At 39.9% G+C, this 463,362-nt stretch overlaps 5 protein-coding genes across 15 annotated transcripts; 2 read left to right on the top strand and 3 right to left on the bottom strand.

The window, feature by feature from the left end:
* Positions 1 to 738: 738 nt before the first annotated feature.
* DNAJC10 (DnaJ heat shock protein family (Hsp40) member C10) lies at positions 739 to 25,566 on the bottom strand. 3 transcript variants are annotated; one of them, XM_072874731.1, is made up of 23 exons: positions 24,954 to 25,565; positions 24,301 to 24,661; positions 22,431 to 22,596; positions 20,634 to 20,684; positions 19,162 to 19,244; positions 18,843 to 18,974; positions 17,863 to 17,956; positions 17,568 to 17,645; positions 16,262 to 16,305; positions 15,735 to 15,872; positions 14,541 to 14,630; positions 13,637 to 13,750; positions 12,746 to 12,860; positions 10,835 to 10,962; positions 10,444 to 10,560; positions 9,082 to 9,183; positions 7,867 to 8,022; positions 6,347 to 6,480; positions 4,770 to 4,823; positions 4,234 to 4,381; positions 3,645 to 3,764; positions 2,306 to 2,422; positions 739 to 1,856 (listed from the first exon to the last, which is right to left on the bottom strand). In XM_072874731.1, the coding sequence occupies exons 2-23, from the start codon at positions 24,499 to 24,501 to the stop codon at positions 1,845 to 1,847; spliced, it is 2,394 nt and encodes a 797-aa protein (XP_072730832.1). In that variant the 5' UTR covers positions 24,502 to 24,661; positions 24,954 to 25,565; the 3' UTR covers positions 739 to 1,844. The 3 variants fall into 3 exon arrangements, with proteins under 3 accessions (XP_072730832.1, XP_072730831.1, XP_072730833.1); XM_072874730.1 differs by having other exon boundaries at positions 25,366 to 25,565; XM_072874732.1 differs by lacking the exon at positions 15,735 to 15,872 and having other exon boundaries at positions 25,366 to 25,566.
* Positions 25,004 to 258,795, top strand: PDE1A (phosphodiesterase 1A). 7 transcript variants are annotated; one of them, XM_072874736.1, is made up of 20 exons: positions 25,930 to 26,285; positions 27,324 to 27,360; positions 69,035 to 69,120; positions 73,064 to 73,247; positions 95,218 to 95,331; positions 198,103 to 198,216; positions 212,055 to 212,237; positions 212,699 to 212,765; positions 213,720 to 213,836; positions 215,269 to 215,409; positions 220,159 to 220,259; positions 222,727 to 222,852; positions 228,851 to 228,952; positions 229,072 to 229,192; positions 233,026 to 233,107; positions 234,703 to 234,823; positions 236,967 to 237,151; positions 247,554 to 247,829; positions 255,291 to 255,410; positions 255,734 to 258,795. In XM_072874736.1, exons 5-19 carry the CDS (start codon positions 95,228 to 95,230, stop codon positions 255,365 to 255,367), a joined length of 1,917 nt encoding a protein of 638 aa, XP_072730837.1. In that variant the 5' UTR covers positions 25,930 to 26,285; positions 27,324 to 27,360; positions 69,035 to 69,120; positions 73,064 to 73,247; positions 95,218 to 95,227; the 3' UTR covers positions 255,368 to 255,410; positions 255,734 to 258,795. The 7 variants fall into 7 exon arrangements, with proteins under 7 accessions (XP_072730838.1, XP_072730837.1, XP_072730836.1 ...); XM_072874735.1 differs by lacking the exon at positions 69,035 to 69,120; XM_072874734.1 differs by lacking the exons at positions 69,035 to 69,120; positions 73,064 to 73,247 and adding an exon at positions 36,440 to 36,623.
* Positions 258,796 to 267,812: 9,017 nt separating this feature from the next.
* Positions 267,813 to 322,385, bottom strand: PPP1R1C (protein phosphatase 1 regulatory inhibitor subunit 1C). The gene is given in 6 exon segments (XM_072874803.1): positions 267,813 to 267,901; positions 297,550 to 297,610; positions 299,494 to 299,531; positions 319,767 to 319,827; positions 322,135 to 322,259; positions 322,262 to 322,385. Coding segments are annotated over 6 exon segments (498 nt in total).
* Positions 322,386 to 332,320: 9,935 nt separating this feature from the next.
* On the bottom strand, positions 332,321 to 375,722 carry ITPRID2 (ITPR interacting domain containing 2). 3 transcript variants are annotated; one of them, XM_072874324.1, is made up of 19 exons: positions 375,452 to 375,722; positions 374,733 to 375,023; positions 374,535 to 374,583; positions 368,955 to 369,004; positions 368,048 to 368,104; positions 365,259 to 365,295; positions 363,878 to 363,976; positions 363,152 to 363,360; positions 361,531 to 362,222; positions 357,769 to 357,841; positions 351,115 to 351,206; positions 346,767 to 347,990; positions 344,383 to 344,463; positions 343,864 to 343,991; positions 342,617 to 342,767; positions 341,409 to 341,474; positions 340,282 to 340,695; positions 333,986 to 334,110; positions 332,321 to 333,586 (listed from the first exon to the last, which is right to left on the bottom strand). In XM_072874324.1, exons 2-18 carry the CDS (start codon positions 374,962 to 374,964, stop codon positions 334,000 to 334,002), a joined length of 3,765 nt encoding a protein of 1,254 aa, XP_072730425.1. In that variant the 5' UTR covers positions 374,965 to 375,023; positions 375,452 to 375,722; the 3' UTR covers positions 332,321 to 333,586; positions 333,986 to 333,999. The 3 variants fall into 3 exon arrangements, with proteins under 3 accessions (XP_072730425.1, XP_072730426.1, XP_072730428.1); XM_072874325.1 differs by lacking the exon at positions 375,452 to 375,722 and adding an exon at positions 375,276 to 375,405; XM_072874327.1 differs by lacking the exons at positions 365,259 to 365,295; positions 368,048 to 368,104; positions 368,955 to 369,004; ... (1 more) ...; positions 374,733 to 375,023; positions 375,452 to 375,722 and adding an exon at positions 364,722 to 364,818.
* Positions 375,723 to 452,392: 76,670 nt separating this feature from the next.
* On the top strand, positions 452,393 to 453,487 carry NEUROD1 (neuronal differentiation 1). Its single transcript, XM_072874536.1, has one exon. The coding sequence runs from the start codon at positions 452,399 to 452,401 to the stop codon at positions 453,485 to 453,487; it is 1,089 nt and encodes a 362-aa protein (XP_072730637.1). The 5' UTR covers positions 452,393 to 452,398.
* The last annotated feature ends 9,875 nt before the right edge of the window (positions 453,488 to 463,362 follow it).

Here is a 463,362-nt window from a genome sequence, read left to right as displayed (position 1 = left end):
ACCTCAGGCAAAATAGGTGAGCATAGAGGATATTTTGATGAGGACAGTAGTGTTGTCTTTTCATAGTAGTTATCTATATTGCTTCAAATGACTAAACCAGAAGGAAGTGATAAAGTAACTTTTTTTACAAAAAGCTGAAGTATGAATAGAGCCATAGTAAAGCCAGAGAGTTATGATGTTACCATCATCTTATGGAGGAGAGTGCTGTGAAGCACTTTTTTTTTGTCCTACTAATTTGTTCCTGTTAGCAGAAATAAGAGAGAAGCTGTACATTAACAGGAATAAAGAAGAAACTGTACAAATGCCTATACCAGGTTATTTTTGATTAGATTTTTAACAGTAGGATCCTATAGTACGTAACCATGACCTCATTCTCCAGGAATAAGGTAGGAAATGAAATTACAGTGAAACATACATGCAAAAACTGACCAAAACAGAGTTCATATTAAAGTCACAAAATACCAAAGTTTTAATTTTTGACTGTGATTGAGTTTGAAGTTTGATTTGGATGTGGGAGGATCTATTTTATTAAAAATAGATGCAATACATTCTCTTCTTTCCCAGATTAATACACTGCAAAGCAAGAGAAGCAACCCTGAACATAGGTCTTCCTTTTACTTCTTGCTGCCTTCTTTATAAAATAAATTACTTGTAGATAACGTATTTACAAATTTATAATACTCACACTACAGTGACTAGTCACGCCAAATCTAAGTACATGGAGAGCAGGGAGAAAAGTCCATCTGACAAGTTCTCAGCAGCATTTTATTGAAAACATGAAACATTTCAATGTTGAACTCCTAAATGCAGCAGACATTTTGTTGTCTTCTGTAATTTTTCTTGTCTATTCAGAAGCTATGAAAAATATTACTCTAAATAGTGGGAATTCTATTAAGATGTATGAGGAGACATTGCAATGTACAGTGTTCATTTTAAATTTAAAAAGGCACTTGCTATCCTGCTTGCCTAAAGATTATATAAAAACCAAACAAACAAACCCTCCAAAACATGTCTGCAGAGAAAGGAGAAGTAGTAATACCAAAAGAGGTTAAATACATCCATAGAATACATTCATATTTAAAGAGACAATAACAAAGTTATGACCTAATAACTTAAATTTTGAAAGTCAATGAAACACTGAGTTTGAAGGCCTTGATTTTTTTTTTGATAATTAAAAAAAGAAAATAAAAAACCCCCAAACCAAACAACCAAAGAAGCTCTTCAAAGTTCTGTTCATTGAGGCACCACCACCAGTGCCACAATATAGTAAGCCACTCAAGGACAGGAGCAATGTAATTCAATAAACCTATCCTGCCACCAGTTCTTGATTTTATTTCTTAGCAATTGACTAGACAATAATGCAACCCCAAAGCAGAATAATCATCAGGTAAAACTGTTTGTCTTTCAAATAGACAATCCCTCATTGTGTTTCTGCATTGCAGAGTGGTTTGAGCGCATATTCAGCCATAGGCTGAGTGCCACATTCAAAAAGTGTTTGAAAAGAGACAGAAAAATATAAGGAACTAGTAAATGGGTAGGCAAAAGTGATACAGTCCACATTTCAGGTCAACTCCACTGTTTGCTTAGGAAGAAGGTAGTTGGTATATCAGAAGAAGGACATGCAGAATTCATTTGCAGAACCATTGAATGCCTCCACCAAACCCAAAATGCTTTCATCTTCCCACAGTTTAAAAAGAATTCAGAGTCACATATGCCTGTGAACTCAAGCTAGTTTTCACCTCTTTTGCTCCGTCATGAATGTAATCGGCCTTATATTTTCCTCGTGGTGTCTTCTATATTCACAGCTTCAGAATATTTTGAATTGTATCTACCTCCAGTACCACTTAGAGTTCATCCTAGTGACAAGAAAATAAACAAGTTATTCTGAAAGTACAAATAAAAAAAATCAAGATTCTTTGGGTTTCTTTCTGTGATTTTAAATTTCTCTGTGGTACTAATTTTTTAACCAGACAAATGTTTCTTAAATAGAATTCAGAGTACTACTTAACAGCTGTGTGCTAATATCTTCTTTCTGAGTTAAAATGTAAATCCCCATCTTGCACTAATCAGCCTCTGTAATTTGGTCCCTGCTTGCTAAATCTAGTCTAAGGATTACACTTAAGGATACAGTGCCTCTCAACCATCTATCGTTAATCCAGCTGTCCCATGGATATCTATAAATTCTGCTAAGTCTTGCCATAACTGATGTTGCAACAGCAGTATTCTCTACTACATCTGTGGACAAGAGCTATTCTTTACAATAATATAAGTCTTTTGCAAAAGGCCCCACAATAAGTATTCTTACCTTATTTCTAGATTTTTTTCTTTTTCCTTTATTTTGAATTGCTTCTAATTTTTCATTCAAAAGGTCAGCAATACCTTTTGCATCTCTGCTGTCGATATATTCGCCAAGAACATTTTTCTTTAAAAAAAAATTGAAAAAATTGTGTAATATATTACCCATGCTCTACACTGAATAGAAAATCTGCTTACTGTCAGATAAAATGCAAGAGGAATGTAGGGAGGAAGACAATGGCTCTGAGGTTGATTTATGATTCATAGATGTATTTTTGTCTCCATTTAAACAGTGCTAATTGTCTTTACAGTAAGAACCACTCTTAGCTGCCAGTTTCCAAAGCTACACAAATTTTGTCTTGATCCTTAAAGAAACCTGAAATAGTTATAATTTTCTCACATTTATTCAGCTAAGTATTTGATGCAGACAGCCATTACAAAGTCTGCCACTTCATAATCTATGTTCATGAAATCTGTCAGTGTTGGTCGCTACTTTTGAGACCTGGAAAGCCATTACTTTTTACCACAGGAAAGTCTCATTGAATTTGATGGGATTGTGTGAGGAATGATTTCTAGAATTTCCTAGAAGAGATTCAGTTAAAAAAAGAAAAGGAAAGTATAATTAAAAGAATTGACTTAACTATCAGAATGCATTGAATACTATCTCTTCAGCATTAATACATTAAAAAGATGACTATGAATATTCTTGAAGTGTAGTAGTTTTGCAAGAATAAAGGCAGTTTCCTAGAACTATCTGGATACTTTTCAATTTTTTAATTTATTACTACTAATCTGTTAGTAGGAAATGTTGATCTCAACAGAGTCACACTGATAATTGAAATGGTTTGATAAGGTTTGTTTTGAGACAGAACACAACTAAATATTTTTAATCAGTTTTCTATCTTAAAATACATTACTTAAGTCAAAATTATAATGAAATGCTATGGTTATGTTGAAAGAATATTTCGCCTTAGCCAAAATGAAGTTGCCCACATTTCATTTAGAGAGAGACTTTGCCTGGTTTTGGTAGCTGGTGGTAGAATTGGTAAAGGTTGAAAAACATTTTGTCACATGAGACCCCTACAAAATTAAACCCTGGTTCTGGTTAAGCCCACATTTTAGTTACTGTTCTATTAATTTACAATTTATTATTTTTCAATAACACGTTATTACTCTATCATTGTCCTACTATTTTAAATATTACTGAAATTGATTATTATTGTATCTCCCAAATATCTACTTAATGCACTTTAATATGTTACAGAAATAATCTCTTAAGTCTTAACGTGAAATGAAATACATCTACAAACAGTACCCACTCACCAGCATACACAAAGGAGACACTTTACCTTTATTCCTTGGTAGGGGTAAAACTTAACAGTAGGGTAGGCTCTGATATCAGCAGTTTGACAGGTCTGAGCATACATCTGACAGTCTACTTTTCCAGCTTTTACTTTTCCTTTAACAGTCTAAAAATAAATGTTTTATTAGAAATGAACTTCAGGTTTCCATGGGTGACTGTAAGCAAATAACTTGAATAAGCCAGCAGTGCAGCTAAAAGTAAATGAAAAAATGTTGCTCAAATCTTTTAAATATCTCAGAGTAGTTGCTTGCTTGCTTCTCAGACTGTTAACCTTGTATCAGAAGTCACTATATGTTCAGCGGAGCACTTCTGCTTGAATTCAGCACAAAGCACATCACAGTTCCAAAAGTTACCCCATCATAAGCTGAAATCTGTCTCAAAAGAGGGTCTGTGTGTGTGTCTGTGCAAAAGACAATATCCACTGGCAAGTGGGACCTAAAAGTGTGGACTTTCAATGAGAAGGAGGATCAGTGGGGGTATGCAATTTTTGGATGACTGCTAAGAAATTAAGTGCTGATGAATTATATTTTAACCATTATGAGTATAACAATCCGCTAATACAGTTAAAAACCTACCCTTGCAAGGATCTCAAATTCAGGAGCAAAATTTTGGCAAGGTCCACACCAAGGAGCATAAAAATCAATGACCCAGTGATCTTTTCCATTCAGAACTTTTTCTGTGAAACTCTGAGGAGTCAGGTCTACAGACACCTGCGGTAAATATCTGTGGAAAGGAAAAATAACAGTCATAATCCATTCAAAACTTTAAAACATACCCAAATTCCATTGAAACACAATAAAAATTTCTGAAATTAAGAATATTAGTAGTCTGGAAATCTCTACTTTACACTTTGTACTACAAGAGAATCACTTTTAAAAAGTGGTAGACAAAATAATAATATGGTCTTCAGAAAATGGGTGGACAGTAAGGAGTATGCTATTTTTCCACATTTTAAAAGCTTGAGTTAAGAGATGTGGATACGTTAACATCTTAAATTAAGCAATACATATACCTGTTTCTAATTCTTGATTTACATAGTATTTAAATATTAATTTCTCCTAGCAAGCAAACTATAAGCGGCTTGTGAACAAAGTTTAATGCAGTAACTTACCCCAATGCCCAGCCTCTCAGTGAATATGAATCTCTGTGCCATCCATTGTAGCTACTATAAAAAGATTAAAAAGAAAAACAAAAATCCAGTAGCACAGTAGTTTGAATTATGTTTGAAAAAAACACTCCCTAGAGTGGAGATGATGAAATAATGAACTAAATGCATATGTTTTGGGATATATTTCTACCTTGCTTTCAAATCTGAATAAATAAGTCTTGTTAATAAAATTCGAGATACAGAATTAAGGACTAGAAGATGAAGAGAAGAAAGAAGAAAATTCTATGTCAAGAGAGTAAGAAACTTAGTTTGGAACGCATAAGCTTTGATAGCTAGAATGATTTTGAGTGAAGGATCTTTGGTAATAATTCCAGATAAAATTGCAGGCTCTAAGAAACAGGAGAATTAAACTGAAATACCTTAATATATTTTCTAATTGATGTTCATTTATTACAATAAAATTATTATATACATTTCCCTCCATTTGACAGTAGAAAAGCCAGGCAAACTGGTTGCTTGGACAAGGATTTATTATTTGGACTTTCAGGGCATTGCTTAGTTTTGAAATTCCAGTGACAGGTTAGAAAAAAGATTAATTCAGGATTCATATCCACTAATTTACAACTTTATAACAAAGTATTTTTCAATAGTTACCTGGTCAAAATCTGACTTGATAGTTTTTGGTGATCTTTATTTTAAGAGACAAATTTCCATATTTTTGCAGGAAATAGCTGACTCATGATTAGGAATTTGGCACTTAACAGTCATATTCACCAACTTAGTTGTTTTCAACAAGAAAAAAAAATTCTGCTTTGAAGAGAAACTTTATCTAGAACTGAATAAAAGCAAGTAGTCCAATGATGAAAGCTACTGAAGTCTTCTACCACGCACTACGATGAAGAGGCATTACAATTTATTATCTGCCAGCATTTAACAGAACTTTCCCATTTGTAAAATAATGAAACAACGCATCTGCTATTTCAGACAGTTATCTATCTTTAAACCTGCATGTGCTTCCTGAAATCCCTGGATCTTCAAACAGTACTGTGAAATGGAGGGGAAAGGCTGTTTGTTTTTGGCCAGATTTCATATCCCATAGAATTTGTTTTGTTTTGTTAATGATTAATGTTTCCACACTAATGATACAATGAATGGGATGACTAGATACACGACGGAAAATTTTTGAAATGGTGCTAACAGACTGTTGGCAGGGAGGATGATCAGATGGCTACATCACTCTGTTCTCTAAAGCTACAATCAATTAGGCCTAGTAGTATTTTTATATTATATGATTTAAATAATCTACGTTACCAGGCAATTAAAGTTAGAAAACTGGCAATCGATAAAGAACAAGAAATAAAAATTAAGATTCCTGAGGCAATCTTGGTTCAAATTACTGAAGTGAAATGGCAAAATAAAATGGCCCAAGTTTGAAGTAACAAAGTCAGTAACATCTAGGGCAGTAATATCTTAACAGCCTATTTTAATAGCTGTGATGAACCTTTTCTACACAACAGAAGATGTATATTCATCTTGTTCCACATCATCTAACATTTCCCAAACTGAAGTAAACTACTTACTAATATTGATGAGCTGTGTTTGATTTTTGAGGAAAGAGTCTTATTTCAGGATATCCCCGAACACTTTCTTGGTGACAGAAAGAATAATATTTTTGACAATCCACACTGCCTACACTGATTAATCCACTTAACATCTGAAAAAAGAAGAAAACCTAGAATCAAATATGCTAATCAATAATACTACGATTTCAGTAATACTTCAGAATTTAATCACTTAGAATTTAATCACAGTCTTAATCACTTAGTTGGGGAAAAAAACCCCAACAAAACAAACCAAGATTATCACAAGGCTTTCTTCTTTCCTGTAAATGGGTCACTGGTATCTAATGGGAGCCAACCACGCAGGTACATTGCCATCATGCACGTGTACTTTAGTATAAGCTGCCATATGAGGCACCTACCTCAAAGGTACATAGGAGTCTGGTTATTTAGTATAAGGACTACCATATTACCATGTTTCGTATCATAGGCTCAGTAATTATGGCAGATCCTGGTACAGTGCAGATGTGCTATCAGTAGCACAGTGCACAGCTGGCCTGGGTCTTAACACACTGCATTTGTTGCAAAGTCCCAAACCACCTGGCATGGGCAGGGAAGCTGGTGATTACTCATTATGTACTATAGAGCTAATAATACTTCACAGACATTTGACCAGAATATGGAATCCTGGCTAGAACTCCTAGTCTAGGTGAGTTCTAAATGTCTGAAAGTCATGGACTTGCTTCCAAAGCCCTGTTTTTTTGCCCAAGGTTTCTAGTTCAAATTCCTGGAAACGTGTCCAGGAAAACCCAGATGGTTGTCAGTAAAGTAATATTACCTTTGCAAATGAGAGAACACTATAATGACCTTGTAAAACAAAAACACCCTCCCCAAGCCTAACAATTCCATATTGAAGTATGTGTAATTCAGCTAACTGACAATCAGCTTTAAAGTGGTATTTAACATTTATTTACTTTCAGTGAAGAAAACAAGATCTCAGGAAAAAAAAAAAAATCTTTCTAGTATAGGAAATAATTAAGATGGATAAGATTGAACTCCTTTAATCTTAAATTCAAGTCAGAGGTTTCACCAATGTCTAAGTGCTGTCTTAAAGATGACTAATGATCACAAAGAATACTGAGAATAAAGTGGCAAATTATTTCAGCCAATTCTTATCTAATTTATGGATAAATCTTTTTTTCATATTCTGTTTTAAACAAATGCAGAGCTGTTGTCTATATAAAGCACTAAGCATCAAGGAAAGTTACTCTAAAGTTTCTTAGATCTTGGAAAACACACATGTATCAACAAGAAAAACTGGACTACAGTATCAATGTACTGAACCTTTAAAAAAAAAAAAAAAAGGAAAAACTTTGTGTTTGAAACAATATAAAACTGTCAGGTAGGAATTCCCTGTTTTGCCTGCAGTATTAATCACTAGACTTTCTCCGTTGACAAATCTCTATGACAGCAGTTGTGCCATCTCAGTAATTCCATGGAACAGGACACAAAAGCAGAAAAAATGTCTGAATGTCATTTACCCTGGCCATTTTTTTCCATTCTGGCATTAAAGCCTGACAAGGTCCACACCATGGAGCGTAGAAGTCAACCATCCAGATTTCCTCTCGTTTTCTTCTCTGAACTAATTCAACAAATGTCTCTGGTGTTAGGGAGACCACCGATGGATTCCTAAGATCCTAGAGTAAAGACAATTTATAGATACATACGTTGCAACAATCCGTTATCCCGTATCCAGCGCCATCACATACAAACAGACTGTACCAAATTCTGAGGATGCCCCTCTTTTAGTGAAATTTCCTTGTTGCTCTGCTAGGGGAGACAACACAACACCGAAAGGCAAGGAAGCATCAAAAGTCATCCCTTCAACCTAACAATCATATGCTTGATTTGCTGAGAAGAGCTATCAAAAAAAAAATACAGCCAGGTTGCAAAAGGGAGGTTTTCTGCCTCTTCTCCATAAAGGGAGGCAAAAGGCAAGAAATTCAGCTTATCTGGCAAGAACAGGCATTATGAGACTCAGCCGTGCTATTTAGGCTGGGATGCAGAAGAATATATATGGCGCACTAGGGGCCTCTGAATATCAGCTGAAAAAGACAGATCTCCACCTGTTCCTGCATGTGTGCTCTTAAACCTGCTTTTTCTGGGCTGCCTGGAGAGAATGAACAGTTTCTTCAAAGAGTGGAAAGTAGCCTGCGGATCTTGCAGTGAGAGAACCTCAGTGCTGGAGGAAAGATGGGCGCCAGAACTCTGGCAACAACAACGATGAGTACCAATGATTTGCAGTTCTGAGTTACGAAAGTTCAAGAAACAGCTGAGAAGCATGCAGGGCAGCAAGCTAACTGACAAAAATGTGAACCTCCTCCTATGTCAAGGTGTGTATGTGAGGCATTTTCACCTTAATATTACAGCACTTCATGCTTTTAATTCCTTTATCCTCTCTATGAGATAAAAATCACTACTATTACTTTGCACATTGGAAGGGATCTTAAGTTATTTGCTAATGATCTCAAAGAAATTACTTGACAGAGTAGGGAAATAAATCCATTAGGTTTCAAGTCCCTGACTGACAGTTGCTGGATCACTTTTCTTGCCCAAGGTTTTTTCACTCTTTATCTTAATAGTCTAATTAAAAAAAAAAAAAAAAATTAAAATCTTAGAATCTTCCTACTAGAGAACATGTTTGTGGATGAGCTGTGTACAGAGCATGACTGCAACAAGGATTATAACTTACATACCTCTATAAACTCCAGGATCTGCTCAGCAGAGTGATGTCCTTCATATTCATGAACATCAGACTGATTGAACACAACTGTTGTTGGATAAGCTCGAATGTTATGCTAACAAAACAGACAATAAGAAATTGCAAGGAATTATTACGTTTCTTGTACTTTCCTTTAACTGCCATCGGTACTGGTGGCTCACAGCTGCTAATCTATCCAGCTTGTACCGTACAACTGCTCAGACTTACATGCAGATGGGAGTTTCAAACCATTACAAATCAGTACAGAAAAGATGACAATTGTATTCAGAGAAGGTATAGTTTGTTCTGAATTTAAAAACCAGACAGTAGTTCTTTTGCTGTGCTCCACAAATACAGGAATTAATCCACGGGCCTTCTAAGCCTTAACTTTAAAGCTATTCCTAGTCTTCAGGTGAAAACGCTTGTACTGTATGAATAACTGTATTCTTTACTATTGAACACAGATGCTTCCATGATTTGAATTATTCAGTGTGTAAACACATCTAAACAAAACTTTAAAAAATTAGTTCTTTTTTGCTCATTTTTCATGTATTTTAAGACATTCACATTTTAAAGATAAATACAAACATTCTAAAATAAAAAGCTCTTGTGAACAATAAAATGTGCAGTTGTAGGAAAGCTGTCAAAATATAGTATTTTCTGGAACTCAAGAAAAGTCAAGTCAGTAATTTCTATCATGATAAATTAATTGAAGCAAAAGTGAAGCAAATTTAAACATAGAAAATTGGGCAAGATTTAAAAAAATATATATTTTTCATTCCATTACTATCTCTTTAAGTAAGTGTAAACTGATAAGTAGTAAACTTTCTTTTGCTTTGAAATGGATCCTGCACTTCTGAAGTGCTACAAAACAAAAAGCAAAGTCAGCTAGGGTAAACTGAATTAAAAGTGGTTTTGCAGACATCTTCAAAAAGCGCTATATCAATATAAAACCTGTATTTTTAAGTGTTATACTGTTTTTTATCCTCCTATGTGAAGAACAAAAAGAATGCATGTAAGTATTTATATATACACTAGAAAAAACTTTCTGGGTCTGCTTTAATTCTTTTTTTCTCTTAAAAAAACAGGAATTATTAAATTCTGACACTTCCAAAGTCTTCCAATGAAATCAGTGCAAAACGTGACCTGTATTTTGCATTAATATATTATCTGTAGTGGTTACATAATTCACTCCTTTGAAAAAAATTATGACACAAGTGTCCTGTTTGGTTTACGACCCTTTAAGAAAGTAATATTAAAGAACAAGCATTGTCTGTCCTCATCCCCCTACCCCCAAGTAGAAGAAAATAATATTCTTTGAAAGGATTTTTTTGTTGTTGTTGTTCCTGTAGCTTACCATGTTGCAAAGCCCTTCATGGACAGTACAGTCTAGTGTTCCAAATTTAAGCTGACCATAAAGATGTTTTGATGCTTTTCTCAGCTCTGGTAACAAAGCTCGACAAGGAGGACACCACTAGAAAACAAAATTGCAAGTAAGCGCAATTGCTTTCCCTGCAGTTGGCTCTCAGGAGAACGTAAGCTGTTTGAGATGAATAATATGCTGCTTTGACTACAGACTCCACTAAATACAAAACCCACACAGTCTAGGAACTAGTGCTGCCAAGGAATGAGAAATTACAATACCATCTCATGATGCTGGAGGACACTTTCAAGATACTGCTGGTATTTTGTTACATAGTTACAGAAGAGATTTTAGAAGAAGGGAAATATAGATATTAAATATTTACCGGTGCAAAGAAATCCACAAGCCATGGTTCCTTTTCTTTGTCAGGAAAATTCTGAGGTCCCAGTGTGATAACATGAGAGTTGACGCTTTCCTTGGCAAATGCAACGATGTCATATAAGATCTTCTTTCCTTCAAAGAGCAATGTAGAAAGGAAACTTTATTTTTCCCTATGAGAGATCTCATTAAAAACCTCAGTGATGGCAACAGGAGTCCTTCCGTTCCCTCGACTGATCTTTAAACATGGCCTGCTTAAATAAATTGAACAGGTACTGGCTTGCTTTTTCTCAGGAAGACAATGTTAAACTGTCCAAACCTACACAGGTAAGACATACTCTAGGTGACAGTTGATATTTGGCTAAATTTTAAACTGGATATTCACCTAATATTAGCTAAATAAATGTTTTATCCAAGACAAAGCATTTTTTTGTCAAACAAAATGAATGTTTTTTTGTGACTGGACTACTGGCTGTTTTACCATCTTACTAGTGTTTGCTGGAATTAAAAAGTTACTATTCCAGATACAGTTGCATTGGCAAAAGGTATTGACACAGTAAAGACTTCAAGCAAATTAAACCATACTGATAAATCACAGCTTTTTAGGTGTAACTGAAGTTCCTGCTGACAGAACTCCAGTGAGCAAAGATTGAGTCTCTTCACACCCTGCATGTAAATATTTGTCAGCAGAAATGAGAGTTCGTGTCTTGAAATGAACTGAGAATAAGAACTTCAGGGTAATTAAATCAGAAGGCACTGCACAATGACTTATTAAGATTTATTACTGTTCTTAGATTTTAAACTGTTGAAGCCCTTCAACATAGCATGTAAAAAGCCTGATTCTTTTGAGTATTGTATTGTTATAAATACTAGAGTGAGATGACTATTGGCAAACATTCTAGATACCATCTATTTTGTAAATAGTAAACCAAACCATTCAGAAAAGAATGTATGTACTGTAGTCCAATGTATTTCTCTTTACACTATTTGTAATCTATGCCATTATAAACAGATTTAAAATGCTGTATGTATATGACCCTTTCTTGGCTTCTCTGCAGGAGTGGAAATTTTGGAGAGTATATAAGGCTTTTCCCGGCAGCAATCATTAGATGTATGGGATCATCTTTCCCCCTTAGATATGACTAAATCTTTTCTAAGTGGTCAAAAACTTTTCTCCTTTCTTCTTTATTACAGTATTGAGTTTCTGACTTAATTCTAGTAAGCTATTTCTAATACTTCAGAGGCTGAAAAATGAGAACCTCATCTTGCATAATTGTCTTGTGCTGCATTCTGGATGAAGCTACACCTATTGCTGCAAGCTACAGTTTTGCTTCAGGCTCTGTTCTTCTTCAACCAGCATTTTTGAGTTGTTTCAGTGGTACACAGTAACATAGTTCCAGCCTTTCCTGGAAGGAAACTGCAACTTTGGAAATGAAAGTAAGTGCTAGAAGTCTCAGTATAGATTTTCTTGGATGGAAGTCAACAAAACATAGAATTAGTTTTAGTGCTGTGACACATGAAATCAAATCCAAGTTTCTCAAGTTAGCAGCACTGTTATAACTAGCATGTTAAGCCCCTATGAAGGGTGTGCCTTACAGCATTCTTTGGTTATCCTACCCAAAGCAGAAGCTGTCCTGATCAGCTTCAGAGATTTCATTTGTATGTAATTATGTAAATGACATTGAAATAGACAGAATAGTAAAGACAAAATACATCTCTTGGCATCTGATGACTGCTTACCCAGGAAAAAAGGAAACAGAGGAAATAAGCTTGTGCAAGGCTACAGTAAGGTCAGAGGAAAAATAGCAAATATTAAAACAACAAAACCATTCTTTGGGAAAACAAATGCAGTTTGCCAAAGATAGTGTAATCTCAAAGTGATTATGTAATGATTTAAACTTGCCAAAATTTCCCTTACCATGATGGATTTCATAATCTCCAGTTCCTTTTCCTTTGAAGACTGCTAAACAAGGCTGATAGACATATAGTTTGTTGCAGATGGTTGGTGAGGAAAGACAGTCAAACTTGCCAACCTATTTAACAGACAGTGCCACTTTAATTAAGGCATCTTAATTTATATAGATCAACATATTTTGAAAGGCAGTAAGGATAGATTCATTAAAAAAAGGTAGAAATATGCAAAAGTAGTAGCCTTATTATAAACAAGGGAGGTCTTAAGACAATCTTCTAACTATGACGTTTGAGGAAAACTACTAGCACAGCTATATTAGCTTGTTTGCTAATTTTTAATTTAAAGGCCAAAACAGGGAATAAAACCGTAAAGAATCCTCTTTTTTTTCTCCTCCAAACAAAACAAGGAAGCAAAAAGAAACCTAAAATGTGACATTAAAATTCTTCTAGTCAATGCAACCATTTTTTAAAAATACATACCTTATAGAATAAAACAATCCATATGTCTTTAGTACAAAATTTGAAGTTGTTTTCTTTTTATTAAAAAAAATTAAGATAATTATAGGGTTTTCTGAGTAAATACAGTTTCACATACATCAATTTGATGTTGAAGCGTTAACTTTTAATTGTTAACTGAATGGGATCTGCAGTAACATTTCCCTTGAGAGAGCAGATTTAAAAGATAATCTTTCCTAACTACTTTTAAATTATTCAAACTGTATGGGAAACCTCATTGCTTGCTTTAAATTAACAACTTTGCTATGGATACACATGATAGTGTATCTCTTTCAGTATCAGAGGTGGCAGGTGGTAGTAGTAGCTAATAATAATGAAAAACATACTGACTTGTTCTCTGAATGTAAATGATATTTAACACTAGATGAGTGAGCAGTCTTACCTGAATATGTTCATCTTTAAGTAAAAATTTAAGTTTCTTAAATTCCTGTACATTGGATTTATCACTCTCCCCAAACTGGAAGAAAAGCAGCCATCGGTGATGAGCCAGACGGTCCTTTGAAATGAAGGACAAAAAAAACCAAACCAAACCACAAAACAAAAAAGAGAGAAAAAAAATATTATTCCCAACTTATACCAACTTGTAAAGTCCTTTTATGATTTATAAAGGCAAATGCCCAATTATTCATCTGACCTCTGAGTGACCTCCTCCACTCAAGTCTTTCATGTAGTCCTTCCACTAAACTTAATTTTACTGCATCATAAGTGGGAAAGAGGAAAAAAATCTGAAAACAAGCTGGCTACCTTCTACCCTCTATACTTTTTCTTTCCATGTGTGTTTCCTGTTGTAGTAGCCTTAGCAGCTTGATCTACAAGTGTGAAAAGAGGTTTCCTCTTTGTTTTCTCCAAGACATGAGTAACTTTTATGACTTCTAATTTTAGTTCATGCATAACTTATCACGAATTAATAAGTATTCTTTTCTTTCTTACATTACTGACAAAATACATTTAAAATGAAATTCTCTAGAATGTAGTTGGTTTAAAAAAATAACTAGAAAGTTACAGTTGCAGAGTGAGTTGCAATGGCAATTTCTGTGGTTTTCTATTTCCCTATTAAATACACCTCCCCCCTTTACTTTTGTTGTTTTGCTAAACAATAAAAGTACATGTAGACAAACAATGTTAAATAATTTTGGCTACAGAGGCGGGAAAAAAAAAAAAGTCATTTTCAGTTAGATAAATACTAGGTTGTTGTATCGACAGGATTTGAAAAATGTAAAATGTAACAATAAAAAATATAAAAATACATTATTTGAAGAAATCTTAACATATTTTTAAAAATTTACCTCTAATGATGCTGCAGAGATAGTGTCAAAGTCTGGCAGATGCTGCATTACTTCCTGATATATTTCTCTGGCATCCAAGGAGTTAAGAAACTAGGAAGGAAAGTTAACTGTGTTTATTATAAGGAATTACAAACTTCAATCTAATTGTTGATGATTAGTACTCAAAGTGTCAGGGAAATTATTCTGATTTGTTCCTTTCCATCAACTGAAGAGTACAGTTAATAATATGTTATTTGATCAACTTCTTTTTCATATATATAGTTTCACAAATATCACTCCCAGACTACTGCTTTTTAGCTTGTTTTCCTACAATATTAAACTCAAGATATTGTATTTTGTCGAAATGGGTGCTAGAAGTCTCAAATTCAAATTTCAAACCAAATTTTCCAATCTAGTTTTACAGCCTTCCTTAACTGCACTCTACAGATATTTAAGTTTCAGTAATTTTTTTAAATTTAGGAAGTAATATGAATCAGTAACTCAGAGTTGGTAAGTTACAAGGCTGAAAGTAGGTAAGTTACAAATTTAATTTCCTCCTTTTAAAGATACAGGTAACAGTAGTGACAATAAAGGAACAAGCCATGCTTCAAACTGAGAAATGTCTCCCATCAATTAAGGAGGTTAAAACTACCATACAAATGTAGGACGAGGTTGCAGTATTAGAATACAGCTGAACAGCATAATCCGTACTGACAGACAACGTAGGATTACTTTTACCACACATGTCAGTACTCCATTCAGAGCAGCATTTCTCAAACTTGTGATACCTGAGGCATATTCCTTCTGGAATAAAAATTGGGGGCACATGGCAAATCTCCCAAGCTTGCCCAGGATAGCTGGGTAGCAGCTTCAGAACTAGCTCTTGGGCCTGCCACAGAGCACATCTCACCCCTGGATTCCCACAGCTGCTCAGGGAGGCTCCTGAGGAGGTGGCTAGGCAGAGCTACAGGCTGCTGCTACTGCAGCGTGCTCCTGTTCACTCTCCCAGCACACCAGCAAACTCGGGACCACCTACAGGGATCAGTGCCTTAGAAGCCAGGAGGGATATAAACTCATACCAGGGCATACAAGCTTAGAATAAAAAAGCATCTTTTCGGTTGTATATAATCAATCTGGAAATTATTTATACATTCCTTTGTCATTGTCATCACCTTATGTTATCTAAATACAGAATGGTTGAGAAACAACTCATACCAAAACACCTCCTTTCTCTTTGTTATTTATGGTGGCTCCAGGTGGAAAGTACGCTGTAGTACTAGATGAGATATCTAAATTATCACAAAGCTCACCCTGGGTGCCACAGTCCATCCAGCCTACATTAACAAGACCTTCCTGTAATAAAAACAAAACAAAAACAAAAAAACCCAACAAAACCAAAAACACAAAACAAGAAAAACAAACACAAAGAGTATTTTTTAATTTCAGGTTCAGAAATGCTTTTGAAAATCCCAATACAAGCAATTATATACAACTTTTAGAAAACAGAAGGAGACCACGTAATTCATTAGTTAATATTCACTCATATTTCATAAAATTATTTTAAAATTTAATGTTATTCCAACAGCTACTAAGTCAAAATATTTCACTCTTCTGAAAGTTAATGGGTGAAATCTTGGTTCCGCTAAAGTCAGTGAGAGTTTTGGCTACAACTTTATGCTTTCACTTCTGTTATCTTGTTTTAACTATAACAGGTAATGCTTTCAAAGTGAAACACTGCTTACCAACATGCCAGCTAGCTTAAGGCGTGTTTGGTAACTCAAGCAATCTGCAAAATAAAAGTGATTTATTTACAAACATAAAACCTCAAATTATTAATGCATTAAACCTACTCTTGTTTAGAATTACCCCTTTCCTCCCTACAAAGGTGACCATTTCAAAAGGCATGCTTCCTGCCTATTCGTCCAGTATTTCAGTAACTTGAAGTTGTAACTTCTAGTAATCAGCACTTGATGGTTGTCTACTCTAAGTTAAAAATAACATGAATAACATTCTCTTGCTTCATCAACACGGAATTCTCATTTCAAAAATTTTAATATTTTATTTGCTATACTAAGACTGACCTTTAAAATTTCTTCTTAACCAATGTTTAAAAATAACCCAAGAGGTTTTGACCCAAGACATACTGTCTTGGAATGAGATTTCAATGGAGATATAAACTTTCTGTGATTCAAATAATAACTTACTATAATAAATACATCATATGCTCTAATTACCCATCCAGACTTTGAATAGTTACCTTCTTATGCAGACTTTTTTCTGAAATAAGATGCATCAACCTAACTTTAATTGGGCCAAAGTTGAAAACTTAATAACAAAAGGACTGCAACTTGAAATCAAGCTATTTACAAATGTAAATCCAAGACTGCAGCTCTGGTTATTCAGTTCACAGAGCAAAGGTCTCTTCATAAGACTGCGAAATCTTTATTTGTCAAAGGTATAGTGCATTTATTTAGCTCTACCAGCTAACCAAGGCAACTTTCTCATATACCGTCTCCAATACTGATCACAAGAAAGTCAGTGACAAACAGCTACAAAAAATAATGCAAATCTAAACTCTGTCATGACATCAGTGGTCATGACAGAGCCAATTACTATGTCCAAACCTAACTTAAGAGAAAATATTCAGCTAATTTTTGAGTATTGGTGGTGTAATGGGGAGATACCTCCTTTCTTCTACTCAGCTATCATGACAAGCTGGCATGCACCTATGCAACACCAGTTTCCAGCTCAAGCTCAAATGACAGAAGTCAGAGGCCTTTTCTGCCAGTTCCCTTCCGGAGGGGTTAAACGTGAGTACAGCTGTAATGGCTCACATGACATTACAGAAGCACCATAGCATAATCTTTCTATTAATGTCCCTTTTGTCAAACTGCCTCTAAAACGGAGCTTAAATGACCCACAGTCCAAATACTGTGATCATCTAAGATGTTTTACAACTTTTTATTAGAAGCTAAAGGGATTATGCCACTATCAGCAAAAGTACTTTTTTTCTGTTTGCCTTTTTTGAAAAATATTTAATACACCTACCTCCACGTTCAGCACAGAAGGTGATCAGCCAACCAATGCCAGAAGCAAATGAAGTTTCAATAGCATTAACAAAGTTTCCTAAGAGTGAAACATTTGCATCAGTTTGCGACTAGTTAAATGTGACTATGAAAGAAGGTTTTATATTTATATTAGCAAATTAGTAAACTATTTTTAAACTCAAAAATAACACTTAGCAACAGCTGACCAATTCAGTTGCATACAGAGTTCCTGCCATATTTTATATTGTAAAAGCAATTTCAAGAACAACACCCCAAGCAAAATGTGGGAACATTACCTGCCCATAACTCAGTGACTGTACTTGTAACATATTGCATGGCAAAGTTCTTTAAGCTCTCTTTTGACCTGTCTCCATAATATTTCACTGGTTGCTATAGAAGACAAAGAATAAAGTTTATAAAGTTAAAAAAAAGAAAAAAACCACCTCAAACCCTACTGTTTATAACACTACTTATGCAACTGTGGGACACCTCCTCACCCCTTCCCCCGCAAACCTTAGCTCTAACTGTTCTCTCCCTCCCATATTGGAATGTTTGGAATTTAACTTTTATTTAAATTTTGTAATGTGATTTCTTTCCAAGTCCAGCAACACAAGGATAATTTAGTCTTAGAAACACCAACTCCCAATGATTATATTTCTATTTAAATAAAAACTGCTTGCATCAGTCCATTTAGTGTATGCACAACCTCTGCATTCAACCTCTCAAATCTTATCATTTTCAGAACGTACCCAACTATTCAAGTGCAATTTGTACACCACCCCTGGCACAACTACTTAACAAGCATCTATAAAGCGTGACGTACATAATGCAGCTAGCATGGAGAAAATCTTGTTGGAATGAATCTCCAAGTTTCTTTAGGTACATGGTCATATTCTTTAGACTCAAAACCACAGACTATTCTTTGTATTTGAAAAGTCCATTACAATACTGTAAGAGAAACTGTTCAAGTAGACTTGTTGCTTTGCTACAGCACCACTGACAACAGTATCTTCCCAAATCAGAAGTGATATGTTGCATGGTAAAATGATTTAAAAAAAAAAAAAAAAAAAATCACTGTACAAACCAGATATCTATTTTTGAAGTTAACTTTCTAAATTAATTTAACCAAGGTGAAGGAAGAGAAAAAGTAATTTATTAAAAGGAAGAAATATATTAAAAGGAAGATCTATATAAAGATCTATGATTGAACAAGTATTAAAAAAATACTCTTCCAGATTTCAGTCTTTCTAAAAATGCTTGAAGTTTTATCACTCACCATTCGAGTTTTGAAAACATACAGACTGGGATAACTGTTAATCCCTTTAATTCGACAAAGCATTCTATTATCTCCACAGTTGACAGCTCCAATGCGTATTACTCCATCCATCTCCTTAGCAAACTCCCTCCACTACAAAAAAGGGGAAAAAAAAGGATATTTCCCTATAAAGATATAATGAAAAAATCAGCACATGTCTTATTACTGGCATCTTGAATTGTTATCTTTGGTTTCAGCTTCAGTGTAAAAATCCACTTCATTAAGTTTTATGCTGTTAAAAACAATGAATTTTCAGAGTTAATTTGCTTGTTAAACATACCGTAGGTGCTAACTCATGGCAGTGGGAGCATCGAGGAGAATAAAAATTCACAAACCACAGTTCTCCTGAGTTAACAGCAGCATCTAGATGGAGAGGAGAAATTGTAAGTAATGCACATGTACAATGTAGTTACATGTACATTTTTAGTATATTGTTTTCCCCAAGAGCTGAATTAAGTATTTCTATGTCAGACACAGTAACAGTAATTCAGATGGGATAAAGATTGTACCTCACTTGCACATACTCGCTGTTGTAGGCAAGTGCGCAAAAATCGTATTTCTGAGCGTATCAGCACCCTGACTTTCAACATCTGTTCTATTAATTAAGAATAAATTTACTCTCTACAGATTAACCTAGCTGAAAGGTGTGATAGTGTATTTTGTTTTTAAGGTAACCAGACTTACAAGTTCTAAAAGATTTTTACACATTAGAACTTTCCATTTCCTTATATCACTTCATGCGTTTTCTGGGTTCCACCAGGCAATCTTTTTATGTAGAATCCCTGTCTAATAGGTGAAAATGCAATTTAAAAATCCAAGTTCATATAATTACTAGAAAAGTCAAGGGAAACATAATTAAATACTCTTGCTTATGAAAGAAAACAACAGCAACAAAATATACGCACAGAGAGGTTATCAGCTTGAATTACATGGCTTTCGGTCTCTCCATTTTTGGACAATTTTTATAGTGAATTTTCTAAATTATATTTGCCTATATTAAAATACCTTCACAAAGACGCCAACTAAGGAATGTGTAGATTCTGCAAATCAATTAACCAAAGCAAGACCAGGTTCTCATGGAGAGCATCATGATGTTCTGCTATTAGAACAGTTTACAAAACTGGTTCAGCATGTAGATCCAGTCCATACAAAGGAAACTGCTCAAAATGCAGATGAAAAATCACACAAAATCCAATATTTGTCCTCTCTAGTTTCTTTTAGTTATAACACCTTAGCTATAATTTTAAAAGAAAAAAACTAGATGATGTCCTCACTGAAAGCATTATCTTTCCAAACCTTGTTTTACTTAGCTGTGTTTTTAGTATCTGGTATCACCTTCTGGTATTGAACCTCTTGTGCAAGGCACAATTGACTAGATTTCACAGAAACAAATTAATAGAAATATAATAGAAAAGCTCTATCAAGTGCACTTTTAGACAAAGACTAAAAAAAATAGTAATGATAAATTAGGAGAAACAAAATTTTAATTCAAATAATTTCCTCTTACAGATCTCACAAAATATCTTTCAAACGTAATCTAAACTGTTTATTGATATTGATCTATTTGCTAACTAGCATTTACCAGGAAGCGTTAAGGGTTTGGGGTTTTTTTTTTCTCACCTGAAGATGATTTTCTGATAGTTTTTTGTATAGATATGTAATAGAAGTCTACAGATACACAGCTCATAATGTAAAAATTGTTACTTTGGGTTGCCATATTGTCAAACAGATAGCTATTTATTTAAAACTTACCAAATTCTCCTCTATCCAATGTTATAATTTCAGGATCATCATCATAAATACCTATTAAAAAACCCAACAATTGCTTTTTATTTTTGCCATCTTCAAAATGAAGAAACAAACTATCATCTTATTCACAAGACAGAAGACAGTACACTTAAATTGAAATAGTAAGTTGGCAAAGATAGTTTTTTACAACAAAGCTATATTTGTTTAGTAATATGTAACCTTAGTTTAATCCCTTGCCAACTCCTGTGCCCTCATGCTACAAAAGCCACCATCAGAACAGAGAAGTTCTTTTATGTTTTAGTAGACCAGCCACCGAGTGAGCAGAGAACTTGAACTACCACTGTTACGGCAAGAGTATTAGAAGTAACATCAACCAGTTGTCAGATTAAAATTCAAGCAGCTTCAGCTCTCAGTGAGAGAGCTATATGTAATGTCTGGAAGCTTTCACTTCTTCTCTCAGCCTCTGGTTATCTAAACTGTTTAGATCACAAAGGCGTTTCAGCAACAAGCTTTTCCACTAACAGAATATGTGAACGCAGTGGAATAAAGCAGACAGAATAAAGGTAAGGACGATAGCTTTTCTAAAATGCTAACCAATCCTACCTAGAACATCACTACAAAACAGTCTACTACAAGTACACAAAAAAGGCAGTGCAGAGATACCAAAAATACTATTAGACAGCATTATGTTATGCTACTATGGCTACAGATCTTTTACAATACCTAATGTGGTGAGATGCCATTTCACCTGAGGTACACAAGGATTAAATGCAAATAAATCATGAGAGAAATTAATTTCTACAGGTGACAAGGTACTTTTTATATTACTATCCATTTATATATCATGTAATATAATACCTACACATAAATATAAAAATAGATACTCTCCAAATGACTGGTAAATAGACATTCAAGGATATTGTTCTCAGTTGAGCAGTGCAACTTCAGACAGATAAAATTTCTTAAATCTGTTTATCTGAAGAAGTTTCAGGGTAATTTCCATATTTTCCTGTGATAGTTGCACCTCTGGTTTATTCAATTTCAATTTGCACAGACATTAATTTTTTTAGAGATTGGGACACATTAAATCAAACTACACCAGAAAAAAATATTGCCAAGGTGAAGGTTCATTTCAGCTTTTTCTTTCATATCAATCAAACCATGTTCCTCAGCTCCCTATTTTAGCTTACTCCTGTTACAGCAGCTCTGAGAATGGTTCATCCCAGCCTTTCCCAACAACTACTTAAAATTTGTTGAGACAAAGATTAAACAAACTTGTCTCAAGATCATTGTAGATATGATTCTTTTATTATTTTTTCATTTTCTACTACCTCTTTACTGATCTCCAGTTGTATAACTGCATATAAAACAGGCTTGACAGTGCAAAAATCTCCTCTCAAAATCCACTTGAGAATACTTTATCTAAACAAAAAAGGTCTTCCTGCATTAAAGAATTAAAAAGAATACTGATGAAACATTAACACTGGAATTTAAGTGGTGGGAAAAAAAAAAGCTTTGCACTTTAAAAAAAATAAACAAGACGTTAGATGACTAATAAAAAGGTAAGCAGCAGGAACAAAAGGCTAGGTAAATAGATTATTACATTTTTGGGTAGCCATTAACAGGGTAAATAAAACATCGGGTCACAAGAGAGAAAATTACAGCTACAGGAGAACAACAGAGCAGGCAGAAATCTGGAGAGGGTACATCAGAAATGCATAAAAAGATCTGATATAGATCTGAATATTGCATTTAGTTGTGACTGTTTTAAGCAAACCACAAACATATATCGTAACTTACCAAAATCATAGCGATAAAAGTGCCAGCTTTCATAACGACCTCCTTGCTGCTGATCTTCAAGACCTTTCTCTCCATATTTATCATACTTCTTCCGTAGATCTTCATCTTTAAGTACTTCATAGGCTCTATTTATTTTCAAAAAATTTTCATGTGCATTTGGATCATTCTATTTAAGAGAAACTATAATTAGTAAGTAATTAATAAATCACATTGTACATATAATGCTGAGAAAATAATCTTTGGAAATATTTTTATATCCCTACTAAAGATGTCAGTTGTGATGGAAGCAGACACTACACAGTGATCTCCAAACAAACTACAGTAAAGTTTTCCTTTCCTGAAGCCAGATGCATCTTCTGCTCATTCCTTCATCCTCACTAAAGTACCAGCTGAAATACAAAGTGAACTGGTAAGGAGGCTGTAACATTCTCCAGTGATCCCTCTTCTTTCAACTCTCTTTCTTCAATGGAAGAAAAAAAAAAAAGTACTCAAGAATGAAGACTTACAATTTCCTCTATAATCTTTTCTGCTTTCCTAGAATCCTCACTCGTCCACTTTGAAAATCTCTGCTATAAAGACAGATTCATCCCTTCTGATCTTATGGTATAGACAGAGGCCCCCTCTTTTATTTAAAAAGCATTCTGGTTCTAGGTAGCTTTGGAATTAGAACAGTGAAAAATCTTCAGACATATTCTGAACCCCAGTTTGGGTTCTGAGCTTGTGCGGTATAACAGTGGTGAGTAAAATCTGCAGCACTCTCCCACCCCTTTAACTTCTGCTTACACATTTCATTCAAAAGACACTTTTTCTTAAAGATTCTTGACTTATTTACCTACATACACATGAAATGAATTACCATTATGGAATTTGTGTAATGGCTTCATCTTCTATATATCATCTTTAATGTTGAAAATAACACATTGAAAAATCTTTAGTAGTACTTCAGTAGTGTTCGCATACTTGGAAACTACAAAATCTGACACAAAATGTTATTATTTTGAAAGGTATCAACACAGGGAAAACAAAACTTGCAGTTAATAGCTACAAGTTGGGATTTCTAACTTTGTTGAGATTTGGCTTTCTCTTTGAGCTTTGTCATGTTCAAATCCATTGTAAAACGTGAGTGCCTCAGAGCTTCAACATACTCTGTGCAGGCGGGCCCTGAGCTCATATGGAACATCACTGTCTTCTGGGGCTCCGTGCAGGTGCACATATAAAGATCCAAACCCTCGTATTTCCTGTGAATTTCTGATTATTTCAGGAAATCTTGAGGAAAAACTGATGACTTTTAAATTTAAAAATGATTTCTTTGTACTTATCGTAAATATCGTAGCACAGACTGAGCCATTCCCAGTCTTCTCTCTCTAGTTAGTCTAGAGCTCCTTATTACTCTCCCTCATTATGCCTTGGCAGTCCCAGAATTTCTGCATTGTCCAGTTTGATACTTGTAGACTGATGTCTCAGTACAGGCTGGTGGTGTTTGCTGTTTAGATGAGACTTCATGTTAGGGAAACAGGAAGATCCCCTAAGCTAAATGGAAAGAGGCAAACTCATCAGTTTACCAACAAGGTAATATGGTACAGATGTAAGTTCACCCCTAATTACAAAAATATAATTGAGAATGATCTTGCCTCTTTTTTTTTTTTACTACAGCAATTTAATATGGCCCAAATTCAACACAACCGTGTATGATCAGTCTATCCCTTTTTGTAAATTTTCTCTGCAGAAAATCTGAGCTGAACCATGTTATCAGGTGGTTATGTTACTTCACAAGAACAGAGAAGCATTTTAGATAAATTAAAACCACTTTTTGTTTAAACATTAAGATCTATTAACTCAACAACTTTGCCCTGTTAAAGACGTAACTTACCTGATTTTTATCAGGGTGCAACTTCAATGCCAGTTTTTTGAATGCTTGTCGTATTTCTCTACTACTTGCTTCTTTGGATACTCCAAGTAAACTATAGTAGTCCTGATCAGTGCACACAAGAACTATTACACATACTACAACTAGCAATAAAGATCTTTTCAAATATCTAATATAATCTCCTTTGGATACTAAGAACTCCATTATGAAGCTTCTGGAAAGTTTACAGGTTCCGATTCAAGCAGGCTTTGGGAAAAGTCTCCAGTAAATCTGCCAGCGCTAGAGATACAGCTGTATTTATGATGGAGCTCTTCAAAATGCTGTTTGTCCTACTTCACGTCACAAGTCTCACAAAAGTTACAACCTATAAGAAGGGGGTGAGAAAGCAATTAAGTACATTTTCCTACTTATTCAATAAATATATGTTAGTAAAGAACCCCATTGCCAGCTTGTGCTGACTGCACATGAACATTAAGTTTCTTGATGGCTAATTACCCGCTTTCTGAAGACCACACAAGTGACAGACCATCTCTTGATTACATGTATTGTGAATGAAGTAATCATGCCAAGCTTTACTGAACGACACTCAATACCAGCCACTTATATCACATTTAAAAAAGCGGTTTTAGTACGGCTCACTTTTCCTTCAAACTTACTTTTAGTACCGCAGGGGGACATTTCCTCGGAAAGGACCGGGTAGCTTTGAGCCAGCAGCCGCTCTGGGGCGGAGGACTGCTCGTCAAGGAGACGGGGGACGCCCCTCGCAGATAAAGCCGGGCAGACCCCGGGGGCCGCCCGCGCTCGGCCCGAGGACCCGCGATCGGACCCGCCGCGGCGAAGGGGGCCGGCGGGACGCGGAGATGCGCCGCCGGGTGCCGCCCGCCGCAGCGAGGCCGGAGGTAACAGCCCCGCGAGGCCGGGGGGCGGCCGCTGGGCTGCGGCGGGAGAAGGGGTGTGGGGCGACGGACCGCCGCCGGGGCAGAGTTGCCGCGCCGTCCCGTCCCGCCCCCTCCCCGCTGGCGCGGCCTCCGTGCTAGGCGAGCCCCGGGGAAGCGGCGCGGCGCTTACCGGGCTGCAGGGAGGGCAGCGGCGCCGGCCGGCGGCTCAGAGCGGCGGGGAGCCGGCGGAGGGAGCGGCCGGGCGCGGAGCAGCATGGGACGGCCGTGTCTTCACCCCGGCGCCGGGCGGAAGGGCGGCCCGCGCCGGGATCCGGCTCTGGGCCGGAGGCGGGCGGGGCAGCTCCGGGGCTGACGTGGCCGCCGCGCCCGCCTCAGGGTGGGGGGCTCGGCTCCTCCCGGCCGCTCCCTGCCGGGGCGCCGCAGCCCCAGCCCGCCCCTTCCACAGCCGGCCCCGCCTCGGCTGCCGCCCCCTGCCCTCGGCAGCCTCCGCCGCTGCCGCCTGCGGCCGGCGGTGATGCGGGTGCTCGGCACCATGGCGGGGCCCGAAGGCGGCCGTTACGCAGGAGGGCCCAGCCGCGTCCCTAGGGAGCCGCCGGCAGGCCGAGGGGGGTGGGAATAAAGAGGTGCAAGTGGTAGGGTGGAGGAGGAGGGTGGTGCCGTGCGGCTGCTGAGGAGAGCCCGGTGTGGCTGCTGAGGAGAGCCCGCCGCAGGCTCTCCAGTCTGTGCCCTCACCTGAGCCCAGAACCGTGTCCGAAGCTGTCTCGCAAGTCTCTACAGATAAAAGACAGCGAGGAGGTCCATTTCCTCAGGGGCGTTTCTCTGCAGCGCGGGGAGCTGCCCTTGACGAGGCTGGTGGTGGAGAGAGGCTCCCAAGGGCAGGCGGATGCACCGGGGTGGTCTCCCCACAGTCGGTCACTTGCCTCTCCTGTCACACGTCCACAGTGGCGTAAATGTCTGAAAACAAACAGGCCTAAGACATTGCCAGAGGCTTCCCGCTGGGCAGAGGACAGCGGAGCAAATAACACACAAAGTGTAACTCGGGTTGCTGGATCCCCTCGGGAGGGCACTGGGGTGCTCTTCCTCACTGAGGTCAGGCTAACAGCTAAGTACAGTATGCCAGGCCGAGGGTTATGAAGGGATTGGGAAGCGGTAGGGTGCTTTGGGGGATGGGGTGGACTTCTTTTGAAAGTTCAAGTGTGGTTAAGACCTACTGTGCTTGCTGCCAGTTGTTATTATTTGTGGAGACAAAACATATTTGGGTTTATGAACAGGGCCTGGAAAGCAGGTTCTCAAATACATATACATTGCAAGAAATCTTTGCAAGAATTATCTGTTTTAAAGATAATTCTGGATTATATTGCAATGCCTATAATCCAGAATTTCTTGCAGTTTGCCCTTCTGTGCACTTGCTTTGTTTGACATTATGTCAAATAGTCTTACGGTTCTCTCTCTGAACTTCATCTCGTTTACATAGACATAACCAAACATGAGTTAGATACTTCAGCCAATGGTGAATTGACATAGAAGCACCTAAGGCTCGTTGTTGAAAGTGAATTGATTCATGCTTGTTGTGTTTGCTTCTCAGTCTTAGCTATGTGAACAAACGTTTCCATTGTGAAATATTTTGGGAAAAAAACTGTTTCGTCATCAAAGACAAAAATGTTATACTCCAGTAGAGTATACCTGAGAAATTATAATTTCTCATGAAATTTATAATTTTCATGTTATTACAAATTTACAGAAATCAAAACATCTCTGAAACCAATGATGAAAAACATCTCTGCTGAAACATTTATATTTCCTTCCTAATGGTTATGTGACAAAGTAGGTTAGTGGATGGTTTCTTTGTTTTTAATTTTCAATTTTCAGAATTTAAATGAGACTTCTTATAGAAGGACTGACTTTTTGTTGCAGCATTTATCTCTATGTGCATATTCAGTGACTTGGGATCTTCCAGATGGGACGGAGATGTTGTCTTGCAATTGCTAAAAGTTCATTTAGCACGCGATGATACATGAAGTCTCTCAAGGGTATTAAGGAAATAATGCATGCTAAAACATATGAAATGTGCCAGTTCTAAGTTAGTTTAGTGTAACTAACTGTCAAGTGTTTTTTCCTTTTTTTCAGCCCAAGCTTCACTTAGAGGAATATAAGCAAGTGCTAGGTAAGCAAAATCAGTTCTTTCTCTGAACTCATATCCAGCTAGAAGGCAATGCATGATGTATTGTGGAAAAGTGTAAAAGCTCTCTTGTTTAGCTAGAGAGGAATACAAGAATAGGCATTTCTTGATCTTCAGTCATGATTAAAACTTTAATAATAACTTTAACTTAATTTAAATTAATGTTATGTTTTTGAAAACAATGCATGTCTAAAAATATTCACTAAAGTATTTGCTTTAATTCCTAATGGTAGTGAGTTCCACAGGTTATTCTGCTGTTCTTTTTGTCAGTGGTTTTGAATGTCTAATTTGAGTGTTAAAGGGGATGAGGAGCAGACACTCTTATGCAGTCTTAAGGATTCTGATCACTTTAACAGCTAACTATCCTAGTTTTATCATATTACTACAACTTTTTTCAAGTTGATATTCTGATTTACTCAATAAAATGCTTCAGTTTTTTGTTTTGTGGGTTTTTTTTTCTTTTTTTGCAACTCTATTTTTAATCAAAATACAAGTCTGCGTGTCTAGATGGAAAAGTAGGGTTATTTATCTTTCTACACTGTACTGGTCATATATAAAGACCTGTGCTGTGACATAGCTGCATTTCATCAATTAAGGAATATCTATTCAAGTTTTGGTTTGTTACCGTGCTCATTGGTGTAAGCTTGCACTGGGTCAAGAGGAGCAGGTGAGGCCCCCAAAGTTTTGTGGAATTCTGAGCTGCAGAGTGTTGAACAAGTGCCCAGAAAGAACCAGGAAAAGCTGCTGTAGCTTAAAATGTGCAACATGCCCTAATGCTAGAGCTTTTGATTTACATGGAGGGTGTAATGACTTGCGACCCTAATGACTTTACGTGACTCCTAAGTAAGTCACTTAATAGCAACTTCATGCTTCACTTTGTGATAGGCATTTGCTTACGTACGTAAGGATCATACTGAAGTGTAACTGAGCAGGGCCATTTATGCACACAATAAATTATGTTACCTTTTTTGCCAATTTGAACTATAAGCCATGAGAACGGAATGAAGTTCATTCTAATCTAAGGTTGTCTTTAGTAGTCACACGGTTAAACAAGCCCCTCGCTCAGTGATTATATTGTTGTGTCTATTTCTACCTTTTACTATGTGTGTTTTGAATCAGCTTTAAAAAGTCATGCCAGTAACTATAAATAATTGTGAAACCCTTCCTTTTGCTGGAATTACCACATCAAATTTGTACTCGGTAAAGATTTTATGAAAACTTTACCCACTATGCTCAGTCTTTTCTTTGCATCACTCTTTTTCTTCCAACTGTGTGATTATGGCTTTGTGGAACTATGTAACCTGATTTTATTTTCCCCTGGGGAACTTGGGGGGGCATCCCTTTTCCCAGTTTTCTGTCTTTCATGACATGGTTCTTTAAACCTTCTTCATTATCATCTCTCTCAGATCTTTTACACTCATCAGGTATCATAGTAGCATCCGTACCTGTATCTTGTTTGGAGTTGGTTTTAAGGTCTTCATAAAATAAATTACATCTTATTTTTCCTGTTTTGCTATTTTTGTTTTTGTAAAGGGGATAGGAAGGGAAAATCTAAAATTTTAAATTAGGGCTATTTGAAATAAAGGAACCCAGTAGAGTTATGAAAAAATGTTAGTATTATCATGAAGAAGAAATAGAAAAGAGGTGAACACTTAGGTTTTTCACATGTATTAGAAAATAGAAACTAGGTTGGTAAGTTAGTATTGAGTATGAATATTTTAATTAATTTTCTGGTTAATATGGTGCATACATAAAATTACTTTGTAATTTAAATTTAGAAAGCCAATTGGAAAGAATGCCATCAGATATCATTTTATAGAATATATAATGTTTAATTAAGCAGTAAAGCCATGTAAACCATCTGCTTCTGTTTAGTCAAGATGTTACAGAGCCATTTCTTGTAATTTAAAACATCTATGCATTTTTGATTGCTTTAAAATTAGCATTCAGCTTTCCTAAGGACTTACTTTTTTTTTCTGCAGTGAAATATGCAATAATTGTTAATGAAGAAAATTTTGAGCAGAAATTCTGATCATTTTAGCACATTTTGAACTTTTAACTTACCGATTTTTGTCATTTAAGTTTTTTGTTCTTACTAGTAGCTTAAAGAAGTTCAAAAGCTAAAGTAGACTGCGGCATTTTGAAGGTTTCTGTATGATGCAAGGTGGGTAATTTAGGAGGAACTGGGTTTTATTTTTTTCGATTCATCAGCTGGGCCTTTTCCTGCAAACTATTTCATTGATGCTTAGTAGCTGAAAGTGTCACAGGATACAGCTCTTTCAGGCCATGGTGTCTGCAAACTAATTCCTGTTGCAGGCTGCTAAAGAATCAACATGAACTCATGTTATGTGGAACTGGCAGGAGAAGGGGTGTGAGCAGAAAGGATATGTCTCTTCAGTCATTCCTGGTGGCAGAATTCCTGGGGAACCCTTGCTCAAATGAAAGCCACTTGCCAAATCCAAACTAAACCCTAAAAATTCAAAGGAGCCCACTGGGAATGCCATAGCCTTGTTAGCAAACTTTCAAAATCTTCTGTCAATGGCGTGTGGTCTTATAAATAGGCAGAGCTTTATTTGACTGTAACTTTCAAGTGTATTTGGAGGTTCTCTGATGCAATTGAAAAGTTGTTTGCAAGGTGCTTGTCAGAAGGACAGTTTCTGACAGTTTAGAAAAGATGAGGAGATAAAATGAGGTATGACTGTGGGGGCAGAAGTTTCCTGTAACGTATATTTCACAGTTTAAGGGTTTCTTTACAGATCTTGAACGCAAGAATGTACTTTCTGTCTGACTTAGTCTGCCAGTGGTTGATCTTTTGAATTCCTGATTATGGTGTTATAAAGTGTGTTTTCCCTTGTACATTCCAGGGATTTGTGCCTCATTTTGTTTCCTAACGGCCTCCCAGAAACCTTTATATCTGTTTTAATGCAGAGTTTGATCTATACAGACACTGTTATAAGAACATGAAGTGTTAATACTGATGCTTTTGTAAGTCTAAATAGGATAAATTCTTTTGTAGAAATAAGCTTCCAGTTACAATATTTTATAGGATTTTCAGACGTCTTAGCTGAAGAGATGTTCAGAGATGGCCTCACTATAGTCTGCTAAAAGGTTAAAAATTTTGACAGATTTGATTCTAAAACTCCTGTCTTCCCCTACTGTGTCATGGCTTAACAGTTTTTCCTAATTCAGTAATAATTTAAGGACAAGGGTGACTAATTTGTATACAATGTATCCATAAACTTGACTGGGTCTTAAAGAGCTCCACATCTCCTGAAGTGATACTTCACATGGGGGGGGGGGGGGGGGGCGGCGGCGGCATGAAAACTGCCACAGTGTAGCAGATGGTGGAGTTGTCTGAGTATACTTCAACATTTGATGTTTTAAATATTGATGATTCAGTTCCTAGTATCCTTGAAGGAGTTTTTATTAAAGAGAGCAGAAGAGTAACAACAACAGTGCATCTCTTCAGAAGTCTGAAACCAAAGCAGAAACCTTCAAAAATGATGATGGATGTGTCACTTTGGAGAGAATAGCAATGGCAGTCATCTGTCAATGTACAAATTAAAAAAAGAAAGAGCAAACAAATGGAAGCAGTTCTTAATGTTCACAGTATTTGGTCAATATGCAAGATGGGCTTGCTTCTTCTCATTTATCATTTAAACTTCCCTTTGGGGGTTTCAGATTTTTAGCATCCTATTCTAATTCTGCTGACTTACTGCCAGGTTGCATGCTGCACTGGCCCCTTTTCAGCAATTCAGAGCTATCTGGCACTGTTTGGAAACAAAACAAAACATTCTTACTGTGGTACTAAGATTTCCCATCTTCACAAACTACATGCCATGGCTATGGCCTATGAACAGCAATTCAAATTGTTCGACTTTAAACTGGTGATATGAATTAGGGCAAAATGAGACAAGTCTGTATTTGTTCTTCCTCCCTTCACTGTGCAGCTTTCTCATTCCTCAGTGTTCGGTCTGCTAGTGTGTGTGTGTATGTGTGGCTGAATGATTTGCTCCAGGTTGAAGCCCAGGTTTTCTGCTCTCCATTCATGGGTTTATGCCTGGGTGTTGTGCTCTTCAGAGAGTGCAGTTATTCCCTGTTGACCCTTTAGTCCAAATTTAGCTACTTGAACTAGGAAGTAGACTCACAGGAAGTAGAGGCAAAAGATAAAAAGGAGAAAGAGTCAGTGATCAGTGGAGGAGGCAGAGTTGGACGTTTTAGGCTAGAGAGTATCAAATCATGCTTGTCAAAGGCAGTGAAAGTGACTGCTGGGGTCATATTGGGTTAGTTATTTAAAGATGAGTATTTTTCATATTAATGGCTTAGGTTGTAATCTTTTACTCTCACTGATGAACATTTATTCACAAAAATAGTTCCTTTGACATCATGAGCATTATTCTTGTAAACGTTCTTCAGAGCAAGGGGTTTGTGATGGGGTTGAATGGTGCTATTTATGCAGGGTACCTCCCCTTGTCAATGTACAAGTCTGTCACAATTACATTCTACTTGTCTTTGTGCCTCAGTATTTCCTCATGGCTGTTGCACTTCTTCTAACCTGAACCATAACATGTAGTGCATAGTGGAAACCATATGTCTTCAACAAGCCTCTACGTATTCTCCTACAGAGTAGGAGCAAACTGTGCGGTAGCTTGTTTGCAGACTAGAAACATAACTGTTCTATTGCCACTGAGATTTAAAATCGTCCTCCCTTGGGGCACATAGGTCATTCCTGTGGCTTTATTTAGTATTTTACCACTGAAGGATGGAGCAGGTGTTTGACTGCTGTTGTTTGCAGTGATGATGCTCCCCCTTCCACTTTGCAAGTAGATAAAGGTTTATCCATTATGGACATGTTCTGGAATAACTGGAACATCAAATTGCATACACTTATGTGCTGTATTAACATGACCTCTTCTACCTATATTGTAGCTGTCTTAACATACAATGAGGTTTTTGTATTAGGTATCATGCTTAGTTTGATTTCTGAAGGCGGCATTGTGAGAAAAAGCATTTGTTTCCACTGGTATGACATATCTCATTGTTTGTACATCTGATTGTACAGGGTGCTGCAGTTTAAGCCCTTGAGATAAATCAGTTTTAAATTCTCTGTACTATTTGCATTGTCCATTTATTTACTTTGTATTTATAATTTCTGATGAAAAGAAAATGTTTAAAAAGCCTGGTGGATAAACCCAATATATTATTTTAAATTTCTTGTGATTCACATTCAGATATCCTTAATGAGTCTGAGGAACGATAGCCAACTAAACTTGGCTCATTAATTTAAAACTGATGTTAATGGCATTATTTTTATCTATATTCCTTTAAAATTGTTCCCTGTGCTCCTGTTAAAATTCATGATCCATAAATAGATTGCTAATTCGTGCTCTGAATCATCATATAGTTTTAACTTCTATGCTGAAATGGTAATAAAGTGAAGACTTCTAATAAACACTAGCTTTTTAAAACATCTATCAATTCAATCACTTTGCAGTTGAGACTCTTGCAATAAACGTATGTACTAAAGTTGAAATATAGAGTGTTTTAAATGCCCATTCTAGTTGCTGGGCTGGATCCTGAACAGGGAACTGCTTTCCCTGTGGTGTGAACTGGTGTAGTTTTATTGAACTCACTGGGAATTGTCACAGTGTTCTCTTCACAACTCTGGAAATCTCAGGTTATTTCAACTTCTTTACTAAGTCGTATTTGAATTAAGAAAAAAAAAATGCTTATGTTTGATTTTAACTCTGTCCTCAATTTATGTTTAAGGTGAAAGGTTGTAATGATGTGTGATTTCTTATAAGCAAATTATGAGGATATTGGTAGGGCTATCACGAAAGAAATACATTTCAAAGTAAGAGGAAACTGTTTAGTACACATGGTCTCAGTTCTGTAGGCACTTTGTGTTTTTGTGCATTTGTTTAAAAAAAAAAAAGACCCATGACTGCACTGAAGTGCTTTATACTTCAAAAAAAAAAGAAGAAAGAGGACGTTTGTGTGTGTGAATGTTTGCAGAACTTAAGTCTGTACAATCGAGGTAATAGATTTAACAGCTGTAGAAATGCTATAATGTATTAACATGATCCAAGAATTTATCAGAATACGGTGGAAGCCAAAGTTACTGTGATTCCTTTTTATTATGTAAACTAGCATTCATAAATAGATTGCAAATCAACATGCTTCAACCCTGACTGTCTTTTGATATTTACTGTAAATATGTAAGCAATTCTTAACTGCTTGGCATTTGTTCAAGAATGCGTTATTTACTAAGAGCTTTGTAGTTGCTTTTAGAGTAAACAACTTTAATATCAGTATTCAGCCACTGCTGTAGTTGAAGCTGAGCCACGTGGCTGTGCTGGAGGATGGCAGGTGTGGGCAGGCATGGGCCTGCACTCAAGCAGCTCGGTCCTGCCCTGGAACAATGGCAGAGCCGAGATGCGGGCAGATCCCAGTTTTGTCGAAGAAGGTCATTGCCAGTGTGCGTGGCCTTGCAGTGGGACCTGGGCCTGCTGGTGGGGCGCCCAGGTCCCACCTGGACCTGCTTCCCTACTACGGTCTGGGCTGCCACTGGTAAAGTCAAGGATGTTTGACTGCAGGCACTTGTCTGATATGGACTGCAGCACAGAGGAGCTGTGCTCATGCAATTGTGCTGATCTAAGTGGTGGGATGGATTAGCAGTAGTAGCGTTACAAAGAGCACTGGATCAGAAGGTACCAGGCTCAGCTGAAAGGGATGTTTTTAACTGTTGCCTCCTAGGAAGGGAGAAAACATGGTGCTCATCTCAGCTAGGATGCAGCAATTTAATGCTCAGGTCCCTCTGCTTTGTATCCATCCTGACTGCCTTACAAATCAGAGCTCCCAGAAGTGTGCTGCCTTGGTTTTGGGTTAGGAATATTAAATGCCTAGCCTCGGCTCAGCCCTGGGCCAGTCTGCTGGACTAGCTGCAATAAGAGCTTGGAGCTGCAAAGTTACCCTGCTGGAGGTAGCGTAGTGGGTTGGCTGCTGTGGCTGCTGATTTCCTAAGGAAATCAATAGACAAGTGGTTTAGAGTAACTACTTAATTTATTCGTGTTTGAACATATTTTTTGTAGGATGTTGTCATAAAATTATTTTAATCACAGACTAAATGTTTCTGTGCTTTCTGATGGTGTATTGTGGGATGCAATATATTCAGGTTTTGCAATGAACGTTGACTGAAACCCTTTTAAATAAAATATCATAGAATGGTTTGTGTTGGAAGGGACCTTTAAAGGTCTAGTCCAACCCCCCCTGCAATGAGCCGGGCCATCTTCCACTAGATCAGGTTGCTCAGAGCCCCATCCAACCTGACCTTGAATGTTTCCAGGGATGGGGCATCTACCACCTCTTTGGGCAACCTGTTCCAGTGTTTCACCACCCTCATTGTGAAAAATTTCTTCCTTCCTTCTGTCTGAATCTATCCTCTTTTAGTTTAAAACCAGTATGCCTTGTCCTATCACAACAGGCCCTGCTAAAAAATCTGTCCTCATCTTTTTTGTAAGCCCCCTTTAAGTACTGAAAGGCTGCAATAAGGTCTCTCCCGAGCCTTCTCCAGGCTGCTGGAGAAAAAATGTAGCTACCAAAAGGGATTCTCCATGAAGAAAACTTACATTGATAGTGATTCATTCCTTTGATTATTTTTCAAAAACTTACCTTCCAAGCATGCTAAAAAAACTGCAAAAACCCATCTTTTACCCAGCTTGTGGGAAGCTGTAGGACCTGTGAAAGATGAAAGGAAGCTAATATGAATTCAAAGCAGAGTGAACTTTGTAGAAAGTCTTGAATTAATTTTGTGTTTGAAAACTTACGTGATGTTGTATGTAATACTTGATAATCCTTTCCAACCCATAACAACAGATGCTAGCTTGTTTTATTAATAGGTAAAACTAGAAGGAAGTTTTAACTGCATTAGTAACGAAAATTCATGTGATGTAATTACACATGCAATTTTGCAGTGAAGCATAAAGAAAGGAAAATATGACATAATGCATTTATTTATATTTGTCTTGGTGCTTACTCACTAATATAAGGTGATTTTAAAAAATGAGAAACTTTTCTAGAATATTGTTGCTCTCTAAGCCTGTAGTCCTATTAACTGACTGAACTCTGGCATATATGCATCAAAAGCCTAAAGGACTGCATGATTCCATTCAACATATTGTTCTTTTAAGCAGTGCCACTGTTTTTTAAGAAATTGTACAGATAATTTTCTGTGCTCAGCCTAAGAATTTAAGGAAGACTGAGATAGTCAAGATACCTTTACTCGTTATACCTTTTACTTGCCAAACTCTGCAGACGATGAGTATGATATCAGCCCTAGCAATGCAGCTAGTACATTGCAAAGGGAAAACCTAAGTTAACCGATAATTTGCAGTGGGGAAAAATCTGAAAACTATTCTTAAGTGTTCTGAAGAAAACTTAATAGCCATCTTAATCTAGTGATGTGCTAGTTGTTTTTGTTTTTTTTTTTAAAGTACAATATGAGATTTAGATCTAGAACTGTAGTGCAAAACAAGAGTGTGAATCCTAGCATTGGGAAGTGAGGGAAGCATTTATGATTTGTTGTATCTCTGTTAATGACAGATTTTAATCCACATGTTTATTTTGGTTGTAATTTATATATGTGCAGCTGTGTTAATTACATAATTGTAATCTTCAGATTTATGAGGAAGTAATAATCTCTTCATTCTAGAAGAGGCTGTCACATCTACAATATAATATATTTTTTCTGAAGGAAAAGTCTTGTGTTTTCTTTCCTAATGAGTGGGAAACAAAAGAACGTAAAAACACAAGGCTGGGAAGGTGCTAGATTTATATTGGGATTTTATACATTGAAAAGGTTTTTTTAGTTGTTTGTTTCTTTTGTTTTACCAGTTTATAGAAAATGAAATGAAACAGTTTATTGTTGTATTCCTTGTCCCTAGGATTCATCACTGCTGCTTGTATTAGGTGGAGAAAGAGGTACTATATATTTGTATGGAGCTGCTAATGAAATTGTGTCAGGGACTATATCCTGAGAATCACAATATGATTTCCTTTTGCTTAGGAAGAAAAATGAACGATGTCAGTCTTTTTCCTGGGTCAGCCTACTTCCTATCTATGCTGCTTCAGCTCTGCTTCCCTGGCGTATTTGGTGGGGGAAAGAAGTCACAGTGCAGTCTCACTCTGTTACTCACCATCTCCCCTCCACACTTACTGTCTTCTGGGTGGAAGACAAGAATATGTCTTCCGTGAGTATGGGTTATAATACAGTTTTCACTAGCTGATGGCAAAAGTTGTCCACCCACAGTTTTTATGCCCTTCTCTAGTTACTGTGGAGCTAATAATCTGCTTGCGTGTTCTCATACTCGTATCAGTGGGAAGGTGTCCACTGACCTGAATCAAACAAGATCAAACTCCAGGTTGCTGTGAATTCTACGTGAATTACTGAAACAACTTTGTGGTGTTCAAGGGGAAAGGGATGTTTTTACATATACATAATGCATTTATTTAAAGATATATATTTTTTAATACAGATAGAGGATTCCACTTCTAAGCTTAGCTTCAGGTTTTTGAAATATCTCAAAATTCATTTGGATCTTGTGATAGATGTATGGAAGAGCAAAATTTACTGCACTGTGTTAAGAACTTAATTGATCTGTAAAAATACATAAACCTATTTAACTGGGAATGTGAAGGTTTTTTCACTAGTGGTCTCACTCAGAACTTTTTTTTGGAAGGCAACTAAGTAAGATGTTGGCACATATAAATGACCTATGCAATCTTTTATAATTCAAAGTTTGTATCAGAGATAAGACTCTAGAGGGAGCCCATCTCACAGTTTTCTGCATTGAGAGAAATGGCTTTACAAAGATAATAAAACTATTTCTATTAATGAATAATTTAAAGTAAAATATGTTCTGGCTCTGAGATACAAAAGAAAATATCACAGTACTGTGGGACACTTATTTGCAAACATCTTTAGAAATTTCTGAATTCATGAAGTCAATTCTACCTTACCATTATCTGTATTTTTTTAATACTATGGAAGGTGTACAATAGAGGAATTTTCAATCTTGTGCTTACAAAATAAACGGCAATTTATGACCTTTCTCTTTTGAAGAACTCTAAAGACCCTGTGAGTGCAGCAATGCAGAGGAAAGGTTTGAGTACATGTGTTTTGAGGCATTCTACTTGTGCAGGCAGTGCAGAAACACAAGATTGTTGAGAAGGTCAGAATACAGGATTTTGCATTTGTTTGTGAAAGCCTGTATACTGCATATAACTTCCTACCACATGTCAGTGGACACACAAAATATGCGTCATTCAGTAATAACGTTTTTAGCCATGATTTCTAACTAGCTAGCTGTGTGTCAGTTGACACTGGACAATAGACCTTACAGAATGTTACGGCAGCTTATGGTTCATGGCTATAGTAATTATTTAATTTTAGTCCTTAACCTGTTGATTGCATTTTTTCCTCACTAAATAAAGACGCTTTAGAATTTAGCAAGGTTTTTGTCCAAGACAGATTGTTTAAGGCTGCACCTGCACTGCATGATGTCGTTTCCATCCTGTGTGACTGGGTTTCCTGCCTGTGATACTTCCAGGTGATAGTGCCCACCCAGTCTCCCTCTGTTATGTAGTCAAGATGCACACTCAAATCCATAAGATGGGAAGCATTCCCAGTTTCAGTCTGGATGCAGCTGGACTCACCCAAAGTGAGAGTGAAAGTCAGGATCAGAGGTAAAAGCAGACTTTAGTTTCAAGTGCCCAGCCTTATATTCACTGTGGTGGATACCTTTATTTCAAGGAACTGGGAAATGGAATGTTTCCAAAATTTGTATTAATAGAGAATAGTGGGGAAAAAAATGTTGTTTTTATAAAATACTAAGATGCAGTATTTGTTAATTCTGAGTGACAGCTTCCATATTTCATGTAGCAATTCACAAGGGATTTGGTACTGAAGACATTCAGCATCCTAATTGCTCTTTATGTTTAGTCTCTTGGTTTATAAATGATGGAGCTAAATCCATCAAAATCTGTTTACAAAGACAGTGTTCAGTATTAACTGCTTTTTACTTGCATTCAAATCACTCTGTCATGCTTCTAGCTAACAGCAAGGATTTTTTTTCAACACTTCACATTAGCAGATTATGCAAGTGTGTACTGCAACTTATTCACAGGGTAACTTGTATCAACATGGTATTTACAATTCAAATAGGAACAGAGATGTATGTAACTTATCAGGACACACTCTCTCCATCCATCTGTTACCCTGTGCTCTTAGGATGCTGCATAAACTTAGAATATTCAGAAAATACTAACCCAAATGTCTTTCCTCAGTGTATGTACCATTTGTCACCATGCACTATACTTGTGGTTTAGTCCAGACTATTGTGGTTTAGTCCAAGGTGCCTTCTACTCACAAAGAACTTGACTGAAGTAGCTTTGCTAAGATTAATAGGAAATTACTCCTAATAGTAAGAAATCACAGCCTCTTGTGCAATTTTTAAAAATTAGCAGCTGTTATGGTTGTTTGTGTATGTATTTTAATATATCAGAATATATGAATTAAAAGATTGTATACATTTAGTGCAAAGCTATTATATTTTTTTCATGGTTTGAAGAGTAGTCAGTGCTTTTTCTGCTCTGTCCTTAGCACAGAATGAACACAGAACTGTTAATTTTGTAGGCCTTTGTGGTGCTTAGTATGGATGTACAAAAGGTTTGTAGATATCAACCAGCTGATTTTCACAACATTCCTCTGAAGCAAAGGGATATTTCTATTCCCGTCTTAAAACTGGCAATATGATACTCGGATTAATACTGGAGTAACAAGTAACTTTATGTACACCTTTAAGGAAAATAAAAAGCAAAAACTAGTAGCCTTCTGAAACTGAACATTAAGTCTAGATGCATATCTTGTTCTAGTTCCACCTATACTGACAGAGGTTACCAGCACTCCTGTTTTCCTGAAGGGCTGTGACATAAGCAATTTCTTATCCATTAGAGTAAAAATAAGCTGGGTTATTTTAAACAGTAGGAATATAGTTCTTCTGACACAACTCTTCTTTCTTACTAAAATGGACCAGGGTATATTATCATTCAAGCAAATAGGCAGCAGATTTGGAAGGTGTGACACCCTATTTGAAGAAGGACAACAATAAGCAGCTAGGGACAGAATGACCTATTAAACTCTTCAGCTGACACAGTAACACCAAGAAGAGACTATAGTGCCAAGTTAGCAGGTTACTTGCAGCCTAACAAACTGTCATGTTAGGAAATCTTTTGTAACTACCTATCACTTACTAGCCTCTTCCATTTACAAAATAAGGTGTTAGTTTGCCCCACAGAGGCATGTGAATCCCGGTTCATTTTTGTCAGTTCCCTGCCCAGCCTTCTCAGTCTTCGCTTACCTATTGTCTTGGGGGATTTGGCTCTAAAAGGCACCTGATCGTACTGTTCAACTAAGCTCTTTCTGTTAGATGTGAAGTATAACGAGCTCAAATGGGAGAAAGTCTTTCTCTAAAGAAAGCTTTCTCTAAAGACTGGCTGTGGAGGCAGGTTCTTGCGTTATATGGAGAAAGGAGCTTCCTGAATTATGGCCAGCAGGCTGTAGGCTTCTGAGTGTTCTTCAGATGACAGTTGACCTGGCTGGGATTAATGTACTGAACAGTATTCAGGTGTTGGTGGAAGGCTGTACTTGCCAGTTTTCAGTGTCTGAAGTTCAAGTTCAGAGAGTCTGGAGAAATATGCAGACTTGTGGATCTCAGAACTTTCCCAGCAGCTGAAGATAAAGATTTCTGCATATGAGTGAGAGAAAGAATCTTTAACAGAAGTAACAACTCACAAGTAGTGAGGGACTGAGGTTAAGTAGCTATGAAAATCTTCTGAAAGCATAATTTGGAGGAAAAAGCTATTTACTTGTTTGCATGATTGACAATTCCATCACTAGCATTTTACACAGCTTAAAAGCTCTTTCCATTAGACAAAGCAAAGTTAAGTATACGCTAGTCCTGCATCATACTGATGCATTTAGAAAATAATTCTAGCTTTCTGTAATTGTTTACATGAATAACAAGCTTGAAAGAAAATTACTGAAAATTAATTGGTGAATCTGCTCCCAGTCATGTATACAATTGTATTTGAAGACAAAAATCTTGAAGTGTCCTTCGAACAAAATTGTCTTACATTTTTATAATAAAGGTGATTGCTAACTTGCAGAAGTAAACCATAGCAGGGTTTTTCCACTTGCCACAAAGCGGGGGGAGCGGAAAGTTCCAAGTACCTGCCTACTTGTTCCATGTACTATTCTTATGTAAAGAAGAAAACTCATAATATGACATTTCTTATGTATTTATGATTACTCTGAGCAATATTTTGTTTGCATTTCCTCTCTTTGCTGTGTGAAATATGGAAAGGGTGGAGCTTCAGCTGCAATAAGAGATCCCTTGGTAGAACCTTGTATTATTACAATTAGTTATCTTGACCTGAAGGTGTGGAAAGAGAAATAATACACTAATGGAAATGTGTATTTAAGCATAGCTACAGAAACCTGTGTTATGGAAATAGCATGTCCTGTGCCCTGTACTGCCCCATGTAGTAACTAGAAAGCTTATGTGGGCTTGAGTTTATTTGGCTGGACTCTGATGAGGGATTTTGGTTTTCTACTGCTGCGAGTAAACACCATCTTCTAGAGAATGGGCTCTGTTTAAAGAAGAGCAACATGCTGGCCAACATGCATGAAATATCGGGTAAACAGATGATGAGCCTTGCTCCAGTGCCTGTCTTATTCTAGCTGATTCACAAACTCGATACAAAATTTGCTGAAGGATTTTGTTTAATCCAAGTGATCGGGACACATGTTTCTACAATAAAATGTCCAGGACTGCATTTCAAAAGCTGTGTGAATATAGATTGATGTTTTCACTATACATCTATAATCAAAGATTAATTCCAGAATAATATACTTATTTTAACTAATTATTTACTCTACACTGATTGTTTAATATCTGTTTTGAGGCATTATTTTTGTGAGACTCGATAGTTGTTGTTACTGATGTCAGTATAATCATGAAGATATATGACTAAATATACTTGAGAGGTATGCAAAGTAAATTTCAGTGAAATATGGCTCATTTGACGATTATTTTTTGTTTTGTGAGAAAGAAGAAAGCCAATACTTGTGATTTAGATGTGAATTACACATTTTCTCCATCGTAAGGAATTTATAAGGTAATTGTACTTTCCTTTTCTTCGAATCCTTAACCAGATGTGGGCTTCATTATCTTTACGCAGATGCTTTTTGTAGACTGTTATGTTTTATTGAACAGTAATTGATTTCTTACTGTATAAAGACATAACTCTATAGACTAAGCTGAATGAAAAGGAGTATCATAATCACAACTTAAGTTATCTTAAGCTAGAGCGTGATGAATCTGTGGAAGAGGGACAACAATGTAGGGGTGACCATGAAGTTAGGAAGTTGCAAAAGTAAGTTTTGAAGGGTGTCCTCTGTGATACTAACAAACTAGGAGCCCAAGGGGGACTGACAAGAGTCTTGTCTTGACCACTGTTGATCTTGCTGGTTTGCACCGTATTATTTGGTGATCCAGAGAGTTTCCTCTCTCTTCTCCCCTTTCTCCAGCCCCAATGTAAGGAATTGGCTTCAATGGTTCTCCCCTTCCTCTGAAAGAATGAAGGTTGAATGTGGAAGAGGGAGATGATGTACTTTATTAGCAAATATGAAATTGTTGTTTCTTCTTGTGATATTAAATCTCTTCAGTTTCAGGGTTGGGATGACTTGCGGTGTTTTGAATATGGACAGGAATTTCTGGTGATTGATAGAACATATTTTGATTGGTTTGGTTTGTCTCATTCTTGTCAGTGGTACGTTATCCACTTCAAAAGTAATCTGGCAGTTTTATCTTCTGAATTCCCTGCTGTTCTACCTCATATTCAACTTAACAGTTTCTGTGACTGTCTTGAAAATTAGATTGTGTTTTGGTTACTTAAAATATTTGCTTTCCTATTTAAGAAATAAAGGCCTAATCCTGCTAAATGGTGAACAGCTTCCATTGTTCTAATGACTTTTTGTGCCTCATGTTGTGAGGAATACTTGAGTGAACCCTTTTTAAAGGTAACTTTAGCTTTCTGTAAGCATGAGGTACTGCCTACTGCATAACAGTACAGGAAAGCTTAGGTAATATTATTAGCAAATAATCTGATTTTCCGTGAAGATCAGTATGACTAAGGGGTTCAAAGTGATTATTGATTTTTTTTTTATTCCCTCATGTGGAATCTTGATTCCACTAAAGCAAGGATATTTACAGGATTTGACCAAAAACTTTCAAAATATGCTAAAACTTAACATTCTGTAATGTGTTATATTTTATATCCTTCATCTTACTGGGGACTAGTACTAGTCTCCAGTACTAGTGCTGACAGATAAATTCTCCATTGTCATTTGTAGGAAATATCCTATTGCTACTTATGCAATCAAAATATATTAGATTTTTTTTCCAAATCTTTGTTTGCCATGTGCATTTTATGTAGACATTTATTTTCTAGCACATACTTGGGGAGCACTGCAAAAATTCTGATTGATTGTCTTAAAGTCTTCAAAAAATACATCTCTTTGCCTGATTTGAACATTAATTGTTCACTTTAGAAAAGGTCATGTTACATGGAAGTCTGATTTTAGAAATTTTTTCAGAATCTTGCGTATCCAAAGATGAGTAAGAGCTATGTCTAGCATTACTTTTGACAGAGGACATAGTTTCTTCTTTATATAATTGTAATTCCATAAGCTAATTAATTATTTTTGCAAATTAAACTGAAAATGGGTACTGATAAATTATATTCCAGTGCTGATTAACAGTGTGGTCTAGGGTTACTTGATTATATGCATTATGTATTTGTTCAGAAAGGACAGATAGAATGTGTCACTTGCAGCATGGATAAATTGCTATTGAGATCATTGTTCTGTTTTTCAAAAGCAACCATTAAAGATAAAGGCTGGTCTTTCAAATATGTTGCAAGCGAGATTAATGCACATACAGAAATGGAGAAAGTACTTTCTTTAGAGACTACAGAATTGTCTAACAAGTACAGATTAATGTGATATACCTAAGTCGAGCCTCAAACTATGGATAACTTATTCTTGACTTGATCTCTTTGCCTTGTATTTGCCATTCTAAAAATTGAATTAATGCATTAAAAATGCTGAATGCAAGGAATCTATATCCTTTTATTCATCTGTGTATTATGTTAGAGAATTCCAATTGAACTGCATATAAAAAATTTGAATATGTAGCAATATATTTATACACATATGTATATATGTACATGTGTATACACACATATATAACTATGATGGACAATAGAATTTCCTGTCCCCTCTGCTTTTTGTGGAATCATTGATACTTTTTTCGAAGGAGATCCTTTTTTTTAACTATAGTATCACTTGGCATATAATTTTAAACAGATATTTCTTCCTAAATATTACTTTATGATAATGGGCATTGCAGTACCTTCTACAGAGCTGTGACTTTATGGTGTGCAGGTTTGTTTAACAAGACTAACCACAATGACCTGAGTGCATGTTTCTGAAGATACAGAAATCACATGTAGGTTAATGTTAACAGGGTGGTACAGCAGAGAACAGTAGAAGAGCGCTTAAGTCAGGAGAGAGGAGTACTGCATTAGATATTTCAGGTGACAGGAATCATATATATGTGTTTAATTTGCTTCTTTTAGTTATGTGCTGCAATGATAAAGGCTACTCTATCATTTTAGAATTTTAAAAATATTTTTTACCTGTGAAATGCAGCTATTTTTCTAGCATGGATTTATGGCCATTAACATCTTGCCATTTCATTTTTAATAGGGTAAGATCAATCTGTTTCTGCCTTTTATAGAAGTTCAATTTTGTATACCATACATGGTGTTGTAACTCAGAAGACAAAAAGGCAACAGGTATCACAAAAACATTCCACGAACAATTGCCCTTTTTGGTTAATATATAGGTTATACATAGTTTTGCAAAGCATTCTTAGGGGCCTTTTTATCCCTGTGGTCTGAGTTGAGTGACTATAATGTTATATGTCATGTGTGTTGTCTAGTGAGACTACTAGAAACTTGCATTTATTAAAATGGGAACTTCCTACTGTTAGAAACACCTTTGTAGTGGACTGGTCAGATTAAAGTTGTGGGAGAAACCAAGGCCACTCCTGTATTATTAGCTTTTTAATCAGAATGAGTGGAGCAAAGTTGTGGAGAAAACCTGTGCGTAGACTGGTGGGAGAAGGCAGAAAACCATGCCCTCTTTTGCACTAAAGAAAAAATGCCAATAGAGTTTTATAATCTGGGAAGAATATGTAGATTGGTGTGGTGCGTTTAGCTGCCAATTCTTTTGGACTACTGAGTGCTGGGGAGATGCTGTGAATTTGGAGATGCCACTTTCTGGAGAATAAACTTCCAGTGGCAAGTAAATGCCATTGGCAGTTAGAAAATGGGAGGAAATAGGGATATAGCTATCCAATAGTTTCAAATGCATGCATTTCCTTAAAGATGTTATCTTTCATTATACAAGTAGTGGCACTGAAGCAGTCCTGCACGAGTGAATGTTGTAGAGCTCAATAATGTCTGTATATGTCTTTTGCATCCTTTTCAAAGGCAGGATGTTACATAGCCATACACTTACACTAGGAATTCTTCCTGTTTTCTTTCATGTCTAATACTGAATATGTAACTGAAGTTCCATTCAAGACAGAGAGCTGAAATCTAAGAAATTCTAGGATCAAAATTCAGTGTTATGAATATCTATAATGTCAAGAATTGGAAGGATTTAATTAAATCCTTACGCACAGTTGAATACCTCGTGAATTTCATTTCAGTTGCAATCAAGCATCTACAAACGGAGTTGGTGTAATCGCAGGTTTTGTGACATTTGATAAAGGATTTTTATTAGCAATCTAAATCAGCTACAGGATTTGAGAATACTTCTTCATTGCGGCTCTTGCAAGTCCAGTAGTAAAAGGGGTTTTATTTCATGGGAAGTCTGGTTGGTAGGATGTTTTAGGAAAGGAAGTTGTTTAAGGAGTAAAGATCCTAAAGTTGTCATTCAGCGATAATCAAACAAAATGTTAAGATTTAATGCTTGAGTTTTTTGTGCTTTTATGCAACTGCAAGAAATTGGACTTACATTTCCATTTCCTTGGGGAACTGTGGGCTCCAAAGTGCTTGTATCTTTTAAACAAGCCACGCGTCTCCAAAAAAGGCAAAAATGTCATAGGAATGACATTTTAAAATAAACTGTGTTTTTCCGCATTAAAGTTTCTTGTTGAAAGGCATAAGTTCCCTCACCCCCACCCTCTTATGGTAGAAATAGACACAGTTTTGCATAACCACTTCTGCACGATAATTTATCATGTTGGTCTTGAATACACATAAAAACGTGACTACAGAAGAAATAGAACTGAAGAAATTAGATTGTGCTTTTTGGTCAATAATGAAATTGAAAAGCTTCGGTTGCAGATATATCCAAATTATGTGAAACAGTTCAGATGTGGTTAGTTTCCCTGAAGAACCCCGAGCAATGGTAATGCTTCAGAGAGATATGAAAGATGGCTGTACCATGGAAATATATTGAAAAGACAATGAAATTAACAATTCAAACTGCAGATCCTTTAGTTTCTCTACTTTATGCACTGAGGTTTTTTCACTGATTAATTCACTCCCCAGCTATGATTCATTCAATAGCATACCCAGCCATTGCTTTCATGTCTTGGAGCACTGACTGCAGAGCTACTATTTTGGTCTCCAAAGCAAGCTCTCAGTTTTATGAAGTGTGCACCATTTATACCAAGTTTCACCTCTAGAATGACAAGAACAGTGTTACTTTTCACTTCAGTAAACTTACGGGCTTAAAGAAAATCATAAGCACTGCTCTATAATCAAAGATGTGTTACTGAACCGAGTGTCTCTGATTTTAATTACTAAGGAAATGTTGGCCTTTTTTCAGTACATCTTAATTGAGGATAGATGATGTACAGTCCATGGCTAGAATTTCCATTCAGATTGTTTAACTAATACCACATATCTGACATCGGTGTTCTTAAGCCAGTCCTCTACTGAAGAGAGATCCTGCCTTCCCTTTCATCCTCTGCCATGCATTTTGCCCTGTCCTTTGGGCTGTTGCCAAGGGAGCACACTGTATGCTGGAGCAAGGAAACATGCTGATTGAAAATGAATCAGTTTTTATCTTTTTTTTGCTGGCTTAGTTCCAGCCAAATCAGTTTCTGATAAGCTCACCATGTGGCTGCGCAAATGCTTGCACTAATACAAGGGAAGCGGTAGTAATACACTACTTAAGGTAAGGGGAAGGAGCTTTCCCCTTTAGGTAACAGTGTGGTATTAGATCAGATTAATGTTGTCCATTGAAGCACATTCTTTGTTGTCTGGCATTAAAAAATTAAACAAACGAAAGCAGTTGCACTCGTGACTGTTCTGTCTAGGGTCCTTCAGAGGGTTGGAAGTCTCTCACCTTTTCTAGTTTCACTGCTGCGCTTTCCCAATGGGATCCATTATAACAGGACTGTACGGTTGATGCACGGTGAAGCATGGCAATTGAAAGCTCCTTCCTTTCCTAAAAGTAAAGGTCTGCTGTTGTTGCTGTGTGAGGGAAAGAGGGGTCTTGTGTGCACAGGCATTTTGCCCTATGTCTGCAGCAACAGTTAGCCACTAATATAGTGATGCTGTTGGAGCTTTAAGTGAGAGAAAGAAAGAAAGCTGGCTTCCAGGAGAGGTAATCACTGCTATTAACAATGTTAGTGTTTGTAGTGTTGTTGTCGATACTATTTTTTGTTTATATCAGTAGTTAAATGATTGGTTGCTGTTACCCAGACAATTTCCTGTGTTAGACATTTTTCCTGTCTGTTTAATTCTTGCTCCTTGCCATCCTCAGTAAGCTTCTCTTCTAAAACTATCCAGCTCTTAAAGGAAATAATTTAATATCTGTGTTTTAGGCATGCAAGTTATCTTCCATGGTCTAAGTTGCACATTTGAGTCGGGGCTCTCAGTGCATCTGGCAGTAGAGATTCTTGCTGCTTCTGCTCCTTTGTTCAGAAGCATTTTTTTCCAACTTCCTGATTTTCTTAGTGGGATTTTAATTTTGTGTTGACATAGCAGTAGCCTTTAGAGGTACCAAAGATAGGTCCAAGCAAGATCTAGAGGTGGAGCCTCCTTATTTTTTAAAACAGACTTGTTCATTAGCCAGTCCCCGCACTCAAACTGATACTCCCCAACCTCCTGAACATCTCTTTATGGAGAAGTGCCACATCTAATCTGACTAATTTGTGTCCAGATGTGTGACGGAATGGAGCAGGTCTGGGAGTGAAGAACTGCTGCCTTCTGTTCCTGCTGGTCTGTGATAGCATCTACTTGCAGATGCTTATGTGTGTCAGGTGCAATGCCAGGCAGAGTTGCTTACTTCTTGCTTGGGCTGCTGATTTCCTAGGAGAAGCGAAAGAAGCTGAGAGGTTTATTTTGGTCATTAAAGTCAATGGCTGTTTCTGTTCTTAGTGTATATTCAAGTAAGAAGTTGCCGAGTTAACATTTGGTTTTTAGAGCTTAATTGTAGTTTTTTGGGGTTTTTTTGTTTTGTTTTGGGGTTTCTTTTTTTTTTCCCCTTTTTTAATATGCAAAAATTAAGATGCTTTATGGAGGCCTTCATCCCTATGTGACTGAATGTGGGGAGACTGAATTCCACGTTAAGAACAGGTAGAAAAGAAGCAAATCCTACAAAAAAGGAAGTATTTACTGTATTTGTTCTGTCAAAAAATGTATGTGATACAAGTATGTGACTGACTTTTTTTAACCAACAATTTATTGTTGTTTGCCAATCCTCTAAGACTTCCTGATTCTTTGCCAAATCTATAATTCATGTGATTTATATATTTATTCTTGTAACATGAGCTTGCTCAGGGATATAAATCATTCCTTTTTTTTAGGGTGAGAGACTCCCATGGTTATGTTTTGGTAACTAGAATAATAGGGCCTCAATTTAACTAGAAGCAATACAAAGCAGCCTTAGATATGCTTGTTTTCAGGCAATATTTCTAATGCAGTACTCCATGTAACTTTTGATAATCCTTTTAAGTAAGAAACCCTTAACCCCATATATGCAATAACATTTTTACAAACTTATAATTCATCTCCAGTCTGTGAAATACATGTTATCCATTAATACAGCTATTGCTAGATGATGTTGCTATTATTCTCATTTTTCAAACATATGAAAGGTTAGACACAAACGAAAAGATGCGTGATGAAATGCAAACATTCTGAACTTGCTTGGCAGTGAATCTTAGATTGTTTCATGTAAGGATGCTTTTCTCCTATTTTCTTCCTTTATACTCTCTCCAACCTTTAGATATTATCCGCTTTTCCAGTTTTGGGATTAATGGGAGCTTTGAATGTTTTTAAGGGGAGGGGGAAGGAAGAAAGACATTTTAGAAGATTAAGTTCTGAATTTTCTTGTTAGAATTGCAGGATTTCTGTAATAGGAACAGGAAACAATGAAATGAGAGTACAACAAAAGAGAATGTGAGAGGCATATTGTTGATGATTAAATCCAGGTACTTGAGAGACAGTCACTGCCAAAACTGATACAGTTTAAGGGTCTTTTATATCTTAATTACTTGGAAGAAAGGAAAGGTCATTTGCATGGCATGCTCTCAGTCTTCACAAACCATTCTCTGAAACATGAATTTCGAAGTGCTGCTAAAAATGTATCCTTCCTGCTTGTTCATACCTTTTGAAGAGACAGACTTAGGCACATTTCCAAAGAACTATTTTGTGATTTTTTTTTTTAAGTTTTAGAGTGTATGTGGGTGATGATATGAAAAAAAAAAAATACAAGGAATCTTTTGATGGAAGGTGTTTTGAGGTCAAATGAACTGAAATGCACTCATGGATTATTCTCCTTTCTTTGGCCATTTGTTTGATCCTTATTTTTATAATCAGTTTAATGAAAGTAAATGTAGGGACTACTAATATAGTTTCATTCTTTAAGATGGTTGAAAAATTAATTGAATAGGCAGAGGATTAACAAAAGCACTTAGTGTAGGACATATACAATTTTTCACGCTGCATGGTTTCCATTGGCTGTATGCTCCAAGGAGTCAAGTTTGCATGTTTCCTTGCAAGCACATGAGCACAGGCTTCTTAGTAGAAATTTTGCATCATAATACCTAAGCTACTGATACTGGCCTCTATGAAGTACATGGAATGAAGAACAAATGAAATAAATAAAAAAGTTTAATCAAATTATCCACTCATCACTATTTTCCAATTTTTAACATTAGAACTGTAAATTCTTCAGGTAAACCTAGTTACAAGAACCAGCATCTGGAAAGATTGCAGTGATCTGAGTGGTGTGGGTTGTGGTTTTTTTGTTTGTTTGTTTGGGGTTTTTTTTTTGGTTGAAACAGTTTTGACTTATTTTCCTGCCTTACTGATTTTGCAAACATTCAGATGCTACCTGATTTTTTTCATACTGGGGCTATTGTAAGCTTTGGAAATTTCTGGAGGATTTTTACTAAATGATTATTGACTAGTTACTGTTTCTCCTAATTTGTTTTTTTTCCAAATGTGAAACTGTTGTGATTAGTCTTTGGTAGGATATGGGTATGTGTTAGAATTCCCAGATGTTATGCGATAATTTTGTTTTACATCTCCAGAATAATCTGGCCAAAAGCAGAAGCACTTCTGGCCCTGGGCAGAACATCACTGTCCCATTCCTGCTTTTTGCCTTGTGTTCCTCTTGAGCTGAACGTGGTTTGGCCAAACACAAGATTCAGAAAAGGTTTACTTTATAAAGACATTACTCTGATTAATACCGGTGTGGCAGAAGAGTATTGGGTAAGAGTCCCTGTGGGCCAGCCTGCACATCTGTTTGGAGCAAGAAACCTTAAAGTCTGAGCCTTAAAGTCTAAGCCATATAAATTGCTTTATTGCTGCAATAAAGTTCCTTATTATGAGAGAGGATGGAGTTCTCTAAAGCACAGAACTGGTATTTCAAATATGTCCCATAGAGTCCAGCATTGTGCACAAATTAATTGGGATTCATCGTCTCACATTTATATGCTGTAACAATGATTCAGGAAGTTTCATAGTAGTTCAGAAGCATCTTGAATCCTGAGTTGTTTGTTGACCTTGGTGCTGGCAGTTTCAACATATTTTTTCCAGTTCAGCAGTAGATTGTAAATCAGCTATACTCCGGCAGTTTGCCGGTTTCTCTGCTGATATGCATGTACCTCAGAGGAGTCATTTGCAAATTTAATTTTGAAAAAATTAAACTGGATAAAGCTCTGAGCAATCTGGCCTCCTAGGTGACCCTGTTTCGAGCAGGAATTGGGACTAGAGTCCTCCTGAAGCCCCTTTTGACCTGAATTATTCTGATTCTAAATGGAAACTGTATATATCCCAACTTTTTTTTTTTTTGCTTTATTGTTGATCTATTTTTCCCCAGAATGGCAGTGCAGGAATTCAGGTTTAGGAAATCCTTCCCTTTGTGACCATTCCACAGTCAAGAATCTTGCAGAGTACCAGAAACTGGAGTGGTTGCATAGGCGGACCTGAGAACTGATTTCTACCCGCTTTGACAATAGAAATATTTGTTCCACTGAATAGCACAGTTGCCTTTTCCTTTTGTCTTTCATTGTGGCTTTTGACATGGATAACCTTAGTTTAGAATCATGGTCAGAAAGGGGGGCCCTGTGTTACCCACTGGCATTTTCTACATTGTCCTGTCATTTGCAGTTTGGGTCTGTGTATCTTTTTAGATAAAAGCAATGCATATTTTTTATGCTCATAAAGTAACCATCCCTTGGGACCCATAACAAAGTAAGGACATATACTGTCCATCTTCATCCCTTCTAGGTATAAATATTTTGGTCAGAGGTTGCACATATAGATTGCAGATGCTCCCTTTATGTCTCCAAAGACCAGCACGTCAGAACTGGCCTTGACTACTTCACAACGAAGAATCAAAATTTCCCCTTTGAAACTACATGGGAAAAGATCTGACAGCACAGGCATGTATAGTTTCTCTTGAAAAATACCTTCGTCTGTTCTCATTTTGGCATTACTTATATGATCAATTCTTAATAGGGATAGGCAGTTTAGTAAGCACTTCTGTCATGAAAGTGGTGGTCAAACACTGGCACAGGTTGCCCAGAGAGGTTATAGAGTTGCCATCCATACAGATATTCAAATCTCAACTGGACATGGTCTTGGGCAACCTGCTGTAGGTGACCCTGCTTAAGCAAGGGGGTTGGACCAGATGATCTCGATGGGTCCCTTCCAACCTCAAACATTCTGTGATTCTGTGAAAGTTTCCTTGCAACAGGAGAACTGCAGTTCCTGTATTGGATTGTGTTTATACTGTCAATAATCCTGTCTTGAACGATCTCAACTTTTTTTTTTCACTATATACATCATCCCTAAGGCATTTAATCACAGCATAATATTCTGCTATTGATTTTCATTCAAAATTCCTGTTGATTCCAAGGGGAATGATGGCAGAATATGACTCTGGAGAGATCAATCAATATCATACTCAAGTCTCCTAACACCTAATTTCCTACATGACTGAAGCTCAGCACTTGTAAAATTTACTGCCTGGTGATATTTTTAAAGGGCCATTTTGATTTTATAAACCATCCCTCAGCAATCAAGGACTACTTTGAAATAAATTACATTCTGCAACTGGGAACTCTTGTTGTATGTGTAGTGAAATATGAACAGTGTTTAGCATCTGGATACAATGAATCAGTCAAAAATTATAACTGAAAAAACAAGGCATCTATTAAAATTTATTCCACTTGCATGGGGAAAAGTCAGCATTTTTACTTAGAAATGTCTTTTAATCTTTTTAATAGACTGCTGAGTTGGTTCACAACTGTAATTTGACAGCAGTAACTGTGGGTTTTATTGTAAGTTCCTATATTGTAGTAATTCTGTAGTTGATTTTTTTTTTTCCCCATTGTAGAAAATATTTATAGGAAATAACCACCAGGTAGAAACAGCTGGTGAAAGAACAAGGTGTAAAAACATGTTAGAAAACGTATAAAAATAACCCCAAGTGGTCTGTAGGGTGAGGAGGAAGAAACCATCAATGTAATATCACATTCCTTGCAAAAAGGACTCTCCCCTTCCTCCTCCCCCCATCAACATCACCTCACCACCATCATGCTCCTCCTAGTGAAGATTTGGGACACTGACATTTCACTATAGTGTTCCTGTAGGCTGAAGTGACTGACCTTAGGACCCAACGGGGCAGTCAAAGGCTGAGCATAACACCAGAGAAATGGGTGGATAGCAGAAAGCTTGTGTCTATCAGTTTTGACTCAGTAAAATTTGAACTACAAATGTTAGTATCACATTTTAACTGGACAAATAATTCTTTGATTAGACTGTTAAGGCTTTAATTAAACCAATGTGAATTGTAGCTTTGCATTTAAGTAGTATTCCCCATTTTACCTGCAAGAAGTTGAGTATAACGTGAGTCAGCAGCAGGCACATACACGCACTCTGCTCCTTCCCCATCCAGTTCAACAATGGTGTAGGTACGTTCACATCCTGTGTTTTGGGGCAGAGTAGGGGGAAGAGTTGATACATCCCTGAGATACACGGCATAGAACTGAGTGGACTGAAAGAATTTGTACCATATTTTTCCACCCTTCTGTTTTTCTAGGGTGATCTGTGTATGAACAAAATCTTCAGAGACAAAAGATTCTGCTTATGACTATGCATCTGCTATCTCAAAGGGCTCAAGAGGAAACATTTGGCTCTTTTGTGATTATAGTATTTTTCTCTGATAATTTCTGTAACATGCTAGTTGGCCTCCTACATCAACTCCTGAATGGCAACTGACAGCATTTTTTCTTCATGAAAAGAAATTTTTAATGGGCTGTACCATAAATAGCTGGAACTTGGTGTCTTATGTGGAAAATACAGGATATGAGTCATTATCAACAGTAGGAGACCTTAGATCCTCTGTAGCTTTAGGTATCTTATGTGGCCATATCAAGGACTGCATTTAATCTGAGCAGCACATGTTCATTGCAGATAGCTATAAGAGGCAACTTGGCTCCCACTGGCCGGTTTTGTAGTACCTGTTCTTTAATAAAACCTACTCCACTCTTTAAAGAAGCTCCAGTTCATTTTGCAGTCACTCAGTTTCTGGTACCTTAAAGTAAAAGTGAGGAAAATTCAGTAATTAGTGGCTTGTCTTTGGGACAAGAGAAAGGAACAGGCTAACTCAGGAAGCCAGACCAGTTCTTTTGGGAGTTTCTGATGTCCCCTGTTCTGCCAGAGGGGTCACTTTTGTGATGTAAATGATATCTTTCAATGAATCTTTAAAGATTTTAACTAGGCTGACATTTTTAGCAGTCAAAGAGAAATTAATTGTTATTATGACAGTTTCTGTAAATCTCGAATTTTTTCTAACATTTTAAAACATACAGTTCAAAAGCAATGTTATCTATTTCTCCTCGTATTCCATTCCCAAGAGTTACATATGGATTTTGAAATTCTTGAATACAGTTTTGAATTGCTTTACAGTTCAATCTTACACAGATAAAGAAGCCAAAGCACGAACATTATAATTTATTTTAATGTAGGCCTCAATGGGAGAGTACAAAAGCAATACCTTCCAGATGTTTTGACCCCCAGGACTGTGCTTTATCAGACACCATACTTCTGGATAATTTAGCTGTAGTCTGCTAAGCAAACTCAAATGCAGGAGACCTTATTGCTTGAAACCAGGGCTGAATAAACAGCTTTAATGGTTCACATCTGGCAGGTTGATTCCAAAATCTTTTAAGGTAAGAAGTTAAATGTTTGTTTAACATAAGGTGGGACAATAGTGCTGACACAATGGTAATGGCTGTAAAGTCACATTTCAGGTGGTCAGCAGGAACTTCCAGTGTCCTTTGAAGGCTAAGCAAAGTCTGCCTGAAATCTCTTCCACTTCTTAATATTCCAGCATGTTGTGTTTTGTGATGTTGTGTTATTACAAAACATCAGAAGCAAGCATTGGAACAGGTGATAATGCAGGTGTCTGTCTCCTAGGACACTAGCCAGCTACTTGGCAATAAGTTAGGCTGTTCTTGTGTACATTCTGTTTCTCATTCTTTTATGCAGAAAATGCAACATCTTTAAAGAAAATCACTAAATGAGTGCTTGGGGCCACCTGTCCCTGTTAGCCTGGTGGTTAAATAAACTTTTGACAAGTGTGACCCATGAAGATCACATTTCTGTGTCCCTTTGTGGGTCCCAGGCCAGAAAGACTTGGAATGAAAGACTGAAATGAACCTAATAGCTGTAAACTGAAAAATTACCTGGAATTTTCTCATCAAGGTTGGTGTGTTTGAGTACCATAACTGTAGACGTTTCTTCCCATCAGACCTTGCATATTGCATTTTTGCAGTTAGCCTCCACAAGGAAATGACGGACTACTTAATTGCAATTTATGCTTCAGATTTGCAATTGTAGCTACAGAGAAATCCCATCTTCTGAAGACGTGGGTGGAGAGGCCTCTAGTTAGTACTAAGGGCTCTTCTTTGAAGAATGAAAGTGAATAATTCAGCCAGGATTAGTTTTTCTTAACAGGATTGCTGTTCTGGATGAAAATCTCTATATTTTTTTGCCACACATGATTAATACATACATCAAAAAAAAAAAAGGAGAGTTTACTTGAATTGAACTTTACTCAAATATTTCAAATATTTAGCATAGAAATCACTAGTCTGGATTTGTCCCCATGGAAGAAAGGCAAGAGAAGGCTCGGGAATGTGGCTGGATCTCTGATAATAATATGTATTTTTTAGGCATCGATCATTATTTACTAAACGTAAAGTAGAAGTAATACTTGTACTTCAAATGTTGATAGAGTCTTTTCCAAGCAGAAGAATTTTATGGTTGGCAATATTTAATCTCTTATTTTCAATTCTCATACACAAATTGCCTGTTAGATGTTGATGATGTCAGCCTGGTACCATGAGGGGGTTGTTCTCACATAAGAAAACCCACTGCTTTGTAGCTGTGATATACCGTCAAAGGAACTAATACATACAAATACCAGTTTTCTGCATATGTTGCAAAGGAAGAAGATAAAAATGGCGTGTAACTATGCTGACATTCCTTGGGAAGTAGTTTGGATTTGTCAGAATATATGCAGTGCTATTTAGTGTTATGGACCAGCAAAAACTCTAATCTGACACTTCCTTAGGTACTGTGAAAACATCTGTAGCTGAACTTGTTTAAATGCTAATGCTTGCTTAGATCATGATACTTTTATCAAGAACTGCATAAGGTATTCCTGCAAATAGCTTGTGAACTTTATGGTACATTAGGTCATACTGGAACACCTGTTAAGCTGATTTCTGTGGCTGTGACAAGTCATAATGTGGTGATTTTGACTGTGGAATTATGAAAATCTGTATCGTACTTACAGTAGGGTAGCTGTACCAGACTGGAAGGGTGTACCCATCTATAGAGTGACCACGGTGAGCTGAGGTTTAAATTCTGGTCTAGAGTGGCATCTAATAGACCCTGGTTTCCAAATACTTTTCATTTCCAGAGAAGCTACATCTTCAGTTCCCAATGCAAGTATATGTCGACTGAATATTTTTCTGCTAAAGCTGCAGAATAATGCACCACCAGGGAGGCTGCTGCAGTCACTCAGGTGGAAATCTGGAATGTTTGGACCATAAGACTAAAGACAAAAAGCTTACAGCTGTGTCTGACTAAGCTGCTTATGACATTAGTAAGTAAATAAGTAGAACAGGGCTGATGGGCCCTTGACTAACCTTGAACTGTCAGATGTCAGGCCAGAAAAAGTATGGGCGGCTATGTGCTTTGTATTTTAGATGTCAGCTTGAAGCTGATTTATAGTAGCTTTCCAGTCTCAGAGCAAACTGCTTAGGGCTTCAAGGACTGGATTGGATGTTACGGACTTTCCAGTATGTACACAGGCAACTCAGGCTTTCAGTACAGAAAATGGCAGGTCAAATTAAGGGATTGATGTAAATCTACACTCTGCAATTAGTCTTTCTGCTATCTGAGGTTTCTGGTTCTGAAAGACGAAATGCATAATCCCAAAATTTGGCAAGTACCACTGAAGATGAGTAGCTGTTGCCTTCTCTCTGCCTTGATTTTCCACTTTTGTTGGAACAGTTATGATGTGCAAGGTTACAGATTTCTGGCATTGCTCACCAGCCTTTAATGACCACTTCTGCTTTGGTAGCAAAATACCTATGTATATTTAATGGCTAAGAGGTTACCTGCAACAGAGCAGATATGACAAAATCTTTTTCATCTCCTGAATTTGTATTGACTACCTGTTACAGCTGTGTAAAAGTTAAGATGTGAGCCTGATTTGGATAAGGTCAGTTAACATCTGTTCTTGCTCAGTAGCTAAACGGAGATGGAAGTCATGTTCTAAACACCTTTCCTTTGTGATACACTTCGATTAAGGGTACTAGCCAGAAGGTGAAGGTGTGTATTGCTTCTCCATCTATCACTTTGTGTGCGCCATGTTTTGTGGCAGGCAGTGAAGCTGACTCACAGTTCAAGCAGTAGTGGCTCATGATGTTCACCAAGTGGCTGTCCCAAATTTCATACAAGCTTTCCTCCCATCTGGTAAGTGGATGAGTCATTTATGACTCAGTTTTCTCTGCTCAGCTTAAGAATAATTCCTAATGAGTCAGAATGTTTTTAGGGACTCCTGCTGTTGGAGAGCACTTCACCTACTGCTCTCATCTTCTCATCTCTCCCATACTGTGGGCTGTGGTCTAACTTCCAGAGCAGAATCCTTTTACCCGAAACTCAGGATTGGTGAAATTGCTGCTTTAGTGAGCCATTTCTGATTTAAGTATGACTTGTAGCTTTGTCTATAGTACTGTCACTTAGTGAGGTGGAGGGTCAGCCTCACGGATTGTAGTGAATTAGCCAGCATATGTAAAGCCCAGGTACTGGACCTCCGGGAGGTGCTTGTGGCACACATAATGCTTCTTCAGGGCATGGTGATACAGGGACAGGACCTGCCCTTTCTGGTGGTCATGTCCACCAATGCCGACAGATGATGATGCTCACAGCTGTCTAATCCAGTGCCTCAGCAGCATGAGGACAGGCTTGCTTCAGCTGGAGGATGTTCAGTGGGGACAATTAGGGTCACAAGTTCGTTATTCTTTCTCTTGTGCACAATGAATAGAGAGTTGGCCTGGGCTTTTGTGCTAGATCTGTCTTAATTCTAGGCAGATCTTTGTATGTTGGCTCTGTGTTTGGAGTGCAAGTTCAATATAAATCCATGTCACGGATGACTGTACTCTAACCCAAGAGACAGTGGGAAAGGGCAGGTGCCAGGCTGCTGGCAGGCTCCTGACAGTCACTGGCAGGCTGTTGGTCAGTGATAGGCCACTGGAAAATGGTTAGGACTGCCACATTTGTAATAATAAAAATTGGGCAAACTGATCTGCTAGTATGCAGCAGTGGTCTGCATTTGTGCAGAGAGCTTCAATAATATTCTTAAAGTTGCTAGTAAAGTCTATAGGTGATAAAGAGGAGTTAAAGGGATGGCAGACAACTTTTGGAGGACTTACCTTCATATGTATATATGTGCTTTCTTGACATACCGCAGCTAAAAATGTATGTAAATGTATGCTTCCCATAGAGAAAAATGCAGATAGTGCATCCATGACATGCAAATAGCAGCTCATGTCTCTTACTGTTTTCCGAACCATATGACCAGTCCTATAGAAGTGCCCCTTATGTAAGAGAGACCCTGTTCCAGGCTTTACTGCTGCATGACAGTTCACTGGAAAAGGAGTCTGAGAACCACTAATTGAAATTTCAAGTTTTTTCCATATTTGAATCTCAAAGCTTTTTAATTTCCAACTAATTCCATTAATAATGAAAGTTTGTACACTTAAAACTGAATCATTGGACTATATCTCCTTTTACTTATCTTTCCATTTAATTAGGACTAAATAGCAGTTTCTCGTCAGCTCATTCTTTTGCCCCTCAAGCAATTTCTTGTATTATGTCTTCACTAATTACTAAAATCACATCTAAATAGCATCCATTCCTGATGGCTCCTTGATTGCTTAAGGATTCACCACCAGAAATAGCATTTGCTTCACAATCTGTATCTGAAATTAAATGCCTCATAATAATGCCATTTTCTGCTTGACTTTATTCTCTGTTAGCAGATATTTTCTAATTGGAGATTAAAGATAGTGTGGATATTGCCGCCAAACTTAAACGAATACTTTGCTTCAGTTTTTAGTGAGGTTGATAATATAGAATGTAGAGGCAAAAAAAAAAGGATGGTTAACAGAAATAACTGAATGAAAATGAGGATTCCTACATCTGGAAGGAAACCAAAAACATTTTAATATGATCACCTGAAATGGATCAAATTATTTCCTCTCCAGACATCTGATAGCCATGGAATGTGAAAGGTTTTTTATTTAATTTAGTTGACACCAGAAGACTGGAGAATTATGTTTAAAATAACTGAATTTGAAGAAAGGGAGTGAAACAGACAAATTGCAGACCCCTTTGTTATAAAAATAATAACAATTAAAAAATCCTCTTAAACACGTTTTTGAAGGACAGAATAATTAGTCATATTGAGGGACATACAGTTACGGAAAAGAGAGACAAAAATGGGCCAAGACAAAAGGAAAAACAGTCAGGGTGAAGTAAAATTACTAGGTAATACTCCAAAACATCAGCCTACAGCCTGGTCTTGGACTTTGGTCTTACTAATAGCTATAGCACAAAAAGTAGGAATGTACTGATTTCATGTTTGTTCATGCCACAAAGTCAGGAGGTACAAAATAGTGAGGGTGACCATAAACATATTGCATAAAAGCAATTGCATGGCCTTGTGAAACAAAATAATAGCAATAGGAAATGTAATAATGGGAAAGGTGAAGTTATGCTTCTATGGATTAACATTTCTATTAGAAACTAGAGGCCCATCAGTTGGAATTGCTGGAGAAGATAAAGACTGTTAGTTGACTATGAGGCACAAGAAGATGTGTAGCTTTGAAAAAAGCAAACATGTTCCTAGGAGCATATTGGCCGAGGTCATTCCAGCAAAGATGTGTACCCAAAGGTGGGTTCAATGCTGTTGAATAAGGGGCTGGTTAATCTTTACATGCTTCAGCACACTGAAGCCTTGCTTGTCAGAGCAAAAGAAGGTATGCAAACTGTAACTTTTCAATTCCACATGCTAAACAATGTATATGGATTAAATGCTGCTTTGACTGTCACTCAGTAACATTAGTGACTGTAGAGGTGGTTTTCGCATCACTGGAGATAATGCTACTGGCTGCAGATTTTAGAGCTTGAAGATGCAGTTCTCTAAAATGTAGCTTTCCAGCTAAGTACTTTGATTTATCTACCACTAAACAGAAGTACATTTCATTACTGACTTTAATGGAATCGGGAAGGGACCCAAGAATATCCTTATTGGTGTCTAGTGTTTTGTAGATGCCTTTGGAAAATCTGGTATGCAGAACTGACCAAGAATAGCTATCTTCTCTTGTGAAGTGATCTGCAAATAGAAGCAACTGAGAAAAAGATCTCTGAACTATGTTATTGCCGTTTCATTTAAATTAGAAGCAATGGTAGGAGAAAACAGTTAATTTCATCGCATGTACTGCATATTATTCTTTATTCATCACTTATATTTTCAATAGCACAAGCTGCCAAGTAAAAATCCATATGTGAAATAAATATTTGGAGAGTGTCCAGCAACAGGCTATACCAATGGATCCTCCTGGATTCTTTTTGAACTCTAAACAAAATGTAATAGATATTTGGACTCAGTGTTGGTTTAGTTTGAAAATATTTATTAGATTAATTTCTTCCATTTGTTTTGCTGGAAGAAATGATGCAATAAAGAAATGGGGCCAAAACTCTCATGTCCTGGTTTCGGCTGGGATAGAGTTAATTTTCTTCCTAGTAGCTGGTATAGTGCTGTGTTTTGGATTTTAGTATGAGAATAATATTGATAACATGCTGATGTTTTGGCTGTTGCTAAGCGGTGTTTACACTAGTCAAGGACTTTTTCAGCATCCCGTGCTCTGCCAGGTGTAGAAGAAATGGGAGGGGCCACAGCCAGGATAGTTGATCCAAACTGACCAAAGGGCTATTCCATACCATATGATGTCATGTCCAGTATATAAACTGGGGGAGTTGGCCGAGGGGTAGCAATTGCTGCTCGGGGACTGGCTGGGCATCGGTTGGTGGGTGGTGAGCGGTTGTATCAATTTTTTTCTTTTTCTTTTTCCCTCCCTTGGGTTTTGTTCCTCTCTCCCTCTTGTTGTTTCCCTTCTCATTACAATTCATTATTATTGTTACTATTATTTTGTTCCAATTATTAAACTGTTCTTATCTCAACCCACGAGTTTTCTTACTTTTGCTCTTCCGATTCTCTCCCCCATCCCACCGGGGGGGAGTGAGTGAGTGGCTGCGTGGTGCTTAGCTGCTGGCTGGGGCTAAACTACGACATCTCATCATTTTTGCTTTTCAGCAGGTTGATAACCAAATTATTTTGTCATCAGTGAACTATGCATAGATTTACGTGCCTCACATCTAAACTAGTATCACTAATGAAATGTGAACTAAAAAGTAGTTAGTGAAATATTAACATCCTCGGCACCTCTGCAGCCTGATAGTCCCACTTGCATTAAAACCCATCCTTTCTCTCCTGTCACTGGTTTATTAGGTATTTTACAATTCTTATACTGACCCTCAGTTTCTCCAGTGTATTAAGAAACTTCCACATGGTTCCTTACAGTTTATTGAAGTCTGACTTTACAAGTTAACTGATTTTTATGCTCTGGATCATTTTCTAGCTCAAAAGAATTTTCTGAGACTTTTAAAAAAGTTATTTTTCTGCTTAAAGGGAAAGGTAGCTGAAGTTGTTCTCCTTCCATACCTCTCCAAGTTTGTATGTCCATGTTTTTGCTGAACCCAGCTAGGATTCTGGGAAAGAGGTAATTAAATTGTCATTACTAACGACTAGGCACATCAGTGTTTCCTAGCAAGGAGGAGTGGAGTGATGGATATAAACTTAAATGTCAGAAGATAATTCTCCAATGGATAGTGGATGTGAAATGAAGAGGTGAGGTGGACCTGAGCTAGAGTTCGATGAATGCTATCCAGGATTATGGATATGGGATTATGGATATATCAGGAATGCTGTAACCTGAAATGATTTTTACCTTAGATAATGCTTATTTTTAGATTCATGATTACTTTTTCCCATAGTGTGTGTCCTGCTACACATAGTACAACGGAAGTACACATAGTACAACTTCAAATAGTACAACAGAAAATCTCTGATAAATTGTCACTTTCCTCAAAGAAATCTAGAGGTTTATCAGGCATGCTACTAGTGTTAGAGAGCTCCAACTGTTCAGGCAGGGACATCTGAGCTTTGCATGGATATTTTGGGTGAAGTCACACAAGTTAACACACGTAATGTTGCAAGAGTAATATGAGTAACTTAGCAGCATTGGAGAGCTGCAGTCCTCAAGGTGTTGAGGGAAGAAGGCTTCTGATACGTGAGAGTTACATCTAGTCTAGGAGATAATTGTTAAAACTGTTGTAACTGATCTAATTTTTACTTTGAAGAGTTAAGCAGGTGCATCTGCAGTTGTCTTCACTTGGTACTTCTGTGCTTACCTCTGCAGAAGGTTAGGGCTAGAATCCTTCAGGGTATAAACCACTCAGTATTTTTTTAGCTGTTTTAGGCCCAAAGAAATCCCTTCACATTTAATTAGAACTGTCAAAACAAGTTTCTGTGTGATACTTCGACCTGGTGTGTCTTACAGCATTTTAAAATTGTTTGCAGGTCTGGAGCTGTAGATAGAAAAAAACAACAAACCAACAACAAAATCCCAAACTGTCTTAATTCAGTTTAATTCAGTCCTTTGCACTTGCACATTTCAAGTAGTTTTTTCCAGTCATCTTTGTGACATTAGCTGTTCTCCATTTTCTTTGACAATTAGCAATAAACTGGATGTTGTCAGTAAGGATTTTCTTTTGCATGTAGGGAACACTTCTCCAAGGTCTTATTGCTGTCTCTGTCTTCCTTTCAAACCTATAAGCATATACGCAGCTCACTATACAGGAGACAGGCAGAACAGTAAGTCATTGGATAATAATTCCTAGTTCACTGATTAGTCCTTGCTTTAAAAATTTTGTTTGAATTTATTGCTTCATTGTGCCAAAAAGGAAGGATGAAGTTGTTTGTTTTTTTCCATGTAGCAAGCACATGGCAGGCAGCAGCAGCAGCATTGACTTGTCCACATTGCTCTGGCAATGTACTTCACTCCTCTGCAGGAGCCATCCCCTGCGTGAGATAAAGCACTTATCCTTGTAGCCATCAATTCTTAACATTTTAGATAGCCAAAGTGAAGGGCAGCTCTACTGATAATTTGCAGTCCTCAAACTATGTTAAGAATTTTCTTCCTCAGGAAAGCTACTAAGATTTGTTTTATATAGACCAATGCAGGCCAAATAAAAATTATTGCAGGGATATAAACTGAAACAGTGTTCTAAAGTGAACATATGTTTTGAAAAATCTTTTTTTTGCAGATTTAAAAAAAAAAATTCTGCAATATGATTTTCCACCTAATGATATAAATTTTATTAAGAATTACATACCTGCATTTTAGAAACCTACTAAACCCATTTTCTGTTTTATATTGAGTTTTGCAAAAGAAAAAAATGAGCTACCTTTCTGGTTTTTTTTTTTTTCCACTCTGTATTGTCATTCTTTACTTTTTATCAGAAAGATAGCTTGTTTCCACATCGCTTTCCCAAATGAGTGCTCTTTTTTTGGTATACTTAATTAGATGACTCCAGACAGCATGAACTGCACTAAGCTTAAGCAACATCAGCAGCTGATGGCATTGTGTTGCCTAACAACTTCAGAACAGTTTCTCCAATTGTGCTGAGTTGCCATAGTAATATCTGCCCACTGGTGGTGGACTTGCTTGAGAAATTTAAATAAAAACAACTGTCAGACTAACATCATGACAGATACATTAGCCACAGCAACATCAAGAAATTGGAAATTATTTCTGTCACAAACATAAATGAAGCTTAATTTCGCTTAGAATTATCCCTAGTTATATGTCTGTTTTGGGAAGTCCAACATTCTGCTGCTTTATTCAATAAATAACTATATAAATATATAAGATGGGCACAGATGAGTCCAGAGGATTACTTCTTATCCATGATACCACTGTCTCCTCCTGGTTAGAGTCGACTGGATTTGCACCTTAAATTTGTGCTTTATACTGTGGAATATTTCAATATTGGGCACTTAGCATGCATATCAAATACTTGTCTCATGTGAACACTACTAAGAGAGGACCGGTTTTAATACTGTGTTTCTGTAACACACTTCCTTTTCCCTCTTCTTGGTACGGAACCATGCTTTATTGTATTTCTTCAACTTGCTGCAAATATTCTTGAGATAAACTCATTCTCCTTTTTAAGCAGTTCAGTTATTTGGAGAAGATAAAGGAGAGAGAGAGAGAATGTTTGTGGATATGATTTAAAATTATCTTTTTTTATTTTAAAGTACCTCTGAGTTCTGAATACTTCTGAGTCTTCCCACTTCTCCTGAGTCTTTCAGATACTTTAATGTATATGCTGAAGTTGTAGGGTTGAGGTTTTTCTGCCCTGGAAAGCTAATGTAGCAACTTTAGGCCAGTAATAATTATTAGCCCATCTGTTTTGCTTCACTGTCCTATTCAGGCAGCCAGAAATAAACCCAAATCACTGTCTCTGCAAAAGGTGCTGGAGCCTTTACTTTGGATGTGTGTTTCCAGAGTTGTTCTGTTTAACTCGATAGATTGAGAGAACCCTTTCCCCTCTGCTATTCGGTCTGTCTGTTTAGGTTTCCTGGATTAAAATTCAATTTGGTCAAATACTTGGATGAAATGATGCTTTAATTTGGTCTCCCTGACAGGGATTTTTCCTTCCCTAAGCAGCAACTGATTGCTTTTCTCGGTATGCTCTGCAGCTGTGGTATTAAGTGATAACGGACCTAGGTTTCTGTCTTGCACCACAGTGTCAAAATCTCCATTTAGAAAATATCACATTGTCCCATCCCACTCTGCCTTAACTGTCCAAAATTAAATGTGATCAGAGTGGGACCCTGTTTAAACAGACACAGCGTGGAATATTAACTGCTTGCTGATGATGTATTTGCTTAGCAATTTGCAGGCTATCATTCTGATTAATAAAAAAAATAGCTGTATCTATGGAAACAAAGTGTGGAAAATAGCTTTTACGCCTGAGGAATGTTCAAGGAAAATGGTTAGGTGGTCTTAAAAATCATAGCAGATGTCTTCAGAGCAAAACCCAGGCATTGCTGGTGTAAAAAGGAATGTAGCAATATGTGGCATGTAGAACCCTAACACTTTAACTGCATTCCAATCAAAAATTGTTTTAGCAAGTTATATTTATGCAAATCATTGCATCTGGGTTTGTGTTTTTTTGTCGTCCCGTCCCCCCATCCCCCCCCCCCGCTTTTGTGAATTGCCATATCCTAATTAAGGAGATGTCCCAATAGAGGATTTAAATCATATTTATTATTAATGAATTGCCCCTAGATTAATTCTAAAAGAAATTAAAATTGCTACGTGAGGATAATAAACAGTATTTGCACCAAATTTGCTACTACTTTGCTCTCTTGAAGAGCCTCTGTGTGGAACTGTGTCTTCTGCCCGGCTTCTTGCTGTAAAGTTAAGGAAGTACATATATATTCTTCTCTCTTTCTTTCCCATTTTATTTTTGTGGCTAAAAAGTGTTGTCCAACAAATGACAGTTTTAGGAAGGCTCCTGGCATGAAAATTTCTAGCTTTAAAATGTGTTTTCCCCTCAGCTTATTGACTCCTATAGGTTATTGTTTGATCTGCTCAAAGCATCTGTTGTCATGTGCCATTGTCACAGGAAACGTCTGCATTCTTTTTATGACAAATAAAAATAGGTGACTGAGTTTACTCACCTTCTGTGGTACTGCTGATGGACACGGAGGGTCATAATCTCCCTCAGTTATCACACTTCCATTCATATTACAAATTCATCTTGGAAAACATGAACTAGATTCCATTTGGATGAAGGTGAATAAGATTTGCTCCAGGAACACGCACAGTGCTTTCCAGCCACTAAGTGGTGGTTGATCCAAGGGACTAGGCAGAGCTTCTCTGGAGTAAATCCCCCTGACACATGTAGAGGAGACATAATGCCCTCAGCTCTATAGACTTACTCCTATTGCAATCTATTATCGAGATAATTAACTGAGCTGTGAGTAGACTGGAGTAAAAACCCAGCTCTCCCAGGAGGATAGCTCTTGAACAGGGCATTTTTCCACAGAAAAAAGAAAGGAGCTGAGGGAGCAAGCGGATTTTAAATTTCACTATCTTCACTGTTTTATTAAGCATATTCCTTAACAAATTATTGTGAATGAAGAAAATGTCAGAAGAGAATATTCAATTTTGTTAGTAATATATATTAGTGTAACATATTTTATAATTCAGGTCCTTTTTACTAGGCTATTTCTAATGTGGAGTTAGGCCAAAGGGCTTGCCTGTTGATTTGCTTAAGGGAAAGGCTTAAATTGGAAGAATAAACAAAAGCTCATCTAGTATATCTTACCTTGGTCAGCATTAAGCAGGACACAGATCTGAAATCCTCTGTCAATAGTAGTTTCTAAAGGTTTTGGGTAAAGGTAAAAGAATGGAGCTTTACAGGATGTATATTGCATGGCCTTGGGTGACATGAAATATCTAAAAGGAGAAAAGTTTATTTAGGCTATGGTGGGAGGGAGCCCAAAGCACAGTGGATAATACTTTGTAGAAGGAGCAGAAGGGAACAGAGTGTTTTCCAATTTTTTTTTTTTTCCAGTGAAATACTGTTCCTCAGGGGCCAGTAAAGGCATTTGAGTATGATTCAAATTGAAATGAGGTGCAAGAGCTGTGTGGCAGCAGAGCCCCCCATGCTCCTTGTGAAAACAGCATTTGCTGATGGCAGGAGAGTGGCTGTAGGAGCTCTTCTGCGACCGTGTGCCATTTAGATTGATTGCAAAGTTTGGTTTTCATTTAAAACTCATACTTCTTGCCTGTACTCTGTGTTCTAGGAGAAAAGAAACTTCTAGAAGTAAAATACCACTAGTGAGAGTCGATCTTGGGAGCTTTTACTTGGGTCCATCTTGTAACTAGAATCTGAATGTTTATTTAGAGGTTTGGGGTCTTTAATTTGACTGGCCTAGACCTGCTTGTAACAGCAGTGGATCAGTTAGTGGAGAGCAAAAAGTAGACAGAAAGAAGGAAGAAAAAGAAAATGTGATGTAACACAGAAAACTAAAATAAATGAACAGGTAGACAAAAATACATTATGCATCCATATCTTAAATATGTATTTAAGATATAATGCAATATAATTGAAACATTAATTGCCAAAATATACATGTCTGAGCCTTTGAATGCTTTAATACTTTTTAAAGGCCCATGTAAGGCATAAAACTTCAGATATTTTAAAATTGCTATTATTGCATTGATGGACTCTGAATGTTTATTTACTTGAAAAGAAACTGAGCTCAGTGAGGCATCCAAGTATATTGCAATAGTTCTATCTGAATTTACACCTTTTCACTACATGTCAAAAGAATTGTTTACATGGATTAAAATATTGTAGCAGTTAAGTATTATTCTAGAATTTATGGGCAGCTGAGTTTGGAAAACATTCATGTAGAGGCAGTACAAAGTGATATAACATCATCTGCAAAAGTGTTCGTGAAGGACTACACTGTGTTTTATCTAGCCATAAGCAGCAAAGTGCTCCTGAGTGGATGGTACAGCAGAGTTTTTCTGTGAGAAAGATTGTTTTGTTTTGTTTTGTTTCTGTATGCTTCCAGATATGGTAAGAGTTTACAGGACTGTTTACAGATCATCCTTGTGAGCTATACCGTGTGTGCAGTTTGGAAAGTCAAATGTCTGCAAATGTGTCTGGATGTTCCAGACAATGTTGGATTGGTTTTGCAGTGGGATTCTCTTGGAGGGACACAGATTGAATTCCAACGAGTGAGACGGGAACTTGGAAAAACTTGATGAACAATCCTAACAGAGAGTCTTTAGATTTCTAGCACTGAGAATTAAAAAAAACCCTAACACAAAACCCCGAAAAGCAACCAAGAAACAAACCCCATCCCCCCAAAAACAGAACAACAACAAACCTGCCAGATGTAATACATACCAGATAGCTGCAAAAATGCCTTTTTTTGTTTTGGCATCCTGATTTCCCTTCTCCCTCTTTAAGAAACATGTCAAGGTATGGATGAAAATTATAAATATTACACCAGCAAACCTATGACGGGGGACACATGCTTTGCATTCGCTTACTCTAAAGGGGAGTCTGAGGCATGGGGAGACTCAGCAAGTTAGGCAAGGTCATACAGGCAACCTGTGACAAAAACAGACCCTCCCTCTCCAGATTCTCTGGCTGGTGCACTTACAGCAACACCCTTTTCCAGTGTGCCCATTATTAAACCAATTTCATTGAGAAGATGGCATCACTGATAACATCTAAAAATTAAAATGATGAAGTATTTGAGGAGACTCTTAAAAAGGCTCCTGCTAAATTAATGGTGTTTCTGTAACAAAGTTTGGCCAGAGACCAGAATATCACTTACTTGGGTTCTAGGAAAAGTTACATGCTCAGTATATAAGTGAAATCAACTGCAAATAAAATAGTACTTTATTTTAAATCTAGCAGATATGACCAATTTACTGTAGTATGATTTGTGTAAATTACTCTATTCCTTTAAAAAGATGAATCACAGCAGTTCAAAGTTTCCAGTTTAGGTATCTGTATCAGTGAGTATAAAGGAAGTTTTATAAAAAAATAATCAGAACATAGGATATCACATCTATTAAATTATTTCAAAAGCTCCTCAGTGTGTGTATGTATCTATATCTGAATTAGAATAGTTTATAATTGTACATTTAGTGTGATACTGGTAAAAGATACTGAATCTTCATCTGCAAAAGCCATGCTTCAAGAAAGGCATACTTTTTAAAATGAAAAAGCAGTTTGCTTTTGTTAGTTTGTATTCATAGTGTTGCTCTAAGCAGAAAGGAAACTCCCCTTCATTTGAACCTTGAGTATATTTCCATTTGTATTTGCATAATCCAGAATAAACTATATGTGATGTATTTTATTTAAATGCCTTTAATAAATCTGTTAAGTTAATAAATCTGAGCTGTGATTTGGAAAGAACACTGCAATGCCTTCAAAAAGCATCTTTTTATCAGTGGAAGATAGATACAGGAACATAAAAATATAAGAATAAAGAATTGTTAAACTTGGTATTTTATTTGAATGGTTAGCGCCTGTGGAGACACAGTGTGGTTTCAAAATCACAGTTTACTTACAAAATCATTTGACTTTAATATTACAAAAAGTTATTAAAAATAAAGAGGAATACTCTTTCACGTTCTCTCAAGTAAGAGTGGATACAGAAAGTATCCCATTTATTTCTTTTAAATTTTCTTCACAGGCTTAATATCCTCACAGGTATCCTCATGCCCATGTTTCCATTTACCAGAACGAATTCTTTGTGAAGTACAAGAGTGGCTTGAATGGGTATGTGATAAAATAAACTAACTGGAATTCATAAATATTATCATTCTATACTTTGCATGACAATAAAAAATGTACTTAAAAAGAATGGACTTAAGCAGAACATGCCTTTGTGTACAACATAGCAAAAACATGAAAATGAAATTTTTGCTGATTACAAGTAGGCTTTGTTGGGATGACCTGATTGAGTGCAAATAATTTGTAACAGTGGCTTTGGGTTTGTATTTGCAGAAGGCTACATCTTACACCAATTCAAATAAATAGGTGATCATACAGAAAACAATGCATAATCAAACCTCAAAACACTAGTGCTCTGTCACATGAATGCCCTTTAAAATGCAGCATTAGCCATTTCAGTCTTTATTTTTTAATACAGGGAGTTTTCTGCAGGTAGCTGAGAGGGAATGTGGAATATACAAATTACTTTAATCTAGGACATATTTTATTATTTGTGCTACCTTGCTTAAGTCGAGTTTTGCTGTGTGCAGCTGTTTATGATTTTAGAATATATTTCATTTGACAAATTGCTTTTCTTGCATAGTATTAAAATGTTGCCAAAGTACTTTTGCTAGTAGAAAAAAAATCTAATGGTTTGTTTGGAACAGAGGTTCATTTTAGCTTTGCCTTGCAGTTTTATTGTTATAGAAGGGACAGGGTAAGTGCCAGTTCAAGTCACATTTCTGTGTACTATGTACAAAGAAAATAGCACATGGTTGATTTCCCCTCCCTGTCTGCCATTTCTTACAGAATTGTTTCATCACTTAGTAGATGCATCGGTTTGTTCACTTCTCAATTGTCAAATGAATATTAAATTTCTACTCTCATTAAACCTCAACAGTGTATTTGTGTTAACTAGGCAGAATTACATTACAACTTTAGGGTGCTCATACACGTATAAATTTAGTTGCAACTGCTATAAAGTCTTTTAGGATTTTGGTCTGCACATTCATTGAACTTCCATGCTGCATTTGAGGGGAAAAAGAAACCTCTTTTAGTTTTAACCACTTACTACTTTTAAAAGCTACTTATTTTAAGGCAAAATGAACAGTGCTCCAACATGCTGATTATTAAATAGTCTGCTCTGTAGTAAAGTGTGAGCAAATGTTACCTCCATCTGTGGTTTTCACTGAAGACTAAATAAGGGAGAACTTACATCTAAGAACATTTTGAATATGATGTATTTGCTGTTGAAAAGGCCAAGTTTATGGAACTTTTGTATTGCACTATTAGTACTTGGAAAACATGGCGTCTGTATTCATTCACGTAAATGAGACTGCAGATAAGGAAGATGGAAAGACTGACAACTCTGCAAGTAAAATAAACTTGGATATCAATGTCCCATAGCTATGCTAGAATGCATTTCACTTAATATCTTTGAATCCTAAAGGTCTTCTTTAGAATAAAGGTACATTGAATATATTTTATGCTTTACTGTATATTCCATGCTATATATTATGCTTTTCTTCTCATGTCTCTGTTCCTTCCCAGTTTTAAAGTCTATATGACAACAACAGGATGATCTGATTTGTTTTATATAGAAAAACAAAAAAGCAGAAGTATAGGGCCCAATTGAAATGGTTTTGAGAAGTATAAAGCATCTTCAGTGATACCTAAAGTCAGTGGGGTTTAATCAGTAATTCCCATGATCAAAGGTTTAGCTAAGGACCCAGATTGCTATGGCTTAAATTAAGATAAAATTTTGAAATGTTTTTTAAGAAAATAGGAATTTTAAAAAGCAGAATGTAGATGCTACATATTCAGTATAACAAAATAAATAAATAAAAAAAATTTATTCTATACTAATTGAAGAGACTCCTAAGTCAGCTTCAGGTTCACTCCCATGTACAATGTCTGTCACAGAGAACCCAGCTCAAAGCAAGTGCACTGTATAATTATGTACCCATGCTAGTATTTCTGTGAAATCCTTGCAACTGTCCTTGAGTGCTTAATGATCAAGGAGAAACAGGTTCATAAAGTGGCACGTGAAGGGGCTGACTTGTCCCATTGAAAATATAGCTCCTTCAGATTTAAAGGACAAATCCAAAACCAAATCAGCCAACTCTAAAGAATTTCTACTTTCTAATTTTACAACATATTAATTAGATTATTGGTAATAATACCAGTAATATTGTTACAATGATATTACAACGAACAATCACTGAAATGCTACTGGGATTAGTTATTTTTCTTATTTCAATTTTTATTTCTGTAGGGGCCAGCAGCTGCACCCCCTGACAGGTGGCTCTAATTGCATTGTAGGTTGAGGCAGAGCATAGAGATACTTCATAGCTTCAGAAAAACTAGCAGAAGTACTGGATGCCTTCAGCACATAGCATCAGGGTGATGTGTGCAAGCCCACGTACCTGTCACTGTGCACCGTCCACGCAGTAGTAGCTAATGGCTATTGGTACCTGCACCAGCTTGCTCATAGCTCGCTTAATAACTACCCTGAAACACCCACTGTAGGCAAAGCTGCCTTGCTGGGTTCGTAGATCTGCAATTCAAACTATAAGCAGACGCTTGTCTATGTAAGCATCTTCAAATGGATATTAATGTATTTCAAATTATGCTCTGTCTTAAATATTTTGAAGTAGGACCATAGTTACAGTTTTTATTATTTGCTTTTCTAAAATTCAGTGTGTAATTTATGCAAATTTCCAAGATGTTTTGTTTATCAGTTAATTAAAAATCCAAAATATTGTTTTTCAAATTTATTCTCCTGTTTACACTTTTTGTTCAGCAAATGGATTCTTGGCTTGGGACCAAATCACTGTGTTTTCTGTATAATTAAGTCCTAAATGTACATATATGAGAAGGACAAAAATGAAAGGAATAGGAGGATAAAATGCAAAGATCTAATTTCTTTAAAGAGGCAGTCTTGTAAGTTCATTATTCTTGATGCTGTTCTTAGCTTTTAAAAAAATGCCAAGTCTGATTAGAAACTCTTTATTTAGACAGCATAAATTCTTCATCAGGGAATTCTTTTTAGACTCAAACTCCATGGTATTTCTGGGATTTTGAAGACAGTTATGAACTGCCTGACAGTGAACAGATTATGGGTAAAAAATTATCTCTGCATTAGTGTGATCAGAGTGATGAGTGTTTTGGTTTTGTCTCCTGTTGTTTGTTTTCTTTGCCATTGTCAGTTTATTTTTCCTTTGTTTCCTTTCAATGTGAGCTTTCCAGCATGTCTGTATAAATATTTTGCAGCATCCTTTGGGATGCCGTGGGTTTACACTGACTTTGGATTAGGTCTATTTTTACTTACACTGAATTTGCAGGAAGAATGTTGAACATAAACCTCACAGAGTTTTTTGCCTATTGTTTTTGGTGCATTACAAAAGATCTTTCTAAGCTGCTGTCTTCACCCAAATGGCTGAAGCCTTGTACACAAAATGAAACAAAGAGCTGCTTTGGAAAATACTGAGAGATTATGAGAAACTTGAGATACTCTATGTTTTTTAAATTTCTAGCAAAATTATTCTGTTTAATCCACCAGGTACTTGCTATTAAAAGTGTGTGGAGAATAGGAAGAATCAGAAATTCTGAACTAAAATGATTCCACAGAACAAAATATTTGTTAGTTATAAAAGGCCACATTTGTTTGAAACTTACACCAGTGCCAAGCGTAATTTTGGTTGTGCAGCCCTTGGTGCCTTGGCCTGGTGTTGTTTTACTGTATAGGGCTATACAGTGAAAGCTGGCCAGCATTTCTTCTCTTTTGCATTATTTTGTGCCAGAGGTACAGCCCTTTTATCACATGCTATAATCTCTTACATTTGCCTGAGCTTTATGTAAACTATGGGATACCAAATATTTCACATCCATAAAGATTCAGATCAGAATCATAAACTTTCACCCAAAAAGCGTGATATGAAAAAGCATTAGAAAAGGGTTTAAAAGGATGTACTTATACTGACTCCGTGTCCTGAACTGTGTCTTACAGATGCACAAACAAGCAATAAATCACAGATGGGGTGAAGTTATCCGTAATGGCCTTGGTTAACTTCTCCATTTATGGCCTACCATTGTGTCCCCTTGGCACTGCCCCTGCCCTTCCTTATGTAACAAAATGCTGTTCCGCATGCCTCCAGCTGTCAAGAAATCTGTATTTGGCAAACTTTTAAAAGGTGGGTGCTATCATCTTTTAAAATCCTTACAACTCTAAATCCACAACTTTTAAAGGATATCAGTTGTTTCATGTCTGACATGGTTGGGCTTTGTTGTCTGAAAAAATAATTTGGAAGAAGACTTTCTGGGGTTTATTTGCCTTCAGCAAAGACTGTAACCCAATTTAAATAGTTCTGACCAAGCGGATCAGGCTTGCTTTTGAAACTCAATCTCAACTATCATCAGGAGCGTCCTAACTTTCATGATTTCCCGAGGAAATCTAAAACCATGTATGTTTTATCTTCTTTTTCTTCTCCTCCTCCTTCTTTAAAAAAACCCCACCCCCCACCAAAACAAACAAGCAAACAAACAAAACCCACAGAAAACCAGACAAACAAAAAACCCCACCGCCATTATTACTGCTGTTGGCAGTGGTCACAGCTGAAGACAATGTCTCCCCTTTTCTTTATTAGGAAGTGACAGATGAAGACTGAAGAAAGGTAATGGGGAATAAAAAATTTATCAAAATAGAAGCTCCAGCTTGTTTAGGAAGTGATTGCAATGTGGGAAGAATTGTTTTTATCTGCCAGTAATTGTGTGGGGCAGTGTTGAGAGATGACATTTATTGAATTAAAACAAGTAAGGACTGTGTTTGCCTTCTCAGCACTCATTTTAACTAAGTTCAACAACTTTGTTAACACAGACATTTTTGGGCATATTCCTAGTCCACAAAGGGAATGTATCTATTATTGTATCTTTCAGATTTTTTTCTAAAATACCATTTTGTAGTGTATAATCAACTGTGGTATTCTTACAAACAGAAATTTAATTTGAAGATATTTATTGATTAGGAACGTAAAACTAAGGAAACGTATGTAATTAGATTTTTCACTGATGAGCACTTTCTTTTTTCAGTGATCAGCCCAAACGCTGTGGACATGTTAAATAACCTGATGTTCTGAGTGAGTTCACACAGGTTGCGGGGTTTTTTTTGCATATTCTCTAGCCTTCTAGTCTAAGGGGTAGGAAAGCATTTCTGAAAAAGCTTCTGGATATGGATTTTATCTTTATCTAAGTTTTAATTTGGGGTATACTTATTTCTTTAACACGTCCTCCTATGAGGAAAGGAGTTGAGGAACTGAGAAGGGAATGGAGAAGGGTTTTAATATTATGTGCTTGGCACCTTTTTGGGCTTGTTTTTAAATGCTGTAATTTTAAAAAAATAAGTAGAATAGAGTATGTGTGTGTTTCATTGCTACTGGAAAGTATTTACCCGCTCAGATACTTACAAATAGATATCCTAGGAACTATACAAACCCACACTAATGAGGATTAATGAGCTGTTATGTAAGTTAGTATTTAATTGATTTGGCTAAATATCAGTCTGTATGAAGAAATGCAATTTTTTTCATGCAAGTAATGTTTTTTGCATATGCAAATATATGTGCTTGGAGCTCTGTCAATCCCCAGCAAATTCCAATGTGGTCTTTTGTGAGATTATAGAAGGCTCTGCCAAGTGTACTTTCAGATAATTTTTCTGAGCAAGTTGGAATCTAAAAATTTCCCAAGAAAGCTTCAACTCATACAATTTCCTGCCAATTTTGCAAAGTCAATAACAGGGATGAGCTAAGTACACTTTGATATCTACCATAAAAAGTAAAATAAATACATTTACTTTTAATCTTCCTTTTACCATTGTCACAAATTTTAAATCTTTAAAATGTCATGGAGGTAGGCCCATGGCAGAGGTTTTCCCCAGCCTGGATTTTCCTTTTCTCTGTTCTGTGCTCTGATCACCATGCCATACATATCTCTTCAGTAGTAAGTATGTTTTCACCGTATCAATATATCAAATGTCATCAAATTGTGACACAGAACATGCGTCTATCGAAAAGAAAAAATGCATTCAAAAGAACTCTAAAGTCTGTGCTGATACTTACTTGGAAGGGCATAAACTATGCTAATAGTAAGCAACATCCAATAGAATGTTGTCCCAAGCCAGTTTAACATATATTTCATCTATTCTTAATTTTAAGAACTGTTTACAGAAACCATATTTGATTAAGTTACTTTTTATTGTTATCAGTATATAATGTCAGTCAGATGGGTCTGAGTCTGCAGAAGGCATTACTTTTACTAAACCTTCACCGAAATTAAATTTGGAATTTGAATCAATGCCCAGGAATGATGTCAGCTATAGCAGATTAAATTTGCTAAGGTCTCTTCATTTTAAATGTGTTTTTAAAACAAAGCAGATAATTCTTCCAGGCTTTGGTCTTTTAATGTTTTTAGCCTTTGTTTGGGCTGAATGAATCATTATACTTTGGTTTATTGAATATTAAATTTTAAATCTATTTTGTAGTACCTTTGCATACAAAAACATGGATTTAATAGATGCATATGTTTCAACAATAATTTGTAAGTAGTAGAAAATTCAGTATTTTATCTGTCTTTTGCATACTGTCATAATTGTTCTTTTATATTTTGGAGGACTGAGTAAAGGGAAAGGCAGAGAAATAATTACTGATGTGCAGTACTGTCTGTTACTTATCCTCAAAAATCAAATACACAAAATAGTTCTTCAGATACTTAATAGTGAAAACAGTATATAACGTAGGAAAATAGTTAAATAATTAAATTTTCTGTCTCTGATAGTACTGTGTATTAGATATACCTGGCCATGATTTTGTATTATTGTAACAAGATAATTTTGTTTTTATTCCATCTGGTGATATGCTTATGGTCTGACTAAAGCCTGAAAATTGCTAGCCTTTTTATTTGTATCCTATGTTACATTAATAGCAGTTGTCATTATTATTTATACCTAATCTGCTAAAAACCTTAACATAATTAAATCAATTGCATCCTGCGGCAATGAATTCTGCAGGTAAATTCTATCGTCTATATCCTGCTACTGGAGACAATGTGAAGTGTTCAGATTTCAAGTACTTTAAAAGAACTTTCAAGTAATTGGTAATGAAAAGTCCAAACTTACTGCAGTGCAAAACACAGCTTTGCTAATACAACTTTATCCATGGTGGCAGTACTTTGCTGTATGTTAGAATCGTAGAGCTCTAGTTTTAGCTTGAAGGGACCTCTGGAGGTCATGTAGTCAAACATGATCAAGGTACTCAGGGAGTTGTCCAGCTGAGCCTTGAACACCCCTGAGGACGGCAAGTCCACAGCCCCTCTGGGCAACCTCTTCCAGTACTTAACCACACTCATGGTGAAAATTCTTTTCAAAATATTGGAATTTCTCATGGTAATTTTCCCCCAAATACCAGAATTTCTCACGTTTCTACTTGTCTGTTGCCTCTTGTCTTATAAACGTGCACCTCTGAGAAGAGTCTAGCTCTGTCTCCTCTGTATCCTTTGACTAGATAGCTCCAAAGAGCAATAAGGTCTCCCCTGAGCCTTCTGTTCTACGGGCTCCCCAATTCCCTTGATCTTTCATAGATGATAGAGAGCAGCCTCACAAGGACCTTGTCCAGCTCCTTCAGCACCTTTGGATGCCTCCTGTCTGGTCTCATGGATTTGCTTATGACCAAGCTGGTTAAGTGATCCCTTCCCTTTCTTCCCTCTACAGCAGGTACTGCTTCACTCCCACAATATCTGCTAGGAGGCTTAGGGACTTGGGAAGCCTCAGGACAAGGCTTTCCAGGGAAAAATAAAATGCTCTTTTCTATTCTTTTTTAATGCCTTCCAAAGAAGATACCTGGAAATCTTCTTTACCATCCCTTCTTTTCCCCTTTTCCAGATCATATCTTCACCTATGTGTGCGCCTCTCTTTCACCAATGCTAGTAACTATCTCAATACCATGAGAATTTCTTGGCTGAGACCAATCAGAGAAGGCAGGGGGAATAGGTTTGCCATTCCTGCAGAAAAAAAGGTTGGTTATGTTGCACCCATGTAGCTTTAGTCTCTATTATTTCTGTGGGATATTAACACGTGAGGATTCACTGATGTATCATGCTGAAATAAGGAGGTACTAAGGTAACGTTTATCGTACTGTTGTATTCTTCTCTTTCTGGGCTTTGGCTTATATAAAAGTCTTTATGTGATCTGACCTATTATTTTTTTAAAAATTCAGACATAATTTTACTTTCTGGTGTGAAAAATATCAAGCAGTACGTTGCTAATGCTAGAAAATGTTTGTTAGGTTTCCTAATGTAATTAATATTTTTGATCTCAGAAGTGGTACTTGAATACTGTTTCACTCTCTTAGAAGAGCAGAAACAATATTGGTCTGACTTCTGAAGACAAGCATAAGATGAAATCTTTCTATCATGTTCTGTTATACTTGTGCTTCTACTTTTGTCTTGTATACTCGTCGGAGCACTTGGATAAGTTATATTTCTGCTTGTTTGTTTTCCTTCTGTTTTCCTCATAGTTTAATATAATTTCCCACACCAACACAAGTTATTTATGAAATTCAGAAAGCCAGGTACACTCTTAAAAAAGCCAAACCTTTAAAACTTCTAGCTGCTTTTTTGTACAAAATAGCTGCTTTTTTATACAAGGTGAGTATATCTTAAAACTGTATTAGAAATTGTATTATCCACTACTCCTTAATTTCTCTAGTCTTCTTTATTAAGTGTGCTGATTTTGGCTGGGATAGAGTTAATTTTCTTCACAGTAGCTAGTATGGGGCTATATTTTGGATTTGTGCTGGAAACAGTGTTGATAACACAGGGATGTTTTCATTATTGCTGAGCAGTGCTTACACAGAGTCAAGGCCTTTTCTGCTTCTCACCCCACCCCACCAGCGAGCAGGCTGGGGGTGCTCGAGGAGTTGGGAGGGGACACGGCTGGGACAGCTGACGCCAGCTGCCCAAAGGGATATTCTATACCATATGATGTCATGCTCAGTATATAAAGCAGGGGGAAGAAGAAGGAAGGGGCGGACATTCAGAGTGATGGCATTTGTCTTCCCAAGTAATCGTTATGTGTGATGGAGCCCTGCTTTCCTGGAGATGGCTGAACACCTGCCTGCCCATGGGAAGAGGTGAATGAATTCCTTGTTTTGCTTTGCTTGCATGTGCAGCTTGTGCTTTCCCTATTAAACTGTCTTTAACTCAACCCATGAGTTTTCCCACTTTTACTCTTCCAATTCTCTGCCCCATCCCACTGGGGGGGGAGTGAGCGAGCGAGTGGTGTGGGGCTTAGTTGCTGGCTGGGGTTAAACCACGACAGAAGTCTTTCAAAAGACAAGGGAAGTTATATTAAAAACAGTGTTCACATGATACATAAGAATTGTGTAAACCTTTGCTAATTTTAGCAACACACCTGAACAATCAGCCTCTCCTGCCCCAAAAGCTCTTTCCTCTTCAGAACTCATAATTCACATAATGCAGTCAAGTTTTAACTGATTTGCGAAGCTGCCATAGGACGGTTAAGTTCACAGTGAGGAAATTTTACTCTGACCACACTGTTTGCACAACACTTGAGCAAGACTTACAAGCTGGAGAAGTGGGCCTGTGTGAACCTCATGAGGTTCAACAAGGCCAAGTGCAGGGTCCTACACCTGGGTCAGGGCAATCCTCGGTTCCAATACAGTTTGGGGGATGGTGTGATTGAGAGTAGCCCTGAGGAAAAGGACTTGGGGTACTGATGGATGAAAAACTGGACATGAGCCAACAATGTGCACTTGCAGCCCAGAAGGCCAACCGTATCCTGGGCTGCATCAAAAGAAGTGTGGCCAGAAGGTTGAGGGAGGTGATTCTGCCCCTCTACTCTGCTCCGGTGAGACCTCGCCTGGAGTACTGCGTCCAGCTCTGGAGCCCTCAGCACAAGAAGGACATGGAGCTGTTGGAGCAGGTCCAGAGGAGGGCCACAAAAATGATCCGAGGGCTGGAGCACCTCTCCTACGGGGACAGGCTGAGAGAGTTGGGGTTGTTCAGCCTGGGGAAGAGAAGGCTGGGGGGAGACCTTATAGCAGCCTTCCAGTACTTAAAGGGGGCCTATAGGAAAGACGGGGACAGACTTTTTAGCAAGGCCTGTTGTGACAGGACAAGGAACAATGGTTTTAAACTAAGGGAGGGCAGATTTAGACTGGATTTAAGAAAGGAATTTTTTGCAGTGAGGGTGGTGAGGCACTGGAACAGGTTGCCCAGAGAGGTAGTGGAGGCCCCATCCCTGGAAACTTTCCAGGTCAGGTTGGATGGGGCTCTGAGCAACCTGATCTAGTTACAGATGTCCCTGCTCTTGCAGGGGGGTTGGACTAGATGACCTGTAAAGGTCCCTTCCAATCCAAAGCATACTATTATTCTATGATTGTAAGATTTTACCACTGCTTAGTTACCTAAAGTGGGAATTCTCTGCTGTTGGACATCTGCACAGGGGATAGTTCTTTGCCTGTTTTATTTTATTCTCTGTGGCAGCTCAAATTTTGACCCCAGGAGTGGTCTCTTTTTCCTGAGAGTGAGGTGGGAGCGTATACCTTCTTGCCTCTGACTGTAAGCTCTTTTTCTGTAATAAGTGGGAAGTAGGGTTTGTGGAGAACTGATTTTCTTGTCTGTTGAATGGCAGAAGGAATAATACTTTACCCACCTGGGATGTGCTGGACAGTATTGTTGCTTAGGGTACTGTGTCACCAAACAGAGCCACCTTGGATACCTATCTTTTGAAATGTCATGAGGACTGGTAAGCTGCTTGCAATTGTCCCAGTGACAGTCTTACTCCTGAACTATGTAATTTTAAAATACCAATACCGTTGACAGAAAAGGAAAAGTTTGTAATTTGAGAGGTTTAGGCTTCCTCCTGTAAAAATCTCACAAGTCAGCATTTTTTCATAGCACTGCATTGTTTAGCTTCAGTTACTTTCACTACTATACTTCTATTTTCAGAGAATACAGTTCAAACTTTTTTGAATATATCTAGTATTTTTGCAAAGTAAATGTATGTTTCTCTGAAGTACAGTCTTTCATTAGAAACTTAGTTCTATAACTACAGAAAAGCATAATTTCTGAACTTCTACGAATAATGCATCAATGATTCAGACAGTTTAAAGTCTGTAATAACTGATCAGAATTCAGGAATAGAGCTAAATTCTAATACTGCAATAATAAGCTGATATCAGTTTGAGATAAGAAAACCTCGATTGGTCCTTGTAGCCTAATTCAAGGACCAGATACAATATGTAATTCATGTTCTGTGAAGGTTTGTTGGAATGCAAAATGAAACAAGATCTACATGATGGAATGCTGAAAAGGCTGAATTAGAAGAGCATGCTAAAAGTAATTGATAGCTTTGTTTTTTTCTTGCTAAAAATGAGCAAAGAAAACAATATTATGATTTCTGACAAATACTAGACAATTTGAATATTAGACAATTTATGGATAAAGAATCATTAACATAGGGAGGGGAAAAAAAACAATCCTGAACTATACATACACAGTAATGGCCTCTGTAATATTTTTATTACTTGAGAAAGTTATTTTGATATCATTTTGATACTTATCTCAAAATGCTAGCTCAGGGCTCAGCAAGTATGAAAAAACACATGAAAAGTTTGTAATTTGTAGGAGGAGAACTGAGAATAAAACATGAAATATTATGCCACTCTAAATCCATGTCATTTATATGCGAATAGTATGAAACTGAATGGTATAGAGAATGTGAACAGGAAATAATTATCTAATATTCCTCTAATGCAAGAATTTAGGGAGATCATATACAATTAGCATGTGTTACACTTAAAACATACAAATGACAATATATTTTCTGTAATGGGTTATTGAAGTGTAGAATGAATTGCCCCAGGATGTTGTGGAGAATAATGAATAAGGGATTTCAAGAAAGCTTTAGGCAAATTCATATGGAATAAATCTAGCAGGGACCATGGGACATGCTATCAAATGTAATCTCTGGCTCAAAAAGTCCCTAGTTTGGGAAGATGCTGGAGAAGGCTCATTTTATGCTTACCTAATTTCATATTTGTTCTCTAGATATGTAATGTTGGCTGGTTTTGCAGACAGGATATTGGCATGCAATAATCAAATCAAAGGTCTTTATAGCCCTCATATTCCAGAAACTGGGCTGTTTCTGGAACAAAAGGAACAAAAATGAACAAAGGGAAAGATATTATTCCGGTTATATCCAGCATTTTAGTGATCTCAGTAATATTCTGGCAGGTGCTTCAGTTTAAACTTGAGCTGTGACCGTTTCATGTAAATGTTTGCACAAATTTTAGAGTTACAGCTCAAATCATGCTGATCTTAAAAGTTTAAGATTAATGACTGGAGCACATTCTTTCTGTCAAAATTTAATACCTTTACTTAAAAATAGGATCACGGGAGATATTTCCTGTTGTGTAAAATTCCTGCTTTGTGACATAGAGGCCAGATCCTTCATAGTGCAGCAGCCCTAAGGGACTTACTACCCTACGACCCATTTGTAAAGGACCACCTAATGCAGAGGATTGTGGCATTGTGTGGCCTCTCTTTTGCAGTTTTTGTCAGTCGCTTTTTGTGTCAATGCTGATACACCCAGCAGCCTCACAAAGAAAAGTTCCCTAGGCCAGAAGACCTCAGTGAGAGCTAAATCAGGCCTTAAGCAAACAGTGGAACTGTCCGAGTTATATTACCACTTTCTCAAGTAAAAGCCCAAAGCAGAACACCTTAGTTTACAGATTCTTTAAAATCAGTATGGACTCACCAAAGTTTTGCTCTATATGAAAGGTAAATGAACTGCTTTTTGCATGTATAAATACAAGCTAATGCCATTAAGTTCTGAGATAATTTAAATGTTATAAATTACTTGGACCACTTCTGTAAACAATCAAAGTATATTGAATTACATTTGGGTACCAGAAAAGTTTTAAACTAGGTTTTGGGGTTTTTTTAAAATTATTTTTGTCAAATGGCGGCTTTCCTTCAAATTTTTGAGGAAGGTATGTAATAGGGAGGAAATCCCATTAATCCTCAAATGGGCTGCATTTAGTGAAAAATGTTGTAGCCTGAAATAAAAACTTACATTATTTAAGATCTTGTACCAGACTAAAAATGTTACATGCAAACTGCAAGATTTTTTTCATGTCTATTGGAACCTATAATGAATGTTGATGTTGTTAAAATTTGACTTACTAAATGTCATATTTTCCTCCAGTCATTTTCCATCACAATATAGTAAATATTTTTCATATCCTAATGTACAGTCATCTTTAAAACAAAACAACAAAAAACAACAAAAAAGTTTTATCAAACATCACATTTATTGCCATGTGATGTTTGATAAAACTAGCTGTTAACTGGAATAGAAACACTGCACCTCTTTTTCTAGCTATGTTGGTAATTATGTGTTTGACTTGAAATATTCCTTGAACTTAGCATTTTGGAATTTTCAGAGGATATACTATCATTCTTTTATCAGAGGAAAAACAAAATGTCAGGTTTGAATTCCATTTCTAGCTTTTCCTTTTCTGCAATGATAGTCAGATATCTGTGCTAATGGTTCTCATTTAGGCATCAAATACTGCCCCGGAAAGTGGTTAACAGTGTAAAGATGCTTAAAATAGTTCTGAACTAACAATCAATCACTAGTCCTCTATCCTGTTTTACTGGGTTTTTTCTTACATGTTCACCCAGGCCATTTTGTAGCCTGAAATAAGAAAGGGCTTATTGTCTTAAATAAGAAAAGGCTTATTGTCTATCATTTACTCATCTTTTATTAAAAGTCATATAAATAATCTGATTGATGAACCCATCAATGTTGGAAGCTATCAAACATATGATAGTTTTGCTAACCACTAGTTATAAAAAAAAAAAATTGCATGAACTTAATCTTTCTGATGACAAATTAAGTTACTTCACAGAAAACAGCTGTGGCAGCACAGAAAATAGAACTGTTTGAGAGCTCAGCTGGGACACTCAGGCTGATTTCACAATGAAGTTATTTTAGCGAACACTGAAAATTGTTTTGATCTTGTAAAAGAGTGACATATGGATCTTTTTGTTGGAGACTTAAGAACTCTGATTTTTTTAGTTTATCAACAAGATTATGTGGCAATTGGAATATGATCCGTAGGTATGGTCAAGAGGAAGCAATGTAGTGCAGAGAGGGTTTATAAGGCAAGAGATGAAAATGGAAAAAGATCCTATTATTGGAAGTTGGAGCTAAAACAGTTGGAAATGAGGGGCAATTTTTTTAGTAAAAAGAATAATTAAACAGTGGAACAATTTAGAAACAAGTTTGGTTCTTTCTTACTCTCATCTATTACTCTAATCTGTAAAATAAAAAAAAAAAAGTGTTTTGTAAAGATACACTTCAATGATACCATTGCTCTTGAAAGTGATGTGGAATTGGTCAAACTAGCATGCTAATCTGTGTTCAGCAATGCACCTGGCTGGATGAAACAATGCACTTTTTAGATCATAGAACGTGCACATATACTCATTGCTTTCTGTAGATACTTTCTGGAGAGTCAGAAATATTTTCATTTTGAGTGAAGTACAAACTGCTATTTGTTGCTAAAGTGTTTCTAGAATGCTGGATTGATAGCGTAGATATTTTTAAGAACACTTTCTCTCTTTATAAGAAAAAGACTGTACTTTATTAATGGAAATGAAAATTAGATTTTACCAGTCATGAGAATTCTCCTGTGAGTAGCTGAGTGTTCTTGTGCTTATAATGTGCTATCCCATTGCTTCTCTATGGGACCCGCTGCTATCTTCTTTTTCATGGGATATATTTGAATATCTCAACCCAAGCTAATTAAAACACCTATTTTCAAAATCAAGATTAAAAAAATGGAAATAGAAAAGATGCAAGGGACTGTCTATATTTCTGATTGATTTTTTTTTTTTTTTTTGGTCTGTTCTGTTCTTAAGCTTCAGTGAAAAAGATTCCATTATCACCCTGGGTATCCAGCTCTAGTGTTTAACTATCGTGTTTAGAGAATGTTTCTTAATTTCTAGCCTAAATTTTGTTTGTTACAAATTAAACTGATTACTTCTTCTGCTACCCTAACTATATATTGACAACCACTGATTTTTTTTTTTAGCATTGGCATCCAATATATATATATATATTAAAAAAGCATCATATCTAACCAAACTCTTATTTTATAGACTAGTAAATACAATTATTGTATCCTTTCTTTATGCTAACTTTTATTCTTTATTTATATTTATCTATACTTATGCTATTTATTATTGTTTTTCACCTCTGGACTCACTCTTATTTGCCCAAACTATTAAAGCTTGGTTCCTAAAACTGGACAGAAGAGTTTACCTGAGATCTCCTAAACACTTCCTGTATTTTGCATTTACTTATTTATATTCTGAAATTTGCCTTTTTTTGCAGCACAGTTACCTTGTTGACTTAATAATGAGCAGGGAGAGCCCTGATCTGGTAAGGTAGCTGTGTGAGATCAAGCAGAAATTCTTCATCTCTTTTCACTTCTGTAAGCTGATAAATCCATGCTTGGTTTGTGCTCAGTCTGTGTTCTATTTCAAGGGAAACCACCTCACTGTTTTATTAAATATTTTTACATTTTTAAACACAGTAGAGTGAGTTCACTCATCCATCTCCCAGAGCTTGACATAGGTTCTGTCTGTATTAATCTCCAAACATTTTTTTTGCTATTGATAGGAGGTTTACAACTATTTACACATGCTAAAAATGGTCAGAAATTACATTGATGGAGATGAATACAGGCAGGAAGCATTATAAAGATAGAGACAAACAAACAGAAGAAAAATAAGCTAGCCCAAAAAAGGATTCTGATGTGCTGTGTAGGGCTTACTTTTCCTTTACACTCCTTTTTTGTAAGTCTTTATCACTAGTGCAACTTCACCAGCATATCAAAGTTTAGTCATCAGTGTTAGTAACTGTACAGAGTGAATAAGGTAAGAGATGGAGTAATGGTATTTTTCAGTTCCCACTCTACCCAGGAGTCCTAGCAGTGGTCTTAGGATAATGTCAGGTGCAAAAAACCATTTTAATGAAAACAGTCTGTGGTGGAGGAGTTATAGCTATTCTTAAGGTTGGAAAAGCTCTTTTGGTTGTATACCTGACAAAAGATGTAAACTTATTGCTAATGTACTGCTCCATCAGTAATGCATTTGGCATTAAGAATAGTTCAGTTGCTCCTCTAGCCTCAGGTTTCAACCCATAAATGCAAGTAGTTTTGCTGGCCTCCACTAACGATCAGTCTTTCAACATACGTTTAACATTAAATTGCTCAAGGGTCAATAAAGTACAAATTATTAAGGCAGATAATTAAATCATGCTTTCAGAACCTGTCATTCTAAGCAGTCTAACACTTAAGAAAGAAACAAACATTTTATTTGAAAACTCATCATTTTAGTTGCTTTTTGACTTGAATTTGGAAAATGTATGCATAGACATTTATACCAAATCATGGGTTGATATGAAAAACTTGACAGAGAGGTATTTTGCCAGCACAACTTTAAAACTTACCTAAACTTTACCTTTACACTTTGGTTGAACTTGCATGTTCCAATGATATTAAACACATTTAAGTGATACTAAACATCTGACTGTCAGCAGAGTTTTGTTCTTGTCATTAATCTTTTTGCATGCTAGACTGTTGAACTAATTTTTAAATGTGCTGCCAGTTTTTACCATCAGTTTAATACTCCACTGATCTTTTAAGATGTTTGAAAGCCAAAAGCTGGAATCCAAGTTGCTGGAATTAAGGTTAAAATGCAGAATATGTGAAGAAAAGGCCTTTCTGATTTCAGCTGCACTTAGATTTCAGGTTATGTAGCAATTCCCTGGAGTGTAGAGGTTCTGAATAGATGAATTCTGAATCAGATAATATTGTGCATACTCCAACACAGTCACGTCACGTACTTAATAATATTCAATACATTTCTCTTCTCTTTCATACTGACTTTTGGAGAATATTAATTTTGTACGGATTGAATTTTTTGAAATTAGAAGCTGTGAAAATTAAGCTTGCATTTGCTGATTTTTTTTCTCAGGTTCCTTACATGTCTTCTGTAGGTTTTGCACTATATAACAAATTATCCAGTCCAAGTTGAAGGATGTGTGGAGCGTATTGTTGGCTCTTTGTTAGGGACTCTCTATATATTTACTTTTCTACCATGCATATGCAGTACCAATGACTCCATCTTGTTTACTGAAGCGGAAGGCATTTTGCAAAGGTTTTATGGGAGACTACTGTTTTATAAATTAAGGAGGAAAACTACTGCATCTACAGATACTTTTTTTAATTTTAAAATGAATAATTTTTTTTTTTTATGTCATGAGAAGCACTTTTATATTGAATAAAGCTGTAAGAACTACCATGTTTCTATCACTTAGTATTCTGTTCCCAGTGATGGGCAGGAGAAAAGACTTAGGAAAGGAATATAACAAAGAATAGGTAGAGTGATCCTTCTCTAATAAGCATTTTTACCTTGTAAAATCCCACAGTTTTTTCACATCCTGAGCTGGAGGTTTCATGTGAACCATTTTGTTTAACAGCCATTGTTGGACTTGTGGTTAATATCTTATCTAGTTCTTTTGGAAATAATTTATATTTTTGGTCTTCACCATTGCTCCATGATGTCAAGTTCCGCATTTAGTACCACAATAGGTGCAGAATTACTTTCCTGGAGAATTTTAGTTCTGTTCTGTCACTCATTAACACTTATATAAATTAAAGTAGTTATCAGGGATGTTGTGAAGTGAAAATACAAATTTTCCTGTTAACTATTTATTTGTTTTGTTGATTCTTATCCTCTGCTTTCCCTGTTGTTTTACCTGCCAGTCAACCACTACTGAATGCCCTTTTTCTCATGTTTTCTCTAAGGACAAAAGAGATTTGGTGTGGGATTGGGGCTTTCTCCTCTCACTGGAAGAAAGTGAAACCTGACAACCCAGGTTAGAATGCTTTTACTTACAGATGCTAGTCTTTCCCCAGAATGTGTAAAGTAGGAAAGAAAGTAGTATAGTATTCAATATTAACTGCTTATTTTTTGAGGGGAAAGCCATTTTCTGATAACCCAAACCTCAAATCCTCTAGCTACAGTTTAGATAATCATGGTTTAGCTTTCTGTACATGCCTTCTGAATGATTCTGATTTTTCAAATGCAAATTTTAGCTGACTCTATGGGACTGACACAGGCACCCAGAGTGTAAGAAGATAGGCTTGAAAAAACCCTCATCTTTGTTTTGTGCTTTCTTCTGATTGTTGGAGCATAATCTATAAACTTAAACAGCAACACAATAGTTGTGACTGTCTCCACATTCAATAAAATATAAAGAATCAGATTCCTTTTACGTTCTTCCCCCCCCGTAAGTCGGAGCCAAGGTGGGTCCAGGTAATATCTGCAAGAAAGTAACTGTGCATTTAGGACATTTACAAATGAAAATAATCAGGTTATGTGTTTAGTTATTTTTGTTGCTTTCCTCTCTTGGTCAAGTGGCTATTTCATAGGTGCAATATGCTCCCATTACTAAGTAGATTTTTTCCTTCAATGTTTTTATAGCCTGGATTGAGGAGGTCACGATCATCTTATTTTTCTTTAAAGCAAAAGCATACATGAATTAAGACCTTGATAGTTTTGAAAGCACTGATGTAATCTGCTTTCAAAACTATCACATGCAATATTGTATATAATCCAGAACCACATCAAATTTACAGGAGATGCTTGGGGTTATGATGCAGACGGTCTTGTGTCTCAAAGGGGGTGCCTTTGCCCTTCGGTCCTGAAAAGCTCAGCTTTGTAGTTCAGGTTTGGAAGGGACTGCTATGTGGGGTGTAATGAATTGATTCCACCTGTTTGGGGTCAGCTACTAGTGGAAAGCTGGTTTACAGTAAAAACAGCTATGGTAAGGGTAGATTCCCTAATTTACATCTTTAGTTTGAGATGAAGAGGCTTTTTTTTTTTTTTCTGCTGGCATCTGTTCCGTTATAGTCTTTTATAAATATCAAGAAACATTTTCTTGTTGCTATGGTCTTTGTGTAAGTAACGTATAGCAAGAGGGAATGATTTTCTTGTTTTCTTTGTTGAGTAGCTCAGAATGAATGCTCGAAATAACCTGTTTTAGACAATAATTAGCTGAAACAACTTTATTCCATGTTGTCTTTGTCTACACACATCTTGCCACCATGGACTAGTTATTTTCTTTACATCTGCTGTAGTTCAGTGGGATAAACTGGCAAATGCTTTGCCAAATCCAGATTTCCTAATTCTTTTTGCCTTGTATTGTGTATTCTCTCTCTCCTTCTCTAATTCTATGCTCATACCAGTAACGTGGCAGTTACAATTTTTCACGGTCAACCATAGCTTTTGTGTTCAAATTACTTTTACCTTACCATTACTTCTTCTATGCATGATTGTCAAAATTATAATGGCTTCATAAAAACTCCTAAAGAAGAGATTGAAAACATATGAAATGTGATAAAACAGGCAGTGGCCTCTGATAAAAGGAGCACAACTAACCTGGAACATTTATATTTATTCTACAACAGTTTATTCTACACTATGGGGGCAGTCTTGCCCTTTTTGACATTGAAAGGTAACAATCTCATGTTGTTATGAAGTACACTGTTATCCTTGTGATTCTCTGTGGCAATTCCCTCACTGCTGCCACTTCTGGAATGGTTCCCTGTCTTTGCAAAAATCAACATATTAGTATTGTAGCGAAACTGCTTCCTAAGGAGTTCCAGAAAGTTAGTGTTTGTTTCATGAATGTTCCTCCTCAACTTCAGCCGATGCTTTTCAAAACTGGTTTGCCAACTCATCCTAAATAAAGAAGTTAAAAGCCACCAAACCTTAAAAACCTATAACCTCTATTTTCTTAGGTTGTGCTAATTGCCAATGACACTGTATGAGCTACATGCAATTTCTGAAGTTCCCGTTTTCAGAAACTTTAATCTGGTTTTCAGTGGTTCTCTATAGTCATATTTTGAACAAGGTAACGACAGCCTCTCATTTTCTTTCTGAAGTATTACAATTAAGTACTGAAAAGTTATCAGAGAGTCACTTTTAATGGGAAGTAAGACTAAAGACAACCTCAGAACTATTCTATACTCTCCATTTTTTCTCCACTCAACATCCAGTTTGTTTCCTGTGCATGAAACACTTATCTTTCAGCTTAAATTACCAGTGAATTTCTGCTGGCCAGTTTCCACATACCTGGAGAAAGATGTAGCATGCAACTGCCAACTGAGCATCTATTTTACAAAGCAGGTCAAGATGATCCTTTTATCACCCTGCCTTGAACAACTGTCCTGCTTCATTTCATTCACTGACATGCAACACAGTTTCCGCTGAACTTTTGATTTCTTCTTGATTGACAGCTGTCTGTCTTTGTTTTCAACACTTTTCAAACTCTGCTTCCAAGGCCTCTTTCCAAGTCCAGCTGCTCAAAAATAGTCGTCTTTTTATCTTTTTCTGTCTTGCTACTGATGACGCAGTAGCAAGTTTTTCCCTGCAGTTCTCTCTGTTTGGATTATCTGTAGCATGTCTCTCATGCATTCCTCATCTCTGCAATTATTCTTTTTTTGCCATCTCTCCATCTCCCAGAATTTTTCAGATTGTTTGGTTCACTGAAGTAAATGAATGATTCCTTAAATTAAACTGAGTGAAAGATCATATTCAAAGTAGACTTAAAAATAGTTGTGCTTACCTGAGGCACCTGGACATCTAAATTCTATTGACTGCAGTGAGGTCCTAGACAACATTAGTGCAGTTTTAAGACATCTGCTTTAATCAGCCCAAGTTTACTTGGCACTGAACTGGTTTGTGAACACTCACACACAGTTGTGACAGACAGGAGCTGGTGACCTCTAGTAAGGGGCAGTATTGAACAGTAAAATGTGACAAGGTCTTAATATGTCATAACTAGGCTTGCAAATATATATCTATTTGTGCCCTGAGGTTTATCAGCTAATTTACTTGCAAGCTTTCATGGGTATTTGTTTTCATTTTTAATTGCCTAAAAGCTTCAATAAATCTGACTCTACGTTCATTTCTAATATGATATGCCATGCATATAGCAAACAAATAGAAGATATTTTTTCTCCCTGCTATACTTAAAGCTTGGTACTTGCAGGACACGTGAATTAATATACATACTTTAGTGATTATATGAAGAAGCCTCAAATACAGTAAATCAGATGTAGCAGAAAATACTAAAATAAAAAAAATGAATTAAAGGGAAAATGTTCCTGGTTGGGTTTCCTTATTTAGATCATCTAACCACTGTTAATATATCAATCCCAACTCTTTTACCTACTTAATTAAGCCAATGCCAATGCACTGTGTAGACCATATGTGTAAATCTTTAAAGTTGCTGTTCCTCAATTATGTAACTCTACTAATTTTATTAATATATTCTATGGAGAATCTGAAAATCCAAGATTACTGTAACATCAACGTTTTGCCATTGCCAGATTGCTGGAGGCCTATGTATTTAAATAAAGTCCATGAACTTTAATAAGACCAAATATTCCTTTTTCCTCTGCTGCGCTTCTTATTAATCAACAATTCACACATTTGGGCATTGCAAGCAAGCTGGAAACTCTGCTTGTGAAGAAGGGGATTGCACATCACAAATGCAAATGTAATAGACAATGGGGACAGCAGAAGGAGACATGGAGAACGCTGTCTAGCAAACCATTCCTTTTCTGCAAGGGCAGAATTGGAGTGATGGGATCTCTGTCCTACCTTAGGTTCTGTTCACAAAGTACCGTGTACCACTGGCGTCCACTGGCAGGCAGTTCTTCAGTGATCTAACTCTGTTATTTACAATAGTGTTGAACTTTGTCTTACCCAGCAAATAAATGCAATGCTTTACCTGCTTAAAATTGTGTATTAGTGCTTGCTAGATCAGGGCCAGGACAGTCAGCGTACAGATCTAATACATGCTGTCACTACTTACAACAAATGTATCTTATCTTTTTAAGGGTTTGTTTGGTGTTTTGGTTTTTGGTTGTTGTTGGTTTTTTTGTTTGTTTGTTTTCAAATTTCTTAATTGGTTCATGGCTCTCCTGCAGTTCCACCACAGGGAAGTTTGTGTTGTCAGGTTTGGAGGGATGAGTATTAGTCTGACAAGTCACTCTGCAGGCCTCTTGATACTTCCTTATTCTCCATTTGTCACGAGTTAGATGTTTTGAAGATAACTTCAAACAAAGAAGCATATTTAATTTCCCTTCAGGAGCAGAGAATTTATTTAAAATAAAGCTCTCATTCTCCTCATCAAAACCTGCACAATCCCTTTCCTGTTTCCATAGCTAACTGGGCTAGCTGCAGGATTTTCCCAGTTTTAAGATAAGTTGTTTTCATTGTAACTGTGTGATTTTGGCATAACTGTAAAGGCCTCAGTACTCAATATTGAAAAGCCAACCTGATTTCTTTAGTGTTGGGTGTATTTTAAAATTATTTCTTTGCATTGATATTACTACTGAAGTGAAGTATTTTTAGATGAAAGAAAAAGAGCTTAGGATACATTATCATTAAGTGTAGCTTCCTACCTGAGGATTAAGTGGCACTGGAACAGTTTTATTTTGCCATAATTAAGGGTGAAAAAGTTAATTATTCCTGGTTTAATATTTCTCCATATTGACTACTAGAGGCTTTCCTTTAGTGTTCACTTCAGTATGGAAATTTTAAGCTGAAATTTAAAATAAAATAAAAAGCTGCGGGCAAAGGGCAAAAAAGATTATATTTTTATAGGAGGAAGATGGATTGTAACAACAACTTGCTGGAACTGTAGCACAAGCATCAGGTTAGCTAGGGCAAGAACAGAAAACCAGAACAAGAACAGGAAGTGGAAAGAGAAAAGCTATTTAAGACAACTTATCATTTCAGGTGCTATCTCTCTGGTTGGTTTGGCTTCCTAAAGTAGCTGCTCATTGTTTAGTATTCTGGATCTTCTTTAGACCACTTTGTACTGGAGGGGCACAGATGCGTATTTCTGAGCAAGTCAGGTTGTCCGTAGTTCCTCCTCTGATCCCCTTGTTGCTACGAATGGGCTGTAATGTACGGTTGTCCTATAGTCCAGCAGCACACTCCTGTCCTTTCTGCCCCTTCCGCCTCTTGGAGCCAGAGGGGTGTTGGCACTGCCGTGGCTCTGTCGTTCTCAGCCTCTGTGCCTGCCTTCCTCTGGGCGGGAGGAGGGGTGCAGGCTCGGCTGCTTCATTCTCTGAGCATTATTCACAGAAGCTAAAGGGAGGAAAGGTCCTTCCTTTCCCCATGTCTCCATAAGGATTTCTTTGCTCATGTTTCCAAGATAACAGCATACCTAGAAGTTGTTTGTTTGTTTGTTTTAAATGGGTTGTTTCTCTCTCCTTAGGGACATACAGGACACTCGCTCTAGCTACTTCCTTGATTTTCTAATGCCTTATCTATCTGTTCTTATGTGTTTCCTGCTGTTTCTTTCATTTTCAGAGACACAATTTCACCCTTCAGTGTCATGTCTGGTCGTTTGCTATACCAATCCTCAGGATAAACCTTTGGGGAGGTGGCTGCTTTGTCTGTCCTTTGCTTAAGCCATGCCAGGTGCTTTCGCTGTAGGAATTTCTGTTGTTACAGTGGTAAGGTCCTGCAGGAAGCAAAGTTTTTACAGTTTTCCTTTGTGGAGTTCTGGTGAAGTTAGCAGGTGTATCTCCATTTGCAGTGATATTATTTGGGCAGTTTGTTCCTTCCTCCCTTCCTACAGGATATTACCTGCTCATAATACTTTTCTCCAGTAAGTCAAAGCAATATATTTCCAACTACTTATTTCCTTGCGAGGGAGAGAGAACAGCTTACAAACACCGCTATTTTTTCATTGTAGAATTGGACAACAAGAGCCGGGAACACTCTATGAGAAAAAATAGGCCCTTCAAATTCCCCTCTGTCCCGGGAGGTTTATGTGGTTTCTATAAATACTTTATTTCTTTGCGTTTCTTCAGATGTCTGGCAGTTAAAAGGCAGGGAAGAACCCAGATTAGTGTGAGAGGTTCTCATTAGTTATTCCATGGAAGGATATTTATAGTCTTTCTTACAAACTTTAGTTGGACTCCATGCATAACAGGAGCAGAAAGTTTGGAAGTTTTTAAGTGGTTCCTCGGTGAAGTTTCAAAGATACTACTGCTGCCTTTAAGCAAATAAATGCTTTGCAGTTTTTGAAAAAACAGCTATTTGTATCTCTTCACTGTTGTTGTGTGATGCTGTTTGAAAATTGTAAAAGATGTCGCTCACCCAGGGACTGTTTTCAGATATTGCTAGTAAATTTTATGGTACTGACTCTTACATGTCTGAGTCAGGAATAATTCTGTGAAAGTCTGTGAATTAATACTAGTTTAAAATTGTGTATGTGTTAAATCCGTAGAAGTAAATTAAATGTACTATTTAATTATCCACCTGAAACCAGTATGTAAAAGACGCATCTCAAACTGGTTTATAACTCTCATAGGGTATATTTTAAATATATAATGTGAATAAAAGGTATCCTAGAGAAAGAAAATTGATGAGGAAATTCTGAAGTGTTAGGATTATTTCAAAGCAGTGAGCCTCTTTTTTATTTTTCTGTGAGATCCTGAGTACTTAATGATATTATCCATTTCTGCCAATTGCATCAGATGGGAACCTCTCATCATCTCACATCTTTGTAAAATTGAACACAGACAAAGCTGTCTAGTTAAAGCCACACTGAGGTATGCATCTCCTACCCTTAGGGTCCTTCCAGTCGGCATCCGAGGACGCTCGTCCTCACTGTTCTATCGTGGACCCAAAGCCCCTTTTCCCGGCTGGCAGTGACACCAGTAGCTGGCAAAGCTCAGACATATTTACTCCTACTTGGCACACCCCTCTTGCCTGGCTTCTTGCACAGCTCTTACACTGATTGAAACAAACATGATCACTGAGATAAGTCTGTGGTATATTTGATTATTTGGCTGCTGCTTCAGAAATGAAGATTGTTACTGACTCACCAAACAAGATAGGTGCTATTTGCAGAGTACAGGAGCTCCTGTGCAAACCCAAGTCTGTCTCTGAGCAAGCAGCAAGGAAATCCTCTCCTTTGCCCTCTCCAAAACCCAGCTTTGGCTGTACAACTAGGTTCTTAGGTTTGCACTTGAAAGGCAGAGCTGGCAATCTGCTGCACAGCTGGCATACTGTTTAGTCCTCAACCCTTTTGCTGTTTGCATGCACTTAATTGTTTTTTGCTGGCAGACACACACAGTTCAGCATCAGATTTTGACACACGCATGCTGCTGTCCTGAAGGTTTCGCTGAGCGGGCTGTCTTGCAGCTGCTGCATTTTCCACCAGTTAAATTGACAGTTACCTACTGTGTGGAGTTGCTAGGAGAAGGTGAATAGTCATCATTACAGCATATTCCTTCAATAACAACCTGTAGAGCTCTCTGATTTCTCTTCTGCAGGGATTTATACGTGTCTTCAGTACCGACTTAGCATTTGTACAGTCACATTTTTATTGAGAGGCTGGTAGATATTTATTCATTAAGAATCAATTCAGGATCAACTAAAGAGAGGAAAGCTCTGGCATTTGAACATGCACTCTTTTTGTAGGGTGATGTGGCTGATACTGGCTTCTACCATCTGCTTTCCTATTGCAGCCTGTTTCTCCAACCTGCAGAGCAGAAACCAGCCTTTCTTTCCTTCTGGATTGTTAAAGCCATTCACATTTATCCTGCATGGCAATGAATTATAGTCCATTTTAAGGAATCTTTTGTGCTTCTGTGCGTATTCCTACAGCAGAAGAAGTGCATGAGAAAGGAGCTTGAGCAGTCAGTAGTATAGTAGCTGGCTCACCCGTATGGATTAGACTCGTGAGGTCAGAGGAGCTGTGTGTACTTGCTCTGTGCTTCGGGGAGGGGGGGGAAGAGTGGATTTGTCTATCAAAGTTAATAGCGATTCAGGCAGGATTGTCCCTCAGCTGTTGTAATTCTGATGTGTTTTGATATGACAGCAGCTACTGTCTAACATGCATGGATCTTCTGACATTTGTAGTGGACTAAAGAATGCTTTTACTTGCTGCTGAGCCTGACTGTAACTGTATTGCTGTAGGACAGTAACGATGGGGGCTCGAGCGACGGAAACAACTCGGGAACTGGAAAGCACCTCTATAAAGTATCAAATAGGAGGACACGCAGAGAAAATGTGGCAACGGCTCAAAGGAATGTGAGTAGCTTCTCTCCTTGGCTTTTGTTCTGTTCCCTGGGAAAGATCGTTTTCATCTGTTTTTTAAAATGACTAATTAGCAAATGGGAGAGTTATCTCTAAGCTGTGAATAGTATTTGCTCTCATAATACAGTACATCGTTCTCATAGATGATGGTACTTAGGCTGTCAGACTCTGTATAAGGTTCAGTCACCTCATTTAAAAGATATATAACTAGAGAGAGTTATTCTCTAAATTAAAATGCAGGTAAGTCCTTTCAGGTTAACACTTCCATAGATCTGATATGATTTTGTAAATATTATCTTCAGAATCAGCATTGCTGGAGCTGTTTCATCATTCCTGTCAGTATATATAGGTAAGTAAATTATTGCAGTTCCATAGGAGGTATCAATACTTTGCCTTTTGAGAGTGCAGATAAAGAAGTCTATATTAAAAGGTGCTTAGCTGTTAGGAGGATGCTATGTCTCTGCTTTTTTGTCCATTATTTTGGTGCTCAATAATGCTAAAAACTGATTGAAGGACTATTTGAAGGGGCTACTATGCGCCTGCTGCGTCTAATTTACTCTTCTCAAATGCAGTTTTCAGTGTAGACTTTTGGTGCAAATGATCAGTAAATAAACATCTGCAACCTGTCAGAGAGAAACTCCATCAAACTAGTGTGTTCTAAACCCCTTAAACTTCAACGCCTCCTTTTAAGTATTTGTCTGGTTTTTGCTCTGAAAGCTGATGTCAGCATGTTACAAATAAATATATGTTTCATTTTTTGCTTTGGAAGCAAGGAAATGGCACTATTATTTTTTCTGGAAACATCTGAAATACTAGGTTTCTAAAGGTATTCCACAAATGCTATATAGTGCCTCAGCTTTTGAAGGAAAACGGGTTACTTACAGTGCTAAGACGATTAGATGCATTGGCTATGGCACTGCCTGTTTCCCCTCTACATTGGGTAGAGATTCAAGCTGGCTGTGGGAAAAGGAGTTTCTACCATCTGCTTTCTTTCAAGAGAAAGTTGGTTTGCTTCATTGGAAAGTCACTTTTCAGTTGTGGCCAGGGATTTATCAGAACTTCTCTGATATGCTTTTGAATATTTGCTCTGAATCCTATCATCACTCTGTTTAAGATTATGTACTTTGGGAACCATTTTGCCCCTAGAAACCCCAAAGCAAATATTTTGATCATTTCCTGATGCCACACATCTTGCCTCTGAGTTTCTACTACTAGAGACCTCCATCAGTTTGTGCAGACTTTCATTTGTGTAGGGTTTAAGCTGCTGCTTTTGTTCTTTCTGTAAATTCTCTGTTACTGCTAGGCTCTTGGGATGAAACATTTCCTTTCAGATGCCTCTGGAATAATTCCATTAGACAAACTAGTGTAAATAACTAAACATTAGTGACACTCAGTACAACAGGTCCAGTAAATAAGGTTCATGCTTATTTAGGAGTAGTTAAAACAATAGCTGGAGTTTGTGGTCTATCAAAATCAAATGGAGCTTAAGCGTTTGAAAACCATGCATCTTTCGCGGGTTGGTGCCAGCCTCATGACTGTTGTGACTGCAGGACAAGATAGCAATAAAATGCTTGTATTTAAAAGAAACAGGTTATATTATTAGATACGTGCTCAGCTGACTGTTTTTCAGACTTCCAGATGACTTAATTTTAATTATTTGCTAGTCAATTGGAAATCACTGACTAGTCAATATTATGAATATAGTATGGGGAAATTTCAAAGACTTGAATTTTTCAGAGCAGATCTCTGTGCTCAGTTTGTAGTATATGTATCAGTCTTTAAGGAAAAGGATTCACTCTACTGATGCACGGATATCAAAGTAGAAGTATGTTTGTATGTGGTAGGGGAGAGGGACTGATAAGTGGGACTGCCACAGATAATCTGACTTGGGAAGAATTCTTTTATAAATTGTCAGTCAGGAGAATTGTTTCATCTTAGGGAGGGGAACTGTTAATGAAACTAGTATGTGTGAAGCAAATTACTGAGTTTTTAAAGGAGTGTACGGTAGTATATCTACGTTGAAGTCAAGACATGGTTATGAAACTAAGTCTATTCTTGCTGATGAAGTCCACAGGCCTACAGAGTTTTCACCAATCTGTACATGTGATTTCGACATGGTTTTACTGTATTTTGCCAGTCGAAAGTGCTGATTATCTTTTTGCAAGCAGGTCATTATTTCTGAAAGAACATTGGATTTCATTTAGGTAACTATCTGGGTAGTGTTTAAAAGCTACACAATAGGTTCTTACTTAAAATAAGCTTTTATTTTCTTTTATCATTTCAGCTTTTCACATAAGAGCCATTTAATTATGGATTTGGCTGCAGAATTCCATATACATTTAACCTCATATGTCTTAGGGTGTTTTTGCTGTTGGTTTGTTGGTTTGGGTTTTTTTTTTTTTTTTGTAAATGCAGGCTATTCTATAAGATAGTTGAGTTGAATACGCTTAAGGATAAATTAAAATCCTTATTTGAATGCCCAATGAGAAAAGCTGGGTATTGTAGAAGCTTGAATGAAAGGGCATTTCTATGGGTTTTCTACTCTCTAGGCTTGCATAGACATTCCTAACCTAATGCTCTCCTTAAGTGCTGCGATAAAAGCTTGGATGTTTTGAACAAACTAAAACTGTACCTAACTTTCACCAGGTCCATGTGGCCCTACAGCCAAGCTCTGTCTTCTGCATGGCAAGTCAAAATCCAACTCTATTTTTCTTTATATTGCAATTGCAGCAGTGCGGCAAAAAAGGAGATTCTCTGGCAGAGAAGAGATTAATTTGAAATTAATAACTTCATCAGCATTGGTGCTGAGTTTATTGATGTCTGAGTCTATAAAACACAAGCTCACTGAAACAGGACTTACTTGTGAAAATGAGTCATTTACATTTCTGTCTTGAGCTTCTGATCTTTGAATTAAGACATTCTCAGTATGCAGACTGCGAGCTTCTAATGCTTCGTACTTCAGGGAGAAAGCAAAAACAAATAACAAGTGACAACTAAATAACTTGTATAACAGTGGGGCTTTTATAATTTTTTGTTATGCAGAAGAGTAAAAGCAAAAGTCATTCAAGCCACTGCTGGAATTCCAGCTGCCTGACTGAAGGCGAGTGTTGTACACCTGCTTCAGAAGGCATTTCATCACAGCCTGTCCAGGGGACTCTTTCTCAGACCATTCAATGCCACTGATTACACTTTTTCTTCCTTAGCCTTTCATTTTCTATCAGATGGAATCTTACTTTAGACAGTAACTAAGTCTCCAGCTTAAATGTATTCTGGTGTCAATAGGACCAGAAGATTTGCTACCTAGGAGAGTTTCTCTTCGGATGCTGATAGAGAATGGCAGTGAGCTCTGAAAGAGAAGCAGCTTCTTTAAAGCGTTTTGATTCAGAACCCAGATAACCAGATTTAAAGCAGAGCTCTGTATGCTTACTGCCATTACAGTGTTTGGTATTCTCCTTAATCTGCAGATAGACTTGACTTAACTCTGTGTTCTTCATTATTCTGTGAAATGGTGCCCTGTCTGTTTATGGTATACGTTGGCTGTCTGCCACTTCACTCAATGTCACCCACAGAACAGTCAGACCCGCCCCACTTTATCTTATTTTACAAGTAGGCATCTTCTTTGCAAGTAGCTTCTTGTATTGCCACCACTGTTGAACCTAGTGTTAGGAATGAGTTCCATTTCTGAGCTTTGAATTAGTTAGTGAGAAAATAACTTGCTTTTCATAGATATACATATTTGCTAGAATTGTCTCTAAGAAGCCAGAAAATCTCTGAATGGAAAAACTTAAAATCCAAGGTCCTAAGAGTTGGGGGATTGGAGTTCACACGCAGTTAGAATAGGCTACTTTACGTAATTGTTACGGATTTAAAAAGAGAATGTGTCATTGCCATCACTGTCCTAAAACTAAGTTGTGCTAACTTGGATGGCAAAAGGGATCTGAGGAAAAGCATAAGCTCCTTTCCTTACCTTGTTCCCTTTCTTTTCCTCTACATCCAAGATAATAGAGCCCAATTTCTACAGCATTTCTGCAGAAAGGAGAGTCTGAACTGTTTTAGACACTAAAAGAGACTGACTCATAGACCCAGTTTGTTGATCCTTCAGTGCTGCAGAGACAAATGCCTATCATTGCATGCGTACACATTTTGTAGAGGCAAAAAGGGGCCCTAGTCACTGGAAACTTGTCTTGATGTCAAGGAAAGTAGAGAAATGGCTTCCTCCACCCCTGCTGAATTATCAGAAGAAAGAATAAAAGGCATCATATAGAATCCAGATTAGCAGCCTGTTAGGTCTGAAAGGGGCCAGAACGGGTAACTTTATTTAGGGAACCTCACCCAGTCATTCCTTCACCAGATCCGTGGATACTGGTGGAAGAGCTATAGAACAGTTTCCAGAACTGTATATGGCAAAGAGGTCTTTCCTTTGTTTTTCTAAGTTCCTTGTTCACAATTCAGTTTATTCTGTATTTGGCATTTGTGTTTGCTTATTGTCCTTTTTTGTATGCTCAGTTTGCCTAAACTATGAAAGTTCAGTAAAGGTTAACTGAAGAGATTATCATTATCAGAACTTAACATTTTGTGATATAAAGGTTTATGAATTTGTGAGTACTAAATAAGAGAGGAGAAGAGCTAGAATTACAGGTGGATAACTATGGTAAAAAATGGCGAGACAGAGATTGTAATTTACTCCTAACTACATTAGGAATAAATGGATATACAGTTAAAGTAGTTTTTACTTGTAATGTTGCCTATTTTTACTTTTTCCTAATGTGAAAACTTTTCTTTAAAGGAAAATCTTAAGCTCTTGAAAAAATTCAAATGACAGCTATTTCTAAAGGGAATTTAAGTAAAATTAAAGCCGTTATTTGTCAAATATGATTTCAGAAATGCTCTGAACAGAAAATTGAAGAAATTATATAATGATTTACCTGTTGATTGATATGTATCCCATTAGTGCTATAATTACAGTAAGAATTGTTCCATTATAAATTATGAACGGTTTCTTTTGATTTTGAAACCAAAGTCTGTTTCTGCGCCGAGTAGTCAAGGTAAACAATGTATAATGATAACTTTGTAACCTAAAAATATGTATCTAATTAAATTTATAATATGATAAATGTTATAATTTTCAATAACTATAGATATTTTAGCCATACTCAGCTACTTAGCATTAGCAATTTAGAGAATGCTTTTACCCAATCACATTAGAATAATGGTATTATTTTGCTGTTACAAAGGTATTTCCATTATTATCATGTACAGGAGGCACAGAATTAATTTTCTGGTTCATACTAATTTTTCGCTGCAATTTCTGGCACATATCGGTGCTTTTGATGGATTAGAGTAAATGCTAATCCTCCAGTTCACTGTGGATAGGTGAATTGCTGTGCTTATAGAAAGCTCTACTAGAAATGATTGCAAATTGAAGGAATGGTGCACAAGCCATAATTTGCCTATGATATCACTAAGAACAGCAGCCGTGTGTCTTCACAGGTCTCACAGTCCCTAAATAATAAATATAATATCGAAATCCCCTATTTGTAGACCTTTAAATGTACATGTACATACACTCCTCACATACGCTTCCAATTAAAATTAAGTATTTTATCTAAGAACACTGCAAAGGAAATTAAAGATAACATTTCATGAAGCTGACTGCTAAACTGCAATTAAATAAAGTCTCAAATTTCTATACTCTTTATTTTTGTCTAGCTTAGACTTCTGACTCTACTTATGCTACATCAAACATTTCTAAGATTTCCTAAAAGATACTTTCTGTGACTATTTAACTTATAAATGTTCCATTCAGATCTCTGCCTAGAAAGAGATTGCATATAATCCACTACACAAATAATTACTTTCCTCCTATTTTGAACTCCTGCCAGCTGCTTGTGCAGGGGCCCTTGTTTGCCCTGCGGACTGACCAATTATTATAAATGTTTCTTTCAAGAACCTCATTCTCCAGTGTAGCTGGTACACATTGAAGCCTGCCACAAAATGGTTAGCAGTTTCTCAGAGCTATTGGTCAAAAACTCAGAGTTCATACTGCCCTCCCACATGTAACTCCTGGTTTCTGCTCCATCTCCACAACAGAATGAAGTCAAAATATCTGGATAGGCAAAAAAAAGCCTTTTGTCTTGCTAATTATATAGAGTTGGAAAAATGCAAATGCCTAAATACCGAAATTACATAGTTACCAGTGGAAGTTATAATAAAAATAGGCATTGACTTCATACATCTGAAAGAGAAACATAACCTCAGGTTTATCAAAATTGTGCCTGACAGAAGTTTTCCTGTAAGGTGTCAAAATAATCATTTAGGAGTGAACTAAGCATTTAGCACTGTTCCATTTTGTTTGCGTTTGCTATCCGATCTGGTTTACTCCTGATATCATCTCTGGAGGAGGGCTAGAGCAAAATAGTTGCAATTATTTCTGCTGCCATTTACTGGAGTCTTTAGAAAACTAAGACTGCAAAAAAAGGTTTAAGATCTTCTGTATGGTAGCAAGTCCTCCTGTGCTACTGTACTGTCATATCTCACATGCGGGTTTTCTTTTTGTCAACAAACAAACAAAACATCCAAAGTGCCCCAAAAGGAAGCAAAATCAATCAACCAACCGACCAAGGACCAAATGGGCTAAGCTTGACCCACAAACTGCAGAGTGATGAAGTACTTTACTTGTTCTGTGGTGACAGCAGATGTTTGGGAGGTTTTCTGTTTTTCCTTTACTGCCTTCCCATACAATTTCATGAAGTACTTGAGGTCACCAATGCAATTTATGGAATTTTTAAAATAAGACCTCATAGAGAGGAGCTATAGTGGCAGTCAGAACTTAATATTAAGTCAATCCTTTAATTTTAACAAGGAGATAGAGAAAACTGAGCAGTTGTGACTAAAATAACAGAGAAAATTGCACTGTGCTGTAGTTAAGGGAAGCTGAACAGAAATTGAGTACATCAGTTATAAAATTACAGCTGACAATGAAGTGACTCAGTTTTCATGGTCCATAAAGCTTTACAATTAGTCAGGCAGTGTTGCAGACTGAGCAAGCCAGCCTTCTCCCGAACCTTTCTTTTCTTTTAGAAAACTGCTTAGACTTACTTGTAAAGAACTACTAAAGGCATTCAATATCTGTTAGAGGCTGCAGCTGGCTGCAGAGTAGTCTGTGGCTCAGACCATAGACACACATTCTCTGCATACATATATGCAAGGAATAGTGGTCTTAAAGGATTATGTGACTTAATCCTGAAAGTTGGGGCGATTCTGACTGTTTGCCAGCATATGCAATTTCATAAGTGTAAGTCAAATACTGTTAACATGACTTGTTGGTTTTATTCCTGTGGATTCTGCTAGCTTTGATTTCCAAACTGGTCTTCTGTGAGCTGAGGGAGTTTGTCAGCTACGTGGTCCCTTAAAGATGACCTTTTTCAGCAGCTGTCATGGATTAAGTTGTCTCCCATGATTCATCCTTGCCTCCCAGCTCTCATTGCTGCCTCCATGCTATCTTTTTTAGCTGTTCTAGTATGACTGGTTTTGATGCCATGCAGGGAATTCTTCTGTGTTAAAAATAACCTGTAATAACTTTTTTTTACCCCTATTATAAATTTAAACTTGCATCAGTTCCTAAGTTGGATTCTTTCTGTGTTTCCATGCTTAGTTGCATCCCTACAATGGAGGAAGCTGTCTGAGTTTGTGAATATCTGAAGTTAAAGTGAAAGGAGGTGGTCCTGCTTGAGCAGCTCTCCAACAAAACAATCATAGTCTTAAATTGCTCATGTTTTAAGTCCCTGATTCTGTGATACTGTAAATCGTACTCTAGGGTACCTAGTATTAGATCAAAACATGACAGAAAGTGTTGATCCAATATGAATTTGTCCTGAGGGTTCAATTTTGTTCCAGTATTTTTGAAAGGTTACCTTTGAACTAGCAGAGTTTATGAAGATCAAGTACTGCTCACATCACTCCAGCTTTATGATGCATCAGATAACATCTGTGCTCCTGTAGTCAACAGAAGGCTGGCCTGAAAGAAGGCCAGTATAAACATCTGTGTTGTGTACTTTGGCTAATTCAAGACAATTGTAATCACATATTTGCACCTCAAGTGAATCAGAACTGTAATCTAAACCCCCCTAAACCTATTGTTTGCCTTTGCTGTATAAAGCTCTTTGCCACCAATGGCAATATTTTGGGTGTCTGCAAATCAAAAAAAGGTGAAAACTGCTATATTAAAATTTTGATTCTTCTTGACCTGAATGCCCTGAGAATGAGTACTCATTAGTTGCCATTGTGCTGTTTATGGTCTGTACAATGAAGCTGGACAGTCATGAGGTTTAATATGGGCTCTTTAGAATGAGTAAGAGAAGCAATGCTCATCTGAGTCAGTGTCATGAAATGATGAAAAAAAAGTATTCCTAAGCGCCTTCTCTGTTTGGCAATTTAGGCAAATACATCCGATTTTAGACCTTCCAGAGAAGCCAGTATACCTTGAAGTGTCATCTGCTGGAGAACAGAAAAATGTGAGACATACATTAAAGCTTTACTTTTCCCAGAACCAGTAGTTCTACAAATATCCCTCCAAAGTTTAAAAAAAAAAAAAAAAAAAAAAAAAGGAAGGTAAGGAATGTGCTTTTTCTCAAGTCTTCCTCACTGATCTCATGGCTGCTGCATGATGGCATAACTAAATGTTTGTAATCATAGTCATTCAGCATTTTTGCCTGGTTTTGTTGCTATTTATTTAATGAGTTTTTCAGCTTTAGAGACTGTTAAATTACAGCAGTGCAACCTTGCAAGCATAATGCAGATATTATTTGATGCAGTGTTATTTAACAGGGAGAGATCTAAAAGAAGATGTTTGTCTACGCAAGTGTTTACGCTCCATTATCTATTGTTCGACACTGGCTGCAGTTTGTCTGACCCAACCCTTCTGCAGACTCTCGGCGCCCCCAGGAAAACAAGTAGCCTCCATAAATATTATGCAGACATTTAATTGTTGTGAATTTCTCTGATAAATAGTGTTTGGAGGCAGTTACATTTGAATGGTTCACTGTTAGTGTAATTTATGCCAGAAAGACACTAAGGAACAGACTACTGTGTAGTATTTACTTCTTTCTTTTGTTCATCTACAATACAGAACTGTTTTTCTGCCTGTAAACATTGAAATGAAATACTATTGGTTTTTTTCTGCTGTGTTGTCTGCAGAATTTATTGAAGAATCAACATCTAACATCAAGCTTACCTGCAATTATATGTTTTGTATTTTTATTTACTGTTTGTTTTGAATAGTTTATTTCTTTTTTTTTTTTTTTTTTGTAATACCTCTGACACTACTTAGTCATATTCAGTAGCTTTCTTTTCCCTTTTTGTTAAAGGCTTGATGAAGGTTTGAATTTTTTTCCTCCAAACTGAAGATTTTTATTAATATCACTGTATTTCCTGACCCTAAATACTTTCAGTTAAGATAACTGAGACACCTGTTTGGCAGAGATGCCAAACATGCCAGGCTCAGCTGGAGCTGCAAATGATTATCCCTTTTGACAGTCCCTTTTTATCATCAGTGTGTTATTCTCTGATGCACAGGCAAACGCAATGCAAAAAGCATTACATCATTGGCATTGATTTCCATTAGGGTGGGCTGGAATGCAGAATTTTTGCTCTGAAGACAATTAAATACATTAAAAAAACCTTGAAAAAAGCCACCAAAATTAAATCCTCAGAAGAATGAGTATTCTGAAATGTCTTTTAAAAAATTTGAATCAACATCTCTTTCTGACTTTTTCTACTTCCAAGACCATAAACTGAGGTGGCAGTAAACTGGTTATTTGAAAACCAGTGGTTCTAGTCCCTGTGCTGGCAGAAATGATCTGGGAGCACAGCTCTGAGCAACCCAGTGGAATAATTACCTATAGTCAGGAAATCTCAGAGATAGATATAATTTTATGAGCAAAGTAAGCTGTGCACAAAATCTGAAATTTTCCATTGGAGAAAAAGTTCAATTAGAAAACTACTGACTGACTCTGATTTAATTCTTTTCAACTTCACTAGAAAGACCTTGGATTTTATGGATAATTGGAAATTAGATGTTTCTCTTTCAGAAGGTTGTCTCTGATCATGTATTCATTCTTTGGTAATTTGGAATATATGTTTCAATGGCTACTAAGACAACTTCACCGGCTGTAACATCAGTTAAAGTTTACAAACCAGGTTTACGGGATAATCCAATAACAGTCAATGGCAGTAAGATGGAGATATAATAGCCTTTTCCCTGCCATATACTGCTGTGACAAGGAAACCCTATTTCAGTGTTATATCTCTCTTGAACAGATATTATTGGTCTTAATTCTAAATAATTGGAACAAAAATGAGACTTCAGATTAATTTACCTGTGAGTATTTTGTACTTACATTTCTTTAAGTGTGTTTTACAGACAAATACATCGGGTTTTGTGGGGTTTTTTTTTCTTCTTTTTTCTGTAAAGCTTAGCTTGGTTACAAGCCGAAGTTAATAATGAGAAGAAATTTATGTCTCAGTCTCTCTATGTAGTGCATGTATTTGATGCTTTTAACAGTGGCGCATTGTAATATTGTGCTGGAAAGTCTTGAGCCCTTCCTTCCTATTCCCACCATGAAGACTCCTCAAAACTGTTTAACTGTTTTGATTTATTGAGTGAAATAGTACACTTACCTCTGGAAGGAAAACTGCAATCATTAGATGATAGGAGGTATTACTTAGACTGGCAAGAGTGTATGTAAAAGGAGTGAAAAAGATTTATACTCTTCAAAATAAGTTTATCTCTACTAGATACTTTCTGGTTTATGTAAATTTTGTCAAAAGTGTTGTGTACTTAACTTAAAATGCCATAGATAAAAACTTTGGCTTATTTGGGCCCTTTGACTTGGAAGTTCCTTTCTAAGCAGATTGATTTAATATTGCTTGTTTCTCTAGAAATATTAAAAAATGTTTGTCAAAGACATGCTAAAATGAAGAATGTTAATAACATATACATGTAAATTGTTTAGTGATAACTATGAGGAAGCTTTGCCTCCAAGAGAGAAATATTTAATTCTATTTTTAGTTGTTCTCTTGAGTAGTTTGGTTAGCCATTGTCTGCCTTGTGTGAGCTACACATGAAAAAGGGATTCCCTCTCCACTTGATTGCTAGAGCATCCCTACTGTTCCAGAAATGTTTAAATATATAATGTGTAGGAGTAACTAGGCATGAAAGTGTTAAAACATTTTGGTTCAACACACTTCTGAACCTATATAATTAATCGGTTTCCTGGCTTTGTAATTAAAAAAAGTATGATGCATACTTAGTAGCTTTCTGCTGTTAAGTGGGTTATGTCAGATGATCTTTTTGGTAAGAAATTGAAAGATTGGTAATATATTTCTGTCCCGTGAAACAGAAATTGAATTTCCAAGTATGCCAAACAGACAGCTCATGAACACTTATGGCCTAGGCCTTATGATTCCTAATTCTGGTTTAATATATGAAAAATTTCCGCTTTCCTTCACCAGTAATGTATTGTTTTATTCTTCAGTATTCCAAGAACATGCACATATACCCCTGTTGTAGATTGAATGTGGTTTATATGCTGCATTAAACTGAATATTAGCTAAGAGAAAAATGGTTTGCCTACATAGCAGATAGGGACAAAAAGGTTTAAAAGTGAATGTACAACAGCTGCAAGTCTGTTTCAGTGATGGATATGAGGTAAACACAGGATATGAGGTAAACACAGGACATATCCCGGAAGATTATGACAGTTTATAGCTCAATCCAAACTGAGTTGCTCCTGTCACTGTTACAGCCTAAACCAAAGTTTGTGTTCAAACACTTAGAGCCTTTTAGAAGACTAAATTGTGATAGATTTAATACAACTATGACAATGCATGTCCTGATGTTTAAAATAAATATGGTATTAGAATACTTACAGAAAATCTTAGCTTTGATTTGGTCCTCTAATTGTATTTCTGCTTTTTCATTAGAATCTTGCGTATCTATTAACATCATATATCAGCTCTGCTACAGTCTAGTTAAATTCAACACTAACAAACATGCCATAATATGTTAATATTACCACTTTCTGGGAAAATTAGGTGGCTCAGGTGGGCATAAGCCATATAGAGCCGTCTCTCTCCCTTGACTTACACTCAGCCTTGACCAGATTCATTCTCGATACACGAGAGAGTCAACCTTGTCTTAGCATGAACTCATATTTAGCCCTCTAGCACTGTGCTGATCTTCTTTTCTTTATGACAAAGGGCTGTATCCAGAATGCTGTTGTGTGTAGTTTAAAAATATCTTTGCGTTCACATACAAGATGAAAGCAAAACAGAGAGAGTGGCTAGTGAGTTAATGAAAGCATATAATTTCCTACGAGTTTTACTTAAGACCTTTTAGTTTGAAAGTTCAGAACATTTTCATAATCAGTTCAATGCTAAAATAATATCGTTTCTTTGGGAGAGGAGGACTCAGAAGTTGCGAAGTCCTTGAATCACGTTACTATTTAGGGAAACATGGTTATTTATTAATGGAACTTGATTTTTAAATACTTTTCAACCTTTATCTTCATATGTTAAATGTAATCTCAAATACATGCTTAGTTTGAATGAGCAAGGGAATAGAATGAAACTTTATACTTTAAGACATCATCTTCAGTAGAGGAAGATTTCACAGGGAGGGATCTCGAGGAGAAGGTAGAATCCATAGAAGTTTTAGAGATTAACTGTATTCTTTTCATTCCCAGTAATGAAAAACAGTATTGCAGCTTTACATACAGTGACTCTGCATTGAAACAGACTCTGAAAGATACTGTGTAAAGCTCTATAACGACAATGTAAAGTGACAACAGATGTGATTTCTCACACTAAAATGCATTCTTATCATTTGACAATGATTAACATTATGATGATCCTCTTGGCATGGAACTGAAATTTTTCTACATTGTACAGGCTATATTAAATCTGTCTTTAGCTGGCACCCATGCCTTACTGAAGTTGGCAGACTACCACATGCATGGGACCAATTCCAGCTTTATAAATGGGCATGAGTGCAAAAATTTCCATATGATGCTTCACTTTTGAAAATTAGTTGATGATTTTCACAAGAGGGCTGCTGCATAATGCAATTCTGTATCTCAGCAAAAAGTACTTCATGGCCCAGCTATGGGTTCTACTTGCTCAGTCATCTGCTTTTATGCAATCCATTAGGATCTAATAATATTTAAAGACGCTCCAATTCTTGGCTGTACTGGGACTTTGTGATTCAATCTGAAAGATCTGAAAATCTTGTAGCTTTGTGCGACTGCAGTTCAGAGATGTAAGAAAATGTCAAGATCCGACATTCAATTCATTCCTTCAGGTAAAATGTGGTGTTGGACAACAGATTTTTCTGAAATGGACAGTGTGAAAGAGGTTTGGGGTTTTTGAATGAGGAAAAAAAGGTATGTAATAGTTTTTTTGTGTCATAATTAACATAATACAGTTGATGTCATGCCCATAGAACATAGACCACAGAACTTCAGCCTGTGATTTCTCCATCAAGTCTATAATTTAATAAAATTAGCCTAGTTCTGGTCTCACTTACACCAGTATAATTGGAGGCTATTGAATTACAACACAATAAATGAGACCTCAAAACAGATTTACTTTATTGTGACAAAAGAGCACAGTATTTCATGGATGCAGTGGAATTTGGCTAAGGTTTATTGGTTACTCCTTTTTATGAACACTGGGCTATGTCAAGTATGTTATAATTTTTCAAAGTTAGTTGTTACTGGATGTGATTCTTCTTTTCTTAATTGCTAAGTGAGCAAGTCACCTGATAGGACAAGAATGATTCCCTGAAGCTTCTCAGTTTTTTTCCTTTCTTTTTTTTTTTCCCTTCTCCCAAAGGAAAGAAACATGTTTACCTCCCTTTGTCTATCACTTGGCCGCAGCTATAGTAGTAACACAGAAACAGATTGCAACAAATTTGCTATTTATTGCTATGATTTTGGATTTTTGCCACTCTTGCTAATGAGCTATGTTTTTGCAGATAGACAAACTAAGGATGGGCTCCTCAGCTCACATGCACTTGATTGTATCCCAGTTTGTCGTTAAATTTATTTTTAACAATAAAATCAGCAGATTGTAATTTGTATTATGATCGTCATGAATAGCTCTCACCATGTTTAATACAACTGTGAATCTTTGACTGTGCAGATGAGGGGAGTTACATATTGAAAAAAAATGGTTCCACAGCATCATCTAAAATTTTATTTTAGCAGGTTTTCTGTAGTAATTTGGGGAATGGGAATAGGGAGGAAGGGAGAGATAGGTGGGAAGGGACAGTTTTACCTAATGCCACTTAAACCAGATAATTACATTGCATTCCTTTCTAATGCAGCATGCAACTAGCATGATATGCACAATATTGTACAGTATTTGGTATAATAGTAGAAGTATATACCAGAGTAAGTGATGAAGTCTTAAATGTTGTACTCGCATTTTTATAGGTGGCTGAAGGCTTCTGACTATACACTCAGCACTGCTAAAAGTGTAAAACAAATAAAAGTTAGAAGTTTTGTTTTTTCCCTATGGAGTTGCCTCAGAGGAAAGCGTCAGAAGCACAAAAGCCTTTCTTGCTTCACTTCATGATTAAATCCAGCCTTCCCCATTGAAAGAACTCTTTTCTTTTGCATTATTACCCCATTACAAAATGTCTCTTCCCATCACAAATATTTCAGTTTCCCTATGCTTTTCTTCCAAATTAACACTGAAAGCCATTCCTAACATTGTGAGTCTAGAAGCTGCCATTCCTTCACGTGTAAAGAATTAAGCTCAGCAGTTACACATGTAAAAGAGATGTTTTACTCAGTAAACTGTCTCTGTACCAAAAGTAGACTGCTAATGAGCAAATATAGGCTACCATTTTTAATTTTTGATTTCATTATCCACAAAGCACCAATGCCTTACATATGTGATTGCAGCTACCCAGATTGCCTTATCTGTGTAAATGAATTCTGAAAGTGAAAATGAACGAAGGCATTATCTGAGCAGCAATGTATTACCATTTATAGTGATATAGTTATACAATTATAACACTTCTATTCAGGCACTTGTACTTCAATGGAAGGTAGCTTTTTTCTGTTCACATTAAAACTTTCCTAACAAATTTAGTAAGCATAAAAAGGTCACATTTATACTGTGGGAAAAATTATTAACACCAGGAGTTATCCCACTTATCTGTGTTAGCTTCAATCCACAGCTTTGGATACAATGACATGTGCTTACTTCAGTAGTCAGACTAGTTTCTTCTCTCTTACTTCCCCACCCTTTTTTGGAAAGGAGAGTTACCTTTAATCCAGGTTGTTTGTAGGAATCCAGATAATTTCAAGGATCTGGTTTATTGGCACAGTTAAAGGGATAACAGATGTGGCATGGGAATGAACTGTCAGAGCCGGGGTGCAAGGATTAATTCACTGCTGAAACTGTGTATTGAGAAACAAAATCCCTACATTGTATTGAAAAGATTTTCCCTCACTGAAACAGACAAACACAAAGAAATGTTACCCCAGTGCCATTCACAGCAATGCCAGTGCTGAAGCACTGTTAACAAAACCATGAGATTGCCTCTCTCCCTCCCCCAGTGCAATCGGAACAATAGAAAACATTGAATCAAAGATTCAGTGTTTTACATTTGCTTGGCACCATGCTAACTTAATCAAGAATGAACTTGCTCAAGGATTTTTTCCATAGAAATAGGACAACAAGACGTTCTGGTACCACTCCCAGAGTATGACTCACAAAGAGAAAGCAGCAGAGAAAGAGAGTGGTTTTTTTCCTTTCACAAAATAGCTCACTTCCTTTCAAGGTTATGCACTTGTTTTTGTTTCTAAATGTGTTATTTGATTCTCTTCCTATTAATGTTTGAAAAAATAGTCTTAAAGGTAGATGACAGCAATGTTTATGGAGCGAGTTGTCATCCCCCTCCATTTTTGCTGAAAGATGCATGCTACATTCCTTCTGTGTTTAGTCACTTCAATACAACATGAAATCCTGACATGATTACAAGTTCTCTTGACTCCTTACTAAATGGGTTTGTTCTAGCAAAACAGACCAAACGATATCAATAAATTTCAATAAATTCCCTCTCAACATTCATTCATTAGCATTAAGAAGTATTGTGACGGGCAAGACTTCTCTTGATGTTTTAAAGTACTTCTCACTCAAGCTAAACCCAGAGGCTAGCTTTTCACTTTTTTTGCCCCCTCTGCGAAGGTGCTAGTCATTTTTTATCAGTCAGCTTCTAAACAGTATACTCAAAATAATATGTTCAGATTGCCCTCCACTTAAAAATACTGATCAATAGCTTTGTCCTACTCCTTACAGAATGATTAGGTTGCAAAGTCCGAAACTCACATTTAGTTGTAGTTACGTGGTATAAATTAGGTCATTGTTCCACATTCTTGTTAATGTCATGTTTCCCGTCTGCTGTAGTTCATTATGACCGTATTGCTTATACTGTCTATATACATGGCAATCAAACAACTTCTGAAACATTTCAAGTAGTTCTTTGAGCTCCAGTAGCACAAAAACTTTAATGTATCTGGGACTATTAAGCAAATACCTGTTGTTCTGAGAGCAAGAGAGTGAACTAGTACCTGACCTAGAATAAAGGCTTAATTTTTAGTTTCAGTTGATTCCATTTTGGTCATGTCACTGTGTTTTGCTAGCAAGAGAGTTTCTTTTAACACTTCACCACTCAGAGAAAGAGGCTGAAGTAATATGAATGATTGGTGGTGCTGAGGGACTTCTTCAACAGTAAAATCTGGTAAGTAAACCTAATACATTTTGGATAAAGATATGTTAATGGGGCTTCGGGAAATGTGCACTTTTTGGGTGGATGGCTCATTGCTATTCCTTTGCAAGAACAAAAGTATTAAAAAGGTATTTAAAAGGAATAGTTAAAAAAAATGGAGAAAGGAAAATATATTTTGGAAACATGAAATATATATCAACACAAATTATCAGGATTTGTTAATATGCCTAATATTTTGCTTTAGATAAGAAAGAAAGAAAGAAAAACAGAAACAAAAGTGTCACACACATTCATGTTACCATCACGAGACATGTCTCTGTGACTACTGTTGATTCTGGATGTACCTAATCACATGTACAGAACTACGAGTCGGAGCTGATGTGTAGTGAGGGCTATACACTCTAGATAATTCCAGTACTTGCAATGTCAGGGTTGATTTCTATGCTGGGTTTTCGTTTTAAGGGGACTTACAGCTTTTTTCTTTCTTTTTTTTTTTTTCTTTTCATCTCAAAGATAGCAAAACCAGGTAACCAAATCACTTGGCTAGAAAGTTATATTGAATTCTCATCTCTACTCCTGCTTGCCTCTGCAGTTTTTGATTGATTATTCAGTGTTTCTCCTCATATATGCCTGCATGAGACTTAATTTCTCTGGACTGACTTCCAAGGCCTCTGAAATCCAGAGTCACTTGTAAAACTGATTAAAAGCTAAAATACCCATCCCATGAGAAATGTTAAACTCTGTATGCTTCTTACTGGATTGTAAACTGTTTCAAGGTTGGGAAGTTCATGCATCTTTTACTTTTTTGATATTTTATGCAATCAGCTCATCTGTGAACTCAGTAAGAGCCCCAGACAAATGTTTATTGATTTGTTCACGTGATTTATTGTGATGGGACTTGCCCAGGTCCACCTTGCAAAGGCATGGGAGTGGTATCTAGTTAAAGATGATGATACACAGGGAGAACGAGTTCTGAAACCTCTCCTCACCCTCTTCCCCCCAACCTACAAACAAAAAATTCTCAACAGTGGCCAGGCTTGGAAAGTAGCGCTACACAGGCTTGGAAAGTAGCTCTACACAGGGTTCACAAAAATGGTATTTTAGTTGGATTTATCCTGGTTTTCTAATAAAGACAGTCTTTGCAATAGGGAGTTTTTATAGTGGATATAAGTGGGTGCACCACAACCTTCCGCCCTCTGCATACTCACATAGACTTACATCTCATTACTATCTAGCTATTAATTGTATGTGTCTGTGAACAATGATGGCTTCAAGTACTAAGCTGTCAATATGACTTTCCCAGATGAACATCTGAGTAGGCGTAAATGTCATAAGCATGCTGCCTTCATGTATCACAGAAAGTTATTATCTCCTTTTTGCTGATTCTTATATAACTATACTTCTGACTGATAAAATAGAATAAATACTTAATTTTTTTTCATAGTCAGCTATGTTAAACAGATATATATATGGGTGAAAATTCCTCCAATAGTGATTGAAAATTCCTCTAACAGTAATACTTTTTCCTTCAAAATACCTGTCAAATCTGACTGATACTTTTTCACATGTTGGTATTTAGGTGAACCTGAATGCTTCAGAGCACTTAGATGTGTGAGACTAAATACACCAATATCAGTTCAAGTCACCAACGCCAATTGGCCCTCAGAAACTGTGGAGACAGAAATGAATTGGATACTTTCTTTTACTTAACAAAATGTAAGAATAATCTTTAGAGGTAGCAGGACTGCATACTATTGCCAAAAATGTATCTGACGGGCTGGAGACAGGCAGACTCATCTACAGTTTTTGAAAGTTATAATAAATTTTAAAAGTACTATTTATATTAATTTTGGATTTTTTTCTGTCAGTTTTCCAAATTGAAATAGTGTTAGGCCCATAACAAATACCAGGAAAACACACAGGAATAATAAAAAACATGGCATGAAATTGATACTTTAGGCAAAAATTGGAAACTAAAGAGGCCTCAAAAGTAGGGCAGTGCAGTCTCCACATTAAGATAGGTATTGCTAATGCATAATCTCACAGAAGAACATTTTGTTGCAAAAAAAAAAAAAAAAAAGGCAACATCATTAAGCTCCTGTACAAATGTTATCCTTATAAGCACTTGTTGTTATTATTTACAGTACAGCAGCTAAAAAGATTTTAGACATTTCTGGGCATTACTCTCTGGGCTGTCTAGGTTCCAGGCTGCAGGCGTAGCCGTTAGGCTGCACTGTTAGTGGTGCTTCTTCCCGGGAGTCAAAGTCTGACAAATGTGATGAAATGCAGAATACTGATAATCAGGAAAAAAACCAGAATTTAAATGCAACAAAGGTTTGGGGCAATTCATGTATGAACTTATAGGCTGCCAGTACTCATTTTACATAACATTTACTGCTACTCCAAGCAGACTTTTTTAAAAAAAGATCTTTATTGTAGTTTTGTGTCTTTTTGTGTCAGGGTCAGGAGCAGATGCTTGAACTTTCTAATCTCTTCTTGGCAGATCAGTGCACGGAAAAATCAAACAATGCTGCCTGCTACTTTTAAGTCTTTCAGAGACCTTCTTTTTCAGTGGCTGTTGGACAACATGAGTGTGAAAATGTTCAAACCAAATGTTCACCAGGCATCTCTCAGTGTTCATGTAATCCTCAGTGCTCAAAGGCTTTGAGAAAAAGCACGAAGAGGAAAGTATTTCTTATTTCTTATTCCTCTTTAAAAGATGCTGCTGATTCTACTTGTCCATTAATGCCCTAATTGGATAAAATAGAAAATGCTCCTTTGCTTCAGTTTAACTATTCTAAATCAAAGTTTCTAAACATTGTTTTCATACTTTACCTCTGTGAAGGGCATAGCTGTGTGCAGGACATGAGAAATTATGCTCAGGAGTGACAATTTTTGTCTTAGTTTTTAATTAAATCTCAGATAAAATGGAGAAATGGAGGCTGGACTTTTAGGAAGTAACTAGGGTGTTTAAGTGCCTAGCCTTTAACTTTTGATGGAAATTAGCCAGAGGACTTTAAGGCAGTTTTGATAGTCTTGCCTCAATCTGTGATGTTGATAAATTCCACCATTACAAGATTCTGCTCAGATAATGGTCATAGCACTAATTATTTCACTGAGGTATCAACATATCTCAAGAAACAAACTCAACTCTTTGTCTTCTCAGCCATTCTCCTCTTCTTAGATCCATTTACATGTAACTGGGTTTCTGCAGTTCTTTCAACATATCCCATAGCTTAAAACTCCTCTTAGTTCTTGTTCAGCATTTTTTCTAGAGCTTTATTCCATGTTTCCTTCCTATACCAGTGTGGAAAGCTTAATATTCTGGCAGTTTAAGTAGAGCCTCAGACCACATCTCTAGAAATTCTTGGACTTCTGTTGTCATTGGCTTTTATTCCTTTCTTTTTCCCTTCTTCGAGCAGTTGTTTTCTTATGACATTTTTCTGTGTGTCTGTTTTAACCCTTGGTCTAGAAAAATATGCTGCAGCTTTTTGGACATAAGCCAAAATAAAAAAAGGATAAGTGCCAAGTTCTTAGTTTTAAAATAAGACCAGCAAGAGAGTATGAAATGATTCATCACTTCCTGGCAAGTGTAATTATCACTGCAATCACCATTCATTATCTATTTGCACCCTTTAAAGATGTGCTATATATTACTGTAAGTTCAGAAAGTTACCGTTTCGACTGAGTCAACTGAAAAAAATGAGAGCAGCACAGGTGTGTGCTTTAAACAGGAAATGATACTGATCTCCAGGACTCCCAGAGCTGCCTTCCTTAGAATGATCTACAAGAAATGTATCACATCTGTGTAAAAAAGGTATATGCTGAGGTTAGGATAGCGGCTATACAAAAGAAACTATTTCAGCTGGTTTAGCTATTGTGTTTGTCGTTGTTGGAAGCTGACTGCTGAAATGTGAAACCAGTTCCACCTCTCAGCTGGGCATTTATTCATTGTCTGAACTGGGACACTGGAGATCCAGTAATTATGTTTAGTATTCAGTTTGTGTATTTATTCATCCTGTTTTAAGCAAATCACTTGTAGCTTCACTCCTATAGATTCTCCCTGGCAATTATCTATAATCAAACAAGGAATCTTATTTTAACAAGGTATAGTTGTAATTTCTCTGTGTTTTGAACCTTATAAAAATGACTCAAAGCATAATTGATTCTGCCTATAAGTAAACTACTGTGGGATGCAGATTCATTCTCACCAGTCATTGCTGAAACTTGAAAACAAAAATCAGACTTGGTAACATATCAATATACTCCTTTCTTGGATAACTTATGTTGTGAGATCTTTGGGGTAGCAATCAGCTTTCTGTTCTGTTTGTATAGCAACTTGTACATTGATGTCTTTATCTACCACTGGGAATTTTGGGTACTATCACAGCAAACAAATGTTTAAAATACATTGTTTAAAAATCTTACAGTGCATGAAAATTTTTCCAAGTTGTTACGAATGACTGCTATGTTAGTGAAAATCTTTACCTAATGAGTAAATGCTATTATTTAGTATTTCAGCATTTATTTTTGCATGTCACCTGAGCTCTGTTCATACCCAGGGAGGTTAGGGGCAAAGAGCTGCCTTTATTTCCCTGATCCTGTGGCATTAAACTCTAGCTGAAGGTCTCTCCTGTGACCTTATGTTGTTGTACGTTAGAATCAAAGCCTTCCCAAAACTTGTCTCGTGACTTCAATGGAAGTAGTAAGGGAGGGAGAAGACCTAAAACTCCCCAGAAGTGATGTGTGTGGGAATGGCCCTAACCCACGTTATCTTCTAAATTCCTTCAGTCACTATGCCCAGCTGCTGATTAATTATGGTGGGACAAAACAGCATTTCAAAGTAGGTTTCAGCTTTAGAATGAGTGAATATATTGTCTGTCTAAGAGGACTGTGTCGAAGTGTAGACATTTCAGTACTTTTACATCAGGAAAATAAATAAATGGATATTTTGTGCATGGTGATATTCAATTTAGAATCTTATATGGATTTGCCTTTTAAAATTTCATAGTATGAAAAAAGTGCTAGAGATTAAAGTAGATTTCATTTCATTCTCCATTAAAGTAATTAGGTAGCTGGGAAGGGCACTGAACACCTTCTATGTTTCCACATGTTTCCTAGATCCAGAATAGTTATGTCTCTGATGTCTTCTCCAGGCAACCTGTATGAGGCTGACTTGTGAAATTTCAGTACTATTCCTACTTACTCCTACCCCAAGTCAAAGATGTTAGTGAAGAGTCCTTTAAGAAGCTGAAAAAAGATAACCCTCCTTGGTTTTGTATCTTCAACTTAAGGGGAGTTATTGACAGATGCTGTTTTTGCATTATAATTTTGCTTAAGTTGAAAGATTGCATTATGCTGATGGGAAAGGGTGGGTAGGTTTGCTGAACTCCGGATTCGACTAAAGGTATTTTTGTAGTTAAAACCAAGATTATGATTATGCAACAAATTACACGTAACCCTGTGATTTAGTGAGTCAGCCTGGTCAAGTGTTATGGCCGCCTTCTACAAGGTTCTTCAGTATTTCTCACTGTGATTTGAAGTTTTATTTGCATTACTGACTGAGAAAAAGTCTGATATCATAGGTAGGGTTTGTCAGCAAGCTGGCAGAACATAAGTTTTCCTTTCCTGGCACAGATCACATTAAGAAATTTATCAGGGAATATTATGCAGACTCAAAATCTGTCAAAAATACGAATGACGGTGTGACAGAAACCACCTGCATAGCTCATGGTGTTCTTGGATCAAAGTACCAGAAGGAAATTGCTGCAGTATTCCAAATAGTAAGTGTGGTTTTGGAACAAAGCAGAAGCCTTGAGAACAGGTTGATATTTGCCTTTTGTTACCTTAAAGCAGTTCCTTAAAGCAGCCTATACCAAAGGACATACTGAATTTGTGGCAAGTGCTAGTAAGAAATAGTGAGTTACTTATTCACAAACTGACAAGATGTGTATGAGACTAGGGCACCTGATACATAAGAGGGATGAAAAAGATACTGTTAGATATTACTGCATAGGAAAGGGGTTTCAAAAGAAACTATTGCTACAAAGTCACTGAAATGAAAATTTGCTTGATACAGGAGAAGAAACAAGGGAAGAAAGAATACCTAGTTCTTACGAATAATTTTAATCCATAAAAATCAAAGCACCTTTTGAAAGAACAAATTTCATCAGCTCCCAGTGTTGAAACTTAGGCAGTCTGAGTTGAAAGTGACCTGTCCCAGATCAGTCAATGGACTAATCAAAAACTCAGGGCTCTTAGGTCCCGGCCCAGAGTCTTATCTATCAGTCCACACTGTTTACATTTGTACAAGAAGGAAAAATAACCAGGTTATTTCTGCCATTAATCTATTCTAAATGCCACTCACTTCACTTAACAAAGGACGTTCTGTGAAGCGATCAGCTTCCACCATCAATATGGCATAAGTGTACAAGGCTTTGTGCAGTATTATGAGTAACAAGCTAAATCTCTGTAAGTTAGAATCAAAGCTGTCTCCTATGTATTCAAACGTCACTTCAACATCATAATTTTAGATTAATCTAAGAAAAACTGTGAGGATAATGTACATACCACTCATGATGCATGTAGTTTCCAAGGTGGTTTTGTACAGTGGGTGAAATTGTTTTTTATCCAATTTATATTTAACTTGTCAACATCACTTTAGATGGAATCCGAGGAAGGGTCATTGCTTACAACAGTTACCAATAGGAGGATATTTTCCTGCAAATTTGAAGGTACGCTTTTGATACTAGTTGGCTGAAATTAGAGTGCAAGTTTGGTCTGTTTGCTGTGTGGTGGCTTTGCCTTTTAGACTTAGTTTTTCCTCTGCCGTTGTCACTGTGAATGAATACAGTGACTTGCTTCATCACCTCTTTTGTTCTATGGTTCCTTGAGAAACATATCCATATAATTGCTTTTAGGGCTCAGAGGAACTTGCTAAGAATCATACACTGGCTGGAAACTATATTTGGCAAAGAGCTATCAAAGGTTTGTTGTCAGAATACAAAGGTGTGTCCACTGGCTCTGAAGTGCTCTGACACAGGTACGTTTTTGTTCTATAGTTTGGAGTATTACTAACTTAGACCGAGAGCTGCAAATAGAGTGAGAGCAAATTTAAAATTCAAAATTATATTTGTGGTCCAAAAATACAGTGCAATTGCCAGACTTTTGCCACATTTAGGCAACAGTAATCAGCTGTACAAACACAGGATGGGGAAAACCTAGCTGCATTGCAATACCACAGAAAAGGATCCAGGAAGTAATTGCAAACTGGAACAAAAGTCAACAGTCTCCTGCTGTTACGAAACAGGTAGAATATCATGCTGGGAGATATAATCTCTGCTAGCACTTGTGAACACTGTCATAGTGATCTAAGGTCTGCAGTTCATGCATCTCTGTCCAAACACTGGTCATTGTCTTGGCTTATATTGTTTCTGTTGATTCCAAAATACTACTTATGTATCTAATCTTGAGCTCCGCATGCCCATCACAGTGGTGTTCTTGAGAGGTTTTGTACCCTTTTTAATGTTCACAATGTCAGCCTGAAGTGCAAAATGTTCTTTATTTGCAAATCTAACTGGTCAAGAGCAAATACAGTCTTTCAGTAGTATCATTCTGAGATATTTGTTCCAGATCACTGTCATAATTTGTTTGGTTTTGTTTTTGTTTTCAGAGATTCAGACTGCATGTTTGTGTTAATGAATGATTAGGTCTCCCACTTTTCACTCTTTTCGAGGATATGTGTTTGCAGTTTTAAAATTTTCAGTTGTAGGTGGAATGCAGTTTTCTTCAGCATCTGCAATACAGTTTCATAGTTAGTCTCCTTGCCTGATCTAACAGGAAAATACTGAGATGTGAAGTGCATCAGAACCAGTTATTCTAAGAATTAAACCAACTTTCTGGCTTATTTTCTCACTGCTGGCAGCCATTGATGGAAGAGACCAATGAAGCACTACTTAAATCTGCAATTATTCCTTGTGTTTCCAAAAAGCCTCAGCTCTCTGGGAGCTTTTAATGGCTCCCTTCTTGCAGTCATGTTTCTTGCTTTTGATACCCTGAGCCACTTGGAAGTCTAACTCATCATTATCCCCGGTCATTATCCCCCCATGGCTTTGTAACATGAGCTTCTGCACAGCACAGTTACTGTTTGAACTCCCCCTGAACCCCTTCCTGAAGATATGGTTCCCCAAACCAGAGAAATCCGAATCACGAAAACAGTGATTTACAAAGGAATATGAAAGCAGATGTGATCAGAAATAGAAAACAACTTGTTTTTATATAGACATATTCCTGGCATTTCCGTGGTCTTCCCTGTGTTTCTTTTCTAAAAATGATCATGCCAAAACAGCCTTAGCATAATTGACCTGAGTAGCCTGTAATGTTTTCCTTAGGCTGTATGTTTTTGTGAAATGTTTTTAATAATCGTGGTTTTTGAGCTGGTCCCTATAATATCACTAAAAGAATCATTTCCTAAGGGTCAAAGAGTATAGTGGAAGAATTCATATAACTAATCTGGATAAAAGGATAATTAAATAGCATTGCATTGATCCAAGTGAGAAAAATTCTTAGTTGTAATTGACATTTTACTGACAGAAGTCATGTGGGCACAGATGCTTGCTTGTATAAAGTCACAGTGAAAGCCAGGTTCATAAATGTCTCAAATGCTCTGTAAGAAAGGCTGTTAAATGAACAATTACATTTTAGCACCTGTCATATAGTCATTAATTATAACATGCTCATTTCATTTTACATGGTATTTAAATGTTCACCATTGTTAAATACTTTCTTGATTATATGTATCTGTAGAGTGAAGTCATTCACTGTACCAAACCAGAATCATTCCATGTCACTGAATTTAAAGTCTTTAACTTCCTATAGTGGCCTTGCAATAAATATTGTGGGTTACTTCAAATAAAACTGAAGAATAGGAGCAGCTGTCTCAATCTGAACACAAGACTTACCTGAACACAAGAAGTTCAAGCAATGCGCCTCAAGAAACTGAACAGCAGTATCAGGGAAAAGGGTGCAAGCTCAGTCTGCATAGTTTGCAGTGAGGCAGAGCATTGGCAGGTGAGCATTGGCTACTAAAAGGTTGATTTGACCCATGCCTGCCTATCTCAGGCTAAGGTATGGAGAAGATCCCATGCTAATTGCCCTGCTCAGGGCTGAGTGGTAGTACTAGTGGCTGTTCTCTTTAACATTCCTCTTTCCAAGCTGTGCTAGTGCTGCTAACAGGCTATGTGGAGGGATGTTTAGCATCTTCATGGCTCATATTGTTCTCATGTAAAAGGGTGTAATTCGTCACTTGAAAAATGGCAGTGAGCTTCACTAATATTTCTGGAAGCACATCTGACAGGTGTTACCCAAGTTCAGGGCTCTTGTGGGGGAAAAAGGTTAAAATTCAGTGGAGAGTGTGTTTTCCCATAGGTTTACTTCAAGATCCACTAAAACCTGTTTTTTTAAAGGAAAAGAAATAGTTCCTTCCTAAGGCTATCTCAAGTAGCATTTTTTATTTTCCACTGCAGACGTCCTGATTAGTTAGGACCTATCCTAACTGCCTAAGTCTTTTTTTTGGGAGTATGATTTACCACATACAGTGTATTTAATGAATATTGCTCCAGCTGCTCTTTGAGGACCACACTGACAGTGAGTTTCATCATGCAATGAATGCTACTGACATCAGTGGGACTGATGTTATAACAATTTCAGAATGAGAGGCACTCTGTTTTTCAAAATGCCCAAGATGAGACTACTGCAACTCATGGTGGGAAATACTGAATTCATAGAATTTTGCTTAACTGTGTGAATTAACTGTAATGAATTAGTCTTGTTAAGAGTGCTCAGCTGTGGCTATGTTGGCTGGTTGGGACTAGTTACATGACCATGTACGTCTTATATTTCTTTTTTCTATATGCATGAATTTAATCCTTGTACCAAGCGGTCAGGTCTGAATATTCAAAAGCATAGAGTAGTAGACAAAATAAAAGTCTGATGATAGCGGAGCCACTAAATGCTTGACATTCCCCATGGCACACCTACTGGGCTTCAGCAAAAACATCTGTTTGTGATACATGTAGTGGTATCTGTTACGCATTGTTTGACTGGATTGGGTATTGTTACCTTGGACATGTTAATTCCAGTTCTAGCTTGTCTTGTCAGGATAGTAGCAGAGTAGCATTAATGAATGTGCAGATCTCCCTGCTTAATTATAAATTCTGCAACAAGATAATTAAAAATCTGCTACTTGGCTAGTTATATCATTAATTTCAAATTAGTCTCATTATGCTTTACTGCTTGACAATAATCTGTATAACAAAAGAGACTTACTGTGCTCATGGCAGTGGTATTTAAAAGCTGTTGAGAATATGTATTTTATATTAAAGGGAAAAATGTATATTAAACATTAGTGGGGAGCTGATTTTGTTACTCATAAAAATGAGATTAGAAATTAATCTCTAGTGTCAAATATTTAATACGTAGGAGCAAGAAAACAAATACTGGTGTGAAATATACTTGTCAAAGAAGAAATTTATGTCAGAATGACCCCTGTATTGCACAATGCAATGGCAACTTTTGCTTTTGTCATGAGAATCTGTAAGAGAACAGGTGATGAAAGTGCACAATATTTCAGTGTGCTGACTAAGGGGAACCATGAAGCTCCTGGGACTCAACAGAAGAATCTTGCATCTTTGCATTAATGATTCTCATCTGAGTTGTGTTTCAGTGGTTTAGTTCAAATTGCTGGTTCTGATTCTAGTCAAACAGTACCCACATAACATAGTCCAGAATCGTAACAAATAACACAACTCAAGGTGGTTTTTGACAGGTTCCAGAGAAAAAGGTGAGACAGAAAGAGTGTGAAGCAAAACTGTTCATCCTTCCGTTAGTGGATGAGTGGAACTGAGTGGGAAAATTCTAATAAGACCTACAGAATCGACACCTTTTGGGAGGAGGGAAAATACACCCAGTCTTCAGTACAAATAACATGAAATATTTTTACAGTGGTCAGTTTTAATCTACATCTTATTAAAATTATTTTTCAGCTGTTGTCAAGATGTTTTTAGATACTGGAAAACTGTTTTCTTACTGAATATTGTGTTTTAATTTATCATTCAGTAGTGACTCATGAGAAGTTTAATAGTTCTATGAAAGACATCAGTACACAGACTTTGTTAAAAATTCTGTTCTTTGTTGCTTTTAGTTCAATTTTAAGACTTTAGTATGAAAAATATCAACTCATTCTTAGGTCCAGGTACACCTACAGACCATAGATAAGGAATTTAACAATGCCTTGGTGTGTTCTTTGTCTTTTTGGTGGATAAGCAAAACAGTGCATTCTCTGGGGCTGGGAGCATAGCCCATTACATGTATGCTAAATTCATATGTAAAATAATTGCATAAGTAATAAAGCCAATTATATTGTACCCACACTCAAACATCTCAGAGAATTTAACTGGCAAAATTAGTCTGTGTCAGCCCTGAGTTCAGGCAGATTATGGTATAAAATGAATGCTTATTCAATTTTTTTGCAGTTTGTGGTTCTTGTACAATTTTGAAATTATTTTTTCTGAAATGAGATTTTAAATGTATGAATTAAGAAAGATATATTTCCATGAAGAAGGGGAAGAGAAAAAAATCTAGGCAGAGACCTTGCAGGAAACCATGACTCATTCCTTGTTTATAAACTATAACATTTGGTGTGTTTCACATTCTCTAGTCAGATCCCTTTTATTTTATGTTGCTGGCAAACTTTTGACCCTTGATAAAAAGTGTGAGCACTGAACTACTTTTGAGCACTGTTTTTATTTTAAAAAATTGTTGACTAAATAAGTGATATTCTGACAAGCTCACTGTAGATTAACTGACAAAATTTATCCTGAACACAAACACTAGTGAACACTTCTTCAGGATCATTACCAGTGATTTCAGAGGGAAATATACTGTATTTCCCACACTTACATAATTGTACTTACTTTCTCTAGCAAGAGGCTGAAGGATTCTTTGCTGGTTTTGCACACATACTTTTTAAAACAAATGAGTTGATACATTTGAAATATATTTCAGAGTTCTCTCATATCCACACTACAATTAGCAGGAGAGCCTTGTTTTACATAGTTTAGTGATACTAAGAATTAACTTTACTGGGGGGAGAGAGAGAAATATTTGATATACAAAAAGTCTATATTTCTCCTTTGCTTGTTGTTTTTCCTCTCTGGAAACGCTATTGCCAAAAACCAGGGTGAGTCTTCTTCTAGGTCTCCTTAAAGTTTTGCTAGAAGAGATAAACTTCCCACTAGTCTTCTGTCATGAGTACACATAAACTTGGCACACTTGGAAGGATGTCATCACAGTAAATAGAGACTTGGGAAGAAGTGCGTGTGGTGTTGGGGAGATGGTGAGCTGGTATAAGGAGGAAAATAATGTAGGTAATTTATATGTAGAATAAAAGCTATAACTCTGTGCAGTCTTCTTATCTTTGAAAACCAGTACTGTGTTTTACAAAGGCCACAACAGAATCTAGATAGAAAGAAAAAAAATTCAGATCGTTACTGTATGCATTATGTTTTTTGAATATCTTTGTAATAGAAAGATAAGAATGATCAAAATGTTATTGTGTTAGAATAATAGATTTCTGAGTCATGCACAAGACATTTTTTGTCTATGGCCATGTTACATATCTGAGGATAGAGCTGAACTCAGAATTTCATTTATCACTATTTGTAAGACTTTAAAATGATGAATGTCAGATTTCAAGACATCTACGGGGAAACTGTTATTTAAAGGCAATTTTTGCAATCAGAAAGCAAAGCTCTGATATTATTAGTGTTGCTATTTCAAAGAAACAGTTTTGTAAGATGATATATAATCACCTGTAGAGTTTTTGCTGTTGCAGCTTCTTTTATATCTAACCAATGGATAATGGGAATGTGACCAAAGAACAAATAGTTGATAGAAAAGATGCTGCAACAACTCCCAGATACTGCTAATCCCCTAGGGAAATGCATGTGTGTGTACTTCCAGGTAGTTTCCATGTCTCTCAAACTGGATGCCAGAAATCTAATGATGAAAACCAGAAAATGTCAATAACTGCATAGACCAGTGTATTTTAACCAATGAAAATGAAGTAAGTTCCAGACAACTAAGAAACAGCTGAACTTGGAGACCATGATGAAAGGCAGTGCAAAATAGTTTCAAAATCTAAAATGAAAAAAAATTGTATTGTATCTGAAGCAGAATTGCCTGGAAAAAACTTTTAAAAAATAGTATTTATTCTTCATATACCATTAATCAGAACAAGCCTACAGTTCTTCCCGTTGTCTTGCAGTGGTTTCTCTATTATGTATGACTGGTGGTTGTTTAAATTTTGTTTCAAGTTCATACTCTGCCACCTACACAGAAATTTAAAACTGGATTTCAACATGAGTTAAGAAGAAAAACCTATGTAGTGGAGAGGTAGTTATGATAGATTCCTGCCTCTTTATTCCAGTCTTTCAGATGAGAACTTCTACTGTATATAGAAAAAATTGATACAGCCTACCATGTCTCTTCTGATTCCTTTTAGCATAGTCTCTGTCCTACTAAATGCCCATATATTTTCCATGGGGAGCTGCAGTTTAGCAGAGAAATTATTTTGGTCATGATCATGCTATTGTCGAATAGCCATTGTTAACGTATGCCACAGTTGCTCATGTTTTCCTTTCTGGATAATTTCAGAGTTCTATAACTATTTTTTGCTATCTTTAATTATTGTACTGAATATTTATACTGATGTACATTTTAATCATTATCTTTAAAGAGTTTAGCCATTATTTTTTGCTTGATATTGTGTAGCCCATCTGTACTAAGTCCTGGGCATTTTATTACCCTTTTCCCCCTTAAAGAACAGCAGTATGCTTAGTCAGTAGTTGCTCTATTGTCCAGTATATAGTTGCCATTATATGTATACATTTAGAAAACACATGGCACATCAATTACACTGTTTTCCAATAGAGACTGAAATTCCATCCACCATGGCCAATAATAATATTGCACTGGCTCAAAACCAAAGAATGCCATGTTTTGACTTGTGTATCTCAGTGCTAATTTAACATCATATATCCTAAAGGAATTTCTTTCTCCTTCTATTTTCCCTCCCTTCCTCTCCTTCTCATCCCCCTCTTCCCCTTCACTGAGGCTGCAGAGTATAAAATCCTAATAATATCAGGTAGAATCAAACAAAATACAACTGTGATACTCATGTATCTTCATGATACATGTTCATGTTCTTCAGAAGAGTTTTATTAATCAGGAAAATTAATGTCCCCATGAGACATTGGTATTTGTATTTTTTGGTATTTCTACTTATTTGCTTTGAGCTTTGCTAGGACTCTTAAGATGTAGCAAAAATATAAAAGCAAAAATAAAGGACTGGGAAGCTTCTTAAGCCAAGTTCCTGTGCTCCAGTCTGAGCAGGAAAGTCTTAGCAGGGAAATTAATCTCCTGTGTGATGGCATTGACGTAAGTCTCTGCTCAGTTTGTGTATGCATGTAAACAGGGAAAGCAAGAGAGAATAAAACAATTTTATAAATATTCTTACTTATGAGAGGTAAAAAGGGAAGCCAGAACTTAAAGACCTGCACAACTGTTTGCACAGAGCTTTACCACATGTACTACGATAGATCCAGTAACGTTTGCCAACGTTTCTATCTGCATTCTGAATGAGTCACAATTATCTTCAGTACTGTCTAGTTTTTCAAGCTTGGAGAAGTCATTAGGTTAAGTTTTAGAGTGGGTTTTTCTGACGTCAACACGAAGCAATAAATTAAGACTGTCCTACACGTTTATGTATGCAGAGTGCAATAAGCTTAATGCAAACCTGGTAGGCTAGTTTGGTGGAAAAGCATTCAGCCTGATCCATGACAGGGTGAACTGTGCTGAGGAATATAGGTACCTATATGGAGAATGTGGGTAACTATAATTTAGCTCTTAAACCATTACAAACACAGTTCTTGTAGGTAGTATTCTATATTAAGCATGACATGCTTGTGATAAGGATTATCCTTTGTATGGCAGGCAATCACAGCATCTCCTATAGCATTTAACCTGTGTCTGGGGACAGTACAAGACATGAGGCACCTGGGCAGTTTTATTGGCTCGATATAGACAGTTAGATTTGGAGAGCCTGCAGGTGGACTGGAAGCTGGTAAAAGGGGTGCTGAGAGACATATCCCTCATTATCATGAAAAGGCTGTGACAGCTACTCTGTCTTGTAGAGAGCCTTGGAAGACCCTCTTCCTTGCTTAAGTGACCATGATGGCATAGGTGGATTTCACATCATCCCCTCCAGTTTCTTATGCATCGAGTTTAAATGCTTAGCCTGTATGCAGCCTTTATGGAGTGGATTTAATCCACCAATCATATAAATACCTAAATAAAAATCTTGTTAGGAGTTGCACAAGATACACTGATTTCCTACTGTAAAAAGTTTCCTTTTCATGCTTTAGTTAGTGATTTAATTACATTACAAATTTCCTAAACAGTGAACTGGTGCAAGGCACTGTACTGAAAAGTAAAATAGCATTCTTGTCATAAGTCCTGCTTTAGATTTTTGTATTTTAAACCTGTACATTTCAAAAAAAGTAAGAAGAGAAGCATGTAGAAGTATGTTGTCTTTTTTTTTTTCCTACTTCTATTAGTCCAGAAAACAACTGGATGCATGAAACTTAGCTCTCCGCTTGTTCTCTTTTTGCTCATGAACAATAGGGGAAAGCCTCTGACCCCTTGCTTTTTTTATGGAAGCAGAACAGAGGTTATGGCATTTAATGGATTAAAGCTTTAAGTGTCACACTTCGTTGCCAGAATTAGGGACCAAAGTTCAAAATTTGGGTTCAGTGGCAAATAGATGAGTCGAAAGCCCAAATGGTACTGCTGGTTGGTAAATAGTTTCATGCACTTAGAAATCCCAGAACCGGCAAACAGCAGGTTCAGTTAGAAGCTGATAATAGCAGTTGGTTACCAAAGAATTTTCGAACAATAAGGTTGGATGGTGTATTCAGACATTATTTACTCTGTTTTCTTCTCCAAGGCAAGGCTAATAATTTCTGAAAGGTGTTTATATAGCCTTTTAAAAATCTACCCTTAAAAATCTACTCATTGTGATTCCATGAACAGATTCCCTCAGCAATTAATGTGCTTATTATTTTCCATTGAAAAGTATTCTTTTCACCATTGAATCTTTATTACCGCAACTTATGGCCCTATGAGCTATTTTGCAGCCCATTATTTCTTGACCACAAGGATAAGGGAAATAGTCTGTTTCCATAAACTTACATGGCTACAATTATAATCGGGAAGATTTTTAATTATGTTTGTTTCTACTTTTCTTTTCTTTAGGCTACATTGTGTGTGACTTTCTGCCTTTCCTCATATGAGATGTTTTCTAGATTTCTGTCTTCTCAAGGTTTAGTCCAGTATCTCTCTGCTGAATCCTGTTGCCCCAAAGCAAGAAACAATGCTTCAGGTGAGCTTTAGGAATACAGAGAGAATGGGAGGTTGCTCTGCTGGATGACACTCCCTTTTATGTGTAGCGGTGTGATGCTTTTTTTTTCATAAGACTGTGATAGTATGTTTAGTTTATGATTCACTGCTACTTCCCAGGCATTTTCTGAAGAAGTGCTGCCTAGCCAATGGCCCCTTGTCCAGCAGATTATTCCCATGGGTATGCAGAGCTTGGTATTTTTTATATCCTCTTTTTTTCTGAATGTTTCTGCAGTTTGTCAAGGACATTCGGAAGAGTTTACCAGCTTAATATTGTCAGTGCTGGACTAAGTATATCACCTATCTCCATCCAAACCATTGAAGAAAACATTGAATAGTGCTGGCTGTGGGACAGCAAGCTTCTTAGCTAAATTACCTTTCTACTTTGACAGAATTATTACTCTTTCAGTACAGTTTACCAATTATTTTTCTCACTTATATTTCAGCAGTTACATAAAGATAATTTCTTTTTTTCCCGAATGTGGTTGATCATGCATTGGTAATTTCTTTGACTTCCCTTTCTGTTGGTCCTCCCACCTATCTATCTTTCTACAGGGATAGATGAGCCCTTAACCCCAACCAGCAATGCCTACACATATCTTAATTAGCCAGTAGATGTTTTATCTAGAAAGTAGAAAGAATCAACTGTCTGACACATACAGATTACTGTTTCTTAAGTTTACCATCTTAGTTGCCCATAGCTTTGAAATTAAAGTAGGAAAAATAATTACATTTCTAGACTTCTGGCAAAGAGCTACAGATCAATAAGAAATAAGTGGCATTAAAACAAGCAGAATAAAATATTTTGGGTTCTAGTCACATGTAGTCTTTTGCTTTGAGACATAGTACTACATATCAAATTACTTAACTACAGCTATAGATCTTGAGGTTAGGGAAACTCAGGGTTTGTGAGTGGTAAAGTATTACATGCTTTTTGGTCTGCTTTCACATGAACATATGCGTGGGAGATGAAATAAAAATAGTTTGCATCACATAGAAAGAGCAGTGGTCATTGGTTGTGAAGGGCAAACAATAGCAACAGTAATTGGAAAATAAATTGAAAAACAAATAATTCAGGAGTCTTCTGCTTGAGTTTCATCCAGTGTCGGCAAATTAAATAAGATATCTCTAGGGCATCATTTAAATAGATTTTTACCATTCTAATTACTGCTGAAAGGACTAGTCTGAAGTAAGAAATATGATGAACATTATCTATAGAGGACTTCTTAAAATTGCAATAATGCTTTCAAGCAAAAGACTTCCTTATTCTAATAAAAATGCACCTCTTCAGTGCATTCTGTGTTTCAGGTCCAGATATATCCTACAATTGACTAATATTACTCCAGTATGCTCTAATACTGTAATGTGCAAAAAGTTACATGCTGGTGAATTTTATACATGTGATTTTTCCACTGAACAATACAGGAATAATCTTAGTGGGACTCAGGCTTCAGGCCTCAGTTAATCTATGGTATCTTTCTGAAATGCCTTTTCTTGAAGAATTTGTGTGAATACTTATTCAACATGTAGACATGATTTCTGAATATTATAAGGAAAAAATCGTGGGTTCTTGCTGTGTTGAATGAAGAAATGATCAAAAAAGGCTCTTTAGAAGATGAAAACCAGTGCAATTAAAGCGAAGTTCTGTTACGATTTTATATTTATATTTTCTTTCCCTGTCTTTTTTTTTTTTAACAGCTCAAAATTCCTTGTAGCCAAAGTAATTTTACTGCAGGAATTTCAGCTCCCCCAAATAGTACTTTTTACAGTGCCATGCTTGAATGGAAGTCCCATGAACAACAATGTGCCTTGGACTAGGCCCAGAAAAATTTACTTTTAAGATGCATACTAGTTTCAGAACTGATAAAACTGCTAGATGAAAGGTTGGGGAGTTCAATGGAGAAACATGTTTGATATAGTTCTCACTGAGAGTTTGGAGATTTTTTTTTTCTTTCTTGAAAGTCTCAGAAGTTATCAGGATTCTTACTCTGAGCTACAGATAATCCCTCTGAATAACAGAAGTATAGCAGTCCTATGCACATAATGTGAAACAGAAAGAAAAGGGAGATTTCTTTGTGATTTTCAGCTTTCTGTATAGACAGTGAGTGAACACACTTCAAAAAGCAGCAAATTATTTTGAAACGCTGAAACCCAGAGCAGGAAAACTACGTGAAGAAAAATGTGAATCTTGGCAGGCAAGAATAAGTAAAATCATGACTACACGAAAGTCTTTAAAAATATGACAACACTCTGAACACTGCATATTGTTGAAGAAAGATCTTCAGATCCTTCAAGATCTTGGCAAAAACTAATCTGTGATCTGATAAAGATAATTGTTTTCCTGATGAAGATGTATTTCTCTCTACTTCTCAAAGGAGCAGAAATGAAGAGTGGGGCAAGGTGAAACTGAATTGACACAAAATAACTGGTGACGGCTGTCGGATAATTTTTCCTTTAGATAATTACTCCCTGGCTGTGTCAAGGAATAGTTTTATATAGTGTGGGGATCAGTTTCTGGGTCCTTTCAGGCTAACCAAACCTGACACTGTCACTCTGTTGTATAAGTAATAAATCTGAGCTCTAGGAATAGATGTTACCCATTTCAGTAAAATCCACTAAACTGCTAAATTTTCCTTTGTGAAAACACATATTACTGGAATGTTTGTTATCCCTGTTTGTTATATAGCATTATTTCATGGAAATTTTATGAATTTAATAATTTGTGCATAATGTAATATGAACTTTCTTGGCCATATACAGCCTAAGACACATCTCAGTGTTACTTATCTTGCCTTTTCCGCGAATTTACAGTGTCCCTCAAACTTAATTCGATAATGCAATGTTATGCACTTAACTGTGTAAATCTACCACTCTTCTGCTCTCCCTCCAACCAATAATGGTTGCCCAAAAGATGCCAAAGATGCAAAAGATGCCCAACCTTCCCGATCCTCCTTGTCACATATCAGTAACTTCACCTAGCACATACTGAGTGCTTTTCAAGAGTTAAGCCGCAAGGGAGCTCCAGTGCTGGGTCACAGGGAAGAAACAACTGCAGCAGGCAGGTCCTTTGCTTCGTGGCAGGAAGGGGGCACACGGTTCCAGGGTACCGTGCAGCCAGAGTGGAGAGTTACACACATGGTGATGGCTTGCTGCTGGTTTACTGCTCCTCTGGCCGGGTTCCATGTTTCCCGTCAAGCCCTGTGCCAGCACAGCTTTGTTGTGGGCCCTTTGACGTGCCCGGGAAATGGCATCTCACCTGAACCACTCATGACTTCAGTTCACTGAGAACCACGGTCAGCCGCCTCTGCTTTATAGCTTTCTTTGCAGCCTGTGTTCGCTGTGGTTGAATTCTTCGTGATTTATGTCAGTGTGATGTCAGAGCAAGATTTTCAGTTTGGATCTCTGTTGAAATCTTATCTTGCAAACAGTAACAGTTTGCTACTGTCACTATCTGAACTTGGTCATTTTTGTTTTCCTCACTCATGTAGCGTCAGTTTGTTTTATGTAGTTATGGTCCTACCAGCTGCAAACACCATATTCTGCTTCAGCCAACTCTAGGTTATTAGGTTATGAATGCTAAAAGTTATGAGCAGTGCTTTAATTTGCATAGTTATATCCACACATCATCCAGAGTGAATAAAAGCCAGATTGTAAAATAATTACAATCTCTTGAAGTAGAGCCAGCCTCACAGACCAGATCCATCCGTCTTCATTAATTTGTATACAGTTCTTTTACCAGAACAAACTTTCTGAAGGTACTCGCATGGGAATGCTGAAACAGCTGCACAACTTTTATTTTGAAGAAAAAAAAGTTGAGCCTCGGAACAGTGTGTTTTAAAGAGAGAGAGAGAGAGTGACTCTGCATTTAAGACTTTGACCAGCATGTGTAAGAAGTGCTCTCATGGCTGGAACAATCTAACAAATTTTTACCTGGGTAGCACTTGGCAAAGCTCCCCTTTTTTCTTGCACAGTTGAAAGGGATCCAGTACAATTCCGTGCTTCGATCAGCTTGACTCCAGTTTTGCACAGCCTGCCCGGTTTGGTAGCGTACGGCCGTGCCTGGCTTCTGTGGCCTCTATGGCCCTTTTCTGCTCCACTGTCAGAAAGAGGGAGGGAGGCTTCCCCCAGCTCCAAAATATCATTCTGTGTGCTCTCCGCAGCACAGTAGCTAAGAACAAGTTTCCCGATTACTCCCTGGTCTTTTTGGAGTTATTTGCTGGAAGAAGTCTTTTTCCCCACTTTAAATGGATGATTGTGTTACAATCAAGAAAAAGCATCTCCAAAGACCAATCTTTAGGTAAGTGATGCTTATTACTTTGAACTGAATATGTTCTGAACTTTACTCTCTACATCCTATTTGTAACTTAAAGTTCATATGCAAACACACAAAAAATTGTTCAAGACAGAGTTTAATATTGCGTAGCCTAGTAACATGTTAGATGATTTTGGTGCTCAGAATATTTTTTTTCACCTGTACTGAGACTTTATAGAAGTTCTTTTACTTCTCGTCTCTGTCATCTGCATTCTCTAAAGTTCTGTGGGGGATTGTCTTGATTATGAAAGAGAAGCAGCATAGCTCTTGAAAACTTTTTTCGTGTGTTTTGTTTTCCTACAGCGCTGCAGTCCCTCAGCATATTCTGGAATTATAAAGCTATTTAAAAGTGGAACATGGTTCTTGGTTGGTTTAGCTGATTATGTCTGGATGGCAGAATTTTAATACTTGAAATGATACACCTTTCAGAGTAAAGTAGCTTGCTTGCTGGGACATGCAGACAAGTGCTTAAAGTATAATTAATCCATAAGACTCTTCTGATAGGAAGGGTTCAAGTTTAAAGAATAACAAGTTGGAGTTTTTGTGAGGTGGTTCTTCAGTGCTTCCTACATATGTTAGTTTGATCTATGAAACATCTTTCTGATTATTTTATATTTTAAAATAAATTATAAAATTCTTTTTACAGATCAGGATCAGATCTAGTTTACTTGTGCTTTTTGCCACAGGAGACCCCTTTCTTTCCTTTGGCCAATCCTAGCTTCAGACAAAGTGACCTTGAGTGGGAAATAATGTTTCTCAAACTACTGTGAATAAGGGTGAAGTGGCTGTAAGATTAAATAAACCTGCAATAGTTCACACTTCTGTTTATGGCTGGTGACATCTTTAACGAAACTCCAGCTCTTCCTGGGTGACATCAGTAGGATATTGTAACCGCAGTATTGATATGACAAATAAATATAAGATTATAGATTGTCCCAGAGCAAATACAGGATTGTTATTTATTGAATGGCCACTACTGATGTCGTATATTATGGGAGTACTGTAATGGTTGGTACTGCAGCTCCAGAGTAAGTTCAGACAGGTAGTCATGCCAGGATTACGTCCTACTAATGTTACATGTGGAGAAATCTTTCAGTAGTGTTACAGTTATGGTGCAGACAGAGAATCTGGACATTAAAAGGTTGCTATGGGAGTGAAGTGACTTAACAGCCTTAAATTTGAATGTCCTGTGTGGATTTGCTATGCAAGTTATATCGTAACTTAGATTAAACATTTTGCACTTTGCTTTAATAAAGTGGAGTTAAGAGGTTATTTCACAGAAAGTTTGACTGACAATTGAGAGACATTTGATATTTTCCTCAAGAAATATCTTTTTATTTACGCTAATAGTTTAATTAAATATATTTCTGTTTAAACATCAATAATTATTTTTAAGGATCTATGATAATTATCCCATAAACTGTAACTTTAAAAAAATATTTTAAACGCACATTCTTCACAGTCTTTTGGGGCCGTTAGAATTGCAGGTGAATAAGTGCATATTTCCTGATGTGTTCAGGAACCTACTATAGAAATCTGCTGTAGCTAGTGTAGTACTGGATAGTTTGCAAGAGCTTTCTTAATGATGTTTCCCTAAATTGTCTTGTGGGAGTGAACTTAACTCAATGAAGTACAAGAAGTTTCAACATTTCTTACTGAAATCCACTCCTGCAAATCAGTTCTAAATACAGAACGGCAACTAACTACTGTTGGCATGCTTAATCCCAAGCAAGAAAACCCCTAATATGGAAAGCCCCCTAAGAGTCCATGGCTCTGCAGTGACTCTTCTGGCAAAAGATCTCTGTAATACTACAGTAAATGCTTAAGAAACGTTTCCAAGGTCGAGACCAGCATAATATTTTAGGCAGCTCAAACAGAAAGACGATCTCCGTATGCCATAAAGATCGTATCATGTACAGTAAATACAGATGCTATCATAGTACGTTAAAGAGCTGGTTTTTTTAATGTGTGTTCATTTTCCTTATGACTTTGGAAAATATTTGTCCAGTGAAAAAGTGTTCTTATACAAGAATTGTGAAGATTTGGCCTCAGTCCTTTTAATCCTGTAATTTTCTCCCCATGTAGGTGAAATGGTTTTACTGGGCACAGACCTTACATTTAGGTAACTGAATCAGCAGTCTAGTCAATTTTTCCCTCAAAAAGAAAAGATCAAATTACCCAAATTTTATATATATTTATATTTACCCATGTTTCACCTACAGCCAACACTAATTATAGTTACTCTTAAAAATCAGTTCTTTCTTGGGAGCTAACTCAAAACTTAATAATTACATATGAATATCTTCCTACTTAGCAAACTTACATTTACAGTGGATCTGTACTTTTGCTTGAGTTGCCTTCCCATGTAAAAATGTAAAAAGTAGAGTAAGTATCTATTCTAAATTATCCCTTCAATATCACCAGTCTTCTACATAAGAATAGGATAGGTACTATGTTTCAAGATGGGAAACTCAATAATAAAAAGACATTTCTGACTAATTTTTAAATTTTTTGTAAGTCTTGAGTTAATGAAGAAGTAAACATATTAAAATACTGGGAACGAAGTGTAACTTTTGGTATTTCCTACTCTGTAGTGCTTGAAAATAACTAAAAAATTCATTCAGAAATATAACTGTGTGAAAAAGCCAAGCTTGTGAATCACGTTGAACTGATTACTAAAGCACATCAATTTGGGTAAAATTTTGTAATTGCATCAGAAACCGACTGCCAAATACTTAGTTTCCTGTATTCCTTAATATCAAAAGAACAGTCTGCTATATGCAAAGATATATTTCAACAGAACTTGTAGCTTGGATATTCACTGGCTATTTTAGTGCTGACATAAATTACTGAGGACATTCCATATTTTTATTAGGAACAGCATCTTGAGCATGTTTACTATAACTGGAGATGGTGAAATTAATTCAAACAATAAACAAATGAGCTTTCTCAAAGAAAGCAGTGGGAGCTTCATAGCTCTGACATTTAAAATTGGACTGAATAAAGTCATATAAAATATGCTTTAGGAAACAAATCCTCCCTGCCAACTGCATAGATTAGATGACATAATAGGTGTTTTAGTTCTCAGATTTCTGTGATTTCTATTAACATAAGAATCTACACAGTCATTAGTCAAAGCTTATACTGAAGCTAACATTTTTCTGCACTCTGCTTCAGTCTTCAGCGGGGGTGGGTTGTATGACTTTGGTCTTCCTGGTCTTGACTGTGAATGGAAGCAAAAGGATTAGAGTGTCACAAGAGAAGTTGTTCTGCTGGCATCTCTGCCTTGGCAGGATCCAAGAAAGCCAGAAATTATTTCAAGAAACCCATGGGCTTTTGAGATTTCCAGATCAATGGCAGTTGGGTAATAACAAAGAATTTGTCGTTGCTGTGTAACATCTTTGATTTAAGGCTCTGAATGTATTTTAAAAGTATTCATGTGTTAGCTGCAAAATACCTCTCTTTTCTGTTCTGCACATTTGCTGTGGTCTCATGCAATTTTGGATCAAGGGTTTTCCCTTAGAGCAATAGGGACAGGAAAATAGGGCTCATGGTGCTGAAAGCAAGAGAAAGAACAAGGGTGAAAAACACTTGTTTTCCAGCTCTTCAGGGAGGTCTGTTATTATCTTTTCTATGGTGTCTGTGTATGAGAGAAGCTCCTTGTACTGTTGCTGTTGTTCCAGCATCTTTGTTTATTATATATATGAATCTCGTGTATTAACTGCAATTAACTAGACTGGATCTCTCTGTAACTTTGAATTCTCCTTTACTAAAAAAATTACCCAGTCCAGTCCTTTGGCTTCTAGTCCCTTAAAATATATATGGCTAATTCATTATTTTATTCTATCTAAAATCAGCTCAAAAAATTGGATGCTGATCCTCACTGTAATCCACTGGCAGAAACTATTCCGACATGATTTTTACACCACTACAGGGTACATAAGTGATTATATACTGTATAGACTGTACAGTATACAAAAACCTGGTTTCCAGAAAATGTTTATACTGCTGTAATTTGTGGAATAAGAATAATCCATATCAATAACTTCTGGGTTTTTTTCACTTACATGCAGTGTAATAAAATATAGAAACAGCATGTTCTGTGACTTCTAGATATTGTAAGTTTTTGGCAGAGACTCTTTTCCTCTTGAAAAAATATACTAACAAGTATTTTCTAGCAAAAAATAACCATCAGTGTAATGCCCTTACATGGCTTCTCTTTTCTTTCTTTTCTTTCTTTTTCTTTCCTGGGTGGTCAAAATATTCAGGAGTTTTACCAAGTGCAAGCAAATACATCCTCATACTATGCTAATGCATTCTTTTTTTTCCTATTTGTGAGTTCTAGCTTACTCTCTTTATCCTGTGGCTTCAATAGTATGTACTGAACAGGTATATTTGTGTTTTGCATGGATATAACTGGTGTTTGCACCTTTTCCATTAGTGTCTGTAGAAAAGATACCAAATCAGAACAACATATGAAGAGGAAGCAACTTACTCAGTAAACAAAAAAATTATGTACCTGTGGGCAGCCTAGAAAGTAGTAGATTTTGGCTGCTTAGAAGCTCGTAAAAAAAAAAAAAAAAAAAAAAAAAGATGTTTTCTCCCTTTATTTGTAGTGGCCTTCAGATGGGTCCAAATCATTATTATCTTTATACTGTGTGTAGGGAATAAGCAGATGTGTGGGAAAATTTGCCAGGTTTATGTTGAATTGTGCACTGCAATTACGATGAATGTACATTATATATCATTACTGCTAGTGATAGCTTAATTGTAAATTAATGTAGCGTATTAACCTAATGAGTGACAACTTATTCCTGTGGTGTAGGAGGAAGGTGGGCGGGGAAAAGAAGATGCAGTCATCCTTTGCTGCTTGCTCTAAGGAAAGGCTGGAATGTAGAAACACAGCTCCACAAGAAGACCCTGAAACCACAGTCTGTTTCTTGGTTGCCCCTTGCCCCAATGGCAAAGTTTGCTGCAACTTCTGCAAAGCTACACATAGTTCATAGCCATGGCCATCCTGTCAGTGATGTTGCTAGAGGCATTTTCTGCCTACCTGCTTGCTTCTACCTCTTCCTGTGTGGCTTTAATGGCTACACTGATGGGTAAATACCCAAAGATATATCGTTGTGTGGTGGTTTAAACCACAGATAGTTTTTTAAAATGGCAATACCTTAGAAGAGAGAACTTATAAATTGGAATGAGAAAGAGGTTGTTGTAAAAAAGTAATAATAAAAAAATTGAGCTTTGGGAGGAGGATCGAGAGGACAGAAGCGTCTGTTCCTAGCATGATAAGAAGCTATGAAAAAAGAATTTGATTGAAGAAATAAGTTAAGACATTTTTGAGGAGTATCCAGAACATTATGAAGAGTGTAAAAAGGTCTTAGAAATTCAGGCTAATAAATTACACTGTTTTTGAGAACTATGGCACTTCCAGAAGATGGTGGAAAGTAAGATAAAATGTAAAGCAGTACATAAAAAATTTGGACAGTAAGTGGCATTTTGTAAATTAAGAAAGCCGGAGAGACAGAACAGTAGATTAAGTAGGGGGAAAGCGTGGAGAATCCAATTTTCAGACATATGATACACACTTATTCAGTAAGTAGATTGAAAGGAGGCAGAACCAAGTATGTTAGAAATGCAAAAGAAAAGGAGCAAATGTCTTACATTTGCTTTTGCAGCTTAAAGCTGTTCAGATACATCTGAACAGCTGTCCAAATGTTAGTATTCAACCCCTTAATCATACTAGAAGATGAAGAAATACATTTTAGAAATTTCAGCAAGAAAAAAAACTGATTGAAATTAAATGAATTGGTAATATGTTATAGCATAGCATGCTCTATAATATGGGTAGCTTGGCCATAACCAGATTGAGATAGGAAATTAGAAGAATGTTTATAGCCATCCCAGTAATAGTAGTCTAGATTGCTATTGAAGTGATGGGGGAAATCCTGACTGGTTTTAAGAACAGACTTGTGAAAAGGACCATTTGTTCTGGCACTTTCAACAGCTGAAAACAAAACCTTTGATGGATAGGAATAGGAACTATCACATTTTTTATATTTTAGTCTACTAAACTTCCTAACTTAGGACAGTTCATTAATGAGGGCATGCTTATTTATTTAAGTGAAAAGCATTTTCTTTTACATTGTTGTACATCCAGTTTTGTTCTTCCCTGGGTTACACTCTCTAGGGAACATACCATATAAAAAACAATATTGCCTACATATCTCAAGCTTTTTCTTACAACTTTCCCTTTACTTTGTTCCTACTTAATCAAGAACTGATTTAAACACTAATTTTGATTGTAGACTTCTGAAGAGGAAATGTTAAGTGAGAATCGATGTGCATTCAGTGATCAACATTTTCGTCTCTAAGGATTACTTTTAGTTGGAATTGAAGTGTCCTTGCACAGTTTGGAAGGACATTCTCAGGAAAGTCAGGTTATGCCTCAACCAGGATGAAAAGGAGGCAATTTTTCAGATAGTAGCAGAAGAGCAGCAGCAGCAGATCAGGCATAGTTAGTTGCTTTTCAGTGGAGTTAAGAAGGGAAGAATGGAACTTCTCCCATTATCCCTAAAGAAATAGGAGTGATGAGCAGTGACTGTACAGCTGTCACCTGGCTTTGTGGCAGTACTCCTTCAAGAGGAGAAAGCAATGAAGAAGATAAAAGAGAAAGTTCAAAGGAAGACAGTGAATTTTTTTTGCACATCCTAGAAAACAGGGAGGACAATAGACAGCAAAGAATTTTAATTCTCTTGAGATCTGAGGCTGAATTAATTTTTTCCCTGGTGGGAAAATTCTTTTTCTCCTATTTTTCTCTGAAAAACCAGGAGTGAAAATATAATTCTTTCTGGGGTGGAAGTAACTTATTCTGGAGGCAGACTGAAGAAGTAAATTGTATGTGCAAGTATTTGGGGTCCTGACATTGTGAAACATTGTATTGGAAATATGTTTTGTCAGACCTAATAGCCATAAAAAACCCCTGTTATGCTGTGTTCTTCACTTTTTGGGGACAAGACCAATGACTGAAGAAGAAATACTGTAAATGGATATGGTGAAAAGAAAAGCACTGGCCCACCACACAGATTAGCAGTGATTTATATTTTCAAACTGGTAGGAAAAGGAGCTGTAGCAAAAGGTAGGAGTAACTCTTATTTCACAGACCTTGTAGCCTTCAGTTTGGTGGGAGAGATTTATTTTTACTCCTCCCTTGCATTATCCTTTTCTGGAAGGTCATAGGTTTAAATCACCTGGTAAGAATACGAAGCATTAGTTCCTGCAGTTGCCACAGAGTACGTGGCACCTGTCTTGTCTCAGGTTAACATACTTCGTATCTGTGTAAGAAAGCCCATGATGAAAACTGTAGCTTGTCTAGTGCAGCGGCTCCATCAAGAAAACTTAAGGAGTTAGCAAAGGAAATATGCCCCGTCTTGCATGTTTAAGTAATAGGCAGGTTTTACATGTTGTAAACACAGAGTTTTTAATTTGTCTCTGTGGTGGTGAGAAGGATGCATTGGAGCATGGCTTAGCACCTGGCTGGGGTCAGGGACCGGGATGAAGGTAGGTCTCTTGCCTCCGTATCTGGGGGTGGAAATTAGCGGAGGAGGGAGAGGAGGCTGACTCCTGCTAGAAGCAGCAGCAAAGAGGGGAAGTGAACTTCCTTTATACAGCTTTTAAACAGCTGTTTCTATCAAACCAGGCTGAATATCTTCCAGCATAATCCTGGCTAGATCACAGGGATCTCGTGACCTTCAGTTTAAAAACCAGACTAGGATGACTAGGGGAAGAAGACTGGCCTGGCTGAACAGAGGACTTTGGCTGGAACTCAGCAAAAAAAAAGGAGAGTTTATGACCTTTGGAAGAAGGGGCAGGCAACTCAGGAGGACTACAAGGATGTCGTGAGGTTATGCAGGGAGAAAATTAGAAGGGCCAAAGCCCAACTGGAACTTAATCTGCCTACTGCCGTAAAAGACAATAAAAAATGTTTCTATAAATACATTAGCAACAAAAGGAGGGCTAAGGAGAATCTCCATCCTTTATTGGACACAAGGGGAAACAGTGAGAAAGGATGAGGAAAAGGCTGAGGTACTTAATTACTTCTTTGCCTCAGTCTTTAGTAGTAAGACCAGTTGTTCTCTGGGTACCCAGAGCTGGAAGATAGGGATGGGGAGCAGAATGAAGCCCCTATAATCCAAGGGGAAATGGTTAGCGACCTGCTACACCACTTAGATACACACAAGTCTATGGGGCCGGATGGGATCCACCCAAGGGTACTGAGGGAGCTGGCAGAAGTGCTCACCAAGCTGCTTTCAATCCTTTATCAGCAGTCCTGGCTAACTGGGGAGGTCCCAGTTGACTGGAGGTTAGCAAATATGACGCCCATCTACAAGAAGGGCCAGAAGGAGGATCTGGTGGACTACAGGCCTGTCAGCCTGACCTTGGTGCTGGGGAAGGTTATGGAGCAGATCATCCTGAGTGCCATCACACGGCATGCAGAGGATAACCAGGTGATCAGGCCCAGTCAGCATGGGTTTATGAAGGGCAGTTCCTGCTTGACTAACCTGATCTTCTGTGACAAGGTGACCTGCTTAGTGGATGAAGGAAAGGCTGTGGATGTTGTCTATCTAGACTTTAGTAAAACCTTCGACACAGTTTCCCACAGCGTTCTCCTGGAGAAACTGGCTGCTCATGGCTTGGACGGGGGTACACTTTGCCGGGTAAAGAACTGGCTGGGCGGCTGCGCCCAAAGAGTGGTGGTAAATGGAGTTTACTCCAGTTGGTGGCCGGTCACAAGTGGTGTCCCCCAGGGCTTAGTACTGGGGCCAGTTCTGTTTAGTATCTTTATCAATGATCTGAACGAAGGGATTGAGTGCACCCTCAGTAAGCTTGCAGATGACACCAAGTTGTGCGGGAGTGTTGCTCTGCTTGAGGGTAGGAAGGCTTTACAGAGGGATCTGGACAGGCTGGATCGATGGGCTGGGGCCAATTGTATGAGGTTCAACAAGGCCAAGTGCCGGGTCCTGCACTTGGGTCACAACAACCCCATGCAACGCTACAGGCTTGGGGAAGAGTGGCTGGAAAGCTGTGCAGAGGAAAAGGACCTGGGAGTGTTGGTTGACAGCCGGCTGAATATGAGCCAGCAGCATGCCCAGGTGGCCAAGAAGGCCAATGGCATCCTGGCTTGTATCAGAAATAGTGTAGCCAGCAGGACTAGGGAAGTGATCGTGCCCCTGTACTTGGCACTGGTGAGGCTGCACCTCAAATACTGTGTTCAGTTTTGGGCTCCTCACTACAAGAGAGACACTGAGGTGCTGGAGCATGTCCAGAGAAGGGCAACGAAGCTGGTGAAGGGTCTGGAGCAGAAGTCTGATGAGGAGTGGCTGAGGGAACTGGGGTAGCCTGGAGAAAAGGAGGCTGAGGGGAGACCTTATTGCTCTCTACAACTACCCGAAAGGAGGTTGTAGCGAGGTGGGGGTCGGTCTCTTCTTCCAAGTAACTAGCGATAGGACAAGAGGAAATGGCCTCAAGTTTCACCAAGGGAGGTTTAGATTGGATATTGGGAAAAATTTCTTCACTGAAAGGGTTGTCAAGCATTGGAACAGGCTGCCCAGGGAAGTTGTTGAGTCACCATCCCTGGGGATATTTAAAAGATGTGTAGATGTGGTGCTTAGGGACATGTTTTAGTGGTGGACTTGGCAGTGCTAGGTTAATGGTTGGACTTGATGATCTTAAATGTCTTTTCCAACCTAAATGATTCTATGATTCTATGACTTCCTGGGTTTCTAATTTGCCTGTGTGCACATAAATGCTCTCAAAGCAAAAGAAATCCTGAGTCATCCACGTAGCGGAACCATGTATGTTGGGGTTGGTCACAGTGTTGAGATGCTCATTAGCATTTGTTCATTAATCTGCTTGGAAATTATCTTCACTAAATAGGGGAATGGGAATAGGGTGTCTCAGAAAGACATAACATTTGAAATATTTTTCATTTTTTTCCTGTCATAGACTTAATATTTCAGTATATTCAGTGTTTATAATATTTTGCCTTGCCCTTAAGGACCTATCTGATAATGTCATTAAAAATTGATTTCCAAACCAGGAGAGAACAGTAAAGAACAATCCAAGCCAATATTTTGTTTATTACTGGATATTACAGGAATCTTGACTTCTGAAATGTTTAATTTTCCATTAAACAAGCTTACACTTGCACGCATTAATTTTAATTCTTCAAAATTTCTCCTTTTATGTACATAAAAAGGCAGATAATAGAAAAAAATGACAGAAACTGTCTACCCACCTAAGAATGATAACTATATTGATTTACTTTTTAAATGAATCTGAAAGTAAAAATAGGATTTGGCAAGGCATTAAAAAGAGTTTATGTTTTAAATATTTCTAACTTTTTGACATGACTATGATGCCTATGAGGCAATAATGACAAAGTCATGAAGAAAATTAGCAAAGCCAAAAGAAGGGACTGGGGAACAGTTTACATAAAGCTTTGGAACTGTTATCCCAAAGTATTTTCTGAATTCTGCTCTCAAGAATGATTTTAAAGTTGTTTGAAAAATGTGAATTTTGATGACCTTCATAGACAACTGCATTGGCATAAACCTGTGGTTTTCTGAGCTCAGCTGCTAGTGTGCAAAAATGGACTTATTGGTATGTTCTCTGATAAGAACTTAGATTGCCATTGCAACACTACATTTAAAGTGATACCACTTGCTTTAATGTTCTTTTCTGGCAATCTGGTTGTATTCAGAATTTGGAAACCTGAAGTTCAGCAGGGAAGAGGGAAAAATACAAAGGACTTGAAAGCTTCATGCGTAATACAGGACCATCTAGAAATACTAACTTGACTAATACAAGCAGTTCAGTTAAGTTAGCCTTAATTAATATCTTAATTCATATACATAAACTTGTACATAGCCTTAAATAAAACTCTGTGTCTTCATTTATATATTGTGATCTCAGTGTAAAATTAGCCTGCCTAATGTAAAACTAACCAGAAAAATGTAGATTTTCTTCTGGTATAAAGCATAACTAATTTTCAGCTTCCCTATGTGTCTCTGCAAGGCATTATGTCATGTTGTGGAGACATAACAAAATTTTTATTTTTAACAAGAAGCGTGCATGGCAATGTAGAAAAAGAAATAGTTTCCATTACTTCATCTTTAAGTTTTGAAATTATTACTATAATACTAGGAGACGTAAGTCAGGAATGTTGGATGATTACAAAAAAAGCAAGCAAAGAAATTGCAAATCATGAAAATATGATTTATTGACCAAATATTTGTAAAAATTACATCCATCATAAACTACTATAATAGGTGCTTTCTGAGCATCGATATTTATAGATCATTGTACTATTATGAAAAAGCCTGCCCTCAATTTATTAATCTTGAAGATTATGCTTTACCATAATAAGAATAAATCCAACATTACTACTTTTTGTACTATGTTACCATTTAGTAGGCTCAGTCCAGATTGAGAGCCTTTTATGCTAAGTGGTGTACTGATAGAGACTGTCAGTGCATTTTGATGATAGATTCACAAAAAGTTAACAATATTAGAAATCTCATCAAAAGGAGAGGGTAACTCATGGGGATGGCTGTGGATGGATGTTCAGTGAGTTAGAGAGAGAACGCCAGGCATGTCGTTGATGCTGGAGGTGGAGATCAGTTCATAGTAAGAGCGGAGGAGGAGTCAAGCCTTGCTGTTTTTAAATGGAGAAGATTACTGCATACTGGTAGTGGGAGGGGAAGAGACCTGGGTTTTGGGAAAGGTTGAAGAAAGAGCTGATGGTTGTGAGTTGGAAAGGACATGGGAAAGGAGACAAGTGGGAGGATCAGGCGTAGTGTAAGCAAGTGAGGCTATGTTTACGTTGTAAATTAAGTCTGAAAAATCTCGTTCCCTTACCTGCACACGCGTTGGAGACGGGGTTTTTCCAGCACTGTGTGTGGCCATTGCATTCCGGGAGCCACTGAGGTGCTCCACAAGCTTGTGCCGGCGCAGGTCTTGCAATGACTGCGTGGTGACTTCTGGCAGTGTCAAACCAGGTTTTGAGTGTTGCTGTTTCCACTCCAAGGTGTCTCCCTGATGCTCCAAATTTCTGTGCTTCCTCTATACTTTTTTTCAAGCCGACTCCTGTGTTTCAGAAGTCTCTTCATAATTCCCTGGTTAATGTTTAATGTGGCTGATGGACATCTTCCTCTTTAAGGTAAACAGTTTTAAGAAAGCACTCTTTCAGGGAGTTTTATGTATCCCATTCACACACACTGTTTACACTCATGCTCCTATTTTAAGGGCCCTTTAAGGGCCAGTGTTATCTGGCCCTTTTGCTGTAGATGGACCCTGTAGACACCCCCACAGATGCAGATGAAGAGTCAGGATTTTAAATATAGGATGTCAGCAGCAGAATTGAACCTGATGATGATTGGGGTGAATATGTAAATATATAAAACAATGAAAAATGCAGTGGCTTTAGTGGCAGAGGAACATTGAGAAGCTGGATAGGAATTTGTGGAATTGAGAAGGGAGGATGATGAGAAACTTTACAGACATGATATGAAGCAAAAAAAGAAAGAAAAAAGAGAAAAATGGATAAGAAAGAAGTTAAAGCAAAATTAGAAGAGGAAGAGGATGAGTAACAGAATATAATGAGTAATGTGGAAATGTAAAGATAAGCAGGTGGTGAGCTGACAAAGAAATTAATGAGAATATGGTCATTTGCAGTTTTACATACTTACTCATCCCTTAATACACTAAAACATAGATTGTGTTAATTACTCCATGTTATCTGTAGGTAGACTACAGATAGTGACACTGGTGGAATATATTAAATATTTAATGTCAGCCTGATGGTCTATTTGGGACACTGCTGGTGTGCTGTTTTGTACTATTCCCAGGCAAACTTTTCCAAGGTTAATGATGAATTCAAGAGACATTAGATCAGTTGTTGAGTCATTTTCCAACTGGCATGAGTGAGCTTCATAATGTTTCTTGTTGTTAAAAATTTCTGACTCCTTAAAGTACTTTAAGGGATCTGAAAAATCCAGTCAGGAAGCAGATCCTGGTGGTTTGGTTTTTTGGTTTTTGTTTTTTGTTTGTTTGCAAAAATTAAATAAAGCAATTTCCTGATCACCAGAAATGTTGACATACAGCTTTCCTCTAGGCCTGCATCTAGTATTTGAAACATTGCCTAACGCAGAGAAATTAAGTCTGCTTTATTGTTCGGTACTGCCATTCTGATCATTGGAGCTCAAACGTTTTCGGTCCGTGTTCAGACCTTAAAGAATGCTGCTCTTGCCATGTTGTGGTGGTTGCTATAGACTTTATGGGTAAATGTTTGTACTTTTGGAAGAAATTAGTTTGGTCTCCTGGTGGCATCAACTGAGAAGCATTTTGTGCTGAGCTGATCTTTCTTAAATTATTAATTCCCTAACTTTAGAAAACCTAGTTTTCAGCACCAGAATAACAGGTACTGTTAACCTCTCACTTAAAAACTAATCATGTGTTTTCTTGTGGCTTTGGATAAACACGGAGTGGAACTTTTGTTTTATGTAAAACAGGTAAAATGCATTGGTGTAAAACTAATCTATTGCAGTGACCTTCTCTGTTGATAATGGACAATTACAAGGAATTGTTTAAACATTGTTGTGAGCTGAATTAATAGCTTCCCTAATGCTGGAGAAAGGATTTCAGTGCTATAACATGATTCATAAAAATTAAAATTAAATGAATACTATACCTGAATAACTGGGATGTTTTTTCTAAATAATTAACAGTATTTTCTTGTTGTTTTGAACAAAAACAAATTACCAAGTCCCTGTAAAAATGCGTATAGATTTTAAACAATTTTCAGCAAGACTGATCTAGCCAGAATGATTGCCCCTTCAGGGCCCAAATTAAAATGTACTGTTGTGTTACCAGGTCTCCCCTTTTACATTCCATCCTCTTGGAATGTAAAAAACAACTTTAATGACTCTATTACCTGATGTAAAACCAGACTACATAGAGGTTTTCTTACGAATCTTGAAGTCTATGTCTTAGCCCAGGCTGAGCTCCATTCTGCTACTGACTGCTTCCACGACCTGACTTAGCTTCTTTGCATATTCTCTCAATATCTGTGCACTACAATGAGATATGCTGTAAAAACATGCCCAGTTTGAAAAGTTTGTTTCCTGAGTGTATGGAGGAATAGTTTTTCATCAACTTCTTAATAAGTTTTTCCATGTGTACGTCTCTGGCTTTCAGTCATATCTTTGCTTGAGAAAATTAATCCAGTTCTTCAATATTTCCGTTCAGGTGGTGTTTCCTAAATTTCTGGGATTTATTATTGTTTTCCTTTCGGTCTGTGGTATGTCTACAGCTTTCTTTAAACAGTTCCTCCAAATGGACAGATTATTCCAGCAACAACTCACTCTTATATCACCTCACCAAGACTGGCTTTTTTATGTTATCATCCATTCTTACTCATGTTATCATTCTCAATATAGTTTCCAGATCATTTTCTGCATTGCTGCTGCCTCATCAATTGTCTCCATCTCCTTTCCATAACATTTTTCAATTGTCTATATTAAATGTTATTTTGTGTAAGGAGGAGCATTTCTCCAAATTAAATATTTACCTAACCTCCTAGGTACTGGCAACTTTACCCATTCTGTTGACTTTCACAAGCTCTTACCACTGAGCTGTGTTTCTTCATCCAAGAGAATATGCGATAGATCTGAGCTGGTATGTTATGATACCCAGCTTGAAATGTGCTCCTTCTTTGGCAGTGAATCATTGCTAATTATTTATTCTACCAGACATATCCTCATCTTAGGTAATTTCATCAAAGTTATATTTCCTTACTTTCTTCATAAGAATGTCTCATTAGGACAGCAAGAAAGACTTTATTAAAGTCAATATATTACATAAGCACTTCTTCCTTACACACTAGACCTAGCAAAGGAGAAAATTAAAGAGGTTTGACATGATTTGCTTTCAGCAGATTAATTTTGGGTGTATTTTATTACTTTTTTAACATGTATGCTCGTATAAATTGATTTGTTTCTTTCTATGAATCTCAGTTAAATGGATGGAAATATTTTCCTGGTTCTTCTTTACCTCTGCAAAGATAGGTACTATGAGCCCTCAGCCCTCTAATACCGCCTCTCTGTTAGTTTGTGAAGCTTTAACTAATGACTGAGAGGAAGATTCAGCTAGTTTCTTAAGTATGTAACAGTGAATTTCACAGGCTTTGCCTATGCGAATCCATGTTAGTTTAATTCATTTTATGCCTCAGCCTTTCTGATTTCATTCCCATTCATACTGTATTTGTTCTGTTCCTTCCTTTTTCCTTCCTTTTCCTGTTAACTGTGACCTCCAAAGATTTCATCGTTTTAAGCAAAATCTGTTTGCACTTTCCTATCATAGCATATTTCTATTCTTGTGCATAAAACTGAAATGGCCCATCATCCCTCTCCTTCTCTAAATATCTCTGCTTCTTGAAACAATTAGTTGCCCCCAACTCCCTCCTGTATACTTTGTGCTCTGTGATATATTATTTTATGAAAAAAACCTCGGAGCTCTTGTCTCATTATCTTTATGTGCTTTTGGCAATTTCTGTTCTTCCTTACCTTGGTAATTTTCTGTAAATTTGCTTCATTATTTGATCTCTGTAGTAGTCATTTAGTAAAGCTACTTATTCCCAAAGGCCCTGTATCTTTCCAGCCTTTTTACTTGATACCATTTGTCTACATATTTATTTCCAATACTTATTTATCTCTTTTGGGCCTTTACCTTCAGCTGGAAGAAAGAGTTAGAACGCTTGCTATGCCGCTGATTGCTTCAGTGCTCTCAGAATTGTGTCTGGCAGTGCCATCAGTGACCACAGACGAGCAGCAGCAAGCAGAGAACTGATCACGTGCCTCAGGCAGAAGAATGTTTTTTGACCACTATCTTGCACTGACTCCTCCTAGCAGAAGTGAGGTGTGAATTCTCTCACCAGCAATAATCACTTCTCTTAATAGGAGATTTGGGATCTTGGTGGGCAGAAGACTTGCACTGAAGGTAGAATACTGTCTGGCATGTGAGTAGGCAGTGGCCGGTCTTATGCAGCTGCAGGTGTAACTGCAGCCCTCACTAGTTAGCTAATTTCCTCAATCCTGCACAGGGCTGTGTTCATCTTGTTGATTAAGTCCTTTGTTTCTGGAAGTTTCAGACTCAAACCATGCCCTCCTGCTGCTCTCCTGAACTGGAGGGACTTCCTTGGCAGACATCTCCCAGACTGTGTGGTGCTTCTGCCCAGCTTGCTTTGGCAGGAATACAGAGTCTGGTTATTAGCACCAGGGTGGATGTTCCCAGTGTCAAGATCGTTTTGTGGGCCAAGACTTACCAGATGCAGACTGAAGAGGAGATATTGGTGTTGACATCATTTTGCTTTCCACCCACTCTGATTCTTCTCCTCTATAGCATCTGAAATAGTGATGGAAAGACCTGCCTCTGTCACTATTATCAATAGATGAGTTTAGCAGGCAAATTCAGTCTGTCTGTCAGCTTCGTTAGAGTACTTCTACACAGACAGATTAATATGACATCAAGACCATAGTAATGCTTTACCATACTTTACAGGACACATTACAAACTAGTATGTGTTAAAAGTTTGCCTAACAGGTGGAGAAAGTAGATCAGGGCTGCAGGACTGAGTATAAGCAAAAAGGGAGAACCAGGGCTCTAGTCAAAAGACTGGGAAGACTACATGGTCATTACTGTGTCTTAGCTATTAGGAATCAGCTCCCAGAGGAAGCCCAGCAGCAGCAACTTCTCCTTCATTCTAGTGCAGTTCAAGAAATTAGTTTAAATAATTGCCAAAGGAGGTTGAAATTAATCTGTTTGACTTGGCAGTGAAGGAACTGCTTACATGGGCAATACAGCCATGAGTTACCACCTCTCATTTAAACATGGAATGTGACTCCAACTCAGCTTAGCATGGACTGACACACCAAATGCAAATTTATATCTGTTGTGCTGGTAAATAAGCTGTGAACAAATTCAGGGATGAATACAAAATGAATTCACCATGCTGAAGACTCTCGAGGGCAGTGTCCAGTTTAGTTTCTCTTATGAAATTAAGTGAAATCCAAAACAGCAAACAAACAGCATGGATTACATACATTACAAATTCTTCATGTTTAAATGTTTAAAAGCACACCTGTTGTTCTACAAGTGTTCATTTAAAATAAGAGGGGTTTTTTTTTTTCATACAATAAACTCTCCTTATTTTGTATAATGAATATTCACAGAATAAAGAGTGACTGGATGAATTGGATTGCTACCATCACTGTCCCAAGATCTCATATAGATCCTGAACAGATCCATTAATGTGGTATTTTTTAGGCTGCAGCACAGATGTTTGAAACTTCCATGTAAAACACTCTTCTGAGATTGCCAAGTATGCATTTATAGAAACTTGCAAACTGGTTTGGTAAAAGGGATTGATTTCATTATATCCATATTTTTTCCTGATTATCCTTTGATGGTGTTTCTTTGCTAAGTAAAGATGAGGTCCTGCAAATAATTGTGCCTATGGGTAGTCATTATAGTGAAATCAATGAAACTGCACATAAGAAAACACTGTACTTGACAGCGTTTCACATTATCAGTCTGTAGAAGGTAAACAATCTATCCAACACTGATTTGGATTGAACACAGAGTTATTTTTCATTCCATTCTTCTACTGATTAAAAGTAAAACATTAAGACTTCTGCAGTACATGGAGTGATGATCAAATTACATTTACATAAAAAGGATAATATTTGTAAGAATTTAGAATGTAAAGCAACCTGGATATAACCGTAAATTTTTCTCTTTATAGGAATGTAGTCAACTGAAAGTTTGATAAGTGTGGTATACAAAACTGTTGTTGATTCAGTTATCAAGACAGTATTTCTTTAATGCTAATATTTTAATTTTAAAGCTCTATCATGTAACTTTACAAGAAGCTTTAGTCCAACTGCTGAGACAGATGCCACATATCTCTTAAGACTGATGAAGCTCAGTGTGAAGACCAATTGAGAAATAGTCTGTACACTGTTGTTAAAGTTATCTTTATCATTTACATGATGCAGATATATAATATCAGATGATATATATTGCAGAAGGAAACCGAATATTACAATTTCAAAGTATGCAGAAAATTTAAAAACTGGAAAATGGCTTTAGATGTTGTTCACTGCTCCAAAAGCAAGAATCAATTATTTCAGATCCTCTTTTATATAGAAATTTGCAACTGAGCAAAGCAGGCAAATGACAATTAGGAATGGTTTAATGATTCTATATGAATTTCTTTATTATTTCTAAATAAATACTGCTTTGTTTTAATTTATGCAGTAATGGGTTTTACAAACAAGAAGGGATTACTGTATTTACCTGTGTTGACTTCATGCTTAATAGAGTACATATAGTTACTCAGAATAAATCTCCGCTTCAAATCCAGTAACATTTATTAGATAAATCATATCTTTTAGGAAAAAAAAGGGTTAAATGATCAGTGATAGAGATTCTACCATACTTTTTGTAAATTATTTTAATGCATAATTACTTTCATTGTTAAGACAACTCTAGTGTTATTTTCTCTGATTTAAACTTCATTTGAACCACTTCTATAACCTTGCTAGATTGAAATACTTCTCTTTTTAAGTTTTTGGTCCTTACTTAGACGTTGTAGACTGTGTGCTAGAAACTCTTTAAACTGGCTCTATTTCTATACAGATTGAACTCCAGAATTTTTACTGTAAGGCATTAATTCCCTTATATTCATGGATTTTCTCTCCAGCTTTATAGCCAGTTTTCAAAATCTTCCTTGAATTATGGACACCTGGTTGGACTGCAGTGTTCCAATGCTGATCTCCCCAGTGCCAAACACAGAGGTATATCACTTCTACATCTACTTAAGATTCCCTTGTTATACATCCAAAACTGTAATTTACTCCTTTTAGGTACAATATTCAGATAACTCATGTTTGGCCTGTTATGGTACCTATGCAAGGCTACATGTATATATGTATCTTTATCTGTTTATTTAAGAGCTCAACAAAAAAAGTTAGATTTATGACATTTATTCACTCAAACAAAATGAAACAAATATGTCTTGGTTCAAATTATCTATCTGACCTGATATAAAAATGCCTAATCACTGGATGAGAAGGTATTCGGGGCTTGGCCTCATAGTGTCTTCTTTTTATATTTTACCGCTTAAATTAAATATCTACTAGGATAGAAACTGATTCCAGTTTATGGCTCCCATGCTAATGTCTCAATCACTGAGTTAAATAACTGTTTTCAAACTTAGCTCAGTGACTATTTCAGTACTCAGCAAAGGAGTGACTGAAGATTTGCTTTGTGATTGTCATATGGCATGACCATTAGGACACTTCCATAAGGTATCAGAGACCCCTTCCATAAATCAGACAGAGGGTAGATTTGAACAATTGCAAACAGTAATGGTCAGATGTGGATTAAACTGCATTAATTGTTCATAGTACTTTATGAAATCTTCTATCATGTCAATTAAGTGAATCTTTTAATCAGATTTTAGTAATTAAAACCACAATTAAAATTAATTTATTAATTAAAAGCAAACACATGTTTATCAATGAATAATTCCAATTCAACTTATTATCCAGCCTTCTAACACTAGGTGACAGTCAACAGAGGGTTGTTACACACAGTGTTATTGGACTCCCTTATGTAGTTTCTGGGTGTCTACCTTGGTACCCTCCAAAGGATCTAGGTTTTATTGCAGTACTGTACCATGCTTAAAAGAAGTATTCATCTTCCTCGTCAGATTTGCAAGGCAATAGAGAGACTTTCCACTCCAAACCACATGGATCCTGTCTCTCTGTAGTTCCCTGCACCAGGCATTCTTAATTTCCTGCTTACAGGGATCCTTCTGTCTGGGCCTCAGCTCTTCAAATGTTACCTCTTTTTGGTCACCATGGGGTATCTCAAAACTCCATAAGGTTTCACCACAAAGACCATGAAAGATATATTTATTCCTCCTATTGCTCAGTCTGTTAGTGATCTGGTTCCCTTGGAAAAGAATTTTCAGAAGGAGGAATAGCAGATGCCAGTATATTTGTCAGCACCAGCTGAGCCAGCCATCCTTTAATCATACTCTTTTATCCCAGATGATTACAAATCCTTCCAAAATCTTATGAGAAAAGTTGCTTGACATCTATGTGGAAGCAGTCCAGGAAAATCCTTGCAGTGTTGGATGTATTGCACACAGCTGTGCCTAGATGGATAGCTTTACCCATCAGTGAAGAAATGTTGGACATGGCGAAATTCCTTTCGCAAGCAACAGATTCTTTACCACCAATCTCCAAGAGAGCAGATTGTCATTAGTGTGGGCCTTCATGTGAGCAGTTCTTTACTTGTCCTCTGCTGGACTTTCCGGTGGTAAAAGCAGTGAGCAAAAAGTCTGAACAGCAGTAGTTTTAATATCTTCCATATGTAAAAGTCCAACTGTAATTGTTCTATAAACTCCAACACAGGATTCCCAGACCCCCTTTACAAACTAGTTTAGTTAGGGCCTGAGGGAGTTTTAAGTCCTTTATTAACGATGCTCAGCTTGTAAGCAGAACATCACTGAAGGCACTTTGTGCTGATTCAGTAGATTCTTACATCCGTTGCAACAAGTGTCAGGCATTCTTCAGCATCTGAGACAGTTCTTTGAGGATTGCAGTTTTTACTGAAAAAAATTATTACACTTTACAATTTACCTTAAAGATTCCAGTGTAATGGTAAGAATGTCAGAAGTCAGATCTCCATCATCACAGTATAACAGAATTGTATAGGTTGGAAAAGACATTTAAGATCATCAAGTCCAACTGTAAACCTAACACTACCAAGACCACCACTATACCATGTCCCTAAGCACCTCATCCAAACGTCTTTTAAATACTTCCAGGGATGACGACTCAACCACTTCCCTGGGCAGCCTGTTCCAATGCTTGATAACCCTTTCAGTGAAGTAAAATTTCCTAATATCCAGTCTAAACCTCCCCTGGTGCAACTTGAGGCCATTTCCTCTCGTCCTATCTCTTGTTACCTGGGAGAAGAGACCAACCCCCACCTCTCTGCACCCTCCTTTCAGGTAGTTGTAGAGAGCAATAAGGTCTCCCCTCAGCCTCCTTTTCTGCAGGCTAAACAACCCCAGTTCCCTCAGCTGCTCCTCATCAGACTTCTGCTCCAGACCCTTCACCAGCTTCGTTGCCCTTCTCTGGACACGCTCCAGCACCTCAGTGTCTCTCTTGTAGTGAGGGGCCCAAAACTGAACACAGTATTCAAGGTGTGGCCTCACCAGTGCCGAATACAGGGGCACGATCACTTCCCTAGTCCTGCTGGCTACACTATTTCTGATACAAGCCAGGATGCCATTGGCCTTCTTGGCCACCTGGGCATGCTGCTGGCTCATATTCAGCTGGCTGTCAACCAACACTCCCAGGTCCTTTTCCTCTGGGCAGCTTTCCAGCCACTCTTCCCCAAGCCTGTAGCGTTGCATGGGGTTGTTGTGACCCAAGTGCAGGACCCGGCACTTGGCCTTGTTGAACCTTATACAATTGGCCCCAGCCCATCGATCCAGCCTGTCCAGATCCCTCTGTAAAGCCTTCCTACCCTCAAGCAGATGAACACTCCCGCACAACTTGGTGTCATCTGCAAGCTTACTGAGGGTGCACTCGATCCCTTCGTCCAGATCATTGATAAAGATATTAAACAGAACTGGCCCTAACACCGAGCCCTGGGGGACACCACTTGTGACCGGCCACCAACTGGAGTAAACTCCATTTACCACCACTCTTTGGGCGCAGCCGCCCAGCCAGTTCTTTACCCAGCAAAGCGTACCCCCGTCCAAGCCATGAGCAGCCAGTTTCTCCAGGAGAATGCTGTGGGAAACTGTGTCAAAGGCTTTACTGAAGTCTAGATAGACAACATCCACAGCCTTCCCCTCATCTCCTAGGTGGGTCACCTTGTCACAGAAGGAGATCAGGTTGGTCAAGCAGGACCTGCCTTTCCTAACCCCATGCTGGCTGGGCTTGATCCTTTGGTTATCCTCTGCATGCTGTGTGATGGCACTCAGGATGATCTGCTCCATCAGCTTTCCCAGTACCAAGGTCAGGCTGACAGGTCTGTAAAAGGCAATTGGGAACATGATGTCAGAAATATCTTATGTAGGCTCTGCATCTGTCGTTGTGTGAGAGATGTTTCAGTCCCTTAATCATCTCTGTGGCCCTTCGGTGGACTCATGGAGAAGTCTTATTCCATTGGTGTGAAAGTATCAAGCACCTACTCAGCTTAGTAACATAAGTACCAGTTGCTGTGGACTATGTTCCCTTATGTCAGTTACCAGATATTAACTGTATCAATGATACAGTTCCATATGAAATGCTTCTGGCAAAGTGATAAACAGCTCTTACAGGGACTATTAATTACATAACAATTTTATGAAAAGCCAGAATGTTCCAGTATTACCAAACCTGGACTTTCACCAGACAGATCCAGATTGCATCAAGAAATACCATGTGTGCAACATCAGATCCAAACAGGGACATATTTTGACATACTTTTTTGCAAATATGCAAACAAAGTTTTGTGGTAAGTAAAACTCTCTTTGGTCCCAAACCTCTGTCTCACAGCATGAAACGGGTTGTTGCAGCTTCACAAATCTAGATTTAATTTTTTGTAACTCTAGCTAGGTAAAGGAGTCCTTCCACATGCTGACAAATGTAGAAAGAGTGATTTGTGGTTTTGTTTTTTTGTTGGTTTTTAATTTGTTCAATGTTCAGGATGTAAGTCAAGGCTAGGCAAAATTGTGGCCATCTTTCTTTTCTCTAAAGTGGCCATCTTTCTTTTCTCTTGTTTTCTCATTAAACAAGACTGCTAGTTTGCAGTTTCTGCAACAAGAATTTTGCCTTCTTGGAATCTTATAACAGAGGTCCATTTTACGTAATTTAAAATTTGTCAGTGAAGTTTTGATATTTAAGGCTTCCAGTTAGAAGTGTTCCTCATTTCAGCAAAAACCAACAAAATAATAGATGTAGTTATATAAAGTTGCCTTTTAGGATAAAAAAGGTATAAATGTGCAAGACTAAAAGTTAAAAGCTATTGTTACAAATCAGTAAATCAGGCTGAGAAATGTGTACTTCATTTTTCATAAAATGCACTTACTAACTTTTAGCAGTTCTTTCCATTTTCTGCTTTGAGAATATTTGACTTATTTCAGACATTTGGCCCCAGTGTTTCTACTGAGCTGTGAGGAGGATTAGTATAGGATTTTCAAATGTACAAAGGAAGAATGTTCCTTAAGGATCTTTGAAAAGGTTTCCTTAAAATTTTTGTAAAATTTTAAAATTGTCTGTGAAAAAATGAATTTCAAGATGCTGAAAAATGTTTCAGGATCTAATACTGGCATCAGATACAAGATACAAGATGTGAGGAAGCAGATACAGGAGAGCCAACAGGCTTTTGGAATGAAAACCTGGGAGGCATATGAACTCTGAGGTTTTAAAATTTATCTCTAGTCTTGACAGATCTCCTGGAGGTAATTGAAGGAATGTTCACAGGCATAACATTATTTGTGGATATTTGATTATAAACATGTGGATAGCCATATGGTAGAACATGAACAAGGTATGGCAGTGATGCCCTGTTGACCACGAGCGAAGAGAACGAATCTACAGAAAATTAAGCGTGGAGCGGTAAATATGTTCATATAAAGGAGTTACTTGCTCGGCCCTCATTTAATCTCCGAGACCTCTAGGATTACCTCAGTTAGAGTCACAGTCTTAGAATAGCAGAGGAAGCTGACAAGAGATTTCTGTGAGGACCCTCTGACTATTGAATTTATTTCGCATTTCCTTCCAAAATAAGCCTCTACTGACTACCTCTCAGCAACTCCTACAAAACTTTGTGTCCCTGGCAGTAAATAACGGTGGTAAAGGAGCTTTACCAAGAAACTGTAGAGACCTTTAGAACATCTTCAAAAGTTGAACTTTATATACATATATGTATTATTGAGAATAATAGATTATTTTTATCACTGTATTTTAATTTAAAACCTGTCAAATCATACTTAAAATAAGTAATCTCACTCTGGAGTTACATATAGTGTTGGTTAGGAACATGTGTGGTTTTTCCTCTCAGAGATTCTTTTTCTTTTGAATACCTCTCAACACAAAGAATTACCCTCCCTTTTTATTGCGCTTCTTGGGAAGGGCATCTCAAAGCATTTTTCTTATTTAAGCTGGAGTCACGATATGGAAATCTTTGACAATATCTCACCTTGGGCAAATTGTTTCTTGATGGGCTAAGTGAATAAGTAAAGAAATGTATAAAAAATAGTTTCTTATATTTAAAGTATTATCTGTTTATCTTTTCCTTGATGGTTTCTTATCCATGAGTTTTAAGTACTCCATCGATATCATTAAGTTGCTTTTCTTTTCACTATTCATGGAATGTTATGCGAAGTACAGTGATTTCTGGCTGTAATAAACTGTGATTGAAGTGGACAGGAAAACCTTGGCTAATTTAAGCGTTATACAGGCTGCTGTCTCTATTCTCCTTTAGAGATGAGTGCTCTGTCTCTGAGTCAAAATACTTCACAATAAAAATTTTACAGGCTGGAGAGCATTTCCAGAAACAAACTGTTAATGTGAATATGAGCTGGAATAGCACAGGAAAACAAGTTGTGAGGAAGTGATGTTTATAGGCAAATGAAAAGTATCTTAACTTTAAACAAACCTATATCCTGTGAATCCCGTTTCTTGAATGGGAGGTCATAGTCTGCCAAGACAATGATGCCCCATCTGCAGCCCTAATAGGAGCCAGATACTATGGCTGTGCTCTGTTCAGTGCTAATACAGTATTTTTACTATGTACTGCAGAAGGTAGCTGCAGGAGGAGACGGGGGAGAGTGAGCATTTCAGGAGAATAAACTTTTACATGCAGACAGGCCTCCAGGCAGTAATACAATTCGAGTGGGAAATAAGGACAATAAAGATACAAATGTAGTAGAAGTAATGGAAATTGCAAAATGCAGTTGGGCTAAAGTTGCCTAACACTTTGATTATAAAGACCTGTTTCCTTCATTTATAACCTTGTCAAACCTGCACTGAAACTTTCCATGCTAGGTGTCTTTCCCAGGCTGTTTTGGTTTTTTTTAAACTCATTTGAAGGTTTTAGCCAAAACAGTCCAGCCATTTCTGAAGCTAGGCAAAAAATGTTGTTTTCCACTTGAACAAAACCCTATTTTAGAACAGTTCTGGGGTTCCCTGGCACTCGAAATGTGGCAGAGGGGTCATTTTGTCATCTGCATTGTACCTTTTACTGACTTCAGGAAGTTTTGTCTCAAACTGATAGTAATAACTTTCTACTAAATTTGAGTTTTAATAGACTGGGTTTTAGCTTGCTAGGGTCGTTAAGCACAGTCCCCAGGGGATTCTGTCCAACTCAGAGAAGGACTCTCTTTTCACAGCTCCTCTGTGCTGACTCGGTTGGGTTTGAAATTACAAAGCAGCTATGCTAGGGGACTTTCCAAGATAGTCACGTTGTTCTCCAGAGTGCTTTTGTTAGCAATTTTGCTATGAGATTCCTGGTTCCTGCAGGCCTGAAGCTCAGGGCAAAAATTCAAGGTTGTCAAAATGATTAAAACTACAACTGCTACATACAGTTGAGTAAGAATCTGCTCAGTAAAGCAAATCAAAAGCCCTCACACGTCCTGGGTTCTATTTACATTCGTGTGAAAAAAATAAAGAGAAAAACATCTTTATTTTGATGCCAGCACAATTTCAGCATGTATTCAGGTTGCTTTCTTCCTGATAGATCCATGTTCAATATAGTGCAGTTAGTCCAGAAAGCAGAAAGTTGAAAAGCTGGCCCATTTTTTTGGCCAGATTTTTCTTTTTTGATACCCTACAACTGAAGTCCTTCCATGCACAGCTTTCATAAAACAGTAGTTACTAGTTACTTTTGCTGCAGAAGCAAACTTCTCTCCTTTTTAATCTTCTTTTTTAAAACCTTTGTAGAAATAGAACACAGTGAAACATAAACCAGGGCTATTAAGTATTTCCACGATCTGTCCTGGTCATGCCAAAAAGGGTATTACAAAATTTCCTCTTAAAGAGAAACAAAAGAAGAACATTAAATTTATCTAGAGACTTCTACTAAACAATGAAAACATCATGCATTCTCAGGGAGTATATGAATCAGAAAAATACAGTGAAATACTTGATTCTGCTTTTAATACTTGTTTTAGTTATGCTTCTCTCTGCAGTAGTTCATAAAGCTCTTTGATAGTTACTGCAAAGAAAACTTCTAAAATCTGTTTTACTATGAGAATGCAGTACCATCATCAAGGGAACAAGAGTGCATAAACAGTGTCATTGCTTGGCAAAGTCACTTACTATCCTATCCCCACTTCACTTGGTAATTTTTGGTATGATGTGACCATCTGAGTTTTCTCAGATGAGAAGGTTTATAGCATGTAGGGAGCAAAAAGCTCATGGGAACATTCCTTTTGTAACCTTTTCTCTGTTATTTTTCTTGACTGTTAGTTCTCTATTCTCATCTGTTTAAAATGTGTCTGCCGTAGTACAACTGTTAATTACTTAGTTGCTGTCTTGATGTGAAAGTAGAGTAGAGTTATTCATAAAATTACTTCAGTACAGTTTGACTGATGAAAAAAGGAAACTTGGATTTCTTATTAAAAAATCTAATAATAGAAAAGGGATATGAACTTAAGACATTTTAGCCCTGGAATCTGGGAATTCATTTCTGTCTGACACAGAACTGGTGATCAGCCTACAATTTGTTTAGATTGTGTTACTTTTTTGATTTAAAAAAAAAAGATTTAATTTTCCTTCCTCCCAATAAAGTACTCTAAACCCACATTCTATATAAAGGGTTTGATAGACTGACTTATATCATTCTGTGAAACTGAGTATTTTAAAGAGAAATCACAAAGCTTTTGAAACCTGGGCTGTTCCTCAACATCTTTATATGGTGTTTATTATTCAGATTTGAGTGTGGCAAGGTATTTTAGGATTCTGATATATTCTGAAAAAGGAGGGCAAAACATTCGTCTTGTGGATTCAAAATAGCATTTTAGTAGAATTATAATGTCATTTAGAGCCACTGATTGCTCAGGTCTCCTTCAAGGAATACTTGAAAAATAGTGAATGAACAGTTGTGGAGTGTGAGCTGTCAGCTTTGTCTAAGTCATATCTGTCTGGGTTAAGGTTGTGACCTAAAAATTGAATATCCTGAAGAAGTGCCTGAAACTCTGTTCTTTGCTTCTTATTCTGTGTTAAACATGGATGTTCATGTTCAGTGGTCAGTTTGTTATTGAGGTCTTTCCTGTAAGCGTTGATCGTGTCCCCAGATATGCTTCTAGAAATAATATAAGGGCTATCGTTCACTATTTTATGAACAAAATTATAATAAACAATGTAAAAAGTAGATCTTTCTGACTTCAAATATTTTCTGAAGAGTGGCATTCTTCTACCTTTGTTGTTTTTATGTTTAAACTAATATTTGCTCATGGAAGGGTGAAAGATTGCAGATAGTTCATGTAACATTACCAAGTTGCCTGTAGTGCTATGCAACCCTCTTCAAAGAAATGTGGGCAAGAACTCTGTTTGATCGTTAGTGCATGCACAGGTAAGAAAACAGTTGCATGGGAAACTGTACTAAGTAATGATTTTCCATGCTGGGCCTGTCAGCAGTTTTGAAATTTTCCCAGGATAGAGGAGAAAAGTACAAAATGGATAAAAAAGCAGATTTACTTGTAGATTTACTAACACTTCAAAACATCCTCTACTCATTCCACTTGGTTAGGATACTACATATACTAAAATAGACTTCTTATGGGAAAATCAGTGCTACAAGCTGCTTCTGCTGTTTATTCCATAATTCATATTAACTTCTTTGCTGAAAGTGTCCCTTTGATCTCATTGATTGTGATCAGCTTTCTGTTTATCTTTTAATTCCTTGTTGCTCTGCTTAATTAAAGTTTTGTACACTCTGTTAATATTGAGTTTCTACCTTATAGTTTAGCTATTTACCAGCTTCTCTTTTGCCACAACTTTGTCTATCTACTATATTTCTCTTACCTTTTTTTTCCAGACAGAAGTGGCTTAATAGCTAATCTAAGCTACAGCATACACAGAGACCATCTTGCATGTGAGCACATCTCAAGGCTCTAATGTTTAGTCAAACAATCTTTCTACAAATACAGGTATGGAAAAGAAGTATGTCAAGACTGGCATTGAAAACATTCATTGGCAAGGTTTTCCTCTACTGAGATCACAAAGATTACTCAGCTAATGCGGTGTTTTCTCATTCTGACATTAGGTATGATCTTGTGCAACAGGCCTTTTCAAAGAGTGTGTTTTCTTTCAAGATATGGTTTCTGACTGCATCTAAACTTGGCGTCTTCACTGTGAATCTTTGTGTAAAGAAGAACTAAACAAAAAACCACGGTAATTTGGACCTGTTGCTGGAAGTAAACAGACTTATGAGGGTATATACAAGGTTGCTGTGATGACAAAGGTGAAGACAATTGGGTATCAAACTGGGTAGCCCATAAGCCAGAAACACCCCCCAGCTTCTTAGTGTGTTGGTTTCTACTGTCATATGAATTTAAAAGGAACGTAATCCCCCCCCACCCCAAACAATTATTTGGTCCCAACAGCTATGGGACCTTCATTGTACACACACAGTAACTCCTAGGATGCTGAGTGAGCTTCTTAACTGCGATGTAACTTGAGGTCATGCTGTGCTCAGAAAAATGCAGACTTTCTCTATGCTGTTACAGGGATAGCTTTGGTAAGAAACAGCCTATTTTATGTTCTGCTGAGATTGGAATATCCCTGCAGTGTTATTAAGAGTAAAGTTTCACACTACACCTATACTGCACTGAGGCCCTCTCGGCTGCATGTTTCCTTCCCCTCCCTGTCACAGCAGGATGCAGCAGTAGCCAAGAGGTGAGTCCGTTTAGGCAGGTGAACCAGGGGAAGCCCCACTCCCTTTTTTGTTTACCTGGGTTGTGGAGAGTGCTTTAATTTTCTTCAGCTCAGGTTGCTGAACTGACTCACCTTGTGACCACCCTACCAGGTCCCTTCTGGAGAAACTGGAAGAAGCATGTGGATGACAGGGGAGAACAGATTATGGTCACTGCACTGGATATTGATCACTGTTACCCCCATTTGGTGGAATATGAAGTTAGGTCTGACAGAATGGATAGAGAGCTGTACTATGTAAAACACTGGTGCAAAGTTTGGCCCTGATATACTAGATTCACCATTATAGTCAATAATTCACATAGATGCATGGTATTTTTAATAGTAAAGGCTATGAAATACTGATCTCAAGGATGGTTCCCTGTAGATATGCTTTATCACTTCTGCATTGGTAATTTAACTCCTTTTTTGTATTTGATTATGCTGACATCTCTGAATATAATGCCAATTTGCAGTGAAATTCGGGCCAGGCGTAGACCTATTACCATTTAAATTCTACTTTCACCCCTAAGGGGCAGTCTAAGTTTATGTTGTCTTCTGCAGGGAGGTGCATGTCCCTTGTACAGCAAAATAAATCCAGAAGATGGACTGCACATTTCTTAGCAGTTCAAGGGACATGACCCTGCAATGGCAGTATCACAGAATAGTTGTTCACAGTATAGCCTATTCCCCCCTGGTTCCATTACTGCATGTTTTTTTAGCTGAAGAAAGTTTGCATAGTGTATTGGAAATATAAACAGAGCTCTAAAAGCCACAAGGCGTCCTTAACTACAGTGCCATCAAATCTTCTGTTTCACAAATAAGTATCATGTTTTCCTTGGATTTATTAGCATTTTCTCACTGTTACTTTTTCCATCAGTAATACTATCTCAGGATGTCAGAATTCATTACAACGGTTTTAAATGTACAAAATTACTGTATGGCAACAACACTCTGCCTTCTAATTGTCATCAGAATGAGAAGCTCTTTCTTATTTAATACCTTTTTTTTTAATTTAAGGAATAAATATTCCTGTTACATGATTTGTTTTCTCTGTAATCCTGTTTCATGATAGTTGCTGAATACTGTTTCAAATATTTTGCTGGTTCAGATTTGTTTCTCAAACAGGAGGTTTTTATAACTAACCCTGAATCAACCACCTAATTTTGGAAAGCAAAATGTTTCCATGTTACAAAGATTAGCCATTAAATGAATATTAACTTTTGTTTCTTTGTGACATAAATAACAAGGCAGAACAACTTTGCTCCAGGCAATTTTATTTTTCTCATTTAGGGCACACAAGGTAAGTTTGTTTCTTAGCAGCTAACTCAAAGACTTAAATCTGGAAAGTAAGTATCTGCAAAGGTATATTAATAAACTATGCAACTTGTTAAAACATTCTGAATTGGACTAATCATGATGTTTACTGGCATATTAGTACATAGTGTACTGCTTAATTCCCTACAGCTCACTTCTAGTTGCTGCTCTGTTGACAGTTACACCTGTGCATTCTTGCTGACGTCAGTTGGGTTTATATGGAAGTTAAGCAAGACCAGTAATTGCACTAAACATAAAATGTTCTGTTTGTAAAGAAAACAATGTGTGCAGAAAGGAATGAGCATCAAGAGGGTTTAAAAAGTTTTGGCGTATCATTAAGAGGAAATATTTAACAAGATGGTTAAACTTTAAACTAAAAATATTTTCCCATTGGCTTTATTAAAAATATCTCTTTAGATTTTAAATGAGAAAAAGACACCTATAGACCAACTGTAGTCACCATGACAACAACTTAAATGCACAAAACACATAACAGTATTACTTCGTGGCATAGTTAACTTACAAGCTAGTAGATCAAGTCAGCAGAACATAGGCTATCCTTCACCTGAAATCATGTATTTTTATTCTGTCTTAATACATGAACAAACCATAGCACACAACAAATCTGAAGTCATTCTCTGCCCTATGTATTGAATAATTTTTGTGAATTTTGTTTGAATAACTAAAACCTTTTCTTTTAAAGACAGGTCTTTTTTTGGGAACTGTGACTGTCTGCAGTTTTTGCTAATGTTTGTGAAAATAGAGACAGATAACTTTCTTGACTGTGCAGCTGGGGAGTTTATGTATTTCTTCGCAGAATTATGGAAAGCAGAGATGGCAATGACCTACCAGTATCAAGTCATGCAACCATATCTTTTGCCAATGCAAAAATATTCCCCAAACTACATTGAGTGTTATTGTCTAGTCTAGTTTTAAAAGTTTAAAGCTATGTAGATTCCATTGTTTCCCTTGGGAGCCCAGTTTGTTTCACTGCCAGGAAGCTTTCCTGATATTCAGCCTCAATTTTTCCATGTTTAATTTCAGGCTATTAATATGAGAGTCTCATACTGAATAACTATTCTACTTTTTGTTTATGATCTCAAAATATTTGTAGATGCTGTCAGTCTAGTCAAATGTGAACCAATCTATACTTAATTATTTTTAACTTTCCTCTTTAATTGAGCCTTTTAAGCTCCCAGTTAATGCTCTTTTTGAGCAATTCCTACTTTCCATGTATTTACTTGGTTATATGAAAACTTAATTCAATTTTTTCTTATACCAAAGTCATATGAGAAGTAATGCTCTCTTTCTTTTCCAAGATGTAGTTAAACATCTCCAAATTACAGGATTCTTTGTAGTGATATGCTAGCATGAATATTTGGTCCCCTGAAGTCTATCTCAGTAGTGCTCATTTTCAGCTTTCTCTCCCCTTGAAATGCATACTGAAATATGGTCTCTCACATTTTGCTTAGCCTCCAATGCTGTGAGATTATTTTCATAATGTTGTTTTCTGTGCATTTGCAATTCCTTTCAAATCCTCTTTGTTCTCACCTGGCTTGAAATCTGAAAATTTCATTAATGTTTTTCCATTATTAAATAAGTAAAAAAAAAAAAAAAAGGTTTAGTCCTGGATATTAGCAAAGATACTGCATCTCATCTTGATGTTACTGTGTTTATGATTTTCCTGTCAATTTTCAGTTCGCAAAACTGTCTTCCTTTGTGAGCCAATTTGGATTACATTTCCAGGTATTCCAGTGTCCAAATCTTTCTGGAAATCCAGTGACATAATTTCTACTCTACTTAATTCATCTACTTGTTTTACTGCTCCGTCAAGAAGGCACTTGAGATTACTTGGTGCAGTCCTTATAAAATCCAAAAAGCTAAATTGCTCATGTTTCCATAATTCCCCAGCTAATCAGTATGCTATTCTCTTAATGTATGTTCTGAATTACTAGGGAGCTACAAATTCAAATGGCTTGTTGATAGCCACCAGCATCACAATTTACTTCTTTTGGTTCTAACATTTACTTTTCACAGGTCTCCGCTATTAGATATGTATATTGTCGGTATACTGGCAAGCTTTTGGGAGTTTTGGTTTTTTTGCTAATTCCTTCTGGATAGGCATATTTGGAGCACTCATTGATACATATGAAATTCTTTCCTATGTAAATCTGTTCGTGATGATTATGGTGTTTAATGAGAAAGAAAATCTGAAGACCTTGCTCATAGGAAGTCCTTATAGGAGAGTGACTTCAATCATCAGCACAGGTTAAAAGTAGTCGTGAACTTAAGGGCTATTTGGATACATCTATTTGTATCCTGGCAGATTCATAGTAATCAGCTAGTTTAAGACCATGCCTTTAACAGCTACATTTAGACCACCTCAGTGCCTAGAAGAAACTTTGTAAATCTTCCAGAGCACACAGAGGAGTTAATTATCCCAATACTGAAGTAATTCAAGCAGCTGTGCTGTGGGATTCGTTGTCTCCGTAGTTCCTAACTCAGTTCTTATAATGGAAAGGAACATACAATTTTCTGGTAGAAATCCAGTTTGCAAAATAGTACAGTGAGGTTTATACCCTTTCCTGAAAGCTAAGTGTTAAAAATAAAAAAATCTCTTAAATGTATTGCACACAGTTCTGTAGTCTGTAGATAAAACCTTTTGATGACTTGCATAGGTGACTGTGGGTTAAAAAGGACAAGTCTTTTGCTGCTGCATATAGTGCCAACAGGGTTTCAAACTGTGAATTATAAAATATGTTAAGAATGACTAGGGGCAAGAAACAAAATGAACAAGAAACAAAAAAGAGATCATAATGACATTTGATAAATAAATGATAAATGGTTCTTTACACAACATTATATTGAGGGATTCCTTGCCAAAGGAATGCCAGGAGCTCACGTGGGTGCAAAAGGGGACTGAACAACTTCATGGAAGAGTAATACATTTCTAGATACATGGGAACCATCTCTGTGTCAGGGAGTCCTTGATCCCCACATGGCTGGAGGCTGGGAGATTATCCAGTGTGACTGTACTACTTATGCTCTTTTTCTCTTCCCTGGATATCTGCTTTTGGCCATTTTCAAAACTGCATACTGAGCTAGATGGACTTTTATTGTGACTCCGTGTAGATGTGCTTATGTTACCAAGAACAAAAATAAAAGCCTATGGTGTCAGTTTTTGCTGAAAAGCTCATAAACTAGTAAGATTTCACTAGAGAGGCTGAAGAAAGGAAAAAAGAAAAGAAAGAGATCAATGTTGCTTGAGTTAGGAAGATATGTTTGATTTAACATCTAGAACTAATAAAGACCCAAGGCATTTAACCAGCAGCATTATCAGGTGGGCAAAATTCATTCCTCTTTCTTTAAAGTCTGCAGAAGCCAGTAAGAACTGCAGGGTGGTTAAAGGAGGTCCACTGTGTTTAATAACTCAAAATTAATTCAGTTATCAGTAGCAAAGACTACTTTAACTTCATTCAATTAAGTAGATAAGCAGGTGTTTCATATCTTCTTTTTCAAGATCCCAAGCTTATTCTAGTTATTATAGCTTATTGTAATGATTTTCCCTCAGTAAAGGTAACTTTACAGTGTGAGAAAGAAAAATTTAGCAACTGATCTGATAGTCATGAAGAAAGAGTTTTTAATGGCCTTTACTGGGTTGCAGATCATAGAATTGTAGAATAATTCAGGTTGGTAGGGACCTCTGGAGGTCTTTTCTGCCCCCACCCCCAAAGCAGGGCCCACTTTGATCAGATTTTTGCGGTGTATTGTTCAGCTGAGTTTGGAAGAGGGTCCATCCTTGAATGAGATAATAATGCAATTTAGTGTTGTTCTTTTTAAAAAATCTATCATTAGCTAAAGAACTCTGGCTTTATCACCTGTTTCATGATGAATAGTACAGATACGTTAGCCAATATGTCGCCATGAAACGTGCTTATCAAAGAGAATATGTCATGCTTACTGAATTCTGGGGCATGAACATCAGGCGGAAGTACAGTAGTTCTCTTTCTGGAAAATAACGTACCATGGTGTTGAGAAAGCTTGGCTATGTCTTGTGTAGTAATGAAAAAACACAGTTAGGCAAATGCCATTGCACCATAAAACATAAATCAATGAAGTTTAAACAGTGTAGTACTGAAGTTTTTAAAATAAGTCCTCCAAAACTTGAAGTTGTACAAAAAGACTGGAAGATTTAAAAATATTTAACAATCTGCATGTAGTTCCCCTCTCAAATTCTGAATAATCCATTTTAATGTTGTGTGATTACAGCATGATATTTTTAAAGTTCAGAAAGGGATTTAAAATAACAATCACCATTTATTTTTATTGCGTAACGCTCAAAATTAAGGCCCTCACATGTCAAGCTACTTGGTTATGTGTATCCTTTTATTTGGGGATATAGTGAGAGGGCACTGAGGTACACTTGTAATATGCAAAGGAATTAGCAAGCAGACAAGTTTTTCTTTAAAGATCTCCTGACCTGCCACTAGGTACCTCTGTGTGCCAGCGTGCGCGTTGCAGCCTGTGGTCCGTAGCTGGTGAGGTTCTGTGCTCTGCCTCCCGGGGGTCTGCAGAGAGTAACCAAGAAAATCCACGTGATATCTCTGCTTGAAAAATATTGTGGGGGGAGGAAGCAAACTGGAAAGAGCTGGTGATCATTGTTTAGCTTGAGCAAGAGCAGCTGCAAAATTGTATGCAAGTCATCAGAATAGGTGAGCTCAGCTATCTGTTCTGACACACGAATGTGAAGTTTAAATGTGGAAGTAGGCTTTTGACTTAAATGGGCTGGTCATGACCTTAGAGTTACACACATGCTTAAATAGCCTGCTGATTGAAGGACTAATTCTGTCTTTTGTTTGCTGATAACTGACCTGATTTACACGTCAGAAAAAAGAGTTATGAATTCAAGTTGTACATTTGGTAATCAAACATTTGAACTTCTCTGTCAAGCAGTATGCACCTCTGACATAGCAGGAAAAATGTGTTTAGCATCTGAGCAGAGTGAATTAGAGATAATAAGGCAAGAGGCATCTGCTTGTAGGTACTTCGTCTGTTCCTCCTTAGGCATGTGGGGGACTTTTGATAGTTTCAGGAAACTACTACTTCTACTAGTGGCTTCATATACCTTTACCATCACTTGTGGGTGGAGTTTCCCCCATCTGCACGGCAGATGAGGATTTTGGACAAGCAGTCATCACAGGAGTTCTTAACTGAGCTGAAAAATATCATATTTTAGGTACAAAAACTTTTCAAGATCATAGTGAAATAAGATACAGATTTGGTTCTGTGGAGTCTATTTATAGATGGGGACAAGATTCGAGAGCAATAAATTGTGGAGACTTTTGAAAAGAAAAATGTAGCTAAAAAATCAGAGTTTCTTCATCAGTACCTTTCAGTGGGGTTCCTATCATTGGCATGTAAATACTAAAAGAAAAGTAAATGTTTTTAAAAGTATGTCTTGAGAATGCTCCTGAGGTTAGTAGTAAATAATTGTAAATACTGTAAATATTGGACATGGGAAACACCACCCATTCATTTTCTGCTGTAGAGCTGTTTGTCCTGTTTGACAGCAAACAGGCTCTTTCTTTCTCAGAAGTTTTGTAATATTACATGTGGCCTCTCTCCCAGTGGCTTTCAAAGCAATTTTATTTCTGCATAACAAAATTGCTTTTTACGTTATGAAAGCAAATCTTGGCATTGATACATCTCTGAACATCTAACCCAAAATATGGCAACCCGTTTAAGTACGTAATAAATAAAAGGCAGTAACTGTGCCCTAGTGTTGCTGTTTGCTAAGAAGCAGTGGAACTGGTGATGGGAATTCAATAATCGTGTAACAGAGACAAATTTAGAAAGGGAGATTAAACAAAATTAGGATATGTGTCATTTAATGATGCTGAAGTATTTATCTCATCCTGTGCAAGAACTTTGAAAACATCAGACCATCATCTCATGTGGTTTGAGAAAAATGAAACATTAAGCATTATTGTGTTTTTGAGCTTACCACTTATCAAATGATTTGTGGATGAAAAAAAAATCCTGTTATATTTGCTTATTTTACTAGCAAAAAAAGCCACTTTGATAACAAATAGCAGCACTGAGTTACATAGCTAAATGTCACTTGGAAATAAGGATGGTCTCCAGTCACTAGCTCTGTATGTGCACATATATTCAAATGACCCCAGCTTTCATGAGTGTAATTTGTATTTTACAATATTGGAGAGTTATCGTTAGTTCCATGACTTTGTTGAGAACTGAAGTACTACATCATGATAATTTTGAACGTGATGTAGCTAAAAATCAATAGCTTTTTGTCAGACTGATTATGGTTTCTGGCACTCTAGAATCACCTGTCTTTAAGAATTAGGAAAGATAATAAGGGTAATTTTCTTATAGTGAAAAGATGGACTTCACAGATTTATGACAGGTAGATGGTTATATGTGGCTTGCCTATTTTATTTTTCAGCATTATAAATATACTGAATGCAAATATACCATAGTTTCCAAAAGGATTATTGGCATGTACATTTGATATCCTTCAAATTCCTTTGCATTGAGTAATAAATTTGTGTGTCTTGGACTACTTGAACTACTGCATTTTAAAGAAAAGGCAGAACACTAATTAACAAAGTCAAAGAAAAAATGATAATTTTTTTTTCGCCAGTTAATGCACTTTCTATATTCACTGATCATTGATTTAATTACAAGAAATCTGCATTAAATAACTCCCTTTGGAGTGAAATGATTATTATAATCAAGTACCTTACTCAAAATTTCAACCTTTGTTCTCAATTTTTCATCATGAATATTAGTATTGTAGTTTCTTCAGTGAATATGTTAGTTACCTGCAAATATTATGGATCTACTGTATTGTAGCAGTTACAATATAATCTGGTTTTTGTCATTTGCTTGTGCTATTCAGTAAGGAAAGAAAATATGTAAATTATGTAACCAAATTTTGTTTGAATTTCGCAATGACATGTGGCATTTTAAGTTAGCTCTTCATTCATATTTAACCATCTGATAGGCTTGGCACAATCAACTCCTCTGAAACCACGTTTTGTTTTGTTTTTTTAAGCTAGAGACTAGTATGACCATGTTAAGCAAAACAGATAACTTATCGGAGAGTATGGCAGAAAGGTGATTAAAAGACTGGAATGCAAACATCAGGACTGGAGCTTATGGGAAACATTTTGAACTTCATTTAAAAGTTAGGTTTTGCCAGGCAGGTACTCTTCAGTAGTCAGTCACTGTGGTGTCTTCAGGCTGTAGTTTTGGGAAACGTAGCTAACTCCCTGCTGGTTTTTCAGCATATGGGAGAACCACAGGGCACAGAGTGGCAAGAATAAGCCAGTGGGCCAAGAGAGTTGTGTCCTATTTCCCACGACCCCTGGCACCTCTCTTCTCATGTTCCTCAGTATCCCTATTTGTAGAACAGAGATAAAATTCGGTGTGTAAGTCTCAACTTGTTTATAAAATGTCACAATATCTTTGGATAGAAAGTGGTATGAAAATATAATCTATTCTACCAAATACAACCCCACACTACCAGTCTCTTCCACTGTATCTTAACATTTTAGCACAGCTGATTTCTATGCAAATAAACCGTCTTGACAAAAATTAAGAAGTTAACTCACAAAAAATAAATTAAGTACATTGTCACAATGATAGAATTTTATACAGCTCTTTGGAAAACAAATTTATGCGTAATTTACTCCTAGGCTAGTTTCCAAACAAGATGCCTTGGGATTCAAACACTTTTAATAGATTTTTTTTTTTTCCTTAATTTCCAACAATTAAAAGGAACATAAATTAGGAAATTCAGATAACCTACTCTTAATCATGTATTCATTATAAAATGTGAAGAACCACTCATTGCTACATTTATATGAATTGCTGCTTTTTACTCCAGACTGAATGTAGAAGCCAAATAAATATGCAACGTTTAAATGTCGAGAAGTTAACAAAACCTCTTTCTTTAACCAGGAATAAGAAAGTGAGAACATTCTGTAGAATTTTTAGTAAACTTTTAATTGAGGTGTGACTAACTTGAAACAGCTTTTTAGATTTTATTGTCAATAGAGCAACCCTTTCCAAGGTGGCTTAGTTAGGGTAATGGCAGAGCAGGATATGCAGGTTGTAAAAGAAGCTGAAATAGCTCATTGCTGATTCTGAAGGACCTTTTAATTGTAATTCTGAATGATCAAATGTGACAAATTGACTGCAGATTTCTTCTGAAAGTATTTCTTTCAAGCCATTTAATAATTGTTAGATTTCTATTTTTATGAAAGATTTCCACAAAATGGTTACTTTCACATAACATATGTTTTCTCTGTGAGCATGTACTTTTTTTTTTTTTTAAAACCATCTTTTAAGTCAGAACTTATTTTTGATTTTGCAAAATTCAAAAATCAGACTTGACATTCTCCATAAAATTCTAGACTATTTCTAAAAGTGCTAAGTAACCTAAACCCACCATATTTTTATCAAAAGAAATGTTTTTGTTTACTGTTTTTCACATTCACATACCTTCTAAAGTTAAAACCAAGCACAAAGCAGGTTTATATTGTTTTATTTGCAAATCACTGCATCAGATTCATAGTTTTAATGGCATGACCTGTCCTTGTTGAAAAGAATAAAAATTACAGGATGAGGTTTTGTTTTATACTTTAAAGTTCAGATTAAGACATAATTTAAAGGATAAAAATTACAGGATGAGATTTTATTTTATACTTTAAAGTTTAGATTAAGACATAATTTAAACTATCAGCATCTGGACATAATGTATCTCCTGGCTTAAAAGAAGAGTAAGCGAGTTATATAAATATTACATGATGTGAAGATGAGAAGGAGAAAAATTTGCCTTGCACTGAATGTCCTTGCTTAGTTACTACAAGATATGAACAGTAGTTTTTTTTCTTGTTCCCAACATCATTTTTTGTATTTTACCTTCCTGTGAAGAAATTCTTCTGGCTGGGAAATGTGCAGGGCACGAGTGTCCCTGACCTTGAAGGGAATTCCTCTGTCAGGACTCATGAGACTTCAGCACTTTCAGGCCTTTGCAGCTGCCCTGTCCCAACCCTGTACGCTGAATTAAACAGTTTTGTAGGCAATCCAACAGGCTCAATCACAGTAAATGAATAAATGCATCTCTCAGCAGAAAATATGTAAAAAGTGGCAGGGCGGTTAACTATTAATTGAACAGTGGCAGTTACTCCTGTCTCAGGAAACAGCAGGATGAGACTGTGATCTTTGCAGGTTTTTCACAGAAAATAGTCAGGAAAGGTCAGCGAGCTGGGAACTTTCATACAGTTTTCCTACTATTATACTCCTCTGCTGATGCACCAGTTCTTTTTTTGTCTTTTGCTTCTATTTTCTTTTGTACCTGTTATTATGACTAAATTTCAGTAGTGCCAGTAGCATCAAATACATAAGCAAAACTATGATAAAATGAATATGCCGGACTGATGGATGGACCCTCACATAAAAAGGGTGGGATCCTTTGAACTTATTTGGGGCTTTTTGACCAACGAGAACTCTGAAGTATTTTGTACAACTGAAGGTATGGTCTTATAGCTGACAAATGACTTTCTAACCTCTAGAAACGTATTCAGAGACATATTGCTATGGAGAAGCTGGAGTGGCTAAGAAGCCTTTATATAATTATTGAGAGTTTGGTGCCAAGGCAGAATCACAAGTGAAGAAAAGAATATCCTCTTAACCTTTAGCTCTACTTTTCAGCTGACATTCGGTGAGATACAGCTCATGTGGTACACATAGAAAACATATTATTCCATGTTGTTTCTTACGTTTACCCCAAACATACAGTCTTTTTCAAAATCAGTTTGACTATAGGAATTAATAGCCAAATTTAGATAAAACCATTTGCTTGGAATAACTGTGGAATCTCTTAAAATTAGTATTTTAGGGCACTTGGGTTTCTGGGAAGGTTTTATTTTAGTCTCCAGTGACGTGATATGGTATGCTGTGCAATTCAGCAGCAAAATAGCTGGCACTATTTGAAAAGTACAGTTTAGTAGTATTTTCCATTGTTCACAAATGAGGCTTTCTGATTTAACAAATAGTACTTCTTTCCTTTGGAAAACTGTAAATATTACAATTATAGATTTGCAGCAGAGCCAATGCAAGTGTTCTCAGAAGCGCAGGCTAAACTCAATTCTGCCTCAGCACTGGGACAGCCGTGTTCAGGTCTCTATTATGCATCTACCCCAGACGCTGTGCTGTGTGGGGCTGGTGGCGTTTCTGACGTCTTTAAGTCGAAAAGAAGTATGAGAGGGTCACTGGGATCTTAAAAGAGCTGAAGCGGGTGTCTGAATTATTGCCAGGCCAGGCCAGGATTTTGCTCTGTCTTGTAGACCCTTTATATGTTTTGATGGTTTCCTAAAAAATAAGGCAAGCAGTCTGATTTTAGCAGAATAGATTGCGTATAAAGATAGCAGGATGTGTTTATTTATATTACTTTTATAATTACTTTTTAGGAGAAAACTTCTTCTATATAGCAACAGTAGTGCCATAGGCCAGAAGCAAAGTCAAATGATTTCGAGTAGCTGGAAGCTCTCTACAGCAGTGTAAGATGGTTGGCTCCCACTTTGTACAGTGTTGAGTGAATAGTGGTAAAAGAATAGAACTGCTGTCTGGTTCAATGAGAATCTCAAAACCAGAATAATGTCTCAATTTGAACATACAAAGCTACAAAATTAATTACTTGCATCCATACCACAGATGTTTTCCACAGTCTGAACACATTAATTTTCTAGTCTGTGATAGATAAAATGGCATCGTATTAACAAATGGTTTTTTTTAAAAAAGAAAAAGATACTAAAAGTTTAAGTATAAGGGTATTGTGTACAGGGGCCACGAATCCATTCATACCTGCATGATTATATTAATAGTTTCTAATGATTTTCAGAACCTCATGAAATTGAAAGGTCATAAATATTATTGATCATCCCTTTAAGGAGGATATTTGTACCATGATCATTGCAAATATCAGAGAGACTGTTGAGATGTCTGTAAATTCTACAGACAGAAACCGCCTGGAAATTTATTAAACCAATCAATTACTTTGATTGGTTTAATAAATTCCTGTTATTGGCCTGTGGTATAAAGTATTGTGCGTAAATTATAGTCCATAATTTTGTATAAATGAAACAGTGGAGCTAAGGAGAGCGAAGACATGTACCTCCTGTCAGAAAAACTTTTTGAACTCCCTGTGGTGCTAATTAGAGTGGGAATGCATAAGATGCAGATTCAATAAATCCACCCAGGACATTCTGGTAATTACCCATTTAGACAATCATTCAGTTGCTTCTTGTACACCACTGATTCCTTTTCTCCAGCTATAAGTGTTAGCTTAGTATCCATCTTACTCATACAATTTGAACTCCCTAAAAATATTCTTGTTTTGTAAATTAAATAAGAGTTTTGGACCTCACGTACAATCGTAGATCTAAAAAGTGTGATTGAACATGATAAACTGAATTTTTAAGTTGCTGTGGTTTTTTCTTTAAATAGGGTAAAATGATAAGCTATTTTTAAAGATACTATCATTTTATGTAGCCTCTTATTATTATCTCATTTCTGAAAATTGTCTTTAAGATAATTATCACTTTTAAACAAGTTTGTCCTTTAGTTCCTTTCCCATCCTCACATAAGAATATCTGGATGTGATTTGGAGGAATTTTAAGGTCAAATGAGCAGATGCCATGAGAAGGGCAGGTGAGAGACTGGATTCCAGCTTCAGTGGTGATGAGCAGCAATGTCAGTCCTGTTCCTCAGGGGCAAGTACCTTCTCACACAGCTGACTGAGAAAAAAAATCTCAGCTGGTCTCTCCTCAGGGAACCACAGCATATGTCCTTGGTTCAGAGGGGCAAGGGGGGTGACTGGGAAGATTTAGTACTGGGAGGCACAAAAGGGGAGGAGGGAGATCCTCACACTGGAGCACTCGCATGTTCTCTGGGTAACTGGGTAGTCAGACCTAATAACTAATAAATTGGATTAGGAGCATAGAGTCCGAGCAAGGAATACAGAGCATAGTTGATCTCAAAAGAGAACAACAAAAAAATTACCATACATTTTATCTGATGGGTTCAGTTCCCATTTGCATTATGGCCAGTACATTATTTGCCCAGCAATGGAGGCAGATTTAATCTGTGCTCCTTTAATACCACGCTGGTGATGTAAAAAGATTTTGGTATTAAGAATGTATGTTGCTTTCCTATGCATGTTACTCAGGCATCACGCTTGACTGAGAAGCAAGGTAAAACCTGGGCACAGTAGTAAATGACAAGGCCTCCTTTGTTAAACCAGGTTATAATCAATCACAAAAGGTGAAAAATCGTGCAAAACAAGGAATAATCCTGCTCCTGACATCTCAGAAGACTGCAGTATATATGTGCTTTCTCTGTCTCCGTCTCTCTGGCTTTCTCTCTCTTTTTTTCTGTTCTCCTCACAACACATGTACGAGACCAGGCTTTTTATGTCATACTGCAGCAGTAGCACCATCCCACACACTCTCTGTCTCTGAAGAAATGTAACCCTTCTCTCGTTTATCTTCAAGTAGATTTCAGTGATTTCTGAACTGAATATCTTCTGTCTGAAGGAGCGTATATCTGCTTAACCTGTAAAGAAATGACAGCCTAGGCTCGAGTCAGTCGCTCAAATACAGACATCTAGTGCCATTTGAGACACCTAAGGGTGCCCGAGACATCCACCCAGGGCTGGCAGATATGACGCAGGACCTGCAGGACACCTGCGCTCTTCTGGAGCAGCAGCTGGGGACCAGGTGAGATACTCCAGGGCATCTCCAATGGCGCAAGATGCCTGTATTAGATAACTGATTTGAGCCTCCTGTTTCTGGGCATAATGTATATTTAATGTATAAGATGACTGATCAGAAATTGAGTTCCTGGTTTTGTTTTTGTTTTGTTCCGAGGCCAAGTTGTACAAATCTGTAATTACGTCGTCTCCCTCTTGATGCTAATGGAACTGCTTATACACGTAATTGCTACTGTTGTGGGTAAAATGTACATGACTAAGCTCTCCAGTCTTAGTTCTGGCTATGCAGCAGCTGTTCTTGACGGGAACTTTGATAAATGACAGACCATTCAAAATTTGTCTTGTTCACAATATTAAAGGAGCAAAGCCACACAACTTGTAGAGCTAATAACTAAAAATGAACATGTATATTTACACAGAAGGCTTTGCACTTTAGGGCTTGTAAAATATTCTGTCAATTCTGGCAGTGTACAATTTGTGAAAGAAGCAAAAGACTAGATTATATAGCATTTCTCTCTGAGACCAGATTTATGCTTTGTGTGCCAGAACAACATTAAGCAAATCCTATTCTTCCTGCTAAAGAAGCTAGCCATTTTGTAGCTCTCAAGAATTTTCTTTTTTCAGTGATAAACATTACTTTGAAAACTTTTCCATGCACCTGGGTACTGACCAAAGACAACAAATAACGGAACAGGAAACCATAATTCAATTCTTTACTATATAGAAAGCTTTGCAGATGACCTAAGCAGCTACATTATTTATATGCACTGGCTTTTTAAAGAGGTTGATATGTTTTTTGGGTGATGGAAATGGAAAATCTGTCTCTTTTGTTGTATTCTGTGTACATTTAACCAGCTTTTAATCCTCTCCATAGTTACATGCCTATATTGCTTTTCCTTCTATTTCAGAGAACAAGACAGAAAAACAAGCATAAAGCTTTCCCAGCAAGATGTCTTTCAAACATACAAATGTTGCAGACCAAACTGGCTGCATGGCTTTAAATGCTGAGGATTTCAAGCAAAATCAGTATAAGAAGGACCTTTCTGTTATTACTTAAACATTTCCTTGCTTGAGATGGGTATTAGTAGCAGTTGTGGTATATTATAGTTTTATTATGAATGCTGCTTTTTTTTTTTCTTTTCCATATCTAAGGTTGATGACCCATTTTGTTAATACTTTTTCAAGTCTGATTTAAGCTTTTCTTAATAATTGAAATTTTAACATTATATCAGAGCTGAAACTTATGCCAAACCTCAAACCCGAAGACAGACCGGATTGCTCTGTAGATTGGCTCCTTTCCTTTGACCTAGCTTGAGAAAGCATGCAGGCAGCAAAAAAACCCTTCTGGCACTGTTTGTTGGGTCATGAGAGGAAGCCAATTCCTCCAGTGTGTCAGGTATATGCAATTCCTTGGAAGTGCTTCCTTTACAGTGATATGTAGAAATACATCTCAAAGAAAAGAGATGAAAAGAAAATTATTCACTTACTGCAGCAGTAGTTTTCCTTCATTTTTTTTGCTTGGACAGGTCCCAGACATTTTCAGCTACATGATCTCTCCAGCTGATACTGATGGCCAGCTATCTGTATTGATAGCTGGTTAAAATTCAAGGGACATTTTGGCGTTATGCCAGTTATGATTCTTCAAGCAGCTTAATAGTGTTTCTTTCTGACATTTGTAGATATTTTCAGTTGATGTGTGTCTCTCTAGAGACAGACAACTGAAGCTGAAATTTTCTATAATTCTGTCAGAAATGACTGAACAAAACAGGAACAAAAATCTACATTCTGCCTTCAGGAACTTTTAAAATTTCTGTATAGTAGATGATACAATATGCTTCAGTTCTCCAGAACCTTTATCTTTTTTTTAATACATCCAATAATCCAGTCTAGAAAATTTGTCTTCTAAACATACATTGGTAGTATGGGATCAAAACCTGCGTAATTAATATTTATTGCAGCTCCTGGCAAGAGGCATAGAATGCAGAAATCCAAATCTGCTGGGGTGAGCAGATCTATAGATCAGGGACTTTTGCACAAGACAGAAGTCTCCTGCGCAAGACATCTCTCCTGTTCTAGAGAGATGACAATTATCTTTCCAGTCTAGCTGGCTCCATAGAGTCAATTGGATCACTAAATTAAATTTTGGATCTATTGATGTAAGTGGATAATTATACCTGTTCTGTTGGAAGTGGAGCTAGCTTAGGTATTATAGTTATAATATGTATGTTTATGTGCAAATAGCTCTTACTAGGTGGTCTGAGCTTAAAATACAGAATTTGTCACCCTTTGTTGGAGCTGAAAACATGTCCACAGTGGTTTAAAATAATGTTGATAATAATTTCTTGATTAGCTGTAAGAGGAAATTTAATTTTGTTAAAAGGAACATGAATGGGAACTTAATATGTTCATTTATTTTCCTTATGAATTTTTACATATATGATTTTTCTTCCTCCTTCTCTGTCAATTCTTTACTCCTCGCTCCTCTCTGAGAAGAAGAGTCAATTGCCTTAAGTATGCACACGAAGAAACTACAGAATTATGAATTAATATGCTTATTTTCACAGCTGGAGATCCTGGTTCTTACTCCATCCTGGTGTCCTAGTCTGAGTGGCCATGAGCGAACCGGATTATAAAATCATTGAGACTAGGAGCTAGGACCAGACTGTTGTTGGTTGTTGGGCTGCTGCGAGTTCCCCTGATAAAACAGACATTGAGGAACTGGCTGATATATACTTACGTCAGCTAAGCAGAGGTCTAATGTACTTACTGATTTAGAGAACAATCCTTATCAGATGGTCCAGAGGCTGATGCATGTGAGAATCAACTGCTGAAGACATAAAGCTGTTCTGTCATGTACCACTGCGAACATTCAGAAAAAAGCAAAGTGACTGCAAAATGCTTGCACTGTTCTGTGCTCTGCTGATAAGAGGTTTTAAACAAAATACAGGCTTGCTTTTCATAAGAAAATGCTAGTTATTCAAACCCAAAAGCTTTTCTCATACTGTATAATTTTCAGTGAAATTTTGGTTGAGAAAAAGATCCATACTCATAGCCTACTTGATAAACTCTACATTCTTCAGAAATAGCTTTTTTGTTTTCTTTCTGGGATATTCTGAAAGGTCTGAGGAAGTTCTTCTGCTTTTGTTTACTGTGTTAAGTGGTATGAATGCCTATAGCATTAAATGTAAACATAAATGTCAAATATTGAGATTATGTCAAAACTGAATGTGGAATAGAACATGTGACTAGGAGAACCAGTGTAACATATTGTTTTACTGTGATTACTACAAAATTAGCCATTCTCATTTTAAATTTTAGAATGATAGCTAAATCTAGCAGCTAAATAAAAACAGTCCAGTTCTATAGGAGGATGCTGATAAATGATCTGGCAGATCACATAATTATACCGTCTAATCCAACAGTAGAGGAACTGCAGGGATATTTTTTTTATTAATAAGGAGAATGCACTACCATGAATCCATCTTACAATAGTGTTTATCTTTTTAATAATTACGAGCAGCTAGTTAAATGCAATGATAAGTCTAATAAATAGAGATTCTATAGGTGTTGTGAATAGGATTATCATGATATATTTACCTTGGTTTCTTTTTAAAACTCAAAATCTCTAAAAGGTCTGAAAAACCTCTTAACTGACTTTTATGGGGTTCCTATAATCCTATTTATAAAAGAAAAGTTTCCATGTTTATTCACTGATGTAGGTCTGCAAAATGCTGTTTAAAGATTTTTCTGTTTGAGTAAGATTTATGAGACAATATGTTTTGGAAAAGTGCCACAGTTTTGCAAACGTGGGATTGGGAAGTGCTGACAAGATTCAGAAAGGCAACTCAAAAACTGCCTTATTCATCACAAGGAAACATTGGAGCAAATCTGAAGAAAAAGTAATTATAATTTCCAAAGCAGACCTAGGCCTTATATGTATTAAATTTACAGCGTTGTAAGGGGTGCTACTGAAAACCACAGTGATGCTTAAGGTAGCATTTATTCCACCACCATCAAAGAAAGGGAAATTTGGATTGCCTTATAAGACACCTAAAATTGGTAGTTTAAGACATAATTTTGAAGCCTTCTGCTAGTCGAAATCTGGTGGAGTTAAATGGAGTGCGCATAAAAAGATTACAAAATAAAAAAATTATTTTGTTAAAGTTGATGTGTTTTCCTCTTAGAATATTTCATGCCATTTCAAAATCATCTGCCAGGTACCCAATTTATAATTTGGAGCTTGGAAGAGGCTACATTGCTGAAAAAAACCCCCAGCATTGCAACAGAAACCAGCTATCCCGATCAAGTTGATTCTTGGTATGTAACAAGAATAGCGGTGAGGAAAGGAAAGGTTGTTCTCAATGAAGTTTACTGCTAAGTCACAAGTTCCAATAATCTGGATCTGTAGATGTGGATATAGTAAAAGACAGCTTGGTACTTGTGTTGTTTGACAAATACTTACATCATGAATCTTTCTTCTATGTGTGGGAGGGCTATTCTGTCTCGCAAGTCCCAGAGTCCCACCTTGCTGACACCAGCTGCTTGGCCCAGCTGCCTGCTGCTTTGGCTCTGTGGGACACCAGCGTAGCTCTGCTCGTGCTGGGGATTTTCAAAGGAGTCCATCTTGAGTTCTGTAGTGAAAAGAAGATGTACTACAGGATTTACTATCTCAAATCGATATAATTTATGATTTTCTGTATTTTCAGGACTGAAACGTTGCTGGAGAGCATTGCAAATGAATGAAGTGCATTTGAAGCATGAATTGTGCTTCATTGGTGACAGCAGTAAAATATCTTTCATGAACTGTTAATCCATATATCTTTATTATATGCATGAGGTATTCATGTATTTCTAAACAGCTCTTCTTATCTGTCTTCATAATTGAAGTTGTTCAATGGCTTTGTAATGAAACTTTGAATATATGCTGAACTAGAAAAAATTCAGTGTAGATAGTCTTCACCTAGAAAACACTGATTTTGTTTCTTCTGCCATTATACCAAAATGCATCAGAAAACACGTGCTCATGTAAGCTGACATAATTCCACTGTGTTCTGTGAGATTCATGCCAACTAGAATTCTGACCTGTGATGACTAACACTATTACTGACATCAGCATTATATTGCAGAGTGATGAAGGTCTAGGAAACAGTTGCCTTCAGTCTTAGAGAACATACGGTGTTTCATATTTACTTGCTTTGCATCAATTAAATATTGAAAATAAATACCTGTATCGTCATTAGAACAGGACTCTATGAATAATCTGTAGGAAGCTGCCTTGCCTAGTGACTTGACTGTTACGTACTTGCAAGTGTGTTACTTCCATATCCTTGTAGATAAACATTTGAAAAAATTTGATCAAATCGTACATCTAAACTTAAACTGTAGCTGTGTGTTAATAAAATTCCTCACTATGTGAGCTATACAGTTATGTGTGGTATATTTTGTAGATGAAAGGCAAGGTGGGGGAAAATACCCTTTTAATGCTAGTACTCCTCAGTTCACCTCTTTGGCATGTCTGTTTCAGTGCAGGGAGTTAAATGGCAGGGGAAAAAAAACCCAAACCACTAAGAAACAAAACTGGAAAGGACAAGGCCCAGTTTAGAGCAAAAGCGTCAAGGGACCTAAGTGAAGGAAGGCCTACAGGGGCAAAGTTTGTCTTTCAGATGGCTGGCCCAAGATTAGAGGGAATGCTAAATAGGTTAAGGATCACGACTAGAACATGAAAATGGACCGTGGGCATCCATGAGCCCTGGCAGGAATACACGGAGCAGGGAAGACCCTGTGTTCGGTCAGAGGTGGAGGCAACCTGCTATGAATGGAAAGATGAATGGCAAAGCAGAGGAAAAGGTACAGGTTTTATTGCTGTCATCTTTGCACTTGTCTTTATGTACCTTTGGGCTAAATTGAACAACAAGTACTGGTGTTTAAAAAGATCTGAATCGCTTTACTCAGCAGCTTTCATAGGCTTCTGAAAGAAAAGGGTCCGTAGGTGTACAGTGCAGTTAGACTTGTGAGGTTAATGTAATTAATGAAAAAGAACTGCAGCCTGGATTTTCAGCCTTAAAACGCTGGGACAGTCTGGTTGTAACCAGAGGTGATAAGCCACAGGGGTAAAACTCAGAAATGCACCTCTCAAAGGAATTATTCTCATGATTAAATTATATGTTGTCAGATTTGGGGGCTCACATCAATCTATGATCAAATATGTATCTGCATGTCAAGCTACTCTGCCTCTGAGTTAATTAATTCCTCCTACTGCAAAAAATAATTGAAACCCATGTCAGACAACTAGTAGTATAAATGAAGTCGTGAAAGTTTTGTAAATTTTTATGTCATTTCTGTAATCATGTTTGTGGTTGAGGTGCCAAGATCTCTTTTTTCAATATATCAGAATCTAGCAGAATAGCTGTGGTTGAGTAAGCGCCTCAAACTCTATTAGCACCAAATAATTAGATCTTCTTTTGATTAATCCTCTTAGAGAGGTACTGTTGTCATTTTGTGAGATCAATTTTGAAAAGGTTTATTTCTTTGTACTGTAAGAGTGTCTTACTCCGCTGTTTTGTGTTTGTTCGTTTAATGGTGCTCCCGTTTGAACTTTAGTAAGAGTATTCCAGAAAAGAGTCTGAGATTAACTGTTCTGGATTAAAATTTAAACTAAATGCAGCTGGCGTGACCTCAAAATAATAATCATCGTGAATGAAAAGCTTAAACAAGTATTTATGTAGTAATACATTTTGAAAACAAGAGTAGAAAACAGTTATTTTATGGCAAAGCACACTTTAAATTACTCCCTGGATTAACTTCACATTAAATCCGATTCACCATAATACAAATGCCTTTCTTTAATACCTGATCTAGGATCTACAGGAAGAAAATTATTACATTGATTTTACTTACATTTCTTCTTCACGTAAAATATATTAACACGTATCCAACAGTAGAATATTAGCAGTATTTTAAGATAGATGCTTCTCTATGCAAAGTTAGAATCACATTTATCAGACAGCAAATTTCAAAGATATTGAAGATTAATAGAAAAATGATACAAAATACTTATAGTCCTTTATTCTCCGAACAATTATGCCATGGATCATATCTTTTCCTTTCGGGTGCACGTATACCTGCTTTTTCATAACTGTTAGCTGTTCCCGCATGTCTCACTTTAATTTCATGTTATTGAGCCTTGGGCAAGTTTCTTCATAAAAATACAAAAACATTTTTGCTAGTTTAGTTACTGTATTAAATGTCAGTGTCTCTACTCTGGCTTGTTCACATTTCATTCATATTCCTTGGCTGACTATGGTAGAGGAGGGCTTTAACCTGACTTTCTTGCGTACTCTCAGTTAATCAATCAGGCATTTCAACACAGGTTTCCTAAAAAGGAAGCAAATCCATCTTTTAAGAACTGTTGCATTTGCCTTAAATGTTAAAAAGCTAGATTTAGATCTCTTCATTGCTTAGTTTGATGCCCCAGCCTCATGGTGAGTACACCTCTTCTACTTCAATGTGTATTTAATTTATTTATATATGGGAATACCTCTAACAACTTTGGCACTACAAAGTTTTTAATAAGCTGGAGCAAAGTTTCCAGCTATGTATTTGCCTTCTATTTGAGTGTTTTGCAAGTGTTTTGCAATCCTTTTGCTTTTCCTTTTTTTTTTTTTTTGAGGTGTATCCTTACTATGGAAAGAAATGTGGTTGTTTTTTTTTCTCTCTTTCTTTGTGTGTATATCTCTGCACGAAATGGAAATCTCTGGCCAATGTTAACACTGAAATCTCTCACACATCTTTCACAATTACATCCTTGAATCCTTGAATCAACTTAAAAATTGCTTAGAGTCCACAAGTTCCTTTAATGTTCCTTACAATTGAATTTCTAGTCATCAATGATCATAAAATACGGTATTAAGAAAACCCCAAACCCCACGGAAATAATGAGCTGAAATAGATATAAAATGGCTTAGAAGACTCACTTCCTAGTATGGTCAAATATAGTGTTATTGAACATTGCATAGCAGATAGCCAACCAGGGTCCTGACCCTGGTATTCAAGCCATATAAGCACATAGACAGTCTTTAGCAGTGACTGTCATTTGCTGACCTAGGAAAGGGTGGTGGCTTCCCAAAAAGGTGATAGCCATCTGGTTCACTGTCATTTTCACATTATCTTTCCAGGGTGAAATTGCACTCTAACGTGACTATTCTCAGTCTGTAATGGCAATAAAATCTTAGAGACTTTTCATCCCAATGATCACAATCAAACAGGCTGTAATCACTCTCATTAACCCTGAGCTCTTATTTTTGAGGTTTGCTTGATCAAGGCACACATGCAAAAACACATTCACCAGAACTGAACTGTTAATTAGCATTGCACTTAGTTTTCCTTTCACCATTATCCATTCAAGAATGTCCTGCATTGCATACTCAAGGCATTATGGAGATATGTGCAGGTGAAAGCAATGTATTGATAGGAGACTACTGAACAAGGCGCTTTCTCGTTTGTGTTAATTTTATGAATTTTTACTCCTGTATACTTTGCTCTAGTATTTCTCTGTCATCTTTATTCAGGTAAGCACTCCCTCACGATCAACGCCTGGACTGATTGCTACTGTATTAAAGCTGGCTTGTTTTTCTTGGGCAAACTACTGTCTTACTTCTCTGAGAAATGCTATGTTAGATTTAAGTGAGTAATTTGATTACAAAACTGAGGATTACAATAAAAAATATGCTGCAATAGGAGAATCTGAAAAGCAATGGAAAACAAAACAATGTGTTGTTTGAGAATATGACAGGCAAATCACAGTGTGTAGTTGCACTTTCTAACAAACTGTTTTACTGCCTGTTTTGATTTTTTACACACACAAGCTTTTCCTGAATCCTTCGTAAGTGTGCAAACAAACATTATCTTATAACATTGAATCAAGAAGTTTACTAGTTTTCTATTTTGAAATTAAAATGTAGCCAAGTTCTTACTTGAAAGGAATGTCAAGGCTTTGCAGAGAGACTGAAGGATAGTGATTCATTCAGTAGAGCTATGAAAAATTAAGCACAATTTAGCAATTATGTTAGTCATGACCATAAGGGAGCTGAACTTCTCAGGTTAGATTTTACGTCCCTAGAGGAGTACATTTAGGGATGTTGTACTGTCATCGCCTTGAAGAATTCAGATTTTAATTTCTCAGTCCTAGAGAGGCACAGACATTAAGAACAGAATTTTATGTTATTAAAAGCTGGTTTTGAAATTTTCTTATAAACCACTGCTTGCTTAGAAGCCCAGTAATTTTCCAGCTGAAAGCTCTTTCTGGTGTAGTATTTGTGTAGATAACAAACAGAACATTTCTAAGCAATTTCACAAGTAATTCAATATAGCTGGATGAATATAGTTATGTGGTTCATTTTGAAATCAGTGTAGGACTTTTTTTAGAAAGTAATGGAGCAGTGCATCATTTAAGATGGTCATTGTGTTGGACAGAAAGTCTGAGAATTATTTTTAGTGGTTTTTTGCCATAAGAGCACAAGAGGTGCTTTATAAGGCACAGTCCATGTACTTTGCCTTAGGAAAGGATGCTGGATCCGATGCTGTAGTTAGCAGGGCCAGTTGTACAATGGTGTAGCTCCTTAGAACTGAGTGATAATTAAAGAACATTCTCTCTAAAATAAAGAAGCAAAAGCATCTCTTCATAACATATTCTGAAAAATTCTGCTGTAATCCATTTGGGCTGAGAGATATCTTTTGTGTTATGTTTTCTTTCACCTGGAGATACAGAGGTGTTAAGTAAAATGTTATCTGCTGCAAAATTCATGATGAAGGAGTATAATTTCCATGTTATTCTGATCATGAATACTCTCTGAATATTGTCATGATCGGTTTGAGCACTAGGTTCTGAATTTTCAAGCTAGTCTGCTTATAATATGTGTGAAGTGTAGATAAACAGGCAAATTACATTCAGCTACATATATGATGATGAACAAAATATTAAAATAATATCTTGGAGGTGAATTACAGTCTATGTTTGCTAAATTTTCTCAATTTAAACAAGACAAGACACAAGTAACACTTTTGGTGATAGATTCTGGACTACACCTTCTAAGGGATGCTCCACTTCAAACCTGGAACATCAACAAATTGGAAGCTATGAAAATATTGCCACTTTTTAGTGAATAGGCTGATAATCAGGTTGGTTTAGTAGCATGTTTTCAAATCAGGCAAGACAATGTGAACAGCAGTTGGGGTTAGTATGTCTTATTGAGACAGATGAGTTAAAGCACTTTGTGGGATGTGTAAAAAGAAAGACCCAAACTCATCAAAGTCCTGAGTGCAGTAGAGAAAAACCTAGACAATTCTGTGCTATGGATAGTGGCCTGTCCTATCATGGTGTTCTCTAGATTAGAGCAAGGCTGCAGTTTGGTACTTTCTGTATAATGCTTTCACAGTCTATTCATCTGTTTTTATTAAATGTGGAAGGAGTAGGGGACACTCTTACGAGTAGCATGAATTAAGGCAAAGGGAACACCAGGAACTAGGGAATGGCCTCTAATCCAGTTTACCTTCCCAGACTACAAAGCCTGAACCCTGTACATTGAGGTGCCAGGCACTTCACAGGATGAGGAAAATGGCAGCAGTATACCAGGCATTGACTACAAATGATTTTTTATTTGGTTTGCTCTAAGTCCTGTCACAACTGTTTCCAGAACCAAAAGCAATATGCATATAGCCCATATATACTATATGCTAGATAATGGGTTTAACCCAATATTGTTCAAGAATAACTTTTTTTGAAATATTCTTCCTGATGAGCTCTGGGGACTTGTTTCTGTTTAGTTCTACTCATCCTGAAGTATTCAAAGATGGAGCTATTCAAGGACAGATAGTGAATTTCAGTTTCTTTCCTGACCTTAATTCAAATTTAGTTTCTCATGTAGACAAATCCTAGATCAAGGTCACATGTGTAAATAAGAATGGTCATGTTACATTTCATCCTGTTTATGATCATTCTTAAAGAATATAGGGGAAAAGTTCACCCGCTTGATTCTTTCCTCTTTTAAACATTTATACAGCTCTCAAGTGTGGTTAAGCTTTTCTAATGTTCTACTTCTCATTACCAAGACCTACTTTGAAGTACTTTGATTTGGCAATTCTTCAGCAGAACATTTATTTTTAACAATTCCAAATGCCAGAAGTTAGTTTCGCACATAACATAGAGTGCTGGATTCTAGTATCTCCTAATTTTTTCTTTTTTCTTCATTTTAATTGCAGTATTGCAATTTTAAATAAAAGCCCTATTCATATTTTTACATTGTCATATACATTACGTGTACTATATCCTTTCTTCAGAACCACTGAGATGGTAATGATTTTACAGCAAAATTGTACTGTAATTACTACAGCTGTTATGCTAAAGCATTTATGTCTTGATCTGTCTTTTGAATGAAAAATTCTTTTAGTGAAAATAGATTTGATGAAGCCGTTAATTATTCAGTAAAAAAGACATCTGAATTAAGGTGGTGGTATTTTTTCTACAACATTTTAGGCAGACTAAGGTAACTCTTAAATTATTTTAATATTTTATTTAATAGTCTGTAATAGGGCATAATGCAAATATTTGTATTTTTTACATTTCACAATTTTATCCCAACTAGTAGAGATCTGTACTTTGTTCCTCAGAACCCAAGATACACTTTAAAAACAGAATTCAAGATAAATTGGCTCTGTCATCCCATCTGGAAGGTGTGATTATGTATTAAAAGTATAACTTTTATATTCTGGTACTTCAAGTGTTTAAGTTTAATTATAAGTAGGAAAGTAGGACTTCTTAACCAAATGACAAGTTAGAGCTTGGATTGAAGTAGGATTATGTTGGTTGTTATGTTGGTTGTTATGTTGACCTGTTAGGCCAGCTGAACCAACTACCCTGATTCATCTGATAGCGTAACTGCACATACACATGACCCCTAATCTTGTTCTGTGGAAAGAATTCAAGTAGAAATCCCCCTACTGTAAAATATCTTGAAGGTAAATCAGATTGTTTTGGCAGTATCAGGCTGAAGACATATTGTTACACATGCACTTGTGCTGTCAGATATGGGGGGCAATAATTTCTAGAAAAAATGGGATGGAATGGGGCACAGAGAGATAGCTGGAGCACTACGTCTGACCATATTCTTAGACTGAATATGAGGGACTGCTATTTCAAAAAACTTTTATTCTGTGATATATTTTTATAGAGGTCCTCCTGTAACCTCTGCTGACTTAATATAACATCAGTGATAATTTGTATGTGTGTTGAGCGAAATGGAATGGAAGATGGCATACTAAGCAACCAAACGGTACTGTAGTTCATGCTCTACCCATGGAAGTCAACAGGGCAGAAATAAATATAAAAATCATTTGTAAATAAGCGCAGAGGATCCAGATTACTTACCAGGACCCAGATTCTACAGCTTGATGTCTCAAAAAATCTGTAGCTATTAATGAAACAAATGTAAAAGTTGCCAGAATTGTTAGCTCTAAAGGTTTGGCCACATTTATATATGTTGACCTGTGGTATGCAGTAAGGAGATTCTGTCCTGGTTCTAATTTCTATCTTGGGGAAATCAAAATGTTAATTATATACAGAATATCTAGTATTTAATGTAGTTTGATTCCACAGAGAAATCACAGAACAAAGTGTAGTTATTTTAATGTTAACGAAGGACATTTCCTGGGTTGTTTGCTCATATGTGACTTTATCAAGTAGAGGAAAGGATACTCGTGGTAAGCGTCATAGATGAAGATTCTTTGATCACTGGGCAATGACGTTATTTTTAGTACCGAACACTTACCAATCTTCTGTCCTTAACAATTGCAGAAATTACACCAAAAAGGCTTTCAAAAGCCTTCACAATGACAGCAACGCATTTTCTTAGTAGTAGTCTAGAAGATATTTTCAGTACAAAGTTACCAGTTCTGGTTAATGCAGTCTTAAATGAAAGAACATCAGTTGACTTTTTATACAACAGCTTGTTCTTAATGTTTCTAAAAGGACTTTCTACTTCTTTGCATGCTGTTTTCAAAGGACAAGTATCAACATTCTTCAACCCAGATTTTCTGGTCCCAAGGAATGAAGGAGATATTCAGCATGTTGATTCAGGATGGGTATACCACGGACTTCAGGGTGAATGAGAGGAAAGGCGGAATAAAAGAGTGATGAGAGATCCATTTCCAAACCGTTATCATTCTGTGCTAATTGATAAGTTGATAAGATACCACTGCATGGGAAGATATTATCTCATCTATAAGTTGCAAGAGTAACTAAAGCAAAACGTAGTTTCTAGCAGTACTAGGCAGCAGAGGGAACACGAGAGGGAGAAGACAAACATTTTCAGACCACTAAATTTTATCTAGTTGCTGACAAGAGAGACTCCATTTGCTGGGTTGTGTGATGAGATCAAATACTTAGTCCATCACGATCATATTAAAACAGTCTGGATCATGTGAAGGGGAGAGGGATTGTGGCATAGTATTGTCATCTGGAGAAATGCCATCTAGCAGGAACTCTTTTAAAACAGCAAACATCTCCCATGATCTGTGACCATCCCTGGGGCAGAAGTAGGTCATGATCTTTCTTACAAGTGTGGGAGATGCAGTTGTGATGATTGGGAGCTGTGAGGTTAGGCTAAGAGAGTTCCTCTGAAGCACAGACAGTGAGATATGCCAGGCCTGTGCTCCTTTGATAATATCCAGTGGTACAGAGGTTTGGATACAAGTTTCTTGCTGGAATGTAGAGCCAACACTCAAATGTGAGTGTGAGGTGATCTGTTTAGAAATATTGTTCTTCTGCCGTGGAATATTTTTTAAAAAATAATGGAGGGGACTGCTTTGGAAGATTTAGAGGCTTAACTTCTGCCTTTTAGCAGCTGCTTCGATCACTGTGCTCAAAGCTGCTGTCTGCAGGAAAAATGAAGCTTTTTAAACAGCTATGGGGAATAAGGGCTATGTGCCTTTTCTGCGTGTTTATCGCATTAGCTCCAGCAAGTAAGACGTACTGAAAGTCTTCTGTCATCTTCAAGCGTGATTTTTGGCAGGTGATGAGTTTACGTTTGATTTCCTAGCTTGTTGTTGATAGTGATTTAGTTAGATTATGATGAAGACTTTGAGACATACAGACTGTTCAAGTATTTGGCAACTTCAAGATGAAATAGCTTTAGCTAGCACTCTATATAATGTATATACAATTCAGGGGAACCTTACAGATCAAATGCCAATCTTCAGACAAAAATAAACATTCAGCAAAAGCCATTAGAAGGATAATTTGCAATTTACAAATCCGTCCTGTAGATTGTGCATTATTTGTCTTTGATTTCATGGATTGATTGTGAAATGGGAATATCAGATAATGGAAATGGACGTTGAGGCAATAGAAACAGTCATAGAGTTTAGGGTAAGGAAAGACTAGTTGGTTACTTGTTGGATCTAATAGAAGACAGGTAAAACACCTGAATAGGTGTTTTAGTACATAGTACATAGTAAGTAATTTGAAGCTTGAGGATTTTTTCATTAAGATTCAACCTGGAAAGCAATTGAACAGAGGAACCAAATTAGCATTGATGATGGTTCATTAGCAGAAGCGAGAGAAAAGTTTGAAAGACACTTAAAGCTTGGCTGAAATAGGTTTCATTCTGTATCTTGGGTGTGCACAAAGGAAGGTGAGAGAAATTCATGTATGTGAGAATTTGTGCTGATGACATACATTGATTCTAATGGTGAAAGTTACTTTTGGGGAAGGATGAATAACCAGGGGAGACAAGAGAGACAGCAGGAAGAGCATCAGCAACAGGATCCCAGATGAGCCTCCTCTGGGGCGTCTCTCCAGAGCAGCAGGTGGTGATGATGGAGATGATGGTGAGAGGTTACGTAGCTGCAAATAACAGACCTTTAGTGTTACTGAGGTTAAGACACTAAGGCTTCTCAGGCACTTGCAATTTGTTTGATCAGGTTTGTTGAGAATTATGCAAAAATTCAAGAATGCTTTAGAGAGCTTGGATCAGTTTATGGTTTCAGGTGGAAACTGTGTAAGAATCCGTGGCTTTCTGTGATTTCAGCTAGGTGCTAAAGAAAACTTAGGAATTTTGACTAAATTTTGATTAAGCTTTTAAACACACTTGAACCTGTTACTAAATGAGACCCAAAGGATAATATTTATACGGTATTAGAGTGCTAAATAATATGAAAATTTATAGGATGAGTAAGGTAAAATGAATTGAAGCCTAATGGAGAATGCCTGCCTGAAGGAAAACCACTTCATCTTGCATAAACATGATCAATACCTAAACAGCCAAGGCAATTTATCACCATGAAAATGCAGAGTTTTATCATTAAGGAAGTGTACATTTCCGTGTGTGTTATATAGCTGCAGAACTATTTTAATTCTTCAATATGGGACTGAAGTTTTGGTATATCAAAATGTTGGCTGAATTACCAGCATATTCAATATTTATTTTCTAATGACTGAATCATAATTACAGATCAGTGTGTACCACTCATAGTGCTTAAAATAATCATGAAATGAATGTGATTCGTGAAACCCTTAGCAACCGCAAGGCTTCCTGTGCATATGCTCAGACACAGAGGTGACTGAGAAATAATTTCATAAAACACATTTGCAGCACTGAAAATGTGATATATCTTTCTTGCATTTCACAGTATCAGAATTTACTGAGAGGCAGCACCTCTCAATAATATATAATAATAGAAGAAATATTAGGTAACTGCATTTAAAACTGCATTTTTTTATCATTTCAGGGAAGTGAAACACACGTCAAGGTCTGACTCAAGAGCTGTCGGTTCTAATCCTTGCTCTCCATTGACATGCTGGTCTTGCCTTGACTGGCAGAATGTCCCCGTATCGGCATGTTTTTCCCTACCATAATGTAAAAAACCTTGAAGTAAAGGTTAGCCATTTTGAAGCCGTGTTAGTTGGCCACTTCGTAACTGCACATAGGAGCAAGGGAACAGGAGTGGCTACCCAAAGGGATCACTCCTGAATCTTTACTACCGTATTCTGGATATTTCTCCAGCATCTCTCATCCATTTATATGATCAGGCCTAGTCTTTTATAGCCATGTATTACAAATATTACAACTGTATCTGGGATTTTCCTTTTTCATAGTCAGTATTTATCTTCCATCTTACAGAAAACACAAAAAAGGAATTATATCTTTTGTCATAATAAAAGATTCCTAGTAATCCGTATATTATAACTTTTTACTTGAAAAAGTGAGAGCATGGACTTTGTGCATGGTTGATTGTTATTATTACAATTTGTTTTTTATTTCTGATCTACGTTATTTTAAAGTATTTGTTGGGGGGACTGGTGTATTTAGATAAAGATTTCTTTTACACATGCATGTTCTTAACAGAAAAGTGTAAAATTCAAATGATACCAGTTCACGTTAAAAATAATTGGAATTTGGGCAATTTATGTAGGGAATTTTAGAATTCAAGTGAAATAGTGATATGTTTTATTTGTTGTGACTTTTCCAAGATGAAGTTTTGCTATTCCCATTTTGGAATTCTCCTAATTCAAATATTTTCCTGAATCTCAAATGTGTAGGTATGTAAAACAACTTGGATTCTGGGATAGGGCTGTTTTAAATGGATGAGCTGAACTTCTCATTGTTAATGATTTGGAATTCCTGGATATTGGCCCTTTTTCAGAGTGTTCATGTTTGAGTGAGGATGTAACTTCTGCCTTTGAAAGCTGAGGAACTACTGGGTGACCAATGCTTTCTACAGGTTGTGAAGATTATTCAACTGATTATTACAAGAATCACTGCAGGTAGCAAAACTGGTTTCCAGTTTTAATTCTAAATAGTTTTAGAGGCAAATTTCCCACTTCTGCAAAGTTTTTAAAGACTAGTGGTGTTTAAACTGTGACTAACCATTTTGTCAAAATATGGTTACTCTCCTCCTCCTTACTTTTAATTTCACATTACATATCAGCCCATTTTTAGTTTGTAACGTTCATTTAGAGTGTCAAAATCACTTGTATAATAAAGATTACAATTATCCACTTAGTTTTCTTACTCAAATAGTCCAAGCAAAACATGAAACAATTGTTTACAGAAAATAATCATTTGTTCTGTCCTTAAACTTTTTAACACATTGTCAGTATTTGCTCATAATCTTTTCAGGGAATTAATACATTTGGCACACAGCTAGGCTTTTCTCAACTAGTTCATGGGAACATAATGATTTACAACTTGTAATTGGAGTTGATTTAACCAACACAGATAATTTTTAAACTGGCATTGTGATTATTGAATATTAATATGAATAATTATTTCTCTGTAATTAGCATTAGCATGTGTTTATTATTTTCAAAGAATTATCCATGTATTTGTTGCCCATCCTTCATCAGTGACTTCCATTAATTTCAAAATATAATAGGACACAGGGTTAGTTTACAGTTTACTTTTTACAGTTTATTTCACTTCCCCTTTAATAGGATCTGTGGCAAAAGCCAGCTTTTTTTGTACAAAGTTTCCAAAACAGTTTTAAGTGAAGTCCAGATGTGTAAGTTAGAAAGCTGTTTCTTCGTGATGCTCGATGGTGGGGCTCAATCAGATGGCAGATAAAGGCAGTCTTTGGGAAAGCAGACACAGAGTCTTTTTCTCAGCTTCAGAAGTTAACTTCAGGCTGAATTTTCCTCTTCTGCTTCTTGAAGACTGTTAAGCTGAACCTTTAACTCTCATTTATTCTCCGTGATCCCTGGTAATTTTCCCTTGGAAAAGGAAGAGGCAGTCTTTAAAATCTGAAATTGAAATTGTCCAACTCGTCTGCCTCTCTACTTTACAATCTCCCTTCTTAAGTAATCCCACCGCTGGCACCTTTCTTTGTTATCTTTTAAATCTGTGTTTGGGGCAATTATTCAGTATTTCCAAGCATATTTCTCTTGTTGAACTTTGCTTGATTACACAGAAGAAAACATTTTCTCATGATGATATTGCAAAAAGTTTTTTTTAACCACTGATTCCTTATCTTCCTTTTTTTCCCTGTAGTTACTGAAACTGTCATAGGAAGCCTGCTGAAATAACCTAAAGTCTGTCCTCAGTTAATTTGGTACAACCCCTGAAAGTTACAGTAGATTTATCAAAAATGTAATTAAAATATGGGGTAAGTAGAGAATTTTAACGAGGAAAGAGGGAACAGCTGAGTCATGATTTTGATATTGTTAATCAAGAACATACTGCTTCGGCTCCTAGTAAAATCCTCATTTTCTCCTGGTTTGCCTGTGTTGCTGGGTGAGCCTCAAGGCTTATTGCTCGCAGTTGGGCATAGGTATCAGCTGTACGGGGAGGTGAGGGAAACACTGGTCCTGGTAACCTCACAGACAGCACTGTTAAAATAGGTAGGAGCAGAGCGCATTTGAATTGTCCATAAAAGCATTTAATACCACAGTGCTGTTCATGGTGTTTACCCAATATGACAGAAGATGGTTCTCCACCCACTCCTTTTATTAATTGCAGATGTCTCTTTCTCCCTTACAAACTGGGGCTGCTAGTTTTAAAATGCAGCTTTTGGTTGTCCTGAGAGAAATAATCCATTTCTTTTTCTCTATAAATCTCTTTCCGTCATGTTGTGTCATATTAACTCTGCATAAAATTTTCTTTGCATCTTAAAACAGTTCAAACAGTCCATTTTTCTATTTCACAAAATAGCCCTTCTGTTTTTTTCCTGTTGCTGTCTATTATTTCTTAGTAGCACAGTTCACAGGCAGGGTAATACAACGAGCTCCAATTTTAAGTAGCATTTCAGGTTTTCTAACAGTTTTTCTCAGGTTTGTTTTCAATTTATCACACTTAAAAGAAAAAAAACCAAATAAATAAAAATACTGCCCAATGCAGCTGGAGTAATAATTCTTTTTTGTTACTTTTCCTTGTCCTTTTTACAATTTTCTTTGTCTTGTGGAATGCTGGGCTATGAGTATTTTAACACTTGTTGGTTTGTCTCATAAATTGACATACTTGTTCTTTACTAAATTGTTAGTCTCATTACTGAAATGTCAGCTCTTAAACTCTGTGGCTATTTCGCTTTAATGCGTAATATGTTGAGTATATACAGACCATTCATATGCTGTTATAACCTACTTAATTTTGCTGTGTTGGAAGTCCATTTTTCTAACTTTTGGGGTAGACCTCATGATTATCACCTGACAAGTGTCTGATCAGCAACACTATGGAGGGATTTTATTGCTGTGTCCAGCTTCCTAGTGGGAAATTGTACCGTAGATACAGCCAGATTTTTCTTGGAAGTGCACAGCAGAGGTTGGGGGCCACTGGGCACAAGTTGCCACAAAGGACATTCCAATTAGATATTGGGGAAAATAATCCACTGTGAGGCTGGTTAAACGTTGAAACTGGTTGCCCAGAGAGTTCATGAAATCTCCATGCATTCAAAACTCAAGTGGGAATGCCCCTGAGAAATTTGATCTAACTTTGAAGTTATGCTTGACTTTGAGGTTGGCCCTACTTTGAGCAAGAGCTTGGATCAGGTGGAGGTCCCTTCCAACCAAAATTATCCCATGGTTCTATGATAGATGTGCACTGGGTCAGCTGCAGACGCCCTTGAGGACATGTCCACAAAGTGTGGATGTATGAGATGACAAGGTCACTGGTCATAACTGAACTATACAGATTTTGTCCTTTTGTGAGTCTGTAACCTCTTCAAAATCACTTTAACTTTGCCTGAGCAGCTTTTCCAAATTGCCCAGTCTGTTATTGTGTTCTGCATTCCTCCTAGAATATGAACTATAACTACAGGGCAAGTTACATCAGTTGACTGCCACCTATGCAGCAAGATATTGCAAGGTCATTGTGGCTTAAAGGCTCCCCTGGGGACTCCTTTCCTCCTGCAAGCATAAAAATGATGTCTGCCACATATCTGTCATCTGGTCTATGCCCTGAGAAAACGTAGAACCACTGGAAATCATAGGATTGAAGCCATTTTGAGCTAATACTGTTCTACCACAACCTGCCGCCCCGCTGTGAAATGTTGCATTTTAAAATTCATTTAGGCTTCTACTTTGGAAAGTGCAATTTGGAGACATGCTCAGTCAAACACGGAGGGAACAGTGCAAGTGGTAGAACCGCCCTATGGATATTTGCAAGTATTGGCGATGATGCTGGCAGACTCACCTGGACATTTTGGTGTTGGTGCTCAGGAGGGGTTGTGTGTGTGTTTGTGTGCATTACTGAGGAGCAGACATCCCAGGAGAGTTAGTGAGTGCGTTGGGTGCTGCAAGGTGAGTGTCTATAAATTAGCTTCTTCAGTCTATAGGTACCTCTGAAGTGGAAGGAGGTATGTACTGGAACTGCATCCCCATGCATAAGGTTATTTCTGTGTAGGAGATGCTCTCCCACAGTATTTCATCCACCCACTTCACTTCTCTGAGAAAATTTTTTAACACTAAATTTTCCATTCCATTGATATGCAATGCACTGTGTAAAATACCAAGTAAATATGGTTGCTAAGAGCCTTGTTTGTATTATGTTCTATGCTAATTTGAATTGAATTAAGACTTTGGAGAACTGAGGAGGCTGGTCTTAAAACTCCTTTTGCTAAAATTATCCTTGCAGGTTTGGACATAATTATACTTAGGCCAAATACATATAAAAAACCATGAAAGTGGTTTTATGACGGAACAGTACTTTCAAGTTTATGAGATTTGTTTTGAATATCACTGCATTTTTTAAATTAATACATTTTAATTAGGTCCAATCAAATATTGTGTATATGCCCAATAAAAATAATATATAGTATATATAACATATTATTCTATAACATATCATACGTTTTTATATATGCTGTTTCATGCCATAAACATGTTTTTTTTTCTGAAAGTAAAGTCATCTTAATGCTGACTCAATTTCAATCCACTTTTTAACTGAATGCTTGTTTCACGCGTTTTTTTCACATTTCATACACATAAAAAAGATTATTTCATGAAAGTTATGTTAAAATAATTATGCATCTTTAGTTACAGAAATCTTTATCTTACATGATACTAAACTGTAGATTATTTCAATTCGGAGATATAGCACAGAAGGAAGGAAAATACCCGTACTTCTTTAAGCATCTATTTAGTCACAGCTCTACACAGTTACTGATAAGGTTTTCATTTCACTCCAGTGCTGTGACTACTCTGTATGGTTAAGTTGAGCAGTGTCAGAAGTGTTCTCATCAGAGAGTTTAGGAAAAATCTGGTATTCAAGGAGTTTGTCTGTATAAGTGTATTGCTACAGAGGCATGAGTTGATGCATTACAAAATCCCCTTTGGGCGTATCCGTGTTTGTAATGTAAAAGAATGTTCTCAAAACTAAAAGTAAAAGCACATTGGGAAAATATTTGGATTTTTCTAATGCCATATTCACCACCTTTCGTCTGGTATAATGATGAATTTTCTGTAAACTCTGAAACAACGGAGCTCTACATTAGCTCATACTAATAAGAAATACAAATTCTGCAGCAAAAACATACTGGAGGCCTAAATAAAAATTAAAGACACTTAAATGAAGCAAAATCAGTATATAGTGGATATTAAAAAATTACAATCAGCCTTCTAAGCACAGAAAAATTATAGTAAGACAACTTGCAAAGTTTTGTTTATTATTTAAACAAAATTAGAGACTCAGGCATAATAGTCATGTCATAAATTAATATAAAATCACTCTGATGGTAGTTACTGAGTCCTCTCTGACTTACTGGAATGTTTATGCCTTTTCTTAATATATCTTACAAATTCAGCAAGCCGTAAAAACGTACAACTGGTCATTGTTATGTGCGTTCTAAAACCAGATTTTTTTAAAAAAAGACAAGATGGTCTTGTGATGGTCTCTTGCCTCCGCATTGGCTATTGTGTTGGTTCCAATATTTCAAACAGAAAATGCAGTCACTAAAATTTGATATAAGCAACACACTGATATTTTTATTTTCTTTTTCACAGATTAAGATGCTTGGTAAAGCAGCTGGAGAAGGGTGACATTAATGTGGTGGATTTAAAAAAGAATATTGAATATGCAGCATCTGTGCTGGAGGCAGTTTATATTGATGAAACCAGGTAAGTCTGAGGGGAAAGAAAAAGGGAAAGGACGTTGGGAATCACATTTGAGAAATGTGGTCTTTGCATGCAATTGTTACTGACATGAGCTGAAGGTCTCTGCACATCAGAAGAATTGTATGTGGCTCTTAGGTCTTTTAGTGACAAGGTTAAAGCAAGTAAGATTCCAAAGGTCACATGTAACTGTCATCTGGAGAGTTTGCCTAGTTCTCATCTCCCTCACTTGTCAAATGTCCACAGTATAAAGTCATAAGAATTTTCTGAAGGATGGATTTTCTTTCCCCCACAGGCCACATACCGATAATCATGCTGAGGACTGTATCACTGAAAAAAATGAGCTGTTTTGGAATGAAATGCTCACGGAGATGAGTCAGAATATTATAATCTGGCCTGTAAATACATAAATTCATGAAAAGCTGTGATTTATTTTATAATATTTGATGCTTTGTTTATGATTATTGTTACTGGCAGCATTACTGGCAATCATCTTTAATGTGGGTTGACTCCAATTAAATTAGAAGTTCTAATTTTCAAGAAGTATTTGGCTTCTTGAAAGAATTTTAAGATATGTACTATATTGAAGTTAACTAGCTAACTTACAGTTTTTATGTCAGTGTGCTGATCTCTTTAAGTTTTTTTCTAAGCAGAATTGTCTTGTAAGGATGTCTGCCAAAACTTCTTCAGTCCTGCTGGAGCATGCAGTGTATGTCTTGGTTCCATACTACATTTAAGAAGTCTGCCATCGTACCCGTTATTTCATGGACCCAACTCCCTCTCTCTCTCCCCCTCCCCTCCCCGCCACCTCGCAAATCTGCATATTTGATATGGTGCTTAAAGTACTGCTTTAACTTTTTCCTGTTTCTTTTCCTTTGATGTGTGTGATTCACACACCAAACCTTGCCAGTCAGGAATTTGGAGCATCTACTATTGGGCAATAGAAAGCCTACCCATTTGAAAACAGAAGAATGAAAACAATAGCAAATAAAGCTGGTATCAGTGGTCCATTTTTCAGAGATTATATTACAGACTAGGTTGGCAGGATCCTTTGTACTGGTGTCCTGCTCTTAGAGTGCCTGCATGTCCAATTCTCTAAAAAGATGACCTGAGCATCCTCTCAGCCACAATAAAGTTCTTAGGGACACTTTCAAAAGCATTGCTAGTGATCCCAAGTTAAATGCACAACTTGAAAAGCATTAAGGATCTCAGTGGTTTCAAAAGCACTCATGTGTCATGAAGATGTTGACAGATTCAATTAAATTAAGCTTAACTGAGCAGACTTGGGCAAACCATCTTGTGTGACTTCCAAGGGACTTGGGCTTTGTGAGAAAACTGAATGAATTTAAATTAAATATTTTAAAATACTGGTAGTTACTATACCATGGTGGATATTGTTATATCAGTTTTGCTGTCTGACTTAAGTTAATCAAGCTTCTTTTACATTGAATCAAGGGTTGATTTGTGGATTTACATTAGTTTGTAGTCATATTTGTAGTTAAATTGATACAGGTCCTTAGGGAGACAGATAAAAGAAATGATCAAAAAACTTCTCTTTGGGCTCATATTACGACAATAGAGGCATAGGATTTCATTTTTCAGCAATTGTTCTAAACGTAAATCTTGTTGGCACATCTCACGTGCTCAGGAAGCTTTGGAAGATCGCAGTCCCCTCTCCCCTGTGTTACGGGATATTGTATTGCCACCAGTGGTCAGAGCTTAAGCATATATTTTGTATTAATAACCATGGGAGCTGTGTCAAAGCTGCATAGGGGAAAAGGACAGAAACCACTGATTATTCCTTCCATACATCTCCCAAACACTGTGGTTAAATGGGTATAGTATTCATAGCTCTTTCTCAGTAGTAGCACTGGGACTATGAAAATAATGTGAGATTTACTTATTTTCTGAACTGAGGCCTCAGTAGAAATGAATAGTACCATTACAATGGAGAATCCAGTCTTTCTGGCTCTGTGTGGGAGCATCGAGACAAGTAACAGACATTTCATACACAGAGAAAACTGGTACACCTGAAAATACATAGGCTTTGGCAGCAACAGGTGCATTATTTTTACTGTAAGCAAATATTTAAATAAGCTAATTACCCTCATAGAACTTAACAGCAGGATTATTAAACTGCCTAAATGACAATAAACATATATCATTTCATAGGGATTTGGAAGATCTTCATAGTCCTCGGGCTATTTTCTTAATCCTAGGGGCATTATGACCTCATAACAGTGACTATTTATTTTAAAAAATTCTACTTCAGTGTATGGATAAAGCTTTTCCTCTTCCCTATCTTGATTCACAACAATGTTTAATCTTCTTTATTTATTACATTAAATATTTTGCAGAACAATCTGATTTTTCACTGTGCTAAGTCAAAAAGGAAACCAAACAAACCTGAGACAGGTATCTTGCTTTGTTCTAATTTATCGAATACTTCTATTCTCCAATTCAACCTCCAAGTGAGTTTGTAAACCTATCAAATTTTGGTAGCATTCCTTATATAAATACTCATTAAGCGTACGTTTTATGTATATCTTTCCATACCTATAGCTATATTTCCGAAGTATATGTTTGTAGACATATGAAAGAAATTTTCTTGCCCATATTACTTATAAGTAATAGTTAAAAATGAAATTACTTTAATGAAACCTACTTTTCAACTTTTATTCTCTTATTTTTAGTGTTTTGCATTTTATACCCCATATTCTTCATTTTGGTTTATAGAGTTTGATTTTGTTTTTAATTTCTCTTCCTTTGACTAATGCAGTCTCCATGGAATTCAGACTCAGTGTGATGCATTTTTTTGAACCTGGTGGTCTTTGTGTTAAATTTATGCTAAGAATATAGGCTGAGCCCCTGCTTCTTAGTCGGAAAATATTATGTGTAGTGCTGTTTTAAATTTTGACACTTACCCATTAAAAACAATTTATAAATTAAGATATTTATTGTGTGGCAGAGAGAAACTGTAGTCTCCAGCGGTACTTTCATAGTGAACTCTTTTGCATGGCAAACTGCAAAGATAATAACATTTTAAATAGCATGACCAGTATTCTGTAGTCCAAATCTGCGCTAAAACATTTAACACACAAAGAAGGTCTCTCCAGCTTCTGGGAAACTAATTTTTAAGGAACAGAAGCAGTGTATCATTAAGTCAAATGGCAATGGAGGCTGGAATTAGCTTGTGTGGTTACATTTGTCCTCATTCCCACCGAAGTTGTCCTGCAGAGAGCTACCGCTGTCGGGAGTCTGGAGCTGAGTTAACTGAACTCACTAGCAGATTAGAAATAATAGTTTAGATCGTAAGCAGAATGGCCCATTCCTGCTGAGCCTGAACATGCACTTTTGTACATCGCAAAGTTCAAATTGCTTCAGTAAGTTTCTTACATATGAATTGCTGTATGGATAAAAGCAATTGCTATAGTATAGAGCAATAGCAATTAATACATGGAGTAAAGCAGTGAGAAAACCATCTGAGTACAGATTACTTTTATTAACTAAGTCCCAGAAGAAAGTTGCATGCATTAGAGGATATAATAGTTCCTGAGATTTGGCTTATAAGATAGAAAATTTAATGATGCCTGGTTCTACAAAGTACAAAGTATTGCAGGCTTAGCACCAAAGGTTCAGTATAGAGTTTCTGCAACTCACATGAAAATACCCATGCTTTCTATTTTAAGCCCATGCTTGAACCCTAGATTTTGTCCTGATGAATTTACTGATCCATTGCTTACATATTGAAGCAGAGGGAGACCTCAGCTTGAACCAGCCACCTAAAACTGAATCCTGTCTGTGGTGTTCTCTTCTTCCCCGTATTTCTGGGAGCCAGACTTCAATATCAGCTGAGAGAAAGGCCTCTTCAATATCTCTACAGTCAGATTAGGAATAGCAACTAACAGAGAGTTGGTTAGGAGCATCCTTCTAACTCATCTTTCCATTATGACATACATCCTATTAAACAGCATAATAAAATGATCCCGCCGATGGTCCCACACCTATTGCAGAAGGACCTTCTGCAATTCTTCACAGGCACAGAGATGAAAAAAGCAAAAAGAAAAATCAAAATTAAGGTCAATAAAGAGATCCAAGTACGAGGTATCTCACAGAGCATGTTCATGTAGCCAAGGATCAAGGAAGAGCCTGGCCTGTTCCACAGCTCTGGGGAACCATTTGTGCTACTTAAAAATTACATCTCAGGCCTTAGTCTAGCAAACCCACTTTTCTCTTTATAAGCCTGAGCTTTTTCAGAGATCAGTTCAAATTTCTTACAGTAGGAGATACCCATTTTTTTCCTGTACATTGTTACTTCATTTGAGTTGATTGAAAAGCCTGTATTGTTCTATAAAGTTGTGTGTGCAGATAGAAGTACATGCAAATGTGTAAGCTGACAGCACCTTGAATCTTCGTAGTGCAACAATCAGCTGGAAATGAGCTGTAGAATTCAAACCCTTTAGCAGAGTATGAAGTATTTTTCTCAGGTCCTCTTACTTTCCTTTTGTCTGTTCCTCTGTTGCTCTACACTATAGCCTTTTATCTGAGAATAAGAGAGCATTTTTTAAAACTATGTACACATACTCATATTCATACATGCTCTTTTCAAAACTATATGCAGTTGGGTTGGGGAAGAGGCAGAGATATAGCACAACAGGTTTTATTTATGGAGTTCTGAGAGCATACTCCTTAGAAACAGGGATAGGCAGTAGGGGTAACCTTCCAAAATGACGAAAAATTGGTTTGGGGCAATGACTGTCAATATCCCATATAAAAGGTTCTGAGCTGATGGAAAGTTGTAAAGCACAGAGAAATCAGACATACGTAAGTGCTGCTTTCCTATGAGCTATCAAAGCCCCATGTCAATTAATAACCTTGTTTAACAAGCCCCTTTTAGGACTGCTGCATCTCTCAGCGCTGAATAATTATAAGCTGCACCGAACACTTCCTTGAAAGAGATCTGGCGCTTTGGTAGGTGAAGCGGAGGTTCACTGTCAGCTGAAAATAATCAGTGAAACTCTCACAGTTCCAGCCCCTCAGCGGATCTCCTCTGTGGAAGAAGTTCAAATTTACTCAATAGGTGTTATAAATAATTCTGACAAATCTTGCAGAATTTTCTCCATTAGTACCTGCCACTTGGCTCAAGGTAGTGGAAGAAGGATATTTAGAGTCAAACAGGAAATAAATACAGCCTGATAATTCAGTCATGACAGCTGTTCCGTTCCTTGTAAACACAGCTCTTTATTCATGCTAACTGAGAAGAAAATAAATCAAATAAAATCTAGATGGAAATTACAAGATTAAAAAAATATATATGCATTCCGAAGCCAAATAAAACGAAAAATTTAAAATTCTTGTGGAGAACATTTTTAAGTTGTTCTGGATAAAATCAGAGTATTTGATTCCAATTATGGTCTTATTACATTTTTTAAATGCCTTAATATTTTAGAAAATATACTTGGTTTCAGGAGGGTATTTACCTGTGCAGTTTCAATTCCATACATGGTTTTTAGTTTGTTTTAGGTTGTATAATGCCCTTGTAAAAGGCTTTAACCTCTTGAGAACTTTTGACTTAGAAGAGACTGTGTTTCAGTAATGTATGAAGTAGATCCATTGTATACAGCTGGCAATTGCTTTGAGCACCTTTGATTCAACAAGACAAAATAAAAAACCCAGGTTATTGCTACATTCATGAAGCAAAAGGAAACCTCATTAAGGGTAAGTGGCGTTATAACAATCTATGTTTGCATGAGAACTCTGGAAATAGTGAAGGTATTTCAGTGATATTATAATGGTAAACACAGTCCTTCTTGAGAAAAAGCTCTTATTTTAAAAAAAGTACACATTCTGATATGTGTAATGTTAGCTAAAAAGGAGGTCATTAAACCCAAACTTTGGGACTGCTGTTGCAGTAAACACCTTGGACCATACTGAATTTCTAGTGCACTACTCCAGTAATGCACCAAATGTTTCTGTGGTTTCTGGACTTAAAGCAGGGACAAACATATCTTCAAATTGTGGACAAAAAGGAAATAGTTTAAACTGTGATCATGTCACTTGCAAGAGAAAGAGTTCCGTCGTTTCATCTCACCAAACGTCCGCGTGACCCTTAAAGTGCACCACAGAAGTATTTGTGACGGGAACATGCATGGGTATATCTTTGTCTTGTGGAGCCTAAGGAAGAAGAAAGGAGCAAATGCTTGACTAGATGCTGGTGCTCACAGAGCTGTGTGTCGTGGAAGTGTGAATGGAGCTTAGCAACAGCCTGACAACTAAATGAAATTCTCCCGTTTCCAGGAGATCCTGAGGTGAGGAACGGTCAGCATAGCCTGCTCTTGGGCAGCTTTCACTACACAGTTTTGGTTATGTTTGCAAGTTGGAGAAGGCTGTTCCCTGGCATTTTCAAGTTTCTCAGTACTGCAACAGAGTCCATGGCAGCTGCTCCATCTTAGGCTAGTAATTAATATCTCAAAAAATAATGAACTGGGATACTTATTTGATACTTCTGTGCTTTCTTTCACTCTCTTCTAGCCATCAATATAGGTTTAGCGGCTTCTCTGTATTTTAAATGAGAACGAAAGTCAGTGAAGGCTCCATCTTTTATGTTTCTTGTATTATTTCATTTTCACAAGCCATATTTTAGTATCAGTGTTGCAAGGCTCTAAGCTAGCGCTACATCAGCTGCTGCTGAGCATCTCACAGCAGGAGTCTGTTGCTTGACATTACAGGACCATTTGCATTCCGTTCCCACCCAGCACGTGGCATACAACATCTAGCTGACTTTGTGAATCACGTAGTTTGACTGTAAGGCTCTGGTTATGGAAGAAATTGTGCTAATTCAGACACCGTTATCCATTCAGGGTTACCAGCAGAGATGGTCACATGGGTAAATCTCTTTGCAGCTGCAAGGGTTGAGAAAGTTAAATCGTCTTACATCAAAGAGATGTAGATATTTGTTAAAATTTTTAAAAGCATATATTCCCAATCTCTCTACCTGAAAAGACAGATTAATATGTTCCTTTAGACATGAAGGAAGCTAAGTGTTTCATTCACAGAACAGTGGGGCATTCGGTCAATGATTTAATTTATTTTGAAGGATCTAGACAATATTTCTCCTCAGAATTAGATTTTTGAAAAAATCTGGGAATATTAAAGAAAATAATCTGCCTAATGATACAAGGGTAGAACAAGTGGAATGGGATGCCTTATTTGGTAATTATTTGACAGATGAATAATATGGTCCATATGATTCCTCTCTGAGTTGACTTAGTTGAGGTGAGATTGGAAATGGCAATTATTTAAGCATGAAGTTAGATCATAATCTTGAATATTCTGTCAAGTTTGCTATTGCTGTCCTCCATAGCCAACCCATGGTTAAATGTACTTTGCCTAAAGTTGCTTTGTCAGCAACAAATGTACCATTTGAAGAAAATAATTCAGTTCGTCCATTACGGGAATCTACAAATGATACTTCTGTAAAAGCTGCTATTGAGAAAAAGCTTAATGTGTTCAGATTAATTCAGTATATTCCACCCTTAGAAAAGCTTAAAATAAGCCTTTAAAATCTTCTATACTAAGCCAAAGGTCTTTTCTGAGAGGGAAGCTTACAACAGCATCAAAGTTATATTAAAAAAATACACTTAAAATCACTGAAAATTTGTTAAATTCTGACTAAAACTCTTCAGTTCAGTTAGGATATTTAATAAATGGCCTGCATGCTTTTCCAAAGTGATTGAATTTTTCTATCTTAAAATTATTGCTGTTAATTTATGAGTGATGCCCTGAGATGGTCCCTGCCCTATAGAGCTTCCAGAATACCACATTAAAGCAATTGAATTAAAAAAAGGAAAATACATTAGCTCACAGCTGTACTCCTGAAAAATGATATTTTTTAATCTTGAATATCCTGGCCTGAATCTTAAGATTGTTGATGGCCTTTGGTATGTACATCTGTATTTCTGATAGGCAGTACATATCAACAAGTGAATGTTTCCAGTAACAATGGTCCTTACTCCATTACTTATCTGCTGTTCTAATAAGTGTAAAATTCATCCAGAGTCTTTGCCATTAATTGTAATTAATTGGTAGTTCTTAATATGAGGACAATTCTTCTGAGAATGTGCTAAATTTTAAGAGTACAATGTGTTAGTAAATTCATCATTTCCTTTAGAAAGACCTTTATGTACTAAAAATGCACCTCAATCATTTTTGCAATTTGTTTATCCTCAGTGGCAGTCAAGAGAATCTTTTAGTGGATGTTAGTGGAAATTGTAGTGGACTATAGAGGATGTAAATATTTATTGACTATATTGATTCATGCTCATTCAGGAAGACACTGAGACACTAGAACACAAATAATTGATAAATACGTGAATTGGCTATTTGGACTATAAGTTCTTTGCCTTCTGCGTTCTAGACCTAGAATAGGACTTTGATCAATCCACTCTTAAGGGGTTGGTCATTAGCTTGATTAATTCACTAAATGGTAAAGAGCTAATACCTCCTTCTCAATCCCTCCTCCGGAAATCTTTCACCATCTCTGTTAGGCAGCATGATTGATCAGCACTGATGGATTTTTTCCCCATAGCCATTATCTAATTTAATTTTTTTCATTTTCTTTTCTTTATTCTCCTCCATAGTACATCTGATATATTCCGAAGGGAAAAGAAATATACTTCTGACTAGTCCATGAATATATTTAAAATTCTGATTAAATGAAACGAGAGCTAGAAATTATCACTACTTGAATTTTGAAAAATTATTCTTGGCAAAAAACACAGTACTGTGACAAGATGATCAGGTTATTAGTTACTATGACTGCAATATTAATTGATTGCTAAGCTGAAATGCCATGGGCCATGTCTTACTTATTCCCACAACTGTCAATGGGAGTTCCACTCATGGAACAAATAGAATTAAACAACCCAAGCCTCCCCCTCTCTCTCCCACTTATATCTCTTCCTCGTATTGCATCTACTTAATGGGCTAATGATATATGAGCAAAATAAGTCTATGTAACCCTGAAATTCTGACTTTGTGTTGAAAAAAAGTACTTTCTGTGGCACATTGTGTTAGAGCTTTTTTGTTTTGCTTATTAGCATTTTTAGGTGTTGCTTAGATTTAGGGAAGAAAAAATTAAAGTGTGTGCCTTGGTATATTAACATTTATTTAATTCAACTAGGATATTGGAGTTCGTGCCTCCCAGTTGAATGGGATTGATCTCAGTAGAGTTTTACTTTAAGGCTGACTTTGTGGAACAGCTATGTAGCTTTAAAATAGAAAGTAAATACCTGCCATCTCTGATCTTCAGTGTAGTTGATTTGGAGTATGAGGCTATGGATCTTGCAGTCCACTCCAAATATTTTCTAAGCCAGAGGTTCTAGCTTTGTGTTTGACAGCTATGGCCACCTGTTATTTTGCTCATTAATTTATCCAATGGCATTTTTGAACCTACGTGAAAGCTTACATATTGCAAAATGTTGCAAAATTATATTACAATTTACAAATTACATTTTACAGTTTACAATTACAAATTATATTGCAATATCTTGCAAAAATCCCTGTAATATTTTGCAGGAAATTCAGTGGTTTAACTATGTTTGTTTTGACCCTGTCTTCTGATACTATTTCACCTTTCTCTCTCTTTTTTTTTTAATTTAAAGGCATCCTGAATAATCACCTATAATAATAATTTACCTATTCACGTGTGATTCATGAAGTGGCAAGTTAGAGCAAGAAGTCTACATAACAGTAGAATTACAGAATGCAGAATTTATAAATAGATTTTCCATTTATCTGGGCAATAATAACTTTCATTAGGCAAAAACCAAACACCAATAGCTTCCTATTGACTCACTGATTTTACTGAAGCTTTTGAAAGTTGTCAGTTCTAAGTAGATGTAAATTAAAATAGCAGTAATATAAACACTCAGGAATAAATATCTTCTGAATATACACTTCGGACTGTTATGCTTTTCTCAGTAATTATAAACAATGTTGCATTGTAGAATTTATTCAAAGAAATGATGATGTTATAATGCTCAGTGATTGCATCAGAGTGACATTATAATGCGTCTGCTCAAAGAGTCAACCTTTGTTGTGGTTACGTTCTGAGCAACAGGAGTAGTAACAGCAAGAAGGACAGGCACATAGGGGCTCTGTGATTTACTTGATGCATTCACTGCAGTGATGTACATCAGTAGGCTCAGGGCCAGCAAACAAACCATGAAATGGTTCGACATAGAAAGAACAAGATCTGTGGAAAAAAATATGGTGGTGGCCAATCAAAAACTGGTTCTCGCTGGGTGAAAATGAAAATTTCAGCTGTTATTGTAATGTAAGTGCTGAAGTACTGTTAGTACTTCTGGTTAATGTGTACAAGTTCTGATACTTCTTGCTGAAGATTCTTTTTGTTACATTTAGTAAAATTTTTATATATATATGTGCATTTTGCAAATAGTAGGTAAAATTACTGATAAAAACAATTTGATGTTTTTATGTCTCAACGTATAAGTTTGCTTTATTCGGGTTATTTTAAAGAGTATTTTCACAATCAGCGAGTAAAAGGTGAACAATTAGATGTATTTCACAGAATCCACAATATTATGTATGTATACATATGTATGCACACTCATGGAAGTATAATGGAAATACTATATTTTATAATCAAGGTAGAAATAGATGAATAAAAGTTGACAAAAGTTACAAACTATGAAATGAGTTGAATATTGGATTCTAAGAATTTGTGATAATTAAGTGTAGTTTGTATGGTGCAATACATAGCCTAATTTATTTCCCTTCCTAAATAAAATTACCATCAAATTCTATATCCATCTAACACTCCATTTATTCAGATGTGTAGACCCATATATGAGCCCTGTCCCTGTAATTACAGAGAATGGCAGTCATTAGTGAATTTATTCAAAGGCCATTTCTAGCAATGCATATGCCGTGAGTAATTTTCCCCAATATAAATCTTATTCTTCAAAAGGTCAGGAAAGTGTAGAAAATAGACAGTTATGAGATGAATGACTAGTTGTGTCCTCTCCTTAAATGTTATTTCAGTTAGGCTTCTGAAAGAAACTAATTCTTTTTGAGAAGTTACTAAGGTTATGTGTTGAGGGATCTGTAAGAGCTTGTATTTACAAAGGATTGTGCTTACAACGTAATTCTCTGTTGCAGTTGCTTTCCTAGTTATTTAAGTAGGAACCAGAGACACTGAAACTCTCTCTCCCCCACAGCACATTGTTCAGTCACCTCTCATCAGAGAGCAGTAGTCTCATGAAAATTACTGGTTAAATAAACACTTTTTTCAACTACTGTTTTCTGTTCTGTCTTCATAAAGTAACTCCTATTACTATCATTTACAGACTGAATAGTCCTCCTATTTTACAGATGAATGGTTAAAAAGATTAGAGAAACTGCAGTGTGTCTTGCTAGCCTTAATTTGTACTGCAGCGGCTCGTATCTGCGGAGCTCAGGACTTGGTCCCAAATTCAGATCTGCATCAGACTGTAGCAAACTGATGTAGAGCTCTGCTTCATGCTGCACAGGTGATGTGGAATATCCCTGCTGCGTGCTCAGAGGCAGCCTAATGCCCATGGTCCTTTTATCGCTGGAATAATTTAATCTAATTTGAGTAACGGTAGGAATAGTTACGAAAATATGTTTTAAGGATTACAAGGTTTATTCCTGATTATACTACAAATACATCAGATGTCAAATATTCCTCAGAAATATAAATGTACTGATCTCTCCAGGAATATTTAATAACAGTGTTAGACTAGTAGGTATTTAACTGGACTACAACATAGTTTTTAATTTAAGGAATAAAATCAATTTATAGCCTTTGACCTATGGCCAGTCGCAGCCTTGGTTCAGTCTTGCAAGATAATTTGCCCAAATCCTTTCTTCTACACAAGTTCTGCTCCTCCAAAATAAATTACTGACTTTGGGCTTGTGTCCCACTGTCAGAAAATCTCATAATTCTTGTCCATTCTGCTCCTCTTGCACTCTGTGTTAAAGAGCCTTTCTAGTCTGATAATTCTGTGTCTCTGAAAACCAGGAACATTCCTCCTGTTCTTTCAGTAAACAGGGCATTTTACGGATTTTTTTTTAAACCCCCATTGAAAAGTCTCACAAAATATGCTGCCAGCCATATGAACTGCTGAAACTGAGAACAGGGCAGATGAGCACAAATATACTACGCTCACTGTTCACATATAATTTATATGACACTTCTGGCATCATGCTTCCTACTAGGAATCGTCCTATAATCCCTCAGATAGTACTAGATTTCCGTGGGGATTCCTTTGAACTCTACTGTATTCGGGCTTTTCTTCGTCATCCATGTTGCTGCTCCATTCCTCTGTATGCCAGAGAGGACCTGGATTAGGCAAGGTTTTGAAAATGTTGAGGAAGAGAAACAGAGAAAGCGAAACGTGTGAAAGAGCTACTGAATAAATATGAGAGAGTGCACAAATAAGGTGAAGAATCAACAGTTATGCTAAGAGTAGAAAGAAAAGACAGCGGCAGAGGTGACAACATGAAAATGGAAAAGGAAGTGATACCCATCTGCAAATGCTGTTAGCTCAATTCCCACCGAATATATTTCCCAGCAATCCTGTTCACTCAGGAGAAGAGAGCCAAATTTTAACTTGACAAGTGGATTGTCTGATAAGAAAATCACACTCAAAAATACTTTGTCCGTCATTGCTTTGTGTCCAATTCACGCAAACTCGAACAGTTTCAGAAAGATATCACCAGAGAAATAGATCTAATCAAATAATGCTTGCAATTCAATTGGTACCACTTTTAATAAAACATTTTAAAAGGGTGGCATGCTTTACATATGTTCAGATCATCCTAACTCTGGGGTTTCTTGCATAATTGCATGAAGGAAAACTTGTTATCTGACTAAATAAGGGATTTAGTTCTTGGAAAACCCCAGCAGGCTGCATGCTATGGGCAAATAGCAGCAAGAAAAAGGTTGTGTTCCTACATCTGGTAGGTTTATAGAAGTGTAGGATTGAGTTTAAGTGTTGAGTCTGTTTTAAGAGAATATTTAATTACATTTTTTTTGTAAATAAACTGATGTCCTCCAGTTCTGTTGAAGTGAAGTTTCTTTTTAATACTTCTTCTATTTTGCAAGAGATATACATAGCTTTTCTAACTTTTTGAACAACTAAGAACTGAGAAAGCTGGTTTGTAATCCAATCTTGTATAATATCTTTACTGCTATGATTTTGTTACCCTGCCTCCAATAGGAATACAGATCTCCACACAGAAGGAATTAATTCTCTTTAATACTTTTATGGCACTGGAATAATATGCTGAACATGTATACAGGGTGTTCATTGAAATGCCTTCTCCATAGCATTGCTATGTAATACAATTTACTTCGCATGTAAGTATCAAAACACTTTTTGTACCATTTTGGAGGACAGATCAGATGGACCACTGGTGTTCTCAGTTATAGGAGCAACCCCTCTTTCTATAGGTGCTCGTGTCAGCCACTGTTTTAGACCTCTCCTCAGGATTTTATAACTCATTGATTACACTTCAATCCACCAAAGCTGTGACATCTTTGTAGAAAAATCTTTACCTGAATATCTTTTACATTCTGGAATGTGAGCAGGGGGAGGGAGGGAAGATACCTGCTGTGTCTAGCTTCCCAGTGGCCTTGATATGTCTACCAGAGAAGACGTTTAGTGGGGGTGCTGAGTCTATTCTACAGGTGACCTCCGCTCCTCTTAAATTAAGTTTTGTTAGCTGTTCACCTGTCCATACTCCTTTTGCTTCAGTCTGCCAACTTCTCGGTTTCCTGTTACTAATTTTTTTTGTAGGAAGCTTTTGGACACTGAGGATGAGCTCTCTGACATCCAGTCAGATTCGGTCCCGCTGGAAGTGCGGGACTGGTTAGCTTCTACATTCACGAGGGAAATGGGAATAGTGAAGAGGAGACCTGAAGAAAAGCCCAAATTCCGAAGCATTGTGCACGCTGTACAGGCTGGGATTTTTGTAGAAAGGTGAGAGCTTTGTTTTCTGATTATAGCAAGTACTGGGTTTAACGACAGCATCTGTCATTGAAAATCCCTTAAGTGGTGGGATGAACCTGAAGCAAATCTTTGAGCCAGGATTTAGGTTTCAATTTCTGCAATCACTGTATTTTTCTATACAGAAATCCTGGTGAAACCTCTAAATTTGTAATGAAATTTCCTGGACTTTGGAAAATTCTGGGAATGAACTTTATAGCTTGGAAACTTCTACATGACAATGTACCAAAGACTGCACTAATATAATAGAGTAATACACCAGCAGAGGAGCTTTTCTCATAAGTTCATAAAAAGACTTATGTCATCTTTGGGATCAGACCCTTAAATAGCTTAGTATTATTTCACAAACTGTGAAAGATTAATTAAAAAAAGAGAAATTGTTCCAGTACTTTTTAAAGGAATACTATTACTTAATATTTTATTTGTTCTTTTAGGATGTACCGAAGAACTTCTAGCATGGTTGGTTTGGCTTACCCAGCAGAAGTGATAGTAACATTTAAGGTGAATTAAGTTTAATCATTGTGGAATTTGAATGTATTTGTACTTATGTTTAGTGACTTTTAGGGTGAAATGAATATATTTGTCTACAGAACATACCCTAGCCATATTTAGTACTACAGAACTGAGCACATAGAACAGAGAAGTTAATAGTTAAAAATTCACAAATAATATATGATTCTGTTTATTCTTTCACTGATTAGTTGTGATTTCATTTAGATGTTATTAGTGCAATAGGATGAAATTTATATAGAAATTTTTATAGAAATGTGAGACATGGTTTTATCAGCTCCCAGTGGTAGGGTAATCAGTGTCTCAGCAGAATTTATTTCCTTTTTAGGAAAGAAAAAGGAGAAGTAGTATTGGGATAGAGCTAACAAAAGAAGCTGCAGCTTATGGAACAAGTACAGTATTTGCTGTGAATTTAAGGCATTACTGTAGTTCACCCAAAAGGGGATCTTTTATAGTAGTAAAGTTCCTATGGCTATGTATGCAATTAAAAAATGGTATTTCTTGAGGATGTAGTGCTTCACCTTTTCCCCTGAAAGTCAAACACTGTTATATTATTCTCAAATTGTTATATGGCTATAATGACATTGCATAATAGCCTATTTAAAGGATGGGTATTCACATTAGCTCCATGAGGTTCTGTAGACAATTTGTAAACTGAAAGTTAAATTTGAAAGGTTAAGGCCTTTGATTCGAAGCATACTAAGTTACATAGGTCACGTTATAAGTATTTTATTCATAACTGGCACAACTATTTTCATCGTTAATATTGAAATAGTCATTAATGTGTTATCTACATTAGGAGTTTGAAAGAGTTGGAAAATAAAAAACCACCAAACTCTCCCCCTTCCCCCAAACAAAATGAAAATATCTTTTTCAGCGATTAACTGGAAACCTACTTAAACAGATGGAAACTTTATGTTCTTCTTCTTTTCCCCTCATCTACAGGATGTTGATAAATGGTCTTTTGACGTATTTGCCCTAAATGAAGCAAGTGGAGAGCACAGTCTGAAATTTATGATGTATGAGCTGTTTACCCGATATGACCTTTTGAGCCGTTTCAAGGTCAGAAACTAGCGACAAATAAAAATAAGTATGCAAAAATAAGTATGTCAAATTTAAAATACAAGAAAGCTAGGATATGTTTGAAATGGTATTTTATTGTACAATATTGAACAGAATTTCAAAGAATATGGCAAATTGAGCATTGTAATATACCAGTAGTTCTACTAAATGGAACTTCACCCAGAGCATGCAAATTTTTCCGCAGCCCAAAAAATGGAAACCTATGCACACCCATGTCAAGTCAGTTTGGGATGGGATGTTGCTAATGAGCAGCTAAATGCTGTAAGCATTAAATAGACAGATTATGTATACAGTCTATTTACTCAGCAGTACTGAATCAGCGTCCCAGCTTCAGGGAACAAAGATTCCTAATAAGACAGAAAACTGTAGTTAGTCCTAAGCACTTTTTCATAGTCTAGATCATAGTATGTTGCCCAACACTGTGCAGGCGTTTCAGCTGAACCTTCCTCTCCTAACCAACTTGGGGGATACATAAAGAGAAGGCTGCTTTTCTGTGGTGTTTGCAGGGTGTTGCAATACAATATGGAGTACTTATAACCAACTTTGAAAGGCTGAGATTAAAAAATGGATCGAAGTGCCGAATTTATTGTTATAATAGTACTGAATGAAAGTTTCATGACAGTTTCAAAATCTCTCCATTGCAAAACACCATGCTCCATTTGAAGAGGCTGCCTCACCCTGAAGTTGCTTTGAGTATTTTAATTTTAACTGATAACCCAGACTCAGCTTTTCCCATCAAGCTTTTCCCTTCAAGATCTGGGTGCTTGAAGTCAGAACCACACCAGGGCTACCATTAGCAACACAGTCAGAAAGTACATGATGTTACTGGCTCAGTGGGCTTAAGCCCATTCTCGGTCCCACTGTTTACCTTGCAGAGCTTTTAAATAAAGAAAAAAAATCTTACGGAAAATGTCATTTCATTATATGGGAAAAAAATAGGACTAGATAGTACCTGTACTTCATACGTTGCCTGGAGGAAGAGAAGGAAGGGAAGGCAGACTGTCAGATTCAAGGAAACCTTGTCTCAGGCAAGGTAAAACTGGTGAAGAAAAAGAGGTAATCCTATTGTTAGACTCCTATCTGTCATGCCTTTATTATATGAGCAATCTGTGCATTCCTGGTACAGGCAGACAGACAGACATGTCTTGAAAACTATTTGGTTGATAGCTCTGCAGTCTCTGTACACTAACCACATGCTGTGTGTGGTGTATCTAGAGGGATATAACATCTACAAGAATTGGGTGAAGACTTCCTGATGCATGTAAGATATTAGATCTTTAAATTTTAAATTTTGCCTTTGTTGTTTGCTGACTAGTCTATGGTGTATTTATTTATGGTTTATTTATTGCATGATTAGCTTTGCAGCTGTTGCAGGAAAAAACCATTTATTTTAATTTTTACTTCCCCCCAGATCCCTGTTCCCAATCTTATTTCATTTGCTGAAGCTCTTGAGGTTGGTTACAGCAAATACAAAAATCCGTATCACAATTTGATCCATGCAGCTGATGTTACTCAAACTGTGCATTACATAATGATTCACACTGGTATCATGGTAAGAAATACTGCAAAGTTCAATTTACTTCTTTCCTCAGCCTCTGCTGTTTTGGATACATGTGTACGTTTGTCTTTTCTTAAGGAAAAAGCTCCCATCAAAATTGCACACAGATAAATTCAAAACTACCATTCAGGCTGTGAACTTCATGTCATTTTAACAGTTCTTCCAGGCTGGAACTCTCCTAATGTGGAGGAAAAAAGAGAAAAAAATCCTCCTTAAATCCTTTTTGCTTTTCATTGCCTGAGCTTGGGCATTATATATCATACTAAAAGAGATACATTTGCAGGAGTGGGTAGGTGAGAATTTTTTGCTTCCACATCAGAGCCTGGGAGGTGTGATCAGGCAAGGAAGCTTTAGTATCTGCTGAGGTCCTGGCCATTGAAAGATATACTGAATCAGTGCAAGCTTACTCAAATACTCTGCAGCTGCCTTTTCTTTCAGTTTGCAACCTTATTTAGGACTGCTCTTGCATACTGTATGTGCCTATAGTAGGCAGGAGATTGCATTTGCCTTGCACTATTGCAATATCCCAGTGTTTTTTAGTATTTGCTTTGGGAACTGAAGTGAGTCTGTGCAAGCATTTTTACTCTAAACACTTACCTTTGATTTAAGACCAGCAGTGGGAGTCTCCTCGCTATCAGTTTGCTAGGCAAAAGTAAATACTGACTGAAAGAAAACAGACATTTCTGTCAATGGCCTTTTGATGATTTGTCCTCACTATGAATGCACTTCTTTCAAAAAAAAAGTGGGAAGTGGTAGTGTCTGATTTCTGGTTTTAGGGCTGACTCTAAATATTTGTGCTCCAATATATAGATAATAAATGTTAGTCGTTCACTTATGTTAAGCCTTTTATCACTGGAAGCTTTGCCTTTGACTTCAGGGGAGGAAAAAACATGTACCTAGGTATTGCAGGGTTTAATTCTATTGTTTGAAAGAAGTGTTTTGCTTCTAAGCATCAAGCTTTTAAAGCTACATTTTAACACAAGTACTACTTGCAGAGTGAAGCTTGGAGTCTTCAGCAGCCAAGATTCCTTTTCTCATTGAGAGGTTTTCTTGAGAAAGGACTTCCATACTAGACTGAAAAATAGGCTAGACAGCTCTTGCCAAGATCACTCCAAACCAAAGTTGTTGTGTAAGATGTTCACCTATCAAAACAATATTTTAATAAAAGAAAAAGCTTGAAGAGATTAGGTCATGGTTCCTATCCTACCTTTGTCTTCTATTGTAAGATCAACTGTAAGCATTAAGTGATGTGAGACGTCTTCGTTGCAGGTATACATCTGGGTCAGCAACTTAACAGGGAGAAAAATCCCTCTGTTGTATTATGCATTATAAACATCCCTTTGGCCTGTTTTAACTGTGCCCCTCCGCCCTTCAAAAAAGACAGTAGCATCTATATTTTCTTTGTGGTGCCAGGACAACGTTCAAACTTCCAGAGCTATCCTACTGAATTTGAGATGTTTAGCCATTGATTAAATAACTTTGCAACACACTTCGGGTATCTCTGAACACTGAATGAAGGAACCTGTTTCATATTTGGATATCTGCTATGCCACCAGGTGCACATGAGAATGAGAAAGGCCTCTCCAACTCAAGTTTTACAATATTAGCATCTTAACCTTGTAACTGCACTTTGATGTGATTTGGACAACTGTTTTCAGAAAAGCTTAGACTTGATTTCTGTTACTTTGCTGTAAAACCTCATTAATGTTGCGATGCTGCTACAAAATATTTCTATAAAATATTCCAGGTTTTAAATATTCACATTCGAATTGCTGAATTCTGATATTGGAAAGTTCTTGGAAAGATGTCTAACTAGGACAACACTTAGTCAAGAGTGCCTTCAAACAGATGTAGCTTGCCAAGCAGAAGGAACGTTTATAGAAATCAGTGTTTGAAAGGCCTAGTGATTCTGCAGCTTGCAAAGTATTTCTGTCCCAAATGTCATTTGCAGTTTGAGAACGCATCAGTATCATGCAAATGTTCTATTTAACTTGTTGGGGTTTTTTTTTTCTGTTGCCAGGTTAACCCTACAGAACCTTACTCAATAACAATTTGAAGTTTGCTTCTCAAGCGAATAGTTTTCAGAGTATATCTGTTGTAATGCCTCTTTTAACTCTGCTGTGTCTTCTAACAAATACCTGGATTGGAGTCAATTTGGTGCAATTCTATATCAAATTCCTGTGTATGTTTTGCAGATTGGCATGCGATTTGAAGTTCTTGTGCTTTCATTGTATCTTAAGGAACTGATACTGACTCCCAAATCTTGCAAAGAATTGCTGTCTTCCTTGTTCGCTTCTGAAAGACATACTGAAGCAAATGTTTCAAAAAGCTGGGTTTTAGAAAATTCTTTTGATGACTCCTGCTGTTGAGGTCATACATTTTGTATCTTTTATAGGCACCTGAAAAACAGCCATATTTCAGCATTTGCCAAAAAATTTGGCTGGTCAGAGGTTATGCTTCTCCACAAGCCTTTAAAGAGATCCCAGTGAAGAATAACACATATTCAGAGTCACATTTAAAGAAATAAAATAATCATTGTATTTTCCAAAAGTTACTGTCTATCTTAAGAAACAAGATCCAGCCACCTCAGATCAATGTGTTAGCAAGTTAGATATCACAGATGGCACACAATCTATTAACCTTCCCAAGAGATTAAATCCCAGATGATATGACTGAAATATATAACCTAAGCTTGCATTTATGAAGTGTTCATCTTTATAAAGATTTAAGAATCCAAGTCCCAGGGAATACATCTTGTAAAGAACTTTTGAGTCATCGATCATCTTCCCACCATCCCTTTTCTCCTCCCACGTACCTGTATTGCTCAAACTAAGGGAAAATTTGTCTTTACTATCAATAAGTGCATTGTGAGACTCCCTTTCTTACTCATTTTTTAATCCATCATTGTTTAAGAAAATAGTTTGAACCAGAGCTCATGAAAAGTTGAAATGTATCTGTTTACTTATAAGCAATTTATAATACTGGAAAACATATCTCAACAGAAGACATCTTTTCCAATGGGCATAGTATCTTCCAGGAGGGAAGCAGGTTCCAGCTCTTTGAGGTCTTGCAGACCTCCAGATACCTGCTTTTCCCTCTCCCTTTGGGAAAAACACTTGTTAACTGTCTCTCTAAGAGCTTTCTCCTGCTTCCTTAGAAATCCTTTACGTAAAGTAGTTCTTTGATTCTCTGATTTGAATACTGATCTGCATTTTGACTGTACAGCTACAGTCTCTAGAATACGTGCTCTCATATAGCACCGTATGAAGTTTCTGTGTAGCCCATAGATGTTGTTTGTAAAGAATGCTCTTCTGCTTACAAATGCATTGTCTAGCAACTATTTTGGTTACTAAAAAAGCTGATCTTTGAAAAGGCATCTTAAATAAAAAGTTTATGTTTAGCTTTAGTTACTAATAACTTCTGGCTTTCTATTCTATTTGGTATGTTGAACACATTGTGAAAGCCAGGACCGGTCATGGCCTGGTTTCTTGTGACACACAATACAATGAAGGTCATCATTTCCATTTTTAGAACTGCTTACAGTACATTCTCATTCCTCTGTTGTGACCTTTTTTAATCTACACTGCTTCACCAACAGCCAGTACTTGTTGTTCCTCAGCAGTCTTATTTTGTCGCTGCATGACCTATTTCATTATTCTCACATTACTTCTGGATCTTGACTGTTTCCTTTCTTCTTTGCAAGAAGTACTACTATTGGCAGCTTATACCACTTCTGGCAGCTTATACATCTTATATCCATTCATACACATGTATGTGCATATATGGGTGCATAAAGATGAGATCATTCTTCAATTCTTTAGTACAGAAGCTTACTTCTACACTAAAAAAACCTGAAATATGTGTGGAAATGCTTGACTGGCACTTGACTTAATCAGTCCTATGACTGCGGGGGTTAATTATCGTATGATTTTTCTGCCCCCATTTTTACATGGAGTAAATTTTCTCCTCAAGGATGATTTATCATTCAAGAAATAGAACTTGAAAGTTAAAATAACAGATATTATTTTACAAACCCGAGTGATACAGAACAGCCTCCGTTAACAAGATGTATAACAGTGCACAAAACTCTAGGGCCTGCATTATTTTGTATACATGACCTCTGTTACCTTTTGTTCTGTGTAACTGTATACTAGCCTTATGCACCCTTTTTTTGCATTAGTACAAAGTATGATAAAATTGAGAACAGAAAAATCTCCCATGGGCCTAATTTTAGTGCTATGTACACTGGTAAAATATAGTTAATGCTGGTGTTGTACCTAGAATTTATTATGAACTGTATATATTGTTCACTGAAAGACAAATTATAAACTTAACTTCATATCAAGTTATAAACTTAACTTCATATCATTTTGCCAAAACCATAATTTGGCAAATGCCATGTATGGGCTAGCAGATTAGATACTTCCTACACAAAACAGCTACAAAGTATACCATGTTATTCCAATAATTGTTATACCAATTATCTTAATAACTTCTTATATTTTTGTCTGCCAATATTTACTTTGCTAGTGACCATAAGGACATTAACTTGTTCTTAGAGAAATCATAATAAGTACAAGGAGTTATTTTACTGTATAATACTGAAGTGTTATGGATATATAGTTACCTGGGATAAAGTTTACTTAAGTTAAAGGTAATGCAAAACATTTCCAGTACCGTAGTGTTTAATCTGAGTTAGGCTATTGTAGAAAATATGACTAAGATTTGTTTTTCGTTTACCAGCACTGGCTCACAGAACTGGAAATTTTAGCAATGATCTTTGCAGCTGCCGTCCATGATTATGAACATACTGGGACCACAAACAATTTTCATATTCAGACAAGGTAAGCGAAGTGGTTTCTTAAGTGTCATATCTGGCGTTTGCTGTTTGTTGGTCTGAATTGTTTCATACCTCTTACTGATACAGCCAGGAAGTAGCCAGGACATTCCTGATTTTACAGATTGCTTCCTTGACCTCTGTACAGTTAGTGGCGCTGCTCACATGAACAAAGACAGTGCGGAAAAGTAAGGAGTTAGCTCCTTGAAATCATTATATTTTGGAGCTGATATTTCAAGAGAGATTTTAAAAAGATTCAGAACACAGACTTGAAAACCCCTCACCCTTCTATTTGCTTGCTTAAATTCTGATACTTTCAACTCAAAAATTTCTTCTACAGTGTCCCCAGAAAAATACCACTTCACTTTCAGTAATGTGTCTGCACTTACTTCAGGTGCTAAATTTTGTTTCAAGTTGGTATTAAACTTACAGGGTCCTAGTACAGAGGGAGAAACCTTCAAGTACAGCTTTAGAAATACCTACCACGAGTCCTCTCCTAGCATGTTTTGACAGCATCTGCAGTAGTTACAAAAAAGAAATCTAGAAAGAAATCCAGCTTGAAAGCCAGGCTAACTGTATTCTCATGCAGGTGCAGCGTGTCATCCTAGCTTCTGGTCCAGAACAACAGCATATACCCCTCTCCCGTATAACATTTTCAGCTTATCAAAGGAAAATCACAGACCAATCCATTACTGGGAGATAAATGGTACACCTGATACTTAGCCTAGTACAAAGCATCTTATTGTTCTCTCACACTAGGCTATACTTTGTTTTTAGTATCCTCAGTTGAGGAGTCCACTTTACCTGCTCTTGAAAAAAAAAATTTCAGCAAAGCATTGGCATATTCTAACAAAACAGCTCTGTGCTAGAAATACTACTACTTTGAACAGAAGCATCCTTTCACACACCTATAGGGATAAAGTGCCCAATGGTTACATTTAAATTAAATCCATAACATACTTGTGCCCTGAGATGTGCCCTTCAGTAATGAACAAATTCTAGATCTGCACCTGAAATAAAGACATAATTCTGTTCTCCCTCAGCATAGTATGGCTAAAAATAAGCTTCAGTTTGTTGTTCCAAGTTTATATTACTTTTCTATTTTTGTCCTTAATACTTTGCTCTGAAGTATTGCAAAAGTGGAAAATGAATTAAGCTGTGAATTTTACTTGGGCATACTTGCAAATAGGTATTTGTTTTGTGATGGAGCTCATTCTTCCCTCCTAGTGGGACTTGGCCCTGATGTGGCATCCCAGGGCCATGATTCCAGGCGTCTTTTGCCTGAGAAAAGCTGGTGAAATGGCTGTCACAGTCATAGCAAATCTTAGTACTTTTTAAAACTAGCCATAAGTAGCTATGTGGGTGAAAGTGTGCTTCACAAACATACGTGATTAGCGAATCACAGTTTTTCCCATGATTTTAGTAGGATTATGGATGTACACATATTCATTATTTAGGTAGGTTATGGTTTGTTCCCTCTAAATAAAGTTTCCAATCCTATTTCAATTTTTTAGATTCCTTGGTACCATACCGTACACGTGGGTGGTTACACTGAATATATACTATTGCTCAACAGAACAAGAGGTTGAATTTACCTTATTAATATCATAGTAAGCTGAGCTGCTAAATCATCACACCTTTCTTCTAGTACAGACTTTTCAATTGACCAAATTGAAATGCTCAGGAATAGTTTTATCAGAACAGAAGTGTAGCAGAGAGGGGAGACCCAAGGTTGCTTAGCAAGTCAGATCAGATCTTGGGGAAACAAATTCCCCAAGAATTAATGAAGTTTGAAGCGAAGTATGATAAATCCATACTGCATCAAAACTTGTGAAAATCTATATATAATTTTGGTATTGCAATCAAATTTCAGCTTAGCATCTTTTCCATTCCTTTGTTGTGAGGCTCAAGGTTTGGCTGTTTTTCTGACAAAAGATGGCATCTTTTTAAAACATATGAAATCAAAGTTTTTTAATATTTTATTATTTACAGCTCCTTCTGTTTATGAGTGACATGGGCCAAAGCACATCTGTCTCAGAACAGGGGTAGTAACTTCTTAATGCCCTTGCTGTGGCTGGAGCCCCCTCTGTTGATGAATGCATTGCGTTTTGTATCGCCAAAGAGTACGCTTGAGTAGCCTAATTAGAGCATTTCTGTTGCTGTGCCATCCTATCTACAGCCAAGAGGCTCAAAGATCTCCTCACAAGTTTTTGTCCTAGTTATAGCATATAAATAAAACATTACACATTTAAAAATATGACTTTCCCACAAACAGTATATACAATGGTATAATGATATTTTTTTATGCATTTAGGATGGAAACTTTATCAGTATTTAATACAATAGGAACAAATAAACATAGTTTGATATATATATAGTCAATAGTTCTCATAGAGAATACACAGTCCTACCTTCCCCAGTGCCATCATCGGGATGCTATTGCAAATTCTGCCTTTTTTTTTTTTTAACACTAGGTCAGATGTTGCAATATTGTACAATGATCGTTCTGTTCTTGAAAATCATCATGTAAGTGCTGCTTATAGACTCATGCAAGAAGAAGAGATGAACATCCTGGCAAATTTAACCAAAGATGACTGGAGGTAAGACCTGCTGTGACATTCAAACTTAATTCCAGTATTTAAAAATAATAAAAAACATCAGGCCTTCCCTGTGGAGTCTATTTTAAGAGTTCAAATTACAGGAAGAAACTTCGGCACTGGAAGGAGTAATGGATATTTAGAGCTTAGGGAAGGCTGCTGTGGTGTAAAGTAGTACTGTTTGGGAGACTCCATATAATTTTCCAAGTGAGGTTGCACACTTATGAGGCACAGTGTTGGACTGTGTGGTGAGATAGCTCTTCAGGAAAACCACAGTGCTGCCCCTCTTGAGCTAGGTTACCTTTGTCTAACAGTGGGTTAAAGCCTCGGTGCAGAGTCACACTGCTGCCAGCTTGAGCTCTACTGCCTCTGGGATTTCTGCTGTGTAACATAGCACAGCATAGTCACATCTTGGTTAAGCATTAAAAAATGAATTATCTGGAGAATCCAAAAATAATAAAGGCCCAGAAGCACTACAGAAATATCTTTTTTTTAAAAATTATTTTTCTTAATTTTAGTGTAATTCCTGAAGAAAAATTGACCAGCTACAAGAATCAGGATCATAAATGATGTGTCACAAATACTAAGACCTGTGAGTCCAAAATGAACAAGTGTTAGTTAGAGATAAGACTTTCTCCATTATTAAAAAGGACATGTTGATCGCTACACGTAGCGCTTAAAATATGAGTCTTCTGTGTGTTTCTGTAAACATAGCTATTATTCAGAGATCCTAAAAATAACTTTTAAATAGGTGGACTGTGTAGTCAGAGAGAGATGTTCTGCTTCCAGGAAAGTCTCCCACTGTGAATGATGCCACCATGAATAACAAAGCTATACTCTACTTTATTTATGTTTTCACAAAACTAGACATTTATGAAGGAATATGTGAATGTAGATCAAATTTTGGTGTGGTGTATATTTACAGATGGAGGACTGTTTTACATGGTAGATTTACATGATTTTACTTGTCTACATGATCAGAACACCCCTAAATATAAAGCGTATGTTGAATGTAAGTCTGCTGACTCTTTTGATTTTCAATTCATTATTTTTCTGTAGCTAGTCCAAAACACTGAATATTAAAGTATTATTAATTTTTTATTTAATACAAAGTGAGAGAGGCAGCATACACTTTTTCATTCTCATAAAAGATTTCTTCTCAGAGGATACTCATTTGGATTTAGTTATCAGGTTTGCGTTGTAAATTTAGTTCTGGAGAAAGATCTCTGGAAGTAAATTGTAAACTTCAGCAATAATTGTCATATACACCTAGATTTTCGTTGCCAACATGAGTCAGCCTTGCTCTGCGTGGAACTGTTTTGGACCTGATAGTTTTGGGGCTGATAGCTCTCTGTGACCCTATTTTTGCTTGTCCTAGCTATTGAGTATGGAGAAATTGATTGTGCCAGTAGACAGCCATCACAGGCTGGTATTCTGTCTTTTAAAACTATCATTGTAGAGAGGTAATGATTTTCAAATCTTCAGACTTGTTGCCTTGAGTGTGTTTTTTTGAAGTGTTGTTGTTTCATATGGTGTCCTACCAGAGAATGCTTCCAGGTAGAAAGGGGCAGATGATCTTCAGTTGAATTTCAGTTCAGGGCTGGACCAAGGATGGCTTAAAGACATTTACGTGCTTCCCCAGTCCTGGCTTCTTCATCCCTGGAGACCACCATAAATGAGTATAGTTTGGGAATCCCTGCAGCAACATGCAGTTGCTCCCACTGACAGAAATCTGGCTGCCAGCTAGAACAGTGCATCCCAATTGTTCCCTTTTGTTATGTCACTGGGGAAAAGAGTGATAGGATGGAAACTCCTGTGAAAGAAAATATTTCTCAATGGAAAGAGGAGCCTATGGTTTCCAGGTGGACTGGTGGACTGCAACAGAATAAAGGGAAGAATGTGATAGATTGTCTTCACATTTCTGAAGCACACTCTTCTCTGCGTAGATTGCTTGGTCTGGTCTTCCCACAGTTCTTTTTCTTTATATTATGGACCCTGTGCTCTATTCTGTTGCATTTCATTTCTCCGTGGTTTTTGAACCTGTGATAAACTACCATGTCCCTTCAGAAGTTGCTCAATCACAGACTAGGTGTGTTTGCACTTGCTTTTCAATCTCCTCTCACTGTAACCCAATTTGGATTTCCTGGAGGATTTTATTTTAGTTTTGCGAATTTTGTTTGTACACAGTGGCTGCATAGATCCAGTCCACTGTTACATGCAGCCAATTTGAAGCTGGTGGGATTTGACAACCAGAGAATGTAGAATTTATGGTCTCTTTTTGGGGCTATTCAGTACACTTTAGAAAAGATGTATGAACTGACTAATAAGCTCAAGCAATTAAACAAGGACACTCAGTTCGATGTTTTGTCACTTAGCTAGGCAATTACAGTCTGTACTTTCAAACAAAGTGGTAACTTCCAAAGTGCCAGTCTGAGTACCTGCACAATCTGTTGAAGCCTGATACTTAATTTAGAGGGTCAGTCATGGAAATGATGGTTTCCTGGTATTCATTTCTGATACCCAAAAATACCTGTTACCCTGTCATCAGATACAGCTGTTCATTGGTGCAATGACAGATCTGTTAGCCACTTAAAAGAAGCTCTTCAATTTTCTAATTATTACTAGAGTGAACTTCTTGGTTCTATAGTGAAATTCATGCTGTTAAGACTAACAGTTTTGAAGTTTGCACTGAATCAAATTGGCAGCAAATTGAAATGATAATTTGTTCAACTTTTTAATGTACTTCCTGGCACTGATTAATTTCTTGACTACTGTCAGATCTGTTTTCTTGAGTTGCAGCGATTTCATTTTTTTTTAAATTTAATACCCCTGCCTATTTAAACTGTGGTTCTGCTAATTATTTCAGCAAGATGAAGCAAAATGACTGAGAATGACTTTATAGTATTACATTTTCTTTTCTACATGTTAACGTTAAGAAGATAAATGCACTAATAAACTGTCAGCTTCAATTAAGTTTAAAACATAGGGTTTGGGTCTGAGCAGGGAAACACTGCCAGCATTCTGATGAGGATGTCCTTTGTGGATAATGCATGTGACATTCATAGTCTTTTCTCACCCTTTTCTCAACTCTGAAAAAGTATTCCAGTCTTCCATATTGTCTTGTTTCTCTCACGTAGCACCCCTAAATAACTAAAGAGGGATCCCTTTTTGCCGCCCTTTCTCCTTTGATTACCAGGTTGCTGGTGTTCTAGCACCCCATGTGTTACGTCAACACTTATAGGTGGTCAGGTGGTATTAATGTCTCAAACCCTTCCAGTCATAAGGCACACATTGATATATTGCCTGATTATATAAAAAAGACTAAAAACCAATATGCATTATATACAATGCATAATGAACAGCTTTTCTTTCACAACTTCCCTTGGGAGTCTTCTGTCTGAAGAAAGCAGGATTGCTATAACTTGCAAGATGAACCTTATGTCTTCAGTTCCCAACTTGCTTTTGCTCATCTTAGCCTATTCCTGCATTTTCAGATTAGTTTCCCATTGACTAAAGGTCTTTGTCACGGACAAATCCAGGTAAAGCTAGTTTCTGCTTATTGGTTAACTACTTTTCCGAGAGATTCATGTGCCACGCCTTGTCTCTCGTTTGTTACAGCATTATTCATGTCATTTTTTCACATCATCTTGCATCTATTTTTTTACAGTATCCTATCCATAGGACATATGGATATAGGAGGGTTAAGAAAGGATGACAGCACAGGATATGACAGTTTACTTAAGAAAAGTGGGGTTTGTATACTCAAAACCAGTAATCTTCCAATTGTGGGCCCCAAAACCCTGCTATGTGCTGTATGTGAATACTGTTACCACTTCCTGTCATAGGACTAAAGATGGCAACACCTAGGTATCTTTTTGCCATGACAGCACGATCACTGCTAACTGTATTATCCCGATGCCTGTAGCTGTGGACAGCTTAATGAAGTGGGCAGAGATTTCTGTCCAGGAGTTATCTATGAGACCAGCTGAGGTCTCCTTCAGTATGGAAGTTGAGAGGGTCTTTTTTCCCTGGGAAATGGTTTGGGAATGGTTTAAGTCCAAGAGTAATCTGTACAATGATAGCAGACTGAGCATTTGTAGCTCTCGTAAAGCTTTATTTAACATTTCCCCGTCACTTCTGAATTTTCCATTTCTCTATTGATGATGGATAGGGGCGCAGACAGGAAACAACCATGGGCTGTAGGTTGAGAGCCTATCCCTTGCTGTTAAGCAGCTTTTTAGTGGCCTGAAGTCTTCAGAAGTGTGTAAGGAGGACAGTGCTACCTTGTTTGATCCTTATTCAGGTGATGGAGGTAAGAATTAGGGTTTGTCTCCTGCCATCACAGTGTGAATCTACTGGAAGCAGCATTTTGCTTTTCTGTGTGTCTTTTGTAGTAGGGGTGGGCTTATTTCTGATTACTCTGAAATGTTCAGACACAGAAAGTTCCTAGGAAAATCTCCCACAGAAAGGGGAAGTGATAATTATTTAATTATTTCAGTCTTACAAACAACAGGGTTTAACAATGCAGAGCCCTCAGTTTTCATGCTTTGCTTCAGTGTTAGCTGTTCTTTGTTTTCTTTTTTCTTCTTTTTTTTTTTTTTTAAATGGGTTTGGCTGTGTTTGAAGGGTACAGTTTCGAAGCCATGTGGAGGAGGAACAGTCGGGATGCAAATTAATTAGTATCTTATTATGAGGTCAGATAAGGTAAGGCATTTTCTAAACACAAGACTTGCTATGGCTGCATATTATTGAGTAGAAGTGAGAGGATTGGGTCTTTATCCAGTTACATCAAAGCAAATGAGGAATAAATACACAAAAATCAATGAGGAGTATCAGCTTAAATATACAATTAATTTGGCTCAAAAGCAGACTTGATAGTTTTTATAACAAACTATTCTAACAGCCCTAAAGAAAACTGCAATTTACCTCTTTAAAACATAGTCCTTTGAAAAAAATGCATTCTTAAGTAAATCAAAGATATGAATACAATATGAAAGACCAGTGAGAATGACTAAAGTAGGATTCTACTGTTGTAATTGATACTTGGACATCCTTAAGATTGGGACTGTGCTCATGAAGATATATGCTACATAATCAAAGATTTAATGTGGTGAATTGTCCCCAATATACGTATAAGCAGCACTCTTGCACATAAATCCTCCTAGGCCCTTTAAAAAGCATGTAAATAAAGACCCAGTAGACTCCTACATAGTCTATATACAATCCTTCTACGTCGAGGAAACAGAATTTTCCAAATCAGTAATTATTGTTGACAAAATTAATGTACTTTCATATACAATGAGAATTAATACACTTTCTTATATGATTCGTTTTACTATTTTCATATTCATTTAATAGAAGCTGATGGACAAGTCAACATCTCTGACCATAATACCAAGATATAGATAAACTATAAATCCTGAACTTGTTATGATTCATGAAATAGTCAATAAAGTATTTTTGAGATGAAGGGTATTTTGTCATAACGTTCATATATTGGTATAATGTAGATAGTGTTTCACATGTAATACCTCTTGCTCTTCTGAGTGTTTCCGCAGCCTTCTTCCTAGGTTTAGTCTTATGCCTGCTCTGCACTAATATGAGGGCGGTAATAAAATACACAAATATATCCTCTTGTGTGGTGGTAAGCCCAGACACCGACTGTTTTTTTGAATGCTGTTGGAAAAATAAGGAAAGACTTACAATGGGTGACAGAACGGCATGCAATTTTAGTGCATACACTAGAAAAGAGGAATTACAAAACAGGGTGACTCTGAAATAATGATTGCAGAGTGCATTTTCTGAAGTACATTGCTTTCACAGAATCACTTTAGGATACAAGGTTCAAGTTGTTAATAATTTATTTAAATGCTTTTTAAAACATAATAAAACTTGTGATGTTGTTTAGAAAGTTATAAATTAACAAGTACTGCTTAAACAAATGTACCATACATAGAATAAATTAATTGTAATCAGTCATTTTGCTTTTAATTATTCTTAGGGAGTTGCGTAGCTTGGTTATTGAGATGGTCTTGTCTACAGATATGTCGGGTCATTTCCAACAAATTAAAACGATGCGACATACTCTACAGCAGACAGAGGGGTAGGTTATTTTCCATTCTGTTCATTATCTATAGTCTTTCAATGAGCTCATGTACAAGAAAAGAATTTAAATAGTTGCTTTTGTTTTGAGATAATTGGAGCATGTCCTTGAATTGACAGGGTAGACAAAGCCAAAGCCATGTCTTTGATTCTACATGCAGCAGACATAAGCCATCCAGCAAAATCCTGGGAACTGCACTACCGGTGGACCATGGCCCTGATGGAAGAATTTTTTCGACAGGTGCCATTTTTAAAATCTTTTAATAAATCTAGTTCAAGAAGCAATGGTTACACAGTTAAATCTTTTCATAAGTCTACCATCAAGGATGCTGTTGGTTGTGATTGACAAGCATAGTCAGTAGTATATATTCCTTACTCTTCATACATACCACTGACATTAATTCAACTTTTATGTGCATGAATAAGATGAAATTGTTATAGCTCTATATCTATTTCAGCTGACACCAGGATTCTGAGTGTTGTAGAATTTTTTTTCTTTCAATAATAATATAACTTGTCAAGCTGTTTTCATTCTGTAGACAGAGATTTATGTATGCTTTGAGTTAAAAAGAAATACCAGCAGGGTAGGATGAGGGATTTGAAAATAGGAAGTATTCATGTTCAGCAAAGAAGGCAAAAAGTTGTCTCCATTTCACATTTCAGAAAGCCTTCCTATTTCTTTTCCTTGCCAGTGCTTGTCATGCATATGCCACATAGGTCTGAAGGTTTTGCTTTCATAACAGCCTGATCCAAAGCCAGAGGTTAGACGATATCATCCTGTTAACGCTGTGGCCATATATCCTAAACCAAAAATGAAGACACACCCTTGTAAAAGTCTTTTCATTTCTGTGAGATACTGAATTCAAAGAGAAAGCCCAGTAGGTGTTGGTGTCACTGCTGGCATTTTTTTACTCGCAGCAGGTGAAAAAAAACATTTCTCCAAAGGGGGAATACTGTCCCTGTAATGAATATTTGGGACCATGCACATTTTTAACATAATAGTTACTGAAGTACAATTGATAACCAAAATCCAGTTTAGGTTTTACACAGTTTCTACAGTTATACACAGGTTTTAAAAATGGTTAATACAGATAACGGAACAGTGTATGCCTTGCTCATCTTGATTGTTGTTATTTTGCTATATGCTGACATTTTCAAATCAGATGGGTTACACTGGAAAAAGGGGTCAGAGAATAAAAAAGTCAGTATGATAAACCATGAGGTCGTTAGGCCCATCTGCCCTAGAAGGTTCTTGCTCGGTTCCTAGAGGTTCTTTATACAAATTCTCAGTAGGGAGCATCAGGGCATCCTTGACTCTGGGCTTTGCACTGAGGAGACAGATTGGAGAGCTGGTGCCTTACTCTAAATAATGATTGGAATAAGTTTTGTGGAAATACTGAGTAGAGTCATGAGTTTGTGTCTGCTTCTGTAAATGGAAATGATGAGGATTTTGAGCTTGAGAGGAAAAAGGAGGAACAGATTACCCCAGATATATATTACTTGAAAAGGTCAGAAATGACCAACTGTAAAAACATTTTAGACACAGAGAGACAGACTAGACAGAGCCCATGGGACAGTGAGGCAAAGTGTCCAGTCAAGTGGATGTAGCATTAGCAATAAACAGTACCACGCTGGTCGTTGAGTGCATAGGATCAGCTAATGTTTTAGTCATTCCTTCATCCTTTCATTAGAAGAAGTAACTGGATCCCAAATAAGCTGCTCAAATACTTGAGAAGGCATTTAACAATAGAATCAAATCACCATATATGTATTTCTGCAACTCAGTAGTATAAATTGTGAAAGTCTTTCAGGCTGTAGAGGAGTGTGCGAGGAACTGAATCCCTCTTTATACGTACTACTAAGAACAGCGTGTGTGGAATAGTTCCAACACATTTAATGTGTGATGAAGTAACTGTACATAGATAAATGCACTGCGCAGTGCAGACACAGTAGGTCTCCTGCTTCCTAGATGCACTGGCTTGGTTGGGCATCCTCTGGTCTATTGATCTGAGTGTGTGTGGTGGAAGTCTCTGGGATTTCCAAATCTGTGTCAGCCAAGATGAAGTAGTCCAAATGTATACAAAACCCACTAATTCCTCCTCTTCTTTTCTTTAAAAATAGTAATTCAACTACTTCTACTGCCTTACAGGAAAAAACAGCAGAGCCTGAAACTGCTGATGCAAAAACAATGCTTTAACAGGCAGCTTTCAAAGTAGTGAGCACCAGCAAAAAATGAACATTCACCTAGACAATAAACTTTGTTAACTGCAGCTAACGGTTAAAATATGTGCCAGTGTGAACTTCAGGGAAAAAGCCAAACAACGCTTTAAGTTTAAAAGAAACAACTACAGAAAGTGTGTTATAATGCCAAGGAAAATCTGAGCTACTTGTTTAAAATAGAAATACACCCACCCATCTCAAAACCTTAAAAATAAAGAAATACATAGTTCAAGTCACTCAAAGAAGCATCACAGCTCCTATAGCATTCTGCTCTCAGTCTGAACAGATCCAAAAGCAGAGAATTTGTCCAGTGAGTTTTTTGATGTTTTTAATTTTAAATCTCATGAAATTGTAATGATCAATTTAAATATCAATGCTGTGTCCATTATTACAATTTACAATAGACTTAGACTTATGTGACATTTAAGTATTAATTATGTATTATATTAATTGCAAAGTCATTCATAATTAGGGTAAAGAGCTACTTGAAAACATAAAAAAATTCAAACTGATTCTTTGCTAGTGTGGAATTTTCTCTTTTTTAATACCTAGTAAAGGAAAGATTACAAAATTAATATAGCTTTAGAAATCCTGTATTCAACAATGGCTGAAATTGTTAGAACCACCCCAGTTTATATTATATCACAATCTGGCTTCTGCATTTACATGGAGATACTGCTAACACTGCTCCTAGTAGTTAAGTGTTCATGTGTTCTTCTACACTCTGAAGTCAAATTACGAACACTTGGGCATAAAATTTAAAGGCCATAGTGATAAAACTCTCAACTTCCACATGAAACACAATCTGCAAGCTACATCTGTTCCTGTGGCTGAAGTGGTTTTATTGGTATTATAGTTCTAAACTTTTCCCAAATCTAGTTCAATGATATATGATAAAAAGACTAAGGAAGGTTGATACTGCCCCCTTCATTCATCAGCTTCTGATGAGATTTTTGGGAAAATGTTCATGTACTGCTCCCCACTGAATGATCACAAAACAGCACTCTCCACAACTACTGTAGTATGTGGAGCCATTTTACTTGAAAGACTAAGTTTTCCTATATCTATAATGTCAGTGCTTCTGGGGGCCAGGTTTGTCGAGCAACACAAATTATAGCCTCCTTTGAAAAATGTCTCTTTGGGGGTTTTTTTGCACCACTAGACTTTCTTTTCGAGCTTTTGCAAGTCGGTTGGTCTACCATGCTGAAAATGGAGATAACACCCCCCTGTCTATTAAGACTGTTACGACAAAAAACTCTTTTAGTGTGTTAGGTGTTGAAATATTTTCTGAACTAGGTTTGTACAAGTCATCTGAGTAATAAAATCGAGCTTGTGCTTTTTTATGGTTTCAGCAGCAGAGGGACATGCCTGCTAGTGAGAATGAGTTTAAGTCAGATCATGCCCTTGACCTGTGTAAATCTGTTGAAGAAATTTTACATGTTGGATAAACCAATGTAATAGAAGGAAACACTTAGCATTTGGCGTATTATTACAAACATGTCTAAATATCTCCAATCCCGTTACATCTGGGATCAGCAGGACTAAACTGTGAATACTGAAGGACTTCATATATGTTAAATCTCATAGGCAGATGCCTTGCCCTTGAGGAGAACTTGCTTGCAATAAGTTCCTTTCTATAAAAATTGTCAAATGTAAGTTAGAATTTTGACTTTTACTTTTCCTGAAAATTTAAAGATAAATAATGAGGGGTTTTTTGCCTGTGGCTTATTTTTATTTAGGAGTATAAGTGAACAAAGTAATGTGTTGAATGAATACTAAAAACGTTCAGATGCCTTTGTCTCTCTGTCCATCTATCAAATATGTGCTTATAATATTAAATGTTGTTGTTTGCAGGGAGACAAGGAGGCTGCTTTAGGTCTTCAGTTTTCCCCACTCTGTGACCGCAAGTCCACTTTGGTAGCTCAGTCCCAAATAGGTAATGACAAGTTGTGTTTTTCTTTTTCTTGTATGTGTAGGAGCATGTAAAATCACGTGGACATTTCTTATACCCATTTTGAATCTTAAATGTTCCAAATGCCATCATATAGAAGCTATCTCTTTGCACCTATCTGTTCGCCAAACTCATATACTCTTACAGCAGAAATGCGCTGGTCTTAAAAGAACATGAAGTTACTTCAGCACATGTGATGCCAAGAAGGGGTAGGAGAAGGATTAACCAAAGTACTGGACATGAGCCCGACTTTTACTGTACACACTTTAGAGTTTGGTAGATCATGTCCTCAGACAGATTGACTCTTGCTCAAGAACTCACAGGGCTGTCTCTACTACAATCTGAAAGCCTGGTACCATTTTGTGGATGCATCTCAACTTAAAGCTAATTCATACATCAAATCTCTGGACTGCAGTTAAGACTGTCAGTGTGGCAGGGTCAAACTACACAGGATCAAGCCTCCTTGGGTTGACAAGGACTACTGCATTCTGTTCCCATCAATCCTAATTGCATTTTGGTCAACAGTGGCCAAACTTCAGCTTCCCATTTTCAGAAATGCGGGTCTTTGGCTCTCTCTATCACCGTTTCCACCGGCAATAATAAGGAAATAAAAATTGGTAAAGATCACTGGGGCTAGTTACAAGGAGATACCCTAGAAGCATGCTGAGTAAAGCAGTATGTCCTACCAACAGCTGTACCTTTTATGTGAGTGAACACAGTACTCAGGGAGAGATTCTACAGGTGACTGTCTTATCCTTGAACTGAAGCGTGTCATCCTGTCTGATCTTGTCACTCAAAATGTCCTTTATTCCATTTCACTGGGACTTGAAAGGCAATGTGCTTGAGTGTCATACCTACTGCAGGAGGGAAGCTGGATCCTAGGCTGAAGCACTGTTGCTCACCTTTGTGCTGTGTTGCACGGTTAGAGTACGAAGACATCTGGAAATCCATTGCTAGCTCATGTTTTAGCATTTTTTTTTTCTGTTAAGTGCTCAGCAGAGAATAATGCTTCATTCTCTTACACTGTCATTCCATACCTTGATGAGCACTTTAAAATGTAAAAGACATTGTTCAGAGCTGACATCTCAGAACTGTGGGATGAATGCTGTCTCCTAAGGATATTACTTGTTCTCTTCACTGATTTGACAGAACACTCCTACACACTGTGAAATAACACTTTACCTCCACAGAATAATAAACAGCAGTTTGAAATATTAACTCCTTGGCAAAAAGATCTGAATGGTAAAAGAGACAGTATGACTTCTAGCCCCTTGGCTCAACCGTAGCTTCCCTTCTATTCAATAATTAATATTCATTTCAAATGGTAGGTGTGTTCTGCAGTGCATAAAATTTACAAGAAAAAGGAATGAAAAGCTGTAATTATTAATGTCTAGTTATATCGGTACAGCTTCAGGTGTTTTTGTTTTTAGTTGTGCTTTTTTCCTCAAGATTATACTAGTGGTATCTAGTATGTTGAATCAGGACTACAGTCAGAAAATCAGCCCGATATCAAGTATTTATTTTCAGATTTGAGAGCTGTGAAAATGTAAAATCTGATTTTCTCTCTTTTTCTTCTTTAGGTTTCATTGATTTCATTGTAGAACCAACATTTTCTCTTCTTACGGACTCAATGGAGAAAATTGTTATGCCTCTTATAGAGGAAGCGTCAAAATCTGAAAGTCCTGCATTTGGGACACCCAGGTATGAATACACTGCTTAGTTATTGAACTAACATAAACTAACATAATAATGTCATTCTCAGAATTATCGCAATTATTTTAACAGTTGGAAAAGTAACATAAATAGCTGTACAGTATTGCCACCATGTGGTGCTGTGTTGTATTTGCAATATGCTGTTACTCCATTGACTGTGGACGATCGTGTATATAAAAAGGCAAAACCACAATAACAAGCAGAATACACATGTATAAAATATAAAGTTGATTTTATACGGCATATGTAATAAATTTTTTTTCCTTTGACTATAATCTTTGCAATAGATTATTGAAGTTCCTAGTTCTCTTATCTTGAGCCATTTTCAGTATTATTTTAATTGACAGTACCAAAAGTCATTCTTTGCTTTCTGAGAGACAATTGGAAGTGGAGGTGGTGAAGGTGGTTTCAGGGTTTTTTCTGTTTTTTTTATTATGGTATAGGTTACTTTCCTTCTTCACCTTTCCATTTTAGTATTATTTGATATATACACTTGAGACAAAATTGATTCCACTTATATTCCACTTGAGAGATCTAAATACAGTATAAATGAGATGCAGGGGGGGGGTTCCCCATCAAGCTCTTGATTTTTGCATCATGATAGAAGTTATCTATAAAACAAACTAGCTATGGCAGACAATGTTATCTGAGTGACTCCACACTGAAAGCATCATTCAATAATCAGATGCTGCTTTTACAAATATTGCCTCTGTTACCACATTTTTTTCATTTTAAAACTGTAATATGAGCTTTCATTGAGGCTACTAATATGATAACTCTGAAGGGCAATTTTTCATTTGCTGTGCATTAGTTAGATTTTAACAGCAGAATGATGAACCTAGCTCTTTTGTGATCATGAGTTTACTCTACATGTATTTCGGTTACTAGAAGTAAGTAGAAGTTACTAGAAGCAGGTATTTATGACAGTGTTCTTAGTGTTTTGGGGAACAGTGCTAAAGTAAGGCACTATTGATAACAAACTTGTTTACCTACTCACTTCTTCACAAATGAGTGATTAGCAGCTGCAAATGATTAGTAGCTCCACGTTTCATGATCCAGCAAAGCTTCCTCATGTGAGGTGGAGGCTAAAGGGATTTTTTCTTAGTATGGAATCAAGAGCTACACTTACAAAGAGAGTGGAGAGCCTATAGCATGATACAGAAATGTCTGAGCCAGCAGAGGTGCACAAATGTTACTGGGTGGATGCCATGAGTATATGGCGTGACATTCACTGTAGTGCCTGGAAAATGTTAGAATTATAGCCTATTCTTTCGATTCTATCCCATTCAACATCTCTGGAGCACACGGAAATTATAGTTAATGCTTCTTGTGCAGTTCTCGCTGATATGTTCACTGCAACTATATTTTCTGATTAATGGAAATCCATTTGTATGCATATTAACATCTGTCTTTGGTACCAATGAGATAACTATACAGCATAATTGAGTAAACAAAACCTGGTATGACATGATTACCTGTACAAGGCCAGAAATAGGTCTGATTTTTTAATCCTAAGAAAAAAGAGGTTTCATTCTTTTTTTCCCACCTTTACATGTATCTGCATATTCACATACAGATAATCAATTTGACTTCTACCTTACCTTACGTGTAAGGTAGCTGCAGTAGCTCTTAAGTGGATTTTAAAGCCACTGTACTAAATCCTGCTTTGACTACACTTGAAGGCATGTACCTTGAAGAGAATTTTCAGCTGAAGCTGAACTTACTTACCTGTCATGTACTTTCGTGTCTTGCTTTTTTTAAATGGGTCAACAATCAGATGTCTTCCCTGTGAGCCTCAAAGATGAGATTCACTGTTCAAATACACAGCTAAGAAGCTGCTCCAAAATGGCTACATAAACATTCTTTCAAGAACCGACTTACAAGTAATGTATTTTCATCTGTCACATTTTTTTCAAGAATTCCCTGGAAAAAAGTCAGTAAGAATCAGTCCCAGGTTACAGCTTCATGAGTTGAAGAAATGTCTTGTATGTTAGGCACTCTTTAGTGAAAACTATTATTTCAAGTTACTGATTGCATGTAGGTCCTAAGGAATTTGAGTCAAATTAACTGTTTGTGTATTATTAAAATTGCCTGTCTGTGTTCATAATTTAGGGTTTTTTCCCTTCTGCAGCCAAAATAGTTTGGGAGCAGTAAGCAATGCTGAAGCACAAAGACGACCCAGTTTTAAAAGTACAAGTGATGGAGGGACTCACACAGAAAATTCCCTAGCAACTGTAGACCTAACAAGCTTTAAGGACAACTTGATGAAGATCATTCAAGCAAACAAAGAAAGGTGGAAAGAATTAGCAGTAGAAGGTATGATATACTAAGGGGGACTGTTTTTATAGGTTACTCCCTAAGATCTCCCCTACTTTCATTTTTTAATTTCCTTCAACCTATAAAAATACGTAGTTGTCTTGTATTCATATATTTTATGTCTTAATGTTTGTTTAGATGGTCCTGTTTTGCTCTCCCAGGAGATATAAAGAGGTGTAGGTGGTCAGGGGATGAGAAGAAATCTTATAGCCTGTACAACAAGGCTCTGTGCTGCTCAGCTTAACTTTAGAGGTCTGGTTTAGAAATGTGCATTCTTGCATATTTAATCATAACTGATACTGACATCTGCTTTAAATGCCAAAATCAACAATTCAAAGTAGTATGTGCTGCCACATTTCTTAAGAAACATAAAAGTTGTACTTTGCTATTAGAAATGCTATTTGTTCCCCACTGTATGGAACAAAATTCAGTATTGCAGGCTTCTTGGGACTATGCTGTAGGCAATTATTTAAATGACTTGGTGGATCTAAAGATTTGGGCAATCACAGCATGTATTAGACCCAAACAAGGCAAAAAGTGACTCTTCATTTGCTGGTTGATAATTAATAAAGCCAAACCTGCATCAAGCATCTTAGTTCATAAGCCATACCTGCAAATTGTCTGGGGTTGCAGTTATCTGAGTGAAATGATTTGTGATAATTGTTGAACACAATTTATAACTTTGATCCAGGTTAGGTGAATGGCATTTGGGAATATTTTGACCACAGTCTGTGTTGTTTCTGAGTAAGCACCTGGAACATTTCAGTATAGTGTTTCACTGCTGGGACTGGTCTTGCTGTACATGACCTGATACTGACTGCAGGGAATGGTATCCTGGAACCCAGTGCCCACCTTTTCTTTCATCCCATCATCCAAAGCAGCATCTTTATTCTCAAAGAGGTGTCAGACAAGAAAGAAAAACACTGCTGAGCAATGCTGAAATCTCATTTAATGCTAAATTACAAATGAATATTCTTGTTAGAATTTTAAATAAGAACAAGTTTCCATAATCTATTGTGACAATGACTTGAGAGTTAGGCAGCAGGGGCAGCTGAGGAGGAGATTTAACTAATATTGTCTCTTCTTCATGAGCAGCTTTGATTGCCTCTTTTGATATTGTCCAGCTAATACTGACTGGTCAAAAAGACAAAGCTGCTAATTTGGAATCATCAGTAGTAACAGCAGACCATCAGGGTGCCCAAGACCACTTAGCTACAGCCTGCAGAAATCAAGCAGCCCTGCATGCAAGGTCCTTCAATATAGAAGAATGGAGAACTTGCTATCTGGAAGTTTGCCATTCCTAGTTACATCTAACTAACCAGTTTGATTTTGGTACATCAGCTTTTTGGTATACTGTTTTGGAGGTGTGCAGTGCTATCAAAAAGATAATTTCCCCTTCATTTCCAGTGCTTTGTGCTCTATAAATTACTGATAGATTTAGCCCAGTTTTACTGGGCTGTTGACAGCCATTAAAAACACAAAGCTTCTCACAGCAAGAGATTTAAGAATTGTTTCTCTATACAGTCAATATTAATGTGAGGCTCAGGAAACTCTGGGCATGCTTTCTACTGTGAAAAACAGAGCTGTTAATGTTCAGGACTCCATGTCCTTTGTTGATATTGTAGTTGTCCATATTCTAGGATGCCCTTCTTTTCTTCCATCAACTTGACTAATGAAGTATGTCTAAGTATTTCCTGAACAGAGTTATGGAATTACAGTAGAATGTACATTAGGAAAACTGATCGGTAAGTGGAAATAGCTGGTGTTGAGGCCAGAGCTTGATGAACAATATCTGCTCTGTGTGATTGTAGTTGAATCTGTTTTGCAAAACCTCTGTGAGAGCAAGGAAGAGATTTATAGAAAACTGCGGCCATAAAGAGACTACTTGCAGCAACATCTGCAGTTGACTGGAACATGGCATGGAGACCTTCAGGGTGCCTGGTTAGAATCCAGAGGAACCTTGTGAATAGTGCAAATACTTCTGAGTACAGATTTATATCTTGTTAGTACACAGATAGTAAGTTTTTTAATAAAAGCTGTGGGGGGATTATATAGGTTTTGTAAAAGTTAAGATATTTTCCATTCATTTTTTGCAAGCAATGTGTGGGCACTTACTCTGTATATGGGCACTAAGGGCTGCTGGAAAAGAGATTTTCACTAAGTGAACGTAGCCCTCTAGAGCACTATCTGAGGTAGCACATAAGTTCCTTGTCACATAATGGGAGAAGGAATCTTCCCCAACTGGTCCAGATCAGCAGTATATCTGCTCTGAAGCTGCACCCTGCAAAGGCTGAAAATCCTTAATCAGACTGTGCAAAATTAGCATCTAGAAAAGAATGAAAAATATTGAAATACATCCCCTTTCCACTTGAAATTCCTTTCAGATTGCACTCAAATTTGACTAAGCTTGTAAGTGAATAACCTGAGACCTTGAACTTCAAGTAATTTGTTCCGTCCTGTCTGGATCTCCTGTTACCTTCTCTGACTCTAGCGCTTGACGAAAAGTCTTTAGGTTGCTCTCAGCATATGTATGAAGTTGTGTTTTATTCATGTTAGTAGAAGCATGTACGGAGGGAAGAACTACCAGGGGTAAATCACTGCCAGGTGAAAGGAGTTTTGTTATTGCTATCATTATTCCTAGCTACATAATTTCTGACAAACCGCAGAGCTGAGTGCACCGAGAAGGTCACGTGTATGAGGGCAGTATGCCATGGTAGTAAGCAGGCTGGCTGTTAGCGTAGATCTCCAAACACACTTCCTGAGCTGACTATGACAAACAGTACTTGTGCTGTTAAAAGAACCATCTGCATTCTTGTCTGCAGGCTCCGCAAACACTAGACATTGTTCCCAGATTAGTTCACAGGCTCAAGAGTTGTCTCTATAAAATGTAGTAATACAGATGCACAAGTAATATAGAAAGGAAACTACCGACAATCCATATAATTTCCTGAGCGTGACTTGAACTTGTTCCAGCTTCCCACCTTTTCAGGATAAGGCTGCACAGGTAGCACTGGTTGGGAGGCAGTTCAGCCAGCGGTGAGCGAGGGCGGAGGAAGGTGGTCTGACTCCTACGCCTAGAGAGGCCAGAGCAGGAGACGAAGACATGCTGACAGTGCTGTTGACAGGGCAGCTTTCCTGGAGATGTAGCAGGCCCAGGTGCTGGTGCTGCCCCTCCCTGAAAAGGTAGTTGCTGCTGAGACTTGATTCAGAGCAAGCAGCTTGTACAAGGAACAGAGTGCTTTGTTTTGGAAAGGCGTGCGTTAGTAAGGAAAGCATTTATCTACCTAGGCAGCTGTTTGAGAGCCTTCTTAACAGAAGGCTCACTAAATAAGATGGCTCCATTTTGCTAAAAAGGCCATGTCTTGTATAATTGATGCAGAGGAGCTCAGTGCTCGATAGCCTAAGGGTCCTCAACCTTTCACCACTGGAGAATTAGAGGAATGTTTCTCAGGCCTTTCAGGGAATGCTGTTAACAGGGAATTACCATAATGATCAAACATCTGGGGTTCTAATTTGAAAGTCTTGATGTTTAATTAATATTCCAAACCCCTAATCACCAGATAATCTGTCTTTGTTCAACTCAACACAGTGATGAAGAGACCATTCCATCCTGTGCTTTTTTCAAAACATAGCGGTGATGGCTGCTGCTATTTGCAGTTGTGGTAGTTGTAGCAAATAGACAGTAAAGATGCTCAGATGAGTCTGAGAGGTTGCTTCAGTAGAGAAAATGTTTGCTAAATGGATTTTAAGCCCTGGAAGTTATTGACCTGCTGAGAAAGCTGTAAGAAACACACAACTTGTTGGGAAAGATTTAAATATCATGCAAGATCCTTCATGATGCAGTTCTTCTTAGAACATAGAGAAATTGTAGCACAATTATTTAATATTTTAAAAATACAATGTTTATTCCTTATGCCTACAATGTTTATTCCTTCATGCTTATTTTGTTCTATAAAAATGTTCTGATGTCGGTCTAATCAAGTTCTAATCAAGTCGGTCAGTGGTTGACAAGCTCAGGTACTCTTAACAGAGTAAAGGAGTATGGACTAGTAATCATGCTTACCATCTGTTCAGTAGATGTCATTATAAAGAAAATTACAGGGATAAATAAGGATCATTATCTTCACTTTACAGTTGAGCAAAAAGAGGCACAGACACCCTAGGACACTCACCCCAGGTCATATAATAACACGAGGGAATGCAGCATACAGACCAAGGGTCCAGCTGCCAGTCCAATGGGCCCACTACTGAAGCATGCTAATGTTGTTCATCTCCAGGATAATACAACGGCAGTGTTACTTGTTGTTCCCATTTTATGCTTATGTAAGTCTTCTGAAGAGTTAACTGTTACAGAACCTGACCAAAGGTTGCATTATTTGTATGGAGAGTGATCAGTGACAAACCTTGTCCTCAACACCTTTTGGCACTGCACTGAGCTGCGTGGCTTGAAGGTGTATGTCTGGGATGACTGACCGCATTGGGACGGGATGAAACATATGTGAGCCTGAACAAGGCCCTTGCACTGTCCTGTGCTTAATTTTGATAGTCAAAATATGAAAAAAATGACAACTATTGCATCTTTGGAGTAGAGATCAGCTTGCTTTTTTTTTTTTTCCCTGTGGGCAGCAACTTTGAATAACAAATGTCTCTTCTGAAAGACCTCTGCATGGTACCTGCAGGCCCCCCTCAGGCACTTTCAGTCCTTCATACTTCCAGTCACAATAACCACAGGGTTTGGTTCCATTTTGTCTGAAAGATTTTCTCTGCAGACTCACTAATAAGAAGAGAGTAACAGCTGCTGAAATGCAAAAATCTGAGAGTGATGATCTGATAGCATGTTAATGTGATTTAGCAGCCGTTAGGAAGGGTGGGCAGTGGGAGGACGTGTGTGACAGTCACAGAAACCGACTGACAGTTTGGCACATGAAATCTACCCTAATGGACTGTTTTAATCTGTTGGAGAGAAATAAATTTGGGGGCTAAAGAAGTCCCATCTCGGACCAATGACAGTGATTTTAATTGCAGTGCTAAACAGTTTAGATCATAAGCAGTTTTTGAGCTAATCCAGAGAAGTGTTAAGAACAGTGGGAAAAGGAGAATTTTTCACCGTGGTCTGAGGAAGTGCAATGAATGGGTTGAGCTAAGAGCAGCAAGAAACATTTTGTATTGGCAGTACCTGGTAAATCACAGACTAAGGAATGGTAACTGAACCTGATAATGGAACCTGCTATATATCCCGCTGGAGTATACACCAGAGAGCTGTCCCACCTCTACCCGTGACAAGCTACGTGACTTAAAACACCTTTTCCCTCTAGTAGGCTCAGAGCAGCATGTCCCTCCCTTCCCCTGTCCCAAAAGTCCCAGCATTCAAGCCCCTGTGCTTACAGCTAGAACAGCAAAAGAGAGGTAAAAGGTGGAGGTAGCCACCCTAGGAAAACATAAACTCACAAATTATTTTTAACCAAATCTTTTAGTAAAAAGTTTTGATAGCTAATTAAGCCTTTGCTACTTTCTCTATACGATGTAATGCTGTGACATCAAGTGCCACTGGATTACGTGGTTTGCAGTGGTTTTATATACTCCTATATCTGTGACGAAATTTGTGTGAGGAGTTGAAAGTGGAAGGAATCAGTGTAAATAACTCTGTGAATAACTGCAATGTATTCTTCGGTTTGAAAATGGCAGGTTGGTTGGGAAAAATCACGGTTGTTTGGGAACTCTTGGACATGTCTTTAAACTTGCTTGGGAGTCCCAGAGGCACCAGGATCAGTCCTCTCATTTTCTGCAAAGTTTTGATGCTTATTGCTGGTCTCTTCCTCTTCTCTTTAAAATGGCTGATGTGAGAACATGTCTTTTAGAAAGGTGCAGTTCCTTCCCATGTTGTCCCAGTTTGCGTCTTTTGTCACTGCTTTGTGGAATTTTGTTTTCCAATAAAAAAGAAGGCAGACAAGCCTAGAAGTCAAAGTTTGTGGTAATATACACAGAGAGACCATAACATCCAGAAGCATTCTTCATTACAGGTTCCTCAAATAATTTAATTCATAGTGAAAATGAACCGTTTTCCTCTCTAATTCAGTAGTTTGCTAATTCTTAATACTTCAATGTCATTATGTCTTTCTGTAAGGGTAAGTTATTGTAGCTTGTTTTCAACACAGCCAATGAAAATAGCGATGTGATGCAGCAGACATTTGCTTTACTGGGGTTTAGCACTGTGGCAGTTGCTGCCGTTAGCTGATTCGGGATGTTCTGCTTACACATGGCTTTTGTGTTTTTCCTCTCCACTCTTGTTAAGTCAGTACATGCTCAAGTGGTGCAGTCGCTGGAGACAGAAAGGTATCCTATAAACCCTGTACTGTGCAGATTATAGTAGCTGAATGCTCTGTTTCTTATTACGGAAAGGCCATGAAAAAAAAGTCGATGGCCATATACAGAAGAGAAAATACCCAATTGTACAAAATCTTCCTCGCCACTTAGTAGACCATGTCCTGAAAGTGTTGCTGCATACCCAGGCAGTAACATAGCTGAGCTGCTGGAAATCAGTGTTGCAGTTGATAATGCAGGCTCACCAGAGCTTCTGCAGCAACAGAGCAGCAATACTTTGGAGACCACCGAGTCCTACGGCACGGTGCTAGAGATTAAGCTGTGTGACAGTTTTAGTGTCCTGGGGACAGTTTAGTCCTTCATTGGGCTGACAGGAATTCAGGGCTCCCATTCACTCCAGCAAACAATAAAAAAAGAACAACTTAAAGAACTTGCTTCAATTTTCAGAGACTTATTAAACCAAAAAAAAAAAAAGGTGACTTAATGAAAGAAGAGTAGTATCTGGTGAAAAGGGGGGAGGAAGGAAGTCGCCTTCACTAGTTAACACATTTTGTGTAGATGCAAAATTACTAAGTACCAGAATTTTTCAACTATTCTGAAATTTGGTTATTGCCTTATGACTCCTGCCAGTTTTCCAAACAAAACAATGCAGTAGAATTATTTTGCCAACAGCCCAGCCTAAACACAAGGGAAGAAAGACACCACTTCTACCATGTTTAGGTATCAAATGCCATTGTTGCTTCTCATGAAGGACAGTGATTTAAGGCAGGAGTTCAGAAACAGCACAGAAGTACAGAAGAGAGGCATAAGATTGAGTCACCCCTAACAGACCAGTTAGGAGAAGCCATTTGTTTTACAGATGAACTCACACAAATCTTGCTGAATAACACTTGGGTTCTTGTAAAGAAAACAATACCAAACAGTTGAAAATATGTAAACAGGCCTGGCTCCAGGCACTTTTACCAAGATAAAACAGAGAGAGCAAAACCAGTAGCAACAATAACACATACCCTGAGTTCACTGCACTGCACAACACCCTTCTGTCTGCCTTTATCTGAATGGATATGATAATCCTTAAGCTGTTCAGTGCCTAACTGCCCCCCGCCCCCCCCAAAAAAGAGGGGAGTTTTCTAAAGGGCAAGACGGTTGTTTAATCTTATTAATCCTATTCATCTATTTACTCTTATTAAATATTGGCAATGTTGCAAATGCCAAGTTGCATTGCCATTTAGCATACCCCGTTTCCACCTCCAGCTGGCCATGGCAATGTGTGTCCATAGGGGAGGAGGAACTCGCCCTTCCCAGCAGCCCAGTGCAGGGTGAGGGGCAGCAGCCTTGCCTGCTGCTCTTGGCGGGTCCTGGCAGTTCCTGGCTGGCTGGAGGCAGAGGCCCTGCCGCAGTATTTATTGCAATTCTTACTGTCCAACAGTGGGGATCAAACATCATGCCAGCTCTGCTTCTCTTACACTAGTGGTATTAACTTAGCAGTTGCCTTGCTTCAATTTTAGTTATTTAGCCACTGTCCCAGTCTCAGCCTCTTTTAAAGACTGCTAAATATTTCTGTTTCATCAGAGTGATAGGACAGCAGAAATGATAGAAAATGCCAATTATGATATACAATATAAGATCTATATAATACAGAGTATCGTTATTAGATGTTATTGAAAGTGGAAATCTGTATTTTTCCAGCATGTATATTTCCAACCACAAGTGGCTGACGTACCATAAGAATCCAGTATTTTTCATCTTTTTGGCAGTGGATTTCATAGGGATTGAAGCTGAGTGGAGCAGAGCAAGTCAGAACATAGACTCAGACATCCAGCAGATGAGAGATTTAATACCAAGAAAAAGGATTGGGGGTCTCAATGAAAGTTGTCATATCATCATAGAGGATTCTGTACTTGAGGCTTTTCAGTCTCAGTCACAACTACCAGCCACTCCTCCTGGTTGCCCTGAACAAACTCCTCCCAGGTGGACAAGATACTTTCCCTCAAGCTTATTTAACTGAGAGTGACTTTGAAATTTTATCACCATGGAATGGTAATCACACATATGATTATTAGCATAAAAAGACTAATGTTTAGCAATAGTTTTAACTCCACAGATTTTAAAAGTCCACAGTATTTTTCATACTTAGAAAAGATCATGTTTTGCTTACATATTCTTTTCTACTGACTTCTGGAATAAACAGTATCTCAGCAGTTTAAATACAACAGGTATGACATTTAACTAGTACGTTATCAGGTGTAACTTGGTACAGAGATACTCCATTTCAAAGCTACATCCATCAGATGTGCGTAGACCTGAGTTAGAGTTTGGCTGTGTTTTAGATATCCTTAAACAGACATGCTTGGGATCATCTCAAGGGCAGTCATAGAAATAAGAGACCAGCATGACAGAAGTTAAGAACAGGCCATCAGCATTGTTCTGATTGAACTGTTAATCTTCATTTGCCAGTTTAAGTTTGGTAGGGAGTGAAGGAAAGCAATTTTAAGTTTAGATATCCAGCTTTATGAACTAAAAAATAATAGTGGATTTTGCCTATATGAATATTCCGAGTCTTCTAATATGAGAATAAAGTGGTCAGCCACCCAGTTCTGCTAAGACAAATCTGAATTCTGGTTAGCATTGTCCTAAAACACCATTCTTTGAGAAAAATACTGTCTGTTCTTACCAGCTTTCAGGTTAAAAAAGCCACCTTTTGTAGTGTGAGCTAAGTTAATATTACAATTTTATGTGCGATTATAGTTCAGCTTTGCTTTCCTCAACTTACAGATGCATCTGAACAGCATCTGAAATATTTTCCATTCCATTTCACAGGCCAAATTGTACTTCAGGGGGAACTTTCTTTGGATTCAGAAATGTGAGGTGACGAAGTTGCCAAATGCTGACTGTGGTAGAAATGTGATTACAGACTGGGCTCTCTTTCAGTTGTCATATGCAGTCACTTTTGGTCTGGGTTTGGACTGGTCACTCACAACCGGAGTTTCTGGGAGCTGCCACTTGAACTCAATAAATATCTCAGTGCTTGGTTTCCCTCCTTAATACAGTGTGCACAGCCAAGGTAGAAATTTTATGCAATATCATGCAGCTATTTTGTGGAGGTGTTGTTCAAACTGCAATGCTTTCACTTTTTAAATTGATAGTTTTGTATCTCCTATAGTAGTACACAGATTCTAAAATCTGAATTTACAAAACAGCGATTCTAATAGCAAGAGAAATAGGCCCTCCACAAAGATGGTACAGTTATTTTTTATCAGACTTTTCACCCTCCATCACAAGTTTTCCATTCTCTGTGTTCTTGATCTTCTAGTTCCTCCTGGTACCACCTCTCTGTGCTGCTCTGTTCTGTCTCCTTTTATTCTGGGCCATTTTATTTGTACTGTTCTGCAAGTCTCTGCAATAGAGCAAGGAATAGAGCCTTCCGCAAATGTTATTTTCTCCTGTAGCTGCTGCCCCCTGAAGCACAATTTCCCCTGTATTTCTTCCTTCCTATCCTGTACATGCCACTAGCCATAACAGCAGCAGTACTGGATTGCATGCGTCTAGCCCTCTGTACCTTGTTCCAGCTGAAGCTCTGTATTAGCTGACATTTTGGACTTTTCCAGGCTGATAGGCCAACTTCCTTCAGGGCTTCCCTTCAGTTCTGATGCCTCCCCCATCCCCAGCAAGGTGCTCCCCTCCATGCCCTCTCTGTGTTGCAGAGCTGATGAGCTCTGCTCCTCCTAGTCCTGTGGTGGTAAACACCACTGCTGGGGGACGTGCCTGCAGCATGGGGTCCTCCTGCTCCCATCCTTCAGCTTACAGTGTGTCTGATGACGCTCCTTGCTCTGTACTGTGGCCAAAAAGAGAGGTACAAATTAGAGATCAAAGCAGAAAGCAGACCACGATGGTTCAGTTGCAATAGTGTAATCAGGAGCAGAATCTGACCCAGATTAAACACACCAGTGCACATGTCCTCATGCAGGAAGTTGATGTTCACAATGTTCCCCTGTGCAGCTCTATCAGTCACTACTCTGAAATCAAACAATTGTGGCATATCCTTCTTATCTAATTCACATATTTTGTTCCCTCTTTGTAGAAGAACTTGTGAAAAATGTTGGTGAACAGGAAAAAGACCAAAGCAGAAATTCCACAGATGCACAGTTACAGGAAGAGACAACAAGGATACAAAATAAGAGTAGTCAGGGAAGCGATGGTACAACCTGTCCTCCCAGATCCATCGTCCTACAAGTAGTCTCTTTCGACACTCCTCTGAGTGATGAATCCAACTCAGAAAAATGCACTAACTCTGATCCGAACCAGAAAGATCTCACCGATGCCCAGCAAGAAACACAGAATACAGACCCACTGAATGGTAATGCTTCAGCACAGAGCACCAGTCAATCTAATGAAGCTGTCCAGGGTGAAGCTGCAGCAGTGTCTGGTATCTCCCTGTCAAACATCGACAGTAATGTAAAAATATCAAAATAAGGTGTTGTACAAACCACCAGCATAAGACAGTTTCTCCAGGCATGTGTAGAAACAGTAGTGTCCTAAAACCACCAAATAAAAGCTGTTTGATATAAACAAATATCATCTTCTTGATATTAGCTACTTGACATTAGCTATTTGGTATCTAGTAGAAAATTTTTTACATAAAATACCAAGACCTTTAGTTGAACTGAAGAATGATTTTAAAGTAATTTAAAGATGCATATTTGCAATTAAATAGCAGTTTGTTATTGGAGAATGAGGTAAACTTTCAAAACAGAACTATCTAACATTTTCTCTTCAAATAGGTAATTATTCTTATGCTATTAAGATGCACCCCCCCTTAGTTGAGGCACCTAATATGATTGTTATTTTGTAAACCGCATCCTTTGTACTAAATGTAATGTGAATTTTAGAGTTAACTTTAAGTAGATAGAATTTGCTAACTGTAGTAGGCATGGGACTGTGTCATTCTCTTAAGCAAAAACATCAGTCTCCTGACTATAGTTTGCAGGACAATCAGAGCAGCCAGAAAATCTCTATAAAGTCAGAATATTTTTTTAGAATGTAAGTATTTTATCACAAGCTGACTATGATTTAGCATCTGGTGATTGTAAGACAGTATCAAGGGCAAGATGCCCAAGCAATAGGAATAGATGTTATCAAAGTAAGAGAACGACACTCCACACTTTCATTTTATTTTCTGAATTTGCTTATTGTTAGAATAAGCTTTGAGGCATTAGGGTAATAAGAATAATAAGGCATATAATGACAGTTCTTTTCCTCACTTCTAATTAAAATGCTAAACTCATTAATGCTTTTATGACAGTGAGCCTTGCAATATTGTGCCAGAAGTATGGCATTGTCTGAGCAGCAACACTGAAGTGCTTATAAGGCTTAGCTTAGACGTAAGTATATGACTTGGCATATTTCTCAAAAATGCTTTTTATGGAGAACTCCCACTTATTCTAGAGTTGCCCATTCCAGCACTCCATGCTTTTATTGTTGACAGGTTTTTTTCCATCAGAAATAACAGATGGTTAATTTAGGGTCCTAAATTAAAATATTTACACTGAAATTAATTTCACAGCATTTGAAGTTGTCTAATAATTGACATTTTTGTATTTTGACATGTATTTTTTTCACCAATTTTTGTATTAAAGCCCAACTTGAAATGTAAGTGCCTTAGAAGTTTCCCATCTCCTGGATGAGGAACACAGTAGGAAAAGCTGTATCTTTTATCTTTCAAACTATGCAGAAGGCAGCTGTGGTGTAGCTGTCCTTGGGGGTCTTTAGATGGCTGACCAACAAAAATGCTGTTTGAGAGGTCAGATACAACTCAGCATGCAGTTAGTGCACTCTGTTGCCTTGTCAATCTTTACATTCCACCTTTCCTATGAGAACAGAGATTTCTTGTTTTAGAAAAAACTAATTTTATTAATTTTCTAAGGCAGGGAATTTTCTACAGAATGCCTTGTATTTTAACACTTCCAACTGCAAAATTTAGGAAAAAAGTAAGAAGTGATTGAGTTTATAATAGTGTATTTCCAAAGGCAAACATGATCTGGAAGCTATTTTTTTCTTGAAGATGGTAAAAAAGATTTCATAACATGAATTCCACCAGTCCAAGGATATTCCTTCACTAAAGATGGCAATATTCAAAAAGAGTTCAGATAAATAATGAAATAGAAATAAGAGATTGATTTCATTATTTTGTGGAAATAAATAGTATTGGTAAGGTCCTGAACTAAAACCCAGAGCTCATACGAGGACATTGCTCTGCTCTTGGCTCACTAAAGAGGCAGTGGTACTTAAACCACGGCCTAATAACAATCATGGAAAAAGGGGAGATATAGCAGGAGACATAACTGCATCAAGCAATCGATTAATCACACAGTAAGAGAAGCAGCAGATGTCATGGGAAAGCATGCTGTTGTCATGGGAAATTCAGAAAATTTATGCATTCCCAGTTCTTTGGATCTTGCATTCTAGAATGGTGACTTTTAACCTATTTAGACCTGTGAATCCTTAAAATTTTTCCAGTGGAAATGTGCATCCCTGGTCAGCCAGCTTAAGCCTACAGAAAGTAAGTTTGCATTTCTTTTAGTCTCTTTCATGGATCCCCTCATAAGTAATTCATAGTCCCTCAAGTCAGAAAACCACAAGATGAAGCTGGATTTCTGATTTACACTATCAAAAATTTCTAGTAGAGTGCTACTATGCATAGAATAAGGATATTGGTTAGGTGTTATTTTTAAAGGCATCTGATATTTAAAGGCATTTTTAGTTGTCATTTTATATGAAAATTCTATTCATTGTGGTATGTTGAATTTCGTCTCATCCATCTCCTTCAGTGATTATTTGTGTTCATTTTCCAGCACAGATAAATACCCAGGTAAACAGAGAGCTTGATGAATGTTTTGCCTGGTTCCTGTCGCATAGTAATGTCAGAGTCCAATATTCTCTGACCAGGTTCTTTTAGATATTCCACGTGTGAAGGGTGTAATGTTTAATATCACATTTATTTACTTGAAGATAGTTGATGTTACATGGAATTTCTGATTTAGCAGAGTGATACAAAATATACTGAAAGAACACTATAAATGTAACTTACACTTAGCAAAATAGAGCAATTGCAATACACAGCTCAATGCCAATGCCAATGTGAGTCCCATTACAAGTCTCTAGAATATGCTCACCATCATGACGCTGGGTGTCCCCAGTCACCAGTAAGCCATACACGGGTTGAAGTCAGGTCAAGCCCGTTGCTCTCTTCAAAATTCTTTTGCTAGCTGTTTAGTTTTTACACTCTATATTGGGCTGAGCCACGCATTCACTCCCTCCATGCTGGCCTGGCTAACTCAGGGAGGCAGTCACACTCCTCTAATGAACTCAGGGAGAAACACCTACACCACCAGTTGATCCCTTCAACTGTGATATAGTCAGTGGATCCACTCAACTGACATAAGTGCTTATCTAAACCGAAGGCCACCCTCTGGTCCCCTTTGTGTTGAGATTGTCAACTTTCTTTGCAACAGCTGTGGTCAGCCACCCCTTGCATTATCTCCTGAGGACATCCCCCTTGCCCATCTCCATTGAGCCTTTTTCTGTTGTAGGGGTTTATTGGTCAGTCACGATATTATTTACATTCTGATTTTATGTCATTAAATAGTTTGATTTATACTTTAAATTTAATAACGTTTCATTCTTGCATTTTGCCTATTTTCCCAATATTAAAATGTCATAGAAAAATATTTTGAATATTTTATGATCTTTGAAATGATTTACAGAGGGACTATGTCATCATATGCTTAAAACTTTCTTTCCTAAGGACAGACCAGCCATGTTACTATATAGTGAGAAATCATAAAATTGTAGAATCATAGAATAATTAAGGTTGGAAAAGACCTCTAAGATCATCTAGTCCAACCATCAACCCAACACCTCCATGCCTACTAAATCTATCTGTGTATTATTTAAATACTATAATCTCTTAAGTCAGCACTGACCCTTTCACAGAACTTTATGCTTCTAATAAACCACAGAGGAGACCTAATATTAATTTCTCAACTATGTCATAGATGATATAAATAAATGACATATATGGTGGGCTTTTTCTGTGCCTGCCAATTAAAAATATATACTGGAGGTATTTACATCCCTGTAATGCGCAGGGGCTGGGGCAGCAGACTTTGTACAAACACGTGGTGAGACTCAGGTCCTGGCTCTTTGAGACGAAATGAATTAATATTGGGTTTCAGCAGCAGCTTTAAGTACCTCTGCAGAGATTGTGCCACCATGTTAAGGGTAACTGAAAAGAAAGGCAATGCAGGCATTTAGTATTGGAATAGTCTGCAATATTCAATACCAAAGGCAAAACTCAGGCTAAAGTGTTTCACATTTCTCTTTCACAATGGTGAAATGATTTAATATCATTCTAAACGGAGGGAATGGCATTAAACTGTCATTGCTGTTGTCAAAATGTAGATAATATTAGTGCTTTTGCAAGAGGTTTCGTTGCTGCAGTGTGTAGAAGCCTTGTAATTACAGATAGCACAACAGTCTCTGTTTTTTCGCTCACTCCCCCCTCCTTTTTCTTCTGTATAAGCGATGTTTGAGATGGTCAAGAGTGAGTGTGTTGTGTATGATGCAGTCACACTCAGCACAGAGGGGAGATATAGCATGGGTAGCATTCCCACTTTTCACTTTTGCACCTCTGTTGATGGCCTGCGGATCCAGACAGGACTCTTTAACCAAGGTGAGATATTTTCAATGGAATATCACTTCAAGCAAGCAGTAGGTAGCATACACATGACCTTACATTTTGACCCTGCTTCCCAAATTAGAGTTATTTGAGTATTCTAATACTCAATACTATTAGTAATACTCTAATACTGTACATCTATCAGGACATTATTAGCACTCTCCATGCTAGATTTTTCTACCTCTGTACTTTCTGTACTGAGGATGGGGGTTAGAAGGCTAAAGCGATGTCCAGAGTGCTTGCTGACTCCCGGGGCAGAGAAGTAAGCACCTGCAGGCACTGGGGCTGGGAGAATGAGATAAAAAGTAAGAAGAAATGCACCATAGTTATTCAGATTGAAATTTTGTATGTTATCTCTCATTGTTCTGTCTTTATAAAAAGCAGAAAACGCAGTTTGGTTTTCTGTGAGTAAGCGAATGCATTATAACAGAGATGGGGAACACAGGGGAGGATGATCTATCTGTATTCTTGGGAACTGTCACTGGATGTTTGGATGTACTATGATGAGGGGGTTCCCTATTAAAAATAGAAAAAAGGGGCTGTTTTCCTCTCCTTGTATCACATCTCTTTCTAGTTGTAGTTCTTGTAGACTATCGCATTTTATTAACAGGAGTAGGTCTGCCCTGTGTCCTGGTCAGCGCGAAGGGAGAACCGGAGGGTGGCTGTTACAAGAACTCCAGTTGTGACTGAATGTCGTTTTTCTCCACGATACCTTTGTCCTTTCCATCATCTCACTTTCATTTAATTGAATGTTACAAGGTTAAGTGGAACTATTATAGGGTGATCTTTTTTTTTAAGTGATGATTTTCCTTTTCTCCTGAGTGATTTATTAATTAGAACATTAATTTTAAAAACTGCTTATGTTTAATTAAACAACTCCATGTTTCAATGATTTATAAATGCTAATTGGCACACTTTTAACTTTTCACTCATGATGATAGGCACATTAATCCTTAATATCAAAATGTAAAGGAGATAATAAATCTGCGGTAGAACAGATTATCAGTAACTTCACTATATGACAGTAGAGGACTACCCAGTCACATCGAGCGATACAAAGCATTCAACGTCGTCAGCAGTCAGTAGCGGAAAGCCTCTGGAGGATAACCAGGTGAAATAGCAGTGGACAGACCCACATCAACAACATGCCAGTTTGATTTTTGGTAATGCAAGTGGCATCAAAGTGGCATCATCCATGCCATGCAAATGCTGGTGACCGTTCAGTGCCGCGGTGGCCCTGTGGTGCTCAGCTGAGTGTGGAACCCTCTGTATCCATGGAAAGCGGGCGCAGATCGCTGGGGTGCTGGGTTCATTAGTGGTCCTTGCACATGCTGGGTGGCTAAACAGAGCAACAGTAAATCAGGATCCCGGTACTAAGGGATCCTGTGTTCATGCATCTGTGTTCGTGCATGGGATGAGGATGGAGGGAAGGTGATATAAAAGAGCAAACAATGTGTTTATAAAAAGGGTAGGGATTATAAGATAACAGCCATTAGCAACCATTCATAGGGCAGAGTTTATAACATTAAAAAGCTGATGCATTGACAGAAAGAAAGTGATGTATGGTTTAGAAGTTAATGTTTAGTTTTAATGAAAATTAAACATACAAAGTTTTTGTTTTAAGGCCTCCACTAACCACTCCTATCCTACTCCTAAAACTCTACTAACCACTCTACGTCAAGTATAAAATTTAAATATTTAGATCAATAGATTTTACTTTCATACCCCTCCTCACCCCCTTTTTTATTTTTATGGATAATAATAAAAGTTTTGCTAAATCCCTCCCAAAGCAACTGCAGGCTGTAAGATCTGGAGAAATTCTTGTTCTAATTAATGTTAGTCCAATTTCTAGACTTTAAAAACCTTTGGAGAACTGGTTGTCTATATTCCACCCACACTAAATTTATGTAAAATAAAGGGGTGGGTAAGAGTGCTGTTGGGGCAATATGGCCCATCTGCTGGTGGCCGCGTTACGGAGTGGGCAGCGCTCACTGTGCCACTGTTCATGGCAGTGAAACAAGGGTAAAATCAGTAGCAATTCTCACTCGTTTGCAGTGATGCCATGGTGAATTCATAGCTATTAATTCTCTTCTTTCCTCATTCTCATGAGCTCCCTTTCCTCTCTTCCCTTTCTCTTTTCTAAACTGAGAGCCTCTTCTTCAACCTCAACTCACCATCTTTCAGTTTTCCTTTCAGGTCACACATCATCCACTTTCCCTTTCAGCTCCTTGTACCTTTGTTTTCTGTCTTTCAAAAATCTTCCCCTGCCTGTATTTTTATTTTTATAAATTTTATGCTTCTCCCAGCTCATCTCTGCTTTGAGACTTCTGTGCCTTTCCTTTTTCACATTTTCAGTTCAGCATTATTAATCACTGGTGGGATCACTCAGTCAGCTGGTTAAAACTGAGAAGTTACTATATAGTTAGTAAATAACACTGTAAGTTTGCTACATTCTCCCCATGCCTACTATCTCAGTTTATAATTTCCTCAGCTGTACTCATTCAAAATTACTGAAGGAATAGGTTAAGCAACAGCTTAATATTATGATTGGGGGTTTGAAATTCATGTTATATCACTTAGTTTGAAAGCTGCTTGTGTCACTCGGTGTCATTCCTCCTGTCTGATTGAATTAATTGAATTCTTAGAACTTGACACTGGCATCTTTCATTATCTGAGAGAAGCTTACTCCCAATTTGAAAGCCTGCATGAAAGAGGGTTTAAACACCACTCCGCTGCAGAGGGTGAATTTTGACTTTCAGTAAGTTGGAAGATAAAATAAACCAAAACCAAACCCACTTTATTAACTCTTACTCTTGTAAATGTCTTCATATTTTTGTTTCATGATGTGATCTATTGCTTTCATTCTATCTTTTGCCTTATGGATAAACCATAATGATTAGTTAATTCAATCCTATGCTTACTTTGGTAAGAAAGCAATTAAAGCAAGCAGTGCCTGAAACCTCATTTTAACCTTAAAAAAGTCAGGGGGAAAAAGTTCCTGTCTGTCTAGGGCTGTGCAGATTCTTTTAACTTGGTTAGCTTCCTCACTTGGGTTCCCAGTCACATTTGTTTCTCTTCCAGGTGAGCCTAAACACTGTAAGAAGTCAGAAGATATAGTAAAAGCCACTGAGCAGAAGGAAGGACTGATACAGAACTAGATTTGCTATTTCTTAAAAGCTTCTGACATTTCAGGCATGACAGGTAATTGTCATTTCTTTCTTAGAATGGGGAGAGTTTTATACCATAAAGACTCACTTATTGCTATTATTATCCTCTTTGTTCTACTCCAGTTGTGGTTTTATTACGAAATTTTTAAACTGGGACATGGTACACCCCACTTTCTATGTCCCCTTAAAGCCATTCAATACAAAGAAGGGAAAAACAATACTTTTACATCTCTGAATCCTTAATGTCAGACTAAATGGTCATGCAATAAACCATCCTCAATTCAAGTATGTTAAATACTGGAAGTAATGGTATTAAAAATCTATTGCTTATGAATTTTCGTTTGACCTCTGTTGCAGGAGAAAAGAAGAACCCTAGCTGTTCCTCCCCCGTGCTCTCAGAGGCTGTTATCTGTCCACTTGTTCTTGGATCATCCTGTTTCTGTGGAGAGTGATTGGACAAAATGATCAGAAGTGTAAAACGTAAAACCCTGAGCTGGTAACTCAAGGCACTTAACAACTCGCAAGATTTCAGTTGTATTTGTTGTTGCTATTTCCTCTTCTATTCCGCTTTCTTAAACTAGCCAAAATACCTTTTTCAGCCAAAGTTGGACCTCGCTTTATTGCATCACTGACACCAGACATTTCCAGTTAACCATGAGACATGTGAAAACACGACATTTATCATCTGCACTGGATTGCTGTTACGTGTCACTGCTACTGGCGTCCAATGGAAATGGAAAGTCAAAATGAAACATTGTGATAGATACTTGTTCATGCAACCATTCTGCATGCAACAGTCAAGTCCTTCTTGTTAGCTTCCTTAAAATATCTGGAAATAAAAATAGGTAGACTGTACAGGGAAGTTCTAGAGTTATCCTGACCAGCCTGCGTGAATGATGATTATTCCCCACTGTGGTGGATGCCGTACGGAGAGAACTGGTGTTTAACAAATCAGTATTTGAAATATCTCTTTAAAATTAATTAAATAGCATCCAGTATTAAAGATTAAAACATTCTCAGTCCTATAGTATTTTAGAAGACATCAGCAGTGGTGTCAGCCCTAGCATGAAGCTGGTGCTTATTGTTTTGTAGGGCGGAAAAGGCAGCTGTAGGAATACATGAAAATTGCTTCACTGCAGCAAAATAGCATGTTGCCTCTCGACAAAACTGGAAGGTGACACTGAGGCCTTATGTCATGGTTTGTCTCAAATGCAAAGGTGACAACATGGATCCAGCAAATCCTTGCTCGCGTTTGTTTCATTAAAAGAAAACACCAGACCATCTTTCTCTGAGAGGCAGTGAAAACAGAGCATGCAGGCAGTTACCTCTGCAAGAAGCCTTGGAATGAGCCCTCCAGCCCGTACTGTGCCCAGAAAGAGACTCCATTTTCATCTCCGCTTCCCTCGAGTTTCACGTGGCCCCTCCTGGCTTGCCCAGGCGTCCCACACAGCTGCAGCCAACCTCATTTCCCTCTGCTGGAACCTGCCAGGAAACTTCCGTGCTCCCCTTCGCGTTGTAGGCGCTTGGGTGGCTCGGGTCACTGCGCACCCAGTTCTCCTTTTTGGACCCTGTGGTTATTACCTCACTGACCAAAAAGTCTTTACAATCAGCCATGGTCCGCTCTGAAAGAGGACTTGTTGGTGGTGGCACTCCCCTCTATGCAGAGGCCGACAGACGATTGGGACCTATGTGCTATTCGTCTGCTGCTTCAGGGATCTAACCAGAGCTCAACAGGCATCAGGCTCAACCTCAACAAGGGCACGCTTTGTCCCGATTGAAGAAGGAATCGTAAAACAATCACCCTAGACGAGGTACCCTTACACATCCATACCTGTTGACTGTCTCTTTTCTGACAGCGGAGCAATCGAAATTAAGCTGGGAACAGTGCGAGCTCCAAGCCCTGGGACAAGGGCATGCCAAAAGGTGGAATTCCTGTCATTGGATATGTAAGCCATATACACGCTATGCATAAGTAGTGTGCATAGCTTTAACTTAAGAAATGTTTGTGCATATAGGATGTAAAAAGTGCATTTACATTGTTTTGTGTATCTGGTCCAGGGCTTGTATTTAGCATGGACAAATTTCTGTACAGTGCAGTTAACGAATGAAATGTTAACAAATGAAATTGTATCATATATGTTACAACGCAATTGATATTTTTTGCTAAGAGTTAAGAATTTATATATTCTCTGCTAGTGTTTGAGCAAATCATTAGTAGCCTGGATCACTCCGTGCACCTTTGCATCCTTTTTGGGAATGTTGATCTTTTTTTTTTTTTTCCTTTGTAATAAAATGTAAACCATCTTATGGTTTTTTATGGTCATTATGACAAGAAAAGAAACGTAATGATCATATCAGACATTTTTTAAATTGTAAATTGCCATATGCTGTGGCAGCGGAAAATCTTGTTGTTTAAGATCTGAGAACTTGGGACCTTATTTCAGATAGGTTGAGCATCTGCAGTTCCCACCAAATTTGAAAAGAACAAAAGATGACTGATATCTTTAAGAACTAGGCCACTTAGGTATTTGTTTGTTACAGTGTTCTTCAAAATTGTAGTTTATAGTTCATTGAGACTGAAAGTCTGGAGCAATCAGAATTTAATGTTTTTATTGTATTTTCAATTTCAGACTTTTACCATAGTTGAACTTGCCTTTTTTTTTTCTCTGTGTCTCTGTCCCATCATGATTTATATACTCTGCAAGAATTTTCTCCTGGAAATACGAGCAGAGATTATAACAGATTCTGCAGAGTACTTGGAGCATCCTGTGGGGCTCTCAGTGTCCTGTTATGATTATACCCGGCACCAAGATCTCCCACTGCAGAAACTAGAAGGAGCTCCTGATCTCACAGGAGGCACTCAGTGCCTGCAGAACTCACTCATTAATATAGAAATGTGATTTGTGTATAAATAATCCTGTTTGCTCATTTGTAGTCAGTTTTAATCACTGTGGTAGATGTTACTGAAATACAAGAAGAGTCCTTAGTTTTTCTTTAATGCCAGCTGATTCTCTGTCTTTCTTCCTTTATTCTTAGCAAGATTTTACCTGGACATGACCCAAAGCTTAGTGTGTTGTTTGGATGAGGAGAAATTTTCTTTGGTGGAGAAGACCGATATAGCCAACACGTGTTAGTTAAGGCTTTGAGCTTGGGTGAAATTCGCGTTTGGATGACAGAAAGGTTTATTGAAGGAGCCTCTCCCTGAACAATAGTTTCTCCCTGAAACCTGTAAGGCTGCGCTACGAAAACACTGCATGGGGCCATAAGAAATGGTGTTTGTATATGCATCTCCCACAGCATTATGGGCATGTACCCCCGCATTGAGCACACTGAGGAGCTGTAGCTGTAGATTAGCCCTCAAGAGTTTTATTTTGTATTTTTATCTTGAGATATCTGACAGATATATTATGTAATATTGTTATGGGTTATGATCTAGCCAGTATTTTTTTATTTAATTTTCAACAAGGCAATCTACAACTGTGTGTTTTTATTCTGCTGTATTTGTCCGTATTTCCTATGATGATATTCCCAAATAAATTTTATTTGAGGGCAAGGATTGTGAAGCTCCTGAAAATTTGTGTTCCTGAAGCATGTTTGCTCATTTGTGTATGGTTGTCTTTGAAAAGCAACAGAGCATACATGGCATAAAAAGCATAAAAGGTTTCCGACCTTTTCACCTGCTTGTGACTCCACACTTTTTCCATAACAATGCTGATTTGCTGTACAAGCTCACTTGCATCCTCATAGCACTTTTGAAAACAATTTCTTTAAGCAGGTCTTGCCGCCTTAGCCTTTACTGCTAAAATAGCCCTCAGGTGAAGAAAACCATAACCAATAGAACATTTTTTCACCCCAAAAAATTCTTACTATGGTGTCGTGGTTTAACCCCAGCCGGCAACTAAGCCCCACGCAGCCGCTCACTCACTCCCCCCTGGTGGGATGGGGGAGAGAATCAGAAGGGTAAGAGTGCAAAAACTTGTGGGTTGAGATAAAGACAGTTTAATAGGGAAAGCAAAAGCCACGCACACAAGCAAAGCAAAACACGGAATTCATTCACTCCTTCCCATGGGCAGGCAGGTGTTCAGCCATCTCCAGGAAAGCAGGGCTCCATCACGCGTAACGGTCACTTGGGAAGACAAACGCCATCACTCTGAACGTCCTCCCCTTCCTTCTTCTTCCCCAGCTTTATATACTGAGCATGACGCCATATGGTATGGAATATGCCTTTGGTCATTTGGGGTCAGCTGTCCCAGCCGTGTCCCCTCCCAACTCCTCGTGCACGCCCAGCCTGCTCGCTGGTGGGGTGGGGTGAGAAGCAGAAAAGGCCTTGACTCTGTGTAAGCACTGCTCAGCAATAACAAAAACATCCCTGTGTTATCAACACTGTTGCCAGCACAAATCCACCACATAGCCCCATGCTAGCTGCTGTGAAGAAAATTAACTCTACCCCAGCCAAAACCAGCACACATGGGTTGGTACTGATGGAGTCACTGGGACTTCATATTAGGAACAATTCTTCAGGCAGGGTATGACTTTCAGAGGCACTTCCATGGCATGGTGTAAATTTAGTCAGCCAAGTTCAGTGGAGCAGGGAGTAAACAGGGCCCCTTCCTACTCAAACTGGAAATCAATGGAAAGAATCCCATTGACCTAGACGTGTATCAAATCCTAACAAGGTAGATGATGGAAAGAAATCAAGACAACTACTTCATATCACATTCTTTGCAGTTCCTTTTTCCCAGATGCTATCCCAGCTACATGCGCAAAGGACCATCTTCTGTTGTATAGATGCCAGAATTCATACAAGCCACTACTGTGACCAAAGTAACTTCAAATTAACAAATAAATCAAGATCCCCAGTGGTAAGTGTCTGAAATGTCTATCTTTAACAGACTATACAGTTATTACATGAGAAAGAGAAAAATATAAGTACGACTAACATTCTTCAACAGCAACTTAAAGAGATTTAAATTTACAATAGTTTAGCAGATAAAGATTTGTTTGAGAGGGGAGTGCATCCACTTTTAAATCATTCTTTGAAAAATCACATCCTTGAAAACTGGTATGGAAAAATGAGTGGAAATGGTGTTTAATACTATGAGGAAAAGAAAGTGTCCTCTGTCAACACACTATGCAAACACTTAGGCCACTTCCCTGGGATAATTTTACTTTCCTGGTCATTTAATTATTTAATGGGTCTCCAGAGACCCTTTTTCCATGTCCCAGGACAAACATCCAGAAGTTTTATCAAACTGTGAATGTCTTAGTAGTCCCCTGGGAACAAAGAAGCAAGTAATAACCACAAAGTTATAAATGTGAAAAATCTCTTATAAAAACAGGGATTTTAACTGTTTTGGGCTGAACTTTGCTGCAAAATACTTCCCTTGTGCTTAGGCAAGTCCTTTGCTTATAGCCCTTTTGTGGAGAACTGTTGGAGAAGTTCCCATTAGCTGAGCTTGGATAGATAATATCTTAACCAAATATGCTTCTCTGACAAATTACATAATATATGAACTTTGAGGATGATGAGTTTTATGCATTTCTAGCATCCTGTATAGATCATTATTACAAACCTGAAGTAATATAAAATTATACATAAATAAGGTGGTCAAAATTAAAATGGTAGGTACAGTCTGGGCCTTGAGCTGGAACACGGTTATGCAGAACAGATGTTTTTTCACTTTTGTTTGGCCTGTAGTTATAAAGCTATCTCATCCTCACAAGGCTTAATGCTGATGCGTGCACTTACAAGCAACACTCCTGAACCTGCAAGAAGGACTTTCATTAGAGTAAGACTTTGGGGCTTGTATCATAACACCATGAACAGACATCAAATAACATGAAAGTATTTGCTATTTATTTGTATAAAGCCTGATATGATTATCTTCATCCAAATTCAATGAGCCAAAGGGTCAAATTCACCTATGATGCAATTCCATGAAAGCCAGGAGAGCTGGTATCATTATACCAGGAATTAATTTGACAATTGGATACTAATTGGTTGTCTCTTGCTTTCTCTGTATTCAGCTGGTTTACTGATTGTTTTCTGCAGTGGAGGGTACTCTGAGGGTCTACTGACTCTGTACAAAGCACTACTCAACTTTAAGCCGTCTTAAATTCTTTTCTTGAAATTGTGCTTCCTTTTCGTTGAGACGTCTCTCCTTTTGAGGGAGAACTGTGTTTTTCTTTCCAGTTAGAAATGAACATTCGCCTTTAATGTTTGGGGTACTCCAGTACTTCACAACTGGAATGAATGGCAGCATGTGTGTGTCAAGCAATGTAATATGATGCACGATGCATCTTTATGTTAACATTCCTGTCCGAGAAAGACCCCCTTTCTGCTAGTCACAAGGCGGTTTGGGGTAGGGCAGAACTATGACTGCAGCCAGAGTAGGTCTGAGGGACACGTGTGTGTCCTCAAGTAAATAGTAGGTACAGGAGCAGGGCTACAGAGTTGATATTTCCAGTAAATTAGAGAATAAAAATGGCATGAGCAATTTAAATATTATTTATAATTGACCTTCATGTCTGTTTTTAATATTCAATCTGCTGAGTGTTTAAAAAAGCAATTAAAAGTCCCATATAATGTTAAAACCCTTGATAAATGTAATAAACAAATGACATATTCAAAAGAGAGAATCTATGTCCCATTAGGAGAGAAAAAGAAAGATGAGAGCAACATATGGCAGTATAATTAGCATGATTAGGGAAGCACATCAACAGAATTTATGCTGCAGGGAAAATGTAATAAGAAACCAACACACTTTCCTCACTGCCTTGAAAACTGCAAATATCGCTCTCTGAAAAGGAGAAGATGCAGAAAGGCTCTCTGGCATTTAAAGCTGTAACTTGTGTTCTTCTGTCATTATTAAAGATGCACACAGCCATCTGCAAACCATTTATTTTTTGCAGAGTTCACATTGTCCCATTGCTTTGATTAATAAGGAGCAATATTACACCTCAGCTGCTTTTCAGAAAGATGCTATTTTGGAAACCTAATTAATACTCGTTCCACAGTTAGCTTGAGGTGTTCGTTAGTGCCAGATACTGAGTTCTTATTTGTTTCTCATTATGTGGAGAGTATTGCTTCTCAATGCCAACGTTTTTGTTTTGCATTTTGGAATAACCTTTCGACACCCCCGCTTCCAACAGCCCTCCCTTCAGAAGAGCTAATAACACCTGTCATCATTATTTTAACATGCCTGTTATGCCTGTTGAAGACAATGTGGGCTATTTACATAGATAGGCTAGATAGGCTATCCTGATGCACAGCAAATATTCCTGCCATTTTCTGAACAGTTGGGCCAAAGAGAAAAGCAAAATTTAGAAACTTGGCAATGCCATTCAAATCGCAGCTTACCACTAAGGGTCAGTATATACTAAGCAAACGAATCATTACAAAAGTGAAACAGAGTATGCTTGGCCTAGCAGTAGTACAAAATATTCTTTCTGCCCTAAAAAGCCCAGATTATTTAATAAACAAAACAAAACTAAACTAAACTCAAAAAAACCTATAGCAGAAATACCCCTTCTATAGACATTGGAGTTGTGTAAACTCCATCAGCCAACTTTGCTGTAACTGGAGATTAGTAGTGTGTTACCCAGTGGCCTGAGGTTTAGTCGACAGTGCACAAGTATCTTGCTTGAGATTTCCCCAAGGTGCTGCTATCCTCCCTGGGGGATAAAGGAGAGAATACAGCAGAGCATAGGAGACATTTAGCATCCACTTTGTTGCCAAGTATAATGCTCTGCGTGAAAAGGTCAGATGTAACTGCACATGTCAGGAACCAACAGAACGACTGAAACTCTTACTGCAACCCACCATTGCACTGAACTACTAAAGGAAAAAAAAAGAAAAAAAAGAAAAAGAGAACAGCTGTGGGCCTGAGCACCAACGTGGATGCCATAGGAGAGGAAGAAAGGGGAGCTTTAGGAACAACATGTTTTAAAGATGCCCTGACATTGTATCCCCAGGGCTAGGGGATAGATGATGCCTTATGTACTGCAGGAATAAGGTCCCTCATAAAAACCCCTGTGTCTCAATCTGTAAGAGAAAGAAAACGAGGGGGGCACCCTGCACTGAGCTAGGGACATTTCATTGTATGGTGCCAGCTGCTAGGCTCATACAAAAGCAGCCCCACAGCCTGCAGGAGCCCCGCTTAGGTCCCTCCCCAACCACCCACAGCACTGCAGCCTACCCAGACCAGCTCTGGAGAGAGCTTGGACAGCCACCCAACAGTTTGCCTTGTGGAATACGATACATACGTTTTTTTTAAAGAGCAAAAGCTGCCACTGACCTGGCCCTTGATATTGTAGTCTGTCAGAGGAAGTGCAGGCAGACTGGAAGTCCCTTCCTTCCTTACTGGCCTGGACCCTGGACACCGTGGGAGTCCCTGGCCCAAGCACGGGCAGCAGGACCTCTGCCTGCGGCCCCGCCTCGGGGTGAACACAATGGTGTTGGATGTGATAGTTTTGGTTCAATAACGCCAGCGGTGCAAGAAATAATGGTGATTTTTCAGTTTACATTACTGGGGACAAATAATGACATTATGAGAAGACAGTGGGGTAGTCTTTGAACACTTCAACACCATTTATGGCAATCTTAAAAAAAAAATGCAAGAAATTCAGTAATTAAATTGATAGCAGGATAAGAGAAGCTTTCCTGTACACTACACATCAGATTTCCCCAAAAGAAAGTATGCTGTTGGCCAGAACCTGTGGCCATTCTCAAGTGAAAGTCCTCTGACTTCGGTGGAAATTATGCTTTAGAAAGGACTTTTAAATCTTGGCTCCTACTTTGTATCTGTTTAAGTATTATCTGGTTTTGCACCTGGAGAATAGACAACATATACCATCCTGCAAGTCAAGCTGTGGAATTTTTCAAATTACTTATTAGCACGATGTCTCAATAAGTCTCTCTGAAGGGAAAAACCTGTCATGGAATAACAAGTATAGCATAAGAAAAAGAAACAAGGCTGTAAAATGCAATAACAAAACGCCTTTAAACCACTGTACATTAATGAGTTAAGGGATAATGGGAAAAGACTGAGATCAGTCTGAGGAGACAGCTTCCTTTCAATCCTGCAAATAACATTTCTGCAATACCTTGAAAGCAAGAACAACAGCAACCGTACCACAGTGTGGAAAGGCGGTAGATTTAAGAACATGGAGGAGGGAAGGGGAAAAAGACACAAATCGGAGTTGCTCATTAGGAAAGAACTATGTTCATTACCTGCCTGGGTGGGTTTTCTCTGCTTTCTTTTTCCATCAGCCTGTTTGTGGAATATCAACCAATACAATCCATCTCTAAAAGTCCTGGTCCCACTAAACCTGTGAGTACTCCCCAGCAGGAGCAGGTATTGTGAGAAGAGACAGCTCAAACAGGGAACATGTCATCACAATTTTCCTTTACGGTATTTTCATACTGGCATTTTCTTTGAGACACTTGGTGTTCACTAACTTTTTATCTACTTTCTCAATCCCCTATCGATTCATTTACACTAAAACAAAAGCCAAAATTAATGGATTTTTTTTGTTTTAATCCATGCTTTGGTGACATAAGCACGTTGGGCGACAATGATTGACCACTGACTCCCACAGAGATCTACGTTGTTCAAGTGTACCTATATGGAGATCACCATGCTGTGAGACAACCAGAGCTTTCAATTATACGCCAAAGCATATGACAGGCTCTCTATTTAGGGTTGCTGTTTTTTAGATGTCAGAGGCTGTGCCAAAACCCAGAAAAGACCTAGTTTAGTAAGCAGACTGCTTTTCCTGACCTTCCTTTCTGATTTCCCCACACCCAGACATTTCTATCATGGGGTTCACTGACAATCCACTACAGTGTTTCAGCTCTGCTTCATGACAAGCACTTTTCTTCTGGGCTCTGTTGTTATACTGATGCTTTCCTTATAGCTCCACTTGCTGTATGCCTCACAAGTGGAAGATCAGACAAACAGAGTTTGCTTATCTTTTTAAGCTAAAAATGTCTGATGTATAAAAAATGTGCATCCTGACTTTGTCCTTCAGATGAGGTCCCACCAGCAAATGATGTCAGGGTGGATCTATAGTAAAATCTCTGCAACAAGTCCTGTCCCTTTGCCAGAAAGGAGCGGTCTATTCCTGTACTCAGAACATGCTGCTCGCATAATCTTGGGTCAAGAAAGAGAGAAAGAAACAGGCTTCTAAAATGATAAAACACAGCTGGAATATTTAGAGATGGGGAGATGATAAGACCTGGATTTAGAGAGACGCATCTAAACACTAATGTGGCTATCTGAGGCTCTTATCGGACCTTGATGTTTCATACAGATCACAGCTGTAAAACAGAATTGTTGTCCTCTCGTTGCTGCAGTAACAATCCTGGAAATACTCAGATCCAGTTCAAGCTAAATCTATTTTTTTTAGTTTTCCTATTATTTATAAAGTTTAATCATCCTCAAGTCCAACAGTCATCCTGAAACAGGGTGTTCAGTAATGGATTCTCCAAGCTCTTATCAGGAGTTTTGTGTTTCCTTTGAAATTTTGAGATTCCAAAGTGCTCGATACCTTGTCTTGGTATCAAGTATTATTAATTCACACACATTTTTTCATTTGCCCACAAGTCCTAGACAGTCCTCATCTGAAGCCTATGGGTACTAATAACCAGCAAAAAGACATTAATATCAAAAAGGCTTTATTAGCTAGCAACACAGATAGATGGTGCGAGGTTAAACACTGACGGCTGTTTTACAACTGGGAGCACCGTGGCAACGAGCGACTACGTGAAGAGCCTGGTGCTGTGCGAAAGCAAAGCTGTGGCAAAGCTGGGACCAGAGCCCAGCTCTTCTTGCTACCGTTCCAGTCGTAACATTGTTCCATTCAAATATTTTCTGAAGGGTCACTTCCTTTTTTTTGTTGTTTGTGGCATAAAAAGCCCTCAGTCCCCTAAGTCCCACAGCTGCTTCTGTATAACTGAAGAGTCCTTCTTTTAGTCCGTCTTGCACACCCATGCTGAGCTGGAGTCATGGATCCTGTTTGCAGTGTTTCTACAGAAAATGGCAACAATAGGACAGATACAGAGATACAGATGGAGGGCAAAAAGATGGCTCCCAAATATAAAGAACCACTTGTTGACAGATCCTGTTCTCAGCAAGTCTTCATGGAAGAGCTCAGATTGAGAGTGAAACCACCATGCCAGGCATAGACAAAAAGCTCTGTGTTTTCATACACTTCATCTCCACCCCCCCCCCTTTTTTTTTTGCTAGCTCAGCCCTTTAAAAGAGACTTAAAACAGTGCAAAGCTAAACCGAGTGTAAAACTTTTTATCAAAGGCAAACAGTTAATACAAAACAACAGTGAATTGGTTTAAAAATTGGCCATTGATAAAAAAGAAAATTATCTGTCAAGTGTGACTTTGAAGAAACATGGTTTTCCTTCTCCACTTTATTTCATTTTATGCCATAGAGTTTGCACGGTGTAACAAATGAAAGTATTGGTATGAACCATGCCAAACTTGAACCAAAAACCCTAGGGCTCAGACACATGCTAAATCAGCGCAGCTTGATATACTGGCATTTACTGGCTGAAACTGTGACAAATGAGGAATAATCTGGCCCTTTTTCTCAGATAAGGCTGTACCCTGTACTTGCTGCAGGCGATGACGGTGAATATTGGCATTTCCCGCAGCTCAGCTGGTGTGTGGGACCCTACTCACAGGTCTTGCACACTCTCGTGTTTCCTCTGATTCCCAAATCAAAACTTTTTCTAATGCCTCCAGACAACAACGATCTTGTGTAAAGAGAAATAATTTTGGCTGATGCAACTAGGCAGCCTCAGTCCAAAAGCAAGACAAGTACTTTAAGCGTTGCATATCCAGGGAACACAGGGAAGAATGTCTTTGCATCCTTCTTCACTAGACTAAGAGTCATCTCTGCTTATTTTGTTTCTATCTATCTACATTACTGCAAGTAACTCTAACAATACTGGTAAAAGCTGCCCTTAAGTGATAGGATCATTTTCTATGAACTGCACGTTAGACAAACCCACTGTACAATATACAATCTTGTCTAAATGAACATATTATTTATTTTGTAGCTTTTAAATCAGTTTTATTTACAACAGGTCTTAGAGTACAGCTCACACGCAGTAGTTAAGCTCTGGCAGTACTGACGCCAGGTCGCTAACACGTTTGCAAATTACATTTCTAAGTCATAGAAAATGAAAGAAAAAATGACTTTAAAATAACTGTTTTATCATCGGGTATAAGGATCACAGAACAAATTTGCAGGTGGCTGTAAAACCCAGCCGAGGGCGCTCCCCAGGGAGCCCCGGCGCTGCCGGCACACCGAGCGCTGCGGTGCGGGGACACAAGCAGTGGCGAATGGTCTGATGCACGCACGGCTGCGCAGTTCAGTTACTCTCTGTGATGGGGCGCGAGGCAGCTCCATGCTCTTTAATGGCCCCATTCCTCTTCCCTTTCACTGACTCCCTCTTCTTCCTCTGGAAATGCTGAATCACTCTGACTCTTCAGATGCTTAATCCCTGAAAATATAGCAGTCATGGTTAAAGTTGTGTTAGCTTGTGTCAGACATTTTTTTCCTGAAGGAAGAAACAAAGAGAAAACCAAACGCATGGAATGGGTTTTTTAATCCCATGCTGATTCCCTTTTTCACAAACCTCTTTGTTCAAACAATACTACAGTGTATTGCCAACAGAAATATTCTCTTCCTTGAATATAGGCTCTTAGGAAATTTATCACGTTGTGTTGGAAAAACTGCTGCAAGACACCTTGTAGAACAGAACAGTATTTGCTTCTCATTTTCCTTGGTGATCTTTGCTCAGATTAGTATGGCCCATCTCAAATAAGTTAAAACTTTTCAAGGCTCAGACAGTAGACGTGGGAATTATTCTACCAGAATTTCAACTTAAGCCTCTTTCTGAGATTGATCTGCTGAAGGTCATTGCTCACACAGACCCAGTGTCCCATGGTCACAGCTTCCCATGTGTGCCAGAGATGTTCTCCAGTGTGTGTCCCCGTAGTCTGTACATGACCTACAGAGCAAAGGCAGCATTGCACCCCACAGAGAGGGAACTGCTGGAGCCAAGGCGGTGACAAAGTTGAATCGTTTCTCACATGGAGAGTGTATTCTGTTGACCTTTAAATCCCACATGGGGCTGGATAAAAAGGGTAAATACCTATCACAGGATATTTGGAAGTTTAGGTTTGAAGAAAACTGTGAAGTCCCTGCTGCTGGCTGGTTTCAGCCAGCAAGTGAAGTAGGCTCTATGAAAATTAATCAAATTGCAAAGTTATTTTCCCTGTCCCATGTTCAGTACAAGCAAACAGGCCTCAATGAATGGGCCTAATCCCATCTTCTCAGCTCCACCTTGGTGTGATAGAAGAATTCAAGATATAAAAGGAAGGAAAATCAAACTAAAAAGATGACAGAGAGGAGAGACCAGAGAACAAGGGTTGTTATTTTCAAAAAATCTAAACAGCAAATGCACAAGATTAGTTTCTGGGTCCCCTAGTTTTTAACAAAAACAGTCATAGTGGGAACATAACTGCTAGTCAAAACCATGTGATTTCAACAAAACGTAAGCCTAAATTAAGTTTTCTGGTGTCATTACTGTCATAACATGAAAACATTTTTGGTTTCATTACATATCGTACATAGTTCTACTCACTATTTCTAACTGTCAGAAAAAAAGCTTCCCTTATGTATCAGTTGCTCTGTTTGTTGAGCAGAAATTGCACCCCAGTTGCTTTAGATAACCACAGCTGGATAATCAAACACCCCACTGTCATAGCACCTGCAGAGGCACAATTTTCAAAAAGGGGTGCATCCTCAAGGCATACAGGGCAAGTCCAGATTACATCAAATCGTGAGGAAGAGGAATTGCTGGTGTAGGTGAAGAGTCGTGGCCCCAGCGTCACTTAACCTGGAGGTTTCTACATTTCACTGTTTACTGCCACACCACTCCAAAATAGAGGATAGTGTTTTTCCAAATATGCTACTTGAAAAAAATTTCAACATAAGTTATTCTAGTTCAACAGAGTTACAAATAGCTGAAAACAGGACCTTACAACAGGAGTGCAGCCTGCTCCACTTCCAACAGGAGCCCATCACTGCTCTATGCTGGGCTCTGGACTCCTCTCTTTTTTTTTTTTCTCCACACAGCACTTGGTTCCCTGGGAAACTGTTTTTCAGATGTAGAACAAGCAAATAAATTAATGCTCCCAAGCCACAGTACTTGTAAGTGTGCCCTGCAATAATGAAACCATTTCCAATTAAGTAACTGTGGTACATGAAGAAACACTTAGGGTGCTCAGCTACCACCAAGCCAGCCTCTTTAGCAACGCTCTTTAGTAAGACAAACACTTTAAATATTATTTGACTTAACTATAGGTTAATGGACATTCATTTCATGATGATATTTTGTTTGTAGGGCAAATTTGTCTCCTGTTGTTTATCTCTGGACTTACAGAGCCATTTCTTTCACATTCACGTACCCATTTAACAGCTACTATTCAGTACTTCAAGCAGGAATTTCTAAGAGCCAGAATGTATCATTTTTTAGGGAGTTTTTCAAAGATGAAAAAAGGAACGTTATGGACAGAAAAGAGGGCATGTGATATACAGTTAGTATGCTGAAGCTTCATGGAATGGTATTTTTGTTAGGAGTGAAGACTTTTGGCTATGTGGTTTAATTGCAATATTCAATGTGAAAATTGCAGGAAACGGAAAGGAATGACATCAATGAGTGCTACCCATTGATTTTCACGTAGCAAGCAACTATCAATCTTATTTAATGATTTTTCACAACCTCCATTCTACAGCCTGCCTTCACCTCTGCCAGTCATTCAGTGCCACAGTGTCATTTGGAAGTAAAGACCCACAGGGTTTTCTGCACTGACCAATAAGTGCACAAGACTTGATGTCATTATTCATAAGCCTCAAGATGTTCTGACAACATCAGGTTGTCAGAATTAACTGCCCCTATATGTGGCATTATTAAATAAGACACTCGGCTACACAATGAAATAAGTCAGCATGAATCAACGTACAGGTAATCAAATTCCTGCCAGTAACATATGAACATGCGTGACAGAAAAGGCTGGCGGCTTTCCTGAAAAGATACATTTCATGCACAAAGCGTCAGACTTTTACAGTGCAAAACAAAGTCTGGGGCAATAAAAATACTTAGTTAAAAGATAGCAATCATACTCTTAGATGAAAAGCATATCTAGCCACATAACATTGCCGTAACCTGCAGTGACTGCCAAGGGCGGTCAGAAGGCGCTGGAGCTGGGCATGCCCGGGACCACGCTGGCACATTCATCCACAGCTCCCGCTTTTTCCTAAGCAAGTTGGATCTATTCATACCCAGTACCTTTGTTTAGCAATATCTGAATTGCTTGCTGAAAGGTAATATTCTGGCTAGAGATGGAGTGAAAACTTACTCCTCAGGTCACCCCAACCATTTTTACAACTGCTACTATGGTAATGTTAATTTAGTAGAGAGGGTATTTCCTTCTCATCTTTTCAATCTTCATACACCAGTAACACAGTTCATGCCCTCAGCTTTCTCAAATAGTAATCAAGAGGCACCAGAATGCTGCTGTTTGTGGTTTGTTTCATCGATATGTATTCATCGATAAAGCACTGTAGTAAAGATGAGCAACAAATATAGACTCTAGGATTTTACTCATGGAAAAAAACCAAAACAAAGCCAGGATATTTGGGGGGATGTATGGGGGATATTTTAGAAGATACTCGTTGTACATACAGCAGGTCCAAGTTCAAACCATCAAGTTACTGTTTCCATGTAAACTACACAAGCTTCATAATGCTAGCTGCAAATGGGGAGGACTGCAACTGCTGATCCCCAGGGCCACCCTGTCTCAGCAGCGTCCCTTACTCCAGGCAGTGGGTACCGCTGAATTTGTGGGCACGCTCACCCTCCTGAAGCATGGTGCCTGCACCGTCCTGACTCCATTTCATTTTCTCTGACTGCTCTGCCCCCAGCCCGGGTTGCCCTGCCCTGCTCGCCCCTTGCGTGCAGAGGTGGCTCATGGGGTGCGAGCCATCCCGCTGGCCATGCCCGTCCCCAGTCCCCGCTGGCCCTTCTGCCTGGGGATGGGGCTCTGCGCCCGACCCGGCTGCTGCTCCGCAGCATCACGCCCTGGCTGGGGCTTTGCTGTTCACCCAGGAGGTCTGACAGCAAAAACCCGCTTCCAGCCCGAAGGCTGCCCCTTCTCACCGCTCCCTGACAGCGGTTTCATAGCCACAGGTTGTTCAAACTCTGTATTCTGCCTTAAAACAAAGCCTGTCTGAACACCGCCTCTTGGTTTCTTTTTCCCTCCCCGCCCCCCTTTTATGCTTCTAAAGTCAGCAGGACAAGAATTGTTTTTCCTCGAAGGGCTCATATTTCACTGCAGGTAATTCAATCCAATTAATGCTGATGAAGAAACCCTTAATGCCAAGCCATATTCAGCAGCCGTGCACTAATACACTTTGAACTGGTAATTCTTTTTAGATGAAGTCACTGCCTCAAAGCATATTTCTAGATTACTTATAAATTATGAGTGCAAATGGGACAACTTTCTGGCATTTTTGCAGTCACATAATAACATCTATGCTGTTTATTTCACAGCTGTCTTTTTGCTTCTCTCCATCTGACCAAAGCACCAGATTAGAAAGCTAAGCAGTGTCACAAGATATGAAATAACAAAGTGTTCCTGAATTAAATATCTCCTGGAAAAAAAAAAAATTGATTCGAGTAATTAAGGCAGCTCCCCGTCTCAAGTAATTAAGGCAGTTCCCCATCCTATTTAACACTTCTTCCTTCACGCCGCTTCACTGCCCAAGGAACGGTGTTGACATTTACCAAACTCAGGATTGAAGTCTGGTTGGCAATTTGAATTCCCTAAAGTTTGAAGGGTTATTTAGTTTTATGATTTGGAGCTGATCCTCTTGCTATCAAAAACAGATTTCCAGATTTTCAGAAAGCAGCGAAAAGTGAAGCTGAGCCACAGACAAAGCAGCCTGATTTTCAGAGTTTCAGAACTCAAAGCACTTTGAAATTATCAAGCAAACAAACCTGACCAAAGAGGATAATGGCCAAATAAAAATGTCTACTTTATGCCAATCCTAAATTAAATATGTTCTGGTTCCCTCAGCAAAAATGAGAATATCAAAACAAAAATAATGTATTCATGCCACTAATCAGGAAAAATAACTTTTTTTTTTAATGGAACATTTTGTTTTGAATTTATCAGTCAAATATATTTTGACTTGTCTGAAACTCCTTCCTCATCTTTTTATTTTTTCCCAACTGAAATTAATTTTTGAATTTAAAAAAAACAACAGAAAAAAACCCCGAAAACTAATGTCATGAAAAACAGCATCCACCGCAGGTCTTTGGCTAAGCTGGATTAAGTGGGAGGCAGCTGTGAAGGTGCCAGAGCCCAGAAGAGCTGGCAGGTCTTCAGTGGCAGCCTCCTCCAAGCACAGGAGTGGCCCATACTGATACAGAACAAGTAGCTGTGTTAGAAGACCAGCCTGGCAAAGCAGGGACCCCATGACTGAGCTCCAATGCCAAAAAGGTGATGTGTACAGTGGATGAAAGTGGAGACAAGGTAAAAATGAGGTATAGAAAAAATACAGGCCCACAATACAGGGATGGTGTTAGGAAGGCTCAAGCTCAGCTTGAGTTGAAACTAGCAAAGGGTGTCAGGGGCTATAGGAAGAGTTTCTTCTCCTACCTTCAAAGAGTTTCTTCTCCTACCTACAAAGGGGCTATAGGAAAAGTTTCTTCTCCTACCTACGAAGAAAAAACAAGGAAAATGTGGGCCTGCGGCTGAGTAAGATGAGCGATCTAGACATAGACAAGATTGAGGTGCTCAATACCTTATTTGCCTTGGTCTGCACTGAGAAGGTCTACCAGGCCCTTGTGCCCACAGACAAAGTCCAAGGAGGAGAGGGAAGGTTGAGTCAGGAATCCCTTGAGAAATCTTGACCTGCAGAAATCCATGGGGCTGGTGGGCTGCATGAGAGGGTGCAGAGGGACGAGCTGGTGTCAGTGCGAGGCCATTCTCTGTCATCTTTTAAGGGTTGTGGAAACCAGGAGAGGTCCTCAATTACCTCACCATGCATTAGGCTGTGCCTGCAATACTATATTTGCCCCCCCGCCACCCCCGGTACAAGAAAGTGTTGATAGACTTGGTCACCAAGGTGGTCAGGGGACATGACCTGTGAGGAGGGGCTGAGGGACCTGGGCTTGCTCAGCCAGGAGAAGGGGCAACTTTTGGGCACCTTACAGGACCCTGCCTGTACCTACAGGAAGGCTACCCAGAAGATGGAGCCAGGCTCTTTAAGGCGGTGTCTGGAAATGAATTGGAAGAGAGGATATTCTGACTGGATATAAGGAAGAAATTATTTCACTGATTATATTTAGGCACTGGCACAGTTTCCCAAAGAGTCTGTGAAATCTCTCTCCTAGGAGGTTTTCAGTACTGGACTAGACAAAGCCTTGAGCAACCTGGTTAAATTTGGTGCTGATTCTGCTTTGTGCATCAGGTTAGACTCTATGCTTTCCCAAGGTTCTTCGCAACCTAAATGACTATATGATTTTATGAAATCAAAACTCAGTAAATCCATCTTATAGTTTATTAAAGTATATTAACATTAACTGTGTGACTGAAGGCTACATTTTGACCCTGGTGAGAGCTTCAAATGCCCCCTTTCCCTGGAACAGAGATGAAGCGTCTAATTGCACCAGTCAGACTGATCTCAGGAACAAGGTTTCTTTTCACTCCTTAAAATCATGGGACAAGACTAATTCAGCATTTCAGTACTGATTTTGGGAAACATACAAACTCATAATTAGGTTATGATGTGGCCCATTGTGATCTATATATACATATATGCGACCTATATATACATATATGTGAGCTATATATGTTCGTATTTGTTCCCAAATACAAGGGATGAAAACAATGGGATTAAGGGGTTGCATTGGACCAAGTGTTACTGTATTTCCAAAATCAAGGAACATGGAGCACCTCTTGCATGTGACAGGTACATCTACAGACAAAAGTCTCGCATAGAAGTCACATCCCAGTTGTGGCCCAGTGCATAGAAATGTCGAAGAAAAGAATTGCGTTTCCTGAGAGGGAGGCATAGCAGTGGGCTGTGCTGCAGAGCACCTCCTGCCTGCTGCTGAAATGGTGCAGCTTTCCCCAGGGTTTCAGGGGTGGATCATCTGTCTCAGTTACTCTCTGCTGGTGCCTGGTGCCTGAGGACTGCTGACTGTCATTGTAGTTAAAAGACTATGCTCACTGCCTGCGGACGTAGCAGGTTTAAAAACCGTATACTCTGGTAATACAAACAAAGCCTGTGCACTCTTGTTACAAAAGGAATTGCTTTCTTGTTCAGCTAGGCATCTGCACAATGGAAGTAACACAGACTCTCCACACTTCACAAGATGTTTTACCAGACATTTCCAGAAGCGTCGGGTGCTCCATGTGTCAACGTGCTCCCTTCTGCCAGTCAGTGCTAGCGGGAGAGCAGCGAGGCTCTCCCTGCGACAGGCGCTGCGGTTCAGCTCACCCAGGCACCCTGCCCAGCCCAAGGCACAGTCCCCTGCTCCAAGGAGCTCTCTGCTGCGAAAAGCACCAAAGGCTTCCTGCTGTTACCACCTCCAGCAGAAGCTGAGGACTGTCAGAGCCCGCAGGAGCAGCTGCCTGGCAGAAACCTCCTTCCACAGGAGCTGAGCAATTATTACATGCTTTTCCTTTCTGTGACTTCCATCAGTTCAACAGAATACAGCTTAACCAGCCTCCATTCTCAGCATTTTCTGCTTCATGGAAGTTTAGAAAAAGCAGGTTTAGTCATCTTCAAACATGCATTGTCAGGGGCACACAAACTACACTTCCGTATTTATTTAAAGGTAAGAATACATGTCTTGTCTTTGCTCTGCCCCGTTTGGTGAAGGTATCAGATACAGAGCTGTCACTACTGGTCATGGAAAAACCCAAAGCTTACCCCATGCACACACACTGGAAACACACATCCTAGGTACTTTGAACTTCTAAAAATTCAGTTGTTTGGCCAGAAAAAATTAATTCCTACTATATAATTTTTTTTGTTTTAAACAGCTGAAATACAGAAGGGTGGATACTCCATGCAAGAGCAGGACCATAAACCAGTAAGGAAAATGCTAGTTTCCCAAATTACTATTTTGAGCTTTCTCTTGTTTCCTCTTTGCATAAATGACCTGCTATCTACCTTCCTCCTCTGCACAATCAGTTTCTGAAACATTTGATCCATTTTTACTTAATTGGTTGGTTTAGGTAAGCTCTCCTTGCATACAAGTCAGAGTTCAGTGCATAAGCTTTTGTTAGTTACCCCTTAAAAAACATTAATCCCATCCTTAACCCTACTTGTCTCCCCAGCTGCTGCCCAACGCTTCCTTCTACCATCCAGGTCACCAAAAATGGTGCTCACTGTCTCCACCTTACCTTTTTTATTTTCTTTTTTTTCCTCTCAGTACATCCTCCACTTCCCTTGATCAAGTTGCCCTTGCACTCAGCCTGAAAGCTTTCTGGCAAAAGTGCCTAGTGATCTCTGTCTTCATCTTTTCCACCTTGTTGATGTCTTTACCTCTGATACTTCTTTGCCCTGGTTCTTCTTCCACTGTTTGTAATGCTTTTTCCATTGCCACCCTCTGAAGGTCCTTTTCCCCTCACTCCAGCCTCTGAGGATGGGTGGCAGAGACTGCAAGTTTTCTTCTACAGTACTCTCTATCTTCAACAGTGTACTTCTAAAATACAGAAATAATAAGCACCTTTGTAAAGGCTCTGATGGGAAGAGTTTGTTCCTTCTGTCCAAATGAAAACTCTAGAGTGCATCTTTGTCGGAACCTTGCAGAAGTCTAAGCCATCATCTCAAAGTGGTCAAAATCAAGCTCTTGATCTCCACTCCTTTCCAAAATGATTTGTTTATTTAGTGTGGACAACACCATCTTTTTTTTTTCTGACATTCAGGCTTACACATTTCTGATCTCCACTCTTCTCTAGATCACCAAATCCAATTTTCATCCAAGTCTTGCACATTTTTCTTGCTTAATGTGTCCAATATGGTCTTTAGTATTTATTCAGTGAAAACAGTCATGGAAACTCTCCTTATCCTGGGGTCCTCACTACTACCACATCTCCCTCTCCAGGCTTTATAAAAGTACTTTTGCTCCTGCATTCAGCATTCTGCAGTTACGATCACCTGAATCATTTCCCTGATCACTTCCTATGCCACCACTGAGCAACTCACTTTCCCTCTTGAGTTCCCTCCACTGATTCCCTCCAAGATATTGCAGACTAATGGTGGCTATTTATGCTTTCAAGGAAAACTAAGTTTCTTCACATATTATGAGCACCACCTACTCTCATCGCAAATCAGGAACTGATACAGCTTCGGCACTCCATTTGCTAGGCTCTTAAATTACCATCTTCATCCTTTCTCCCACATTGTACTGAATGCTGGAGAGACATAACTATCAGCCTCCATGGCCACTTCCAAATCCTCCTCAAAATTCTCAAAATTTGAGAAACAGCCTGAGAACATTTTGTTTGCCAGCATGCTGAGGCAAAGACTGTCGCATTCCTCCCTAACACTCTGTATCCATTCCTGGGATTGATAGCTACACCCAGCTGGGAGTTCCCTGGTGCAACAAGTGACTTCTGTTAAATGCTTGAACAAGGTTTAATGTGGCATAGTCCTAATCCCTGGTGTCAGTTCCTGGGTGCTGTGTTAACATCAATACAATATGACAAGAACTGTGCCATACAGTGATCAGTGGGGGATTACTGAGTATGAACCAAGAGCTAGACCATGACTGGTATTTGTATGCAAACGGAAAATGTGTTTTACATACCTTTCCTTGTGTTTCTTCATTCCCACTTACAAGAATGGCTTCAGTCTGCCAACCCAGCAGCAATTATTCCATCTGCTGATGCTCATGTTCATAAACCACACCAGATCACCTGTGGCAGGAGGCTAGCCCTGCTTCCAAACAGACCCAGCACAAGAGCAGCAGCCCAGCCTCACTGAGGGTGGCAGCCCTGGTGTCTCCCAAGGCAGCCACTCTCTTGGGTGGTCCCTGAGCCACCAGTTGTCCAAAGAACATCAAAAAGTAATCTGTGAAGTGACAGCAATAAAACACACAGACCCAGACCTTGACAATTCCCATGTGTGTGAGTGAGCAAACAGAACAAACATGAGGGAGAGAAGACAAAATAAAAGTAAATGGATGTGGAAAATTTTGCTTTATAGATGTGGGCAACTGTGAACAGTTGCTTGATGCAGTGTTTGGAAGTTTCCTAAAAGTCACGTTGTTCTTTTTTGAGAAAGACTGAAAGATGCTACTCTGTGGAACTATCTCAAAGGACTCTAAACTGTACTCGTGCCTGTAAGATTTTGTTAACCAAGATTTCATGGCAAAGTAATACTAATCACTTGAAGCTTGATAAATGCCATGCAAAGGTCTGCCCTTACTCCTGTGGCCAATGAGTCTGAACACAACCAGGTCATTTGTTATTACACAGGGCTTGGTCCTGCTCCTCCAGAAGTTAATGTTTTCAAAGAAAGAAGGGTCGGCTTTTGTAATTGATCTTAATTTTCATTTATAAAGAAAAAACTTCAAACAGCTACTGTTTATTTACAATGAATGTATGCGAAATACTATAAATTAATGTTGTAAGTGGCTTTAAAGTTTGAGGTATGAGATAAACAAAGTGATACAGAAAATTGGCACACTAGGTATTCTCAAACTCCTGTTTAGATTATCCAAGGAAAAGCGAAATCAGGCTGTCACCCTGTCCTTTACAGCTGATGGAGTCTTCAAAGGCCAGCACACATGGTGGGCCTTCAGCCTTTAGAATAAAAAGAATCTGAAGCACCAGTCTGGCAGTTTAAACTATGTTGACATTTTAGAAATCTGTAAATCAGCAAAAAACCTTGTGTGCTACATTATTTTACGCCTAAGCTCAGGCTGAGGAGAAGAAAAAAAATTTCATGTGTCTGTTATGATTATGAGACCAAGATATTATTCGGTTGTGCAATTCCACCTACTTTTTTTTTTTTTTCTCTAATGTGCATCTCTTTCACAAGTGCTGATGACTAAATCAAAACAAATTATCTGAAGCATTGGCAAATATGACAGGTTTATGAAGGTCACGTATCTGATCTGGAGCATATCAGATCATCAGCATATCCAGCAAGTCACCATGGCCTCATAAATGTTTGTGAATGATCATTCGGATACCAAGCAATGAGGATTGACTAATTTAGTAAATATCTGCTGGTTGTTACTAGCTCTTCTTTTAAATGACAAATTTAAAACCTGAGCCTTTAAATCTGAGTGTTTTAAATGACAAATTTTAGGGCTCGTGCTACTTTCTCCACAGTCAAAAGACTCAGTGTTAAACTATCACAATGAAGACTGTATGAGAGCAGCAAAATTCATGTCGCAAATGTCTGGCTGCTTTCCATTTTGTTCTCTCACACAGCACTTTCCACTCCATTTTTCCCTCTCAGAAGTTGCTTGAAGCAGCACTGGATCCTTAAGACTAGCATGAAGGAGCTGCTTCAGCACAGAAAGGCTTTTGTCGGTCCTCCACAGGCTGGCCAGAACATGCACCGGAGACAGAGATCAGCTTCGCTGTGGCTGGAGGAACTGCATCTCCCACTTACAGTAGCCAAAAGAGTAAACAGAGAGGCTTTTGTCACCCCAGGCAACTTCTGCTAGTATGTAAACATCTCATTTTGCTGGTTCCTCCCTTCCCTCGCTAGCCCTCAGACTGCAGAAGTCAGCCAGTCTTCCGAGTTCCGATGAACAGCAGAAGCCCCTGCAGTCAGCTAAGTGGAGGTTTCAGCCTGTAACAATCCCAGCCCAATGCTAATTCACCCTTTGGAAAGCCAGAAAGCATTTCTCAGCTGATTCTGTGGAGGACGGCTCTTGGTCAAATACCTCAACAACAACTTGAGCAGAAAAACATGCAGAGATGACTTCCACATTGGTAATGAAGCTGGACAGGACTGCAAGGCTCTCCTCCTGCATGGCTTAACCAGGAGAGGATTAAAGCTTTTCAGCTGACATTTTTTCATCCCAATTTTTCATAGTTCAGAGATAGGCTTAAAGCTGTTGATAGGTGTGCTTGAATTCAAGCAACACAGGCAGATCTTCAAAGGTGGTGTGCTCTGATGGGTCCTGGGAAGCTTGCTAGATGGTCAGAATCACCCCTCAGAAAGCAGCTGTCTGGATGCCAAGTTTTACTGGGCAATATGTTTATTTGCTGGAATTGCTAACCCCTCACTTTTAACACCGGTATCACTTGCAGCCAGGCGGCTGTCTGTCTAACGGTAGATCAAAATCACAGGACTGGCAGAATTGTTCCCTTATGTCAAAGGATTACAGTAAATCCATCAAATATAGGACCACATTTTCAAACCTGAATCAGCTGCTCCATAATAACAGAAGCCAATAGCTCTGCTACTGTTACAAAATACGTATTAGAACTCACTGACCTTAAAAGTTTATGAGTAGCATTTTCTAAGCATGGCTTCTTTAAATTGAAACACCTTACATTTTCCCAGGCAAGTTCTGTCATTCTTATAATTCACCAAATGCTGCTCCAGGCTAGTTTATCTTTCCAGTTTGAGACACTCTGTAGGGTGACTACCTTAAAATAAGCCGTGAGGGAAAAAGCAGGTTTTCTAGTTTTACAGCTAGAAAATCACATCAGTCAGGACTTGGGAAAGCTGATGCTCAAGACAATATGAAACTAGGCTCAATATTTTGACTGCAGCAAGTAAGTCTGTTCAGAGGTAGGGGCAAGACAAATATTAGTTAGTCTGCTATGTACAAAATAAAACAATGTCATCATCCTACCTGCCGTAAGTAAAGGAAGGGAAATGTTAAGGACAACTAGATAAATCTTAACTTTCATGAGAAGTCTTAACTTCTGCATTCTAAAATGTATGCCATCATTCAACATAAATTATGGATCGAGCATAGAATTAAGTTGAAGGGTGTGCTTTATGCCAGAGATTCATTTATATAAAAATAGTGGCCCTTTCCTAGCCTTATGATCAATGAGCATTTACAAAAGTGATCCTCCTCTTTTCTCTAGGAACAAATGCTTTGTTCACAGGTACTATTCCTTTTGCTGAGGATAAAAAAAGAGTTCTGCTCCCAATATGTTAATATATTAAATGCTGACTTATATGTGAGAAAGGAAATTGAGTCTCATACCAATTTAATTTTCTCTAATCTGTTCCTGCCAATAGCGGCAACCAAGAACATTTTCTCTTTTTTTATTTTTCCTTCACCAGTTCTTAATGGGAAATCTCTGACCTTCTCCCCTGGCCACTTCTCTTACTACAGCACAGTTATTCAAGCCTTTATCATTTCTAATGAAAATTAGAAACGCATTCTTCTCCAAAACTGCTGTTGAGGCTGCACAAACCAGTCTTCAAAGCAAATGCATCAGCACTTCTAAGGGGTTTTACTTTAGCAATTAATTCTTGGGGAAAATACTGTATTAGAGAACCTGAACTGAAGGAATCTGAGCTGTTTGGATGTCAGGTGGGCTGAGACTTGCACCCAGTTGGGATGTGAGGTAGTTATGGTTGCCATGATATGGAAAAGTACACTGAGACAGAATAGTAGCATGGCTTTTTTTTCATGCCATATATTTTAACTTCAAATTAAATTGCTTCCATTTGAATGGCAACTTCCATTATGGTTTAAAAAATTTATTGGCCGGCAGAGGTCTATTTATGGTGGGAACAGATGAAGTAGTATGCTGCTGCTGAAAAATCTGCAACGAAGGTAGTGTGGGGCACTGGTGGTGCCTCAGATATTGAGGAGGGCTGCGACAGCCGACCCAGAGCAAGGCAAACCCACTGCACGCTGCTGTTCTGGCAGCGCACACGACAGAAGCAAAGTGAAAAGGAAAATGCTGCTTAACTGCAAACTTTTGAGCAGTAAGAACAAAGTGTAGCATTTTTACCCATGCTTTGCTTACAGTGGTTTGCTCCCAAATGAAAAGAAAATGTGATATAAACTCCAATTAGTAAAGCAAGGGAATGAAATCTTATACAGCAAAATAACCTCTCAGTGTGTGGCAGAACCACTGTTAACAATAACAATCACCTTTTCACTCCCCAGCCTGGCCCCTCCACAAACCTTTTTTTGGAGAAGATAATTTTGTAGGTTCCCTTTAAAAAAAAACAAACAGCAATGTCAAAAATAAATGTACATAAATACAAGAGAATAGGTCCATTCCCTTTGTGAAAACAAATATTTGTATCACCATAATTTTGTGTTTGGTTGGGTCTCCGGGTGGCAAGGAAAGGGTTTTTTTAATCCCAGGGACATTTATAGATGTAGACTTCAATCATGTGAACAGGATTCTCATCCTGATCAGCTCTGTTTGTACTGCTCAGGCAAGCCTTTGCACTGCAGTATAGCTGCAGTTCACACCCCTTCGGGCAGGCAGGGTTTACTCAGAAAGTTTCTCTGCAAAACTTAACTAACCTGAGTAGGAAGAAATGTTTTTATGTCCTAAATATGTATGGAATTCTGTTAACTATAAAAGGATAGCTTAAAAAGTAGTGTATAAGGAATAAGGGGACATAGGTACTTCTGCAGTATTGAACACCACGGCAGACTTGAGGAGATATGAGACATACAAGACCCCATCCAGACTGGATGTACCAGGTATTTGACAGCTTCAATTGGATTATCATACAAGGACCAGCAGTTAAATTTAGGTCCAGTCACAGGTCAGGTGTAGACAGAAGCTGGGATCAGATTTCACCAGGATTTTAATTATGGCCCATAGTTACACGGGGCCAGTGCCCCCACGGTCTCACTAGTTTTGGCCATGCTGCCTGGCAAACATTTTTGCTCAATGCAGAATTAATTGTTAAACATCGGGGAGGTTTCATTTTGGTTTTAAGTGCAAAAATACGTGATTCTCCTCCTTGTTGTAATCATTATAAACGCTGTAAAAAGGTAAGATGGTCAAAGCCATCCTTGCTTTACCTCTGCTTCCTAGGTCTTGATTTCCCTTGTTTCCTGCCCGCTGCTGTGGCAACATAAGAACGGTCCCTCTGGGATGTCCAAGGGCAGCCTAGGTTTGTAGCTAAGCACAGATGCCCACCTACCTTTAGGTACTTTAATACTGAATGCACTTGCCTGTGATTCCTTATACGGTCAGCAGAGAGAGAGACTCCTAGGGCTTGATTCTTCACTTGGCAGCCTGTAACGAGCCCAGGGTAACGCCATGCCTGACTTGGTTTAGGCAGGATGGATTCAGGCCAGAGCATTTATAAAAATGACAGTAGCAGACTTCAATAGCTGAATATTTGCACTTGCTTGGAGCCTTACAATTTTTGTTTGCTTGTGATGATTAGAAAAAACCCTGAAATTTCACAATTTCCTTTATGAGGAAAAAAAGGAAAAAACATTTCACCAAAACATTTAATATTAGCAGTACCAAAACATTTAGTTTTGCCTAGTTTGTTAAACAAAAATCTGGGCATGCTATAGGTAAATTAATTAAATTTTTTATACAAGTTCAAAACACGAAGGAAATTAAGGTTTTTGCATTCAAAACCTCACTGAAAATGCTTTAAGAAACATTTTCATCTCCACAACTTCATGAGCTGTTTCTGAGCAGCTGTATTTCAGTTTTCTTTAGGCATTCTTATCTGACTGCAACGTTAATGGACAGCGTTATCCAGCTGCTCTCTTTTTCCTGGACAACTGCACTGTGGCTCCACTTTTTTATATTTTGGCCGACATGGGGATTTTTCTGAGGTTGTGAAACCTAAACAGATGAGAAAAAACTTTCTGCCACATCCTGAGGGGAGAGAATCCTTGACAGAGAAGGGGAGGCTGTAATACTGAGAAGCAGAAGCCCGAGTACATGATGGGGTGAATGAAGTCCTGTGTGTAATGACGGAGCAGCTTTTTCTGTTTCACAGCTTCTTCTGTTTCACCCCCAGGCCTGCCATGGTACCCTGAGCATTCTGTTCGGTTTATATTCTGGATCCGTATTTTCTATTTGTGTTGTTCTTTTTGTGGCTATTATTTCTTACTGTGGTCTGGGGCAGATACAGCGCAAGATTTGTCAGTAGCAGATTTAAATCTCTTCCTGAATACTCGGTGCAGCCTGAGATTTTTAGGGTGCGGACAAAAAGCTTTGCAGTGAGTTGTACTTTTTAAAATGAAGACAGGAGCAAAATCTTCGCTGGTCAGCCAAAAATCCAAGGCGGTGTTTCTCTGTCATACTTCCATGTGCTGTGTGGCTTTCACTTTTAATTAATCCAGTCTGGTTGGTTTCTGTCAGAAGTCTATAAGCTTCTCTGTTAATTTGCTGATGAATCCCCTACTGAGTTATAATTATAATCTTCATTGTGATCCTTCTTACGATGACAAAGGAGATAGGATTTTGGCATCAGCATAACCTGACATCAGTAATATTGTAAACGTTAGAATGAGCTCTTCTTTTCTTTCCTTTTAAGTATTTTATAAACACCTTCAAAATTACAAAAACATTGCGATGATTAAAGAAGTGATTGATAGGTCAGTGTTTACATTAAATTATCCCCATCACAGTTGCTTCATGGGTGGCATATGAATAGCAGGCAATTACCATTTTCTCTATATTACAGGTACTGTAGCTGTAGTCCTTACATCCAAGCAGGAATCTGTCAGGAAGAATGAGCCTTTTCAGTTTTCACCACCTCAGTGCCTGTGAGCTGCTGAGATCATCTCAAGCAGCTGGGATCCATTTCAGAAGACTGAAGCTGAAGGTGGCTTGAATCCTTCCTCTCTCTCTCTGCAGCAGGCATTTCATGCTAACCAAAACGAAGCCTACAATATGAGTTAAGAATCAAGTGAGCTTAACTTGCCTAGGAGCACCGGGGTATTACTGGAAGGTCAGAGCCAGTCCCTCTTCTGATTTTATTAACACCCCCTGGTGCTGGAGAGGTTTTTCTCATGTTAAGAGCTAACTTATTTGGGCCTTGCAGCCTGCCCTAATCCTAATTTTTGATTCTGAGGTATTTTCACCTAAGACACAGTATCGCCCAGACAAACTGACATTTAAAGAGCTCTCTTATAGAAGTAGGGAATGTAGTATCATAAAATAAGATGTTATCCATCAGACTGAAAAGTGAAATTCTCATATGGGCAGCTGCAGGATGGTTTTTACTGTGCTTGTCATTAGCATCATATGAAAGGTTTACATTTCATAAATGGTAAGTAAAACAGCTATTGAATCACTGAGCTATTGAATCACAGAATTGCTGAGGCTGGAAGGTACCTCCAGGGATTGTCTAGTCCAAACCCCTGCTCAGCGCAGGGTCAGCTGGAGCAGGTTGTCCAGGACTGTATGCAGTCAGATTTTAATACCTCCACGGATGGAGATGCCACAAGCTTTCTAGGCAACTTGTTCCAATGTTTGACCACTCTCACAGAAAAAAAAAATTATGTTTTTTCTTATACTTAAGTTGAATTTCCTGTATTTCAATTTGTGCCCATTGACTCTTGTCCTCTCATTACATACAAGCTCCTCATTTTCTAGCACAGAGAAGTGTAGCCAAGGGAACTGTGCTTATCATTACTGTTTCATAAGACATAACTGTATTTAAACATAAAATTGCATCTCTAGTCTGGAAAGTAACTGCATAGAAGAGGCAGTGTGGCTGGTGAATGGATTTCCCTAATTTTCAATACTATTCCCAGTGTTCAATATAGGCTTTTCCAAAGAATCCATCCTCCTACTCGTGAATGCATGCTGGCCCCTGCGAACCCGAGTCTTGTAGGCTGCAGCTAAAAAACACACTAAAGAGTGCCAGGAGGCAGCTTAGGGCACTGACCTACACTGGTTGCACTGGCCAACCATTAGCCAGGTCCCCAGTTTTTTCTGTATGAACTGCTCTCGCCCAGAAAATTCCCAGCCTAGTTTAGGCAGAGGCCAGAGATAATTTCCACTGGGTATTGGGTAACCCCCCATGGTTTGGGAGCATAAACAGGTCTGCAGCATGGATGTGAGCTGTGTGGAGCCAGCTCAGGAGAGAGCTGTTTCTCAGGAGAGAAACAAACCCTTGTGCAGATGTAGCTGTGGGACCTTACACGGAGCATTTTGCAACTTGACTGCCTACCTTATTCTCCTAAAAAATACACTCTTAGGACAAGAAAAGCATGTCTCAGTAACAGTTTTGTAGATTTTAAATCTACAAAAAGTTGTAACATGTAACAGTTTTGTAGATTTTAAATATGGTCAAAAGCGTCGATGTTGACCTTGTGCCCAACTACGGCTCTTCAGACAGAGTAACTGATACACCCCACATGATCTCTCATCATTTTTACCTACTTAACTTCATCATCATGTCTGACACTATGCAAATATTTCTGTGTGCTGAAATCTCAGACACACCAGGCTGCTCTGAAGGAGCAGGGATAGCACAGCTCCCCATAGGTTGGCGCAGCTGCTTGTGGAGGCTGAGATTTGATATCAAAGCTGGAGAATAAACACCATGAGGTCCTGCAGCACACAGCAACCTCCAAACAGAGACCCCAGGCTTATGTGGGGTCCTCACCAACCTGAAACCGAGGTGGGAGACCAGCCTGGGCAGCGAGGTGGCCTTGTCCAGCAGCCAGGCAGGCAGCTTGGCAGGGTGCTGGGGCCACGGGGGGCATGGGGAGCTTGGCCCCGTGGAGCTGGGCTGCCTCAGCAGCCAACCAGCAGTGAACCAGCAGTGCTGTTTGCCTGCTAGCAGGGGCTTCTGCTGGAAAGTCCACCCAGATGCAGGCTGGTGCCTTTAACCCTCAAAAGATGGCTGGCGATCTGTTAGGTTGCACTACTGCAACCAGCAGGAAGGGGAGGAAGCAGGTACCCCTGTTAGTCCTAACCAGGGGCTGAACTGGGCCCACGCACACTTGCTGGTCAGGGGGCAAGTGGGAAGGAGGACTCCTGCCACCTGGCATCCGGGAAAACAAAGTGACCCTTTCCCACGCAACACCAAATCAGAAACACCTGGTGGAAAATGGTTCTCCAAAACTGCCCAACCACAGTGCTTCAATGGGAGACAGAACAGCAGCGCTTTGCTGCAAGGAACAGTTTTCACAGAGTAAGGGTACAAATCCTTTGAATCAAGAGAGACAAATAAAACGTAGTGATTTATGGTGTTTTGCACAACAATATAGTTGGGTTTCCCCACTCCTAAAGAAACCCCACAAAACAACTTCATACATAATGCTTATGCACAACCAGGGTGCTTCTCTGTTACGCAAATTCAGCAAACCCCAAGTCCTAGCTTAGACATCAGAAGGAGTCTGGGACAGTGTCTCTGCACTGATCTTTTTGGAGAGAAGAAAAGAGAAGATAAAAACAGTGAAAGGTTTATTTTGACATCTTCAGTAATATTTTAAATTTGAAATGTTTTCATTTTAACTCATTAAGCTTACTGAGAACTGAAAACCCACCAAATTCTTATATTTAAGTTTTTTTGGATTGCTGGCAAACTAAAACCCGATATTAAAGAATCAGTTATTCAACATAAAATGCAGTCACCACAACCTATTTGCATTACAGTAGATACAACTGGTCTCACTTCGCAGTTGCCACGGGCAGCAAAACATCAGGGGCAAAATCTTTAGTGGCTCTTTATTGTGTGAGTGACTTGAGCTTGCGAGAAACCTACCTCTTCTGGTTTGCCTAAGGCATCAGAATACCCCAGAGCCAGCATCCAGTACAACCAGAATGTAATTACACCGTGGAAGCACACTATCTGGCACTCATATTGACAGTCAGAGCCTGACAACAAGTCTTGCACTCAGTTTTTCTGGAAAGCGCAAACAGTAATCTAGGAGGAAGAGTATCAATTTAATCAATTTCATTGTGGAAAATATAGACAAAGTAGAGAAAAGGTAGACTCTAAAGGCTTAGACACATTCGTATCAGAGTCATAGATTCTGTAAAAATGATTTTTAACACTATTCTTACTTTTGATCTTGCTAGGAGTGAGTTTGAAGAAAACTCAGGCCCTAACCCGTCCAGGGATTGGGGGAAAACCGCTGGCAAGCAGGTGAAATGTAGTAATAACCTAACAGATTTTAGCTGGAAATTATAAATGGCAGTCCGACTTTACTATAATTCCACTCCTTCTCTTATAACCTTTCTTGCCTATTTCCAAAAATGTTCAACGTGCTTCTTCAGAGAAAAGCATTTAGTCATCCCCCAGAGCTGGCGGCAAGGAACTACACCTGCCTGTCACCAGGGGGAGCCGGCATGCCAAAAATCCCATTGACTTTTTTACTAACTCGGCTTCCTTGGGGGTTGCAAGGAGATTGAAAGCTGAATTTACATAATTTCTCCTCATTCCTGAAAGAAAAGGAAAAACCTGCTGCCTGCCTTTGCCTTTGGAGGGGAAGGCTAGCCTGCGGGTACACTGTTATTCCGGGATATTGCTCTGCCACCCCGCTCGTTCAGCCCCTCTCCTCAGCCGTGTCTTCACTGCCTCCAGCTCGGCTCCATTCAGCTGGCCTCATCTTTCTTGAGTGTAAGGTCTCAAACTGGACACAGTCCCAGCTAAGCTGGGCAGATGTGCGGGGGTTTCCTACGCCTTACCAGCTGCTCTCCAGGCACAAGTGCAGGTCTGGCGTGCCCTGTGTCCCCGTCACCCAGAAAGATGCCATTGCAGCGAGTAGCCCGCAAACCTGCACCGTTTCCAGGATTTACCGGACATGTGCTTACATGTACTTCTTGCTGTGTGCGCAACATCTGCAGTAAAGGTGCACCTTAAGCTGAGAGCAAACACTTTAGGTTTCTTTTTTTGCTTCTGAGTGGTCATCAGATCCCACAATTCCTTTAAATGTATTCTTAAAATTAGTCACTCTGTAGATTGCTCAGAGCCTGCTAATCTTCTCTGGCTATACAAGACCCATGGAATTACATTGGTTCACAGGTTGGGTGAGCACTGAAAATCCTGAAAAATCCTGCCACTCTTGCCAGAAAAATTAGCAGCTACACCAGATGAGAGCTTTTGAAACAACATCCTTCTGGCCTGCGCAGCTCACAGGAAAATGAATCCCTTTTCAGATCCATATGCTTGCTGCAGTATTTCCTGTGTTTTTCTGGTCACATTCACACACATAATTCATGAGAGTGTTCAGTCCTAGCTGCGGGCCTGAAAGGATGTGGTTGAAATCTTCAGACTGCTCATGTTCTTGTCTCTATGCCAAAGCTCTGGTGGATGGTTTTGGGAACTCTGTGTTCCTGCTAAACTGGGCAATGTCACATCCCAAGGGGTGAAGGAAGGGAGAAATTATGGAGGGGAGGAGAACCACATGGCCTTCTTCAGAAAATTTTTGCTTTTCAATAAATTCAGACTAATAGGCATCCAATTCAAAAAGAAAAAAAAAATCAAATCATAAAAAAATCAGACAACATCCTTACCACAGGAAACCCAACACAGATGGTCCCTGAGTATCAGAAGCAAGTTTTCTCTTAGCCTTATTTTGGTCTAACCGCGGAAATAAGGACCACGTTGTTCAGAGACAGAGATCGCAAAGCTAACATACTACTTGGACATTTACTTGGGTCAGCGTGAAACCTGATGGTAGAAAGCAAAATAACTAGTGTCAAGCTACTGCCTCTGGAAGAGCAGCTTGTGGGCAGGAGCTGCTGTTGAGGAAATGGTTGCATTTTTCAAACCTCCCAGCCCTGCTCCCAGAAGTGAGTGCGGGTGGTGGGAGCTCTGCTGACGGGCTGCGAGCCTGCACCTACTTACACATGCTTGCAAGGGCCAGAACAGTTGATGGAGTCTTAGCTGGAAGGTCGTGGGATGGTTTTGCTGTACCAGTCACTGCTCAATGCACAGTGGTGCCATTCACACTATACAAATTCACTACAAACCTTGGGCTTGCCTGTAGCTTGTCATGCTGTCTTTTGACAGCTTTGACTTTTGGGGGCGGAGATTTTTATAAATGAACTCCAGCTTTGTGGAGAGGAGACATTAATAGACATAGAGGAACCGTAGAAACATGCAGTTAGATACAAATGCAGGGAAGGCTTTTCTTTTAAGGGTAAATTAAATGAGACATGAGCCCACACACTATGGAGGCTTTTTGGAAAAATACTACTTAGAGAGGTACCTCTGTAGTTATACCTGTGTACTTGTCATTACACTGTACCTATCTCTATCTCCAGAGACCCCAATATAAACGGAGCGAGCTCCTGCACTGTCTCCCCACATGCCAGACCCCCCGCAGTGCCGTAGGAGGAGCGTGCTCTCCCCAGTGGGGCTGACTCGTGGCAAGGAGCTAAGGAGGGCTCAGGACCTGACAAATGCACTTTCCTCCGCTGTACTCACCGTCCTGCAGCTCCTGTCCAGGAGATGTCAAACGCTAAACAGGAGCAGCAGTGGGAGTAGGCAGCGCCTGCTCCCATGTAATCTAATCCTTCATTTGGTCACCTTGCTTGGGATAAAATTCAGGATTTTAAATGCTTGAAAAGAAACGAAGGGGCAATTATTATTTATTACAATAGGACTCGCTGGAGTCAGTGTCTGCCATGTGGCTTGATTGTTAACCTCCAGTGTAGATCATACAGCTACAGCCAGGAAATAAAATTTAATGCCCTGCCAAATGACTGGCTTCATAAGAACCTTACATCTTCTCCTACAAAAATATTATCTTTTCTTCAAAAGCTGTTTCAATTCAGAGTACAACACTGCCAAAACCTTTGGAATTTCACTATAAATATGTCTTATGATATAAAGTAACCAGAACAACACATGTTGCCCTTCCTGGGCTTTCTACTTTATATTTTAAAATCAGTACTAAGTCTCCCACATTCTCTTTCTATAATATTTTATGGTGTTATCTCTTAAAAGGTTGACTTTTTAATGTCATCTGTTACTGCTTAGAAGCAATTAATAACACTGTGGTGCTTACACTGCTCTATATTTAGTACAACAATACTTAATAACACTATTTTCAAGTCATAAATGCTGTTTCATGGATGTTTGTAAGATTACCCTTCTATCATAAAAATAAACTCATACCCTTAAAAAGAGGCCAGTTTAGTATTCATTGCATGAAGATTAGAAAGAACTATCAGATATGTGGACTTCATGCTGAACCAAATGAAGTCAGTGGAAATACTCCCCTAGACTTTGGTCTGAGTTGGATCAGGCCCTTAAACCACACGTGGTAATTTAGGGACCGATACTAGTGCTCGGCGCAATCTTTTCTTTTTCACAAGCCAGGTAATAGTGGCAGATGACAAGTTATAACACAAACATCCCAGTTTTGCTGTTGAGCAGATGTCAAGCTTAATCTCCGCTGAACACCTCGGTCTCTCTAACAGTACTGTGGTATTTATTGCAGCCAAGGCCAGAGCCATTTTGAAGCAGAAGCCGCCAGCTGTGTGAAATGAAACCTATTCAAAGCTGCCAACAGTAAGAAATTAAATACAGACTGTGGCAGCATCTGCCAGCTTTTTGGGCAGTAGCAGAACGGTGGCAGCCAACTGAACTTGAGATGGCAGCAATCTAATGTATCCCATTCAACAACCCAGTGATTCACTAATTAATTTAGCTCCATTTTTTTTCTAAATTCTATCTACTGTCATCATACTACTGTACAAGTCTGAGGAAGGAGAGAAGAGGGCAGAGAGAGTGAGAAAAAGAGACCAAGCACTGGAAGGTAGCATCTTGAAAAAGAATGGTATCACAGCCAGGAAATTTGTTCAAGGCCATACTACATGAAGTGGTGTGGTTGCATGAAGGTGCAGTCTGACTAAGATGTGGGTAAGAATGGTATATAAATGAAGAGAAGAACTAGTTTTGAAACCAAAGCTCCACCTTTCTTTTGTGAACTGGTTAGGCAAAAGGAAAAAACATAATGATACAAGATTGCAGCATGATCTTTCTTTTCCCAGTGCTTCAGGAGGTCCTGGCAGCCGTGGGACTTCCACCCATGAAACTAAATGCACTGATGGTGCTTTGTCACATCACAACACATGAACAAACATGAGCAGTGCACACAAACAATGAGGTAGAGCTTTTGCCTTCTGTTACCCAAGAAACAATATATTGAGATAGATCTTCTACCTAAAAGGAATGGATTGAAGAATGGGTGTCACCACGCTGAGGAAAAGATGCTGCTCCAGGAGCACCACAGCTCCGCTAAGGGATTAGAGGAGGACTCAGCCCCAGCCTCAGGGATTGCTTCAGCTACTGGATGGTGCCTGCTTTTACGGAGCAGTCCTAGCCATCCGCCCAGTATTTATCGCAGCCCTTTAGCCCACTAGAAAAGCAAGGAGGTCTGAAATACACATTCAGGACTGAGAGGATAGTTGAAAACCATCTCCTTCTCTTGTTCTGGCCTTGTGGATCATGTGCAGCACAATCACGTTAAAAAAAAATGGTAGGTGCTTTGTCATCATTGGAGAGATTGTGAAAATATAATATCCTGAGCCAAAGTGACTTACCCACATAAGAAAATCTGACTGAGCACCAGCTCAGTCTGTGAATTTTGACAAACCTGAGCTTGATCTTCAGGAAACTGTGTCAGGTATTACACAGATATTAAAACTGTGTAGGCTAATATTAATTTCCTAAAAATTAAATCTAAGCCAGTGTATGAAGCAGAAATCACACAAAGATAAAGTATTTTTCTTTGTAGTATAATATGATGTTTCTTGGTCTTATGCTGATGTGTTTAGTTAACGCTAGAAGCTCTTCACAGAGTGTGCCGTATAAGAGGACAGCCTGTAAAATGATACAAGTTTCTGTAGTCACTGCTTAAGACTTACAAACTTAATTCCTCTGCCACTTGAAGTAAATTCAGCCTGAGATTTTTGTTCTGCAACGATTCTCGTGGGCTCCGAACTCAGTGCTTACCGCACTAACAATAATCCTTTATGTCTCCAGACTCTATCCATGTTCCTTGTTAACCTTCAGTCACAAAGTAATGAGATGCATCAGACATCATCAAGCTGGCCTAAGGGGTTACAAATTTGGATGACGGCCACATACTGTACTAATTGCTTCTAATAAATTACATATTTCAGGAGGGACATCATGATTTTAATCATTTATTCTGCATGTTGTTTCCTTTGGAGAGAAGAACAAGCAGGCGCTAAACAAGCTGAGCATCAGAAATTCATGGCAGAGCTAGAAAGAACTCATTTAATATCAACCATCATTGTAAATACTAGAATTATGCATGTATCAAATCCCCAGGTCTGAACACCTTGGGAACAGCCAGTGAGTCCTGGTTGTTTTAATGAGTCAAACCAAAATGATGTCTTTGAACATTCCTCAGATTTATAACAACTTAGATTTCACCCCTTTTCAGATGTTGTAGCTGGGGCCTAGCTCAAGAAAAAGTCTTTGTTTCTATGCAAAGAAAAATACATTAAGAGGGGAATTTAAAGGATGTATTTCCCAAAAGCCTGAGAGGGAAAACAAGTCAAACATACCTTTCACCTCTGTGGGCACAGACTTTAATTATGATTTGATGGCAGCTAATTGCAAAGGTGGTCCAGTGAACACAGAAAGCTGCAAGAACTTTCTTTAAAGCCTGCTGAAATTAGTAGGATCTTGATGCTGATCTAAATAGCCTCCTGCAGGGTGAACTAGGATGAGCGAAGGTTTCCTATTTCCCTGACCTCTAGCACACCCGCACCAGTGGACTCAATGAAATGCTCAAACCACTTGGGAATGCACTTCCTTCACTGGGGGAGACCTTGATGGTATTTAAATAGCTGCTAGTATTACTAGGAATAGCTGGTAGATAATGCGGAGACTTGGGAGCTCTAGGGAGTGATGCAGGTTTGGGAACAGCTCAGGCTGTCTTCTGTTTGTCTTTGTAAACCTTGTTTCCTGTCACTTCAGTCTGCGTTTCCTTTCAAGGATGAGCTGATATACCGAACAAAATGTGACTATCTGGGTAAAAGGAAACCTGCCTCAGTACAAAGTATGCCTTGGGATGGAAAGTTGCAGTTGTCGCTCTGAGACTCAAATGTGCTCTTTTGATTTTCTAGTAGTAATGAGATGCTAAGGAACCAGCATTACCTGAGATAAGTGCAATCTGCTTCTGTCTTAACAGTCTAAGCTGCCTTCCACTTGGTCCTTCTCTACCTGGGAGGGTTATCATCCCATTTCAGACTTGTCTAGTGAGTGTGAGGGAAAAAGGGTGAGAATCCAGCAAGGCTTCCAGGGGCTCCTCTAACCCACCGACCAGAATAATGAAGGTATCTCTAAGAATGCTATTTGTGGATGGATGAATGGATGGATGAATGGATGGATGTTTGTGCTACACCAGTTGGACTTCTACTTTGTACAGAGGAAAAAGACCAAAGGATTTTTCTTGGTTTTGTCATACAGAATGAGAAGCAGATCAGTAAATAGGAGAAACAGGCCTTACACAATGAGAGTTGACTGGAAAAGATTGCCCTAGGTAAAACTGGTGACTCTTCAAATTGAGAAGCCTTCCTCTGGTTGCTTTTATGGTGTTTTTCATAGGGAGGTTCAAGCCAACCTCCGCACATGAAGAAGAGAAGGTTAAAATGAAAGAAAGTGATGGAGATTCAAGATTAGCATATTAGAGCATTGGAAGTTATAGAAGGATGAGAGAATTTGAAGCTCAGACATAAAAGCCCAAGAGTAACAGAAGAAAAAAGTGACACAAACAGGGGAAATAGAGGTGATGAATCCTCAGTTAAGAATGTTGCTATATCTAGAAAATGATGTGACAAGAGGTAAATCACAACTTACTGAAAATATGATGGATTAATTTGGTGCAATCTACAGTGCATGCTACATAAGAGTGTGGAATTAACAAACACTACTGTAGCAGGGTTAGGAAAAGAAACATTTTTGAAAGCAAAATGGAAAACCTCTTTGACATCGATTAGGTTTGGTAATATAATACTAACAAGAACACTGCACTGAGCTGTTATCTGGTTTGCTGTCTGATTTGCTTTCCAGATTACCACTTAAATCAATAGCTCTCACATTGATTTTTCCAGCACACTGTATTCCAGTAAAAAGAACAATGCTCTGAGATGAGTCAGCTATTTGGTCTGTCTGTAGGGACTCTGGTGCATTTTCGTTTAGGAAAATAAAAGGAGCCAAAGTACACACAAGTATATAGTAATAAGAACCTGCCTGTTGCACCATAACATGACACTGGCTCTGCAGACACATGGGTTTGCTTCAGCTTGCTGCAGCAACTACAGACCTGCCTTGAGCCAGAGCAAGCCATTGTAAGGATGGAAGCAAAATATTTGGGGGCAATGTTAGACAAATAATAATAATACCGTCTTTCAGCTTATGTGACTGAGGGGAAAAATATGCCCACATTTAACTAAGAAGCTGATCTCCATAGAAGATTAACATAAGAATTATATAAGATTAACATAAGAATTATATAAGAATTAATAACATAGAAGATTAACATAAGAATAACATAGATTAACATAAGAAGCTGATCTACCATGACATGCAGAACATCAGCAATACTACATTTTCATTTATTTCAGATATTTTCATGTATTTGCAAATTCCATGTAACATGTACTATAGTCCTGGGACTGTAACTGGTGATCACTATTGTCTGATGCTGCTTCCACTCATTTTAACCATGTTAACAATTTCCAATTTTGTTTGTAATCACATCATGCAGCTTCATTTACTCTTGCCTTCTCTCTTGCTTAGCCATAAATTCATGAAACTAGCAACTCTTCTCTCACACAGTTTTTGTAATTATTTCAAGGAACTTGCAAGAAGTGCAGCAAAAAATGTTTTCAGTTCAAAAAAGAAATAATAATCTTGATTATTATAACTCTTGAGAGCCACTTGGAGATTTGGAGTCAGGCTGAAGTATGACTTTGCCCACGGTTGCTCTTGACCACCTCTCTGCTGCAGGCATAGAGCAAAGCTCGTGCCGTGGCCCCTCGTCTCTCCCACAGCTCTGCGCACGTGGCTGCTGGCTTGGCTTCCAGGCTCTGCACCCGCCTGCGAGCTTGGCTTATTTCTGGGAACTTTGACTTAATAGCAGCTAAAAACTACTAAAATGCCAGAGAAATGTAACAAATAAAAATGTTAGTCCCTCTTTTCCACTGCAAGTTCTGTTTTATGGAGATTTATTATCTCCATCTTTGAATGTAAGGTACTGGATTACAGTCTATCCCATCTTCCGTTAATAACAGCCCTGGAGGATAAGGAGCAGCCAAAGGGGATATGAAGGAGAGAGGCTCAGCATGCAGAATCTCATTCTTTACTGTATATTGAAGACCATATTGTGAATAGACTGAGGGAGAAACAGCCTACAGGAAATAAACATATGCAAAGCTGTGGGAATAGTATGTAATTATGAAGTCTGTTATTCTGAAAATACTGCTGAATATTGCTATCTTCAACTGCTATAAAACTAGAATCATTACAAAAACTCTGTATGTCTCAGTAATGCTTTCATAGCATTGCGTATTTCACATTGCTACGTTTGCCTCCTAATCTCTTAGTCTAAACAAAATAACATTCGTGTTTTCACAACAATGAAGAGGAAGGAATAATGATGGTACATCTGGAGCAATCCAGCCTGTTTACAGGAAGGGTCATCAACTTCCAGGTGTCCACCTGTGTATCTGGGAATACTGTGTACTTTAGGGTGTTAAGGTAACGAGGAAAGGCATTTTGTGCTTTGCTATGTTCTGTTTACAAGATATTGCAGGTTAGTTGTGATCTATCTTGAATCACTTAGTTTCCTACTGTTGCCTGGGAATTAAGTTGATGGAGAAGCAAACTGTGCCAGGTACTTCCCCAGATCTCAGCAGGGTACTAAAGGTAACACTGAGTGGGCTGCAGTCCTTGAGAGGAGATATAAGGGCCTGTTTCACAGAGCACTTCATTTGCACAGTATTTAATTTAGGCTTGTACCACAAAATAGTACAGCAGTGAGATCAAGAGGTAGCAATAGCTAGCTATTGGGTAGCAATAGCTACCCATGCAAAGCCTCTTCCTTCCACAAATTATTATAATTGTAATAATCTTATTTCTAATATTCAGTACGCAAACTTCAGCCCATTTTGACAAACAGATAGCAAGTCTTGTGTGGCATCTGAGTGATGTTTTAACTGTTGCTAAGACAAGTACGAGAGAACTGAAGCTACAGAATGAGATACGTAGAAATGGCTGATGTGGTAAATTACCTAACGACAGCAGCAATATTTCACACAACAAATCAGATACCCTACCTTTTCTGCCAGGTAATAAATTGTGTTAAGCAGAAGGAATGGAAATTGAGGGTATTCGTTATCTATCAAGAGATACCTGGCAGGATAGCCTTTGGTCTGCAGTCTGAAAATGATCCTGCACTGACAAGTGCCAGGCTGAAGTACTGGTGAATCACTATAGATCTTGCTTTACTGCAAGCATGGTCAAGCCAAACTCTGTTCAGAGTCATTTGAGAAACAAGGCCTAAATGTAGCTGTTCTGATCCCAGCTAGTATTCCTTCTGCTTTTATGTTCACTCCTGAAAAGCGTGTAAGCCCTTTAAACATTTACCGAGATGTCTCATTTCCCCTTGTCCTCACAAGAAAGGCTTCACACTTCCTATGATCAGATACCCAGCCCACAACTTTGGCTATTCTCCTTTCCACAGCTGCCTGGAAAGGGATGCAGAACATACGGGAGTGTTTTAAATAAGAAACAGAGAGCTGTATGGAGCCAGCACTGCTAAAATGTATGTATTCTAGGCGTTCTCTGCAATGTTTGGGATGGGATTATCTGTTATTGCAAACTAATAAAAGTATCGAGGCTTTGCAAAAAAAGAAGCTTTAAAAAAAAAAAAAAAATTGCCACTGCTGCACGATTCTGTGGTGAGGATAACTAGATGGTCAGTATCAGGCAGATGGTCAGTGCCAGATAGTCACTTCGAAGTGTGAACGCAGGGATGGCTAAGCACGAACCTTTCACAGCTGTGCTGCTCATGGGCAGAGAGCCATTGCTCACGCCCCAGTGTTTCCTCTGCAAGAGAAGGCACAAAGCCACGGCGCAAGGGGACCGTGCCCTGCCAGGGCAGAGACAGTACCTGCACAGTACCTTTGAGGGCAGGCGGGGTGAAGACGCTCTGCTTCCTTTGCTTGGGAGAGGCACTCTGAGACTGGGGAGGGACAAAACACAGAGAGAGGCAGTCAGAGACGGGCACGGGGAGAGCTTTCTGTTCGTGACAGCCCCGGGTCTTGCCCCACAGCTGCGTTCAGAGGGTGCACACACCAATCTGAGAAGTTTCTAAGAAAATTATATTGTGTAAATCTGATGCCAGCTCCCGGGCTTTCATGAACACAGGGAAAACTAAGATTAGGTAGAAAAAATATGTTTAATGGACAACCTTTATGGCTCCCAGGCAAAACAGAACCAATACTACTGAAAATCACCCTTCACTCTAAAAAAATATTGTTAAGCATAAAATTAAGATAGCCTGTGCTTTTAACAGTCTCTGTAACTGATCCTCCTAAGGCAAATAAATGTTTGCATATATTAAAATAGTTGCAAGATTTACATCAACCAATATTCCATTAAATACAGTGTAATGAATGATTATATGTATAGGTAAGGTAGTATTAAAATTATTAATATATACATTTTTACATAAATAAATGGAAGATCTCTCCCCCTGCACTTTTTCAATGTGTTCTATTACTCCTAAAAATAATGATTTCAGCAACCAATCACTCAGCCTTTAACTGGGCCTGATTTAAATGATATATTTAGACACAATTACACTTTTTATGGCCCCAAAATCACATCTATGCACAAAAGATAAATTATTCCAAAATAACGGTAGCAAAATTACACACAGAGTAATAGTAGTATAATTATACCAATGTATAGTTAGCAAAAACTACCTGGGATACATTCCAGTGCTAAAGTAGAGCAGCTTTTGCAAAATGAAAGCAGTTAAATTGGTGTCCATATTATACCAACATGAAATATGTCCATATACAAAGGATAATAAAACTACATAATGTCACATACATAGCTAGCTTTTGAAGACATAAGCACCATATCACAATCCTAAGAAAAAGGTGAAAAAAAAGCTGTGTGTAGGCAAGCTTTATTTTTTCTCATCTAATTAATTTCTAGTTGTATTTGGTCATAACGATGTTGCCTTTTCCCAAATATTTGCTAAAAATGCTTCTTTCTCTGGGTACTTTGGTATATAGTCTGTGAATTTCAATCAGACCTATTTCTTCAAGGAACATTTGAGACAGCTCTTAAGAAAACCAGTTTCTCACAAGTATGGCCAATCCTATTACCTTACTTTATCACAATGGATGGAATGATAACATTTATAAATAAAATATTGTCTTCTTTTGAAAGAGAAAGCTATTTATAAACACTGTGGGATAGGTTGTTGATCCTCGCCCCAGTAGATCTTTATAAGTCTGTATTTGAGTCCAAATTTGAACCAATCAATACCTCCTACTGCTATTTAAAGCACTGCCTGCTTCTCTGAGCAATGGGTGAAGGAGAAAGAGATCAGGGAATTGCAGGAGCTACGCAAGGGGAGGTTGGAAAATGAGATTGGAGGAGCCGACTTTTAACTCTTGCGCAAACAACATCAATGTGCTGCCTGCTGTGGGCTTGGCAAATGATGGGAAGAGGAGAGAGGAGTTTGCAATGCTTTTGTAGGCCAGCAGTGACCTGCAGACCCAAAGCAATGCTGGATGAAGTGACCTGGCAGGGTCACCTTGGGCCAGGTTTGCTATGATTTGCCAGGGCATGGCAGCAAGGCAGAGGGGAAACTTGCCTTTCCCAGTTCCCTGCTACAGGGAGAAGGGAGAGCCAGCAGAGCTGAGATGCCACTCAGCTTTACACAGCCCTGGTTTGAAAGCGATGGTTCTTAAAAGGCTGTGTTACTGAAGATGGCATGACAATGTAAATAAAAACATTAACCAGTACGAATCAGTGAGTTTCAAAGGGGGTTTAACAATAGACCTATTTTAACAATAAATATGTTTTAAAAAAAAAGATTTCACTTACCTCTGCCTGTGAGATGTTTGTTCTCTTCTCATCTTTTTCTAGAGGAGGAAAAGATATGGAAAGAGAAAAGTTAGTACAAAAGTGTTTCTCTTTCCTAACCCTTGTGACTCTGCTTTGAACCCTGAACCTGAACAGCACTATTGTAAATACAAAACTACCCTTCTGATTTACAGCTTTTCTTTCTCTTTTGTGTGTCTCAGAAAACCAGAGGCCCTGATTAGCATTTAGACATAAGCACTACGTCTAAGGCACTTAACTCCCACTTTTTGTCTGTGGACTAACAGCAAGCGATGGAGTGCCTTTAGCAGCAGGTCCTTTGGCCAGGCTCACAGAAGGGCTCTGCGCTCGCCGGTGGCTGTCGGGATATGTGGCTGCTCTGCCCAGGGGCTGTGCTTTCTTCTATGGTCAGAAAAAGCTTGGTTGCCAAATGGCGTGCCGCAAACTCACAAAGGGCTCTACTGGACTCAAATAATAATAAGAACCTCACCTCACTTAAGTTGTTAATATACCAATACCGGTACTGAAGAGCACCTAACAGTAATATGCAATATTAGCAAACCAAAGCTGAACAAAGACTAATCTTTCACCCTAAAAGTTTCATGAAATTACTGGACTGAAATTTTTCCTGGAACTGTTTACTTTTGTTGCCTTAATTTGCTTTGGACTATAGGCATGGCAGAAATGGTCAACACTAGAGATTTCTAATGAAAATAAATGTCTCTCAGAACCTGTCTGAACAACTAAGTAAAATTGTATGAAGCAGAGGAGGGTCAGGGACCTTCCTAACCATTGCACTTAACCAGTTTTTGCACGAGATTAAATTATTTTTCTACTGTTGTCTTGATGTGGTTAATGGCCAGAAAGTGTCTGTCTTCTGATGACAATTTCCCAAATATTTGATGAAGAACATGTAGGATCTTTGATGCACAGTAGTTTGGATCTCTAAAATAAAATGCCATTAAAACCAGAGACATCAATCTCTCACTGTACCAACGCCCCTTCTAAAATTTTCCACTTGCAGATATCACTGTGCAGTTTCCACTGAGGTGTGGCAGATCTGTAAATGTAGGTCTGAGGGAAGAATTAGGTCTAGGCAATATCACTTTATCTAACCTATTCCCTAGATATTGGCTGCTTGTGGTGTGCTGTGTGTGAGGGGACAAGCCAGCCCAGGCAGATGGACTGCATTTTCTATTCTATTCTTTGTCATTGTATCTGTGCATCTAGCAAACATTAATTGACTTACTGGATTTTTTCAATGTATACATTTCCCATTACCTTTACATGAAAGACATTCAAATGACTTATACTCAAGGCTGAAAAGTGTAGTTGAAAAACAGTGCTGATTACTAAAGCATGGTCCCACAGATACAGAATTAGACAGGACAATCAGGAGGCCAGTTCCTGCCATTGACATTTCTATGAACTTTGGTAAGGTGACTAATCTCTTCCTTGACTTCCCTACCTGTAAATAAGTCTAGCAGTGCCTATTTAAGTATAGCAGTGTCTGTTTGCCTTTGTAAAGGTATGAAGTTAGGCTGGCTAAATGGGTGATTATTTATGTGCTTGTAATCTTTCTTATTAGTTGTATACCAAACAGACAGGGATTTCAATGATTCAACATGGGATTTTTTTTTAGCTCAGGATCCTGGATCTAGTTTGGAGGCTGAAATTGGAATAAATCAGGAACTTTCAGCAGAGAACAATGAAAAGTAAGTTATGTCCCATTCCTTCCTGAAACTCTAAATTTGCCCAGATTAAAAACATGTTTTGTAAACCCAAGCTGAGGCTTGCATAAGGAGGAAAAACTGCAATCAGCAGCTTTGTCAGGTTTCAGGTCTTGTTCCTAAGGATGTGCACAACTCTAAACCTTTGGGCTTGCACATTTAGTGTTCTTAGTGGGGTGACATTAAACCCACCAGAACTGGAAAGTTTCCAGCCTTCCCTTTCACCGAGCAGCCCTTACATGACAGGCAACTTTGGGAACAATAACTGGTCCTGTATGGAGTTAGAGAAATCATTCATATCCACTGGGCAAATAGTGCCAGTGAATAGCATCAGACAATGTGGAAATTTAATAATGATTTACAAAATCACACAAACGGTTTTTCAAATCCAGTAAACAGAGATCAGAAATGAACCCAAAGGAGCAAAAGAGACAAACTTGAGGCAACAGACATAAAGTGTTTCAAGTGAGTTGTGAAATGAAGGGAAAGGTAGTGCTGGTTGGAGATGCAGTTTGGTCAATGGTATATTTTGACATGCATTTATTTTTGAGGCCAGAAAGACCATTGCATGCTTATTTTTGACAGGCATTTTGATGAATAAGGCTCAATGGAGAGTATAGATTTTTAAGGACAGGTGACAAGGAATGGGAACGAGGGAAGCTGAGATCCCCGCGTGCCATAGACTGAGGCAGAGAGTAGAGAATAAACAAAAACTCTTTCTGTAGAGGAGGAGGAAAAGATGAAAGGCAAAGGGGACACGGAAGGAAGATAGAAGTGCTTGTATGTAGCTGAGGTAATAACAAGAGACAGGGACAGTGGGGTTGTAGTTGAAGTAAAAGGGGAAATTTAGTGGTGACAGAGAGCAGAGCTGGAGTGCAGTGTGGGCTGGAGCTCAGTCAAGAGCTCTCTGCCTGGGGCAATACTTAGAGCCATCTTAGTCTAACTGAAGGATTACATTAATAATTGTGTGAACATTCTTTCTTGGGCAAATAGTGTTTCTCCAGTGTGACTCACAATGCTTTGAAAGCAGTCTAAATAAATGAAAGCATAGTCTTATAACAGTCTTACTAAGAAAGTGTCCTTATGAGAGTCAATGCATGTAAGAATCAATGCTCTCACTCCAACAGGTCAGTTCTGGCATCAAGAGATTCCATGTAAAAAAATCTCTGTGACAACAGAATTTACAATGAGAATGGAAGGTACAAGAAAGAACATCAGTTAGCTACTACAACTCAGCCATATCCACCTACGGAAGTCAAACAAGCCACACATTTCCCACCCTTAAATCCCTCTCAAATCCATTGACAATTACAAGCTGAATTTCTTTACTGAACTCTTTGTGCATAAATTCTTCTTGAGAGGGGTCAGGAAATAATCGGAAACTAAATCACAAATATCAGACTGTGATATCACTTGATTCACAGGAGAGAATGAAATCCCTGGTTTCTCAGCATCCTTTAGTTCCCACTGACTACTGTGCAGTCAGGATTCTGCTCACAAAAAAATCAGTTATACAGAATGAGAAATTTCCTTATCATGTTTATAACTAGGCAATTATATCACAGAGAATGTGAATTCAAATGATCAGCTATTTCTCTCTCTCATGAAAAAAACCCCAAGCTCTCAGTAGATAACTTCTCCCTACAGGTTTGCTCTCTTTTTGGGGCCAGGAGGGAAGGAGACTTTTTAATGATGCTCCATTTTCCTCCCTCACAGACTGTAACATTGCTCACAGAACACAATACAGCAGTATTATATTCCAAATCTCAACATATGGCTTTTTTCCAGTTTAACTTATTCTTGGCTGCTCTAATTAGCTAACAGGGATCTAATTACTGGAGTTATTTCTTGACAGTTTTTGTGATTTTATTTTAAAGTGGTATAATAGAAATCATATGAAGAGCTGACAACAGATTGGTACATACCCAAGTTACTGGAAAGTCGAGGTACGTAAGAACAAGATTGGAGCTTTGTTTAGAGGTTTTTTACACCTGTGCTGAGGAAAAGCAGTTGAGGACTTTCCCCTGCGCTGGGTGAATAATGTCTGAGGCTAGTGTGACCCTTACCTCATGTAGACTGGAGTAGCACCTGGCAAAATAAACAGGGTTTCAGGCTTTAGTCAATGTCCTCAGGAAGAGAAATGGTCCATGTTCATCAAGGAAAGGTTCAGTCTAAAGGATATTTCCATCAGTCCAGATATGTACACGGACTTTCTGAAATGAAGCCTTATTTCTTTAAGGAGTGACACTTCTGAAAGTCCATCTACCTGCACAGAATCCTTTTCAGCATTAGAGCTCTAAGCTTTAGCCTTTACCCAGGGCAGAATCTCACCCACTCATGGGGAAACCTGCAAGATTTGGCCCAGCTATACTGCTGAAATATGGAGGAAGAAACACCAAGGGATTTGTCTCCCACATGCTCTGGTTAGCATAACTCTTTTGAATGTTTGTTAGCACGGCCACCCAGCCAAGCTGACACAATAAGCTGAGCTACCCCAAAGGTGTCATTGTATGAGGTCAGAAATGAACCGAGTGGAAGGAGGCTGGTTATAGCCAGGATGGCAACCGCTTGAGGTTGCTGATCACTTTTCCTGTGAATCTCCACTGTTGTGCAAATGGCATGACCATGCTGGGAGAAGCCTTATGGTCATTTTAGAGTAAGATCAAAATTCATCTGCCTCTCTTCTCCCACTGGATAATGTTAATGCACTTGGAGCAGCTATGCAGGGCAAGAGGTGAACTATTTTAAAAGGCTTGGCCTCTGATATCACCCATGGGCTCTGCAGTGGAGTCATCCAGCAAAGGCTTATCTCATCCAGCTAAGTACCCTGCTTTCTTTCCCTTTAGCAAGAGCAAATAAAAGCCTTTTCTGTAGGGTTTCAGTCAGGCACTGGAGGAACAGAACAGGTCAGAGAGGCTGGCTTTTACACAAAGGAAACTCAGTAAGAGGCTGGTATCATTGGTGGAGGAAGCTTCATGTAGGGAGTTTGGAATTTTCCTTGGGAAAACAAAGCTAAGAAGTTTCAGATAAAAATCACAGGGGATTTATATGGCTTTGGATTTGATTAGTTTTTGTCATAGTGTCTACATTTTCCGTTAAAAACAATAATTGGTCAGATAGTGGAAATAGCCCATGAGCGACATGCCGCTAACAGGTTTTAGTTAAAGAATTATTTAAACAAAAATGGTTGAATCTGAAAGAAATGAGCCTGAAGAGAGACTTTAAGGACACAATGTCACGGTCAGTCTGGAGCCTTCTTATAGTCCTGCCCCCACCCCTGTATAAACAGTGCCATTGGAGAGAGCAAAGTAGATGAACAGAAGCACAGATCCAGCCTTTCACATGCAAACTTTAGTGCAGGACACCCCAAGCTAGAGACAGAAATCAGATGATGCTACTGCTATGAAATAGTTCAGTCTGTTTAATTTTATTTCATTAGTTTTGATGAAATGTCTCCATGGCCAAACAGTACTATGTCCATGAGCAAAGCTTTCTCTCTCAAAAAAATGTGAAAGAAATGAACCGGTTGCTGACTTCTGGTCAATATGATCAATGACAACATACAGTTGGAAAAGAAAAACAATTTTCCTGACTCTGGCTCCACTTAGCCGTCTCCTGTGATGAAGAGGAGGGTGGCTCTCTGCTCCTGCTGTGGGATTGGGGGGTGCTTGTCTGCTTGGGCAGTGGGCGGCAGAGCTCTGCTCCCAGTCTTGCTGCGTGCCAATTGTGCAACAAGGCAGATCACCTGTTTCAAAACCTTACATTTTAATGTATGGCTCACACAATTTTAGGAACTAAGAAAAGAAATGGATCATTTTCCAAATAATTCTTCATTCTCCTGCTGCTTAGTGGCAGGCAAACCTGAGATTTTCTGAAAATTTGGCTTCAGTCATTTCACATTTTGATTTCTTCATCAGGAAAATAAGGAAATTTTTAAATCTGCCAGCTTGCCTCACTGGTGTTTGACCACCACCCATTTGTATTTGTCATTGGTATTTGTAAAACAAGCTCATTGAAATCTGATTCAGAAACTGACTGGCATAATGCTGTTTTGGTTTTTTTTGCTATCAAAACTGCTTTTCCTTTCCTCCAGAAGACAAAGTAAGATCAAAAAGTATTTCATGCTCTGCTTTTGCCAGAGTTCTAACTACACACTGCCAGATCAGCTAGCATCTCATGGCTTTTTGCTAAACCACTGAGGTAAGAAATGGAAGAAAATCCAAAAAGGCAAACATGGAAAATGCTTATGTAGTTAATTGTTTGACTTCTGCTTGTGGTTTTTATTTACCTGTATCTATCAATGAAAACTTGACTACAGGTATAGATGTAATTACATTTAATTACAAAAAAATGTCCTGGTAAGCCCTCCTGGCATAAGTATATATTTCTGAAAATCTTCACATTGCAAAAGCACCTCTTTAAACTCCAGTATCCCAGCCGCTGCGGTAAACATAGCTGGAGGGTCTGCTCCCCTCCTCAGTCAAGTGCTGACAAGAGAGTGTGTGCATTGCAGTTCTGCTGCATCTCACACGCTAATCGGCATCTAAATTACTGCCTGGCCCTTTAGGGACCACTAATAACAAGATTTGTATAGGAAATACTAATAAAAACATAGGGGAGAGAGGAATTTGCTATATACACAAGCATTTGCATGCTTATTCTATCAGGTGTTTGCAGTTAAGGTACGTAGCGTGGCAAAGGTCCTGCATTACCCTGAGAGCACTGTCATCAGGAGACCTCTCGTCACTCTGGCTCACAGGTGATCGTATGGTAGCTTTTCCCAACTAGCTCCTGACTGTAACCAGCCCTTTGTAGTTCACTAAAATGCCACAGGCCAGATGAATCAGCTGTTTGGACATTTAAAATTTTCTTTCCAGGTAAATTAGCCCATTGATATTTACATAGCTCTGTATTTCCCACCTTCAATATTCAAGTAGTCATTACTAGTACTGAAAGTAGGGGCAGCAATCTCCTTTGTTAGACAAAATCCTTCCTAATGGTGCTCAAAGTCAACCTCTAAATGAAAAGAACGATCATCCTTTTCCTCCCAACACACACAACATCATCTGATCCAAACAGCATCTATATCTCTGAACATCACACAGACGGTATCCAAGGACCCACTTTCAACTGTACAGCCATAAGAATATGAAATAAAACTGCCTTTCATAAATTACACAGGTCAAAATTTCTTTAAAACCTGCATTCTGAGATCATAATCTGGTTTGGAAGAAATTGGAGGCATTGCAAACCTCAAATGTGAATCTAAATGTATTTGTTTACACCACACGAATCTCAGAAGGGAATTATAGTGCCTGATTCACCACCTTGTTATTCCAGTTTCATGCTAGACTCACAGAAATCAGTCTAGTTTCACTGGCATTAAACTAGAATATAACAGGGACAAATCAGGTCTGCAGCCTTACCACAGAGCAGTCATGAATTATTACAACAAGCACTAAAAATCATCCCTCTCAAGCATTTTGTTTTCAACTTCTCATTCTCCCTCCCTACGATACCTGTTAAATATAAATATAAAACAAATTCTAAATAAGTCCCATAAATCAAGTATAGCTTCTCAAAATATAAATTGGAAGAGAAATCAAATTTAATTCTTTATTTTATCCCTTCTAATTAATAAGGACTGAATTGTGCTGTCTGCCTTCTTGGAGTTACACTTCTGCCTGACTCTGTGGTCTTCTGGCTCTGTAAGGCTCTTTCTGATACTGTCCTGGCTTTGAATGACAGAACACAAAACAGGCTTCGTGGAAAAACCTGTCATGAAAAAATCCTTCCATGCAGAAGTTCCTTTTCCTCATAGCACAAGAGTCGCTGTTCTGTAGCTGTGCTCCATGAAAGGGTCAGGTGAGCGAGGAGCGTTGAGCAGACCTTCCTGACATGAAGTCCCTCATCCATCATATAGGGACAATTACAGACTTGGCAGGTCTTCCCAGAGAAAGTAATCAACCTGGGGAGAAGCATGCTTGAAATAAACATTCTGTTTGGATAACTAATGTAAAGATTGACTTTAAATCACAATATAAACAATGTTAGGCTTAAAGTCGCTTTCTTCAAGTTGCTTTCTAAGCAGCACGAACTCTTCTTTGCTGAAGGAAACTGAGATGGCTTTCAAAGAACAACTGACTAAATAAGAGGAACCAGGAGCAGGTAAGTAAAAGTCTTTCTTTTTTTTCTTTCGATCTCTCAGATGAGACGTTTTCTGGACTCAATATAAATCTCTTACTACATTACCAGGAATGACTCTGCGATAAACTTTTCATATAATTTGCAGCTGCCCAGTGTGGACTCACGGCATCAGAGCCGGGAGGAACCTCTGGCAAGACCACAGGGTGTCACTGTGTGCAGAAGCTCAGGTCAGGGTCTGCTTCTTACATTGCTTCAGAGCTCCCTCAAATTAGCTCGTTCCAAAAGAATACTATTTAGTTAACAGCAAAGTACTGCTTTCCCTTTCCAGCACAACGAAGTTAAGCTTAATCACAAATCTGCGCTGCCTGTTACACTCCGACCCTCTGCAAAGAGTTCTGTCAGTGCCCGGCTCAGCGGGGTTGCTGAGTGGTGCTCCAGACAAAATGAGTCCAGCACAGGAGTTCGACACATGTGGAGGGCTGCTCAGTGCAAATACTGTGGCAAATCTACGGTCTGCATCAGCAAAACAAATCAGGCAAAACAGAATTTTTGAGGGAAGTGAGAGACAGAAAATCATTTTACCGCTGACTTTATTAGGCCATAAGGAACAAGAAGTTTTGCCATTGACTTAAAAGTCAAGATTTGATCCTAGATACATAGCATGAGTTTGGTAAAAAAAATGAAAGAAGAGAAAAAAGGCAAACTACTTTCTCATTTAATTAACTAGTTCTAGAGTTAGTGCAACTGGGAAAGAAGTTTAGCCATACGTAAACTGTCGTCTTAGTCAGAACTCTTATTCATTATCTAAACTAAGTAATGACAGTCACATTAATATTCACTGCACCTTTGAAAACCCGGGTTAATTCATTCAACTAAGTAAAAATAAGTGAGACAAACTGAAGAAAACTGCTGTGATTGGGGATGTGAAATTTAAAAACCTTGGCCTATTGGGAAGGTTGATGGTAAACTTAAGTCTCAAAAATGTGCAAAGTAAGACTTAAAAGATACATGATGACATACATATGACTCTCTTTTATTTATTTAGGATGATTCAAATCTCTCTTTTAGATTGAAATATACATAAGAAAAATTCCCTTATTCTTGAAGCAAATAAATGTAAACCAGGGTGGCACTGATTTTCTGGTGTGAGCCAGAAGGCGAACCTGACAGCCAGCATTTCTGGGTGCCCCAAACAGTGCTGGAGGGCCAAACTGAACTATAAGAAGACCTTGGAAAAATAGACTTTCATAGAGATATGGAACAAGGCAAGGACAAGGACTGGAAAATAGACCTAAAGCACAATGTGGCATCTCAAAGTTTGTCCAACTGTGTAGAAGGAGAACTCACCTCATTGTACGGTTACATTGACACAGGGTCTATTCTGACACAAAAGCAGACGTCAATAAAGATTACATCTTTGCTGCACGGAGTAAGGGCAGTTTCCACACTCACAGCATAACCTCACCTGGCCTGAAACCTGACAGTGAAAGAAAAGACTCACACAAAGGAAATAGGAGGGCAGTGGAGATAAAGACGGCTTTTGAGAGGTTAGAGGAGGGCCAGACCTGTTGAGTGACTGCCAGCAAATACTCAGAGAAACAGATTCAAAGAGCAGAAACGTGCCTCTGAAATGAATGTGCCCAAGCAAAACATACTGGCAGACTACTAAATATTTGCAAATAATGGCTACTGTTTTACCAAATGTTACCAAAGCACTTACACAAAAACTTCCCAAATAGCTTGCAATTAATTTGTCCATTGATTCAGCCATAACAATGTATTAGCTTGTGAAAAAAACTTAACATGTTCATCAAGTATTTTCAAATACAGAAGGAAGCCAAATACCTTGAGAAGACAGTTACCCAGAGTTGTGAATTCATCAGTAATACTGAATAGTATTAGTAATGTGTTACTTTCCAGCTGCTTGCTTGCTTTATGTTCAGTCTATGTTCAAATGATGTATCGAAGAGGTTGAAGACCTAAATACAACTGAGGCAAAGATCATGAAGAAAAATCCATGGTTACCAGAAATATAATACTAGCTGATCCCCTGATATACATTTAAACCATTTCCTAATAGCTTCATATGCAGGAATCAATTGTGATGGAAAATGGCTCAGAATTGACCCACCGATCGCAATCTTTGTATTGGAGTTACAGCTGCAGTAGCTATCGCTGTGAGCAGTTCCTTTCTCGGTTGTGAGCTGTAGGAGTATTTGAAGCTCTAAAATAAAAACCAGCAGCAGCAGCCAAAACTAAAAAAGTCCAACATTTCTTAGCATTCTATAGCTCATAAAGCTATTTAAAAAAATATCGTAGCTGAACAGTTGTGTATTGTATGATCTGGAAAGTGACGTTTGCCAGGGGAGAAGAAAACAAATACAAATCAATAAAACTCTTCCTTAGGCGGTGATTATTATTGCTGCCTTTGCAGTTTCCTTCCTTTTGGAATAATACCTCAAGGATTTCTGTAAGAATGTGTTGTAAAGCTAGACCTGGCCAACTGCTCACGGCTTGCTTGTGGTTAGAATGCACACGCATAAAGCTCCTCACATACATGTATCATCCTATGCATGAATCAAGTGAGCTACTAATAATAGTACTTCTTGGGGTTTACAACCCTTTTTACAAAAAGAAGAGGAAAATGCCAATTTTGTAAATTCATTGTTTAGTTTCCTAAGCTTTCGAACAGTCAGCAAAATGAGGTTCCATAATCTCATTCTCACCATCAGCACGGCTAGGCTGGATGGAAAAGAAAGGGCAGTCATTGTTAACTGAGACTAAGTCAGCTGTAATTTCCAAAGGCATTTTTCAGAATGTCTACTAACCTTACTACATGCTAGAGACAGAGGGGACCCTGGGTTTTGTTTTATACATCTCCATCTGTACTGTCACAATCAGAAACACCTCGCTGTGATTCCCATGGAATGAGCTGTTCCACACCCTCCTACGGGACATGCTGTACACATTAAAGCCGAAGTCACTCACTAGCACCAGCATTTTAGGAGGCTTGAAAGCACATTTCTAAACAATTACAGCCCTGCTGTCTACTTACTGTATTTCAAAAACCTAGTGTTGATCCGGATCAAAAAATCTTCTGGATCACAGTTCTTTAAAGGGAAAATTCTTTTTTCTCCCCTACCCCCCCAATCACTTTTTAGTTCGTCAGTACAATTCCACTTCAACAAGAAAAGTTTATAAAATTGCACTTAGTAATACAAAGATGTTGCATTCAGATCAGCTGGGCTCATAGGTTAAATTGCTCCCTGATTCTGTAGCTGTCCTGCGGATCCTAATATAACAGGGAGAAAGTGGAGCAAGTGCTGCAGCTACATGGTGGCTGATCCCAGAGATGCTACCGTTTGGTGGTGGTCAAAGAAAGAGCAGGAAAGGTTCATCCAGAACTTCTTTGCTTTCTGCCACTGTCTGAGAACAGCTATGGCTGGGAACTTCAGAAAGACTTGAAGGGAATACTATCACCACAAGCCTTTCTCTTTTCTCAGTGGTGGGAGCTCAGTGCTGAAATGTTTAGGCTATGGGATATCTAGGTCCTAGGATAAGGGGTACTGTAGGATGCAATAGAGCTCACTGCTTTATTGAACTTTCCATCTGCCTTGCTCAAGCTCATGTTCTGCCTGGTGTGACTCTTCTCTGCTTGTCTCATCAGAATGAAGGACGTGGCCTCTGGTGAAAAACACTGCCTTTAAAATGCACGTTCATCTACCTAGCACTGCTAACTCTGTAAGTGCGGTTTGGTTCCACAAGATGAATAGCACCAAGACATTAATTCTCTGTGGTACATCTGCATCCTAGGCATCCCAGGGAAAACACGAACAAAAAGAGAGCATGTAACTGTGCTTCAGTTTGCTACTATGATATTCTCTTGATCCCCCAGTAAAGCCATTTGAGAAAAATATTGGAAGTGATGATTTTACAGACACATGAATATGGTTTTGAGGGGGAGAAGAGGAAAACAGAGCTCCTTCCAATAGACATATACTTTAATTCTATCCTAGAACTGCTTTGATTACTGTAAAAAGAGACTTGGCTGGTCCACCTGATCTCGTTTCCACCATCTGGTGACACAGACAGCTCAGACTCACAGGAAAGCAACACTAAACTCTACACCTCCTTGCACTCTCTCTGAATTTCCGCAGTCCAGCCTTGGCAAAAACTTTCATGATTGATAGCTTTGCTTTATTTAGAGTCTCTGCTAGCTTTTGGTCCAGATTCATTACATTCCCACTTTTGGTATATTTTGAAATGAAGCTTTAACTTCAGTTACTCCATAGAAAGAGTTAAATGTTGGCTCTGACACCTTAATAAATGGGGCTATCTTGATTGATGCTTTAAGTGCAACCCCTTCCCAATATTCTGAACATAATGAGGTTAGTGCTAAAAGCTGGATTCTCCCTCATCTGTCTGCATTATCTATTTATTCCACACATGTCACCATGGTAAATGAGTGCTGCATTAAGTACTAAATAGTAGAGGTCAGACAAACCCTCTGTTGTTTTTTTTCCCCTCAGCAAGGCTGAAACATTTATTAATGGATTTTAGTTTATTACCTGATGTAAAAAAAAAAAAAAAAGATCAGTATTATCACATTATTGAAGTATAATTTAAACAGAATCTCAGAACAAACTAATTTGACATTCTTATTCAAAACATTTTGTCTTAGATGTTTAAATGAACTTCATTTCAAATTGCCTCTAAAATTTTTTACCATTTTGAAAAAACACTCAAAATACAAACAGAATGTTTGCTCCAGGCTAAACTGGACCTATTTTGATCCAAACTTTTCTTTTTTTTGAAGGCCACCAACCCCAAAATTGTATACTCATGTAGCTGTATGAAATATAGCTTAAGTACTTTGACTATAAAAAGTAGTTAATTACACTTAGGCATTTTTTAAAGTAGAAAAACTCACCATCTATTCAGAATTCTCACCAAAACAAACTATGAGGTGTATAAGTATTTGGCACAGTGCAAATCTGTCAGAGTTCCTCTAGCAAAATATTAAGCATCATGAATGCAATAAAGTTAGAATCTGTCCCACTAACTTCCTCACCAGGTTAGGTAGTTGTGCACGCTGCTGGTCTCTACCCAAGGCACACCTCTTTGTCATGTTAATACGCACAAAGTTGATAACAGAGATAAACAGTCTGAAAGCTTATCAGTCCTGACGCTGAATAATCAAGCAGCTGGAGATCTGTAACATTAAGCCCTATATATTAAAAGTGATTTGCAAATAATGTCCTGGGGTGGAAGAAGGCTGTTTCTATGGTGCTTTTGTATAAGGAACGAGGAAAACAGATGAAGAGTACAAGGTTCAACTCTAAAAATACCTCCTTCACTTTCAGATAGTTCCACGGACATTGACCCTTCCAACACAAAACAAACAGGAGGCAGGGAGCAGGAGGAACAAGTAATGTCACGGTACACATTAGGGGCTTAGCTGCACTGATAAATAAAAAAGTACATCAATTCACCTCTTGGGGATTTAAGACTGGAACGAGAGAAATGGATAAATGCAATTCCACCCAAATTGGGAGCAAGTAAACCTTTTTTTTTTTTGCTTCATAGCCTCTCAGCTGCACCAGTTCTCTCATCTAGGCCAGAAATCTGAGTCCTGGTTGTGAATACCCAACCTCTATTTTCAGTCTGCAGGGCTGGGTCGGGCCTTTCCACAGACCAGAGCTTTCTTAGGCAGCGTTTGTGTCCTGCGCTCCCCCTTCTCACAGAGGGAGGACAGGCTTTGGTGAACGAGAGGGACTGCTTGTCTTGTTTTGACTAAATTTACTCACTTCAGCCAACTAGACCATAGTCAGTAGAAGCAACCAAACTCATACAGACTATGTGTCATGTTAAATGTACCTATGCAATCATCATTAAACTCTGGAAATGAAGGAAGCATGGATAAAAACAAACAAGAAAAATGAGGTAAAGTAAGTGAATTTTGACCAGAACATGCACAACACCTTTTAATTTTTACTTTCTCTGAGTAGTTTTCAGACCCTTCTCCTTGTTAAAGCATTACTTACCAACTAAAGAGAGACCAGACTCTACTTGGGCACTATATGAAATAGTACGTGTTTTCCACTGTTTCAGACTATATGTTTTACACAATGACTGAAATGTTCCCAGGGAATGTTTCTGTTTGTGAACTAATATGTTCATGACCTCAAAGAACAGCAAAAATGCATCTGGCTGTTTTGGTGATAACCTTCGGTTCAGGCACAGCAGTGCTCGGTGCATCCCAACCAACTCAAGCCTAGTCCTCCAGCTTGCTGTCTTTACCATACTGCAGGGAGCATGACAGCTCTTTTGGCAGGTGATGACAATGACATATAAAATCCTCACTCTCTCATGAAAACGGAACATTTTCATGAAAGATGCTAAGGAAAGCTTTTTTTTTTTTAAATTCATTGCTTCTGTTTGGAACCTGTGAGCTGTCACTTCTGGACTGCATTAAAAACAGTTCAAGCAGTTTCCTGACTTTTTTCTTTTTTTCTTTTTTTTTTTTTTAAGTCCCTGAACTTTTCTTTTTATTTTCATGGGTCAGATCATGGAAACTTTACTCACACTGCATATATGTGAGGAAGTTATGCTGTGACTTGTCCCAGGGGCTTCTGTGAGCCTGAACTGCAGAGTAAATTCAAAGTAACCTGAATGAAAGAACATTGGAGCATAGTGTATATAAGGTAAGAAAAAGGGATGTAGTTTGCCACTGAATGTTTGCAGTCACACATCAGCCTGCAAACAGCAGAATATTTTCAAGCATAGACATTTTCATCTCTATTCCGGAATCCCTATCACCTGTCAGGACTTATGCAATGTTTGTTTTATATATTTCATTGTTTCACTGTGTCAGATAGTCTTTTCCAGCACAGGCCTAAGGAACACGAAGGTCCTCACTGCCCTGACTAACAGTGCTTGATCTCTGACCATCCTAGTGCCATTGGTAACGGACACTGAGCTGTACTAGTCCTGTGGTGGGAGGGGACACAAAACCTTTTTCATTGCTTATTGCCATACCTCCACGAACTCCTAGACTGAAATAAAAACAGACAGCACACGTAAATGGTATCCACATTTAGCATACAGAAAGGCCAACTAGTTTGACCAAAAAAACCCCCAGATAATGGCAATTTTTATTAATGTACTGCTTTTCTGAATACTTTATTACCACATTAGAAGCCTAAATTTGCAATTGAAAACAGCTGCTATTTGGCTTACCCACTTTATTTCCTGAACCAAAGTAAGCAGTATGTCCTACTAGAATCTCAGGCTTTTGAAAAACATATCAGTTTTCATGAACTATGAGACCAAGAGTTCTCTGCTGCTTCAAGTTTCAGTGAGACTTTTGCCTGAGAAAGTATAGCAGGACTGCTTGACAACGCCCAGAAACAGCTGCCTCCTACCTCCTACCTTGTTTTTTGATCCCAGTTTATTTTGTCTTGGGAGAAAAAAAACTGTGACCATTAGATGTAAAACAAACACATTCGTACCCCCATGCCTGGAAGTGTTCAAGGCCAGGTTGGATGGGGCTTTGAGCAACCTGGTCTAGTGGAAGCTGTCCCTCCCCATGGCCAGGGGGGCTGGAACTAGATGATCTTTAAGGTCCCTTCCAACCCAAACCATTCTATGATTCTATGTTTCACCTAGAAGCATAATCCAACAAATATTAGTCACAAACATTAATGCTGGGTAGAGCATAACGCATTTATCCCCTCAAGGATGTCGTGCTGGTATAGTTTGCATCATCATCAAAGCACATCTATACGTGCTAATGAGACTTATTGTGCGGGGAAAGCCTGGGAAAGGTCTAGAACCAATTTAGCATGAAAAACCTAATCTACTTTGGGTTGTCACGGGATTGCCACAGGTGTAAGGACAGTTTTTCCTCCCACCACCCAACTGGCTGTGTTGTTTGCTACTACACTAAATATTGAGGCTGCTCTTGAGGCATCTCACCAGACCTCTGTGGTGAGATGTGGCAGTAAGCTGAAAGGCATGAATCTCTCTCTGGACAATGGAAAATCAGCTGGGAACAAGACAGAAAAACTGCTAACGCCCAAAGACAAGCTGCAAGCAAGTTCCTTGTCTGGAGACAGGTACAGCTTGCTTATCTTCAAGTTATGATTTCCAGCCTTCAGAAAACTCAGATGTACTGAGTTGTACTGTACATATATGTTTTATATTGCTTTTGCAGTGATAATATACTCTTTCCGCCTTGAAATGAGATTTGTGAGATACAAAAAGGCAGCTCTGGAGAAGAGTTATCAAAACACATTGCTATGTTTTTCTTATTTCCAAACACTGAGTAACATTTACATTACAAGCAAGGAAACCAAAACAGGCAACTGAGCAGAACGGAGAGTTGGAAACAGCAGATACATAGAAAGTTGAGAAATGCAGAAGTTTATCCTAACGTTTACCCATATTCTAATGCTTCAAGAAGACTGAATACTTTGACACAACTTGAACAGCCTTTGCCAGCCAGATTGTTTGAAGTTGCGTTGGCTCTGTGACAAAGCCAGGCCATACAGGAACGTTGGCATTGTTTTCTGATCAAAGCAAGCCCTAATGGCATTAAACCTGAGCTGTGGTCTGACATGTTTTCCTGCCTCAACCGTCACTTCTCTACATTGACACCAGCTTTTTCTTGAGCCGTTGCAGTATGATATTCTGCTAGTTTAAAGCATGGTCAGACTTTTATTTCAGATGATAAGAACTGATTTTCATATATATTCTGCTATGCTTGGTAAGGAGACAGGAGGTTGTGAGTATATTATGGCAGTGCAGAAAAGGTTGCTTTCAGGGTGTGGTGATTTTCAGTTTCTGGTGGATCCAGTGATGTTGCAAGAGAAAGAGGAAGCAGGAGAGCTTTAGCAATTTTTGGATTAACCTCTTGTACAGCTTAATAGTTAAATGTATCTTTAAAAAAGGAATATAGCATATGCTTAGTTTTAAAGTACAGACATGGAGCAACTGTGGCTACAGCAGGATATGGTGGGTTACCCCAGTAACTCATACAGGCATCCTGCACAGGATGACATGCTGCACATTTTTGTAGTTCTGTCCACTAATATTTGGTTTTGCTTTCACAGAGAGTAAAAAGAGTCTTATAATTTCAAATAAAAGTAAAACTGATTAGATATTATGAAATCAAACATCAAATGCTCACAAAATATAGCTCCATTGATGGCAACTGAAGCATGATAGAGTTAAGTAACTGCATGACTCGAGTCTCAATTTTCTAGTGCTAGCTTCTCTGCTCAGATGTGACATAACCCATCATGGAGCACTTTACAGAGCACTTACAGAAAGAGTTAAGGGTTTAGTCATTGCTACGTTGCTTCATAAGCCCATATCGCCCACTGCAATCATTGTTGCTGCTGCAATTCAAATTTCTCTTCTGTTGACTTTGATTGCCATTCTATATGATACCAACCAGAGTGAACAGGAGAAAATGCACCAGTCAATGATACTAAAGGCTGGATACTAGCTCCTGCAGTCACATCTACCACCTGTCTTTAAATCATTTAGTGTGGTCTAGCCCTTACTGTCTCCTTGGAAGCACGTAAGCCAAGAAGACTCTTCTTATAGTTTTTGAGTAGCTGTCACACGTTTAAAATGACTTAGCCTTAGTAGCTATTCCTTCTTCACTTTGTGGCACAATGGACCTGACCTAAATCAGTGAAGACAGATTCCTGTCAAAGCTGTAGTAGACATCAGGGATGGATGAGAAGACTTAGAAGAAAACAACTATTTTAGATCTTTGTATGGCACAACTCAAACTGAATTCATTATAAAGTTCTGAAATGTCCAAACACATTTTACTGCCTTCTGGTTTCCAGATGGATCTGCATCCAGAACACCAGAATACCACAAAAATGCTGCTTTTTTTCCTGCTGCAATCAGAAGCAGCTGCAACAGAAGGCTACAGAAAAGTCTGATTCTTAGAAAATGCCTGTCTCTCTTTTTCAAAATAGACGTTTAGATAATTCAAGTAAACTTTGCAGGGGCGTCCAAACATTTAGAATTGCATTTGGACACATATTTCAAACCCTTGGAAGCATATCCTTCACTAGCTGTTTGCTCCTGATGAGGGAATTGGAGTACTCCAGTGGGTAAAATTCAAGTGACAGGATTCTGGTCTAGCCCAGCTCTCATTTAATAGGTGGCTTTGACAGTATCACTTAAATTCTCTGCTGCTCAGTTTCCCCGCTGACCTTGGGAATCACGCTTCCAAAACAATTTGCTGGAGTTTCAAGTTCCTTACTATCCACACCCCCTTACTATTATTATTTTATTTACTGTAAACATGTACAGTGGTGAATTTAACATTTTTTGGAGACAAATCGTTATTCAGCATCCCATTGAATTCTATTCAAAATCCAATAAGAGACCAGCATTTGGGGTTTAATCAGCAAGGTGTCAAGAGCCCTAGGACTAACTGACTCCTCTGAAAGTTGAAGGTATACAATAATTTCAGAAACTGCACAGTAACTTGCAAGATCAAGCCCATAAGGAATTGTTTTACTATTTATATTTCCATTGTAAAGTTATTGTCTGCCTTTCCAATTTGGCTTTGTAGTCCTTGCATTCAGCAGGTTTACACAGCTACATGTGCACACCCCGTTCAAAACACTTGCCCATATCAAGCATACCGTATGGAAATATGCACACGCATGCTCATGCATAAACCACATGGTGAGGTGCAGGAAAATGAAGGTGCTTTTAAAGTTTTTATTTTTATCTGACTTTATGGAAAATTAGAAAACAAGACGAGATTATAATTTAACCAAGAATACCTTTGTTGATATTAGTTCCCAGTATCTAGTAAGAGGGGATAATATCTAAATGAATAAATATAAATAAGTGAAGAAGGTGAATATACAAGCTCTTGGGCTTATATGGAAGTTGACTGATACTTGCAGCAGCCCTGACTCATAATAAAAATGATTTATTTAAAGATTTATTAATAACATTGCAGGAAAGGAGATAACAGACATGCACCACTTTGTTTACAGTAAAATTTCCTGTAAATTAAAAAGAGTACTTATTCTCTGTTTGGTTTTGATTTGGTACTGTACCAAGTATCTGTTTATAAAAGGAAATATGATGGTACAAAGTGTACAAAGTGAATTGCAAAAGAGATTAACGGTCAAGATAAATTTGCTTTAAATTAGGTCCTAGCAACACAGACACTGTAGATCCCATTAAGGTAAGGAAAGTCGGTCTAAGGCAGATCTTTCATGCACCATTACTGAGAGCTGAACTGCCTGAAATTCTGGCCAGAAAGATACTCTCCAAACTGAGATTGGTGTTAGCCCCACAGCAAACTCATGGGTCACTGTCAGTGTCAAAAGAATATAACTTTAGCCGAACCTCCCTAATCTGTGTGCTGTGCTGCAATGATCTCAACCCCAAGAGCAGGGCTCTCTAATTGCTTCTTTCTGCACTTTCTGAGGAACTTCAGCTACTGGCGATGTTAATCAGAAGTGGAGACCCTCAGCACGGTGCCGTAAGTGGAGATCCTAATAGAGCTAAGATGGCTTTGTTGTACTGAGGTGCCAGTGCATACAGTAATGACCTAAGAGACACATCAGTGAGAAAAAGTCTGAACTGCTCTAAAAAAAAAGATTCAGGTGATGAAGGGATAAGGCAGGAAAAAAATGTTGCAGAGCACTATGTAAAGGAAAAGCTTGATAGAAAGTAGGTAGTGTGTTTCAAAGGGATTATGTCTTGAGGACTTTTTCCTACAATCCATTTCTGCTGAGCTTTTTCACTTATAATACTCCCTAAACAGGTTATTAAAGAGTCTTTCTGAAGTCATGTTTATGTGACAAAGTATGTTGCAACCTCAAATCATCCCATCCCACAGAAAATCTTCTGGGAGGAGTCTTGGATGAAGATAATGTATTCACAGTTGAAAAGGAGTAATGAAAACAGACATCACTTGTTTCATCAGAAAACCAGAAAACAACCTGTTTTGCAGAAGCAATTCACTTTGTTGAATTAGCCCTGGAGCCACCCTGGTATCTCTAGAGATCAGAAAACCAAGACTAGGACTTCAAAGATCTCCAAAGTATCCACCCAGGGAAAGAAAAGGTTTGCGGATGGAAGTGCTGGATCCGGGTCATATTCTCCCTGTACCTACAACAAAAGATTTACATGAAGGATAAAATCCTGAAATTATTGACATTATCTGGAGGCCAAGAGTTACATGTGTTCATGGGGTTTACCCCAAACTGTTCTAAGATCCATTATTTGATATGTAGTGCTATGAAATTAATGCTGTTTTTTTAAAACCATGTAGTTAATAAAACCAATTTGCAGACAATCCTGTGTATATGAGTTCAATGGTTTAGAAGGTATGTTGGCACTTACCTGGGGGCATGTGTTCATTCATGATGACGAGCGATGCTGGTGTAGGCCTTCTTTTCCTGATCTGTAATATGCATAAACCAAGGAGAGTCATTAGGGTCCACCAACTGCCCCGCACCCTAAGCAAAGCAAAAAAATCCATCTGATGCACTCCTGAGTATAGACCAGGCAAAGTTAAAAAAGAAAATATTTAAAGAACAGTAGCACGTCACTGTCTTACTGACTGCTCGTCTGGTCTGACAGTGATCAGGGTCATGCTGCTGCTTGTACGTGGAAAGCAAAGGCACAGGGGAGAGCCTTCCAAAATACCTGTAGGATTTGCAATCATCTTGAATAAGTTTTTGGACATGTATTGCTGACATGTATCAGTCATATCTTAAAATATTGACATTTAGCTTTGCTTCAGGAAAATGATTGCAGCAGTTTGTGAGCTTATGTGTGCAAATACCTAGTAATGTCATAGCTCTCACAAGTAATCGTTAATATTAATATTTTGTAAGTGCACTTGAAAGTTGATGTTGCATGTATGCCTTCCAATGAACTTATGATATTCTAAACTGTGGCCAGAGGTGTTACTACTGTTCTTTAACTAAAGAATACCAATACTTAAGACTTTCAAAAGAATATGTTCAAAGAGCACTGTACAACAGATCTTTACATACCAATATATAATCCTGAATTCTATGCAATTCTTCTTATTCAGAGTTTATTTGGTTAAGTACTTTTGTTCCATTAACACTGGTTGAACTACATGATATTAGACTACTCTCCTATAATGCACACATTTGCATTGAAAGCTTTGTGTTGCTTCACTAAAGCCTCCAGGCTATTGATATTCCATTGAATTTAAGAGAGGGACCAAGAGCATTTAAGCTAGAAACCATTCTGACACAAAACCTCAATGTCAGTGCGTTTGTTCTTTTTTAGTTGCTGAGCCAACATCTTTATTTAGCTGGGTTCAAATTTTGCTTTCAGAGGTGTAAATGGAAAATTACATCATCAGGGTTAACGGGTTTATTCCAGATTAGCATAACTGTAGCTGACAGCAGAATTTACTACTTTAATTTCATCACACACCCACAGTGAAACTGTATAGCACTTGGAATTAAACGCACAACATAAAAAAAGGACTGCCCATAAATACTGGGCAGAATTTGGGCCACAGCATTTCAAAAGCCATGGGAATTCTGGGAAATCCTAATCCTGTGGTTCTCACAGATTTCAGAAAAATATCAGAACACATCCTGCTTGAATTCATTGCAGGACTGTTCCGTAAGGTACGGACATCTCGCAGCTCAGAAGTACCTATGGACAAAATGAAGACCTGCAGCAATTCTCCCCTGCACCCTTCTAGTCTTTCTTCATTCAGTGGTCACTCTCAACTCATCATTTTCCGGCATAGGCGGCTGCCTTTTAAGACACATGACATCAGAATATTCAGGAAACCAGATACCTGAGTTTTTAAGTCCTAAAGGTGCAAATAATTTCATAGCTAATGGCACGGAACTGTCAAGGTTATAATATTCCCCTGGTATCATCTAAAACTAGACTTACCAAAATAGAAGCAAATGTCGAGAAGGACTTGCACTGAGAAAAATATACTGGGTCACCTAATTACATTTTATCCAGCTTTTCTCATAAGATTCCCTGTGTCCTTCTTTTGTGCGCATCTACACATATCTGTACACAATAATAGGTATCTTTTCCTCTGTAGACATCTGTACTGCTATATATATTATATGTACGTGTATGTTTTGGGAGTGAGCCAAAACCTAAAATAGAACACACACAATTCCAACGCAGACATAAGTCAGGCATATTTCTACACGTATATATTTTTCAAATATGTAAAACACTGCAACGACATAAAGAAGACTATACCAAAAAAAAGAGAAATACAGGAGGTAAGTGAAGTGATAACTATTGTGCAAAACATAACTCGTCTTTTCTTGTGTTAAAATGAATGGTAAATAAGCTGTCTTCTGCACAATATTTCCACTAGGTACCTATTATCAGCTTCATGTTTTGCTTTATGTACAAATCATATACTTTAGTTGGTTTGTTGAGAATGTGTATTCATGTGAAGTGTATGTATTAGGGCACAAGTCCAGTTATAGAAAAGGCACAACAAATATATACCAAATAAACCTACCCAAGGTAGAAAAGCCTTATTCTGGCTAGTGGACATATCCTCCTCCCTTGCTGGGTGTATCCAGACATTGCTATAACCTCCAGAGCATTTAATCTATAGTTACACGAATACAAGTTAGAAAAGCATTTAGGCCACAAGTATTACCTGTTCTCATCCCACATCTTGCCCCCATTCCTGCCCCGTTCCCTCAAAACACCAAAAGAAACTCGTCTTCCTTACCTGCTCAGCTGCCTCGGGATCTATTTGACTCTGAAACAGTGGCACAGCAAACTGTATTTTTTTCGGGCTGTTGGGCTCCATCGCGATGCTGAGGTGCGTCAGGCGAGAGCAGAGCCTGGAGCTTGAGACTCGGTCTGCGCCTCTCCCCGGGCGCCCTCCCTGCCGCCAGGCTGAGCGCTCCTCAGTCACGGCTGTAACTCCCGACTTAGCACGGGGACCGGTGTGAGCCGAGCAACTCCCTTATTCCACATCCACAGAGATGCCGCTGGCTTGGCTATGTTCTTTTTTTTCCCCTCTCCCTCTCTTCTGCAGTCCTTCAGATCCTCTCAGCACAAAGCTGAAAGGAACAATAAGCTAATTGTGTACCAGTTCACTTCTACATATGCCAAGCATTCACTCAGGAGCTAATTGAAAATGCAATACTAGCATTGCATGGCCTGGAGCCCTGGGATTTGAAAAAGAGGATCTCTCCACTGTACATTACTGACTGGCTGCTCAGAAGTGCAATGCAAGCTCCCTCTGAGTATTGCTGATGGGCTCTTAATTATTGATGAACACAAATCAGGAAGTTTTCAGATTTTGGGGGTGGAAGTAGCAGGAGGGGTGGATGCAATAATTCCATCTCTGTTACAGTGTGCCAGAACCGCTCTCCTCTTCTCACATATCCAACAATTGCCTTTGCTCTTTCAAATCCTCTTCTAAACCTCTTCCAGGAAGATTTTTGATGATGGTGCTACACAGATGCCTACACTTTCATGAAGTTTATCTGGTGTGCTAGGTGGGTTTGCACCTTAGGCTGGGTTTGCAGATTTAGACTGCGATCTCTGCTGGTGGGGTCCATCTCACATAATTTCAGATACTGAGAACATCCACATTTAAGCCAGCTATCTGGGCTCCCTCATGCTAGACACATCAAAGGGCATTTCACCCTGTCCTAGTTAAGCGGAATATAGTGTTTACTGGAGATGACATTTTCTCTCCATTAACCCTAGAAAAAGTAAAGATGACTGAGACTTGTTACCTCACTTTTAGATGGCTAAAATTCAGAGGGCCAAATCCTACTTTGGAGTACAAAATCTGTGCCTTCTTCCAAGACCGGGAAAATAATTTGGTCAGTCATACCAATAGTACCCTTTGGTGAATATAATTGCTTTTCACTTTTCGTTTCACCTTAATTCAAAAGAAGCGCATGAAACGATACACAGCGACCACTGACTGACTTAACCTACCGCTTTGCTTAGAGCACCTGACCGCTGCCAAGCAGGACAGCAGAGCTCCTGCGACAGAGGCGTGCTTGATGCCAAAACTGGATGCCCAGACAGAAAGTGCCCTAAAGCCAGTTCAGAGCGCTGTGCTGAAGGCTGAGCTCTAAGCCGAAGAGCGTCGGGCCGGTCTCCTGTTACGCACTACCAACGACTGGGAAGAAAGAGAAGGTGAGGTACAGCCAGGCACAGACTGGCCCAGCCCAGCGCAGAATCAGCTTTACCCGGCATGAGGCTACCTGCAGAGAGAAAGCCCATTTTGGTCAGGTTTTTGGAGGGCCTGTGAACTCTCTCAACAGGGAAGGGAAACACAACCAGCCAGAACGAAGAGCAAACAGACAAAGTTCATGGAGAGGAGTAACAGCTTGAGTCTGCCTCTGACAAACTGTAGTAAGGAAACAGAGAAGCAGCTCAATTCAGAGCTGAGGCTGGGCATCACCAAAACTCAGAGGAATTTGAAAACGTGTTTCTTGTTCAGGCCACTGAAGGCACTAAGGATTTTCACAGTTCATCACAGGTTTATTCAGGGTCACTGAGTATTTTCCCACCCGTGCCAGTGGAGGAGGCAGCGACGGAGCGGGGACCACAGTTAAGAACAACGCACAGGCCGTACACAGCAGAATAAACCAGCGGCTCAGGGGTGGAATATTTGTTTGGCTTTGATTCATACAAATAAAAACTGTTAACACATTATCGGAATACCAAGGTATTTCTGACCAGAGGCAAGCACACTAGCTAGTTGGTTTATGAAGAACCTGACAAAGCTCAGGAGGTGAGGATACGCTAAAAGTTAAAGGCCCAGTTGACTCAATGATCAAAAATAACTCTCAGCGAGGGCTGAAATTTCCCTCCTCATCCAAATCAAAACTACTGTGTACTGTAGCGGTTTCCAGCTGATGGCTAGTAGCTGGCGATTTTCCTATTAGATTTATTGTGACAGTTTAGGTGGCATTAACTTAGAATTGTAGAACCGCTTGGACGGGGCTTCTGGAGATAGCCCGTCCCAGCTACTGCTCGAAGCAGGGCCCAAGATCAGGTTACCCCGGGCCCTCTCAGGCCGAGTCCTGAATATTTTCAGTGCGGAGGTGAAATGCTCAGTTTCATTTACCACAACAAATGAAAGATATGCACAGAATAGTGATGTTCGGTGTTTCATACAATCATTTTTAAGCCTTCACTATGCCTACAAAGATGAATCATAATTTGCTTTATAGAATTCCACAGACAATTAGAGCCAGGGTGCAATTGCAGCAGTTCTGCTGGTACAACTAAGGGTCTAAGACACTAAAGGAAGAGAGGCACACACCGCTTTCACTAAGGACAATTAGAGAGTTGTTTTCAGGACAGTCTAATTATCCAATTTCACAAGTCCTTCATGAACAGCCGTGCCATTAACTTCAATGACAGCTTCAGACATAGAGGATATACACAGGGATACACCCGGGGGGAGGACATACACAGGGATCTGCAGTTGTGGCTTTTCTCTGATAAATTGTCATGCTCAAAAGAAAATAATTTTTGTTTTCTCAGTCCCAGATAATGTGAGAAAAATGTTTTCCAGCTGCTTTGCTATTATATATTAATAAATAGTATATTTTAAATATCGGGTTTCTCTATGAAAGCTGTTTGCCATAAAACATCTATTATAGCTGTCCATGAAACTTCATGTATTAAATTATGCTACAATTACAGTGTCTGTTATTGTATTACAGGAGCTATAATTCTCATTACAAAGGCTTGAAATTTCTTATGTTAATGATAAAGTCAGTTGAAAACACACATTCAGATAGTGAAAAAATATGAAACCATGAAATGCTCAAAGGCTTGTAGAGGTGTGTTTCAGCTCTAGATTGCTGGACATTGCTGTCTAAAGGAATCATGTCTCAAAGTTGCTGCCAGTGATATGTCTGAGAAAAAAGCTCAGCAGTCATATGAAGAAACAAACCAACCAAAGCACTTATTGGCAGGTTCAGAAGGGAGCCAGGCAACAGGGACAGGACAAGACACAAGGACAGCTCCTTAATGGGGCTGCTGTGCCTCAGAGAGAGGCCCACCGACGATGCGATGTGGAGATATTTGCCTCTGCGGCTCTCCTCTCTGTGCTTATTTGGAGCTGGTGTCCAGCAATCTTCACATGCACTATAACAATAGACGTATATTTAAAATAGTATAAGAGGCATATTTCAGATACCACTCGGGTATATCATTTCAGGATTACTACATCAGCTCTCTCTTACACCTAATTTGCAGCACTAGATGTCTCTGGGCAAACTGTGATTGCATTTTCTATAGACTGCATCATAGTCTGCGGAAGAGCTGAAATGCATTTAAGTACTGCCAAATCCTTTTAGCTCATCTTCTGTTTTTAGTGCACTCCCCACAATGTTTCAAATTCCTTCATGATTCAGCTAAAACTACCATGGAAGAAAAAATAACAATAACTGTCTAAGATCTTTCCTTCCTGTGTCGTTCACTAGGTTCTGGTATGAAGCGCTGCTTTTTAATATATCCTCCTGTAGCGATGAGCTATCAGAGTACTCACGGCACAGTTCCTGCTTGAGATATTTTTCCTGTTGTGTTAGGGGAGGTTTATATTTTTTTTTCCCAGCCAAAGACAGAGGCTGCTGGGAAGGGAATTCAAGGGGGTCTGTCCTGCACTCTCCTTACACACTTTCTGTTGTGGCTGTGATCTGCCTCAGCTTCTCTGCTGTGGTGAGGCACTACTGCAGCATCAGCCTGGCCAGGAGAAGAGAGAGAGCTGGAGCTGCTTGTGAAGCCAACCTACCTAAGGCTTTGGGTTCTAATTTCATCAGTGCAGATGCAGGGAAGCATTCAGCTACAGTTCTCTGATCCACCAGGCTGCCTTACAGAGCAAAGACTCAGCTTGGAAGTGGCAGTCCTTCCAGTGCATCTCTTGGGACATAACTTTAATCCCCATTGTAGCCACTGATATGCAAGAACCTTTGCAAAGATGTGTTGATCCGTGCTTTCCTCGGGCTCTCCAGCTGAGACCTCTCCTCACACCAGCATCTCCTCAGGGCACTGCCGGGCAGCCGCACCGTCATCGGGGGAAGAAACGCTGCAGAGCACGTTGCTTCCTGGCTGCTACTCACCGGCTTGCTGCTACAGCCAAAGGGGACTTTAGTGTGCCCCTTCCTTCTGCCCTTTTCTAACAAACTGACAAACCATTTTTTCAATGCCTTTTTCCATACAGAGGCATCAGTTTTGCAGCTCTTGGTGTTGGTCATGGGCAGAAGGGAGGCAGAAAGCGTGAACGCTGGACACAGTCTTTGCTGTGCACACCATACCTGTTCATGGACAGGTTTTCCTCTTGGGGCTCTACACCGGGCATTGCTCATAGGTGCTAAAATGACATGCAAGCCTTCCAAGAATGAACAACGACATATTCAAATTACCCTGAAAGTTTCCTTTCAAAATAGCTGAATACAGGTGTTGCAATCAGGGTGGCTCCCACTCAACCGCTGGAAACACAGTTTGCTAATTTTATACAGAAAATGCAAAGAATTTAAGATCTGCAAGCATGGGAGAAAGTAGAGCAGATCACGCCTGTCTTGTGAGCAGTAAGTGCTGCCGCAGGCAGGTCAAGAAGAAGAACAGGAAGTCTTGTTGAGCAGCGACAGAGACAGTGGGACATTCAGCAAGAGCTATTGGCCTAGTAACAGCCTAACCCAAACTTCCATCACCAGTACTCGTCCATCAAACACCAGGCTTGGACATGCTTACGTACTGACTACATACATGGATTCAGAAAGCCTAGACGTAAAGTAAAAAAATAAAGTAAAAAATACAGCTATTTCTACTTATACAATCTCTTTAGTTGATATAATCATTCCTTAGCAGCATAATTTTAATCATAAGCAGTTTAAAGTTACCTTTATCTGAGGACATAAGAACTGATACTACCTATTCAAGTCTTCCCCTGGGACTTGCAGCTCTCCAGACTATCAAGTAATGCACAGACATTTACTGGTAGGTGCTACCCACTACCATCCATAGAATACACACATCCAAAACATAGGAAATGAGCTGGATTAATGGGACATAACCTGATTAGACAGTCAAAAGATCCATGTCCAATATGGACTACAGTTCAATAGTGCTGAAACCAAAATTCTGGTACTGGTTTTAGGGAGGTATTTCACCAGGAAGTCATGCTAGAATTTGCTTCCTTACCAAGAAGAAGGTAAATCTAATATATTTTTCAATAAACAGAACTACTGTTGGCAGTTTACATAGACTTTAGAATGGAATTATCTTATTTCCATATTAAACCTTTAATGCAAAAATTGACTGACTAAACCATTGAATTAAATGATTGAAATATAAAATTGAGTTTCTACTGTAAATTTTTTTAAAAACAAAAGTTAAAATATAGAACACAGAGAAGCTGAACAAGGAATGAACTTCTGAAATTTCAGAGTGTGAGTTGGAAAACTCGGTGTACAAACACATGCTACCAGGCTAAAAATGGAAAGTCATCAACTCGGCTATAAAAGCTCAGTATGCCAAATTCAGAATATGTTTTTAAAATTGTGATTTTTTTTTAGTTTAAGTCTCTTCAGATTTCCCTTCTTTCTTGCCTGCTCCTCCACCTCAGATGACAGGCTAGGTCTAGAGAAGTCACAGCGACCCCCAAGTTGGCGTCTGCAGCTTCCACATGGGAGCAACTGGGCCGGCCAGACCTGTGCAGCCGGCACACCGGGAGGGCGGTGTCGGGGTTTGGTGACCTGGAGAAAGTGGCTGGGGCGTGTTTGTTTGCTATTTCTTATACAAGTGTCGGGAGCAGCAGGAATGGTGCTGCTCCGTGAGCAGGGACAAGCCAGTAGCCGAGGGCTACCCCAGTTTGGGCCATGCCCTCTATGCAGCCCCACAGGGCCTGAAGGCAGCAGCAGAGCTAGAAGGCATCACGCAAAATTATTCAGGGACTGGTTCAAATAAAAAACCTTCTCCATGCAGGCTGTGCTTAAATTGCGGAACTCATCGCCACACGATGCTGTGGACAACAAAACTTTACACGAGCTAGAAAAGCAATTAGATCGATTCATGGAAAGGAAATCCACCAAGGATACCACCGCTGGCCAGGAAATCCCAGAGCCACTGCCTGCTGTGAGCGGGAGGGCAGAGATGCTCCCCACGCTCCCCTCTGGCTATGCTCTTCCCAAAGAGTAGCATTTGCTGTTGGCCACGGTGGGGGTGAAGATATCGAAGGGGCTGGACCTTTGGTTTCATCTGCTGTGGCTGCTCTTATGTTACAAACTACAACAAAACTCCAAGCGTTTCACGAGCCTGCGCTGCTATGCTCCTTGTACTTAAGAATAAGCAATCCCTTTGCTCAGCTTTTTTCCCCATCGCTTATGCCAGTGCAAAACTATGCCTAGATATAAATTTTCCTGCACCTCCCACCTATGGCTAATTTATTAAGTATATATTTAAAACCTGCATTGTTCAATCTTTAGTACAGGACATTGCCCTTCAAAATCATTTCCCCTGTCTTTATGATACTTTTAAAACAAAATCTAAAACCAAAGCTGAACACACAAAACTAAGCAAAAATATTTTTGTAGATGTTTACTTAAAAAATTGCCTCTAAAACTCCCTAACACGTAGCAAATAACCAATGGAGAACAGGACTACTTTAGAAAATAAAAAAATGAGAAACTCTACATTATTATACAAAGACTCACAAACTTAGAAATACCTGTGAAAGCAGGTGTCTGTACCAAAGATTTCACAGTAAGCAGAACAGCTACTCACTCACTGAGGCAATTCTTGCTTTTCATCGTGCTGCCTTCTCATTGCTGCCATTTAATTACTTAGCCATTGTCCAGGCTTTCCCCTTTTACCCTGTCAAAAAAAGAGAAAGATGTTTCTGTATATAATATTCACCATCACTCAGCAAGCATCTATGCAGAATTGCCTGATATACAAGCTATTTGGAATTATCAAGTGATTTTGTTTCTTTTTTTTTAAAAAATGGGTTTGTCTTTTATTTTTACAACTTTTATTATAACAATATTGTACAATTTTATTCTATGGCATGAATATGAAGAATTACCATCACATCTAAAATCACATACGAAATATCAAAGTAAATTTGCATTATGCCAAGTTAATAATATGAGTTTCTTGTTGTTCCTGAAAATCAACTAGTGTATTATTTTGACATTATCATGTTAATTCAGAAGAAAGTGTTGCGTTGGACTGAAGCCATCTAACCAGCAGTTATTCTGTTTTATGACGTCACCCAAGTTTCAGAGTTTTGGGTTTGTTCCCTATTGAAAAAACCCCTCAAAAGAGAAATTTTCCAGTAGTTTAGGCATGATTTTGTTCTAAACTGCTAGTCACGGCTTGAATTACTCCAGTTTCCAAATGGGGCTCTTCTTCCCTCTCCCTAATCAGTATCTTCCTGTGGCCAGTGTCATTGAAACAGATTCACCTGTGGTATAACTTAATTAAAACATTCTGACCTACGCTGTATTTCAAGTGTAAGCCATTTGCTCAGCAGCATGCAAAATCCAAAGGCAGTACACACGCTGCCCCTCAACACTCAGTAGAGTAATACTGGTGAGCAGCAGTGGCTGGACTGTATCAGCAAGGCTTTAAATTCTCACCTTAAAAGAGACAGCAACCAGAGCAAACCGGTCCTTAGGAAATGTACGGCTTGGAGCATCTTGGGCATCACTTGCCTTCTAAAAGCAAGCTGCCAAGGGCTCGCACACCACACAGTTTGAGGGAAAACAGGAGATGCAGGGCAGCCTTCCCTTTATGAAGGTCATGGCCAGCAAAAAAGTGCTTGAAAGAGCTTCAAGAGCCCATCAGTTCTTTCAGTAGGGGCAGGGCCACTTTGAGTCCTCCCTCCAAACAGCGTCACAGAAACTACCAGCAGCAGGAGCCTCTCCTCCTGTGTACTCACCCCCGGCCACGCGGCTGGGTCCGTGGCCATCCTCGGTCCTTTCCTTTTCAGGGCTCGCACACGGTGCTGTGGGCGAGCGGCAGCAGCACCTCGCGGGCATCGCAGCACTAACCCAAGCGGTGCGGGGGGCTGCTCCCGCCTTTCCAGCTGTTGTCTCCAGCTGCCGAATGCCGAGATGTCTCCACATTGTTTCAGCAGAGGTCATTTTTGTAGCTTTTCACTGCAACAATAGGGGCTAGAAACATGCTTTTACTCACCTTAAAAAATAATAATAATTTAAAAAAATCTCCAAGTACTAGGCCCCAAATCTCTGCCTGATTTGAGCTGTGCCGTAGGCATGTATTGCTCTGCAGTAGGCTAAAGACAAGTCTATTTTGCTACCAACAGGGATGTAGCTGTCCCGTACCCAGAGAAAACAGCTAGCTCTTAGGGTTTCCAAAATACAGCCCTTGGCTTTATATTCCTGCAGCCAACTGGCAGCCACAAAGACCACTATCACAGTGAAGTTTAGAAAAGCATCCAAAATATCTCTGGCTTTACTGCCAGCTTTATTCACAGCAAATTTGATTGACCAATATTTATCAGCCACTAATAAATCTGTTTTAATCTGCATAGAATTCATATCAAATTGCAGGCTGGCAGAAAAAAAGACAACACTAATTTGTAAGGAAAGTAGCAGTTTCAATCATTAAACAAAAGAAAAACTGTCCACGCTCAGAAAATCATTACAGCTGAATTGACATTACTGAAGGGCAAGCCACCCAGGTTAGGCGTGTGTCCAATAATAATGATGGCTGTTCCTAAGGCACAAGCAGAATTGTCAATAGAGGTTGGTACCTGTTCAGCTTAACTTATATGACAGCAGCACACTACAATTTTATTTTTTTTTAAACAGGAGTTTATAAACATTCCTGTATCTAGAGAGATGTCACTCAGAAAATATTAGCTGAAAGTGTCTTTAAGAATGGCAAAAATCTGTTACCAGGATTATGGAAAAATAGGTGCTTGTATACTCATTAGTTTCAGTACAGTATTTAGAAATGTCATTTTGAAATGTCTTTATTTTAAATTCTGCCAGAACTTCACAAACCTGCCTTCCATCAGCTGGATGAAAAAATGGCACTATTTTTCATTTCTCAGGATATATTAAAATTAGACTCTGTGCTGCTAAGATCAAAGGTTCTTACAAGCTATGAGCTGAAGCGCCCCAGACACTCCGGGATGTTACCTAAAAGTGACTTTTCTTGTCGGAGCGGTGAGGAGCCAGGCTGCCACACCTGCAGGGGATGCTGCTGGCAGCCGCTGCTCGACAGCCGCTGACTCCTGAACTGCTTGCCTCCATCACTCCATGAGAGCCACAGTTGCCACCTTTCTTGGAACTCCACTTTGAGTAGGACATGGGCACAGGACATGTTAATGGTCACGTGCTCTAATTAACCTGGCTGGGGGACAAGGGGAGCATCTGCTGCTGCAATTATTTGACTAGGTCTTGGGTTTGTGCATTTGCAAAGGCAGGTTGCAGGCACTTGGGTCCGGCTGGTTACCCTCCAGTGGCATTCTGGAATGGAACCGCGTACTCATGCAAGCTGCAAGGAAAGCAGAAACCTACTGCAGCTTACCACCACGGATTGCCATGCATAAGTGCTGTCAGAGTTTATATTTCAACTTTTAAACATGTAGTATGAGGTTTTCAAGAAAGCTCTGGCTCTACTCACAGGGACAAACTGAGGAGAGGTCAAGACCAACCAAATTCTTGGAGCTGCAACAGGAGCCAACAACTTTAAGAGTTTGAAGTGCCAACATTTCTCTCAAATTTATATTTCACATTTCCTAAGCATATAGGGTCCCCTAAACATCTGAAAGCTTTTGGAAACCCAAGTCCTGAGCTTTCCTGCTGTTCTGTGTGCTATTTGAACAAATCTATGTTACTTATTTTGCTTACAAGTAAACCATGCACAATGAAAAACACTGACACAGATTATAGGCAAAATAAATATTTTATTGGTTTAATATACACTTTTTAAAAAGAAATCAGCCCTTGTGTGTCTTCGTAACACAATTTACAATCTTAGAAACTTTTTCATATAATATTGTTATATTTGAAACTATTTTTGATTAAAGACCTTGACATAGATTAAAGAGTTTTAGTAGATGGAAATGGCAAAGGAGTAAAGAGATTCCAAGCACAGCAAAATGGGATATTACATATCCACTAAATGTCTATTTGACCACATAAAACCTCCAATGAATTCCAATTTGCTCCACTGGAACAAACGCATGTTCATCAGGCTAACTGAAAATCCGCACAGTGAGGGATGGGGGAGGAAAAGAGATTTTTTCCATTTTCCCCTTAATACAAGCAAGGTCGTTCATCCATTACAAGTTGCACATCCTAATTGCTTTCAGAAGATCAGAACTTTTATTGCATTTTGGTTAATATGAAGCAGAAGAGAACTTCTCTTGGTATGAGTGAAAGCAGTCAACACAAAGACAAAAAACAGTGCTTAAAATAAGGCACTTTTCTATAGAGGGATGCGCAAACAGTAAGGAAGCAAATAAAATTAAAAGTTGTCTTCTACACAAAGATAAGGCTTTCAGTGTCAGAACTTTAAGTAGTTTTAAGTAACGTCACGTCATTCTACCACTCTGCTAATAGTAACCGCCCCAAGAATTAACAGCAATTTTTACATCAGGATTTTTTCCTTCTTTTGAAGTGGCACTAAGTAACAGCAGTGGAAACCATTATTGGTTGTTTCAAGCTCTTAAAGTGGATCAGTTATTGCACAATAAATACCTCACAGAGGTCAGTGTTTCTGGGGGATTTTTTGTTGGGTTTTTTTGTTTTGGTTTGGGTTTTTTTGTTTGGTTTTTTTTTTTTTTTTTTTTTTTTTTAAAAAGCTAGGCTGAACGCATTTGTGTTATAAATTGGTTATGTCTGGAAATCTTCAAGTTTCATGATGCATCGCTAAACAAAGAAATTAGCTACATAAAAATTTACAACAGGGACATACAAATAAATACAAAACCTTTCAGAGAGCACAGTTTTGTTGGTGCTTTAAGGAAAGTAATGAACTAGTCAAAGTGTCTAAGTCTTTATAGATGAACTCAAGGAAAGGTACACATTATAGAACCAAGCTTCGAATACAGTAGCCTATCTCAGCAGCTTTAACATCTCCTGAAGCAAAAATAACTTGACACTTTCGCCAGTGTACGCCGCTCAAAGCAGAATCCCACAGCATTTCGGACTACATCCAGCCTTACAGAAAAAAAAAGCAAGATGAATATCTACATTAGATTTTCGGAAGTCTGCTTGTTATGGTGAAGTATGTATTTTGATAATATTCATATCTAAGGCAGGCAAACTACATAAATCCTCTCGCATGATGCATTCACATGCGAAGTCATCACAGAGAACACCAAAACCAAAAGCCAAGGACCACTTCATGAAAGCTGACAACAGGATGGGCCAAACTATAAATGAGCTGATATTCCAAAGCTATCCAGGATTATCAGTATCCTCTGTATTTGATGAACTTCCATTTTGATCACTTATGTTTCAAGGGGAAAATGCAAACAAAGCAGGGTTTAAGTTAACAATGATATTTCATATGACAAAAAAAATAAAATCTGGTTGTGGCAGTTTGTCAAAGATTACCTGTAGTACCCATTTCATGGCTGTGTATCTTGTTTTGCAGTTGCAGATCTGCTTTGGGGTGATACGGCTGCTAACAATCCACTTACTATTTCTCGTCTTATTTCACCAACAATAGATTCCTTGATCTGAAAGGGATTAGCCAAAGTTTTAAGGTCAGTAAGTTATATAACCAAGGGATAAAACTAAATTATATTGCAGATATGTTTGACATTATTGACATATGAAAATGTACAATACCAAAAAGTCAACTTCCAAAAAAATGCAAGTGGAAAAATATAAGAGGGTTTCTCTTGGAAAAATAACTGTAAGTAATTTTAAAGTTCTCACAAATCATATAAATGCAAACCAAAGTAGTTTTATTTTTCCAGATGGTAAATATATCTGTGTTTTACACTTAGGATTATTGGTTTTGTTAAGAAAAAATACATTTCAACTACGCTAAAGTTCTGCAAATGGCATTTCAGGATATACAGATCAAAAGCACCCCAAATGCACCGCTTTTTGACATTAGTCATCTCTTGCAAAGGAAGGCAGGACCGATCTGCCTCACAAATGGATTACGCAGTAGGAAAGGTCCAAGTCTGTGAACATGAGCTGCTGTTTTCATACAAATCAAAAGGAGACAAATCCTAATTACGTACTTTCAGCAGCAAAGACAAACACAGAACTTCAACTGTTGCTCACATCATCAGTTGGCCCCTGGGATATGACCTATGCCAGCAAAGACTATTTTTCACAGGATTGTGAACAAAGCATTTACCCATCAAGTTTTACATAAAACAAACCCAGGAGTTACTACTGGCAGGCACCTGAGTGTGGCTGAGGCTAGAACAAAGAAAGAACAGAGCATTGATGGCTACAGTAAAGGAAAAGGAGAAAAGGAGGCAAAATCCAGTTCCACAACAGCATATTGTGCCAGAAAGGAGCAGGGCATGACAAAGGAAATTAATACAGGCTGCTCGCAAGTACGAGAAATCTTTGGCACCAACTCATTTTTTGGATGGTCTCCACTTGGGGAAGCACTAACAAGTCAGATGTGGTTCCAAGGACAGGGGAGGACAACAATGGTGGGAGAGTGCAGGGGGGTAAGAGCCAGAGCCCAGCCGCTGGGGTCGCTCACAGAAGCACTCATCAGCCCAGTTAAGCAATACAGTTTTCTTTTTCTTATGAAAAGGGCAAATAATTTCCTGGCACAAATAACTGATCTTAGACTAAAGAAAACACTGTTCATAGTGTCATTTCAAAGTAGCTTTCAAGTGCCTGAGTAGCGGTAATGAATGTGAGACTCGATGCTAGAAAAAAAGCCCAAATTGCTAATCCCGGTTTTGCCAGTAAGAAATCCCTTCATGTTCTGATGACCCACTAATACCACAGAAACACTATTTACTCAAACCCAGCCTTCCCAACAGCCTTGCCATGTTTGCGTAGCCCCTCTCATCATCTCCATGGTCATCTTGCAATTCTTCTTGTAAGTCTCCCCTTTTCCTGGTGCGTCAAAAGGATTAAGCAACAACGTCAGAAGGGTGGCAGCAGCATTAGCAACAGGTTATTTATCCCTTGTTCTCACTGGCAAGCAATTCAATCCCTAAACCATTAGTGGCAAAGTTCCTTGTTTCATTACTACTTTGCATCAAGCAGAAATTCAGAGACTATAATATTATTGGGAAGGAGGTTTCCAGCTGGGTTGTTTGCTGATAACCGACAAAAGAAAAGCCAGTGAAGACCTGGCTTACTGACGGCTCCAAGTCCTGAGGACATCTATGCCGATGCACACACAGACGTACAAAGCTTTAGGACTGCTGTCAATGCAGTAAGGGCTTTGGCACAGGAAAACCACACGGCGGCTGTCTGGCAGACCACCGTTGCAAGAGACCCCCACCCTGCACTCTCTGCTTTCCTTCTCCAGTATCACACAGGGTGGGTCTGCAAGTACGCTACAAAACAGTCATTCTGTGCCCTTCCCTCACCAGATAGACAAAAATAAACCTCACTTTCCAAAGAAAACTGATAAAAGCTTCCCAAATTAGCAAGTAAATGGTCTAGTATGACAGACAGTCTTGTGGCGAGGCGGAGACTGGAAGGGAAGCGGCTCCTGTTCTATTCTCAGCTCTTCCAACAACTTCTGGCTTGACCTTGGTGGATCACTTGAGCCCTCTGCCTCTCACCTTCCTGCCCGGACGACAACAAGGCCACCCTCCGCTGCTTCTTTTCACTGCCACTGCTTCCTCCCTCCTTTCCAGACTCATCGAGGTCATTCCTGCATGGCGAGCACAGCATCAATTCCCGCGGTGACTCAGCCCCATGCGTGTGTCATGACAATTGCTAATGTTTGCCTTTTTCATTACAAACGATTTAGGGCAAGGTGCACCTTCCATTTACTCTGCAGAGGGCACAGCCCACTGCCAAGGCTTCCTCCGTACAAAAGACAGATGCAGTCAATGAATGCTCCACCAGTATTTTTAGCAGCTGAATGAAAAATTGATTATTTGAAAGAGGCAAGAACCCACTCATTTATGGTACGCGTACTACATTGATACAACACTAATATTCAATATTGCATTAATAACACAGTACCACATTCATAGTTATACTACGGTAAACCAGTGATCTTTCTCCCTATGAAAGAATGACCATTACTGTAATATTATGTTGCTGTTAAATAATGAACTGATCGAGAGTGAAATGTGCCATAGTGGCAATTCTAGAGATGGGTGTTCTTCACCTACTGATAGAAAACAGCCATGAGGCTTTCACAGTCTTCATACTCCTGATCTGAGGTATGTTTTCTATAATTAAAAGAATTCTTTTCCACTCTCTTTTCTTCTTGTGCCACTTCTTCATGGCAGCAGCTGGTGAGTTTTTATGCTCAAGATAGTAAGATGAGGAACCCAACACCTGCACAAGGGAAGTATAAACAACCAACAGATGTTTTTGATCGATGCTGAGCTAACATGGATTTGAATGGAAAGTGGAAAAGGGAAGATTCTCTATCCAACCATCTCTCTGTCCCATAAAGACCCATTACAGCCTCTTAAAACAGACGTTGACAGGAAAATCATACGTTTCTTTAAAGTATAACTTCATTAAATGTCATTTACAATGGAGAACTGTCAGCAAAAACAAAACCTGCATTGCTCTTAAGCAGAAAGCTTTTTAAACTATCACATCTTTTAAACTGCAGAAGAGCAGAGTGAGAGGGCCTGGTGGCACTCCTAGCGACACTGTGACCTACGAGTCAAGCAGTAAGTGCTTCATGTGATACTCCAGTGGAGGTCAGGCTGTATTTTCATCAAAACAAGAGGGCCACTGTTTGGCATTTTAACTTTTCACATTGGTGAATGCTTTTCCGTGGGAGTTAGTCCATTAATGCTAAAAGTTAACACCATGGGTTTCTTTAATGTCAGCAAATAGTTACAGGTCAAAGCTCACATGCATTACAACCCACCCAGGCATATTCTGAAACACTGCCTGACTTTTTTTTTCCCCAACACAAGGTCATGCAGCTACAGAGAATGGGAGGAATAAGGAAGGGTTTAACATTTGTGAGTGCATTCATCAAGAATGCATCCTACCAGATTTCTTTCTTTTGACAATAAAACTGGAATTCCTTTGCTAACAACAGGGCTACTTAAGGAAAACACATTTCAATTTATGCTCTGTTTTAGCTCATATGAAATACAAAAGATTTTCCTGACCAGTATTTAATAGCATATTCTAGCTCTGCAAAAACTACCAGGTGCTTTGAGACAATGCATCTTCATTCTGACCTGCAAAACTTCTCATGCTGAGAATCAGAGCCGATCCGAAACAGGCTGCCAATGAAGTTAAACTGAGGGACAATCTCTCTGTGTGCTCAAACATTTACAGAGTGAGTCAAGCTCAGTTATTTGCTGACTACTCATCTTTGAATAGTAGCCTCTCAGTTCAGTGTGGATTCTTTCAGCATTACAATGTCCACACAACCCAAAGAACAATCTCCGTGCAAAGAGTACACATCTTTATTTGCTGTCAATTAATGAAGTTAAAGAGGAACTTTCACACAGGCTAACCTCAGAGAAAATATTGACTGAAATAACGCTGTACTTTGACTCCAGGTCCCTTTATTGTCTCTGCTGCTTTTACAGTACATTTGAATTACAGCTCTCTCCTTCCTCTCTGTTTCTCCTTTAGCAACCCCTCCACCATGACACCACTCCTCTGACACGCAGGTTTTTACAGAAGGGCTGGATACAAATGCAATATCCTGGCTTCGCTTCAGAATCGGCAGCAAAGCGCAACGCGTGACAAATACCTCACGTGCAAATCTTCTCTTGCCCATTAGGCAAGGAACCCCTTTAAAAAGGCATGGAAGGAAAAAAAATGGACCAGAAGGAGAGAGAATTTGGGATGTCTAGGAGTATTTTATGACATCTCCAAAACAAGGCCTTTCCCAAGACTCCTTCCAGCTTTACACTAGCTACTTTGGAGAAGATGGCAGCAGGGGGGGCAGGGGGGTGGGGAAAGACATTCAAAAATTGAATGCTTGCCCCCCTGCCTCATTCATTCCTTTGCTTTCAAAGTAGAGGTATAAAGCTGTAGCATGACAAGCTCCACTGTGAAGATCAGTGATGGCCAGAAGGTGTTCAGCTCCTAATCCTGAGCACAGTAATGATGAGGTCGTCGGTCTGGTGGTACCTCACCGCGAGCTGACTGCAGTACCCTTCCTTCCACAGGATAATGCCACTTTCCATAACTCATCCCGCTGACTCTAATGGGGTTACTGAGCACTATTCAGCATCGTGAAGCTACTTATTGAAAGCTGGTCTCCATTTCACCTCACTGCCAAACTTCATCCTCTTTTAACACCAGCAGTTCACTGATGGTTAATGCTTGTGGCTATGCATTATTCTTTGCACTCTCAGCTCTGGTTATTTACGGAGTTACCCAAAGGTAAACAAAGTAAATGTCTTCATATGCTTCCAGCCATCACCTTCTATAGAACACTCCTTAGTAATGCTCTACTGCTTCACAAATCTCACTGTGCAAGTGTAAAGTGCCTACGCATAGCAAAGCCCACAGTGAGTCAGCCAAGAAAACATCTCTACTTTGCAGAGACAGACATGACAGAGTCTTGTGGTCAGACGATGAGTAAAAAGGATACCTTACGGTCCAGTACACTCTGCCTCTTTCTGCACTGAGAGAAGAGGGGTGAAGGTGTGGCAAAAGATTCCTCTGGGAATCACAGCTCCTGTTTTATCATGAGATAAGTGGCCTGCCTCTCATCTGTTTTAAAGACAAAGCTAAGGCAAAGCTGGTTCCAGTTATTCACAGCCTCGAAGCAAGCAGACCTGGACGGTACCGCAGTGTTACAGCCTGGCCTGTTGTACATTCCCGAGCATGACACCTCTCCTAGCCTTTCGAGTGGTTTATGGCAGAGCCATACAAAAGCTTCAAGGGATGAGCTAAAGGCTAAGGGTCCAATGACCCCCAGCTAAAGGCTAAGTGGTCCCTCTCCAGTGAAGGAGAGGGAATAAAACCCACAGGTTCTCATCCCCATTTCTGTATACACAGCAGAGAGCTCACTCCACTTTCTCACGGGCAGTGCTTTTGAGAACAAGTTTCTTTTGCTTCCTTTTCCCATTTATACTACTTGCATGGCTTTCTGTCATGCCACTGACAAACAAAACATGCCGTTTTAGTCCTGTTTTTTAACCTGGCCCACAGGAAAAATAACCAAGCACCCTTCACTTTCACTGACTGCCAATAAAACTAGTCCAACAGCATTGGTCTAACATCAGTCTTAAAGTCTGAAATAACTTCTCGTCTGACTTCTGCTTGCCCCACTTACACTCCTACAGTCCTTAGTGGTTTAGGGCAGAGGGACTGGGAAAGTATTTTTAACTTACTACAGAGTTGTTTCAGAAACAGTATTTCATCAATCAAACTAACTCAAACCTGGCATTTTAGCGAGCAAACATGACAGAGAAATTTTCCTTGAGAATCTGAAATACTGCTGCTTAACCAAGTAGTAGAGATGGCAAATTCTTTCTCACCCAGACTTATAGTAGCAACAAGCGATTAATTTACATGCTAACCACTATCACTGAAAAAACATCTACTGCTTTGCCCAAGAATACAACTGTTGCTTGAACATCTAGTAACAAGGTCTGAGCCTTCAGAAATAGTACAGTAACAGTATGGAGATTTGGCCTGAGACGGAAGAGAAAACCCCAGTGGCCAAGAATTACAGATAGCCTGTCTTTAGGTTTCAGTAAACACTGTTCAAATATCCTAGATCTCAGCCCCTCCCTCCTCACCTCCCGTATGACTTGCTGCAGCTCCTCCTGCTCCACGCTTTTGTGGATTTCATCAACCGAAGGCATGAGAGTGACTTTTTCAAGTTTGTGTTCCACCTCTGGCTTGGAGTCTGCAAGCTCCTCGGAGCTTTCTACCTGCTGTCCAGCGCCTGCTCTCACCGGGGGAGTTGGTGTTAAGGCAACAGAGGCTCGGTATAACTTCTTGCTTTGACTCTTAGACTTTCCTGTTAGTTCAGAGGATCCAACACCAGCTTTTCTACCTGCGTGACCGGAGCACACTGAAGAGGAATCAGAGTTTCCATGGGAGAATACAGACTCTGTACCCTCTGCTGGGAGAGTTTCCAGTCCAAGATCTCCCAGTCCTAAACCCAGTTCAGACTTCAGAAATGACTGCTCTCGAATAAGTTCGGAGACCTAAGGGTTCAGAAAAAAACCAGTCCTGAATAAGCATATAAAAAAAGTCACATACAGACACAACTATGCTTTCTTGTTATTTATGCAATCACTTACTCATTCCCTCCATGTAACAAATACAGCTATAAAATAAATATATGCTTTGCCTTTATGACTGCAACAAAAGAGGATCATAAAAAGGAATGGGCTTTTTTGAAAGCCAACATAAATACGAATTGTGGCAGTTCCCCAAGCCACTGACTTTTGCAATACAGATGCATCCTGCCAGAGCCATTGACAGAGACACACGTAAAGGCTTGATTCTGTTTTTCTTTGCTAAAACAATTCAAGTTTGTTCTTTCCTTTCTGTAGTCTTTGAATGACTTGTTTTCAGTAGCATAAAATGCACAGAAAAATAAGAAATTATTTTCCTTATTTTCTTATAAAAATAAGAAAATAATTACAAAAACTCACCATGTAGTCATTGTATCAACTACATGCAAACAACATCTCACTTCTACATATTCCTCTTAAAAACAAACAAGACTTCACAGCTTCTTACACCTATGGTTAGCTTTGCTTAAGGGAAAATGCAGCTGTTCTCAACAGAACTACTCAAGTGAGTAAAGTATTTCCAAGACTATGTGTAAAATTAATCTCCTGCAACCTTTTTTAAGAAATCCCTTCCTGGTTCTTTTTCTTAGTAAAACATACAGCACACAACAATTACTTACTGGTTCAATGACATTCAGTGGAGAAGGACATGATAGATTATCAGCACTTCTGCTTCCATACATACCCTGAAAAATTAAGTCAAGTTAATGTATTGAGGATTTCTTTAGAGCTGTCAGAAGCTAATATATAAACATACTGTGTCTCAGACAACTTTCTGTAAAAGGAGAAACTTGGAAACAGGAAGCAAAGCTGGTTGGAGAAAGTTTATTTCAGTCATTTTTAAAGCTGGCCCTCTTCTATAAAAGGATTTACAAATAAAAAGATATTTATATTGTTCAAAGAATGCAAGTTTGGCTTGGGATCACAGTAATACCATATTTTTCTGTTCTTTGGTTTCCATTTTTGTCCCATGACAAAATACTGAAGAGGAAGATGTGGCCTGTGCCTGTGCTGCTTCTACAGAAGAGGATTAGCTAAGAAAGAGGAATGAAACCCAGGAAGAACATATGATACTTTTTGTCTGTGCTTCTTTTGTTTGGCTGATGGCAGAATTGCAGCAGAAAAAAAGAGGAACAGTCTTCCGCTGAGTGAAAAAGAAGAGAAAGTGTATTGCCATGTCACCAATGAACATATGCATCTTTTTTATCCCCACTCTCGTGCTTCTGGGGAGTGTCTGTGGGAGCAGAGCTTCTTCCACTGTTTGGCGAGGAGCCACATGTTCATCTGAAGGAAGTACAAAAGGCAATGGAGGAAAAAAATGAGGACGACAACTGGATTTTCCTGTTTTTTTGTTCCATGGATTGAGCTAGAGGGGAAGCACACCCCATTTCTTGGGAGAGAAACACTAAGCATTTCTCATCTCTCTGCCCTCATTTCACAAGTAAGAAATTCAGTGTAGGGAAACTCCAGAAAGACCATCACCATCCCCCAAGGATTTTAGACATGAGCACTACGTACCAAAACTGTGAGAATTCAGGGTCATGACAAGGAAAAAGAAGAAAGCACTGACAGAAGAGGTCTGAAATCTCAGATGTAAAACCCCAGAAGATATGTATTGATACGTATTAACACCAAGAAAGTCCCTCTATTCACATACATTTTCCCCAAGATGAAACACTGACTTAAAATAAGAAAATATGATCCCTGATAATACACACAGCATCATTAGAGTCCCCAGATATCATCCCACTGTAAGAGTTTTAACAGTTAGGAGTTATTAAAATTACACTGAGAAAACATATAATGTTGTTGCAAAAGTAATACTCACTACGTGTGTCTGAGGTCTGTAAGGTGAAGACGTGTGCAGACTTCTCAGCTGGTCTTCCAAAGCAAGCAGACGCTCTTCCAACTGCATCTCTAACTCCTGTAGCTCCATGCGGACAGACTTTCTCAAGCTCTGTAGCTGATCAGCTTCATATCTATACCAAGTCCATTACAAAAAGAACAAGGGCATTCACTACACTGAGCTGCACACCACAAAGGGGAAACTGAGCAGGACAGTCCCATGAATAAAGGACTTCATATAAGGGAATTCAAAGTGCAACACAGAAAATTCCTCTTTCATGGAAAAATTAGCTGAACGCCTAGATGGAACAAAAGTCTTTCTCCATTTATAGAAAATATATATCACTTCATGGAGAAAACTAAACAGCATAGTGTATCGCAGAACATTCTCCAAAAATTGTAGCTTTAAATGCTTAAATATGTGCAAGCAGAAGAAATTGGCATTTACACATACATCTAATCAAATCCAATTTGATTAGATATACATATATCTAATCAAATCCAGTAACAACGAAAATCAGAGAGCAACACAGTAATCACATATTACTTCTCCTGCGTGGTTCTAGATTCCCAAGCAGTTGCAGCTACATTTTGGCCAGGATGCCATTGTCTAAGAAGGCCAACTGATTTCAAACATGTTTATTTTAAAGTGATTAGTCAAGAGCTGATTCAGCTAAAGTAAATACATAAGCAGTTTTGAAAATTGTTCCGGATCAGCTGCTGCTGCAATTCATGGTGAGCTGTGAGCACAAACAGACAGAGCCAGAATGTGAATGCCATCTGTAGGCTGCCAAGTGGCCACTGTAATTTGGAAAAGCATCTGAATGCTACAATGTTCATTCTAGATTTACGTCTACAAAGATGGGGGGGGTGGGGTGGGGGGGAATCTAAGCTGAAAATCTTTAAGGCTTGTTCCCCCCCCACTATTCTATGTTCACATATCCCATGATAAAAGTCCTTAAAATCCACAGCTGTAAAATCACTTTGGAGAAAGGATGAAGAAAAAAATCATCAATTAATGAGAAATAGGGATTAGAAGAAACAAAGAGGAAAAAACTCTAGAATGAAGAAGTGTAAAGAAAAGAGTAAACAAGTTTTTGGCAAAAACTCAGCTCCGACCCTGTTCAAATTGAAACTAATAGGTTTTTTGCTCTGATTTCAGGGGCAGCAACACATTTCCTGAAGTGCCAGAGTTTTTTCTCTCTTTTTTTTTTTTAAAGATCGTTTTACCTTTCCTCTTCTGTCATGTGCTGATAAACTGTTGTCTGTTGACGTAACATAGTCAATTCCAAATCCATCATTTGGGTTCGGAATAAGTTTAGATTTCGCCTTACCACTTGTAGCTCCTGGAAAGTGTTCTGGGGAGAAAGGGAAAGAAAAAAAAAGGTAATAATGCGTTACATGGAAAAATTGAATCAAAATAAGTCTGGATCCTATAGCCACATTTGCCCAGATGTGCCCTTTGAGTCAAGCAGAACCTCAGCAACTTCAGTATACTACAAAGGCTGCAAGTTGTGAAGTCACAATAACTGAAGAAAACAACATTTTTAGATGTATCATACAAGCAAACACATGAAAGGATTTCCATGTATTTAGATTAATTCCTTTTTAACATTATTTGCAGGATGGAGTCATCTGTTATCTCTTGAGAGCAAAGATAGGGAACTGCCCAAAGTTAGCACAATCTGTGGCACATTTAGGACGTTTCTTTGTGTTTTATTTTGACTAAGTACCACTGTGTGAACTTACTTCATAGAGAGGTAGAATGGATGACCTCTGAGTAGTGTAACTGCTGGCCGCTGAAAGATCCGGACCCCTCATCACCGGGTACTAGGGAAGAAACAAGAAATTTGAAATGGGAATGACAGCAATCCCGTTTATGAACTCGTCTTTCCAAATGCGCAGATACTCCAACAGCAGCCACTGTTAAAACACAACCTTGCTGGCATTGTGATTTCTGCTATCTATGTAAATATTGTATCAGGAAAAGGAAACCTTACAAACCAGCAGTGCCAGCTCTTAACTGAAGCCTGTGCACCAAAGCTCTGTAATGCAAATGCGCTGCAGGTGAAAAACCAAATTTATCCTGTCTGACACAGTAAGTAGGAATAAAAGCTAAGTTTTTCTGCAGCAGGCATGTTATGCCTGAAGACTCAGTAGTCTCAACTGTTTTAGCTAATGATAAAAAGAACAACTCGGAAAACAGAACTGAGCAAATGAAAGTGTGCCATTTTCAAATCATGATTACAGTCACGTGTGGGGTTTTGCTTAGTTCTTAGATTGGGGGTTTTTTTGTTGATTTTGGTTTTTAATCTCACTATATTGCCTACATCCAGAGACCCCTGCGTTCTAATGATCTCTCATGAAAACAAGAGTGTTGAAGAATTTCTATTTGCATGTTGCATCAACACATGCAGCAACCAGATAAAATTCAGGGGCTGTTACATGTAGAGACATGGCACAACAAAGAACAGTGGAAACAGCAAAAACATTCACCTTTCAAACGTGAAAAAGACAGCTTGTCCAATGTAATTTTGAAAGAATTCAAAGGACTATTGACACGCTATGGAAAATTTGAAGCATGTCCATTCATCCAGAGGAGTTTTGCTCAAACATGATCACATCAAGGGGATGGGTTTTTTTTTCCTCTCTCAGTTTTCTCTGTTCTCTGTTCTATCAGGAATTTATCTACTCTTCTTTATTCCTTCCTAAAATCAGAATCATATATTTGAAACATCTCAACTTTTTCTTTAGCAGCTGAGTATGCTGTGTGCCAAACTTGACCTTGGCTGTAGGAAAAAGCAGCACCAGGGGACTGTGTATTGTAAGCAAGACGTTTTCATACAAACCTCTGTAGTGAGAAGGACCAAGACCCCAAAATGGAATTAGTCTAGACAAATTACACTGGAAGTAGAACAAGTGGGCTAGGAGATATTATTATCCCCTCCGATACTAATTTTGTTATTTTAATTGAACCAGCTTGAGCATGAGTTCCGGACGTAATACAGAGCCTTCTTCAGCAGGTTTAGTTAGCACGGTATAAGTGATAAAAGTGCTGTAGCACACTGTAACCTTACCCATATCAAGGCTGCAATTGGCTCCCAAGAGGAAATTTTACAAAGAAGGTTAAATTCTGCAAACGCTTACTCCCAGGCACACCGTCCATTATCTTGAGCAATGGCTGACTTAAAACACCGTTGATCGCAGCTTTCCACTGCAGAGCTGTGTCCCACTACTCAAAGCTGCTCCAAGAAGCAAGGCCAGCTAATATAACTAAAGGCAGGATGGACTAGCCTTTAACTTTTCACAAGTGGCAAAATAAAACAAAACAACAGGGGTCTAAAAAAGCCCACTACAGCCTACCACCTGGAATATGGTGCAGGCAGGCACATGTTTGCTCTTGGGTAAAACCCACAGAAATTGTTGAAGCTCTACAACTGAATAGTGTAGAGCAGGTGTGGCAGAAACTGGTAAAAAAAATGCGCTTGCATTTTAAAGCATTTCTTCTCTGAGTGAAGAGATGGACAAAATTTCAAACACTGTGAAAAAACTGGCTCTTAATGAAAAACAGATGACTTGAGGATCACGTTGACTAGCTCCAGAGCTGAACATGCAAAAGGTTGTCGTGAAACAGCACAGAAATTCATATGGGAAATGTATATGAACAGACATCATCACTGACATCATTAGTGAAGCCATGGGACTTGCAATGAAAAAAAAAAAATTCTCAGTTGGATGGCAAGTATGTCAAAGACAAGAGAGAGGTTAAAGGACTGTCAATATGTATTTTCAAACCTAATGACTATCACCTTAAAATAATAGCTGCTAAAGAGTACACTGTTCTTCCCTCCCACTCAAGAATATCGATCACAGTAAAAAAAAAAAAAAAAAAAAATCTGGGTCAACTGCAACAAGAAAAGATTAAGTGCAAAAATAGCGGAGCACTAGAGAGATGATCATCAGCCACTTTAAACAGAAGCTCCTAAAACAGTAGCAAATCAAACTTCCACAAAATGTCATTTTTTTCCTGATCTGCTGCACTACACAAAGGAATATTCAGATTAACATTTTGGTTTTGTAAGGATAAAATAAGAAGCCTCTTTGCCCAAGGTAAAAATCTGGCTTGCTCTTACCTGTGAGAGGTTCTGCAGAGAGTTTCTGATGTCGTGTAGGACCCGGCGCAGCTGCATCTCCACGGTGGAGGGAGGGTTGATGGCATGAGGTCGATGAGGAAATCCAGCGTGCCTTGGAGAGAAGGGACAGCTGAAGGGGGAAAGCAAGGCACCGAAGGAAGAGCCGGAGATGCTTGGGACACTGTGGGTGCTCAGCGTCCTCATGTGCTCGCAGAGCGGTCTGTCCTGCCACTCGGCGGGGAGGGAGTGGAGGGAGCACATCGACTGGGACATGTGTGCCGGTGTGTGCAGCAGGCAGCTCTGTACCCTGGTGGGACTGGGCTCCTCGGACAGTCTGTTGGGCCCGGTCTGGGGCACTTCTTTTTTGGAGGATGAAGGCGCAATGAACAGTGTGGATTTGCACACCGGCTGGCTGGCAGCTACCTCACCCTCACTCTTGTCATTCTCAGACGTTGGTTTCTTGTCTTCCTCCACATGTGTGTACTTGTAGGTGAAAGAAGGAGGACTGCACAGAGTCTCTTTTCCTGGAGTTAACTGGACATTCACAGAGGACACCACTTTCACCGGATTCAGCAATGCGGTTGGGAGAGACTGAGACCGCCTTAGAGGATAGCCCGATTGAGCAAACCAGAGTCTCTGCTTCCTCAGGAGATCTTTTGACTTAAGCAGAGTGCGTCCGGCCCTGGAATCAGATGTGCTGACAATCCTCATCTCGGCTCTTTGCAAGGCGATGTGAACCCTGTCCATGGACGATGGGGAGGAGCCACCACCTTCCAGAGACTCCATTGACTTGAGGATATGGTGTGTGTGGTACTGAGGGAACTCAAACACGCTGCCTTCCTCCAGCAGGTCCAATTCTTTTCGCTCACTGGAAGTGTCTTCCTCTTTAGAGCTGAACTCTCCTTGGGCTGTGTCTGATATATGAGATGACTTGCTTTCTCCTCCTTGATTTTGTTCAGTTTCATAGTCAGTAATTTTTCTGTCTTCGCTCCTTCTGTTCTCAGAAGGTCCCCCTACCTTTCGTCTCTCTACTTGAGAGATAATATCCTCTTCATCATTGTCATCATCATCATCACCATCATCATCACCTTCCTCCTCAAACTCATTGAAACAGGGCAGTTCCTTGGCTATTGGTGTCTTCTGTTCCTCACTATGTGACGTCACGGTGGTCTCACTGTCACAGCTGTCAGCGCTGCTTCCCATGCCCTGCAGAGACTCCTGAACCTAGGAAAGATATGAGCCAGCAAAGGGGTGAACATACTGGAGACTCAACTACTGCCTTCTTAGGGGTCAGGCTAAGAGTCCAAGTCCATATTCATTGGGCATCATGGTAGGGAGCAGAACGAATAATACAAAATGCAGTTAGTGTGCAAGAAAAACAGTGAAGGAGAACAAAGAAACCATAGTATCAGAGAGATTAGAAGCACATTAAAGTATGGCACCAAAAAGGAGATGGTTTAAAAAAATAAGAGCAAACTATTCACATGTTTCTCTGATTTGACAATAAACTCTTTATTGCCAGCAGAATAGAAGTGGCAGCAGATTAAAAGAGTAAAAAGAGTAAAATTGTGTTTTAGATAGTGATGACAAAGGGATAGCAGGGTGGAAGTACGTGGCATCTCCCATATATAAAGGCTCACAGACAGCGCTGAAATGAAGGGTGGTATTAGGGAATGCATACAGAGCAGTGAGGAGAACTGCAGACCGTAGTGAAACTAGTGTCACAGGACAACACCAAGAATGGGAAAACCAGTCTGCCTATACACTCGGCCTGTTTGAAGTCACAGAATTGTCTGAGACTGGCAATCTTACATTAGGCTGCTAATCTCTATTGCAGACTGCATCCAGTACTATTACCCCATCCTCCCTTTCTTTCTCCTAATACTTCTTCCCCTTTTCATTCTAAATCACAGTTTAAAACAGAGCACATGTATGAGGGAAATGCTAGTTTAACAGGTAACAAATGGCAGGAAAAGCATCTATGAGAAAGGAAAAAAAAAAAAAGAGATCTATGGATTACAAAGCATATTCCTTAGGCTGGACTGATTGACTTGTATATTTACAAGCGGACAAGACATTTTCATAAGAATATGTGTTATAAAGTACAGTCTTGGTAATTCACCATAGTTGACACATGAACTAGAAATTTATAGAGAAGCTTTTCCCATCTCTAATTTCTGCAGATCTCACTGCCGTTAGGATACCAACTATGAGTTTCTTCTAGAGAGATTACTTATGGTGTACGTCAGGCAACAGTTCCTTCTCCAACCATCTAGAAGAAAATTTCAGTCATGAAGGTCAACTTCACAAGTATGTGCTTAACATTGCACTTACTGGCCCAGTCACAAATTAGTATGACAGTACAGGTTCAGATACTGTTCAAGTCAAAGGTATTAAAAGAACACAAGATTGTAATGTCTAGGTGAAATTAGGTGTGCTACATGTGTGCATACCTGTGTCTCTAATCCTCCACCACATTGTTCACTTACAAGTCAGGCAAGCAAAACTTCAAGAACTTGGATGGAGAATTCTTCTCGCTTCTTTGGTAACATGAAACTCCCCTGCAGAATATCCCATCTTAATGCCAAAATCTCCCTTAGAAATCTTTATTTTGGATGTCAGGGATGAAAGGCAATACCATTCTAGTTTTTGAGTTTTCTCCTGAGTTTCAGAGGAACTCTCCTGAGTAGCAGCTATGGCTGCTAGAGTCAATTATTTAACAGTAGATGGCACTAACTTACCATACTTTTAAGAAACAATATACACCCCTCTGTATCCCCTTCATCATCTTCTCACAGGTTCTCTTCATTAGCTGCCAAGTTCTCATTTCCCCTAGTCTCTGAATTCAGCTCAGCACTTGCTCTGAATAAAGCAGTGAAGGTGGCAGAAGAGAGCCTAGCAACTCCATGGCACAAATCTCATGCAGTCAAAATGTCTTTTCAAAACAGCATAAGACAAAGCAGAAAAATCTCATCCCTTTACAGTCAACAAAAATAAACTCCACCAGTCTTCCAGTGAAGGGGCACTTAGTTGCAACATGCTTTCACTTGACTCTTAATCAGGTTGCAACCAATATAAAGATCAGGAGTGAGCAACTCTAACCTGAGATTCCTTCTAACATGCCTGTCAACTTCAGTGTAGTCCCAGTTTAGTAGAGAGCAGAACCAGTATCTTGGACTATTATGCTCCTTACAGAGACTCAGGCTCATGATTTCATTTATTCACTCTCTTGCTCTTGGAAAGTGCAAGCTGATGTTTAAGGGAGACACAAAGACTAGCACTGTCTTGGCTTTCATTTTGGTACTTAGTTGAAAAACAACTGAACTAGAAAGCACAGAATACCACTACTGAAATGGAAAAGCAACACTGATGGATGGGGAGGGTGGTATTCTCTTCCTAGTAAGTGCCAAACAGCTTTAAAAATATTTGTTGCGCCACAAGGAAAAAAACATACTGTAGCATTAAAAAAGCTCAGCAGCTGCAAGCCACAGAAATGAAATTAGTGGTGATAGCCAGACTCCCATCTTTGTATTCCTCTGGACTCTGGTTGAGGTCCCAGACAGCTAACCGATGGCCTTGAGGCCAGGATCCAACTCAAGACTTTTCTCTGGCTGATTCACAGGCCAACCAAATCATGGCTATGACTGTGCAAATGTTTTAGGAGAGGCAAGAGAACACCTCTCCTAAATATCAGGTACAATGCTGAACAAAGGTGTGTATTGAGCAGACACCTAAGCACCATGCTGGAACAAAAGCCTCCACTAAAACATGTGCTCTCTGGTCAGTATCACAGCAAGTTCTGGGACCAAGATCAAAGGAACTGGAAGAAGAAAGAGTGCAGGAGCTCGAGATTGTCTAGACATTAGTACACCTTCGTAGTAAAGTTAGTATGAAATTGCTTTCCCTTTCTGTCAGCTGTTAACTAAAAAAAAATAGAAAAATATGCAAAAGAAAATGAGTGGGAAGACAAAAATGCTACAAGAAATTAAATGATCAGCAGAAAAGCTATATTCTTTCATTACCTTAATCTCTACCCACTGCAGTCATGAGAGGAATGGACTGCGATTCTGGAGCCTCGGTCAGAAGAGATACACCAGAAACAGCAAACAGGACATACTGAACTTAGAACTTATTCCAGGCCCAAGTATACCCAGATTATCCTACCAGAAAGGTTTAACAATTTTAACACAGTTCTGTAAGGGATTCAGCAGGTCCAGCTCTGAAAATGAGAAGTTTTGTAAGATCTAGACTGACGGTCACGATAGCAATCAAACATCAACATCTCTCCCCAGGTCCCTACGGTCCCACAATAATCGGTAATATTTCAACCACAGCATGGGAACCTTACCTGAAGCTGATTAAACGGAGAACAATCTGTGGAGGAGTCCTCAGCGAAGCCACTGCTGTCAGAGTGCTGACTTGCGGTCCGTAACAGCTGATCTGTTTAAAACAAGCAAAACCCAACCGTAATTACTTTACAAATCACAACCTTTCATGCCCAATCACATTCAATACATGCTTTCCTTTTACATCAAAGTAACATTAAGTGGCTAACACCATTCCTTTTCAAATTCCACTTTGAACAATACAGAGAAACAGCTTGTTTGTTTTGAGCAAAACCTCTTCTCATGCAAAACCCTACTTGTGAAACTTCAAGCAGCGGTGGAAGCGGTACATTTTTCTTTCCTGTACTGTGGAAAACACTCCACTCTGCAGATGTTGCCACTCTTGGAGTTTTCCTTCCATAAAACTGAATCACTGGTTAATTCACATGCAGGCAATGGAACAGTTGCTTTTGTATTGACACGTACAGATTCACCACCCCTCCTGATCATGGAGATAAAGGAGATCACTCGTCTCCTGCCAGCCCACACCACCCCATACGCCCAGAAGAACAGCATCACATGAGCAGAGAGGGCGATGCGCAGGACTTGGAGAACTGCTAGAGATGGTCCTCCGCTGCTTTAGCGGACAAATACAAAACATCTCTGACACATCAACAGGCAATCCGCCAAAGCACATTCCCAGGGCTCATTTTATACACGAAAGATAAGATCCCTCTGCTTTTCCTTTCTACTTTGATTAGGTAAGTGTTAAAATAGCCTAAAGAGAGTCTAAAATCCTCAGTGCTGCTCAGGAGCGGTTTCCTCTGGTGCAAGCACTATAGCTACAAAGCTGCTCTTCAAGGAGATCTCAGCAAGCTCTGCAGTGCAGTATTGCATGTATATTGTTCCCTGCTAGACACAGGAGGCACTCACCAGGTATGGGTTTACCTTACGGCACCATAAACGTTTTGCTTAGCCAGATGGCAGCCCAGGCAACAACCGTATCTCACCTCTAGCTCTCCACAGAAGTGTAAAAGCTTGGAGATGGGATGAGACCACAGCGGCCTCTAGCCCCCAGACCCCTGCCTCCTCCTCCTCACCCTGGGGCAAAAGCTTGCTGCTGTCTTCTCAGAGGCTCAGGGCAGAATTTTACCCCACATTCCTTCAACCGCTTAACTGTCATCATATAATTAATCCCAGTTCACAGCTCAATGCATTGGAATGCGTTATGAAAACTGTTTTGAAACTGCTGGATATTCAGAACTAATTTTTTTCAGTATTAATTTTGATGAACATTTCACTAACACAGAAATAAAAGCCTGCACAGGCCCAGAAGCTTGTGAACACCAGCAGAGGCAAACTGCCCATTAAAATTCTGTATCAGCGATTTCACACAGCTTTTAGGGAGTGCCTTTCAAATTGTGCTGCTGTTCTGTTATCATGGTAGCCACAATATCCTGCGATGATAAACAACTTTTCTACCTCAAGGCAGACATCCCCACCCAGCTCCCAGTGAAGACAATGGAAATTACTTCCCTGAGAACCGGACTAGCTCTTATTAACTGCCCGTTACAATTAATATGGCTGAAAGAGTGTGCCATGAACACGTTGCCACTACAGCTGAGGCTGGTGGGAAGCTGTCACCTCCTCCCAGGTGAACAGTCACCTACTTTGGCCTCCTCTCTGTCTCTTTTCCTGTTTGGTGAATTTTAATTTAAAAGGAAAAGGCACTACTGGTGAAAGCCTTAGCCACAGGGGAGAGTTACAACCAGTTCCGATAAAGCAAAGTGTGTGTGCTGGCATCTGGTTTCATGTGCATGAAGCTTATTACTTCTCAAGAAAAATATTGACCTGCCCTTCTATTTCCTTCTCAGTCAGTATTTCCTTTTCAACTATTAAAAAATATTACATATATATATATATGTATATATGTCTCCTCAAATCCATTCTTGGCCTCCTCAGAGACACAGTACTAAAGTAAAAATCAGTGGTTTAGATAATTTTCTATAGCATTGGTTATTTACGCACACGCTTTGACAGCTTTACATGACAGATACTGCCAGTCAACTGGTCAGTCTAGAGCAGAGGCACCCACACCTGCCTCATTGTCTTTATCCGTGGCAAGAGACTAGCACAGTATGAACAGATTCGAACTGCCTTGTTTCCACCTAAGGAGACATCCCCTTAATACAGCCATCCCTTGCTTTCTGTGTTGCAGAGCGGCTCGGATTTTATTTGAACGTTTAAAGCAAATCAGAGAAGACATTTTTTGTATGTACAAGTAGTATTCTTCTACCACACCTTACCCTTGTCTCTTGCAAGTTCTCAGAGTTCTCCACTACACCACTATGATGTAAATGCAGTAAAAACTTTTAAAGAACAGGAATCTCTACTACGTCAGTAGTGAAATGACAAGGTTTAGCTCTGTAAAGAATGGGAATACCAACTTGTACATCAGGGTATACTGATACATAATGCCATCCACCCTCCTTGTCAACTACTGATTCAGATGTACAACCTGCTCTATGGCACCTGGAAGTCTCTCAGATTCAAGCAGACAAAGGGAAAGCATGAAAACATTTTAAAAAACAGCTAAAGAGTTACATTCAGATCTTGATTAAAATGCCTCCTGGCAATGGAGTCTCAAGAGAAGGAGGTTGTGATGAGATATGGTTCCCCTCTCTTCACCTTGAATGCAGAAAACTCAGCACCAAAGGCTGGGTTGTAGGAGCTAACCTGGGATCATCCCTTGCCCTGCGTACCCCCACTAAGGGAACTGTACCTTCCGTAAAAAGGTCACCGCATGATGCTGACCCTGCAGCCCAAAGCTATTATCAACACTATGTAGGGGAAATCTGAATTAGAGGGGGAAGGCCAGAGGCAGCATAAAGTGTGAGAAAGGGAACCAGCCAAGATGAACAAAACGAGAAGGAACAACCAAACTCAGGTCCCAGTTAAACAGAGCACAAACCAAAATGCCCCTTGGATTATTGTTTTAAGCTGTATGAAAAATTCAAAATATTTTTAGGCACTGAATACATGCCAGAGAAATGTGGGTATTCAGAAATACATCAAATAAGCTGACAAAGTTGTAAACAAGAGCAGATGATGAAGAAACAAGTCTGCGGTTCACAAAATATGAGAGCACAGATTTATCAGAGAATCACTATCAAATAATGGAATAATTCATCTATTGTAAAATAATATTCAGCTACCAATGGACTGTCAGTCTCACCAGTCCAAACAGTCCCATCAGGTACTTATCTTACACTTTCTGCGTCACTCGACTGCTCATACAGAAGAGAAGGAGAAATACGTGGAAACTGCCCATGAAGCTTTAGTAACATCTATGTTGCTTGTACCTGCAGTATTGGCAAAGCTCTAATGCACTTTGTATTTCACAAGATTATTAATAAATTGACATTCCCAACTTAGCTATAAAGTATTCCATTACAGGATTACATATCTGCTGCCCCTTTTTCCCATATTGATCGCACCCTGCACCCCAGCACTGCCAAAACCAGCCCAGTAGGGAGCCCTGCTGCAGAAACTCTTCAGAGTCCCTGGGGATTTCCTAGCTTCTGGACAGATAAGCACAGACTCCCACAAATACTAAATGTGTTGCAAATATTTTCTTCTCACTCCCCCATCTCCAATCTCCTGTGGAGCTGCACCCACAGAGAGATAAAAATACAATAATATATTAAGGACAGGAAGTGCTGATGTGCTTTCTTCACTTTCAAGAACTAAATTGTCAAAATTAATCACTGCTTTTGACTATCAATGTCAGATGCCTTAAAACAATCGGGTTTGTGTCTATTCAAAATTTCATGGAGCCACAGATGTCAGCAACCTGACACTCACAAATTACAATGCCTCGAGAATACTTTGTTCTCCACACGTTGTACCTATATTTGTCTTGTTTGTTGGGCATTTTTTGGAATGGAAGGTGCTGTTGTATAAATATGTCAGGAAGAATTTTGTTTTCCAACTAACAAACCTTCCTTCCAGATAACTTTGCAATAAGTTTTTTTTATAGTGGACATTTAGCAGCACTGTATGTTTACAGTGCAAAGCAACTGAAGCTTTTCATTCTTCTCTACTATGTTCCTAAAAAAACCCCCTTGCACAAAAATACATCTACATTTGAGGTTTGCAACAACAAAGAACAGAATGCTGGTTTTGGGCATAATGGATAAACTAGCTCAGTTCAGTACCATTTGGAAGACATAACCTAAAAAGTACATGAAGCTAGTCAATACGATACAGAATTCTTTGTATCCCCTATAAAGTGTTTAACAAAGACAGTACTATAGCAAAGCAATCATTTGCAAGCTGCTTTGAAAATCTAAGCTGACCACTTATAAACAAAGCTAATCTGAAATGGGAAACATGCCTTAATGGGGAGTCTAAACAGCAGCAGACTCAGTGTTGTTCAAGCATAACTTAAGTCTGCAGAGTATTTCAGTAGGAAAGAGAATCTCTTTTTTTTTTTTTTTTTAATTCAAATACTTCACATCTTATTATAGGCCCTCTTAAAATGCCTTACAAACTTGTAAATGTCAGAGAAAGCATCCACAGCCCTCTGTGTAGATGTAAAATGACATTGCAAGGTTTATAACAGTCTGTATCGAACAGCACTAAGTCTGCTAACTGACACAGAAGTACCCCTACGTGAAAAAAAAAGTACAAATGCATTCCTTCAGGGGAATCATTCATCTGGAACAAATTTTTTGTTCATGGGTGCTTATGTACAGTAGAGCCAACACCACTGAAAGAGGTAGGTCTGTATGAGGATCATCACCTGAAATCACATTGCAACGGAAGACCAGTGCTTGAATTTCATGCTGATCCCACCTCAAGACATTGCTAGTGAGAGTGGCATTTCACGTTCAGACACAATGGCCGGCATTTTTAATAAGTGACCATTAACTGTGGATGCCTTCAAACCTGGTAAGCACCTGCTCTCTGAAAAAACAGGACTATGTTGTCTCATGTTGGACAACTTGCAAAAAAAATTGACTGCTGTTTTTTAACGTTTTGGATAAGTTCTCTACCAAATGCTCTCCTTCTTGGCAATTTTACTGAAAGCCGTACAGAACAAAGCCCTAAGCTTTCCACATCTTCCAGGTGAAATAAAATGTTGGTCTCAGAGTGACTTTTAGCAAACGTGCAAGCTTATGATCAGCATTGACATCTTTGTTAGGTAAGTCATAGAAAACTCCAGGCAATACTTGCATGATAACAAAGTGTCATCGCTCATGTATGCCACATGCATTCAGAAACGGGTGGGATATACTAGCTGGGAAACATGAGGCGGCATGCCCCACGTCTGCCATACTGAAGACCCATTGCCAGAACTGCTGGTACCTTTCAGCAGGTACACGCAGGACCACCTGACTCTTTTTTTTTTCTGTGCATGGAGGAAGAAGAGGGAAAAATAGCTAGCGGAACAGAAAACACAAAATTAGCATTTCAGAAGATGAAAAAATGTATTTTTCTCCTCCCTGACTGCAGCTCCTGGTTCCTTAAGTTGCCTTTCTCTGAAAAGCTCTTTCTGAAACTGATGAGGCCAGGCAAACAAGAGACCTGACCTGTAAAGAGTGCATCTCTTTACCTGTAATCACGTAAAGCATGTAATCACAAAATTAAAATACAGCCAAGGGAGAAACGTTGGGAACAGTTAGAGGTGCAGTTTCTGGCAGTCCTTCTTGGTGGCCTACGTTTGTAACAGAGGAAGACTAGTGAGTACAATGCTGCGTTGTACAAAACACTGCTGAACTAGTAGCACAAGCTATCCCTAATAACCAGGCATTAACCTTCAGCGCTTAGTCCAGAGCATTCTCAACCATGTTAATGCAATTCAGCTGACAGTTCACAAGACTGTCAGTTCATTTGTGAAAAGGCAAATAAGATGATCTCTGTTTCTTAGGACAGGTTTTTCTGCCTCTCTTTAGTATCTAGAGATGTTAGTCATGTTTCACCAAGAAATTGCATTGCAGCTAAGCATCTCACTAAATGCAACAAGCTCTATTTCTTCTGTAATTACACGTAACACCTAGAGAACGGACTTCACTTGCTAACATTGGGCAAAATAACAATCACAAAATGAACTTAAAGATCAACTTTGTCCCCCTCCCAAGCCATAAGATAGATAAATAAGAATTTGAGATGAAAGCACAAACTAAGTAAGCCACAAAAGCCAGTGCACAGAGTTTGCCATGTGAAGGACTGCAATTTCCATGTGGGTGCAAGACACTAGTCTTCTGTGCAGCCAGCTTGCAGACAGAGCAGTAGCGCATAGGAAAAAGCTGGATGTATCATGCAATTTAGGTTTAAAACAATATAATTTTAGTTTAAATGGGTATCTTAAATTACAGGATCTGCCAGGGAAAAAAAATCCCATACAATCTGAATTAACATTTCAGTTCCTCTGAGCTATCATCAATTGTACAAAAGTGAAAACAGCCAGTGAGGTTATAGGGCTGTTGTCTTGCCTGTAATTTGGTTGCCACTTTACAGTAATGTTCTGTGATTTAGCTGAAAAAGAAACCCAGATCTTTTTTATTTCTAAAGAGAAAAAGAAACTTTAGAAGTTTTAAATATCGGAATCAGCATTTCAGAGAGGGAAGGACACTCAGCAGACTGCTGTCTCCCGGGAGTTGAAGTCTACTCACCTTTCCTTGACTTGGTCACTGCCAGCTGGTGAGAAGCTGGAACATGTGGTAGATCCCCCTCTGTACTCTGGATCTATCAGGAAGAGGAGATAATATTTTGTCAGGACAACTGGAATATGTTTCTATGCTTAAGAATGCCCAAGCTATATAAACTGCACATGTGGGGAGGAAAGGAGGGGGGTAGCTGTTTTTGTTTTTTTCTCCAGTCCAACAGCCTATAATGACTGAGGGAGTAAATCGTATCTCCTTGAACAAAAGTATTATTTTATCAGGTACTCAGCAATGCCCCTGTAGGACAGCACCTCTCACGCACAGCGCAGGGCTCCCCTCCAGTTACGTTCATCGTGCAAAAAGACCAGAAAATCACATCCGGTGACACTACTGAGAGTTCTCATTCCCTCTTTGACGAAAGACTGAAATAAGCGTGTGAAAATACCTTTGACCACCGTTACACTACTACTGTCTTTTCCATTCAGCACTCTTGGCTCCTCATTTGAATATAAAGAACAAGCAAAATACATTTAGAAAAATATATCAAGAGGTCAGCACATAAGGATTGTCATCTGCTGCCCTACCAAGTATTTCCCACAAGCCACCAATCCTCCAGAAGGACCCAGACCCTGCCAGAACCTACTCCAGACTTCACCACGCCACTACTCATGGAAATACTTCTTGTGTCTTTCAGTACAAAAAAGGAAGATAATGTATTCAGAGCCATGCAGATTTCAACTGGGAAACTTAAAACTACATGAAAATTAATCCTATTACTTAATCACTTTGTGAAACACAGCCTTATTAAGAAAGCAGTTCTCAGACAACCGTTCAAACAATGAAAAGAATATGCCTAAAATCTCAACAGGGACACCTTTGTTCAGTTCAAAAGCTAGAATATTTTTTCCCTTTTGTGTCCTACAGGAAAAATCCTAATGGTTCACATGCAAGTCTACACGCACAAAATCCCCAGTCCAACTACCCCCCCAACCCTTCCCTCTAACGGGCTGCCTGCCTAATTTCAAAATTACCAAGCAATGAAATTTTCATCTCCATTTTTGATCAACTTAAAAATGCAAAACCAGGACACTGATGGTTTTAAGCCCAGATTAGTACCTGGCTAAAGAAGCAGCTATATTTGCATCGATATCGTGAGTATAGCAGCCACTAGGGTGCATTTTCTTAATTACAACAGTTTTGAGAAGTACTTGGCCTGAACTTTGCATCATTAATAAGTGAACAGCATCACTCTTGCACAATAAATCAAGAGGCTTCTGTTCCTTTAGGAGATGAAGGCTGTACCAAAGGGGTTTTTATATATTTTGTCCAATATTTTGTCCAGCCAAAGGTTATTTTATCCAAATGCAGGGGAGCATAGAAGGGGCTCACTATTTTAAAAGGTACTTTTCCTAAATTTAAAAAGTTATTTAAAAAAAAAAGAAAAAAAGGAACAGCAAGTAATCTTACAGGCCCTTTGATCGAACTGGCCTTCCAGGAAAGGTATCTTGATTCTCTCAACCCTCCCAGTTTCTGATGGCTAAATTTGCAGCCTCCCAACAGCTAAGCCTCTTCTCATCTAAAAACCCTCCACCCCCTGTCCTTGGCTGGGAGACAGCATCCTGGCCTCGTCCGCCGCACGGCGCAGCTCGACAAGCATGCAGGAGCACTCCCCTCTCCTTCCCCGTCCCTTCAGTCAATACTGATGCCGGTAAACGACCGTCGGGACTGTAATTGGCCACCTCAGGAGCGGGTGTTTGGGGGAAATCCTGCCCTGACTCACTCCTGCACTAGCTATCTTCACAGCCACAGACTTCCGAAGGGCACTCGAACCTCCAAGGCATTCGTAAGCATGGAAAGAGCTTCCTTGATATATCTGTCATCCTTCTTACGCATATGAATGCACTCCAAGCCAAGCTGGGAAAATGGGGGGAGGAGTTATTGTCACTGTTTCTAATACACTTTATTGTTCATTATACCCTGCTTAGAGACACACGAAAATAAAATCATGCTGCCAGGTATTGTTCTAAAGTTTCTTCAACAAAACCGAATCCCTCCCTCCCAGGTATCTGAAGGCAGTTGATATGTATATATTATATTGCATAAACAAAAATTCACTGCAATCCCATCCCACATCGCATGTCGTCTTGCCAAAACAGCTGTGTTTATGCACTGGCATCATTGCAAAGTGTGTGAACCAAAACTTTGCAAATACATTGCATTTGGCTCGTGCAGAATTTAACAAGTCTTTTTCATGTCATAACCCTTTACAGTCTAACTCACTCTGAAGGAAAATTCCATTCCTTTTTTTTTTTTTTTTTAAATTAGTTGTTTCAACTTTGCCCAAGAGTACCAAAAAACGGATTTCTCCTCTGGGATATGTGAAACCAGTCCAGCTATCAAGAATATAGCAAAATGCATTGCCACTCAGATCCCTCCCATTGTGCCAATGCAAACATCTGTGCAGCTACACAACAAAGTGGATCAAGAAAATTATCCAGCTGAAAACTAAGCCAGGAAAATTAAATCAATCAAAATACACTGGGTTTCTTTTTCCCCTCTCAACTGGACCAGTCCTTTGTTCTGATTCACAAGATGGCCACACAACATGTGGGGGATGACACACAGGCACAAACAAGGGGCAGGAACTATGAGAGGCTGGTTTACCTCCTTCTACTTAATGAGTGCCTTCAGCTACAACATTAGTTGATCTAGAGGAGCCCCAAAAGTCTGTAGTGCCAATACAACACGAGACATAGTATCTACTAAATCATCATTTCCTCATTCGCTGTAAAACTCTGGGGGTTTTCTATTCACTTGCTTTCTTCACTCATTTCACCAAATAAAACACAATCCTTCATTTTACATACCTATTTCACATAGGTAAAGTTAACTGCTGAATTGTTAACAGTGAGCACTTCAAAATGTGTCCACAAAAACACCTGCTGATTTAAGTTAAAGCAGATCTTACAATTCAAGGTATGAGTCTATGCGAAAAATTACATTCTTGAATTTGTAGGCTGCGCGTTTACTAGCCTAATAAGCAAATCACTTACAGGAGCCTGGGAATTAAAATCCCTTTATGACAATTATCAATCAAAAAATGGATACATGCATTTATGAAGACATTAAAAGGCAGCTAACACAGAATGCGTAACTAAGCCACCGCGAAAGGCAGATCAAACAGCAACTTTCAGTGTGCTAATTTCCAGAGAACAAACAAATCAACATATATGCCATCAAACCCAAAAGCTGCACAAGATGAGCACCTCACTCTACTTGACAGCCCCTCTCCCTTTCATGCAACAACACTCCTGCTCCATCTACAAATTTATCCTTAATCAATATCAATTGATAAACTGAATTTACTTTTAGGCAACAAAAATAAAGATTTCCAGTTAGCAATTTAAGCAAAGTAAAAATTTAAAACCAAAGGGGTTTACATATATAAAGGCAAACCTAGATCTATTTCCACAGGAAAAGCTCCTAGTAGTTTTGCCAGTGACTGCAATTACCTGAACTCGATGAAAAAAAGAATGAGAACTTTCCTGCTGACTCTCAGGAACAACAGCAGCAGCAACACCAAGTTATTTCATTAAAAGGGTCAATTAGAGCAGCCTACCAAGAGAGAGCGACAACTGTCCTATCACTTGGAGAATTTAAAATATTCCTGGAGAAAACACTGTCAACTACACAAGAGAGAACATTCCTCTGCTGGCAGCCAGCAAGTTATGTAAACTGTATGCAAAAACAAAGTCATCTATCTCCACCTACCTCTTCCATCTCAAAGGAGTCCTTCTGCTGCAGCATTAGATTCATTATGGACGGGTTTGCAAGGGGAGCGCAGGGGTCTCTGCCTGGCGATGCCGCAGGCAGCCTTTGTGTCGAGGCGCTGCTGTTGGATGTATTGGAACTGCTGCTGAGGCTTGGCGAGTCCAAAAGACCAGATTCTTCACACCGTCCATCCTGGGCGCTTGCCAACCTGCTGCTTTGCACATCTGCTGGAGGCACAGTACCCTCTTGCTTATCAGTCCCAGCAGGAAGGTTTGCAGGTTTACATGTGTCCGCAGCATTTGACTGACTACTGGCTATCTCCTCCTTTACAGTAGCCAAAAAAGAGGGAGAGTCCTTCTTTTTAGAGTATTTTGGTAACTTAGATTCATTTTTAACCTCATTTTCCTCGCTCCCTGGTTCAGATGGACTTTTCCCTTGTTCAACAGGTGAAGGAGTTGAACAGCCGCTACCATCAGCTTGCTGTGTGCCACACAGATTGAGCTTAGACAAGGTCTTCATTAACCGACTGGCTGTATTGCTGCGATTTAAAGGGGGAGGGCTAGATGCCTCTTTGCTGGAAGACACTGAATTCATACTACCAATTTTCTGCAAAGGAGTCCCAGAGACTTGAGAATACAAAGAAGAAAAAGCATTGGCCACAGTAGTAAGCACTTCAATCTGACGAAAACGACCTGCACAAGAACAAAACATAAGGCAGAGTTTATGAGGACGTTTGCTGTCATCACATCCCAGACCTGTTAATCCATCTCTACATGATGGTTTGAATTCTCAGAGACAGCTCTTTTTTCATATCTGAAGAGGGAATTTGCATCATTACCTCTAGCCTGCCCCCACCCCCAAACCTCCTCCTACTTATATCAAGGGTCCCAAAGGTTGACTTAACACTGCCTAGTCCTGCAACAGGAGTGATACCACAGAGCATGAAAAAATGGAAAAAACCTTTGCAAGAGTGTTTGGTAAATGCACAAGGAGAACAGCAAGGAAAGCTTTCATACAGTAAAAAAAGAGACACAGGTACACAAGTGCAAGCTAATTTACAAAGTGCTAGGAAGAAAAGGGTTACTCGCATTGCTCTCTCCATCTACAACTACAAGAGGACATTTCAGCTATGCCCTCATTTCAGCAACGCTCGTTACTGACATAACAAAGCTCCTGTCCAAGTCAATAGAAATACTGGCCCAGATTTCAACAACTACAGAAGTAGGTCGCTGCTGACAGATTTCAAAAATCCCACCCGGATACTGAAGAACACAAGAAAAAGATGGATATTGCTATTTGTTTCAGTGCTCTAACGCTACAACAGAAGACAAGGAGCAAGAAGCAGGAACGATACAAACCAGAAGGCAATGTATCTTACGGGATGCCTTTCATTTCCCTCCTCCACTATAAATACCTTCCCCTCACCCCAAGGTGTACAACACTGATGGTCACCTCTTGCCACATTTAAGACAAAGCAAGAGTTTTATTATGGATTCTGGATGGAATTTGGCCTTTAGACTGTAAAGGGGTTTTGCCAGAACACTAGATATACACCTTCTTTTGAGGTGGTTTACACAGTTCAAAAACTTAAAAATAAACTTTCCTTCAAAAACATACTTACTTGTTAAAGCAAAATTTGGATTTTCCACTTCCATGCGCTGTATTTGGGCATTCAAAAACACTTTGATATCTATCCCTCTGGCAAATGATGATGAATTAAAAAATCTTGCTGGAATTTTTGAAGCAATATCTGGTTCATCTCTTCCAAATCCAAGGTTATAGAGCACTTCTTCAGGATCTTCCTCATAAAGCTCCAGTAATTCAGAAACACTAGACAAATGACAAGATGTTTACTATCTACTTGTCTCTTTTTAAGACCCAGTCCCTTCTGTCCAACTGCTAATTCAGCCCAGTAGCCAGCTTGGTCTATTGAACTTTTGACTCCTACAGCTCAGCCTGCTTCAGGAAATGTGGAGATCTCTGCATCTGAACTTTCGGTTCACATCACCAGAGTCATCGGCCCAGACACATCTCAGATCTAATCCTGTAATTTATAAAGTCAGCCCTTATTCTGCAGAGCTCCGATTTTAAAATGTCATTAAAATTTCAGACGTGTCTAACATTTGGGCCCACTTGTTAGTATTTACTGCAAACCACAACTAAAAACCAATAGCAGCTTTTCAAGCAACCAAATGAAAATTCCCTTCCTGGCTACTAAATGCAACAACGCACATAAATCAAGCCAAGTCCATTTAACTGAGGAACAGAAGAAGTAAGTTTTGCCAGCAAAACGCAGCCAAATTCCACTGAACTGTGCCATCACATTCAAAGCATAGTACTCTTTTACCTTGAAACAGTTGCACTGCTTTTTCCAGACCCGGTGGAGTTCATACTTCTCCCCTTCTGGCGGAACTGCAGCCTCCGCTCCTTCGCCAGCACACCATTGCTGTCAACACAAACGGAGAAGACCCCCGTGATAAACCCCTTTCGTTCAGGGACTCGATTCTCCGTCTCGAAGGAGAGCTAAGCCTCCGGCGCTGCTCAATTGCTCTTTTCCCCTTCAGTGTTATCTGGTTTATATTAGCCATGTCATTTATTGAAATACAATAACAAAAGTGAACCCTGGGATGCCTCAGTAAAAATGTACGTAGACGGTAAGAATTAGAAGGCAAATGCAAGCTGAACAAACAAATCCCTGATCTCCCCTTGCTGCCCCACCCTCCCCGATCCCACCCTCCTCCAGCAAGGAAGCCCGGCCTCGGCTGAGCTGCCTTTCCCTGCCCTCCCCCGCGCCACTGCCTCCTCCGGCAGGACCACCTCTCCGTGGCAGGACCACCTCTCCATGCCTGAGGCACCCGGCTTCCCCTCACCCTTGGCTGCCAGCCGCGCAAGGCTGTGAGCCACCCCAGCAGTGGCCGGGGAAGCTGAAGAGGCTCCAGGCTGGAGGAAACGGAGCAAGACGAGCTCCAAGCAAGACTGCCGACCAGTTTCTTTCCCAATCCCAAACTATTTCCTCCCTGCATCTGGAGAAGCCACCTCAGCATTAGGTGCTACCTCAGCCTCAAATGTACCGTTACTGACAATCTCTCTGGGGGACAAACCTTCCCAGGGTGAATTTTACTGTACAAATCCTAACACACACACACACAACAGAACAACCACCGAGAAACCGAAGAAGACAGAGGATTCACCTCAAAACGCATTTACAGGGCCCGGCTCAGGAGGAGTAGCGAGGATGCTGCCCACACGGGCTGTGCTGGTATTTGCTGAAGGCTCAACAGGGGTTTTAGTCAAGCACATTTTATTTCGAAGCTCTCCCTATAAAGCAGGCTCTCTCAAAGTCTTTTTTTCCCACTCCCAAAGGATATCTGCTCCGAAAGGTAAAACTAATTTTTCCTTGAAATCTCTGAAATGGCAAGGGATCAGTGAGGCAAAGAAGGTAAACCATACTAAGTTACTTAGAAGATTTGGCATTTCTCTGTTTTCCTCCTGCTACCCCAAAATCTATGTCAGGTCTGCTGGAAGAATAAAAATCTGCTTTTTTTTCTGCATTTCATAATGACTGTTTCTGTGCTATCTGGATCTTCTCTTTCCCTCTCACATAAGCTGGCATGACCAGAAGAGCTTTAGCTCTGAGGTAGCCTCCATGACTTCCACTGCCCCCTCTCCCTCCTGCCCTCCAGTAGGAATATTTCTCTGAAGTAAACAACAAAACAAAAGATGTTTACCATGTTTCCATTTGGGTATCACTCCGTAGATGATTAGCTGTAGAGAAACAAGAAGAAGTTACACACAGAGCTCTCCAGAATTACACTTCCCACAACTGGTATGAAGGAGCAGGCAGCGAGCACGTTTACCAATACTCCCACATAAGCCTCATTCTTCTCGTCCCGTATAAATGTGATTGTCAAGTGTTTCTAGTATACAGCTGATATAAAGACGATCTGGTTTATTCAGGCTCTGTTTAATATAAAATCTCACATGGACACATGTTTACATACTGTCATTAATCATATTAACTTGAAATTTTACGTGTGGTAAGCTAGTAATTGTTATATAAACCATTTATTGCTTTGCAACTGAAGACGCGATTACCAGCTGCAGGGCTGTTCCCGGGTGGGAAGGGGAGGAGGAGAAGCGGGCACACGAGGCTTGCTCCAGTAGAGAAAGTAAAGAACATAAGAAAGGCAGCTGGCCCCACGGCCAGGTACTGAGACTATATTCATTAGTAATTACAGCAGCACAGTCTGCTCTCGACGTGGGGCAGGGCCCCGGCTGCCCGCGCTGTGCAGTCCATGGGCACCAGCTGGGTGAAGCCTGTGGCACCGATGGGACCCGTGGCCGCACTTGGAGTCAAGAGGGCTCTGGAGAGAGGCTGGCCACCGGGTACCAAGCACCTGGTCACCAGCCTGCAACAGGGAAGTCAGCACTTTCTGCAGCCAGATCAGCGCAGCTCCACACGGGAACATCCCAGGCAGCATTATTCTTTCAAAAAATCAACATCCTGTCAAGCCAGAGAGTTGAGCGCCAGCCTTAAATTATGAGTTCCCCAAAGAGGCGACTCAACATTAACAAACTTGCCCCAGGAGAGAGACAAGGAGCGTGCATACGCTATAGCAGCCCTCGGAATCAGCTACAAAAAGAGCAAAGTGATGTTAAACACGCTGCCAGGAAAACCCTGCATCTCGACTCGCTGTGCCAGCGGGGTACAGTCAGCAACAGAGAGCAAACGTGGAAACCTCACAACCTCTCTCTTCTTTTCAGAGGCATCAAGAAGAAACTTAAATGTATACAAAACGCAGATGCCACATCTCTTTTTTTTTATATATTCTTGCCTATAATATGAAGGTAAGCCTATCTACATGGATTAGCTGGTGACTAGTGTGAGCAGCTAAACCATGGGTTTTAACAGCTCAGCAGGGGGCTGGGGTTACAGAACCCTGCCCGATGCCCTCCGGACCATTCACACAGGGCTCTGGCTTGTATCTGGATTCAGGCAGCTACGGATGCACAAGGGCAGGCCATTCATACCAGCCTCAAAGGGGCTGTCTGTCTGGCAGGGGACGCAGCGCTGCTCCAAGCAGCTCTGTTGTCCCCTTGTTCTCGGATGGGAAACAAAGCCGTGCAGAAATACCCGCATCCTTAGCCATGAAAATCAGACAGTGATTCTAGTATTGGGACCTTTGTCATCTGAAAAAGAGGGAAACGACCTTCTGCCTAAATCATGCTAAAGGTTCATAAAAACCAGAAATCCTTGGGAAAGATAAGGGGAAAAAATTGAAAAGAAAGAAATGACATGATGTTTTACTGACTCTCGTATTATTGGCCATGTGCTCAGAGCTTGGATTATCGTTACAAAGAAACTTTTCCTATGAAATCTTTGTACTGCAGGCAATCTAACAAGCAGAAAAGACTGTCAGAAAGAAAGTTTAATCCTATTTAATCTATTGCAGTAAGGGACTCATTTACTGCTTCTCCATCATTATCAGATCAAGGTCATTATCAGATCAACTGTTTTCCTTAGAAGTCTTGAATCTTTAAAAATTAAAGATATTTCCTTCCTCCAGGCCCTGTCCCACTACTTTGACACCACTGGCAAGACTTCTGTGGAAAAAAGGGCTTTCTACTATACGAGTTCTGACACTTTGCAAAAGCTATAGTTCAAAAAAACATTAAAAGCTAAAGGGCGGGAGTGGTTTTGCCTTTTTTTTTTTTTTTTACACTGAAAACAGATATTGTCTTATATCCCCTATCCTGCAGATAACCCCAGGACCCAGTTTGTGAGACTGTTTTTTGCTATTTTATTTCAGGATGCTGCTGTTAGAACAGGATCCACAGTGCTTTTGTTTGTTTATGGGCACCTCTAACCCATTATCAACAGAGAGGCTCAAAGTCTTTTTCTAGCAAAGAAGTCCACCATGAACAGCCACATCTCCTTCCCCTTAAAAAAGGGAAGAGAAAGAAAAGGCAAGCAGCTAGTGACAGCAAAGCGTATATCGTGGCTGATTCAAATTACTTACTCAGCTTTCGTGCTTTTCATTTTTAAAAGCACTTAGCCCTTAATGTGTTTGCCTCTTGGCTGACAGAATTTCATTCCTTCTTTCAAAAGCCCGCACATGCCACTCCCAAGGGACTCAGTGGAAGCGGGGCATGCACAGCTGCCAAGAGTAACCCATGGACAAGAAGAGCAAGTAGGAGAAACCACTTTCTCACAGCCTCAGTGAGTGCTCCAGGCTGTGCTGCCACTGTGGGCATTAAAATGAGAAGGCAGAAGCAAATTCAGGGCTGCCTCTGACCTTCAGGTTAGACCAGAATGTTTAACACCAGCAATAGTCTAATCTCAAAAAGCAAATCATCCTGCATTTTTCTATGTGCTTCATACTGGTTTTCTAGCCAGCTTTATCAACTGCCTTTGACCGGAAGGGAAATGCTGTCTTTCAAAATAAAAATCAGATGACTGAGCATAATTTTTTTTTTCTTTTGCTAGAAAAAAGAGTCATAATCCTGCCACACCCACCTTCGGCTCCCAGGGATAAGTCATCTTCAAAACTTCCTCCATTTCTCACCAGCATGCCTGAAAACGTACAGTTAGCAGTTCAACAACTAGAATGCTGCAGTGTTTTCTTTCCAACAGCTTAACTAAAGATATTAGAAAGACACTGCAGTTGATACAACAGGATATAACCAGACTATATTTACAATCCCTGCATTACTAACACGCTAAAAACGCACTAAGAAGTGAGAAGTTACATTTTGGAACATAGAAAAATTATTTTGAAAGAGAACAACTACAACACTGCTTTAGTTTTGTGCTCAGAAACATTCCCGAGTCAACCTGCAAGCAAGTTAATGGCAAGTGGGAACCTGAAGGTACCACCCAGCACTTGTGTGCCTTCTGCTGCTACATTATCTACCCCCCAGACATCTTACCAGGGGGATCCAGAGCCTGGCTCCAGCTTAGGCATACCCCTCTCTCTCCCTCTACCAGATTAAGAGTTGAAGTGAAGACTCCAGGCACAGCAAGTAATTCCTCTGCACCCTGTCACTACCTGCACATTCTCGCTGTACTTTGAACCTTAGTATTCGGACGTGCTCAGATAGTAAAATTTTCAGGTGTGGCAACCAGAGTTATTAGAGGCAGAGACTGCCTAATGCTCGCCAGCTCGGAGAAGAAATTACAACCTCCCCATTCTGCACATTTGTGGGGGGGGAGTTTAGGGCTTACTAAACTCTCCAGAAAGACTTGTTCAGGATCTTTTCCCCCTTCTCCAGTTCTCAGGCACAACTGCTTCACAGTGAGAACAACAGCAGCGACGACTAGGCTGTGGTTTGTGCCGCTGCTAAAGAGCCGAGGTCTCGGGTGAAGGTCCACGAAAGCACAGTTCCCAGCAAAAGAGATTCCAGTAGGTAAAGCCTTTCCTTACCCTTCAACAGAGGATTGCTTTGCTCATCCAGAGAGGCTCCCAGAGGCGTTCTGAAACCACAGAAGAGATTAATACTACTTTAAAAACTTGCTGCTTCATGTCCTTCCTTCCAGCGTGTAACAAGCTTGTGATAGCAGCAGTTGTCCCTCCCTCCGCCCCCAGAAAGCACAAACATCTGAGGACTGGCAGTAACTTCCTAAACAATCCCCAGCCCTCTGAACAAATACGCCTTGTAGGGAAAAACAACAAAACAGGTTAATAATAACTGCAATGCTCAGACACCAGTCAGTGGCAAAGCTTCAGGGTCAGCAGCCATCTCTCGAGGAAAATCATGGGTTTCTCGGCAAAACACCCAGAAATAATGATCGTCGGTTTTTGAATGAGCTAATTAAATCTCATTTATGAGACACAAACTGTTGCCATTTTTCTACACATTTAAAACTTCTTGGAGAGAGGGCTGAAAAGCTGTATTTGGTGATCAGGAACAAGACAAAAATCTTGACAGCTATGTTAGCTGTCACTTGCCAGTTCTGATACTTTATAGACTCTTTGCATTGGCTCTTATTTGGATGATCCCTCCTATTGCTGCTCCCTGAAGGGCAGGGGATTTGCTGAACCTCACGGTGCCCAAAAGGAGTAGCAGCAACCGCACAAATGACAGGTCCAGTCCCTCTCTGGGTTCACGCTCCGGTTGTTGACACTAGCTGGATGTTTCCACATCTTGTCTCCGAGACGCGCTTAACCAAAGGCCCGACACTATTAAGCAGCGCAGCATTAACTCTCAAAGCCCAAAACAAATTCAGAAATACAATACTCATAAAGAAGGGGAAAGCAGATGATTTACGTGCCTATATTATGTATGTTTCATTTGGGTTTTTAATTAGACAAACACGTTAACCTGCCCAAAGACCTGAAAGTAAACAGTGCTCTGATACATTATTTGTTTTGGTGCCGGGGCCAAATTAAGCAAGGAAAGTTTGCATCTGCTTTCTAACAGGCCTTATACTTCACAACCTTATTTTTCTCCCCCCTCTGAAAAGAGTTCACTCTTTCCACGTGTGGCCTGCTGATAGGGAGCAAGCTCACTTTGATGCATTTTTTGCGAAGCGAAGCAAAGCCCCGCTGCGGTGAGACGCCAAGGAAAACAGCCAGAGCATCCAGGTGCACGAGCGTGTTTCAGGTGACCCGACAGACTCTGCTGAGGCTCAGATCTCCTGGGTTTCTGCATGTCTGTCCTGTCAGGGTTTGAAAAACTTAGGGCATATTGTCTAAACCTGTCACGCTACAACAAGCCTTATGTTCTGAGGTAATAACTATGCCTGTTGTTTACTCTCTGGCTTTGATGGGTGCGCTCCCATCCTTCTCCCTCTCCTTCCCGGTAGCTACTTCCACGGCTCTACCTTTTCGATGCAGAAACTTGCTGGCAGTGACTTTGACAGCCAAGGTCAGTGCTGCACGCACCGGCTGGCAGAAAACGGTAAAAGCAACCACCGAAGCTGGCATTTCCTTTCAGAGATTAAGTCCCTCACCTCTACGGCATGTTAGCAGCCACCAGAAAAGCAGCCCTGTCAACCACCCATCTGCTGCCCTGCTTGCACTGCTGCACAAAGGCACAGCTGCCTTTGAAAACCTTGTGTTTAAGAACTAGACACAATATGAGTTGAAACAAGGGAGAAGTATCCACACAAAAATCCTCTTGGACAACAGCACAGACAGCTCTGCCTTTCTGTGCCAGGCTGTTTTTCACCAGCAAGGCCCACGAGCCAGCTTGGCTGGCGCTGTCTCAGAACAGCTCTGCGCTCTCGGGAAGCTTAGGGCTGGGGGACCTTTCCACTTGCTGGGCCCTCAGGACGAGGTCTCCCTGCCAGAGGTGCATCACAGCAGGTCCCCAGCACGTCCCGGCAGCCTCCGCACGGCTGCTGGCGAGGAGCAGCACGGGGAGGCCAACAGCAAGCGGAGGGCAGCCAGAGCAAAGAGCAAGTAAGCAGGCGCGTGCCTGGATCAAGGGATCCTATGGTTTTCCATTTGTATTCACTCATTTATTATTGTATTTTAACATATATGGCAATAACTTATCTCAATATCGGTCTACAAAAGAACTGAATGAACTCTGATGCCCACACTGCCACGGGACACGGGTCCTGAGCAGGTACGAGGACCGTATGCAGCCTCAAGGCTTCCTCTCATTCCAGAGGCTGGTTTGCTCAGCTACCAGTTGCGGTAGGGTGGTCTTCAGGAATGGGACAAGGGTTTTGCACTGTGCTGTGAAATTGTTTAAAACTCAGTTTTTAAAGCCTTAACTGGGCAGGAGCCATGTTTATTTTAAACTTGAAGCAAAAAATCTCTTCTTTCTGAGGCATTTCAAGAACTTGCTTCCTGCATATCTACAGGAGATGGCTCCTAAATACCTCCCGCATCCCCTGTATTACTGGCAGAGTTTAAATATACTCAATCAGAATAATACACATCACCATAGAGTTGACAAAAATTTCTTCTTTTCTAGCAGTATAACACAAACACTTGTGTTTCCTGTCTTAGCTTTACAAGAGTTAAAACTAAAAAACTTTGCAGGCTTTCTTATTACTTCAAAATGCCTTTTCAAAGTACCAGGGAGAGAGCAAAGGATATCCTTGTCAAAGGCACGCGATTCCCAAAACATGAATGAACCAGAAACTTTCGGTAACATCTGACATTTCTTAAGCCTCCACACTTCTTATCACAGTGTGATACATACGTGCTTTTTTTTTGGCTTTAGTGTTGACTGTTTGTTGGGGTTTTTTTAAACAAAAAACATGTGTCTACCAAGTTAAATAGCATGGGATATTAGGAACCCTCCTCTCTCCTCCAAAGCAGATGTGAAACAGAGATGCCAAGTAATAAGAGCCCCAAACTGCTAACGTGAATATCAAGGGACAGCTAGTAATTCTTTTTATCCGTATTATAACACTATCGATGCTTTTGGAAACAAACAAAGGAGATCTTATAAGCAGATCTATTTATGCAGTGGGTTGATATTAAGTTTTTTTGTACTGCTGCCAACTCAAAACAGAAAATGAGATTTTGAAAGTGCCAATTTTCTGCTGATGTACATTTCACAAAAGCTTATAGAAACTGAGACAAAATGGGGAGGATTGCTTTTAGAAAATATGTAACAGAGAAAATGCTTTATTTTAGTAACTGAATGTTCACTTGTAGTAACGGTTATATTTTTGCAACAGAGCTAACTTGTAAGAATGAGGTTGTGCGATGGACCAGAAACAGAATCTCAGTCTGCATATGTTGCCCACACTTTGTAGCAATCAAAGCTCCACAGCAAAAACAATGTTATTAAACAAATAAGAATTTTCAGGGACAACAATTGTAAATTTCACAACAACTGTTGGTTTTAAGTATTCTTTTTTAAACAACGTGCTGTAGTATCTGTAGGGCTATTCTGTCATCTGTTACGCTGCCCTCTTTTCCAATCTACTTTCTTATCAAGAGACAATCAGTTCAGGGTTTCTATACATAGTCACTTTACAACAGTGCAAGTTGACTTATCATTTTACTGCACATGCTAGCTACTGCTCGCATGTATATTAGATACAAAAAAATGAAACCATTCTGCAGTTTTAACACACAAGATACTGTGCACTGCTCCAGGCAGCTGGGATCGCACCTCCCAGCTATGCATGCACTCTGCACATTACAGAGTCAGAATACCTTGGTTTAAGAGATCTGTAAAAAAAATGCAAATTTTATCTTTCTGAGGAGAACACAAGATTCTTCTGAAAAGATTTACAACAGTAAATAGCTATACTTTAAAATACTTCTGTGGAAGGCCCACAATGGGTTTCACAAACATGCATTAACTAAATTTGCATCTCCATATTAGCAAAAGGGTAAACTCGTACTTTTTTTCCTTATGTGTAAAATATGGAAATAGAGTGTAAAATAAGATTCCCATATTTTGGGAATCAACTGCCAGAGATGCAAACACATTCCACAGAAGCATTTAATGCCAGTTTTAACAACAGATAGTTACCAGAGCACAGGAATAAAACTGCAAGCTTTGCGTTATTACTCAAGATTTGTGACCATCTATTAGATGTTCACGTTGTCAGTTTGCAGTTTTGTGCTTTTCCTTCCAATCTGTACAGAAATGGCAAGGATCACAGGGCCAGGGAAGGTTCTAGACAGAAATCCTGCAGATAAGGAGAGAAGTGGCACTGCAGCATTAGCAAGAATTTCTCCCTCAGGGGCCTCTTCCCCTTCCATTCCTCCATTTTTTGCCGTCCCTGCTCAAAAAATACTTCTAATAAAGCACTGAATTCATAACACTTATTTTTAAGGATATACTTTGCTAGACCAACAGGACACCAGATTTCAGGTAAAGTCAGAAAAATCTTCTCCCACTCTGGCATTCTGGAAGAAATGCCTGTCAGGTCTGAACATCATTATTTTAGGGATACAGTATGATTTCAAGTCTGTAGCTGCCAACACCCCCTCCAAGGCCCAGCCTGCAGATATCCAAAGAAAACTATACCAAGGACCCTGTAGCTATAAAGCAATCCACACTTCAGTTATGGGAGTAAGCTCAGCTCAAAAGATCACAAAGGCACAGCTAATCTCAGACGTACATTTTCATCTTAACGTAGCTGCTCTCAAAAGGAGAAGGAAACCAGAAATATCAAGTAGGGGAGGTCTTGAAATGTCATTGTTAACTACTGGAAAGCTAATTGTTAGCTTCTCCCCATCCACTCTGGCTCCAAGGGCTGCTAGGATTGAATGGAGAAAAAGATGGGACAAAACCAGCTGCTACTGGATGTCGCATTTACACTTTTATGTGACTGAGAATGAAGAAAAAGTAATGCCGTCAGCCTGTTCCAAACACCGAGGAAGTATTTTGTAATAGTAACAGAACCATGGAATATATATACCACGTCGCAAGTTAAGGATGTCAGTCCGTATGGCAGACATGGGGAGAGACTTGGATAAATCAAGTTAGTCTGAATTGTGCCATCGCTGTTTAAGACCCCTAAGCACAGAGGCCATTGCCGTGTGAGCTCTGTTTCTTTAAATCTGCAGCAAAAACCAGGCAAGGCAACAGGAGGCTTTAAACTGGAGCCCCTCAGGGAGAAACGGAGCAGCTTCCAAAATATTGCTGCCTTCCTTACCCTAAACTGAGTTCCTCCCCAGTGGCTGAAAGTCCTCAGCCTCATTACGTGAGACACCAAGGAGAGAAGAGGTGCCAAAAGCCAGCTCTTCTCTCGCTACAGGTACGTACGCCGCTGCTCCCTCGTAACCCCGGCTGGAGGTATAACCCACAGAAGCCCGAAGGGTACCCGTGCTCCGGGAAGGCCCCCGCGGCGCCGGTGACCAGCACCGCCCCAGAGCGCAGGGATGCCCAACGCCAGCCCACGGGAGAGGACGCCGCCGAGATTTCCTCCCCTCCGCTACCTGCGAACTGCCGGGCCCGCCACCCCGCGTGGGCGACCGTGGGGCCGCGGGCTCCTGCCCCGCAGCCGCAGCGACCCGCCGGCGGCCGCCGCGGCCGGAGCGGGACGGCAGGGGCAGGGGCAGCTCGGCGGAAGCACCCACCTGCAGTCCTTCAGCCATATCGCGATCTTCTCGTTGGGAACGCTGTGGCCTTAGGGGCAGAGGGAGAGAAAAACTGACCGTCAGTCACAGCCCGTCCGTCAGGGGCGGCCCGTCGCGGCCCTCCGAGGCCGGCCCCGCTGCGGCCCGCGGGGGTCCCGGGGGTCCCAGGGGCCCGCGGGCTGCGGCCCCGGCACTGACCTGCTTCTGCGGCCAGCGGCAGCTCTCCGCCGGCGAGATCCTCCTCCTCCTCTTCTTCTTCCTCTTCTTCTTCCTCCTCCTCCTCCTCCTCCTCCTCGCCGCGGGCCAGCGCCGCCGCCGCTGCCGAGAAATCCTCCGCTTCCGACGCCTGCCAGGAGTCCCGGCTCTTGGCCCAGGCCTTCCTCTTCTGGGTCGCCCCTTGCCACTCCTCCGCCGCCGCGGGCTCCTCCATCGGGGCTGCGGCGCCGGCGGGGGCTTCACGCCGGGAGGCGAGTGCCGGAGAGAGCCAGCCTGCCGGGGGAAGGGAAGGAAAGGGAAGGGAAGGAAAGGAAAGGAAAGGAAGGGAAGGGAAAGGAAGGGAAAGGGAGCCGTGCCGCCCGTCCGGGGGCCGCGGCCGGGGACGGGACGGGCCGCCGGGGGGCGCGGGACCGCCGTCCGCGCAGCCCCGCGGGAGTGCCGCCGCCCCGCCCCGCGCTCACACCCCCCCCACCCCACCCGACCCCACCCGCGATCACACCCGGGCCCGCCCCCAGACCCACTCACCGCCGCCCCGCGGCTTCCCCCGGCCGGCCGCTCCCGGCCCCGCAGGTGCCGGCCCCGCCGCCGGCAGCCCCCCCCGGGCCCGCCCGGCTCCCGCCGCCAGCCCGGGACGGCAGCGGGAGGGCAGGGGGCTGGGCTAGGGTCGGCCCGGCCCGGTGCCGCTGCCCGCGGGTACTCACATTTCGCGCCGCGGGGAGGCGGCGGCGGCGGCGGCGGCTGCGCCCGCCCGGGCTGCGGACAGCGGCGGCGGCGGCGGCGGCTGTGACTTCCTCATACCGCTGCGGGGAGAAAACTCGGCGGCCACGTGATGGCAGCGGGGCCGGCGGCAGCTCGCCTCCTGCCGGGGCCGCCGCGCCGCCCCGCGCCGCCCGGGCCGGCCCGCGGCCGCGGCGAAGCCGCCTCGGGGCAGGGGTGCGGGGGTCGGGGGTTCGGGCTGGGCGGCGCTGGGGCAGCGCGGCCGGGGAGGCGGCGGGAGGGCTGCGGTCCCCAGGGAGGGCACCCTGCCCCGCCCGCGCTGGCGTGAAGGCTGGGCCTGGCCGGGCTCAGCGGCGCGCCTTGGCCTGGGCCGGGCCGGCCAGCCGCGGGCGTGCGAGGGACGTTTCCAAACCAAAACACACGCAGAGCGGGCAGAAGAGTATTCGTGACGCTTTTTCTTCGGGGAACTGGAGTGCTGGGAAGAGGGAAGGCACAAGAGGACAAGTAGCTTGGCTGGGCGCGCACCGCTTTCTGTCTCGTTGTCAGGGGTGTGAAATCAGGTAAGCCTCTGCTCGGCCACAGGCAGGCGTCTGCAGGGACGCCGGCACTACCAAACAACGTCTCTTAACATCTCGGGTGCACTTGAAGCCTTTATCATCTGTTTCACGGTGTACTCAAGCGACCAGAATCAACTGAAAACCCAGCAAAAGAGGAGTCCCCGCATCTGGGAAGGACGTGCGGTACAAAAGGCCGCTTTCGCTGTCAGGGACAGAGAGCTGTTTCTCAACCGCCCTCTCCTGCTTGCTCGCTGAGATGCCGGCCAAGGTCTCTGCAGCGAGCGCCCTGCGCAGGGCAGCCTGCCTTGGCTGCACCGGACCTGCCAGTGGCCGCGGCTGGGCCAGCCCCTGCGGGCGTACCGGGCCAGTCCGTGCCTGCCCTGGGGAGCGGGAGCCCACGGCTTCCCCGCGCAGGGTCGGCCTGCCGCCTCGGCTGAGCCCTGCGTGCCGGGCAAGCTCGCCCCCAGGCATGGCGCCTGGGAGAAATAAGCTTTTTAAAAAGGTCTTTTACAGCATCTTCAGGAAGAGGTGCTGAATTACTAAGCGCAAACAGCAAAAAGGACCAGAGTCCTCTGGCGGTTTAGCTGGCATTGGCAGGCAGGCACACGAGAGACTTTTTGTTTAAAGGCAAATCTGCCTGTGGAAGTACCAGGTTAATGGTGCTCAGTAAATATCCTTTCATTTCCCAGCTTCCTAGTTCAAACCTGTCAAGGAACTTCTGTTGCACTTTTCCCCTACAAAAAAAATTTGACTTGATGACAGCAACACATTTCTTCTTTTTCCTAACCCCTCCAACCCATCCCCTACTTTACCTATATATAGGCTTCGTAAGATTAATTTCTCCTCATCACATGAGCCATTTTCCTAAACACGCTCTAGTTTTCTGAATGCATTGTGTTGAGATTAAAACAGAAGAACAGTAGCACAAAGAAAGTGTATTTGTATTTAATTTGTCCCTGAAAGTGTTCTTTGCTATAGGTGTTTCAGGATTGTATTTTTAAGTGTTGGTATTTTGGAAAAAAAAGAACAAACTACGCTTGAACCTTCTTGTTGATCATCAAAATGATCAACATTTTCTCAGCATGGCATGTTTCACACGCTGCATGTTTTTGCATAAGGTACTACGGAGCCTGTGCTGAGCCACGGGTGTCCCGAGGGGTGAGTCAGAGGGTCGGCACGTGTCCCGCACCCTCAGCCATGGCGTGCTGGGGCTTGGCCTTCAGCTGGAGTTCCTCGCAGGTGTATTTAGAGGACTGGAATCTTAAAATCTGATTTTTCTGGGTTTGTTGGCGAGAACCTAGCACAGCATTACTTCGACACAATGGCCAATATTTCTATTTTGTGCATATACATAAATAGATGTATCTATTAAAAATGACTCTTTGAGGTTAAGCTGTCTGGGTGAGAGCTGTTGGGGAGGCCTGGAGGCGGGAGGGAGGACGGGGAGAAGTTTAACCCCTGCTATTGTTTTGCTGCCTCGGAGGGAACACAATAGCTTCTGGGAAGTAACAGTTTCGCTGGCACGGCTAAGGGTGAACAGTTGCAAGCTAAAAGCAGCTACTGTCTGCCGTGCCAATACATCCTTAAGGAGTTCTTAATCCACAAATTACTGACATTATTGTCTATAATTGCTTGTCTGTTGTGACAACACTTATTCAGAGAATGTTTGAAATGTAAACAGCAGCCAGTAGCTTTCTGCAATGAAGTCCTGCCACGTACAGCACTGGACTCTCACTTGCACCTTCATACCCTCACAGCAGGTTCCCTTTGACTCTGTATGAGTAAAGATTGCATACTCAGTTCCTATATTAAGTAGAACTTCTTTCTAAGGAAAACATCTGGCTTGTTACTTCTTTTAATACTTGTAACCAAAAAGTGGTTTTGTTCTGTAGTAAAAGCTTCTCTTGCTTCAGAATGTAATTTGTTAGTCGTACTTCAAAGAAATAAATCCTGTCAAGTCATCTCGTTACTTAAATCAGACCAACTTCTTTTTTCCCACATTATTTCTGAAACTATTCAAATAAAAAATGCATAGACAGTAACTAGATAAGGGAGAAATTGTGATTTACACTACCTTATAAATGTCTAAAGGACGATTTATAACCACAGCACTATTAACAGTACTACCAGGCATCGCAGTAAAAAACGCACACGCATTTTAAGAATAATAATAAAAGAACTCTCACATTTGTCATCTGGGTGTTGGCCTTGAATATATAAATGTGCATATAAATACACGCACACAGATACAATTTAGCCCAAGGAATGCCACTAAGTCACTGTCTTTTGTTCTTAAAAGAGCAAAAACCTTTGAAGAGGACTTAATTCAATTTTTGCCTGCAGAGGATTCTTTCAGATACAGAATGGTCCAAAAAAATACATTCCTACATAATTCAAAAAGACATAAATGAGGTGTTTCCACCAGTTCCCTTGGGGACTTCTTCCCATGTCTGAGTGCATTGTGAGTAGAGCTTTCCTGCTATACTAGGGCTAGGCTTCCCCATGCTTTTGAGCAGATCGTTTCCCTGCTAGATCTGTACATCAAGAGATCCTTCGCTGTTCAGGAAGGATTACACAATTTATCTATATCCCTCCACATTGCATGGAGGGATAGGGATAAGCCTCTGGAAACCAAAGAAATATTTACAGGCTACGTAGCTGGGCCCTTGGTGGCATGGTCAGAGCCTGCGCTTCTTCCTCTGCTGCCTCCCCAGCAACTACAGACATCCAGTGCCGGAGGAGGATGGGAGCAAACGGGATCAAGAGGTGCTGGTGAGGTCTGGACTGGCCAGATTTGGAAGCTGTTTCCTCTGTTTTCCAGCTCAGCAGAGGGCTAAGCCCACCCCGCCAGGACAACCATCCGCAGCAGGACGACATGCTGTCAATCAGTCCCCAAAGCCCCATTGCACAGATCTCACCATGGAGAGGACACTATGACCACGCGAGCAGATAACATACAGAAGCTTCTAGACAGGGTAATTAGGAATAAGTTTACACCCCAAAATAAAAACACAAAAAATCAAGCAGAACTCTCTATGTGCCTAGTGCCTTCTTTTGACAGAAGAAATGGGAGCAATTTTAAAGGCTGTAGCATTTAGAGAAGTGGTGCAATAGACAAAAGCCTTCTGTTGGACTTTCACATGGCAGTGAGAACCAGTTCTTGACAAGGGGAGAAACTGCATGCTGCTGCCTACCGTAGGTCTGATCCTGGGACAGGCAGCTCCAAGTCAGCGACATTTCACGACCGCAATTGGATTTCCAAGTTGTTGGCTTTTTCCAGACAGAAGAGAGAAGGAGCTAACAAATCGCTCACCTTAGCAAGCATTTAACAAAAAATAGTCCTACATAGTAACAAAGCTATGACAAATACTGTGCAGCTATTTGCTTTGGCAGGGTCTGTGTTTAAGAGCAGGAGAATGCGTGAGGAAACACACAACCCAGTGTCATGTACATCTTTAAAGTTTCCACAGCTCCGTTTTAGTAAATGCACTTTGTTAAATTAAGCTATTTCTTTCTGAGCCAAGATTATTAAAAAAACTGAAAGTCTACTGAGGCCTCTGTTATAAATGAAAAAGACAACCTGCCCAGACATGGGTAGTATCTATTCCATGTCAAAGGGAAAGGGCCTGCCACTGCCTTTTGCAGTATTTTAGTTTGGATTGCCCACTGCAGGGATGGGTGGTTTGGTTTCCTGACTTCTCCATAACACATCCTGCATCTACAAACGAAAGCAAAAGGCTGGAGGTCAGTCTTTGCAGAGCTCCTCCGAGGTGATGGTGGCTGGGAAGGTGCTGCTGGCTCTTCTTCAGGTCGCACTGGCAACTTCCCGGCTTCTCCAAGTGCATCTCACCTCCCTGGTCCTTCTGTTCTGGTGATGGCAGGAGACCGACCAGCATCTCTTTCTCCCACAGAGCATTTGTAGGCTTCGTCTCTGTGTCAGCGGAAATGCCTCATTTTTTTGGGAGGGGGTGAGGGTCTTGTAGGCCATTATCTATTTATTGGTTTAGGCCTTTTGAGAGCCTTGTCTCTCTCAGTGCTGACACTGACCATGCCAAGAATATCTGCCTTTTTAGACCTCTGAAGATTTTCTTAACATACTTAAAGGAAACATCACTTGCTTTGTATCATTACGGCTTGCAGGAACCAAACTGAGTAACTGGAATACTCTGTTGGTAAGGCAGAACAGAATGTCTCCTTGCATCCTATGAAATACATATGCCATAAGATAATAAATAATAAAAATGATGCCATGAAACAATGATACTATGCATTTCATATTTTTTCTAAATTTTCATTTTTAAAATTACATATTTGAAATGAAATGTTCCAAGTCAAAGGTAATAACATCTGGAGTGTCATTCAAGTATCTTTCTCTGTAAAGAAGAAAATCATATACTTGATTTGGAACCATCACTGTTACCAGACAGATGTTCTCTCTCAAATATATGGAGTAGAAAGGATGGAAAATAACCTGGCAGTTTTACTCCAATAAATTAAAATGTTAGGACAGCCTCTATGGCTTTGCCAGTCATTTTGTTTATACATGAATGATATGCATGATGTTTCTATAAGGTGAGAAACAAATGCATTAAAGTTAATGCAAAACTACATCTCTTTAGGCTCTTTTCAAATCAAATGTTGTCTGTTTTATAAAGTGACTTGTATTTCTGGGACCTCTTGCAGCAGGAGGAAGGAGGAAAAAAACCCACTTCCGTCAGGGCGTTTACAAGAGCTATAGCATAGCAAGGGGAAGTTTCTAAAGGAAGAGCCGGATATCTGTACTGAAGTGGATTACAGCTGCACCACCAAATCAGATAGAGGGAACTGAGGCCAAGTATACATAAATGTACGAAAACAAACACCATGGAGAAGAGGAGAGAGTAAAAGTGGCTTTAAATCTTCCAAGATGTAAAGGCACTTCATGTCAGTGAATTGTGTCAGTGGGTGGTTGTAATTTTTGAAGACATTAATATCCTTGCCAAGAGAGCAGGCTAAGGAAATAAATCCACAGATGCAGGAAATTAAGGTTGTGGTTCATTTTAATTTTAAAGCTGATTCTGTGAATTTTCTCATTCAATGCTGTCTTTCTTTAACTCTAGCGACTGTCTTCATTCCCTTTCTGAACACCACCCTTACGAGACTATGGTGTTGGGACTGTGTCCATTTATGCATCTGTATCCTATACTACCCTATACTACAAGATACTGTGCTCTACTTTTACAGTTGAAGAACTTTAAGACAGTAATTTCATTTATAAATACTGTTCCTCCTCATAAGTTTTAAATGTTGTGTGTTCCAAATGGCTGATAAAGGAACTACCCATGAAAAATAGAAGAGAGGTATTTACCTGCACTTAAAAGATCTTTCTTTATCTTATTCTTCACATTCAAAAGCACTCTGCTAATATTTTGAGTCCTATTTCTGCCCTCACTGGGATCGCTGATAAAACTGTGCATATTTAGAACAATTAAGCTTTTTAACGTGCATTGAGGTATGGAGTAGCTGTTACATTGTCCACTGTCAAGCAGGGATCTGCAGGAAGACAAAACAAGGGAACCCAGCACATCCAGGTCTGACCAACGTACCATACATTTCCTTCCAAATCCATTTAGAAAACTCACTGGATGGATTTTTTGCAATGAATCAGTGAAATGAAGTTTTATCAGCTCCAGAATGAAGGCAGTCAAGTTTCCTATGGATTTAGGTTTTGTGGTTGGATATTTTTGCTTCCACTAAGTCTTCCATCATTGGAGCATTTGTAACGTGTCTCTCTTTCTTATATTGCCTATTGTCCGATAAGGAGCAATTTCATGGTACAGCCTTTGCCACTCAGCTGTCCAACTATCTATTTCATGAAACATACTTACATGAAAACTCACATGAAACTTACATGAAAACTTACATGAAACATACATTTCATGGAAACATCATCGAGTCCTCTTCCCTCTCTAGAATTGGGCTGAAATTGGCCAGTGAGGTCAGAAATTATGACAAGAGGAGATGAAAATAATCTATACAATCTCATTTTCTTAGGAAATTGAGATTTAAAATAAACCAACATGAAATATGAGCTTGAGAATCATTCCTTATCACAAAGTCCACACAAAGGCTGTGTATGAGCAAGCCCAGAGGACACATCCCCCGTTTGTCATCTGGAACTGAACAGCTCAGTGTGCGTGACCAGCTAGTTACAAAAATCTGCTGTCAGATGTTTACCCAATGTGCCAATTCATCTGTGGGCTTGACTTAGCTCTAAAACGAATGCATTTCCTTTCCTTGGGAAGTACAAGAAATTCCAGAGTGATAATACTCTTGACTTTAAGGCGTTGACCAAGTTATCCTATAGCTGTGACCAGTGGTAGGACAAAAAACATCAGGAGAAAATTCTAAATGGAAAACAGTAAGAGTTGCCAAGCAAAACCACAGCTAAGATGGGCTAGACGGTCTTGGTGTATTCACATTATTTGCTATAAGTCTCATTCGCTCAGTACTGAGACATCAGTTCAAACAATGCAGCTCAGAATGGCATCGGTATCAACCCGATCCTTGGCAGCAGGAGCACGGGAGGTGGGTGGGTGGGAGGGAGGGAGGGAGGGAGAGCCCGCACGGAGGGAGGGGATCCAGGCGTTACAGCTTGTTTGAGCTAACACTTGGCCAACAACAGGCTGTCAATTAAAGAATATTGCAGCAGGAAAAGGAAGAAAATTTTATCTATGTTTAAAAAGTCAGTTTATAATCCCATTAAAATGAAGCTGGAATAAAAGGAAGAAAATAATGAGTTTTTCTTCCAGTATACATAAAGTAACTACTTCTGGACTTAGGGGTAGTCAAAGAATTGTGTAAAGGCCAGACTTCCTGCGTGAAGCTGCTTAAAGACAAAAAGGCATATTTTGCTTCATGAGCTCTTCCACTCTGATCAATAAATTCTAAAGAAAGATTTATTTACACAGTTCAATAACTCCTTGATGACTCACTATGCTATTTCAACCCTTTTCCGTAGACGTTTAATGGTCAGATGGTATCATGCTAAAGCAGATTTTCCAGTCTAACAACTCCATCTTGTCGTATATATTTTTAAATGTTTATAAATGGATACTCCAGTGTTCGGAGTACAGGATATTTCTCTAGCTGACTGGTCAGAAGCTGGTCTGATCCAGTAGCAACCAACAGCCATTCCTGGCCTGCAATTCTTTGGTGACTTACATGAATTCTTTTGATGTGGTCAACAGAAGTAGCTCCCACTGGGCAGAAGGCCAAATTGCAAAAGCGTCACATTTTGTACTAATAGGGTACCTCTGGTGTCTACGGTCCAGGCTGGCAAACCCTTTGTGCACAGAAGTCTCATTAACTTTAAACTTAGCTCCTTAAAGAGCATAGCAAGGACTGGTAGTGGTAAACATGACGCCAAAACTAAATGGGGACAGAACCTGAGCTGCCCAGAGAAATTATTCCATTACATGGAAGTTCAAGCCTTCTGGTGCTAAATTCTCAGAGGGTTTTATCTGCTCAGCCCCCTTTTGGTGCTAAATCAATATTGCCTTTGGGAGCATTAATTAATTCAAACTCACGTGGTTCCAAGCCCTGAACTTTGCCAGCGATTTTTCCCATCCATTTAATAGATTAAAATATTAACTGGAAGTCCAAGTGCAGTGTCCAAAGAAATAAACTCATCTCTTTAAAATTAGCTGTCATCCAGAGGAAAATTTCCCGTCTTTGCTGTACAGCGGGAAGAGTCAAAGTCTGCATGTTCCCTACGAGGCTGGTTAAACCCCAGAGCTCGCTCTTTCCGCAGTTCCTATTTCCCACTTCCCTGCAGTTAGCCAGCTCTCTCATACCTACCCGAGTACCTGTGCCTCTCTCCAAGTACACAATCACTTAGTACGGGAATGGTTTGATTATCACAGCTAGAAAATTGAGGGCAGTAGATATGGAAGGGTGAGAAAAAACTGCTCTGCTAAAGATAAGGACTCTGCCTTTTGTGTAAATAAGTTAGGAGTTAGTTTGATTAGGGGAGATGCTACAGAACACACCACCTAAAGGATAAGAACATGACATACTTTTACCAAGGCTTCTGTCGTTGCTGTTAGAGCGGGATGCACTGGACTGTGACTGTGTATTTGGTGCATGTCCCTCCTTTCAACAGGCTTCTAGCCTCACCATGGGAAGGAATGGGTCAGTGCGCCTTGAGTCATGGCTTCCTGACAACAGCAGGAATTCAGCTTTCAAACACTGCTCAAATATCTGTTAGGCTTTACTAGCATTGGAAAACCTGAATTATGTTAAAAAAAAATATTATTAATGTTTAAGACTATTTTGACCCTTCTGTAGAATAGAACAGTCTATTTCAGTTGGAAGGGACCTACAACGATCATCGAGTCCAATTGCCTGACTACTTCAGGGCTGACCAAGTTAAAGCATGTTGTTAAGGGCATTGTCCAAATGCTTCTTAAACACTGACAGGCTTGGGGCATTGACTAGCTCTCTAGGAAGCCTGTTCCAGTGTTTGACCACCCTCTCGGTAAAGAAATGCTTCCTAACATCCAGTCTAAACCTCCCCTGGTGCAGCTTTGAACCATTCCCATGCGTCCTATCACTGGATACCAGGGAGAAGAGATCAGCACCTCCTCTCCACTTCCCCTCCTCAGAAAGCTGTAGAGAGTGACAAGGTTTCCCCTCAGCCTCCTTTTCTTCAAACTAAACAAGCCCAAAGTCCTTAACCACTCCTCACAAGACATGCCTTCCAGCCCTTTCACCAGCTTTGTTGCCCTTCTCTGGATGCATTCGAGGACCTTAACATCCTTCTTAAATTGTGAGGCCCAGAACTGCACACAGTACTCGAGGTGAGGCCACACCAACGCTGAATACAGTGGGACAATCACCTCTTTTGACCGGCCAGTTATGTTGCACCCCAGGTTTGATGCACCCCAGGGTGCTGTTTGCCCTCTCGGCTGCCAGGGCACACTGCTGACTCACACTGAGCCTGCTGTCAACCAGCACCCCCAGATCCCTTTCTGCAGGGCTGCTCTCCAGCCACTCCTCTCCCAGTTTATACTTGTGCCCAGTGTTACTCCATCCTAGGTGCAGAATCCGGCATTTCGACTTGTTAAATTTCATCCCATTAATCGTAGCCCAATGCTCCAATCTATCTAGATCCCTCTGCAAGGCCTCTTGTCCCTCAAGAGAGTCAACAGCACCTCCCAGTTTGGTATCAGCAGCAAACTTGCTAATGGTGCATTCAACTCCTGCATCCAGATCGTTGATAAATATATTGGACAGAACTGGCCCTTGAATTGAGCCCTGAGGAACTCCGCTGGTGACCAGTCACCGGCCAGATGTAGCCCCATTCACTACAACTCTCTGAGCACTGCCGTTCAGCATGAATGGAGGCAGTTGTTTTGTACCTAGAAACATGCCATTTGTGGTCCTCCCTTCCTCTGTCCCATACTCTGGTGGCTGTAGGGACCAGAGGTGTTGCACAGTAATCTCTAACCTGTATTGAGTGCCACTGCTGTCACGCTGACAGCCATCAGTCCTGTGAGCTCACCTGTGCCCATCCTGCCATGTGCATGCCCCTTTCAGAGCTTTTGACTCGCTCAAAGCTTGAGAAGGGCTGTGCATCCTCCCACCTTCCTACAGAAAATGGTGCTCTTCTCCCCTCCAAACACACTGGGGCACAGCAAAGCGGCGTGTGCAACAAGTGCAGGTCTGGGTGTGCCCTGAAGGGAGTGCAGGAGGCTGCGCTGGGGTGTGAGGCAGGTCTTCTTCCCTAGACGTGGAAGGAGGCGGCTCAGAGCCCACCGCGGCACTCTGCACTGCAGCCTCTGTGAAGGGCTGAAGTTTCCAAGGGATAGGAACTGCCCCCAAAGTGGCCAGAGGGAGGTAAGAAAAGCTGATAAGGGATGAGGGAGAACCCCTTCCTCTACCTACCATCCTCTGAAGCCCCCTGACACCATCCAGATGGTTTGGCAATAACATGGTACTAAGTAACATTGTGATAACTTTTTTGGTAGCAATATTGAGAAACATTCGAATGGTGTTGCCTGTCTCTGAAATATACCTAACACAATCAAAGAAGCGGAGAAATGTCAGAGTGGCCTGACATTTGAAGCCACATCAGTACCCTTTTAGAGAATAGCGTATAAAGATCTGGACATTTTTCCCCTCGGTCGTTAGAGAAAGCATGTTAACAGTGCGCTGCCACAGCCAACATCACATGTTAAAACGGAGTTCTCCAGAACAATAGCTTGGGATCTCTTGGATCCAGAACCTTTAGTTTCACAAGATGGATTTGATCAAAATGCTAGGCTTACCATGCAGGAAAAATGATCGTTTTAATAACCATTACTGGGCATCTCAAAATCTACCCTTCACAGAAAACAATGGCATCTCTAATGAGAGCGAGCTCCAGCACCTCGATCTCACTGCCAGCTTTATCGCCCATCCTTTCTGATGTTTTTTCAGTGGATGTGTACACTCACGCACACAGGAGACGATCACACAGAAAGTCTTATCTGTGAAATGTAGAGGTGATTAACCTCATGAAGCCAGCAGAGCACCACAGGAAACGTGCCTCCTTGCTGAAAGGTGGTCTTGCTTCTATGCAGACAAATCATGAAGGAAGAAAGACTGTCCCAGTATTTTCAGTTATGGCATTCTTTGTTTTAATGATTACATGTGAAGGAATAATTATGCTGGCACTACTGAGCGCACCATAGGCGAGAAGCTTTTTATTTGCCAGTTATTGTTTGTATTATAAACGCTAAAGCGAAATGACGCAAGTGCCCTTTTCGTTGTCATATTGTTTGCTTTAGCTTTTGTTGGATCCAATCCAATGGTACCTTTACGTAGGCTCCTGTATAATTAAGATAGTGTGCACAGCCTCTGAAAGGAAATCATTAAGAGCCTCTTGTGGAGAACGCACTGATTTCCATGTCTGTGCCTTTTAAGTGGGTATAGCTCACACTCCATCGATTAACTTCTTGATAGTCCTGGCATACTTCAAATATTAATCCCATGTTAAGCTTCCAAAGCAGCTTTCAGCTGAAAGACTTCAAGCCACTTTGTAGGCTGTAATTCATATGTTACAAACATGAGTTTCTTGTTATTCCTAATTATAAGATGTTCCTTTCTCGGAAAACAAAAATAAAAATTGGATTTATTTTTTTCCCCAGAAACACCTTGGAATTGCTTAAAAAGTTACAAAAAGTATAACAAAACTAAAAAGCAGCTCTCCAAACTCCTTTGGAGCAACAGGCAGATGCTTTGGTTAGAGATGTTAAATCAAGAAATCAGAAGAAACATGTACACTTCTGGGGAAGAAACCTGGTGGTTTAACAACTGAACAAAGAGGATAAAAGAATAGACAAGTTTGCAGTTTATTTGCTCACCTGCAGTTGCGAACACAAAACATAAACTTTCCCATTGCCTATAAATAACAACATTTCATTGCTACAAACTCTCTATAGCTTCTGCATGAATTCCCAGGTAGGTGCGGTGCGTCCCGATAGCGGGTTATCACTGCTGTGAAGTTTCCAGGCTGCTGCGCAGTGTTGTACCCAGTCCTCCCTACCCCAGAGAGCTCACCTGCAAGCACTCCGCAGGTGCTTCTGCATCGAAACAGCCCTATCTCCTAAGCTACGCCGCACCGTAGAGGATATTCCTCTCTTCTAGATCTAATGGGCCAGCCAAGAAAACACTGTAAAACTAAACCACGCCGGTGATACAAGAGAGGGAAAAGCTCTGCTACTGCTATGCTCACCTGCTTCTATTAGGAGTTCAAGCTGAGGATTGATTTCTCTCATCTTCAAAACCTATCCAAAAATTTAGTAGACTCCAAGGGAGATTTGACATGTAAAACTGGTTACTTAAGTAAAAACAAATAAACAAATAAAAACACAACATGCAGTTACTATATGCATATTTGTAGACGATCAATGCACAATAGTAAAAAGTGGTTGTTGAATAGGCATTTGGTAAATTCTTAAATCTGCAACTTAAGACTAAACAGTAAGTGTATTAAACCAGGAACTGCTTGACCCAACATGCTTCAGCTAAAATTGTATCAAAGTAATTATAAAACCTGATTAAACAAGGCTTCATTCCCACATGCAACTCCACCTTACTGCCTTGGCAAAGCCATAAGCTGGTAACACCCTTTTGCTGGTTTTCACAAAGCACATAGGCAATTAATAAAAGCAGAGTGGAGGAGTTCATGTTTATTTCCAACACTCTGATGGTGTTCAGGGAATCGGTGTCCTCTGACAAAGGGGGGTGGTTCCAAAACACGGCGTTGAATCGGCTCCTGTTTTCTGTCTGACTTCAAAGGCAGCAGAGTCAGTCCGGTGCTGAGGCCCTGTGCCAGTCGCAGCGCAGCGCCAGAGCCCAAACCACCCTCCTCATCCTCTCCTGCCAGGTGACAGCTGATTTGCTCCACAAAAGGTCCTAGTGCTCTCAGCAGCAAATTGCTGATAAAGTATTCCCACTTCAGAAGTCAATTAGAAAAAGAAATAAATTGCTCTAAAGACAGATGGCTGTATTTGTCACAGTGTCCAAACTGCAGCCGCTTACAAGTCTTTTGTGCATGAATGTGTATCCTAATATATCGGTTCTTGAAAACCAATGCTTTGATAGCAGCTACACTGTGAACACATCCATCTACTGAGCTTACTGCTTGCTGGAAAATTAAATACTGAGCTTTTGACAGTGTGGGCTTCCAGCTGAGCTCCTGTTCACCCTTAAGTAGACTGTATGAGGTTTCAAAAACTATGATTAAGACAATTGAAATAAAGTAGTTAAAAACTCCATCCAAACAGGCTTCATCTGTGCCACTAAGGACCATCCGAACGATCTAATTTCAATTGTATTCCAACCTCTCACCCACTTTTGGAAAACAGCAAACATTTCTTCCACCCCCATCCTTTGCAAACTTTCCATGCTTCTTCTATTTAAACAAAGAAGAATGCACAACATTTTTTCAGACCAGTCACAATATCCCAGCCTCAGGAATTTGTCTTCATATAAAGCCACCACGGCTGTAGTGCAGTACCCAAGTGTTTTCTACCTTTTGCTAACACATAGGAAATGGATTAGAGAAGGGAGGTGAATGACAGCATGCCCCTCTGCTAAACATCACAAAAATAAGATACTATCAAATAATTTTTGCAAGAACATATTAAATGCAGTTAGATTCTTGACTCTCCTACTCTTCCTTGACTCCATGAGTTTGCTGTATGTATGGGATTTTAAGTAATTCAGCATTTCCAAACAGTTAGCTCTGGAGAGAGCATTCTGCACTGCTCTGGCGGCTGCAGGGACTGTCCCTACCAGTTTCCAAGGGTATGCATGCTGGGGCTCCAGAAGGATTTTGGCAAGGACTGCTTGTCCTTGGGCACAGGTGAGCTTTGCTCTTACAACAAGCAGGGGCAAAAAGACATCTCAGAGCTCTGGGCTCACTCCTCACAGCATGAAAAGGTAAGGCAGCTTCAGAGGAAAACCACTGAAGTCGTTCAGATTAGCCCATGACCTGGAGCTTACCAAAATACCACAGGAACCTGGGTGAAGGTGCGGTGTCTTTAGTGAATGGATATATTTGTACTGCCTCCTGACAATAGATAACAAAACTTTATTAGACTTCCAAACATTGTGAAAATGGTAAACAGCTCCTGGAGCGGCAGTGCTGTTCCTCACTAGAAGTGGCAAGCTGCCGTACCGGAGAGCGCTTCATTAGAGGTGGTTTTAGCAGATGTAAAACGTACCAGGTGACTTGAGTTCTGCCATTGCTTTTCTCTAAGAAATATGAGAATTAAAGCAATTAAAAATCAAATGTAAGTCCTTTCTTCCAGATCTGCTAAATAAATGCAATGGGCCAAATTCCTGCAGATACATTTGTTCCCCAGAGAGAACTGCATGTGTGCTTGCTTCTGCTGAATTTTAAGCTATTCAATGAGGACTGCCCAACCTGTCAGTTGTACAGATTCAGAATCTATTTTCCAACAAAGCATTTATCCAAGAGGAAAGAGGAAATTCAGCAACCTAAGTCCCTTTAAGAATGGTGCAGCATTCACCCCCTCAAAGAGACACTGGATATGGGCAGCAATCTGGCAAGTCTCCCAGGCTCTACGTAAACCTCATACGCCAGTGCCCCCCATCTTGATTTGTACCTGTGGCAGGGACGGGGTGCTGGCACCGGCCACCCCCCGTCATCACCAAGCAGCAGCGCTGGTCCCAGGTGTCAGCAAACCTGGGTTTCTGCCCAGAAGCACTCAAGGCTTTGAAGGGAGAAAGCAATTGTTTTTTAATACCTGAAAAATTGTGCCAGAAAAAGAGGAGGAGGATGTTCAGAATTCAACGATTTGTTTCCTTTTATCACAAGTCAAAATACTGTCATCCACCAGTACTATGAGAAAAATGTTAACTTTCAGTTTTCCCTAATTAGCTATTTTCAGGATTGTGTCCTTGGTAAAGTTTCAGTAATAGATTGCTGAAGCTGTGAAGTCAGATGCACGCTCATTAGCAAAGATGTTTCACTTAGCTCCTTATTCTCACGTTAGTAAAGAAGTGAAAATATATAGAAGTTATTCATTCAAAAGTGTTGCTCATTTTAAAGCATTATGAGGTAGTTCTAGTCACACAGTTTTACAATACGAAGTAGAAATGAACTGATCAGCATCTTCTTAGTAACTCTGGAGAATTAAGGTACATAAGCTACTGGCATAACAGTTTTCTTCCCAGGTGGAAGATGCTTTGTGACTCACGGATGGCAGCACAGCTGCTCTTTGTCCTGTGCTGTGACCTGCCTGGGATATAAAGTAGCTGTTGGAGCAGCAGGCGCAGCTGCACTAGGGCTGAATGCTCCCGCTGTGAACTCCAAAGCTATCTGACACTCATGCAGTAGAAAAAGCACAGAACAAAAATCTTTGGCGCGGGGCAAGTCAATCAGCCCTCATGCCAGAAAGCAGGTTGGACACCGCTCCTGACAGTGTGTGAAAGCATCTGCAAACAGAGACGTTCCTGAATCTCCAACTGCTCCTGCAGCAGCTCTTTGGAAATTAGTAAAAAAAAGTTAGTTTGGCATTTGGAGGCCAAAGGCAAACAGTTGAGATTGCGGGGTCTCTGTGAACATCAGCTGGTGTTCACATCCAGGAGTCACTAAATTGCAGCTCTGTCGCGACCAAACCTCCACAGCTCTATCTGACCCTGTGAGGAGAGGCTGAAGAGCTGCCCTGCCAAGTGGCAGAGAGTTGCATTCATTTTGTTTCACACTTTATGTAACTCAGCCCAACCCTTTTCCTTTGGTTTGGTGATAGGACACCGAAGTCCTATCCCCCTATACTAGGAAGGACACTGGAATATTCTCTACTTTATGCATGGACTTCGTTTCCCAGCAGAACAGGTTTTGGGGAAAAAAAGACCCAACAAACAAACCTAAAGTACATTAATTTTTAAAATTTGGATTTCTGAGCATTTACACCTAGTTCCTGTATTTGTAATGGTGATGGTTCCTTTATGGGCTTCTTAATATAGAGGATGCACCATCCTGTGATCATAAGATCACAGCATCCTGCCAGGCACGCAGATAAAAACCTCATGTTTTATAATTGAAGAAGTGGTGAAATGTCCCCAAGAACTTAAGAGCATCAAACTGGAGTTTTGAGCTCAATCTCCCTGTCGAGCTACTCTTATACCTTCAACCTCTGAAAGTCCCTCCGACGCAGACAAATCCCAAAATAGCTCCTGTGGAGTGCAGCGGCTGCTGATGCTGCTGGGCACAAGGACAGCATGCTCTGTGGCTGCCCAAACCAAGATCATAGCACATCAAAATGTGCGGCTGGGAGGAAGGGAGCAGAGGACATTTTCCAGTATCACTCTGGAAAAGGAGTCTTAAAGCTGCCAGTGCTATTCATGCTCCATCAACCACCAAGACCACCATGGGCTCATCTTATACAAAAAGGTACACAAATATCTTAAAGAGCAAACCAACCCTCCTCCCTTTGATTGTTTACCCAGATGAAATGTTACACAATAAAAAATTAAGTACGCTGTAGTAATGACAACAGTGTCACATACTCAGAAAAAGATGGCACGGTATTAAAAGGAAAGCTCCAGCCCTTTTTTTGCATCCAGAAGGAAAGAGTGATAGAAATGGATTTTAATTATTAACTTGGGTTAGCTATCACAGTACGTGAGAAACTGCCATATGGAACATATTCCAATATAGTTTCTACTCTGAATGGCCTTGAGCCTTCCAAGAAACAAATTTTGTGTTACATAAACTGATATCAAAGTGGCCTTGCTTTCCCTTCCCCTAGAGCTACAAATACATCAGCTATGCAAGAGCCATTAATGTACACTTAATGTGTCTAGTAAAATTTTGAGTGAAACATACTGTGGTTACTTGAAGTATGCATTTGGATGGAATAAGATTTAAAGTAGTGGGAGACTTGGAGGAGAAATTCCAGCTATGTTACCCTCCCACTTTAATTTGTTCTCAACAAAGTCCTGCTGTGATAGTGGCTGTGCTTTAGACCAGAGCGTGAAGGATGGAAGGCATGAAGAACTGTGCTATTCAGCCCTTTAATTATCTAACTCAGCTATCCCTAAAAAGATGACTGTAGCAATAGCCATGAAAAGATGGCATAGATATCTCCTTTATATTTTGCACGCACGGAAGAAGAAATAAAAATCAGCACCAATGGAAGTCACATGAACACCAGTGGCACTACCTCACAGCATCTATGAGCTGGTATCAAGTTTCCATCATTATTTTTCAGATGAATATTTTGTTCTGGAGACACAATTTTTGGTGCTTGCAGACATTTTTTCCCCCTTCCTCAGAGATGTTATAAATAATGGCACATATTTATATGAAAGCACCAGGATTAAAATACTAGAAACTGATTTCCTGTTTCTGCAAAAAGCAGTGTGCATGGGCAAACCAAGGCAGGGTTTCCAGAAATGCTTGTGAAACCTGGAAGATCAGTGTCCTCTGATTTTGAGAGAGAGATGGGTTAGAGGAGAAAAGTAGTGAGAGCACAAGTGAAATGTATTCTTCAAGCTGCAGTCTGGCTTCAGGCGATCTGGTGTCAATTCTTCTTCCGTATTACTTCAGCAAAACGAGTGAGGAGGTATCACAGGCACAGAAAGTGCAGGTATATAGGCACATGTGAAGTTTTGGGTAACAGAAGCACGTGGTGGATGCCAACAGATCCAAACTCCAGCTACTGTGCTCTCAGCTGGGGGATGTGCAAAGAGCCATAGGGAACAGTGTGGCTCTGTGCCTTTCAGCTGATTATCGTGCTAACAAATGCAAGAGCTCATTGTTTCTTCAACCTCTGTTTGGTCACGAAAGGACAATATTCCTCACTATTTTTCTCTACAAAGCATGTGAGGGCATTTCAGAAAGGGCAGCTAAAATGGATGTCACAGAATATTCTTCCAATGTCGTGAAGAGATTGACTCTAAGAAAGGCATGTTGTATACCAAACGCATCCTGTGTGAGGCCAACGTTAGCCTTAGAATGATGGAATACAGTGAATTCATTGACAGGCTCAGTTCCCACACTTGTTTCTGAGTAATCACCGTCTGAGGAAAAGCTAAGAGGCAAAATAGTACTCAAAGGTTCACACACACTTACACACACACATGCACACGAAAACACAATTGCAAACACATCTTGAACAGAATAGCACCAGCCTGGCTTTTCTTTTTTCCAGAGAGCTCTTGCCTCTTCATAAACCAGGCTGTTCTCAGGACCCTCTGCCCCCTCCAAGAAAGCATCTGCATCAGTTCAACCCAGGGTGGAAGAAGAGGAATAAGGGAAAAAAAAACCCTTGTCAGTTGAAGTTTGAGTAAGTATAAACATAGTTTCTGCTATTTTATTTCTATCAGATCTGGCTCTCTGTTGGTTGGGTGGCTTTAACAGCTGTCTATTTGCACACAGTTGTGCAACCTTTTTTTACAGCTTGGTAATTTAGACTCGAGGTTGCAGCATGTGGTTCCCTTCAGACATAACTAACTTAAAATAACAAAACCCAAAAATTCCTTCTTAAGAAGCTCAAGGTCATTTGTTTAAAGTTTGAAAAGGATCAGGATCCTGTAATTCCAGGCATTGTTATGAAACGGGTGAAAAGTTTCCTTCATATTACCTTGCTGGGTGCGCTCTGCAGCTGTATCCCACTGCAGAACCACCACCAAAATCAGCTTGCTGGGTGTGCGCTGATTGCAGAGAAAACTCTTGCCACAAACATATTACAGCTGCATGTAGCATACCTTGGAGGAGGGGTGACTGCCTGAAAAGTAGTAACTGAAACATGATGGCCTTAAAGAAAAAAACCAAACCACCAAACAAGCGAACAGCAGGCTATCTTCCGTAGTTTCATAGCCTAGTACTCTCACAGCTTATGGATGTGTTAAAACTTGAAGAAAATGCAATTTTACTTATCTTAAGCATGGTAAAGGGAGAAATGCCAGGGAGATGACAGTAATAAAATAGTTCTCTCAGAAGATCAAAATGCAAAAGCTCTTCCCCTGAAGGGCTTTGCTCTAGCTGCAGGATGAGAACAACTGTATACATGATGCACTGGAGCCAGCAATGACCTGTTAGAGCCGAGTGCCAGCCGGAGAGAGAAAGCGACAGGGACAGAAGGGACACATGCAGGAAAGGTAGGACTGATGCAAGCTTTTTGTTCTAACAAAGTGCAACTTCATACTGTGTAGCTGATAGAAACAAGATAGGTCTTCAAGATGCTTTGATTTGATAAACAGTTCTTTGCTAAGCAAGCTACATTTTTGGGTACTCATGGCAAGTGTGGGCAGACGCTAAGAGAAAAAGGGACAGGGTCGCAGTAAGTACTGCTCCCTTGCCTGGGGGAATAACCTCAGCTGCAAGACAGTGAGTGACAGAGCAAGAACACGCACCTCTGAGAAGTCTCATGAGCAAAGCATCAAAAGGCATTCGCTTCAACTTACTGTTTCTCTTTAATGGCTGTAGGCCGAACGTATTATTTCCAATCAGTCTCTCATGCTATTTTTACCCCCATCTATGGACATTACATCTCTTTTCTTCAACCCAGGCCTTTGGAGTTCTTCCCAGCTTTGTGAAGGAGCAGAGAATGTTACACTTTTTATATTTAGCTACTGTAGATTCAAGGCAAATATTTCTGATTCTCAAGAATGGATACTTCGAACCCAGACCCACAGCAGGCTGCTTAAAAATTACTTTGGTTAGATGGAAAACTAGCAAGTACTATTACTAATACAAAGGGCATATTTCTTTCTTCATCAGTTCTGACTACCAGATTGTCTGAGGGACAGAAAACATGAGAATTTAACCCTGTAGTTTACCCAGAATATGAAAAATACTTGCTTTTTGAAGAGTGAACTTGTGGTCTGATGATACAGAGAGGGGAAGGGAATTTCAGCTGAGTTGTCCAGTAGCTTTTAATTGAAAGAAGAGATACAGCTTATAGACAGCTCCAAACGGCAATGGAGTATTGATAAAAAGGAGGTGTAATGACATTTGCAGGCACAAATTCACTGCTCACAGAGAAATGCCAAGTTGCAATGTTTATCTCTACAAAATGCCAAGAATGCTCTTCCGTTGTATAGTGAGTAATTACATTATCTCTTGCAAATCACATCATCTCCAGGGCCTACTGTATTACAGCCCTAATTCATCTCACGGTTTATTTGAGCTTTGTGATGACAGCCCCAGTTGGACTGTGCTGAGGCTTGTAGGATGGCTGCTCCATTTGATGGTACAGGTGATGCTCAGCTACAGGAATGGAATTTGCAGGCACGTCCTCTGTCCAGTGAAAGGCTTCAATGCCTGTGGTTACCATTCACAACAATCATGTGGAAGAATGCCTGAAAAGCTTCTCCAGATTTTAGCACCATCCAAAGACCAAAGTATAGACCAAATCTATAGTCCAAATCTGCTTTGGAGTGAAATGTCTACATCATTCCTCAGGAAAGAACAAACTTATGCCTGATACCACAACAGCAACAACAGGGCACAAGAGATGGACTCTGGGTCTACTTTGTGCAAACACTGGGATAGACATCCACTTTCCCAGCATTCATGCAAAATGTAGAAGGAGCTTCTGCCTGAGCAGCCAGAAATAAGATCTTCATGTGCACCCTGGAGGAAATGTCTCTTATGGCGAGACCACAGTGCCAGGCTCTCCTGGCCCCATGCATAACGTGTTGGCACACCATGGCTGGTCTTCATGCAGAAGGGTGAAGCGGACCCCTCAGCAGAAGAGCTGCAGAGTTTAAGGTCTCCTATCCAGGGGAAAATGTGACCTCCGGTTTCTTTTAGCTGCAAATGGTGCTGAGCTCATTTCTCACCTCCCAGCAAGGACCTCCAGGCTATTCTATAACGATGCTCCCTCCTGCAACGTACCCTAACTTTCAGTGACAGTGGGGCTGCAAGTTCTGTGCTTTTTGCTGACCTCCTTTTAATCACCACTTCTTACTCATGCTCACACCACACTTAGCAAATCAACCGCACGGGCAGGCTCTGCAGGAGGAATCTCAGGTGGCTTTATGAGGGGACAAGGTGCACAGATGCTTATCCACAATTGCAGTGGCTCTGACCGGGCTGAGTGCAACTCCAGGAGCCTACATAGCTTGTCTGGCAAAAACATGGATATCCATGGATGTCTGGGTGTGTAAGTGGTCAAGCAGAGCTCTTGGAGGCTGCTCTCAGATGTAGGTGGATAGGTTCTCCCTTAATTTGCACTTTAGCCCTCTACATCCTTTTGTGAATCTGGCCTGACATTCTCCGATACAAATTCTGTTGTACTGATTCTCCAGATCATTCAGGACAAAGTTTGCTGAAAGTCAAATCATCTTGTTCCGAGGGTAATTGCTACAGATGACTGTGTACACATCACAAAAAGAAACACAGATACCATTCAGTCAGGAAGCCTAGCCTCTGCGAAAGACATGAAGGGACATGGAGAGGCGGAGGTTGGCACACTTTCCACTAGGCCAACCAGAACAGATTGCTAAAGCAGATTGTAAACCTTTTCAAATTAAATGCTTCCAATGGAAACTTCTCTTGCCATCAATGCTGAAACCCAGGTAGGAACAGAGCCCAGAGATGTGCCACGAGCCAGCAGGCAAGGCGAGCCTCTCCCGCTCTCCAGGCAGGCAGCCCGGGGGGCACCAGCACTGGCTGCCGCAGGGGCCAGCTGCACCCCTACAGCCGTAACGTGGCTGGCAGGGCCTGTCCCGCTGTACCTGAGCGAGGGTGCAGGGCAGCCCAAGGGCAGCCCCCAGCCCAGGGCATCAGGCAGGTTTGGGCTGAGGAAGAAGAGAGAGGAAAAGGTTGCTTGCTCAGCACTCACAAGCAGTTGTCTCATCCCTTAACACCAGCGGACACCAAGACTGTTGGGGGAGCAGAGAGTCCACATTAAGCTGAAAAATAGGCACCTCAAGAAGATGCTTCCCCCTGTTCATCCCTCAAGTCCATGGTAGAGAGAACGTGGAATAGACTTACGGAGCAGAAGTGCCACAAGCAGCAAGCTGGCACACTGGAAGTGGGAAGGTGGGAAGATTGGGACGGAAACAAGCAGCTGGGAATACAAGGAGGCATGAATGATTGACAAAAATGAGGACTGCAATTTAAGAAACACAAAACCCTCAGTTATGAAGTGGAATAATTATAATTGAAAAAAAGAAGATACCATAAAAAGCATACCACATCAGAAAAGGTTATCAAAAATCCATCACCCATTCCATTAAACATTCTTAACTCATAAAGCTAATCATAATTCTTGGCTCATTAGTCTCATGAGTTAAAGATTCAGGATTTCCTGGCCCACTTTCTGATGTCAATAATAGGACAGGAACAATACAGCAGGATCACTGGCATCGGGGAGCAAACTTACAAAGTGCAACCACAGCACTCACACAACATGAGCAAACAATTGTTCACAGTAGCTGGCAGCCAGCTTGGAATGGATTTATTATTAGTCTATTAAGCTCTTCTTTTGTAACAGCAATCTTCGCTTAAATATATCTTCTCTTCTTTTCATCATGAAAATCTAATTCCCTTTCCTGAAGGTATAAAGTCATTGGCAGAACAAAAAAGCTCCTCTTTTAACGTTCAACATGTTTGAACGTCGGCTATTGCCTACTGGTAGTCTCCATCCATTAGCGGAGCTGAGCTCCTGCCACTGCTGTCAGGGTAACTTCGTTACCAGAACATCCACTTCCTCAGCCCTGCAGGAGAACAGGGGGACACTGAGGCTGCGGGCACCAGGCTGCATTCTCCGAGAAAACTGCCTGTTTCTTGGCAACTGGAAGAACAATCTCTCTCAATTAGCACACTTAGTCCAGTCCACAGCTGCTGTTAAAACACTAGAGGAAAAATATTTGAGCCCTTTCACATGGCCGATAATGAAATTACACAGACAAGAGATTAGATTGTTCATTTGGAAACCAGTTTAATTAATAGCCTGCACATTTTATTTATACCTTTTCTAGAATCCTCGATTCAATAGTTTCATTTCCTCTCCCTTCCATAGCATCACTCACTGTGGAGTTATGAAGAAAGAAAGAAGAAAAAATACTTAGAAGATTTTTCCAATTATTTCAAGGCAGAGTTCGTGTTAGAACTTCTACTAAAACATACCTGTTTGCTTATATGTTCAATAAAAGTCATGTGCAGCAGTACGGTTAGGAGCACCGCTTGACAATCTTGTGTTCAAAGCTCATTCTGGCCAGAGCATTGTGTTTCATCTTCAGTGGCTTTTTTTTTTTTAACCACAGATAGGGAATATTATTTCTGTTCCTTGTGCTTTCCCCCCCCCTCACACTTGTGAAATGCTAACACTCACTGTCAGACACCTGCCTTACAATTCACAGGCAGCTCCCTCCATTTGCGTGTTTAAGGTTTAAATCCCAAAGGCAGTGGGAGTTTTGCCTTTTAGGTGAAGTTCAAAAGTTGGCAAATGTCCCTAATGAGCTTGTAAACACATTTCTCCAACTGAAAGGAATTGTCAGAGATTTCTAGCAGTGAGAGGGATTCACGCTCCTCAGTCTACCTGCTGGCTCGTCTGTACTCTATAGCTTCTTTGCCTGCTACAATTTTCATACGCTAATTCCATTTTTAAACTCTTGCTGCACAAACTATTAGTTTGAGACAAAGTAGATATGATTCACACAAAGGTCATTACTTAACTAGGAAACAATATTACATAAATAGTATTAAGAAAAAAAAAAATCTTACCTTGGGCACAGGAACTCCAAATTTCCACTAGGAAAAAGCCCATCACCAAGAGTCTATTCTGGGCTCCTCACAGAGCAGCACAGACACTATTACCAAGCTGGCCTATCCATGAACCTCCTGATATTTTTAGTATGCCATCAAGTAAGAAAGTAATTTCTACCTTAAAAGTAACTATTGCTTCCTACATTGCCTCTTTTGGAGCAAGAGCTAGAGAAGACATCGATTACAAATGCGTAGCTTTTTCCAGGACACTGTTTAACGAGGCTTCTTTCTTTTCCTATTGATCAACCTTACATACTTATATTTTGTTGAATGACAAACAATAGCACAAAGGAAATTAAACACTGAAATCTGCAGACGCTCTGGGACAATATTTGTTTAACAGCTGCCGAACTCTGGAAGTAACAGTGAAGAGTATTATGTAAGAAAATCCTGTAACCCAAACAGATAATATTCTGGTTAACATCACATTGAGGCTCTACTTGCTTAAAACATCAGTTGTTATAAGAAAACAATGTTCAGCTGAGGATCCACAGTGCAGAACTCTTTGTTCAGTCCAGAAACATAACAACCTAGAAATGTTCAGTAAGTCAAATTCAGGCAAATATATAATTACCATTTCTTTAAAAAGAAACAAATACATAATACAACAGATTTCTTGGTCTTACTTCATCTTTGAAAAAATATTACTGGAGTGATAGATTGTACACTAGATGGTTCCAACTTTCAGAGTTAAAACTGAATTCATAAAAATAAATCTGAAACTGTCAAAGGCTGTAAATGCAGACCTGGACAAAGAGTTGACCAAAAACAAAAACAAAAAAATCAACTAATTGGGCCTATATTTCTTAGCAGAATGTACCAGATTTCATGTCATGATTGTTTTATGATACTAAATGGAAAACAAACTGTTATTGTTTAATCTTCATAAGTAAAAAATATTTTTATGAGCATTAACCCAGAAGAAAGTTGATAGTTTGCCAAATAGGTATGTTTTTCTGGTGTTACCAGACATTTTTAACAAAAATCTGAAGGTGGCCAGTAGATTAACATAGCTTTAAGAAATGGCCTCATAAATTGTATATTTGTTTGACTGTTACCAGAGATACTTTAACAGTAAAGAATTACCATTTCAAAAGAGGTCATACAACCTTTATCAAATTACTAATGGTATTTATTCATTCCAGATAGATGACATTTCAGATAATTATCCAAACTACAAATAATAATTCAATGAAGTCAGTGCAACATTTAAAATCTGGTTATTAAATGCTGCACAAGTTGCTTCAGAGGACTTGCAGAGAAAGTCTGGTAGGAAATCAATTAGGTAGCAGTACGCTTGGTGAAGGTATATAATTTTCTGAATAAAACTGTATAATGTGCATTTGCAACAGCTAAAAGTTCCTATAGAAAAGTTAGGGTAGCTTTCTCATCTAGTTTTACAGAGTTTCACTTAACTACAACCAACTGGAACGTTTGAATTCAAGAGACTTGATCATAAATGTGCGATCCATGAAGACAACACGTGCTGAAGATCTCCTCCTCTTCTGCTTAAACAGAGCACAAAAAAGTACTAGTGAGAAAAACAAAGAGCTTATGGAATTAAACCAAGAGTCACTTTTCCATCAGCTTTGGAGGAGTCTGGCCTAAATCTGAAGTCCAGTACAAAAGCATATAGCAATAACATCTTCCTACCTCATCCATCAATTAATTTTACTAGGATTAAAACACATCAGTTGTACGCTGTTCTAGGGTGGCTGTTGTACAGAATCAAAGACCTCTTCCTGTCACATTTTTCTTTCCAGCAGAAACATAGCTAGGGAGATCTGTTTATTTAAAAACTCCGTGACTGTCAATATTCATCTCACTCTGGCTCCTTGAAACCTTTTGGCCATAGCAGAAAAGACAACTTCTCCCCTTTGTGCTCTTCCCAGAGGACATCTTCTGTCAGGACAGGGGCTATAGCAACTGCATTGCACCTTCTGCGTGCAGTCACTGATACATGCTGCGTAGCCAGACATGGGGCCAGAGAAACACAAGGTCCTGAGCCAGGCTTTGCTGGCATTGGATCACCAGTATAAGCGGGGGCAATGTGGGGATTCATTTGGCTCACGAGAGACTGAGATGGGACAAGGAGGGAGAAAGGAGGCCGTTCAGCAGTTTCTCCTGCTGTTATATCTGAGCGCTCCTGCAGAAACACCAATGCTTTAGTCTAGGCAAGGTTTTCTTTTTCTTTTTTTTTTTATTCTTTTTTATTTAACAACTAAGTTGCCTTTAACTACAGGCCTCAGTGCACAGGATGAGGACGGGAGATATGGAGCTGACCATTCACAGAGAGTAAGGTTAGAGATAAAGATCATAAAATACATACAGTGCTAGCTGCCAACACTGAGGCTGAGCAAGTAAGGAAAGCAAAAAAACCCTCTAAATAGAAGGATAGGCAATGTCTTTCTTACTGACCTTAAAGGTCCCTTGGGTTGTCTCTGCATTGTAGCACAGGAAATAAGGTTAGGGCTGGGACTGCTGATTTCCCATTTGCTTTCAAGCTTCAAGAATATGGCAATAATTCTGATGCTCAAAACACCAAAGCAGCAAGAAGAAACATGAGCAGACACTAAAGGAAAGGCAAGCAAAAGGAGTAACCAAGAGCATTCCCCCCCTCCTTTTTTAATCTGTTAGTAAAGGTGGTTTTATTAATGCATTCTCTTCCTCTGTCAGATTAGATATTTTTATCCTTTCACTTCTGTTATTGTCTCAGTAACCAAATTTACCCAGCCAATGCTTAATTAACTGTGTTGCACCATCTTTTTTAAGCTTCTGCCGTGTTCCACTTTCAAAGGTTGTTCTTCCCATAGTACCAGTAGGGTCACCTGGAGGGATGTCCGTCTATCCAGAAGCCCAGCAGTACAGGACCTGATTTCATGCAACCACCTAAGGGAGTGTTCACAAATTTTGTGGAAAGCCAAATGTCTTTTCACTTTGTATCTATTTGTTGGATACAATTTAGAAATATTCTAATTATTACCTTGGCAGAATCCCATCCAGTAACTTTCATTAGTTAAAAGAACTTTCCCTCCTCTGTGCAACAGGACATGCATCTAACCTGGCCTAGCTGACAGGACAGCATGATCACTGCTGGGTTAAAGCTGGCTCAGTCTTCTTACAAGTCTTCACTGTCCAGAGGAGAATGAAGCACTGAAGGTTTACCCTGTCAGGTGGGATAGGTTTCAAAGGTAAATCTGTAGGGTTTAAACAGAAGCTGGGCAAGTCATTCATCTCCCAGCACTTGCTTTTTTAATGCCTTGCTGCCTCCTGTACTACTTCTGTCATGCAGATTTCCTGCCTCTGCTTCTTGAAGGTCCCAGCTATATGGTCTGCTCCCTCTCTTCAACCTCCCACCAGCACAAATCCTGTGTCCATATCCAACCCTGCCTGCCTGCCTGCACTGAAGAACAATTACTCATCTTGTCAAGCCTTTATACCATTCCCAATTTGTACAACAGAAGAATCTGTAACATTATTCTGGCATTTCCTCAACTTTAGAGAAAAGTAAGAACAGATGCAGTCCAGGCTTTATGGCTCTGGCATGATTCTGGACTCTCACCAGAAAGCACTGCCACCCTTGAAATGGATACCACGTACTTGGTGGTATTTTCAGACCTTTGCTTCACTCAGAGTCCCATGCTCTGCTCGCAGCGATCAAGGACCAGCTGCAGCAGACCGGCCGCAGCACGGCGGCCAGCACGGTGCGGCAGCAGCAGCACGCAGGAGCCGGTACCGCGCCACTGACAGGCAGCTGGCTGGAAGAGAGGTCTCTCTCTGCTTACCTCTGTGGTTTTCCTCCTTTGTGATTCACAGTTTACACACAGCTGCAAAGGACATTAGTGGGAGAGATCCAGATGAAGAACTTTGCTTTGTTTTTGTGACACTGGAGGTTCCAGTTAAGTTTAAGGTAATAATGTAGCCGTTGCTGAAGGGCAACTTCCCAGTCACTGCCATGTCAGTGCTACAGATGCACTGAAAAGCCAACACTCACCGTCACCGTGTTTGAAAACATAGTTTGGATTTCTGATGCATTCTAGTACAACTGTTGTGTGCCAGCTGATGCTTTCACACATGGACATCCCCAGACAGGAGGGTGATTCTACACTGGCTTTGCTATTTGCTCTGGAAAGCCCCCCGTGATCGAGCTGGTACAGGCTGGCTCCCAGCTGCATTTTGTGTGGGTCCTGGTTTCTGATGCACGTTATCCTACTGCCCACACTTGGAAGCAGAGCAGAAAAACCTGCTCCCTGCCCACACAGAGGTCTGGTTAGTTTACTCCAGAGCAGATCTTGGGTGTAAACCAACATGTACGCAGCACAAATATTTCAGAGGCGCTTGGATCTCTGCATGAAAGAGGGAACACCAAGATAATCAAATTTACCCCATGTTTGTTTAGATTCCTCTGCCTAATGTTACAGCTTAGAGAGAGCAGTTTCACAGGTAGTCTAATAGGAACAACTCAGTCCAAGACCTGATTACAGTGTAAACTTTTTAACTCAAGCTAATTTCTCTGTGAAACCAGATTCCCTTTCTGAGCAGTGAAAATCTTCCTAAGCTCAGACTGTAACCAAAGAAGCAGTAGCTCTGTAAAAGGATAGCTGTAGGTATAGTATGTATGGCTGTTTGTAACAAATTCTCCAATTTAAGCAAATTTATTTAGTATCCCTTGCATGCTGTTGTTCTACACCTCAATTACATTTCTCACATCAGCCTAACAAGTTCCCAGTTCTACTAGAATAAATATTTTCAATGAACCATGCTCAGCTCCAATTTATGATACCAGAGATCCCACCTATTTACACAGGATGAATTTTCCCCCATTTTCTGGCTCACCACACTTGCACGTGACAAAGTCCATACGAGGTTGCTCATGTTGCCAATGCAGATTCACCCCCCACACTGTGCAGCATTCCCATCCCTGCCAAGTATTTCCAGCAGCATGTCAATCTGACTTGAGCTACTGAAGTGTTTGCTTTTCATATGTTCTTCTATGTTTTTCCTGCATCTCAAGATATAAAAATGAAGTGCTTAAAAGTTCTTAAGTAAATATAAACTCCCATGTTATTATAGGCCATTCTCCACTGCAGGCAACCCCAAGAGTTCCCAAGAGACAAGTAATTTGTTCATCTCACACTGTATGCCTAAGACTGGAGTAGGTTTTGGTACCTTTGGCTTCTGTTTCAAAACCATGAAGGTAAGGAACAACCCCCAAAACCAAAGTTCAAAATAAAAGCAAGGAGGGATGTACACACCACAAAGCAAACTCTTTTTGGAGAAGAGATGCTGCTTATCCTGTGGCAAATCACTACAAACTTCATCTGCTGTGTAGCATGAGCTGAAAAATAATGACTGAAACGCAGGAAGGCCATTTGTTTTGAATTGAAAAAGGTTTGGGGGTTTTGGTTTTCTTTTTTTTTTTTTTTTTTCAGTTTATGGGCTGGGAAGAAAGTCTGTCTGAAAGCCAGACTGAAAGTTATTTCCATCTGAAAAAAGTCAGGTTGAAATTTACTTCAGTAGTACCATGGCTTAACAGAGGCTAGTGGATAAGGATCATAGAAATGCCTAGGGAAACAGGGCCTTCAATTAGGTTATTGAGGGCCCTGTGAAGCTGAGGCTTGAATATTTCCTGTGAGAGAGTCCACCACTTCTCTGGGCAACCCACTGCAAAATCTGGCTGTTCCCATGGCGAAGAATATTTTTCTGATATCCAGTTTCCTGTGAAGCAACTCATGCCCATTGCCTCTTCTCCTGTCCCTGTGCATCCTGAACACACGACATCCATGAAAAGGATGTCCCCTGTCTTCTCTATGACTACCTTTGAAGTGTTGGGAGGCTATGGTTAGATCCCACTGAGCCTTCTCTTCCCCAGGCTGAACAAACCCAGTTCCTTCAACCTTTCTTCGTATGTCAAGTCTTTCAGCCTCTGACTGTCTTGATGGCCCTCCACTGGACCCTCTCCAATTTTTCAGTGTCTAAGGGACAAGAACTGGACAAAAGTGCCACGTAGAGTAGAATAATCACATCCCTTGACCTGCTGGGTGCAGAGGGACGGAAGAGAGACACCACCGTACCCAGCAGAGTCTCTCAAAGGAAGGGGATTTTATCACGACTTCCTCTAAGTTGTTAGAGTTTGGGGGGGTTTGTTTGATTGGGGTTTTTAAACCACAAATGGGCAGGCTGACCCTCAGAGCAAACACCAGGTTAAGCAGAAGCAAGAGAGAGCACAGGGATGCAGGCTGGTGCTCAGGAAGTCTCTTTGATCCTGACAGATGCTGGGACAGAGCAGGAAGAGGGGGACACTGCGCATCCTATGCCACACACTTTTCCTCAAGCCTTTGGTACTGGTCACGGGTAGAGACAGGACCCTGGAGCTTTGCTGTCATTCAGAACAGCAGTTCTTGTGTTCACATGCTACCAAGCCTCACACCCTGAAGGCTTTCGCAGCTGAGGTCACGGAAAAGATCAGACACTGCAGAGTGCAGGGCTTTCCGCTTATTTTCCCAAAAGTGAGTAAATGTTTTGGTGCCGCTCTCTTACAGCGTGACCAGGTGCCTGATAGCTGGGCTTGAGGAGCTAGCTACGCTCTCAGAAGGTATCTCAAGGTCGCATCACCCGGCAGTGTGAGCTAGTTGTGCCAGCACAGCAGTGGCCCTGCTATTTCAGGCTCCTCTCCCAGAAACACCACACGCAGCAGCTCCTCTTGCAACAGCTCTCAGCTTCTAACTCAGCATTTCTGTACAACTCCATTAGTTATTACTCCTACATGCCCGCAAATTTCAGTAGCAACGCGAAATGAATGCAAAACAGTAGTTAGTGCTTCAACACATTCCAAACTTAAGGAAAAAAATTACCTCCCCTTTTAAGTGGAATGGATACCTGTGTTCTTACGGTACTGCTGAAGACCCGTGCCGATGAGGGGTCTCCAGGAGGGGAGAGCACCTATTCAAACTGCCCTTTCCCATCTGCCGGCACTGGCGGGGAAGGGCAGAGCTGAGGGTTTCAGTGTTACTTGGTAACTTTCCTTGAAAGGAGCTGGGGTTTGCTCCACGGCCATTGAGTACATTCCTCAGATTCTTTTCTTCTGTGCTTTGTAAGTCAGGGTTGGAAGTCACTGCTGAAAGCACAGGAAGTTAAAAATCACCTTTTCCAGCCTTCTGTCACCTCAGGGTACCTCTGTGATAAACTGACCCACGCTTGAAGATTAGAGCACCTTTTATAGCCCATCACAAAACAATTTACAAAACAATGAGTTACTGCCCTCAGCACGTCCTCAGCTGGCACTGCTGAGCCTGCAGCTAGCCGTGCCGCTCCCAGGGGCTCAGGCTGCGCCCCGGTGATAAGAGTCCAGCGCTCGCAGGGGCCAAGCGCTCCCCTGGTGCCCACTGAGCGCGTCTTAAAAACCAGCATGGTGCATCTTACCCACTGAAATTAAACAAAGCTTTTCCATTTACTTTAAAGGCAGAAGGATTGAGAAATACAATTTCAATGCTTGCCTCCCTACTTAGAAGAACATTAATTAAAGCTCCCAGGGGAATTAAAATTGAAATCTGGGCAGCCAGGACACAGGTTTGTCCTGCACTGATTCAGTGTGAAAACCCAGGTGATTAAAGTATTTCCCAGTAATTGTGATCCACATGAAAGGCATTTTAAAATATTTACCCCATATTAAATATTTAACCATACTGGAGATGAAAAACAGTTCAAGTGTTTACTAGCAAATTCTAGAAGAGGAGAAATCCTATCTAGGGCCAGTACCGTCGTCTGTGGGGCAACATGGTGGTCACCGCCCCAATTCAATCCCTGCTCCAAGTAACAGGTTGAGTTCAAGCAGCGCCTTGGTAACGTCCACAGTCACAGGAAAAAGCCACCCTCCACTGCTCTCTGAAAGCCAGCTCCTGTCTGTACAGCTTCAAACTTCGCTCTTACATTTCAGAAGCCCCTAACAGAGGAAGAAGGGCCCAAGTGCCAGATGTGACAAGCCAACTATCAAAGCACAGGGCACCGGCCTTCGTGTCAGAGGAGGGACCGCGGGGCAGGACTGAGCTCCGTGAGAGCACAATGTTAAATCAGGCCAGGAAGCAGAAGGCAGGATTCCTCCTGTCTCTCCTCCAGTCAGGCACCATCCTCCCAGAGCTTTCCAAGCTGAGGTAGCTATTTCACTTTATGGTCTGCAACATACTTTTTTTTCCCTCTCCATTTTTGCTTCCAGCTGCATATTTTTATAGGACTTCTGCCCTTACTTATTTAAATACTGGCTTTAATTACCCCAGTGAATATTTGCTTCTGATTTTCCTGTAGCTACTTAGAAAACTGAACCTAAAAAAGGAAAAAAAATCCAGAAAACTTTATTTTTGCATTCATTGAAAGGTATTCAATTCAAAATTAGAGATGAAAGAGTTCGCCTTTTTTTCCAAGCAAGTTTTTAACCAGAAAGTTACAAGAAATTATGAGAAGACTGCTAAAGGTCAGCATGCTATAACCAAATTCCACCCTGTTAAATTACTGCTATACTATGCTTCCAAGAAAATCTGTATTCAACATCTGTTTTCTTTACACGAGATCATTAGGAACAGACAGGCCGAGTCATAGCCTCATTCTGCACTTACCTCAGGTTTTGAAAGGACAAATCTGTCCCTCCCTAGACGCAGGACTAGGTTCAAACCTGGCCTTGTTGGACTTGTTCACTACTGTGATGTTTTCAAGTTGCTTTGGAGTCAGACATTACCCAAAAATCAGTATTAACGAGGAAAACAGGAAGGCGAGCTGGAGACGAGCTGGCTCTGCTTCTCGTCATTTTCAGTCACTGCTGTTCAGGCTAATTTTTTATCAAGTCAAAGCAGATGTCTCTCTACGACATAGTTGGCAAAAAACTTCCCCCAAAAATTGGTGGCTGATAGTCAAATTAAGAATCAGTGTGGATCCCAACGTCCTGCTACTTCTGAAGAGGTCAGTACTCTAAAAATTAAAAACACCCCAAACAAATGCACATTGCAAACATCCCTGCAATTAAAGTTACGGAAAGCAACTGTTACTCCCTAGCATGTGCTAAAACAAGTGTTTTCCAACAGCATCGATTTGTTTTTGAGAGATCAACATGAAATTTGGAGACATCTGGATAGTTCCAGGTCAATATGGTTGTGGATACAAATGCTACAGTAAAACAGTGCCCAGCTCTGCAGAAGGATAGGCCTCTCTAGGCACGACCTGAAACAACTGGACCAGAAGCACCGCACATTTCTCCCACCACTGCTGTCGCTTCCACCTTCCTCCTGTCTCTCCTCTCCTGCCATTTTGGTCCCTCTTCCTAACCCTGACACAAATCCAAGGCAAAGACTAAGAGGAAAATGGGCTCTTCTGGCTGTGATGAAAAGTTTGAAACTGTTCAACCTCTATCAAGGTTGTCATTACCCAAATATTTGATGCCACAAGCAGAGTTAAGTGTTTTCACAAACAGGAATCCCAAGACTTATAGAAAAAAATGAGCATGAGTGTGCCTGGAACAACAAAGTGCTTGCAAATTTGGGGCAACACCCTACCCGTGGGCTTACTGTACCTCCAGGTGTTTTTCCATCCCAGACCCAAGACAGCAGCACCCATCATAAGAGCCTGGCCAAAGGGCTGTGGGGACATTGACTCAAACTTATTCACTATCTGGTTTTGAAGACTGATGAAATTACACAACGCAACAAAGCTAAAAACAAAAAAGGAACATCCAAATAGATTATCATGACCATCCAAAGTGCAACACTGCTTTTCTATTTAACAATTTTCAAAGGATCACATTGCTTGTTTCCCTTATTTTTCCACATCACGAACATCATGTTGCTACAATGCAGACAATTTTAAAGTTAAAGTTAAAGCTGGGGCTAGTATAGGGAGAAGTTCAGCTTACTGTTGGATTTTTTTTTTATTGCTTGATTTGCCTTTGAATTATTTGTGACCTTGGAAAAAATATCTATACCTTGGTTTACCCACATGCAGGATATTTACTTACCCCCTCAAACAGCTATAAAGTTTATATCCAAGAATGTTTTTTGTAATAAATCTTGAGCTGTGCAGTTGAACTATTGACATTTTGAACCCACATCATTGATCCTGCAGTGTTTAAAAAAAAAAGTGGTAAAGAAGAACTGAGGTAGCATAGAACAGAGGGGGAACAGGTGGACTGTTAAAAAAATTGGTAAAACTCTTTTACCAATTAATAAAGGGCCTTAATTTGACAGGTGAGGGAGAGGATACAAAGCAGAACTCAGGAAAGAGCAGGGAGGAGGAGGGAAGAATATGGTGCTTGAAATGATTTATGGTTTATGAAATGGTGCTTCAAAGACCAGTGAGATAAAGGGTTACCCACAGCTGCACGTGCCCACCAGGATGGGGCTCGGTTTATTTTTCAGTGACAGGGATTATCCAAAATTAGTAGAGCAAAGACTGCAAACTCAGCTACAGCTGCCCTATTTCATTAAGAAGTAGCTGCTGGATTAGAGATTGTCCTACGCAAAGGTGACCATGGTTTCCACGCTGCACACATTGACGGGAGGTAAAGCAGCCTTCCCAAGGGCCTGAAACATCCTCTTAAATTTGCATTGGTTTGTACGATACCTTGCTTTGTTTCTCCCTACAGTGGAAAAGAGAGTTAAACCACTCCCTCCTAAATAAAACTAACATTTTCAATAAGCTAAATGAAAAAAAAAAAAAAAGTTATACCATTTCACTACTTCTCCCAGGCAAAAATACAAGCGAGATGTGACATTATGAGGCTTTCAATATAAGCACCACTCTGGTTTCCCTCCTATAGCTGTTTTTATCTCAGTTATGAGATTGTTTGCAGTAACACATCTCAAACAGTGCATAAAGGCAAACTAAAGACATTAGCTTTAGATTTTGTCTTTAAAAGATGTGGACAGACAGTGGGACAGCAGTATACAGAAGCAAGGACTTTGAGAAGCAAACAAGCACGAGGGCCCCAGAGACAGGACTGCTACACCTCACGTTCTCTGGCAGGTCCCTTATTCAAATCTTGGGTCAGCCATAAGAGTTATTGACATTGCACTGACCATATAGCTCCTTCTGAAAGGAGTATTGACGTTTGTAGGCAGATTGCTAGCAAGCAAGTGTTTGCAGTATCAATAGCGAAAGCAAAGCTTTGATGAGCAGAAAGCTTGACCCATCCTTTGGTCCCTTTGAGGCAGAGCTGAAGCAGGTTGGGAAGGCAGGATGCAGAAGCACACTGTTAGAACCACTGTTTGGAGGAAGCTAAGTGTAGTGCCACTGAAAGGACCTCACTTCTTTTATATTATGGTAGAGAAGTTAAATTCATGACCTTTGAAGATAAGTCCATCTGGAGACTTGTTATTTTCACACATGTGAAACAATTACAAGGTATAGCCCTTTCCTTTATCCCTCAAGGAAGTTTCAAGCTTAGTTAGCAACATCAGTTATTTCTATGGCAACAGACAGAGATACAAACACAGGATTATAACCTTCAACAAAGGATCAAGAAAAGGAAGAAATAGGACTTGGAGAGAAATGCCTGGAAGAGCTGCAAAAAACGTAGAAAGTTACTAATTTTCTTAAAACGCGTATTTGTTCTTGCTCCCAACAGGACTATGACATTACGTCTTTTTGGTAAAACTTCTTCAAAGATTTCAAAGAGGGAAAAAGACAAAGGACCATACATTATTTTTTGCTACAGGCATAATGGAGTCAATCAAATAGTTGGGACTGCTGACACTTGAGACAGGGCATGACAGGGTGCCTTGCCTGGGGTGCTTTACAGCTCACAAAATTAAGTTTACACTAGAAAGCATGTACTTTCATTCTACAAATGTTGCTATACAGATGGGATTTCAGGCACACATGTACAAGTAAATTTAAAATTCCCACATACACTTATGTACACTAAATGGAGATGAGCAGGTAATTCTAGTGTCGTCAAACCAAACCTGATCTTTGAGGGAAAGCACAGATGATACCTTTTAAAGTCTACTTTGCTGTGAGCCAAGTCACCATTCCCTTTCATCCATGAAGCCATTTGCACCACTCCCAAATGTGATCAAGCCTTACTAACACAACAGCAGCAAATCCTTCGCTGCTTGTCCCAGTGTAGATAACTGCACGAAGGAACACACAGTTGAACTGAGCCCTGTATAAAAAGCACATATTTCCTCTCTTATTTGTCCCTTCCATTTTCACCAGCAGGATCAGCCAGCCGTCTTGGCAGGGGGAGCCAAGGGAGCAGCTGCCCCAGAGGGTGCCCAAGGGCCCACCTCCATCGCAGCCTGGCCAGGGAACGCACCAGGGGCCGTTCCAGGAGAGCTAACCCCAGCCCCAGCAGCAGAGTATGTGTGGCAGTCTGAGCCAAACATACAGGGCCACGGCTCGATTGCTACTCAGGCAAATTCATTTTGAGCTGGTTTGGGTGTGTCTGCACAAGCTGCAGTTACTCCTTTGGATTGCCCTACAGCAGCCATTTCCCAGGAACATCTGTCTCCTTGGATCCCAACCAAAGAAAGAAAGGTTGCTTTGGGTTTTTTTGTTGGTTTTTTTTTTTTTAATCACCACCCTCACTTACCCCAGACACATGCTTCTACATGAGACGGAGAAAGTAAGAAAGGGAAAGCCCAGCCTGCGTAGAGACTAGCAACAGGTCTGAGGCACAACCTGATTAGCAAAAGGATCTGAGAAGAGGCAGGTGTGTGGGAAGCTCCCAGCAAGTGAAACACAAACTCGGCCGTTAAAAAAAAAAAAAAATCTTTGAGCCCTTATAGCTAATCCAGGGCATGCTGAGAGAGTTAGGGTCATTCATCCTGGGCCATAAGCAATGAGGTCAGGAAACCCTTCATTTGTAGAGATAGGAGGGAGGAGATGCACAGCCCACTAAAGAGCAATGCAAGAACATCTGCTGCTGGGCAGAGGTCTGACCAGTCACTGGACGGTTTGTCAGGAAGGCAATAACAATGATAGCAATGAAATAATTGGGTAATATTGCCTAGCATTAGATGTGAAAGGAAAGACATCTTCTCATCTAAGCATCTTCTGAAACGTAAAGATTTGCTCCCAAAGCAGGGAAGGACTGAAGGGAGCACATGGTGCAGACAGGCCTAAAGGCAGGAAGTTCTCTGCATCCTTCAGCATCTTTTGCCAAGATAGATGCTGTGCCTCATTATTCCCTGGTAATATCCCAGGCCCTGGAGCAGCTTTTTGCTTTTAAAAAGCCCCAGTGAAAGTTCTCATTTTGCTATCCAGGCACAAAAGTTGCCTTTTGGAAGTCAGGTGCAAAAGCCCTGTACAATCTCCCCCGTAAGTCTCCCGCTGCGCTGGCAGGGCTGCATGCGGGGAGGAAGATTGCAGAGACAGCAAATACAGCCCGGCAGAGCAGGCTGACAGAGCCCAGAGTCATTACAGAGTTAGCAACGACCATTCCCTGCATGCCTGGAGTTACTCTCATCACTTGTGAAACTTTAAAAATTAATCTACTGCTTTCCACATAAATAATTCACCCAGGGACTGATTTACTGTACAACTGTCAATGGGTCTACAGTGCTCACATTCTTCCCCTATTAAAACAATTCCAGTTGCCAGTAAGGAAGGACATAAGAAAGGAAGACTGTTTTCCAGTCCTTTTCCAAAGAAGTGGAAGCTGCCATAATATTTAACCTTTCCTCTACTCTTCCACTGAGATGCACCCCGCCCCACCCCACCCCACCGTTGGTTCCCACACCCCAGATATGAAAGCAGATAAGGAGGTCCCCGGCTTGCTGCTTCCTGATGGTGAGTCACAGCTTGAGTCAGCCTTTGTGTTCTAGGGAACCTGGAAGGCTTTGAAACCCGCTGTTGATTTTGGCAAAACCGCCTCGTCTTGCTTTGAGAGTAAAACAATTTACACATATCATTTTTGGTCTGAAAATAGCCACCGAGATGAAAACAGCGAGAGAATGACCAAAGATTTTCTTGTACTGGACTCTCTGCGCAGCAGAAGCAGAACCTCCCCATCCTGGGGCACAGTTGCACTAAAGTGACTGAGCCACAAAATACCCGCTTAAGCACTGAAGAGTCAAGCAAGATGTATTCACAGCCCCTAACGTCTATTTTATGCACAGAAGGTACCACTGTTTATGACTTTGGATACAACCACCTCCAGAGCAATTTGTCACCTTTTCAGTGATGACCAAGAAAGGTGTCATCACCTGCTGGGTCACCGTCTGCTTCCCATAGCCAGATGGCAACTGAAGTTAAACAGTACCAATTCCGGCCCTGACAGCAGTAAGCCAGCCTCCTCCTCTGTTTTCCCTGGTGCATTCCTTCTAGCAAAGCCAGGCCACTCTCTAGGTGCTCAGACATTAAGGAGCTTAGCACCAGGAGATCCAGACGGGAGAGGTGTCTTTTGATAAACAGGAGTTTGTCCCATCTCAGTTGAGACAGGCCGGTAACGAGGGAAACTCTGGCAAAGCCACCTCTCAAGAATCCATGTGTATCTTTGCCTAGTCCTCTGTATCCACAGATCAGCACTTCGTATTTATATAGAAAAAAAATCCCCTCATTCTTGGCAGAGAAAAGCCCCCATATTTTTATTAACATGTTTAAACATTACATCAGCTGCTCATCTCAAATATTCATCTGCATCATCCACTTCTGTGCCTACTTCTGTATCTGTTTTACAAAACCTTTAATTAAATTAATTATGCTTTAATATATATATTTTAATTTTCTTTTGCAATCATATTTCAGACATCTTTTGATCTCGTATTGCAATTCCAAACTACGCTCCTTCCCTTCATGTCTGTTTGGTAAATACCTTTGCTTGGGCCAAATTCATTAGCATTTTAATTATTTTCTCACTCCAGGACTACTCTGTTATCCCTTCCTCCACAGTATGGCAAATTAGGCCATTTCTAGCTTAAGCCCTAAATTCACCAAAATGTCTTAAAGCATAAGTATGACAACATAAAGAAAACACAAAAAGTTATCTGTAAAAAGTACAATTAGTTGTAACACTTCCTTTCAGAGTCTAACTATTGTTAAATAAATTATTTCAAGGAAATTGGTTTTAATATTCTTTAATAGGGATTTTGCATGATAAAGCACACAGACTTGAAGCATGCCAAAGCACATGAGAGAGCAATTAAAATATCAGTTGTTACAGTAGTTTTTAAAAGGTTGCTTGAATGAGTGTTGAGAAGAGGAAAACCTGATATGTTAAAACTTAGCACAGATTTTAACCTTAATTTTTAACTTGACTTTGAGAGTGGAAAACAGCTTCAGTACTCTTCTCCTTACACATCTTTCAAATAGTTTCTTTAAAAATAAATTACCAAAAGACATAGCACTACAGAGCACTTTTTCAATTCTAAATGTTTTTATTTTTAAATTTCGCTACTTTTTTAAATGGCTACACACTTTAAAAAGCAAAGTGAAATATTTCAGCTAACCAGAGATGTCCTTTCCCCTCTCCCAAGTCTGGCCAACCAAACTAAGTAACAAAACATTTTGCTCAAGCTCTGCACAAACAACTCCAACAATTTACCGTGCATCGGACGCTAAAAATTCAGGCACATGTTTCTTAGTCTGCTTTAGTCACAAAGCAAGAAAAAATGTAGCTTGCCTCTCTTATTCATGTTTAGACCTCACCGATTTGTCACTGTGATGTAGTGAGAGCATGCACGTCATCAGCTATCAAGTGATTGTCTGATCCCTTCCTTATATCACTACATACATAGCACCATCACTAAGCTATACTTTAGAAAAGAAATCCACTAACACTAATGCTGATCCCGTAAAAAAATCACCAGCATCCTTAGCATAGCCAGCCTCATTCAGTAAGGTAGCACTCCCTGCTTATTCAAGGTAAAGCGCATGTGGTGACATCCAGACAAAAGTACATCTGCAGTACTTTTAGGCTTTATCTTCATTGACAAAAGGACATGTTTCACCATGGGGAGAAAAGAGTGGGTGTTAAACCTCTAGCTCTTCTATAAAGGAGTGGAGACAAAGCCCTTGGTTTTCACATCAGGTTTTCACTACAGGAGGGATAAGGGTAAGAGCTACTGATGGCATGCTAAAAGCTTCCAATGCTTTTACTTCTCTTTGGACTTAATAAAGAAAGTCTATATGCAATGTTCTTCTCACGGAGGGTAGAAGCAACTCCAGTTTACACCTTTAGGTCATTAGATGTGGCTCCATTAAACCACTTCACTGCCTTTGCAGACAAATTCACTCAGAATGTAAGTTGCTATTTTAGCTGAATTCACTTCCAAACCAAAGACAGGCCACTTATATTCGGATTAATCAAAATTAACTTCTGATGGGAATTATTTAAGCAACATTAAAACAAATGCATTGTACAACTGGCTTTCCCAGGCAGACAAGCTTTTAGCTTGCTAACTTGTTTCTTACCCAGGAGGACAATTTTCCTAGCGTGAACCTCTCCCACATGCATTCAAAAATGCACCTGCTTTCCTTTCTGCCAGTATTGTGGGAGCAATGCGAACATTGCACCACCTTTGTATCTTCTCAAAACATTAGCAGGTATCTCAGGCTGGTCTAGTTGAACCCCTCGAGGATAAACAAACAGAGCAGGATCTGCTATTACAGGTCTGGGGCTGCAATCACTCCCCAAAATTATTGCAAGCAGAAGTCCTGTTCTTCTGCAGTCCCTTTCCCATTTACTTGCCTAAAATACTTCAAGTAATTCCCCATAGAAAACTGATGCAGGGCAACAAACAGCATGTAAGACAGTCCCTTAGGGTTCTCATAGCCATTTGGCTATGGCATCCATTTGGAAATGGACATTTCCAAATTTAAGCCCATAGCCAGGTTCCAGTGAAAATATTCTTTTATTTCACCAGCTTACAGTGAATTGAAATTTAAAGGAATGCTTAACCATGTTAAACATCTTGCCAGGAGGTGTATATTGGACTCACTACTGGGAATTCTCTGAAAATTATGCATGTGACTTGATTAGCATTTCCAGTATAACTTATATCTGAAGACAAAAATCAAAATGGTTTTCTATGGAAGAGCCTTCAACTAGGGCTTCTTTCAGGCAGGTAACACCACCACAATTCTGCCACTTCCTAGCAATAATTTTTCTACTTTATACGTTCCTGGGAAATACTCCCACTGGAAATGCAAGAAAGATTAATAAAGGGCAAGAGTGAAGGAGAGCAACAGCCTATCTTTGCTGGAGCCAGCGATGTTCACCAGCAGGAGGTATGACCTTTATGGTTTGATAGAGGAAGTTGACAGAGTATGGGAACCGTGTGGGCTCTGTGTACAAACAGCTTTCAGATTCATTCAGAGGCTATTCATAGACTGAAATAGGATGTGAAAGCAACACAAGAGTGACCAGAAGAAATATACCATTACTTCCCACAACTAACAAGCTCTTTCCAGTTTGGCCTGCCACATCCAACCCTGCTTTCCTAATACTCTACGCAAGTTGCAAAATCTGCTCGAGATCCAGCGTACCTGATTTCACACAGGCACCTGTAAATGCAGGGCAGTGATATCGGGTATCTGTCCTACTTCTGTAGTTCCACCTAACTCCAAAAGGCTTATCTGGAGCCTAACCTTTCATTATACAAACAGGACAAAAAACAGAAACTCAGCAGGATACTAGCACTTCTATTTATGAAAATAACCCACCAGGAACTACTACATGGTCCAACACATTATCATGCTGTAAATCAGGATTTAATCTGAAAACAATGACATGCTGTTAATCTAATTGGGCTGTTAAAGCCTAACAATGACAATTCTAATGTTAGTTTTTGATACAGGGAGTGGGGAAAATCATGGAAAAAATAAATGAAAGACTATTCAAGAATAGGGAAAAGAACCAGAAATAGCGAAGGAAAAATTATAGTGGAAAGGAAAAATGGAGGCCAAAACTGGAGGCTGTCCCAATAGTAAATTTCCCTAATGACTATGAATGCAAGGACGAGCTAGTAAGCAACACCAACAAAATAATCAAGGTGACTCTTCTTGTGGGTTTGAGATTCTTACACTTCTGAGATGAAAATCTTCTCTTAGGCAGAGCCCCAGGGCCACCTCAGTGGCTGTAGGCTTTTGAGACCAAAGCTCCTACTGAGTACTTGCACTCAACTCCTGCGCATACTCCAAAACTGAAAGTCTTCTCAGAGTTACCCCTTGGGAAACCTACCTCACACCTACCCCTCATCAGAGTGCTGTACATTTTACCCAACATATATCTAATGTGAAGTACTTAAATAGTGTTTGGAAAAGATGAGGAGAGTTCCCTACGCTGCGGGCAGAGGAAGGAGTTGCTTTTGTAGGAGAAGAAGGTTACCCCATCCCAGAACATCTATGCCCTCTCAGCCTGGCCCTTGGGATCCCTTCAGCACAGGGGGAAGGCGATCCATGAATGAGTAAAGGAGATACATTAAAACAGTCAGATATGTATTTTTCCCAGCTCTTTTTCCCCTTCCCTGCAGGAAAATATACAAGTGGTATAGAAAATACCTTAGTTTATACTCTTACATACCCAAAGCAATTTTTCAGACTGTGGCTAGCATTGTCTGAAGATGGTGTTTACCTCTCATGCTTCAGAAATTTCACAGGATTGTCATGCTAACTAGGATCTCTTCCAAGTTGCCAAAGCACCTGTGTCAAGAGACTTCCCCAGTGCCAATGAGCAACACTTAAAATCATTGCATACTACCGATGTGTAACTGGCACCCTTAAAGTTCTCATATCTTTTGCACCAAGACATCAGACATCCTCTTTTGTGGCCAGAGTCCATAAGCTATGGATGTCATTAAAGCTATAGTAGTTATCACCGATAGGATCTGGCACAGATTCTTAATTTGCTGTGGGAAGGTAAGTCCTAACCAAAAAAACCCCCAAAACCAAAAAACCAATATTCTTCTGCTGTGATACGCAAGTTTCAAATCTTAAAACAAAATTTGAGCAGAAATAAGACCTACACTCATTCATTCATAATTTTCCCTCCATTATTTGCTGCATTCTATTGTTCACAAACAATAGAGATGTTTACAAATATATTTTTATGCAAGCCCTTTGTGATAAAAATAACTCCTTTCACAATTCACATTGAAGTGCCGCAGGATTCTTGCTCCTCCTTCCAAACTAGCTTGCATGTATTTGAGTAGGTCTTGCTGCCCCTCTACATTTTCCTCCCTCTAAACATTGACACAGAGAGAGATGCCAGAGCTGAAGGAACGAGCTTACTGCTTTGTATGCACATACAGCAAAAAGGAAAAGTAGGTTGTTTGATGTGGAGGGTGAATTGAATTGACCCAGGTGCTCCTTTCCAACACTACTGTTTATGACAAGCAGTACATATTATTGACCAGTGAACATACGATAATAATGTAATTAGCTTTCACTTAAACAATTACCTCATGTCATTTCCGATCCAAGTTCAGGAAGCAACACAGACTCAGGAGGGTAAAGGGTTGCAATTAACAGGCACAGCTCGCTGCTAGGACTGCATTAACCCTCTATAGGTACATTTTTGGATACGGCAAGCAGTCAAATGCAGCCCACAGCAGTACCCAGAGGAAGACTACATTTCTACATTCATTAGCATTTGTGAAGTTACTCATTAAATCCTGACTGAGTCCAGTGGTGTGAACAGTCTCATGCCTCAGCAGACAGATAATCCATCAGCTTCTCTTTACTGGATCATAACACCACACTGAAAGCAGGCTGCAGGTTTTATAGACAATAAAGAAGCTCCTTTCTCACCTTCTCAACTCCAACTTTGCACTGGAGAAAGAGCCACTATCCAGTCTCCTCTCATGCAAATACAGCACAACCTGGGACTTACGTGCAGCTATCTCCGACAACTAGCACTGTGGAGGCCAATTCGGTTCCAAGGCCAATGAATGTGGCTATGCTTTCCTGTTAACAATTTCGCTGGTGTCTTCTCTGAGTATGGTTCTCAGGGAACCATCCCTGGCTAATCTATCTTTAAATGTTTTATCAGAAAGCTACTCTGGTTCGGTATATCTGGTGGGAAGAAGCCACATCTTTAATTGGTATAACTATATCAATGATCAATGACATAGCAATGTATCCAGTCTAGATATAATTATACTAGCTACATATAACCTATTTTGAACAAGGAACAGGTTAAAGTTGTTCTGGGAAGATAATTTCTTGGGGCTGACCCAAGAGAAACATTAACAACCTTCAGTAAATTAAAAAAAAAATTATCCTAGGCCATAGTATACCTTTTGTTTGCAGGCATTGTGTCTTGAGGCCGAGAGCACTGGGAACCAATGGGTTAGGCACAAAAGAGACTCCATGCATTAACCACAGAAGAGAGGGCAAGGAAGGGCCTTTGCAGCTCCTCGTTCGGCAGTGAGAGTACTCACTCACTACATGGGGAAATCCAGAGTCCAAAAAACTCTTCTTCCAGACTCAGAAAGGAAACCTTGTACCACCAGGGAGAAATATGCTACAAAAAGGCACCCGAAAGCCCCTTCCCTCAGTCTGCATGTGCTCCCACGGGGACACTTCCGTCCATCAGCTGGGGACACAGGCTCCCGGGCAGGGTGCACACAAAGGCGGTTTCTAGTCCCACATGAGTCAGATCACCAAACCCTTGTCAATTCTTTTCATTTTTTTTGAAACAGCAACAACAACAAAAATCTTCCCAGACCCTTTTCTAAATCCCTGTTTCCTCACCTATAATTACTTACTTAGGAGTACATTAGTGACAACTCTTTGGAAACTCAGAGGATGAAATTAAGATTGAAGAATTACAGTTTCTAACTTCCCCCTTTTCTACTGTAGAGCCTAACTCCTCATTGTTTTAATTGAGAGGAGAGATTAGTACCAACTGTGTTTAGCCTCTTATCTTTGTTCAGCAAAGAAAGTTATATAATGTTTCAGGAAATGAGTTCAAGTGAAAATAACCACCTTTTTCACAGCACTAAATGCCCAGGAAAGATTCTGGTTTGCCTGTTCTGGCATCTTACGTTTACTCAGGACAGACATGGCACAGGGAGTAAAAAGCAAAAAAACCCTGAGCTGTAATGCTGAGGGACCAGCCTAGGGGTAAAAATTATTTTCATGCCTAATAAATTCCTACAGCTCTGTAAAACTGCCAAAGCAGGTGTCACTTATGATAGCAGCAATTTTTGTGATGGTGCTGTCCTACTAGCATCTCAGTGGAGACGATCACAAACTCATCTTTGAGAGACAGAAGTATTATTTCACAGGCATATTAAGTACAATATTAAGAAAACAAATCAGCTAAAAAGAATAGTGATATTCATGACACAAATAGATCCATACCACAGGGAAGATCTCTGGGTGTTTCAGGATGTATGACTAAGTGGCAAGATACAAGAAGCGGCAGCTATGGAGCACAATGCGAGCACTCAGTGCCATTGTTTTTGAAATTAATGTTTATCAGTTTTCCATGAATCACCAACTGCACTTTAAATACCAGTGCCTGTATTCTTCAAGAGACTATAAATACACCCAGTTTATTTGGGTGTTCCGGAGAAAGCTGTGAAAAGGATGACATTTGTTCTTAATATATAGCAATGATGAAGAGTTGTCACAAACTCAAAAAACACATTTTTCTTTTTCTAGATGTGAATGACAAAATACTTCTGTATGCTGTCACATCCCTTTCTGATGGAAGAAAGCCTTATCAGTCTGTTTGGTAATAACACTCCTGACGTTGTTTTGACTAGACTTTTTTCCTTCTAATGACTCCAGCCTACAAGACATCATTCTGGTTATATTGGTTGGTGTTTTGTAACACTTGGTTACCTTCCAAGCTCAATATGATCATCAGACCAATATTATTGGAAGTTTAATTCTGCACAAATCCATTTCAGTCAGTGGAGCTATAAACCCTTTTGCTGGTATTTCACAATCATCAGTTGTCTTGTACTTAGAGCTACACTCAAATCAAGGAAACTTTTTCCTCCAAGTGAGAAAAGTAAGAAAGAGTTGAATGGCTTGTGCACTCTTACACGGCAGGACCAAGCAAGTTCTCAATCCCTTCCTATACCACTTTCTCACAGGGAGAAAGAGTGGGGGGAGTCAAACTACTGAGCAACATGAACATGCAGAGAAGCTGCTGGAGAGCAGACCTCTGTCTCAATTGCCAGGACCACTCACTTTCTTCCAGAATGTAAAAACTTAAGCTTTGATCTTAGCAAAGATGCCTTTCCCTTGCTATGGGATGAACCTGAAATCCACACATCAACCTCACTGTATTCAAAGTTATCCAGGAATTAATTTGGACTAACATAGAATGATAGAATGCTTTGGATTGGAAGGGACCTTTACAGGTCATCTAGTCCAACCCCCCTGCAAGAGCAGGGACATCTGTAACTAGATCAGGTCTCAGAGCCCCATCCAACCTGACCTGGAATGTTTCCAGGGATGGGGCCTCCACTACCTCTCTGGGCAACCTGTTCCAGTGCCTCACCACCCTCATTGTAAAAAATTCCTTTCTTAAATCCAGTCTAAATCTGCCCTCCCTTAGTTTAAAACCATTGCTCCTTGTCCTGTCACAACAGGCCTTGCTAAAAGTCTGTCCCCATCTTTCCTATAGGCCCCCTTTAAGTACTCGAAGGCTGCTATAAGGTCTCCCCCCAGCCTTCTCTTCCCCAGGCTGAACAACCCCAACTCTCTCAGCCTGTCCCAGTAGGAGAGGTGCTCCAGCCCTCGGATCATTTTCGTGGCCCTCCTCTGGACCTGCTCCAACAGCTCCATGTCCTTCTTGTGCTGAGGGCTCCAGAGCTGGACGCAGTACTCCAGGCGAGGTCTCACCGGAGCAGAGTAGAGGGGCAGAATCACCTCCCTCGACCTGCTGGCCACGCTTCTCTTGATGCAGCCCAGGATACGGTTGGCCTCCTGGACTGCGAGTGCACATTGTTGGCTCATGTCCAGCTTTTCACCCGTCAGTACCCCAAGTCCTTTTCTGCAGGGCTGCTCTCAATCACATCATCCCCCAGCCTGTATTGAAACCGAGCATTGCCCCGACCCAGGTGTAGGACCCTGCACTTGGCCTTGTTGAACCTCATGAGGTTCACACAGGCCCACTTCTCCAGCTTGTCCAGGTCCCTCTGGATGACATCCCGTCCTTCTGGCGTGTTGACTGCACCACTCAGCTTGGTGTCATCTGCAAACTTGCTGAGGGTGCACTCGATCTCACTGTCAATGTCATTGATGAAAATATTGAACAGCACTGGTCCCAGTACGGACCCCTGAGGGACACCACTCGTCACTGATCTCCATCTGGACATTGAGCCGTTGACTGGTACCCTCTGGATGCGGCCGTCCAACCAGTTCCTTATCCACTGAACAGTCCACCCATCAAATCTGTATCCCTCCAATTTAGAGAGAAGGATGTTGTGGGGGACTGTGTCAAAAGCTTTACAGAAGTCCAGATAGATGACATCCATTGCTTTTCCCTTGTCCACTGATGTGGTAACTCCATTGTAGAAAGCCACGAGGTTGGTCAGGCAGGACTTGCCTTTGGTAAAGCCATATTGGCTGTCTCCAATCACCTCCCTGTCCTCCGTGTGCTCTAGCATAGCTTCTAGGAGGATCTGTTCCATGATCTTCCCAGGCACAGAGGTGAGGCTGACAGGTCAGTAGTTCCCAAGGTCATCCTTTCTACCCTTTTTTTTAAAAAAACAAAACCCCCTTTCTACCCTTTTTAAACAAAAAAGGGTAGAAAGGATTTCTACCCTTTTAAATATATCTTTATCAAACATTTAAACAGAAAATAAATGAGTCTGTGCACAAAAGAGCAGTTAAGGAACCTGTGCATTGCAGTCCTGATGACAGGAAAAAATAAGAGCTCAAAAAATAGACATGAGGCTACATATCTAGTGTTATCTGAGGTCTGCTGATACATCTGTCTATTTTCTGAGCACTGTTAAGAGAAAAAATTCGATGTGAAATATATAATCTAGTCTTATCTTAAAGACAGGACAAAGTCAGTTCTTTCACCTTCCTTCCCACATCATAAACAGCCCACTATCCACTCATTTGTCACGTTTCTAACATGCTAGCTTTAGCCTTTCAATTCACAGGGATTTGCACAAGCTCCTTTTGGTTCTTATTCACATAACTCCATGCCCTATGAGATTTCACTTGAATTTCAGGTTCACAGTAGCCAGGATTGCCACGTCTTCAGCATCCTTCCTATAGAGTATAATTTCCGAAGAGTACATTTTTGTTTCTTTGAAGTCACCCTTAAAATGTGTCCCTACTGAACCTGGCATATCATAGAGCAAATCAATAATACCACTGCACTGCGATTGTTTGATTCAGGTCAGATCTTCAAAAACCTGGAGGATACTTTGAACAGTGATAAAAGAATGCTCTATCAGCCTGTCCTCGATGTGCTTGCTTTGTAGGAGACAGGCACTGGAATCTGGGTAGAAATGAATAAGGAATTACAAGAAAACCATACTGAATTGTACATGTTTTTCTACCATGGATCAATACAGCTTCCAAGAAATCAAAGGTTTTGAAGAAAAAGCAACATACTGTGTGCATACCTCTGAAAAAAGTCAGGTGGTAGTTGTATAATCCACATACCTAAAAGGCTCAAAGGAAAAAACTTCAAAAGAAGTATTTGTACATTTCCTTTTAGAAGACTTACTTTATGGGGCAAAATAGGTTCTTAAATATTTTAGAGTTACGTTCTATTACATGTTAGGTCTGAAGTTTTTTGGAGACCGGTTGTATTTGTAATAAGAGTGGTAACTTGACAGAACAAGTGCTTTTTGTAGGTGACCTATGTAGATTAGAGATGGACTTCCTGAGCACAGACCAAATGCCAACGCTTTCAGGCTGCAGCTATCACTGTTCCAAGAGACAAAGCACACAGATATCTTTCCTTCCTGCTGCGGCTGTTGGAAAGTTGTGGGGTTTCTGCATTAGTCAGCACAAGTAGACCTTGTTTTTCTCATTAATTGCACCAGCAGGGTATATAATAAACAGCTGCTTCAGAGGAAAGAGGAGGGAGAAGGGATAATATGAAAGGAGAATCCAGTGTAATGAATTAAATGTAATTAATAAAGTGGTTCTGTTTTAGCCTGCTCATTCTCTTGCTGGCATTTGTGGACAGAAGAAAGTAAAAGAAATAACAGCCTTAGTATGCATCCAGTCACTAAAAGGCTGGTGAGCTCTACTATTCCCAAGGCACATGTATTTAGCCCACGTACGAATAGCGAATGCATATTCCTGTCCCAGAACTTGGCAGTCTCAATGTAAAATCTGGGGCTATTACTCAAATACAGCCTTTTGGGGGGAGTTCCCAAGCCTAAGACAGGGACACAGATCCTGTCCAGAGAGCTGCATGAGTAGGGGTTTGCAGTCATGGTCACTAAAGAGAAACACCCAAATACAGACCCCAGGAAAAGGGAAACACCTTCTTTCAGAATGACCTGATTTAGCAGGAATATGTTTTTCCCAATTCAGACAAGAGACTATTTAGTGCCTACAAATATGGCTGAAATGGCTTAGAGATTAAATGAACTGAAATGCCCTCCTACCTTTGTTGTTTATTTTCTTCCCCTTCCTTCAGCTGCTCTGGTACAAGAGGAAGCTGCCAGAAATGGCAGGTTCTGCTTGGTACACATCCATGCTTTTATAAACAGTGATATAAAATCCAGGCCCCTTACCCTACATGCAAGGAATTTTTCCCTTCTTTAAAATGAAAACTTTTAAAAGAAATCTTAATGGGAAATAAAAACAATGTTCTTCTGGGAACAACAGAGACTACTTACACCTGAGAGCCAACCACCAAATGCTATCGTTAAGCATCTTGTTGATGGAATTACAGTGAAGGCTTAGAAGAGAGGTCTCCAAATTAATTCAAGGGTATCAGACACCCAAATTATGATACAATTCAAGTGTGCTTTAGCTATTCCAAAAAACTCCAGCATAAGTATACAATTCAAGGCCTAAACTTCAAGCTTCATACTTATAAAGTGGATTAATTTTGGAAACCAAATTGTAAAACTGTTCTCTACCTTACATTTTCTTCCCAAAGCATTGGAGGGGTACAGCTTTTCTCCCAGGGAAGGTCTTGGCCAGTGCAAAAGTGGAAAACCAGCAGGGCTGGAGAGCAGCACCCTACATCACCAGTGAAGGGAGTGATGACCCCTGGCTGTGCTTCAACAGGGCCCCAGGCAGGGGCATGTGGGCTCACAGGTGGGGCTGAGCAAGGTTGTTCAGGTGGAGTAGGGGCTCTAGCAGACATATGCTGTCTGAGCTTGGAAGATTACACTTCCATGCTCCATCTTTCCAGTTTTGGAGGGCATTTTCCTTGCTAATGTAGATGAGGGATGCTGCTTTCTGTACCGTGGCAATAAAAGTCACTAAGAGTGAAACTTTCAAACAGGCCAGAAGGTTTTAGAAACATGAATCCCACTACTTATCAGTGAAAATGGCACTCTTAAATATATCCCTTAGATACATCCATAAATCTCATCCAGAGTGGAAAAGATTTCTAGAAAGGGAGATGAGAAAAGGGACACTTGAGGCTACTCCTTTTCCCAATGAAATCCCTCTGTCCTCTCCCCAGCACCCCCAAATCCCATGACGAGCCGCAGTTAAATGGCTCGAACGAAGCCAAGCGGACACCAGTGGGCCCCAAGTCAGTATGGCCATAGGAGCCAGAAAGCATGACAATGAAAGGGCAGAAGAACAGGGAGAGAGTAATTCAAAGCAGGGAGGAAGAAGCCTTCCCCCATGGGACGTGATCATCTGTGCACTGCAAGACAGCCTTGTGCTCCACTTGTCGTTGACTGTTGTCCTGCAGTCAGGCCATCATGGCCACCGGCTTTGCTGGGTACACACTCAGCACAGCGTGGAGCTTGTGTGACCAGTGTAGCCCTTCGGGCTGCCTTGTGCAATGTGTGGCATTTCCTGGCCATAATGTCCTTTTGTAGAGCTAAAATAAGCTGTGCATTCTCTTTTTAAAAGCGTCCCTCTGTCACTGTGTTATTAAAATAACATCAATGTGCCTCCATTCTATGGGTTAGTGTTAAAATCTACTGTCAATTACCAAGCAAAATGTGAATGAAACGAAGAACAAATTGTCTAACTTCATCAGTGTTGTTCTCCTCTTCTTCCCCCAGATAACAACACCTTAAAATAGAATGCCTTATTAACCATAGACCAGAAGGTTAATAAGTCCATCAACAAAACAAATGTAGTAAATTAAAACAATGCATTAACATTCATTAGTATTTCACTGTTGATTCCCAAACATGCTGCTATTGCTATCGTGTTATTATCAGGCAATAATTGTTATGTCAAAAGATAGGACCCATATGGTTCAACGAGTTCCTCTGGGAGCTTCTTCTGTATGAAAGTCAATCAAAAATATGATTCTATAAGGAAAGACGTGGACACAGGAGAGCTGCTGTCAGTATGTGAAACCCATGTGAGAGACACAAGTGGCTGTTTTAAAAAAAAGTTTTTAAATCTAGGGGAAAAAAGTGAGAGTTAGGAAACCAGCAGTAAAATCAGCAGGTTTGTTCACAGTATGTAAAGCTCAAATGCCAGTCTTTGCCAGACTGGATCCTGTTACCCTAGCAATAGAAAATACCCTCTAAACACTTCAGGAAAACTGAAACTTTGTGTGTATTTTCCTGCCCATAATAACTGAGAATGCTGCTCCAGGTGAGCTAAAACGGGCTGTTTTGAACAGCATTTACCCTCTGAAATACCCACAATCTTTAGGTGAAGCCTGAATAGATACAGGTGGCTAATGCACCGCATTGAATACCCTAGCTGAACTTGTCTGCCATCAAACATTAAATCCTGTCTTACAATTCAGGTCTTCGTGGTAAACGCTTAGTCCACATAATTAACTTCTAAGGCGTTATAACATACAAGATGTACAATCTCTCAGCTGCCCCTTCTCATTCAGCTGCCCTCCATCCTCACTTATCTCCTGGCCATCCTGCTGGGAGGAGTCAGGACAAGCCACGGTGGCTGTGCCTCGGCCCTGGGTTTCGGTGCCGTCTGACGCCTGCCTGGCACCTCGCGTCACAGCGTGCTCCAGAGTCCCCTTTGCGGATTGATCCCCGCGCTGCGCTGCAGCACCCACGTCTGCACAGCCAGCGCTTGCCTAGTGCTCTCCGCAGCATCTCTTTCTTTTTCTTCCCTCACAGCTTTGCCTCCTCTTCTTTTCTCCTACAGCTTTTCCCTCCACCCGGGAGCAGAGCGGAGCCGGGCTGGGGCTGGTTTGCTCTGACCTCCCGTGCCTCCGGCCGAGCCGCAGCCTGCACAGCTTCCAGCAGCCCCCACACCTTTACCTCCGGCTGGCTCGTCCTTCCACTGAGGGTTTATTCCTGTCGCTGCTGTTGATTTGTGGGGTTTGGTGGGCCATACCAATGAACAGAAACCCTAACTGTAGGCTTCTGAAGCAACACTTGCATTACATCACTGCCTTTGTATTTTTATATATCCTTTGCAAGTTCATTATAAATTACTGTATGCTCCTTCCTTCACTATTTTAATAGCACAAGCTGTTTTGCCTAGCTCTATCTTGCTGTTCTATCTGGCAGTTTGTATTTACCAGGCACGCGGGTTGTGAAAAGAGTTGCGTAAGCTGGTTTCTATGGTAGGTTTCTATTCGCCTTCTGCTTGACTGAAAAAATATCTTTTTCAGTTAACACACTGGGTCTGATGTTTGCATCTTTTGTTTCCTTCCAGATGCAATCTCAGAAACATAGGAGGGGCTGCGAGGCTTTGGGAGGGAGGAAAGGCCTTTTGAAATAGCCCTTTTACCCAGCTAAGAAATGCATTGTCCCCCCTTGAACACTGCAGGAAACTTAATGTCCTGAAAAGCCTCTTTCCTTGTACCCAGCTACTTTCCATGGCACTGCTTTATCATAAAGGAGATAAAACTGTAGGCCTCTTCCTAAATATACATTCGTCCTGTTTCTGGGCTGGTTTCCTAAGGAAACCAGAGTGTGCTCCCCATCACCTTGTTCCCCTCCTTCCCAAGCTGCTGTTGAGCCACTGGCCTATTTCTGCCCCATTCAGAGGAGGGAGCAGAAAAATTAAGTTCCCACACATTTCACTGAACACAGCTGGGAAAGGGGAGAGGCCTATTAATGACCCCAACGAGAGATGCGCCAGGGTGAGAGCCCACCCCTTGCTAGGCACCGGGGAGGCCACCCCAGAGAGGGATGCTCTGAATGTCCTGCTCATGGAAAATTGCTTTAAATGGAGCTCGCAGATCAGCAGACACAAATGCGTCCAAGCAAGTCCCTAGGAAACTGCTCACGGGACTGCCTGTTTCCAGCAAGTCTCTCCAGCTAAGAATATCAAGCAGGGACCGGGCAAGCGGAGCCTCTCTAGCAGGGCCTGGATGGGCAGCAGCAATAGCAGCACAAGTGATGCATGATGAGATGTGTATTTTTGGATGACAGAAAACCACAGTCCTCAGGAGGAAAGGCTTCTGTTTTCCACAGCTGCATGAGGCAGTGGAAAGGGCAGGCTGTAAGATCACGGGTTAACAGCCGGAGGAGCTGAGAGCAGGCACGCAGTGTATACACCCCAAAGCAGTCCCGGACCTGTGATTCATCCAACACCCACCACCATGGTTTTGCCACGCAAAGGGGATCAGCAAAAGCAAGGGCTGCCAGTTCACTTCAGTGAGCATTGCTGAGAGCAGCCTCCCGATCGCCAAGCTGTGTGAAACAGCGCGTGCAAAGGCGCTGTGGGTGGCACGCTGCCTCGGCCCCTCCGCGCCGGCAGCACAGGGTGTTCCCCGCACACCACCTCTTCCTCCCATTCAGCACGGGGAAGGCATTGCCATGCACTGGTGCCTGGCAGCACGCCGCTGTCGCAAGGAATCTGGCAGCTTCACCGGCCCAGCTCCTGGGCAATGAGCACAGTCACAGGTTTCTTTTGGAGGAGAAAGCTAAACCACCGCCCAGCCGTGCTCTCCGGGAGGGGAATGGGGGAGCTGCGGCGAAGAAAGGTGCAAGGGCCAGCGCCAACAGCGGTCCCCCCACGGTGGCCCAGGCATTGGCCCGATGAACAGGTCCCCTGGAAGGTGACCCCAAGGTGGTGGACAAAGTGCTTCTGAGACCCAACTTATCCCCTACAGGAAACAGCCTGGGTGCCCCTACGCCATGTGGCCGTTCACAGGACATAAAGCAGCCTCAGCTGTTCCTGCGCGTGTCCCACTGGCAGCTGTAATTCACTGCCAAAAGTATGTAAGGACGTTTTGACCGAAACGTATTTTCTTCTCACATGCTGTTCCCGCAGCCATGGCTCACTGCTGTCTCAGTTTGCCTGGGAGAAATATATATGCTTCAAGCATAGCACAGGTACAAGGCTGAACCTTTTATTTTTAAGCTATAATAAACTAAAATTTTAGAGGAGAAAAACCATCAAGGTAGCATCTACTCTCACGGTGTATGGTTTCAAAACAGAGGAAGCATACATCTCCTGCAGGAGAGGAAGCTGTTTCCAGCCTCTCTTCTCCCTGGAGTGTGAATTTCCGCAAAGACACCGCAAGAGCAGCAGGCAGCCAGTACGAGATGAGGGATCCGGTACCCTTACATCGGAGCAGCAGGCTCTGAACCAGCCCAGTCATCGTGGTGCTTTAGTGTAGAAAAATGTGCACACCCTGAAAGGTTTGGGCATTTGCAGAATTGTTTTTGCAATCTGCAGTTTAAAAAACAAACAAACAAACAAAATTTAAACTAGAAAGTTATTGTATGCTTTTTCTTCTAAAAAGTGAAAGAAATGGGAACAGGGGAAAAGTATAAATTTTTGTTTCAACAAGCAACAGCCTCAAGTCCTGAGCAGCTGGAGGGAAAAAAAAAAAAAAGGAGGCCCAGGATAAGCAAACCAAAATTTACTTTGAGGGTTATAGCTTGTTTACAAGGTTCAGCCAGAGCACAAAGCACAGAGAAAGCAGCTGGCCACAATTCCTTCGTGCATTTTAGCAGCCCGCAAATGAGATCTAACTCAAAAATAATCAAACAAAACAACTTCCAGACGGAAAGTTTTCTGTTGAAACCTCCTGACTGCTCATCAGCAGCACCCAGACTATGTTTTAATGATCGAAGCCCTTTTTGAAAGGCTGGAGAGCTCTTAGCACGAGGTGTACCTGTCTGTCCGCAGGCACCCAGACCTCCTCGCGCCCGCCTGCGCCTAGCTGGACACTGCCTGTGATCGCAGCCGAGCTCTTCCTGGGAACATTAAACACAATGATATATACAAATAGGTCCCTCTGTCATGGCCTTGACAGCTCATCATGTAGGCTTTTTGCATTTAAATACATCGGGGAAAGTTTCTGTGCCCTCCAGAAGTTTCCCTGTCGCTGGGGCTCTTTCGCTGTTTGATGGAAACTCTGGGTCTCACAGGCTGTCAGTCACTGAAGCTGTGAAATCACCTGCCTTGGGAAGTCAGATTTTAAGTCGCAGGTACACAGATAAGGCAACAGCAGAAGATCTTAAAGAAAAGTTTAAGTGCAAAAAATAATGGTGCTGCCGTTAAAAGACTGAGCCACTGCGGAGATTCACCCATCTGCCTTGGCAGTACCTCGCCACGGTCTGGAGGAGGCAAACATCGTAAGCTGAGCCATACGTACTTAGTCAATCACTTTATTTGCAGCCCTGGTTAGCAGCATTGTATTCTGTATGAAGCAATAAGAGTGAAATCTTGAGGACCAGGACATTTTTAAAAGGCATTTATATGTATTTATGTGCTGTAATTTATGAAAACCAATTCTGTCACTGGTATGCACCGAGGCTGTTGAGCACGGTTTGTATGAATCATGGGGCTAGGCCAGAAGTTACATTAAAAAAACATTACACCTTTCAAAAAAACCAATAAACAACAGCAACAAGAAAAAAAGACCTTATATCCCACAGCTATTCTTTTTGCAGGAGTCAGAGCCTAGACCTGCAATCACAGCTAGGGTCATTGTGGGATCACCTGGGAGCTGCTCCCGCTGCAGCCAGCAGCTGCCAGAGCCGCTCCAGCAAGACAAGGTATTTCTTACGTGTCCACCTAGACACAGCCTCTCCTACAGCATTTTTTTACATCTTTCATGAAAAGCTTCAAATGAAGCAGAATCCTAAAGGCTGTGCTCCGGGAAGCACAACCTAGAGAGATGTAGGTGCTGGGTTTGGGCCACAGTGCCCAGTCGGGCAGGAGGTCTGGGAAGGAGTGTTTGGATATAGCTATCTTCCCGAGAGGATCATGCCACTATATGCATTGTCTGCCAGCCAGCAAAGCTTCCTCAGGGAGTGTTCATTTTGGCTCTGAATGGGATTATCCGCTTCCCACTGTCTCCTATATACAGTCCATATATTAGATCATCTGACCTGGAAGAAGGTTTAGTTCTTCACTGTCGGTTTCTGCTTTGTGAATTAGCTGGGTACTAATACCACTTTTCTTGTTATCCTGCAGAAAGACTCGCACCATAATAATACCAAAGTTATTTGTGTATATAATCTTACAGTGAGGTTCAGTTTGAGGTCCATCTCAGACTCTCTCTTGTTGTTCATCTTTATTTAAACCTGAGTGCATGTGTTTTATACTCTTACTAAATGGCTGTTTATATGTGGAGTTTTTCTTCATTCATGGTGAAACATACCTTTTGTCATGAAGGTTTCATTCAAAAGGGAAGGAATCACTTCGCTCTTGCTATCTAAAATCTTTTTTCTGATAAAATTCTATTTTGAATATGGTTTTCACCTTTTCAAATCTAAAACCATGCAATCTTTACTTTCTTCCCAAATATTTTTAATTACAAATTCAGTGATATGAGTAGTAATGTATACAAAACAACACAAATACACAATCTGCCTGCACCCAGACCTAGGCAGAGGTGCAAGCTCTCTCCAGAGCAACCCCGACCAAGACATAGGCCCTGCCAGGGGGGACCAGCACCAGGAAGATGCAGAAGCACCTTGGCCATCTCAGGGCTCTGGCTCAGCAAGATCCTGGCAACATCCGCTTTTCTTGTCTGCCGAGTTCCTGGTTTTGGGATAAGATAGGTATGCACAGGGTACATGGTGTACAAAGAACTATTGCTCGATTTTCTTCAGACGATTTGTGGCTTCAGTTCCCTTTGCAAAGCCCAGCTTGCATCCAACCCGGGGAGACAAAAACCACCCTGAAAACAGGGAGTGTCTAAATCAAATCTTCTGACAAGACTAAATGGGACACTCATGAAAAGAAGACAGAAATGCTTATGCACCTGTGCTTAACAGGTATATATCTCTCTGTGAATAAAAGTAGAAAGTACATTTTAAAAAACCATCTCTTCCTGACAAAAGGACTGGATTTAGTTCTGGAAACAGGTTCTTAGAGAATGGTGGCAAAATCCTCCTGGAGTTTTCCCATGCCATGGTAACTGAGTTTCAGCAGGACTGCAAGTATGCAAGGGTATGCAAGTGCATCTGTAAATATGCATCTGTAAATTAATGACTTAGAAGTTACTAGGTATATTGTAGACTGAAATAAGAGAGTTCAAGCAATGCTTGACATTCACTTTAAAGCTGATTTAAAATAAACCAGAGCAGAATTCTGAAGAAGAGTTCAGCAAAACCTTGTCAGTATGTCAGACAGACTAGGTTTTACTCTCTCACTTCCCAGAAGAGGCATAGTTGCTCTCTAATTTCCAGGGGAAAATAACATGTAATATAATCCTTTGGTAAAAAGGACAGACCTCAGGGTGCAAAGGAAAACAAACTTTATTCCACAGGCAAAGGTTAAACAAAAATTCTTCTATTAAAAAATGTATCAAATCTTCAGATATTAACCAAAAGAGGGAACTACAGCTACAATGAAAATAAACCAAGAAAAGAGAAACAAACAAACATGTTTTTCTTCGGGGAAAAAAAGTAATATTCTGTTCAAATAATGAAGGGAACTTTCAGCCTTTTTTTCCTTTTTATTTTTTTTTTTAAGTTTTTAAAGAGCTTGAGTAAGTAGTATATGTTCTAATTTCTCCCATTCACAGTCTGACGGTGGGCATCTCTTTTTTTTCCTGCTGGCCCATAATTCCCTCCGTCTGTCCCAACTCCAAAGTCCACACGTACAAAATCAGCCTCTGTGAAGCAGCAGGATGTGACAAGCAGCTCAGTTTTATCTACCAAGACCAATGAAATATGAAGCTTGCATGTTAAAAAGCATTAAAACATGTGTCCAAAACCAAAACTGATCCTACCATACGTTTTGAGGCTTTCACCACACAGTACCACCAAGTAAGAACATATTTTCCTGCCTAGGAAGGCAGTTTTTCCACATCAGCTTAGTGCCTCCGTTGTTTCAGCAGGAGCACATTCGCTGTGCTTCTTCACCTTGTTTCTTTGATGTGCGTATGTTCACTGCATTTTGTCAGCTAGAACGTTGCTTTTCAGCACCTGTAACCTGACTGCTTCCCAGGAAGCCTGTAATAGCAGTCATGCTCTAGCTCATGCTTATCATGTGTGAACTGCAATGTCTTTGGGTCTTTAACACTAATCAACCAACCAAATAATAAATTAGATTTAAAGGGAAATCTTTGGGGAGGAAAGAACAGATTTGATTTAATTACAATGACATACCTTGATTATTTTTTGTATTAATACTAAGAATCTGCACTTAAACAAGTAATCTTGGTCCTAATAATTAAGATCATTTGTCCCCACAGGTTATTCCCTGCCTGAAACAGAGGCTGTTGCTGTGCGAAGGTGGAGGGCTGAGCCAGTGAGAGTGGGAACAGAGAGACAGCTTCTCATCGCAGCATTGCCCACCTCCCCTGCAGCAATGCACCTCCTTTGCAACAGCAAAACCTTGTTGCTGATCACTCCAGGATCACCTGCAACGCCTGCTTTAATGCTATGAGCATCCGTAAGGGCTCTTGGGGGGGGAAGCCAGTGGGCATGCCAAGTTTCTGGGGTGTTGGGAGGAAAACCTGGAGACTATCAGAGCAAAGCAGCAGAGCAGGATGTCTGCGCAGCTCCTCTTGTCTCCTACAGTTCCTCCAGCACCTGTGAACTTACAGAAATGCTGGGACAAGCAAGGATCTCTCTTCCACTACCCACTGGCAGGTATGACCATTTCTTGCCTGTGAGACTGGAACACCCAAACCTCGCGTGCCTTGTCTCTCATCTTTATTTAGGCAAAGATCCCATGTGGGAGACACATATGAGAAAAACACATAAAAGCATTTGAGGTATTCCCATAAAGCCTACACTGGTGTTCAAGAAGAGGTTGAGCAGCCCTCCAGCGATCCTTGCTCCTGCATGAAGAGGATGGACTTTATGGCCTCTCAAGATCCCTTTCAGAGCTTCCCCTCTGTGTTGACGCTTATAATTACTGGATCATGCCTGTATTTGCACTGTTTCACTAGAATAATGCTTACGCATTTTGGAAGGAAATGTGCACCATAAAGGCAGTTGTATTATTATTATTATCATTATCCCAGTTATTAGTATTAACTTAAGAACCGCTGAAAGATGGATCATGGTTCCTCAGGAATGTGAATAATGTTTTTCTCAGGGGCTTTGACGGCCCAAGCAGTATCTGCAAGTGAAGGAGAGGAACAAACCAGCCATAGCAGAGAAACAGCTGCAGAAAATATGAACCTATTAACTGCAGCACCACCAAGTGTCAGCATTGAAAATCCCACATACTGGGAAAATACCACATTTCTACAGGACCTGTGAAAGCAAACATTTAAAAAAAACTTGTTGGCATCTGAATGAAAACAGTTTAATTTTAAAAATTTTTGAAAAGCTGTGTCAATGTCTGGAACCTGTAAGCCTTCTTCCAAGTGCCAAGATACGTTATGTTGTGTCAAGGTAATATTAGCACTTTCAGAAAATAAAATATATTTCCAATTAATAAGGGAATACTTTAAATAGGAATTTAGATTTAAAACTTCTCAACATTTTGAATGGGTTCATGCTTGTTAACTACATATGCACAAGCGCACACACAACCAGTCAGCAGCTGTTGTACACTGCGATGTTTGCAAGCATCACAGCTTGCCGCACGGGTGGGGATTTGCGTCACCTAACAGGGACAGGCGCAGCACGCGACAACCACCGGCAGAGAAAACCTTTCTTTCGTAAGTGTGTTATATTATTGCAGGTGTGTGAGAGCCTTGTAGACATAGCTCCCTTCTTGTATTAGAGGACTCGATTGCACCTGGGTCTCAAGAGTCACATCCTCTGGCCACATGCGGACGTGTCTGGACGTCCCCTCGGGGCTCTGGATCAGAGGAGATGGGGCATTGCCAGCAGCTCCAATGGAGCTAGGCACGTGCTTTTGCCTTGTCAACAACTGTCAGGGACTACATACCTATGACACCACCACCTTTTTTTTTTTCAGGGTATAGTAAGCAAAACCAATGATTGATGGCTTTTTTGATTTCCAAGCAATGTGAGATTCTCAGTCCCTTACTGTTAGTATTTGTCTACAGGTTCCTTTACATGGTGCACAAGACAAGCCAAAGAAGTGTCCTTCTGCTCGTCAGAGCCGGCTGTGCTTGTTGATCTGAGATCAAAATCTTCAGCAGGAATGGAGAGACATGGCACTTCCAGGTAAAACAAAGAAACCCTCATAACCCATGCATTTCCATGGTACATTCTGACAGTAAAGCACTAGCTATTTTTTTGTGATTTTTCACATCCTACTTTGCCTTGTCTGGCTGCAGCTGCACTCTGCTGTTGGTGCCAGCGCTGGTAGCTGTGCACACCTCTGCTGAGCATCTCTTCCCTGGCAGGGCTGAGAGACGGAGAACACCGTGCTACCAAGGCTTCCCAGCCCGTGCTCAGCTCAGGGCTGCTCGGGCTGCCTCGCCCCTGCAGCAGGCTGCCCCAGGAGTGCATCCTTGACCTAATTAATTATGTCATGTTTGGAAATGGGATGTAGGCTCCCAAGTCACCTGTGCAAGTCTGAAAACATTACTATAGCTCACGTGTGAAAGCAGAGCTCACAGCTGTGGAAAGGAGAGTGCTGAGGACAAAGCCCCATCTCAGAGTGCTGTGGCCAGGTGAGATGAGCTGGAGACCACTGTACTCGGCTCTTTCCTTGGGGCCTCCATCCCATGGATGTCCACGGGAGCCTGGAAATCACCTGCACCTGCTGATCTGCGTGTGTGTTTTCTGGATGTGGATTCCCTGTCCTGTTTTTCAGAGACAGGTTCAGGCATGGCTGTGTCAGCTGGCTCCATGACTGCATGAAGCAGGAGGAAGAGTTCTCTCCCTCTTTATTTCTCATATTTTCTGATCATAATCATAATCATAATAAAATGCAACCACATACATGCTCCCTCCTCTGATTAATCCTGGTTCTCCTGGTGATTTGCACAAACACCAGTCCCATGGCAAATGCCTACAATCACATCACTTGCCCTGCTGAAAGCCCTCAGTGAAAAACAGGCAACATGTAGCACCCACTACCGAATGCTATGTCATAGCAAGTTGTTCAATGGCTAACGGCTACTAAAATGATCGTGTAGACCAAGCACCACCTGCTGCCCAAAAAATTAAGGTCTTTAAATCCGTAACTACTAATCCCAAGCTAATTGCATCAGGCTTCACCAAATAACCTGCTGAAAGTCTGAAATAGCGTGAGGAGACATTGCAAGAACACAGTGTAAAGCCGGTCCTGCAGTCCTTTTTCTCTCATACTCTCGTATAGCCTTCACAAAAGCATAGCAGCACTATTCCTACTCCAAGATTAAGAATAAGGCATTCAGCTTCATAAGACCAGTCCCCAAATGATCTCATGGGACTTTGCCAAACACAGCAGGAAAGATACCTCTGTAAACCTTGCTTTCTTAACTCCTTGTGTTACACTTACTCTTAGTCTTCAAGAAAGCTCAAGACCACCTACAATTCCTGCAAAGTAAGAACAAGACATTCAGTTTCAGCCTTGAACTTGCCTCAGAGCATCCTACAGACCAGAGAGGGAAATGTGCTTGTCAGTATTTCATGTCCCCCCTAATCCTACCTGTAACTGTAACCCCATAAGAAGAACATAAGGGAACACAAGACTTGCCTGGAAATTAAGAATAAAGGCATTCAAATCCCTTCCTATGTGACTGCCTTGGAGGACCTCTGAAGTCACCACGGGAAACTGCTGCTGGGATCTGATTTTCCTAAACTTGACCTGAACTGCCCCATTGCCCAGGTAGTTTGACTAAGACCATTACGTGTCTTCAGACCTACCTTCCCTTTACCTCAGGGAGCCTTACCACATACAACAGGAAAGATGCCTCCAAATTATCTTTTCCAAACCCTAAACTGAGTTGTCACTGTCAGCCTACAAGAGCTTAAACACCTGTGGCTCCTCCAAGTTTAACAACCGGGCATTCACACATGACCGTACCAATCTCATGGCTTTGCAAAATCCAGCAGAAAACGCGCTTCTGCGACACTTATTTTCCCAGATCCTAAACTTAACCTTAACCTCCACCCCTCCCTTAGATTTATGAAACCTCAAATTTTACAAATAAAGCGTTTCTCACCGCTCGTCTCTGAGAAACTTACTAAACGCAGGAGGAAACGCCCCTACCCCCAAACCTTACTTTCCAAACTTGCTTTGTGCTGAGCTTTAAAGCCACGTTTAAAAACGCTCCCAAACCCCGACACTCGAAGCTCTTCAGCCGCGACGCGGTGTGCTGCGCTGCCGGGGACAGGCGGCGGCACTCCCCAAGCAGGGGGCAGCGATCTTTCAAGTGTCCAGAAGGCATTTCTAAGCCGACGGCTCTCCCGCGGGGCCCGGGCTTTGGGGCGGGCTCAGCCCGGCTGCCGGGCGGCTTCCCCGCTGCCCGGGAGATGGAGCTGCGCGCCCGGCTATGCCCGCCGCTCCCCGCCGCTCCCCGCCGCTCCCCGCCGCCCCCCGCCGGCGCTCGGGGCCGCGCCCAGAGGCGCGGTAAGGAGCAGGCAGGAGCCCAGATTTCAGCGCCCTGCCGTTCTCTAAACCCTAAGCTGACTGCTGCCTGTCGGCTTAGGGCTTTACAGCCATCGGCTGCGGCGCCGAAGCGCTCCGGGCTGATGGCTACAGACCTACGACCTGTCCGTGTCGCTACCGTTTCAGGCAGTAGCAGAGCCGAGCTCCCACCAGGAGTAAAGCAGCAGGTGAATAATACTGAAAACACCGTTTTCAGTTGATAACGAGCTGCAAAAGAAAGGGAAATTTAGCAAGGGAAACGGAAACCAATACAGTTCTCACGTGATGATAACAAAGAAACAAAACGTGATGTTCAAATGTGAGGAAAACAGCCCGAATTCGTCCAAAAGTAGATCGAGATTGATTTTTTCAAGAGGCACACTACGTGAAATACAAGATGTTGAAGTCGTTTACTAAGCTAAACATTCAGGTGCAACAGTATAACTAAACATTAAAATCACATGCAAAAATAATCTTCAAAAAATCACTTGAAAAATGAAACCTAAATTTAAAAAAGTATAAAACTATTTCACTGGGGCATACGTGAACTAACATCATTTAAATAAAGCCGGAAGAAAACTAGAAGATGTCTTGCGGGAGTGCAGAGAAAAGCCCAAACAAGAATAGGTAACGTATAAGAAATGAATAACAGATGGACCAACTGGAGGATTGTGCTTAATGTCATTAACATTAGCACTTACTGGTAATGGTTAATGGTCCTCTACCATCACACATCCCAAAACAAAGCCTGATCAGAGATGCTTCAAAAGACATGAAGTGAACCCTGAGGCTTAAGTGCCATTTGGATCACGTTGAAGACATTTTCATCAGTCTTCATGAGGAGCTACAGCTATTGGAGAGAAAGATAGGAACAAGTTTCCATCTTGTAATCTTGACATTTTCTGTAATAATTACCCTTTCCCAACAAAATATTATATATGGGTAATTTCTTCTTGTCTGTCTCTAACTGCTACTGACTCTGGAGGATTTACACCCCTTCAGCTGTCATTCAATAGTAGGAACCTATCTGAAATCACTGCTTTGCATTTTAAGACAGGAATCTGCTTTTACTGAAATTCAGCATGAAGCCAAAGAACTCTTTAATATTTACCAGATATGACTTTAAAAGGTGAAAATGTTCATGTCACTAGAAAATTCTTTGTATTTTCTACTAAAATTTAAGAAATGTGTTTCCACGTGAAGTTGCAGGATTGCCTTTTTTCAGTCAGAAGTACAGCTCTATTCAAAGCAACTTGATTGTCCAGTCAAAAAACACCAATTATAAATAATAATTCCCAGCTAAACCCTTTTCTCTTGTAAGGTCTGGTATTTGAAAGCTCAGCAGTGTTGTAGTTTGATAAGAAGACTTACTGAGAAAATGGCAACATGCTTGTAGGTTATAGTTATATATATGCAAACTAAGATGGTATTCACTAGGTATGATGGTTGGTTGACTTTTAGCCTCTTCATCATCATGCTTGAGAATAAAATGGAAAAAAGGAAAAGTCTTTCCTAAAAGCAAATGTTAACCAGGAGAGGTACCCTTTGAATACTTTTATATCCACAAACTCAAAGCCAGTTTGTGAACCTGAGTTTTTGTCTTTCTAGGGCCTATCTGTAGGACAGGTTCTTTCAGTGCCATCTTCTGGTAGGCATGATCATCAGCAAGACCGTGGCACTGAAGCTGATGTAGGGTGAGAAGATGAAATGTCGACATAGATAGTTATTTCTGGCAAATTATAAAACAGAATGACACAATCTAGTGGCAGATTTTTTTTCTGCGTATGATTTGGATTGTTTGTACCACGCACTGTTATCCTTCAATACATACACATATACATATATGAATTTACTTATAAACTAATGGAGCAATGGAGCATTGCTATTTCACATCTAGAATATGTGAGAAAGATTTTCATTCAAACAAATGCAAATGTGAAAAAAGATTTTTAAGGGGAATTAGCTTGCTTATTTTCACCATCTAATATATATTTGCTCAATAAAAGGGCATCCCCATCTTCTCTGCCAGAGAAAACGGACAATTTTTGCAAAGGAGAAGAGAAGAGAGCCTTTATCATCACTTTATTTGCTGACTTTACAGCAACTTCTCTGTGCCATCTTCAAGGATGTATGTTCTGAGATGAACTGAGGACAGAGGTGGAGAGAAAGAGAAACTTGTGCTCAGATATTACTGCAATTCCAGCGCAGAACCGAGCGTCCATAGACAGGATCCTGCTCCCATGTATGGATAGCACGGTCCTGGATGACAAACACAGGAGACCATTCAGGAGCCATCGATGCTACTGCTGTCAGCTTCGATGGCCCCTGCAGACCATAGAGCACAGTGGTACCTCTCTGCACATTTTAATTGTGCAAGGCAACTGGCAGCTGGTATAAATTGGAGACGTTCTTCATCTTCTCTAATTTACTTGGAAAGTTGATTTGGAATGCAGTAGGTAAATGAGCACAGAAATGGCTTTAAGTTTCGTTAAAGCCATTTGTTTCGTTGCCTCCCCCACTCCTCCCACTCATCTGCACAGCACTGCCCTCATCGCCATTCATCTCTCCACCACAGCAGTAATACGCCTAAGTGAACTTCTGTGCAGGTGCTCCATTTCTTTTCTATTGCCTGTATGAGGCAAAATATTTGATCAAATCTATTTTTTCACTTCATTTCATATTTTAATACCTATATTTCATTGAAGGCTTCTTTTCAGGCCCTTGTAAACAATCTCACATCATGGTCACGAATATTATCTCCAATTTGCATCTTAATGCAGAAATGAACAATGTGTTCCCTTGCAACTAACAAGAAACAAAACAAAAAAAGCCTTGGTTAAGTTCATTGTGTTTAACATAAGGTTTACTTAACAATTTCAGGGATTTAAAGAAAAGAGATTTTCTTCTGTTTATAGAAAGAATTCATAGAAAATACTACATTTTGTAATCAAAAGAATGTTAGCATTACGGTTGTTAGAAACAAGCCTCTGGTGATTGAAAGTCATTCTATATTGACCCTGTTGGCTGCACCTTGGAAGGAGGAGTTAGCTGCAGAGATGCAAGAAGTCCTGTGTCACTAGTGGTGGATCCTGAACGCCACCTTCTCTGAGTCTGATATTGACTCTTGCATGTTTCTTCCCAAATATCGCTTAGCAAACCCTTTACAGAACCCGCTCCAACTTGGTGTGAAAGACCATCAGTATCTCGCTGGATAGTTTCTTCCCCATGGAACTTGCTAATTTGGTTTCTGACTAAAACGATGCTGTTGCCCAGATGAATGAAAGCTACCATCTCTTCAAACTGAAAATGTAGATCTAAGCAGCCTTGTGCAGTCTGTTCTTCAGACTGAACTGGCACAGGTGGCACGTGAGGGTGAACTTGGAGTGAGAAGGAAACACATTGCAGATGGACAGTGCAGTGGGTAGGATGACATGGGCTTAAGCCATCCAGGGAGATTTCAGCCTCGCTGAAGACATCTCAGGGATCAGTTGTTCAGTGATCCAAACTGGGATAGGCAGGAATTCCCTTCTGCCACTGGCTGATTCCTACAAAGCTAAAACCAAGAAGGACAGAATAATGTAAACATAGTAACACAATGCTCTCATACTGGACCAGATCGAAGGTTCATCTAGCCTGCTAATCATGTTTTCAGCAGGTCCATCGTGGATGCTTTAGCAAGTAGGAGAAAATGGTGCAGTTCCACCAGACACGATAGCTCAATCCAGTACCTCATCACAGCAGAAAGAGCGAGGGTCTCCTCCCACTCCCTTTTCCCCTCGCCCCCATCTTTATTCTGCTCCTGGCTGTGCATTCCTGCCCCTTACCCTGCACTTGTGAAGGCGTTTGTCAGGTCTTCCATGAGCCAATGTAACCTGTTCAGTGATGAGGAGTTTTCTAAACTCTCACAGGCACCAGATCTGGTTCGGGAGATGGAGCAGATTACACCAACAAGAGCAAAGAGAAGAGAGAAATAGAAAAGGAGGCAGAGGGGATGAGCCCTCCTGCCTTGAGCAGCAGCAGCAAGCTGTTACATTTATCTGACTGCACATGAAAAGGCAGCAAAAACGAAGTGTGTATCTATTTCAAAAGCTCGGTGAGATAATGCCCTGCTTCTAGCTCTGTAGACTTGTGAGCTAGAAGATGTGTAAGTAATCTCGCTAGTTCTACTGAGATCCCTCGCATGCTTGACGTTAAGTGTGCACCTACATTGTCACATTCGGGCTCATTTTCTCAGAATGAAGCCCTTAATCAAAGGGTGGGAACGCGACAGTGCTGGCGACCGACAGCAGCTGCAGCTGCTTCCAGTTCACAGCTCTGACATGCACTTGCTCACATCAGCTATTGAATGAGCTGCCCCAAAATGTCAACAGATAATTTGAATCAAGGCAATCCAAGAAACTTACAACTACTTGTGGATATATAGTGGAAGAAATGGACTATAAATTACCTATGAACTTCATTATATGCTTGACACCAACTGAAACTGCCAAGGGTCTCTAATTATATCTATATTTTATCCTTTTCAAGCATAATTTATTACAGAAATACAAATTTCTCAGAGGTAGAGATTCTTGCTATTGTGAACCCTAAACCGATAGTTAAAAAAAAAAAAAAGAAAGAGCTGACAGTTGCTTTTGAATTCTGGAGGGATTTTTTTTTTTTAATGAGATTTCTCCCTCTAAATCAAAATCAACATGGACAACTTTAAGCTTTAAATTCATATTGGAAGGAATATGTAGTCCTTCTACTTACTGACAGCTTTGCAGAGCACCAGTCTATCTAGAGATGACATGGATACAGAAGAACTACAGATGATAGTTTGAAATAGATCTTTAAAAAATACCTCTTAACGGTATGCTCTATATTTCTGCTTCCACCAACACTTCCAGTCAATTTTAAAAGATGCTAGGTCTCATTTTCTATTGCCAAGCTGTTGGTTTTGAGGTTTTCTGTGTTGCCAGAAAGATTCTGCCAAATACCACAGCATGAAGTGCCAGGATAAATGTACAGAAGTGCAAAGATCATAGATTTGTTCTCCACTGCTTTATACTTCATATTGTCAAACACAGCTCTGGAAGCCACCTGAAGAGCGATCAGGTGAGAATTCTCCACCCCCATCAGGAGGGTAGGTTTTACACCTACTTTCAACAGTGACCGTGCTCTGCAAAACAGTGGAGAGCAGGGTTATTTATGTGTTCGTGTACAAGTGAACATAAACAAGTGGATGCTCTAGCAAGCTGACAATAGCCTACTAACAAAGGGCCAGATGCTCTTATCCTCTTACAAGGGTGAAGAGGGACAAAATGAGTAAATATTTATATTATCATAGTGGCATGTAACTGGAGCTCAGTTGTGGAGGAAATAGTGATTTACTCGCATGTTCGTCCTCTCTTGGGAATCCACATAAACCAAGCAAAGGTTCAGCAGTGAGAAAAAAATTCTAACAGAAGGACTAAGCCAGACGAGAGAGCTACAGGTTTTCAGGACATACTTTTTTCTGGGCTCAGAAGATGGCTAGAAAAGAGCAATGCTTTCCTGGACAAGAGTCACCACAGATGAATACGAAAGGTCTACCTGGGCACACGAGAGAAGTGTATGTGCATCGTGGCACACATGCTTCAGCCCCAGCACCTCAGAGATCTTCTCTCCTAGAGCCTTGGGCTAAAGCTCTGCATTCAGGACCTCTCCCTGCAAGATGACTCCAGCCAGAACATCCTTAGCTATTGCGTCACTGCTTGTGCCATAACTCCACTAAGGCCAGCCTTCCTCCAAAGGGTACCTGATAGGCTACAGTGTGTATATCATTCCTCCTCTACTGTTTTTTTCCAGCTTGTCCACCCTCCTCCCACAATTACTTAAAGTCAATGGCTATCAGTTCTCCTACACTGAGCACCTGAACAAGGCTGGCAAGCCTCAGGTGCTTGGACCCTTGCACCTTCCCTACTGAAAGATCACAGAAAGTTAATTTTGCACAAGAACTTACAGTAACATATTTTGTATTTCAGTAATCATTTTTATCCTAATGGACACTTGCCTTTGAGAGTCCTTGGAATGTAATTACAGGCCATTTATTTCTATGTTGTGCTTGGTCTCAGTCCTAGGGCCTTAATATGTCCATAACTCATTTAAGTGAATGTGTTAAGGTTGCCCCCAGCCAATGGAAGGCAATCGAACCACAGCCTCTGCAGCAACTGAGAGTAGAACAAAGATGCTTCGTGGATGGCAAGATGCCACCTCTTCAGTGCATCTCTGAAGTGAAAGAAGGCAAACAAAGTGTGTTATCTGATGCTTGTCCTGTCCTTCGTGGATAAGAGGTTGAGACATCACCTTGAGACACAGAGAAAGAGCACATCATGTGTCAGTGGAGTGTTAGGGAAAGCACACTCACAGCTGGGATGGTTAACATCCCAGGAGCATCTCTGAAGAGCAGTCACATGTGATAACACACGCTCTTGGGCATTTCCTACACTACCGTGAAATACCAGTGGCAATCATGGGGGTAAACTGGGACTGATGACAGGAACGGCAGAGGAAGGCAACCACTTGAAATGTGGTGCTGTATATAATGAAGAATATCCCCATATACACTTAAAATGCTGGCAAGAGTCTCGGTGACTAGTTTTGTTCTACGGCTGTAGAGGTTACACTGTACTGTGATGGGAAAATGATTCGCCATCATGCCCAGCTCACTGTGGAGCACTTAAAGCACAGACCCAGGTGTGAACTCACTCCGAGAGGTAAAACAAAGCCATGTTATGTAATAAGATTTAATGATTATTTGAATCTCTTTTTCCATCCCTGTGGATCATTGATTTAACCTTCCTTCTTTTGTTCTCGGGATACTGCTAAAACAAGTAACCATGTTCTGAAATTAATCAGGATCGGTTTTTGTATAACCCTGTAAGAGCATTTTGACTTTTGCTTTCTCTCTTCAAGAAAGGAACACTAACAGAACCAATATCTTCACTAAGAACTGCAAAATGTTTCCAAAATGTTCAGATCAGATGGCCACAGGGAACGAACGTGTAAGCTATTATAGGCATAGCCTGGGGTTCAACCATTATTTTCTCTCAGAGGAAAACAAAAGCAGACCTTTTAAAGCCACCACTAAGGAGATTTCTATTTAGAGAATATGCAATAACTCATATTGAGACAAGATTTTAATCTCAGCAAAGCTTTGGATAATCTGCTGGCACCTGTGTTTGCTGCTCTTCCACCCCATTGCACTGCTTAGACCGAGGGCCAAAGGCCAGATCCTGCAGGTTTGTTTGTGGCAGCGGTCCTGCTTACGTGAGTGAGAGTCTTGGCAGGAGCGAGACAAAGGTTTTTCAGGATCTGGCCCTGAAAGTGTCACCTATGAGGAAATGGCACCAGGGTCATCATCTTTTATATTCCTTTGGATCCTCTTATTCTTTTTTCCAAGTACTGTACTAGTCAACATTATTTGTTGTGGTACATATCATTCCAATATATTATGCTGACTTGCTTGAAGAAAAGGTGTGAAGTATAGACAACACTGTCCCAGGGAAACAGAAAGAAAGGTATTATCTGGGATGATTTTTGAAAGAATTGGGAAAGGTTTTTCAGATGTAGGTCTAAGCTACTGAATACATCAGCCTGTGCGTGCTCTGGAGAGATTTTTATAGTGGTTTCATGGTACGAGCAAGCGTGGACATTTTCAGTACTATGTAGATACCATTACGGATACTGTGGAGTCTTGTTGCTGCTGAGGCCTCTGTACCTGACTAAGATATTGTTGTGGTTTAACCCCAGCCAGCAACTAAGCCCCACACAGCCACTCACTCACCCCCCACGGTGGGATGGGGGAGAGAATCAGAAGAGTAAAAGTGGGAAAACTCGTGGGTTGAGATAAAGACAGTTTAATAGGGAAAGCAAAAGCCACGCACACAAGCAAAGCAAAACAAGGAATTCATTCACTCCTTCCCATGGGCAGGCAGGTGTTCAGCCATCTCCAGGAAAGCAGGGCTCCATCACGCGTAACGGTCACCTGGGAAGACAAATGCCATCACTCCAAATGTCCCCCCCTTCCTTCTTCTTCCCCCAGCTGTATATGCTGAGCATGACGCCATATGGTGTGGAATAGCCCTTTGGGCAGCTGGCGTCAGCTGTCCCAGCCATGTCCCCTCCCAACTCCTCGTGCACCCCCAGCCTGCTCGCTGGTGGGGTGGGGTGAGAAGCAGAAAAGGCCTTGACTCTGTGTAAGCACTGCTCAGCAATAACAAAAACATCCCTGTGTTATCAACACTGATTCCAGCACAAATCCACCACATAGCCCCATGCTAGCTGCTGTGAAGAAAATTAACTCTATCCCAGCCAAAACCAGCACAGATATGAACTCCAGTTAACAAGTGTGACGCTTGTAAGAGTTCAGTCTCTGCAGCTCAAGGAAGGAGAAAGAAATGTAAAAAATCCTGGGTTTATGCATGATAATTTGGGCTTGCAGTGAATGCTGCTGTAAAAGGAGATCATGTGGCTGGGCATAGGAAAGAAAAGAAAAGAAAAATCTACACCTGATGTATCCTACGTAGGTTTCATCCCCTTAAAAATGAGCATTATTCATTTGAAAGGGTTAAAAATAACATCAGATTTCTCTCCTTTGAGTCTGTGACTCATGCTTCCCATTTTAAAGTCTACACCCTGTGAAGAGGAGTGCATTATCAAGGAAAGGAAAGAGGCTTGCCAGGGACAGAAGGTAATTTCCCGTAGCAGGTGCGTACAGCAGGTGGTACGCAGTGTACCTGCAACGAAAAGGTAGATTTAGGCTAAGATTTTATTTAATATGGAAAACTTATTGCATCCTGAGCCACTACTGGGGAAGTGCCAAAAATCGTGTCTGCAGCATGATTTATTACGTTAAAATACCACCGAACTAATCAGTGGAGTTACTAATTAATACAAATCTGCATTTTTGCATAAGCAATTAGTGCGAAGAGAGTGCAATGAAAGAGGAAGTTTGACTCATTTAATCTCAGTGCCTATTCAAGCGGAAAGACCCACTAGGGCAAGGCACTAGGATCTACATTTGGATTTTTTTTTTCCCTTTTGGTTAGTTAAAGGAACTAAAAGGTCAAATTATCAATATTTAATTCAAATGGAAATGCATTTGTTCAAGAGGAAAGAAAACACTTTATTTAAACAAGGTGGGACTCTGGGGGTAAATGCCTGGATCAAAAATAATTAGATTTTGCAGTTATAACAGCATCTAAATCCTGTCTGATAAGAATCCTTTTTCCTAATAACAGAGGTGGTTTGACACCGATAGCGAAGACCGCTGATGTTATTTAAACTCTAGCTCAGGCGGTAGCTGGCCTACCAATACAATTTAGACATTTGCTTTAATGGTACGTACTTCTCTGATTTGGTTTTTTTTAATCCATTTGAATTATATTTTAAATCTATTGTGATTTCATAATTATGTGCACTCGACTAAAAGAGTCATTTAAAAAGCTGATAATTAAACCTTGGTGGTGATGTACTTTTCCATTAACTAAATAGAAGTTTACATTTATAGCATTAAAACAACAACAGCATTTATCTAACGGGGAAAGGCTCAATAAAATTAATACACTGAGTCTTAAGGGGAAAAAAAAGAGCAGAAAAGGCACCTTAATCGTTCGTACCCGTTTCGAGCCCAGCTGCACATGTATGCCGGAGAGCGGCTTGTGCGGCACAGGCGCAGCCCGGCACCCGCCCGGTACCAGGGCGGTGTTTTGGAGCGTGGTTCTCCGCCGGTGATCGCTGAGCCAAGGCAGCTGGAGCAAGCCGGTCACTGCTCGCCGCGTTCCGGGCAGCGGGCGGTGCGGCTGCCCCCTCCCTCCCCCCGCCCCGGCGCCCGGAGAGGGGCGAGCGGGGGAGCCCCGCGGTGGGCCCGGCCGGGCAACCCGAGCTGGCCCTTCCCGAGCCCGGCTGCCCGCGCTGCCGGCCCCGGCCCCGGCTCCGGCTCCGCGGCGCGATGGGATGGGACGGGACGGGACGGGATGGAGGGGCCGTGGCGAGTGGGGCCGGGGGGACAGGGCGAGCGGGTAGGGACACTTTCCCTTCTCTTTTTTTATTTAGGAAAACCCTCGGGCTCTGCGTGGGTGCCTCGCTGGAGAGGGAGGGAGCGGGAAGCGTGAGAGCGAAAGGAGAGAGCCCGAACAGCCCGGGCTGCCCGGGCAGTAAATCACTCGCTAAACGATAAGCGCGGCTTCCTCTCTGCAATAGCTTTAAGCTGTTCGGGGAGGCATCCTTTTCCCGCACTCTCGCAGGTGCAATATGAATCAATTATCTTAATTAAGATAATGCCGCAAACCCAAGAGATTTCCTCGGGAGCGGATTTGGCGCTCCGGACAAGTGCAAGACGTTTCCACAGCGCTGCTCCCCCCGCGACAACCCCCCCCTCCCGCCCGGCCGGGCCAGGGCTCAGCCCCGGCGGCCCGCGCAGGGGATGCGCTCCCGCCACCGCCCGCCGCACCGGGCCCCAGCCGGCCCCGGGGCTTCCTCTCCTGGCAGGGCCGGGAGGCAGCGGCTGAGGCGGCAGCCGGCGGGGCGGGGGGCGGCCGGGCCGGGCAGGAGCTTTGCTGGGACGCGTGCGGTTCGTGTGCCGCGCCGCGGGGGGGGAGAGGGAGAGGGAGAGGGGCAGGGCGGGAGAGGAGAAAGAGGAAAAGGAAAGAGAAAAAGGAAAAGGAAAGGAAAAGAAAAGAGGAAAAGAAAAGAGAAAAAGCAAAGAGAAAAAGAAAAGAGAAAGGATTCGGGAGGAAAAATAAGCAGAAGCCGAATTAGAAGCCAGATGGAGAAGGAGGAGTCTGTAGGTCAGGGGGGAAAACAGAGACGCTTGGAGCGATAAAATCACGGGGCCGGGAGAAGAGGAGCGGCAGGGAAGGTGGGAAACCGGAGCCACGGAGGCAGGGGACGGCCCGAGCGGGGAAGGCAGAGCCGGCTGCCTGGGGGGCCCGGGAGGAGAGGCGGTGCCGCAGCAGCGAGAGGAGCGGGAAGGACGAAGCCGGCGCGGCAGAGCCTCGCCGCAGCCGGAGCGCAGCGCCCGTCCTCCGCCCCGACGGGTGCCCCGAGGAGCGCCGCGTACCTGCCGGCCCGGCTCCTCCACGGCCACGCGTGTCCCCTCGCCCAGCGCCGCCTGGGGCGGGACCAGCCCCCCGCGCCGGGCTCGGCGGGCGTTAAGCCCCTCCGTCCGACCGCCTGCCTCTGTATTTGTCTGTCTGCTTATCCGTCTATCGACAATTTGTTGACTTCATTTCGCTCTCGGGGAAGCTGACTGTGCTGAACGCACCCAGAGGCACACGAGCTCCCAAAGCTCCCACCGCTCCCCGGCATCCAGCTTTCTGCCAGAGCCCTCCTCCTGGTGGTTCTGCCTGGCGTTTCCCCAGCGCCCCCACGCCGGGTGTATTCCCACCCAGTCCCATCCCAACGCGGGTGACATTTTCCAGCAGCCGAGACAGGGCTGGCCCAGCCCCGGCCCTCTCCCGCGCCCGCAAAACCTGTTCGGACCTCGCCGCTTCCCAAGCGCGCCCGCTTCAGCAGCGCGGCGGCCCCGGTAGCGCCCCGGTATCGGGGTCGCGCTCCCGAGGGGGCGGCCGGCCCGGCGGGACGCCCTGCCCGGCCGCCCGGGGCACGGGCATCCTCCCGGCCCCTGCCTCGGGGGCAGCTCTGCGGGCGGAGAGGGGCTCTCCACGGGCGGCGACTGCCGTTAGGCGGGCAGGCACCGGCGCTTCCCTCCCGGCCGTTGCCCCCCGGGAAGGGCCGCAGCCGCCGGTGACCCGAAGTCCCCCGCTCCGGCCCCGCTCGTCCGACCCGGCGGCACACGCCGCGCTGCCGCCCCTCGCTGCAGACGGAGAAGCGGCCGGGTTGGAAATAACAAAACGCAGCGGGTTGTCCTTCGCATTCGGTTACGGAGACGGCGAACAGCCCCCGCAGTCCCCTCCTGCCGCCCCGCCAGCCCCGGGGCTATGTAGGTCACGAACGGGAGAGAAACGTTTTTAAAATAACCCGACCTGGAAAATTATCTTTGGAATCTGTCTCCGCCGGGCGGAATGACTGCTTTCGCATTTAAAGCCGCATGAGGCGAAAAAGAATTATTTCTTGTTTTCTTTTTATTGATTAAATCTCCGGGTAACGCGTGCCGGTAGCAAAGCTCCCCGTGTCACCGTGCAAGGGGGGCATCTCCCTCGTTAAAGCGCACCTCCAAAATTCGGCGGTGTTTGCAAACTCCGCCGAGGCGATTGAAGACTTTAAAGCCACCGCTCAGCAGCTGCCCTTCAAACTCCCCGTTAACCGCCGGTCTTTCCACCAAAAACCGGGGGAAAGCGAAACAGCCTCAGCTCCAGACGGCAGGACAGACCGAGGGGCACAGCAGCCCCGGGACGCCGTTTCCCCCGGCACCGGAGAAAGCCACGGGAGGGGGTGGGGGGAGAGTGCGGGGTGTCTGAGGCGGCGGGGGAGCGGGAAGGACGGGGGACATGGAGGCTCCGGGGGTCAGAGGCGCCCGTTCGGACCCGCGGAGGGAGGCCGCACCCCGGAACAATGGGAACAATGCGGCCCCCCGGCGGCGGCGGGGCGGGCGCGGTGCGGAGCGGAGCGGAGCTCCGCACCGCGCCCGCCCCGCCGCCGCCGGGGGGCCGCCCGGTGACAGATGGCGGTGGCCGGCGGGCCACAAAGGGCGTGGCGGCTCAACGGGCGGGCGCGCGGCCGCATACAAATAAGGGGCGTCACGTGGGGGGGGGGACGGGGGACGGCCGCCGCCGCGCCTGACGTGGGCGGCCATATGGCGCGTGCCGCCGGGCGGGGCGGGGCGCGGGGCGGGGCGCAGGCGCGTTGGGCGGTGGCGATCGCCGCGGTACCCAGGTCCCGGTGCCGGCCCCCCGCCGCGCATCCTCGGTCCCGCTATATAACGGGGGAGCCCGGCGCTGCGCAACCTCGGGAAAAAAAAACACGCGGCGCCCTCGCACGGAGAGCTGTGCCGGGGTTATGAGACCGTCACCGCGCAGGAGAGGCTGAGCAACGGAGGTAACGGGAAACCGGGTTCCCCCCCCCAACGGGAAAGGGGTTGGCGGCGGCGGCGGCGGCTACCGGGGTGGGAGAGCAGCCTGCGGGGTCGGGGCGGGCGGGACCTGCTTCTGCCGGAGCAGCTTCGGTTTATGTTGTCTCTTGCGGTCGTGGGAACCGGCGGTCGTTCCTGCCGGTGCGTGCAGGCAGCTGTGCGTGCGCACACCTGTATCCATCCCTGCGCGCACACGCATCTATATGTGTATACATGCGTATCTGTAAACGTCTATGTCCTTCCATACACACACATGTATGTATGTAAATGTATACGTGCGTCCATCTATACACACACGTATTACAGACGTATATGTGCCTCCACCTACGCACCTCCTAACTTCCAGCTCCCTCTCCTGCGCGGCGGGCTGAGCCCCGGCGGGCGGGCGGCATTGTTCCTCCCCGGTGTGCCCGGTGCGACCGGAGGACGGTCGCGGCCCCCCACAAAAGGCCCCCGCGGGGAGCGGGGGGACGATGCCCGTCTGCGGCGGCGGGGACGACGGACACGGAAAGCCGGGGCCGGTCCCGCACCTGTTACCGCAGGCGGGGGCCCCGCAGCGCCGCCGCTCGCCTCCCCGCCGCGGGCACCCAGCGGCAATCCCGGGGGAGCCTCGCCGGGAGCGGCTGAGCAGCGTCGGTCCGGGGGAAGCAGGCGCCCGGCGCCCGTCGGGGCGGTGCGGGAGCCCCGCGCAAGGCGGCGGCGAGGGCGAGCCGCGGAGAGCGGCGGGGACAGGCGCCACGGGCGGCCATCCGTCCCCGTGGGTGTCCTGCGATTCGGCCCGCGGCCCTCCCCGGTTCGGCAAATGTGGCGGGTTTTTGTAAAGAAGCCGCTCGGCCTGCCCGCGCCGTGCCGCCCGGGCTGCCTCCCGCCCGGGCGGCCTGCTCGTACTCCCCGTAGCACCGGCCGGTTCCGTAAGGGCGTCGGAGCACATGGCAGCTGAGCACAAGGCGGGACCGCGGAGAGCACTGAAAGTTCGCGCTGGCGCCGGGGGAAGCCAGGGCTTCCGTCGGGAGGGGACGGAGGGAGCGGGGGGGGCGCGGGCGGCCTCTCCCCGCGGGCGGCGGCGCGGGGCCGCGGCCGCCGGTCTGGTGCTGACGGGCTCTTTTCTGTCTCCTCCGCGACGCAGAGGCTCACCATGACCAAGTCGTACAGCGAGAGCGGGCTGATGGGCGAGCCCCAGCCCCAGGGCCCCCCGAGCTGGACGGACGAGTGCCTCAGCTCCCAGGACGAGGAGCACGAGGCGGACAAGAAGGAGGAGGACCTGGAGGGTCTGCACGCCGAGGCCGAGGAGGACTCGCTGCGGAACGGCGAGGAGGAGGACGAGGAGGACGACTTGGACGAAGAGGAGGAGGAAGAGGAGGAGGAGGAGGAGGACGACCAGAAGCCCAAGAGGCGGGGCCCCAAGAAGAAGAAGATGACCAAGGCGCGCATGGAGCGGTTCAAGCTGCGGCGCATGAAGGCCAACGCCCGGGAGCGCAACCGCATGCACGGCCTGAACGCGGCCCTGGACAACCTGCGGAAGGTGGTGCCCTGCTACTCCAAGACGCAGAAGCTCTCCAAGATCGAGACCCTGCGCCTGGCCAAGAACTACATCTGGGCGCTCTCCGAGATCCTGCGCTCGGGCAAGAGCCCCGACCTGGTCTCCTTCGTGCAGACCCTCTGCAAGGGCCTGTCGCAGCCCACCACCAACCTGGTGGCCGGCTGCCTGCAGCTCAACCCGCGGACTTTCCTCCCCGAGCAGAGCCAGGAGGTGCCGCCCCACGTGGCGGCGGCGGGCGCCCCCTTCCCCGCCCACCCCTACCCCTACCAGTCGCCCGGCCTGCCCAGCCCGCCCTACGGCACCATGGACAGCTCCCACCTCTTCCACCTCAAGCCGCCGCACGCCTACGGCGCCGCGCTGGAGCCCTTCTTCGAGAGCGGCCTGGCGGAGGGCGCCAGCCCCGCCTTCGACGGCCCGCTCAGCCCGCCCCTCAGCGTCAACGGCAACTTCTCCTTCAAGCACGAGCCGGCCGCCGACTTCGACAAGAGCTACGCCTTCACCATGCACTACCCCGCCGCCGCCGCCGCCGCCGCCGCGCTGGCCGCCGCGCCCGCCCACGCCGCCATCTTCCCGGCCGCCGCCTCCCGCTGCGAGATCCCGGTCGACGGCCTGGCGCCCTACGAGGGCCACCCCCACCACGAGCGGGTGCTCAGCGCCCAGCTCAACGCCATCTTCCACGACTGAGCCTGCCCCCGGGGCGGGAGAGAGGAGAGGAGAGGAGAGGAGAGGAGAGGAGAGGAGAGGGGAAGAGCCGAGCCCAGCCCAGCCCCGCCGCCCGCCGGCGGCCGCCGCCGTGTTTACAGGGGGCAGCCCGGCGGGTCCCGCCGCTGCCTTCGGGGGCCGCCGCGGCCCCCCCACCTGCTGCCCTGCTCCCGCTCCTCGGAGCGACGCTGTAAATCTGGGGTAGGGGCATCGGGATCGCGTCAATCGCCTGATCGGGATAGCAAAATCACGAGCAATAATTAGGATCTATGCAATTTTTAAACTAGCGATGGGCCAATTACAAAATATATATGAAATCTCTATTTTTCAACCAACGTTTTACTACTTGTTACCTTTCCCATGCTGAATTATTTTGTTGTGATTTTGTACAGAATTTTTAATGACTTTTTATAACGTGAATTTCCTATTTTAAACCATGCAGCTTCATCAATTTTTATACGTATTGGAAAGGTAGAATTATATCTAATTTATACAAAATAATTTAACTAATTTAAACCAGCAGAAAAGTCCTTAGAGAAGTTATGTTGCCTTAGCACTTCTTTCCTTTCAAATAGTCGAAGAAGAAAAAAAAAAATGATGCACAATCCGGGCAATTTCTTTCCCATGAAAGTCTCTTTTTTTTTTTTCCTTTTTTTTTTCTTGTTTCTTTTCTTTTTTTTCTTTTTCCTTTCCCCCCTACAACAAGAACCAGATCCCCTAGGTCTTGAGAAGATATACGAACGAGAGACTTATTTTCTATTAAAACATATCAATTCAACACATTACTTGCACAAACTTGTATATAAAGATTATAAGCAAATGCCAACACCCTTTTTAAATCGAAAGCTGCTTGACTATCACATACAATTTGCACTGTTTCTTTTTAGTCTTTGAACCCCTCGGCATTCCGTGGTTTTTTTTGAAGAGAACTTGAAGATGTTGATGTTTCCAGGCGATATAAATGCATGATTTTATACATGTTCACACAATCCGTGGTTGTCATATGCTCATCTTATAAATCGGAGTCTAAAACTAATCAGGTTGTTAAAGTCGGACTATATACCTATTGTAGTCGATTAGTACGGTAGCTTGAAACGAATTCAAACCATTTAATCCGTAACTAGAACAATAGCTATTGCATGTACAATGCAGTCCAGAATAAGTGCTGTTTGAAATGTAACGCTGGTTCAACTGGAATCAATCTGTACTGTAATTTTGTTTGTAATCCTGTATATTATGGTGTAATGCACACTGGGATTTTAGAAGAACCTCCATCCTTTGGCAACAACATAGTATTGAACATTTGGTCGAATGTTGCATTTCTCCTTAAATGTGATTACTATTTTTTTTTTCTTAGTGTAAGTAATTCCTATGGGATTATTGTTTTATTCGGATAGCTCATGAAAGGTGCGACACTTATTATTTGTAGAATAAAATTGGACTAAAAAAAAGGTCACGGACCCTTGACTTACCTGGCGGGCTCGGGGGGAAGGGGAGGGGGCCCTCTTCGCTTGCTTCCAGCGCAACCGGCCGGCTGCGACGCCGGGTTGCTGAACTAGGGAAACGGGGGCAGAAAGGCGGCTCGCCCGGGAGCTGCGGCCGCCGCTCCGGCAGCCCGCGGCGGGGAGGCCGGGCCCAGCGCGGCGGCTGCCGCCCGCCGCTCTCCCCTCCCGGGCCGCGGGGGGATCCCCCAGCCCGCCGGGGCCCGAGGCGCCTCGTCCCGCGGTGCCGCCGGGGCTGCCCGCGCCGGGCCGCTGCGCCGGGCCAAGGCTGTTCCGGCCCCCTGCGCCGGGCCAAGGCTGTTCCGGCCCCCTGCGCCGGGCCAAGGCTGTTCCGGCCCCCTGCGCCGGGCCAAGGCTGTTCCCGCCCCGGCGGCAGCAGGTGCTCCTTCCCCCCGCAGGGCAGCCCTGGATCCGGCGCTACGGACTCGCCGTCTCCCCCTCTTCCCAGACGCGAAACATGTGTTCCTCTGATCTTCCCTGATTGTTCTGGGGCTTAAGAAACCCGGAGACACAACCTGCGGGAGAGCAATTCCCCTGATGACCAGGAGCAATTAGCAACAGGTCGTTGCCTCCGACCCTCGGAAACGCATTTAAGACGTTCCCTGAAATAACTTCTACGAAGCCTGCACAGAGCAGCGGTATTTCAAAAATATCTCGCTTAAGTCCAGCAGAAAGCGAGCAGGCTCTCCTGCGGATGAGGGCGTTTTTGCAGGAGAAATCAAGCTACTGACGCCTTTGCTCGAAGGTGTTTGTAGCTACAGAAATCCAAGGCGTAAGCGTTGCAAACCTGCGTCGGCACTGCAGCACCCTTACGGCCGGTCTTTCCTGCTAAAAACACGCGGAAAAGTCATTGCGACGCCAGCTGATGCGTTTTGCAGCAGCACCCTGCGTTTTGTCTGAGCCCGCCGCCCCGCACTCCAAAACTGTTGCCGAATCTGAAGCGGAAAGAAGCAAAAGGCAACTTTTCAAGCACGCGATTAACCTTTCCCGATCAGTGGCAACACAGCTAAACATACCCTAGATAACCCGAGGTGGGGAAATGAATGACAATTTCTCAGGTGAAATTGAAAAAGCTGACCCAGGCTTGCTCGTCTTTTGCTTATGCGCCTTCTTCTTAAACATAAGGATTCTTCTAGTCAGTCAAGGGGCAACTCACATGCCACCATCTTTTATTCAAAGGCAGGCACAGATGTTCCTTCTGCAGGGGAGGTTTTAATTTATGAAAATGATATTGTTTATGCATGAATGCACTCTGCATAACACACAGTACTTCCATCTGATGAGAGAAATGCCACAGAACCAGTGCCAATGTCAGGAACATATTCTGCAAATTTAGTCGCTTAAATGTTTAATGAATATTTGGAAGGCATTTCCAAACCACAAGAAACCTTTTCAATTACTTTTTCTTTTTCCACGGTTAATAACAAAATTCAAGTCCTCTAGCCAATGTAATTTACTTAAAAGATCTACCTAGGCTATCTGAATGTTTGCTACTGCGATACTTTAGAGAAAATAATATTTTAATGTTATGAGCAACCCAATAAGGAAAATTAATTAGGCATTTTGGTAACCAGAGGCTCCATTTTACAAATCACTTGTGAGTTTTGTTATTTCAATTAGTTTAGGGTTTTTTTTCCCCTCACCCTTATAAAATATTGGACTTTTTTTTTTCCCCCTTTGCTGCTGCTTCTGATGCCTCCATGATATTTATTTTTTCTTACTGTTAATATCAACCCAAATCTTGAAATCTCTGCTCATGACTCCCACAGGAAGGTCTATCAAGGTCTCTTCCAAAGGAAAGAATTACTCACACTGTTCCTCTCCTATGAACATATCGCTAATTAACTAAGGCTATAGTGGGATTATCTCATTTCCGCATGCAGAGGAAAGTCTGGGGTTTAGTCATACCCACACACATACTGGGTCATCCAGCAGAGGCCGAGGACTCTTTTTATGGCTTGTTGGGACCAGTGGCCTTTCCCTTCTTTATGCCATACTTCTGACAGCAGAAATTGTTCTGCCACCAGTGCATGCTTGCAAAGAGCCTGGTGAAATCTCTGCCGGAACAGTGCATGAGTAACAGTCACGACTTGCAGCTTTTCCCTTCTTGGTTTTCTGAAGCAATAGAAGAAGGTCTGGAGGTTGTGGACTCATCATTGCCTGTGATACAGCTGAGGCCTCAGCTATAACAGAAGGGTCTGAAATCATGGAATTCCAGGTCACATCCATAGGATGTCAGAGAGGCTGAAAACTCAGGTTTTACCCAGCCTGAATGGAAAAAGAGCCCGAACATCATCAGACTTTGGCCCAGTGCCTTCAGGAGGAGTTCGCAAGTCAAGGGAAGTAGATTCAAGGAGAACCAAGACTCCTGAATTCACCAGAAGACAACAGAGTGTCGCTTCCTCCAGAAGCTACTGTTCCAGAATTTTAATAAAGTAATATTAAAAAGCAACATACAATTCCAGAGGTAATAGGAATTAATAGAAATAATTGTAAACTAAGAGTTGAGAGCAAGTAAAACACACCTTTTCTATCATCTGTAACAGTAAAAATTCTTGCAATTACTTCAGTATTGTAACTGATGAAAACTGGATCCACCATGACTTTAACAATTGCTTTTGACATATTAAAAAAATCATGAGTCTGCCCTTTTTTTTTTTTAAAACAACACAGTACTTCTGTACAAAGAACCATTTTGTCAAATACTTTTAGAAATTAGAGTTAAATTCCATTCTCTTGTTTATATATATAGTATCTAAAGATAAAAACCAAACAAAAACCACTCAGTTCTCACTCATTCCTATTGAGGAAGGACTCACAGAAATGAAAACTTGGAGTTCTGCCTGGTGCTGTATCAGGGAAAATATGCAGAAATTGGTCTTTGTTTTTATTGACCAAGATGGGTTGTATAGTAATTATTTCAGAAATTATAAATGGTCTACATTCTCTCCTTAGCTGAAAATCCCATATTACAAAAAGCCTTGAAAAACATAGTACATGAATATGTGTTGAAACAGTGAGCTGAAGATCTACAAATAGACTGTTCTTCCAATATGTACATAAGTGTGTTTTTAAATAATTCATATATGTATTTAACAAACTGTCAGAAGCTATGCAATACAAAATTAAAACTGACAATGCTCTCAAAGCATTCTCTTAAGTATTTAGGTTGCCTACAGGGTATGTAAAACATAGAATATCAGCCCTGGCTTTCAGTTTCCTAGCTTGTAGTAGTTAACTCTATGCTGCAAACTACATTTTGTATGAAATAAAATTGAAGCAGCTAAGACTTACACTATTTGCCAACATTTTGATGAAAGAACAATAGAAAACAAGATTCAGAGTAAAACTTTATTACCTTAAAGAGATAGTGTATCAACCTTAATGCAAAGAAAAAATAAAATGTCTTCTGGTCAACATATTCTCATTTTATATTCCTTCCCATTATCACATTTTCCTCTATTTTGAGTAACATCAGCTTCAGCTCCTGGTGCTCATAGGAATGACTTCAACTTCAGCCTCTATTCTTACTGCTTCTTATTCCTGCATAACAATTTCACTCTCATCCTTGTTCTCCTCTTTGCAGAGATTTGTCCATCTCCACAGCTTCAGACTTCCTTTTCCTTAACTGCTCTTCTTTATCTCTTTTTTTTTTTTAATGTTTTCCTTCTCCTTTTCAGACATATAGAAAGATGTCTAGTAATAGTAATTCTCACTTCTATAGACTATTGGTGCCATTTTTCTTCAGAATAATTAATGACTTCACGTATTGTGTAAAAAGTTTGGTGTTCTGCATAATGTCTCTTCTTCGAAGTCAAGGAAAAACAACACAGAGCTGAATTAATACTGAGAGCTATAAAGATGCTTTTCTAGAGTAGCAGTGTAAGAAGGGAACATACTTAGGAGAGCTAATATTTGGGAATGAACAGCTGAAGTATAACTGACTACACACTAAACCTTCATTGTATAAACAGACACTGTAGCCAGAAAAACATACAAGCCAAGGGTATGCTGCCAATTTTAAAATTCAGATTCCTCCAGAAGTAAATCTCTAGTAGCCACTGAAACTAGTCAGCTACCAGCAATGTCCAGTTGAATCCTCCAGATTTGACATAAGGTATTTTCCCCACAGCATCCCCTCATCTCTTCTTGTCTTAATTCCCATTCCTTAACTTCTGCATCACATTATCCATGAATCAAAAACTGGCCTTCCCATTTCTTGCCTATTCACCTCATTGCATTTTTCTACCCATTTTTCTTGAGGGAAGAGGATTTATTTTCCAATAGCGTGCTTTACCTGTTTGCTCTCCTTCAGTAAACAGTAGCTGTACTTCCTTCACTTGCTATTTCTGCCAGAGATTGTCCTACTTCTCTTTCTTCACTTCATGGGGTTCTTCTGGAAAAGACTTCTGAGACTCCCATTACTTCTTAGCATCTAGACAGCAAGAGTTGATTTCCTTCATCCAGAGAGAAGGACTGTTAGTTAAGGAGACATTAGGTCATCTCCTAATTTCCTACTACCTCTTGTCCAGGCCCAGAGGATGTTCCCCTCTCCTAGTTCAGCTGCCTGTGCTCAAGGCCAGCACCCTGGCATGGAGCAACATCTCTTCCAGGTCCAAACTGCTGAGAACAAGCTCTAAGAAACCACAAGGAGGATCTCCCCTCCCTCGCTCAAGAACTGTGTTTAAGAAGAGGCTCTCACCCCTGGTATCTGCCTTCATGATACTTCAGCTATGCCTGTGCCCAGACATATCCAGACCCTGACCCACAGACTTGATATCCTTGCTTGACCTTGGACCTGCCTTGACAGTATGGCCTTCCCTGGTGGCTTCTGGGCTAGTACTGACACTGGTTACTGTCACCAAACCTGACCCGCTGACTTTGCTTTTCAACTTGATGTTGGACCTACCTCATTGCACTGGGTTTGTCTAGCTATCTAGACACTTGGCTGAACTCAGCTACATACAGCTCTGCTCACCTTGGTCAGGTATGCGGGGCCCTACCTTACTTGTGGTCACTCTCAGCTCTACTCCCTTTATAGGGCAGTCTGCCCTTATCTGCTCCTTGACCCTCCTCCTCTTCTGCTTCTGGCTGCTAGGGCCCTGAGGGCACTACCAAGCCTTAAAAACCCTGACCAGCTCCACCTGCAACCCCCCACCAACCCCGCTCAAGGGCCTGGAGCTCTATTTAAGCTCAGCCTGGGACTATCAGCACTTCCTTTAGAGATGTTGTGGGATGCTGGTATCCAGTTCAGCCACAGCCCCTGATCTGGCTATGAGCCCTATTGATCCAGATCTGCAAACTGATGGCTTGGCCTGGCCTCAGCCCTGCCTCATCACTGTGAACTTGCCTGATGGTTTGGATTCTTGGGGGATCCTGGCACCCTCCCCTGGGTCTCCTTGCTCAGGTACCACCAGGTGGGTCCTAGCCAGAAAGGCCCCTGCCTTGCTAGCCCTGGGGTCCTCCTCTTGACTCCCTGGCCCTTAGGGAGCAGCTGGCCCTTGCTGTGCCCTGACAATGGCTTTGCTTCCCTTCCTGGTGTGCCCCCCTGCCCCCTTTTTGCACCTTCTAATTTACTTGAGCTATTTGTTTTAAAAAAAAAAAGTTGAGAATTTCTAAAGCAGCTCCACTGGCTCTCTAAGTATGTAAAACAGAGTAACAGAGTAACCTGGGATTCAGACTGTAAAATACAGCACAAAACTGTTCTGTGGACTCAGTTCTATGAATTTTTTTTATTCCTACTATACTGTAAGAATGCACACTTTCCATACTTATCACTAGAAAAAAAGAATAGCTATGTCTTGTAGAGAACTGCTGATGAACTAGATATCCTCATGCACTGCATATTTAGTGACCCTTAAATTGACAGAGATACATTAAATTCAAAGACAAAGAGTTACTTTATGGATGGAAAAGTCCAAATACTTAGAAATATTCAAAGAATACTTCAGGAGGCTATCTGAAGAGTCGGAAAATTTAATTTGAAGGATTTTTATAAAAAATGTCCTTCAACTTACTCCTTATTAAGAGGTCAATAGAGCTTCTCGTATGTTCATGTATCTATTGCCATTCAATCAAAATGCACATGAGAACAGGAAAGTAAAATACATTTTAGCTGCTTTGGGTGACTTGCAATGCCTTCTACATCATCCCTATTCTTCGTGCAGCATACTGTATTTCTAGATGTCCCTTGATCATTCTGCCATCACAAGTACCTATATGCTCCACTTCCAAATTCTGGCTATGATCAAAGATGTAGAAGAAATCAAAGCCACTACATGTAGATTCAGTGCTCTATACTATTTGGCTGCCCCCTGTACAATTCCTGCTACACATCTACTGTTTGTCTTGTGTGTCTCTTTTTTCTCTCTGTAATATGGGAACATCAATACACACAACCTTTCTCACGAGAAAGGACAAGGAAGTTCTGTGTGTGAGAATTCCAGGCATAGTCTGGAAAATGGATAAAATGATATTGCTGGACTATTCCATGTTTTTCCAAATTCAATGTGCAAATCTGAAAGTTGTGATATTTAAAAGTCTATTAGAGTAGACTTGCTTAGAATATTTTTTTTTCCCCCAGGAAGAAGTGTCTGTCAGACTTACAAAGGATTGTGGGGGCTGAGGATTTGTGAACAGTAGCAAACCAAGAGTGAACAGACTTGTATGTTCTTCCTATGATTTTTGTTACTATATACAGTTCTCTTACTATTTTATGTTTTTATCTACTATATTTTAGTATCTTAACAGCTACTGATTTAATACACCTGTCAAGTAACATCAATAAAAGTGTGTTAGAATTTTTGATGATATCAGTTGAAGGGTATTACAAGTCTCTTAGGAACTGTAATAGTCTTCCACTGATGGTACTGAAAATAGTATTATTTTATGGTTCTGAGACAGTTATCAGTTTCTCCTTTCCTGTACCTTATGAGAAACTATCTGGTGACAATACATGTAATATACATAGATGGGATAGGCTAATAAACAGTCCCAGAAGCAAATACAAATGACTGCAGGGGATTATAAAGGGCATACAGCCTCAAAATTGATTTAGCTATATCTAGTTTCATGTTGTGCTTTATCTTCTAGTTAATGATTTAGCTTTCCTTTTGAATGACGTCAATGCAAACACATTAAGGATCACCGATGCCAAATAACAGACACAAGTTTAGTTGGTTCATCTACTGTTGTACCAGAATGATAAATTGGTAAGGCAAGCTTGTTTGTTTGGCTCAGTTTTTCCTGCCTTGTCATTCAGTTACCTTTAGGCAAAAAAAATGTATTTTGCACAAAACTTCCACAGTTTACACATAATTTCAATTACTTACACTTTATTTTACCTGATTACTCTGCAGTTGGGTATTTATATCCCAACAAAGAAGATCTAAGGGACAAAACATATTGACGCAGTTAAAGTCAGAATAAGACTATTGACACTAAGAGCTTTAAGCAAGCAGAAACTTTACATGGTCATGTTATGATTCAGAAAGGCAAATTGGTGAGGGCTACATTTCAGTGAAAGCTGTATCAATGGCTCGATGCAAATTGAAAAGCGCTTACAGGTTGCCTATTTAACAAATATTCAGAGCATACTTTAACCATGGCAAAGTAATAAATGGAAATAAGTATGAAAAAGCTGTACCATAGTGACTTTTAAAATGTGTCTTAGAACTCTCTTCTCAGCTACATAATTAGCAGCTTGGTACAGGTTTTTATGGAACTACTAAGGAAGGCAGATTAATAGTCATGAAATCATGTATCATCTCATGGACTCTCAGCTGGTTTGATTGCAGACAATCGGATTTCCTTACCTGTAACAGCATTTCTCCTCTAGAGAGACAAACATCACAGGAAGAGCCTTGGATATTTTGACGTGCAGTTTGAATTGTAATTTGTATCAATCTGCAAAAGACAATATTTTTGATTTATTGCTTTATTTCTCAGAGGGATGTTGTATATTTGTCTTATTAAAAATACTAAAGATAAAATTACTAAACTGCTCATTTAAAAATGTCCTTTTTATGCACTAATAAGCCATCCTGACATTATACAACTCAGAATTTAAAAAAAACCCCAAAACAAAACACGTGCAGTTTTCCTTCAAGTTAAGCCCTCACAGGCTCAGGAGCACCTTATAAATTGGAGTTGATGCCGGAGCTCTAATGTGATTGTCGTCAGTGAATCTTACAGCACCTGTGAGTGAAGCTGTCATACCTCCAAACAGCAACATCTACCGTTTACAGAGTGGGAGGAAAGAAGCGGTCTCCCTCCTCTGCATTTAAGCTTTGAGGGTGAGGGATGACTTTGCAACCGTCTGGGTACGCTTTCTGTATTGGCCCACTTGATCCAGAA

Source organism: Ciconia boyciana, chromosome 10 (assembly GCF_034638445.1).
Source record: "Ciconia boyciana chromosome 10, ASM3463844v1, whole genome shotgun sequence".
Classification (NCBI taxonomy): domain Eukaryota; kingdom Metazoa; phylum Chordata; class Aves; order Ciconiiformes; family Ciconiidae; genus Ciconia; species Ciconia boyciana.
This window is presented reverse-complemented; position numbering and strand designations above follow the sequence as displayed.

Excerpts from the sequence above, each read along its gene's own strand:
- DNAJC10 (XM_072874731.1), bottom strand. The coding sequence starts at position 24,501 with ATGGAGTTCTTAGTATCCAAAGGAGATTATATTAGATATTTGAAAAGA. Across the intron at positions 14,631-15,734 it reads AAGAGAAAGGAGGTGTTTTG|TTTCTTAACTCCTTGGATGC; the intron begins GTATGAGTTGTT and ends TTTCCTTCCTAG. Across the intron at positions 6,481-7,866 it reads AATGGAAAAAAATGGCCAGG|ATGTTAAGTGGATTAATCAG; the intron begins GTAAATGACATT and ends TTCTTTTTTCAG.
- PDE1A (XM_072874734.1), top strand. The coding sequence starts at position 36,448 with ATGAACGATGTCAGTCTTTTTCCTGGGTCAGCCTACTTCCTATCTATG. Across the intron at positions 36,624-95,217 it reads AAGACAAGAATATGTCTTCC|GACAGTAACGATGGGGGCTC; the intron begins GTGAGTATGGGT and ends GTATTGCTGTAG. Across the intron at positions 247,830-255,290 it reads GAATACAGACCCACTGAATG|GTGAGCCTAAACACTGTAAG; the intron begins GTAATGCTTCAG and ends TTTCTCTTCCAG.
- ITPRID2 (XM_072874324.1), bottom strand. The coding sequence starts at position 374,964 with ATGGAGGAGCCCGCGGCGGCGGAGGAGTGGCAAGGGGCGACCCAGAAG. Across the intron at positions 365,296-368,047 it reads CTTATCCCTGGGAGCCGAAG|CTAATCATCTACGGAGTGAT; the intron begins GTGGGTGTGGCA and ends GTTTCTCTACAG. Across the intron at positions 363,977-365,258 it reads GATACCCAAATGGAAACATG|CAATGGTGTGCTGGCGAAGG; the intron begins GTAAACATCTTT and ends TTGTGTTGACAG.
- NEUROD1 (XM_072874536.1), top strand. The coding sequence starts at position 452,399 with ATGACCAAGTCGTACAGCGAGAGCGGGCTGATGGGCGAGCCCCAGCCC.